General features: G+C 37.1%; 2 protein-coding genes and 3 long non-coding RNA genes across 13 annotated transcripts; 1 reads left to right on the plus strand and 4 right to left on the minus strand.

The window, feature by feature from the left end:
* Positions 1 to 14,188: 14,188 nt before the first annotated feature.
* On the minus strand, positions 14,189 to 18,600 carry LOC148126130 (uncharacterized). The gene is made up of 3 exons (XR_015742566.1): positions 18,530 to 18,600; positions 17,274 to 17,377; positions 14,189 to 16,440 (listed from the first exon to the last, which is right to left on the minus strand). It is a non-coding gene; the product is annotated as an uncharacterized LOC148126130 (long non-coding RNA).
* A 12,642-nt stretch (positions 18,601 to 31,242) lies between these two features.
* LOC148126131 (uncharacterized) lies at positions 31,243 to 34,364 on the minus strand. Its single transcript, XR_015742861.1, has 2 exons — positions 34,014 to 34,364; positions 31,243 to 31,781 (listed from the first exon to the last, which is right to left on the minus strand). It is a non-coding gene; the product is annotated as an uncharacterized LOC148126131 (long non-coding RNA).
* Positions 31,931 to 49,175, plus strand: LOC148126132 (uncharacterized). The gene is made up of 7 exons (XR_015742860.1): positions 31,931 to 32,162; positions 34,333 to 34,374; positions 35,540 to 35,676; positions 37,314 to 37,411; positions 42,749 to 42,862; positions 46,821 to 47,040; positions 47,539 to 49,175. It is a non-coding gene; the product is annotated as an uncharacterized LOC148126132 (long non-coding RNA).
* A 76,195-nt stretch (positions 49,176 to 125,370) lies between these two features.
* LOC148126133 (uncharacterized) lies at positions 125,371 to 202,579 on the minus strand. 9 transcript variants are annotated; one of them, XM_087929876.1, is made up of 9 exons: positions 202,435 to 202,556; positions 192,212 to 192,292; positions 187,193 to 187,268; positions 182,872 to 182,990; positions 182,192 to 182,350; positions 181,525 to 181,640; positions 180,694 to 180,834; positions 142,740 to 142,841; positions 137,248 to 138,300 (listed from the first exon to the last, which is right to left on the minus strand). In XM_087929876.1, the coding sequence occupies exons 6-9, from the start codon at positions 181,564 to 181,566 to the stop codon at positions 138,169 to 138,171; spliced, it is 417 nt and encodes a 138-aa protein (XP_087786002.1). In that variant the 5' UTR covers positions 181,567 to 181,640; positions 182,192 to 182,350; positions 182,872 to 182,990; positions 187,193 to 187,268; positions 192,212 to 192,292; positions 202,435 to 202,556; the 3' UTR covers positions 137,248 to 138,168. The 9 variants fall into 9 exon arrangements, 5 of the variants coding, with proteins under 5 accessions (XP_087786002.1, XP_087786003.1, XP_087786001.1 ...); XM_087929877.1 differs by lacking the exon at positions 187,193 to 187,268 and having other exon boundaries at positions 181,525 to 181,590; XM_087929875.1 differs by lacking the exon at positions 187,193 to 187,268.
* A 49,808-nt stretch (positions 202,580 to 252,387) lies between these two features.
* On the minus strand, positions 252,388 to 487,244 carry TRABD2B (TraB domain containing 2B). Its single transcript, XM_087928677.1, has 7 exons — positions 486,681 to 487,244; positions 484,173 to 484,733; positions 321,681 to 321,827; positions 302,685 to 302,859; positions 267,716 to 267,806; positions 260,069 to 260,317; positions 252,388 to 252,773 (listed from the first exon to the last, which is right to left on the minus strand). Exons 1-7 carry the CDS (start codon positions 486,804 to 486,806, stop codon positions 252,551 to 252,553), a joined length of 1,572 nt encoding a protein of 523 aa, XP_087784803.1. The 5' UTR covers positions 486,807 to 487,244; the 3' UTR covers positions 252,388 to 252,550.
* Positions 487,245 to 526,289: the final 39,045 nt, after the last annotated feature.

Consider the following 526,289-nt stretch of genomic DNA (forward strand, 5'->3'; position numbering starts at 1 on the left):
CCTAATGATGACTTGGTCATGACATGCTGACTTGGAAGAACTCAAGTAATAAAAACGCAACTTTCTTGGACGTTGGGAGTTGAAAGCCAAATCTCACCTTGCCAAATGGTCATATTACCATTTGGAGATTCATTTGTATTATTTGAAGCGGAGTTAGTAAGAGGGGAAGCAAATTTGGGAGGAAGAACAAAAGTAGCTTTGGCAACTGTCTAAAGATGATGATAATTGTTGTTATTGGCTGTAATTAGACATCCCATGGTCTTACAAGATGATGACCATAAAACTATATTTCAGTTTATGATTAAAGTGAATGATCAAACAAACATATTCTTTATTTTAAAAATATAGTTTTGTTTCTTTCTCTTGGAAACTTCCCACTCACTCTCCTTCCTGACTGTTTTATCTTCCCTCTGTGTACTTGGAGGCATTCTTCTTAAATTTAACATGAAGGCATGAATCCAAATATTGTTGGAACAGAGGTAGGGCATCTGGAATATTGTGTTTAAAATACACTATCAACCCTGTGAGCAGAACATTCAAAATATGGGTTTCAGACAAAACTAGACAATTGTCTATTCATGATGGTGTTTTTTTACACATTCAGAAGAACTTGCAGCATAATTGACTAACTAAATTAAATAAAGAACAGCAAGGGATAGCTAGAACCAAATGGACCAGATAAAATTAATAAAAACAACAGCTCAAATATTAGAAGATACTTTTTTAAAAAAAATCCCAACTGTCAATATTAGATTGAGGGATTTCATTTTGAAGAATATTTCATAATCTCGGATTTGTAGTCCACCTTATGCAATGTTGTTGTTCCAGACATGCCAAATTGACTTTTCTCATCGTTCTTCTGAACAAATAATTGTTTCATCCAGCCCAAGTTTAGTTTCAGCTTTTGTTAGTTTTCTTTATTCCCCAATTTACACATTCAGCTTCTTAGCCAGGTTTTTGTTTAACTCATTTACTGATGATATTTCTATGCTGTCCATCTTACCTGTGTCACTCTGGACAGTTTACAGGTAAAAACCATACAGTCATATGAAGGCCATTGTTAAAAAAAAAACAGAATTAAAACCAAGTTAAAAGCCAACAGGGGAGATCACATATCACTGCGTATGTCTTCCCCATCCATGTACCCTCACTCAGAGCCTCTGCATTTGCACCTTGCTGGCCATTCACACATGCCTGCATGTCTTCCTTGACCCTTGACTACCTCCTTTCTACCTTCATGCACCCTCCCAAAGCCTTTCCATGCCTCCCTCATTTCCTTGCTGACCCTCCATGTCCCTTGCACTATCATATACAACCATCCAGCCTTGTGCACCCTCCCCTACCTCATACCCTTGTCCATCCCTTTTGCTCTCCACAAACCCATTGGCCTGCCAAGTCTATTTGTGAACCATCTGGGACTTGGAACTTGGAACGGTTGGCTTTCTCGATTGACTTGGTTGTGGGAAACCAGGAGGAAATTGCCTAGCAATTGTGGGTCAAATGACACACAGCAATGACTGTTTAATAACTGTTTAATGACAGTTAATGACAGCAACCAGGACTACAAGGGTTATTATTGCTAAGGAATAAAGTTGGTCTGTATAACTACATCGTTTAGCAGTGGAAATTCTGGTCACAATTGCCACTGTAACAGATTGCCTGCAAATGCAATCTGGCCTGGGGTCAGGGTGTTTTAATCCCATTGTTTCCACCTATTCCATTAAATTAGGCAGAAATGGCATGTTCTAAATCCCATCTGTTAAGAATGGTCATCAACCAAATCCTGGAAATAGGTCTTTTCTCTAGTTGTGCTTGCCCTCTGGAATACCACATGCCACTTAAGATTTGGTTTCAAACCCTTGAAGACCTGATTGATTTTCCAGATATGGAGTTGGGAGAGATGGGAAGGGTTGGGTTGAGTTGAGGTTGGGTTGGGTTGAGACCATGCTTTTGGTGGATGTTTGTTTGGATTTTTGTTGTGCTAGTTGGCTAGGAATGGTCTGTATAATTCATACTTTTGAGTAGATATGTATAAGATTGTGCTAGAATGACATTAGAGAAGAAGGTGGATAGGAATTAGTAGTCTTCTCCTAAAGACAGTTCTTTTCAAAGAGAAGTTGCTTTTCTCTTTTTTCACTCTCCAAAATATCTTTCGAAAAATGTTTTGGGAAACTGAAAAAGAGAACTTTAAACAGATTTTCTACCCTTTCTTTTTAACCATTTGATGTTATCTAAATCTTAACATAGTATTTTTCAGCAGCAGGTGGCAGTAACTGGCTTACCTGGTTGAGCTAGGAAGCTAAGCAAAGTTTGGCGTGGTCCAAATTTGGGTGGGAGAAACAAAAACATCCTTGACCATAAAGACTAGCAATCTGTTTTCATACAGTTGCCAAAAACAACAATGCTGATGTGTCCATGAAGTCGTTGGAAATGAAACATGGTCCAACTGGGACTAGAAATATATTACCTTGATAAAATGACGTTACTTGCTTTTACATAACTGAGCTCCATTAAATTCACAATATACACACAGAGACACATGCACACACAAAGACGCACAAATAAACACAAAACACATTCTGTAATAGATAATTGGATTATAATACTTTGTCTACTATGTACCTTTTCATTGATAAAACCATTTTTGTAACAGAACTAATAAATGTTAAATGAAACAAACAAAATGTTAAAAAGTTACGATATTTATATAGTTACTTACCAAGCACATCTAAATTATATGAAAGTAGCCAAAATATTTTTACAATCCCCCAGGTGTGTCACAACTTTTGAGCACCTCCAATGTTTGGAAGTTGAAAGTTGAAAAAATTAACACGCCCTAAATCATAAAAATAGGACATAGCTCTCTTTTCCACTTGTAATATTGTTCTTGAATTATACCTACATCTGTTCAATGAACATAATAAGGGATTTTTATTTTCTGAATGTCACAACAAGAATGTTTTGGGAATGTTAGATAGATACAGTTTATTTGAAATTTAATTCAATCACCAGAGGTTTCTGAGAGCTTCAAAATAATAGATAATTATACAAATGACAAATTGTGGAAGAAGGAAATTTAATTAGTAGAATCTGCTCTACAAGCACTGAACTTTTGATTGGACACCAAACTGAACCAAGATAAAATGGTTTATCAAAAAACAAGTAGCTGAATAGATTTAAGTTATGATGCAATGTTTCATAATGAAATCTTGAAAATGGCAATTAAACAGAACTCTTTTGTCTGAACTGAAATTGTGCACTGCTTATGTTTGGTTTCAAAGATAGTCTTTAAAGTTTAAGGAAAAATGAGGACAGGTCTTGATTGGGAAAGATTTGAATGTGTGTGTATGTGTGTGTGTTTGCATGTGTGTATATGTACACATGTATAATATCTCCTATGAATAATTATTGTAACTATGATTTATGATCTATGACCTATCACTTTGTTGTTATATGTGTGTACAGTGAGAGCTTATGCATTGGAAACAAATTCCTTTCAATAACACTTAGGTCAATAAAGAATTCTATTCCATTCTGTTTCATTTCTTTCCGTTCTGTTCCATTCCATTCCATTCATAGAATGTTCTTGAGGTTTTTTGTCTAGTATTATTCTTATTTAAAGATAAACTTATTTCCCAAGTGCTATATAAATAAGGCAATGTTGTAGTTTTTTTCCTCTACATGTTTCACTCTTGCACTATTTTAAAAAATAAATCTTGCAGTCTTACTTTTCTGCTTATTTGGTGATGAACTCATGTACTGATTATGAAAATTTCTATACAAATGATTTCGTATCCTTTCATATTCCAAGGTCCCTTCCAACTCTGATATTCTATTCTATTCTATTCTATTCTATTCTATTCTGTTCTGTTCTGTTCTGTTCTGTTCAAATAAGTTCCTAACCAACCTAGCTGACAACTTTGTTGTCCAAAGGTAGAGGGTGAAACTAGAGGGACAGCCATACTGGACTTAATTCTTACAAACAGAGAAAAAGTGATAGAGGGAGTTGAAACTGCAGGAACCTTGGGTGAGAGTGACCATGTCATACTAGAATTCAACATAACACAAACACAAGCAACAGAACATAATGACACCAGAGTCTTGGATTTTAAAAGAGCTGATTTCAATAAACTCAGAGAGAACTTGGGAAAGATTCCATGGATGAAAATCCTAAAGGGGAAAACAACTCAAGAATCTTGGGAAACTCTAAAAAGTATGATCATAGAAGCCCAGACCAGCACAATACCACTGAGAAAGAAAAACAAGAAATCCAAGAAAAAAACAGCATGGCTGCACAAAGATCTCTCTGGCAAATTGAAAGAAAAAAAGGACAAGTACAAAAAATGGAAAGAAGGACATACAACTAAGGCAGAATATCAGCAGACAGCCAGAATCTGCAAAGACGAAGTCAGGAGAGCAAAGGCTCAGAACGAACAAAGACTTGCAACAAAAGTCAAAGATAATAAAAAAAGTTTCTTCCAACATATCAATAACAAGAAAAAAATCAAGGAAACAGTCGGTCCACTAAAGAGAGAAGAAAGCAAGGAAGTAACAGGCAACAGAGAGAAAGCAGAACTGCTTAACTCATTCTTTGCCTCTGTCTTCATGCAAAAAGAAGCTATAGCTCAACCCACCAAAAACATAACTGTAAAAGACAGACCAGAAATGAAAGTTAAAATAAGCAAAAAATTCAATATAGAGAAAAGTAAAGTCCTACACTTAGGCAAGAAAAACCAAAAGTACACATATAGACTGGATAAAACCAGGCTCAATAGCAGTAATGGTGAGAGGGATCTTGGAGTCTTAGTGGACCAGCTAAATATGAGCCAGCAGTGTGCAGCCGCCGTCAAAAAAGCTAATGCAATCCTAAATTGTATTAACAGAGGGATACAGTCAAGATCAAATGAAGTACTAATACCACTCTATAAAGCCTTAGTAAGACCACACCAAGAGAACTGCATCCAGTCACCACACTATAAAGAAGATGTTGAGACTCTAGAAAAAGTACAGAGAAGAGCAACCAGGATGATTAGGGGACTGGAGGCTAAAACATACAACAAACGGTTGCAGGAATTGGGCTTGGCTGGTCTAGTAAAGAGAAGGACCAGGGGAGACATGATAGCAGTCTTCCAATATTTGAGGGGCTGCCACAGGGAGGAAGGGGTCAAGCTATTTTCTAAAGCACCTGTAGGGATAATGGATGGAAACTGAACAAGGAAAGATTTAAGCTGGAAATAAGGAGAAACTTTCTGACAGTGAGAACAATCAACCAATGGAACAGCTTGCCCTCGGAAGTTGTGGGAGTGCCATCACTTGCGACTTTCAGGAAGAGATTGGACTGCCATTTGTTAGAAATGGTGTAGGGTCTCCTGCTTGGGTGGGGGGGCTGGACTAGATGACCTACAAGGTCCCTGCCAACTCTGATTATCTGTATCTGTATCTGTATCTGTATCTGTATCTGTATCTGTATCTGTATCTGTTCTGTGCTGTGCTGTGCTGTGCTGTGCCGTGCCATGCCATGCCATGCCATGCTATGCTATGCCATGCCATACAATGCCATGCTATGCTATTCTATGCCATGTTATGCCATGCTATTCTATGCCAAGTTATGCCGTGCTATTCTATGCCATGTTATGCTATGGTACACTATGCTATGCTATTCTGCATGTTTGGATACATGCACATACACACACAAACACACACACACACACACGTATATATATGAATCTATCTACCTATCTACTACCTATCTACTTACCTACTTATCATGTGTATATGTATATAATTGTGTATGCGGGTCTTGGCGTGTTTGGATCTTTTCCCGTGTAAGATTGAGAGCATCTTGGCAATGTTTCGATGAGGTCACACTCCCCATCTTCAGGCTGGTGCTTTTGGCTCCGTGCTTGTGTGACCAAAGCGTGATTGGAGCTGCTGTCTCTCTATAAATACTGATGGGGAGGTTGGCTGTGTTGTCATTTCTTGATTGGTTGATGGAGTTGATATTTGCAGATTGGTTGGCTTTTTCGTAAGAACATGTGTGGCTGAGGCATTGGCTGTTTGTCTATCAGCCTCCTGTGTTGTAACGACCTGGATCATGAGCTGTGTGATGACCTTCTGAGTTCTATTGTTGTGACATCCTGGGTCTTGTGCTGTAATCTCCTGGGTCGTTGGCTGTGTTGTAACATCCTGAGGTTTTGTGGTATAACCTCCTGAGTTCTGTGATGTGGTATCTTGAGTGGGTGGTTGTGATGTGACATTCGGGTTTTTGTTTGGCTCCATGTTTGAGGCCTGGCTATGTGTTCATGGCGTGTGTCAGTCTGCTTGGTTTGGGGGTGTGTGGCAGCTGGTGATGCAGTCATGGTATGGTTTCTGGACAGTGGTTGCCTTTTGTCTATGGGGTGGGTTTGGGTTTGAGTCAGGTGAGGGAGATTGGTGGTGGCGTCATGTGTTGTTTGGGGTCCAGTGTTGGTTTTCGTGGCTGGGACTCATTTGTTGATAAGGGCTAGTTTCCAGATGTCTGGTAGGTGGGAGGTATCATCTCGTTTATTCATGTTATGGGGGTGTTTCTCTATTTCGATGACTTCCCTGATTATTCTCTTGTTGAAGTGTTTAGTATTGGAGATTAATTTGGTTCCCTCAAAATTAATTTCATGTGCTGTGGCTTTAAGGTGCTGGAAAAGGGAGGAAGTATTTTTTTCTTTTTTGACTGCGTTCTTGTGTTCTGTGATGCGTGCATTTATTCTCCTGTTGGTTTGTCCAATGTATATGGCTGGGCAATTGTTGCATGGTATTTCATAAACTCCTTGGTTTTCTAGCTGGATCTTGTCTTTGGGGTTTCTTAGGATGTTGGCTATTTTTTGGTCAGTGCCAAAGGCTGTCCTGATATTGTGTTTGTGGAGAATTTTGCTGATTTTATCTGTGGTGCCTTTGATGTAGGAGAGGAGGGCAATACCATTGTCCTGTTCTGTGTCTCAGTTTCTGGGTGGTGTCTCCTTTAGGATTAGGTTGGTAATTGTGTTTCCTTGGAATCCATTGGAAGTTAATACATTAGTGAGGGTGTGTAATTCTGTTCTCAGGTGGTCTTTGTCAGCTAGGTGTTTGGTTCTGGAGATGAGGGTCTTAGCTATGGAGTTGATCTGTGCAGGGTGGTGATGGGATTGTGTGTTTAAGTAGCGGTTGGTGTATGTTTTCTTCCGGTGGATGGTGTGTCCTAAAGGAGCCATTGGGTTTTTTGTAAATTAGGACATCCAGGAAGGGAAGTTGGTTGTTGGCTTCTGTTTCCATGATGAATTGTATTTTGGGGTGTAGGCTGTTGAGGTGTGTGAGGAAGTTGTCCACTTTTTCTTTCCCATGTGGCCAAATTACAAAAGTGTCATCTACATATCTTAGCCAGAGTTTGGGTGTGTGTATAATACACACACACACACATATATACTGTATATAATTTTACTAACAAAATATATTATTTAAGAAGCTGACAACTTTAGCAAATACACATTGCTGCAAGCCATTATGACACTTGATTGGATCTGCTAATTTTAGATTCACTTGGTTTATCTTTGCAGAGTTATGTTCAGCTTGAACCTGTTTAACATCCCTTTCATAGAACTTTGAAGAAAATCTGGTATATAATAATAAGCATTGTTAAATTACTTATGAACACTCACCACAATATATCAGATCTGACGTATGTGTAACTGACAAATCCAGTAATGTCTCTATTTAATTTTAAAATAAGGGGCTTGTCAAAAATGAAAGATTAATTAAAATAAAGTTGACAAGAAAAGTCAGGAGGGCAAATCTCTTAGGATTCTGGGAAGTGATTCAAAACCATTATAGCAGAAGCTTAACTAAAATGTGTACCACAGATTAGGAAAGATACAAACCAGACCAAAGTTGTGTCAGAGCAGATAACAAATTGGCTATGGGAAGTTATAAAAGGCCAAAAAGCCATCCTTCAAAAAGCACAAAAATAAAAATAAAAAAGACTTTTGGTATACAAGTTACCAAAAGGATTCCTTTAGAGACTATAGAAAATGTAAACTGATCACAAAGCGTAATATTTGCAAAACAATTAGATCAAACGCACATTTCACTTTCACATTTTTATTTTCTCCCATTATTATTTCCCTTCCTGTTTAGCTTAGGTTTTAGCCTTCATCCCTTTCTATTTCCAAGGGTAAAGGAGAATGGTGCTAACCAATAGCTTAGCTACCATGACAACTAGAATGTGAGTAATCTATTACCTCATAGCTTAGTTGCAGAAAGTCCAATGGAACAATTGTGGGACATTCCATTCCTTCATGTTCTATTTCTTCACTTCTGTGGGTACAATATCTGTAAGAGATGACCAGGCAGAGCCCGAAGGTGGAGGTCAATTGAATCTTCAGTTTGGAATCCTAATGCAGTCACAAGAGATCTAAATCCAGCCTCCTGTGAATTCTGTTAACTCTTATCTAGCACTAATTTGCCTTGACCATTACTATATCAGATTCTTGTGTTCAGGTAGCAATAATCAACTCCTCTGTGGGGTCTTGAGTCCTGTTCCTGATTATTTGTGCCTGACGGTAACTGAGGCAGTGAAATGTTGAGCTAACGTTGTTTTTGTATAGCTCAAATTATGTATACCTCTATTTTCTAGGATTACATAATCCACTGAACAATAAATTTAACAGGTTGTTTATGCAACATACCTAAAATGTGGATGGCTATTTTTTAAAAATTTTAATTTAATTATTTACCAAATTATGGCACTATCTTACTCTGTGGACAGTTTACAGATAAAAACCTATACACAGTATTGTATATTAAGCAGGCAAAGCCTAGATGGGCATTTGATCCTACCCAGCACAGATGCTTTTATGATTTTATTTCGATTTTAAACTGAAAAGTTTAACAAAATATTAATTGCATTCTACTCCCAATCAGTGCTCTTTCTATGCCCTTTTTTGTGTTCTGTTACCTTTAATTAAATACTCATTCCATCCAGTTATAAAATGAAAACAGATTAAAATATTTTCCAACCTTCTGGTATTGTACCATCCATTTTATTTTGAACATAGGCATGAACAGTGTCTTACAACATAGTTGTACAACTTTTTTTTAGAGAACTAAAAAAATAATAAAATAAAAATTACATCTGATTTTGTTTCATAGCCATGATAATTGATCTATGTTTACTTTGTTTAATTAAATATAATTAATGAATATTTCTAATCATGTATTTGTAATTTTCAGCATGCCAAAAGGAGAAACATTAATTGGGTTGCGATTTTGGGGGAGTTTTGAAGACTCTGCCGAAGGCTTTTGAATTAAACATGCTCTAATGTTTCAGCTTCTACATTACTCAGGTCCAAAGAGTATAAGTATAGATTATGCAAATTGCAACCATGTTCACCATTTGAGTTTAAAAAAAGCCTGTTGTGGTTATCAGACCTTTCCATCAGACATGAAACTGAAATCGAATAATTGTGACATGTAAAATGCTATTTTGTGAATTCCAGCATTGCCTGTGTTTAATTTCTACCATGCAGACCAGAGGTGTAATATGGGGAGATTGTGATAAGGCCAGAATGAAAACTACACACAGTATCTAAAAGGCAGCTTTCCCTATTCCTTGTTATTTGGGGATACTGTAACTCTGGCTTGGCAGTGATGGAAATCACTAGGAAGTCTTTTGCCATTATTTCTTAAAACTCCTACACTTGTTTGCTAGATCAGCTCCTACACTTGTTTGCTAGATCACAACGTTAAATGTATTTATGGTATCAATAGAGTTGCAATTCTTCTTAAATCAGATTATTCGATACAGATGGAATGCATTGTAGGCCTTCACCCCAGAAGACATAACTGAAATAAAACGAAGCAGACAGTCTTCTCCGGACAATCGGGAACACTTAAATATATTTTGTTCTCTAGGCAGAGATTACATCTATAAAGAAATACAATTTTTCAGAATACACTAATTGCCAGAGAAATATTTTTATACCATTTTAAAAACCCAATAATAGTTCTCTGTTTAAAATGTTCTCAACACTAAATCTGATCTCCTGCTAACTTTCTGCACATTGCTGTATGTGTCTGGATGTAATCCAGGTTTCAACAATGCTATATATATTATTATAAACAAACATTAATCCTATTTTCTGTAATCATTTTTTTTAAAATCACCACTTGAACCTTCAGAGATTTCTTCCCCATGAAAATGCAGGAACCGAAAGCCAGTTCCCATAAAATTCAGATCACAACAAGTATCCCTGCATATTTATAATAAAGCTACATTTTCATTAGTCTTTAGGAAGGAAAATATTTCCATGTAGGTGATTTTCTGAGTCCTAATCAAACACAGCTGCCTCTGTGTGTCTGCTGCCCATTGACTTCACCATACAAAAAAGAATACAGACAGGAATATATGCCCACAGTAATCTTTAGGTGAAAGCATCAGGACATGGGTGTGCTGTGATGCCACCGCTCTTATCTCATTTTTATTAGATTAGAACCAGATCTACCATGAAACATTTTGTACCAGAAACAGCAAATGAAAGCTTTGTCTCATGATTCTTTGGGGTCAAATTTCCCTCATGACTGACTGGTATGACCCACAGGCCTTTTCAGAAAATGTGCTTAATCAGATCAGCAAAGACATAAATGATGCATTCATAAAGTATGCTAAGCTTGGTTAATGTTAATCTTGGTTTGTTTATTTTTTCGTATTTGGTATACAGTAAACCTGTCCTATTTGACTGCAAGATCACAAGACTCAATGTATTGTGTGAATGCAGAAATTAATCAACCTTTAACTGTAGGCAAATGCTATACCCTATTGCAGCAAATGTGGTCATATTACACAGTATTTTTGAATCCTTCTTAGACAAAAGATAATGGTAAAACAGGTATTTGGTTACCCAGGAAAAGGTTTAATAAGAGTATCAACCTATTACAGGAATCTGTATAAATACTGCTTTAGAATAGAGCATAGGCTAGTGATTAAACCCAGTCCATAAAGATGGATATTATCAGCACATAGACTCTGGAACTGCTGAGAGTAAGGCAAGCAAGCACAATAACAAGAAAACTCTGGGGATTAAATACATTAAACAGTTCAAAGTATCTGAGTTAAGAACACTCCTCTACAATGATCCAATACATATCGATTTCATAGAAGACAACGTTGAAAAAGCACTAAGCAATCTAAAACCATCTCTATCTATTGGACCAGATGGAATATGTGTCTACTTCTTAAAAAAGCTATCCACTGCCATAGAAGAACCTCTAAGCATAATGTTTGAAAAATCTTTCAGGACCAGCTCCTTGCCAAACCTATGGTCTCAAGCCATGGTCATCCCCATCTTTAAAAAGGGAGATCCCAGCCTAGTTGAAAATTACAGACCAATCTCTTTATGCTGCATCACCTGTAAAGTCATGGAATCAATTATTAACCAATCCACTATCCTCCACTTAGAGACAAACAACCTACTCTCTAATAAACAATTTGGTTTCAGAAAAAAAACTATCCTGTAATCTGCAACTCTTACATTGCAGAAACACATGGACTACACAACTCGATCAGGGTAAAACAATAGACGTAATCTACATAGACTTCTGTAAAGCCTTTGATTCAGTGGTACACGACAAACTACTCCTAAAACTAAAATCTTATGGTATCTCTGGACACCTGCATAACTGGATAGAAGCATTCCTGTCAAACAGACAACAAATGGTCAAAATTGGGAGCATCCTATCAAATTCTGTACCTGTCACCAGTGGTGTCCCCCAGGGCAGTGTTCTAGGACCAACTCTCTTCATACTCTACATAAATGATCTCTGTGATCATATTAAGAGCAACTGTGTTCTCTTTGCTGATGATGTAAAGCTATTCAACACCACAGATAAAACTGCTACCCTTCTAAAAGATCTTGACTATGTATCAGAATGGTCAAACAAATGCAACCTCAAATCTCAACAAATAAATGCTCTGTCTTACATATTGGCAAAAATATATATATATCAGAAAATAAAATACAAGCTGAATAGTCAAGACCTTGTTGATGATCCAAATTCTGTCAAGGACCTTGGAGTTCTTACCTCTAATGATCCAAGTGCTAGAGCCCACTGTAACTACATAGCCAAAAAGGCATTAAGAGTTGTTAACCTAATCCTACATAGCTTTTTCTCTGGTAATATCACACTACTAATGAGAGTATACAAAACATTTGCTAGACCAATACTTGAATACAGCTCATCAGTCTGGAACCCGCATTACGTATCTGATATTAACACAGTTGAGAAAGTCCAGAAATATTTCACAAGAAGAGTTCTCCACTCCTCTACTCATTGCAGAATATCTTATGCCACCAGACTTGAAATTCTAGACCTAGAAAACCTAGAACTACGCTGCCTTTGGTCCGATCCAAGTATAGTATATAAAATTATACATTGCAATGTCATACCTGTCAATGAATACTTCAGCTTCAACCATAATAATATAAGAGCACACAGTAGATACAAACTCAAGGTAAACTGCACCAAACTTGATTGCAGGAAATACAACTTCAGTAACAGAGTGGTCAATGTCTGGAATACTCTACCTGACTCTGTGGTTTCTTCCCCAACCCCCCAAAACTTTAACCTTAGACTGTCTACTATTGACCTCACCCCTTTCCTAAGAGGTCTGTAGGGTGTTTGCATAAGCACACCAACGTGCCTACCATCCCTGTCCTATTGTTTCTTTTTTATTTTTATTTCTTTTATTTTTCTTATATGTACCCATTTCATGTATCCATAACTATGTTTATATTTATACCTGTTATCTTATAATTGCTTGACAAAATAAATAAATAAATAAATACTTAAACTCAACTTTAGAATAAATATAAATTCTATATTCAGTTTGAGCTTCCATATGCAAAATCATTCATAAAAAACTATGCCTTGAGCTATTCATATCAAGTTTCATAGCAATTATATTTGCTTATCCCCTAAGCTATTTTAGGAGGACCCATAACTGTCTATCCAAGTTAGTAGGGGCTCAACCTATAGCCATATATTAATTGTAACATGATTAAAGAAAGTGATCTATCCCTATTTCAATTTTGATGAATCTCACTTGAAGAAGATTGTCACAATGTGACACCTGGAACAGTGTTCTCAAATGTGGATTGAACATAGTAAAATTAATTCATGGACTCAGTTAGATTCCCTGGATGTGAAATGTTGTGTGCTCAGCATTTTTAACTGCAGGAGGGATGAATTCAGTTCACTTTATGTAAAAGTAGCTGATAGTTCATTTGCCCATTTGGGGAAACATAAGATATTAAAGCATTCCCTTCCTTGGAACTTGATATAAAGGGATTTAATGTGACAAATGCCACCCCCAGCTATAGACTCTGTCCCCATGATTATTCCAGATAAGCTTTCTGTCCCTTTTGCAAATGCCCTAGTCTTGCTTTTATTAAGTTTATTCCATTGCAAATGGTCCTTTCAAAAGAAAACCAGGGTATAATATTTATGTTTTTTTTAAACTATCAGATTTAAAAGGCTGCCAGACTTCATAATGATTCTGGGTGGCATACAACACTTAAAACCAGCACAAAACAATACAATCAAGAAAAATATACAATTCATATCAAGAAATCTATATACCACTAAAACTCTTTTCCTTATCTGTTTTTTTTATACCCTCAAGTTAGCTCAAACAGTGCATTATACTACAACAATTTTTGAACCATGTTATCAAAAATCTGCTTGCATAAAGAATGTATAAAAAATCTGGGACCTATTTCTGTGGAACTGAAATTTCTACAATGTTCAGACCAGGTTTATTTTCAAAGTTGTAACTGTTGCAGCGTCCCCACAGTGATGCGATAGTGATTTCCAATCCTCTCTATCAGCTTCCCGTAAGCACAGTCAGAAACTGGCTCCTATTTCCATTGGATTTTTTTTTTTTGCCCACTTGTGGTCATTCTGTTTATCTGTTTAGATAAGTGAATATTGACATTAGGGACATTTGTTTGCCACTACAATTCTTTTTCTATCTGTGACAAATATTCTTATTAGATGATTCCAGGATCATCCAGCATCGGGGTAAAAAAAAAATTGTGGGTAGCTTAAAATTTAATATTCTTTCTGGTTACATTATACTGCATTACTTTTCTTTCAAAGGATGACAGAACAAGTCACAGGGTTGTCTTTTTTTTTGTAAATTTTATTTGAGTTTTCACAAAGAGAAAAATATACAAATAAAACATCTTTTTTGAAAGTAGCGTAATCCCGAGTTACATTTCTTCATACAGACACAAATTCAGGTTCATGCTCATTTTTATATTCTGTTCCATATCTTATTACTATTTACATTTTCTGCATAGCTTCTCCCCTCTTTTAATTTTCTCAATTTTATTTTAATTATCTCGTCTCAATTCAAATCATTGTAGTTATATTTTTTGTCTGTCCTGTTTCAATTATCTATTATCTTTTCTCATTAAACAAAATTTCTCCTGTAGTTACTGATTGAGTATGATGCCTTTATATCTTTCCCCTAAAGTTATAACATTCAATATCATACATAACTTCCATTCGGATTCTGCTTGGTACATTCTTAAAATACACACTATATTCTTAAAAAAAGAAAAAATGATAAATGTATATAATTAAAACAACATTCCATTCCAGTTCAATTCTATCATTAATATTAATATTCATTAAAGTCTTAACATCTTTAACATTACTTTTCAATTAAATATCATACTTCTATGGGAACAATTATAAGCTTTCCATAGTTAATTCCCCCCCTTCCTTATATTTTATAAAACATTAACTAATTAAAATGTTCCCGTTCCTTCCTAATTCAATTTTCTCATTTATTTTATTTCACTTATTTTATTCACAAACATTTCACTAAATTACACTAACTATTTTATCTCTCATTTTAATCATACATTGTTTCCAATTTTCTAAAGTTATTTCTATTACTAATATAACAATACAAACTTATGTAGAATCTTTACAGAATCCCTTTTTCAGTTAGATTTTCACTCATTATCTCTAAATAGGTCCTGTTTGTCTATATCTTGCTTCGGTCTTTTGTAACTTCTTTTCCTTTCCTTCTTCCCTCTCTTCTACTCTCTCCCTTTTTTACCCCCTTGTCTCTCTTCCTCTATTTCTCTCTTCTGTATTCCCCTTTTCTGTTGCTTTCCAGTACTATACTTATTTTTCGAATTATTTTTCTTTTCTTTGGTTGTTTTTTTAAGTCCCAAATTCTCCATTTTCTTTCCCCTCCTTCCTTTCTCTTCCCCACATAAAATTACTTGTTCATTAAAGATGGCCTCTTCTTTGTCCCAGTCTTCTTGTTCTGCAGCCGCCTCCCATTGTTTCTCATAGTTCCAAATCTCCACCTCTAAGAATTGAAAAACGAAGCCAAAAGAACCCTTCCCTTCTTGTGCATCTTCTTTGTACTTTTTAAGTTCCATTTTCAATTCATCCAGAAGTGGTGCCATTGTATAAATTTTTAAACAACCACCCGATTGATTTTAGTCATTCAAATATAATAACCAAGAATCCAAAGATCACCAAATAATCCAAATACACACAAGCTGTCTCTTTTTGCTCTTTTTTTTTCACTTTCTCTTCCTGGGGTTGCTATTTAGTTACAAAGTTTCAGTTAAAATGTATCTTTTAGAAGTCTTGTTGAAGTTTTACTGTAGATTCTTTTTAATTCCAGGCAGTCTTCTCCCTCTTTCAGATCCTGCCCTTATTCTTTTTCTCTCCCTTCCTGCTTATGAAAAAGAAAGTTTTTAATGTCCAGAAATCTTTATTATCCCTTTGGCATTTTGTTTTATTTTCAGCTTAATTGCCTATTGATGTCAAAGCAGATTTTTCCGATTTCTTATTTAAGTCTCTTAGTTGTCAGTATAGGGAAGGAGAGAGAAGAAAAAAAAAAGCCAGACCTTTTCCTTTTCACTTTCCTTCACTGCTTCCAACTCTTCTTTGGGAGTGATGTTATTTTTTATAAGTTTAAATTCCAGGGTACCTTAGTTGTTGCTTTTACAATTTAACCCGGTCAGCCAAAACTTTCACTTCTTATCTTCCTCCTGCACATTCTTTTCCAGTCGAGTTCTTCTTTGTGGTGGCCATTTCTGACCACCACTGCAACCGCCTTCAGGAAAGGGAGTAATGGCCAGCTGAGGAGGAGAGATGCGGCTCTCCTTGACCCTGCTGGCGGTCTCCCCCCTCTTCACCAACCTCTATGGGTTGGCTTAGCCCCGAAACCAGCTGGCTCGGGGCACTCCAGTGGCGAGCCCAGACAGAAACCATGCACGATAGCAGATTTCTGTCTGTCGCTGAAGAGGCTTCAAATGGAAGTCAAGTCACAGGGTTGTCTTATAAAATATATAAATTAGATATATGTGATCCTGTAAAAGTTCGCCACTCACTCTAAACCTAGACCTGAGGAAAAAAAAACATGTTTTAAAAGATAGGTTAATCAAGGTTAGGGTAGGGGTTATTAAAGCTCTATTCTGTAGAAGCGTAGAAAGGATGCATCCTTGTTTTTATTCCCCTTGTAGTTGGTAATGCTTTTGACAGATTTCCTGCTATACTGCAACTTATTTTAAAGTTGTCATCAACATGTAAAACTAGAGATAACAGATTTTTGTTAAGAGCACGAGAAGCCTGCTTGAAATCCACTGACATGCTGCAAATTGAGTTGATTTACAAGTTGTGATATATTTTTCCAGCACATAATGTAGTATTTGACACTGGACCATTAAGGACAGGCAGTCTGTAAACCATGCTTGTTCATCTGTAAAGATATTCTCCAAGTCCATTCATGACTACAGGCCACAATTGAATCAGAAACCCAAATATTTATTTTGGTGCTTGTGTAGATAACATACTTTCAACTTCTATTGAGAAAAGGCACACGATTAATTCATAGTTAAGAGGCACTTCAAAAATGTTACAAGTATAACCCCAGCTGTTATATAATGTGGATTAGGTGTCCACTGTTTGAATCTGACTCTCATGGTATGTTTAAGTTCATGACCCCAAAGAAAACTTTATAAAAACAAAAAACAAAGCATTGTATTGATATATAGCATTACATCAAGTTCATTAGAATTAGCAGCTTTCCTTGTCAACCGAGCATGAGCTTCACAGAACATAGTACAATAGATCAAAAACTTTTATGGATTCAAATGCTTTGTGGTTTTAGCTGGCCACCCACAATCAAGCCTTGCCTCCCACTGAGAAGAGCTTTGCATGTGGGCTGCTACTCTTACCCAGAATACTCTTCACCTTTCTCATGCTCCGGAGAAAACAGTCATGCTTCTTCTCAATCAAAGTGGGGTCAGTTTTCCAATTCTGTTACAACACCACACCAGTCCTGTTACAACGCAGATTAAAAATGGGATGTACACAAAGATGTAAACATGAAACGAAGTAGTACAAGACATAATATTAAGATGGAAAATTACAAATAAGACTGAATGTAAAAAGTACAATGGTAATCTTTGAGCCTAAAGCCAGCCAGTTTCCAGATAGGCTGTTCCCTCAAGGACTATAAGGAGAAAAAGTTTGCAGAGTGTCATTGTAGAAAAAAGATACAAATGAGTTAGTGCAGGGGTGTCAGACTCAAGGCCTCGGGTGGGCGGAACCAGCCCATGGGATGCTTAGATCCGGCCTGCAGGGACACTCTGGAAAGACTGGCCCATGGTGCCTCTGCCAGTGAGGGCCATGTGTGGCCAATCTGAGCTCTGTTTTTGTTGGCAGAGGGTTGCAGGAAGCCGTTGTGGGAATTGCAGCCATAGCAGGGGGTGACAGTCGCAGCTGAAAATGGAGCTCAGGAACCCGTTTTCGCTAGCAGAGTGATCAGACCACCACAGGCGTCTCCCGACATGAGTGATGTCATGCTAGCCACGCCCACCCTGGCCCCCTGAGGTCAAACACAACCCTGATGTGGCCCTCCAATGAAATTGAGTTTGACATCCCTGAGTTAGAGTGTGGGAGATTAATAATATTTAATTGCAGGTGAATTATCTGCAAAAATACCAAAATTAGTCCCTTTGGTTTCCAAAGAAAAGCCTAGCTCTCCTTTTTATTTTGAATTTGGCTGCTTTACAGATGACTTGTTCATCCTGTCCGCTGATGTTCAGCCCCACCCACATTTCCCACAGAAAATCAGATGGTGGGCGGGAAAGGGGATGGGAAGGAAAAATGTGTGTGTGTGTGTGTGTGTGTGTGTGTAAAGCTGCAGTTCAATTGGCTGCTGGTTTTGCCGCATTTGGTCTGCAGATTGCCAGCCATGCATTAGAATTAAGAATTGGTTGCTACTAGATTTCTGCTCAGCTGAATCACCTTTGGGATGAGGGTTTGGAACAGAAAATGGCTGTTTTGCCCTCCAGCTCTTCTGCTGTAAGGGCTCTTGGCTAACATTACAAAATCAAATATGTTCTTCCGTACATGATGAAGTCATTACTAAGAGTGATTTAGGAGAATTTTAAAGCTATAAACTCGGAACTCTTTGCATTGAGCTTACATAACCGTAAGGAGCTACTGGATTCTTTCTGCTGCCCTCTGTTGGTTGGGGATAACACAGCTAATGTTCTCTTGAAACAGAAAACGGATATTAAGCAAACATTCTTGAATTGTAGCTTCCCCTGGATGAAAAGAGTATATTGAAGCTCCCCAAATTATATGCCTCTATGGATCATATCTACTCAGGGGATGCTTGCATTTATCATTTTAAATTGCTCCTGTCCTGTCCTCATACAGGTTTCACCCTAAAACAGCTAAATGAAATCCCGAAAGGCTGAGAGACTATGACAATAGATTGCAAAGTATTTGATTCAGACAGCAAATTATGGGTAGATCTTTCTCGACACACACACACACACACACACACACACACACACACACACACACACACACACACACACACACACACACACAGTAAATTTGCATATGCAAAGTAAAAGTGTCAAAATGCACATAACAGCAAATACAACCAATTTTGGGGGGAAAAATCATTCCTTATGGGTCTAATGTCTTTTACTTTACTCTTTTATATATACTGCATATATCTTTCTCATGAATTAATTCTGTTAATATGTCGGCGGTACCTTTTGCCTTCTAAACAGAAAGTTGTTGGTTCAAAACTCAGCAGATTTTTTTAACCCCCCCGGTGCTCTTTCTCTTTTTATAAGTCCACCACTGTATCACTTCATCATGTTTCTAGTTAATGGAAATTAGCCAACCTATGTATTATTTGGCAACCCCTTCTGTTTCAAAGCACCATAAAAGAATGATGAAACAATGCAGGATGGGACTTTCCCCCTCTTAAATACAGAAAGAGAGCGAACGAGAACAAAAAGAAAAAGAAGGGATGCTCAGGGGTGTTTAATGCTGAGAGGCACTATGCACAGTAGGCAATCCAAGTGCAGAGATTGCCCAGAACAGAGGAAGGTTCAGCAGAGAAATTAAACACAGTGTTTGAGCTACCTCAAGAACAAAAACACCAGTTGGAGATGGCATTGGTGATGGGCTGGGGTTACATGAGAGGATGGTGACTCTTCCAGCCCTCCAGAAAAGGTTGGGTGTGTGTGTGTGTGTGTCTGTGCTTGTGATAGGACAACCTGGCAGTGCAGATTTCCCCACAGATACACAATATGTTCTCTCCCCAGTAAAAAAGAATATCAGATTTTTCTTTCTCTGTTTCTTGGTCTCTAACTCAGGCCAGTCCCATAGCTTCTTCCCTTGAGAGCAACACGATTCACTTCATTAGTACATCATACAGGCACCAGCTCCATTCTTAAAAAGTAAAAGAGCAAGAGTGAGTAAAGGCTTAGTTAAAAAAAAAAAAGATCCTTTGATAAGCTGTGTTTGGGAAATCCCTGCTTGAAGGAAGTGCAGGTGCTTGTGAAGATTGGTCCTGAGGTTTCAGCTTATCCCAATCCAGCACCATCCAGAATGGGCCCAAAGTACAAAACAAACCTTATGGGCTATAAGGTAGAACAGCAGAGGTAAATACAATCACAAGCATGGAGATATAGTTCAACATAGTACACTGCTATAGTAATGATTTACATACCATGGTAGATGACCTGGGGAATAGGACTGAATCTATGGTTTAGAGCAGGGGTCGCCAAACATTTGGACTTCAGGGACCACCAAACTCATAATTTTAAATCCCACGGACCAGAGACCCTGGGAAAATCCCCCCAAAAGTCTGCGGGAAAATTTCCCACCCCGTTTTTTCCTACCAATCAATCATTCTTTATTTGGGATCGCAGGATGCTCTCTCCAGCTCCGTTCTCAAGGGGTGGGGGGGAAGAGACCTTTGGCTTCATGCAAGGAAAGCAGCAGAAGCAGCAGAAGTCTTTCTTTCTCTCCCACAAACTCTGCCAGAAATGAGTCTTTGCCAGTACAGCCTTTTGGAACAGAATGCCTTGCAGGATCCCAAAGACTCATTTCTGGTGGAGTTTGGGAGAGAGAAAGAAAGACTTTTGCTGCTTTCCTTGCATGCAGCCAAAAGCAGAAGAAGAAAGAAGCAGAAAGTAGCAGCCCGGTGGCCAGATGAGGTGTGTGGGGTAAGTGAGGCAAGTTCCCCCCTCCTCTCTTTCCCCCTCCCCTCACTACCTTGTGTTGTTCACAATGCAAATGACACAAGCCTTGTGTTCCTGTGGTCCATGTAGGCGGTGCACCCTTGTGTTCCTGCACAGCCTGGATTAATTGCTTTGGGGATGACATTTCTCTGAAGACTACCAAAATTTTCTTGCAGACCACCAATAGTCCCAGGCCCACTAGTTGGTGACCACTGGTTTAGAGCAGCAGTCCCCAACCTTTGGTACCTGAGACCGGATTCAGAGACCCCCCCCCTTTCTTTTCATAGAAAAGTAGCAATGGTGGGAGGTGATGGTTTCACGCCCTACCTAAAACCCACAAATGTGCAGATGAAGCTTCACTTGCTTGTGCAGCCCAGTTCCTAACAAGCTGTAGATCAGTACCAGTCCCTAGTTTGGGGTTTGGGGTTTGGGGACCCTTTGGTTTAGACTAGATGCTCTGTGTCCCTCTTTCCTTAGAATTTATGAAGCAATTACATAAAGTCATTTGTACATGGCAAACTCCAATCAGGGGGATATTGATTGAAGTCATCTAAGATTGATTGAAGTCATATGAGACGGGATTATTACTTTAAAATGAAGATGAAGATAGACTGGGAGACAGAGAAGAGAAAGAAGTACAAGAACTAAATAGAATAGAATAGAATAGAACAGAATAGTAGAATAGAAAAGAATAGAATAGAATAGAAAAGAACAGAAAAGAAAAGAACAGAACAGAATAGAAAAGAATAGAATAGAATAGAAAAGCAAAGGAATAGAATAGAATAGAATAGAATAGAATAGAATAGAATAGAATAGAATAGAATAGAATAGAATAGAGTAACAGAGTTGGAAGGGACCTTGGAGGTCCTCTCGTCCAACCCCCTGCTCAGTCAGGAAACTACACTATTTCAGACAAATGGTTGTCCAATCTCTTCTGAAAAACTTCCAGTGTTGGAGCATTCACAACTTCTGGAGGCAAGTTGTTCCACTGATTAATTGTTCTCACTGTCAGGAACTTTCTCCTTCGTTCTAGGTTGCTTCTCTCTTGATTACTTTCCACCCATTGCTTCTTGTCCTGCCCTCAGGTGCTTTGGAGAATAGCTTGACTCCCTCTTCTTTGTGGCAGCAAAGAAGAAGAATGAATTCAAATGATAAGACACCTGAGGTCTGCTCTGAATATTACTAGTTAATTCAGTTGGCTTTCTTTCCAATTTTTGCAATAGATTGACTTGTCTCAGTATTGTATTCAGTATTTTAGGAGCAGCTGGGCTGGGCAGCATGCCATTTATAAACTTAAGGACAGCTGATGGCAGATGTATTTATTGTAAACATGATAGCCCTGGTGACAATGACAGCATGCTTAGACCGTACAATAGAACTGCTACCCACATTTTCAAGTAACTCAGCAATCAAAATGTGTCCTTGCAGCTTTCGGGTATAAGATGTCAGATTTTATGAGATTTCACACCATGTTCTAAGCACGGTGTGCTTTCTGACAATATCTGAAAAGCCATTTATTTTTGAACCCTGAGCTTCTACTTAAATCAAAGAGATGATTAATCAAATGAATATATACTCAGTTTGGATGTAATTCAAGACTCTTCCATGATAATTAATAGATGAATCATTTGAGCAGCTTTTAAAATCTATAATAATTGAGGGAGCATCTGGCTGCAGATCAAAGCAAAGGAACAAGATTCACCAACACATTTTGCCATATCATTATTTAAAAAGCATACTACTTCAGAATGACTTTTTACAAACGCAAATAATTATTTGTTTGTAATTCATACACTGTAAGGTTTTTCAAGGCTTTCCCGACTGCGTGAATGTTGCAATACAGCTTTTAAATATGAAAGCAATGATTCTCAGAGTTTGAACTCATTCCAGAATAGTACAAGTATAGTTTGGGGGGTTTGCTGGGATCGGCGGGCCTTTAATTAGCCTCTCTTGATTTAAAAGGATATGAAGAACTGCAATGCATGAGGCAATGCAGGATATAATGTATAGGCCCTTCGTAATGACTGGGAAGCAGCAGCAGTCAACTAAGATCGATGGAGCCAAATACATGGAAACTTCAACCTTACAGGATGACGGAGAACGAGAAGATCAGGAGTCAGCAGCTGATGACTTCGGTTTTTATATCCTGCCCTTTTTTCACCTCCTGCTGAGCTGCTTTCCCAGCAAAGGAAAGAAAAAGAAAGAAGGGAGGGAGAAAACAACCCACCCAGCCATCCAACCCCATGAACGTTTTTTCCAGATCGGGGGCCGATGGCCCCATCTGTTGACATAGCAATAATTTTTAATGAGAAATTTTTAGTATTTGTGTGGGAGAAGAGAGCATTGTGTACACAGATGCAGTGCTGGCCACCATGGTGAGGAGCTGAACCGCTCCCTCACCTCCCTTAAGCCCGGGGTTCGGAGTCCCAAAACAGATTCCTTTCAGGCAAAGGAAAAACATTTAGGCCTGCTCACCTTTGAACTGAATGCAACGATGTTTACCTTGGCAAGACAAAGTGGCAGTTTTACAGATATTAAATACAGTCCTGAGGGGAAACTGGAGGCTGTCCGAAATTTTAATCTCCCAATTTAGTCAGTCCAAGAAATTAGCTAAAGGGAAAATTAAAATGCCACCACTGCCACTACAAAATAGGCCCTGGTTGAAATCAAGGGTCAAGAGAGTTAGAAAGTCCAACAAAATCCAATATTACAAGCAATTACATATCAGAAATAATTTTAAAATTATTTGTAAAATCCTACAGATTAATGATCTCTGCTACTTTTCTTTGCATCCCCTGGGGGCTGGAGGCTAACACATATGAAGAACAATTGCGGGAATTGGGTAGGTCTAGATTAGTGAAAAGAAGGAGATGGGATGACATGATAGCAGGGTTCCAATATTTGAGGAGCTGCCATAAAGAAGAGGGAGTCAAGCTAGTCTCCAAAGCACAAGAAACAATGGATATAAATTAATCAAAGAGAGGAACAACCTGGAACTAAGGAGAAATTTCCCAATAGTGAGAATAATTAACCAGTGGGATGGCTTGCATCCAGAAGTTGTGGCTGTTCCATTGCTTGGAGGCTTTTAAGAAGAGACTGGATAGCCACTTGTCAGGAAAGGGAGAGGGTCTTTTGCTTGAGCATAGGGTTGGATTAGATCCCTCCCAATTCTGTTATTCTCTTATTCTTTTTAGGATTTTCCGCATCCCGACTACCTCAGCTAACCTCAGCTCCAGTAAATTCTCCAGCAGTTCCAAGGATCCACAGCCCTACAGATGCCATGGGCCATTCATCTTTTAATTTGATTTTGCCTGTCAGATAAAATTGCTGCAAACACAAGTTTAGCACATCTTGAATCAAGATAGTTTTTCTTCCCCCTGCTGAGCACCAGGGTTGTGTCTTTGGAAAGGGAGGGCAAGAGCAAAGGAGATGAGGAGGGTTCTGAACCAGGCCTCAAGAGTTCCTGCTGAGGCCAAGGCCCCGCTTACTGATTTCCAAGGATAGCAAAACAACGTACCCAAGGAAGAAACAAAGAAAAAATGGGTGGTGGATGTGGAAAAAGTTGTCCCTCCCCCGCTGCCCACACAGTTTGGCTGTGAGCACTAAGACTTCAGCAATGCTGTCAGAAGTCTCCCAGCAGGAGCAGAATTCATGTTGATTTTACAGGGAAGGTTGTTACCCGCGTTTCACTGTTGATTTATTGGGTTTTAACCAGCTCCTTATGGTGCACTATAAGGAGAGGGGAGGAGAAAAAAAGGAGAGAGTCAACTTGTCCTTCTCCAGGAGAACTGCTGACTCTTAGTAAAACGACAATTGGGATGATCATGACAAATAAGGCCAGGCACAGGGATGGTGTTTCAAGAGGCTGGGCTACAACTGAGGGAAAAGTTCTCTGCTGTACACCCGGCCTATTTGTTGGCCACCTGCCATGCTTGTTTAATATTTGTCAGAATTTATGAAGGCCGCAGCGAATGTAGAATAACAAACACTGTGTCCGAGGTTCCGCATGAAACTTCAACAAGCAAGGTGCTGCAGTTACACACTTGCTGCCAAACTGAAAGGGCACGGGGGTGGGTGGGTGGGGGGACAGGACGACTGGAATATAACTCTGTGAGTCATTTCATTCAGTTCCTTCAGGGGGACATTAGGAATGAGGGAGTATATGCAAAAAAAAAAAAAAAGCCCAATAGAATTTAAACAACCAAGGCAGGCCTGGGTTTGTTGCCATCTGCAGACTCCATTAGGCTGCCTTGATTGGCCTGTGTTAAACAAAGATCGGATAAGGTTTCAGACTTTTTTTTGTGGGAGTGGAGCTAAAATTTCAGACTGATGGTTTAGTCAGGTGTAAGCATGAAGTTTCCAATTTAGAGACATAAATCGAAAACTTTTTTTTTTTATTATTATCCTCCGTTTTACCCTGACACCGGGCTTCACCCCAGCTCCTTTTCAGAATTCAGACGATGTGTTTACATAGGCTGTGCCTTAATTGATTGGCATGCAATCTAATATGACACATAAAATACATCTTCTGTGAAAGATACTGTTCAGTATCTTCCAGACTTCATTATTGGAAGTTCTCAGTTGTTTGCCTTTGTGTTCCCTTTTTCAAAATTCTTTGGATTCCATCTATCTCCAGAAATGTGTGTTCCAAAATCAGACCAATCAACCATGACAAACTAAGACACACCTAATAAGTTGTTTCATAAAGAAGCAGCCTACCAAAGAAGCATGTAAAAGCAAGAAAGCAAAACGGACATTTTGAAGGGAAACATAGTGCAGACAGAGCAATTTTTCTAATTTGTGAGGTGTTTGTTACACAGAACAGTGTAGAAATATGTGTAGCTGATTGTGCTGGGCAAGAACAAGTATTCTGATGATAGTTAAGGGCTAGCGAGTGTATTATGGCATGTAACATTTGTGTGGACCATAATGTACCCTTTAAAATGTCACTAGATTTCTTTTGTTGATTTTATTCCAAACACTAGCCTTCTGAATATTATCTCTAGGGAAAATTCTACATTTAAAATGACATTGTTTAACAAAGCATTTTTCCAACTATTTATTTGTTTTCTCTCCTATGGTGAAAATATTTATTAAGATGCCTTCAGCTAATGTGCAAGTAGATAGCATAGAGCCAGATGGAAGTAATCCTTCAGTTTGCACCTCTATATTAATAGAATAGAATAGAATAGAATAGAATAGAATAGAATACTTTATTGGCCAAGTGTGATTGGACAAGGAATTTGTCTTGGTGTACTCTCAGTATACATAAAAGAAAAGATAAATTTGTCAAGAGTCAAGAATCATAACATACAACACTTAATGATAGTCATAGGGTACAATCAACAATCAAATCATACTAGGAAACAGTCAAGTGGGAGGGGATGGGTCATAAGGAGTGGTGAGAAGATTAACAGTAATAGTACTGTATACTTTGTAAATAGTTGAACAGTGTTGAGGGAATTATTTGTTTAGCAGAGGGATGGCTTTCGGGAAAAAAACGTTCTTGTGTCTAGTTGTTCTGGTGTGCAGTGCTCTATAATATCATTTTGAGGGAAGGAGTTGAAACAGTTTATGTCTGGGAAGTGAGGGGTTTCTAAATATTTTCACAGCCCTCTTTTTGACTTGTGCAGTATACAGGTCCTCAATTGAAGGCAGGTGGGTAGTAATTATTTTTTCTGCAGTCCTAATTATCCTCTGAAGTCTGTGTCTGTCCTGTTGGGTTGCAGAACCAAACCAGACAGTTATAGAGGTGCAGATGACAGACTCAATAATTCCTCTGTAGAAATGTATCAACAGCTCCTTGGGCAGTTTGAGCTTTCTGAGTTGGCGCAGAAAGAACATTCTTTGTTGTGCTTTTTTGATGATGTTTTTGATGTTAGGTGTCCATTTTCGGTCATGTGATATAGCAGAACCTAGAAATTTGAAGGTCTCTACTGTTGATACTGTGTTGTCTAGTTTAGACCTCAGATGAATTTAGGAGTAAATCATCAATTTAGGAGTAGCCTAAATTTAGTCTTATCTAATGTGACTTGGATAAATCACTTATCAATGATACGTCAATTTGGTACAGACAACTTTTTCGATTTTATTATTTAGTACTTCCACTGACCATCCAAACTTGATAGTTCTGCTAGATATTGATGATACCCTATTTTATATTTCCAAATAATAATAAAACCCAGGGTTTTTTTCCCATTAACTGGTAAATAACACTCTGATAGGAGGCAATGTGGAATCCTGTATGTAATATTAGTTGTCTAGTATAAGATACAAATTCTCAAAACTAGAACCTAATTAGACAGCCTAGAAAAAGAGATAAGATAAAGTTGTTACAAGTCATATTAATTATATCTTCATGTCCTTCAACTTGAATTTGGAGATGAATTATTGTCTAAATTAATAAAATGAGGGACCTTTTTATTTATTCAAACCTTTCACAAATCCAAATTTAAAATGGAAAGATGCACATGAAAATCATATAATGTCTTGGAGTCACTAAATTTGCCTTTCTAGTAAAATGTTATGCATGGTGTGTTTGTATATTTGCAAAACAGGATGACACAACTGGGAATTGAAACAGTTTCCCTCATGTTCATGTTTGAAGGATCAGAGAGGTTTAAGGGGCAAAATAAGTTGTTAAGTTATGCAGAGGCTTAGCAGACCTATTTGGCCATTAATTTGTTTAAAAATTGTTAAAATTATGCTGTCAGCAATTGGAATTTTGCTAGTGAATTTCAGCTGGAGAGGCTTTAGGGTTTCTATTCCCACTATCCAGGGAAGGTTACCAGCCTCACCCGCAGAATGAAAAAGCAACCACAGGAAATTGAGTTTTGGCGAAAGAAGTGTGTAAATTACACAACTTTCTACTTCAAGCTACTATCAGGACATTATGTTACTGATACCGTGTTTGTCACAAAATAAGGCCAGGCCTTTTTTTTTTTTGACCCCCACAAAATGGCCAGGCCATCTTTTTGGGGGTGACTTAATTCCCCCCCTTGCATCCTTGGGCGGGCAGGCGGTGACGGCTTGGATGTTGACCTTGGCATTGGTGGGGCACTTCGTATTGGGAGACCTTCTGCCACCGTTGCTTTCCCTTCTCCCTGTGCTGCCATGGCGTTTAGAACAACACTGCGGCATTTGGCACAGCCACACGTGGCCAGCCAGGGTTCCTCCCTGCAACTGGAGCCTGGCGGAGACACTCGGCTTCAGGCGCTCCTGTTGCCGCCCTCCCTTCGCCTTCGAAGGCAAAGCCAATTCTTTTAAAAACAATGCCCTACTACCAGTATGACAAAGACTCCCCTGCCCGAGAGGGCAGCCCAACCCCACATGGGGCCACAGCGCAGGATCGGCCCACCCTGGGAGAAGCGCCTAGCCGCCATCCCTGCCTGGTGTGGGCAGAGTGCGAAGAGCTTCTCCTGGGGCGCCCAGCACAGCTGACAGGCTAGCCCTCCTGTCCAGCAGCGGAGCTCTCACCAAGGCAGTGAGTGCCTCCCCGCCGGACCCTCTGCTCATCCCACCAGAGCCATGTCTCCGCCAGGCTCCGGTTGCAGGGAGGAGCCCTGGCTGGCCGTGCATGGCTGTGCCAAATGTCGCGGCATTGCTTTAAATGCCGCAGCAGCATGGGGAGAAGGGAAAGCAACAGTGGTGGAAGGTCTCCTGATACGAAGTGCCCCACCAACGCCAAAGTCAATGCAGGCAGCACCATATCCGGGTACGCAACAAAAGTACTTCCTAACGGCAAGGCCCCCCCATTCCTCTCCATTTCACATGTTTAATATAGGCTGCAATTTGGTGGGAGGGGCTTAATTTGATTTTATGCCTATAAAGCATGCTGGAACTTCCTATTGGGGGAGGCCGTATTGTTGGAGAAAAACGGTAGTATTCAAGTAATTGGAGTCAGTTATTAGTTCAATTTCCTTGTGTATCTGGGATGGTGTCTTCTTTCACCCAGCCAGCAAACATCTTGGGCCTCCTGATGATTATGGAAGGGATATAAAGCACGCGGTAAACCCAGAACCAAACTGTTGGAAATAAAACACGACAGGTTGTAATGGGGGGTTGTGCTGGCATTATGAACCCTTAAGATACACTGATCTTTTTCCTCATCTGACTCATGTCTGTGGAATTTCATCAGCAAAGAATCCGCTTCCACTGGCTCAGACATAAAGAGACACTATTTTTGTTTAATATTTCAACAAAGGGAAAAGGTTAGCAAGGGAATTAACATCCGTACAAGGACTGTTTTTCCATGGAGTTTACCCAGGGTAGCCAACACACAGCTAGCTACAGTGTATATTTGTCTTTTCTAAGGCTGAGTGGTTTCCGTATAGACTCTTGCCAACCACTCTGATGAAGCCCACAAAGCATGTTTTGCTGTGGGGAGAACTTGTACTCTTGACAGCAGCCAATGAAAGAGCAACACATATTGAAGTGCCTAATTTTGCATGTCTGGGTCAGAGCTACATCTATGAGTTTGATGTAAATTCCTTTTGGTCTTTTTAAAAATATATATATATTTCAAAGTCACTCAGATCCGAAATTCAATGTTGTAAGAGCCTGATCCCATAAACCATTTGATTTTTTCTTCAAGATTAATGCTGCAGAGTTCCTTAATTTTATTTTAAATCAAGGAATTATCCATCTTAAATGTGGAATGCACTTGAAAAGAATCCAGCTACATTTGACAGTGTGGACTATTTATATTCTAAAACATTACTTACTTCCTTTATAATATTGAATTATTTACTTAGAAATACTTTCATTCATTTAGTGTCCAAATTTTCTCAAGTGTTGGAACAATGGGTTAACTTCTCATCTCTGACACAGAAAGCAATATAATCTCTTTTTTCATCCCATTCTTTAAACATGTCTTTCTGACTACCTGGTTTTTATAAATAGCCACATAAATTATTAGGAAATGACTTTTATGAATTATTCACAGGGAACCAAAATCAGAGAGGATGCACACAAGATCTGTTTCTGACAACAAATATATTTGAGCAAGATATGTTTGGTCAACTGTATTCCAATAAATTAATTCCACAGCACTGACTGCTATTTCCTTGGAATCTTAATATTCTGATTATTATGGCATTTTTCTTTATGTCCTGTTGCCAGTTGGCTGCTATAGCTGATAGGCTTAAGCTGGCACTGCACAGGAAATGCTTATAGGAACTAAAAGGATTCTGGAAAATGTAATCCTTGAGAAAACATGCGCTGGGAGGCACTCATCTCGTTAACAATTTGGTATTTTTCAGAGGCTTTGTATTATTTTTATCCCTTTTTATCTGAGAGAAGGACCTGGACCAAGATCATAAAGATTAATATGCTCATTACTTTAGTTAGATGTTTATTTGGTTTGATCACTTGGCCAAATCCAACAGGATGAAGTTCAGCTGTTGCAAGTTCAATCTGTCATGAAGCAGCTAAAAAGACCAATACATTATCAAAAACACTGCACTGAGATCACAAAAGAGAACTGATCTGTTGTACTCCATGCTATGTAGACTGAATTTAGATTACTGTGTGTTCACTTTTGGATACTAAGATATGAGAATCTGGAACTGGGACTCAGAGGAAATCTATCATGATACCAAATCCCATGAAGAACGCTTGAGATAGTTAGCTGTATTTAGCCTGCAAAAGACAAGAGTAAGAAACAGATACAAAACCACTATACAATTTTTTTTTTAAATAGCCACATGCAAGTGGACGTGGATTTCTTTTCACTTGGAACTGAGAGCTGGACCAGATCCAACAAATTGACATTTAAAACATGAGATTTTAGCTTGTATCGTTCTCACAAAAGTCATCAAAACTGTGTACAGTGATAGCAAACATCAATCTTGAAATTCCTGAGATATATCCAAGACTGGATCATTTCCACAGCACTGTGAGACGTGATGTGATACAATCAAAAAGACATATGGGAACTTCTCTGTTTGAGATTTCAGAAGTGTTATCTCATTTCTCTTTCTTGAGAAAATGAACTTAGTTAGCACTTGGAGATAGCTCTCTCTAGCAGAAAGAAATGGGCACAAGAACCTCTAACATATTAACTGCATGCAGTACTTTTCAGCGTGGTTTGAGATGGCATCATTAGGGAAAATGAATCCCATCATTTGATATGCAACTTAATTATAGAAACATTCTATAACTCCAAAGAATTTTTTATGGGAACAGATGATACAGCATTGTTCTAGACTAAATTGAAGCAATGGACAGAAGATGAAACATTTGTAGTTCTAGCTATATTTCTGCCCGCTCATAATTGCGGTTCTATCATTATCTTTGCCCTTGGAATGTTGACATATCTCATCCATTAGTTTAAATTTTGCTTAAAAGTCTGTGCATTAATCTAGCCTATGACTAATACAAAATATTTTTGAAAAGACCAACAACTGTCTTGATTGATCCACTTAAGTAATTACTCATATTAATGTTAGTAGATACTCAGCAAGTCAGCTTGCCAGGCTCATCTTTTTTACTCATGTCTTGGATTGTAGCCATGACTGCAAAGAAAAATGGAGCTGCTTTGATGGCAGAATGAGAAAGATTGTTGATCAGCTCATTTTGTATGTTCCTCATTTCTGTACTTAGCATACAGTTCTGACCAAGGCTTCCTAGACACAAATTACACATACACTTATTTTAAAAACAAGACTTATTTTATTACAATGCTGGGAATTGTTTTCATTCCCAATTGGAATTGATCTCAAACATTCCCCCAAGTTAAGCACCCACCTTTCTTTTCTGTGAAGTTCTGCCAATAACAGAAGTATCAAATGAACTAGAAAAAAAAACCCAACCAAAGTACAAAGAGCTTCAAGAATGAATCTGAACTGAACAAACGACTTTGCTTCCTGCAAAGGTGTCACCATCTTTGCCTGTCCTTTATACCTTATGGGAGGGGCAATCACCTCCCAGCCTTACTCCCGAGTTGCCCCTTTTGTTTCAGCTGCTCTCGCCATCTAGCAGCTTTGCGCACAGTCGCACGGGGAACAGGCTCCCCTGGGTCCTCTGCCTTGCTGCTGCCAGATTCTGAAGGCTTTGGAGGCAGCACCCCACTCCCAGATGGTCCTGGCCCCATCGGATGCAGGAACCTGATCCGAGTCCCCTCCAGAGTCCTGGACTGGTCCCTGTTCTTCCCTACTGTCCGATTCTGCTGACGTCTGCACCGGCTGCCTGCGAACCACAACACATACTTATCAGCCTATCCAGCTCAGGTTTGCATGTCACAAGGAGATTAATAATTGAAAGCCTATTTCCACAGACTCAAGGTGAATACTTATCATGCCTCTTATAATCTCTGAAGAGCAAACTGGTTTGATTGTGATAATTCTATTCAGCACTTGCCCTTAAAGCTTTGCTCCTCTTTAAAAAAACCATTCTAGATTTTGCATCAGTGTCTTTTCTGAGTGCTACTAATCTAGATATTTTGCACTGGGGAAATGGGCAAGCTGACCAAGGTTCATTTAAAACCATGAAACGTTTTTATCTGTGCTAAAGAGAAATTTCTTGACAGTGAGAACAATTAACCAGTGGGATGGCTTGCCTACAGAAATTGTGAGTGCTCTGACACTGGGGTTTTTAAAGAAGAGTTTGGACAGACGCTTGTTTGAAATGTTATAGGGTCTCCTATAGGGAATCCATGGGAACATGGAAAACATTATGCCACTAGTCAAAGTATTCTTTTCATTTTGGTAGTAACAGCCATTGCATGTTAGTGAAATCTTGAAAAGATAAGGGAAGATCATAAAATGTTTTGTTTCATTTTGCACCTGATCACTATGATCATATTTGGAAGAGCTGGCTCTTCACTCAGGCCTTTGCTTGACCGAGCGTGAGCCTTCACTTCAGCATGCTTTTACTCTATATTTATCTTTTGTGTTTATTGATTTGATAACAATTGCTTTGATTGTTGTGAGGCACCCCAAACCAATTTTAATTTTTTATTTGTTGTTGTTGTTATTATTATTATTATTATTATTATTATTATTATTATTATTATTGATCTCACAGCCAGCCAGATGTTCAGACTTGATTTTTCTAGAGGTCCTGGGATAGGTTCATATTGTCTGATGGTGTTACAGATCAGGGTTGCAGGATGTAAGCTGTTTGAAGTCAAGCTGCCTTCTACAATTGACCAATGGTGATTTTGTCAATGCTGCTGGCATTCAAGGGGTGCTAAGATATTTTAGGATTGCACTCAAGGCTCCTATCACTATTAGAACTATCTTTGCTTTCTTTTGCCACAGTCATTCTATTTGAATGTTTTTATATTTTGTGATTTTTTTCCCAGTTCTTTCTCTTCTGTCTTCAGGCTTTGCAATATCCACTATTCAGACATTTTGTCTCTTATCAACAACAGTTATTAAATCTAGGGTGTTGTACAATTATTATAATTCTCTTTTTAGAATGGTGTTTTGAAAAAGAAATGAGCTAAAATTTGCAAGCTTTGCTCCTTTGTGGTCCTGTGTTTTTCTCACATCTTTAAAATCTGGCTTCTTGGTTTCCTCTGCTGCTTGGTGTTTTCCCTTTACCCTTGCCTGGCTGGGTTGTTAAATACTTTGTAAATTAAACTCAGGATAGGGAATTTATTCAAACCTCAACAGCTTGAAAGAGGTTCAGTGCAGCCCCTTTTGCACCAGTATTCCATAAAATATGCTTTATAATTTGTGATTTGGAATGTTTATTTATTTAGGAAATTTATATGGCCACTCATCTTACATATATAACCCTGTGGCTAATGATAATACATCCCCATTTAATATAATCTGAATCAGCAAAAACACAGAATCAGAATTAAAATACTGAATACAATATTAAAATAACTGATAACTGATTTAACACACTTATATCTTCCATATCTGGTGAGTCATAGCTGAGACCTTCATCAATGTATTTGCAAAAATTAAGGCATTTTGTCCCATCGTGCAGCATTAAGCGTTTCTTACACCGAGCTTCATGCCAGCTTCCAATGTTTGTTAAATGTTTCTTTTTTTGAGCCCTTGGGTGCCATTAGCTATTATTTTCCATTTCAACTACTGTGAGGAATTATGGTCATAATTAAACTTGCCTGCTTTCATGGGGTTTTCATAGCCTACAATTATGTCACTGTTTTTTGCAGAGAATAACAGACTTGATTTGTAGCTCCCCAAGATAATCACTGTGTAATTAAAATGGGTTGATTAGTTTTAGAAGGAGCTACTGATTTAAAAGCAAAAGTACAAATGACTTGTGTTTGGTTTGGTTCGTATCTCCTCTTGACTTGCGTCAATAAACAAACAAATACACAAACATGGTCTTTGGTGCTCCCTGAGCCTGGCTGTTTTTCTTGCAGAGGTTTCATTACCCAAACTAGATAACATTATCACTTCTCACTGTTCATAAAGGAAGTCAAATCAATTTACTTACTCATAAATCCTTCAGACACTCATATTTCTTGAAATGATCGCCTGCTTGAATTTGAGGTTGCAAACCTTTAGAATTGTCAGCTTGGAGACCATCAACAGTGTATTATGAAACACTGCTGCTTCTTTTTCTTCCTTTTCTCCCCTTTTCCTTAGTTGTTTGGGTGGGGAGAAGGGTTTGAGAAAGAAAACATTTTCTCAGTCAACCATTTACTGTGCAACCAGGGAAAACTGTCTTGTCACTCTGCCATGAGCAACCCTTTCAAGATAAGTCAAAATGATTTACCCTGTAAATAAAGTTTGCTGTTTTCTTTAACTGCAAGAATTACCCATGTGGCAGAGATTTCCTATGGAGGAGTGGTGTGGTAAGCTTTCTTCATTTATCCACTTTGTTTGCCTTCTCTCAACTCCCTCCCCTACAACGTTGGAAAAATTAGCAAATCTATAACTAAGGATATATATATCTATCAGAGGAGACCCAACAGATCATTCCTGCCTGGGTTTTTGAAATCATACCTCACAGGAAGACCAGTTGTTCCTATTTGGATTCCAATTAAAGAAGGAGTTTTCTGGTCTCACCATCCAACTCTCTTTGAATTAGGAACTAACTGCATCAAAGGTTATTCTACAAATAAATAAAACAAATTTAGGTGGCCTGATTCTATTGGAAATAGGCAGGGCTTTCTAGTTTCCGAAAAAACAAAACTTTAGCATTTAACATTTTCTTTATATAGTATCTGAGCTAGCACGATTGTAGGAATGCATGATGTTAAAATGCATGCAGAGTAGAGGTCACAACAATCTTAATTTAAAGGTTATTTTAATTCTGTTCTAAGACATTCTATTCCATTGTTGACAGTTCTTACCATTATTTTTTATGTATTTTATGTATTTTATTTGATTTGTCAATTGCTTACAAGATAATAGGTATAAGTATAAACATAGTTATGAATACATGGATACATATAAGAAAAATAAAAAGAAGCAATAGGATAGGGATGGTAGGCACATTGGTGCGCTTATGCACGCCCCCTACAGACCTCTTAGGGAAGGGGTGAGGTCAACAGTAGACAGTCTAAGGTTAAAGTTTTTGGGGTTTGGGGAAGAAACCACAAGTCAAGTAGAGTATTCCAGACATTGACCAGTCTGTTGCTGAAGTTGTATTTCCTGCAATCAAGTTTGGTGCGGTTAACCATGAGTTTAATTAATTAATTAAATGATTAATTAATAATAAATAAATAAATAAATAAAATGAATTTAATTAAGAAATTCTTCCTGAAGTCACCTTGAATTCTACTGATTTAAAATTGAAAATTACTGTTTTTCATCCTGGTTCCCATGTTGATTAATTTTCCACTCTAACTGGGTATTGGGATCTAGGTCATGTTGCAAAGCACTAACTCTGAGATTGCACTTGTACATTCTGAAATCCATCCTTCCTTCCTTCCTTCCTTCCTTCCTTCCTTCCTTCCTTCCTTCCTTCCTTCCTTCCTTCCTTCCTTCCTTCCTTCCTTCCTTTTTCTCACTAAGCCCCCATTCATGCTTTTTTTTTCCCCACTGTGCCTGCCACGTCATCGAACAAATTGACAACTGATTCTGGAGCTCCACAGAGATTTTGTGAACTGGGACAAGACAAGTTTGAGCTGCCTGTCATCATTGCACCACAGGTGAGAAAAAAAGTCTGTTTTGAATTGCCCTGGCTGTACCCTGAGTTAAAGTACATTTCTATGCCACTAATATGTTTATAACCTTTAAGGGGTGAAATGTGCATTCTAGGGCAAAACTTTGTCAGATCAGAAGTGTCCACTATCACTGTCTGGCCACACTTTGAAGACACCACTGTCGAGATTGAAGATTCCTCATGCTACCAAGTTATGCTATTCTGTAACATTTTAGGGAGGGATATTCTGCTTGTTTGCTTCTTAACAAATCCAGGTAGTCCTCGACTTACGACCACAATTGAGCCCAAAATTACTGTTGCTAAGTGAGACATTAACTCAGTGAGTTTTGCCCCATTTTATGACCTTTCTTGCCATCATTGTTAAGTGATTCACTGCAGGTGTTAAGTTAGTAACACAATTGTTAAGCAAACCTGACTTCTCCATTGACTTTGCTCGTCAGGAAGTTTGCCAAAGGGCACCCCATGACCTCGGGACATGGCAACCATCATAAATATGAGTCAGTTGCCAAGTGTCTGCATTTTGATCATATGACCTTGGGACTTCTGTAACAGTCATAAGTGTGAAAAACGATCCTAATCAGGGGTGGGATGGTACCGGTTCTGCCTGGCTCTGTAGAACCGGTAGCTCTGAAAAGCAGCAGACACAGAACCGGTTCTGTGTCTGCTGTTGTTTGGCCCACCTGCCCATCCAGGCTCTTACCTGACCTTTATTTCCTGCTTTTTCAACTTCAGCTGCATTGTGCAGCACAGCTGCGGTTGAAAAAGCAGGGAAATAAAAGCTTTTCAAACGCTGTGCACTTGCGCGCAGCGCTTATCAGCTGTCTGGGAGGCACAGCTTTGGTTGTATTACACGCACGTGCATAAAACGTAAGTACCGAACTGGTAGTAACACCGGTTGAATCCCACCTCTGGTCATAATTCACTTCTTTCCAGAATCAGAACAGAGCTGGGAGAGACCTTGGAATTCTTTTAATCCGGCGCCTTGCTGAAGCAGGAGAACCTAAACCATAGGGTAGGATCAGTGCCATTATAACTTTGAATGTCCACTAAATGAACTGAAGTCGAGGATTGCCTGCATCAGAAAGGAAATCAAGACAACACTGGGCACTAAGCCAAGCATTATAGGAAGGGCGCAAAGCTCATTTGGAAGGCTTGCAACGCTACCCTACAAATGGCAGCTTTTCGATGCAGAACTGGCCCTCGGAACCACAGCATTGGGCTAATAACAATTTGTTTAGTTTTCTAACCTGCTGATAGGGAAAGATCGTTTACATAATTACCATTGTGTGAATGACAGATAAATGTTTGGGTGAAGCATTCCAGCTGGTCATCAGGCCACCTCCTCCCTTTGAGGCAAGTTGAAAAAGTGCAGCAACTTTCACAAAAGGAAAGTAAGTGCTTCTTGTAAACTCGGGAGACAAGAAGCTTAAAAGACTAAGCTTTTGTTGGGTGCTTCTGTGGGTGGGTACTGAAGCACATAAGATTTGGAGAGCCCTCACTAGCCTGTTTCCTTAGGGCCTTAATGCATCAATTCCCCGCATAAACTTCATCTACATTATTTTACATGACCTTGGGATATATTCATTTCTGAATAAAGTGTTTTCTTTTTTGCTTTCTTTTCAGAAACCACGTACACTCTGGGAGAAATAGTAAACATGGCCGTGAACTCTTGAGCTCTTATTTCTTTATCAAATATCCACTGTTTCCCCACACCCCCCAAGGTAAAATACCTGGGAAGTGTCAAATCTTCTTTGCACAAATGACAATAAACTCCGATTGCTACACTCCATCCCTGGCAGGTTTTACAACAATTGCCTTTCAGCTGCAAAGTATGCTACATGGTAGTCAAGAATCAGTGCTTCACTCGCAGGCTCCTTGTTTAGTGGCATTGACCTTTCACTTACAGATACTGGCTATTGAAAGGAAAGAAGAAAGCCCATAAAATCTTTTTATAGCACTGTTGTGGATCATCCCCTTTTAAAATCTGTAATCAGAATCCTTATTCTGGAACAGTTTAAATAAAGGGATAAGTTTGGTGTTATGAGAAACACTATAGAAATAATAGTTGGCCGTGGGTCCAACAGCTGACTGGGGGATATTTTGCTTTATTCAGAAAAACAGAATTACAGAGATGGAAGCAGAGATGGTATTCAGCAGGTTCTGACCAGTTCTGGAGAACCAGTAGTGGAAATTTAAAGTAGTTTGGAGAACCAGCAAATACCACCTCTGGATGGAGATTTTACAGCATCCTTCTCCTGCCACGCCCACCAAGCCACGCCCACAGAACTGGTAGTAAAAAAATTTGAATCCTACCATTGGTTGGAAGGGACCTTCTCCTTCAACCCCCTGCTCAAGATTCTATACAATTTCAGACAATTAGCTGTCCAGTCTCTTCTTAAAAACCCCCAGTGATGAAGCACCCATGATTTCTGAAGGCAAGCCATTCCACTGGTTAAGTGTTCTCACTGTTGGGAAATTTCTCCTGGTTCTAGGTTGGTTCTCTTCTTGATTACTTTCTATCTATTGGTTCTTGTCTTGCATTCTGGTGCTTTCAAAAATAGGTTGACCCCTTCTTCTTTATTGCAGCCCCTCAAATATTGGAACACTGCTACCCTGTCACCCCTAGTCATTCTAGACTAAATATACCGAACTCCTGCAACTGTTCTTCGTATGTTTTAGCCTCTAGTCTCCTAATCATCCTTGTTGCTCTTCTCTGCATTTTTTTCAAAGTCTCAACATCTTTTTTATACTGTGGTGGCCAAAAGTGGATGCAATGTTCCAGATGTGGTCTTACCAAAACCTTATAAAGCGGTACTAACACTTCCTTTGCTACTGCAACTTTTGGCAGGGAATTATCCTACCGTAAGAAAGATAACTTTTCCTTTGTTCAATGTAGCATCACTTGGTTTTTCAACATTTAATAACTGTACATTTGATGAGTAAGAGTTTTATATGTGAACTCACACTGAAAACCACTGTGCTACAGAAGCTACAACATAAAATGACACTGCCCCATAAATGGAAAGGCCATTAGTCCATTTCATATTATCTAATGTTTGTCTCCCAGAAATTTTCATCCCTTCATCTGAGAAAAATGAGGAACTTGTAGACTTCCAAATGTTGCTGAGCTCCAAATTAAGGAAGTCAAGTCAGAATTGTCAAGTGATGGATGTAGTAATATTGGACATGGGTGATATGGACATTCTGTGGGTGAGAAATATGGGGCAGAGAGAGCCCCCTTGAAGTGAGAATAGAGGGAGACAAGCATCTAGTCAGTGAGAAAACAGGAAAGGAATGGTTATGATATTGCCATACTGAAATAGGCATGGGCCCATGAAGCAATAGCAGTAGCACTTAGACTTATATACCTCTTCACAGTGCTTTACAGCCCGCTCCAAGCAGTTTACAGAGTCAGTATATTGCTCCCAACAATCTGGGTCCTTATTTTACTGACCTCAGAAGAATGAAAGGCTGAGTCAACCTTGAGTCAGTGAGAATCGAACTGCTGAACCGCTGGCAATTGGCAATCAGCAGAAGTAGCCTGCAGCAAAGGTGGTATTCAGCAGGTTCTGACCAGTTCTGGAGAACCGGTAGTGGAAATTTTGAGTAGTTCAGAGAACCAGCAAATACCACCTCTGACTGGATATTTTACAGTATCTTTCTCCTGCCACGCCCACCAAGCCATGCCCACAGAACCGGTAGTAAATTTTTTTGAATCCCACCACTGGCCTGCAGTACTGCATTCTAACCACTGTGCCACTGTGGCTCTTGTAAGATGAATGGAGTAACAGGAGAGGGCTGGTATCCAGGTGCTGCTTCATTGGGTTGGATTGGTTGAGATTATATCTCTAGCAAAATATGGAGGGTTGGAGTTTCAAGAAGCTAATATAGGGATCTATATTATATAGAGCACCTATACAAGCTAATATTTATGCACTGATAGCCCATTGGAGATTTGGGACAATGGGATAGTCTATTCCAGAGAAATTTGGTCCAGGTCCCCATTTCTGACCATTGCCTATTTATCAAGGGTTGGATTACAGGATTACTAGAGACATGGCATCAAGTTGCTATTGGTAAATATCATGTCTCTGGGCCTCCTTCATTGCTCCTTCATATGATTATAGATGGACGCACAGATCAGGTGTATACCATGAAGACATGATTGGGAAAAGACAAGATATACACTTATCTGAAATTTGGCCACTAGGTTTTTGCATGTCTTCAGCAGCTCTGATGCCATGGTGGCACAGTGGTTAGAGTACAGTACTGCAGGCTACTTCTGCTGACTACTGATTGCCAGCGGTTTGGCAATTCAAGTCCCATCGGCTCGAGGTTGACTCAGCCTTCCATACTTCTGAGGTTGGTAAAATGAGGACCCAGATTGTTTGGGGCAATATACCGACTCTGTAAATCACTTAGAGAGGCAGGAAAAAGTACTGTGAAGCAGTATATAAGTCTAAGAGCTATTGCTATTAGCTTGGCAATTATTGTTCATGAGATCTTGGCTATGGTATGAAGCCCTGTCTCACACACACATGGCTGAGTTTGAGTGTCTTATATTACACCAGGCATTAAGGGCAGAATGTGCTTACTGTTGATTTACTGACTGTCTGATTACTCCATTGCAGCAGTCATCTCCAAGCTCTTGGATCTCACTGAAGGGCTGGTAGTGAATAACCTAGCTTTTAGTGCTTCTAGGTATGTACAGATGGCCTCACCATCATGGCTTCCAAGGTATTCTATGGCAAATGGTCTTATAGGCTACAACTTGTTAAGAATGCAATAGAGATAACAGAGTTGTGGTTTCAGATTTCACAGACATGAGCTACTTTAGTTTACTAATTATAATATGCTAAAGATAATCCCAGTGCAAGTTCTACAATGAAGAATGAGATTAGATTATTACTGACAGATAATTGTTCTGGCTCTGTTTAAATAGCTTACATGAAGGAGACACACATTGTTCCATGTTCAAATAGACCTTATCATTAGGAAGTTTCTCTTAATGTTTACCTAAATTTGGCTTCTTTGCACTTTCTATATAATGATGCTTTTTAATGTAATATTCTGGAGTAAATGAAAATGAAACTGTTTCATTTTATATGTAATAGTCCTTAAATTATTTATTTAGCTCTCACATTACTTTTAATTCAAATATCTCTAGATTAAATATACTAATTTCTTTCAAATAATTTCTCAATTTAAAGTCTTTCTCCTTTGCCTTATAGTTCACTGTCAACTAGACTCATTTCAGTTTATTGAAACATAGCATCCACAACCAAGATGGACAAAATGACCAGTACAAAATAGGATGGAAATATCATTGTTCCATGATCTGATGACTTTTTTTGTTAATGAAACATCTGGATGTTTTTATGTGGAGATTGTATAACGCCACTAATGAAAAGCCATTACACAGCTATTCCGTCTGAATAGAATGAAAGAAAGACAGGAAAAGATGAGAGAATTAGAATTGGAGTATGCCATCTTTTGGGAACCTTGGTTAAAATTAATAAGATAAGACAATCATTAGATAAACATTTTTCCAGATATAATCTAAGATTGCACTAGGATTTTTAAAAAAGAAACCGCTTCATTCTGATAGTTCATGTCCAACTGGTGATTAGTAGTGCTACCCAGATTGTTTTCACAGGTACTGCTGTCAAACTTATTCTCCCCACTTCCTATATTGTACTTGTTTAGTTTGGCTCACAGGGCAACACTTATCACTGTTGAAATCTTGTGTTGGCTTCGGTCCAATATTCTTGTATGTCAAGATTATTTTGCATTTTAATAATTTGCACACAGAGTTCAAAATTTAAAAATTTGGGGCCTGTTCCACAAGGGGCAGGCAACTAATATTTCTGCAATATACTTATCAGTATGCAACCAGGGAGGATAATATGTGTATATGTGTTTCTGTCATTTTTAATGCACATTTTTAAAATGTCTTGCTCATTTTTTATTTGTTTTTATAAAACTCTTTTTTGGAGTTTTGTATTTTAACTTTTTTTGAATAAAAATAAAAATTCATGAAAAAAATATATTGCATCTTAATTCTTCTTATAGAACAGAAAATGGAGTAGAGTAGAGTAGAGTGGATTAGATTAGACTAGATTAGAATTCTTTATTGGCCAAGTGTGATTGGACACACACCAAAAGCTCTCAGTGTACACACATACAACAAAACGATAGGTCATCGATCATAAATAATTACAATCATTAATCATAAAATACAAACAATGTGATAAATAATAAGAAATCAGTAGAAGAAAATAGTTGGAAAGATGAGAAAGGATGAGAAATGAGAAAGATGATAATAGTAATACAGCCTACTACATGGGTACATTTCTTAGGCCTGATCTAGTGCTGTGAGAATTAAGCGTTTGGTAGAGTAATGGCACTGTCTCTGAATGTAGTTGTTTCGACCTGCAATAGCGGTGTCTTGAGGGGAGCAGTTGAAACAGATTATGTCTAGGATGTGAGCGGTCTGTAGTTGTTTTTTCCAACCCTCCTTTTGGTTCATGCAAGTATTTAATAATATTCCAAATCATTTATAAAAATATGGACTAGTATACGACCTAGGAAATTGTTCAGTGGCACCAGTGGTGGGATTCAAATGTTTTTACTACCAGTTCTGTGGATGTGGCTTGGTGGGTGTGTCAGGGGAAGGATACCATAAAATCTTCAGTCAGAGGTAGTATTTGCTGGTTCTCTGAACTACTCAAAATTTCCACTATTGGTTCTCCAGAACTGGTCAGAACCTGCTGAATACCACCTCTGAGTGGCACTATACACAAGACTGCTCTCCAGGGTGGTAAGAAACATTAAGGAAAACTGAATGATGGTGATGGTTATTCAGTCTGTAATGAATCTAATTATGGTCCATTCATATTTTACCAACTAAAATCTCAACTGAGATTTTATGGAAATATTTTGGGCCCTAGATCTGCTGAAAATTCGTGTTAAATTTGATGGAAAATTTTAAGCAATCCTTCCATTTATTTTGATTTTGATTTTTACACCCTCTTTTTTCCTGTATTGCCTTCATTTAGAAGAGAAAAGTGTGAAATTAGTGATGGACTAGATGAAAGAAAATGATGTGATCTTGAAATCTGACAAGATGGAGATCTAGGAATCAGGGAATTGCAATTCCTTGGAAAGAACAGGTATGCAATTCAACATTGTTTATATGAAGCTCAAGACACCTCTATTGTCAGGAGGACAATATCCTGCAAATTTAACAGTAATACAAGACTATTCTTGTGTCTGGTTTGGAAGTTGCACTATTTTTTAAAAATAAATACATCCATATTCCATCACAACCGGAATTGGTTCTCAGTGGTTTCCATGATATAAATATTAAAACATCCACTGTAGAAGTTAAAATAAAAATAAAATTCTTAAAACCAAATCATTTCCCTCATTTCAACCAATCAATAAAAATAAAAGAGAACAAAATCTAACTAGAAGTAGCTTAGTCTTCTTTGTAATGCCACCAAGAAGTGGGCTATTTGATTTCCACTGGGAATAAAGAGAGCTCTTACTCCCTGTAAAACCATGCCTCCTGGCTTTGGCGCCCTTCTCAGAAGTTGGGAGCTAAGAATTGTTTCTCCAAGATTGCACAGTAATCTTGAGCTGATTCTGACTGGAGTATACTGGTTACACTAGTGTAAAATGCAGGTTTCATTTTGTCGAATGGGGTAGTTAACCATACACACATTACACGAGTAATGAAGCAGCTGCATTGGCTTCCTGTAAACTACCAAGTGTGGTTTTTGCTTGGCTTGTGAGGTCCAGAATAACTTGGAATCAGGATATCAGGTACATTGGCTTCCCTGATTTGGAGCTGAGCTATATTAGTGGAGTTTTGTTGCTTGTACATTCTGATTGCCACCTTTGAGTTACTAACAGATGTTTTTTTTTTTCCTTTGGAGTGATGCCATCTCTCTGGAATGCTTTACACCCGAATATTTGGAAAGAGTTATGCATTTTAAACACCTGTTGAATAGACATCTTCTTACCCAGGCTTTGCTTCTAGGACTGTAATTTATGAAGTTTTAGTTTTTATTTTCCCTTCCTGACCCAGCTAAAGACATACATGGACTTTGTCCTGAATATTTTAATCTACTGTAATCTAACTGGTTTTATTTTAATACATGCTATTTTAAGATATTTTGCCTCAAAGCGAGATGGATGGAAAGCAAATCTAATAAATATATTTAACATGGGAATGCAGGAGGGAGAGAGAAAGATGCAGTGTGAAAGAACAAAAAGACAGTAATGGTTTTCAAGTAAATATGAAAACCCAGCTATTTTATGTGACTATTGAGACAAATGTAAGTAAGGATCAAATGGATCGAAAGGACTAATTTAAATCAAACTTTATGAAGTAGCATACTGAAACTACTTGGATAGGATACTTGCACATCATCTCTCAAAACACATTTCCTTTTTAAATTCCAGCACATAGTCACTTGCATTCTAAAGTGACTGATGTTCGGGAGGATTGTATTAAATGTTCTTTATCTGGAATACACTCTTCAATTCTTATTTGCAGTGTTCATTCATGGGAAAGATAGAAAGGTGAATTGGTGTGCATATCTGTTTCAGCTAGGAGCTTAGGAAATTTTGTTTTCCTTATATCACTCTCTTTATTTTTCTCTCTTGGAGTTTAATTTGATTTGTTTTATTTTTTTTTTAAACTCATTTTCACTTGCCACACAACATCAGAGCTAGTTGGAAACACTGTCATTAAAATATTGTTGTTGAAAGCTATTGTTTTCTTGCTTAAAAGAAGCTTTGAAAAGCTAGGATACTATTTTCAGAATAAACTTTCCGAGAAAATAACTTCTTATCTCTTATATAGTTCATACTTTCCATCATCTTGCTCAATCTGGATGATGAGCCTTAATTTTCAGCAACCAGCGTGGGAAAACTGATGTGATAATGTACTGAGGGAACCTTTTTCTATCTATTTAAAAATTGAGACCTCAATTCCCATTTCATTCCAGCCAGATAGTATCACTTAATTTTTTGTAACACTCCTACAATATACTCTTTAACTTGGCTCCTTCTATCTAGCTAGTACAACACATCTGGAGACTGCCAGTGGGGAATAGCTGGAAAGCACCATGACTGTTGTGTTATAACATAAAAATAGAATCTCGGCTTGAGAGACAGTGAAAAGGAGAGCATGCAAATTTGTTATAATCTAAGGGCGTTAATTTTCCTTCCTGAAGGTTTTAAATTCTCCTAACAGGTGCTAATTTGATTTTCCTATGGAGATTAGTCCATAATAGAAGCAACTGTGGGCAGAGAAAGAAAGTAATTAGAGTGCATGGGCAGGCCTGAACTTCTCTTCTCTGGTCCTCTAGTCTGCAGCTATGTCCATCAGTCATTTTAAGCTCTGGATTTAGCCTTCTAAGCTTGCTTGGGGAACATGGTCTGCTTTTGCCCTCTGGAGGGAGAACTGTGATTGCAAACGTCATGGGAAAAAAAATAAGAGGCAAGGCAGGCAGATGATTCATACTAATGCGAAGATGTCATCAACTCCAACAGTCTCTCCTGCAGGAGATGAAATTAATAGAGCCAGAAACCTAAAGCAAATGCTGTTGTCATGCCATTAAAGTGTCAAGACAACAAGAAAATCTTACCTTGGCTAACTATATAAAAAGGTTTAGAACTTCAAACTATTATTTGTAGTTATTTGCAGCCAATTTGACGTTTGAAGCACCGTTGACTGTTATATGATATTTTTGCTGCCATATATTTGTAGATGTCTCAACTGATTCATTGCCAACTTAATTTTTCTTGAACATCCTGGGCCAGTTTCTTTAATGCAGTAACTTTAGTTTACAAAATCTACACCAGACAATTCTGTGATCCAACAATTTTAACCTTTTTATTGGCTAAAACAGCAGTAACAACAGATGTCCCATGGAATCTAACTTTTTTTTCATATACTCATCAATCATCTGTGTCCAGTGCAATAATGCCAAATAGACCATCAGTTAAAGTATTTTATGATTACTAAATGCTCTTGATAACATGTTCATGTCATGTTATCTTCAGACTTATTAAAGTCTCAGTTGATTAAAGATTGTTAGATTTAAAAAATAATAATTTATTGGAACTGCTTGTTTTATTCAAACATTTTCATAACGAACTACTTAGGATAATATTTCTCTTGGCCAGAATTTTAAGAGGAGAATCTCATGTTGTTAGTAACTGTATTTAACTGTTTATTTTTCTTATGAGCATGGAAAAATATACAAGTACTTATATTTTCATGTGATCATTATAAGGAAACATATCATATAGAAGCAGTTGTAATTTTGATATTTTAAAAATTATATTAAATGGCCATAGCTTTAGCTGTGTTTTATTTAGCATAATTAACCAATTTTTCTACTGAGCTGTCAATTTTATAACTTAGCAACTGATCAAATAGTTGATCTCCAACATATAGTATGTGATGCTTTTTATCTCCAGTAGTGTCTAAAAACCTTCACCTACTAAAGTCCCAGGAAAGAACCATTTGAGTAAATAGAAGTGAAGGGGTCTGGGGAGAGAATGGATGAGGAAGCAATTTGGGATAATTATTTCTAATTATAGAGACATACCGTATGAATAGTACATACATTTTTCTCATCGTATGGTTATGCTACCACAGGATTTAGCAACACAACAAAGTATGAGAGCCAATGTTTCAATTGCAGTGTAAAATAGTGTCCATTGTCTTCCCAAATGAAACAAACATTACTTAAAAAATAACAGAAGTGTCATGCGAATTTGTTGATCTTGTGAAGGTTGGGCCATTTTTTTCTAAGGTGGCTGGAGAATCTCATGGGACTCATCTCATTAGTTTTGACTTTGGATTTTTTTTACCCAACTGCAGGAACCTCGAATAGCTTGCCAATCTAATAGCCAAGTTTATAGCCCTCTAATTATAAAACTTCCTTGTGTGGTATTTGTTACAACTGAAGTCAAACTGAATTTCTGCAACAGTTCAGGTACTTAGACAGAAGCAGTAGTCCATAGATAGGACCCGTTACTAGAGGTTAAGAATGAAACAATGAAAAACAATGTCCTTTTCCAGTTTCTGCTCTCCCTGTTTTATTTTAGGGCACAGCTCTTTGGGCAGGGCGTGATAGGTTCAGAAAATAAGGCAGACTTAAGGACAGAGAGATGGGATCAGTAGCCAGCAGAACCCAGCTGCATTGTGGGAGCCAGGCCAATCATCATCATCATCATCATCATCATCATCGTCATCATCGTCATCATCAACAATACGATGTTTCTCATATACAGATCAGAACAGGATTTCATTGTAAAATGCTATTTGGTTAGTAACATTGTCTATGGAAATGCACCTCACAAGGGAAGCTGTTTGTTTTTACATGCCATGTGCTAAGAACGTTTACTCATTGCAAGTATTACCAATCTAAACAACATGAGCTAATGGAGGGCCTTGTGAAAATAAGAAAACATGCTTGTTTGAAGAGCTGTCATATGTTCCCGTTATGAAAATATTTAAATGTCAAAAAATCCTCTATGTTTGCCCTCTGATTCTGTAGTTTTTCCATGTACATTAAATTCAGCAAAGGAAACCATTTTTTTGATACCCCCGCCCCCCCGTGGATGGCATGACATGACGTGAGTACTTTTCCCATCTGGTATCATGGTCCTTGCACATTTAAACAACATAATTGGACACACAACAGCCCCTTTTATGGAGCCTGATTGAAAGTAATGATCCCAATTGCAAATGTAATGATCTGTGAAAGAGACCAAAATGGTGATAAATGAAAGAATTTGAAGAACTTATTTTTCTCCCCCCCAGGAGTGTATGTTTGTAGTGAAAAAGGTTAAGTCAACAGAAGCACAAGACAGGACACAGGACATTCCAGATGTGACTTCACTGCAAGGCCAACACTCTCCTTCAGAAAGAATGAAAAATGTATTGTGTTTGTGCTCTGAGGACCCTCCTGGGACCTTCTCTCTCCATTCTGCCAACAGAATAACTCCATGAAAGCTTAGATTTGGTGAATTTAATTGGGGAAGGTCTCCCGATGAGTTTCATGGCTGAATGCATGTTGGAAAATAGACTTTCTTAGACAGAGAATAATATTGCAATGTGCTGATTCACCAAACTAAAATGAGGAAGGGAGGGGAAGAAAGAAAGAAAAGGAAAGAAAGAAAGAAAGAAAGAAAGAAAGAAAGAAAGAAAGAAAGAAAGAAAGAAAGAAAGAAAGAAAGAAAGAAAGAAGAAAGAAGAAAGAAAAAATTCATCCTATTATCTTTGCAACGTCTTTTGCATTGCATCATTTGTTCTTCTAGTTCCTTACTAACTATCTAGGACACGGGTGTCAAATTTGCAGCGTTGTGTTGCTGTTACATGATGTATTGTAACATTTTTTCCCTTCATGGAGCTGGGGTGGGAATGACCTGAGGTGACGCATCTGGCCCATGGACCACCAGTTTGATACCCCTGATCTAGGACTATCAAAGGACTGCATTTCAGAGATAGCACACATACTGTGCATGAAGAAGTTTCAAGGTTTATCACAAGGAGTTATCTGGAAAATGGGAAAGTCTTCTATAAACAGTTCTGGACAACAGCGGTCTGTTAATTTTACCAGCACAAGAGTGTCCTCTATGTTCTAAAAATCCATCAGATTTTTTTTTTCAGTTTTATTCTTGATATATCTGATTCTTTTGCCATATTCCCAAATTTTCCCAAAGTACTTTTGGCTCAGATGTCCCCAGAAGTAGTACTTCAAAGTACACAGGTTGAGTAGTAGGAAATGAAAACCTCACCCAGGAAGATGTGTGTTAGAAATGAAGGAGGAAGCAAGAGCCAAGGCTCTCTGGTGGGTTTTACAAAGCCTGTGGTCCTTGGCCAAAAGAATCTGAAAGCTTATTGTATGGTTTGGACTACAGGAGGTGGGAGTGTGGGTGTAAGAGAATGGCAGAATACTGCACACCACATTGTGCTTTCCTGCAGAATCTGCAGCTGTTGAGCTTGGCTGATTTTAATTCTTCAGAGGTCAAGATTCCTGGACCTACTGCAATGATGTATATGACTTCCTTATATTATAAAAAGGACATGTTTATTTTTTTTTTCAAGTCTCCCAAGTGCTCCTGCAGTGAAACTAAAGGGAGTGGAATTCAAAAGACTCAGCATGGTGTGTGATAGAATGATGAATATCATTTATCAAGCCAAGTTGGGCTGTAATTTTGTACTCAGGGATCAGTAATAAGTCTGTTGCATTCAATGGGACTTCCACCTCCACTGCCAAACATTGAAGAAAAAAAAAACACCTCAGTGCTATAGTGCCTTAATTACCAACATGAAATCAACAGTAGAACAAGCCAACCAAGACAAGCAGAGCAATTCTGTGGATCTACTCTGAAGCAAGGCTGACTGTAATCAGTGGAATTTAGTCCCAGGAGTTGCATTCTGAAGATATAAAACAATGTTAGACATTCATATCTCTGAATCATTTTTAAAATATTGATGATTTCTTTCTGACATAATTAAATATGATGAAAACATTTCTTCTTCTCAATATATCACATCAAGTAACAATTCTCACAGAGGGGAAATTATTTAGCATCAGTGCAGCTCAAAATAAAGATAAGGAATTTATAGCCCTCTCTTAAGATTGTAAAATATGTAAACTAAGGAGACCAGTTAATCTTTAATTTTAGTCTCCTACTTATTTCACTGTTTTGGCAAACAGAACGATCCACAAACCCTACTTTAGTCTACTATGTCAACTTATTCACTGTCATAAATCACACTGTTTTAAATACAAACTCAAATGGGGAAGCTATTTTGGGGGGAAAAGATAAATACCTAAAGACTAAGACTTATTGACATGGCTGCAGAATTTGCTACATGGAGTGAGGACTTTGGTAGAGGGCACTTAGCAATGGACCTTGGGCAATCCTTTTTGTCTGGCAAAGAAATGATCATGTACCCATCCGTTCTAGGGTTAACATTAAGACATGCATGGACTCTCAGATCAGGAAATAAGACACATGGAGAAGAGATCTGGTTTTGGTTTAGAAACCACTGGCTACCATTATGCCACAACTGCTATGCCCACATGAGACTGACTTGAGATGAATATAGTTGAGAGACACAGTATAGGTATGAGAAAAACCCGATGGATGAGATGAACAATGTCTACTCTTACAATCTTAGAAGTTAGAGTCGTTCATAAAAATGATAAGGTGAGACTTGGGATCAGTATAATAAAAGTACTTTATGGAATTTGTTACTGTACAGTGTTGTGATGGTCATCAGTCTGACAGCTTTAGAATGGCGGTGGAGTGAGTGCATGGAGGATCACGCTATAGGTAGTCCTTGACATGTAACCATAACGGAGCCAGCTCATTATGGTCCTATATCATGATGGTCATAAAATGGGATGGTCATATGACTAACCTGATTTTATGTCTTTTTTGTGGAAGTCATTAAGTGACTGCTGAAGTCATAAAAAAACACCATGGTCGCTAGATGTCTATGGAGATTCTCGGTCATCCAGTTCAGGGTTGTCCCTAGGTGCTTTTTCAAGAGTCAACTGGAAACTTTCTGTTTTTTCTTTGAAGATGTTTCGCTTCTCATCCAAGAAGCTTCTTCAGCTCTGACTGGATGATATGACCATCCCCTTTTACAATCATCACAATATACGACCTTAATGGGCTGGCTTCATTAGGGTTGCATGCCAAAGACTACCTGTGGGCTGATCCTCCACGTAAATTTTCCCAATGCTTCATATGAAAGCCCTTTCATGGATTGTGCCTGATGTTGTTTAAAGACAAAGATATTAAATCTTTGCCTGTAAGTAGCAATTTGTCTTTTTTTTAGAGATTGGCTCTACAGATGGCTATTCCACTTAAAATTAAAGTAGAAAATGGCTAGTAGAAAAACATAACTGAATACTGAAATTGAATCCAAATGCTTCTCACATTCTCTTCCCTGTGTCTGTAGAAAACCACAGGCAGCGTCGTACTAAAGCTATTGCCAAGGGTGATACTGAATGTACGATATAGAAAGAGACATATTCCTCTAAAAGGAGACCAGAAGAAAATGTCATCACATTTCATAATATGTTTTCATCTTTAAGTCAAACAGACTTTTCTGCATCTATGTAACAGTAGCCAAACTATTTCAAGTTGTTACCCTTAAACAAATCAGCACCAAAAGCAGATACAAGAATCTACAGCCCAATAATTTACTTTTATCGTTTTCATATCCAATTATTCTAGTAAAATATTGTCTCTGTTATAGCCTGCATGCCAGCAACCCCATTTGGCACCTTCTACCCTGACTGAAATCTGTTTTGCTTAATGAATAGTGTGAGACTTTTCAAAATCAGTTCCCAATACAGCCATGTGTTACATACCAGCAGTCCCCAACCTTTCCCAGCTTTCCAGTTCCCAGTACAGCCATATATTATAAACCAGTGGTCCTTCAGCCTTGTGTGGGATGGGGACTGTTTCACGTACATGCCCTCCATTCACATGAATTGTGTGGAATTGTGAAATTGTGCATGACTAGAGGGTGCTTCCGCTTGCATGCAAAGCTCCACTCACGGGAGTGGCAGGCACTTGCTATGAAACTCCACTCCCACAAGCGGAGAGAGCTCGTGCACTTGTCCATCTCTCCTGCAGCCTGGTTTTGAACAGGCCGCGGACCGAGGATTGGGGACCGCTGTTATAAATCATCTCAATATAGACGGTGCATATTCTCACAGAATAGGTGGCATATGAAAAAGCATCCAAGGCAAAATTTTAACTCCTCTAGAATCCTACAGACGGGGTGGGCTGCTGGGGGTTTGCAGGGGTTCAGGAGCAGGGGTGGGATTCAATTTTTTTAACAACCGGTTCTGTGGGCATGGCTTAGTTGGTGGGCATGGCTTGGTGGTCATGTGACTGGGTGGACGTGGCCTGGTGGTCATGTTATTGTCTGGGCATGGCCAATTCAACATCACTCACATCGAGGCACGCATCTCCTCTCCTGGCCTCTCATGACTATGGGGATGCTGAAACAGCCGTAAGTGTGAAAAATGGTCCTAAGTCACTTTTTTCAGTGCCATTGTAACTTTGAATGGTCACTCCACACAAGCAAAGTACCAGCAAAGGAGGGGGAAAAAACTCAAGAGACGTTCCTGAGACAGGAAGTCTAGTCCTGCCAAGAATGTAATAAGGGTTAACGGAGAGGCAGTTTCTGTAAGCAACACCAGAATGTTTCCTTCCTGCCTTCCTTACAAGATTAGGCCAGTAATTTCTTCTAACAACTGGTTCTCCGAACTGCTTAGCATGTTAACAACTGGTTCTAGTGAATAGGTGTGAACTGGTAGAATCCTACCCCTGTTCAGGAGGTCCTCTAGCTAAGATTCTGCACAGTTTGGAGAACCCCCAAATCCTACTCCTGGCTGGCCCCACTCATCCTGCCCTCCCTCCCCTCCCAGGAGTCCCCACGTGGCCCATTTTGGATAAGCGTAGGGTGCATGCGGAAGCTTGGGGAGGGTGAAAAATGGGCCTCCCAGAAGTTCAGGAAGGCCAGAAATGGGGCTGTTCCAGTTTCCAGAGAGTCTCCAGAGCCCAGAGAGGCCATTTTCACCCTTCTGGAGGCTCGAAGAAAGCTTCAGGAGGCCAGGGAGGGCAAAAATCCCCCCCCATGGTGCAGAAGGCTGACTAGTTCACGGCCACCATGGCCACATCCACTCAGCAACCGGGCAGAGAACCCGTTGCTAAAAATTTTGATGCCCACCCCTGCCTAAGATCTAATAGTGTTGGGTGGCCAATTCTATTATTCTTTCTACCCACAGGGGACTCAAAGAGGCAAATATTCTGCAATAAAATACTAGCAGTTAACATTGCAAAATGCAAGTCAGGTAATTAGGAGTACAACTCAGAAAGCCTGACTCAGGAGAAATAATTTAAGCCTTTCCCTAAATAAGAGTCAGAACTGTCCAGAGAAAGTTTGATAAAAAGAAGGACTAGAGGCATTCCAGTATCTAAGGAAAGAAGAAGAGGGGATCAATGTATTCTCCAAAGCACCTGAAGAAACAATGGATGGAAACTGAACAGAGAGAAGCAATCTAAAACTAAGGGGAAATTTCCTGACAGTGAGAAAAATTAACCAGTGGAATGGCTTGCCTTCAGAAATCATGGGTGGTTCATCACTGGAAGTTTTTAAGAAGACACTGGATAGCCATTTGTCTGACATGGCATGGATGTTTTTTTTGCTTAAGCAGGGGGTTGGACTAGAAGACCTCCAAGGTTCCTTCTGACTCTATTATTCTGTTCTTCTGACAGTCCAGAGCTTGGCATCAGGAGAATTACCAATATAATATAGAGGTTAATAGGATGGACTTAGGCAAGAGAGCCCTGAGTTCAAGTCCATCTTTCATTTTGAAGATGTACTGGGTAACTTTTAATCTGAGAGCCAGTTTGGGACAATAGATTAAGGCATCAGATTAAAAATCAGGAATGCTTTGAGTTCTGTTTCTGCCCTAAGCACAAAGACAACTACATGCCGTTTGGTTAGTCATTCTCTTTCAACCCTAGGAAGAAAGCAAACAAGGCCAAACCATTTCCAAAATATGTTGCCCCCCTCCACCCGGAAAAACCTGGCAGAGATTTGTCTAGGCAATTATCAGGAGTCAACACTGACATGAACACACAAGAAACAACAGTAACTGCAAACGCACACAACTTAATGTATGGATTTTGTTAGTGAATATAATAACCAGAGGTTATAACTACCGCAACAATATAACAGTGCTAATATATTCAGAAAAGAATATACAGAGCAATGGTGAAATGAATGAAATTTGTAGAAGCTAAAATATATCCATAAAGTATTAGTATATAACTGGCTCAACACTTTAAGATATTAAATCTAGTGATACAGCTAATATGAAACATAATCAATTTTAAAATCTGTTTCTGAGAGTTATAATTATTGAAAAACCTGAAAAACTGGGTATGCAATCTGCAATTTCTGGGTGAAAGGTGGGGTTTAAATCTAATTTATTTTAAAGAGAGGTGTTTAATAAACAGAAGGACCTTTGAAAGCACTGCATATATGTAAGGCAATGTGGAGAATAGCCTTCGGAGATAAATTAGGATTCAGCCAATGTATCTTTTCATCACCTTTATGATGGCTGATGATCAAGTGGTACCTTGATTTTAATTTTTGCAAACTATGCTGTACATCCATTTTAGGGCGTAAAGTAATAATTATTCTTCCATGATTCATTGTGATTGAAAACAATAAAAATATTTACTGATATTCTTGCATACTTGGGTTCCTTGCTGTGAGAATATTCAGAGAAAATCTCTCATATTTCTCTTTTAAAATTATGCCGAATCAACATTGATGGCAAAAGCAAGGGCACAAAATTGATTATTAAATTATGGGAGAGGTTTAGCTCTTGGGTATCATTTGGTTTTTAAACGAAGAATCCCAGAGCTTCTCTGTGTATTATCCCTTACCTTTAATTTTTTCTGCCTCTTCATTCATCTGCTTTCCAGATGAGTTTCAAAAGTACACAGCTGAAATACGGCACAGAGTGATTGTATCTCCAGTTAATTCAGCCTCGACAGACACAGGAACTGCCACAGCAGCCTGCTATGTTTCTTAGCCCATTGCTCTAGACATACATGTCATTTGAATGATGTACCTAGAAACAATATATACTCTAGGGGTGTATACTACTGGGTTTGGACAAATCCCAAATTCTGAGCCAAAGCAGATCCCTTCAGAAAGATATGTGGACCCTTGAAGCTTCGATGTTCCTGGATTTTTGAATGTGCCTTCAAAAGTGGATGTAAAGGGAGATGCTGCCAGATTGCTACATTCTGTCCACGTTTTCCATATGCGATAGTCCTGACAGAGGGTCAGCGTAAATCAGGAAAGAAAGACAGGTTCTTCCAGATACGTGTTGTTGTTTCTATCTCAAATAAATTCCAATTCTGTACTGCCAGTCACTGCAGCATTTGTATACTGTATGCATCATAACAATTTCCAGCTTTATTCCTCCTTTATAACTAGAATCTCAATCAGATCGGCCTGATATATTTATTATTTCTGAGTCTTCCCTCCTGTCTCTTTGCAGATCCCCAAAACAATTTCTAGGCTCATAAGAGCCCAGGTGAATGGATAAAACTGACAAGGGGTTAATCTAAGTAAGAGGTCACAAGCACCAAGAGCAATAGAAGGTTAAAGAAGCTACATGCTTTCCACACCTTTGAAACTCTCTGCATCCTTCCTCCTCCTTTTACACCTACAACTTATCAGGCTGGCTATTTTTGAAAGCAGGTTTAGCATTCTTTTGAAAAAAGATTTCCATATTTAACTCTGTGTGTTGGTGAGCAGTTAGGAGGTCCTCCCAGACATTACTTCTGCTCAAAGAGTAGGTGTCAACTATAGCTTGGAGGACCTTTGCACAGGTACCACTTGCAGTAGTTTCTGAATTGAGTAGTTGGTCTAGAATGGAGTGGAGTGAGAACATTGTTCTCACATAACTTTGTTGGTCAATGAGATGCATTAACTTCCAATGATGTTCCTGGCACAGTTGAAGGTGCTGATTATCACCGCGACATGGCATAGGGCCTGGCTATTGGTGGGACCGTCTCAAATGATTTTGCTCTCTCCTAGGACTTTGATCTGGGGCTGCTCTATTAAGCAATGTTATCTTGATGGACCCAGGAGCTGTGCTTTCTTTGCCCTGTTCTGTAGACAGCATCTCCCAGATATTTGGATGAACCTAGCCCTTCATAAGGGACTTGACATTCAAAACAGGCATTTGAGCCAGGATGTTACTAACCTTTGTTTGTTGTTTGATTGACTGAAGTATTGTTACAAATGGAGAAGATTTTTTTTCTCGTTCCTATACTTTGTTTGAATTATAGTGGATTGTTTTATTTAGTTGGTTTTCAATTTTTATAGGCTGTCAAAAGTCATCGTTTAGATGGGCAGCCATATAAAGAACCCACCATTGCTTTCCTAGACTTGTCTCCCATTAAAACTGTACAGACAGCCCCAGTTGTAGGCCTTGTTATTAAGCAGGTTTAAAGCTTGATAGTCAGGATAGCATGTTGTTACTGCTATTTGAATTTATTTGTTAGCAACTCAAGGATGTGAGGAATTCATATTAACGTGGCTAGGGGGAAAGGTCCTTTAATCATGTTAAGAATTTCAAATGCAGTCTTTGTGCACCTAACTCTTATTAGGTACAAAGATTTATCCAAACAATGATAGGAATTAGGTGTCCTCTGTGGATGTAATCACATTTTTTTTGTCATCACTTGACATTGGACTTGATAGTCACATTGACCATGCTCCAATCATTTGAAAAGATGCCTCCCACTTAAACAGTGAGAGGTCACTGCAGTAAGAAAAACTGTGTGTTCTATCAACAGTGGGAGAGTGATTTAAATTATTATGAAGAGACGGAATGAATCCTAAGATAAAGGTATGTCAGGATGGTATAATTTCTAACTAACCTTTTGAGATCACCTAAATTATGAATCTAAATTAAATCACCTAAATTATGAATCTCAAGTGTATGGGAGATAATTGAACAGTGCTGTTGTCAATGGCTTTGAAAGAGCCTAATCACATATAGGAATAGGTAAATGGAGGACAAACATATAAAAGCAAAGATATTCTGAATCCTGCAGGAGATAAAAAAACAGTTTAGGGAATGGCTTTTAGAGAGTGGACTACAGAGACAAGAAAGGGATATGCCATTGCCCTTTACACCATATTCCCAGTATTCAAGGTTGCTTTTCATAACTGTTACATTACCACCCCTTGGGCAGGCAGTTTCAACCATGTTTTTATCTTACTATGGCAATATTTGGTCCTATACAGTAGTGGTATTCTATCGGTTCAGCCCAGTTCTGGCGTACCAGTTCTGGCGTGCCGAAGATCAGCTGGCAGAGAACCGGTTTGCTCCAAGTCTCTCCGATGCTCTGCAGTTGGGCTTACCTGACCAACCCTGCTCCTAGGTCCTTTTTAACCTGTCAGCTGTTTGGTGGATTGCTGTGCTAAACAGCTGAGAAGTGGTAGCTTAGTTTTTACTGCTTTAACATGTGCGCAAAGTGCACGTTTGGTGCATGTGCATGTTGAGTCACATGACCCTCCCCCTGCAGCCACGCCCACCAAGCCACACCCACAGAACCGGTAGTGGGAACTTTTGAATCCCACCACTGGTCCTATACTGTGTGTCAGTCCTCCAGATATGTTAGTTGGATAGGATAGCTGATACCAAAGGAGTAAAGAAAATGGAAATGATGAAGTTTAGAGTGGTGGTCAATACATTTAAATAAATTAATAAATTAAAATTTATGCAGTGCTGGTTACTGCACAGCCTACAAATGGTTCCAAGTAGAATCAGCTACTTTCTTAAAGACCCGGCTCCATTGTTCTATTTTTGTTTTACTTTATTTTATTTTTTATTAAGGATTTTAATCATAATAGCATACCTAATAGCAATTAAACAAAGAAAAAAGGGCATAGAAAAAAAGAATAAAAAAGAAAGAAAAAAGAAAGAATATAATAAAGGAAAAAAAAACAAAATAAAACTTATTCAACCCTGAATACTTAGAGACAAATTTAGTAGCTCTTGTGCCTTATAAGATTACAAGCATCCTGTTATGTCCCTGGAACTTGCCAAAGTCCCCACCCAGGTCTGTTCATGCTGCGGGGGCGTTTGCTGCCCCTCATTGGCTGGCTTCCCTCGTCAGCCAGCTATAAAAGCCAGCTGCAGGGTTCGGTCAGCCGCTGTTCGCTGTGAGCCTGCTCCAGGCAGGGCTAACACGTTCAGTCCTTTATTGCTTTAATAAAGTCTTGTTGCATCCATGCTCAATCTACAACACTGGCGACGAAGGTGGGATGGCTACCAGAGGCAATCCGCAACAGCTGAAGTCACTCAATTGCTGAGCCGCAGCCGCGCCGCCGGAGAGCTCGGTCAGCAAAAGCGAAAGGAAGAGTGTCTGTAGCCGCTCGGTTAGCAAGCTACAGGGAAAGTGAAGCGCTGCGAGCCGCAGCCGCTCAGCTCAAAAGGGCGCGAAATTCAAACGGCTGTCATTTGAATTCGGTCGGAGTACAGCGCGGTGCTGTCACTCCGGGAGTCTCTGACGCCAGCACAGGGCGCGAGATTCAAATCACTGTCAGCGGCGGTCAGCCATTACCGCCTACGCTCTCCAGGAGCGCGAAATTCAAATAACGCTGCCAACGACCATTGCAGCCTGAGCCATAGCGTAACCCAGAGAGAACAGAGAGATTCTGTGGAACCTCTCAAGAGCTGAAGTCACTAGCCTGACAAGAGCACAAAGGGCCATTTTGTTGTCCCAGAGAGATCTTACAGCAGTGTAACCTGCAGAAGTTCTCATCATGAACTCCAACCCAGCCTTCCCACCGTTCAAGCCTGATGAAGAAAAGTGGGAGTCATACAAAAATCGTTTTAAACACTACATCAATGCCATTGGTCTGGCTGATGCTGGGGAGCACAGAAAGAAGTCATTCTTCCTCAGTTATTGCGGAGCCATCGTTTTTGATACCGCCACAGCACTCATCGCTCCACGTGAGTTAAAGAATGTTCCCTGGGCAGAATTGCTGGAAATCCTCACCAATCATTACTCCCCTAGGCCCTCACAGATCGCGAGGCGTTTCACCTTCCGGATGAGGAAGCAAGCTGAAAAGGAAACCGTCAACCAGTACATGGCCGCCTTGAGGACTGCAGCTCTCCACTGCGGGTTCGGGAACTACTTAGATGACATGCTCCTCGACCAGCTCGTCTGCGGGGTCAAGGACCTCCACCTTCAAAGGCGACTGCTTGCCAGGAAGGATCTCAACCTCTCCCAGGCCGTCGAGGAAGCCTTGGCTGCAGAACTGGCAACCCAGTCAGCCACCGAGATTCAAGGTCCCGTTCCCAAACAAAGCTGTGCCACCATCCACTCAGAAGAGGTGGTCAACGAAGAGGATCCCAGCGATCAAACAGACATCCACCGCCTCGCTCATGCCAAACAACCACAGGTAGGAACCAGGCAAGAAAGCAACAGTGCACCCAAACACATCATCCTGTGCCTATCCTGTGGCAGACCTCACTCGAGAGCTTCGTGCAAATTCAAAGGTGCCACCTGCAACAATTGCCACAAAAAAGGCCACATCGCCAGAGTCTGCCAGGCCGCACACAACTCAGCACAAAAGGTTCCTTCCTTTTCCCATTCTGGACCCCAAAGGCAAGTACTAAACTGTCACACTTGCTACCATGCTAACCACACCTGTCATTCTATTAGTAAAATCACACTCTCCATTTTATTAGAAGGTAAACCTTGTCGTATGGAGGTTGACACGGGGTCAGCGCTCTCAATCATCTCTTGGAGCACTCTCAAGAAAATCCAGCCCAGACTATCCAGAGACCAGCTCCAGAAGTGCCAGCTCACCTTGAGGGACTATCAAGGGAAGGACATCCCTGTACTCGGCAAAGGCAAGTTCCTTGTTAATTTTAAAGCTTTCAAAGGCCACCTGCCTCTAGTGGTAGTTAACAGCAACCTCCCTAGTCTCTTGGGGCTTGATTGGTTCCCCTACCTCGGCCTAGGGTTAACAGGAGTCCATGCTGTCTCAGCTTCTGACACTGACTCCTTATTCACTGACTACTCAGACGTATTCAGCGATGAGTTGGGGTGTTATAACGGTACCCCCATCTCATTTGCAGTTGACCCCCAAGCAGTTCCAGTCCGGCTGAAACCTCGTAGAGTCCCATTCACCATTCGGCCTAAACTGGACGCGGAACTGGATAAATTATTAAAGCAAGGGGTCATTGAGCCGACAGACTTCGCCAAATGGGAGACGCCAATTGTCACACCCCTTAAAAAGGACGGCAGTCTGAGAATTTGTTCGGATTACAAAACAACAATTAACCGCTTTCTACAAGTTAGCGCTTGCCCAGTCCCGGTCATTCAACATTTATTGCACACTTTTGAGCCTGGCAACATTTTTGCCAAATTGGACATGTCACAAGCGTATCAACAGTTCCCTGTTGACAACCAAACAGCCGAATTACAAACTATTGTGACCCACAGGGGTGCTTTCCGGTGCAGGCGTCTCCAGTTTGGCGTAAGTGTTGCCCCTGGCATCTTCCAATCCCTCATGGAGCGTATACTTCAGGGCCTCCCTGGCATAGTACCCTACTTCGACGACATATTGGTCTCGGCCAGGGACAGGCCCCAACTCTTCCAGAGAGTCAGAGCAGTGTTAGACAGGTTCAGACAGCATGGCCTCAAATTAAAAAGGGAGAAATGTGCCATTGCCACTAGACAGGTGGACTTTCTGGGCTATAGAATTGACGCCTCAGGCATTCACCCCCTAGAATCCAAAGTCAAGGCAATCCATGAGGCACCCACACCAACCACTAAAGCCGAGCTACAAGCCTTTTTGGGATTATTGAACTTCTATGCGTCATTCCTACCTCACAAAGCGCCAGTAGCAGAGCCTTTACACAGGCTCTTAGATAAAAAATCACCTTGGCACTGGGGACACAAGGAAGACACCGCTTTCGCGCAGTCAAATCACTGCTCACATCAGACGCGGTCCTTATTCAATTTGACCCACATCTTCCATTAGTACTAGCAGCTGATGCATCCCCTTTTGGGATTGGAGCTGTCTTAAGCCACAGACTACCCAACGGCTCCGAGGCACCAATCGCCTTCTTTTCCAGAACGCTCTCAGCAACAGAGCGTAACTATAGTCAAATTGACAAGGAGGCTTTAGCCGCAGTGGCAGCGGTAAAGAAATTTCATGAATTCCTTTTTGGCCACAACTTCGAACTAATCACGGACCACAAGCCTCTCCTGGGTCTTCTATCCAGAGACAAACAGACTCCCCAAGTGTTGTCTCCCAGAATGACGAGGTGGACCTTGTTCCTGGCGGCATACTCGTACAAGCTCATCCACCGCCCAGGAAAAATGTTAAGCCACGCAGACGCCCTCAGACGCTGCCCCCTGCCAGCTCCAGCTGAGGACCCGGCCCCGGTCCATGCCATCTTCGATGTCACCGAGCTCGACCTTCCTGTCACCGCCCTCGACATCGCCACCAAATCCAAGATGGACAAAACAATCGCCCAGGTACTGGACTGGGTGAGGAGGGGGTGGCCGGGCACTAACTTCGCAACCGAATTCACACCTTTTAAGACCCGTCAACAGGAACTATCTAGCTTGCAGGGCTGCCTGTTGTGGGGCACCAGAGTTGTCATTCCGGCCTCGCTTCGCACACAAGTCTTAGAGGCAGTACACGAGGGCCACCCGGGCATCGTCCGGATGAAGGCGTTGGCTCGGAGTTACGTCTGGTGGCCTGGCTTGGACAATGACATCGTCAAGTGGGTAAGCTCTTGCCAACCCTGTCAGGAATCCAGACCATCCCCTCCAGTCACCACCCCCACAAAGTGGGAGAGTGCCAACGCGCCTTGGTCAAGGCTTCACATTGACTTAGCGGGCCCAATACACGGCAAAACCTTCTTGGTGGTCGTAGATTCATACTCTAAATGGATCGATGCGGCCCAACTATCCACGACAACCACGCAAGCAGTTACCAAGGCCTTGACCCGTCTATTCGTGACACACGGGCTACCAGACACTATAGTTTTGGACAATGGCCCCCAGTTTGCCTCAGCAGAATTCAGCCGCTTTGCCACCAATCTTGGCATCCGACACATCTTCACGGCCCCCTTTCATCCTGCCAGCAACGGATTGGCAGAGAGAGCCGTTAGGACCACAAAAGAAGCGTTAGCCAGATTCAGCAAAGAAGACTGGCATCACAGACTCTCCCGCTTCTTACTAAGCCAACACTCAACCCCTTGCATGGTCACCAACAAATCCCCAGCTGAACTCCTGATGGGTAGACGCCTAAGAACTGTGTTGGTTAGGCTCCACCCTCACTATTGTCCTGACACCCCTCTTGCTTCAATGACGGGGGTCAGAGATTTTGTCTTGCAGGAACATGTCTTTGCAAGGAACTACGCCGGAGACCCACTTTGGATTCCAGGGGAGATTGTAGCCATCACCGGTCCCAGGTCGTACCGAGTCCAGCTGGAAGATGGCCGCATCTGGAGAAGGCACCTGGACCAGCTTAGGAAGCGACAAGGTACCCTCGCCAGTGCCGGATCGTGGGCACAGGTCAGCACCCCGGCGCCTCACCAAACTCTCATCGAAGACCGTTCCAGAGACTCTTCGCCACCATCACCCGAGCCGAGGGAGCAGGCAGTAGACCGGGACTGCCCGATGGGTCCTCCGCCTGAACCATCTGATGGAGCCACGACATCGCCGGCCAGAAGCACGTCACCGATACCAGCGCAGACCTCCGAGCGAGCTCGCACCCCATCACCAACCCAACCTGTTTCTTCGAACTCTGAGACACTTGGCAGCTCGCCTGAGTTACGACGCTCGGGGCGCCAGCACAGACCACCCGCTTATTTAAATGACTATGCGTGTTTGCATCTGGGGGGAAGGGGTGTTATGTCCCTGGAACTTGCCAAAGTCCCCACCCAGGTCCGTTCATGCTGCGGGGGCGTTTGCTGCCCCTCATTGGCTGGCTTCCCTCGTCAGCCAGCTATAAAAGCCAGCTGCAGGGTTCGGTCAGCCGCTGTTCGCTGTGAGCCTGCTCCAGGCAGGGCTAACACGTTCAGTCCTTTATTGCTTTAATAAAGTCTTGTTGCATCCATGCCCTGGTCTAGCCTCTCATTGCTCAATCTACAACACATCCCACCCTTTTTCTACCAGCAAATCCACAAAGTTGGTTATCTTTGTTATGACTTACAATAACCCAAGATAGCCAAAATCATTCAAGTTGCTATAAGAAGCTATTTAGTTTTTATAGTTAATTCCAAAATGAAAAGTCAATATATAAAATTTAACCGAACCCGTAATCCATTTATAACTTTTTTAGGATCAAAATCTTGTTTAGTTTTTGGCTGTTTATTTCAATTCTTTATATTTTTATGCTTATAATTTTTTTTTTGGTTCAGAATTGATGCTAAACTCACTCATAACTTTTCAAACTTATTGATTGGAAGGTCTCTAACAGCTTTAAGATGATTAATAGGCAATTTCAGAAAATTGACTATTTCAGATTAAAAACTGACACTTTTAAACTTAGTTTCAGCCACAGTTGCGAGCAAGAGACCCTGTTCCATTAGTAAATAGCCCTCACTGTTTAGAAATTTCTCTGAGAATGAAGAACATATCTGCTTTTCTGCAGATTTATTCTAGTCCTGCATGATGGCACAACAGAAAACTGTTCTGCTTTGTCTTTTGCATGACAATCTGAGGTTCATTAGTCTGACCAGTAATTTCCTCCCTTATATATCTAAAGAAACTTCCCCAGATCAGCTCCACCAAATTCAAGAGGTACCATTACTCTTAAAAATTTCTTCCTCTATCTCCTGTTTCAATATCTTTATCTAGCAATTAAGCTGTTGGACTGCAGCCAGAGAGAGTCTCCTGAAAATTTGCCAGGTGACTTTCAGTTATGTCTGTGCATAACTTACCTTTCAGGGTTGTTATGATGATCCCCAGATAGCTGCTTTGACACTGGAGAAAAATTTAGTGTGTGTAATGAGATTTTTGTCTATGATTTTAGGAATATAATTTTTTTGATTGCATTATTTGTTAGATCATACTATTTGTTGGAGAATTACTGTAGGTAACTTTCCATTTAGTTTGTACCCAGCACACTCCTAGTCAGTCTCCATATCCAGATCTGAGCAAATGCACATTTGTATTACTCAATTCATCTACCACGAATATAGCTTGATGTTAAATATCAGAAAACAATACAATTAGCATGAAAAATAGGGAGATTTTAGATTGTCTCTCTCCTCCCTCCCTCTCTCCTTCTCCCTTTCTCCCTCCCTCCCTCTCAGAGCAGAAAACTTTCCAAAGTTACTGGACTAGGGGTAATTAGCACAGTCCCAAAGACAGTTGCTCTGGATTGTTTCAGATTTAGCCCTTTTATGTCCTTGACTTACAACCAGTGGTGGGATTCCACATTTTTTCCTACTGATTCTACGAGACCGTGCTTTGCGGCCCACACAGCACTCAAAAACTGCCCTCTGCGTCAGCACTAGTGAGGTGAGCTGATTTTAACCTCAACTGACGGTCAGATGATATTTCTGAAATATGGGCCAGATCCGTATGAGTAGGTCGTTAACAAAATGGCATAATCTACAATGAAAACAGAAATAAAATCAACTGCACCATGATTTGAATTAATTCCAAAATAATGATTAAAATCATTATTCACATCTTAATGTCTACATTTGGATCTCAGATGTAGGTTGTATATCGCAGCCATACTTCTCTGAAGTCAGTCTCCTTCCCCAATTTTAAATCTTTGGACTGTGTAGGCAATATTTTTAAAACTACTACTACTACTACTACTACTTACTATGGTACTACTACTATGCTACTACTGTGCTACTACTACTACTATTACTACTAAATCATTTGAAAAAATGTGATCTTAAAGATCTTTATTAGCGGAATTATATGAGTTCTTTTCTCAATAAAGACTTATAAAAAGAAAGCATGGACACAGACTTCTGTATCTCTGTATTATTAGTTTTTGCAGAATTATTTGGCTTTAATGTGATCATGACCTGTTGCCATTTCAGAACAATGTTTTCACTTGCAGCAATAGTCCAACAATAGTCTAACTTTGTCAAACCTGTGAAATCTCTGCTCAGAGAATTGCTCTACTCCAAACTCCAATTACAGGAATGTCCTTTGTGGAGAACATACTCCTGCTGACCGATGCCACTCTAGTTCAAAGATCAAGAGACAAGACAGCAGGGATCTAGGCTACAGGGTGAGAAGGCAGGAAACCCAGTGCCTAAACTTCCAGTTAGGGTCAGATTTGCATTCCTCTCTAAATTATTCCTACCTTTCCTCATAAACATTAGCCTGGAATATATTATGCCGATCTGTGTGCTTTTTCATATTGGATGATATGCAAGTATTCAGCCTATTCATAACGGACATGAATTAATCAGTCCTTGGAGTTCTATTTGAAGACACACTAACACTCACACAAAGACAAACACTTCCAATGTGTGCAAATGCTGCAAGTCAACAGTGCTCTGTGGTTATTTTGCAGATAGAACCAACTACACTGTTTCATGATATCAGCACTGAAAGTGTCTGCTGTAAGGTACATCTGTAAGGTGTCTCTTTGCATGCAGGTGAGTACCTGTGGCCCTCCAGATGTTAACAAATTATAATTCTTAGTATGCCTCAGTACTGACATTGCTGGCTATGCCTACTGGGAGTAGACATTCAGCAACATCTGGAGAGTTGCAGGTTGCCCACCCCGGAGAATGACCCCATTGCCAATTGCAAAGCACAACTAATCAAATTCCTGGCCTCTTGATTAAAAACCGCTTTCCAGAAGTTCTTCTTCAGCCTAATCTGTTTCAAATAAAGATGATAAAACTAACATCTCTTTATAAATATATTGCAAAAGAGCAATCTTTTGCTGAACTCACTATTGTAAGCTTGGTGGTTGTCTGTCAGTGGCAATTTCTCTTCTTCTCCTAACAGGCTGCTGCTCTTTATTTGGAAAACCCACCCAGTGTGATCCTCTGGGACACTTGTCAGAAACCATATGTACCCTATTCCACCCCACCCCACCCTACCCCTACCTCCCAAATTTCTTCAGTGACAAGGGAATTCTTTTAGCAGATAGGGCTGACAGCCGGTATTCCTGAATTCCTCTAATCCTGGCTATGCTAGCTGCTCCCTGTGTGGCCTTGGAAAAGGCACTGGACTGTTCCTTAGCATTTTCCGGAAAGAGGTGAACAAGCCATCTCCAGAGAGCATAGGCAAGGCTGGGTGTGCCTTCCAGCAAACATAACTGGAACAGAATTCCATCCCTGTACATTTGAACCCCAGCGTGGAAGGGCTGAAAGGTAGACAAAAGATTATCTAGATGTAGCTGATACCGTAGAAAGTTGAAAACAACAAACTAAATACACATTTGGTCATGAACCGCATGCTACACATATCTTTGAAGATATTCTTTTGATTTTTTTTTGGAGAGCTGTCCCTTTAAACCGAGAAGGAGCTTATGCTTGTTGCTGCACTACAATACTCTGAGCATCAGGAAGCATCCTAATAATAATAATAATAATAATAATAATAATAATAATAATAATAATAATAATAATGAAATGCAGCATTAAGGATCACAAAAGAGGACACAGATTTGCCTTAACATGGTTAAAAAGGACTTAAGTGATAGGATTGTGATTTGCATGGTACATGGTAGTTGGCTTTCCCCTAGTAAGGTTCTGTCTGATCTTTGAACTCTGTTTCTTTACCTTCAAATGTAGGAGTAGGAAGCCAGTGGATTTTCATATGTGTTCCTGACCTACTCTTCTCAGGAACTTCAGCCATCAAGTGCAATTGTGAGGGAGGGAAGGAATTCAGCAAGAAGTGGAGGGTCACAGTTTGCCCACTCCTCAAATCAAAGATTATCCTCTAAAAACCCTTCAAATAAGACACAGTCACATGCATATATTAGCTGTAGAAGAGACTTCAATAGTATCTTTCTGATGAATCAGAGTTTTTTGAATTCAGAATATGGGATGAATTGGCACCACCTTGATATAGAAATTGCGGCATTTTCATTTGTAATACCCTGCAGGTTGTAATGAAGTTTCCGATAAATTCTTTCCTTTGTACATTTCAGATTGGATTTTGAGATTATTGGTTAGCAAAGGATTGTTTACAGACCTGAAATCCTGATCTCAATGTTTCCAGGATATAAAACTGTACATGGACAGGAACACCTTGGGGCAACAATTTAGGATCTCCAAATGAGTGCTGCTCAGAATCGTGCTGCCTTTGATACAACAGATAATATTATAGCTGTTCTGAATTATAACTAGAAGCCACTAATAACCTTATCCTCCCTGAATTTCTTAATATCTAATTAAGTTTTGCAGTCACTGTTGACTTCCACATTTACCAGACCCTGCTGAAGAACATGCTATGTTCTGTTTCAAGAGTCATGTCTAACATCGGATCCTTCATTTATAAAGTCTCTCATCTGCTGTAACACTCTGACAATACGTCTTTCAGCCGGGTTTTTGGAGTTAAATAAAAGCCCACATCATTTTGCTCTGTTTATTACAATCTTTTCCTTACACACTCTGTAGTGTTCTGTTTTACTAGTCTAAGTTTACATGCTAAGGGCATCACAAGATTGGGAGGACAATATAAAATGGCTTCGTGTTAGTTTAAAGTAATTCAGAAATGACTGCAGGAACACACTGATCTGATTAAATCCACATTTGCAGCTCTCGTTTATGAGAAGGGGCCCGTAAATTGTCAATTTCAGTATTATGATCAGACCTGCCCTTTGATCCTCCCACCCTTACTGGATTCAATTGTATATGCACAAGAGCCCAAGAGCAGAAACATTCTGTTTGTTTAGGCAGCAAATGGGCAAATGATTTTCCTTGTCAGTTTCTGTACGAGTACTTCTGCGGGTGTTTACACACACAGTATCCATATATTATAGATTGTCTGTCTCACACACACATGTAATACAAACACATGACTTTGATATGGAGCACAGGCAATTCAGCTTCTTCTCTGCCTCCCACCCAGCCACCCCTTTCAATTTCACCCATCTCTCTGGTTTTTATTTCATTTTTAAGCTCTTTTATTTGAGCGTTCATAAACTTTGAGCCCTAAGCCAGGCTTAAAACCACATCAGGAACAGATTTTTTTTTTTAAAAAATAAGTCTCAAACAATGCCAAACAGAATAGGCCTGTGTTAAGACGATGTACATTTGATAAACATGTGAACTTCCCAGGCAGATTGGCCCAAACAGGCGTTTTTGTAGCATTTTGCTTTTTATTTATAGATGTCTATTTTGTGGAGTGAAGAACAGGTTTGGTTTAGCTGCCTCTTTGGGTGGTCCAACACAACTTTTACTTAGGCATCCAGTAGCCTGCAGGCATAATTGGTATGCATGCTGTTGTATCTGAGATAGCTTAATAAAGCATTACATATCTTACTGCTTCCATATTTTATTACTTAACCCAGTGCATGTGGTCAGCGAGTAATTTGAATCAGCTGTGTTTTTACTTTCTGTTTTAAAGCTGAAGTCTGAATTTCTCTGTGAATTCTTTGAAACGAACTAATACGATGCATGCAGCGATAAAGGGGGTTAATCAGAGACAGACTGTTAGTATAATATTGGATTGCCCCAGGTGTAGTTTATTTTCATATTATTGGTGGTTTTACCATGGAACGTCAGAAAAAAGAAGAAGCAACATTTCCTTGTAAGCGCCTGGAAGGAAAAGTGCAGATTCACTTCAGAATTAGGATTTGTTCTCCCCCTTAATAAGTACTACAACTCCCCTGCCCCTAATTAGGTTAAGATGAATTAGTATGTTGATTCAATACCTTCTTATAACAGAACATTGATGTAACATTAAAGAAATGTGAATGAACCTTTAAAAACAAGGTATTATGAAGAATTTGATTAAACCTGCTGAAATGCTGCTACAAGGGTCTTTTCAATGGATGTTCAGGGAGTTAGTGCTACAAGAGGAGAGCTCTAGTCAGCCAAAGTGTATTTTGTGTAATAACATTCTTTTCTGTGCTAGAAGAGCTAGAGAGAGTTGTAAGGGACCTGCACATAGACTTCAACTCTTCAGTCTATATTAACTGTCAACAATATGTTTTTTCTTCTTCTGTTACTGAAGGTTCTGGTTAGGCTTCCTTGTTAAAAAGATTGGAATGATTGGCTCAAAGCAAAGCTGTGTGTAAGATCAGCCAAATAATTTTTTTCTGCCAGCTAGATTTCATCTCAACTTAGTTAATTTGAACAGGAATTATTTATGAGAGAAAGAGGCTAGCAGGAAAGAAAGTCATGGTGTTTTAGTTACTCAATGAATAATCAGTTTCACCTAAAACTTTTAAAATCATAACAAGGTGAAATATTTTCTTTTTCTTGCAGAACATATATGCATAGACACAAACACATACGCATATACACAAAGCACACAGATTCTTAGGGGCTAAAGATTTACTTAGGAACCAAGTTTCTTTCCAATTTGCTTAACTAGGCAAATTTTATAAGAGTTTGATCTGTACTAGAAAAGCAAAATCACTATAAAATCACAGGCTTTCAGCAAGATCAGTTTACATGTTAAACCTAGAATTTAAAAAATTTGCATAGCTTTCATGGAATAGCTTGTGCACGATTAATGTGATATGATTGTAAATACAAAATACATTACCACTAATTGGCAGTACTCTAATCATGAGATGAATTGCTAGTTATAACTAAAAATTAGCTACAGTAGATTAATGTTGTGCTGACAAGCATGGAGATAGAATAGAGCGCTTTCAAAGCAGTTTCCAATTCTAAAATTAACTTTTAGGGTTTTGCATGGTTTTGTTTATTTTAATGTATTCCGTGGTTACTTTTAATGCAAACTGGACTAAATTTGATTTAAACAAAGCATTTTTCACAGCATAAATCTATCCAATCGCATTGCATAACTTTTCCTTTCCTTTTCCCCATCTCTTTTAATATTTGCACCTACTTTTCTTTTCTAAGGAAGCCAACAGTAACTCATAATCATTTTTTCGAACATATTTGATTAAAGAAAAAAAACCACCAGAATTAACTATTGATAAAAAATGCTGTAAGAATTGAGGAATCAAATGTCACTTTCATTCCTTGATTGTTTTGGAAAGATTGAAGCTGGTTAGTATGTAGTTGGGAGATTAAAAGAAATTTCAAGCTTGTTTCCTGAACTTGTTTGCTGATCTCGGAAGAAGGTATTGGCAAGCCAATTTCTGTACTGTCTCTACCAAGAAAATCACATGGACATGCCCATGAGGTCATCAGGAGCTGAACTTGATGTGGAGACTTGATGTTCTACTTTTTAGTACTTAAGAATAATAAACAACAATTGCTAACCAAAATGCCAAAGTCACAAACTAATATGAGCAATAAATACCATATTTGCAAAAAATCCAATCTGTACATTCTTGTAAGTATTCTTGTAAAAATGCTTAAAACATTTCAGGGGAAAAGCAAAAACATAAGAAGATTAAAAAGTGTAAAGGAGACTATTACAAATCCTCTAAGCAAAGGGTTTTTTGGTCTTTTAATGATCTTGTAGTCCGTTGCGGGCTGGATTCTGGGCAACTGAATGGAGTTGAGTGTTTACTGGCTGGATGCCCTTCCTGTCACCAATGCCCTTCCTGTCACCATAGCAGATATATTCTCATTGTGCCCAGAGAGAGAAATATCTACCTCTACCTAGGATCGAAATCACAGTGTCCTGATTGTGAGGTGAGAGCTCCATCTCTAGGCCACTGCACCACTCAAATCTGCTAAGCAAAGATAAACCTTTAAAATACATAAATCCTCAATTTACCATCTCAACTGAGCCCAACATTTTTGATGCTAGGCAAGGCACTTATTAAGTGAGTTTTGCCCCATTTTATTATCTTTTTGACCATAGTTGTTAAGTAGGTCAATTTAGTTGTTAAATGAATGATGTGGTTGTTGAGTGAAGCTGGTCTTACCCACTGACTTTGCTTGAGAGAAGCTGGCTGGAATGGTCATCGCAGGACCATGTGATTGCACAATTGTCATAAATACATGCCTGTTTCCAAGTGCCCAAATTCTGATCACGTGATCACGAGGACGCTGCAAATTCCCGTGTCAGATCAGTCCTTTCATCCGTATTCCAGGAAGAGGAGCTAACCCTTCCTTTCTGGGAACTCAAAGGGGAGATTCTTCTTGAGTTTTCAGTGTCATATTGATAATAGAGGATGAGTTTGTGGTGTAAAGTTACAGAGTGTGGACATATGGGAGGGGAACACAAAAAGAGAGCTGTAGTTAATTGGGGGAATAGCTTAACTTGGCTTAACAATGTCCTCTGAACAAAGGAAGAAAGATAGCTGAATTTAAGTTTAAAATTCTTACCTCCTCATAGGTTGTTCATTAATTACACAAACTTGGTTAGACAGTGGATTCCAGACAGAAGAAGCATCCTATACTCCCACAAACTTATAAAAGAATTCCAGGAGCAAACTGGCAGGTCTTTCCCCACCTCCTCTTAGCCTTCCTGGGAGATTCAGCTGCACAAAATATCAGTGAGTTTTGCTTCAGAAAAGGGTGTATTGTAAATTTATGTAAACCAATGGTGAACGCCCAAATCACCTAATAATTAAATAACCAAATAATAATAATTCTGTCACTAGAAAGTTAAATTTATTAAAATTCCATTAGGTTTAATGCATATAATGGAATTGAATACTTTATTTGGCCAAGTGTGATTAGACACACAAGGAATTTGTTTCCAGTATAGAAGCTCTCAGTGTACATGCAAAGCAATGTAATGGATGTCATTTAACTCCTTACCATGTAAAATGGGAGAAAGGACCAAAAATTATACCCTTGTTTTTCTGGGGCATCAATCTATCTTCATAGCTACCAACCAATAAATAAGTCAGCTGCAACTTTGGCCCTACAAGGCTTACCAACTCATCACTGATCCATGTATACCTTGGTTCCCCAAATCTCAAAAAGTGTATGATTATTTTTTTGTAGATTTCATTTTTTACAAACTTGCAGGGACAGAGCACTAGGGGAAGTTTGAAATGACAGGGAGCTGTCAGCCAATACGGTTATTATTACTTTTGGAAAAGCATCTGCCTTACAGATCTCAGTTTGAAACACCTGTGCTTGCTACCTTTAAAGCAACAAAAGAATAGTTAATAGCTCAAACCATGGAGGTCTGCATTTGCTTCCATCAATTCAGGTTGAGCTAACAATGAGAGTGAGAATGGCGACGCACGCTAACAATATATGAATGGGACACTTTGCATAAGTCATCCTTCCCAAGAGGAACCAGAAGCTAGTCAAAATTTGCAATTATTGCTATCAGAGAGTACAGCAAACTTTTCTAAACCAGAGCAAACTTGGTCTGGGAAAAAGGAGTCTCCTAATTTTTTAGAAGCATTTCCACAAACCCAAAACAAGGATCAGTATGAAAGACTAGAGGCACAGTTTGTCACCAGTCATCCCCATCTGGATGTATCTGCAGAGAGAGCTCAATATTCACTGCAGGAATCCAAGTGATTGGAAAAGATGGCTTCCTGACTGCCAAATAAAGGGCTAGGGTATGGGCGGAGGGAAGAAAAGAAAAAGGGATGGCACAGAGGACATTTGAGGTGTCGTTGCCACACAAAGGAACAATTCACATCCCACCCATGGCTCAGCCAAGTGCTCATAAAAGCCCTCTGGGATTTGGGGGTCCTGTTTCTGATTTCTAATATCCCAACTCTGCCACATGCTGCAAGCTTAATTGTCTGCATCTGTGTCTTTCCAGAAATGTGGCTGCCTGCTGGTTGTATTTAATCCTTTATCTTATTCCTGCTAATCTGTTTTCTATTTCTAGACAAATTCCCAAATCCTGGCCACCTAAATAGAACCCACAAAATGCTCATATGTAACCAAGGGAAGTCCCTTTCAGAGGGTCGATTCAAATAAGCATTTCTTTAAATCATCTACTTTGCATCTCCTAGGCTGGAACCTGCTTTTTACTTACCCAGCCAAACCAGCTTCTTCCCAAGACTGTCTCCATTTAGAGTAATAAACTTTCTACAAACTGTTAATGGTTATGAATAAGGAACAGCATAAATTTAGTCAAGGGGGCGGGGGGATGGATCCAAAGTTTTATTGCCTTCAAAGTTAAGTAAAAAACATCATGTGTTAAAGGTTGGCTTGGTGGTCTGGTGCTACCAAAAATCACATGCTCTTCCTGTGTCTTATGGGCAGTGCCAAAAGAGAGTATAAATAAAAAGTAAGGGCTGAAGATATCAAGTCTCACTATCTGTATTACTAGCCAACAATTTCCTGGTTCATTAGAATCTTCATCCCCAACTACAACACACGATGTCAAATGAGTTCTTGACTTATGCAGTTTCCTCTTTTGAAAGGGTTAAGGTGGACACTAGAGCAGCGGCCCCAAACTCTTTGGGAACCAGGGACTGGTTCTGTGGAGAGACGTTTTTCTGTGGACTGGAAGGGGTATGGTTTCACGTGGGGCTTCACTTGTTTGCATGGTCCAGTTTCTGGCCTGCCATGGCCCAGTGCCAGTCCATGGATTGGGAGTTGGGGACCTCTGCACTAGAGGACTTCATCCTTATTAAGATACAGAAATTGATTGAAGATTCGGTATTGAAGTAGTAGGAACTTTGGATGTATAGTTTTTGATTTTAACATAAAATTTGGTGACAAACACAATTCTTGTGTTCTGTTGTGGGAAAGAGCTGACTCGAGACCAGTGTGAATTCGGCTCTTTATTAGCTATCAGTAACTTCAACAAAACCGGAGCTGCGGCAGCCTCTTTTATAGCGGCTGCTCGCAGCTCGCGGTTCGCGGCCAATGGCAGTTCTTTAAACTTCCCGCCATCAGGCAGACCAATTGCAAAAGTGGTTAAGTAACCAATCAATAGGTGGCAATGGCAATCCAATCAGAAAGTAGTATTACGAGTATGCAAATATCTATATACAACACTTGAATGTTAGAAAGGGCAGTTTTAATAAATCAAAGAGCTAGCAAGAAAGATTTTATACTATTGGAAGAAGGGAGGGGGAGGAAGGAAACTCTTTAAACCAAACTTTTGGAATCCAGTCTGGAATCTTAGGGATAAAAGTAACAATCAATAGCTCTGAGGAAGAACACTAATGTGGTTGAGTAGACAGTACATAAAAAGAACTGAGAATGAAGAATGATGTTCATTGGAAGTGGAAGCAAGAGCTGATGAACAAGGAGGTCTACATAGCTTTAGTTTTAAAATGTAGGCATGAAATTGTATAGATTATGGAGCTGTGATTTAGAAGAAATCAAAACAATAACCCCTTGTTTTAAATTCTGTACCTTGTACTTAAATTTTTTAAAATACTGAATCCTTTGCTCATGTTATTTCTGGACAATTACATATTACTGTATTATATTTCCTCACCCATTTTCCTATACAAAATGATTTCCTTATACAAAAATTGAGGTTGCTAGAACTGTCCAGGATATACTTCAAATTTGATTAGAAAAGAAGTATGCCTTCAATGTTATATCAGCACAGCACAGGATGCGTTTCCATATGAGTCTGGGGAAAAAAAAAGGTTCTAAAGTTGTAGAGAGCCATCATGAGTACAACAGATATCCCATTGTAGACCCATTCCTCCTTCCATTGTGGTGGGCCCACAACGAAAATGGTGAGGTTTGGAATCCCTTCGATATTCTCAGCTCATGGAATGTTAACAGTATGAAAGTTCTCTACTACGTGAATCAGGCTTAAATCCTTGCTGCCTCACAATGAGCAGACACATGAACTATTGCTAGGAATTACGGTGATATTCTGAACCATTCTTTTTGATGAGGAATAGGGCATCCATTAAGTGTTTGAACTATGGTTTTGCTAGAAATCAAAACACAGTGTGGAGATGCTAATTGGAGCTTCCAAATAAACATTCCATTGAAAATTTCCTTTTAAATAGAGCAAGGATTTTTTTAAAAAGATATTAAAAGTTATTTCCAATTTTAGCATGTATTCACTGTGTACCTGTAGCTATATCATCTTTAACCTAGCACTTGCTGCTAGTGGCTTAATGAATCATGCACCAAGGCCTCATGATCTATTCTACTATTTGCAATCAATGTGATGAAAATTATGGTTGTTTTTGAAATGAGCAGACTAAACATTTGTCTTTGAATTGAGGGGAAAAAAAAAACAGACCAGAGAAACAAGATAGCTTCCCTCAAAGTCAGATTCTTCTTTCTCCTCTGTTAAAAAGACGGTTTTAATATACGGTTTGACCACAAATCTGGAATCTGGCATATACTATTTTCTAAACTAAGTTCGATTGGATTCTTTATGCGGCCGGCAGAAAAGCCACTAAACTAAACATTCTTGCTCAGTGCTTGAAAGGCAAGTTCACACAACTAGTTCAAATGACAGTTAACGTTTGCACAACTTAATTCTGCGTTTTGCAAGTGCTACGATGCACGCAAGTTGGAACTTTTATGTGAAGTGGTTTCTTTGTTAGCATCAGTGAAACAAAGAACATCCCTTCCCTTCCATGTGTTCATAGCTGCCCTTGTTCCTGAAAGAGCATGGAAAAACTCTTGTGGATGTGATTGGTCAATGGAATATCAGAGCCCTAAAAGTGACCCCAAGATGAGATCTGAATTGATTTGAGATGGCTGCCTTACATAGTGAAGAAACAGTATTACTACTAGGAGAGATAGAAATGTAGGGGTTTTAATTGTCCTATTTCTCAAGGAAAACAAGTTAACTTAATCGGTAATTGCAGGCTCTTCAACTGGGCAAGTTCTGGGTTCACATAAGCTCTTGAACAGGCACTTGCCATGTTTTGTTAAGAAACTCTCAGCTCCAAGTGGCTCATCTGTAAATGCATGTAAAGAGGAACTTCAAAGGGTTCCAACAATAATAAGCAAAGCAACACTTCAAAATTTGTTATAATGTACAGATTGAATATATTCAGAGCCTTTCCAGACACAGTTTAGGCTGTTATCTCCACTTCTGCTGTTGTAGTATACAGCTTGTTCAGCTTAGGACTGTGTTGCCCATATCTTTTTGTTATACTTTCCATACCATTGGTCAGCACATCAACCTAGTATGTTATATGGTTGGTTGCACAGTCAACCATATGTTTAGTCTGGATTTGGCATTTTTATCCACCAAGGATAAGGACCTGGAATAGGCAAGTGCTGTTGTTTGATGGTGTTAAATGTGCCTTTTACCACTGACAGATGGTGATTTTTATCGATGCCAATGGTATTCAAGGGGTACTCCAAATATTATGGGATTATCTCCAAGGCACCTATTGATAATATGTTTGCTTTTTTTGCCATAGTTATTTTACTTGCAGGTCTATTGTACTATTGTTATTATTTTTGCAATACACTTATCAAAGTCTACAAATATGAAGATAAATAACCTAATCTTAACCCGTATCACTAATCAGATTACAACAACTCATCATTCAGTCTACTCATCAATCAGCAAATGTCTATTAAAAGGCACCAGATATCTATCTATCTATCTATCTATCTATCTATCTATCTATCTATCTATCTATCTATCTTAATAAAAATAGCTTTTTGTAACCCAAACTTTTCACTTTCTCTAAGAAATCTCTCCCCACTTATAAAAAGATTTTTAATATATACAGTATATTTTAACCCTTATCAAAAAGATTCACTTTGTAAATCTTTTGGTTATTTTTTCCAAAAGCTTGATTTTTAATTGATTAATGCTGTACTTGTTCATATCTTATCTTACGGTATCTCTGGACACCTGCATAACTGGATAGAAGCATTCCTGTCAAATAGACAACAAATGGTCAAAATTGGGAGCGTCCTATCAAATTCTGTACCTGTCAACAGTGATGTCCCCAAGGCAGTATTCTAGGACCAACTCTCTTCATACTCTACATAAATGACTTCTGTGAACGCAACTACGTTCTCTTCGCTGATGATGCAAAGCTATTCAACACCACAGACAATACTGCTACCCTTCAAAAAGATCTTGACTATGTATCAAACAAATGGCAACTTCAAATCTCAACAAATAAATGCTCTGTCCTACATATTGGCAAAAAAAATCAGAAAATAAAATGCAGGCTGAATAGTCAAGACCTTGTTGATGATCCAAACTCTGTCAAGGATCTTGGTACTCATCTCAAATGACCTAAGTGCTAGAGCCCACTGTAACTACATAGCCAAAAAGGCATTAAGAGTTGTTAACCTAATCTTACATAGCTTTTTATCTGGTAATATTACACTAATAACTAGAGCATACAAAACATTTGCTAGACCAATACTCAAATACAGCTCATCAGTCTGGAACCCACATTACGTATCTGATATTAACACAGTTGAGAAAGTCCAGAAATATTTCACAAGAAGAGTTCTCCACTCCTCTACTCGTTGCAGAATACCTTATGCCACCAGACTCGAAATTCTAGACTTAGAAAACCTAGAACTACGCTACCTTCAGTCCGATCTAAGTATAGTATATAAAATCATACATTGCAATGTCCTACCAGTCAATGAATACTTCAGCTTCAACCATAACAACACAAGAGCAAACAATAGATACAAACTCAAGGTTCATCGCACCAAACTTGATTGCAGGAAATACAACTTCAGCAACAGAGTGGTCACAATTTCTGGAATACTCTACCTGACTCTGTGGTTTTTTTCCCCAAACCCCAAAAACTTTAACTTTAGACTGTCTACTATTGACCTCACCCCTTTCCTAAGAGGTCTGTAGGGGGCATGCATAAGCACACCAACGTGCCTACCATCCCTGTCCTATTGTTTCTTTTATATATATTTTTATTTTTCTTATATGTATCCATTTATTCATAACTATGTTTTTACTTATATCTATTATCTTGTAAGCAACTGACAAATAAAAATAAAATAAATAAATAAAAAAAATAAAAAAAATTCTCTTTGTGTCTTCTCAGAAACAATTTCCTTTTATACATTCCTTTTGTAAATCCAAGATAAGGTTTTACAAGTCACTCTTTTGATTTATTATTTGTGTTATTTAATATTGTTTATTATTTAATTATTAAGACATTAATTACTTGGTTCCATTTGTAAACCAATTTTGGCATCTTTTCCAATACCATTTATACTCTGACATTTTAAAGTCCATTTTCAAGTCCACATCATCTTTTTTCACAGCACTTTTTAAATCCAGCATTCCCCACCCCCCAAATCCACATTCAAATCACGCTCAGTCACTTTTATCTAATAAAATCCTTTGTTCTTCTATATTCTCTGCTATAGTGTCAAACATTCTTATAACTAACTTTTGAGTATATTGTTCTCAAATAGCCTTGAATTCTTCTATAGTCAAATAGTTTTGCTCCATTGTATTAAGGGGTCTGTTCTTTAAGAGCAATTGTTCCCTCTACCTGACCTTCAAGTCCCTTCTTATCATCTATTTATTTTCCAATCAATAAAACTTTTCCTCACAAAGATTTATTACAATTAATTTCAAATCTTCATATATTATTTCACAAAATTTTAAACATCCCACAGGAAATATCCTTTCAAGTCTACCTAGCCCCCTTAGTTTTCCAGAACCGACATTTTAATCTCCATTTTCCAAAAGGTTTTCTTTTTTAATCCTTAAACTTAAACCAGACCTTCTGTCATTCAGGATAGAACAGTGGTGGCTAGTCTTTTTGGGCTCCTGTGCCAAAAATTGGGTGCATGCTTGCACTCGTGTGTTCATGTGCCAGGACTCAGAAGGCCATGCCCCCTGCACATGCACGCACAAACCCTCCCCCCTGCCACCACTACCCTACCTGCACTGCACCTCCCAGCTGATTTTTGGCCCATTTGAGGCCTTTTTCAGCCTCCTAGAGCATTGAGGACAGCTTCTGCAGCCTTTTCAGGCCAAAAAATAGGCCCATTTCATCACTTCCTATATTTTCGGAAATACTGGAAGTGATGAAACGGACCTATTTTTCAGTCTGCAAAGGCTTCAGAAGCTGTCCTCAAGCCTTTGGGAGGCTGAAAAAGGCCTCAAATGGGCCGAAAATCAGCTGGGAGGCACGCGCATGCACAGTGAGGTAAGTTTGCATGCAGTGCCGGCACAAATGGCTCTGCATGCCACCTGTGGCACACGTGCCAAAAGTTTACTATCATGGGTATAGAAGGAGGTTTTCCAGTAAAGTCAATTCTCTGGAAGATTTTTAGTTTCAAAGAAATAAATAATAAGCAGCTTCCTAAGGCACTTAAGATAGAAAGTCGGCAATCAAGCATCTTTATGAAAGACACCAAACCATGGTTTAGGCAGGTTGATAACTCCCCTTGTTCTCAGAGCCCCTAAACCCACCAAAGAGCATTGTTTTATCATCTCTTTGCAGAGAGATGTGTGGAACAAATTTGAGGGTGGTCCTTGTTTTCTCTTTGATCCAGAGAGAAATTCCAAGGAGCCAATCCATTCATTGGCTCTTATTTCTACCACAGTCATCAGAGATCAGTCCACCATTGCTCTCTTTGAAGTCCTAGGTCTTGTACTTTATTATTTTTTCCCCAGTTTTTTGTCTTCTATTCTGTGTCTTTAACACAGAATAGAATCCATTAATAGAATCCACATCCATTATTTTTGTCATTATTATCAACAATGGTTAAATCTGTTACTGTGTTACAGATGCTTGCCTATTTGTATTTCTCCATGTACTTCACTTTTTTCACTTTCTACTACTTTGTCTGATTTGTGGTTTCCCAAGTGCTTATTTGTATCCAAATGGTATTTTGCAAATATTCCAATGCATTGTTGTCGCTACTTTTGTCGTATGCGGTCAGTCTATGCAATATTCTTGCAGCTGCTGATTAGATGGTCCACTGTGTTTTTCAACTTCTTTGCACAGTCAGAATTTGCACACACATGTGTAGGGGGCATGGGGGGGGCACACATTGCCTTCTGGGTGCTGGCACGCAAGCACGAGCGTGCAATCACGTGCACAGTTTTTGGCACAGGAGCCCAAAAAGGTTAGCCACCACTGGACTAGACAGTCACTTATCTGAAATGGTATAGGCAGGGATTCTACTGGTTCGGACTGGTTCAGGTGAACTGGATGTTAAAGTTACAGCTGGTTTGCCGAACCGGTATTTCAACCTACTAGCTAGTCCCGTCCCTCCAAAACTACCCTCCCAGGAGTCTCCACATGGCCCACTTTCAATGGAGGTAAGTGCAAGGTCCACATGGAGGCTCTGGTAGGGGGAAAACAGGCCTTCCAGAAGTCTGGAAATGAGCCTGTTTCTGGCTTCTGGATGGCCTCCAGAGCCCCAGGAAGGCCATTTTTATCCTCCCAGAGGCCCAGGGAGGCCTCTGGACACTTGAGAGGGTGAAAAATGGCCTTTGTTGAAAAACTGGAAGTTGCAAAACAGGCCTATTTCCAGCTTCCAGGGGGCCTCCAGAGCCCAATGGAGGCTGTTTTTGTCCTCTTAGAGGTCAGGGAGAAGCTTCTGGATCCTCGGGAGGGCAAAAATGGCCTCCCCCGGGCTCTGGGGGCCCATCAGAAGCCAGAAACAGGAAGTTCCAGTAGGCCCTGCCCACTATGGCTCCGCCTACCCAGCAACCAGGCAGCGAACCGGTTGCTGGGATTTTTGAATCCCACTCCTGGGTATAGGCTCTCCTGCTTGAGCAGAAGACTGGCCTAGAAGACCTCCAAGGTCCCTTCCAGCTCATTCTATTCATTAATAAGAAAAACTTGGCATTGGTTCACCTTCATCCTCATTGTCTAATCTACCATAAAAAAACCTCTTTATCCTCTAAATGGATGATCAAATGAGTGAGTACATGGATTGTAAACATAAACCTTTGAACAAAAATGTCAAATAGCTAATTCAGAATGTAGTGGTGGAAGGGGGAGAGAAAGTACAATCGAGTTTTAAATCTGCAAGGATGAGAAAAGTTGGGAAGGAAAACACTGTAAAATGCAAAGCAAAGCTGTGAATTGGAACCAATGTTTCAGTACCATCAAATATATACTTAGGATCTGAACTAAAATCTTCATCAGAAACCCGAAAACTCTTTTTATGCTCTTTTTGTAAGGTATTTAATAGCAAATGGCAATCAGTCTAAAACAAGACAATGCTTAGATTTGGATGCCAAATAGGCACTTGAAGACAACACTTCATATAGACAGATAACATGATGGAGATATTTCATTTGGCAGATCATAGTAAAATAGAAGTAGTGATAGTCTTATTCATCTGTAAAGGCAAGATTGTAGACTGATGGATTTCATAAACTGGCTCAATTGCATGTGAGTCCTGCAAACCTATGGAGCCTCCATCAGCCATTCCATGAAAAATTACTGTTACAGCCTCATCCATCTTTTATCGTTTCCATCTCTTTGCTGAGTGACATGTATTTTCTTCCTTCCTTGACCCAGAACGCCAAGACTCTGAGACTACTGAAATGTTTGCACAATCTTGAAGCATTTATTTAAAAGTTGCTTTTCCCTGAAGGGCAAGTGCTAGAGCAGATTCAAAGTCTGATCAAGAAAACAAACAAATGCTATCTTTACAAGCCCTTCAGACCGGAATAACTCTAAAAGACCTTTTAGGTCCTCCCCCATCCCTGTTTTGGCATCTTGACAAACAACATGGTGCCTTAAGGCGGTGAGCTGGAATACATGTTTACAACCCCTTCAAATTCACAGGCCAAACAGGAAAAGAAGGGAAATGTCAAAAATTACAAATCAAACAGTTGATCCTCAAAGGCAACGAGGCCTGCAAATGAATAATTTTTAGGTATGCGGTATCAGATTTCTTAAATATTTGCCACAGCTGGGTAGTTGCACAGAGAGAAGTACTTGATAACCTTAATGTTCGCCTTAAGTGCTCTCAAAAATAACTTTATTTATACTGAATATCTGAGTCGTGGAATAATAGGATACATGGGACAAGTGAATGCAGTTTTCGTCTGCTGGAAGAAAAATATTTTTGTTTGCAGAACATGTGATTTCTCTCTCTCACTGTGAAAGGTCTGAGATAATGATTTGAAGAAGCAAGAAGGGAGATGGTCTGGTGATTTATATGTTACTACTGATTAATCAAATTTACATGGTTTCTCACCTCATGGGAAGCGACACTGGGTGGTGTGTAACAATCCAACAAAAGAGTAATGTTTATATTTATTATTATTTAATGCATTATTATCTAAGTTTCCTTGAGGCCAAGCCAAACAAGTTAAGATAGTCTGAGCACTGTGATCAGGGTGCATTTCTTTTTAAAGGGTGCAAAACAACAGCCAAACACTTGGCCCATTTAAAGGAAGTTTTAGTTCTGGTATTGGGAGAAGGGATGAGCTTTTCCCAGCCCCAGTTTTTCAATAGTCCTATTAAAATTGGCCTAGTGAATAGAAATAGAGCCAGTTGTAACCATTAGATAATATTTTAAGAGATGGAGGATATGATCTTGACTCATCTGATCTGTTCCTTAGATTCAAGATAATGACAGCAATAATAATAATAATAATCTTGAATCAAATTAAATTTGGAACTTACTAAATGTACAGGAAATAAAGAGTAAATATTGAAATAATATAGTAAAAAAATAAACAGAATGTTGGCAAGGAAAAGAATGACACAGTCAATTTCTACAAAGGATTGAAGGAAAAATAGTGAAAGATAAAACCTGGTAATGGCTTACAACTGGATCATTAAAAAAAAAAGGTTTAGGCTTAATTTTGATGGGCAAGAACAAATTATTCCATCTAATGGATTCAAGATTGTAAGTCAGCTCACACAAAATGATTATAACACAGTTGCTGAAATGATTCACTGGAACATCTGAAAAAAATTATGATGTACCAGTAATGAAAAATTGGTTATTACGTGTGATTGAAAAAGTAATAAAAAATGAGCTGAGTAAAAGATTGTAGAATTTCTGAAAAGAGATTGATAAAGTCTTGGTTCATAACATACAATATCACTGGTTGAAAAGAAGAAAGTGTGGATAATCGGTGTGGCAATACCAGGAGATAGCAAAATCAAAGACAAAGAATTGGAGAAGATCACAAAATATCAAGATCTGAAAGCTGAAATTGAAATATTATGGAATAAACCCTATGGGATGCCAGTGGGTATCACAACCCTGAATACTATAACCAAAAAATCTTGGATGGTGTTTAGAAATTCTGAGCATTGATGAACTTTCTATTAGTCAATTACCAAAGGACACGCTCTTGGATCCACACATAGACTATTTTGTTAAATTACAACATCCTAGGTTCTTGGGAAGAACTCAGTTATGTTCTTGGCATTCTTGGCAACCCTGAAGATATTTCTGAATATCTGTTACTTCAGTAGCATGAATTAATTTAAACATTTCCATGATATAGATTAAAGCTATAGCAAGTGAAATGTCCCCACTGCAGCGCACAAAAATAGAAGACCATTTAAAACCAGTTCTTTGGCCAGGGCTTTTAGGCAAGCTTTTTTGTTATGCAAGCAAATTTACTGTGAATATTTTTTTTCTCCCTCTGGAAGTACTTTGAACACAATACAATTAGCTTTAAGCATAAAAAAAATAAATGTTTGATGAAACTGCATCGCATATCTGGATACATGAATAGCCCCTCACACTCAATAAATCATATTACATTGTGAAAGGAAGGGATCATTGTAAACATAATTGAATAGAATTTTATAATTCAAGGTCACTGCTGGGAGACCAGTTCTTGGCTGTTGTTTCCCCCTCTCCCCATCTATTTTCATTTACACTGGGCATTTGCGGAAATTTGGGTCCGAACCATTACAATTGGATAACAGTATACAAAACTGAAAAAGTAAATAGAATAAAAATACAACACTGACTCTTTCAGAAAACATTGTTTGACTCAGTTTCCCCAGGCCAGCTCTCTAAACCCTTTGGGGTGGTTAACCGTGGTAAGAGCAAATAATGTCTTCTAATTTGATAATAAATTGTGGAGTGAGACTTTTTTTACATTAGTGGCTCTAAGTATTCACACTTTTTGAAGATTAAAGGCACTTTTCCAAGGCAGTACTGGAGTATTAATTAGTGCCTGTTAGGAAGACAAATTGCAGGCCCAAATAGTGAGATGAATATGGAGCTAACCTTTAGAATGAAATTAATCTCCAGTTTAATGTAGCTTGATCTGACTTAAAGGGTTTGATACATTTCCTGGTAGGTTTCCAATAGGGGCCAGAGCACAAAAAGTACGGCTGAATAAACATATGCCAAGTGTAGCTCTTAAGGCACTACAGAGTTGCCATTTCTCAAAAATGCTCATAAATCACACCTAATGTGTAGAGCACGGGAACTGAGATTTTGGGATGACTTTTTCAAATAGGCTACTTTTCATTGAACTGGAGTTCTACTCTTAGCGGTATAAGGCAATTGGATTTATCCCTCTCTTATTATTTCTCATGTTTGAAGGCCTGGGAGTGGGCTCCTACCTATCTAAAAGTTCAAACAGGGGTTCAGCCTGTTAAATATCTACGCTGTTCTGGATAATAGCAGGGGAGTGGGAGCTATAAATGACTTCTGCAAGGTAAGTTGGAACATTGCCAGAAAAGCAGTTTGGGGATATAAATATCACAAGTAGACTACTTGGGGGTTCACTGCATCTATTAAATGTAAATATTCTCTAGCTAAAAGCTGTGAGAGCAAACATTGTGGTGGGAAATATTTCAGGAGAACATTTACTACCGCTTGGTAGAAGAGTTTCCTACCAGGAGTTAAAGAGTCATGCTACTACCATATATATGCTGTGGAGGATCAGATGTTATACCAATGTATAAGTATTCTAATATAACTTGTTTATACGGTTAAGCATCTGGAATATTGTTCACTATCAATTATACTTATCTCATTCTCTGCTCCGGGTTGCCATGTGTCTGATATTATAGGCAACATCCCTCTGTTGAAGTCCTGTCTTTTTAAATGGCTATCTAGTTCAACTAGAAAGATCACACTAACAATAACATCTGTTCAGTTGATCGAGGAGACTCTCCACTCAGCAAATCATAATCATCACACTATCATCCCAATCAGATTTTGGATCTGAGAATGTATTTATGAAATTTGACATTTGAACAAGATGTCTACTTTGTCACCTACAGTGTCTAGCCACTGAGAAAATCTGGGTAATATTGCTGTAACTCATGTTGATCTGAATGTCTCATTGCTCATGCCACAGTCTTTTTGTCAGAAATGGCTCAAAGATTAATGGAATCTCATAAAAGCCACTAGCCAATTCCAGGTAATTTCTACTCCCATCATACAGGTATGCACATTTTAGGTTTGAATTTTTGGATTGAATGGAATGAGGATGGTTTGGAAGTGGAGGAGGAACTGAACACAGATCCCTTAATGGCTGGATAACTATGACAATTTGTGAAACCTTTTGATCACATCCATTTAAACCTTCATATTTTGAACAGTACACAAGCATTCTGATCTGTTTGTTCAGTCAGATTGGCTGTGTTTCAACTTTTGCAGTCTGAGAATGTGGTCGTAATTTTTGAAGAGGCAGAAAAAAAACAACACCCCAGGGTCCTGATCCCATCATAGCCAAACCAGTATGCATGGAACCCAAGGAGTGGACAAAAATGAGCAATTGTGTAGACTGCCTCTCCTCAAGGTGGCTCCCCCATATGCCATGAATTGTCCAGATCGAAAGATTGAAGCAGGGATGAGTAGAAAAACACCACTTCCAGAACTTAGTTCCTGAATTATCTTTAGCTATCAATCAGCAACAAAAAGGCACTGATCAGAGGAGATGTCCCTGGGAATGTTGGGCATCGTTACATCAGGACAAAGAAGGTATGTAGTTTGATCTAAGTGCCAAATGATTTGTTTCTTCAGTAAAGAATCCACCCAAAAGAGATATAGAGAACTATTTGATCCTATTTACTGCCAGTTCATATTTTTGTTACCTAAGAGTACATGCCTAGTCAATGTTTTTTTTGGGGGGGGGGGGGGTGGAGGGGAAAGCATACATTGCATTCAGTGGTAAAAGAGATCATTTTGCATATTTTTACCACCGATGTCCTAGAACTTCTTTTCATTCTTTGTTGACTTTTAGATTTTTCTGCTTCTCCCAGGCCAAATTACCTATTTCTAAGCACTGTATATCTGCAGCAGAAAATAGACAATAATATTTTAAAATATGGGAATTAAATTAGAAACATAAGTTTGAAAATATCCTCCCAAATTTGCTTCAGTTTGTTTTTCGATTATGTAAATAGAGGACTTAATTTCATATGATCACAATAATGGCCATTGGTTCAAGGCTACATTGAATCCATATGCTGGGGACAGTAGTGAAATTAACAATAAAACAAATATATAATTGAACATTACTATTTAAGTGGCTTTCTGAAGATTTGTTCTTAAAGTTTTTTTAAAAGTATTTCACCCAAATATAAAATACTATAGCATAGTATAATATAACTTTAATAGCCATCTCCAGTGATGGAAATGATGGTAGCTTTAGGCAAAAACAAAATTCTGTGCAACTATTGTAGTTAATGTGTTCCCACAAAGCTGCTAGTCTTGTTCAGCTGGCTTTGATAGTAACCTCATCTTAATACAATAAGGTGGTATCTATATTTATGATAAATCAGATTTCAAAATTATTGCATTGTTACATAAGTGATCATACATTTTCTATTTCTATCATATTTCCCTGGCACTTCATTTAAAGAATTTGTAAGATACTGAAGTCATAGTTGGAATGAACGTTCTGTTTTTGGTTAGTTTGACCTCAACAGATCAACCAACATATATTTAATGGAAGTGTTGTCATTTTAGTGGCTTGCTAAAACAATCTAGAAGGGAATGCTGTACAAATCAACTATTTCATTCAATCAGAACTATTTTGTGTTAGCATTCAACAGATCTTTAATTCATTCAGATATTGTCATAAGATTTGGTCTCTCTTCAAGTTTTATTTTTCTCATCCTAAAAGCTTCTTTGTTGTTGCAGCAAACCTCTTTTGTAAGTCTAGTAAAAAAATCATTGTCCAGGTCATTTTCTCGGTTAATCATTTTTATTTCTACTTTGATTTTCAAAGCCCATTTCTTTTGTATACCCAGTAGAAAGTCCTTATCTGAATCATTCACTTGGCTTGCCATTTGTTCTACTTTAGCTATCTTTTCTGTCTTGTAATCCATACATTTTTTGTTATCCTGTATTCTTCATTCTAATATTTCTATATCAGGCAAAATTTGTTTCATGTTTGTCATTCCTTCATTAATATCTTTTGGACATAATCTATCCATGTATGATATTGTAGCTGCTAATTTTTGACCTCATTCTTCAAACATCTCTTGGACTAGTTCTAATGTTACCAAATTTTGTGTCATTTTGACAAGCCCCCAATACTAACCAAAAAAATGTTTCCCTTTTTGGCCTGGAATCTTTAGTTCCCTTTAATATCCAATTTCTGAAATTATAAAGTCTGAACTTTGTGATGTGACTCAAGATAGACAAAATGATAATGGCAATCAAACAATAATTTTTGGTTGTTAGGTTTCTCAGTTGCACGGAAATTTAGTTTTTAAAACTTTTAAAGGTGTGTAAAGGAACCTCCAACAGATTCATATCATAGTGCTTTTTTACTATCTTCCTATGCTGGTTTCTGTCTTGCTTGCCTGTACAAAATGTATGGGTGTTTTCATATAAGAATAACATAGACTATAGAAGAATAAAGAATATAGAAGACCTCAGAGGCAGGAAACCCTATAACATTTCAAAGAAATAGTTGTACAATCTCTTCTTAAAAATCTACAGTGAACTCATTCCACTGTTTAATTCTTCAAACTGTTTCTCCCTTTGCACATAGAAATGAAATTTTAAGATAGCCTCTGTTAGATTTGGGGTCAAATGAATGAGAACTAGAAAGTGATCTTCCGTTAAAGCTGTTTATTAACACAGTGAAAAAGCCAGCAAACAGTCGGGCTGATAGCACTCTTTTTATCGGGAGCTGTCAGCCGGGTAACCAATCAGTTTAAAGCAGGGGTGGGATTCAAATTTTTTAACAACTGGTTCTGTGGGTGTGGCTTAGTTGGTGGGCATGGCTTGATGGTCATGTGACTGGCTGGGTGTGGCCAACTCAACATCACTCACATTGAGGCACGCATCTCCTTGCCTGGCCTCTCATGACTGTGGGGATTCTGCAACAGTCGTAAATGTGAAAAATGGTCATAAGTCACTTTTTTCAGTGCCACTGTAACTTTGAATGGTCACTCCACACAAGCAAAGTACCAGCAAAGGAGGGAAAAAAACTCCAGAGACGTTCTTGAGACAGGAAGTCTAGTCCTGCCAAGAATATAATAAGGGTTAACAGAAAGGCAGTTTCTGTAAGCAACACCAGAATGTTTCCTTCCTGCCTTCCTTACAAGATTAGGCCAGTAATTTCTTCTAACAACTGGTTCTCCGAACTGCTTAGAATGTTAACAACCGGTTCTAGCAAATAGGTGAGAACCTGTAGAATCCCACCCCTGATTTAAAGCAATTCTTCCGCTTTAGCAGCAGACCTGAGTGAAGACTTCAGTTCTGGGTTTTGGTAATTATTTACAATATTTAACAGCCTCCTTTGACTTCATGAGCACTACTAATATTCTTTGAAGGAGAGGCTTTTTCCTTATGGATCTGCTGCCCGAGGCAAAGGGGTTTGGAGCCTGAGAAGAGGGGACAGGCCTGGGTTTATTTGGGCAGGAGGAAGGCAAGTTGGACAGGACATGAACAAGAAGCTGACAGATCTGATCTGAGCTTTTTTCATGGTTGAATATGGCCTGCAGGTCAAAGATTTCCTAGCCTTTTTATTCACTTGATGTATAAGGCATGAGCTCTGGCAACAGGGAGCAGGCAAATTCTAGGGATGTCTTGAGCACAGGAAGGTGGAAATATGGCTTCCACGACTAAAGAATCATTGTTGCTCCTGGCAACATGACTACCCTTTTAATTCCTTTGCAAAATGTCATTGTTGCCCTCTTCTGATGACTTCTGAAGTCTCATTTTCTAGGAAGCAATGAGAAAATGAATGCATGGCATTTAAGCCTTTCCACAGTTTTGTAATGACAAACAGAAACACACACACACACACACACACACACACACACACATCTTTAAAATAACCTGAGTCTGAAGTTGTACAAATAAATAATCAATGTGCCCCAAAAGAGGCCTCTTGAAGGTACCTTTTCTTTTAATGTTGCAGATGTGTCAGGCAGACTTATTAAATGTGAAGGGAATGATTATTTATACAAAGTGAAATGAGCATGTGCAATAATATTATAGCATGTTTATTAGTCTAGAAACTGCTGAATTTTCCTAAAACATATCAAGTTCTTGGTTAGCATTTAATGTAGTGTCAGGTATGACAACATATCCTTTTTGGGCTACATTCAGGGACTAGCATAGTTTTTGGGAGAATAAATCATGTCTTCAGAAGCTTTGTAATCATAATCAATATTAGCCAATGTTCACTGCTCAGGGATATTTGATGGAATCATTTCTTTTCTGTATCCAGAGACTTTTTCAAATTGGTTTGTATATGAGTACATGTATGCATACCTGTCCCTCCCTCTCTCCCTCGCCCTCCCCCCCATGTGTGTGTTCAAATGTTATTTTAAGGGTACTTTGAGCAATACTTCCTTCCATTCGGCTGTTAATAGCAGCTCAGCCTAGCAGTTTCCAAGGCACTGAACACTCAAGAGGACAAGTATTCCTCTGACTAACTCAACTAAACCATCTAAATGGATGACTTAATCACTCTTCTGACAATCCCATCAAGGTTCTCTCCAATTAGTTGGTAGATATTGGGAAAGGCTAGTGTTGGTGTTCAAAACAATTATTGGATTAAGAGGCTCAGTAGAAAATAGGAATTAGGTTAAATATAGGTTTATTTTCAAACTTGAATGTAGTCCAGAGTCGTGACTCTGGGGAACAAAGAAACAACATACTTTGAAATTTCTAATAAGTAGGAAAAGGGCAAAGGTAACCCCCCACAAGTTCACAGGGTATATTTAATAGTTCTGCAGATAAGTACTTTATTCTGGCTGGATTCCTGTCTATAGGCAAGCAGCAATAAAGAAGCTACTCTGAAGTAACTTCTTAGTCTTGGTTCCTTGGGCCTGACAGCTGCAGAACATCAACAGAACTTTGCCTTGAAAATGTTATCTCCATTGCTGTAAAAGGGAAGCAAGTAAGTGATAACAGATTTTATTATTTTGGAGCAAATGTAATGAAGTTTCCACACTTCTGTTGCAATTTTTGACAGTGAAATGGAGTTAAAAATGAGGGATTCTTAATTCACTTAGATAATGAGAAGAGCCAGAATCAATACCAAACATTCAATAGGTCTCAGATTGCCTCTTATTCAACAAAAATATTTTGAACTTATTAGACTCTATTGTATTTCTCTCAAAAAAGTCTGAGTCACTTTGTTGGAGACACAATGAAGTTAATATTTCATTTAAACATATGTTTTTACTATGTTCTATAATTGTTTCATTTAGGGAGGAGGTTATTACATATATTAACTGAATTATGAAACAGGGCTTCATATTTTCAAAAATTCAGATATATATATCCCAGTCTTACCCTTAAATAATATATTGATTAGCCAATTGTTGGTGTATAACAAGGGTGTCAAACTCAATTTCCTTGAGGGCTGCGTTAGGGTTGTGTTTGACTTTGGGGAGCCAGGGTGGGCATGGTCAGGGTGGGCGTGGCCAGCTCGATGTCACTCTTGTCAGGAATGCCTGTGTTGGTCCAAGCACTCTGCCAGTGAAAACAGCTCCCAAGCTCCATTTTGGCTGCGATGGCCTCCTATAATCCTTTGCCAGTGAAAATGGAGTTCAGGAGGCCCCTCAGGTCCTCTTGAGTGCCATTTTCGCTGGCAGAGGCACTGTGGGCCAGTCCTTCACTGTTTCCAGGACAGACCCTCAAGCCAGATCTTAAGCATACCCACGGGCATATCCGGCCTCCAGGCCTTGAGTTTAATGAAATATGGCTAGTATTGAATGTTACCATTCAAAAACATGCCTGTGTATAAGCACACACACATGCACACAAACTCATGTAACTGTTTACCTACATGTTTTCCTCCTCCCCTCCTTCCATTTTTCTTTTTGTATAACTTTGTGTTATTCATTTAAAAAAAACATTCACTTAATAAAAGCAAAAAAAAATGAAGATGAGAAATGAAGCAACCCAATTGCATTTTTTTTTTACTGTACTCCTCCTAATGAAGAAATCACTGATAAAGAAAGATGGGTTGCCCTGATTTTATACTGTGTGGCCTTCACCTCCACTCAGCTGTTCAGCATTTGGCTGGGAAGGATCTGTTCTGATGGATTTAAATAAATCTTGCCGGGAGCAATATCTTTACAACGCTTCTTTGTATGTTTTTTTTTTTTTTTGCTAAGGCCTCTGGATGGAAGTCTAACATTTTGATTTGTCCCTTGCTAGCTGTTTGGATTGACCTAATTATTTTAAAATTCCCCCCTTTAGGTTTCTGCTGAGGAACAAAGGAAATGGAATCAAATTACTTTGTGTTGGGATTTAAGGTTTTGATTAAAATTGTTCTGAAGTGTTAACATAGCTCATCTTGAAAAGAATTAAGAATGGCCATTAGATCGCCCAAAGAGAAAACATAGATTATTTTCTTTATTCTTAACAAGCAATTTTTTAAAAATTAAGCAGTAATTAAGCTACAAGATGTAGTATATATAACAAAATATACTCCAAGATTTTAAAATGTTTTTTGCAGTATAAAATACCACAATAAATATTTTAAATGACTATACATCTTACCCTCTTTTTAAAAATTCTGTGCTGGTACATACTTTCGCATTTATTATTTATTTATTTGTTTATTTATTTATTTATTTTCTTTCTATCATTGCACATTTCAGTCAAAGACTTGCTTCCTTACAATTCAAAAATATATTACAATTAAGACAATAAAACATTTTTAAAAGCTATCTTTTTTTATTTGACTCCCCCATTATATTATATTGTATTGTATTACATTATATTGTTTATATTGTTATATATTATATTATAGTGTTATATTATATTACATTGAATTGTATTGTATTATTATTAACTTTTTGTACTGCCCATTTCCTACAAGGTGACTCTCTAAATAGTATATTGACATTCAGAGATGAAGTTAGATCCACCTAAATCATGACTCTGATTTCATTTCATGTGTTCATTATATGAATGGAGAAGTTGCTTGAATATGGTTTATTTATTAGCCTGCCAATATGGCTTGTGGTACACGGTGACTCAGTGGCTGAGACGCTTAGCTTGTCAATCTGAAAGGTCAGCAGTTTGGTGGTTTGAATCCCCAGCACTGCATAACAGAGTGAGCTCCTGTTACTTGTCCCAGCTTCTGCCAACTTAGCAATTCAAAAGCAAGTAGAAAAATAGGGACCGCCTTTGGTGGGAAAGTATCAGCATTCTATGAGCCTTTGGTGTTTAGTCATGCGGCCACTTGGCCACGGAAACATCTTCGGACAGCAGTGGCTCTTTGGCTTTGTAATGGAGAAAAGCACCGCCACCTAGAGCCAGAAATGACCAGCACGTATGTGCGAGGGGATCCTTTACCTTTACCTTTATGGCTTGTGAACTCTTAGCAGTTTGGCACTCCCATAATCTGATGGCTCCCAAGAGAAAGAAAAAGTCAGCATAACCAATGAAAGATACATGTGGATCATCATTCTTCAATGGCTGTGTATGGGTTCTGTAACTAAAAAAAATCCCCTTAATGAAAAAAAAACTCCAGTTTTTATTTTTTGGGGTGCCATTTTACAGTGTTACATTTTTAGAAAGTCTGTCTAGAGGAAAACATTAGTTGTTTCAGAGTTGGTATACTACTAGTGATTTCATATTTTCTGAAGCCCCAAATCTTAGAGAAATTGAATGGATGGCTTTATATTAAAAAAATCTGTGGTAACTAGTTTCATAAGGTCAAAAGATTGTTTGGTACCACAAAATAGCTTTCAAAATGACTTCCAGGTAATCTAGTTTAAACAGAATTCAAAACGTAATATATGAGAACATTACTTTTTTAGTATGATGAACAGAAATATATTGCCAGTGAAAGATAAATATTTCTCTGTGAATTTGGCTGTCAGCAGCACAAAACCTACTAATGAAAATCTAAATGCAAATGGATAGAAATTTTTAAAAAATATTCATTCAGTAAAAACAGTAACCCTTAAAAAGACCCAGAAACTAATTCTGGCTTTTGTGAAGTCTAATTTTTGATGCAGAAAAACATTAACTCACCTAAGTTTTGGGAGAAATCAAAATTAATTTCAGTTGAACAATATATATCCAGTAACACAATTGTTTCATCAGGAAAAATCAGCAAAGATTTATCAAGTTTTCTGAACAGAATTTTCATCTCCCCACTTTCTTGGTTCTGGATTCCACAGTATATTAACTGTGATTTAATACTGTTCCAGAAGGTACATTATATATGGGCTATGAAATAAATACTTGGGAAAAGTTTAGAAATGGTTGAGACTTGTGTTGTTGATCAAACATATGACATTAAAAAATCAGTTCAGAAGACTCTTTCTTGTACTTTGTAAACAGCTATATTTAACATGAATTCTATTTTGTTGAAGTCTTAAAAATAGATGCTAGGATTAGATCATTGTCACAAGCCTGGTTTTTTAATGGTTTTTTTTGTTTTATTTATATAACATATAAAATTCAATTTCAATCAAACAGTGTGTTGTCTGAGTACAATTGTTTCTAGGTAATCATAATCAAAATATTTACAATTATATTCATCACAATAACATTAATATGGAATTCTACCATTTTCTCTACCGGTTCAGTGATCATGCACTTCATGCGCATGCACCTAATGTGCATGTGCAGCTTTCCAAACACCAGCTGAGGCTCTGCTTCACCAATCAGCTGAGTGGATAAAGAACAGAAAAGTGCAGGGGCAAGTGGGAGGGGCGATCCTGCGCTTTTCTCTTCTTTCTCCTCTTAGCTGATCATCGGAGTTTTTCTTTTTTTACTACCAGTAGCAATTTTTGCTATTGGTCCAGCTGAACTGGGCTGAACCTGTAGCATTTCACCACTGATTAATACTATAATAACAATAATATTTAACTTATCTACTTTAACAAATCACCGGTTTAACATTAATCCTTTTTATGTTCCCATATTTCCAACTTCTGTTTTTATTATCTAACATTGGTAAAATAGGTCTCATATCAAGAAATATTAAGTTTCTTCTTTATTCTTAATAGTAAGTATTAGTCTATCCATTGTAACAAGCATGTTGATGTTTACAGAATCCCCTGAGCTGAATAGCACTTATTATAAAGTGACAGGACAATCCTGGTCAATAGTCTTCCTTGAGCTATTATGATGCTAATTTATGACACTAATTTCCGCTGCTTTCAGTATTATTTTAGGAACAGAAAATTGCCTCCCAAGAGGTCACTAGTCAAAAATTTTTATTTCTACTTATTTCAATTAATTTATGTGACCACCTGCCTTGCAACAGCAACTCTAGCTGGCTAACATAGAATTAAAATCAATAAAAAGAACAATTAACAACAACAACAACAACAACAACAACAAACATTCAGTGGCAGTCAAGGACAATAACACTCGCTATAAAAATCCTCCATCTTATAGATTCCTTTAACCTCTCAACCCTCATGCCTGGGAAAAAAGCCATGCTTTTAAGACTGTGAAATGCTGGCAGAATCAATTCCAGCTGGATCTCATGGCATTTGGTGTTCCAGAGAATATGACTGCAACTAGAAAATATCATTTCCTAGGTCCCATTCCCTGATAGATGCAAACCAGAATATGACCCTTCTCTTGGACCAATGGAGCAGATAGAAACAAATGGAGAAAGTTGGTCCTGTTAATAAAAACAGCTGATTTCTAACTGTTATTGAGAGTTGCTTGCCCATATAATGTAACATACAACTAAGTGCATCAAATGTCAACATATACAGTATTTACCATAGGAAAATGGTCTCTTAAAAAAACCAACAAGGTTGCTTCCTCATTTTTTCAGAAATTACAGTTTGAATCATATGATGGCATGACTTCTAAATTTTAACTTATATATTTAAAAACCAAAAATACAGAGAGTTTTATCATATTTGGTCAACTATTCATAAAACAATCCCCTTCCATTTTTTTAAAAAAGATTACAGAAATTTGAAGCTGATTTATTTGATAAAAATGTGCACTACTTTTGCAAGTGCCATTTATTTATCTATAATCTGGGTCTATAGGATGAAAATCATGCTATGTACATACATATGTGTAGCATGAGAATGTATATAATGACAAATCATATGTAATGGCAGACTAGGGCTGAAATGCCCTTATATTTCCTATGTGATTAGAATTCTGCTTTGGACCCATAATTCAGATTACTGATATTACTGTAGATGTATGGCATATCTTTGCTTTACTTTTGATAGTACTACATTTAGAGTTGGATCAGGATTTAGCCATGTAATAAATCTTGGTTTAATTTAAGTTTTATATTTGCTGCTAACTTTGTAAAAAAAAAAGAATTAAACATTTCATAGCAGAAGTTCAACATTTTACATTGCCAAGCAAACCACCTCTGGCTCTTTTCTCTTAAGTCAGTTTATTTTCCTAATATAAAACTAATATGACATAATGTATAACCCAATTTGGAAATTGCAATTTACTTGGAAGAATTATGCTGCCAGCCAGTACCAACAAAGAAATTGTTGGAGAATGTTTCTTTACCTTCATAACATGGTTGATAATTTATTTTTCCTTCAGAAGGTTACTTTTCTTTTTATGACATTTCCTGTTGTTTTGACTTGCATTAGTGTTAAATAATATGTTCCACACTTACCATTCTGCACTGAGGAAATTAACCTTTTCCTTGAAATAAACTCAGGGTGAAAAAAATGTGGGTTTTATTAATCCATGCTGTTTGCTTTCTTCACTATGAAGTATATGGATTATTATTCAACTAAAAAATGAAAATGCTTCCACTTAAATGTATATATAAAAAAGGAAGTTTAACATGGAGAGTTTACATATTGGCATTAGCAATAGTCAGTTTAAGAAGGGAATTTCTACATTTGTTCATTCGTATCACCATGGGACAGCAGTAATGCCAGTGACACATTAATTACCTAAGCAGCAATCTTATACATGTTTACATGAAGCTCCATTAAACAGAGTGAGATTTCTAGGAAAACACAAAGCAGATTGTGATGTTATGTAACTTAAAAACAATTAAAATAGGACCTGACTTTATAATATTCATTTTAATGATTGACTCTATCATTCAGGTGCTAAGAAAAAACATTCCTCTAAGGTTGACCAGGCAGTCTAAGTACTCCCTATCATAATAGGCTGGCAAATGAAGTTGATATTGTAGTTAAATATGATTTATGAAAATGGGAATGCTGATTCTTTTCTGTAGGAACCCATTGCAATGCAGGTGACCATGTTGATCTAACAACTAAAATTGGGAAAGGGAGAGAGGGAGGCATAGTTTAGGATGCGAGCAAAGAAATTTGCTTGGAACAGCACATCCTTTTGCCATTTTAGAACTGTACAATATTACCTTTTAAATTTAAGTTTAAGTTTAATATTGGACTAAGTTAAGGTTTCCCCTTCATGCCATAAAAAAAAAGGGGGGGGGAGGTATTTCCAAGTATTTGGCATCTTTTATAAATCTTTAATGCTGCAGCTGAACATGCTGTCTCCATGCATATAAGGAATGTTTTATAAGTACTTCCCATGCACTTGTGAAACTGAATATATTGTATATTCATTCTACAATTCATGGCCATCACCAAGCCCTTCTGACCTATCAAGAAGCAACCTTTGCGGTACAATATTGAGCCATGTTTTGATGGCGTGATTAATTACCTTCAATTAGCTGGATTGTAATTCATTTGTTTTGCAAGCAAGAAAAACTACCATAGATTCTAAGAAGCAGTTTCAGTTATAAATATTACTGCTAGATTCTTTTCACAAGTTGAACTGCTTGAATTTCATTTGTACTGCTGAGATGAAATGAGCTTTTAACAAGACTGACAGCAAAGTAATTTTTTTCCTCTTCTAAGATATTAAAGTAAGGATGCATAAAAAGATTTCAGTCATCAGGAAATTTTGATATAGGCAACTTTGGGACTAAAATCAAGTACATAGAATTCATTTTTTTTTAACGGCAAAAATTAATGGAAACATTTTCATTCTTGAATGCACGTATCTGTATTAACAATAGCTAGCTATAATGGCTTTTCCAATTTCCTGTTTTAAACAGAGGTTAATAGTTTATTTCAAGGCAGCTTACTTAAATTTATTGGATAATAATAAACAAAAATAAAATCAATTCTTCTGGGAAGATACTCAAATGAGATAGAAAAGGCAGAATATCAACCAGATGTCAGGATTTGTTTGACTGTTTTTACACATATGGTAATACCAAAAATGCATGTTGACTTTGAGCATTCATGATGCATGTTCTTTTGCATCATAAAGGAAGAATTATTCATATGAATTAAAATATGAGATACAAATCAAATATACATTTTCATCAGTACAAATACATTTTAATTAAAATTGCAAGCCTCCCCAAGGAACAGATCATTTAAAATCCATGTGCAAAAATAAATCTATTGCATCTTATTATTAGTAAGATAAAATAAAAATCATGTTTCATCAGTTAAATTCAAAATTTCTATTGCAGATTTATTAAAGAAAAATTAGATTTCAGTCACATGATGAAATTCCCTCAGTTAAATCATTGAAGACACTGGACAGATTTTAACGCTGTTTTCAGGTGTATGTTATGCTGCACTATTATTATATTCTGGTAAGGTTTCATTCTTTACTAAATTGCATGTCAGAGAGTACTAACAACTAGAACAACATTTTAAAATATTTTTATTGATGATGATAATGTTGATGATGACGGCAGTGGTGATAACTATTACTGACTCAGAAGCAGAAAATGGATTATTATTAGTTCCTTTATTCAGATTCTTACAATCCATTCCTTTTCTCTTGCTCAATGGCTATATCAGTATTTCTCAATCAGGTGCCCTTCAGATGCACTGCAATCAGCTTCCAGAAATCCATATGTTACTGCTGTAACATATTATCAACAATTGTGTAGATGACAGTAATTATTCTGTGTTGCGATACTCTTAGAATTTTCAGGGATGCTTCAGGAATTTCAGGAATCTTTAGAGACATTCCAGAGTTTATATCCTGTCTGATGACCAAATTTAATTCATCAATGAAAAATCGAGTTCATAAATTTAATGGTTTCAACAATATATTTAGAGAATGAATGTGGATCCTGGCTCTCTTCCTATAGACAGTTTTGTAAAAATATATGGTTTGTGGTCTTTGAATGCCATTGGAGGATCCTAAACATGTTGTCATATTTCATTGTCTTTTCAGAGGGTTCACCACGGAGTGTGGGGATTGATGGTATTGGAGAGAACACCAAAATGGATTTTTTTAGGGAAGTGCCATATTGAGATTGACAGGTTGATGTAAACCATTGACCGGGTGCCCAATGGTCTGTCAAACAGAATTCCTGTTTGCCATCTGTAAGCAATTAAACTTTTCATAGTGTTAAACAACACTGATATGATCCTGTTCTAAGAGTTGAAGCTAAAATTGTTTTACACAGACATTTCACATCTAGTCATTTTCATCCCATCTGGGAACTATTGTCATTAATGTCACATACTTAGTGAAGTACCCAAAGGGAAGCTGTTTTCAAATGCAAAGTTGATAGGGAATCCTTCAAAAGAGAAAAATGTGAAATTTCATTTACAATCCTCTGGGATCATTCTCTCTGAAAATAAACCCACACTTCTACATTTTCCCCAAAGCCAAAAAGTTAAACAATCGAGATAGTGGAATGGCAATTAAATCCACCTTATTAAAATAATATTTTTCTCTCATAAACAAATCCTGCTTTCTCTTTAAAAATAGGTGCTATGGCAGTAGGTACACAAACACAAAGCAAAAGATTCATTGCTTGCTGAATCTAATTATCACAGGATGAGCTGCACATCCATTATTGGGTGCAGATGGAATAAATGATTTGCTTATACTTAATGCGAATATACATTTCTTGGCAGCAGATGGTCATTATTTCCTGATATTACTCTTTATTCAGAGTTGGTGTCATTTGCAGTTACATATGCTGTGAATCAACAGCAGGAGGCAGACTCAAAGCAGCACACACGGATAGCAAAGGGTAGTTTTAATAAATATGCTCTGCATGTTTGCCCACTTCAACACCTACCACCTGTCTCCCTGGCATTTGCTAGGATGACTAAACGAGATGTCAATATGCATGTATTATCAGTGCATCCAAGGGAAACTCCAAACGTCTGCCGTTTCATTCATTTTGGGGTTAATTTGGATTTGTCATATCATATATGCAGTGACAGAGCCCTTCCTTCCACATTGTCATTATCTGGAAATTGTGACTTGCAGGAGCCTCAGTTCTATTACACATGCCACAAAAGAATGTAATAGACTGTTCACAGAATCGTCAACTGGTTCGTTCCAATGTTGTGCAGTTTCTTGATTTGATCATATGCTAAGCATATGAAATAGACATTTATATATGGCTGTAGTTGCTACCTGTTGCTTTAGCAGGAACCATGAATTCAAGAAGACTCCCAAGTTACAAACCACCCTCAAGCAGTACACTATAAAAAAAGACATTGAGACTCTAGAAAGAGTGCAGAGAAGAGCAACCAAGATGATTAGGGGACTGGAGGCTAAAACATATGTTGAATGGTTGCAGGAACTGGATATGGCTAGTCTAGTGAAGAGAAGGACCAGGGGAGACATGATAGCAGTGTTCCAATATTTTAGGGGCTTCCACAGAGAGGAGGGGTCAAGGTATTTTCCAAGGCACCTGAAGGCCAGGCAAGGAATAATGGATGGAAACTGATCAAGGAGAGATTCAACCTAGAAATAAGGAGAAATTTTCTGACAGTGAGAACAATCAACCAATGGAACAGCTTGACTTCAGAAGTTATGGGAGCTTCATCACTGGAACTTTCAAGAAGAGATTGGACTGCCATCTGTCAGAAATGGTGTAGGATCTCCTGTTTGGGTGGGATGTTGGACTAGATGACCTATAAGGTCCCTCCAACTCTGTTAATCTGTTAATTTGTTACAGTACAATCCATATCAGAGTAAAAATTACAACATCAGTGGTTTTTTGATAAACATCAGTTCCATGTTCTGATAGGATTTTATCAAAATTTTAGTGGGCCTGAAGGCTAATTCCCTGTGATCACTGATTGGAGTCACCTACTAGATTCTAATAAGTGTAACTTACTCCCAACACTTGCAAGTAATGTGACGACTAATGTGGATGATACTACTACTGAGAGGTCTAATACGACCAAGGATGGAAAATGTTACCCATCCAGGTCCTGATGAAAGTGATTAATGCTACTTTGGTTCTGGATCCAGGCCTGAATCCTGACTATAAAGAACCCCAGTAGTCCATATCTTTTAGGACTTCTGGCTACAAAATTTGCTTTGGCTCATTCACTGCCAATGTAAAATGTATCCTGTGAAAAGAATGTGTGTATGAAAATACATCTGCTTTATAAATTTTATAAAACAGGTGCATCTAACAGAGTGAGTTCCAATCCTTTCCTCCTATAAGGATTGACCTACACGAAGGTTAACACATCTGGGTTGCAAATATCCTGTTGAACAGCAGATGTCAGCAAATATCACTCTTTTCTAGTAATAGTCTTAATTTTGGCATGCTAGATCTTTGCAACCTTTATGGATTTCACAGAAATTTATCACAGCTTCCCTTCCACTCATTCTTCTGGTTTTACAATATGCAATGGAACAATGTTAAATATACATTGGAAAGTTGACTATGAAAACTATCTCAGAAGAAACACCACCAGTGAATTATTGCTCAGGTTCCTCAGTTAGTGTCTGACATTAATGCTAAATCATTAATAATACCAGTTTTCTGATGAGGGGCCTAGATCACAGAACAAAAAATAATTTAGACAAGTCCCATTGAAGATTATGAGTGACTGCTGAATGACTAAAGCTTTAGTTTTTGTCAAGTTTTCTAGTAATAAATGCTAAAAGTGCCCATCCTCAATAGTGGATGCTTGAAACACACTTCCAGCAGAAGTAGTGGTCACTTATCAGTAACTAAGTTTAAACATGCTGGGGATAAGCAAATATCCATTATCCAACAAAAATTAAAAATAATAATAATAATTAAAAGTAACAAATTAACATGAAAAGAAAACAAGAAAGAAACTCAAAGGGCAGATTTGATGTAGCACTAATGTAGACCAATCTTTTTCTGCCATCAGTTTTCTATGTTTCTATTGCAACCCTACTGCAACCCTACCAGAACCAGATCACCAATGCTATGTCATGTCAGTAGCCCATTCAGAAGGTCTAATGTAACATGATGTATGTGGGATGGCATTTGGAGATGTTCCAGAAGCTACAACTGTTGCAAAAAAAATAGCAAATAGATTATTGGGGTAAAAACCTACTAAACAAAACTATATGAAGTCACTGCACTGAGAACTGGTATGTTCCCAAGTTCAACTCCAAGTGCTAATTACTAACATGAATACTTACATGGCATACTTCTGGGACATATCAGGCAATGCCTTGCCAGATCACTGGGCTTGTTGAAGGTTTTCTCTTTGTGAATTTTATTAATCTTTTGGTGTAGTCTCCACCCAGAGACTCCCTATTCTGATTCTATATTACAAACAAATGAAAGCCATTCTGTCTGAATGTGCTTTTAAATCTCGGCCTGCCGGCCTACCATACCAGATTTGATGGTCTTTTTATTTGCTACTACTAATTTATATGGGAATGTGTGACCAATCAAAGGTCCATGATCTTAAAAAGTTCATATCCTTTTGGTAAGACAGGTATAGTTTTCAGATGCCAACAGGTGTGCAGCTATTTTATTCCTACTGATTATTATTTCACTGAAATGAACAGAAAACGATGTGTTTGTGTATATGTCATGCTGCTGAAATCAGATTAATGACCATAACAATACATTTTGGCTTATCAGTCTTCCCAAACAATCCTGAAATACAATGATTCGCCAAATGTGTTAGTAAAAATCATGAAGACAAATCGCTTTTTGCATCTACCTCTAAAACAAAGCGAAATACAAAGCCTGCACCAGTCTCTTAATATTTTGAAAGGAAGTATTTAGTTCATTGTGTTGATAGCTGCACACCACAATATTACACTTGAGGAGCAGTAAAATACCCCTGCTTATTGCAAGTAGGTCAACATTGTGATAAGTGCTCATTTACTGAAAACCACTTTCACCACAAGTGTGGAAATTCAGCCTCTCCAGAGCTGTCACAATCTTTGCTGAACTCTTTTTTTTCCCCTTTCCATCTGTAAGATGTTAAACAAAACTCTCAGATTGTTATCCTGCTTTTTTCCCCTTCTTCCTTGAGCTAGTGATTTATTTGCTAGTGGGTGGTGGTGGAGATAGTGGAAAACCCAGGAAATTCCCTTCCTGCCTCCTCCATAAAGCTATCTGTTATGTAACAGTATCACTTTCCAGCTAAGGGACATTTATTCCCAATTCTTCTTCCTATGCTGTGTGGTGTTTTGCATTAACATTTGCTAATCAGGAACAGTCTCTTATTCACTTCTAGCGTCCTGTGAGGCATGTAGATTCCTAACCAGTTTAATATCCGTCACCTATAATTTCTGCAGGGGTGGCAGGCTAGCAAGTTTCAGAACATACAAACCAGCATATAAAGTTGGAAAATGATCTCCAATATGGAGACAAGAGGAATCGTAGTACACAAAGTCTGCAGCAGAAAGCAAGACATACCAACGTATCAGAGAGGGTCTGTCAAGGAAAGAGACCAAGGCCAACATCAGCCAAGGACCCAGAATTGTTCCCCAATTCCTTACAAACTACTTTGAAGCCAGCCTGCAGTGATCTTCATTTCAAAGTGCTGATAATTTTCACGAAACAATCCAGGCTTGCTTTTAGCTGACCAAAGAAAGAACACATTCAATACATCACCTAGTTTTCTGTCCTTCAGTTGCTCTGGTACCAGTTAAAATGGCAAGCATAACGCCATCTCTTTTCTTTTCTTTTCTTTTTAATTTTTTAAAATAAACTTTATTAAAGATTAAAAAGAAAAATATATACAGTGTAATATACAATGTTTCATTATAAACAAAACCAATATATAAATACAAATATTGGCATAAAATGTATATTTCTTATCAGCTAAGACGGTGTAGTCATTTATTGAAAATAATTTTACGAGTACTCATTTTCTATTTTTGGTATATACTCTTAGTTTAACCACTTCATTTTTCAAATCCTTATCTTTTAGTTTCCTGGTTTTTCTTCTTCATCCAATTATATCATTTTTCCCAAGCTGTAGTATACTTCGAGTCTATCTTATCCCTAAGTTTTTGTGTAAATAGGTCCATTTCAGTGCAGTTGAGAACTTTCTGTATAATTAAATTATTTGTTGGCATTTGATCACCCTTCCAACATTGTGCCAACGCAATTCTTGTCGCAGTGATTAGATGGTGAATTAAATATTTTATTTCTTTTGCATAGTCCCCTTTTAACATTTCCAACAAAAATATTTCAGCCTTAAATTCCAATTGTATATTTGTAATTTCTTTTATCCACATTCTAATTTTTTTTCCAATACTTTTTACTTTTTGGACAAAGCCACCAAGCATGAAAGAAGGTGCTTGCTTGCATTTCCAACAAGTCAGATTTAAGTTTGGGTACGTATTGGCTAACCTTGAAGGTGCCAGATACCACCTATAACACATTCTGTATTGGTTATAAACAACTGATTTTGTTATTTTATAATTTTGTTTCCAAACTTTTTCCCAATCTTCCAAATTAATGTTGGGTCCTACATTCCTTGCCCATGCAATCATTGGGCCTTTAACTATTTCTTCTGTCACTTCAAATTCTAATAGATAATCATACATTTTAGAAATTAACTTTTCATCCGTCCCCTCTAACATTTTATCTAATTGGTTCAGTTTTATCTCAATTCCAATTTCTTCTATATCTTTTTTGTGTCTCATTTTAAGTTGTAAATATGGCCACCACTCTATTTTCATCCCTTGTTCTCTAATTTCTTGGTTCGTTTTTAATTCTCCTTGGGAATTTAGGACATCATAATATCTAATCCTTCTTCCACTTTCTATGGATAATGCCATCTCTTTTCACAAGCATGAGTTTGGCTTTGATTGCCTAGTTGTGTTTGCCATTTTATAGCTAGAATAGAAAATGGCCTTGAAGCACAGAAGGAAAAGTCACCATCAAGGCAGTGATCAGACAAGCGTGGCTCGAGTTCATCCCATGAAACCAAGTTGAATGGATGTTTCAGACCTAATTCCTAGGAAGATAAAGTAATGGAGGGAGGAAGCACATCCAAACTTGTGCAATTCTGTTACTATAGCTGTTCCAGTAAAAGTGCAAGTAGTCCTCCACTTATAGCACTTCATCATTACAATTGGCACTTTGACCATTTTTCACATGTCCATTGCATCATTCCCATGGTCATGTGATCAACATTCAGACACTTGGCAACTGATTCATATTTATGACTGTTTCAGTGTCCCAAGGTCATGTGATCACCTTTTGTGACCTTCTGACAAACAAAGTCAATGGGGAAACCAGATTCATTTAACAATTGTGTTACTAACATAACAACTGTACTGATTCACTTAACTGTGGCAAGAAAGGTCTTAAAATGGGGCAAAATTACATGTAACAAATGTTTCAAAACTGAAATTTTGGGCTCAGTTATGGTCGTAACTCAAGGACTACTTGAAAGTTTAGATCTGTATGGTATTAGTCTGATCTGCGTTATAGGATTGACACCTTTTGACATAGCTGACTCTTTTGTGGATGTTCCTTTGCAGTTCTCTGGCATTCTGATTTTCTCCCTCTCCATTTTATTGCAAGGAATCTCTACACCTTCTTTTCTTGTCTCCATATTCCAGTCATTCTGTTAGGAAATGGTATAAAAAGGCCAAGATGGCAGTTGCAGCAGTGTGACAGTCCTGCTCCTTTTGTATGTGTATGTTGATGGCATGGGCCTCTATTGTCTGTCATGGACACCATTTTACCTCTCTAACCCTGCCTCCTCCCCCAGGGATATTAGTGAAATTGAAAGGGACTCCTGATGTCGCAAAACACACACAAACACACACCCAGGCAAATAAATTTGGTGTAAGCTTCAGGTTGGGGGTTGCTCTACACTGATACATATGTACACTTGTTTTTGTTTATACATAAAGTTTATTCACATTAGTAGTCTTTAGGTCAGGGGTCTTCAAACTTGACAGCTTTAAGACTTGTGGACTTCAACTCCCAGAATTTCTTTTCTGGTCATGTTAGCTCAGGAATTCTGGGAGTTGAGTCCACAAGTCTTAAACTTGCCAAGTTTGAAGACCCTTGCTTTAGGCCTTTATTTAAAAAAAGAAATCAGCTGGTGGAACTACACAGAGTTATATAAATGGAGCAATAGGTTAATTAAGAATCTCACAAAAACTGTCCCTGGGTTATGACTAAATGGTAAAGTAAGGCAAGATATACACACAGAAGGCAATTTTTAGAGTTCATATAATTTGCCTATTTTTTTTAATGAGACAGTATCATAACAGAAATTACATTTTTATATCAAACATTAAAAGATACAAACAAAACTCCTTCTGGTCCTTGTGTCAAAGAAGCTGTCCGTCATCCTGAGTAAATTGAAATCTAAGCGTGTTTTCTTTTCTTTTCTTAGACACATTATAGAACTGTTTCTTGGCATCTTTTTCTGTTTCTAAAAACAAGCAGAATCTTTGAAATCATCTGCCCCCAATTTACTCCTGGTTGACCCTGAGACCCCGATCTGTCAGATACACCCACATCTGTGCCCACTGCTGAAGAATGTGGCAATTCAGCTCAACATGTGTCTTGAGCTGTGCATATGATATTCATGGGAAACTAAAGAAGAAGCATCATTTCCTCCATTCCAGACACCTCCTTGAGCTATATTGGGAACCAGGCTACTCAAAGAACCTGTTTTCTCCGCTTCTGTCTTTAATTATCTCCAACAGCACAGCTTTGATTCAACTGTTCTGCAGTATTTCTTCTAATACAGATTTGTTGCCACTTTTCAAACACAAGACTGCTAAGTTCCTAATTTGAAATCATAATGGTAAAGAATGGTCCTTAGACTTTTAGAGAGGATAGTGTATTAGCTGCAAGCCCAAATAATTTGTGTGTGGCTAGATTTATCATGTCTTCTTTTAAAATCCAGATTTTTTCTGATGTTTCAACAGTGTAAGGCTACAGAGTAAATTAAAAAAATAAAAAACAGCAAAGTTCTTCTAGAGTATAACTAAAATATTAATTTAAACAATGAAAAAGAAGCATCTTGGCCGCTATTCTAAAGGCAAATGCAACTCCCAAAGGAGTGAATCTCACACCATGGACAACACAATATATAATACACATGCCTCTTTCTCCTGCCAAATAGGAGGAACAATCTCATAAGGCCTGACCTGCAAATCTTAACAATAGAGCACATTTGCAATAGAAAAGACAGTCTCTTGTTATACATTTATTGTATTATTCCATCACAGCCTTAATTATTTGATGTTCAGGCCAGCTTTTTCCAATACATGTGGGCCAAGATGTAAATTAAGTATGTGTAGAAGTTTAGAGATTGCAGGACCCAGATTTCCCAGCTAGTATGGATCTCAGTAATGCTGGCTTGGAATTTTGGGGTGTTTGTTGCAAATATATAGATAGCAGGTTGAGGTTTGACTCAGCCTTCCATCCTTCTGAGGTTGGTAAAATGGGTATTGCCCCAGATTGTTGGGAGCAATATGCCGACTCTTTAAAACTGCTTAGTGAAGACTGTAAAGCACTATAAAGTGGTATATACGTCTAAGTGCTATTGCAATTGCAAAAGTTATCTGTATTAATTAGAAGCACTGGAACATGCCTTCTAGACAGATGAGAAATTTCTTGATGCCAGTAGGCATGTGATGAATGTTGCTACAAACTGGTTGCCATTGGGAGCACCAAAAGCTTCTGCCAGAGCCCCAGCTTTAACAACAACAGGCAAACTAATGAGATTGCTGCCTGCCTGCCCTTTTCCCTAATCTCAACAGAGTCTCTTTGTTGTTCCATTTGTCTAATTTGAGACAGGTGGATACTTCTGAACAATGCACTGGAATGAAGCAAATCCATCAAACCCTTTCCTCCCCTAAGATTGCCTATGTGATCCCAAGACTGTCTCTGAAATAAGGATGATTCCATAAGCTGGAAAGTTGTTTTGTAGTGTGCCAGCTTATACACATGAACAATGCCAGTTTTATTCATATATGTAACAAAATATTTGTGTCCATCTGCATGCATCTGAAACAAGATATAATTCCTTTACTTAAATTGAAGTTATATTTCCAAGCTGACGGGGGACACAGTGCCCCTAGTTTAGCATTTTCTTGCTTTGATTGGCTTGTTTTGTTACTTCCATCATTCACTTCATCGGGTGCCCCTGAATAAGTGATCTTAGCTCTCAGGAAACAAGGAAACTCTTCATTGTCGTGAATTTATTTGGTCTGATGGGCTTTAGATCAAGCCTGATATGCATGAACCATTTTCTGCTGTCAGAAAGTGTTTTGCATCCAAAGTTGGCATGAATGAAAAGGACAAAATTCCATAGAGATGTCTCCAAAACCAAGGAGCTATTCTCTTTCTGTATGTAAGACACAACACTTCTTTCTTTCTTTACTTATTGGTAATGGCTGTTAGTTTTGATTTGTGTGTCTTTCTATTATCCTCAAATCACATGGCAGAAACTAGAGAGGGCAGACAGCTGGCATTCTGCTTATACTACAAGATCTCAAAGGAGCTTTCCTGAAAGAGGCTATGAGAGTTTATAACAATGCATTAAGCGATCTTTTCAATCAGGGCTGCCTTAGCACACACCAGGACAAGAATGTGGTGTCTTTGGTTTATTTCTTTGCTAGAATATTAAAGTTGAGCATTTCAACAGCAATGGAAAACTTGGCTGGGCCTCAAGAGAAGGTGAGTTTAAAGAAAGAAGTGTTAAACACTCACTGTTGAGTTCCTATTTCCCATGCTGTCACTTAGTCCCACAGGAATTGCAATGCATTTTGTTTATGAAAAGAGTAGTCTGTAGGTTTAACTTCCACATCCATTGGCCCATTCTGTTTTTAGAATGGCAATGATTTTAGAATAATAAGGTATGTTTAGAAAGCCAGTTTTAATTAGTGCCAGAATAAGGATGACATGCTTTAAGGGTTAGGTATCATGTAAACCAGTGGTCCCCAACCTTTCTGGCTCTGTGGATGGGGGATGGCAGGGGTAATGATGGTGGGGAGAGGGAATGGTTGTGCATGTGTACACCACTTGTGCAAATGCAACTTTGCACACTTATGTGCTCGACTGCTACTTGCACGGCCCAGTTCCCAACTGGCCAAGGCCTGGCACTGGGCCATGGACAGGGAGTTGGGGACCCCTGATGTAGATTCTGGCACTGTCACACAAATCAGATGTCAATGTTACATTGCTATGTAATGCATTGCTAATTGGCCCAGAGAACTATCAGATCTGGATTACCAAATCCACATGGCAACAGAGATTACCCTGATAGTTTGTCTTGCCATTCTCTGATGATGATGATATGAGGAGACTTATACATCATGTATAAGTCTAGAGAAGACTGTAATACTGGAAAAGGTGGAAGGAAAGAGAAGAAAATGACCAACATCAAAGTGGATGGATTCACAGTGGCAATAGATACACCATTAAAAGGTTTGAAACACCAGGTTAGGGAAGAAATCTATCTATATGGTTGGCCTGACATGTAATTAATCAATAGAGAGCAGGTCATAACCAAAATATTTTAAAATCCTGATGACGCTATTAGGCAATCTAATGGACTTCTATGACTATCTTATTCCATACTTTTATAACATCTTCTGCTTGTTTTGCATCAAACCTTGGATTTTCTATCCCAATACCTGCACATTCCCAGAATCCTTCCAAGATACTGAAGAAAAACTTTTACCAGCTCTGCTCTCCATTGTCAGTGTAGATGTTGTGCCTTGAAGCTGTGACATTTTATGTGCAAAGGAAGTGTTCTTGCATTCAGTTCTTCTTAATCCCTATAATACATCCCGGTTTGAGAAACATTGGCAATAGAGGAGCCATCATTATGAGTGAGATTGTATGGTATGTCAGTTAGGCACTGGATTAAACATTACCAACTCAAAGGCTCACTTCCCAATCCAAGTGAATTGCCTTCTGACCATCGCATGGAATTAATGTGCATGATGAAATAATGGAACATGGAAAAAAAGCAAGTATTCCATCTTAAGAAAAGTGCACTAAAAGCTCAATTCAGTAAGTGAACAAGTAAACTTAAATCTTACTACTCCAAAGAAAAGATCTCATTGAACTTGAGCTACAGCCGAGCAATCATACTTGTTACATTCAGTGAATCTGACAGTATTTATTCACTTACTAGATGTTTTATTAATGTTGTCACTCTTGACTCTTGGGAAGTTCTGTTTTAACTGCCTCCCTGTATGACTGCTACTGCTGCTGTCATCAGGGGCTACAGGATTTCCCAGTAGAGGTCAGAAACATCTGTTTGAACTGCAAAATATTTTGTAAACTTCGCAATGAATGTAAGCTACCCTGTAAAGGGGGAAAAGGGATGATCTGGGCAAGCTGAACTGCAGTCTAGGATGACAGATCTTGGAGAATTTTGTTTGGTCTGCACTTTCAAGTGAGTTGAGCCAGTTTGTATTTCTGCAACTAATTGTCCTTTGAACTATGTTTTATGAATTCTACATACAAAATCTACATTCATGTATTCTAAAGTGCCTTTTCTAAGGAAGAGTTACATAGAATACATATGATAAAAACTACACATAAGAGGAAAGCAGAGTTTAAGAAAATATATTAACTGAACTTTGCTGTACTTTTTTAATACTCTAAACAAGGCAGAGATTAGACAGAATAATTTAAGACTAGAGATGTACATGCAAGGCTGACATATAGATTCACATATAGAGAATTATGCACACTGGTGTTCTTTAAGCAGAATGAAATAAGACATAAAACTTCTGAAGTGAAATGAATTCATTATTTCAATATATAAAACCATTAATACATCAAAATAGTTTGCAGTGAAATATATACTTCCAGGAAGATAATGAAAAAGGAAAGTGAGGTATACAATCTAAAATCAACAATTTAAAAAGAACTGCTAATTCATGGTAAGCCTAATTCTTTCTTGAGGAATTTAAAAATATTTTTGCTACCATCTCTTCAAAATGTTAAATTTTTCTCTGCAGGTCTAATAAATAAACAAACAAACAAATAAATAAATTACAATGGTAATTCCAATAATTACTTTTAAGAATTACAATAGTATCAACTTATTAAAGTTGATTCAATGAAAAATTGATTTTAAGATAACATTAGATTCCCCAAAGAATGATTTTGAAAGGATGAAGATCAGATTTTCTTTGCTAGAAGCAGGGGTGGGATTCTACCAGTTTGTACCTATTCGCTAGAACTGGTTGTTAACATTCTAAGCAGTTCGGAGAACCGGTTGTTAGAAGAAACTACTGGTCTAATCCTGTAAGGAAGGCAGGAAGAAAACATTCTGGTGTTGCTTACAGAAACTGCCTCTCAGTTAACCCTTATTACATTCTTGGCAGGACTAGACTTCCTGTCTCTGGAACTTCTCTGGAGTTTTTTCCCCCTACTTTGCTGGTACTTTGCTTGTGTGTAGTGACCATTCAAAGTTACAGTGGTACTGAAAAAAGTGACTTATGACCATTTTTCACACTTATGACTGTTGCAGCATCCCTACAGTCATGAGAGGCTAGGTGAAGAGATGCGTGCCTCAATCTGAATGATATTGAGTTGGCCACACCCAGCCAATAACATGACCATCACACCAAGCCACATCCACCCAGTCACATGACTGCCAAGCCATGCCCACTAACTAAGCCACGCCCACAGAACTGGTTGTTAAAAATTTGAATCCCACCCCTGGCTAGAAGGGTAAAAAAGTGAGGATCTACTGACCCATAGGATATGGTCATATGATCATTTGATTTTTTTTTTGGATACTGTATTAATATATATAAACAGATTTGTGGGAAAAGTTAAAGATGTTAATGTAAAATGGAACTGTATGCCAAGGCTTTGGAATTTGACTGTTTATCAAGTATTGTTGTTATACAGAGCACAGAAACATATTGAGAAATTGGAAATGTGGCATTATTCCATATGTCAAACAATGTTATTGGAAATCTGTGATCTATCTGCTGTAGAGAAGACAATATTTCCTACTAACTGAAGAACGCAGCAATATATGTTGCTACGGCAGAGATTTTTGTGATATTTTACAATAATATTTTATACTATTCATATATAGAAATTTATTCATTAATAAAGCAGCGATTATTGAGAAGTATAAAATAGATTTTTTCCTCTTTTAGTTTGTGTATTTAGTTTGCTTGGGGTTGTTGCTTTTCTATGTCTTTTAGTTTAAATATTGTTTCATTAAGTATGTATGCGCAAAATAAATAAGAAATATATTCTCAACCACTCAACTGATTAATATTCTTAAATCTTAAATTATTACTTTTATTACTTCACTCTGAAGTTGGCCGAGAAGACACATATATCAACACAAACATATATCAGCAAGAAGGAAGCCACAAGTTTTTAATCTATAGCCTCTTTTCAGCGGTTTCCAGTGATTCAAAACAGTGCATACATGCAGTGTTTCACCGACTCAAGGAAGGAGAATGCCATTCAGCATTTTTAGTAATAAGCAGTCCGATTTTAAGTTTATGTTCTGACTTAAATACAAATTTCAGATAAAGGCAAAGTTAGGCAATGGAACCCATTTTAACCTGAGGACTGCCTGCAGAGGTTAGTCTGAAAGTTTAGTAATTACTAAAAACATTCCTCCCTTCTGGCACATATATATCTGAAGTATGAAGTATGAACTAATTGCAAACTACAATACTCCCTTACTGTTGTCCTTTCATTTGGAAGTGCCCACAGTTAAAAGTAAAGGTGTCGCTGTTTAGTTGTGTCTGTGCCTATTAGCCACAGACGCACGGAACACTGTTACCTTCCCACTGAAATGGTACCTATTAATCTACTTGCATTTTCATTCTTTCAAACTGCTCAGTGATCAGGACTCCTGCCGACCTAGCAATCCTGCTATAGTCCTCCCCACCATAGTTCTAGAGACATGGAAAACACATATGTAGAACATGTGCAAAAACCCTTCAGATTTCTTCCCTGTGCATAGTTAGCAGACGCAATGTATATTTGGGGTCTTATTTGGAGGGGGGAAGACGCAGTAGCAAACAGCCCCTTGCATGTGCAATAAAAACTACAGTTGGATCCATTTTTCTTTCCTAACTGCAGAAACAACTGCAGTTATTTTTGGCTATTAATTGCCAAGAATTTGGCAGAAGAGGAAGTTTTCTTTGGAGGATTGTTGCAAAGAGTTATAAATCTTTAGGAAGCTCTTCCTCTTTCTCTGACAAAGAATTGTGTATTTTATTGCTGTTGTTGTTCAGTCAGAACCACCCATGCAAAATCTTCAGGTTTTAATTGTTCTCTTCATATTATGTCTTACCTAATTTACTTTTTTTTTTCCTGAATCACTGAATTATTTCACCCTGAGCCTTTGCTGAAATGTTCCTAATAGGGATTTATGACCTTTTCTTATTGTTGTTGGTTCATATTTGGATGGACCAACTTGTTTAACTTTTGAATTGTATATAATTCAAATTATGGAATTGTATATATAACTGTAACATTTTTATATATACATATACTGCATATTCACAACCAGTTAATGCTATCTTAGAAGCTATGATCGCAATGCTATTTTGAAATCTCTGGTTTATTCATCTGTGTGATATTCTTTTATTGTTTTTTTCATGGTATCACTTGTACTTGTATATGTATATGTATTTTCTTTAAAGTGCTCAATAAAACAAACAAATCTATATCTATATATACAATTTTCCTGCAGAAATTACAACCGATTATATTTTCCAGAGAAAATTGTATTTTTCTTTTCTGAATTATTTGCTTTGTGTTTATGTACAGTTTTGCCTAGAATTTGAGGGAACTGTGTTTCTCCTAAAACATGATAACAATTAAAGTGAAAATGAGTTTACAGGCTGAAAAAAAAGAGAAACATAGCTCATGTAATACAGAACTGCAAGTCAGTTTGATGAAGCAGTCTCCAAAAGTGGTGTGACTAATCTTTTAATTCAGCTCTTCCTAAACTTCTGAAAGTTGAATCCTGCTTTAGGAAAATGAAAACAATCATGCTTTCTGGAGCCCTGCCTTGTGTCATAGGACTCTTTTTCAAAATCAGCAGAGCAAATAGGAGAGGCTGCTTGGATCTTGTGGTTTTGGAGCTAAACTTCTTGAATTTCTAGTCAACTTAGCCATTGACTAGAAATTCTGGCTAGCACTTGTTAATCATTAAAAAAGAAACACTTCTCCTGTAGATTCCAAACTCAGACTTCAACCTACAGGACTTGAACAGAAAGGTAGGAAAGTTCAAGGAAAGAAAGTCCTGCTTCTGAATGTGCACTTACTTGACTCAGAAAGATGTCGGGATATCTCTCTGGAGCTTGTGTGTAAATGTGCATATTTTGCACATTCAAAAACCATCATTGGAAACTATTCAATTTTGAATGCAGCTCTCTACATGTGAAAATAAGTAGATGCAGACAAAACATACAGTGATCCCATGAATAAGCTCATGCAAAACTGATTTGGTGAAGATTTATTGCAATCTATTATATCTAGAAATCTCATGGATTTAGGACAAGTCCAGTATTACACTAGTGTCTTTTCAGTTTTTTTTTTTAAATAAAGGCATTTTCAAAGCAAGTTTGACACTTGGTAACTTATCTAGTTACATGCATGCATTTATTTACTTTTTTAATGACAGAGACATGGTTTGCTATTTAGTTACTTGGGGATATTTTCCTGTCAACTTAGTCAATAGTCAAACAGAGTTATTCAAAAATTTTAAGAACCCAGTAATTCCACGCCTCCCCCTGAAAGATTGGCCAACTAGAAGGAAGCACTAAAAACAGATGACATGGGGTGGATTTTTAAAAGGAAACACATACGACCTATCTCTGCCTTTGCTTTCAGTTCTAAAACATTATCTTACATTAATAACTAAACTACACTAAACTAAACTAAACTAAACTAAACTAAACTAAACTAAACTAAACTAAACTAAACTAAACTAAACTACATTAATAACAATAACTAAAAAAGCTACCAATTCGAAATTTTTGGTTATATGTTCTCAAGCTCTAATGTGGAAAATAAACACCTACTTTTTCTTCTTTTTAAAAAAGGTATCATTTAAAGTTGTGTAGTACCTAAGTTAAAATGGGAGGATTTTGAGTGCACCTGAGCAGTCTGTAAATCATAAACCAACATTCAGAGGCGCAACCCACTTGGGTGTCACATTTCTGGTACAATATCTTTTTCCTACTGCTTAGAACACTTTCTGTCCTAGATCACTCTAGATTTGCTCTTTCCTCAGTGAGGCCTTTATAAAATGAAAGACAGTTCAAAACCCCTTTTGCCTTGGTTGGTTAGAATGAAACGTTCACACACCAAACAAACAAACCAGCCTTGCCTTTGAAGGAATCCATTGGCAAGGCTGCCCTCATTCTTGAGAAGAGCACATGATTAGTTTGTGTGTGTGTGTGTGTGTGTGTGTGTGTGTGTGTGTGTGTGTGTGTGCCGGAAAACAGGAAAGCTGGAGGCCTGCTGATGTCTTGAAAGGGGTCCAAGAGTAACAAAAACGTAGCTCTCTGTGGTAGTCTTGCCCCTTGTGTTTCTCAACCAGGGTGGCTGAATGTGTTTCAGACCCATCCGAAAATGCTACAAATGCACAAATATTAATTTACAGCTATTTCCTTTGCTTTCTTAAACATGAATGAAGATGTTTGTCTCTTTTCCCTCCCCCACTTGTATAAATTGCTCTTGGTCAGAGGGGGCATGTTCCGTCTCAAAGTTTGACTGCCAGGATCAAACAAAAAAAGCCTTGTGAACTTAAAGGAGAAACAAATAAATAGCTATTACTGGGTGGGGGATGGAAAGCGGAGAGGTGGACCTTTTCTCTGTCAACAATATTGACTTTGTTCACTTGGAAGAAAAAGAGGAGGAGGGGAAAGATTCTGCTCAATGTGCAAAACAAAACAAAACGGAAAAAAAGCCCTTCTTATTTGGAAGGTGGAATGAAAAAAGACAGAGGTTACAGGAAATGGTAGACATTTTTTGTTGAATTAAACCATTAGGAGTGACCCAAAACCAAAGGGAAAGAAAGGAAACAACTGGATACATTTAGGTCACAAGCACCAGCCAAATGGTGAGCTGCAACCAATTATCATAAATGAATGTTTCTCTTTTATTCATGACCACCGTGCCTGCTCCCATGATGCTCTCTGCCGTTTTTGTGAAAACAGATGAAGCTATTTTATTTTCTTCTTACAATATTAGCTAATGCCATTGAACAAATGTTAACACATGTTGCGTTTAATAAGGGCAAAAAATTAATCACTGCTAAGGCCCCTAAAAATAAGAAAGGAGGGAAAAAAATAAAACCCCAAGCTAGGAAGGACAAAAAAAGGAAGAAAGAAAGCTGGGGCCGCTGCTGCTGGCTTTATATAGACAGATATATGTTTATGCAGGATTATGTAACTTAGCTAATGGCTAGAATTATGACATTAGTCATGCATTTTACATTAAAAGAGTCCTCAAACATGTTTGTGCAAGCTGTAATTACACCCCCTTGCTCTGCTTATAATGCTTTGCCACACACTAAAAGCAAAATTATGCTTCCCCTCTCTGTGTGGACAAGAGACAGAAGACTACTTTTCTCTGAAACCTGCAAAAGAATCAACAGCTTCAATCCAGATTTAGTCATACTTTGATTTCAGTGAATTCTTTTCAGTAAGGGGAAACTCAAATCCAACCCTATACAATTAGGAGATTTATGAAGCAATTCAGAGTGAGCTTTCAATAAGGTTCCACTTGACTCTGATGAACTTTCAATTTTCAAAATTTGGCAGTGAATTTTGAAATGAAAAAGTGCCTTTAGGGCAACATTTGACTGAACTGGAAATGTTTCGAATCGTTTTATTTAGCATTCAGCGTTTTGGACATATAATAATGATCCAGTCTCAACTCACATTTTATGATTTGCTTCTGGAACGGCAAGGCAAAGATCAAATCAGATCAGATCAGATCAGATCAGGTTCAGCTTTATTGTCATTGCACATGAACACAGGCAACGAAATGCAGTTAGCATCTAACCAGAAGTGCAAAACAGCAATGAAGTATAAATATATATATATATACAGATATACAAAAAAGTAACTGTATATGGTTATACAGAATATTTATGAATATACAGAATATATGTCTATTGAAGGAATATATATGACTGTACAGAGTGTTTATGAACATACTGAATATAACACAAAGATGAGAAAGGTAATAGGTAGTTCTACTGAAGGTCAAGATGTGGTGAAACAGGATCTTAATAGTTTTAATCTAGCAATCTAGTGTAATTTTAAGCCTCTTAAACATTATAGAGATTATAATTATGCAGATATGTTGGAGCTATAACTTACTAGGCCTTTGGGGATTAGAGTTTTATTACATTTGGAGAGAAACCTATGCCATTATGACCTGTAAGCTGTAGTGTGCTTGTGCTTTTTTTTAAAAATGCTGATACTTGTTTGATTTCTTTCCATATATAACTATTGTATATAAAATATCCTTCCTTATCATACAGTGTCAGACTGGCAAAGATGAAAGCCTAATATCCAATGTGTTGATGGGAATGTGACCTGCAATGTTACTTTGGACATTTTTTGAGGCTATGGATCTCAATTAAGTGCACAGGGTCCTTTATGATCTCACATCTGCCACTCGTGGCCTTAAACCCTACCCATCTGATTGGTATAGGGAAGACAAGGCAATGATCAATGCTGCAATACAAGTCTTGAAAGAGACAAGACTTTGATCTTGCAAATGTAGATAACTACGGTCTTCAACATTTTCTTTTTGAAACTGGCCAAATGACTCTGGGAAAAAAAGGATTATATGCATTCTTGACAGTCCTGTTTCAGACATAGGCATGGGCTATAAATTGCACTGGTGTCTCTCATGGATGATCTGATGTGGTTCTTGAATAACTGATTCATTTCTATAAGTATCTAGAGTATTGATTTTTGGTGTGTGTGTTTTTGAATCCCAGTGACTTTTAGTCAACTTTTGGGCTGATTGTGAGGACTGGGAGCAGAGTACGCTCTGTTGCAGTCATTCTGTTTCTTCCTGAGCAGGCAATTCCAATTACCTTTAGTGATTATGGAGAAGAAGACGAGAGCCTTCAGGCACTCTTCTGCAGTTTGTTTAATATCCAGAAGAAGCTGCTGGGGGAGTCATCCATCAACATGGGCTCTGTTATTTGTGTACACGAATTCAATCTCTTTTTTTCATTCTTCCCTTCTCAGCAGAGGGGTCTTCACCCAAAGTTTGGAGGTTGTCTTTGAAATATTTTGTCTTTGCAGTTATTTTCAGAAGCCAGCCTGTCCCAGCACTGTACCAAGTATAATACTGGATGTGAATTAGTAAGCTCTCAACCTGAGAATCTTCTTGGATTTCCAGGTCCTGCTTAAGGTATAAATGGAGATATTTGTTTGGGGCCCTTTATTAGATATAGAGCACATTTTTACCTGAAAGTTAGGGATGGTATCAAAAGTAGATTTAAAATTGACTGCCCAAGGAAATGATTTAGAATGATTCACTAGATCTAGGAGGAGGGGGAAAAGAATGAGATTTAAATTTTTTGAAAGAAATACAAAAGTTTATTAAAGCTTCGAAGAACCATGTGCAATAAGACAAAGAAGAAATGAACAGAAATCAAATCCTATGACAACTTTTGAATTAAAGATTAAGACTGTTAAAAGTGAAAAAAAGGAAGGAATACAAAATTGGTTTATTTGAACAAGATTAATGTAAATATGTTGTTAATTCTAGCTACACTTTTTGAACTTTCTACTGACATCAGTACTGAAAAGATGATGTTTTATGGATCTATTTATAAAAAAGAAATGGGATATGGGATGAAGAGATATTTGTTTGTAACCTTAGAGATAGTCACTAACATTGTTTATACTTGCTGGCATGAAATACATTACTTCCTAATATATTTCTTTAATTTTACTTTATTATATTCTTATTTTTCTCTTTCTTCACTTTTTCTTTTCTTTCCTTCCTTTGTCCTTGACCTTTCTCTCTAATTTTTATTTATTTAAGCTTATTTTGTATAGAATGTTATTATTGTAATCAATGCTCCTAATAAGCACACACACACACACACACACACACACACACACACATACACCAAGAAAAAGATCAGGGAAGTGTAAGGAGGTGGGAGTGCTCACTACAAATTGTTAGGTAAATACATCATAAAACTTGGTTGCAAGTTACCATATGCTTATAATAGATAATATGCTTTTTAAAAAAGAAATACCTTAGCATTTATGAGAAAACTGTTATGGTGCTAAAATAAAATGGTCCATTATCACACAAATGCAGCAATGTATTACTCGATGGTTAGCCAACCATTATAATCTCAGACACTGCATCTTTGGGCTGGTCAAAACTCAAACCACTCCTGTCCAAACATGTCGTAATCATTTGGTCATTATAGCCTTTGCAGTATTCCATTGGTATAAATTGCATTTTAAAGAAACTTTATTTGTTTTACAGTTTTCTTGCTTGATCTAAAGCCCATTTAATAAACCTCAAAGATGTTGTAACTTGTAATTAATTTCAAGGGTCGACAAGCCCAATTGTTCTGTTTGCTTATTCATCAGGATCTTTTGTTTTGTAAAATTTGTGAAGTTAAACGTTAAAGAAAATATTCCCCAAGACTGAGCAATTGAAAGACTGAAGGGCAACTGCAATCTGCACAAGACCATCACCTGATGATTTCATTTTAACAAAATACTTTGTTCCTGATCTCTTTGGTCTGGGGAAAAAAATGTATTTTTTCCTTCCTCAGAATTAGCACCAATGAAATCCATTCATTTTTTAAAAAATAGGCACACATGTCACAACATTTGCATGGTTGGAATCTGAAAAAAAAATAGCTCATGAGATAGATTTCTTTCAGCACATAGTGTGCTAGGAGTACCGACCACTTTGTTTCTTTCTATTTTCCACTGAAGGTAGCCAAAAATAGAAAATATAAAAACAGCCTTTTTCTTTTCTCTTTTTCTGCTTTAGCACCTCTGATGTGGTCACCCAGGCACAGCTTAGAAACACAAACACTGCCACACATTTGGAATCCTACCGGCTAATGGAACCATCCTAAAGCCATGTCTTAAGTTGGAAAATAATGTTCATGCAAAAGTAACTCCAATCAGTTTCTGTGTAGAAGAACATGAAAAAAGAATTTCTTCTCCCTCAGAACATAAAATTAGCATTTTGGACCAAAAGGCAGCTGTCTTTATGCTGGGATAAAAACCTAGGATAGTAAAATATTTCTTTTTGCAAAACCCTTGCTATTCTTTTTTGAATGGCTTTGAAAGAAATCAGTGGGGGTGTCCTTTGGTGCATGCTCTGAATTAATGGCCAGGGAGAAGAGAGGACAAAAGGCATAGCCTTGTTTTGCTGGCATGTCCTATTCCATACCCCAAACTGGTTGGGGTTCAATGCCAAAAATTTATAAATGTGCTATTTTCTTTTTTCTACTTTTTTTGTAAAAGTGCAACCTACTGTACTCTCTTACCAATGCAAAATATTTGATGAAATATAATTGACAAGAGCAGATGGCTCATCTTCTGCATCTTTTATACAGCTACCGAAAAAGCAAATGAAGGGAAAATGTTTCATCCTATTCTGAAACTAACCATAAGGATTGAAATCTACCCAGTTACATACAAACCAAAAACCATTGATTCTTTTGAATAGTTGAAAAATATTTGTGTGGGTATCTATATGTCAAGATACAATACAGGTAGTCCTTGACTTACAACAGTTCACTTAGTGACTATTCAAAGTTACAACAGCACTGAAAAAAGTGACTTATAAATTCAAACGCTTGGCAACTGACTTACATTTATGATGGATTGTGGTGTCCTGGGATAAGGTGATCTCCTTTTGTGACCTTCTGACAAGCAGATTGAGGAAGCCAGATTCACTTAACAACCATGTGACTAACTTAACACCTGCAGTGATTCACTGAACAACGGTAGCAAAAAGGTTGCAAAATATGGCAAAGCTCACTTAATAACTGTCTCACTTAGCAACAGAAATTTTGGTCTCGATTGTGGTTGTAAAGTCAAGGACTAAAAAAAAACACTTGAATAGAACAATCAACTTAACCATTACTGCTTTATCTTACTTGCTTGCTTGAAATAATATGTATTTCTATGTGCACTTAATAATTTTGATAAACGATCACCATTTGTATTAACAAAATTCACTGTATTCTTTCAGATTCTTTAAGAATTAATTTTCATGCCAACATTTTATCCCATTTGAGATATAGTAGGTTTTTCCAAGAAAATATTACAAAGACCATATAGGTTTTGCTAAATAATGTGCAAGACTATGTTTCATGGTCACAGATGAGTCAATGTTTTAAAACATTTGTGGCAGGCTATGATTTTTGCCAGAAGAATAAACCTGCTCAGCAGAAAAAAAGAACCACTAATGGGTACCCTAATGCCAGATACACTCTGGAAGGGAATTGCAGCTGATATTTGTGAATTGCAAGGTTATAATACTTGAGTCATAGATTTTTTGTTGTCCCAAAGGTACTTTTTCAAGAGGCAACTGGTCTTTCTGGTTTTTCTTTGAAGACATCTCGCTTCTTCCAGAGCTGAAGAAGCTTCTTGGATAAGAAGTGAAATGTCTTTAAAAAAACCCCAGAAAGTCCAGTTGCCTCTTGAAAAAGCACCTTTGGGACAACCATGGCCTGGATGTCTGAGAATCTCCATAGACTTTGTGTTAGATATCAAGAGATCAACCATGTTTATAATCCTTAAGATAAACTGTTCTTAATTCCTTAAAAACCTAATAGCTGGGTGAGGATTTAATGATAAAATCACAAGGTAAGATTTATACCATTCGCAAAAGAATATAAACTTGTTCACATTATCACTAGCTTTCACAAACCACAGGCCTGTGTGTGTGTGTGTGGGGGGGGGAAATAACTGACCAAACTACACAGTGAATACTAACACAGGAAGAGCCATTCTTAGTTTTAAGAGCAACTCCCATTCATGCCATTAAGTTTTACCCAGCATATTAATTAATCATAGTTGACAGCTGCAAATGGCAATTCTAATTTTGAAAAAACTTGTGCCCCCGCTGGCCTAATTTCAAGGATATCTGTGCATTAGATGCAAAAAGCCCACAAGTCTCATTTTGATTATCATCATGGAGTGCATGATTTATTACTCTTGTATCCTGGATCCAGAGTACAAATAAAATTAAATGATCAAAAGGATAGTCAAAACAGAAAGTGGATGTTCATGATGTTTAGAACACCAAGTTATTTTGAAATTGTATATGCTGGTTATAAGCATGCTGGACTCTATTAAATAAGACTTGATAGGTACTACAACATGTTGAATAGATGTCCATAAAGTATTTTAGCAGTAATTCTAAGAGAACGCTAGAAAGTGGGATCTGAAGTGCTTTGACATCCCAGAGATCCTTTGATATGTTTCTGCCTCAGGCATTGTTCATGCTCTCTGGGCACACAAGATAGGAGGTTACTTTGCCCCTTTCCCTTGCTATTCCAGAGAGAACCCAATTTTTTCTCACTTTTTTTACATCAAATCTGTTAAGTGTTGATATATGATATGAAATTTCTAGGTAGTTCTAAATCAAGCATGCTTGCCAATCTGAAATTTAATTCCTATGGTAGGAATTTGGAGACTACAAATGTTGAGTCAGAAGAAAGAAAGGGAGGAAAAGAGGGAGGGAGGCAGGAAGGAAGGGAACCTAATTTTCTGTTTTGCTGTATTGAACACAATATTCCTTGATGTTGCATCTAATTAGCATAATCTGGAAGATGAATTGATCTAAACTGATCATAACTGAATCAAAATCTTGTCAGTAGAACATAGTTACATCTTTCCTCAAATTACTGTATAAAGAAAACATGACAGTTGACATGGCAGTAAGATAGCTTGCAAGGTCCAGATGGCAGAGTTGCAAGCATAAGGCTCCACAACAAATGAATATTACATCTGAATAATAACAGTGATGCCATGATGCAAATTTTCCTCTTACTCTCTCCCCATGATTACTACTTCAATACAAACTCAGAAAGGGAATGAACTGGTTCAAGGTAGAACATCTCTCTGTCTCCATTTCCCCCTCTATCTTAATCTCCATCTTTATGTATCTACCCATCCACCTGCATTGCACGTGCATAAATGCAATAGAACAAGATGCCCACATTATTTGATTCCTCATGTACGTATGCGAGCAATTCTCTTTCCTATGGAGAAAGGGACTCACACCGAAATACTCAAGAACAGACACCCCTCCTTTTTTTAGAAACTGCAGTAGGAGAAAACAAAACAAAACAAACAGAATGAAGGGATGGCTGTAGTGAGAAATGAAGGAAAGAAGATAAAAGCTACTGTATGTAGGATGGAGAACAAAAGAGGAACCAGACAGAGAAGAAAAGAAGAAAGGAGAGGACCTATTTGTTTAATTTCTTGATGAACAGTTCTATCCATTAAAGATCAATCTTAAAGCTAATCTTAAAGTAACCACCCTTTTCAACAGAATATGTAACTCCGATTCATTCCTTTGCTTTGAACAGCCTCTTCTGTTCTTAGTTCAGAAGTTAAGGTGATCTCTTATTTGGTCAAAAACTTCACCTTCCTAATTCAAGCCAATAGCCAAATCCCTCAAACTTCTTGTTCAAGAGCCCAGAATTTTTACTGCCAAAATGAGCACTCAGTAAATTGTCATATTTGATTTCTTACATCTCTTAGCCTGAATGCTGTTATGCAGTTTGACTTATTTCATATTTGTGAGAAGTGTGAACACCTTTCTATTTTCTTAAAAAAAAATGGCCTTGGGTATTAGAAAAGACTGACAGAATTCTGAAGCAGTGAAAGGTGCTTCAGAATAATACTAGTGAAAGGTATTAAAGGTGACATTTCAGATATTATGGTTTTTTTATACCAATGCTGTGCATAAAGCTGACAAGAGGCATCCATTTTCTTTTGATAAAAACCATAAGTTTTGTATCAGTAAGAATGTATCCTAAGGGAACTTTGTTGTAATTCAAAAGGATTATTTTTAAACCATTATTATTAAGTACACTTGATATAGAACAGTAAAACGGTATTTTTTTTCCTTTGCCATAAAAAAGGCAGCCTTTATCAACTGACTGAGGATGTAGCCGAGTACAGATACCAATGAACACATCATAAATAAGACACTGTGCCTTTTCCACAAAGATGACGAAAAAGATAGGTTTTTAGATTCCAGAGTTCAACTGCATAAATGAAAAACAGATCTGATGAACAGAACTGGGAACCGTCATTGTAGTTTAACATTCAGAAAGAGAGACAGTTATCCAAATGAGAAAACATGCCTTCCTTGAATGCTTTAGCACAGTCTTCCTCAAATTTTCTATGGCCATTAGCAGTTAGAGATGGTGGAGAAAAGCAGTTTATTGCTTGAATATTTATACATTTATTTATAAAATTCATTGGCTGCCTTAACTTATCTGATCACAGGGTAGTATTGTATATATATTTTAGAGCTGTGGTGGTGTGGTGGTTAGTATTCAGTACTGCAGGCTAACTCTACTCACTGCCATGATTTCAATTCCTTCTATCCTGACCACCTCAGCTTTCCTTTCTTCTGAAGTCAGTAAAATGAGGACCCAGATTGTTGAGGGCAATATGCTGACTCTTAGAGAGTGCTGTAAAAAGCACTGAGAAGCAGTATATAGCAATATCATTTAGATTTATATACCACTTCACAGTGCTTTACAGACCTTTCCAGGCAGTTTACAGAGTCAGCATATTGCCCCCAACAATCTGGGTCCTCATTTTACTGACCTCAGAAGGATGAAAAGCTGAATCAACCTTGAGGAAGTCAGAATCAAACTCCTGGAGTGAGCAGTGAATTAGCCTGCAGAGGTTAAGTCTAAGTGCTATTGCTATTTAAATGAATATTTATACTTTCAAGGGTATTGACGCATCTGAGATGGCAAATGTAGAAAGCGTCCTCATGCTACAAACTCTGTTCCTTTTGTGTGTGCATTGTGATGTTACATGCACATATGAAGGGAGTGCAGCTTGCATTGCAATGGCTCAGTGCTGCATACACTCAGTGCTGTAAGACCTCTGGTCTTACTGTGATTGATCCTATTTAGGATTCTACCAAATCTATGATGTATCACATCATTTAGGGTTTGTGAGAAAAGACGCTATCATACAAGGACTTATTATAAATCCAGCCCTTCTTGGGCTGAGAGAAATTGACAGTCAGTGAGTTAACACAGCTGAAGGTTGAATCTTCCCATCTTAGTTCACCTCCTTAAGTACTGTATTTGTATTTACTAGGACTTTGGTGCAGCTACTTGGATTCAAAACAGATACAATGCTTTGCAGATGGTGTAGGGCACTTGTTGATGTCCTTTTAAAGTAGCCACTTCTGGGCTCATATTGTAGCTGAGTGATCCCAAGAGAAAAAAAAAACATATTTGTATTAAGGAGATGTTAGGAAGGCTGCAACAAGTTGCAATGTCCTTGCCCCACCCTGTTTACACTTCCTCATTTTCCTGATGTGTCATAATTTCTTGACATGATATGGCTGCCAAGCCAAAGGGTGGGACTTCAATCATATCATCTTGACCTTTTTGATCCCATTCCCTCAGAAGACCTTGAACGTATCCTATCTTATCTATAGACAGCTGATTATTATCCTGCTGATAATAATATGGCAACCGATTCGCTATCCAATATCTGAAGCTGCTTATAGTGTTTTTACATAATTGCCAGCTGCTTATTACACAATTAAATTCTAATCTATATTCCACATCCCAGGGAGCATATAGATTGATGCCTGCCAAATCTAGTGACATTTTGTAAGAGATAACTGATAACAGCACTCTTTGGATCCTACTCTATGAAGAATTAGCTACACTGAGTTCAGTGGAATTTCAGCAGCAGGTGACTGATTTTTTTCCAACAAAAGGAAGGATGAATTCCTCTATCCTGGGGCTGTGCCACAATAATTAGAATGAGGATGTGGTAAAGAATAATCAAAACAAGATTTCTTATGTCCTAGGCATGTTCTAGACTTTGTGGGGAAAAAATTCATGTAGTCCTTTGACATTATAACAGTTCTGTCAAAAAGTCATGTGAAACTCAGACCTGTCAGAATAAAAATATGTTTGTTTATTTTATGTTCTACTTTGTTAAAATTGCCACCTAGGAGATGCCAAGGATCATTGTGTACTATGGATTAAGCAGGGAATAAGACAAACTGTCAGGTTTTTTTAATAGAATAGAATAGAATAGAATAGAATAGAATAGAATAGAATAGAATAGAAAACAGAGTTTAAAGGGATCTTGGACATCTATCAGGATCTATCAGGATACTGGAGATATATCATGACACAGAATCATACAATAGAATATAATTCTTTATTGGTTAAGTATGATTGGACACACAAGGAATTTGTTTCTGGTGCAGAAGCTCTCAGTATGCATACAAACCACAAACATATAGTGTACATACAAATATAAGCTCTCAGTGGACATACAAACAACAAAGTTATAAATGATAAGATACCAATAGGAAGATAATAAGAAAGATGAAGAGGATGATAGCAACACAGCTCTACTACATGGGTAAATATCCTTAGGCATAAAACAGTGCTGTGGGAATTAGGTTTTTAGCATTGGGAGAAAAACAGTCTCTGTGTCTAGTTGTTTTGGCATGCTAAAACAGCAGTGTCCTGAGGGAGGAGTTCAAGCGGATTATGTCCAGGATGTAAGGGGTATGCAGAATTTTTTTTCCAACTCCCTTTCTGGCTTCTGCGGTATACAGGTCCTCAATGGAAGGCAGGCTATAATGAGTTCGAACATAGTTCTGGTTATCTACATTCAAAAACAAATAATGGAAAGGCTAAACGTGCACAAATGCTAGAAATGCTGCATCTTGTCATTGAATACTATAGATTTCTGGAATATCTAAAAGAAAAGACAGCTACAAAGCAATTGCAATATAAGTATCTTTTAAAGGCTTTTCCTCATGGTTGTAATAATTTGTATTCCTCCAGTCCATGAGTTATCATAAAAATTATGCTGGCATTATATTTGATGTCTGAGTTCTAATTTGCCTCAGTGACAAATGATTCTGTTCTTACAACTTACAATCCATCTATCTATCTATCTATCTATCTATCTATCTATCTATCTATCTATCTATCTATCTATCTATCCATCCATCCAACCATCTATTCATCCATCCATCCATCCATCCATTCATCCATCCATCCATCCATCCATCCATCCATCCAACCATCCATCCATCCATCCATCCATCCATCCATCCATCCATCCATCCATCCATCCATCCATCTATCTATCTATCTATCTATCTATCTATCTATCTATCTATCTATCTATCTATCTATCTATCTATCTATCCATCCACCCATCCATCTATTCATCTCTCTCTCTCTCTTTAAATGATTAACAGTAATGATTAGGTATGGATTTATGTCTCAGATATTTGGTTATCCCCAAGGATGTCCATAATTCTTGATGCTTCTAATATTTCAAAGGAATATTTAATACATATTCCTCACTGAAATGTAGTAAAACTTTTAATAGACTATTTCAGAAAAGTAGTTGATGGGATTATTAAATATATACATATAAAGGGAAAAACATCTGAATATTATAGTTCAAAATTAAAGCAAATTAATAATCTCATTGAAGAGTTGATCCTTTAGTTAACAACATATTCCATGTTGTTCTAAGAACACTGGTGTTACTTCCTTATTTATTTCATAGTATATGTTTGATGCTTTGAAGAAAAATATTAACCTCTCAAGGATCAGGATATGTGTCGGTAATGTGCTTCTTATCTACCAATCGCACCAGGTGTTTTCATACCACTGCCCTCCTATACAAACTGGATAATGGATAAACTTTTATTGTGCTTTAGGACTGGATGGTAATGGGCTATTCTTGAAAATGCTGTCTGACTGGAAGTTTTTATCTCCTGATTGTGAAAGGTGCCTCTTGAGGAGCTCAGGGTCTCTAGATAATGAACATAAAGGATATGCTTCTGCTGCTGTCATCTATTTTGGGAAATACTCCAAGACTATGGTCACAAAAAGAGATCAAGAGGTGATGTGTGGTAATAATGAGATGCTGTCAAGTAGCCTATTTACTAGGGGCAAGTGATGCTCAGAACAGAGATGCAGAATCATCTCAGAGAAATAGAGACCATAAACATAATTGCTCTTCAGTTGTTACTGCAATTAGCTGATCACAAATATAATGTTTGTAATTTACATATTTTTAATCAGGTAGGTTTGCAAGAGGGTTGCATAGGCTCAAGAGTTTAAAGTTGAGACTTTTCCTCCTGAGACAACACTGACTAAAACATTACAGGAATCATACTGGGATTGCATTCACAAAGTGCCCTTAATGAGGTCAGCTAAAGATCTAATGACTCAGTGTGCATGGCATGGAAAACTAAGTTAGTTATAACTTTGGTTATTTTGTAAGTCAGCATGTGCTGAATCCAGTCGGTCCAATGAGTTTATCATTCACTTTATTCTTTGAATTCAAAATGGGTGAATGGGTGACATATTAAGTTTGTTTTATGAAGGTGTAAAGTATAAATATGTTTGCAGTTCTTAAATCCTATTGCATTCAGAGGAATTTTAGAAATTGTAGCAGAGCACAGGGTTTTGTGCATTCCAATTCTAGGTGTGAAATGAAAAGCAATGGTTTAGTTCTTTTGGATTTTGTTGTCCTTTGTATAACCTAACCACTGTTTCCAATCTGCTAAATGTATTCATAAATCATCATACAAATGGGAAATATTGTTTCAGAAGCACAAGAAAAGGAGAAAATCATGGGCAGTGTTGCATTCAAGTGGTAAATGATTCAATTTTTTCACAAGTTTTTTTAATATATACTATATAAATTTTATATTATAATATATATTTTTATATATAATAAAAATTCATGAAATCATGTTCCCAGTTCCACTAGTCTTTGTAATATGATTAAACAATTTCAATAAGTTAGAACAAATGTATCCAGTTCCCCTTTCGAGAACTCATATTGTTGTTGTTCTCATCCAAATGAATATCACCTTCTGATTGAATTTATAATGGGAATGACTCCAACCATTTGAGTCTTAATCAAGATTAAAAAGTCATGGGGATGGGGACTTACATAGATACTATGCCAAGTAGGATAGTCTTTTACAAAATTAGTAGTGTCAATTCCAGTAAATTTAATATTTCTAATTATTTGGTGACTCATTTTGGTATTGCAGCAAGAGTTCAATATGTAAATATATTTTTCATCGGTCTATCTTACTACATCAACAAAGGATATATTCTTTTCTACAACACTAATGTCTGGTGTATTATAAACTATGTGTCTATCAGTTTAAATTTTGAAATTTCATAGCATGTTGATCTCATTTTCAAAACAATTTTTGGAGGGAGGGAGCAAATGATTTCAGCGGCTTTTGTAAATACAGTAGTAAAGCCAAATACAAATTCCACTGGACAGTTTTCACAACCCTATTATAGTCTTGTTTATGCACCTAAGCCATTGACCAATGAGACAATAATTGACAGGTTTATCCTTAATTTTATAGAAGCAACATTTGATACTCTGAAATATTTTCAGTTTTTGCTTTGATGATTATGGTTTGCAAGACTTGTTTTTGCAACGGTTCTTCTGTCAGTTACTTTTTTTTAAAAGGATTTTTAAATCTCAACCATGGTCAAATTAGGATTTGGCCTTTTTATTTTTAAAATTATGCATATAAAGGTCATGAATTGGTTTGTTTTTCCCATTATTAATTCAATTTTGTATTGATTTTTTTCTTGTATTCTGATGTAATTTTGTCATTTTCTGGAGCCTCTCCTTATAAAATTCCATAAGAAGAGCCTCTTTACTTTTTCTAATGCAATCATTCAAATTCTGTTATTTTTCCTCCACAGTTTATTTGCAATAGTCCTCTACCACCTGTATTTTGATGCATATAATCTGTGAATGTCACTCTTAAATGTAAGGTGCATGATGTATGGCCATTAGCTTCCTTGTTTTATGATCACAATTGTTCATTCTGGCTTGAGTCCAAACAATTATCCTTAATTACAGGGACTACCCAAGCGTTTATTGCTTCAACAGTGTTTCCAGCATTTGGATTTTAATTAATTATTTTTTTTTCTTCTTCTTCTTCTTCTTCTTCTTCTTCTTCTTCTTCTTCTTCTTCTTCTTCTTCTTCTTCTTCTTCTTCTTCTTCTTCTTCTTCTTCTTCTTCTTCTTCTTCTTCTTCTTCTTCTTCTTCTTCTTCTTTCTTCTATCCTCCTCCTCCTCCTCCTCCTCTTCCTCCTCCTCCTCCTCCTCCTCCTCCTCCTCCTCCTCTTCCTCCTCCTTCTTCTTCTTCTTTTCTTCTATCCTCCTCCTCCTCCTCCTCCTCTATACAGAGCTCTGAAGATTAAGATATGTTACTTTGTTATTTTATATTGACAAAGAATTAAATACAGAAACATCTCCTTATTAATAATAACCATTAGAAATGCCCAAATGCCCAATTTATGGGTTTCACAATATAGCACTTAGAGTTATATACTGTTTCACAGTGCTTTACAGCCTTCTCTAAGCAGTTTACAGAATCAGCATATTGCCTCCAACAATCTGGGTCCTCATTTTACCCACCTCAGAAGGATGGAAGGCTGCCAAATTGCAGGCAACTGGCTGTCAGAACTAACCTTTACTGAGCCTAGGTGATCTCTTCAGTCTCACTGGAAAATAAATGAATGCTCCCCGTATCTGTATCTATAAAAATCATTAGGGATTGAGACTGAGTGAAAAGCAAACCTAAAGTCAATAAATAAATAAATCACTGACTAGGACCTGATAGCGTATTTTTCAACTAATCTCCAGGATCATTGCTTAATACAAGCAGGAATGTGCAGCCCTAAAACCTACTTATTCCTCCTTGAATGTATTTCTAGATTCATATCAGTAGAATAATCTATCTTCTAGAGGTTTTGCATACATTTTGCTAATTAGGCTCCATAGAAGGTGTTAGAGTGATTATTCATGAATCTTCTCTTTTACCTTTTTTTGAAAATTGGATTGATTATAGCAGTCACTGGTGATAAGAAAGGAAGCTAACAAAGATGTCTGGCACTTCAAATTCCTATGTAACTTCAGCAATAATGAAATGAAATCCTTAAGTCTTATCGGATTTTAGATGTTTGGCTATAAACTCTTATTTCAGCATATGTAACTAAAGGCCATTGTGGGGGAGGAATTGTTAAATCAAAGCCCTAACATTGGTGCACGTGTAAAAATAATCCAACCAGATTTTGGCAGGGATTTGGAAGAAGTTGCAGTGCCCTGGGGTTATCTAGTTAAGGATGTCAAACAACTGAATAAAAATAGATGAAGGCCTTCATTTTTTTTCAGTGCAATTAACCATTTGCATCCAGAATTAATAGGTGACTCCTGACTCCCAAGCAGCTAAAGCTATTTGTCCTCTTCTGGACAAATGTAAAATCCTTTTGCAAAAGTTCTTTTATCTTTTCTTTATTCTTAGTCCAAAACTTTGCAGTTCATGCACTTCATCCATTTTTTCTCAAATCACTATCAAAGGCATAGACTTTCACTGGCTACCAATCATAGCAACAGCAGAGTTGAAGCTGCTGCTTTTGGTGCTAGGAGCCTTGCAACTATCCTGGTCCAGTCACTTAAACTCCTGGAATGACCCTTTTCACATAAGCCATTCTAGCGCCAGTCATAGATTCCTGAATAGTCTCTTTACCCAGAAAATCTGTCTTCTCTGGGTTTCTAGAGATATGGTACCATTTCATCAGAATCAGCTTCTATTCTTCTTAAACCTGCCAGAGATTAAAGGGGTATTTTGAGGGTCTTCAGAATTTTTCTCTTCCATTTCATGGACTAAGCTCCCTCTAGGATTGCTTCTCTTATAACTTTTCTTTCTTAATATTTTCTAATTTTCATTTGGATTGCTGGTTAATTGGTCTGTATGTTTATATTGTTTTACTTTTGTACAATAAAATGCCAATTTTACAAATCCCTCATCCAACATACTTTGGATGCAATGGACGAAACTTGATTTTGGGCTTTATATCAAATCACAGAAAAGTCCATTGTTATTTGAATTGGTTTAGATAATTTACTTCCATTTTACCTATTTTTGTGTAAATCTCAGTGCACATCACATAGGTTATTTAATTAAAGAAATCCCATCCTTTTATGTAAATGAGATAGATGTTATATACATAAAATAAATTCTGATTTGGCAGACATTTCTATTTCTCAAATGTTCTATCCTTGGACAAATACTTTAGAGATAAATATAGATATATAGTTATTTATCCTCCTATTTAGCTTCTCTCTTTCCCTTTAGTCTATTCAGTTGTATGCATGTTTGTTTTGGCATGTATCTTTTTAAAATTTTTGCTTTTGGGGGCAATTGTACAACTTTACAATAATATGATGACATTTAAAGAATGCATTTACCCTGCTCCCTTATGGTTTTGGTACAAAGAGGTATTTTGCAATGGTATACTTGATGGTTGCTAAGTAGTTTGAGGTTCATATTATGCATTCAACTTAATTAAAGCATCATACACTACCTACAAATTTTCCAAAGAAGCTTATACAATAACAAGCAACACAGCAATTGGCATTAATACATAAACTAAAACACCCAATAAAGAATGGGGGGGGAGAGAGAGAGAGAGAACCTCTCACCTCCAAAACAGTCACCAAGCCTTCATATTACAAAATTTCAACACATATCAGCTTAAACTGAAATTAGTTCAGCAATGTTGTGGGAATAATGTTATTTTCTTGCTTTAATTTTTTTTAAACAATTTGTAAGCCATCTAGAATTGCAGGGAGTTGGGAGCATATCAATTTAATTAAAAGTAACCATAACAATAATAATATAAGCAGTCATCGTTTATCAACCACAATTGGGACCACCAATGTGGTCACTAATTAAAGCAGTCACTAACTGAAACTGTGTTTATGATCCTACTTTCAGCCTTACTGTAAAGCTTTCCTCTGCTTTACAAACTGTGAAGGGCATAAATACAAGGACTGATTGTAAATCTACTTTTCATCACTCTCGTAACTGCAAATGGTCACTAAATAAGGCTGTCATTACACAAGGACTACCTGTAGTAACCATCATAGTAAATGTTGTTCTGCAGCTGCAACATGCTATAACGGGGTGAGAAAGGGATAGTCACAGCCATAAATTTTGCAATGGAACCCAGATAAATCCCTGTGTGTTTTACTAGAAGTCTAATCTAGATTTTGGGATCATTAATGTACAGGTGATAATAAGAGTTGATCCCCAAAAGTCATGTGGACTAATATTGCAAGTTCTTGCATCAATTCTCAGCACCCATTGTCCACATAAAACAATTTCGAGTGGTTTGCAATGCTCAGAGGTCTAACTAAGGACATTGAAAATGAAATACCTGTAGTCCATGGGTCATATTAGAAACCTGAAGCTGAGAATTGAGAACAGACTGTAGTGCTTTCTTTAAGGCTTATACTCAATGAGTTCCTTATGTTCCCTGGGCTTTCTGTTTCTTACTCCCAGCCAAAAAACCTTCTTAGTACAATTCTGTAGGGAAATCATGCTACCCATTAGATTTATGCTCTTAGAAGTCAATGTGTTAATTTCTGCTGTGCTGTGGAAGGGCAGTACTGCCATGCTGTCTTAAAATTAAGATGTGCAGGCCAGATGTTGAATCCCGATAGAATGCTTTACTGCCTAGCCGCATTTGCTAGCAGATTAAACAATGAGGTGCAGGAAGCAAAACTTTGCAAGTTCCATGCATGTGTGAAAAGGGATAAATTGGCATTTCTTTAAATTATCTCATCTCCAGTGTCTCCATTCACTTGAATTCTTAATTTGCTAGCATTATTTGGTGTATTAAAGGAGTGTCCCAAATGAAAAATAAGCAGGATATCACTTCCTACTGGAATGCATTAGTGTGTTCCTGTCTCACATGCACCTAAATAACAACTAAATTATTCCTCTAACGTCTATTATTGGAGGGGAATTCATCTTTTGATTGGCGATCCAGGCCTTCTTCACAGGGGTGGGATTCTACCGGTTCTGCCTGGTTCTGCCGAACTGGTAGCTCCAAAGCGCAGCAAAGACCGAACCAGTTTACTGTGATGATCTTCTAGTCTTCTGTTTGGCCCGCCCGCCCACCTGCCTGCCTGCCTGCCTGGGCTCTAAGCTGTGCTTTATTCTCTGCTTTTTCTACCTCAGCTGCTTTGCGCAGCACAGCGGAGTGCCTCACATCAGGAGAAGGTGAATGCTTGCAGGAGCTGGTGATTTGTAAACAGTGCTCACACACGTTCAACAAAGTGTGCACTCACCAAACTGGTTGTTATGCTTGTAGTGTATTCAAATAGAGACTTCTAAGACTACATTCCTATTGGTTAGTTAATGCAACGAAACAATTGGTTAATAACAACAATTACTGATTGGCTGCCTAAAGCGGCGGGAAGTTTAAATAAATGCCATTGGTTGTGAGCCGTGAGCAGCCGCTATAAAAAGGGCTGCCGCGGCTCAACTTCAGTTGAAGTTACTGGTTTACTAATAAAGAGCTGAATTCAACTCCGGTCTGTGAGTCTCTTTGATCTGGTGATAGAATGATCCCACCCCTGTTTCTTCACCTACTGATTGTTTTGACAATAATGTTTTTTTTTTAAAAAAACAAAAACTCCTGGAAATAAAAAAGCCCCTAAGGTGACCCAATATTGGGCTGTTCTAAGTCTAAACAAAATGAAACAAAACACCATTTATCTAAATTAGGGTCCCCCATTTACCACCTGGGAGGTTAGCTAAAATGTTTAAAAATATGTATAGCAAATGTTGGAAATGTAATCAAAAGATGGGCACATTTTATCATATGTAGTAGAGTTGTGTAAAAACAAAAAACAAAAAAATGGGCAAAAATACATAGGTGGCTAGAAAAGATAATAGGCCAACATGTAGATTTTAAACCTGAACTATTTTATTAGGGATGATATCAGAAAAAATTGATAAGTATTAGTAATTCAAAAAACCTTAGATTGTGCTGAAATGGATAAACTTATGTTAAAATTAAAGGATAAAGAAGAGTCAGAGTATTACGAAGTTTGGGACAATTGGTACAAATGGTTGAACAACAGAAATAAGAATAATAGAGATAAGAAAATTGTAGACAAATTTATATGAATATACACATATAAATGTATATATTTATATGAGATTGGTATATGTAATAATGATGTCACTGTACCATTATTGTTAAGATCAAGATTTGTAAAATGTGAAAAATAATAATTTAAAAATTATATGTTTTAACAGCAGCGACGATTATCTTCACGCAATATTGGAAAGATGAAGAAACACTTCAAGATGAAGAGATAATTAAGAAGATATTAGACTGTGCAGAAATGGACAGATTTACATTGAAACAGAAAGAAAACATAATATTATCAAACTTGGAATTTATTTTACCAGTGGTTGGAAAAAAGGGGTGGAGAGTAAGAATGGCATTTGTATTGTTAAGCAAATTAAATACCCAGACAACATGATGTTTATTAAGTACTAAGGAATGTAATTAATAGAAAAGTAATTACATTTATTAAAACAAATAAATAAATTTGGGGCCCCTTGATCACAAGGTCCCTTGATCATGGTCCCTTTCCTTCTCTGTGCTTCCTACCTCAACATCCCATGGTTACTAAGCAGAGGTGGGCTGCACAGACTGTAACAACTGGTTCGCCTAGCCCTAGTGCAGAACTGAAAATGTGAGTGCACATGCAGCTGCAAAAACACTAAGATTTCCTGCGCATGGCAGCCATGCTGAGTAGAGCGGGCGAGACGCGAAACTCAGCTAGGCTGCATGGGCCGGTGAGCAAGCTGGAGATATAGGACGGGATAGCACCAGAGCAGGTAGACAGGCCCAGCCAGTGGTTGGAACTACCAGTATGGGCAAGCCAGTCCGAACCGTCAGTTGCCTACCATTGTTTCTAAGGCTGTAGTATGTACCCACCTAGGGGTCTGAGGGCGTTCAGATAATGTTTAGTGATTTTTTTGGACAGTCTTCTACAAGCAGCCTTTTCCCAGGAATGTTGAATGAAAACACAGATTAGTACTAGCCTTTTTAGGCAGAATTCATAGCTGACATTCTTAGACCAATGAGTATTATAGTTGGATGTGCAGCAAGGTAAGAATCTGGTCCATCCTCCATATTTCTGGGTTGTTGCTCAATGTGAGGCAAAATAGTAGTTTTTTTTTTAAAAAAAAACCTACCTTCTTTGCTGAGTTCTAAAACTCATGTATATCGAAGTTATCAAGTAATATTTTTCTAGGAAGCTAACCCCAACATTCATAGAATTTCCTCTCATGTAGTCACAGCAATGAGATGGATTTGGACTGAGAAATGGCTTTATCATTTTGGCATATTTTCACTACCAGTGAAGTAGAAACTGTCTTTGCTGTTGCAAAGAGTGAAAAATAATCAAATCATTTTAAGATAACTTTCAGAGAAGGTAGCTTTTGGAATATTATACAACTTCTGAAACATTAGAAAACATCCAGCTCAGAACAATCCTTTTATCTGCTTTCTCTATAGGTAAAGTTAGTGAGCAAGCCATGAAAAAGAAATGCGTCTTTAAAGAAGCTCAGCAACATTGGGGATAGATAGTCAATGCTGGCTAAGTTTCCATATTTCTCATGTTATATTGATACTGTCGCTGCTACTTATACACATTCATTCATTTGTTCATTCTTTGCAGAGAAAAAGTGATTCACATTCAAATTTCTGTCACTGGTCAGGAAAGTAAGAATCAGTAGGAAGTTGCATCTGCAGCCTTCCCAGAAAAGCATTATTTTATTTGTTCATCTATACAACTTTATGGCCGCTTAATTCCAGTTTGTAGCCCTGGAAGACTAAATTTACCTCACCTGTCCTTATGAACAGATGTCTACCCTTCTGCCCACTCCTTTGCTGCTGATACTGTTGCTGTTGTATCCAGTGATAGTAGATCTCTAGGTAGTCATCTTATAACATCAGCAGACAGTGCTTTCCTTAGGTGCATTGTTAAGTAATAGAAACAACAATATCTGGGATAATCATGTGCCTAAGCTAAATAGTTCCATGCAACTCATTTGACCCACAATTCAATTATGTATTTTCAACAGAACAAAAAAAAAGTATAGTATAGAAAGGAAATACTAATTAATGGGACCTTTGGTAATCATCTGCTTAAGGAGGTTAGCATAGCATATATGTGCTAAATTGAGCCTAAAATTACAGGAACATGGAGGTGTGACCTTTCTAGGACCAGTATGTAGAAAGGCAAGGAACTCCAGTTAATTGTGAACTAAACAGGATATCAAACAGAATGAAGTAAATGTGTAAAATGTAATATCTCCTTTCCTTGAGCTGACAGATACTCTAGAGAAAGATGACCAGCTGCAAAATATCACTGTAAAAAATGACATTCTAGATACAACATTTTTAAAATTGCCATTTTCTTATTTTCAGAAAAAATAAATAGAAATCATGCCTTTGGCAAAATTTCCTGTGGCTTTAGGAAAAGTATTCACAGTGAAAATATTTATTTTTAAGAATTAAATCCCCATGCAGTTTTGCCTTTTCTGATCTTTGGCATTTTCTTTCTTTGTGAAAAGCGAAGAATATGTGGCAAGTGCTTCAGTTAACCCTGGATTCTAGCAGAAGCAAATTTTAATCCTACTTCAACTGTTCTTTGTACCACTGTCCCATTCCTCAGCTTTGTTCACGTGTATAAGAGTCTCAAAAATGCATGTGGGTCATTATAGATGCAGAGACAGCCGATGTTTCCAACATAACCTTTTTCATTTCTTTTTGTCATTTAGTGCCTTAGGATACGTCCTACAGTTAATTGCTTAATACAAAGTAGTCTTCTCCAGATAGATTGCAATTACAACCCGCATAAACCCTAAGCATTATGACTACTGCTGTTCTAAAATCCTATTCATTTTTCCTTTGCCATGTTTTTGCTATTGCATTTTTGTTTGTTTTTGGATAGGTCCTTGGTGCTGTCTGAGCTTGGTTGTTTTCTTGCAGATGTTTTATTACCAAACTAGCTAACATTATCAGTGCACTGATGAATGTTACCTAGGTAATGAAACATCTGCAGGAAAACAACCAAGCTTAGAGAGCATCAAGGACCCTTCATGTCAACCCCGAGCTACAAATATTCTCCTTTATTGGAGGATTTTTCTTTTTTTTTTTGGCACTGAGAAACAATTCTGCATATGAGCCCAGGTTCAAATCTTGAACAGTGAATCATCTTATCCAACAAGCAAGGTGGTCACATGTCAAAAATAAAATGCAGCTTCTTTTATTGAATTTAGAGAGAAGAAATGTGTGAAGAGTACACACATGGAGAAAAAAAGAAATGCAGGAACTCATTTGTAGACAATTTAGTAGTATATCCCACCATCAGTTAAATGGCATTGCACCAATGCTCTGTGTCCATATTTCTGTTTCAGACGCTTTTTCTGAGTTTGTCATTACAGGCAGCAAAATGTTGCTGAGGCAGCTAAGAGAATGGCGCTATATGAAATAAAGAATTTTGAGCAACTGTGCTTCCTGTTCTGTCAAAAGCTTCCTCGTTTTTACAACACATTACAACACATTGTTATAATATGGTTTTGTCCTGTAGTGTAGATTGTCACAAAATATGTTTTGAATTGGTCCCCAAATAGCACAAAACCCTCAAAGACCTACCACAGACATGGAAGATGTAACTTTTCTTTAAAGTCAAGGCTCCATTTTCTCCTCCCACAGGATATGAGTAACTCTTATTGAAATCATGAGGCAGTTTATTATTCACATCTTGTGGTAAGGGAATACATACCTTACAGTTACATTTCTCTCATTTCACAACATCCATTTACTGAATTTACCTCCATTAAAAGGCAAGCTCAGGATCCAAAAGAATCTTGACAAACTTGAACAATGGGCCCTATCCAACGAAATGAAATTTAATGCAGAGAAAAGCAAGGTTTTATACTTAGGCAGGAAAAAAACCAAAGGTACAATACAGATCAGGCTGATAAATAGTAACTATGAGAGGGACCTTTGGAGTCCTAATGGATACTTCATCCCTGACATTTTTTATCTCGTTACTTTTTTTTTTTTTGGTCCTGGCTTATTTACATGAAATTTTTGGAATACAATTTATCATGACAAAAATTAATAAAAAATAAAAATGCAATTATAGATTGATACCAAACTCTAAATTCATATACCCATCCTTTTTGTCCTTTTAGCTATTATAGGGCAAGCTTTTGCCACTTGTGTTAATTCATTATCTTGACGATTTTGTAGAGCTACAACTTGGTTTCCTGGACTGCAATGGACTTCCGATCCAACCTATGCAAAAAAAAAAAAAAAAAAACTTAGGTAAAATCTGTTTCCTAATAGGACATTAATGTGTGAATCAGTATCTAAAACCATAGGGGAGAATTATGGACATTAAAAATGATAATAATCAGAGAGATGAGTTTTATTCTGAAAGTTATATTAGATAATACAAATTATGTCCTGCTCTATTTCCTATTTTTGTATGTTTAATTATAAACACCAATTTGTCTGATGCAGGTTGAAATTGCTTCATATATGTATGTGATTTCAAAGAGGAGGTTCAAATCTTCTTATCTTTCACACAAGAATATGGAATTTGAAAAACATCAGTGAGAGCTTATAAAGTTTTTCATAAACCTATTCTCATATGAACATAATATATCGTTTTAAAGAAAGGAGCTGGGATGAATCAGACTTCACATTCAGTGGTTCTGAGACAAGAGTAGACCATTTTCACAATGTTTAATTTGTCCCTGATTATTTGTTCTCAAATATGAACTGCTGCAAATTATATGGTTTTCATATAGCTATGTCCAGTAGTAATTCCTGAGACACCAAATTTTTGAAGTGTTGATAATAAAATATATTGTGATCCTTTTTTTTTTTTTAACCTTGAGGCAATATAATAGAGGCCTTTGAGGAGTCTTTGAAATCAAGACATTGGGGTTGTCATTTTTCAATGCTTCTATTCCTTGAAGAGTCTTTTCGTCAAGCTAAGCAGATAATGTCTAAACTATTTCTAATTGATTCCATGCCTTAAGTTCACAGTTAGGACAAGAAAAATTGCTTGCTGAGTGTAAATGCAGTATTAAAATTGCTGAGGACATCTGGATTTTCTTCTTGTACAGTAGGTATATAAAAGAGAATGAAAATAATTATAAGACCCAGTAGTGAGGATATATTATTGTTTTGTCTGTAATCAAAATAAAAGGTGAACTCAATATGAAGTTCTACATGTTAATCCTGGAACTTTATTTTGTGCTAATCTTTTCCCTCTGTACAGTTTGAGGCACAATTCTGATCAGAGGGATTATTAAACTCAGTGTGATTTTGACTTTTATCCTCACATTTTGTATGACCACTAGAAGAGTTTTCTCTGGATCTTTGCAGACATCTTGTGGTCATTTGGATTTTTGCAGCTCAGGTCTGATATCAAAACTGTTTTTATCTTCTACACAATTACAGATCTAAAAATGCAAAATACCAACACTTCAAAGTCTGTGGAATGGCCCTGTAGAGCAGAGGTCTTCAAACTTGGCAACTTTAAGATTTGTGGACTTTAAGATTTGTGGACTTCTGGGAGTTGAAGTCCATAAATCTTAAAGTTGCCAAGTTTGGAGGCTTCTGCTATAGAGCGTCCTTTTGGAGAAGGATGTGAGAACCAATTTCCTACCAAGGGAAGAACTTGGTGGCTAGATGAGAACAGTGCTGGTATGGACTTGACTTAAAATCAGTAAATTCCCATTCATCTCCCTTCTTCCCTTCCACCTTTTTAATGATGTCTCTAGAAAACTTAAAAACTTGAAACTACTGTAACTAATAAAGGTATTAAATTTAATATTAACTAATAAAGGTAATACATTCAGGGTGTTTATTTTTTAGCCCCAATAGCTACTACTGCTGTTTGACATCTAGCTTTCTTATTTATAGATTTTTTAAGTTCTAGGAGACATGATTTGGAAGGAACCAAGAAAAAAAAGGAGGCAGTAAATTTCAAGGGCCATTTGAAGTAGAATTTTTCTCCCCATCATTTAATTCTAGGTGGGAAGTCATAATTGCTGGAACAATTGCTGGATGACATGCTAATGGGGGAGAGTTGGAACATTTCTGAAAGCCACCAACCAGCCTGGTCATCTGTATAAATTTGTGTAAGCAGCACTAGTCCCGGTACACACAGAGCTCCATATAGGAGCAATATGTATTGGCACAGAATATATTGTAGAATAGACTCCTCCTTTTAAAGAGCTATTTGTTAGTTAAACAGAATTATGAAGAACAAACCTGCTGCTGGATTTTTATATGATATAAAAAAGACCTGTTCTACTGAAACTGCTCCACTGACATCCACTGACATAGAGAAAGAACCAATAACTTAACTGGATAATGAATTGGTTGAGATAAAGTGCATGCTATGAGGATGCAATGCATTTGTTGGTGCCTGTTTTGGAAACTTTCTTCTCTGTGGATGGAAGAAAGGGAGGGAAAAAGACAATGGAGAAGGCAGGATTTCCCATCAGTCAAGAATATGTAAATCTACTCTGTTTCCCTGCTGCCTTAAAACCAATTTATAGAATAAAACTTTAAAAAAGGAGCTCGCCTATAAATTAAGATCTCCTCCCTTTGGTGTTTTTTTTTTCTTCTATTGGCACTGGTAAAACCAAGAATGGTGGAAATCTAGACATAGTAACCCATTATTAAATCCTTCATCTTTTTTTAACTCCTTTAAATTATTGTCAGATAGTTAAAGAGCAAAAAGCTTTGCTCAGCAAGAATACTAGAGCAGACAAGCTGTGTGGAAACATTGGCTTGCAGGTAGAATTGGCCGAGGGAAGCACTTTTTTAGGAGTTCCTTTTTTAAAACTTGAAGCGAATCCTCTTCAGGATCGAGAGTGAAAATAATGTGGACCTATCGAGTCGTTTTGTTGCAAACAGTTATATAATTTAAACTTTATTTGCAAAGCTTTACAGTTTTACATGTAAACAAAATGAGCTTTTGAGTAGAAGCAGTACAATGATTTATCATAAAGTAAAATGTTCGACAAAGGAAATCCTTTTTTTTTTAAAAGCCATGTGATTTGAAATTAGTTTGGTATTTGCCTTGGTTTGGTTCTTGTATTTGTTTGTTAAGGAAAGGAATTTATATTTTTTATAAAATCTCTTCTCATCCCTGTGGGTGTCTCAATCTTGGGTTCTTTACATTTGAGGGAATTTGAGGGTTCTGCATTTCTAACGCTCTCCTCTTGTAGACAGAGAGCTCTGGTGTTGTTCCTGGGATCTGTGGGAAGTCTGTGACAATTCTCCATGGCCAACTTACCATGGCCAACTTGCTGTGGACAACTCAGCATGAGACAACTTTCCACAGTTAACTCTCTGCAAGACAACTCATTGCAGGACAAGAATTACACTAATATCAAAGAAATGGTGGAACAGAATCGTTTAAAAAAGGATGCAAAAGAAGGGACAGCACGAAATGTGAATGGCAAAAATTAAAATATTTATTTTATTTATTTTAAACAATTAAATAGAATCATTATATTGTCCTGCAGTGAGTTGTCCCACAGCAAGTTGGCCCTGAATGCTCCTATCACCACTGAGATGGCCTTTGGCCTTTACTTTCCACATCCTCTCTAGTTCTTCCTTCAGGCCCAGGTACTTCTCTAACTTCTCATATTATTTTTTCCTGATTGTTAGATCTGGGAGGACGGTTCAAGAACGGAGGCAAGACTCAGATAGCAACAACAGCTCTTTATTTGTGACTTCAGATCTGAGCAACTAACCCCAGCCGCAGCAGCCCCTTATATAGGGCTGGCTGCGGTTAGGCAGCCAATGAAGGCGATTTGAGTTTGCCGCTCTTGGCAGGGCCAATCGCGGCAGCCCGTTTACTGGCCAATCGCATCAGTCTATGGCGACCAATCATGATCGGTTATCAGCGGGCCAATCAAATTTGCAGGCTACGAGCCTGCTAGTCCAGAACACAGATGTTGCTGTTACATGGCACCACGATATCTATTTGGCCCTGCTGTCTTCTGGTCCTTGTCTATTGCCATGGGTAGAGGACCCAAGATTGGAGAAAACACATATCACCTGTAAGAGTGAGAAATGTATTTTTTTATATAGGTACATTTATTCACAAATGTTTATTTATTGGCCCCTCTCTCTCACCCCCCTCTTATAATGAATATAACATATACGTAAAATATGCAGTGACACTTCACCATATTCCCACAACTTCTTTTCAATCATTTCTTTTCTCACTCCTAATTATTTGAGTATTAAGAGGAAAAAATTATTCAATTTGCATGCCTATATTCAAAACACCCCATTCTTAGAAGCTTTTTCAGGAGGGAAAAAATGCCAAGTAACAGCAACCTTGTCCAAGGTCTGAGAAATGATAATCAAGCTTCATAATTTTTTGTACTTCTGTGTTTCGTACAAATTTTTTTTTGTATTCTGTATTTGAAAATATACGTGAGTGTGACTGGTGTCTTTCTCTCTCTCTCTTCCTTTGTGTATTTATGAATACATAGTCTTATAATTTAAATGCAGAAGGATGTCTTCTAGAGTTCAGGTCATAGAAATGAATCTTTTCATCTATACATTAATTAATGTTAAAGTCAAAAGGATACCATTTGAAAATAATCCAAATTATATTTTAAATCAGGACAGTGAATGTACAGTTCTAAGGAAAAGTAAAGTGTCTATTAAACAGTATTTTTTTTTCTTTTTACCTTGGATCTTAATGGAGTTGGAGACAGTACATAATTATACCAGGCATGGATCCCATAGGCTATTCCCTTAATTATAAGGCTTCTTGATCTTGTTATGGGCACCTATGGGGGTCAAATATGTGATAATATCATCATGCAAACCAGCTGTAACTGGTACACTTTTCTCAGACATCAGAACATAAACGTGTCATTTGTGTGACCATGTAATGAAGTGTGTGTCGTCATTTTGGTATCATTGTCATATGTTGTGGATGCTTCTAGAAGATGACATTTACTTTTGTCACCTTCTTTGTATCTTTACTTGCTCTTAGAATTAAGCCATATGGAATTCAAGAGAATTCAAATTACATATCTGATATTAATACAATTGAGAAAGTCCAGAAATATTTCACAAGAAGAGTTCTTCAGTCCTCTTCTCATAGCAGAAAACCTTATGCCATCAGACTTGAAATTTTACACCTAGACAACCTAGAACTACGCCGCCTTCTGTTCGATCTAAATATAGTACATAAAATTATATATTGCAATGTCCTACCTATCAATGAATACTGCAGCCTCAACCACAGCAATACAAGAGCACACAATAGATACAAACTCAAGATAAACTGCACCAAAATTGATTGCAGGAAATATGACTTCAACAACAGGGTGGTCAATGTCTGGAATACTCTACCTAACTCTGTGGTTTCTTCCCCGAACCACAAAAACTTTAACCTTAGACTGTCTACTATTGACCTCACCCCTTTCCTAAGAAGTCCATAGAGGGCGTGCATAAGCGCACCAATATGCTACTGTCCCTGTCCTATTGTTTCTTTTTTTCCCTTATTCGTATCCCTTTCATGTATTCATAACCATGTTTATACTTATACCTGCTATCTAATAATTGCTTGACACATAAATAAATAAATAAACAAGATTCCCATTGAAGAGACATTCTATTGCAATATCCAATTCTAAGCTGGTGGGGATTTGTCTGACCCAAAAACACTCCTTTAAAGCAAAACACTTTTGTTTTTAAGAGGATATTATGATTCACAACTAATGGTGGGCTCTTTTGATAGAGAAGGGGAAGTACTGATCTTCTCCACTCTATTTCCATATCTGAAACCCAAACATTGCTGGGCTGATCCTACCAATGAATCACGCTGAGAGACCAGGACCCTTAAAAATTATCTCAAAATGAGAGATCATTATCAATGGCACTAAAAATGGTTGTGTTAGATGTCCTTAGTGTAATAAAAAAAAATCACATTTTCAATCAAGGGAAAATACAGAGGTTGCCATCAAAATGCAAAGTGTAATATAAATATTCATACCAGACTCTCTTGCAAAAAGGGATAAAAAGAACATTCTTGAATATTATGCCATGGCACCAAGCCAAAATAGGCACTTGTTGTTACTATGGAAATGAGCAAAACCAGCTCGGCAAAAACAGAACTTGCTATAAATATGGATGGATTAATTTTTATGATTAGAAGACCCTAAAGGAACCAATTTGCTGAGCCTAAGCGATCTAATTGAGGGCAGTCATTGTGATGGAGGACCAAAATATCCCAGGCTTCCATTTTCATATTAAAATGCCATGCTGTAGTTTAACATCTCCAAGTGGTTATTTTAGTCCTTTTTGGAAAACAACAACAAAAGCTTTGTCCGGATAGGGTAACTCTGTTGACCGGTATATTATTGAACTTGCTCGTCTTTGGGAAATGGGACCACCCGATCTCAAGAGGGATTTTTTTTCTCTCCCCTACTTGTTTGAAACATTTTACAATTAAAGCAGTTCTTCAGTTCTCACCTTTTGTGGCTGTGGCAATGAATAGCCTCCAAAACATTGGGACACTCCCCCGCTCCCCTTCCCATTGAAGTCTGGTGTAATTTTCCTTTGAATAGGCTCTCATGATAAGAACAGGGAGAAGAGAGGAAGGGGTCATTGGATGGTATGGTATGCAATAAAGCAAGTGATTGCCCAGGCCTTCTCCTGAGCAAAACAGGCCCCAAACTCTCATCTTTATGACAGCACAATCAGCCAACACAATGGATTGGGGAGAAAGCTAGAGAAACACAGAAAGGGGGGCGGGGGGTATGGATACTAGTTAGCTGATTGTCCCTCTTGGTATGTTTCAAGTGCTAAAATGTACAAGTGGCTGAGAACAGGATCCCCAAACATTAGACTGAAAGGCAGTGAATGAGAGGGGAAGGATGCTAGTAATGGATCAATCATGCTTATTGAAAGCACCTTTGTGGCCCCAATGTATAAGATAATATATAGCAGCTGGGTTATAAGCCAGATAAAAAGAACCAAAGCTACAAAGCACAGGATATTCTCAATAGAGTCTGTTGTGGGAACACCACAAGTTGAAGAGCCAAAGAAGAGCTTCCTCTTGCCTAGAACCTTTGCTTCATAATAGTTGTCTTGTCTACCCCTGAATACAATTTCTGGCCGTGTTCACTCTGATTAAATTAGAAAGATTGCTTGACTCAGGGTATAGTCCACAGTTAATTTAGGTACATTTTATTTGGTCTGCTTTGAAACCCAAACAATAGCAAACCAAAGATGTGAATACCAAAGATGTGTAATCATAGAGAATGCCATAACATTTCTGTGTAGTCTGACAGATTGTTTCTCCGCCAACCTTGTTGTCATTTTCAGTTTCTATCATGGAGCCATTACTTTTATGTTTACAGGAGAAACAGTTACAATAAGATACTTCTGTGGTAAGGGTCTAATGGTTATTTTTTAAAAATATTAGTACTTGGGCTAACACCCACTTCTGAATAAGCATTATGTGAATGCTTCTTCTAGCACCTTGAGAAAACTAATCTTCCCACACAAGAAATGTGATTCTAGAACTTTATTTCATGGCGCATTCAATAAGTGGAAGTACAAATGAAGTTGCATATGTTTCTCCTGTTCTTGATGTAGCTAACATTCCAAATCCTTTTCTCCCAGTAGAGTTATATTCTTTTCTATTATATTTACAAGACAGCAGTAGAGAAGATCTGGAAAGGACTGAGGAAGATACTGTGAGTGTCAGATGCATTGCAGATGCATGGCTATATCTCTTTTATTGAAGTAAAAATAAAAAGTTAAACCAAAACCTTTTTCTGCATTCTAGTCATGCTTTTTTGCTAGTGTTCCTCAGTTCCTCACCCCAAATATAATTTTGTCATTAAATTAATTTTACATTAATTCTGAAGCTGTACTTTGAAGATTTGTTTATTTTTGAAATAAATAATTTTATGAAGTTTATTTATAAAACGCAACTCTGACCAGCTAGTACTTTGGCATTCCTTCCACTCAAGCTCTCTGTGTTGAAAACAAACGATGCCAAAACTATCAGAAAGGAGGAAAATAGTTCTTGGTAAGTGGAGTCCCATGCTGGTCTGTTCCATTTCTTCAAGTGACTTTGGCAGTTTGACTATGTATTCCTTTATAGGTTTATTCTCAAAAGAGTAGGAAACAAACATTACAGATCTGTAAAATATCTATATGTATACATATATTTATAATTTTGCAGAATTGCAATGTTTGTTTTATACACACACACACACACACACACACGCAGTCCTCAACTTACGAAAGTTCATTTAGTGACTGCTCAAAGTTACAATGGCACTGAAAAAAGTGTTTTATGACAGTTTTTCAGCCTTATGACCATTGCAGCATCCCCATAGTCACATGATCAAAATTCAGACGCTTGGCAACTCACTCATATTTATGATGGTTGCAGTGTCTTAGGGTCTTATATTACCTTTTGACAAGCAATGTCAACAAGGAAGTCAGATTCACTTAACAACTTGCAATGGCTCACTTAACAACTGTGGCAAGAAAGGTCATAAAATGGAGCAAAATGAACTTAGCAACAGTCTCACTTAGCAACAGCAATTTTGGGCTCCATTGTGGACATAAGTCAAGGACTACCTAAAACAGGGGTGTTAAACAGGAGGCCCGCAGGCCGGATCTGGCCCAGAATTGTTCTGCGTGGCTGTCCCAGAGACAGGGAGGGACCAGCCCGTGCCACCCAACCCTGGCCTACCCCGACCCCACCCACCCACCCACCCAATCAGTCACAATGACCAGGCCATGTCCACCTTGGGCCCCCAAGGGCAAACAAAATCCTGATACAGCCCACAGTGGGATCGAATTTGACAAGTCTCACCTAAAGAGAAAGAAAGGGAGAGAAACAGATGAATGAATAGTCTGGAATTATCTAAGATACATTCCATAAACTGTGTAGATGCTTCAGAAATATGGGGCACACTATTTAGGAATGAATACATGATATATAATTGTGATTGAAAATAGAAATTCTGGAAATGAATCTGCAAGTGGAAAGTCTGCTTCTATAAAGAACTGGACAATCTGAACAACAAAATTTGGAACACAACATAAAAGTAATAGAGGACAGAATGATATTAAAACCACCAGCTAGGAGTGTAGTTATTGCCAAGAAGACCACACTGCTGGCCAGACATCATCTTAAATAGATTATTCGTAGAGTATTCAAGCAAATATTAATATAGCTTGCTCAGATGGAATAGTCTCTTCAGCTTTTAAATTCACTGCATTTAAAATGCAAGCTGTTGATTAATAACAAATGTACACGTACAGAACTGAATGAAAACCAGAGGTATGCTATAGGAGACATTACTCTGCATGGCTCATCTTTTATTTTACTTGAATTTGTTCTGTGGTTCCATGTTCTGAACACAGAATATACTTCCTTGGGTGGCCTTTTGTTATTAAAGTTTAATTAAAACAAACAAGGAAGATTCCTTTGTGTGTATTTTCCTTCTCTCATACATCACCACACAATCAAGTGGACTCCAAAAATGAGGCAGGAAAAGGAAGTCCTTATTAGAGTTATAATAATAACAGGAAGTTGGACTTCTTAAGTATATCTCATGTTTCTTTCTCTTTTTTTAAATTTTAGGGCGGTTGACTAATAATTTATATGCAGTTCTGTTGACTGAACTAGACAGTTTATAACTTATTTGATCCTACAGTCTAGCTGTAGATAAATCTAAAGCAGAGGTGTCCAACCTTGGCAACTTTAAGACTTGGCTGGGAAATTCTGAGACTTGAAGTCCACATGTCTTAAAGTGAGACACTCTGCTCTAGAGGACTATGCTGCTGATATATACAAAGTGGGGGCTGTGCTTGCCTCCTCCTGAAAAATAGCCCCATTCTGCTACATTACAAGTTCTTTTTTAAAACTGATTTTCAAGAATATTATGTCATGCAGTTTGTTAATGTACAGTATAAACGGTTACTTGAATGAAGTTACTGTTCTGACCTAGGCTTCCCCAAAAAGCACTAAGCAGACTTTTTATCCTGGCAAAACCCTTTTATTAAATGAAGGTGAATTTCTTGCATTCACATTCAGCCAAAGGCCTGGCAAACAGTCTTTCAAGGGTGTAATTAGGAGCCCAGACCTTATCTAGCCTGGAGAGCTGCCAAGTAAATATTTTCAAGCACAGTGTTGACAAGGAAGGACTCAGCACAGAGTCTCTGAGATGCACAGACAGATCTTCACACTGCTGCAACAAACAAATTGTTTCCTGCAAAAGCCCCCTCCCCTTTTGCTCCTCTTTTAATCCCTATGGGAGGGGTCATTCACCATCTACCCGTGGCCTTACTTCCACGTCGACCCTCAGTTTGCAATTGTTCTTTTCTTTTGGCAGCTCTGTGCATGTGCAGGCTTTGAACTCGCTCCATCTGCTCCTCTGTCTCACCGCTGTCCAACTCCGAAGGCAGCTGATGACTACCAGCCTGTCCTGGCCCCATCTCTGCCTCTGATGCAGAGCCCTTGTCCGAGCCTTCCTCAGCTTCCAGGACTGTCCCATGTTCCTCCCCAACCTCTTCACTGGCTGACTCAGCTATCAGCTCCGCTAGCCGCCAGCAGGCCACAACAGTTACTTTCAAAAAAATATCATTTCATTATAATGCTTGATTCTGCTTACTCCTCATACATCTATTCAAATAATGATAATAAAAGAAAATAACACCCTGGCTTTCAGATAAGGTCCCAGAGCTGACTCTTGATGACCTAAAATTCACTTGTGATTCTTGAAGGAACTGAATGCTGCAGAAGTAAAACTGATGAAGGAATATTGAATCTATTGCCAATAATTCAAAAGATAGTAGGGATATTAGTTTTTATCATGCCACCTGTCAGTTACTACTATTAAAACCCAGCAATATTGTAGCTGCACATAAGTCTATAATCTCAGGATAAGTTTTACCTCAATGATCTTTGAAATTGAAATTACTTCCCAATGGAGTTTCTATGTCTCAGTGCCAGTTTGAAACGAACCTATAACTATTTTCTCTGCTGACAGTCTTGTTGAGAACAAGGAGACAAAATTGCCATCCTGTCTCAAGACGTTAAAGTCTTACAGTAAGAAAAATAACTCACATCCATAGAAAGAAAGAAAGAATACAATTGAAACAAAGTTGGGGCTTTGCCTGAAGAAAATGGGTGAAATCTGACATCGTAACTTGTATAAGTGAGCAATACCAAATCATGAAACCAGCATTCTCCTGTCAGGATGATTCAAGACCTAAGCTTCAGGAAGAAGGTTGGGCAATTATTCCCTACAAGAAGGATAAGAGTCTGTCAATGGATCTACATTATTTTCACCAAAAATCATCACTTTTGCACTACTTGGAGGTAGAAGCAGAAAGACTCAACTGTCCGAAGAAATGAAAGCAGGAAATGTCTACAGCAACACCAACAGGGGTGGGATTCTACTGGTTCTGTCCTGCTCTACAGAACGGGTAGCTCTGAAGAGCAGCAGATACAGAACCGCCTGCCCAGGCTCTTACCTGTCCTTTATTTCCTGCTTTTTCAACCACAGCTGCTTTGTGTGGCACAGCTGCGGTTGAAAAAGCAGGAAAAAAGGGCTTTTCCGACCACTGCACACCAGCATGCAGCACTGCTCAGCTGTCCTGTGTCTGCTGCTCGGGTTGTAAATTGCACTCGCGTGACTTGCGTGATGCAGAGTGACAGAACTGGTAGTTATACCAGTCGGATCCCATCCCTGAACACCAATGCATGCACAGATGTGAAAAGAGGAGGTGTGAAGATGTGAAGAGAAAGTCAACCTATTCCCCAGAGCACCTGAAGGCAGGTCAAGAAATAATGGATGGAAACTAATCAAGGAGAGAACCAACTTAGAACTAAGGAGAAATTTTCTGACAAAACAATTAATCAGTGGAATGACGTTGCCTTCAGAATTTGTGGATGCTCTATCACTGGAAGCTTTTAAAAAGAGACTGGACAACCATTTGTTTGAAATGGTACACAGTTTTTTGCCCGAGCAGGGGGTTGGATTAGATGACATCTAAGGTTCCCTCCATCTCTGATTTCTCCTCTTTTCTTCTCCTTTCCTCTCCTCTTCTCTCATCCTATCCTATCCTATCCTATCCTACCCTATCCTAAAAGAATCTCTATTTCTGCAACAGAGAATGGCAGAATTTTTCTATTGCATTGGAATAGATTAGATCTACTGTTTACCCCCAAAGAAATAGATAAATTGCAACCATAGCACTATAAGCTAAAATTATCTTGCTTCATATGTGAATAGTGGAGTTCCTTTTTGTTTTCTTTTTGGCACTCTTTTCTCATGTCGCTGAAATATGAAAGGAAATAACCATTCATTTATTAAAAATCCCCCCAATATTGGGGCCTTATGAACCACAATTAATTTCTGGGCAACATTTCTACCTTTGACCTTGTAGTAGTATGTTTTCCTGAAATGTTAAGTTTGACATTTTCAGTCAGCACCTTTTTTATCTCACTGAAGGAGAGAGAATGAAAGCCTCACTGCATCATTTAAATGCAAAGAATGCTGGAATCTGGAATGCACTTTATCTCCTTCAACCTCCTCCCCGATTTGCTACATATAGCATAGGAAATGTTAATCTGATGCCCAACTGACCTTCCTGCATGAGAAAGGAAAAGAAATAAATACTGAGAGTCATGGCAGGCTGAAGCATCAATCCCCATCAGTTCTATGCATGTGTTAGGTATTATAAAGATTATTCCCATTTCTCCTTCTATGCAGGTAAGAAGCTGATCGGGCTTTGCTAATCAATTACATCCCAATGATTCCAATGAGCAGGATTCAAACTTAAGCATCCTGATGCTGAAATTGTGGGGACTGAAGTATGTTATAAAAATGGAATTAATTCCTTAAGAAGTCCCAAAGGTGCTTTTTCAAGAGGCAATTGGATTTGCTTGTTTTTCTTTGAAGACATTTCGCTTCTCATAAAAGAAGCTTCTTCAGCTGAGACTGGTTGGTGAGGAATGGAAGGTTTTATATTCCTTGCAGACAGCTGATCATTTTTATTCTTTTTAGAGAGTCATTGAGGCCACTTGGAAGTTTATCTGTGTTCTCAGTCCTATAACACAGTCCTTTCAGCAGTTCCAAGGAGGCTCCACATTCATTTGCTCAGATGACCTGAGGACACAGATTAACCTCCAAGTTGCCTCAATGACTCTCTAAAAGAATGCAAATTGACCAGCTGTCTGCAAGGAATATAAATCCTTCCAAACCAAAAGTAAATAAATAAAGGCAAATAAAGCCTTAAATGCCATGAGAATGGAATTTTCTTAAATTTTAAATGGTTTATATTTAGTTTTTAAACAAATATAATTGTGACTTCTTTGCATACTGAACTGGTTTGGCTGCATAATTTCCATTGTTCATATATGATTTATTATGTTTTGACATATCCTCATGGTAGATATGGACACTTGTTCAGAGTTGGAATGAATGGTAGATAAAAACCTTCTGAAATATCAACATATGGGCTGATCTGGACTAAATATAAAATATTTTATTTTATGTTATTTTACTTCGCTAAAGACACACTATTTTGCCAAAGATAAAAAATAATAAGCTCAGTCAGACTTATTTTGAAAAAGGATACTGACTCTAACAAGTTTAGGTTTAACAAGTTAGTGGGAAGTTTTATACAGAAAGGAAAATCCCTTAGACAACAATGATTTCGGAATGCAGACCAATGCTCATTAGGGACTTGACTGATATCTGGGAGTGTGTTTGCTTTATTAGTTTTTATTTTATTTTCATGCTTTTACATCTGGCTTTCTTGCTGTATTAATGATTTAAGGAATGATTATTGTAAGGTTGAATTTCCTTTTAAAAATGTCAGGGTTCCATCCTGGAATTTATTCCAGATGCTGGTAACTAAGACTGAAGCAACAGGCCTTAGAAAGATAGTCCTTTCTGAATCAGGATGACAGCAAAAAATAAAGTAAAATAAAATAAAAGTTAACTGACCAATGCTTCCCCTAGAAGTTTGGTTCTTTATGAGCTATCTGATTCCACTGTAGTTTGTTTAAAAATTTTGCATGCACATGTTCCTTTGGGTGACCAATTTTTATAGTTTTGAAAAGATTATATCAGTTCTCCATGGTATTATGTTACTGTATTTCTTGGATTTTTAAAACAGCACTTGAAAGGCTAAATTTCTTAATCAGACATTACTAGTGGAATGTAGAAAGAGAGGTTAAAAAGCCAATCTGGCACAGAGAATTAAACACAGGTTCATAATAATATGAAATGAAAACACAACACACAACCAGAGGTTGTTGTTATTGAATGAAAGTGGCTAGGAACATGCATTTTTTATTATTATCAAAGGTGTTAAAATATATGAATAGCATATGTTTGGCACACATTGGTTTATTCTAGAGTTCTGTAGTATTTAGCTGCCTTTGGTTAAAAACAAAACTCCCCACCCGCTTCTCCACCTATCTCTTTGATATTGGAAAATTATTAAGAAAATGTTAGTTTTGGGCTGAATAATAAAAAGCAAAGGCTGCCTTGCCTGCCGACAAGATTTGAGTAAAAGTTTTGCACTATTTCCAAAAAACAATTCTTGGCTATTTCAGGTTTCACCCCTACCAATAAGTAGTAACATTTGGTCCTCCTTTATGTTATGCTAAGCAAAACTGATGAGAAGACAAAAGACTTCTGGTGGCCTGTTGCCACGAAATCCACATGTCCTTTTCCAACACGGCTCTGTTTTTATATAAAATTTAACAGGGTACAAATGACAATGTTACGATCCCTTGACTGGCCTTGCTTTCATGCCTAAGTCAAGAACATTGTTCTTATACTCCTAAAACTAAAATCTTATGGTATCTCTGGACACTTGCGTAACTGGATAGAAGCATTCCTGTCAAACAGACAACAAATGGTCAAAATTGGGAGTGTCCTATCATATTCTGTACCTGTCAACAGTGGTGTCCCCCAAGACAGTGTTCTAGGACCAACTCTTTTCATACTCTACATAAATGACCTCTGTGATTATATCAAGAGCAACTTCATTCTCTTCGCTGATGATGTAAAGCTATTCAAACCACAGACAAAACTTCTACACCTCAAAAAGACCTTGACTATGTATCAGAATGATCAAACAAATGGCAACTTCAAATCGCAACAAATAAATGCTCTGTCCTACATACTGGCAAAAAAAATCAGAAATTAAAATACAGGCTGAATAACAAGACCTTGTTGATGATCCAAACTCTGTCAAGGATCTTGGAATAGTCATCTCAAATGAGCTAAGTGCTAGAGCCCACTGTAACTACATAGCCAAAAAGGTGTTAAGAGTTGTTAACCTAATCTTACATAGCTTTTTCTCTGGTAATATTACACTAATAACTAGAGCATACAAAACATTTGCTAGACCAATACTCGAATACAGCTCATCAGTCTGGAACCCACATTACGTATCTGATATTAACATAGTTGAGAAAGTCCAGAAATATTTCACAAGAAGAGTTCTCCACTCCTCTACTCATTGCAGAATACCTTATGCCACCAGACTCGAAATTCTAGACCTAGAAAACCTAGAACTACGCTGCCTTTGGTCTGATCTAAGTATAGTATATAAAATCATACATTGCAATGTCCTACCTGTCAATGAATACTTTAGCTTCAACTATAACAACACAAGAGCAAACAATAGATACAAACACAAGGCAAATTGGACCAAACTTGATTGCAGGAAATACAACTTCAGCAACAGAGTGGTCAATGTCTGGAATACTCTACCTGACTCTGTGGTTTTTTTCCCCAAACTCCAAAAACTTTAACCTTGACCTCACCCCTTTCCTAAGAGGTCTGTAGGGGGCGTGCATAAGCGCACCAACATGCCTACCATCCCTGTCCTATTGTTTCTTCTATTTTTCTTATATATATCCATGTATTCATAATGATGTTTTTACTTACACCTATTATTTTGTAAGCAATTGACATAAATAAATAAATAAGTAAATTGTTGACTTTTTTGCTCAAGCTGCCTGTGGTTTGGAGTTTTCTGAGTTTTCTCAAAGCCTATTATCTGCATTACAAACATTAACTGACAGCATGCCCTCGGTGACAACTTTTTGGTGCTCTCAATGAGAAGTGATCATGATATAAGTCTTGCAGTGTTTGGGGATAGTGAAAATCTCATTTTATCTCTGGAACTGATCGAGTAGGTCACAGATCCTTCAGGCTGGCTTGTTCATGACTTGCCTTCTTCTGTTTGACATGTCTACCTAGAGCAGCCATATCATCTACTTGCAACTTGGAGAGCAAATTGGAGAAGCATTCATTTAGGTGTGTAACTTTTGTAAGTAAATAGTCCTCAGGTTGGTCTATGGGCAAGAGAAACTAAAGGTAAGCTTTAATTAAGAAAAAACACTGTTATAGGAAAGCTTAAGATACTGAGAATACTTTCCTGTATTATTGTGATTCAGGCTAAAATCTGAATTCTACAGGTGAAACACAAAGAAAAAGAACTAAATTCTGATTAAGGATAAAGTGCAAAATGCCCTAGGGAACACAAAAAAATGAGGATAAATCTTTTAGACAAGGAAAGGAGGTAAGCAGATTCCTTCTACTAATTTCTCTACATTTATTGACATAGGTACTTGCTGCTAGCTGTGATAAGAAATGTCATCACACAAATCATTTCATACTTGCAGGCAAATACATAAATTAGAGCAGCGGGGTTGCGTTGCCATGTCATGACATGTTTTATCATTTGTTTTCCAGCAGATGCCTAGTAATTTGACATTTATAGGTTCAGAAAACTGAAGTGTGGAAAGTTGCATTCTAACATTACTTCATTGAAGAAATTCATCTGGTTGCGCTGCTCTCAGAAGACAAGTTATCTCTTTACAATTGTTCTCCATGTGAAGGGGTTTGCTTAAGAAGGATCAGAAGAGAGTTGGCTTGAGGTTGTCTACTGACCCTTGGAAAGAAGTCCAGGAAAGCATGCAGTGACAATTTTCCCTACTCCACTGAAACACCTTGTATTTCTTATTTAAATTAGATATGAATCAACCCATGCAAATTTTATATAATTTGGAGTCTTGTGTTATCATCTGCTTGGTAATGCAATTCTGTTTTTCACTCAATCAAGCTTGCTACTTCACACAAGCGAATGTGATCCTAGATCTATAGGTTATGCCTTAAGGAAATAATCACACAAGCATCATAACATGCTTTGAATGTATGTACTTTTTAACCTCTGCACAGCATTTGCTCATATAATTAAAAAAAACCCAATATTTGCAGTCCTCTTTTAATCACAATTTATTTATTTTTATTAGTTTATAATATAAAATACAAAAATGAATAAAGGAAAAATAGTAGAGGAAAAATGGAAAAGTGTAGAAAAGAAGGGAAAAAGAAAGAATAGGCATTGACTTCTGGCTCCCTTTGGTGCAGTAGGATAAAGAAGTAACATCAAGCATCAGCTTTACTTTTACATAATAGTATAAATTAGCTATTTCTATAACAACAGATCTAATCACTAAAACCCAAAATCAAAGTTTCATTTTTTTTCACAAAGTCCAGAAGTGGTTTCCAAGTAGAAACAAAATGTGTTTTTTTCCTTTGATCAAAGCAGTCAATTTAGCCATTCCTCCTAACTCTACCATCTTTTGCAAACATTCATCCATTGTGGGGAGTGAAGTGCCTTAATGACTATTTATATGCAGACTGTTCAAACTTGTAGCAGCACTGAATCAATGGTCCTCTTACTTACAGTTCTCTCAGTGTCTTGTGGTCAAATGCAAGCAAAGTCGGGAGAAAAAGCCAGCAGAAGGTTGCACATCCTTGTGACATCCTCATTTAATGACCAACAGTGATTTACTTAATGATGGCAACTGAGAGTGTCAGAATTTTTGTCACTAAGCAGTTATGTCACATTGTGCTTTATGATCCTCTCATTTAACAATGGAAATTCCAGTCTCAATTGCCACCCTTAATTGAGGACTACCTGTATTGATACTTATTTTTGATGTGATTAAATGTAAACTTGGTTTGCCTGAAAGTAACTTTGGTATTGTGTAAACAGGTCACAGTACATTATAAAAGGGAACATATTTTGGAGGTTGTTCAGAACAAAGGCAAACCAAATTGGAGAATGTAATTTATTATTTTTAGTTGCTTTGCTCAGAAGTTTTTAATTAAATACTTTTAATTAAGTAACCATCCAGAAAATTAATGTTTGTTTCTTTGGGCTTCTATTAGAATAGAATCCAACCATTAATTCTAATGCCTTTGAAAGTTTCCACATGTGTTTTCCAAAGTAATTGCAGAAGTTTTGAAAACTGCCGAGTCACACAAATGTAAAAAAAAAAAAAAGTTATGTTTAAACTAATGGAAGTGCTGAACACTGAGAGCAGAAATTTGGGGAACCTTTGCAAAACAGTTCAGCTCTCAAAGTATCATATGAAATAATATTAGTGTCTGCAAGTTGGCAATGAAAAAAAAACAGGTATGAAACCAATTATATAAACCTGAAGTGAAATTCTACTTGTTTGCTCAAGTGCCTCTCCCACTGAATTTATTCACTTATATATTTATTATATGGTACTTTGGTCTTAGATTATGCATGGCTCAAAATTACATAAAATCCAGATTACTGATGCTAATATTTATCATCAATAAACTTACAAAACAACACTGCTAAATAAATAAATAAAATATCAAAACATCAAAATATAAAACCTTTCATAGCAGCCACCCTTTCAAACATTATAATAGAATATCTTCTAGTCTTCCCAATTTATTTATTAAATGACACCTGAAAAAAAAAGACATAATTTTAAAACAGTTTCCCAGAACGTCTGGAAGTTTGGTTTGAAATGAAGAAGCTACTTGGATAAGCAGCAAAGCATTTCAACCCCAAAACAAAAGAAGTCCATTTGCCGTGACTCAGTTTCCAGACAACTCTATTTGGATGACTGAGACTCTTCCTCAACATTTTCCCATTTTCCCAGTGTTTTCCAGTTAATCTTTCTGGCAGCTTACAAAGTGAAGCTTCATAAGGTTATTTGTAATCCATTTCTATGGTCTACAGGAAAACATCCAGGGGCTATAGGGGTTAATTTTCCTTTCCATTGGCATTACTATTGATTTTGGATTTGGATGGAAAATATTTCTCTCCCTAACAGCCACCACACCAAAAAACCCTGAGGCTATTTTCTTTCTGACTTAGTTTTAAAAGAAGACAAAATAGGCATGGAATGAGGGTGTTTCTGGAACTGTTCCCTAAACTTCTGACATATTCTAAAAACCAGTATCTCATCTATCTTTCTTGATGTCGAGTGGAGTCAATATTGTTTTTCTCTTGGCTTGTAGTTGGAGAGAAACAAATTAAAAATGGGAAAGGGGGCACTAGAGAAGAAGGATGAAATATGGCTGGTTTACCTTTATTTATCTGCCTTACCAATAGGAACCAGGCAGACGGTGGATGTTTTTAAGAGGCTTGAATGCATTTGAAAGCAGCTGCATGTGCCAAACATTCATGCCCATCATCCTGACAACAGAGAATTCTTTTATAGAATTATCACTTTCAGAAGCAACTATACTTGGAGATGCATCAAGTGACAGACCCTTTAACCTTGTTTTAAGAATACCTTATGTTGACCATCATTCTTGAAGCATGATGACAGTTCTCTGCCCACAATCTCTTTGTGCATCTGTTACTTATTTAAAGAACTCCTCTTTATGAGCTATTTTAAAGATATTCAGGATTTTAAGAGAACATATGTTGCAGAGGTATGCCCGAGGGCAGGAATTCTATGCTTACCATGGCAGACAAAGAAAGATACTAGCACTTCAGCAGCAATACATATCAGGGATTAACCTTCAAGAACTTCTATTATTTAGAACAATATTTCTTAACCTTGACAACTTTTAAAATGGGTGGACTTCAGCTCCCAGACTTCCTCAGCCAGCCATGTTAGTTGGGGAATTCTGGGAGTAGAAGTCATCCATCTTAAAATTCCAAGGTTGAGAATCACTGATTTAGATGTTCGGATAAACAATGCAAAGTCATCCAAAGTTAAGGCTGCATATTTGTCCACTAATTTGACACACAAAAAATATGAACTTGGGTGTATCATTTTAGTGGATAAAGGTTTGCTTGTTTACATCTCTTCACAATCTCCAGTAGCAGGATTAGGGAGTCTTCCTGGTTGTGAGGATTTTTTTTAAAGGACCTGAGATTATTTAAGTCTACATTAAAATTAAGGAGTATTGAACCTGGTAAAGTATTTTGAATATCAGAGTATTATGGTGTTAAGGCTCCAGAAACCAAGAAATGGCAACCCATTCTTGCATAAACCATTCTTTTTTTTTTTAATTTTAGAAGTATCATTTACAGCAATAAAGGTGATGAGTCATTTGTGATGCTATTTTTAACTAAGAGGAAGTCAGAAATACTGATAATCCATAGTAGGGATAGACAGCCATTCCAGCTAGGTTGCAGTTTTATTATTAATATTACTATTAGTGTCTGTTACTGAAAGTGATGATGTAATGAAGTCATCCCCAAGCACTCGGGAGTGAAATGTATCTGTGTGTGGGGGACTGTGATTCCAGTTTACGCTAAACTTATCCCAAAGCTTAATGCTGCCCTAATTTCCTCCAGAATATAGTAAAAATTCATAGTTTGTTGTCAAGCCACCAAACTTTCATGGTTTGTTGTCAAGCAGATAAATAAGGGCAGAAGGTTGAAGTCCCATACAGATCCCTTTAAGGTTCATCATGATATGGTACCAGCACTACGTATGCTCATTTTTGAAAGCAAACTTACTAGTGGTTGCCTTCCGCATGGTTCCAACTAATATGGTCTTCAGCTTTAGCCTCCCACTCCTGCTTTCGGGCATGTCTTCCTGCTGCTGTGGGTAATTGCGCTGGGGCCTCAGGAAACGAGGGCTGTTTTGGCATGTGGAAGGAATAGGCCATAATCAGCCACGCTGGTCCAATGCAGGTTGGCAGATGTGATCCATGTTAGAATGGAGTATCCATCATGACCTGTTCACTTGGGAGATCCTTCTGGTCACATATATATCCAATGACATAGCTCACAATTTCATTTACCTACACAATCCCCTTCGCCTTGTTAATGCCCCAATCATATAAGGATATATCATCCATGAAAGAGACCTATAACAAGATGGATCGATGACATCAGCAAGCATTTGGAAGCCCAATTGGCAAAAGAAAGCTCAGAAACTTAATTGGCTGGAAACATGCAGAATAGGCCTTCATCCTGCAGTAGATAGATAATGGCTAAAATAATAGTGATGATAATATACATACATACATACATGTACACACACAAACACATATTGGGAACTTTCAAATAATGTTCTCTATAAAATCAGTATTGCCATATCAGATGCCACACTCTCAAACCAAGTTTACCTTTTGTAAGTCCCCTAGAGTCACCTATGGGAAGCCATGTAAATGTGTTAAATAAACAAATAAATAAATAATAATTTCTGATGAACAGCTCAAAAACAAGAATGTTACTGGAGGAAATTAAAATCCTTAATTAATTAAACGAATGGCAATATGCTGAAATATTGTCTCTGTGTCTGATAATCCCATCAATACATGGAACCATTTAAGAAGATAATTCCATAAATAGTAAGCAGAATCATCTCTTTAGCTTTGAGGTCTAAGGCAATGGATAAAAGCTTATGGTGCATTTTGCCCTGTCTTTAGACAAATCCAAAGGCAAAAGAGTGGAGGAGACAAACAGAAAAGAAACCATTATACCTTGACCCTACTGTCATTCTGCCTGGTAACTGAACAGAGGCCAAGAAAGTTGGAACCAATAGATGAATATTTATTTATTTTGCATTAAGTCATTCTAGCTGGTATTTGTTTACTGACATGGATGTTAAAACAAAAGTTTCTTGAGCTTTGCAAAACTTCAAACTTTTGCAACTTGAGTCCTGAGGTGTCATGCAACACTTTCTAAGACAGAGATCATTGTAATGTAACCATTATCCTGCTTTTGCCTTTTGCTGTTAATTTTGAAATAGCGATCCCCAAACAAAAATGTTGAATCTAATCAGTCTACTGTGAGTTGCTAAAGGCAGAAAATGATACAGTGGCTTGCTGGGTTCAGTTTGGGGTAGTTAAATAGGCTTATAATCTCTCCATAAATGAACCCAATTCTTAGAATATTTGGGTGTAGTAGCAGGGGTGGGATTCTACCGGTTCTGTCTGGTTCTATAGAACCCCTTGTTAACTTTCTAAGCAGTTCAGAGAACTGGTAGTTAGAAGCAATCTCCTTTTGTTTTTCCACCCTTATTACATTCTTGCCAGTACACCTAGACCTCCTGTCTCCAGAGCTTCTGAGGCTTGACTTTCTTAAAGGGGAAGGGTTGTTTTAATGTTTTTACACTGCCATTGGGAGAAAATACTTCCCTGGACAATTAGCACTTTGAAAAAATAATTGAGTAATGAAGCAAAGCTTTTAGTGATAGGGAACCAAGATGAGTGACAGTCAGCAAGGCTTCTTGGCTAGCTAGAAAGGTTGACATTCAAACGTGAATTTACATAACCTGAGTTTTGGTCTAAAACTGGTTTTTGATGAAGGTTAATTCTATGCTTGGTGATGTTTAATCCTGTATTTATTGATGGGATAATTTTCCTTATTCAGCTTCAACAAGCAACAGCTACTGTTGTGATTTAATTATTTATATTGTGTTTGAATTTTTTCCTGCCTCATGGTTTCTTTTTCTATCTGGGGAGGGGGGTCTTCCTTCACTGTTTTAGTACTATCAGGTACTGTCCTTCCGGGGTATACTTCCAAGAGGCAGGATGTAAGCTTGGCACTGTTTTTTTTTTACTGCCTTTCTGAGGGGCATGTGACTTTTCCTTAAATCTGGATGCTTTCCTTAGGATATCTTGTGAGGTCAGTGAGACCAGCTGGCTGCAAATGGATCTAAGGATGGCTTTTCCTGGCTGTGATTTTTCTGGAGAGCTTAAATGACCTCTTTGCTAAAGGATTTCACTTTATGAACAAGAAATGGCTGCTTGATAGTTATCACTGCATTTTAACTATTTTAATTCCTCAAGGTGCTCTGGCACCCTGCCTGATTTATAACTCTGGCTTGCAGGTATTTTTAATCTAATGATTGGTATTTAGGGCAGCTTTTTGCAAGCAAAGAAGCTTTTTGTATTTTTGTACAGGTAATCCTTGACTTACAACAGTTCATTTAATGACCATTCAAAGGATGACACTGAAAAAGTGACTTATGACCATTTTTCACACTTATGATCGTTGCAGCATCCCCACCGTCATGAGAGGCCAGGCAAGGAGAAGCGCCTCTTGACATGAGTGATGTTGTGTTGGCAATGCCCACCCAGTAACATGACCACCAAGCCATACCCACCAACTAAGCCATGCCCACAGAACCAGTTGTTAAAAAACTGAATCCCACTCCTGTGTAGTAGTCTATCCCAATGCTATCTTGATGACATCCTTTTATCAGAGTTGCTTTATGTCATGGTAGCATTAGCAAAGTTTCTGACTTCTAGTGATATATTGATGATGCCTGATTTGTCTACCCTTGGCTTTGTGCCACCAGCTTCATAAGCTCCAGAGAATTTTGATGCCTGAAAAATGAATTCATGGAGGCAAAAACTACAATGGCTACATCCAGCCTAGTTTTTCCAGTTATATAGAAATCAGTTCCCATAATCCCCTGTTACATTTGGTCAAGCTAGATGAAGTTTAGAAGATTTGTTTTTACAAATTGAATATTGGGGAAGGATTTCTTGAACATATCCAATGTCCCTTAGATTTTTCAGGCTAAACTGATAGCAATGGTATTCATAACTTATCTCTTAAAGAGGGATGATCTACAGGATATGGTGGAAAAAAAAGTCGAGATGGCTGCCATAATTGTGACTGCCATATTAATTGTTCCAATTATACTCTGTTTAAAAGCCCTTCTTTTACATAAACATTTTTATTGTTATTTTCAACTATTCTGAGGAACCACAATGATTTCTGGGACTGGGAAACAAATGAGTTAAGACTGCAAATGTTTTATTTATTGGTCACTCAAATTAATACATTTCATTAGTGATACATCATTTAGACTCATTTATTTTGACAGCAAAATAGCCTCAAGGTCTCTCTTTTTCCATTCAGTGAAGGCCAGTTCTTGTCTCAAAATACTCAAAAATGGCAAAATCTTTTATTTACAGAACAGTGAAACAATTAAATATGACTGCCCTTAAGGTGAAAGGCTGACTAAAGCCATATTTACAAAGAAATGTATTAGTCCTGTGACTGCAGTTGATGTGCAATATCACTTTCTGAAAATTAATTATAGATTAATGCAATTTTCTTTCAAGTCAAAGGTAATTGGTACTGAAAGGTTTATAAGGCTTGAGAAAATGAACACTTCCTGTTCTGGTTTCTGCAGTATAGCTGTACTTACAGCTGGATTAGTACTCCAGGCAAGCAATGGGTACAAAACGCTGACTATTCTCAAAGGAGAGTGTATGAAATCTACAACTTGTTTGAACCATGCCTGATTTGTCTACCCTTGGTTTTGGTGAGATGAACAGCATATAAATTTAATTAATACATTTTAATAGCCTTGAAAATCCTATTTGAGCCCAGCCATTTCCCACTCAGAAAGAAATGCAATTCCAGAAGACTATAGTTGATAATATTTTATCAACAATTTTATCAACAATTTATTACATATTGGACATATTGGACCAAATAATTGGTTAAGTTATTCCTCTAGTTTACTGTTGCAAAGAACCAGCTTTAGGATAATTACAAAGTCTCCTAACAAATTAACCTCTATAAAACATTGGAACAATTTAAATTGTTATAAAACAATATTTACAACTAACAGGGATATTTGAAGCTCTAAGCCAGTGGTTCCCAAATTTTTTCAGTCCACCGCCCCCTTGGTGCTACAAACTCATCCTCGGTGCCCCCCACCCAGGGGTGGGATTCAAATTTCTGTGGGTGTGGCCTAATTTGAGGGTGTGGCTTGCTGGTCACATGACCGGGTAGGTGTGCATGTGATGTGTGGGCATGGTAGGTGGGCATGTGACTGTGTGGGCGTGGTTTGGTGACTGGCAGCCTCCCCAGAGTACTTGACCTGTTTTTGGAGTTTTGAATCCATGCATACACATACATACATGCTCCCTTCCAAGCCTGCTGGAGCAGGTCATTGGACTAGAATTGGCAAAGCATCTCTGATTAGATTCTAGTAGTGAATAGAATCTAATCAGAGATGCTTTACTGATTCTTGTTGATTTGTTTTATTAGTATTTCTTTATTTTATGTTGCTGAATTGCATTGACATGCGTGTCCCTTCTTGTGCACAGCCCAGAAGCTTTTGTTATTCTTTGCAGCAAAAATTACCGACCTCTGGCTTTGCTCGACTTTTCAGTAGAGAAAACATTTATAATAAAACCATATTTTTGTGACTGTCTGTAAGGTCTTTTCTTCTTCCAGACTATCATCGGCAGTGCTTTTCTTTATCTCTGCCTCGGAGGCCTCGGCCTTAATTTTCTTAGAGGTGATCTATCTTTGATTAAGCCAAATGTACAAAGGATTCCAATTGCTATAATAGGTTGAAGATTCTTTATTTTTTAATGCTTGTGTTAGTTTGTCCATTTCGGCGCATTGTAAGATTTTCTGAATAACCATAAGATCAGTGGGGATAGAGGGTAGTTTCCAGCACTGGGCAAATGCCAGTCTGGCCGCGGTTAAGATGTGGATTGTAATATACTTTGACTTTTTGGATATTTGTTTATCAAAAATTCCTAGAAGGAAGGACTCTGGTTTGTACTCAATTTGTTCCATGGTTATTTCCTCTAGCCAGTGCCTAATTTTTGCCAATACTTCTGGGTTTCCTTGCATGACCACCACATGTGAAAGAAGGTACCTTCTATGTGTTGACATTTCCAACACTTGGGGCTCGTGTTGGGGTGCATCTTCGCCAATCTCGAAGGGGGCAGGTGCCATCTATAAAACATTTTATATAAGTTTTCTTTATAAGCTGCTGATTTTGTGATCTTAATGTTCCTGTTCCAGATCTTTTCCCATTCTGCTAGGGTAATGCTCCGACCCACATTTCTGCTCCACGCAATCATATTTCCCTTGACAATTTCTTGTTCTAGTTCTGTTTCTAATAAATATTTGTAAAATTTAGATATATTTTTTTACTTGGTCCTAGTAGAATTTTGTCTAGGGTCTGTAATTTATTGTAGATTCCGAATTCCTTAATGTCTTGTTTGTATTTACTATGAATTTGTAGGTACACCCACTGATCAATTATAGATCCTCGCTCTTGCAGTTCTTGTCGTGTTTTCAATTTTCCTTGTGGGTCTAATAAATTTTCGTACTTAATCATTTTGGTTATATCCAAATTATTAGGGTGTACTATCGCTTCCATTGGGGATATCCAAATCGGTATTTTTAAATAAATCTTTTTACGTACTTTTTTCCAATTAGTTAATAAAGAGTCCCTGATAAGATGCCTATGGAAATATGATTGCCTGGGTTTCCCAGATTCCCACAGAAAGGCATGCCATCCTTTCTGCATATCGTGGCCTTCTAATACTAGTGTTCTTTTGTTGGTTAGGTTCACCCAATCCTTTATCCATAGGAGGGTGGCTGCCGTATGATATATTTCCCAGTTTGGCAAGGCTAACCCTCCTCTGCTTTTCAAATCTTGTAGGGCTTTTACATTAATCCTAGCTTTTTTCCCCTGCCAAATGAAATTCAATGTTATCTTGTTTAGTTCCGTAAAAATTTTTTTATTTAGTTTAATTGGTATTGTCTGGAATAAATATAGAAATTTTGGCAGAATATTCATCTTAATCAAAGCAATCCTGCCCAATAAGGAAAGTTGTAAATTGCTCCAAAAATCTAAGTCTTTCTTAGTTTGTTGGAGAAGTTTATCATAATTGTTTTCTTTTAACGATTTGCTTTGTGGAGTTAGCCAAATTCCTAAGTATTTAATTTTTTTTGTCACTTGTATTCCCATTGTTGTCTCTAGCTCTTTATTCTGGTCTCCTGTTAAATTTTTAGTCATTAATTTTGTTTTTCCCCTGTTTATTTTAAATCCCGCAACTTCTCCAAATCGTTCTAGTTCTTCTAATAAGTTGTGTCCTTTTTCTATGGGCTCCTCCAGAAAAAAACCAAATCATCTGCGAAAGCCTGTACTTTATATTCTTCTGATTTGATCCTCAAACCTCTAATTCTCAAATTTTGCCTAATGTACGTCAGAAGAGATTCTAGAGCGAATATGAAAAGCAGAGGGGAGAGAGGGCAACCCTGTCTTACCCCTTTTTCTATTTTTATCGGGCCAGTTTGTTCCCCATTTATTAGAATGTTTGCCTGTTGAGTGTGGTAAATTGTAGTGATGACATTTTCAAATCTGGTGCCAAGATTCATATTATATATTTTTTGAATTAAGAAATGCCAATTTAAGTTGTCGAATGCTTTTTCAGCATCCAAGAACATAAATGCAAATTGTTTTTCTGGGTGGGCTTCATAGTATATTCTGAAATGTCTATCACTGTTCTTAAATTATTCTTAATTTGTCGAAATGGGAGAAATCCGTTTTGATCTTCATGGATATAAGTATTTAAAACCTGTTTTAATCTATTGGCTATTATAGAAGAGAATAATTTATAATCTGCATTCAGGAGCGAAATTGGTCTATAATTATTAATAAGTCTATGATCAAGGTCCTCCTTCGGGATCAGCGAAATTAAGGCTCCCCTCCACGAGTCCGGCATCTTGGCTGCTAACAGTACCTCATTAAATACATCCAGCATCAGTGGTCCAATTTGTTCTATGATAATTTTGTAAAGTTCTACGGTATCCCGTCTGGTCCTGGTGCTTTATTGTTACTTTGCTTCTCTATTGCTGACTTCAGTTCGGACCATGTTATATTTTGGTTTAATAATTCTATCTCTTCCTCTCCAATTGCTTTGTCATTCGCTTCCTCCAGGTATTTCATTATTTTATCCTCAGAGACTTCTTCTTTTTGTATAATTTCCCAAAGTAATTAGAAGTGATCTCTTTTTTCTTCTCTATCTCCTCTTGCATATTGCCCCCTCATCCATTAATTGGTGTATCAATCTTTTTCTTTCGTTTCTTAAGTTTGTGGGCTAACCATCTCCCTGGCTTGTTTGCATGCTCAAAGTAGATTTGTTTAGTCATTTTCAGACTAATCTCCAATTTTTCTTGTTCCAGTAAATTTAGTTTATGTTTAGTTGTTAATAACTGGTTCTGTATTCTTTGGTTTTTGGGGTTCTTTTGTAATTGGGTTTCTAAATCCTTAATTTCTTGTTGTAAGTTACTTTGTTGGGCATACTTTCTTTTATTTCTCATAGCATTGTAAGAGATTGTTATACCTCTTATATATGCTTTTAATGTGTCCCATATATTTTGTTTGAAGTTAGATCATTATTATTTTCCTTTAAGAAGAAGTTCAGTTCTTCTTTCAATTTATTAGTATATTCTTCTTCTTTTATTAAATGAGTGTTAAAAGTCCATCTTTTCTTTGGTTTTCTTCTACCCTCCAGGTTATTTGAATTGGGTTGTGGTCAGCCCAATCATTTGGTAAGATTTCGCTATCTTTGATTTCATTAAATAATTCACCGTTTATCCAAGCCATATCTATTCTTGTCCAAATTTTATGTGGGTTAGAATAATAAGTAAACTGTTCTTTTTGGGGATTTAATTTTCTCCAGATATCTACCAGATTCATTTCATTCAACATATCCTTACATGGCTTAGAGAATTCTCTATTTCCTTTTTGTTCTTACTCCTATTACTATGATCCTTCCGATAGTCAGCAATAGAGTTAAAATCGCCAATCAAAATAATATTACCATTTTCAAATTCTGTTATTTTTGATGGAGATGTTTAAAAATTTACCTTGATCATCATTTGGGGCATAGATTACTACCAGTAAGAGTGTAATGCCATTAATCGAAATTTGTACCACCAGAGTTCTTCCTTCAGGGTCCGCCCAGATTAACTCCGCTTTTAAGTCATCTCTCACATAGATTGCAATACCTTTCTTTTTGTGTTTATCAGCTGGTGCTGTAAATAATTTTCCCAGTTTCGGACAATCTAGGAATTTCTCCTCACTTTTCCTAATGTGTGTTTCTTGTATGCAAATTATATCAACATTTTGTTTTATTAGTTTGGTTAGAATCCTTTTCCTTTTAGCTCTTGAATTTAGGCCGTTTATATTAATGGAAAGAATTTTCCTTCCTTCGTCCATTTACTTAAGTCTGCCTCGCTTTTTGTCTCGTAACTCTACGGCTCTCTTCTTGTGATTGATATGAAGTTGTTTCTTCTCTTTCTCGTTGTAAGTTGTCTTTCCCTTGAATTTGGACAGGTCTTTCTTCTTTGTTCCTGTGGCGGTTACGATCTTCCTGCATATTCCTTTGGATTTTCTCCCTAGTGAGTTGATCCTCCGTGGTTGTTAGCTGTTCTAGGAAGTTTTGTGCTTGTTCTATTGAATCTATTTTAATTTTTCTTCCCTTCCACGATATTAGCATCCCTTCTGGGATTAGCCATTTAAATGAGATTTCATTTTTATTTAAGTAATTGGCTAAAAATTTATATTCTTGCCTTATGGCCCTCACTTTTCTTGGAATCTGCTTGAGAATTATGATCTCTTTGCCCTTATATAATATTCTCTCATCTCTGGCCTTTCTATGTATTAGGTCTCTCATGCATCTTCTTGAAAAGCGGATATGGATCTCCCTTGGGCAATTGTGACGCCTTACATAACTGGTGTTCACCCTATAGATTTCATCAAATTCCTTGAGTAAGTCATCCTTCTCTTTTCCAAGTAGTTCAGCCAACAAACCTGCCATTAAATGTTCTAATTCTTCATTTTTGGATTCCTCCACGTTTTGGAACCTTAAGTATGCAGCTGCTCTGTCCATCTCAAGTTGGACCAAGGAATCTTCCATTTCTCTATTTACATTTTTAAAATCTTCCTCAGTCCTTTCCAGGTTTCTCTCCGCTTGTTCCGTCCTCTTCTCTATTTCTTTTCAAACGTGCCAGCACTGCTGCGTTCTAGGTGCCGGCCCCACAGGTCCACCCCATTGAGCCTGTTGCACCAGAGGGACCTGCCCAAGCAAGTCCGAGCGGAACAGTGCACCAAGTCAATGGGATGAGCCTGAGAGAGGGAAAGAGAGAGAGAGAAAAGAGAGAGAGAAGGAAAAAAGAAAGAGAAAAGGGAAAGAAAGAAAAAGGGACAAAGAAAGAGGGGGGATGGAAGGAAGGGACAGAAAGAAAAAGAAATAAAGGAGGGATGGAGGAGAAAGATAATGAAATATCTATTCTAGTCCAATCACCTGCTCCAGTAGGGTTAGAAAGGAGTGTGTGTGTGTGTGTGTGTGTGTGTGTTCTCCTTGTAATTTACCAATACATTTTGGTTTTGCCTTCTTCAGAATTGTCATTATAAATCATTGGGGAAAAGTAATTTTTTAGGGTGGAGTTCTGGTCCAATGGATCCTGTTTAAAGCCTCAACAAAATGTGAGAGCTTCCTTGACCCTGTTTCATCCACAAAACTTTTAATAGAAGCCAAAGATGTTTCAATGTGCTGCCAAAGTTGTTTCAATGTGGAAAAGGGCCTCAGTCTAAACTAGGCCTCATTTCAATCTGATGCATCAGGTCTCTCCCTCTCTCTCTCTCTCCCTCCCACACTCCCTCCTAGACGGACTTTGCTCTACTTTCCTGATCTGCCTGTGGAGCTGGTGCCTCGAATATGATGGATGGATGGATAGAGACAGAGAGACAGATAGGTAGGTAGATATATTTATAGGTAGGTAGGTAGGCAGGCAGGCAGGAAGGCAAGAAGGCAGGAAGACAGACAGACAGACCTTTTGGATAGATAGATGGATGGATAGGTAGGTAGGTAGATAGATTGGTAGGTAGGTAGGAAGATTGATTGATTGATAGATAGATAAGTTGGTAGATAGATATATTGGTAGATAGGTAGGAAAATAGATGGATTGATGTATGGATGGATGGATAGGTAGGTAGGTAGATTGATAAGATGTATGTATGGATGGATGGATAGGTAGGTAGACAGACAGAAAGACAGACAGACAGATCTTTTGGATGGATGGATGGATAGATAGATTGATTGGTAGGAAGGCTTTGACTACATGCCCAATATCCAGGATCCCGTTCAACCAAGCCTGCCCCTCTTTGTAGTTGCTATGCCTGACAGCAAGTTCACAGGCTGCCCCTCCCGCCAGGGATCAGCCTCCCAAGTGCCCCCCCTCCCGGGGCACTCATTTCGCAGATGGCAGTGCTGTTTCCTGCTTCCTGGAGCCAGTACAGGGCAGGATTAAGGAAGCCCAGGGCAGGCAGCAGTGCAGCATTGGAAAAGTAGAGCAAAGCCGTGCCACCGCCACTGTGTTCGAGGTGCCTGCAGGCACATTGGGAAACATTGACTCCGGAGCCGGCACCTCAATGGGTGAACCTGCAGGGCCGGCCGGTGCCCTGAATGCCCCACTGCCACCTCTTAGCACCCCTCTGCTGGCCCCCTTGGGGACGCTAAGAGGTGGCAGAGGGGTGGTGCATTGAACGCAGCCACAGCGGCACATAACGTGCCATCGCTTCCGCATTGGAGGTGCCGGCTCCAGAGCATTACTACAGTCAGTGGGTGAACCTGCAGGGCTGGCACCTCGAACACCCCCCTGCCACCTCTTAGCATCCCCAAGGGGGACAGCAGAGGGGCGCTAAGAGGTGGCAGCGGGGTGGCGCATCGAACACAGCCACGGAGGCACATTATGTGCCACCGCTTCCACATTGGAGGCACCGGCTCCAGAGCGGTGCTAGTCAATGGGTGAACCTGCAGGGCCGGCGCCTTGAACACCCCCCTGCCGCCTCTTAGGACCCCCCTGCCAGCCCCCTTGCCTCTTAACGCCCCCCTAAGGCATCCCACTGCCCATTTTGGGAACCACTACTCTAAGCCATTCCAAAATGACAAAACCCTACAAGCCAGCCCAAAAAGTTGTTGGAAAGGACTTTTGGTTCAACAACATGTACAAAAACATAATTTAAAACACAGCAGAAAATAACAAACTTGACTTTCACCTGCAGCACTGAGATTATCATTTGGGTGCCTGTCTGCTTTTTCCTTTCCGGACTGAGTAGATTCCACGCTCCCCCCCCTTTTTTTTTGTTTGAGATGCTTATCCTTAAATCACCTTACAGTGGGAAAGGCTTCCTCTGCAATTGATTTTCTTCCATACCTGTTTATCAGGCCGTAGTAGTGCCTCCCATCTCACATGTAGTTTAACTAGAGCTATAATGTGAAAGTATGTCTACTATCAGTGGGGCTAAGTGATTTTAATTTCTGGATTTAGTAGCTTTGTTTTGGAGGCAGGAGAAAATGCTCTTTGGATCATGAAGCATATTACCTAATTTGTTTCAAAATTCAATAAAACCAGCCTGCTCTGCCTGAGGTCCAACTTCTCAGATTGATGCTAGAGTTTTTCCACAGAGGCCTGCCTTAGTGGCACCAGTAGAGATGGATACACAACGACTTTTAACACTCTTCTTTCTAAATTTAATAGAAATATTATGAAACTTTGTCTGAAGCTTTGAAGCAGAGGAAAGGATCTCACCTTTTGTAGCTTATGATGTAACAACAACATAAGAAGCAAACATTCCAGAAGGCCATTCCTGGTTCATAACAAATTAACCACTGATAGTATTGGGCTGTTTTACTACATAACATACTATCTGGAACATGATATATAAACAGCATCTCTTCTGAACTGAACTCAGCTCCTGATGACTTTGAGGACACAACTAAGTTTTGATCTTGGCAACAGTAAGAAATTGTCTTCTGCAGGGATGTTTTCTTAATCTAGGCAATAAATCTGAGATTCTCTGATAGTTTCCCATTCATGTCCTAACCAGGTGAAGCACAGTTTAGCATTTCAAGATCCAACAAAGTCAGCTAGGTGCTGCCATCTAGCTGGGTGATAAAACGTAACAGATCAGATATGTATAGTGATTCTTTAAAGTGATCTCATGTAATTTCTCTGAATGAGCACATACATCTTCAGATTTTTCTTATTATTCAGTCCATAGGAGTAAATGAAGTTGAATGAAAGAATATATCAATATATTTCTTGGAAGAGCCATATGACTAGAAATTTTTCAGAGGAAGAACTTCATATAGTACAGTCAATACGAAAAAGAAATAGAACCAAGAATTCTAGCTCCGTCATACTTTTTCAAAAGTGTGTTGGATTTTCTTCCGAGGAAGGACAAGAGAATTGTGAACACTTGTTGCCTTTCAATTCTGCCAAAATTTCTCCCTCCGCAGATCTCCCTATCTGGTAGTAAAAATTTCAAGCCTATCTTTAGCAGGACTCATAGCACAATCCTTTTACATGTCTACTTATGAGGAGGAAATAAATCAGATGCCATACATGTACTCTTTCTGGATCATGATTTGAGTTATAAGTTTGTACAAAAACTATGTTGAAGACAGAGGACAAATTTCTTAAAAGTTGGGAAGTCAAATATTTCATTTTGAATATTAAAGTCCTAAAGAGTTGGAGGTAACCACTGCCAGAAAAAGTATACAACTGTCTTCCCATGAGATGTGTTGAACAAAAAAGCTGTTTAATATTGCCTTCATGCATCAAGACTCACGTTTATAGCAGAATTCTTGGACCCAGCCCTACTGAGCTTGCAACCTCTTGAGAAAATAGTTTCCAGAACTGCCTAGGCCAATGACTAAAATTGTAGCTCCTCAAAGCTCTTGAGACTGGAACAAAATCACTTTGTAGATGGTGAATGAGGATTAATATTGCAAGGTTCAGTGGCAGCAGGCCTTGTAAACGATAATTGATTCATTTTTGGAAACAACTCCTTTCCCAGAAGGCCGTGAGAAAGGGACTACATGAGGAAACCGGGAGCCACCCATTCTGTAACCTTTACAGCATGTGTTCATGTTCAGAGACAGGTCCCTTGTTCCACAGGGATATCTATAAATTACACACAGGAGTCTGTGTAGACGTGTATGGAGACATATGGAGACCTTGTGTTCCCAAATCATTCTTTCCCTTCCCCCTTATAATTTACGATGATTCCCTTGTTGCTGTCTTGTCTGGCTATTAATTTACCAGAGGGAGTATTTTCTTGATTTATTTGTTATGAAATCTGAATAGAAGCTTATTAGAAGCTATTTGGATTTTTTAAAAAGTGATGTTCATTTGAAAGAGTGAAGTAAGGTTAAAGAGCTTAACACACTGCCAGCTACAAACATATTCTCCCCAGTTCAACAGGAGGTACAGCAAATCAACTCGACAACTGCATTAAAGGTCATAAGAGGTAGGTGATTGATAGTGGCATGTAGTCTTTCCAGGATATCTTCCTTTGCATGTTTACTAAAACGTAGCTCTGCATTCACTGGACAGCAGTCCAACATATGTGTTCTTAGGTTTGCTGCTTAATAGCACTATTACACATTTGGGAGCATTGTGGATTTTACCACTTAAAAGGAACCATTTTGAGGAGAATATGAATGTTGGAGCAAACAAGAGAGTCTTGTGGCCTTAATAAAATTATAGTGGAGCTTTTAGTTCTTCGGCTCTACAAAACCACTTTTTATAATTTTACCCTTGGTTTTCATTTATGATTCTATATTTTATTATATTTTCCCTATTTATTTTAAGTTGTTTTGAATATACTTTGTGTCAGGAGGAAGGAAGGTATGATTTAGTCCATCATCTGAAATGAATTTAGGTTTGCAGCTTAGGCTGACAACATTAATAATGCTATTTGGTGGTCTCCATTTCATAAAACTGTACAAGAAGGGTGGTCCTCAAATGATGGTTGTCTCCAGTCACGACTTCTCTAGCTAGCATGAGAAATCTTTGAAGTTTTAGTGCAACTTCTGAAGGGCCACACATTTCCAACTTTCCTAAGTTAGGAATTAGGATATTTTCTAGAACTCCCAAGATGTGTTCCTGCTAACCTCAAGTTCACATGGCATTTGGGCAATTTTGTATGGAAATGCCAAAATTCTGCTTGATACTTGAAGAAATATTTCAGTAATGGAGGGTATCTGTAAAATACAATGGTACCCAGGATTAGATAAGAACTCCTGCTGTAGTGCACCCCTAATCATAGACAATTACTGCGATACATCCTATTAGACAGGATACAAACACAGACACAGACAGACACTTTGCACTATAGAATGGGAAACCAACCAGCATATATTGGTTTGAAGAAAGATAACAGTTTTGTCCATGAAGTCACCAGGAGTTTTAGGTCAACTCAAGGAAGACAAATGATGATGACAAAGAAGATGATGAAAGAGGGAGGAATACAATATGAATAAATGCATTTTAAACAATCACTAACTTTGTTTCTTTTGTTCTTGAAAGCAAGAAACATATTTTGTTTTTAGAGGATATATTTCAGGAAAGGCATTCTTCCAACATGAGGCAATGGAATGCCATTTTTAAGAAATGCTTGCAATCTGTGACATCTATTAACTTTCTTTATACTTTCTAACCTGACTTTGCATATTTATTTATTTGTTAAATTTATTTGCTGCCTATCTCACTGTGGGACTCTAGGTGACTTACAACAATAAGCACGGAGAAATGAAAGAAGTGGAAATGTAATGGTAGTAAAGTGGCAAGAGAGAAAACATTGAAATATAAAGACAAGGAGATTGTGGTCCTGAAACAAGTACCCAGGAGAGTGAGAGAGATGAGAAGAGAATATCGATTTCTGACCAAAATGCTACTTAAAAAAGAGGTGAATTATAGATGGCTGATTCCAGAAGGTTTAATGTTCACATGGCAAGAACAGAGACATAGAATTGACTCAATTGAGAAAGCTGAATTATTTTACACAGAATTTTTTGGAAGAAAAGAGGAAGAGGCAGAAAAAGAAATCTCACTAATTGAATTCCAAGAGGACTGCCAAATGGCGATTGAAAAAGAAGAAGGTGGAAAGGTGGAAGCCAAAGAACAACGGGAACCAAGATCTACGAGAGCTGCTAAACCTAACTACAAAATATAACCATGGAAGAGAAAAAAACTGATTACAATTAATATAAATGGACTTAACTCAGCTGTTAAAAGAAGGAAAACTTTCCATAAATTAGAGAAATTAAAATTTGATATAATCTGCCTATAAGAAGTACATATCAAAAAGCAACATGAACAACTGTTGATACAGCCAAAATTAGGGAAAATATTTACTTCTTTGACACAATGCAAGAAAAGAGGAGAGGTTTTATACATTAAAGATATTATCCCAGCGAAATTGATCTATACTAATGATGATGGAAGAATACTAATGGTAGAAATAATGGACAATAATATGAAAACACTCCTGATTGCAATCTATGCCCCAAATGACAATCAAGAAGAATTCTATAAAAAATTACATATGAAAATAATTGAACTGGACAATGCTAATATAGTTATGATGGGAGATTTTAATGGAATTGTAGATAATAAACTGGACTATACAGCACAGAAAACAACAAAGCAAAACAGAAAGACTCCCTAAACCTTTTTTTAAAATGGTAGATGAAATAAACTTAAAAGATACATGGAGAGAAAGAAATGCTAAAACTAAACAATACACCTCCTACTCAAATAGACATTTATCATGGTCCAGAATAGATATGATATTGATGTCAACAGAATTGTTAGCTAATATTCAAGAAATAAATATTGAAACAAGTACTTGGGCAGATCACAATCCAATGACAATTAAATGGAAAGGACAAAGAAGATGATTTAGATGGACGTTAAATAATACTATATTAAAGGAAAAAGACTTCACACAGTGGATGGAGAAAGAACTGGCTTTCTTCCTTAGAGAAAACAAAAAAGAAGATATATCAGTGCAGAACATATGGGATACAATGAAGGCATATGCCAGAGGCTTGATAATAGACTATACAAGGAAAAGAAATACCATGAAAAGACTAGCCTCTAAGGCATTAGAGGATGAGTATAAAGGACTTGAAAAAGAGCTACAGAAAATGCCACAGAAAAAGGAAAGGAAATTTAGTTAAAAATTGATATAGTTAAACATAAAATGGGTCTAATAGAAAAAGAAGAATTAGCACAGAAAATCAGAGGTGCTAAACAGAACTACTTTGAAGATGCAAATAAACCAGGTAGATGGGTAGCATATAAATTGAGAAAGGAGAAAGAATCTAGGAAAATATTGCAATTAATAGATGACCAAGGCCAAGTTTGCTGTGGTAGTAAAGAGAAGAAGCAAATCATACGAGACTATTTTGGGAAACTATACACACAAGAGAATATTGATGAGGAAAGAGTATTTACAGAATGCTAATTTACCCCAGATACCTAAAGAGATTGAAACAATGTTAGAAAGCAATATAATGATGATGGAGTTAACTGAAGCACTCAAGAAGCAAAATAATGGAAAGGCACCAGGCCCAGATGGACTTCCGGCAGAATTTTATAAAACACTACAAGAATCGTTGAACCTTCCATGGCTAGAAGTTATGAATGAAGTTATGTTAAAGAAGATACCTAAATCATGGTCAGAAGCTTATATTACATTTGTCCCAAAAGAGGAGGCTGATCCATTACAAATCAAGAACTATAGACCTATTTCCTTACTAAACACAGATTATAAAATTTTTGCTTCAATATTGGCAGAAAGACTTAAAAAATACTTAAACAATTTTATCCATCCTGATCAAAATGGATTTCTGCCAAAGAGACAAATTAAAGATAATATGAGAGTAATCTTGGAATACTACGAGGCACACCCTGAAAAACAAATGGCTTTGATATTTCTAGATGCACAGAAGGCATTTGATAATGTGAATTGGCGATTCATGTTATTACAGCTGGAACAGATGGGCTTTGCTAAAAATTTTTATTCAAGCAATAGAACCTATATATCATAAACAAATGGCAAAGGTAATGATAGAGGGAGAACTGACAGACTCTATCGATATAAGAAAAGGAACAAGACAAGGGTGCCCACTATCACATCTGTTGTTTGTGTTAACCTTGGAAGTGCTAAACAGAAATATTAGAGAAGAAAAGGATATAAAAGGGATGAAAATTAAAAAGGAAGAATTTAAGTTGCAAGCATTCACAGATGATCTGGTTTTCATTTTTGAAGACCCACTAGAAACAGCATCAAAACTGATAGAAAAGATAGAGGCATATGGAAAGGTGGCTGGTTTGAAAATAAATAAAGATGAGACAAAGATTTTGACAAAGAATATGCTATCAAGACAAAAGGAAGAACTGGCAGATCTATTGAAAATTCAGGTCACGAATAAGATCAAGTACTTGGGGATACATTTGACAGCAAGATGCAGTACACTAAAAGAGAATAATTATATCAAACTTAAGCAGCAGATAGTGCTAGATCTGGCGAAATGGGAAAATTTACAACTGTCATTAATAGGGAGAATATCAACAATCAAGATGAATATATTACCCAGAATTTTATATTTGTTCCAAACAATTCCAATTAGGCTTGGAAAAGATTACTTTGAAGATTTAAATAAAATTGTGTTGAAATATATATGGCAAAGTAAGAAAGTGAGAATAAAGTTAAAACTTTTGCAAGATGCCAGAATAAGAGGAGGATTTGGTTTGCCTAATTGGGAGTTGCATTACCAAGCTTCAAATTTGATGTGGGTTAAGGAATGGATAACATTAAGAAATACTAGATTGTTGACATTAGAAGGACATGATCTGTTGTTGGGGTGACATCCTTTTCTGTGGTATAAAGGAACTAAAACACAGGGGTATTTTAGAAGACATTATATACAGGAGTCTCTGTGGTTAAACTGGGAGAAGATTAAAAGACAATGTTATTTAAAAATTCCAATCTGGCTATCGACCTTTGAAGCATTTTCTTATCCTATAATATATAAAAAGGAACAAACAGTTAGATATGGTGAAATATTGAATGAAAAGGGTGAACTTAATTCTATACAAAAATTAGAGGAACAAGATATAAAGATGAATTGGTTTTCATATGCGCAATTATATTCAAGGTATGGTAGTAAAGTAATAGAAAAATTGTAATAAATAAATAGTGATAAATAGCAATAAAGTAATATAAACAAATGCTGGGCTTCTAAATCTTTGCTGTTGAGAAATAAATTTAGCATTATTCTTGCTACCCAGAGAAAAAAGGATTGGATTTGCAAATGTCACTGCTAACAAAAATAAATTTTAGGTAATGGTCCTTTGAACTCCAGACAATTCCTACTGTAGTTAAAGCACGATTGCCTTTTGTAGGTATGACTTATACAAATACCGTGTTTCTCACAAAATAAGGCCAGGCCTTATTTTTTTTTGATCCCCAAAACAATGGCTAGGCCGTCTTTTCGGGGGTGACTTAATTTCTTCCCCCACCTAGAGCGGCCCATATGCATATACCTCTCCACGAGGCCATTTCTATCGGCCGACGAAAGCTCCCTGAAGGCAGAGTCCCCAGCCGCTTCGGGGTGAGGCATGGCTGTCTGTGTCCCCTCACCATTAGGCAGTGTCTTTTGGGTGATGGAAACTCCGCACCAGCCACTTCGATCGGCCAGTAGAAGTGGCCTTGGGGCAAGGGGAGTGTGTGTATGTGCGCTCGCCCCGAGGCCACGTCTACTTGGCAATCGAAGTGGCTGGTGACTGCCCTTGGGGAGCTTCCATCACTCGAAAGACACTGTCTAATGGCGAGCGAACACGGGCAGCCATGCCTCGCCCTGAAGCGGCTGGGGACTCTGCCTTCGGGGAGCTTCTATCGGCTGATGTTCTATCGGGGTATTTTAGCCTAGGCTACCTGCAGGGCACTCCTAAAGGCAAGTTTTCTCCCCACCCACCCCCGCTCTTCCCCCCCATTTCTCTTCACCTTGTGTAGTTCTAACAAACAATGTGAGAAATGGCGGGGAAATGCATGGTTTAAATAGGCCTAAATTTTGGGGGTGGGGCTTAATTTCACCTCATGCCTAGAAATCATGCTGGGCCTTCCTATTGGTGGAGGCCATATTGTTGGAGAAACACGGTACTTAGGGAAGGGTTAGAAAGGCAAACCAGGAAAGTCTGCTACAAAGGGAGAGGTTATCTCCCTCAGCATCCCTGTGCTGTGGTCCTTCTAGGTGTTGCTTACCTCAGAAGAAAAGTTAGCTTTACACAATATACCCACAAACATACTTTTTAAGATGTATTAAGGGTCTATTAAGCATATCTGTAGCTTTTTCAAGGCAATCCTCTCCATAGTCCCCATCCAAAGCCAGGCAACAGTGAAAGCCTGGAATTGTAGGACAGTACATTTTAGAATAGGGGTATCAATCCCCAGGCAATGGACTGGCACTGGTCCGGGGCCCACCAGGAACTGGGCTGTGCAAGTGAGCAGAACCCCATCCGTACAAGCATGAGATCCAGATAGCATGCAAAACCATGCCCCTGCCCCAATTCGTGGAAAAAACGGTCTCTATGAAATTGGTTCCTGGCACCCAAAAAGTTGTGGAGCTTCTGTTTTAGGTTAGATTGAGAGAGCCTGCCTGAAGTGGCTGCTACCTACACTAGCTGCTAAAAGAAAAGCAACAATTTTATGATTTGCGATAACATTATACACCGAGCTCACTGGTACATACAGAATACATTTATTTGACGTAATGCAGAAAGTCTGCCTTTCAATGGCAGCTACAAAGATTAATGGTTTCAGGTTGGATAATTAAGTTCAGCTTTTATTTTCCAAATAGTTTCATATCCTTTTAATCTGTGCTTAACGGCATGAAATAAATAGGCAATTTATAAAAAACCAAGTAAAGAAAAATGGGCTTAATAAAAACAATATATGGTAAGAAAGATTAGAGATATTCAGCATAAATGAATAGATATACACAAGGTTTTTTTTTTAAAGGAACAGCAAAAGTGGATAGAAGCAAACTTGCTATCGAGAGAGAGAGAGAGAGAGAGAGAGAGAGAGAGAATGGAAGGCAAGCAATTAGTCATTGTTGACATAAATTTCCCTTTCTTGGGGACGTTTAAACTCCTCATATCCCATGGATGAACTCTACAGCACCTGCAGCCTATTTCTTTTCAGTAAAGAGATGATAACTATTGTAGATGGCTTTCCAACAAAAATACAATGTTGACAGAATAATGTGTGGAAGAAAAGGGGCTACTTTGTGACTGCAATAAATTGCAGGGGTTGAATTCCCATTGCAGAATGTTCCACACTGCAAGTTGTAAGTTTGTCAAAACTCCCCCTATGGCTTAAAATGAATGTTGCTCCCTCCCAACACGATGAAAATAAACCAGGAGTACAGGGTTGTATTTTTCATCCTTCCTCCCACAAGGAATGCTAATCCATTAGAAGTACCCTGGACTAGAATATAGGAATGTGCCAGATATAGTATTTTCCAGTAGGAAAACATCAGCAATCCAAGGGGTGCCTGGGGGATTATAATCTAGCAGGAGGGACTCATTAAGATAGAGGATTTAAGGACTGGTTCACCAAGGAGCCTGACAGAGTGGTAGATCAAATACTCCTCCCTATGGAAAGTTTGTATAATCTAAATATGAAATCTTGATTTTTCTCATAAAACACATTGGAGAACTTTAGACCAACTGCTCTTTCTTTACTATTCCTCAGGTGACTATGAACAGAGTCAGAGGATGAACTTTATATGGCACCATGAAATGGAATAGTTGGGTGTGAATTAATAAATATATGAGTTCAACCAGCACTGAAGTGTTCTCTGTAAATAAGTGTCTATGGAGATTCTCAGTCAACCACATCATGTTGTTCCCAGGGTGCTTTTTCAAGAGGCAACTGGGCTTTTTTGCTTTTTCTTTGAAGCTTCTCATCCAAGAAGCTTCTAACTCTATTGTGGAAAGAAATGGGTAATTTTCCATGCCCCTTTCTTGGTCTCTTGCTATATCCAAGATGCCCTCCATCCCATAAAAGAATATCTTCTATTCATTTTAGTCACTGCCAAATCCCTACATTGGAAGTTGTTGAGGATAGGATTTGTTAGGGTATTTGGTCATGAAAAGAAGGCACAAATTGCAGTGCATGCATGTCCATTACTGTCTTCCATGACCTCTTGATTCTGGGTAGCCTTTCCAATATATTACGTATTCAACCTGCTTCCTTCTGCACCTAGAGTCTAGCACCTTTTGCATCTTACATTGTTGCTGGAGACACTGAGGCAGGGAAAGACTCTTTTACTAGCAAAGACTGATGGGAAACAGGATGAACCTTCATTGATGCTGGCAATCGCAACCAGAATATTATTGGGTTTATTGGCTTAATCATTGGAAAAGGATCAATAAATGTTGAGTCTAGTTTCTTGGAAGGTGTCAAAAAAGCAGAAAGCCACACCAAATCCCTTTCTGTAATTCTATTTAACTCTTGTCTGCATCCTGTTTTGCACACAGCCTTTGCTAATTTTAATTGTTTCTTTAAGAGGTTTTGTGCCCCTTGCCACTTGAATAGGAAATCTGTGGCATGGGGAACTGGTACTTTTTGCCTGGTGGGTGGTGAGACCCATGGGTGGAATCCATAAGTTTCCTGAAATGGGAACCTACCGACAGAGAAGTGTGCTGCATTGTTGTAGGCAAATTCGGCAAGAGGTATGATATCAGTTCAATTGTCTTGCTAGTATAACATACACCATCTCCAATATTCCTGCAGTAGTTGGTTATCTTTCTCAGATTCTCTGTTAGTTTCTGGAAGAATGAATTTTAATGAGTGTAAGGGGTCCTTCCAAAATTTGGAAGTGAAGATCTGAGATCATGTTTTATCAATCCTTTATATCTAAAGAAAAAAAAATCCCAAAACAGTTAAGCTCTTTCCTGAACTTCCATTGGAAGTCGTCGACCCCCCCCCCCAAAAAAATGAGGCAATTTGGTAAATAAATCCACCACTATCAGTATGGTTGTATATCCCCACAATCAGGAAAGATTGGTGATAAAACCTAAAAATCAGTGTCCCAGGATTGTGATGGAATCTGTAGCAGCTTCAAGAATCCAGTTGGGTAAATGCCATGGACATCCATGGAATTTTGTGCAGTGCCTGATTTAACAGTGTTAAATCAGGCACTGTACTGCATCAATTAAGGTATCTCTGCTCCAAACTCTTGGAGTCCTCTTGGGCAAACTAAGTTCCCCTTTTTTTCTTTAAGCCATACCAACTTTCTCCTTCTGTCTACTTGCTATACATGCATGCATGCTGAGAGCAGGGAAGCTACAGTGATAACAAAAAAGAAATACTATCTGGCTGTGAATACTAGCTGAGTCCCTAGACAGACATGGATCTTGTGAGATATTCAATGAGGCTGACTTCTGACATTATCCATGTATAACACAGGCCAAGGAGGAGAAGAGAAAAGGGGCAGGAACATCCACCCATCCACTTACCAAGCAGCAGTACAAAGTCCTTTGGTCTGCGGTAAGAGGCATCAGCAGTAGGCGTCTTCATTGAGGCTTCAAATTAACATTTGGCAGAATCCTCATTGGCAAGTGTTAACACAGTCCTGTTTATACAATCATTTATGCTGATGCATTCAGGGCTAAACTAGAGGCTTGAATGAGAGCCAATACTTCTGAAGCAAAGGCAGTGACTTAATACTCTTTCTGCTGGCATAAACAATCATGTGAACAATAGCAGCATTATTATCTTACATATAGACTGTGGCTGGCCTTGTCACTTCCAGAGTGTAAAATATTTGAGAGATGAGTTAGAAGAGCGATTTATAATTTTGGGGGGAGATTGGGGGCATCTCACTCATTTTTCCCTTTCTGCTTCTTAAATGTAAAGCCGTGCTCAAGTACAGGATTAAAACTCTACGGCCTTGCTTGAATGACAGAAAGAGAACCCTGGAAACTCTCTCTAGGATTTTTAAATAAAATTTAATGACAATCTGTACCGTCAAACATATCCTATATCACCACAAGATACACAATCACCCAGCTTGCATCAGCAAAATATATTCCAGAACCTTTTAATAAACCAATTAACCGGTTTATTTACTCAACTATAGGCAGAATTTCTCCCCTCCTCCAAAATAGGATCGTGTGTGAATACCTGATGGGGTTGCTCTTTAATTTAGGTTTCAGCTCCAGAAACACTGCTTTCCTGGCTGGATTCTCTGAGCCATGTCAGATACTGAGCTTCCAACAAGTTTATTTTTTGCCTGTGTAAACTCAGCTCTCCTTACAGTGTGTAAATTCAGCCCTGGAGAAGCTGAAAAACAAACAAGGCTTTGGTTCAGAGTTAGTGGTAAAGCTTCATTACAAATGGTGCAAAGCCAGGTGAGCTGCTTAAACTGGTAGAAGTGGGAGGAGAATCCCTGTTGTAAATGCCCATTCATGGATTTTTTTTTTTTAATTTGGTCAGAAAATTGATGTGTTGCCATAGGCTTGCACTACTCCAGCCCTGAAACTTTTTCTTCCTTCAAATAATTCTTGCTTAGCACTTGCTGTACAGGTCCGTGACCTTTTTTTCCCTCCAAACTTTTCTTTTACGAGTTTATTTTGGCTGCTTCTAGGCATTCATAAAATTCCTAAGGAGCTGGAGGTCTTAAGCAAGGCTTGTAAAAGCAAAGGGAAAAGGGGGAGGGGAACAGGGAGGGTGGGTTTTCCATTACCCTGTTGTAGCCTCCCTAATGAGAGCCTTACACCTTTCAAATCTTTTCTGAAGCACCGAGCCTCTGAAAAAGAAGGGGGACAGCATGTAAATCTCCTGAAATGGCCTCTAATTCTCACTTAGTGCAGACTTATTCTATAGGCGGAGAAGGCTCTCCCTTGTCAGTCATTCTTCTGCAGCTTTTGGTCCTCTCAGCAGGTCAACAGAGTTGGTGAACAGCTCAGAAAGCGCAGGGCATCTGAAACAAATTAGATCTGTTATAGCCACCCAGAGACCGATGATGGATGGAGGTCTGTATTTACAGCAAAACTAATTGGCAACATACACAGACATTCCCCCCCACTTTAGGAAAAAAAAAAGTATATTATTTTGCCAGACTTCAGAGCCACTGGGACAGTTTTATAATTGTAGAACATTACACTGCTTGAAATTTAAAAGAGAAAAGAAAATGAACAGCGAAAGTTTTCAATCTAATAAAAGCATTTGACTGGAGAGTTAGAAATAACAGGGAGCAAAGAGGCTGAACTGGAAATACTGTAAGTTCTGTTCATGTTCTTTTCTTGGCAAAAACAAAAAACCCACCTCCAGTTATAAAACAGTTCAAAAATGCTGCCTTCCTAAAAGTCCTTCCATCCTTCTCAGTTAGAGAAGTGGAAGGGCTCTCTTTGTTTTGTTTCCCCCCCTAAAATAGATTAGACAGAGAAATCATGAGAACCACTGTGGTGTAGTGAATAGGATGTTGGACCAGCCCTGAGGAGGCCCAGGAAGTTAATTGCTCTCAGCTATGAAACTAACTAAGTAACATTGGGCCAGTTACCCTTCCAACCCAACCTGCCTCACAGGACTGTTGTAGTGAAAAATAGGAGGGGATTTATTTTTATTTACTTATTTATTTATAACCCATCTTTATTTTTTTTATAAATAAATCAAAGTGGTGATCATGTGTAATATTCCTTCCTCCTTCTAGTTTTTCCTCACACAACAATCTTATGAAGTGAGATGTAATCCATCTCACCTGATAGGATTGCTGCATGGGGAAACTAGAAGTGAGAGTGATTGGCCCAAAGTAACTCAATTGTTTTTTGTGCCTAAGGCAGGACTAGAACTCAGAGTTTTCTGATATCTAGGACCTTAACCACTATACCAATTTGGCTTGACATTAATTATTTATTTAATCAATATAATAGCCAATATATAGGCCATCCATCACACATACATGACTCTACTAGATGCTAGAGATGTGTCTTTGTGTTCCGATGTGAAATATGGGGTGCAAATGTTATACATATTTTAATAAAATAAAGTATGGGGAAAGAAAGCAATGATACTGTAGTTGTTGAAAATATAATTTAACATAATTTGTGCATAGCACTTATAGGCCACTGAATGTATGCCCAGCAAAATAAATAGAATAAATCATAGAAGCAGAGGCTACCAGTGTTTAATAATAGCTTTTTCTGAGCCAGTAATGGATTAGATACAATTAACAAATACAAAGAGAGTTACTATGACTTGTGCATTGCTAGGTTTGTCTGTCAGTAGAATTGGAAAAACAGGACAGTTATAATGAATCAACACCACTCAGACTTGTTGCATTGGACAATGACAGTTTGCTTATGGCACATTTATGCACCATATATAATAAACAGAAATAAACTGTGGGCAAGTTAGAAAGTGAAGGAAGGAAGAAATACTCCCTTGAGAGAAGAGTGCCCAACTGATTCTATTCTGCCATTTCAGCTTAATGTCTTACAAAGAGGAACAAGAAAATATGGAGTGCCATTAAGTTCCTTCTGCATTCAGTAATAGCCATGGCTATTTAATTACAGCATTCATAGAGTAATTGGTAACATTGCCACATAATTTTTATGTATGTTCTTGAAACTTCTCCTGTCTCATTTTTTTCTAGTTCTTTCCCCCTCCCCAATGTTTAGTACATCTGTACTATCCCTTCTTTAGCTTCATAAAATAATATCACCACTGAAAGAGTTACTCTTAAATCATTTAAATACAAGCCACTCTTGCTTATGGTTTTTGTTTGCTTCTTTAAAGATAAGACTGAATATCTTCCATTTCCTCCCTCTGGGAAGCCCTATAGCAGGGATAGATAGAGTGAAAACCGAAAGTCTTCAGTCATAGACATACTATAACTGTATATGCTACAGGTCTTACTTAAATCATCCCTTTGCTGATTTGACCAGACAAGGCCCTGGAGCCTGCCTGATTTTATGGAGTTTCCCTTTACTGCTTTTATTTCAATGGAAGCAAATATTGCCATTTAAATGACCTCCAACAAAGCTTCATATAATCCAGTATTAATTTAAACAGGACTACCTTTGAGAAAAATGGTCCAGAGATTTAGATGAGAACCACAAGCTAAATAATTAATTGAAGAAGGATCAAATGATGACTCATGCACGAATGAATCTGCTAAGATATTAGCATCTCAGATACTTCCAGAATAGATATTGTAGACTTGATAAAGTTTAGCAACCAATTAATATCAGGCTAATTAAATCCCTCTGTATCTCTCTATTGCTTGTGATTCTAAAACAGAGTGCAAATACATAAATTGTGTTTGGCTTGCAGACTGTTAAGTTGCATACACCAGGCATGGGTTTATTGTTCAATAAAAATAAAAAAGAGATACAAATATTTACAAAATAAATGACTAAGTAGCTTGGTTAAAGTATCAGGCTAGAAAGTGGAAGATTCTGAGTTCTAGTCCTGCCTTAGTCGTGAAAGCAGTTGGGTGACCTCGGGCTAATCACTCTCTTTCAGTCCAACTTACCTCACAGGGTTGTTGTGGTGGGATGGGATATAAATATGTACTATAAAAAGGTGGAATATAAATATGTATTAAGTATTTATTCAAGCAAACATATAGTAAATATAAATAATAACAAAAACACCATGATAATTTAAAACATAAAAAATGTCTTGCTTTTATCCTGAATTTACATTCCAAAATAAATAATCTCCCTCTCTCTTTCTCTCTCCCCCCCCTCTCTCATACACACACACACACACAAATCTATTATCTGAATTCTCTTGATCACTAACAAAATAAGACTACTTCATTTACTTTCAGTATGAGAGTTTAATTCTTGCTTTGAATAATATAATCTCTGAGACAGATGGGCAGTTAAGAAGTGAGAAATAAAGCAAACAAACAAATATTTGCTGATTCATTCTTGTCAGCATGAATCAGTCTTATGAGGACTTGCAGAATGCAATCATCATACTTACAAGGACCCTTTGAATAATCCAAGCAACACAAACGTTTCTACAGAATTTAGAACATAAATTCCAAAGTAAAATTCCTGCTTATGTGTTATGGTTAATGCTATTCTTGCTTTTTTGATTAATCTCTCTCTAGGTTTTTTTTTTCTGGATCTGGGAAACTGTGTCTTGTATAAACAACTATCAGAGCACTGGAGTATGTGAACACTTAGTTCTGCTGAAAACACAATCATTGTGTTATTCCAAGTTGATGAAAACACCCTTTGCCGTTTTGCCTAGCAAGATCCACACGCCAATCAGCGTTTGTCAGTGATATAATTTTCTCCCATAAACATAACCTTTGTACAACTTCCACTCAGAGTAAATAGACATAATTCCCAAACTAAATAATGCACGTTGAAGGGAAATGGAGATTACAGGAGGAGGGGGTGGGGGGGTGAGGGAAGAGAAAAGTTAAATGAGAATAGCTCTAATTGCAATTGCACAGCCTTTGGAGTAGAAGAACTCTCTTCAAGGGAATCAGGCAATGGAAGGGAGAGCTGGTTTATTTCTTCACACTGTAAAGAAACTGGTTAAGGCAAATATTTGGAGGAAATGTTTTTTTGGCTTGTTGATGGTTAGAGACCACCATGAATTGCTGAAAGATGGATTCAGTCTGTCTATCGGACAAGGAAAACATTTGTGTTAGTGACCTATCTAGGAGGAAGTGGACAACATGCATTGCAACTTATGACAATGTACATAGTATATACTGCACAGGCAAGACAATCACATGCTAATAAATATGGTGGATGCCAACTTGTTCTCTTCAATGCTTGAATTGAAGACTGCAATAATGTTTGAGAAAAATATTATATTTTTACACTTTAAAAAAAGCATCTTCAGTAGGCAAAGTTATTTTGAGAAAAAAAAGAAGCTGTAGGGTTCTAGTACAGAACATGCTACTGATTGGACCAGAAACTTGTATTGGTTGTATTTTTTTCTTCAAAAGTGAACAAACTGGTGGTGACTTTAAGCATACTTTTTAAATCTTTGAGCAGTGATTAAATTAAGTCAGAATAGAAATTATATCTCTATCTAATCACAAAGAAACAAGATTATTTTTTAAAAAAGTAGAAGCACATGATTTTTTTAAAAAAAATAGAAACACATGATTACTTTTTAAAAAATATTTTTCATTTACTCCTTGATACTCACTGCAATGGATACATAGAAAGGAACGTAGGTAGGTGGGGATTCAAAGAGTGAAGCATGTTGGATCATATTTCTATGGCTGTTTTGAAAAATAAAAGTGGGATGGGAGGTTAGAAATAGCCAATGGGTTAATTATGATTATGTGCTTGAAATCTCTCTCACTGTTTTGGGTTTGTTCTTTTCTAATCAATATTTTATTTGATTACTTAATCTGCTGTTAAATGCAGGTTAGTCATAATGAAACAACTACCATTTGGGACTGCTGAACAAATGGTGGATGGACCATTTGAAATTGTCTTAGATCACTTGGATTTAACACTGATCTAGACTAGAGGACCATTATCCACAGAAATATTTCTTCATAAGAAGACCTTATGGTGTTTCAGAATTAATACTTGAAGTGGAACTAAAGAGAGAATAGAGATGCTGATGATATACTGCCTATTCCAGTGTTCAGGAGTATTTCTGTTTGAGCAGGTCAATTATTCATAGTAAGGTACTACTTGGCAGAGTTTCCCAATTCACACGATAATTGTGCAGCTGCTATATCTGAGGTTTGCTTTTTACACCTGACTCCATACAAGAATGATCTGGAGATAATAGGTGTACAATCCTGTTAATCCTTCCTGGATTGTAGTAGGAGCATGGACTTAAGTGGTTCTGCCAGTGGTGGTATTCAGCAGGTTCTGACCAGTTCTGGAAAACCGGTAGCAGAAATTATGAGTAGTTCGGAAACCCGGCAAATGTTACCTCTGACTGGAGATTTTACAATATCCTTCCTCTGCCACATCCACCAAGCCACGCCCACAGAAACAGTAGTTTAAAAAAATGAATCCCACCACTGGGTTCTGCCCTTATTATTAACCATGATTAATGAAAGTGACCTTAGAGGCATTGTGTTAATTGATATGGCTGTTCAACTTTGAGATTGTCACAGGACTACATTTTGCCAGAAATGATGTCTAAGATGTGTGTCTGTGTGTGTATGTGTGAGCGCGCGCACACACACACACACACACGCACGCACATGGAATGACAGTTTTATCAAATTTTTGTTCTAAAATTCAACCGGCTGCAATTTGCTTCCTAAATTTTCTACAAAGGAAAAAAAATAGAGTGCTGAAAACATTAAATGTCAACTATAGGACACACTTAAAAACTTGATTGCCTCCTTTCATGTATCATCCACAAGAAAAAGTCCTCGGCTCTTTCCTCTTAGGCCATTTAATCAGACCAAAGCCAGATTAAAGAGATAAAAATCTCTGTGCCGATATGGATAGAGTTTGAGATTAAATCCCTGATGCTGCATTATTGCTATACAGTATCTTTCTTTGCTGCTTATAAATAAATTGATCCCATTTGGTTTTATAACAAAAATACAGTACTAGTGATAATAAAAAGGCAAGATAGAAATGTAATAATAATGTTTCAAAATAACATCCTTTACCAGTTGATGGCCTCATAATAGGAATTCCAATGAGGAAAAAAAAGTATATCTCTTATCACTGCACTTCTTGGGTTTTATGGTCATTTTGCTGGTAAAAGCTAATTTCTTCTTGATCAGGATTAAGAATTGGGTGCTGAACAAATGTGTGTGTGTATATGTATATATTTGTAAGTATGCATGTATACACACACACACACACACACACACACGCATGTTATATATATGAGAGAAAGAGAGAGAGAGAGAGTTAAACTAACACACACACATATTCAGGAGAGAGAGAGAGAGAGAATGTATGTTTAACCTCTGTCATTCCAATCAAAATGGAAGTAATTTTTTTTAAAAAAACCTTCATCTGATAGATATTAAACACATTTTATTTTGCTAAAATACAGCCTTGTTTTAAACAGGCAAAACAAAGGGGGAGCTGAATTTTTCCTTTGGCTATTTTAATACTGTTTGAACTTATTAATATTAATTATTACATAAATTAATATTAATATAACATTAATATCTGAGAAGAAAGAAAACATGTTTAAAAAAAATTCTAAAACATTTTTCTTTCTCCTCAGATATTAATATGTTATATGGGTAAAATGATCTTCGTTTGTTTTCAGGTCAAAGGATACCATTAAAAAATGAATTCCATCAAACCATCTTGTCAACTTTTGGTTTCTCTTCCTCAGTTGCTATACTGGTTTTTTTTATTACCATGGTTATGCAGAAAATTGCATTTTCAAAGATCTAGTTCCCCATCTGAAAACCATTAACTGTTCAAAATAACTGCCATGTGATCCCATAAGATAAAAGGATACCAGATTCCTTAAAGGACAACAACTGGGGCACAAAGGGCTTGACAGATGTTTCAATAAATTCAAAAGGCTGCTCATAGACTGTGGCTTGATTTGACATAACTTGCACCCCATGCTGATGCATGTTTACATAGAAATACACAAACATATAAGTGCAAATAGGAACATACTCACAGTCTTGTACAATGACACAAAAGAACATTATTTTACTTTGACTGTGATAACATACATAAAAATATTTCATATTTTATTGTGCTCTGTAACAAAGATAACCAGTCGAATAACTGCAATACTGAAAAATCTTTCAGCTGAGTTAGGATAAGATGTTCAAATTAATTTGTTTATAATTTAAATTCAAACTATAAAAATTAACTAAACTAAAATCAGATGATGCATATATTTCAAATGAATTATTTTGAACCATTTCTGAATTGCAAACAATTTAAAAATTTATATTATTATATCTATCCTCTAAATTACTGGCATTCTTATCATTTTCTTGCCTGAGATGTAAAAATAATCTACCCAATTCTATTGAATAACAACCTTATTTCCTGTTACTTTATGCATATTTTTTGAGTAGCTGTAACAGAGTAGGGGGAAAAAAAAAGACTAGGCCTCGTTCATGATTAACATATTAATCTAAATGAAGTTTACCTCCCTTGAGGCAGTTATGTGTGTGGGCTTTCACCATTCAAGCTAGAAGAAAGTTGATCCCGTTGCAAACACGTGCTACATATTACCATATTTACATTTTCCTGTTTGGAAAGATGGGAAGCTTGCAGAGGTCCTAGGTTAGGTGAGCCGAGAGCTGAAACCTTAAACTATTTCATGCTTATTTATTTTATGATCCTATTGGGTCCAGTGTTTGTCCAAATTGTTCAACCATCTGGATTAGATAATTTGTTGGAAATTAACAGTGTTTGATGGTTATTGACCTCCAAATGATTAAAACTGCCTGAAAATATAAAGAGGAAGACAGAAACATTCTTCCTGGCATTCAAAAAAGGACTTATTTTTACAAAATCTATGGTGCAGTTCTGGTGGATCAACATTGGAAGTGACAATGGATGTCAAAATGGAGGTACAAAGCAACAATTTAGAATGAAAAGGGTGAATTTCAAATAGTCTTGAGAGCACTGTGGTGGGATACTTCTTTTTATCTGCCCTTATTTCTTGTGGTCAGCCAAAAGACCTAAATGCATATGCTAATTAACTTTGGAAGTAATACATGTACACAAACTTCTCCCTTTCAAGTTTCTAAATTCTCTTTCAAGAAATATCAGTGTTTAGAGGAAATATCTGTATTGCCCATTGTCAAGGCACAGGCTGCTAGGCCTTGAAAAATGTAGAACTAGGTTAATGCTTTCTTGAGCCAGTAAACTTTGAGAACTCATTTGGACCGATTAAATGCTTCTGCTTTGTTGCTTGCCTTCACTGATTACTACCCATTTAATGACCATTATCCTGTTTCTTCATTACATGCCATCAAGCTGTCAAATATTAGTGACCACACATATTTTTTTCTATCGTGATCTGTTCCTAATTGTGTTTCTTACCTGCAGTGAAAACAACAAGGAAACAATGCTGTGTTCCCAAACTTTACCTATAAAATAGCTTTAGCTTAATTTTGGCCATTGTCATCAGAATAGCTCACCTTTTCAAAGAATCATATCAACTTTCTAATATATATTTCTGAACCTGCCTGAGAAGTCATTCTAAGCAAACAGTTGGCAGGCTGGAACTGTTGATCAGTGGTTTCTTTCCAGGTGACTTCATTTCACCTTCGCACTTCAAAATTAGTCCGAAGTTTAACTATGGTAAACTGACAAGAGTGGAGATCCAAGAGGATGATCTCTTATGATCAAATCCACTTCAAAACTGAAAATCATCTGGGAATTTGCTGCTATTTATAAGCAGAAGGCACACCAAAATAAGCAATTGTCATGTATGGAATGTTTAGAAGAGAAAATCAGCAAGTACATTTCTGAAATGTTTTTAATATTGTGATCAATCTAGACACAGAATTTTCATTCCCAGAATGTTTGCACTTTCCATGCTTCACTTCGCAATTGCTACTAGTAAACCAAACAACTGAGATTTTTGCTAAGAGCATGTAATTATGTCAATTCTTCCCAGAAGAGTCTTAGTAAGTATATATTCAACAGCTATTGTGTAGTCATTGACATTTGACATTGTACTAATTTCCTCACATTAGCATGCTTTTTTTTCTTGAAGAGTACTTGACCTAAACCAAAAATATCCCAAAACTTTCATAATTATTTACTGAATGATAGGAATGCTACTGTAAAAGGAATGCACAGTTTCATAGGCTTATAATATTCCTTGGAAAAACACATTCATTTCTAACACTCAAGTATTGTGTTGTCAAATAAAGCATAGAATTATCAGTATTTATGTAGAGAATTCCATGAGGTTATTGTAGCTTAAGAGTTTATTTGTATTAGAATCAAATATTTTGTCTACTACTGCCACTACCTCCTTTTCTTCTCCTTCTGTACAACATTAGTTGCATAGTATTCTGGAAAAGTTCTGGCCTGGCCTACCAGTTGAATTAGCAACCATGCTCTTTTAAAGAACAATATTATCCTAACCCAGAAGGGAACTGAATCAGTCAATTGCCTTGGGAATGTGCAGCTAACAAGGACACTAAAATAGTAAAATTTATTCTGTCTTCTGACAGAGAATCCAGAATTACAAGATTCCCAGGTATTCTTCCATCCAAGTATAGACTATACTCACATCTGTTTATCTTCAGAGGACTGGCTACTTCACGTATTCCACTTCTTTTTGATGCTTGGGAATTTTACTGCTGCTCTTAATCTAAAAATAGGTTGAGATAATTGTTGAGTCATTTTTGTGAAAAGATGGGCTACAAATATAGTAAGTCATGAAATAAAACAAACTTCAACAGTCTGAAATGGCACAGCATGGAAATAGTGTATCTTATGGGAATGCAGATCATATATATTCTTCCAAGTCAAATAAACAGGAAAAAAATCTACCAGATGGATTAGATCATTATCATGATTACATTTTTTTATGTGTAGTGGTGTGTTCTGATGTCATTCAAACTCCTTTAGAAGAAATAGTGGTAATTGCTATACTTGCTTATTAATGGTAGTGATATTATTAGAATAAGGATGGATTCATGTAATAGTCTTAACTATATGAAAGACAGTTATGCTGAACATATGTTTAATTTTCAGCGTTAGTTTCTCTTTACTTATATGCTAATGTTTTGAATGACGTGGAGGCAGTTTCTAAGCAGGTCTTCTGTAGTAAGTAATATGGTATTCCTTCCAAATGAAGTGCCAGAAATATTAAGGCAGATTGAAACTAGGATTTACAGAATGTAAATACATCTCAAAGACTACATGTCTGCAGTAATATTCTAAGATGTACTTTTATTTTATTTTTACTGGTATTGAATCCAATACCATTATTACCACATGTATATATTAGCAGGATGGGACAATTTGTCGTGGCCATCTCACTGTGGGACAACAAACCACAGATAATTCATGTGGTAAAACTCAATGTGATCAATGCCACTATTTCTTTAACATTGTTTCCATTTTTGTCAATAGAAACGATGTAAAGAAATAGTGGTGAATAACATTTATCTCATTGAATTATTCCACATGGTACTGTCTTTGGTGAATTATTCTGTGGTGAGTTGGCTACAGTGAGGTAGATGGCCATGGTGGGTTGGTCATGGCAAGATGGCCACAGCAAGTTGGTCCCAGTGAGCTGTCTTAGACCCCATGATTAGTCCTATTATTACAAAGAATTTCAAGGACAATTTTATGTCACAGCTGTGAAGAATTAGGAAAAATGCATCTGATGAGCTAGAGAAATCTCAAGTCAGTTGCAGGAATTGACTGATCCTGAATCAGATCTCAATTCCATTAGTAACTCTTTTGTTCTAATTATACATACTGCAATCAACTTTCTACAGTATTGCTGATATATGAAACTGTTATATTCAGGAAAAGAAGACATGTTAAATAATTTACAAGATGAAATTCAGCCTACATACAAAAGCAAATTGTAGGAATGGAGAAGCACATTTAGGAATCTACAGTAATCAATCTCTAGCATGTTCTCAAAGGTTTGCCCTAAATATATTTTTGGGTAGTAACTTGATAATAAATTCATCATTTATTATCAGTTTTGACAAACAGAAAATTCCTATTAAACATGCAAAAGTACCAGTATGTCAAAAAATTCAATATGTGACCATTCAGAAAAATAAAATGTGGAGAAATGATGGTAAATTAGCATTTTGAAATACTTATTTAAATACTATTTCGATGACATATCCTTAATTTATACATCTTCTTTTACACACAGAGAATAAAAATCTTTAGCTCTAGAAAGATCTAGATGCATGACTTGAGAAGCAGTGTAACCTAGTATTTAAGGTGTGGTAATGGGACTGGAGAGATTCAGTTCAAAGTCCATCATCAGTTCTGTAAACTCACTGGGTGACTTTGATCCAGTCTCTCTCTCTCAATCCAGTCTATGACACAGGGTTGTTGTATGGTTCAGTTAAAGAGAACTCCTGATGCCAACTGCCTCTAGTTCTTGGAGAAAAGGCAGGATCAAAATCCAACAATGTGTATGGTGGGCAATTTATATTGCATCTAGATATTGCTTTCATGATGAAAGTTAGATCTGGAAAAAAATATAATCTGGTGCAAGAGAAGGCTGGATGGAACATGCAGAAAATATATTGTCCTTACGTTCACACAGGATTCCTTATATTGTCTGCCTATTTCTGAGGTGGCAAAAGAGGAACAACATGGTTCTTTTAAGGCAATGGAAATTTTGTACATGCAAAAATTGCGTGGCAAGTAACTTCTGACATTCCTCCAAGGAAACTACGTAGAATTCTCCATGAAGTTAGCAAAAGTTTACCTTATATTAAACAGACTGAACAATGCCCACAAAATGAGATCGCTGAAATATTTTTTCCAGAAAAAAAAACTTTGTTCTTTATGAGTAAATAATTATGTATCACCAAGCTCCTAGTGACAACAAATAGATTTTCTCCCTAACCTGTTCTTTCATGTGTCCCAATAGTGCACTCATAGCCTCAGTAACTAAGACCATATACCTTGATGCTAGTCATCTTCTTTTTGTTTTACCTTTCCCAGCATTAGAACCTTTTCCAGAGAGCTGGATAATTAATTAATCTAAAATGACTTAGCTGCAATATATCTGGATGAGATTCAGGGACATACCTGAAATGGGTACAATATAAATTCATTCAATCTAGGCCTAAAATTACTTAGCTGTGATGTAAATTTACATACATACAGATTAACAGAGTTGGAAGGGACCTTGTAGATCATCTAGTCCAACCCTCCACCCAAGCATACCCTCCACCATTTTTGACAGATCGCAGTCCAATCTCTTCTTGAAAGCTTCCAGTCATGAAGCTCCCACAACTTCTGAAGGCAAGCTGTTCCATTTGGTTGATTTTTTCTCACTATCACTGTCAGAAAGTTTCTCCTTATTTCCAGGGTGAATCTATCCTTGTTCAATTTCCATCCATTATTCCTTGTCTGACCTTTAGGTGGTTTGGAAAATAGCTTGACACCCTCCTCTCTGTGGCAGCCCCTCAAATATTGAAAGACTGCTATCATGTCTCCCCTGGTGCTGCTCTTCATATTCATATCATATTCATACTTCAGTATTAATAATCAGGTTTAATACTGAATTGCAGTGTATTATCCTATGTTGTGGCTTAAAACTGAAATATTCTATCTATTCAAAAAGGGTCTTTGTCTAGTGAAATATTTTTCTGATTCTTCCGAATGGGCTGAATGCAGAAGTGTAACTACAGTGAATTAGTTGTTGTTTGCATCTGGTTGCCATGACAGGATTGGACTAGGAAACTTGTATTCAGGGTTGGGCGTATTGTTTTATAATGGATTGCAGAAATTGTATTTTCTGGATCCAGCCCCTTCTTGCTTAACTGTCCATTTCAGGCTTTCCTTGATCTTTCTCTCCCTTCTTCAGGGGTCTGTAACACCTTTCTTTCTGCTTGCATCTTACCCTGTTATGATTTCCTCTGATTTCCTGCTTTTCTGCAAAAGTTTGGGATGCTGCCTGCTTATGTGTGGTCTCAAGGGACGCTGGAGTGATAGCAAGCTGATTTTTGGCTATGGGGGCTGCAATGCTGGAACTGTGAATGAGTTTAATTAGCAGTTCAGAGCCGAGACCCCACACACTGGGTCTGAGGAGGGGGGGTGAGCTGCCATTCTTCCATGCTCACCCCCCCAGGGTGAGTGCGCCGACCCCTGGCATAAGGGTCATGCCACACCGCAGACAGAGCTGGAACTCAGGAAAATCTACAGATCATAGATGCAATCTGGAGCCCCATTCAGTCCCCCCTCCTTCTACAACTCAGGGGGTCGAGGCAGGATCATTTGGAAAGCATTTGCTAACATATGGATTGCCTTTAAGCTGCAACTTTTTAATTCGCTGCATTTCCCAGTTTCATTTCTTAATTGTATCTTGGGGTTTTTATTTTAGTTTCCTGTGCTGCAGAAAACATCACTGCAGTTAGAAGGTAAGGTCTCTGTCCTAATCCAAAGAGACAATAGCAAATCCTGTCAAGTCACTTTACAAAGGCAGAAAGGATAGATATTCTCAACCTCCCAGGGAGAAAACTTGCCAGAATTACAGCAAAGGACCTTGTATTTATTATCCTGGATATGGCCAAATAAAATATTTAATTAAAAAGTAATCACATCAATGTATTTTTCCACAATCTAAAATCCAATTATTTGGGAACTTCTATTTCTTGCTTAATGTTGATAGTACTTAACAAATAAATTGTCCACCAGAGGAAGCACTCCAAGTATGAAGCATGGGAATAATTTGGACACCTTAGACCAGATTTCTTTTATTTTTGTGCTTTTCTTTAGCTGTTTGAAGATGAAGGTAAAATACTATCAATAAAATATGCCTGTTGGTGGAAAAATATCAATCGCCTTGCACCAATTACACTCTTATGGCATTTAAGGCACCTTGAAAAATAAACTAGTGTCCTTCTATTTTCCAGCCCCATTAAGGAATTAAAACTAATATTTAAATCCTAGGCATGCTTGCCTGGAAATAAGTCCAATTATGATTGCACTGAATAAATACCTTCTTAAATTGTAGCTCTAATCTAAGTGAGGTCTTTGGTTAAGCTACCTAGAACTGTTGCATTCTGTGTTAATTGGTGTGTAACACATGGACTGGATCTAAAAGATATAGAAATATAGAAAATGTTGGTGGAGAATGCTGTGGCATTACCTTTGGCACTTGTATAAAAGAATTATATAAATATATGACCATAACTTGAGACTTTCTGCCATTTGTCAGAAATGGTATAGGGTCTCCCGCTTTTGGGGGGGGGGGTTGGACTAAATGACCTATAAGGTCCCTTCCAACTCTGATTATCTGTTATCTGTGATTGGAGGGTCTACATTTATAGAGAACTTTTTTCCGAGTGTAGTTTTTTCCTTCTTCTATTTCCAAGGACAAGAGACCTACTACAGGCGGAATAGAAGCAATGTTGGCAAAATGAAGCTACCTCGGCCCAGGTTTCTGCAACAAGAAGAGACATCTGGAATCGTCTTTTATCATTTAGTTCTCTAACGTCTGGATAACAGTTTTGGCCAAGTAATATATTATAATGTAATTGTAGATAAGTTACTCAAAGGTAGATATGGACATGGTTTGTATTTGTATTTACACATTTTTGGTCTCTGTGTATTTTTCCATTAAAGGTAAACAAATATTTCACATTAGTTGAACTATTAATAAATCATCCCACTTTCCCCTCATCTTCTATCTCTGAAAATGAAATTCCATCAAATAATTATCCTTCTTTAAAATAGCCCACATGAAATCTTGTCAAGATAGCTGCCCAGACCAATGATGTGTTCGTCTATCTCATAACTTATTGTGTCTTTCTCCAAGAATGTTGAAGGAAAAATATAGCATAAATAACCAAACCAATCTGAACCCCAAACAAAACTACTCCTTGTGAGAGGCTGTCTGTAGACAGTAGTAGGAATTCTAATGTCTAAACTTGACAAAAATGCAAACCTCATCATAAGTTTGGTTCACTGGCATATAAGAGCAAGGACAGAGATGTACAAACTGCATTCAGACTTAATAGTACACTAATGTTATAAAGTATTCTCATTTAAGGAGAAAGAGTGGCATGAGGATGGATGATGTTCAGTCATTTTCACTTAGTTTTTCCTACAACTGGGGATACCTAAACAAGCTTCAATGGTTTAATAAACCATGAAAGAGAGGGGGGAGGGAGGGAGGGAGGGAGGCAGAACAAATCTTGTTTCTTAGTTTCTTATAATGACAAAATCATGGGGAAAGCCAGCCATATTGTTTGTTTAGCAGCAGCAAGAGCAGTAATCATACTTGCACCAGGGCATCATTTGTAAACCAGCATTATTTATCAGTCCGGTTTACTATGCTCTCCAAATATATTGTTTGTACACATTATACCTCACACCCAACTATCCATAGCAGAATCAGTAAAGAGAATGTGTTAACAAGTGCATTTTAGATCAGTTTTAAGGACCAAAAGTCACCTGAATTGAAATTGATTTTTGCCTTAATCCAATAATTATGATTGTGTATGTAATGTTAATAAATACAGTTTAAATAAATGTTCATGGATTTAATCTTCAGTTTTATTAAAATTAACAATGGTATAATTTCCTTAAATAAATGCAGTTTGGAATTTACAAAGTTTGGGATATTTTTTTGATTGTGTTTGGTGTATGTATTTGTGTGCATGTCCATCCTTGATTCATACACATTAATGTATATATATTAGTAGTAGCATTTAACAATATGGTCTATAAAATATCCAGAATACGTCTGCAGAAATTATCTTCAAACTATTATGTAGTATAAACAACTAATTGTTTTTTATTCTTAAGTATTTTTTTGCTTGTGGACAAAACCGACTACATTTTAATATTTTATGACTAATGGCAAGTGTTAATATTTTAAACTTTTAAAACAAGTTTTTAAAGTTTACTTTATTTTTACCATCCTTCACAGATATCTCCCATGTTCTTTTCCATCTGCAACTTATTTATACAAATGTTTACATTTTGTCTTAAGAAGCATCTACACACACACACACACGCAAACACACTCTTTAAAAAAATGCCCCACACGCAAGCTGAATCCATATTATTTGTTGAACATTTGTGAAGATTGTGTCTCCACCGATATGGAAACATTGAGGGAGGGGAAGGTTACAAAGGAGGAGGAGGAGGTGTATGTGCAGGGCCGAATCATCTAAAGAAATATATTATTCACTCTCCTGAGCCCCCTTTTTAAAGCTGCTTCACAGGGTTCTTTAATGTTGGGCAAACTGAAAAGAAAAACAATAATTAGAGATAATTGCTTGTGTCCAAACATAGGCATCAAAGCCTTTGGGACTCATTTGTCGTGGCCCTGGTGTGTGATCCAGAAAAATGACCCTTATTTTTATTTAGAGTGGGGGCACACATAGAAAGTGGCAGATGGAGGGGCTCCTTTGCACTCTTCATTGGCTCAGCTGTGTCTGCCAAGGAGAATAGGCAGAGAGGCCCGATAAAAGAGATAGACAGGAGGGTCATAAGAGGCTGAATAATTACCAGGGTAAAGGGTAAAGGGAGTGGGAATACTGGAGGGTACTTCACCACCACTTTGGAGTTAGCTCTATGCATGTGGCAGACTGTCTGGGGGTGGATGGTATGGGCATCCACTCTCATTAACTCCATGGTTAGGGGAATCATACACCGTTAAAGGAGGCAGAACCTCATTAAGGCAACTAAGATCTTAACTAAAGCCCTCCGCACTGACTTCAATGCAGGTAGTGAATCATCACCAAGCCCAGCTGAATGATGACCTAAGAGCAAATGAACACTTGATTTTTAAGGCATTTTAGATCTCCTGGTTGAGAGATAAACCGTACAGTGAATATCACATCACCATTTAATCCTGATGACTTATACCAAGCACTTGGACCCAGGGCAAGAAACTACTAGAGGTTTCTGAAAGCTTTATAATATCCATTAAAACATTTTTAGATCTTTGGGGAGGGGGGAAAAATAGCAGTTTAGTGTCAAAGGAAAGGAAGGGGCTCACATTTTTAATTTTAAATGTGATCAAGGGAAACAGTTCAAACTTGAGGAATGTTGATTCTCTACAACGTTTGCTTTAAAATAGTTGTTAAAAGGCACAAAAGCTGAAAGTGCTTTATTTAAAGCTCCTATGGGAAGAAGCTGTTACACCATTTCCGTCTACATTTTTATAACAGGGAACTAGGAACTTTTAAAGAGACACCGGTCAATTTTAATCCCTGGGCATTTCCACGTCTCAATGCTTCAAAAATGATTTTTTTTTTTTTTTAAAGGGAAGATTTTGTATGGAAAAGACTAGTTTATAAAGTAGCTGTGACTTTCCTACAGGAAATTAAGAAATGAAATAAATTAAGAAGCCTGCTTTTCCATTTTCTTTCTATTGCTAAAAATAATGTCATCTGTGAGAGAATACCAAATGGATTCAAAGACAAATTGGCCTATCTTGCCAATGGTGCAGAGTGGCATGTTTGAAATTTATGCCTGCAATTTAAAAATAAGGGGTGGGGGAAGTAAAGGGAGCCAGCTTGATGATGGCACAACTCCAGAAAAGTTTGAAAATTGGTTGTTGTTGGTTTTTTTTTTTTTAGGACAAGCTGAAATGAAGGCTCTTCCTTTTCCAGCCTGGCTTTCGGCTATGAGGCTGTAATGACCTAAATGATTGGTTGATTGGAGATCATAAACCTGACATTTCATAGGATCCTGAGTAAAGTTACCGGCTTAAAATAAACTTGGCCACTTTTAAACAGATATGTAAGCTGCAGGTTGGTTGGTGAGTGAATATGGCTTAGAAGTTTTTAAGTTTAAAGCACAGAATTCCTTTGTCTCCAGTGCTTTTCAATCCTGGCAACTTTTAAGATGTGTGGCTGGGGAATTCTGGGAACTGAAGTCACATATTTTAAAAGTTGCCAAGATTGAGAAAAGCTGCATTAATTATGTCCTGCATAGGTATGCTTTGTCTAAAAGTAAGAAAATGTGACAGGATTATTAATCAATCAATCAATATTAAGATATTTGCAGTTAAGGCAAGTACAGTAGATATAAGCGATTCACACTGGGGGAAAAGGGAGGAAAGGAAATGTTTGGAGTATCCAATTAACTGTGCTTGTTTCTTCCTACAAGGAACCAAAGGGGTTTTAACAGCAACAGAGTAGATTAAAAGTTGCATTAAGAAAATAAAACAAAAGAATATGTAAACCTTACCAACAACTTAGAAACACATTTCAAAGCACACAAACAAACATTAAATAAAGATGTAACAGGATTATGAAGGGCAAAATAACTGAAAGGTGACCAAAAATGTTAGTTGTATTTATTCTATCAAAATAATCAACCTGTATTGCTACAATGATATATTGAATTAAAAGATGCCAGGATTTATGGATTTTTTTATAGTGACGATGCTTTATGGATTTGTTTGCAGATAAGAAATGGGATAAGGGAGAAAAACATCATTTGTTATAAATTTGTATATAAGAGGTGGTAAATTATAACCGATAAAATGGTTTGTTTGTTATGAAAATAGAGAAAATCACTTTATATATTTCTATGTTTTCTTTGCTATATTTTTACTTTTCTTCCTCTTTCTTTTCTGCATCTTATACCCTTTTTTAGTTTTATATCTTTTTAAAACTTTGTATGGTTTTTTTTAAACTCTTGTGATTATAATCTTTAATAGAAAATCATTAAGTCTCCAGTCTTACACACATACTAAAGTACCACTGGATTCTGAGACAACTGTGCTACCAGTATTATGAAAGCTAGTTGCAAAACAACAATTTATCTGTATTGGTTCAACTTATATGCACTTTCTTTACTTCACACAATGGTTCATATGTGTGGCACAGCCAACATACATCACAAGCAACCACTCTGCCCAGCTTCTTTTTCATCAGTACAAGTGGTACCAAATGAAATCCTACCAATCTCTGAAAGACAGAAATTTTTTAAAAATTAGCATTTAAATTTTATATCTGCTACCTTTTATTTAAAAAATGGGAGGGGGAAATGGCAATTATTTTTAATAATCTACTTATGTACTGTGACACATATACTAAAGAAAATGTTTAGGTTTTATTAGAAATAGAGCATTTGCAGTTTCAGTAAATTTCTACTTGTCATGATATTTTCCTTAGACAGCAGTCCTATGCAGTATATTACTGGAAACAAGCTGATCAAAAAATTGGATTTATTGCTAACTACAGACAAGATTGTAATAATTATGTAAACATAACAGTCCAATCTACAATCTGTCTTCAATGGGGCATATTTCCTAGAAATACACGTAGGATAATTTATACATAATATTGATGTAATAATTTACATTCTTATTTAGTTTCAAGGTTTATAGACACATAAATGGGGTATGTGCAAGTTATATACTTCCTAATAACATGGTCATAATACCAAATAGTTTTTCTCCAGGTAGAATTTTAAGAAAGTTATACAGTATGATTTTTTTCTAAATTTTCCTATTGTCTTTATAATAATACAACGGACTTTCATATAATCTAATACATTCCTAAATTTAGAGAATATTAGTCCACAAATATGTGTATGAACAGAAAATTATAATATGCATTTTATCAGCCATTGCTGAACATAAGAATAGTTTTCCGGCTGCGTATGGATACGCCTGTTTTATAGTAAAGAAAATAAAATGCACCTATCTTTTCGTTGGAAAAAGGGATCAATGCAGAATTTCTACACCCCACAGCTTCCCCAAAACACGCGCGGGAGGGAAGTTAAACTCGACGTGAGAAACTAAGGAGAGTTGCATGGAAACAGCAAATTTACCTGTTGCAGAGCGAGAAGGTTATAACGTCCGTGAAAAGTCGATCCGTGAAAAAAGTCAGTCATTTGACCTTGCCATATCGCCTTGTTAAAATCTCTTTACTTCAAAATCCCACTTCCTTTTGTAATTTTAAAAGTTTGGAAAAAGGCAAAAGTCGCTTTCGCTGACTGTTGAATAATCCCATTGCGCCCCCTGGGTGTTAAAAAATAAAACCGTGTTTACTTGGTCAGTTCTTAAGCAAAATTGATGATGATGTTATCCATTCAGTCGTTTCCAACTCTACGCGCGCGTTTTCTATCACGCCCCAAATCTCCGTGTACGATAAATAGAAGTAATTTTGTTATAGAAATTAGTTTTAAGCCCTTTGATTCAAATCAAGCTGTTTTCTTAAGTGGCCCTGATTAAATAAAGAAGAAAGAAAGACGTTCCCCAAACATTCCCAATACAGTAGTACTCAAAAAGATTTTCAAAACTCAATAATGATTTCTTGATTGATTTTGGCCATCAAGTAGGTGCTGACTCTTAGTGAGTACATCACTCTTCTTCAAAATGATTAGGGTTCAGTTTGGCTCTTCAGGTGTTCCAAGGATCCCCCATCACACCCATCTGGCTGCTGATTATTTTCCTCTTCACTTTCACCCTCCCAAGCATTATAAAGCTATTCAGAGAGATAAGCTTTTACCTAATGTTTCCAAAATAGGATAATATGTGGTTGGTGGCTGATAGTTTGTGCCTGAAATGAGAACTCTTAATTGGTTCTATGATCCATCTTTTACTTGTTTCCTTAGAATTCATGAAATTCTCTGGCATTTTCTCCAACAACAAAGTTCAAAGGCATCAGTATTCTTTGTATTCCACTTTTTCATTGTCCAATTTTTGACCTTGTTTTTGCCATTATACCTGACCTTTTCTACTTCCTTCCACCAATAATGACCTAAAATGGACACCTAACATCAAAAACCTCATCAAAAAAGCACAACAAAGAAGGTTCTTTCTGCACCAACTCAGAAAGCTCAAACTTCCCAGGGAGCTGCTAATACAGTTCTACAGAGGAATTATTGAGTCTATCATCTGCACCTCTATAACTGTCTGGTTTGGTTCTGCAACCCAACAGAACAGACACAGACTTCAGAGGATAATTAGGACTGCAGAAAAAACAATTACTACCAACCTGCCTTCAGTCGAGGACCTGTATACTGCACAAGTCAAAAAGAGGGCTGTGAAAATATTTACAGACCTCCCTCACATCCTGTACATCAACTCCTTCCCTCAAAATGATGCTATAGACCAGAACAACTAGACACAAGGACAATTTTTCTTCGAATGCCATCACTCTGCTAAACAAATACTTCCCTCAACACTGTTCAGCTATTTATAAAGTCTGCACTACTATTACTATTAATCTTCTCATCACTCCTTATCACCCATCCCCTCCCACTTGTGACTGTATGACTATAACTTTGTCGCTTGTATCCTTATGATTTATATGGGCTGTTTTCTAGTATGATTTGATTGCTTATTGTACCCTATGACTATCATTAAGTGTTGTACCTTATGATTCTTGACTCTTAACGAATGTATCTTTTCTTTTACGTATACTGAGAGCATTTGCACCAAGACAGATTCCTTGTGTGTCCAATCACACTTGGCCAATAAAGAATTCTATTCTATTCTAATGCAGTCAATTTGGTTAATGTATATGCTGTCTGGCAATGTCCATGTATATAGGTGTAGTTTGCTTATTTGAAAACTATACAGTATTAGCATTATGGATTGGCAGAAACTGATACATTATTCTGCTTTATTTCTGTTTCTTAGACCAGCCAATGCAACTAGGTCTTCGGCTTTACTATTTTCAATATTGACTGACATTCTACGATCCACAAGCAGCGCTCTGAGGAAATATGCTCTAAATCTCTACCTGCTATGCATTTACACATGTAGAACATTTCTTTTGTGGAAAGCTATCGCTTATCTCAGTGTAACAAATGGTTGTTTTGAGATTAATGAGAACACAGGTGAAGAATTTGTTCAAAGACAAATGAGTGGTTTTTTTTATTTCTTTGGTCTTTCCTCTGCCATTCACACATGGAAGAATGATTATGGTTATTGGTTCCTTTGAATACCTTAACATCTTTATAACGGGACTTTGTTTTTAGATTTTTTTTATCCCACCTTTATTATTGTATCTATAACTCAAGGCAGTGAACATACATAATGTATGTTTCTTTCTTCCTCCCATTTCCCCCACAATAATGACCTTGTGAGATAAATTGGCCTAAGAGAGAATGACTGGCCCCAAACACCCAGCTGGCACTCATGCCTAAGGCTGGACTGGAACTCACTTTCTCCTGGTTTCTAGACCTGTGCCTTATTCATTACACCAAATGAAATGGCTCTTTCTTTCTGGCTCATTTGCTGTGTGGCTGTGGAATCAGAGGTATTTTCTGATACCCATCTGAAATCATGATTTATTTTGTGAGAAACATAATTATTTGGAAAAAATAAAATACTGGTTCAGCTGACATATACTACCTCAGATACTCATGGGAAGTCGCATAGAAGACTTTGACTGCACTTGAGATTTTTTTGTGTATGAAAAGTTCAGAGTAAATTTTAATCAATTTGTAAACCCTTCTTGTCAGTAATCCCAGGTTCTTGGAATATCTTGATAGATGGGTAAAAATGCCAGATCCAGTCTAAACATTTGTCTGACTGCGATGAACCATTAAAAAAGCATAACATGCAAAGTCTCTCTGCTTATGAATGAACTCCTTTACTATCTTATGCCAAATAATAATATCATAAATCAGTAGAAATTATACTGGTTTAGGACACATGTAAAAAGGCTGTATTTGTGGTGTGGATGGTAGCATAATATAACATTTTTGTTGATTTTCTGAAAGAGTACAGGAAGTGTCAAACTGCGCGATATCTTCAACTATGGTTATCATGAGCATAATAGTTTAGTTTATATTTCCTATATGGCACCTCAGTGTGAAACTGGGCAACTTACAACATATCTCTGATCCACATTGGAATTTATAGCAATCATCTGGGATCCATGGATCACTAGGTGGGAAGAAACTTTTTATTTGTCCCCTGCAGACATGCTCATGTATTATTTTGCAAATAGAAAAACTATGTTTATAAGACCCAAAACTAGTTTTGCATCTGGAAAAAAGGGGTTGTTTCGTTTGCTGCTTCTCCAAAAATGAGTTGCAAATTATGGATTGTTTTGGCTGATCCAGGGATGAGCCAGAGATAGTCAATCTATAATCTGGTCCCAATTCATGATTTCCCCAAATTCTGACAACATCCAGAAATGAAATGACAGATCATCAACGTTACTTTTTCTCCTCGCAAAGTACATATACTAAAATTATGCAACACTTAATATTTTCTCCTTTAAAACAGTCAACATTCAAACACGGGCTAATTTTTTTCAACTCTGCTTGTCCAGTTATGGTGTGCATTATAAGGACATGCCTGTGGGAGAGTCAACTTGAAAAATACAGAGTGAGGGGGGAGGAGAGAGAGAGAGAGAGAGAGAATACATGTACAGCTTCTTAATCTTATAACAGGTGTCCTCTTGGTAAAGGAAGAAAAATTCTGGAAACTCACTCAATTCTTTACTGTATTTACTTGAAGCTTTCTCTCTCTCTCTGTAAAATATAAGAGCTGTGAGATCATCTCTGTCCTTCTTTGTTATCTAAGCTACATTGGAAAGCAGCTAAGGTTAAGCAGGATTTGACAAAAGATGGGATTTTCTTTAAGACTTACTCCCCCAGTTGTTTGGGGAAAAAATAAACTCCTTAGAGCAGGAACCAATAGCACAATTACTTGTGTCAATATAAGTTTATGATCTCACTATCATTTCCTTGACTGTGGCCTTTTTAATGATGGGATATGACCTTGAGGTTACTTATTAGATACACCTGAACCAGGCAATAAACTCAAACTAACTAGCTGAAGTCATTTGTGCCCTCTGCTCCAATAGACAACAATCTCCACTACAGTTTTAAATAACATTTTGCCAGAGCAATGAAAGATAGAAAAAAAAAACATATTCTATGTAAATCCTATTTAAATATATCTCCAATCTGCATTTTTATTTCCCCAGGGCTTCTATTTTGAATGTCTTATTTTATTCTGATAATAAGAAAAATAAAACCAACCAACCAAAACACAGTGTGAGGTTGGCAATCAAGAAACATCAGGAATAAGTTGATTAATTACAAAAGTCCCTTCAACTGAATTAAAAAGTAGAAACAATATTTTTAAAGATGTTTTTCAATATTTTTTTTTTCATTTTGGCTTTGTATAAATGATAGATGGATCTGAGTGGAAAAGTTGATAATATTCAATCAACTTTTCAGTGTAAGTTCGTACTGCTTCATACTTTGATGGGAGACCACTTAAGAAACCAGATCTTTAGCTATACTGGTGTCTTGAAGATACACCCCAGAAGCAGCAGTGAACCATTTCCATAGTACTCCAAGAAAACTATGAGGATTTTAGACTTATTTTTTATATGAAGCAGAGAGTGCAAGGAGTATGCCGGAACAATAGACTTGCAGAATGTGTTTAATGCAGGGGTGATCTGGGGTGAGGATAAGAGAAATAGTTTCTTCTCTTTATTTTGTATTATGTTTTCCTAAACATTCCAATACAACTTAAGCCGAGGACAAAGCAATATAGTTACCACTTTAAAAAAATCTTGAGATTTGTAACTTATTTCTGATTTGTAATCTGTCATATTCTAGTGTGGGCAACAATGGACAAATGACAATTAAAGAGACACATAGTTATTATCTGGGGAGTATTTCTTGAAAAGAAGATGTGCCTTGTTCAAATAAGGATAACTTTGTCAGTGAGCATTTTTAGAAGATGGATAAAGAAACTATTAAAGGTTAACTGAAATACAGAACAAGGAATTATCTGCAATACAATTCCTCTTATCTTAATTCCTCTAATTCCTCAACCTGTTTATGTGTTAAATCAGGTCGTTGTTTAGCTTTTATGTAACTGTATCAGAGGTGGTATTCAGCAGGTTTTGACCAATTCTGGAGAACCGGTAGCAGAAATGTTGAATAGTTTGGAGAACTGGCAAATACTACCTCTGACTGGAGATTTTACAGTATCCTTCCCCTGCCAAGCCCACTAAGCCATGCCCACGGAACCGGTAGTAAAAAAAATTGAATTCCACCACAGAACTGTATGATTTATGACACGAAATAGAAAGGTTTCCTGTCATTTTTCAGGATGGTTTGGAAGACTATCAACTTGTTTAAATAATGCAAAGCTTAGAAAGGTTCCCTGTCATTTTACACTCAAAATTGTTTGAGTGTAAAAGTTTCTTGCTTTTGTTTAAAATGGGCCCAGGTATTCTTCCATTAGTGTTTGTGGTTCATGATAGTCTTTGTTTTGCTTTTTTAAATTTTCTTTAACACTTTACATTAAAACCACTAATGGAAAATCAACTGTCATTAACAGAGACTTAGAAATAAGGACAGTGAATGTTAGCACCCTTTTGTTTTGTTGGAAATATGCCCAATCGATTCAAGAACAACAACAACAAAAGACAGAGGTTAATGAGGGGCAGATGGCAGCCTATTTAGCAGTTTTGGGGTCTGGGTATGGAAGGAATCTCAAAGTCCAGCAATCTAAACAGTGAATTACATATACTGAAAAAGAGCTACATTGCTTTGGAAAAAGTATCTTTAAAAAATAATAATAATATAGTGTGAAACAAAATAATATTTTTTAAAAGAAAAATTCAACTGCAGGGTTTATTTCAGCTTTCCTTTTTGTAAGCTAAAGTGGATGAACTGATGTTGCAATTAAAGCTTAAATTCAGAAACTGTATTTAAACATGTTTTAGAATTCACAGAAGCAGCTAGCAGAGCTCACTTGCTTGTTACTGCTTTCAGAATAGGAGAAACATCCTCTCTTTCTTTCTTTCTTCGCTTGGTTCTCTTATCCTCAGATTCATTTCAAGTCCCTTCTTCCTGCAAGGGGTTGAGGATGGCATAAGTGCTTGTTCCTTCATTCTCCCAACTTTCTTGTTTTCATATCTCTAAGAAATAGGTTGCTAATATGTAAATGCTGGACAAGGGTACTTGGAAGTAAGTTATTTGGATTTCTCTAGTTCTGTAGTAAGGGGACTTTTGAGTTTAGCCTTAACGTGACATAGGAAGACTTGCTCAGTTACCCAAGAAATGCCATGCTGAGTGCGGATTGAATTGGTATTTCTCAAATTATTCTCTCACTCTGATACATCAATCCTTAAATGGCATTAGCTTTTGTATTTTAAGCAAAACGTGATAATCGAAAATGAACAGGGAATTATTGAAGTATCAATATCTGTCGCTGGGGTTTTTTTTTTTTGCTGTTCAGTAAAGAGCATGAAGTTGAAGATCAGTGTCTGACTCTTGAATCAGCCGACAATTTAACAAAAAGGTCTCTACTTCTCATTTAAAAGAGTGCAGTGAGTGACCGAGAGATGTCTACAAGGTATAACAACAACAACCAAAAAGTCAAGGTTTAGCTATATATTTACAACCCACCTAACAATGTGATAGTTGCTGCCTTCACTTTTTTTTTTTTTTGGCCGTATCCTGTAGACACCATAAAAGTGAGACTACCATGAATGGCTATTGAAGGGTGGGAGTCTAAGCTGCATTTTCTAGAAATAGGGTTGTGTGGGTTGCAGAACGGAGTAGCAGCTGTTCAGAATGTCTTAGTTATAGATTCCATTTGGATTTATTTTAAGTAATAAGCAGTTACCCTCTTTTGCTTCCAGGGGTTGCGTTTAAAAAAAATACTTTTAGTTCCAGAGATCACAAAAAATAGGCTGATGATATCAATCAAGTTGATGGTGATTTATCCATTTTTAGACTTTCTGCTGCTTTTTTTGTTTGTTTGTTTGTTTTGTAGGAATATATAAATACAAATCCTATAATGCAAAAAGGTAATAAAAAGAATGAGATTGGTTCTTATGATTTGATACAGGGTTGTTTTACTATTATGTACCTGTCTGGATGTTTTATTGTTATTGTTTGCCAGGGGTCTCTAGCGATGACAGCAGTATGTAGAATACATAAGAGAATAAATAAGGTAGTATTCTCTCCAATATACTTCTTCCAAGGGTTTATATTATACTTTCTAAGTGAAATTTGATGAGCATTTGGCATTTAGTTTTTAAAAAAATATTCTTTGATCAATCTGTTTCATCACCTTAGATTCAGCTTTTATGGTTTTGAAATGGTTTTACATGTGCCTTGTCCTCTTCTACCAATTACTCTTAATATGATTGGCACCACTTTCTATTAAAATTTTGGCAATCAAAAAGATCAGGTGGGAAAGTAAACCTTTTTTATGAGCTACACATGTAGATAATCCAGAAAAATGCAGAGTTGTAGAATGGGAGGAAAATAAAATAAAAATAAAAAAACCCTGCATGGTTGTATGCAAATTTGCTTTACATATCTGGCTTTGTATTTAGCATTCTTTTTCTTTGAATTTGTTGGAATTGATCCACAGTGGAGAAAAACAGATTTATCATTGTCTTCTAAGTAAAATATTGGCATGGATTGAGTCATATTGTTAGCATTGATTGTTTTTCAAGAAGAATTTAGATTTGTTCCATTGGTCACAGAATCAACTTTGCCTAAAGCGCTTGCTATGATTGGTACAATGTGGTGCTTAGACAGAAGGTGGAATATTTTTCTTCCTTCTTTTCACTAGAACCAATATTTTACTTAGTAGATGATGGTGAATCTGTTTCTCTTCACTGTGAACTAATTCCAACTAATTTGAAAGAGAAGTATGATAAATTTAAAGCCAGATATGTAAAGCAAATTTACATACAACGATGCAGGATTATTTATTTTATTTGTATTTTATTTTTTTCTCCCATACTGAAATTCTGCATCACCTTATGTGTAGTTCAGAAAAAAGGGTTATTTTTCCACTTGATATTTTGATTACTTTAATAGAAAATCTAGACTCAGAGGCATCACTGCTGATTTATTGCAAGAGAGAATCTTTCCTTTATGTCACTATAGTGAATAGTGTCACTCTCTTAGGATAAAAGAAACATAAGGGACAAAATGCTAACATTAATATTTTTAAGGTTCAGAAATATGCCCTAGTCCAATAAATAAAAGTTGGTGCTCTCGTTGAAATTGTAATGGATTTTCAGTCTTCACTTTCTCTTTATGGTGTCAGTGTCTGTCCTTTTCATTTTGTTGCTGGTGTTATTTGGAGGAATATTATGTTTAAAATGGAAGGTTAAAGAGGACATAGGTGTCTTACCATAATAGAGGAAATGCGATCAAACTATTCTAATGATTTCAAAAAGCCCTGCTTCCTTTTGATAAGATTTTAGGAGTCTAATTTAGAAGCTGGATCTGTCAGATTCTAGCTGTCTTGATGAAAATTCAGATCAAAGGTTGACCTATTTTTCAAAGCATAATAGTTACTTTTGGTAATTTACAGTCTGGGGTTAATCTTGGTGTTATCATCTTACCTGCTTTGGGTGAAAAAGCACACCAGATTCATTTCAATGCTAGAGCTGGACAAACATAAGGAATCCTGTGGCTGAGCCATAAAGTGTTTTAAATCTGAACTGGTGCTATTTTGCTTCCAAAGACAATATTTTTCACTGCATCAAGGATATGCAATAATATATTTTATTTATATTGTTCTTAATAAGTACTAGTTCACCATGCCTTGCGGAGTTATCATCTCAGAGATATATCATTATGTAAACAGAGAAACAGACTTATCACAGGTAGACCAAAAAGGGATTCCAGCTTCACCACTGAGTTTCCTTTTGGGAAGCTGGTAGGGAGCATCGAAAATCCTCCCTTCTTCCTGTTGTTCTTTCTTCTTGCTCTCCTCCTTCCTCCTTTCCAGCATGCAGGTGAGTGGTAGAAGGAGCAAGGGATTGTGAGATTGGCTGGGAAACTGTTACAGACTGTTGAAAAAGAAGATAATGTGTCTGCAGCAGCCAGTAGCATCGAAGCAACTACAATTTCCCCAAACTTTATTCCCTCAGGAGTTGTAGGTCTGGATTTTGGACACATTCTGTAAGTTGACCATATGAGGTACTTTGGTTCATAAATTGTTGCCTATTGTACCATTTTACTCAGTTAAAAATCACGGCAGTTTTAGTTGTTTATAGAAATTCATAGTTTTCCAGTAGTTAACAATTTCTAAAAGAAACTTAATCAAGGTAATCTCTGCAATGAATGGAGTTCTGAATCTGCAACCACAAATAGAAGCAGAACTGATAGATACATTGATGTTATTTTAATTAAAAAATGAGAAGGAAAAGAAGAGAGAGATCTAGTAATTGTTCAAAGATGTAATTTGATGATACAAAACTCTGTTAATCACGCAGGACAAAGAAGTGCCTTCAATTAGCAGCCATCCCAGTTTGACAATAAACAATAATTACCCTTCAGTTTAAAACATTCATTTCTATTCAATAGACCACTGAATGATAGAGGTTTTGCTAGCTTTTCAAGCAAATGCTCTTGGCAGAACAGTATTTAATGAAATACTTTAAAAAAGAAAAGAAACAGAAAGAAATAAGCTTTATGGTTGATTGCTAATGGTTTACTTTGTTATTGTAAAAACAACTATATTCATTCTGAATTGAAGGATAATGTTCCATTCACCAAATAAAGTGAGTTTTGGACTATGGAAGCTTATGCCATGATTAATTTGTTAGTCTTTAAAGTGCCTTGTGATTCTCAGTTATTTTTCCTCTGGTTATCTGACAGAATGTCAATTTTATTTTACTAGACTTTTGAAATAAGGGTTTAAGCTTATTAATGGATAGCTGAAGCTGTAATCTGATTCAAGATTACATTGGTCGTGACAGAATATGTTTGTTTGGGCTGGAGAAATGTATTAAAAAATAGTGGCTTACCTTATTTTCAACTCACCTCTGTATGTTAATTTATTGAAAGAAATCAAACTATATGAAATAAATTATTTGGGTATTTATATGCTTTCTGTTAAAATGGCTTTGCCTATTTAGCTTTATCTTGCAAGGAAGAACAAAATAACGGGCAATGTACTTCCCATTGGGCTACTAAGTAGACTTGTCAGATTTATAATCTGGAAATATCTGATGGGCACTAGATAATCAATCTAGTGGAATATGCAGAATGATTTCAAACCATACCCCCTTGGTGAGAATTAGAATTACAAGATCCCAGACTAACATCTTGGCTTCAGCAATCCCTGCTAGGTTAATTCCAAACTTCTTCTGTTTTCCTGTTGCTGAATTTCTTGAACATTACTGTCATGTTGCGTTTTGCAACTTTACTGCCTGGGCAGTGGGGAAACTAACTTGGACTCTAGAGCCAGCACCATTTAACCTTGGAGTCTTTAAGTCAACAGCTTGTATCTGGAGAGGCCCTGAAAAGCATACACATTTTATGCTTTAACATGACTGGTAAATCCTAGGCGGTTAAGTCAACTTAACCTTCATTTATGAAACTTGTGAACCAAATGTGGCTTGTGCAAGTAATTATGAAAGCGTCTTAGAGAGAGGAGTTATCACTTACGCATTGCTAATGAGTTGACTGAGAATTGATCCTTTTGTAATTTTGCTATTTATATGCAGCTCCTCTTTTCTGTGTTCCACTATAGGTCAAGCCTACCTTGAACTGCTAGGAAATCCCCAAGTTTCTCAAGTGAGATCCAAAGCCATGGCATAATGATATTTTAGAAAAGCAAATATTGTCCTGAGGGGGTTTGAAAAGGAGAAGGAAAGCTGTTTATTTTAGAGCTTGTTCTTTAAACTGGACAACTGTTTCCTGTTACTAAGGAGTCTCACGGCAAGTGAGCTTCAGTTAAACAAGAATGATCTCCAAGTTGGGTGGGGGGAAGCATGTCAGAAGGTATTTTTGTCATGTGCTGGAGAGATAGCAAAAATTTTGAGGCCAAGGTCTCTTTATAAAGGTGGATTCTTGACCTTGAAAGAATTTACTAAAATGTAAAATGGTTACTAATGGTAACCAGTAGTACAGTTACATATGGTTTCAGAGTGTTTCATGTCACGAAAGAGGATAAAGCTTATGTTATGTGCCCACAGAAGCACTAAACAATGCAGAACCTACGATATTAAGATGACATGCTTTTCTTTGCTTGTATTACCACTTGCAGAAATATTTGTCAAGGCTGCACATCAGGAAAGCAACTGTTGTTAGATGTTTGCATTTATTGTAAGGCCCATAGTGAAAGCACTCGCCGTTTCACCAATGAGAAAAGGTGTAGCAGTGGGAGTGAATTGATGGTCTTCGGCAGAATAGTTACAAAAAGAACAAAGCATTCATAGGCCAGCTTCACTCAGTTATTATTGCTAATGCTAGTATATTTGTGAGAGGTACTGAAATAATCACATAACCTGCTGAAAATAATTAATAGATTCCTCTTTCAATAAGCAATGTCATCCTATTGCCTACTACAGCATGGGTGGCCAGATAATCATTGATTTGGAAGCAAAGAAAATTTTAAAAAATGCATCTCTAAATTGAGGAAATAGGCAACAAAATGGAAAATGAGATTCAGTGCAAAGAAGATGTAAAGTGTTACAGACTAGGACAAACAGAGACGGATGGGACCTGAGCAGGAAAGAACTTTTTCTCTAAAACTGTATGGAGGTTGTATACTCATTACAAAGTTACTCCACATTTAGGACTTATGCGCAGCCACTAGAAAAGAATCATGGACAATTAGTTTTATATATACAGCAAGGTTATTATATGCACAAAGATGGAAAAATACAAAAATACCACAATAGAGGTGTGGATTGTGAAGATGTTAGTGCTTGCTGGAATGGCTAAATTGACCTATTTGATTAGGGAAGGAACAATAAGGCTGAAAGCCTTAATGGACTTTTTGCTCAAAATGGACAAAAATGAATTAATGATTTTGAGATTTACCAATTAAAAAGAATTGTTTATTGGAAGAAGGGAGCCATGTTGTATAAATGGGGCCCGCAATAAAGGCCAAATTAAAGTGATTTATTGCTAGTTATGTCTATGTACAGGGATATTCTCAACTATCGATTAGCATCTGCTAGAAGTTAGATAAGGTTCACTGGAATTCAAGGGGAATTGAACTTAGTCTACTTGTCATGCCCCTGATGGAGATTGACTCTGAGGGAGAGGAGATACAGCCGACAGGGAGTGGAAGTGTGGCTCCGGAGGTTGTAGAGGAGGCTGGGGAAGGGCCAGCTGAGCAGTCAGAGGAGGACCCAGGCCCATCCCCTATCCATCCTAGGGAGGAGAGGATAAGGAAGAGACGTGGTCTACTTGGCAGGAAAGGGCCTTGATCTTCTTCATGGGCTGCAGGTGTGACAACTGAATAAGAGTTTAGACCTGCATTCTGGCAAACACTGGAGACAAAGTGTGTTTTATTTTAGTTTGAGTTTATCTTGGTTGGTGTCCTTCCAACAGACTGTGCCTTGTTATCTCCTTGAATTTGGTAAATACTTGTCCTGTTCTCTTGTGGAAATTTCATTATTGTAGTTTGTTTTTTATTTTCACCTCTATCTGCTCATTAAATTCGGACTGTATTTCTTTCTTTCTTTTTTGAGTACGTTTTATTTCCAACTGAGAATTATTGAACAGTGAGGCCAAGTTGGAGGCATTAAAGAACATTTATGTACATTTTGGATTTGGTTACGTTTGTGTTACATACTGGGTCATCACACTACTTATGGTACATAATGATATTAAGCTGTTCTCTCTTTTAATTCTGACCCTAGGTTCTGCCACTCCTTTCCCTACATTCAGGGTGCTTAAACCTGCTACAATCATATAAAATACCTTTTAGAGGAAGAAAAATATTTTTTTTAGAAATGCACTTTCAAATGAGCATGTCCAGGGCTGGATGCATGCATTCCCCTGGTGTTTCCTCTAAATAAAATTGCTGAAATTTAGTGGCATAATTTCTCAACATTTTGAAATGGATTTTAAAAATAGGCTAAAGGTAAGATGGTTTTTCAATGTTCCTCTTACAAAAAAAGAAAAAAAAACTAACAGAAAATCCTTCCCTGCCTGTTTTACCCTGCTCATGTTGGTCCTTTCCTTGTTTCCTTGATTGTATACAGCTAAAGAAATATATATTTTTAACGTCAGGCCTCACCTTTGGATGGAACTGATTGTGACAAGTTATGTTAAGCACCACTGCCTTTACAAATTAAAGAATGTGTCTGCTTCTGATAATTCGTACTGAGTCTGAAGGCTATCTATTTGGATCATAAGAGGTCAGATGTTGAATAAGATTGACTGCTGCTTTGATCCAGCTGGTCACCTCTTACATTTTTGCTCTATAACTAAACTATGTAGTATGATGTGAGATGTTAAGCCTTCAGGCTTGTAGCAGCCCTAACTGATATCTTTGCTGATGTCTGAAACCACTCTCTTCCCGCCCCCCACATTCCTTTCAAAATGCTCTAAACACATTGTGGGTCAATGGTAACACAAGCAAAACAAAACAGAGATTATCCTCCTAGCGTAGAGGAAATCCCAAGTAAACTTGTATGCTTGGCTATTCTTTTTTTTAACCAATTAACAGAGTTGGAAGGGACCTTGTGGATTATCTAATCCAGTGGTTCCCAAACTTTTTCAGTCCACTGCCCCCTTGTTGCTACAAACTCATCCTCTGTGCCCCCCACCCAGGGGTGGGATTCAAATTTCTGTGGGTGTGGCCTAATTTGAGGGTGTGACATTCTGGTCACGTGACTGGCTGGGTGTGGCTTGGTGGTCACATGACCAGGTAGATATGGTTTGGTGGGCATGTGACTGGGTGGGCGTGGTTTGGTGGGCATGTGACTGGGTGGGCATGGTTTGGTGACTGGCAGCCTCCCCAGAGCTACTTGACCTGTTTTGGAGTTTTGACAGCCATGCACACACACACTCCCTTCCAACCCTGCTGGAGCAGGTCATTGGACTAGAATCGGCATAGCATCTCTGATTAGATTCTAGTAGTGAATAGAATCTAATCAGAGATGCTTTGCTGATTCTTGCTGATTTGTTTTATTTGTATTTCTTTATTTTATGTTGCTGAATTGCATTAACAAGTTTGTCCCTTCTTGTGCACAGCCCAGAAGCTTTTGTTATTCTTTGCAGCAAAAATTACCGACCTCTGGCTTTGCTCGACTTTTCAAATGTGCCGGCACTGCTGCGTTCTAGGTGCCGGCCCCGCAGGTCCACCCCATTGAGCCTGCTGCACCAGAGGGACCTGCCCAAGCAAGTCCGAGCGGAACAGTGCACCAAGTCAATGGGATGAGCCTGAGAGAGGGAAAGAGAGTGAGAGAAAAGAAAGAGAGAGAGAAGGAAGAAAAGAAAGAGAAAAGGGAAAGAAAAAAAAAGGGATAAAGAAAGAGGGGGGATGGAAGGAAGAGACAGAAAGAAAAAGAAATAAAGAAGGAGGGATGGAGGAGAAAGATAATGAGAAAGATAATGACAGCAAGTTCACAGGCTGCCCTTCCTGCCAGGGATCAGCCTCCCAAGCGCCCCCTGCCCGGGGTTCTCATGTCATAGAGGGACGTGCTGTTTCCTGCTTCCTGGAGCCAGTACAGGGCAGGGTTAAGGAAGCCCAGGGCAGGCAGCAGTGCAGCGTTGGAAAAGTAGAGCAAAGCCATGCCACCGCCTCTGCGTTTGAGGCGCCAGCCCTGCAGGCACATCGGGAAACATTGACTCTGGAGCCGGCGCATCAATGGGTGAACCTGCAGGGCCAGCCTCGAATGCCCCCCTGACACCTCTTAGCACCCTGCTGCTGGCTCCCTTGGGGATGCTAAGAAGTGGCAGAGGGGCGGCACATTGAATGCGGCCACGGCGGCACATAACATGCCACCGCTTCCGCATTGGAGGCGCCAGCTCTGGAGCATTACTACAGTCAGTGGGTGAACCTGCAGGGCTGGCACCTTGAACACCCCCCTGCCACCCCTTAGCATCCCCAAGGGGGCCAGCAGAAGGATGCTAAGAGGCAGCAGGGGGGCAGCGCATTGAACACGGATGCAGTGTCACATAACGTGCCAACGCTTCCACGGTGGAGGCGCCCGCTCTGGAGCAGTGTTAGTCAATGGGTGAACCTGCAGGGCTGGCGCCTCAAACGCCCCCCTGCTGCCTCTTAGCGCCCCTTGACAGCCCCCTTGCTTCTTAGCACCCACTAAAGCATCCCCCCCAGGGGGCGGAACCGCCCACTTTGGGAACCACTAATCTAGTCCACCACCACCCCCATCCAAGCAGGAGACCTTACACTATTTCTGACAGATGGCAGTCCAGTCTCTTCCTGAAAGGTTCCAGTCATGAATCTCCCACAACTTCTGAAGAAAAGCTCTTCCATTTGGTTAATTGCTCACACTCTCAGAAAATTTCTCCTTATTTCCAGGTTGAATCTCTCCTGGTTCAGTTTCCGTCCATTATTCCTTGTCTGGCCTTCAGATGCTTTGGAAAATAGCTTGACCCTCAAACATTGGAAGACCATTGGAAGACCATTGGAAGAGGAGGACCCCCTGGTCCTTCTCTTCACTAGACTAGCCATGCCCAGTTCCTGCAACCATTCATCGTATATTTTAGCCTCCAGGTGTTCTCCTGGTGTTTAAAATATCAGATAATTATCCTGGAGTTCCCACCTCGGCCTCCATGACTTCCAAGTCATCCAGACGATGCTGATTCGGACAAAAGAAGCATCCAGTGTGTTTCTCTATAGAAGAAAAAAAAGTTGCACACATGTTGGCATTCGGATAAACCAGAAGTTTTTCATTTTAGCATCCCAACTTTTGTAAAACCTAATGAAGTTATTGCCTGAAAGGTAGTAATAATGGTAAGGTTGAAGTTTTAAAACAAAGGCCAATAATGTTAAATGAAACTTACAGTGGAGGTGTAAACATTACGGTTTTCAATTATTTAAAATAAGTTTGGGGAACGTCCCTTAAAATAATAGTTGATTTTTACTTTCTAACAGAAAAAAAGCCAAAAAATCTCAGTATTGATATAGAAGGATAAAAATCTATTGTTTTTGGTCTGTACCTTGATCAACTGACCCCTTACAATGCTCACATGGAATCTGCTGTTCTTAATCCATCTGAGGTGCTTAGTTTGTAACTCTGCCTCTTCCAATTCATGCCTTCATAATTTATTTAGCTTTTTGGAGTAACTAGTAGCATATGCTACAAGCTGCAAGCCTGACTGCTTAAACATTGAAAAAATAAATTGTGAATTACAAAGGAAATTTCAAATTAGAAATTAATAACAAAACATTGGCAACTACTTCAGAAGGTAAGGAAAATTATAAAAACTTGATTTTAAAACTGTAGTTTGAAAGAATTGCTTTTATCATCAATCATCTGATAACTTCTCTGAAAACCATCTAATCTAAGATTTCTTAAATTATAATCTAGTTAGTCAGAGAAATAAGACAAATCTTTCCTAAATGGTTAAGAAAATAGACATGTTTATTCAGCAAGCTGCTTTATTTATATTTTGTAGAAATAGAAGGACATTTAATGGTCTTACAAGCAATTATTTCCAGTTATTTGTGGGGGGAAGAGATGGTTGTGAATTTTACATCATGATGACATGGGAATAATAACAATGTAATATTGTTTACCAGTTCAACTTCATAATTTCATCTGAGCCTATAATTTCATATAGTGATGGTCAATAAGTAAGCAAAGATTGGAGAACTTGGCTCAAGTATGAGCCACATTCATTCATCTATTCAGTTATAAAAATTAGAATACTGTTTGATGTTTTATAAATGAGCAGGCTACAAATGAATAAAAAAAATGGGTTTTTACCATCAAATGGAATTTAACTTTAATTGAGAACATGAGAAGAGGTAATCAAGAGGGTTAAAAAAGTAACCCAGAAAAGGGACAAAACATAAAGATGTATTTGCTCATGAAGACTAAGAATTTCTCACACTAAAAATTTCTTAAGAAAATAGTATCTCTGATACTTGATGAATAGGGTGCTGCTCTCTAGTGGTGTTTTGAGGTTCTTTTCTGCAGGTTTTTTTTAAAGAATTCAGAAAGAATTAAAGTCTTCTTGCTTTTATTTTTCCTAGATTGAAATCATAATTGCCTTGAAGTTAAACATTTAGAAGATGAAAACTCTTTTGCCATGAATTTACAAGGTGGTATTAAGCAAGTTTTGTCTCATTTTCATGTATTTTGGGGATCTCAAGAGGTTATCGTTTCCTTTCCCACTTCTTTTATTTTCTGTATTTTTTTTTAAACCAAGCTGTGGTGAAACAAAAAGTTTTTAAAAAATCTACAAATGGTGTGATTGGAATTGATTGTCATATTTGATAAGTTTGACAGTGGACAATGGGGATTGAGAAAACTAAAAACTGCCATATAGTGGCTAGAGAGCTACTCTCTGGGGATTAATCCCAATCTTGGAAGAGGTAAGGATTAGTTGTCTAGTTCAATTAACCCTTTTTTGGTGTTCCCGTGGCACATAACCCTGCCCACCAACCTTCTGAGAACAGGGTCACTCTTTACATAAATTCAGTCATTACAAATCCCTTCTCAAAATCTATCCAAAAGGTGCCTCACGGGTCTTAAGAAGAAAGGCAATTGTTTACAGCACTCTCTGCTTTTAAGAAAAGGAATATTTGTATATTCATTATTTTCTTTATCATTACAAATATATTGTTTTCAGGGCAGTCAGAAAGGAGCCTTTTGTGCCTTTTCTACACCAGATTTTAGTTCCATACTGAAAATGATTGCAAAAACAAATTTATATTCTAGTCATTTTTATGACAACAGTGAACAGGATTTCATATGAGGTTCTCTAAGCCATTTCTGTTGACTCTAGAATAATGTTATGTCACCCATTTAGAAGTCAGTAGAAAAATCAAATCACAGAAATAAATGTTATTTGCTATAAAATATCATCTGCCATTAGGTTGCTTCTGATACATCCACCTGATCTAAATCCATTTGATATTTACTATTTTCACAGTATGCATAAAATATGTAGTATAAATAATGTAAGTTTGTTTAAAAAATAAAGGGCAATTTAGTCTTACTGATATTTGCTGGCTATTGGCTATAATCAATCTCCCGTCATTTATCACATTTGAGCACCCATCAGAAGGATTATCCTATAATTTAATATTAGTGATGTGTCATCTCCAGAAAAACATAATGATGCAATCAGAGCTATGATATGGCACATTTTAACTACTTACAGCTAAAATTCATACTGACTTGTATTATCTGTTCTTGTTGCCTGTGAAGAACAATGTTGACTTAGTTTAAAAGATAAATGGAGGCCACTGATTTGTTGTCAGTTTTTTCTCAAGGGGGAATCTGTAATCTTTTCAGGCTGGCAACTTTGTGGTAGCTTCAAACTATTATTGATTCATGAGCTATAGGAAAACCTTAAATGTTAAGTATGGCTACAATCATTTAGGGCTGAATCTTCATGCTTATAGTCATGAGAGCATTGATTTCTAATTATTAGTGTCTCTTTGAAGGGTGTTTACCTCAATAACACTATTTAGTTTTAAAAAACAATAACTATCCCTCTCACTGTGGCAAATTTCTTCTTTAGGTTCCAATGGCTAATGATATCTTGATTGAAGATAATTAGATTTTGCCATCTAGTGGACAATGTTATAATTGTAGCCATCAGATAATCAGAGTTGGAAGGGACCTCATAGGTCTTCTAGTCCAACCCCCTGCCCAAGCAGGAGACTCTACACCATTTCTTACTAATGGCAGTCCAATCTCTTCTTAAAAGTCTCAAGTGATGGCGTTCCCACAACTTCCGAGGGCAAGCTGTTCCATTGGTTGATTGTTCTCACTGTCAGAAAGTTTCTCCTTATTTCCAGCTTAAATCTTTCCTTGTTCATTTTCCATCCATTATCCCTACAGGTGCTTTAGAAAATAGCTTGACCCCTTCCTCCCTGTGGCAGCCCCTCAAATATTGGAAGACTGCTATCATGTCTCCCCTGGTCCTTCTCTTTACTAGACTAGCCAAGCCCAGTTCCTGCAACCGTTCGTTGTATGTTTTAGCCTCCAGTCCCCTAATCATCCTGGTTGCTCTTCTCTGTACTTTTTCTAGAGTCTCAACATCTTTTTTATAATGTGGTGAACAAAACTGGATGCAGTACTCTAGGTGTGGTCTTACTAAGGCTTTATAGAGTGGTATTAGTACTTCCCTTGATCTTGACTGTATCCCTCTGTTAATACAATTTAGGATTGCATTAGCTTTTTTGGCTGCTGCTCCACACTGCTGGCTCATATTTAGCTGGTTGTCCACTAGTACTCCAAGATCCTTCTCACTGTTACTGCTATTGAGCCTGGTTTCACCCAGTCTATATGTGTAGTTTTGGTTTTTCTTGCATAAGTGTAGGACTTTACTTTTCTCAATATTGAATTTCATTTTATTAGATATGGCCCAGTGTTCTAGTCTGTCAAAATACATCTGGATCTTTAGCCTATCTTCTTGGGTGTTAGCTATTCCTGCCAGCTTAGTATCATCTGCAAATTTGGTAAGTTCCCCTTCTATTCCCTCATCTAAGTAGTTAATGAAGATATTGAAGAGTACTGGGCCTAAGATGGAACCTTGTGGCACCCTGCTGCTTCCTTCCTTCCATGTAGACTTAGACCCATTAAGGACTACTCGTTGAGTACGATTTGCCAGCCAGTTGCGAATCCATCTAGTGGTGGTGCTATCTATTCCACTTTTTTCTAGCTTACTAAGAAGTAGGTTGTGGTCTACTTTGTCGAATGCCTTGATGAAATCTAAATATATTATGTCCACAGTATTTTGCTGGTTTACTAATTTAGGCACTGTGTTGAAGAATGAAATAAGATTGGTTTGGCATGATCTGTTTTTAACAAACTTGTGCTGACTGCTAGTTATTACTTTACTTGTTTCTAGATGTTGGCAGATGTGTTTTTTATTATCTTTTCCAGTATCTTCCTAGGTATTGATGTTAGGCTGATTGGTCTATAGTTTCCTGGTCTGTTTTTTTCCCCCTTTTTTGAAGATTGGAACCACATCAGCTCTTTTCCAGTCCTCTGGTAGTTCCCCAGTGCTCCAGGATTTTTGAAAGATATGGTGCAGTGGTTCTGAGATGACTTCTGCCAGCTCCTTTAAAACTCTGGGATGTAATCCATCAGGCCCTGATGATTTGTTTTCATCAAGATCAGACAGGTGTTCTCTTACTATTTTTTTGCTTATTTTAACTTTCATTTCTGGTCTGTCTTTTACAGTTATGTTTTGGGTGGGTTGAGCTATAGTTTCTTTTTGCGTGAAGACAGATGCTTTATTTGTCTTTTTTTCAAAGAACATTCTACAAATATTATTCTTTTTTTTTTTTGTCACTAGAACTATTCCTCTTGATTAGGGTTTTCCAGAATTATTTTTAAAACTAAACCCTAACCCTAAAAAAGTTTGAAAACTCCTCCCTGACAATATGGTCAACCACACAAAAGCACAATGCTATTTACATTTTCACTACATAGTATTTGGTTAATAGCTGTACTATGCACCTAGTTTATTCACTAACATTTGGCATTCACATCATGTTTGTTGTATACAAGTACAGTAAGTGATTTAGATCAGAAAACTGAATGTGCAGACAACAATTGAATATATTTAGAGAGGTTATATATTTAATGTTGTATGCGTGTAGTATGCTGGCAACTTCTCATTCAGTGGGATTATCTCAGTTTGTTTTTCATGTTTAATATTCAGTGAGAATATGCTGCTACACAGTTAATTAACATTTCATATTTTTTCTAAATTTTACTTTTAAATATTTATTAAAATATTTTAAAGGTAAAATGTTACTTTATTAATAAAATAACAGATCCATGATGGATTCAAGTTCCAATGGATGCATTTTTAGATATGATCCAAAGTGTTTTTAATCCTTCATGTTCAATATAAAATATAGAAAATAACGACAAGGTGTTTAATTTATATTATGATAACACAGATAGCACTAAATTCAACATGCATTTCAGGCTGAATTCAAAAAGTTGGGTGGAAAAAAACCCGTCTTTTATAAAACTATTTTTGGTGGAATGATCTGTTTCAATTTATCTTTACTAGCACAAATACATGCAATATATAACTATATAATTTTAATCAAGTAATATGGCTGTTAAATATAGCAAACAAAAAGTACAATCATATGATAGATCTGGAAGGAGAACTAGTTAGCTTATAATAGAACCATTGAAACAAGCTTATTTATGTCAACGGGTCTACTTTAAGCATGCTAAGTTTGGATTTAACAGCTCCATAATCTATTATGTGATTCTACACTGAATCTTGTTTTGTTTTTTGTTTTGCTAAAAATGAGGGAGAAAGGTCTAGAGGCTATGATTGTATAACTTAGTAATTGGTAGTAATTGTATATCTGATATAAACCCATTTAAAATTATGGTGCAAATACCCATTAGAATCCTCTTTATTTTTCTTCACTTAAAATGTCCAAGCAGATAATACTGAACAATTGAAGAAGCCCTTATATACCTGAAAGATATCTGTTCAAGCCTCTGGATACTTTTATCAATTGTTTTCTAACTATTTTAGGGCCCCTGTTTGCCTATATGCTTTGCTTGTTTATGGAATATGTATCCTGTTAAAGCCAAAGTTCACTGTAATGGAAAAATTCTAAGTATTATTGTTAAGAGAATTTGGTCACTGTTTAACTTGGCCTCATATCAAGGGGATTCTGATATGTCACACAGATTGGCATATTTGGCAAGTGAAAAAATACACAAGCTGCAAGCCTTATTTTACAACCTAAACGGATGTTTCTCTAGGCTCATAAAATCTGCCCTTTAAGTAGTAGCTGTTTTGCTAAAGCCACTCCTACACCTGCAATGCCCTTGTAAATAAACCCAGAATATAGAGTCCTCAATCTTGTTGTAAAAGCTAAAATCAACACAAGTTTTACATGGTTTTATGGATTAACTTTATAAGCTAGTTTGACAATGAATCCTGCAATCAAAATCACCTCTAACATCAATTGAGGGTTAAATAATAAATTGCTTCTAACTCCACATTGATTCAAAACTGTGAGTGGAGAAGATGCAATTGGTCTGCTTCCAGACAAATCCATTGCCTGGAAGCAGACCATATATAAAGTGTTTTTTTTTTAAAAATGATTTCTTGAGCATAACAAGAGGAATATCTAGAAATGTTGTCTTTATTGATCTGTGATCCTTGTTGTCAACATTTTGAGTTTCTGGAAATAATCAAGCTTTGTTAAGTAATTGTGGAATTCAACGATGAGGTTAGTCTGTATGCTTTTCCAATGAGTAAATTAGATTCCTATGAATGCCACTTTAAAGTCTTTTTCAGTGAACCAGCCTTGTCTACTCTTCCTCAATTAATAAATGACATGGAATACAATGTTCCTTCTAGTTTTAGCTCATTTAAATGTGCACAAGTGCAAGCTGGTTTGGAGTCTAAATGGGGAAATTTGGAAAGACCATGAATTGGCAAATGGAATGAAACATAGATGAAAGGAAAAGATTATAACTGATCTGAATAAATAAATAGTTTGATTAACACTGAATTCAAGCAGTAATAATCTTATGGGATTTATTTAATACATTTTGGCAACACAATCATACATTCTGGGTGGCCCACAAGTATATAAAATCTACATCAACATAAAAACAATTCAACATATTTTCATCAAACTAAAAATCTCAGTGGCTAAGACGCTGAGCTCGTCGATCAGAAAGGTCGGCAGTTTGGCAGTTCGAATCCCTAGCACCATGTAACAGAGTGAGCTCCCGTTACTTGTCCCAGCTTCTATCAATCTAGCAGTTCGAAAGCATGTAAAAATGCAAGTAGAAAAATAGGGACCAGTTCGGTGGGTAGGTAACAGAGTTCTGTGCACCTTCGGTGTTTAATCATGCCGGCCACATGACCACAGACACATCTTCAGACAGCACTGGCTCTTCAGCTTTGTAACAGAGATGAACACCGTCCCCTAGAGCCAGAAACAACTAGCATGTATGTGCAAGGGGAAGCTTTACCTTGACCTTTTATATAGCCAGAATGTAATGTGTATATTCTAAAGGTATGGCAGATGTCTTAACCACCTTATGAAACATTAAAAGAGAGATGAGGGTAAAACTTTGTGGGAGCTGTTACATGGGACTAGAGCAGGAACTTGGAAGTCCTATTGTCAGACTCCAATTACCCCAGTATTTTGCAGGTGTTTGGATAGGGCTCTTCAGCATACTGGATAAGCTGCATGGAGGAGATGATCCTACAAGTAACAAGACTCCAACCCAAGATTTATATCTGTAATTAATAGATATACAGGCAGTCCTCTACTTCTGACCACAATTGAGCCCAACATTACTGTTGTTAAGTGAAACATTTGTTAAGTGAATTTTGCCCCATTTTACGACTTTTCTTGCTACAGTTAAGTGAATCACTGAAGTTGTTAGGTTTGTAATGCCATTGTTAAGTGAATCTGGCCTCCTTTGTCAAAGGGTCAGTTTGTCAGAGGGACACTGGAACCATCATGAATCGGTTCTCAAACATTTGAATTTTGATCATGTGACCATGGAGATGCTACAACAGTCATAAGTGTGGAAAATGGTCATATATCACTTTTTCCAACCCGTTGTAACTTCAAACGGTCACTAAATGACCTATTGGAAGTCAAGGACTATCTGTAACCTTTTCTATATAACCTGAATCCCATTGATTACCAATGCAGACCCAAAATGTTACTTGGTTGAAGCAGCTCTCATCTCAAGTAAGGAAACTTCTGCACTTTGCAGTCATTTAAGTTACTAAGTCAGGGGTCCCCAACCACCAGTCCCCAGACTGGTACCGGTCCGTGGAACAATTTCTACCGGGCCGCCGGTTTGCTGGGCGCCGCCATCTTGTTTTGATGAAAAAGTGCTTCCGGTGAGCTTTCCCGGGTAGAAAGCAGCGTTTGGGTGCTGAAAGAATCCTCGCGCCTTAGTTTCATTGAGGGTGGGGCAGCTTCGAACAAAACTAAGGCGCATGGCAAGACGAGACGAGCGACCACCCCGAAGCCGTCGTGAAGCCCATCGACACAGGTACAAAGGAGGAGTTGAAGGTGGCGGGGAGAAGCGGGGGATGGCTGGCTGGCCGGTCGCTCGGCTCGCCTTGCCATGCGTGCTGATGCCGGTACCAGGCCGCGGATGATTTTGTGATGCCAGTACCGGGCCGCAGCACAAAAAAGGTTGGGGACCTCTGACTAAGTGGTCTCCAAAAGCAGCTCTAGTACCGGTGGTGGAATTCAATTTTTTTTACTACTGGTTCTGTGGGGTGGCTTATTTAGTGGGCGTGCTTGGTGGTCATGTGACTGGGTGGGCATGGCTTGGTGGTCATGTGACTGGGTGGGCATGGCCAACTCAGTGTCACTCACATCAAGGGGTGCCTCACCTGGCCCTCCTCTCCCAGCCATTCCTTGTCACCCAGCCTTAACTTATCTATAGTTCTGTAAAAATGTTGTTCACCTTTTTTGACTTTATTATCTGCATACTATAGATGTACTTTCATGGACCACTGAAAGGAGGAAATGGCTCACGTGCTTTACTCAAGAGTATGATATAGGCAACAGGATTTTAAGGGGCTGCCACAAAGAAAGGGAGGGGAATGTATTTTTCCAAAGCACCAGGAGGCAAACAAGAAGCAATGGATGGAAACTGAACAAAGAGAGAAGCAACCTAAAACTAAGGAGAAACTTTCTGACAGTGAGAACAATTAACCAGTGGACCTGCTTGTCTCCAGAAGTCCTGGGTGATCAATCACTGGAAATTTTTAAAAGACTGGACAGCCATTTCTCTGAAATGGTATAGGGTTCACCCCAAGGTCCCTTCTAAGTATTATTCTGACACCTTTCCCAGGTGTTTGGCATCATCAGTTTTCTTGCCTGAGCTGGGGGTTGGACTAGAAGACCTCCAAGGTCCCTTTCAACTCTTGTTAAACACATGTGTATTTTATGCTCTGAACTATTGACATTGAATGCATGTAAACCCTGAAAAATATGTGGTAGCCCTGGGCAAAAGAAAGGCAGTAGAATCACTCTAGGTGTAGGGACAGTGTAAAATATTAACACATGATAAATAATGGAACAATTAAAAATAACAGCACAGAGTTTTATCTATCTCTCTTTTCTTATTTTTTTCTTTCTTTCTCTACCTTCGTCTTTCTTTCTTTCTTTCTTTCTTTCTTTCTTTCTTTCTTTCTTTCTTTCTTTCTTTCTTTCTTTCTTTCTTTCTCTCTCTCTCTCTCTCTCTCATACACACACATATGCAAACAGAGCACTTAACAGACAAGCATTTTGGAAACAGCTCCTTTAAATTTCTCCAAGGCTTGAGTGGATTCCCCCATCCCCTCTGTCGGACCGCACTCCTTCTCACTCCAGCACTTTAACTCACAAGGGGAAAGCGATATTTGCAGCGTCCATGGGGAATCCTTGGAAAAGTTTTTAAAAGACCTGCTTCCAAAATGCATTTCTTTTACGTTGCAAAAATGCTCCAAGGCTCGATTCATCCCCACCCCCTCTGTCAGACCATACTCCTTCTAACTCCAGCACTTTAACTCACAAGGAGAAGGCGATACTTGCAGCGTCCATGCCTTTCTTCCTTTTCCCCAGGGAGAAAGAGGATGTGGGGAACGGAAAGCTAGGAGAGCGATCGCAAGTGAGCAACCGGGTGACTGGGTTGGGGGCGTGGCCAGCCAAGGATTGCCACTGGTTGGGTGACCCATGCCAAATAACTGCTACCGGTTCACCCGAATAGATGTGAACCGGTCGAATAGCATCTCTGCCTAGTACAATATATTGCCTTCCAGGACCATCATCTAGAAATCATATTCACAAGGGTATATTGAACATTTCTGTATCTCAGGCTTGGAAAGGAGCTTTTATAATCTCTAGGACTGCAGATAATGATAAGAACATGTGCACTTTCACAAGTCTTAAAGTTTCCTAGTTGGGAGATCCCTGAACTAAAGGATGAGAAGAGGTTGCTTACACTCCTACACTTCTTAAAATACATAAATGGCATCAATGTAGACCTGTAAAACAATATGTTAGAGATTCACCTTGATTCATCTGCTTTTTAGGGATCCAGTTTAGCTCTATGTTTGCATCTGCTTTTCCACATTTTTCTTCTGAATTGTCTCCATAGGAAATTCACCATTGGAGAATTGAGAAGGAAAAGAAACCACAGGAGATCTGAATAATTATCCAAGAAATCTAAAAAAGGTAGATGGAGACAGATAAATCTCACAACATGTTCTTCACACACACGATTTCTCTCTACTTGTTCAGAATTCAATGGTATTTCCAATACTGAAAGCTCAGAAAGATTCCATTTAATATTGTATTTTGCCTTTAAATTTACTCTTGAGTTTTAAAGGAGTTGTTGGATATAAGGGTAAATAGGGCTCTTTCCACCCATGATGAAATTAACTCTTTGATCCTGTGGTACATTGCTTTGTTCAGAATTTTCTTTAGATCAGGATCTATTTAGATCATATTAAATGGCAATTTGTTAATATTTGTAACTGAAATTAATTTTTATTTGAATTTCCCCTTTATCTCTGTTATTTCTCTCCATTTTAAACAATATAGTTTGTGGGTTTCCTATATTACTCAATGGGCAATATGGAACTTTCTATTTTCAAATCTTTCACCCAGATCAGGCACCAAATTTAATTAAGGTGACTCTGGAGAAGTTGAAATGGTTTGTTCTGAAATTAGTACAGTTCCAATACTGTGATCAGTGCAAATCTTTAGAGCAGGGGTGTCCAACCTTGGTAACTTTAAGACTTGTGGACTTCAACTCCCAGAATTCCTCAGCCAGCAAAGCTGGCTGAGGAATTCTGGAAGTTGAAGTCCACAAGTCTTAAAGTTGCCAAGGTTGGGCACCCCTGCTTTAGAGTTTAACCTTTCCATCTACAGCAAAATTCTCTTCTCTGCTTCTGTTGAAAAGCTTCCCTTCCTAAAGCCTTTTCCATTTTCATTAACTGAAGTACGGCTGCTCATACTTTGACATCAGTTGCTACAAATTTGCTGCAAATATATCCTAGGTTGTTTTCAGGCCAGACAAATATCATTGCAAGTCAGGATTACAGACTCGGGTTTATTCATTTTCTTTTCATTTTGTAGCAAGGTTTTATTTATTCTGGGCTCACACTCTTATGCAAGTCAAGTGGAAGCTCTTAGAGGGAAATTTTTTTCAGGGCTTGTTTGACAAACTTTCTTAGCTTTTTCTGTATGTTTGTTTAGTCAGCTTTCTTGCTGGAACCTGGCAGTTTTAGCAAAAAGTAGTCAATCTGCCTGAGATTGGGGCATACCCACTTTTTTCATTCACCAGTCAACCTAGAATGAATTGTTTTACCCATCACATCTCAGCACTCAACTTCTTAAACTTCAAGATCTCCCCATTTATTCAGTAAGTGGTTATGAAGAACATAGGAATAAATGTGTCTTTGTTCATTTCAGACCAAGTTGGAACTTGTAAACAATTCTTTTATTTCTATATTCCCCGGAAATTGGTTTTCCATTAGTAATTGGACCTTTAAATCTGTTCTTTTATTTTCACCCTCATTCCTGGAATATAACACTGTGTTTTATTGCGTTTGAGTGTTTTATAGTGTGAGAAATCAAAGAGAGAATCAAAAACTCCAATTGGTTTAAACTGAATTAGATAAAGGCTTTAATGATAATAGACATTAATTTTAATAGGCTAAAATATTTGATATTTTTAATAACAGGGAGGAATGATATTACTCTAACATATCAAGATTTATATGAGAAAAGTATAACTATTAGATAGCTGAAGCCTAAAAGAATCTGCCAAGATATGGAAAAAAAGAAGCCGATAAGTATTTGAAAAGAAAACATGGACTGATTCCCTAAAACAATCTGTCCATCATAAACATGCTGAGGGAGATATGAATCTGAACTGTGTGAATAGTTATCATGTGCCAAATACTTTGGAATCTTACTTAAATGTTAAATCATGATGGGATATACTTGATCATATGACTTAATATTATTATTCCAGTTAGCAGTGAACAAAACCCCTCATAGTTTGGATCAGAAAATATCACATTATTCAGTTTGGAACATCTGATTGGGAGAGAAACAAATCTGATTTATAAATATTTAATTTTCTCCATATAATGCTGCCTATTTTTTTAAACTCCAAATTTACACATTTTACAACTGGTCCTAGGAATTAGTTAAAATGATAAATGTGGTTTACAAAACTACATTTACATTTACACATTACAAAACTACTAACCTTAGTATTGTGGTTCCAGTTTAGTTTCTTTGGCTACCTGGAGATGGCAGTATAGTAGTAAAGAAAGAATACTTTTTTATGAGATCAGTGTGACGTTAATGAGGAAAAAAACCCACCTGTATTTTATTAACTGACATTAATTTACAGCTCAATTGAAGCCAGTTAGCTAATTCTTAGTTAACTGGGTTCCACTTAGCTGTAAATACAGTAGAGCAAAAAAGGCTAATATAATATAAAGTCCTGCTAATGACTGGAAAACCCTGAAGATAGAGACAAAAACATATGTCTATCCACTTTCTGGTTATTTTCCTTCCCAGTATGAATAATGAAAAGTAATTTAGGCCATTGACAGGGTCTGTCTAAATGTTGGGTTCAACTCTCCTAGACTTTGGGTATAACCAGAGAGAGAAGAAGAAATTTGTTCTCTGTGAATCAAATTCCTCCTGGATTTGTTCATGACATAGCTCCAAATACCGACTCACTCCACCCTATTTTGAAAGTCACAATTCCAAAAAGAGCTGTGGAAATATCTACAAGAGCCTGGTAGAGAGATAGGGTTTGAAATTTCCCCCTCTAGGCTACGGGATTGTAAGATAAAACTAATTCATCTGGGAACAAGTCCCAATGGATCTATGATCTGATCTATGTGTACCACTTGTTGGATATTTTGGGTGAACCTGTTCTTTTAAAATGTCTTAATCAAATATATTAAGAATGAAGAATGACAGCATGACACACGAAAAGGTACAGATAACAATTAAGCAAATTGCAATAACACAAAACAATTTCTGCTTGATCACTTCATCCTGTAATTATGAAGTTTTTAAAATGCAATTTAAATTGTATCAAGTTAAATGAATCAAATACCAGGAGTAAAAAGGTTAAAGATTATATTGACTTTTCTTTCTGTCCAAATTCAGCAAAGAGTTTTTTGTCTCTCTTTATTGGTAATGGTCACCTGACCCACAGATGGCATTCCTAGCGTAAATGATTTGTTTTTTTAAACATTTGACTTGGTCCATCTTAAATTTGTAAACAAGCCAATTTGTGCCTGGAATGTGGTGTTTAGTAATATTTATTAAAATATGTCAGGTTGATTTCCACAAGGAAATTGACTTTCTTTTATTGTACATGTATATATTATGGTTATGATTGGTTAGCCACCCAGGCTCATGAAAGTAAAATGAAAAGCCTTATAAATTGTATAAACCAACAGATAAAACCTTATCCCTGTTGTGGTTCGCTGGCAGCCTGTGCAGATGGCAGTCGAATTGGACAGTGGGGAAGAAAGGTTATCAGACTGGGAGTCTGCAGAGGACTCAGACGAGGGTCCTGTGTCTGATGCAGAGATGGGGCCAGGACCATCTGGGAGTGGGGTGCTGCCTCTGGAGCCTTCAGAGTCTGGCAGCAGTGAGGCAGAGGACCTGGGGAGCCGGTTCCCAGTGCATGTGTGCACAGAGCTGCTAGAAGGCGAGAGCAGCTGAAACAAAAGTAAGCTTTTGAGTAAGGCTGGGAGGTGATTGCCGCTCCCATAAGGTATAAAGGACAGGCAAAGATGATGAAAGCTTTGCAGGAAGCAAAGTCGTTCGTTTGGTTCAGATTCATTCTTGAAACTCTTTGTACTCTTTGTTGTTGTTTTTTTCTAGTTCGTTTGACACTTCTGTTATTGGCAGCACTTCACAGGAAGGAAAGGTGGGTGCTTATCTCGAGGGACTGTTTGAGATTCATTACCAGCTGAGAATGAAAATAATTCCCAGCGTTGCAATAAAACAAGACTTGTTTTTAAAATAAGCGTGTGCGTAATTATGGTCTCAGAAGCCTTGGTCAGAACAATCCCCCCTGATAGTGAGATTGATTTTTAGATATATGATAGCTTTATGAGGCATATTATAAACACCATCAATCATTTATAAGGTTTCATATACTTTTATGTTTCGTTAGCCATCCAGGCTTGTAAAACTAAAGTGCAAAGCCAAATACAGGTTATATGACCACAGTTAAGCCCAAAATTTCTGTTGTTAAGTGAGACATTTGTTAAGTGAATTTTGCCCCATTTTACGACCTTTCTTGTCACTTTTGTTAAGTGAATCACTGCAGTTGTTAAGTTAGTGGTTCAGTGGTAAAGCACATCTGGCTCCCCCATTGACTTTGTCAGAAAGTTGCAAAAAAGTGATCACCTGACCTTGGGAGACAGCAGCTGTCATAAATATGAACCAGTTGCCAAGTGTCTGAACTTTGATCACATGACCTCAGGGACGTTACAACAGTCGTAAGCGTGGAAAGCAATCATAAGTCATCTTTTTCAATGCCGTTGTAACTCTGAACGGTCACTAAAGGATTTGTTCTGACCTAGCCTTCGCAGAAGCAAGAAGCAGATTCTCCACAAAGAAAAACTCCACTTTATTTACACATTGGGAATTAACTGCATTCACCAACAGAAAGTCCAGGCAAGAGTCCTGCAAGGAATTAATTGTCCTTATAAGCTCGTTATAATAAATGTAAGGCTGTGAGCTCCCAGCCAGGAGGCTGCAGATTAAGTCAGTTCAAACAGAGAAATAGACAAACTTCAGTTGTGGCAAGGCAGTCTTTGTTGCATGAAACACACAGCTGGCAGCTGGCGGGCCTCAACAGGACTATTAAGAACTACCTGTAAATTGTATAACAAACAAACAAACAAACAAACCCTTATCCTTCCCCCAATAAGGACTTTGGTGTGTGTGTGTGTGTGTGTGTGTGTGTGTGTGTGTGTGTGTGTGATATATATATATATATATATATATATATATATATATATATATATATATATATATATATATTTTCTGAGGTTTCGCTGGTATTTGTATGTGGATCTTTGGTTGTTCGGGTTTTCTCCACGTAAGATTGAGTATCTAGGCACGTTCGATGAAGTCTCATTCATCATCTTCAGGCTTCTGTCTTCGGCTCTGTGCTTCTCACAGAGCCAAGACAGAAGCCTGAAGATGATGAATGAGACTTCATCAAACGCTGCCTAGATACTCGAATCTTATGCGAGAAAACCCGAACAACCAAAGATCCACACACACACACACACACACACACACACACACATATATATATATATATATATAATATAATATAATATAATATAATATAATATAATATATATAGATATTATATAGATATATAGCAGGTGTGGGATTCAAAATTTTTAACAACCGGTTCTGTGGGCGTGGCTTAGTTGGTGGGTGTGGCTTGGTGGTCATGTGACTGGGTGGATATGGTTTGGTGGTCATGTTATTGTCTGGGTATGGCCAACTCAATATCACTCACATTGAGACGCATCTCCTTGCCTGGCCTCTCATGACTGTGGGCATGCTGCAACAGTCGTAAGTGTGAAAAATGGTCATAAGTCACTTTTTTCAGTGCCATTGTAACTTTAAATGGTCACTCCACACAAGCAAAGTACTAGCAAAGGAGGGATAAAAAACTCCAGAGATGTTCCTGAGACAGGAAGTCTAGTCCTGCCAAGAATTTAATAAGGGTTAATGCAGAGGCAGTTTTTGTAAGCAACACCAGAATGTTTCCTTCCTTCCTTCTTTACAGGATTAGGCCAGTAATTTCTTCTAACAACTGGTTCTCTGAACTGCTTAGAATGTTAACAACCAGTTCTAGAGAATAGGTGCGAACTGGTAGAATCCCACCCCTGATATATAAGTTATATATATGGTGTGTGTGTGTGTGTGTGTGTATTTATGTATGTATGTATTCAGCAGGTTCTAACCAGTTCTGGAGAACCAGTAGCGGAAATTTTGAGTAATTCAGAGAACCAGTGGTAATTTCCCCCTAGGACTGGGGAGGGAATGGAAATTTTACAGTATCCTTCCCCTGCCATGCCCACCAAGTCACATCCACCAAGCCATGCCACACCCATAGAACTGGTATTAAAATTTTTGGAATCCCACCAATATGTATGTGTGTGTGTGTGTATTTGTATGTATATGTAGATAGATAGATATAGAGATAGATAGATATTTTATGTGTGTGTGTGTGTGTGTGTGTGTGTATGTGTAATATATGTGATAGTTTTATGGGGCATGTTATAAATACCATCAACCATTTTAAGGTTGCTAATTTCATATTCATGAAAACAGATTTAAATGAAGACAGTTACCTTACTGAAGGCCAAGTCATTATAACTTATAACTTAGATAGAACTTAGAATAACCGAGTTGGAAGGGACCCAACTCAAGTCCAACTGCCTGCTCGAGCAGGTCAGAGGACACCTTATATACCATTTCAGACAAATGGCTATCCAGTCTCTTCCTAAAAGCTTCCAGCAAGGCAAGCTAAGTTCTCACTGCTAGAAAATTTCTCCTTAGTTCTAGATTGCTTCTCTCCAATCCCATTCTCAGAATTCACAAAGAAAATCCTTATTGTCAATGGTTGATTCCAATAACAGTCTCCAATTTTTATTCATTCTGTCAGAAGCTTCAGCATTAATTTTTCTGTTTTGTTATTTCTCTTCAGATCTCCATTGTTGCAGAAAATACCTCAATTGAAATGCTGATACCAAGTAATGTATGCACGCCATGTTCTGAAGGGTTTTTTGTTCTTCTAATCTTATACATTTACTTTGACAAGAATTCTGTAATCCATGCATATGTTATTCATTGCAGTTGGCCTTTTTATCTGGATGATGGCACAATACAACTAAGGGAGAAATTTAGTTCTCAATGTTCTGTCATGTAGAATTTCAGAACTTTGTGACCTGATGAATATCATGTTTGTTAGCTAGGATTTTCTGTCACTAACTGCTCCCCTGGCATCTTGCAAACTCATCTTATTAATGAAAATACCTAACCACTTTGCTTCTATCAGTTTTTTTAAAAATTGCCTTTATTTTTTCCTAAGCATCAGTGTCTTTCCAGTGATCCTTGACAATGCTTTAAGTGTCTGCAATATTTAAATGCTAGCTTTATTTTTACTATTTACAGTAAACAATATACTTTTATTTCCTTTCTATTGAATGATTTATTTTTCTTGGGACCCAAGATATTTTCAACAATTCTCTCTGGCATTATAATGAATTTCTCTCTATTCAACCTTTCTGCAATCACATGTCACACCTCGAGAAACTATGTCTTGATATTACATATGTTTGTTATCAGTATGATGTCTTTGCACTTTAATATTTTAATCTAAAATTACTATAGCTTTTCTCCCAAATAGCAGATTTTTTTTTATTTCAAGACCAGAGTCACCAGCATTTTATGTTTTTGAACCTAGGGCGATAGTTTTGCCTGTTGATATCAACTTGATGTGTATGTGTGTGTTTAATATCAAGCAACAGACAAATTTCTGTACTCTCTTTCACCTCCAACCTCCACCTCTTTCTTGCTTCCAGCCATCAAAATGCCTCCTTAACTCAAAGACATAATTTCCTGAGATAGCACAGCAATCATGTGAGCCTAGAGAAAGATGCAGCTTCTCTAAAGTGCTGCTGATAGGTTAGAAAGGGTGTCCATGATGGATCTAAAGCATATTTTCTTGTTCAAATACAAGTAGCTGCCAAATCCTAGTTTAGCATTACCTAGGAACTCAACCCCTCAATTTATATCCTGCCACATGTTTTTAAAGCCTCAGGGCAGTTTTGCTTTGTCTGCTTGAAAATAAAAGCAGGTGCTTAGTTAGGTATGGTTTTAAATTTAACAGGAAAGGTTTTGCTTTCCTTTAAATAAAATCTGGATTTAATCTTGATTTGAGTGTAACTGTTAAAAATTTACTTAGTGTATTTAATTAATTTGTGCAGCATTGGATGTAAGCACCACTGCGTTAGCTTTTGTCCTGTCTCAGACATTTTCAATTTTAAACAGAGCATAAACATCATTTTAACTATATATTCTATAGATTTTCATAGATACAGAAACAATGGAAAATAGTTAACTTCTCATGTTTAATAAATGCACTCTATCTTCCCTTTCTGTGCAGCAATTAACACAGCAGTCCTACAATAATGATACTTTGTAAATAATTGAGAGTTTTCATAAATTAATAATAATACTCATAAACATTGTAATAGTGTGTATTACTGAAACAAATCATGCTCGATATGGCACCAAATATTATCATACCAATTTTGAAATGATCCACCTTCAGCTCAGCAGAATATTATACAATGTTAGGTACTTTTGCGTTGTTGGTTTGGATGTATTAGGCTTAGAAAATTTTAAATTGGGCTATTCAGGTCCTCTAATATTATCTGAAAATCACAGTTACTATTCATTTTATGTAAAAATAAGTTACTGAACTAAATAAAAGCCACTTATACTAGAAGTAGAGTAGAAGTAGAGTTTTATATACTGCAATTTTGAACTTATTATTTTGAGGTGTAAAACAATGAATAAAAATAAGATCAGGCAATGCCACTACAGTATATTCAAGTTGTACGCGTAGCTGTTAAAAACCAGTGAAACAGATTATTAGTCTCACTGAATTGCCAAAGACCTAATCCCAGTTATGGTTTTGAACTGTAGACATACTTAGAGTTAAATTGAAAGAGTTTGTTTATTGAAGTTAAATCCAATTCTCCTGTCCAATTATAGAATAGGTCCAACACATTAACTGTTCCTAGCCAAAAACTGAACTAGGATGAAATTTGAAATTAACATAAACCTGCTTGTGTATTAGTACCTTAACCACATAAAAACATACTTGGAATTGTTTTCAATAGACATTTATTATTTACTCTTATGGTTGTATTCTAGGGCATCAATTTAGTGTTACGGTTTGAATGAAAGCTCTAATTGAAGAACGGCCCATTGCTTTTATAAAGGGTTTTTCAATTCATCCATTGTGGCAGTTTTAGAAATGCCACAATGAAAAATGGCACTATCAGTTCTAATATCTGGGCAGAGATGGAGTGGACAAAACAAAGCAGTATCATTTCATCCAAATGTTGGGTATACAATATGAATAGGTCCTTTTGAAGTTAATAACATGCTGTGAGAATTGAATGACTCTAAGTATCAAGCTAGGGAAGAAATGCCTTTTATATTATTATTGGATAAGTCTAGCTTTATCAGAAAATTTGCTCTTCATCACCATTCTGAAATGCCCCAATTTAAAGAAAAGAAGGTTTAATGGAAATCAAGAAATTAAGATGATGATTGAAAAGGGCTTAGAAAATTACACTTTGTGCTGGAACTCCATTTAGTCATTATCTGTAGTATTGGGGAGCTATAAGAGATGGGGAAACTCAAGAGAAAGACATTCACTGAAAACTGTAAAGAGGGAGCTAATTGAAATGTTCTGGGAAATGCACACTTTTTCCTATAGTTCCCAACCTATATTAATTGAATAGCTGAAACGTAGAAAACTTATCAAGCTAATAAAAATGCCACTAAAAAATGAAACAGGACCTATAGGCTGTCATAATGCTTTGAAGACATTGTTCTTATATGTACATGGATCAAAATGTTGTTGATTACGATGATGGGGAGAACACATTTAAATATTTGGATGTAGGTCCAAGATCAATTTACATAATTTTGAAGATCACTTTGCAACTCACTCTGATGGCTGAACATCAGCCTTACCTTTTATGATAGGTAAGCAACTTATCCGCAGTTGTATATAATTTTGAGAGGAGGTTCATAGTAAGTTGGACAGGAATATGACATGTGCAAAGCAATGTCATCTATATGAGTGGGTTCTTGGGTCCTTTACCCTGCATTTTGTGGGTATGTGGGTGTGGGTTTTTTCCTTCACAATTAGGCTTTCAGTAGCAGTGATTGTTGGGGCTCCCAAGGTCATAAAAACAGCTTGGAAGAAAGTATGGAGGTGACAACTTTGATTGCCCTCCCTCTTTCCTGCATGCATATATGTATATATGTGTGTATGTATCCTCTATCAACTATCTTTCATCTGCTGGAAGCTTAACTCTAAAAAGAGAGGCAGAACCAGGACAAAAACAAAAGATTAGAAAACAATGAAATTGAAAGAATCCCAAGGGTGCTTTTTCAAGAGGCAACTGGACTTTCTGAAGACATGCCACTTCTTATCCAAGAAGCTTCTTCAGTTCTGACTGGATCATGGGGAAGGGAAGGATTTATAGTCCTGGCAGACAGCTAGTCATTTACTTTAGCAAGTCATTAGGGCCACCTGGAGGTTTATCCGTCTCACCAGAGTCACCTGAGTAGTACAGATGGGTGTGGAGCCTTCTTGGAACTGTTGAAAGGACTATGTTGTAGACTGGAGATAGTCCACTTTTCTTTTGAAAAAGCACCTTTGGGACAACCATGACCTGGATGACTGACAATCTCCATAGACAAATGAATAGAATTAATTACTTACCTGACAAATAAATATTTTATCTATAAAACCGATTTTGTTCTTGAACAGCTAAGCAGAGTTAGACCTTGTTGACCCTTGAATAAGGGCATTCATCATCTGAAAATTTAAGTTCTGATATCTGGAAACAACCCACGTGTAACATAAATTGCAAAGTAAAAAAAACTTAAAAGAAGAAGAAAATTGCATCGACATACCCATGAAATCAATAGCAAGTGAACCCTGATTCAAGATTTTACTTTTTATCTTTATAGGCTGATCTTTGAGGTAGAATCAGATGAATTTCCAGGTTCATCATAGTGTCCTATAGTATCAAAAGCTTTTAGCGATTCTGAGGTTGTTCAATGCTTCTGTCAGCTTTAGCACTTTAATGGCTTCTCTGCAATTCTCTTCAGCATTTTATGCAAAATCTCATCAACTTCTTTTCAACAATAACACAAAGACTTGTATAACAGCTTTTCTACAGCACAGAAATGGCTTTTAGAATTATGGATAATAATATTAACCAAGCCCACTTAATCCTATGTCAATTAGGAAGACTACATTAGCTATTTCCTTTCTTTTCGTTTTGTTTCATATTTTTCTTATACATGGCCTCTGAATACACACAAGGGGAGAGAGGGAGAGAGATTGCTGGGAAATTATTTAGCAGATTTATCCAAATAATTATGGATGTGCATAGTAGCTTCAAATCATATACAATACACAATTCAACCAATTTCTTTTCTTGGACCTCTTGCTCCCAGTTGTGTAATTAGATTGTTGTCTTTGCCCATCAGTTTCCTATGGGCTGTCATGATTAACTATGGAACTACTACCATCTTTCCAGTCAGGCATACATTTCAAATGGCAACCTGTGTGTGGTCATAGCGGCAGCAGCAGCAGCAGCTACAGCAGCAGGATTAAGCTGAATGGATTAAGATAGATATTTGCATGGGGTAAGAGTAAGTTATTGGCAATTGATCCTTTGGTCACAATAACATCTTTTACTAGTTTCCATTTCAAAAAACACTCCTAGAATAAGTTAGATATTTGATTACCTAAACTGAGGTCTAGAAGGAAATTATGTATGTGCGATGAAATTCCCACTTAGTGGGCAATCAGAGCTTATTTTGATTGATCTCCAAAAACTAAGCAGTGTCAGTCCTAGTTACTACTTAGTTGATGGGACAAAATAGAAGTAGAAACTTCTTAGGAGAGGAAAGTGGCAATCCACTTTTGTATTTTTCAAGAAGACTTCAAGAAGGTGTCAAGGCATTCATGAGGAGTCAAGCTCAAGCCAGAGACTTTTGATATAAAATGAACTCGTTTGATAAACTAATATTTTAAAGGTGAAGAGGACTCTGATGAAGTATAAGGTTAGCCACTGCTCTTCCAAACAATTTACTTTTCCTACTTTTATTTCTCTATCCCCATGATTGGTACTTTACAAAGGACTCAGAATGTACCATTCTTATTGGAATGTATGAGATAGGCAAATATCTTTGGGAGAAAATGGTCCTCAAATAACCCCATCCTTTGCCACGTAGGGGTATATAGTAGGCTTTAATAAGAAATTAAAGCCTATTATGGGCTTTAATGAGAAACTCTCTAGGAAAAGCTCCTTTCACCACACTGCTGAATTCTGGCTCACCTGTTTTGGATGGTCTTCTAGGCAGCCCAGTGGACTGTGTTGCAATAATCCAGTCAAAGATAATTAAGATATGAATGAGAAGAGCCAACCCAATTTAGCAGGAGGCTATTAGGAAAGGCATGATAAAGAGTATATTAAGAGACTCACAGATAATTGAAATAAAGAAGAGAGTACTTAAGAAATAATACTTAACACAACAGATGTTGTTAATAATAAAAATAAACTAACAATGTCCTTGTTCTTCTAATGTGTTTAACAATTTCTTGAGAGATACTTGATGTTATTGATTTTGAGGTTGAATTTGATATGGTTATAGTATAATGTATCATTGTTTTTTTTTTAAATTAAACTACTCTTGATTTTGACTGCAATATATGCCAATATAGGTGCCATCAGGAAAAGGGAGTATTTATAAACACAGAAATAAATGCATATTGATTTTTTTCCTGAGTGTCTTAAAAGAAAAATATATTATAAATAAATTAAATTAAATAAACAAACAAATAAATAAATGCATTATCTCTTTCAATCACCTAGCACGTTTTAGTACAGACAGTCATAGCTCAATGTACAGAATTACAACTGACAACTCAGTCGCTACGCATAGCCATCATTAAGTGGAAAATCATGTGACCAAGAGAGGCTTATGATCTCATTTCCCTTTGGTTGTTAAATGAAGCACTGTGTTCACTAAATGGAACATCACGTGACCATGGTTTACAATTTAACTTCTACCCTCTCTGTTAACTTTCCTTGTCTTAAGCCAATTGTGAAGCACATGAACAGTGATCACATGATTGTGAGACACTTTGATGGTCATTAATGGGAGGATTTGTCACAAAGTCTTTTTTTATTCTGTCAACACTGAGACAGTTGGTAAGGAAGGACTACCTGTAACAAAAATAATGGTATTTTAAAAGACACTGAATATATACAAGGTATAAATTAATGGCTTTAGATTTCATTGTGTAATAATAAAATAATTTTTTTTACTGGATTTATCTTCACTATACTCTTTTCAGCATCTAATTAAAGATCCTAATTATATTTCTTTTCATAATACTGGTACTTCAAAGCCATGATCAAAATATATGAAGGACCTCACTTTTCATCTTATTTGGCCTCTTCAGAGGGTTTTTTTTTAATTTAATTCTTTTATGAGATATGCTATGTGACTACAAGGGAAGTCTACTAACTCAAAAATATTTTACTGCATCTCTGAGAGCCAATTGTTAAAATGTCATACTATACCATTGAGAAATCCCATTAGTGAAACCAAAGAACATTGTTTCACTCCACCGATTTAGTGAAATGTTGCCAGTGAAATCTGCATTTTCTCTGCTGCATTTTCTTATGGGAATTCCTGCCTTTTCCTAAGGAGACAAGGATGCTGCTAGAATGTGTAAGTTGTTTTCTTGAAAACCCTTACGTCACATTGGAATTAATTTTGAAATTATCATTACTTCCTTGTGGTTTTGGCACTCCAAACCCCTCTGCCTTATTCAGTCAAAATTTAGCTCTTTTGGTCTTCTTTTTAGTCTGTCATCATCCCCTGTTGCAATCAGATGGTACTAATTTCCCATAAATAAATTGAGTAGTAATTTCATCTATGCAAAGAATACCCAATCAATCAGAATTCCAGGACAAATTATTTGAAAAGTTTGAGGAACATTGCAAACTATTGTCACTGGAAATGACAAAATAGCCACATCATGTTCCCATTGTTTTTACAAGGAGTAGAGTCACACAGGGAAATTAAACTTCATATTTATGGCACTTTCTCTCTCTGCCTGATTTCTAATATCATACATATCTTTACTTGTGTTGAGCAGCACCAAAGAGAATAAACTGATAAACTTACAGTATATTCCAAGAACAGAATATATGAATGAATGTGTATTTTCCATTATAACCAATATGTTCAGCAGAACTTCTTGAATTAAAATGATGAAATGCATTTTTTTTATCTTTTATTGTTATTTCATACACAGATCAGCTGGCAGAAAAATGTTTCAAGTTCATAAAACTTTTATTAAGATATAATGCTTCCCCTGTTAATTTTAGAAAGCTGTAGATGTGAATTTTAGATGTTTTACAAAACTATTTGTTTTATTTATAACGTTATTTACAACACCAAGTTGTACTATTTTTCAGCTATTAACCTGCCTTTTAGGAACCATAACTTTTTATTAATTTATACATTAAATCTTAATCAGACTGTGCTATGTATAAGAAGAAGAAAAATCTAATTTATGGATTGTTTTTAAAAAAACACCTACATCCTAAATCTAAAATGTTAGAAAATCTTTCTCCATTATTTGTAAGTGAGAATGCCTCAATGATACTAAAAAAATTCTGCCTTAACTGACTAAAACAAACATCATTGTCAGCTTTCTTAACTGTCTGCTGAATTCAATGCCTCCTATTATTTTCACAAAAGTTCACATGATGCCTTTAGATAAATATTTTTGTTGAGTATCAAAAACACATGGTTTAAGGAATAAAAACTCAGATTAATGAATAGAAAAAAAATATTATCTCACACCACAAGAGTGTTAACTTATTTTATTTTAATTTTATGTATATATGATCACAGAGTTTGAATGTGAATGAATCTGTTTACCATATTCACTGTTTTTTAAAAAATACAATCAGCAGTATTCAGAGGGACTATAAACATTTAGTTCTTTAATACGGAGTCCTCAAAAAGTGTTCTCATGCTTGAGGCAACAGTTTACTGGTAGTCCGTCCTCTTTTATGACATTGTTTGTAACATGATAATCGAGAGTACCTAGTCACTTTTGAGGAAAGTTTTTTGTCTCAGTTATGGATTGGTGGTTCTAATGCTTTATTAAAATGAAATATTAGGGCTATTTGAAATAAATGCAAAATAGAATGGAGTCCTTATTTTAGATACCAAAGATTTTTAAGTAACCAAAATAACTGATATGTGTTCACAATATGCTTCTCCTCCCTCTCTCATAAACCTAGCTGACTCTTTATGCATTATTTCTTATTCTTTTATTTCTTTTCTTCCCCTTTATGATTACAGTACAATTAAACTTTACAAAACTGTAAAAAGTAAAAAAGTTTAATAATATAAATGAAAAGGCCAGAATAGAGAGGAAGATTTTGAGCTTCTTTCTGGAGATGGAAAGAGTAGGGGGTTTATGCTTGGGAGCATAAAAAAAGACATCTTCTCCAATGTGTCCAACAAGTGGACCTCTTATGTGTTGATATCCTTAGGAAGGTGTCTCTTGCCAGTCTTAGTATCTGGCTAGGTTCAGTCAAGCTAAATCCTTAAATTATGATGCTGCACAGGTCTTTCAAGGTTTGGATGAGTTTCTGTGTTTTCTTGTAATAATAGTTGATAACTCGATGTTCCATGGACACTAGTGTAAGGACATTCTTTTGATGTCTGTGAATCTTTTTATCATACCTAATTTTGATACTATAATTAAAAACAAATCTAGACTTTTCCTTTTCAAATAAAATGTTAGCTTCATCATTACTTTTAAAATAATGATTTAGTACCCCACATGGCATTCCTAGTAAGTAAAAATATTGGGTGGTCACAACAAGCCAGTGCTTTGTTTGGAAATGTGCCCACCAGCTGGAATGGAAAGAGTTGCTAAAGGAAGTAGCAGGGAACATCCTCAGCAATTTTTTTTTCCTGATAAATGGGTGCCCTGTGGCTGATCATTCAACTATAGCAGCCATTTTATGAACAAGGAAACTCTCCTATGGAAACTTTTGAGACAGCGTCCTCCAGGTCTCAGAAGTGATTAATTAATTCAGAAATAAATGTATGCTTTTTAAAAATAATTTCTTATTTTCCTTTCTCTCCAGCCCCCCTTTTCTTCTTTTGGGCAAGATGGCAAATCAATTGCGTTTTGCTATGCTTTTTTGTTGACATTGCTTGAATAGCTTGTGAAATGAATTATTGAAGTGTTAATTCAGGAGCTGGTTGGAATACAATCCTTACAAAGAGCTGCTAAAAGACAACTCTTAGATAAAATCTGTCAACGCATTAAATTTCAAACCAACAGTCTCCATCAAGCTTTTTAGCAGCTGAATTGGATGGATGTCTTCTCAGCATTTCTCAGGGAATACATACATTTTCAATTGACTTCTTGGAAGCAGACTTTCCCTTTTTAGATTAGTAACAGTAGTGAAAAAAAAGAACAATGGGCTAGATAATCATGATGTTGCCCTGTAGGAACTAAACCATGGGAAGCTATTTAGATTGCAGGCTACTGGCATGACGATAGCATAAATCTCTGGCTAGGGCTGCTTATATATTTGCTGGCTGAAACATTGACTTAAGCAAATTTTTATGGGGTGAATCTGTGGCTCAAATAGACACCAAAAACTTTAGAAGAAACAAATGTCAGATAAAGTGATTTATTATGGACCGAGCCCTCAATTTGTATCTATTATAGGCCTGTTCAGAGCTCAAGCACAGCATCTATGACCTCAATATGGAAAGAGATGAAATAAGTATACCTCCACAACAATGATCTGTCAGCATCTTTACCATGCCTCAATATTTTTTTTATCATCGATTCATCTTGTGCAATGGGAGGATTTTACTGGTTACTATCGATGGTTACTGGGTGAACTGAATGGCATGTCACACCAAGAACATTTATATGTTTGTTCAAATTTCCAAGATGGGACAGTAGTATGCATATTTTTGAAGTGCCCTATTAATCAATCTTGGAGAGTAGAGTTAATTTCCCCTCTTATCATAAGTTACCAGACCAATATTACATGATAAAAAGCATTACATCTAAATGACCAACTTTAGGAGATTTCTAGAGTGGTGTCCAAATTTTGCAAAGACAAAGTTACTTAAACTGAAAATACTCAAAACATCCTTAGTTTGCACATAAATAGATTTAATAGAATTGTTGTCTTTTATAATCTTTGCTCAATCTTTTGTCTTGCTTTGATTTATGCTTGTGTATTTTAATAAAATAAAATTTCATTCATCAAATTGTATAAGAACTAGAAGGAAAAATATGCAAGAGTTAATTGGCTTAATTAATTCAAGCCTTCCTTTTTCAGAATTTTTTTTTGTTTATTCAAAAAATGTGGAGCTGAACAGGGATATGCACATTTGTTCCACCCAAAATGGAATTTTCATTCCTGCAATTATATATGGGATGCCTTGTTATGGCTAAGAATGTATAACCAATTATAGGAAGAATCTTTTGTTCCAATCATTGCACTCCATGTAGGAAAGCTGGCATTGGATTAGTAGAGAATTGGATGGTACATGAATTCACAGTGTTTGCATAAGTTTGACTAGAATTGGTTGTCATGATTGGCTCATCCACAGACAAACTAGATGGTTACCCATGACACCAAATTTCAAGAAGGAAAAAAAATGTCAGGCTAATGATTGTATGATTTGTCTAGAATGCTGATGGCCAGTTGTTGGCTGCTGGGGCTGATCCTGGTGCTTTAATTGCTTTATTTTACTTCCTAAAAAGTAAATAACACATGATATTACAATCTTCTGTTTATGGATTGACTAATCTCTTCTGCTACCACTTAAGTTTAGTAACCAATCTGAAGTCCAGTTTGAGCCTGGGGCCATAATGATCATGTAAATATTATGTTGCCTAGCCATTTTGAAGCAGAGTTATATATCATTTGTATTGTATAATTTTAGTAATGTATTCTAAATGATAATCCAGTAGTTCCTGGTGTTAAGGCAAGCTGTTTGAATAAAATACATGTATCTTAAAATAAAGAAAGAAGAAACAATAGCATGATAGTCATCTATACTATGCTGTGAAATCATAGCAATTTTTATTTATATATTACAAAAATATTTTGACAAAATAATGTTAGAGAACATCTTTTTATCATTAATCTCATAACAATTACAAAATCGGGTGAGAAAATGAAAAAGAAAACCACCTTAATATTGTTGTTGTCATAAAACACTGGGGGCACAGCAGTGCTTAATATGCTAAATTAGTTTACAAAATTGGAAAATAACTTACAACTGTAAAAACAATCACATTGATTATACAAAAGAAAATAATAATGAGTCAAAATTTGCTACCTGAATAGCTGAAAAAAATTAAGCATAAAATTTAGACACTATAATGCACTTGGGTTTGCCTTATTCAAAATCACACAATTTCTAAGATAGTTTTGCAGAAGGGCACTTAACAAAAGGCAGTAGAAATAATTTAAATTGTGTATATGGTTGTTTTTCTTTGGTATTTTAAAATATAAAGAAAAAAACATCCAAGTAGATCATTTATTTATTTATTATTTATCATTTACTGAACTATAAGAGACTCTTTCACATTAAGGCTGTTTATGAAACTTTAGCCCATGTGCCTTAGATTTGAATTTAAAATCAACAGCATCTCAAAAAAAGCAATACCACACAGTCATTAAAAATAATTGTCAGCAACATTCAAGGAACAGATCAATTTATTCTACAGCTTGTGCAATACACACTGAAATTCACACTGGGAGGGAGGGAGAGAGAGAAAGAGAGGGAGGGACAGAGAGAAGGGGAAGGGGGAGAGGGAGAAATCTTATTTTTTTTCAATTGGAAGGTTTTTCAAATATTTGATTTAAGTTAGCTAAATAAATCTTGGCAAGATTGGGATAAAGAGGTATCCAAACCACTCTTTCTATTTTTATTTGAAATGCCATGTAAATATCTAATTTATAGGAGATATTTGTAAGAGAAATTCCTTTATACCATTCCTTTCCAACCTGGTTCCATGATTGCTTACTCAAAAGTCAAGACATCTGGAATTAGAGAAGTCTGATTTATAATCTCGCAATCAAATATGTATTTTCTGAAAATGAAAAATGCTCAAATCTAATTGGTTTGTGGTTCAATTGAGGTCAAAATATTTTTTTATTCTAATCTCACCCAAATTTTGGAAAGTCCAACTCTCCCCCCCCCCGCAATGTTTTAAATTAATTAAATTGGTGTCATTTAATCTTCCCAGACAATTTTACACTAGCTTCTATTTGGTGGATCCCAAGATTCTCTTAAAAACAAATACCAAGCTTGATTCCATCCATTGTTTGATTGCTGTACTTGATTCAAGTAGTCAAAAGTTCTTCATTAAATTCCTTTGTTGTTTGTACCATCTTTCAACTTTGAAAACATCGATGCCTAAGTCCCACTAAATTAATTAGCTTACTTTTCAGTTCAGATGTAGAATTTGCGTGTGTGTGTGTGTGAGTGAGTGAAAGAGACTTTGTGTTTATAAGCATGTGAAAAAATAAAAGAGGGAATAAAATTTTCAAAAGCATGTTTTCAATAAGTGGACCATTATACTTCGAGAATGTTGGGAAAATGGTTGTCAACAAATGCTCACGGATCTTTTATAAGGTAAAGCACAGAATGCTGAATTCTGTGTCAATTCTGTGTGAAATTTTCACAAGAGTAAACCCTGTTTTTAACATTATGATTTGTTCTGGAGAAAACAACTGAAAAAAACATTCAGCTTGCTCATTTTAGAGTAGGCTGAATGTTGCATTTAAACAAATGAATGGAACATGTTTTTGTCTTTTTTGAAAAGATATGAAGTCATGTGAAACAGAAATAGTTTAAAGAATTTTAGTACACTTGAGAAAGAATAATATTTTTTTGTATTCAGAAGAATCAGGATTTCTTGCTTTTCCCAATACAATTATCCCTGTAGTTTCAGAATATAAACATCCCAGTTTTATTGTGGACACATATTTTATTGAACTGTGCTTTTCAGAGGAGCAGTCCTTGACTTATGACCATTACTACCTAATAAATGTTTGAAATTAGGATGGATCTCCCCAGAGGAACTTATGATCTTTGGAGTAAATCATAAGTACTCCAAAGTAGGTATTTGGGGGCTGCAATAGCTGTGCATACCTCTGTGTTCATGTGGTTGCATTTTTGACACTTTGGCAACTGGTTTACCATTATGGTAGTTTCTTACATCCCACAGTTTGTGACTTTTTTTTGTCAGTTTCCAGTGCTTACTTCCAATTTCTAGCAAAAAATAATAATAATTGGGAAAAAAATAATTGGGGTTTTGTTTAAGGACTACTTTCCTTAACAACTACTGCAAAAACGGCTAAAACTTCAAATCTGGTTATGTGATGCCTGCACTTGTGACTGTAATGAGTTACTGTATGACTATAATTCTGGGCTTAATTAGGGTTGCAGGTTGAGGATTATCTGTACAGCTCTTAGAATTGGTACAGAATAAAATGCTGTAGGTTCTCCTGCTTGACTAGAAGATTTGCAAGGTCCCTTCCAGGTCATTTCATTCTAAATTCTAAATTCCTAGTCCAAATTCCCAAATGTCTCAGAATTCTCAGGATGGTAATCTCAACATAGTTGAAAGATGGTAGGCTGGAGAAGAAACTAAAGCTTTATGTAAATTAGCCAATGGAATTTTAATTAACTAAAAAGAAGTGCCATTATTGTTGGGCTCCGGGTATCCATCTGTGCATCCTGGAGCATGACATATCTGATGGGGCTATCGGGGGGCACCATGCAGGTCCAGCCGACAACCCCCCTACCAGTTTCCCGGAGAGGGGGTGAATTGACCTAGGATCCAGCAGATCCAGTGGATGCTAATAGCCATCTGGGGATATAGATGCTGAAATATGAACCGCTGGACATGGACATTGGGCATTGGAAAATCAAGACAAGATGGGAAGAGAGTGGGGAAGGTTGGGAGACATAAAGAACAGTGAAATAGGGTAAGGTGCAGGGACATAGGCACGGGGTATGCTCCGGAGATGAGTGGAAGACCACATTTAGCTGTCCACTGGAGAGCTACCAATTCTGGCCATACTACCCTGAATGCACCCGATCCAGTCAGATCTCAGAAGCTAAGCAGGGTCAGGCCTGGTTAGCACTTGGATGGGAGACTGCCTGGATACAACAATTTCTCAGATAATCAAAATTGTGTAGCAGCACTAAAAACAATGCATAGTTTTAAACTCTATCCATGTCAGTTCTTTGTTCAGAAATGTAGTTTATTGTACAGTTAGCTGTAGTTTACATAAACAAGAATGGCGTGGAAGTAAGATTAAGTCATGGAGTTTAAAGCCTTAATTTTTGGGTGGAAAATAATAGAGCTGCCAATCTTGCTTTGGGAATCCTTCTAGTGTTTTATAACCAAACTATTGCTATAGTTTCATATGTTGGCAAATTCGTATTTTTAAGACACATTTTTTTTCTATATGATTTATAATTGAATCAAAGAATAATGGGGGGAAAGTATTCTAACACTGACAACTATAATGAAGAATTAAAAAAAGAGAGAGGAAGGAATAGATTTGTGCCTCTATTTGTGCCTCACCACCTACACTTGCTTCAGTGATATATTACATAATGGACATGCAAAATTTGAAATACTTAAGATTACCCCAGATTGTCTTGGCAAGTTTGTCATCCCACAGTTCACTTTTCACATACAATTTCACAGATTGTATGCCAAATTCAGGGGTGGGATGCTACCGGTTCTGTCTGGGTCTATAGAACCAGTCGCTCTGAAAAGCAGCAAACGTAAGGTCAGGCTCTTACCTGACCTTTATTTCCTGCTTTTTCAACCTCAGCTGCTTTGCGTGGCATGGCTGAGGTTGAAAAAGCAGTAAAAAAGGCATTTTTCAAACACTGCGCACCTGCACGCAGCCCTTATCATCTGTCTGGGTGGCACAGCTTTAGGTGTATTGCACACGTGCGCAGCGTGTGTCTGGTGCAAACCATAATCACCAAACCAGTAGTAACACCGGTTGAATCCTACCCCTGGCCAAATTGATTTCATAGCAGTAAGAAGTCAGTATCACTAAAAGGGACCTAATCACATTGTTTTGGCTTTTTTGAGTGTGAATGGTAGGAGTGATATGGATATGACAGGCTTCTGACAAGCATGTTGCTTAAATTCAGCTGCAGAATGGCCAAGCTTTAGCAGCATGGTTTTAAGCTTATGGAGATTGGGGTGATGGAGATGGAAGTCCTTTTGAGAACCTCCTGCTCCCATTCTGATCCTTAATTTTGAAATACTGTATCCTCCCCTGCCCCCATCAGAATATTCTAAATCAACAATTATACAAATAAATATCAGGATGGCAATCAGGATGTCTGATTTTGTATAATATATGAATCCGTATTTATTTTCTTTCCATACATTATCAATAGACTGCTTAAACTTTATTTTGAAATAAATCATAAATAAATTATTTATGATTTGCCTGATTTGTCCTTTGAAACTATGCATTATGACTTTGTTGATCATTTTTGCAACTGCTAATGAACGAAATCTTTGATGTATTGGGAACCATGCCTTTCACAAGGTCTGCTAAGGAAATGTAACATCCATATAAACAAGTCTTCTTCAACTTAGGGGTCTCTAGAAATTTTGGTTGGGAATCTTTGTAGTCCAATACCCCTAACACAGTAGGATCAAAAGTGGGGTGATAATTAATTAATGATCAGGCTACTTTAAAAGAAGTACATTAATAAAATTATGATAGTTATAAGGCAGAATTACTATAAATTTGGAATTGCACTCTAATCCTTCAAGCCTTAGTTAGGTAGTTCACATGTTTAAACAGAGAATAAGAGTGAACCATAACTTGTAAATTTGAATGTAAAAGGAAAATATGCTTTGGGGTATTGAAAAAAAAGCAGCAACAACTAATTGAATTGGAATATGCAAAAGGAGATAGAGGAAAGACAGAACAAATTAGCACTAGCCTTATTCTTTATCTGTTTCTTTGAGTAATAGTTTCCATTTTAGTTTTAAAGAAAAAATGTATTTCTATTGTGCTGGCTGCATAGGAAAGATTTAAAACCTCTGGAAAAGGAAAACATGGGGAAAATGTCAATTTTCTCATAGCTATAGCATTTAGACCTATATACCACTTTGCAGTGTTTTACAGCCCTCCCTAAGTGGTTTACAGAGTCAGCATCTTGCCCCCAACAATCTGGGTCCTCATTTTATCAACCATGGAAGGATAGAAGGCTGAACCAACCTTGAGCCTGGTGAGATTTGAACTGCCAAATTGAACAGCTGGCACTCAGCAGAAGTAGCCTGCAGGACTGTACTCTAACTACTGCACCACCATGGCTCAAATAATTATTTCTGTGCCATATTACTTAGATGAAACATCTTTTACATTTGAAGATAGTACAAAATATATCTGTAGAATAAGAGAAGCATGTCTATTAGTAATTATAGTCCCATACTTATCTTAAGGCAATTAGTTGAACTATTCTGTCTCATCCAGAAGCATGTAAAAATAATTTAGCTTCTTTGTACTGACTCAGAAAATAGTAGAGTATGAAAGTCCCTTGACTTCAAACTACAACAGGTAATAGATAGTAATAGGTAATTTAAACAATCCATGAAACCCTAATACCTCTGAATTTGAGTATCCACAGCATTATGCTGTTTTATTGGCTGAATGATGGAGTTAATATTTGCAAGGACCAAAATGCCAGTTCAATAAATACATTATTTTTTCTTCTTTTTATATTTATATATATATTTATATATATATATAAAACATGTATATAACATGTATATTTTACAGACCCCATAGCAGTATGGGAAATAAAGATCCTTCTACAAAAAGAAGATGTTAAGTTAATGTACAAAATAAAGCTTTAGTGTTTTTTTTAAAAAAAAACCCATCTGGGCAAGAAAGTCTTATACCAGTTAGTAGTGCTAGCACTTCTTTGCTTGAAAGGCCCAGGTGAAGCAAGGAATTGAGAAGATATATTATCAGGTGAATGTTATCTGCTTTCCCTTTTTGGATATTGCACCTCAAAGACCTTCTTTTGTCAGGAAGGATTCAGTAGATCTAAAAGAACAGAAGCCATTGCTGTGAGCACAGAGACAATGCAAAGTGATGCTATGGTGCTTTCAAAGGCACAGCTTTTGAGGTGATGGTGGAATACGAGGTCTGGGTGTGGCTGTTGCTCCACCTGGTTTGAGAACCAAATAGATGGGTTGACAGAGATGAGTCCATCCGTCATTCTGATATCCGAAGGCATGGTGGTTGTGCTACAAATAAACACATGAAGAAAATATTATTCCATTTAATTCTGTTCAGGTGAGTTGGGAAAAATAAATAATATTTTGGATATTCATTCCATTTTAATAAAACTGGTGCATAGTCAAATAAAATCAAGAGTACCAATAAAGGAGAATATTTGTAGCTCAGGGTTGAAATAAAGGGTCCTTGGTGCTCTCTGAGCTTGCTTGTTTTCTTGAAGACGTTTCATTACCCAACTAGGTAACATCATCAGTGCTAGTGAAGATATTACCTAGTTAGAGTAATGGAACATCTGCAAGAAAGCAAGCTAGCTCAGAGAGCACAGCAAGGACTCCTCAAAATAAAAAGTCTCACTAATCTTTTGAATAAAAAAAATGGCCACACATAATTACTTTCCCCTCATAGTTGTCACAGGAAAGGGGTAATATAAGAAATGACATTTTTTATGTTTAAGATAGAAATAAACAATACAGTCTACTGTGGCAATGGAAAAAGTCATCCTTTAGTTGAACTCAACTCCTGCTGACTGAGGCAGTTTTCTGGCAACAGTGGGTAGTGTTTTTGTGCTTCTTCTTCCTAATGTTATCTACAGATCTGGTTTGTAGTGGTTCAAATCAAGTCCATATATGTTCTAATCAGGTTCATCAGAATGAAACTCTGCTATATTCTGCCTTCTGTTGGCATGAAATAATCTTCATCTGCACTTCATTTGCAACAATAGCAGTGTCATTTTTTTAATTCCACAAAAAAACCTCTTTAACAATCTTTAATAGCAGTATCCTGGCAGTGTTTACTTGAATAATATCCCCTTTCCCTCAGCAAATACAACTGTATGTTAAACTATATGAGGGACATGGGAAAGAGTTGAAGAATGCATTTGGGAGAAACTTCAGAGTAAAAAGAAGAATTAAGAAACAAGATAGGTCATAAAAAGAAACAAAACAGAGAAAAAGGCTTAGAGTTTTCTCATTTGCAAATTCATCTGAAAATTATGTAGTTATTGACTATTTGGCATTTCCAATGGAAAGAGGATTGGTTTTAAATTTTGTCCCAGAAAACACCTAGTTTTTTCTTAGCACAGCCCACAAGCGTTTCAAACTAAAACTATCATGTGGGGTCACTAACATTATTATTTTTGAGATACTCTAGATGAAAAAGACCCCACACCTTTCAATAGACAATAGGCCTGTTCTTATTGAACATACTTTGCCAAGTTATTCCCTCCCCCCTTAGCTAGATTATGAAAATGAAATACTACTGTATATATTTGAAAGATAGTCTCCACTGACAAAAACTGGTGCTTAGATTTACTGTTTCAGACAACTGCAGAGGGGTGAATGCCTTGAAAAATCTAATAACCTTTGAAGCATGTGCTTGGAATGATTATTCCATCTCCAATCTAATGAATTAAAGATGTGAGAGGGTTTTTTTTTAATTTGGCAAAAAGAATTTCATCCTTATTAAAAACAGTCTGTCAGGAAATGATAGTTCATTCTTTGTAATAAAAAGCAAAACAATTCTGAAGTTGCTACAACTGCTCAGGCTGATGTGGCTGAAAAATATCATGGATTTTCATGAAGTGCCTGTGTGGTCCTCAGACAACACAGAACAACGTTAACTCTCCCTTTTGCCCTCCCAAAAGCACTTTGATTCTTTTTGTAATATTTTGGAAACATCTCTTTACAATACCATATACTATGACTTATTACTACAGTGGATCCCAAGGTTTTCCAAAGAATCAACCCATTTTTTCATCTAAGTCTCTGCTTTGATAGTAGACTCTTTCTGTATGTATCATTTAGTTTGTCAATTTTTCTCAGCTAGACAAGGCAGAAGGAATTCTGGATAGGTATAAAGTCTGGATAGTTAAAAGACTGTCCTACAAAAAGGTCTAACTGCATTCCCTAACTGACTGACATCTCTGAGAGGCACCATACTGGGCAAATCTCATCCCTAAGCAGAGACAAAAACTATTTCACTATGAAGTTATTTAAGGCTACTTAATTAATATGAAACTAAATGACTATATTTGGAAACACAAGTTGAAATGAGCTTCAAATTCTGCTATTGTAACAGGAGTTTTGTTCGCAGATCTTTTATCTTTCTCTTATGTGGGAGTTAAGGAGTATTTAGCTGTCTTGGCCGTGCATATTCCATATTATTATCTTTTTGCAACAGTATAAACTTGAGGTAAAAAGCAAATTTGATAAAAAGCCAATTCTCAAGAGCACATTTCCTTCTTGTTCATTGCTCAGAAGAAGTGTTTAAATGGGACAGACCTTGAAGAAACAATGTACTCTTCTCCCCTTAGATTATTAGGAATTATTAGCACTCCAAATAGTCTAAGAGTTGAACAAAGCTTGGGCTTTGTTCTTTATTTTGTCTGCCAAAGCCCACAGCAGTCAGTTGTGGCCCTGAAAATTTTGAGAATCCTTGTGTTGTACAGATCAAAATTTCATTTTTAAAATGCTGATTTATTGCTAGGATCTAACTGAAATGATATCACTAATGTTATTCATTGGAAGAGTTTTTTTATTATTTGTTTGTCAAACATGTATAAGATAACAAGTATAAGTATGAACATGAACAAAAGAAGTAAATACCGATAAATGGGGACAGTAGGACAGGGACAGTAGGCACATTGGTGAGCTTATGCACGCTCCCTTTAAGGACCTCTTAAGAATGGAGTGAGGTCCACGGTAGGCAGTTTGTGATTGAAGCTTTGAGGGTTTGAGGCTGTAACAATGGAGTCGGGTAGAGCATTCCAGGTGTTGACTACTCTATTGCTCATATTTTCTGCAATCGAGTTCGGAGCGGTTTACCTTTGCCCGTGTATTATTGTGGTTGAAGCTGAAGAAGTTGTTGACTGGCAGGATGTTATAGTAGACAATTTTTTGAACTATGCTTAGATTGGACTGCAGGTGGCACAGTTCCAGATTGTCCAAACCCAAAATTTCAAGCCTAGAGGCATAGGAAATTCTATTGTGAGTAGAGGAGTCGAGTACTTTTCTTGAGAAATACCTCTGAACCCACTAAATTGTGTTAATGTCCAATATACAGTGTAGGTTCCATGTGGACGAGCTGTATTCGAGAATTGGTCTGGTTTTTCACACACATTTGTTTAGAAAAGGCTCTCATAGTAGAAGAGGTGAAAGGAAAGAGAGGAGGACAGCCAGTAGCAAGGTGGATGAGCTCAGTTATAGTGGTGATGAAGACCTGAAGGACCAAGTTAGGGACAGATTGTTGTGGAGAACATTTATATGTGTGGTCACTAAGATTTGATGGCACACAATCTCTCACTCAATTAATTGATTTGTTACCATGCAAGTTATTTCACATTAATTGCATATCCAGTTGCCATACTTGCAACAGACTTGATAGCCCCAAAGGATGAAGCATTGTAGTGAAATAGGTGAAGCTGTTCTCCATGTCTTGAAAGAGTAGAGGCCTCATTCTTTTAATCATCTTTTCTCCTTGTTGGAGAGGCAACATTCTGAAGGGTCATGCTTTAAACACTGTAAAAAACCTACTACTGAAATTTAAACGTATGTTGTAACCCACTGTATCTATTTAGCACAATTATGAGTTTCGTGTTGCTTTTCTTTTCCTCATAGTATACTGATTTCCTTCTGGAAAATGTGAACCAGTTTTAAATTAATTATGTTTAAACTATAAGGCTACTAACATGTAAACAGATCAGAGCCCTCCTCCCACAATTATTCATGATTTTGGGAACATGTAAAAAAGAATATCTAAGAGAGATAAAGCACTTTTTGGATTCAAAGTCATAAATAAATTATTGGTATAGTAAAAGAAAGGAATGAAGTTACCTAAGTATTACATTAGTATGCAATACTAATGGAGAAATGATAGGATAAGGCTTTCATGTGGGTCATTTTAGGACAGGGGTCTCCAACCTTGGCAACTTTAAGACTTGAGGACTTCAGCTCCCAGAACTCCTCAGCCAACTGGCTGAGGAATTCTGGGAGTTGAATACCACAAGTCTTAAAGTTGCCAAGGTTGGAGACCTCTGCTTTAAGACATCTGACTGTTTCTCCATTTTTCCAATTCCTAAACTTTCATAGGAATATTTACTAGACAATATTTTAACAAAAGAAGTATAGGATGATTTAGAATTGGAACAAAAACTAAAGTCAGAATGAGAAAATTGCTTACTTGGGAAACAAAAGAAAAGGGAAAAAAATCTACTGGCATGATTTTTTTTAAAACTGAGATTTTACTGAGACCTCGCAATTCAAACAGCAGCTTATTTTCTTAAAATATTTGTTTAGAAGATTTAATTAATATATTTGGCATGCCTTGACTATTAACATAAGACAAAAAATCTCAAGTAAAAGCCATGCATGGAAAGAGAGATTTAGACATTGTCAATTTATTTACAAAGTCTGCATTATTACTATTAACCTTCTCATCACTCCTTATCAGTCATCCCCTCCCACTTGTGACTGTATGACTGTAACTTTGTTGCTTGTATCCTTACGATCTATATGGACTGTTTTCTAGTGTGATTTGATTGCTTATTGTACCTTATGACTATTATTAAGTGTTGTACCTTATGATTCTTGACTCTTGATTAATGTATCTTTTCTTTTATGTACACTGAGAGCGTTTGCACCAAGACAAATCCTCATGTGTCCAATCACACTTGGCCAATAAAGAATTCTATTCTATTGTTTATGCTCTTCCATTCTTTTACCTGCATGTTTTATCTTCGTTTATCATATCTATCAGGCAACTAGGTCTCCCAAGAGCAGCTGTTGCACTACTTGCACAGGTGCAGCCTCATGAACCTGGGCAGGATTGTGCTGATACAACTAAAATGTAGATATGATCCTTTTCCAATAGTTGATTTATATGCATGGTGTTATGTACATGGTGTTACATGAATATGTAATTTAATATATGTACATGTAATTTACGGAGTGCTCACAAGTCTACATAATCAAACTTGACTAGGTTGAGGGTGTTTTTCCTAATTCCTCTTTTGCTCACATCATTGTTTTTAAAAACATCCCAGAAAAAAAGAAATGGCAACTATTTCCTTTCCACCTTGTTGCCAACACAACTACATGGATGTGACCATGAAGTCCCCAAGAGTCAACCTTGACCTGAAGAAGACCTTACTTATTATGTAAATATAACTAGGATAGTAAGGTAATCATTTATTTTATAAAAGTCTCATCCAGTCTTTCAAAGCATTGCTCCTCTTCTCTCTCATGACAAGTGTTGCACTCATGTTGTGAACATCAACCATACCTTCTCTGGGGCTTTTAAGTAATGGAGAAATGGTCTTATCCATTCAAGTGGATACCATTACATATGATCTGTGCCTTCTTGAGCAATTTTGAAATGGGGCTCTACATCAGAGATACAACTTCCTACTGATTTCTGGAAAGAAAACCAACTTCCATTCCTTTGGGTAGGCATAATCTATTTTAAAGGCCAAAAAAATGCCCTTTTGCGAAAGTTACAGACATCCCAAGTGATGTACTGTCTTTTTTCATGATGTCACCATGTCACTGGGGCTTTGGATCCCCAAAATATAGGGAAAACATTTGCAAATCCTTGACAGAATAAAAATGTCCATGCCACTCTCTGATGCCCTTGTTCTAAAGTTGAGAAGCAAACTAAGATAAACATACTCCATTTGAAACTTGCGCTGTGCCTTCTCTACCTTATCCTTGTTTCAGGTTTTGATGTATCTTGCACAAGTATATTATGAGATCTGAGAAATGTATGGAGTATATATATTGAGCTGAAATATTCAAGAGATGAGTAAGTTTCAATCTGACATCCAAAACTGGGCAATCATATCCAAAAATAATCTGAAGGCCCTTCTTTGTGCCCAACCCTGTGCAGTCATTCATTTTGTACAGGTGAGGGTTCAAAAGGTATTTAGGAAAAGGAAACATATGGAAGTTTCAGCATCTCTCTATTCTCCGCAGCTCTAAGAACCTTTGCATATTGAGCATAAAGAACTGAAGGGCTGATAAATAAGCATAGGCAGAACTCCTGAAAACAGGGAAGGTTGCAAATATGAAGGACTAGTCTTAATCAGGTCTTGTCGTTTTCACACCAATGCCACGATGTTTGAATTAAGACTTCAATTAATGAACCTGATGCAGAAACAGGGCAGATAACATATGCACATGTATACACCTCCCCATGGCCTTGATATGTATACACCTCCCCATGGCCTTTGATAGAAACTTCACAGCTTCATAGCTTTTGGAGGAAGTGAGAGTACACACAAACAGCACAGTTCATGAATTCACAATAGCAAAATTCACCTTGCAGGATCAACTTAGTATAATTAAATATTCATCATGACAGAGAGTTCTGCTCCTCTCTCTCTCTCTCTCTCTCTCTCTCTCTCTCTCTCTCTCTCTCTCTCTCTCTCTCTCTCTCTCCCTCCCTCCTCCCTCCCTCCCTCTCTCTCTTCATAACTATGTATATACTTATACCTATTATCTTGTAAATGATTGATAAATCAAATAAATAAATAAAAATAAATACACTGCCTAAAAAGGAAGGGCAAAATGTCTGAAATTCTAGCACGATTGATAAGAGCTATTTCTGGCTACAATTAGTGCAGTTTATTGCAGTTGCCTTTAATCACTCCTTGTACATCTCTCCATCTCCCTCCCTCCCTCCCTCTGTTTTCTCTCCCTCCCTCCCTCTCCCTCTTCCTCACTCCCTCTCCCCAACCCTCTCTCTCCCTCCCCTCTCTCTCTGTGCAAATGTTTAAGCTAAAAGATTTGCCAAAGCACTTTAATAGTAATGATGTTTTCCTTTGGTATTGAGTATCTATTGTCCACATGCTACAAAAATGTCATTTTTTTTTCATTCTTATCCTTTCAAGTGGAGAGCACACATGCTGGGAAGGAAAGGAAACTTTGCTCCTGAGATTTAAGAAACAGAAACACAAAAATAAAGACTTCAGCATTATAGGAAGCTGGGGACAGACATAAATTATTATTTACCTTCACAAGTAAATAATAATTATCAAAAGATTTATAATTGAGAGTCCTTATGCTCTGTTGATTGTCTTGTCTTCTTTTCCCTGATTTTACACAGACAGCAATAAAGGTTATATGAAGCGGTTGAGAATGCTCTGAATCTAGAAACAATGTATATCTGTAGAGTTTCTTACAGATTTTATAGCCCTGTCATGAATTAAGGAGATTAAATTACAAGAGTTTTCCATGTGGACCTAAGGAGTCTTGTCCTTTCAAAGCAGCACGAATGACAGGGTTACTAGAAATAAGCACATGATACTCACCCTTCTTCTATCCGGACCCATAGATCATTGAATTGCCTTTGGCGGTGGATTTTATATTGTTTCTTGTGCCAGTTTTTCTGCCGTCCAAATTCTTCTAGCTGGCTGATGCTATCTGGTAACAGGAGGTGTGGAGGAAGGCTATCTTCTTCATTGGCAGGAGGAGGTGCTGAAGACGAAGACAACCGTACATGCTCAATGACAAGCGGGGCAGCTGTTGCAGAAGAAGGGTGATATCTGCTTGCCTTGGGACTGCAAAATAAGTTGATTCATCAAGAAGTGATGTGTGAAATAGGATAGAGAAATTCAGATATTAAACACAACCTCTGCTCTTCCAAGGCCTCTTAGCTTTATTGTATCAAAGACACTTATACCATGAGCTTTCCTCCTTACTGTACCAATAATCAACATAGATACATATTAATTCAAAGTTTAAGAGACTACAGAACAGGCAGTGCATTCACCCAAGGAAATGTGGGCAGATAATGATACTTGAAATGTTCCCATACAATGGCCATGATAAAGGCAAAGAGTCACACCTGAAGATTTTACTGTCAGTTGGTATTCTCCATATACCCCAAAGGAGTATAGCTTTCATTCATCATGACTTCAATCTTAGCACAATGGAAATGTGTGTACATTGTATTAGTAAGGATTTTAATATCATAAATTGCTTCATGATATTAAAAAACATACTTAAGCATGCAGGTAGTCCTTGACTCACAACCATTCATTTAGTGACCATTTGAACTTACAAAGGCACTCAAAAATGTGACAACCTTTCCTTGTACTTAAGACTATGACAGCATCCCCAAGATCAAAATTTGGGCACTTGGCAACCACCATGTATGTATGACAGTTACAACATCCTGCATTCATGTGACCATTATTTGTGACTTTCCCAGGCATCTTCTGAGAAGCAATGGGAGATGTCAAACTCACTTAATGACCACAGGAGTCAATTGAAGTGATTCCCTTAAGAATTATTAAAACAGCTTGTAAAATTGGACATGACCCACTTAATAACCACCACTTAACAACCAAAATTCTGGACTCAACTGACCAGAACTAACTTGAGGACTACCAGTAATGAGTTCTTTCTTCACTTACATTCAAATATCGACAATATAAGCATTGTATTTAGATAATAAATAATGAACTTTAAGATACTATTTCAAAGCCATTATCTTCCATAGATACTGGGCCACTTCCAGCATTCCTTGATAGAAGTATAATTTTTATTTTGATAGCAAGATTTTTTTTCTCTTCTTTTTTTTAAAGAGAGGGCAGTTTCTATTACACTGAGAAATTCTTTTTATTGCCATGAACTCACGCTTCCAAAAGTGTTATTTTGAGACTATATGTATACATAGGGAATTCTTTTCAACATAATTTGACACAAATTGTGAATTGCGTGGGCTTCGCTCTGTTTCCTTTGAGTAGATATGTTTTGCTTTGTCTTTGAAAATACTAATTTACTGCAGTTTTGTAAATATATCCTGAGCTGCATTACCTTATTAGATGAGAAATGGACAAGAAATATAAAGCAGCCACTTAAACCATAGTGTATTAGGGTCAACCTATAAGTTTAATATGTAATTATTCTGCACTTTTGTGCTTTGATCCCTGCAATATTCAGGAACAAGTAAAAATTAATTACATTGGATATAATAATGATATGGCTAGCCAACTTCTACACAAAATACAACAGTCTTGAACTTGAATAGAACTACCAGGTGTTTTTATAGATTTATAGATTTGAATGGATGTATATGTATCTATACTTACATATTTAGATAAAGGACTTTGAAGAAGCAGGATAAAAAGAGCATTGATGCTTTTGAACTTTAGTGTTGGACAATACCACGATAGACAAGAAAACAAACAAATCAATCACTGAACAACTGAACCCAGAGTTCTAATTATGGCAAGACCTAGCTCTCTAGAAATGCTGTAATATTAACAAAGATAGAGAAAGAGAATAGGAAGACCAGAAGTAAAGTGGATGGGCTCAGTTACAGTTGTGATAGATGTACTGTTGGAAGAATGAAGGGCTACTGGAAACATATATGATACTCCTAGAAAAAAAAAATCTACAACTAAGAGTTAACACTATATGATGTCTGTCTGTCTGTCTTTTCATCATAATCATCCTTTTTTAATGACCCCATAATTCCTTGCAAGGTGAAGTCTGGGCAACTGAATGGAGCTGAGTGTTTACTGGCTAGATGCCCTTCCTGTCACCAATGAGGAGGTTATTTTTGGTGCAGATATATTCTCAGTGTGCTCAGAGAGAGAAATATCTGCCCCTATCTAAGATTGAACTCACAGTCTCCTGATTGTGAGGCAAGAGCTCCATCTCTAGACCGCCTCACTATCTATCTATCTATCTATCTATCTATCTATCTATCTATCTATCTATCTATCTATCTATCTATCTATCTATATATCTGAATATTGTGGGATTCTCTGTTTTCAATTACTTTTGCATATTCAGTAAGATCTAAGAGAGATGGCATGTTCTGAATCCTGTCATTTAGGCAAATGTGATGAGATAATCTGTTATTACTCTATCCTTTGGAATAGCATTGTTCCTGAGATTTGGCTGGTCCCCATAAAGCCTTGTCTTTTAAAAGGCATTAAAAACATGGTTGGTTTGTTTTTTTGTCCCCAGACATCAAGTCTGGGTGTGATAGGTTCCACTGAATGCGTTTGTCTTGGTGCTTTGTGTGCATATGTCTCAGTTTTGGTTTATGTTTTTATGTTTTTCTATTATGTGCTTGGTATGAAATTTACTACTGTTAGTTGATGATGGAGGCCATCATCACTGAGCCATGTACTGACTGGGTGGCTATAAAAATGTATATAAATGATCCACAAATTGAAACTATGTTGTCAGCAGTAAGTTATATCTTTTCAACCTGACAAAGTGTAAATTCTTTGGTCGTAAAATAGTCTGGCCACTTGTGCAACCAGTTCCAGAAAGGGCTATTCCTTCAATACAGAACCCCAAGTTCTTACTTTGTAGCTTTCCAACATTCAACTCTGTAACTGAAAGAAAAAGTTATACTTGTAGAAGGCATGGCTTTATGAATTTTCCCTAATTTACCTATCATTTTGAGTCAAACATAACTTTTATATCAATGGTAGGATTCATTTTTCTTTACTACCAGTTCTGTGGGCGTGGCTTGGTCAGCGTGGCAGGGGAAGATACTGTAAAATCTCCAGTCAGAGGTGGTATTTGCCAGTTCTCTGAACTACTCAAAATGTCCACTACCGATTCTCCAGAACTGGTCAGAACCTGCTAAATACCACCTCTGCTTTATATTAATCTTGCCTTGTGGACAATTTAGAAACTACAGCTAGTACAAAGTGTAGCTGTGCTCTTGTTTGACTAGAACCAGTCAATCGAAATATACTCCCTCAGTTCTATTGTACTCCTTCTGAACTAGGATCCAAAATAACATTGGTCAAATTATCAGGAGGACTGCATTTGCCCTTGTTTTAAAAGGCACAACTATTGGTCTACATTAAAAATCACACAGAACTTCTTTGTTCAAAACCTATTATTTGAGACGATGCTTCCCAAGTATTTTAAGCTGTTTTCACCCACATTATCCACTCAGTGCCCAAACTATCAGCGCTATTGGGTATCAATTGATTTTATTACAATAATATGTCATATATTGGATCAAACATTTGCTCTGAGCCTGAAAAAAATCTCTGTGGACAGTGGTTTACCACTCTCTGCATTGCTCCATTCAGATATAATTATAAACCTAGAATTTTTAACCATGGAATGTTGGCTAAACCACATTGGTCAGATTGGTGGCTAATGCTTAAATTAAAATTTTCATTTAAAAGAAATATGGCATAATACCATATCTGAATCCAGCCAAAGGCTGTGAAATAGTTCAGGTAAAGACAGGAAATTAGAAATAGTGCATTGTGGGTTTTCAATAGCTTTCATGAGTAATTAAAATGATTTCAGCACATTCTGAATCATTGTGGTTCACTTTAAACAGATTAGCTTTGGAAACCATTTAATTAAATATATGAAGCTTCCTAGACTGATGGGCTCATTATATTGAGGTGGTGGTGGAGGGAATGAGTGCAGGGCAGATAGGAGTGACTACAAACAAGCTACAGACTTCTGTAGATAAGCTGGCATTCTCTATAGGCGCATGATACCACTTGAAACCTCTGTAACCACTTGGGATAGTACAAAGTGTAGCATCACTTGATTTCAGAGGAACATCAATGAAGACTGAAGAGTTCCATCTACAAAGCAGAAGTGCAATGTGAAAGAAAACAGTGTAAACCAATTCCAATCTACTTTACTGAAATCTTTTTGAGGGACTGACATTCCCTGGAAACATACTGCAACAGCTACAGTTGCTGGACTCCTGAAGTACACATAGACATAGAACTGCTTTTAAAAATGGTCTAGACCAGGGGTCTCCAACCTTGGCAACTTTAAGACTTGTGGACTTCAACTCCCAGAATTCATCAGTCAGCGAAGCTGGAATTTTCGGAGTTGAAGTGGGAATTGAAGTCCACAAGTCTTAAAGTTGCCAAGGTTAGAGACCCCTGGTCTAGAAAGTTTAATTGGTTGAAATGTTAGCTGGGACTGGAAGATTACAGATAGTCCTTGACTTAAGCCCAAAATTTCTGTTGCTAAGCAAGATGGTTGTTAAGTGAGCATTGTTCCATTTTACAATCTTTCTTGCCAGAGTTCTTAAGTGAATCACTGCAGTTGTTAAGTTAGTAACATGGTTGTTAAGTGAATCTGGCTTGTCCATTGATTTTGCTTGTGAGAAGGAAGAAAAAGGGGATCACATGACCCTGGGACATAGAAACGGTCATAAGTCTGAACCAGTTGCCCAGCATCTGAATTTTGATCATGTGACCATGGGGATGCTGCAAGGGTCATGAGTGTGAAAAACAGCCATAAAACACTTTTTTCAGTGTTGTCACTAAGTGAATGGCAGTAAGTTGACGATTACCTGAGTATAAACATATGGCATTGCTTCAATATAATCAGTGATTCCAAGTCCTTTATTGGATCAAAGTCAAAATAATTGGCTTTGATCTTAAGGCCTTTCACGGACAGTTGTTCCTCATTGTAGTCTTGAAAATCTGTGAGTTTTAAAAGTCCTTGGATGCTCTCTTCAGATGAAGTGCTGGCATGCAACCAAGTGTAGACTGCAATTTTAAAGACGTTACCTCAACTCTAATTTTAAAATCAGATAAGCACCTTTTTATTTCCACAACTCTAGTTTGTTTTAACAATTAAAATTCTTCTGTAATCTCTCAGATCTGTTCAGCCTACTTTTTAATTTTCTGCTGTTAGAGGCTATGCCACTTCATATTTCTTTATTTTACCATTCCTATCGTATTTTAAAATATATTTTAGTTCAATGTTATAATTGATCAACTTCTTTTATTTATTAATGGAGAGCTAATTGATGTTATGAAGAAAATAAGATAGCAAATCACAAATGGTAATAAAATGAGTATATTATTTTATAGCATAAAATGTTGTGCATAATAAGGTGTGCTGAGGTTTAAACTGAATTGTCACTTGGATTGGGTTATTTTCACTTCTACAATCAACCATATATATAAATATTTCAACATAATCTGTACTCAAAAGAACTTGGCACTGAGAAAACTAATCTTGAAAAAAATATGTAAGTTGACTTTGTGCTGATATTTTTTTCTCTATCAAATGCTCACACCTGCAGTCAGAGCAGACAAGAATATAGAAATCAAAATTGAATATGGAAGTTAAGGAATTTCTTTCTTTTGATATATTTGCTACTATCTCTACAAAGTTGGTCATGGAATGTAAGATATCCTACAATTTTTAGCTTAGCTATTGTACATGTTGGCATTGTCCTTGTATTTTAATGTAACATTACTCCTATAGATTTATTTCCATATTGTTCTTGTATTTTAATGTTACTCCTATAGATTTATTTCCATATTGTTCTTGTATTTTAATGTTACTCCTATGGATTTATTTCCATATTGTCCTTGTATTTTAATGTTACTCCTATGGATTTATTTCCATATTGAGGAAAACAAAACAAAACATTGCTTATAGCACAGTTTCATTTGGAAAGATGTTATTGTCATGGCACTCTTCCATGTTTTATCAATTAATTTGCAAGTGCAATTTGCAATATTTAAACTAGGCCTTCCTATCCATGTGCTCTTCTTTATGCAGCTGTTTAAATATTAAGTCCTTAGGATAAGGACTTTTTCAAAATGCCCTCTCATTTTAAAAGGCCAGCTTATCAAGCATGTGGAAAAAAAATATCTGTGAGAGCCCCAAACAATGAAATACATTCTCTGGAATTTGCATTTGATCTAACGATCTTTCTTTTAAACAGTTGATTTATATATTTTCACATTACATGTATATGTCCTTAGTGAACTGCATATTGCCTGGATCAATTATTTTTATATAGTAATTCATTTCCCATTCCTAATCTCTACCTATACTATCCAATTTATAAAACTTGTTCAAAAATATTTTGTATCTTGCTTTTCTTTTCTTTTTAGAGTCGGTCTATCCATTTCTGCACAATCTATTTTTTTAAATTATATCATCCTCTGTAGGTGTTTCCTCATTTTTCCAATACTGCACAAATACAATTCTTGCTGCTGTCAAGACATGTAGTATTAAATATAGGTTCCCTTTATCATACTTTTCAGGTATTACACCTAACAAAAATATTTCTGGCTTAAAATCGATGTGTTGTTTTAACATTTGTCCAAGCATTTACATATTTTGTCCAATATTTCGTTGCTTTTACACTTGCCCATCAAATATGGTAATATGTCCCCGGTGTCTGGTTACATTTCCAATCTGACAATCTTTTCATTCCGGCATATTGAACCTTTTGAAGGTGTTATTTAATCTGGGCTTTTATTTTATGATTTTATATCTATCTATCTATCTATCTATCTATCTATCTATCTATCTATCTATCTATCTATCTTCTATCTATCTGGTATTCAGCTTTGTTCAGGTATTTTCCCACGTCATTATAGTTGTGCTTTTAAAGTTGTAGCAACACTTCGGCAGAATCTCATCTGCCATCATCAGGCTTCTGTTCACTCACAGACGAACACAATAGAGAAGCCTGATGATGGCAGATGAGATTCTGCCGAAATGTTGCTACAACTTTAAAAGCACAACTACAATGACGTGGGAAAATACCCGAACAAAGCTGAATACCATACACACACACACATATATATGTCTCGGTGTGTTCGGGTCTTTTCCCATGTAAGATTAAGATATCTTGGCAACGTTTCGGCGAGGTCCCACTTGCCATCCTCAGGCTGGTGCTTTCGGCTTTGTGCCAGTGCATATATATATAAAGATTGTATTTAAGAGGGAGAGACATAAGCTGCATTAACTGGCTTGTTTAGAGAAGAAAACAGGAACAAAACCATCAACAAATAATTTCTTCATATAGTAAGCTATATATGGCTTATCAATGGCTTATTAAAAATAACAACCATTTTTCTGTTCATGCTAGTTCTGGTCAATCAAAGTTGCTTATTGACATGAAAAGGAAAAAACTTTTATTACAATGTTAGATCAGCATATGAAAAAGGATCAATGAAGCTTACTTTTCTACTGGTTGTCCTGCAGGTATGTGCTCCACTTCAAATCCTGCTTGTCTCAGCACATCAATAACAGTGTTGTTGCCCAGGAAATGTCCTAAATCGATGAACAGTTATAACAGAAAACAGTTTGAGAAGCCAATGAAGCACATCCTCAGTTATGCTTTAACTCTGATCTGCCATTCTTTTCTAAAATAAAGATTTCATTTATTGTTGGATTTATAGACAAAGCTATCCAAAAGGATTTGAGTGGGTCATAAAGCAAAAATACCAATCAAATAACTAATCAGCATTGTGATTCTCCTATTTATTTTCCTATTTCATTGCTTGGGGATTGGGAACACTACACTGAAAAGTGTAGTGTTCCCAATCTACACTGAAAAGTTCTTGATGTTGAGCATTCCCGCTGTGACCTGCAAATATTGGGAAAGAAAGCTTCTAGACAGCTTCATGTAGAAACTTTTTGAAACATATGGGAGATGCATTTTGGCATATACTGTACTGTGATGAATCTTCGATGTCTCAATGTAGCTAGGTACATGTAATGAACATGCACTCCCATTAAACTTCATAATTTTTATATGGCAGGGGAAATACAGAGCTGAAGAAGCTTCTTGGATGAGAAGTGAAATGTCTTCAAAGAAAAACCAGAAAATCCAGTTGTTTCTTGAAAAAGCACTTTTGGGACAATCATGACCTGGATGACTGAGAATCTCCATAGACAGGAGAAATAGCTATATGTAAGTCATCTGATTTACATATATTGCATCAGCTTCAGTGTTTCATGTCATTAATGTAAGGCAGGAGGCCGTTTCTTAATCCTCTTCCCAAATGGCTCAAGATGGAATAATTTTGTGATCATTTCTATACATCTCAATCCATCACTGTCTAGATCAGGGCTCCCCAGACTTGGTAACTTTAAGACCTCTATGCTGGCTGGAGAATTCTGGGAGTTGAAGTCCACAAGTCTTAAAGTTGCCAAGTTTGGAGACCTCTAGTCTAGATTATTCTTTTCTATGTGTACAATAAAAGATCTTAAATAGTACATTCACATACTGTACACAAAATTACATAAAATCAAATTTTTAAAACTCCCTCACACATTCTCCATTCAAAACAACTTCTATAGCTGGGCTTAATGTTTAGGTCTAATTATGGAGGCTAATTTATAAGGCTCCTTTCAAGAAAATACATTTCCTTTTCTTTTTATCAAGGCATTTATTGATTCATAAGAAACAGTTCCATAAAAACATTAGGGATTATTTTGTACTTGTCTTTTCCTGCAGTTTGAAAGAATGAATCTCAGAGACCTAATAAGCAATCTATTATTTGCATTTTGCTTTGAAAATTTTTGCTGAATGAAGAAAATTACTCACTCTAACTCAGATTTTTTTTTACTGCTAAAATAGGTCATAGTTCTGTTTTATATCTCTATGTTACATCAGTGGCCAAAAGTGGAAAAGGGAAAAAGATGGATTAACATAACAACTCAATTTCAAAAGGTGACTTTAAAATTGCATCTGCAGTAAAAGCACAGAACTCATATATGATGAAAGCCAAACTACAGGATAGTCAATTTTCTATCAGATCCAAGTTCTCCAGGAGAGTGGCATAAAGATCTATTAATAATCTCAGCAATCACAAATGGGAACTGATATTGATAGTTTTTATTAAAGAAGCATTTTGAAAATTGACTTCAGTATATTATATGCTGGAAAGTGTCAATATATACTCTTGGACTTGTCAGAGGTAGTTTCAAATAGTATTTCATCTGCTTCAATTTACATCATTCTCTCTGTGATATATTTCAGATATTTTTGGGAAGGGTACAATTGTCAGCTACAGGTATACCCCCCCACGAATAACTGGATAGTTAATATACAAATCTAAATTCTCTATAACAGTATGTTCTGTGAAGCACAATGGTGTAATTAGATAGGTTTCTACGCTAAATGTAGCATAGATACCCATTTTAAAATGTATTAATCCTTTTTTTTACTGAATGTAAAAGTGTTCTTTCTTGCTTTGCTAATGGAAACCCTGCACATTTGGCCTTGCCTTACTATAGAAGCTAAGAACAACAGCTAAAAAGATTAGATCAATCATCTTACATTTTGCTTGCCAGTTGCCAACAAGATACCTAAGGGTCACCCAAGAAGAAGACATGAGTTTAATACCACCTGTTCATCACACTGTACATCTGACATTCATTGTGGTCTCATTCATTCTAGCAATCATAAGGATGGTTTCCAGCATCATATAATTTGTCAGTTTATAATCCAATTTGAGTTACTTTCAGGATGTGGAATCGGATACTACTTCCCAAATCAGATACAGTGATGCAGAGGACATTAATAAGAACCACTGCAATCAAGTAAAAAATCACTAGAATCAAGTCAAAAGTTATTAACATTCCACAACGGATCAGGTTCAATATAGCAATACAAATGTTCTTTACTTTGGTACAACAGTTTTAAAAAAATAGGACTATTCTGGAAAATAATTCAATAAAAAAATTTCTTGTTCACAAGGGTGCCATTCAGGTGATATATTCATCTTATTGCATGGCAGCCCCTCCTTTCTAACAACCCTACAGTGCTCTGCATTGTGCATAGTGAACAGTCCAGATGAATGCATTTATCTGAGCTCATATAAATATATGTGTGGTGGAAGCAAGAAGGATGCTTTGAAAAAATGTTTTATATTTTATCTGACTCTGGAGATTGTCTCCAAATGTCTTTGCTTGCTTAGTACGCATTCACAGACACAGAGAATTAAAGGGTAAACTTATTCAAGAGAGGAACAGATAATTCATTTACAAAAGGCGTCCACCAGTAATGTCTTTGACATTCTATAAAAAGAAGAGAGAGAAAAGAGAGAGAGAGACCTTGCCTAGCTATTATCTGCACACAACTGAAAGTCAAACTTCCTATACGCAATTCTAGCAAAGCCATTTTCTGCAAAATTAAAGGACCTATGCGAACAGGGTCAATTGTTTTCCTCAAAACAAATCAGATGTTTTCAACCATTTAGCTCCTTTACTCTGCAGTGTCTATATTCTTGGTCCCTGTTGGTCTCAATTACCAGATTCCAACAATTAGCACAGCTACATATTTAACTGCAGACCAGCTTAATCAAGTGGAGTAAAATAGAAAGAAGCACATTCTGTAGAAAATACTGGCACTTTTTGGTTCCTTCTTCAAGTTTTGCATTTTTAAAAAGGTCACATATAATTGGCTGAGATATCCATCTCTAGCTGAAAGATATCAGAATGTTATTGTGTATGCTCAAAATGTCTTGTCAGGACATTTTGATACATTTATCTTTAATTAAGAAACAGGAATAACTCGAGCCCAGCTTTAAAAAAAAGACATGAGCTGCTTCTAGAAGAAGTTTTACTGTGCAATTCCTCTGCTTATACAATTCTCCACAAAAGAAATCTTAAAAATCAAAAAGTTAACATTTTTACAGTATCTGTGACTGATGAACCACCCATTTGAAAGGATTCATAATATTTCTTTTTCTTGATACAATATAATTTAGCCATGGTATAATGTAATTAAATGACTATTGAATGGAACTAGATCTTGAGAAAGTTACATTTGCATTAATCGTGTAGTCTGGAACTAATGGGGACTAAATTCCAAGACATCTGAAAAGTACCAAATTGTCAGTGTTTATTGTAAGCTATTGTGCTCATTCATTTGCACTCTCACTTTGTGTAAATATTATGCAAATAGTCATGACTACAAGCTTGCATTTATACTGGCAGGGCTCATTACAAAGCCCTTCCAATGAAGATAGAAAAAATGGTAAGATACATTGGCTACCCTTATCATTATTCTACCCATTTCTCCAAATGCAACATTTCTATCAGACAGAGAAAATACAGATTTATTCATTGGCTTGCTTTGCATAGTATAGGATTTGTGGGGGGTGGGGGTGGGGTGGGGTTCTTAGGTCCATGTCATTTCTGCTGGGAAATTCACAAAAATGTGACTAACTCAACACTCCATGCAGCCATATCATTTCAAATACTCTGCTAATAAGAGGGTATTCACACTATTATTTTTATTATTAACAATATCATTTATCCTGACTTTCCAGTAAAAAGAAAAAATATCACTCAGAGCAGCTAATAATAAACAAAGCTAATACAACTAAAAACCATGCAAAAATTGTAATTGTATCAAAATCTACTACATGGTTGAAAGGCATATTGCAAAACAACACCTTGATATCCTATCTCAAAGCAGAGAGGTAATGGGATCAGCTCTAAAGAATTGTTCCCAGATTTAGGTTGGCACATATGAAGACCCATGTGACCCTTGTTTGATACAGGCGAGCAGTTACAGGTAGAACAGGCAGATTTTAATTTACCAGCATATTGCAACAGATCACTTAGAATCCCATGCCTTAAGTTACTTAGGGCTTTAAATATTAATATTAGCATTGTGAATTGAGCGAGAAGAATAATTCAGTTGAAGAAGTCATTTCAATATCAGTGATATGATTACTATCCACAATGCAATGCCATATTTTATATCAATTAAAGCCTCAGATGCTCTTTAATTCTATCTTCAGGTAAAACATAGTCTCCATATGCTGGATATTAACTGATAAGAAGAAAACAAAACTGTATCATAAGTATTCTGATAGCACTTCATCCTTATGTCCCTCCCAGCAATATCATCACTATCTTAAACCCTATAGGAGAGAGAAAGAACTTGAGATGCTACGTCATAGGTCATTGAGAATGGCACTGAGTCTGACTAGTATGTGTTTCAGCATCACCTCCTGAAATGACTTGATAAGAACTGGAAGCACTACAACAGTGCCCTGAGGCCAGAAATGTTTAGAATGTATTGGCTCCACTTCAGAGGTGGTATTCAGCTGGTTCTGACCAGTTCTGGAGAACCGGTAGCGGAACCGGTAGCGGAAATATTGAGTTCAGAGAACTGGCAAATAAAGTCTCTGTCTGGAGATTTTACAATATCCTTCCCCTGCCATGTCCACCAAGCCATGCCCACAGAACCGGTAGTAAAAAAAATTGAATCCCACCACTGCTCCACTTGGACTTTTGCTGAAGGGACATAAGAAGTAGCATTTCTAGCTTGTTCGGCTATTGGGATTTAGCTTATTGGGATGCCTTAGAAACGATACCAGAACACATCAAATCTTGCACACTGTCGATGTTCTGGTAGAGAGTGAAATCATACATAAAACACTAGTGGAAGATAGGCAGAGCCTTTTATAGTAATATCTGAAGAACATTATTGAGCCTCTGTGGCACAGTGGTTAGAATGGAGTACTGAAAGCTACTTCTGCGGCCACCTGCCTACAATTTGGCAGTTCAAATCCCACCAGGCTCAAGGTTGACTCAGCCTTCCATCCTTCCGAGGTGAGCAAGATGAGGACCCAAATTGTTGGGGGCAATACGCTGATACTGTAAACTGCTTAGAGAGAGCTGTAAAGCATTATAAAGCAGTATATAAGTCTAAGTACTATTGCCATTGTTATTATAATAGGGGCCCCTGATTCCAGGCCCACGGCCCACTACCGGGCTGTGAACTGTTCAAAACCAGGCTGCTTGAAGCAGTGGATGTGTGCGCGTGCATCTTTCCCTTGCATGAGATGAACTATCGCCTCTCCCCTGCCCCCAGTGCCAGTTCTCAAAGCTGGAAAGGTTGGGGAACTCTGTATTGTATTATACATGGAAGCCATATGCTACATGAGACTGTATTATAAGTGGTTAAATTATTGCCCATAACATGTACAAACTGCTGAGTGGATCTCAGTTTCAACTGTTGTTTTTCAAGCTCTTGGAGAAAACTAATGTATACCTGAATAGTATTGTAATGAATTCTACTATCAATTTTCTTTGAATCCAACTATCACGGTAGGCTAAGGGCGTATAACATTTCAGCAGAGTTAAACTATTAAATTCCCATCATTGTTGTTGTCATTTCTCTTCTGCAGAATACTCATATGCTGATGGTTTAGGATTAGTTCAAGCTTTATCCAAAAGTATCATCATCCTTCTCACAATAAAAGGATTTGAAATAATAATAAAAAATGTAGGCTAAATTTCCTCTCAAGAAAAGTGGTGTGTGATTATAGGTTTAGTTGTCTCTTGAAGTGTTCAAACCATGTCACCACTATGTTTAACCTGCATACCTGTAAATAAAATACTACAAAACAACACAAGCCTTTAGTGATCTCTTTTCAATTCAGCTAAGAATTAGAACCCTGGAACTTTTTCATTACATAGACAAAAGAGGAAGTAATACAATATATTTTATTTCTAAATAACTTGCTTTAAATATTTTTAGAAGAAAGGGAAATAAGAATAATAATAAAAACCCAGGTAAAGCAACAAACGTTTAGTGTATGGGCTGGTAAACTGTTTCTAGTCATATAAAATTTTAGGGCAACGAAAGAACAGAACAGAACACAATGAAACACATCTTCTGCTTAGTAGTACGGTTTGATCAAATAATGAAAATAGCAATGGCCAGCTGTTGATCATATTTTGAGTCAGGAATGTCACAGATAGCTACATAGTGTATTAAGTATATAAAACTTTATATTCCTAAAAAGAACTAAATGTGTGGAATTAAAACATGTTTCATGTTTTAGAGAATGTTGTTTTGGATATCAATAGATTGGTTAAAATTCCATTAAGTTGGTGAGGTAAAAGTATTGTTATTTCAACAAATATCACTCCAGGATTCATTTATGTACTGAGAGGTATTCCAATGTTAATATCAAATAAAAAAATTATTTGGATAAATAAGTTATTAAAGAAATTTGTATAGAAAAATAGACCACCCAGGATTTCATTAGCTAAATAGAAATCATCTTTGGAGGATGGTAGTTTTAATTTAAAGGATTTTCAAAAATATAATTGGGTTTATATTTTATGCACCATGTCCATGCAGAATGAACATTCAAAAGAATATCAGCTCTTTTAGGTTTTATTGAAAAGTGTTTATTTATTTCTGTCATGCTTGGAAACACCAGGACTCATCTGGTTCATAGACTGAATTTTGTTCTATGCTCATGACTACTTAACTTTATGATAAACTTCCACTTTCAAAACAGGGAGTAAAATGTTCTATTGAAAACTGTGAGTGATATCCAGAATATTTAAATTTAATTGCTCTGTAGTGATTATTTGAAATATTCTTCTTGACTTCGAAGTGTTGGTATAATCAGTTCAAATATGTTTTAAATTTGTCAATATTCACTGGATGCTTTGACCGTGCCTAGGAAACCTGAGGTGGTATCAGCATGTCTGTTAATAATATCAGATTGGGGGAATTACAGCAAAAATGAATTGGAGATAAATAGATATTTCTATTCCAGGAGCAAGATAGTTGTAAAACATCAGATGGTTAATAGGTGGGGGTGGTTACAAAATCTGCAAGATGGTGAGCTCAGAGCTATGTTCACTCCCCTTTCTTTGATCTTAATCCTGCATTCTGTCCAATGCCCTTGATATGGTCTCTGAGTCACATTTTATGTAGAATTGTCAGACAAATTCATGATCTAAGCCCAGGCTATCTTGAATTCCATTGACTGTTATCTAGTGCCAATTTGCTTTGACCATTCGCAGTACAGATTCTTGTAGAGAGCTTTAGTATACAATAAACCTTGAACTGTCTGGACTCCTGATTTCCTGCGCTTGATGGTTACTCTTTTCAAGAGGCTATAGCATTTTACCATTGTTAGTCCAAATTAGTAACCCTAAAATTCTCAATAATATCACACTCTCTCTGTGTGTGTTTGGATATGTGTGGTGGACACACATACCTTTAAGTCATTATTGACTCTTGATAACTTCCTGGACAAGTTTTCCTAGCACAAATTTGGAAGCCATTGCTTCCTTCTAAAGCTGAGTAAGAATGATTGGCTCCAGGTCACCCAGTTGGCTTCTTACCTAAGGCAGACTAGAATTCATGGTCTCTTGTTTTCTAGCCCTGGGCTTTTAATCACTACACCAGGCTGACTCTCTTTAGTAGAAAGTAGCATCATAGAATTTTTTTGAATATATTTGCCTATATTTGATAGAATAATTTATTAAAGTAACTTTTTGACATAAAAAGTAGGAGTCTCATGTGTTATTACTTGCTTTTTCAACATGTCACTTCATTTCTTTTTCTTGTTTCTGTACAACTGCATCAGGGTAAAATATGTGATATTGTTTATTTCTATTATGAAGTGTTGACAGACGGTGTCCCTCCCCTGGTAGTTCACTGGTGAAATCCGAGCAACCAACTGTTTATCACTGCTAAAAGCAGTAACTCAACTCATAAATAATTTCAGGAGTAGTTATTTCCAACTTAAATTGCAAGTAATTTAATCCTTGAGAGGAATGGTAGGATTTTTGCAAGCTCTGACTCCAAGATCACAAAGAAAGCTCAGACTTTGCAATGGGAAACCCATTTTTAGAACCAGCCACACTTTCTATAGATGTCAGAAATTCTCTCAAAGTAAGAAAGAGAAAGAGAGAGAAAAACAAGGTAGTCAGAAAAAGGAAGATTTTCAAACTCTTATTGGCTTGAAGAATATTTCTGACCTGAAGAATATTAACAACTGCTCTTGATTCATCTTCTTGAATGTTTGATTCACGTTTTATATTTGATATAATAAAAAAAATCAATATTTTAATCTGAAGAATGAAGTATGAACAAGAATGAAGCATGTGAACATTTATTGAAAGTAAATATGAAAAAGGAACATGAAAAGTGTCCCAAATTGACCCCAAAGAGCCTTTATAAAATGCTCTAACATGGGCTTTACATCTGAATACCCATTGCAAAAATCAGATAAAATTCAATTACTCTCATAAGAGTAGGGTTATACAAACATCCATACTAATAAGAAGAGGTTGTTTCTGGACATTCAAAAGATGGCAGATGGATTAAGGAATCTGAGTTGGATAGAAATGTATTTCCATTTGAGAAATGACAAGGTCATTTCTTGATCTCCAAAGTGGATTGATTTGCCTTAGTTCTTGCTAGCCTCTAATGTACTCAAAATAGCCGCGCCTCCCCCTGCCCCCCAACAATAATATGCTGGTTGCTGTGCACTTTCTTAAATGTATGTTAATTTATATTAACATTTATTGAGAATAATGGACAAGAAGCACACAGTTTTCTGTTACGATGGAAAAGCTTTATAAAAAGAACGAAAAGAAAAACACAGAGAGAAAAAAATCACAGGATTTTGATGAAATTTTTTTTTACCAAATCTTTATTCCATTATAAATTGTGAACCGATATTGGTACTGGAAGACAAAGCAAAAATATGTAATAACATATAATGCAAATAGCTGTGCTGTCAAACCACTCTAGTTTATTTATTTTAATTGCTTAAAAGCTACTCTTAAGTTATTCAAACTCTTGAAACAATGCCAAAGTAGGCACAAAACTTAATGAGACATCACAAGGAGACAAATTAGAAAAATTCCTTTAAAAAAATTTCACGGAATCTTTCAAAATAACTGGCTGCTGTTTCTGGATGTGATTCATATCATCTGATGGTGAAAATAATCATCACTTGCCTTATGGATTATTTTGGCACATTCATAAAAAGAATTCAATTATTCAACTCTTCATACAAAGTCCATTTGTTACAGCTTGGTTGTCCACCCTTATCTCTTTCCATATAGAAATGTTTTGGCATCTATTTAATACATTGCATCCATGCTGCTTTCCTATAGCCAAGTTTTTAAAGAAAAGCTTACATATGGGAGCCAGTTGGTTTCTTTGATTGTTTTAAAAAACATCCTAATAGTTTACTCTACTAATATACTTTGGGGAAGAAACCCTGAGATTAGTGCAGGAATACTCCAAAGAATTTTAAACGTTGGCACATTCCACCAACTCCCTGCCTACTCAGATTCCCTTAACCAACTTATTCAGACTGAAGAAGCTGCTTGGATGGGCAGTGAAACTTCTTGAAACCCCCCAAAAAGTCTAGTTGCCAGATTCAACTTGCAAATTATCCTGATAGTTGTAAGATTAATGTGAACAAGGAAAAATTCTGTGAAAAATGAAAAAGATCAGGTTGTCTCAAGGAGGGTGGGGGAGGAGAAGAGGAGTGGGGAAGGACAAAATGATCAACTCCTGGTTAACCATTTTTTCTCTCTTACTTACAACCAATTTGTTGTACACACATTTCAGGACACATGGATGTAATATTCAGAAGATATGTACGAAGTGATAGCTATGTTTAATCTGATTTTGAACTTTATGCAATAAAAATGTTTTCCCAAGGGCGATGATTGCTTTAAGATGAATTCTCAAATATTAAATGTCATGGAGAATGGAAGTTCAAACATAATTATTTAAAAAAATAATAGAAATTTAAGTATGCACCTTAGGTAAACTGCATTCTAAAAGTTTACTCCTATACACATAAATGCTTCTGATCAGAAAGATATGTGATGACCATTGTATTTTTTTGGAACTGCAAACCACAACTAGGATAGGTGGCATTGCTTTCCAGTGATCCTACTTCTTCCAGAGTTGGTGGTTTCAGTTGGTGTTAGTGAGAGGTTAACTTTAGATACTCCCGTGCAATTATTTTCCCAATCTTTTAAAAGTGTACATGAAACAATTGGGAGAGGTCAACAATCAGATTAGGATGAAGTGAATTAGAAATATTTCTTCCTTTAAATAAGACTTTCCAAAATTTTCCAACTATCCATTCTTCACAAACTTTTCTGTAGATTCTCTTCTATTATTATGTAAAAAGCCTCTTTATATATCCTCACCTTAAATTTATATCCTTTTTCATTTATTGATAGACTTATTGGTAATCTTCTATGAGTTGGTCTCTTTTCATTCATCAATTGTAAATTATTAATTTTATGAAGAAGCCCTTATACCGTATTCTCTATTCATGCAGCATCTTATTCATTTTACAAAAGACTGTATGTTATTTCTATGTTCTGATTGGTGGTTAGCATGACAGATGCTTAAGCAGAAATAGTAAAAACATGACTTTCCTAGTGAGATCAATGTTACCATTCTTTCTAGTGACAAGCCATGCCTTTTCTTAAATCTGCATACTTGAGTTTATATCTGATAATGTTAAGAATGACAACATTAAAAAGAGAGGCCAGTTTTCTTTCACTAATAGTGGTATAAAGCTGTTTTTCTGGAGGATCTGCTTACTGTATAGTCATACATGATTGGAATAGTATGGAGGTGGGGGGAGAGAGGGAGAGAATAAAATTTGGCTTATTAGAAAATGGAACTTACAGTTATTATTTCCCCACATCATAAGAGAAATATAACCATGGCTTATAATCATTTTCATAATGTACCAAATTAGTGTATGTCTTAGCTGACTTTTAAGAAGCAGTTGGTAAGGCAGTGGTGGCTAACCTTTTTGGGCTTCTGTGCCAAAAATTGTGGGTGCGCTTGCACACTCACCACCACCTAGAAGGCAATGTGTGTCCCCCCACTCCCCTCACGCATGCTCGCCCAATCTCCATCCACCCCGACAGCCCCCTTATCTGCACTGTGCCTCACAGCTGATTTTTGGCTGGATTGAGGCCTTTTTCAGCCTCCCAAAGGCTTGAGGAAGGCTTCTGCAGGCTTTGCAGGCAAAAAACTAGGTCCGTTTCATCACTTCTGGTATTTTTGGAAAAACAGGAAGTGACAAAACGGGGCTAGTTTTCAGCCTGCAAAGCCTGCAGAAGCCTTCCTCAAGCCTTTGGAAGGCCAAAAAGGGCCTCAAACTAGCTGAAAATCAGCTGTGAGGTGCACGCATGCGCAGCGAGGTCAGTTTGCCTGCAACTCGCATGTCAACACAAATGACTCTGTGTGTCACCTGTGGCACACATGCCATAGGTTCGCCATCACGGTTACAAGGGATTAACATTAGCAAGCTAGAAATCAAGAGACTAAGTCTTCTCTTTAGGTTTGTCACTGTCTCTCAGCCTTATGAAGAAGCAATTGATAAGTTGCTCCTCCCCTCTCCCCCCCCTCCCCCCCAAATGGCAAGAAAATGGCAAGGACTAATCCAAGCAGTCAACAGGTATCAAGACTCACTTGAAAATACACACATAAAAAAATTCCACATAAGCTCTTTTATAGGAGTTTACTAGCTCCAGCCTGGCCTAACCTTGTTGAAGTTCAGGAACTATGTTAGTGCTTGAATGAGAAACCGCCAAGAAATAGAGTATAGATTCCATTTTTAAACATTATTCCAATAAAGGCAAAGGGAAAACATTCCTGTACTGTCACCAAGAAATTCCATTGATGTGTCCATGAAGGTACAGAAGGTGAGCTTGACTCTGTACCTTAACCTTATTAGAATATTCTTATGAAGTGCACAATACTAAAAAGGAAGAACCTGTGCTTTATAAGGTTAACTAAGAAAAGGCCCCCCAAAAGGAGTGAGTAATTGCTGAAACACTATGTCTTTACAATCATCCATCCACTTAAATATTTTTATTATCCTCCTCACAAACAAATCCTACCTTTCCTGAATAATTTATGATGGATTTGTGCCATAAGAGATTAAGGTAGGAGAAACTGCTTCAGCCCACATTATCAAAAGCCTGGTTCCCTGATCGAGGGAATTAAACAACAGATTGAATCCCTATGTATAGATGATTACTGAATTTGCTCTTCCAAAATTCTGGAATCTGCTTCTAATTATTTTGGAATGGGGACACATATCTGTACATTACTATTTTCCCACCTTTTGTTGCTTCTGCATAAAAGGACCAGAAGTTTACACAACTCCTGTTCCTGAAGAATGTGAAATATTGCTTTGAGCCAAAATACCAACCCTATAAAATAAGTTGCTTTTTTAAAAAAAATAAATAAGTTTGCTTCTTTATTTCCTCTCCCAAGATTTTTGTTCTTATGCAAACAGGTAATTGAAAACATTTGGTTGACCAAAACATTTTGGAGTAATTTCTCACAAGCAGCATAAATGACAATAATTATGGGGTATTTAAAGCAAAAGCCTTTACAATGTTAAACACCATGGATATAGTGTTATGCTATTTGTCTGTTGGCTTATAAGGTGGTGCAATCGGGTGGGGTTCGCACCTATTCTCTAGAACCTGTTGTTAACACTCTAAGCAGTTCAGAGAACTGGTTGTTAGAAGAAATTACTGGCCTAATCCTGTAAGGAAGGCAGGAAGGAAACATTCTGCTGTTGTTTACAGAAACTGCCTCTCCGTTAACCCTTATTACATTCTTGGCAGGACTAGACTTCCTGTCTCAGGAACCTCTCTGGAGTTTTTTCCCCTCCTTTGCTGGTACTTTGCTTGTGTGGAGTGACCATTCAAAGTTACAATGGCACTGAAAAAAGTGACCTATGACCATTTTTCACACTTACGACCGTTGCAGCATCCCCACAGTCATAAGAAGCCAGGCAAGGAGATGCGTGCCTCAGTGTGAGAGATGTTGAGTTGGCCATGCCCAGCCAGTCACATGACCACCAAGCCACGCCCACCAACTAAGCCACGCCCAGAGAACTGGTTGTTAAAATAATTGAATCCCACCCTTGGGTGCAATGTTCAGCAGTGAAGACACTGAGTTAGGCAGGTGGAAAGCTGACAGTCTGGCTTTGAGATCTGAGTGCTGAGCTTCCATTATTTGCTCCAGCTCCTATCAACCTAGCATGCAAAATGAAAATGTCAAACAACCCAGACTCCCTTGGCTAAGAATTGGAAATGAGCTCCATCCCCATGAGTTGGTCACGACTATACAAGGAAACCCTTTAAATCTTTATAAGCATTTAGTAACTAAGATAAAATTAGTTACTAATTTTTGTTACTAATTTTTTCCAAGGGGTTGGAAAGGCTACCCATCATATATATATGGCAGAAAATGGTAGAAAGGACATTTTTATTATAATTCATACATCTTTATGTAAATCAGGGAAGAAGATGGAAAAAGTAAAGAAGATTATCTTGATGGAGATATAGATAAGCTCTGTTGCTAACAAATATCTAATCTTGGTTCCTAGCTTGTTACACTATTAATATTATCAGCTTAACACTCAAAACCGTAAAAATGGTGGTAGACTTTAGAAGAAACCCTCTTACAATACTAGACAACAAAGTATCAACAGTAGAGACCTTCATATTTCTAGGTTCTATTATATCACATGACCTAAAATGGACCCCTAACATCAAAAACATCATCAAAAAAGCACAACAAAGAATGTTCTTTCTGCACCAACTCAGAAAGCACAAACTGCCCAAGGAGCTGCTGATACAGAGGAATTATCAAGTCTGTCATCTGCACCTCTATAACTATCTGGTTTGGTTCTGCAACCCAACAGGACAGACATAGACTTCAAAGGATAATTAGGACTGCAGAAAAAAACAATTACTACCAACCTCCCTTCCATTGAGGACCTGTATACTGCACGAGTCAAAAAGAGGGCTGTGAAAATATTTACAGACCCCTCACATCCCGGACATAAATTGTTTCAACTCCTTCCCTCAAAACAACACGATAGAGCACTGCACACCAGAACAACTAGACACAAGAACAGTTTTTCCCCAAACACCATCACTCTGCTAAACAAATAATTCCCTCAACACTATCCAACTATTTACAAAGTCTACACTACTATTACTGTTAATCTTCTCATCACTCCTTATCACCCATCCCCTCCCACTTGTGACTGTATGACTGTAACTTTGTCACTTGTATCCTTAAGATCGTCCCAGACCAGGTGTATATGTGTGAGAGTGTGTGTGTGTGTGTGTGTGTGTGTGAGAGAGAGAGAGAGAGAGAGAGAGAGAAACAGAGAAGAAAGAAAGAAAGAAAGAAAGAAAGAAAGAAAGAAAGAAAGAAAGAAAGAAAGAAAGAGGAAGAAGGAAATAAAAAGAAATAGAAAGGAAGAGAGAGAAAGTGTATGGTGTCTGTGTGTGTGTGTGTGTGTGTGTGTGTGAGAGAGAGAGAGAGAGAGAGAGAGAGAAGAAAAGAAAGAAAGAAAGAGCAAGAAAGAGCAAGAAAGAAAGAGGAAGGGAGAGGAAGAAAGAAAGAAAAAAGAAATAGGGAGAAAGAAGGAAAGAAAAACAAATAGGAAGGAAGGGAGAGAGAGAGAAAAAAAACCTCTGTGCTATTATTTTTAATTGTTCCATTATTTATCATATATTAATATTTTACTCTGTCCCTACACCTAGAGTGATTTTACGGCCTTTCTTTTGCCCAGGGCTACCACATATGTTTCAGGGTTTATATACATTCAATGCCTATAGTCCAGAACATAAATACACTTGTGTTTAATAGAATTGAAAGGAATTTTGGAGGTTTGGATGCCAAACTCTGAATAGAGGTCCCGGGAAAGGTGCCAGAGTAACAAAATAACACTTAGAAGGGACTTTGGGGAGAACCCTATACCATTTCAGAGAAATGACTGTCCAGTCTTTTCTTTAAAACCTGCAGTGTTGGAGCACCCAGAACTTCTCGCAGCAAGCAGTTCCACTGGTTAATTGTTCTCACTGTCAGGAAGTTTCTCCTTAGTCTTAGTTTGCTTCTCTCTTTGTCCAGTTTCCATCCATTGCTTTTTGTTTGCCTTCTGGAGCTTTGGAAAATACATTGCCGCTACCCCCATCTTTATGGCAACCCCTTAAAAGCCTACTTGCCTCTTGGGCAAAGCATGTGAGCCATTTCCTCCTTTCAGTGGTCCATATGTATTAATAATGGTATGAAGATAATAAAGTCAAAAAAAGGTGAACAACATTTTTACAGAACTATAGCTACGTTGAGGCTGGGTGTGACAAGGAATGGCTGGGATAGGAAGGGCCAGCCAAGGCACCCCTTGATGTGAGTGACATTGATTTGGCCATGCCCACTCAGTCACATGACTACCATGCCATGCCCACCAAGCAAGCCATGCCCTCAGAATCAGTAGATAAAAAAATTTGAATCCCACCACTGCACTGCACCACCCCAATTTTTATTCTTTGTTGTCCAGAGCACTGTTCTCTGACTTACACCTTTTCAAACCTCACTAGGATTACATCTGGTTTGGCTTTCAACATTAACGTATTGACTATTGTTTTTGTATCTTGCTTTAGCTATCATTTGATTTCTTATCAATTGCATTTTGGACTACTCAATTATATTTTTGCTTGTATCCAGGACAGGACACAGCCTGTTGAGTTCTGTGACACAGTTTTATAGTTAGAAACAACTGTTTTAACAGTACACTGTGTACTGTTTTGTCCTGATTATGCATTAAAACTGATAAATTAAACAGACAGACATATTCCAATTTTCCAAATCAGGACACCTCAAAAATTATTTTTTCACATATATAAACTTCATTTTTGCTTCTGCTAATGGAAAACATGAGAACATCCCTGTTGGCTTCAGTCAACAAGATTCAATTCCCCCTATAATCTTGGGCCTCAGAGTTTTAGCTGCCTTATCTTTGACTTTGCTGCTTTCATATTTCAAACTGGCAAACTCTTTCTGCTCACACCTGATATCTGTATCAGTAGTTGTTTCCTTCACAAGCAGCTTCTTTGATTGCTTAAAAACCATTAACTGTTCTGGCAATTTGGCAATAGTGAACCTAATAAGAAAGTTAACTTTCTTTTCCTTTTTATATTTTTCATTGTTTGCTAGAAATAGTTTTCCTGACTTAAAGGTTGCAATAATAACAAAATAGCGCATAGTATCAAATCACCACCAGTGATGCAAAGTGGCAGAGGAAAACTATATCACTGTTCCCACCATTTCTCTAACTATGGAAAGAGAAGTCTTAATTGTTCACACAACAAAAGAATATCTAAGGCCACCCCAACCTACACTGTGGCAAGCCACTAGAAGCCACTAAGCCACTAAGCTGACAGCAAACCACACTCCTTACTGGCACTGATGATGTAACATAGTTTAGGTAATAAAAACAACTAAGCTCAGAGAGCATCAAGGACCCCTCATTTCAGCCCTGAGCTACAAATATTCTTATTTATTACAGTCCACAGTAGGTAATCAAAGAATTTGAAGCAATTCAACGATTACAAAAATACTAAGACGTCTTAGTAGGGGCTTGGAGTTATTTATTATCATTTATTCCTTTTTAAAAAAAAGAGCCTTCCAAACTTCTATTTTTTGGGAAAAATAGTATCCCTACTACCATACCCTGGCCACTTAAAATGTGTAAGGCTCAGCTATTTGGAATTTTTGAGTACTCTTCTGAGTGGTGACAAAATGATTTGTGATTAAAGTATATCCCACCGGTATTAAACCAGAACAAATCAATTAGGCATAATGATTAAACAAAATGACTAGAAATGGAATGGAATACGAATATTAGCTTTATCCTTTTCTATTCCAGTAGGGACCAACAGGTGCTTGCAGAAACAACTGCAAGAAAGAAGCACAATGATGTGGAAGGAAAAAATATCTTGACCTTTTGCTACATAAATCACCGTAGTACCTATTATACTTACCACTATAAAGAAGATAGAATGTTAAGTACTGTAAATAGATGGAACACTAAAGTAGACAAAGAAGCAGTAGAAGTGGAACATCTGTGTTAATCTCCTAGGCTATGACTGGGCAGCCTGCAGTTCACAAATCACATCTTTTTTCTTTTTGGTTTCTGGTCACTTTGGTAAGGCAATATAATGTGTAAAAAGTATCATGGAAGTTGAAAATAGTTCAATGACAGCCTAATCCACCCAAAGCCCAGCAAAAAATAGAAAATCTTAGACCTATTAGTAATATGGCCACAATCTTGATATATACCTTTCACTTCTATCACCTTCTCAAACCATTTACTTTATAACCTAGTCATGAAAATATTGGTTATCCATATTTTTGGAAACTATTTTGAGATGGGGTACAGGGATTCCTGGGGTAAAACAGCAGATTCCTTCTCTTCAGTCTAACTCAAGATGGCTTAATTCTAAAATTAGATTAACCATGTAAAAATTTTATTTGTACAGTTTAAGAATAAATAGCTAGATGATCAGTGAGACTATGGTGTAACTATTTCACAAAGCAGAACTAATTTATTTCCAGTGCAGCTACCCATGAAAACAGAAATTACCAACTATAGTCAGTACATATGAATGTGAATTAAGTTTCTTAATCATTGAGGGACTGATTTCAGGGGGATGGATGACCCTAAAACCCTCTTATCTGGATAGGCATAACAACTTCCTAAAATTCTGTAACGTCAATATTGTTCCTGTTTCAGCACTTAGTGAAATTAATTCAGACACAATCAATGTGAAGAGGAAAACACTTTTGCAAAGTATGGCAAATGTTGCATCTCTTGTGGCATTTTAGAAGTGGTTTAATCAAATGCTAATCAGGCACAGGACAATTCAGGCAGATGATGAGAAAAATAATCTAACCTGAATTTTAGAGCTCCTGGTCCTCATCCAGTTGCTATGCTATGAACACATGCTGAGTAGTTGATACCTTCTACAATTAGTATGATAAAGAGCAGGATGGCCAAGAGTAGGTGGAACAATTAATTCTGGTTGTCTTTATTTTCTTGTGATAGCAAGATGTATACATTAACCTACACACTGAGATCAGTCCCAAAATATAAATTGTAGGTCTTCCCCAAATGAATGGATTCTTCTTTTTTTCCTTCTCTCTCTCTCTCTCTCTCTCTCTCTCTCTCTCTCTCTCTCTCTCTCTCTCTCTCTCTCTTGCATTTGTATGGAAAATGGGTTTTTCTTTTTCATCCTAACCCATATTTAATATTGCTCCCCTAAATATAAGCAGATTTGATCAAAGCCTGGTCTTCTTGCTTAGAAGAAAGATGAGTCATAGCAACAAGGTCCATAAAGGCATTAAGCAATTATCTATCTATCTATCTATCTATCTATCTATCTATCTATCTATCTATCTATCTATCTATCTATCTATCATCTTGTATCTGGAGGAAGAAAATATTTGAAGACCAACAACTGATAGAAAAAAGAGAGGACAATGATAGAACCTTGAAAGTATTCTCTATATCTTTGAATTAAATCCTTTATTGAATCAAATGCTGCATTCCCCCCCTCAAAAAAATATTACATTTTTTTTGTTTGAAAACAAAGAAGCAAAAGCTCCAGTGCCTTAGAGAACATATTCTCATCCATTATTTCAAAATGTTTTTTCAATATTAATTAGGTATTGTACAATGGCTCTTCCATAGCTTTTCTTCTGTAAGTATTATGAAAAGGTCTATAATTTAATCTTTTGAGCCATATGTTACTTTGCCTCCAAGAAGCTGAGGCTAATATGATACATCTATTTCATGTCCTCCACAGCATAAACTCTGGGTGGTAAGTTTGAGGTCTGAATGTTCTAAATGGTTTCAAAAAGTGTGCCAAAATAGTCCAAAAGTAGATGAAGCCAAAATAAAGAACTGGGAAAAGTGACACTTCCGGTTTGAAGGGCTTCAGCGACAGACAGGAATCCGCAATCTTACGCGGTTTCTGCCTGGGCTTGCCACTGGAGCACCCTGAGCCAGCTGGTTTCGGGGCTAAGCCACCCCGTAGAGGTAGTGAAGAAGGGGGAGACTGCCAGCAGGGTCGAGGAGAGCCGCATCTCTCCTCCTCAGCTGGTCAAACTCCCTTTCCCGAAGGTGGTAGGAGCAGTGGTCAGAAATGGCCACCTCAAAGAAGTACTCAACCGGAAAAGAACATGCAGGAGGAAGAAAAGAAATGAAAGTTTTGGCTGACTGGGCTAAGTTGAAAAAGCAATAACTAAGGTACCCTGGAATTTAAATTTGACAAGAAATAACATCGCTCCCAAAGAAGAGTCGGAAGCAGCAAAAGAAAGTGAAAAGGGAAAGGTTTGCCTTTTTTTTTCTTCTCTCTCTGTCCTTATATTGACAATTAAGAATAAGAAATTGGAAAAATCCGCTTTGGCATCAACAGGCAATTAAGCTGAAAATATAACTAAATGCCAAAGGGACAATAAAGATTTCTGGACATTAAAAACTTTTTCTTCTATAAGCAGGAAGGGAGAGAAAAAGAATAAGGGAAGGATCTGGAAGAGGGAGGAGACTGCCTGGACTTTAAAAGAATCTAAAGTAAAATTTCAATAAGACTTCTAAAAGATACATTTTAACTGAAACTTTGCAACTAAATAGTAACCCCAGGAAGAGAAAGTGGGAAAAAAAGAAAAAGAAAAAAGAAACACTTTGTGTGTATTTGGATTACTTGGTGACTTTTGGATCTTGGCTATTATATTTGAATGACTAAAATCAATTGGGTGGTTGTTTAAATTTTTTTACAAAGTCTAACAAGCAAGTTTCAAAAATGAATGGCCCACAACTCTACACAATTATCATTATGATGCACCCTGTTGTATTTTCACAGGGCAGATATGATTATTTATTGATTAAAACTTGTGGTAGAGAGGGATGACAACAGAAAAAAGTCAACTAGTCCAGAGCAAGAGAGATATGGTAAACCTAGTAGGAATCCAGGTAAAGAGGAAGAAACAGAAATATTTTTTTAAAAAATGATATACTTGAACTGTTTATTGGACCATTTGATTTTTTTTAAAAAAAGGTTAAGGTAAAGCAGCATCGAATAACAAGATATTTGAGAGCTTTGTTTAAAAATTATTTCAATCTACTGGGATCCCTTAAATATGAGACGTGATTGGAATCCTTAATGAATACACACCGATCTTCAGTTTGGTACCTGGATATATTATTCTTCCTTACTTTCTAAACTGAGTCCTTATACAATATAGCAACTCTCCATGATCTTGTATCCACAAGAGGGGGACAGAGCACTATATTCTGTGGCATTCTATATGCAGATATACTATCTCTTCAGGAGGGGAAAAAATCCCATGAGACTGGATCAGAACTTCTCGATTCATTGTTCTGATCCTGTTTTCAAAGTAAAGCTTTTGAAACCATCTGCTCCTATTCAGTTAGAATAGCACGGGGGAGTGAGTAAGTCCAGGGAAAATCAATCTCTTTGGAATGCAAACCCTTTGATATTAAAGCTGCCAAGGGTCAGCAAACTTATAGAGAGAAATCAAACTCTATAGAGAACTCTACCGTGCTCCAGCTCTGCTAAATTCCCATCATAAACATATATCATTTCAATGGGGGTGGGGGTGGGGGGGGGATAGTAAATTCTCCCTACATGCACAGACATGTTAATTCCATTCTGCGTTGTTGCATTCTTCCCCTTTTTTCTTGACTGATCTCACACCCTGCAAAGAAAAACCAAACACATCTCACAACATCTGAATCAAATATATAACTATTGGCAGCTTTTGGTTTTGCATTTCACCCTGAGCTTTAACTGGCAGGAGGTAGCACATTCATGATGTTTTTTTTTTTCCAGTAGAGCACAGCAAGAGGGAGGGAGCCGTTTTTGACAGGGTTATATCTCTGGCAAAGAACAGTTCTTCATTCTCTCCAGTGCTAATATTCACTTTCAATGGAGATGCTGCTAAGTAGGTCATAATTCACTCCTTTTGTGTAATAAATACAGAACAATTAAATCCAGGTCTTTTCCATGTTTCTGTTAAGAACCAAGTGGCAATCCATCATTCCCTGTTTATGCATGGCATAGCCGAAATAACAAAAGGAAAGCAGATGTCCTTGGTGTTGTCTCATATTTTTCCAGAATTGTGACCATTGAAGACTGCATAATTAAATAACGAAAGCACAAATGAAATCTATTGAGTGGAAGAGCTGGTTTATATCCACAAAATATGAGTTGAGAAAAAAAAGTAGCTATCAACACCAAGGAAGACTTAAGGTCAAACTACAAATTTCATGATTGGATCACCCAACCTATCTATTTTAAAAACACTGAAAAGAGGCTGTGGTAACCTTAACAGGTTCTGGAACAAAGTAGCCACTCCCCTCCATGTAGCTTAATAGCCAATTCAGAGGGTGAGGGGTGAGTGCAATGTAGAGTTTAGAAATTACACAGGGGAAGAGAACCAATAAGGTGTAAAGACTAAACTGAAGGATTAGGGATGCTGTAGGAAGGCACATGAATAGGATTGTAGGAAGTTTTTATTAATTTATTTGTAAAATTTATTAGCCACCCATTTTGCCATGAGATCTCTGTGTAGCTTACAATATTAAAAGATAAAACTGTATCAGCTATAATAAAAGTAAATGAAATAATGTAAAGTCAATTAGCTCAGAAAGATGGGGGCGAGGGAATATGATGAGAGGGAGAGAGGATGGGATCCATTTTTAATCAATCAATCACCCCCAATATGAAACCCTTCCACTGATGCCCTAAGACAAAGGGCAGAGCCAGGTTTTTAAACTCTTTATGGAAGGTCAGGAGGATTAGAGCTGACCTCACTTCATGAGGCAAGATGTTCCAGAGAGCATGGGCAATGTCAGAGGAAGCTCTTCTCCCAAACCTCGCCAGCCAGTTCCCTGACTTTTCCTTCCTTTTCTCTGAAAATACAGGTGCTTTTTCTCTTCCATCTGCTGCCGTTTCACTGGTTCTACCAGATTTCTAAAATATAAATTAACACCCTTGTAGTTGTTAATTACTTACTTAGTTGTTCATCTAAGTAATTAGTTAGGTGGATTAAAATTTACTAGTAATCTACCTACCCTTCCATACTTATGTTCTGTTGCCATTCCTTCTCTTAGTTTCCCCCCACCACCCACCCTTTTGAATGTCTTATGGTTTCTTAATTTTTTTAAGTGTTCTTGGTTTTAAAAGATGAGCTGCCCAGAGTGTTTGGAATTAGGCAGCCTCTAAATTATAAAAGAATTTATTTCAAAATTATAAGATAAGGACGAATGGTTTTACAAGGATTTTTAATATACCAGCCAATTGACACATTAGCATGCCAGTGAAATTGTGGCAAATGCCCACAATTGTAGCAAATGCTCTAAAGTGCATCTTAAAATGTTTATGAACAATATTTTCTTCTGTTGCTTTGGAAAAGAATAAGATACAATAGAGACAAAGAGATGAACATATGCCTATTGTATATTGTTTCAAAATAAATACCATCTTTCCTTATCTAGATATCCTCCATATACTTTCAACAACTGAAATCTAATTTTAATACTCCTTAAAAGTTAGTACTCTAATGTGGCTTCAGTGTCTGAAAATGACTACAGTCTTAATACAGTATATTTCCACAGAAAATAAAAGAACACATAACAGTTACAGTATGTCAATATACTACTGAACAGAGGACAATTTATGGCTCCTGGTGAAAAGGTATGGGTTTCATTCTTTATTTTTCTAAAACGAGATTCCTTCTGCTTACAATCTATACTGGTCTCCTTCTCAAGATCTTCAAAGCATCTTCTGTTATACGTATGAATTCTACTAGTTCTCTCTAAACCAGAAGTATAAAAGTGCAAAAGTAAAATAAATTATTCAAGGATCTCTAAAGATATTCAAATAGAGCAAATAGGGCAAATAGAGGTAGATGCCATTCTTCATAAGGAGGGTGTTTGTTTAAAGTATATTTGTTAGAAACAGGCAGCTCAGCCAACATTTGGATGAAAAGTTTTGCAAATATTTTAAGTAGCTTTTTAATTGACCCAGTGTGACATGAAAAGCACTCTCTAAACCCTTGATATTGTTAGCCATGTAAGATAAGTGGCAATAAATACAGATTAATTGAAACCTATGAAATGAAATATCAGGGGTAGCAACCAGTCTGTGAAAAGTCCCTTTGTACTCTATTTGGATGGCAGGTCATACGCTTGAATTAGGTTAACAGAATCTCTTGTCCAGCTCACTGAAACTTTTGGTAGCTCATGCTGTGACCATCTGCAAAGACAACAAACTTTGGGCAAAGGCAAATGACATGATTGGCAAGTCTTAAGAAAAACAGAAACGTTAGGCAAAAGGGTTCCTACTCAGCGCTGTCAGCTCCAGAGATTGTGGGACAAGGCAGGACAGAAAACACGGACATTTTTTTATGACACAAATTGAGGGACTTCAGAAACTGCTTGGTGAGGATGTTTTACGTTTTTGAATTCTGAAGCACATGAATAGCTAGCAAATTCAGAATAAGAACTGTATTCAGCCAGCTTAAACTTGGACTTGTGACGTTTTGTATCACAAAATGGCAATATCCTTGAGAAGGAAACAAAGGGGCCAGAAGGTGTATTTTTTTGGATTGTTTCCTGCTTAAAATTGGAGTACAACAGAGTTGCCTGATAGGAAGATCTCTTTGTAATAAGTAGGTCTAGGCATGAAAAAAGAATTATTCTATAAAGGTGAAACTAGTTTGTACTTAACTAGAAAATAGAAATATGGTTTTCCATGCTGGGCTTGTTACATTTATTGATGAAGACACAGGGATATCTCTGAATAGTGTTAATCTGAGAACATCAGGGGGTATATATCCATTTTTTGTTATTTGAACATTCCATACTGAGTAAGGTAAACCCTAAATAAATAGGAATGCTTTGTTGAATTCTGAATTGAAAATATTTTAATTTATAGTCCAATGCATCGGATGGAACTATCTATGCCTAAATTTGTTCATTCAGTTGCAAGTTTGTTAAGAATAGTAGAATCAGAGTTGAATTCACAACTGTTCTTCCTGAAAAATTATTATCATTAGATTTTGTTTTTTGGCCAATGAGAAATAAGGGGATAATTATATTAACAATGGGGTTAGCAAGTCCAGACAATGTGTCCTCGTTTATGAAAAGCTGTTTCAGCTCTTCATAATAGCAGATTACATTGTTGCATAATCAATACCTATTGTTTCTAAAATTACAATAGAGTCTTTGGGCAAGATTGGGGGAAATAAAAGATTCTTCTCTACCTTGTAAATTGACAGAGTTTGGAATCTTAATCTGGATTTATTCATTAAATAATCTCGAATCAAGGAACAAAACAAAACACCCTTCTGACAAAATGAGTAAATAACAAGCCACTTTAAAACAAGCGAGGTATGCTTCTCCAATCTCCTTTGTGAAAGATTGATGGTTTGCATTAGGCAAAATGCATGACCCAGAGGTATAAAATATGAAGTGACGTTTTCATAAACTCATCAATTCAACAAATGGAGTTAATTCAGAAAGCGTGAATAAGAAGTGCATGAAAACACAATTCTATACTGTCTCTTTGTATTATTAGATAAACAGCTCTTAACTGTTTCTAAAATCAAAATAAAGTTGGTGTGCCATATGATTGGTCACTAGCCTTAAGAATCCATCTCCTTATCATTTAACTAATTACAGTTTCCTTCCATGATAATACAACGCTATATTTGGCTATACACTTGAACTTCAAAGATGATAAATACAATCATCAAATCCAGAAGTGCCAGTGATGTTTCTTTTTAAATAAAATGAAAAGTTTAAATGAATACAGGAAAATCAGCTGCTTTTAAGAAAAATAAAGTCCAAGTGAATGGCATGCACAATTTCTGGATGTTATCATATGTGTTACTTGCAAATTAGTTGAGTATAAAAATGAAATAAGCCAGATGACATTTTTTTCTTAAACACTGATGATATATGTATATTTTTGTTACCAAAATATTAACTCTTTTTAATGACATATATGCCCTGGCTGTTTGGCTATTTCTCAGCTGGAAGAGGCAGCTGGGAAACTCTTAGCTCACTTCAGTTCTTATAAGTTTGGTGCACTGAATTGTCTATCAATCATGTGGGTTCACAAGAGTGAAAGTTTCAAACAAAGATCAACTCTTCTCAAAGTGTGTCAAGCAAACTCATTTAATTAATCTTCAAAGGATGACAATCAAGCTTAATGTCCAGGAAGAACTATTGTTCTTCCTGGACCTTAGAGACCCAGAATATCCCAAATTCTGCCAACTTAAAATCTAATTTCTTTTAAGTATAGAGTACAAATATGTGATATTTACAACCAGCCCATATTGTTGAAACTGAATGTTTCATGCTACCTGCATATTTTCTATGGTTCCAAAATATGTATACGAAACTTTTTTTCCTTATTTAAAAAAAAACAAAACTGTTTCTACTTTTGGTGGTGGCGGTGGTGGGGTTTGCTTTTTGTTTTGGTAGAATGAATAAGAAATCTCGCAAAATCAGCAGAATTATACTGGTTAAAAGGAGAAAAACAGAAAATTTGGTAATTCCACAGGTATACAAAACATGCGATGGGAGATAGCATTGAACCCCCATACTGGGGTTCAGGCTTGGAAAACCCGGCAGTTGAGAAACCCCAAAACCTCCTGGTGAAGCCACCCCCCCTCTCAGGATTCCCCACGTGGCCCGTTTTGGATGCAGGTAAGTGCAGGGCGCACACGGAAGCTCAGAAAGTGTGTAAAATGGGCCTCCCAGAAGTTTGGGAAGGCCTGAAATGGGCCCGTTTCTGGCTTCCAGAGATCCTCCAGAGCCCAGGAAGGCCATTTTCCCCTTCTTGGAGGTTTGAGGAAAGCCTCTGGAGCCCAGGGAGGGCAAAAATGCACCCCGCCCCTCATGGTGGAGGAGGCCAACTAGGCCACGCCTACTACGGCCACACCCACCCAGCAAGTGGGCAGAGAACCAATTGCTAAAATTTTTGAAGCCCACCCCAGCTCATCCTTAACATTTGTGCCATTGCTATAACATCTGAAAAGGTTTCTTAGTATAATTAGTAAACATGTAATTTGAATGAAAGGATAATTTTAAAGTTCTATTCTCTAGTGCTACAATTTACAACCATATTTTCCGGACTCCCAAACTGGAAGAAAAGGACTCACTGATGACGTAAAACTATATATTTGTAATATGTTATAAGGATTCACTACATGATGATAGAAAGGTATATGCTGGTTTAATCTATATCTATAAAAGCGAAAAAGTATTTTGTATTTTGTATATTATTAACACGCTCTGATGCTAAGCAGTTCTACTCCCCTTTCCCACTTGAAAAGAAATCTGTTCCAAATGCAAAGCACAACCAGAGGAGAGTAGTTTCTGTTTTAGTTTCACAGCAGCAACCAGCTTTAGTATAGAACAGATGAGTTAAGGATGCCCAGGCTCCTTGCTGTCTCCTTCTTGCTCACACATCAAATACTGTTTCAGTTTGCAAACAGCCCTCAGCTCTCTCACACACTGACAGGATGCTAGCTAGATGAATACCGATGGATGCTGGTAGGCACAGACACAATTTTTTCCTTATTTTCCTCCCCCAAAACTAAACCTGATCACAGTTTCATAGCAAAGCATGGGTTTATAGAGCTAGTTGTATTATAAAACGAATATAAAGATGTGAATGAGTATAGGAAGGTAAACCTACTACAGTAAAAAGATAAATTATTTAAATAGACTTCTGCTTATATTTCTCTCCTTCCCAGTATAGAATGTACAGCTGTGATGGAAGAGCCCTTCTTTACTTCCCCAGCCGATCCCACTTATTTATCAACAGTGTATCTTCACAATTTCTTTATTAAACTACTGTAATGTCCATGTAATTGAGTCCAATAAGTTGAAATAATCTTCCTTCTGAATTTCAAATCATTTTCAAATTTTCCAATTGGTTGAACATCCAAGACATTAGCATATGATTCCTTTACTACTAATGTAGCCCAGTCACATATTCGTTGCCATATAATATGATTTCCAGACTCTGACTCATTCTTTTTGAGATTTCTTATATCCTTGCAGTTTATATGAGCATGAAGAATGTGGTATACTTCGATGCAGATTTTGGAGTTTAGGCTTGGAATGCACTGTTATGGGTTTTCCCAAAATGAAATCTGAGTTCAGCTGTAATAAGGGTGTAGAACTCCACTCATGTAATATATGACTTTGGGGCATAGAAGCATTTGAAGAAAAACCAAGATGATAGGCGTCATAGTAAAGTTTAGAAAGATTGTTCAAAACGTAACACAAATTGGAGGGGAAGGGGGTTTCAATTGGAACATTATCTGGCATTATCTGAAAATCTCTCCGGATACAGAGAATGGGTCAAGTGCTTCCACATTGTCCCTTTTCTGGAATATTCATTTCACCTTTATTATACCCTGTAATGATATGCGGATGCCTTGAGGGAGAAGGGGAAGATATGCTTCCTAGGGATTCAGCAGAAAGGGGAAGGCATCCGCAAATGCTTAACAGACAAAGTGTAGGTATTGGCAAGGCTGAGACCAAGGGAAGGATCAAACACATCATCAGTCATGAGTCCTGTGACGTCCACAAGAGATCTAAGTCCAGCTCACCTTGAAATTCCTTCTATTCTTGTCTTCTGCTAATTTCCCTTGGACGCTAGTAATTCAGATTTTTGTAGAGAGCTCAAGCTTTACAATAAAATCTTTACACTCAATTGAACTGTCTGGATCTCCTGATTTTCCTGGCACTTGACACAAAGAAAGAAAATTAAGAAGGATCCACCCTAACGTATCAGAGTGTTAAAAGTGTCAGTGAGAGATTTGAATTTTCAGGCTTGTAATGTACTAATGTAGTCTGACAATAAAGTAGAATTAGCTCATCTGGTCATGTTTCCTGTCTGGTTTATTGAGGGTGGGGGGTGAGGGGCATAAACACCCATTGTATTGAACATACTAGACATGGCTGCATAATTTTATGTACTTTTAAATTCATTTCTAACAGAGTATTCAAGTTTTGCGCTACCATCTGCCCTCCAAGCAGCTGACCAAAGTCCTGAATGAGTCAATTAGCTAACTTGATTTGGAAATTATTTAGATAAACCAATGTTAATAAAACTTTAAGGGATGTGGTGACTCAGCTTAGCTTGTCAATCAGAAAGGTTGGCTATTTGGTGGTTCAAATCCCTAGCACCGCGTAACAAACTGAGCTCCCATTACTTGTCCCAGCTTCTGCCAACCTAACAGTTCGAAAGCATGTAAAAATGCAAGTAGAAAAATAGGGACCACCTTGGTGGGAAGGTAAGAGAGTTCCATGTGCTTTCAGTATTTAGTCATGCTGGCCACATGACCATGGAGATGTTTTCGGACAGCGCTGGCTCTTTGGCGTTCTAACGGAGATGAGCACCGGCCCCTAGAGCCAGAAATGACTAGCACGTATGTGTGAGGGGAACCTTTATCTTTAATAAAACTTGAATTAGTGCAAGCGGATATATCTTTAGAAGTTTGCATACAAAACATGTATCAAGAGAAATATGACTGTTAGATGTTGTTTGTTGTAGATTTGATGGTTGGATTTTCCATGTCTGACCAAAACAAACAGTTTGGACATTTGGATGTTCTTAACTCTTTGTAGCAGTCTCCTCTTTATCCTCAAGACCAGGGTTTTCCATTTATGTGTTTCCTAATCTCTTCCTAATCTCTCATACAACTTTAGGGAAGATCCAGCACATTCCTGTTACATTATTAAAATGGAGTATTCTGTTACCTCTGCTGCAATAACTATACTTTCTTCATTTTAAAGAAGCTTTACAGGGTGCCTGTTAATGCATTTCTTGCTCTTTGAAGGTAAATATTATTTTGTCCCTGAAGTCTAACTCCCCTTCTTCCAATTGGGAACTGAGAATTCAAAGAAAGGGAGACAGCTTGGTCTAGTGGTTAAGGCACCAGGCTAGAAAGCTAGACACTATGAGTTCTAGTCCTGTCTTAGCCATGAGAGCCAGTTGGATGATCTTGACCCAGTCCATCTCTCTTAACCCTATCCATTTCATAGGGCTGCTGTGGTGAAAATAGGAGGAGGGAGGTGTTGACTTATTTATAAAAATAATAAAAGTGGGATAAAAATAAATGAATAGATAATTAGATATAACAAAATTACATATAACTTCATAGAATGGTGTGGGGAGAGAGTTGGGTTATTAGAATCCACCCCTATTCTTTTTAAGGGAGCTCTCAAGCATAGCTGCCTCTGACCAGGGATGTTGATGAAGAATGACAAAGAGGTTTCACAAAATGACATATTGAATCTCTTGTGGGGGGAAAAATACATCCCAGCAATAGTTTATAAGATGATAGTATCACATTTCCAACAGCAGAATTATGAGATTTATTTCTGGATAGTAGCAGTTATATCCATGAGTTGCATCAGCCATCCACTGATTTTTGAACTCATCCAAAAAAGAAAATCATTTCTTCAAATGTGAAGATGGTCAATGTGATAATCCAACAAATTTGACTGAATCTAATTAAACCACAGAGAAGTTCAAATTATTTTCAGGACTCTATATGATAGATTTCTCAAAAGTCCAAGGAGTTCTAAAAAAGGAAGAATGAATTTCTAAGGCTTATTTATGTTTCCCATGTACTTTACCTGGAAACGTAGATAAGTCAGGCTCAAAAGGGATGCACCCTCCAAACCATAGCAAAGGGCTCCAAATGCATTGGCGATGTCCATTTTTCTCTCCATGTTCACAATAACCTATGTGGATTTTCCACCAATGGGATTTTACCAGGAAAGGTAAATAAGTCCGGCTTGAAAAGTATGCACCCTCCTAATCATATTCAAGGCCAACAAATGCATTGGTGATGTCCATTTTGCTCTTTGTATTCACAATGACCTAACCCTAAGTGGATTTTTGGCCAGTGGGATTTTCCCATGTATTTTACCAGGAAACGTAAATAAGTCAGATGTGAAAAGTACACAACCTCCTAACCTTACCTAGATTTCCTGGTAAAAAATATGGGAAAATCCCATTGGCCAAAAACCCACTTAGAGTTAGGGTTGGGTCATGGAAAAATCCCATTGGCGGAAAATCCACTTAGGGTTAGGGTTAGGTCTTTGTGAATTTGGAGAGGAAAATGGACATTGCCAATGCATTCAAAGCCCTTGGGTATAGTTAGGAGGGTGTATACTTTTCAAGTGTGCCTTATCCGTAAAAATACATAGGAGAATCCCATTGGTGGAAAATCCACTTAGGGTTAGGGTTAGGTCATTGTGAATTCAGAGAGGAAAATGGAAGGATTTTCCCATGTACTTTAGCAGGAGACGTAGATAAGTCAAATTCAGAAAGTATGCACTCTCCAACCATACTGAAGGGATATGCATTGGCGATGTCTATTTTGTTCTCCAAATTCACAGTGACCTAACCCTAACCCTAAAGGGATTTTCCAGAAATGGGAGTTTCTGTATGTGTGTGTGGAGAATGTTTATCTGCTACTCCTAAGGAAGAGTAATCGAGTAGAATGTTCATTATAACCATAACCTTACATGGATTTTCCCATGTATTTTACTAGGAACAGTAAATAAGGCACGTTCCTAATCATACCCAAGGGCTCCAAATGGCAGTGGTGGAATTCAAATTTTTTTATGACTGGTTCTGTGGGCATGGCTTGGTGGGCGTGGCAGGGGAAGAATACTTTTAAATTTCCAGTCAGAGGTGATATTTGCCAGTTCTCCAAACTATTCAAAATTTCTGCTACTGGTTCTTTAGAAATGGTCAGAACCTGCTGAACATCACCTCTGCCAAATGGCTATACTTGGGTATGGTTAGGAGCATCTATCCTCTTTGAGCCTGCCCTATCTACATTTCCTGGTAAAATACATGGGAAAATCCCATTGATGGAAAATCTACTTATGGTTATGGTTAGGTGATTGTGAACTGGGAGAGCAAAATGGATTCAGAGCCCTTGGGTATGATTAGGAGGTGCATACTTTTTGAGCCTGCCTTATCCACGTTTCCTGGTAAAATATATGGAAAAATCCCATTTCTGGAAAATCCTTTAGGATTTTCAAATCTCACCAGGCTCAAGGTTGACTCAGCCTTCCAACCTTTTGAGGTCGGAAAAATGAGGACCACAATTGTTGGGATAATATGCTGACTTTGTAAAATGTTCAGAGAATGTTGTAAAGCACTATGGGGTGGTATATAAGTCTAAATGCTATTGGTGTTTTTGGTGAGAAACTAGTCTTTTTAAGATTTATGTTCCACTCATTGCTCTCCCATTCTGAAAACTATTAATTTTTAAATACTATACTCACTATCTGATTGACGTGATGGCATTATTGCTTTTGTGTCTTTAACCAACAAATGAAACATCTGCAGTGATAAACAATGGTCAGCCTATTTAACCAATAAATCAATGGCTCCGTTACTACTGGGGCCTCTTTTGTCTTTTATGCTATATTCTGGCAATAAAGAGATGATAGAATTACCATTTGTTTTCTTTGCTGCATGGCTTACATTAGCTGTGACCAAAGAAGAACAAACTTTTTGCACAGATTTCTTTTCCACACTTTATTGAAATGATGCTGCTCAATAAACAGCATCTGTTTTCAGTTTGGAAGGGAGGAGGGAGTCTCAGTGCAAGTGTTTGTGATCATCTCATTCTCCCAGGGTAGAGCCGTTCATAGAAACCTGATACTCTAGGTGGATGTATATGAAGAAGGTTTGTACCTATGGTAGAAAGATGCTGTACTGTGAGAGGTGAACAATAAAATGGAAACTTCAGGACTGGACTGAGGCCAGAATACATACTGTGGACTAGCTCACATTCCACATGCAATGCAGACGTTGTTTCAAAATGTTCTCTATCTTACCGCTTCTCCTGATTACTGCACTCCATAAAAATGAAGGCTAGTTGGAGGTTTATTATAAGGTCTCCTTAAATAAAGTTTCTCAACTGTTTAGTTTTGGTCCAATTTTCTGTCAATATTCTAAATTTGAGATTGTTCATTTTGCTTCACTTCAGTAGAAATGCAGTTGCCAGCTGTGAAATTTTGGATCTTGCTCTAGTATGGCATTCCAAATCCCTGCTCAGCAACAACAATGTTAACAGTGGACATACTCCTGGACTTATATCTGTTTTCACTTTACGCTAATAGGATACTTTTTATGAGATGGTGCTTTGTAAATCTGTAGGAAATTACTTCCCAGGCAGGCAATATTCTGTTTTTCAACAAATACTGTTACAACTAATGGCTAATTCTTTCTCTCCTAAACTGCTAAGGGAAGCACACATTGCCTACAGGAAAGGAAAATTAGCTGCTGTCTAATGCTTTCTCTATTGCTTGCCAATGATAGGACAGCTTTTTGTTTCCATGGAGACTGTTTGAATAGAGGCCTCACCCAATTTATGATTCAGCACTATAATCCACTGTGTCAGCAGCCTCCTGGCTCTTACTGCTAAAGTAGAACACATTCATCTTAAGGACTCTGTGTCAAGCCAGGTAATTGCATGGGCAAAAAGTCAGCCACCAGTAATATCATTTAAAGATACTCTTTAGAATTATTAGTGTATTATTATAAAGAAACATTTCCTGCTTATAGATGTGGAATTGTGGGGACTAAGACAGATACGTTTGGAAATAATATTATTGACTACATAAACACCTGGTGAAGCCCCAAACCAAAAATGACACATAGCAGTTCTTCCGAGCTGAGTTCTTTATTGTTTCGTACCTAAAGACAAAATCTTGCCATACTGAAGACTGTACTATCTGGATCTACAGTACAGAAAGTCCTTGACTTATAACAGTTAATTTAGTGACCATTCAAAGTTACAATGGCACTGAAAAAAGTGATTTATGACCATTTATCACGCTTATGACTGTTGTAGTATACCCATGATCATGTGATCAAAATTCAGATGCTTGGTAACTGGTTCGTACTTATGACTGTCGCTGTGTCCCAAAGTCATGTGATCACCTTTTGCAAACTTTTGACAAGCAAAGACAATGGGGAAACCGGATTCATTTATGTTGATAAGTTGGTAACTGTTTAGTTTCCAATGTACCAACTTAAGTGAATATGGCTTCCCCACCATACCAACTGTAGTGATTCATTTAACAACTGTGGCAAGAAAAATCTTTAAATAGGTCAAAATTCACTTAACAAATGTCTCATTTAACAAGAGAAATTTTTGGTTCAATTGTACTCATAAGTCAAGGACTATGTATATATTCTATTAACTATTAGGGAGGGGCTGTCTTCATACTCTTTCTCTTACATGATGTCTGGGCTAAGTTGCCTCTTACTCTTCAAGAATGTAACCCTCCCACTTGGGCATCCAGGTCCACACAACATTCCATCACATCACCATAGAGAAAATCTCCACTGCACACAATATAATTTTTTAAAAGTATAACTACATCATATATAATATATAACTGGCTTAATTTGCCTCCAAATGTGTATATTTAATTTTTAAAAATATGAAGTAGTGTCCTAGAGTCTACCTAAATGTTTATCTGGAATTGCTTTTTTTAAAGTATTTGTAATGTCTGTATAGTTCTGTGACACATGCAGTCATTAATTTTTCAAGAACTTAACAATCTTGATTCATTAACAGGCCAGACTCATTATCTCTTGATGAAGGCAGAGAAATGATGACAATATCTATCTCTTCAAGTTTAATACTATGCAGGAAAATGTGTGAAATGTTTCACAAGTGCTTATCCAATCTAATTTTTTAAAAAATTGAAACAAATATAAACTTAACTAAAACTGTGTATAGCTAGAAGACTTAATAATAGTTGCAATCAGCAACTAAATCCAGGGCAGCATGATAAAACTCTGAATACTTACCTGACACATACAAAAATTCAAGTATTGTAACCTCTGTATAGTTCTGTGACACGCGCAGTCATTAATTTTTCAAGAATGTAACAATCTTATTTAATAACAACAACAACAACAACAACAGAGACTCTGGCATAAACCAGCGCAGGTGGTTCCAGTGGCAATTGGCACACTGGGTGCTGTGCCTAAAGACCTAGACAAGCACTTGAAAACAATTGGTGCTGACAAGATCACCATTGGTCAGCTGCAGAAGGCCACCTTACTGGGATCTGCTCGCACAATCTGGGAGGTGTTCAACTAGTGATTTGTGATATGAAACCCAGCATGGTTATCTCGTTTGCTATGATAATGTCATTTTTGTGAATAATAATAATAATAATAATAATAATAATAATAATAATAATAATAATAATAATAAGCATCACCCAAATTTCATAATAACAGTAGCACTGAAAAAGGCACCATGCTGTTGATCTGACTACCTTGGTACACTGTATCACCAAAGAAAAAAAGACTGGAAGAACCATCTTCTTTTCAAACTACATCAGAAAATGAAATTAATTATCCCATCCCATGCTGAAATCAACAGAAAAGAGATTGAGATCCTACCTGCTCCAAATGCAAAGAAGAAGCTCTTGTCAGTATTCTCTCTTAAGAGTGCCATCACTCTTTTCCCCATTCTTTCATTCCTCTTGTAGATCAGTTCCTGTCGGAAATACCTGTCAATCTCTTGAGCTGTAACCTGCTCATGTGGAGGAAGTGTTGTATTGATGAAATTAGGGAGCTGGAATGAAAAAACAGGAATAACTCTCAATAAGAAAAAACGTAAGGGAGAAATTGGTAGGTTGTAGGAAAATCATTAGAAGATCATCAGCAATAGCAATAGTACTGAGACTTCTATACTGCTTCACAGTGCTTTACAGCCCTCTCTAAGTGGTTTACAGAATCAGCATATTGCCCCCCAAAATCTGGGTTCTCATTTTACCAACCTCAGAAGGATGGAAGGCTGAGTCCACCTTGAGCCAGTCGGAATCAAACTTCAGGAGTGAGCAGTGAGTTAGCCTGCAATACTGCATTCTAACCACTGCACCACCATGGCTCAAGTAGTGATTGTTTATTTGGGGATTATCTCTGGTCATTTCCTGGTCTTTCCAACAACTAACCAAAAAAAGTGTGCAGCTTTTTTTGCCTCCACGACTATTTTCTAATTTGGGTTGAGTGATGCTTCATATTGCTGGATTATAACTCGATATAGTCAGGAATATGTCTCAAAAGTTAAACTACCTCTTAATAGATATCTACTGAAATCAAAGATACCCTTGAGTCAAACTTGAGTCCAGACAACTGCATACATGCATTTTTCTTGACAGCTTTACATTATTTCAGAATATTTTCTTTGCTACATAATTTAGTCAACAGCTTTGATATTCTCAGAACACTCATCCAACCACTAACTTGGGTTGACCCCATTTAGTTTCCAAGATCAGCCAGGACCAGACTTTAAATAATGACCGTATATTGGCAATTTGGAGGAAATGGGGAAGGGAATTGGGGATTAAATTGAGTTATAACTCATATAACAAGGTCCTAAAATGGTTTTATTGACATGGATAAAGTGTATTCTAACCATTAAAGCTGCTTCTTTGTATATTACTAAAAGTACCACAAAGTCTAGAATTAATCAATGAGATTAGAAGCCCAATTAAAAACACAAGATAGAAAGTAAATAGAAATTAAATTAAGTGCAAAAAAAAATCCCTATTAGTACACAATACAAACACAAAAACATATTCCAGAATTAAGGTTTAATCCAAATAAATGGCTTGGGTGGAAGGTTTAAATGATGTTTGATCTGTAGCTCTTGGTTATTTTAGGCTCCTGGGACTACTAATAACAGGGAGTTCAGTTTCCCTGAGATATATTAGGCAAACAGGGGATAGTGGAAAAGAATTGTGAATAATGGCAAAACAGAGGAAGGAGACTAAAAAGAGATATTAGAAATTGGGGTGCAGGGTTGGAGACTGCTGAGGTTCATTTCCTGCTATTAAGCAGCATTTGGCAAGAAAAAAAAAGGCATCAAAGACAAGAAAGAAGAAAAAGCAAAGGACACACAATCAAGGGAAGTTAAGCAGGAGTGGGATTCTACCAGATCACACCTATTTGCTAGAACCAGTTGTTAATATTCTAAGCAGAACTAGACTTCCTGTCTCAGGAACTTCTCTGGAGTTTTTTTTCCTCCTTTGCTGGTACTTTGCTTGTGTGGAGTGACCATTCAAAGTTACAATGGCACTCAAAAAAGCGACTTATGACCATTTTTCACACTTACGACTGTTGCAGCATCCCCATAGTCATGAGAAGCCAGGCGAGGAGATGCGTACCTCAATGTGAGTGATATTGAGTTAATCACACCCAGCCAATAACATGACCACCAAGCCATGACCACCAACTTAGCCATGCCCACAGAACTGGTTGTTAAAAAATTTGAATCCCACTCCTGGAGTTAAGTGAAAATGTATGGAGGCTCCCATTCATTAAAATAATATTCCCAAGATCCTTGAGGGATTACCTTTCCTATAGGTCTTTACAGATTCAATTTAGACAGGTGGAAAATGAAGGTCTGGACCTAGTCCACAAAACAACATAAATGTTGTTCCCCTGCCTATCTTTGACTGGGATTTAGCTATTATCATATGCTTACACATGGTAGCCCTTGAGAAATTTCTCCTCAGCTTTATTCAGCAGCCCTACCTATTACTTCAGAAGCACATCCAGAGGCATGTGGACATTTGGAACAAGGAGGCAGCAATTGCACTATCTGATTAAAGCTGGAGAAATTTTAATATATAGGGATGTTGTCTTGTCAGGACCACCAACGTTTTCATGAAAATAACCATTTGGGGCTTCTTTTTCTAGGCTTAAGGCTAAATTCAAAAGCAGCTTAGGTTCTTTGTGATCCAATGATATCTGCCGTGCTTCAGAGTTCAGCTGATTTATTTCTGGAACTATAATGTGTTTAAAACCACAGTAAAGTTACTCTGCTCTTCCAAATACTGTGGTTGTGGGGATTTCTCTTTGGCAAGACCTATTGCTTCTATCCATCTACTGGCTTCTGAATTTTACTTCTTTCAACGTGAAAAGTGGCTTGCCAGCTTTGCAGCTTTCCTTCATTATTCAGTTTTTGATGGGCTGGGGGTTGTGGGGGCTTTTTTGCACACAAGACAGCGCATACAACATAAATAAACTGACTTGGATTTTTTGGGATGTGTGTGTCGAGCAACTTATTTCATTTTCCCTTTTCATGGAGTTGGCATAGATTAAATTTATTATTCTAAAATCAATAGCACCTTGGAATGAAGCAGAGACTGAGTTGTATTTTTTGCGACTTGTTCTTATTGTTTTAAGGCAAACATTTCGCTTGCCATTTTAGAACAATTACAACGATTATTTTGTTGTAGATTTCTGCTTTACTGGGATGTGAAATCTTGACTCCCTCAAAACACACAAAAAAGGAACCTTGATAAGTACAGTAGTACCTCAGTACTTGACTGCTTTGAAAGTCATCAGATTTGATACTCGACATATTTTGATGTGAAAATTGAGGTTCGGTAGTCATCATTTGTTTGATATGCGACATGGAAGCTAGAATTTGTCGGTTTTCTCTGCCTCATGAATCTACCTTTTCCAGCCAAAACAAGTTACACATCAGTCACATGGTTTGCTTGGTACTCATTTTTAGTACTTGTAGCACCTCTCAGAATCAATTAATGATGAATACCTAGGTACCATGTAGATACAATCAAAATAATGCACTTATTTGTTTGAAGCATAATAGCCATTTTCTGATAAAAGCCATGGTATCTGGAAAATGAATCAGTTCTATCAAAAAGAGAGAAAAAGACTATTTGATTATTTAAATTTGAGCTTAAATTAAAACTTAGATTCAGCTGCCAAATCAAATCAGGCATCCTCTGAATCAAACTGTTTCTCAAACCAGTAAATGAAAATCCAACTCCCATAGAAACCAACTGGTAAATGATTATTTTACAATACTTTGGTGTTTTAATAATGCAGTTAAAATACACCCACTTATCAATGCTGGTTTTTTTTCTGCTGAGTTTATGATAATGACAAGATACAATCAACTTCCAATTACAGAGATATTGCTACCACTTTTCACTGCAAGATATACATACAAAAGACATTTTCATCGTCTTTAAGACAGCATATTTATATTATACTAATTATATAATGTACAGTAAATTTCACCTATAATAAACACTAAATCCATATCCTAAACTCATTTTCCCATATCTTTCCATATGGGAGGATCAAAGGTGAAGCTTCTTTAAACTGGTCTAATTTTATTAACCATCAGACAAATCATTTTTTTTAATGGGAGGGTAATCTTTTTATTTCCAAATACTTTTAATATTACTTTTGTTTCCTGTTATGGTTTAATATTTTTAAAATGAAAATGTGAGATTTAATCTAAGACTATAAAAGATGTTAATAGAAATTAACTTGCTTACAACTGTCAGTAGGCTTTCCAAACCACTAAGTAAAGAAAAAAAAAAGAGAAAGTCCTTTGTTTCAAATTCAGTTCTTAAATTCCTAGGACACCTTTCCTTGCCTCATTCTGGATGCATTATTACACATAAGTACTATATTATTCGAACAGGAATATATCCATGCATGACAAAAATTAGGTAGTTTAAATATACATTTAATAATAGTTTTGTATCTATCTACCAAAAAAGGAATAATAATAATAACAACAGCACTGTTGTTCTTTCTAAGATATTCTGAGTTAATACATTTCTAAGGACCTTAATCCTCATTACAACTGTTCTGTGGCTTGGGACAAGAGAGATAAATGACCCAAGCATGGATGTTTTGCAAAGTAATGTAACCACAGAGCAAATCCTGTTGCTGAGTCCATTAATCATCAGTACTTCTCTCTTTGTATTTATGTTCCTTTCTACACTTTGACATACACCATGCTTGGTTCAGAAAAAGCAACAGCTCCTTGTTGATTTATCAGAAATTGCTTCCTAAATCATAGGGATTTAAGAAAGCTTCACATATTCAGATAGAGAAGTTCCTTTTTAAAACACAATTTCAAAGACACTCATGAAAACAAACTTTCTTTTCATTTCATGAGAAAAGTGCTTAGGCACAGAGAATTCAGTTGATGCAAGGATTTGGTATGTTAGTAGAAACATGTTCTCTCATTTCAAAAACACATTTTTTTAACTAGTATCATGCAACATCTAGAAGTAACAGCAATAGAAATTCCTCTTTAAAAACAACATGGATCCTGCAGGAGGCAAAATTCACTTCAAGCAGGGCAAATGAATTCTTCATTTCAACTTGGTGACTTCAGCCCTTGAAGGGATTAAGAGTTATTCCCAAAGAACTGCTGGGATAGATCTCCCTTTGACGCTAGTTAACATCTGAGAGACAGCAGAAGGCATACCTCTCAGACCCATAGTCAGCTCCAGAGGAGCACCACTACAAAACCTAGCCAAATACTTAGCAAAACAGCTACAGCCCCATGCTGAAACAGCAGCTTCACATGTACAAAACTCATACCACTTCTTGGAAATGATCAAAGATCTACACGTGGAGCAAGAAGATCTGCTTGTAAGTTTTGACGTGGTTTCACCATTCACTCAAGTCCTGATAAAAGAGACCCTTGAAATCATCAAAAATAAATACCAACCAGCTAAACACCTCATGGAACTAACAGAACACTGCTTAACCAACACATATTTCATATACAAAGGACAAAGATACAAACAAATTGAAGGAACCCCTATGGGATCACCACTGTCACCCGTCATTGCAAACCTGTTCATGGAAGAATTCGAATCCAGAGCCCTGGCCAATGCCATCCACAAACCCAAACTATGGTTAAGATACATCGATGACACATTTGTGATTTGGCCCCATGGAAAAGAAAACCTAAACAATTTCCTAACACACCTAAACAGCACACACCCCAAAATCAAGTTCACCATGGAAACAGAAACAAACAAACAACTACCATTCCTAGATGTACTAATCTACAAAAAAACAGATGGAACACTAGGACACAACGTATTCTAGAAGAAAACACACACTAATCTCTACTTCAACGCCCAATCCCACCACCACCCAGCACAGATAAACTCCGTGGCTAAAACACTAATTACTAGAACCAAACGCCTGGCAGACAAGACACACATTAAGACTGAACTATGCACCCTGACTAAGGTACTGACAGCCAACGGCTTCCACAAAAGCAAAATCACTGCCTTGATCCACAAAAACACACTTTGACATAATAGAGACCCAGAAGATGAACAGACCTATGGAACAGCTGTCCTGCCCTACATAAGAGGTACTATAGACAAAATTAGTAAGATACTGCACAGACATCACATCAACACTGCCTTCAAAACAGACAGAAAAATAGCAGCCATCCTTAGAAACCCCAAAGATAAAATTGACCTGGAAAACCAAGGCATATACGAAGTCCCCTGTGCATCATGCCCGGCCACATACATTGGACAGACCAATAGAAGAATAAGTACCCGCCTGGATGAACACAAAAATGCAGTCAAAAAGCTGGAACACACTTCCTCACTAGTCCAACACTTGGAAGCCACAGGTCATAGCATCAACTTCAATGGCACCAAAACCCTAGCCACTATAGAAAACCCCAGCCACAGAATCATCAGAGAAGCCATAGAGATTGAAAAAAGACCAGAAAGCATGAATAGAAGAGATGATTCCACCAGACTGTCAATCATTTGGAAGCCTGCACTCACAAACAAAAAAATCTCCACACCACAAGCCAGGCAAACACCTGGGCACATGATCCCCCCTGATACCTCCAGCTCAAACACACCCCAACCAGGCACTCAGATGACACCTACCTTCCTAACTAATGATAGCCGTCCATTTACCCGGAGCCAAGCTGCACTAAAGGCCTCCAATAAAGTAACACAATGTTGCCAGCCAATCAAGAGACAAAAAGAGCCAAAAAACAGACAGGAGATATTAGAAACACCAATCAAGCAGAACACAGCAAACTCCAAGACCAATAAACACAGACCACGACTCCCAACCAATCAGGGTGAAGAAAAAACCATTCTGGCACAGCAATAGGCTCCCCCAAATTTAAATCTGAAACCACTATAAAAGCCTGACTCACAGATGAACACTATACAGAAGCCTGATGATGGCAGATGAGATTCTGCTGAAACGTCACTATAACTTTAAAAGCACAACTACAATGACGTGGGAAAATACCCGAACAAAGCTGAATGCCATATATATATATATTCTTTTGTTTGTGTTTTTACTCTATTTTTTTTAATTTTTATTGGTTTTTAAAAACAAACATAAACAAACAAACATAAAAACATCAAGCCATCTTCCATATGTGTGCATACAGTGTACCGGTTGGTTTACAAATTGTTTTGTGCTTCCATTTCGTAGTCTTCAATTACTGTGTGATTGTGTGAATAATAATAATAATAATAATAATAATAATAATAATAATGATGATGATGATGCCTGTAGCAAAGAACCGGTGGGATCATAAGCCTGAAAAAGTGGTTGAAAATGAGCATGCAAAACTACTGTGGGACTTCTGAATACAGACTGACAAAGTTTTGGAACACAAGACCCCGGATATCACAATTGTGGAGAAGAAAAAAGTGTGGATCATCAACATTTTTTGTCATACCTGGTGACAGCAGAATTGTCGAGAAACAACTTGAAAAAAATCACCAGATATCAGGACTTGAGAATTGAACCTCAGAGACTCTGGCATAAACCAGTGCAGGTGGTTCCAGTGGTAATCGGCACAGCGGGTGCTGTGCCCAAACTCCACCAGAAATGAGTCTTTAGGACTCTGCAAGGCATCCTTCTCCAAGAGGCTGCGCTGGCATGACAAGTCTCACAAAGATTCATTCCTGGTAGAATTTGGGGGAGAGAAAGAAAGACTTTTGCTGCTTCTGCTGCTTTCCTTGCATGAAGCCAAAAGTCAGAGTCTCTCTCTCTCTCTCTCTCCTCCCTCCCTCGAGAATGGAGCTGGAGACGGTATCCTGTGATCCTAAATAAAGAATGATCAATTGGTAAGAAAATGGGGTGGGAATTTTCCTGCAGACTTGTTTTGGGATTTTCCCAAGGTCTTTGGTCTGTGGGATTTAAAATTATGAGTTTGGTGGTCCCTGAGGTCCAAAAGGTTGGCGACCCCTGCTTTAGATGACTAACTCACCAGCTCTACTAACCATTATTGGCTTGGAACTATGGGAACTGAAGTGACACACCGTTGGAAGGGACCAAATTAGGAAATGCTGGTTCAAAAAATATTGACGTACAAAGTTTTAGTACCTGGTCTCCAGTGAGAAATGCAATAAATACTCAACAACAAAACCAGAGGGACTGCTTAATTATCATTGTGATTGTAAAAAATGAAATTTGTATTTGTGTTATGAAATCTGTTTTGCATGACTAATTTTCTATTACTAATGTAAATCAATACATTATTTGGGTTTCATAAATGAGCTGTATACCATCTTATGTGCAGATCAAAGACACCTGTTCTCTATGATTAATGGAACTTTTTAACATCTGGCAAAAATTTGTCCTCCAACAAGGGAAATCAAGCTCGATTGTTGGATTGTGTATTGATAAAGTGACAACTTTTGGCACCAAATCATTTATTTGTGCCTTGAGCTTAGTTAGGAAAATATTCGTCATAAAATAAGACAAGAAGTGGATAATTAATAGGAAATGTGACTTTCCAGATGAGCCCCCAGATAGCCAAAATTAAGAAAGAAAAATCTAGAAAAAAATGCAAAGTGAGTTTTCTATGAGCCAATGAAAAGCAAACTTCAGATAGTACTTGACTTACAACAGTTCATTTAATGACTGTTCAAAGTCACAACGGTGCTGAAAAAAATGAGTTATGACCATTTTTCACACTTACGATCATTTGCAGCATCTCTATATTCACATGAGCAAAATTTAGACATTTGACAACTGGCTCATACTTATGATGACTGCAGTGTCCCAGGGTAATGTGATCCCCTTTTGCGATCTTCTTCTGACAAGCAACAACAACAACAACAACAAAATAATAATAAATCTGGATTGTGGATGTGGCAGCGCCTGGAGACAGCAGAATAGAAGAGAAAGAACTGGAGAAGATAACGAAATACAAAGATCTATAAATAGAAATAGAACAACTATGGTAGTCCCAAAACAACTGGAGCATGACTTGAACTGCACGGACATTGACAATTTTGCCATCAGTCAATTGCAGAAGGCAGCTTCACTTGGAACAGTTTCCATCCTGTGGTGACATCTGTAACATTATCAAACATTTGCCTATCCCAGATCCTTGGTAAGCACTCAAAAGGTAGACAAAAAATACCAGGCGGAACATCTGGCTGACTGTGTGATTAATAATAATAATAATAATAATAATAATAATAATAATAATAATAATGCCTGTAGCAAAGAACTGGTGGGATCATAAGCCTGAAAAAGTGGTTGAAAATGAGCATGCAAAACTACTGTGGGACTTCCGAATACAGACTGACAAAGTTTTGGAACACAATACCCCGGATATCACAATTGTGGAGAGAAAAAAGTGTGGATCATCAACATTGCCATACCTGGTGACAGCAGAATCGTCGAGAAACAGCTTGAAAAAAATCACCAGATATCAGGACTTGAGAATTGAACTGCAGAGACTCTGACATAAACCAGTGCAGGTGGTTCCAGTGGTAATCGGCACAGCGGGTGCTGTGCCTAAAGACCTAGGCAAGCACTTGAAAACAATTGGTGCTGACAAGATCACCATTGGTCAACTGCAGAAGGCCACCTTACTGGGATCTGCTTGCATAATCTGCCGATACATCACGCAGTCCTAAACACTTGGGAAGTGTTCGACTAATGATTTGTGATACAAAACCTAGCATAGTTATCTCGTTTGCTGTGTATACTGTCATTTTTGTGTATAATAAATAATAATAATAATAATAATAATAATAATAATAATAATAATAATAATAATAATAATAATAATAATATACATGCAACACTAAGTGGAGCAGGGGACAGGGCAACGAGAGTAAAGGGCAACACACACACACACACACACACATAATACTTATAGTTGAAAAAGTGGCAACATCTATTTGTGTCAGATATTGGTAGCTAAGAGTATATTTGTCATTGCAGATGTGTTGTCATTTATCTAAAGAAAACGATAGTAGTAATAGCAGAAAAGGGTTTTAATGTTTGTTTGCAAAAACACAATACAAAGTGGAAGGAAGGGAGGGAGGGAGGGAGGGAACAGCTTTTGATTTGTTAAAAGATAATTGGACTGACACTGCATTATATATTTGGCTTGGGCTTAATGTGCTACGTATTGTTCTGTAACTAACACATGATACCTAAATTCAGAAGAGAGAGAGAGAGAGAGAGAGAGAGAGAGAGAGAGAATACATTGGTGAATAGATCAAATATACCATATTCTGTCCATAAGCTATTACCTAATGGACTGTCATTTACTTTTGCAAAAGTTTCAGAAAACTTACAGCAAATGTTGGATTCAGGGAGATTATCATTTTCAGCTGAACTGGATATTACATTATCTGTTTCTCCCTAAGTGCACATTATGCACAATACAGCACTTTCTTGGCATTGCCAAGTTTTTAAAAAGTATGAAAGTTCTGTAGTTTGCGCCACGGTATCTGAAGAGTACATACATCCACTCTCAAATGTAATTGTCTCTTTTAAGGAGTGATACAATAAATATAATTGGGTTTTAACTGAGTCAACAAACTATTTTTTGGGGGGGGGTTAACCGAGTCAACAACTTTTTTTTTGTTTTTTGCTGGCACTGGCAACGAACAGAATAACAGTATTTTCTTAGGGTATTTCTAGAGACCAGCTATTATGTAGCTAAAGGATTCTAATTTCATACTTGAACAAGGTGGGATTCAAACAGTCTGCTCTGCCTTTTAATGTAATGAGGACTGAATGATACCTTTACAGTCCTTCCAGATAGCCATCTGAATATGTTCTTCCTTGCCACTAAGTACCTTGCCAATTTGGGTTTAATTCTTGACCAGTAACTAAGCTCCTCTCCAGTTAAAAACAACATATTTTGCAACCAGAAGCTCCCAGCTGTAGCAGGAAGGGAGTCAAGACCAAGTCAAGACCAGATAATGGTGCTTAGTTATAACGATGGCTATTTGCACTAGGGTCTGATTTCACAGGAATTGATTTTTTACATAGATATCCACTTTCTATGTTAATTATAATGTAATATACTGTTTACCATACTAGAGTTTACCAAAGTAGAGTTGAACTACTTCTCAACATTAATAAAATAATATTTATCCAGCACTGAAAAACAGACATTCTTCAAAAATGTCAAAATTTCAATCAGCCACTATTCAGCATAGAGGTAGCTTTAGTTCAGGTTTTATAAACTATTTGTTTATCTTTTGTGGTGATTCATGCCTTAAAAAAAACCCAGAACATCATAGCAATAATGCTCTAGGTGTCTTTGGATCATTCCTGAGCTTACTTTTGGCTTGTAGCCACTAGAAATGCATTGGTAAAATAGAGTGGTTAAACTTAATAAAGTTTAGCTTAGAAATTAATATGTTCCTGAATTTACAGGTAAGACAATCAATTTACATTTAGCTCGTTTTTCATCTAATGGTTGCATACCTACCTACCCACCTACACATTTATTTATTATAGCCCTAAGACCAGGCTCAAATAAAATATCTAATAACAGAACAGCCCTCTTGCTCCCTCTTTCTCATCTACTATCTATCTTCTACTATTAGATATTAATTTAAATGGAATAAATAAAACAGACAATATTCTATTAGGATAGGATAGGATAGGATAGGATAGGATAGGAAAGGATAGGATAGGATAGGATAGGATAGGATAGGAAGATAGATAATGGACAGACAGACAGACAGACAGACAGACAGAAGTAGACAGATAGATATGGATGACATAGATGTAAATATATGTTAATAGGATATAGCTTAGAGTTTCTATTGAGCCATCAGCACATGAACATAACTGAAGGTGCATTGGAATACCTTTAAAACATCCAAAAATGATTGTCTCACTTATACTCAGGAGCCAGGAATCCTGGTGGCAGAGTGGTTAAGTTGCAGTATAGCCTGGACTGTGATCCTGACAGGGCTCAAAGTTGACTCAGCTTTCCATTCTTCCAAAGTTGATAAAATGAGGACTCATAATGTTTGAGACATCATGCAAATACATTGTAAACTGTTCAGAAAGTGTTGTAATGCTCTACATAAGTCTAAATGCTAATGCTATTGCTATTCACATACCTCATCTATATCCACACAATACATTATTTTGTGATTTGATTAACTATAGCTTAATTTTATGGGTTATACCATAAGAAATACGGTGTCCTGGTTTAATTTTGGGGGGGTGACCAGGATCATAAATCAGTCCGGGCAGGGTCAAGATTTTCTGGGAGTTTTATATTACTTTTGTGGAGGGGGGAAATTTTGGGATTTTATCTGGTTTTCAAAAGCATTCTAGTTTAGAATCCACATTGTAGGTATTTTTCTTTATCTTTTTAAATTTCTTTATTATATCCACATATCACTAATTCCACAAGGACTCAAAGCAGTTTATAGTATATCATTAAAAACCCATAAAAACAAAAAATACTTAAAACTAGTAAAATATAAAAAAAACTATCCATCACGACATCTATCAGCAACAATCATCTTAGGTGTTAAAAGCTCTATGAAAGATCTTTTCCTTCCTGAAGGCCATCACAATATCAGAGCTACACTCCACATTCTCCTGTTTCCCTACCACCTTCATGCATATGGCAGGGAATCAACATTCCAATTCAGAATGAACAAATATCAGTTATGCCTGAAGGAGATAATCCTGAAGATAGGCGGATGCAAAGACACAAAGGCCTTGTAGGTTCAAATCAGCACTTACAGATTAAAATTAGGATTTTGAATTGTACTCAGAATTCTACTGGAAGTCAATGGAGTGTCCGCAAAACCAGTATTATACAATTATATTGGTTCTCAGCTGCCAATAAACAGGCTGCCACATTCTAATGCAATATGATCTTCAAAGTGTATTGTAATAGTCAACCGTAGAAGTTATGAGGACATCTGTCATTATTGAATCAGATATCTTATTTCAAAAAGGCCACAATTGGTGTACTATCTGAAACAGTAAAAAGTTCTTGTACCCATGGTCTTCTATTGCCTACCGAAAGTAGAACTTTCAAAACAAGTTTAAACTTCAAGAAGAGAAACCTATGATTTTTGAAGACTTGTGAGTATTTAAATCTATGCAAAAGTTCAAGTCTCAGTCTTGGTCTTCTCAATTCTTGCTATCGTTCACAAAAAGTTCCTGAAATTCTAATCGCTGAAAATATTTATTCAATTTAGTAGATTAGCTCATATAATCTTGATCACAGAAAAGATGAAGACTTAAGAGGATATTCTATCACTAAGCATTATACTTTACAAGAAAATAAAAATATAATAAAAAGAATTCATTTCAAGAACATTCTCTTCCAACTTTTGACTTTTGTTATTACTGTATTGTTACAGTATATATTTGGACATTGTTGCTGAAAGACATTTACAAAAGAAAGAGGAAATATGGGAAATGACTGAAGTGGCAAGAAAGCACTTATAGTAAATAAATACCATAAACAAACTAAACAAGAATACAGAGTTTGGAGCCTTTGTTTTTTTTACTACAACTGTTTCCTTACCACTTCACTGTTTTACTGTAAGTGTCTTTCAAACAAGAATTTGAAAAATCTTAATATAGTTGGTTTGCAAAAACTAAAATGACAATTTTCTACAGTAAGGTGAAAAATTTCAACAGTGAATAACATCCCAGAGCAAGATTATTCTATGCTTCTATTAATGTTAATATAGCCCCCAAAAAGTAAAAGTTAAGAGTACGGGTTATACAACATTAAGATTTACAAACCAAGAACCTTTTGGAAACATATCTCTGTCTCCTATCTCTAAGTCAAGACCTATATTACAGATATTATCTCAAGACGTAGGTTATTTTATTCACTGCTTACTCAATACAGCATTTGTATAAAAAAGACACAGTATTTTATTAACAGATCTGTTTATTAGAATATGGTTCTAATTAAAACTGATCTATTAGAAAAAAGCCAAATATCATTGAAAAGACTTTGAATTTACATAATAAATTTAGCATCACTATTTTTAATATTAGCTAATTATTAAGAATTAGCCTATATACATTATGTTCTTGAATTCTTAATATTCATGAAGCAATGTAATCTGATTGGCATGCTAATGTCTATCTGAATCTATTTCAAAGATTTTGAGGATAATATTTTCAATCAACATGAATTTGTTTGACAGCAGAGAATACTGAAGCTCACCAAATGGAAGAGAATGAATCTACGAAAAAAATTAGACATTATTTTACCAATTCTGTATTCTCCTTTAAGTATATAGTGTGAATTTATATTGTACATTTTCCTTTTTCAGTAATTGGACAAGAGAATTATATTGCCAAATTCAGGCTAAGATTTTCTAATATATATTTATAGGGGTTTATTTATTAATACTGGTAAAATGTACATATTTAACTTTCTATAGATATTTGCTTTATACAACCACAAGCAAAATAGCAATAGCATAGCAGACTTATATTCCACTTCACAGTGCTTTACAGCCATCTGTAAGTAGTATATAGAGTCGGCATATTGCCTCACAATATTTTATCATTTTACCGACCTTGAAAGGATGAAAGACTGAGACAACCTTGAACCAGTGAGGATCGAACTGCTCGAATGAGCAGTGAGTTAACCTGCAATCACAGCATTCTAACCACTTGTACCACCATGCAATACAAAATGGCTTTTGTACTGATGCATTGTGTTCCAGTTTCCAGAATTCATACACACACACAAATAAGTAAAGTTTCCTGAACTGTCATCAGAAAATTAGTATAATGAACATAGGCTAGGTTTAGAGGCTCAGCAATCTTTTTATTTCAGTAGCTTAGGGGACCAAAGTCTTTTTCTGGCTACAACTATTCACAAAGCTTTATTTGGAATAATGGCTTTGTTTCTCTTTAATGACAAAAATTCATACCGACATTGTAGCAATATAAAGTTTTAACCTAACATAATAATATTGGTTTAATACTCTAAACATGAATTATGCAAAGATATATATATTTTAAAAAGCTCATGCCACACAAGTATGTCATTCCTTAAATAAATAACAGTTTTGCTCATCATTCAATATTGTATCTAATGGTCTTGGGCTATATGGTTCATATATTTTTGTAACTAGAACATTCCACAGATTTGGAAACTGTCCAGACATTCAACTATGTTTTTTATACAGTGTTAGACCAGAAGCAAATTGATGGTGCAATTAAGACTTATCAATGGTCCTAAATCTTTAAGGACATATCTGAAAGAAGGATGTTCTGATAACATATTCAAAAGGGATACATAGAAACAAGACTAAAATTTATTGCCGTGGAGCATAAACACAAATGTTCTCCTCTGAGAAAGTCAAAGAAACAAGCAATCTTCTTTTTCCTTAAAGGGACTTAGAGTTGGTATAAATTTACACAGACTGCTGAAAGATTTTGTGCAGATAAGTTTTGGTGCTCTATCACAACATTCAGAATGAGGTGCCCCATAATATGAATCTTTGGATGGGAGCAAACTTTTAAAGAAGTATTACTTTTGTTTGGATATTTCCTGGAGCTCCTCCTCCTCCTCCTCCTCCATGAACTGCATAAATTATTTTGTTAAAAAAGGAATTTACCTTTCTGATTTCCACATCATCATTTACACTATATCACTGTCAAGAAACAGAATACTTTTTGAGTTAGAAGAGATTTGGGTGGCATGAATATTTGTGGAACGATAAAATCAAGGTTAATGTAGGTTTTAAAAATCACCCTGTTAGATATGCTACACTAAGAATATGGAATAGATACAAAGTAAATCTAGTTTGCGCCCAAAACACCTTTGTGTTTCTCAGCACAATAAGCATGTTATATACAAGAAACAATAGAAAAACACAAATGGTTAACATATCATGAGACAATAGAATTCTGTCAAGCGGAATACAACATAAAATCGAGAACAACTGTTGGCAGGGGGATCTAACTGTCAATGGTTTTCCGATTTACAGTTATCAGAAAGAGTGAAAGAAGAGAAAAAGAATTTATGGTATTGATTATTGTATGACTGACTTTGAAACAGGATTGTGTACAAATGATGAACGGATGATTGCTAAAATGCATATGTTAACATGATTGTGTGAATTTATAATAGGAGCCAATCAGAAATTGTAAATCTAACTTCAGAGAAATCTCCCTCAATAGCTAATACTTGTGACAAAAAGAACTAAATGAATATGGATATATATCTGTTTATACTACATTATAATGACTTCAGACAGTGAGGAGTTAGAAGGCTACAAACTTCAATCAGTTTAGAAATGGCACCACAAGCTGAGGCTATACTCTAGAAGCACATATAGTTGATTATGAGATGAAGGCTAACGAAGATGGAAGTTAACATGAGCATTGAAATGCTTATACAAATCAAATCTCAGGAAATGTTAATGGAAACATAAATCTGAACAGGGAACTCTTACTCAAAAGCAAAGGCTATCCACTCAGAGACCAATGAAGGGGAAATCACAACATCTCTGACTTGGTTTTAAACAATGCTAAGTTTTGTATCGCTTTGACAGCTTTGCCAGAAAATGTGCTGCAAATTTATTAGTCAAGCATGTGGCAGAAATGCATATAACAAAGTTAGCTGTTTCCTATTGTGTTTCTCTGACATGCTTCAACTAAATAAACTTTGTCTTGTTCAGCCTTACTGAGATTAAATAAGGATTTAAGTGAGAAAACCATGGAGAGAAATATGTAACACAATCACACACCATCAATACAAGCTTTTGTTTGTTTTGTTTGCTGCTCAAGTTCCCAGTGGAAATTAAAATCAAGATGGTATAATTGATTTTTACAGAAAAACATGTGTTCCCCTCACTTTTAGTAATGGTTATGTGAGATTTCTATTTTACTGTCACAGACAAGTTACTGTTGATTACTATTTTCAGTGAAATGTAAGCTTCCCCTCCTCTAGTTATTTGAAGGATAGCACTCTGTTTATTTTTAAAACCCATTATCAGATATATCTGAGGCTTCCAAATTAATCCAAGTCATTTAAACTGACTGATTTAAGCAGTGTCACAAAAGTCCTTAAAGTGGATGGATCACATTCCATTGTATTACCTTTTGCTGCTGACAGTTACAGATGCATAAGTTGTGCCTACCTGAATCGTTTGCATAGGTGGAAGTTAGAAAACCACAAAAGCATTTCAAAGTTCATTATGACATAGAAGATCTAAGAGAAAGCAATAGATTCCACCCAAAATCATACAACACACAAATTATGAATGAATTATGATGTTTAGAAAATAAACTGGCCTCTTAACTTGTTGCCATAATGCTCATTTACTCTTGGCGTACAAGTCTTTTGTCCTGAGGAGAGGGAGTTATGTTCAATGGCCTTGCAAGCACTTGCAGTTAACTTTCTATTATGCACACATTCCATTCAAAACCCTTTTTAATCCATCATTAGACCAAAACATATAGAACAGAAATTAATCTAGGGGTAATAGTAATAGTGTTTCTCAAGGAAACCAGAGACATGTGAAGAATGTAAGAATTTCCAGGATGCAGAAAAGACAAGCAAAAGAGGAGAGAGCAGAAAGCAAGTCAAGATTGGCAAGGCGATATTAGCTGGTTTGATCCTTTTGCAGATGGGCTCCTTTGAGATGTTTTAGACAAGTTTGGGAGTTGCATTGTAGGGGAAACTAGCATTATGATTATAATAATTTGAGCTATCTAGTATCAAGGAATTCCAAAATGGTTGTTCTGAATAGTTTTGATCAGTGCAACTTACTCCTATGAAAACTATTTTCATGTTATAAGATTTCCTAGATTACGTATTTATGGTTCTTCTAGATCAGGGATGTCAAACTCATGGCGTCACATTGTCATCACATGACACATTGTGACTCTCCTCCCTTTGCTAAACCAAGGGTGGGCATGGCTAGCACGTGATGTATCTGGCTCACATGCCATGAGTTTTATACCCCTATTCTAGATGGAAATGCTTTGACCTACTCCCAATAAGGGCATCAATTTCCCCCCCTAAGATATAATAAATAAGTTTTTGAATTAACCACCTGGTCACACCACTTCCTTTTGTACATTTTTTTTTGCACTGCTGTTTTAATAAGTCTTCAACTGCTATTGTGAAATCTGTTGAAGAGAACATTTGCTTGACTGTTTTACGGAATAGGCCAAAATCAAAACATGCTTGATTTTGATCTTGTGTCATCAAGTCATTATTATCAACCACACAGATTTTTACTAGAAATGCTGGTATTACTTGGGACAACCAAAATCTTGAAGATGTCACTGGGGCAAGTTTGATGTCTTAGAACAATATAAAGGCCTTTTGAGGATTATTCACTACTAATAACATCTCTAAGTTATTGTCCAGTTCTACAATGGTCTTGCCTAAAATGGCAGCAGTGAGGATTGCACATGGGAAGTCCTTCCTAAGACCATGGAGTTTGTAACAACAACTTTATTTGCACGCTTGGATAGACCTGGAAAAGTAACGAGGACTCAGAAGGTAATATTTTCTTATTTCTTATTCTTATAGTTTGAGGGAGAGAAAATGAAACCCAGCATACAGGGGATAGAGATTCATCTATATAACTAATTGTAATTAAATGCAATGAAATCAAAAGCGTAAACTGAGTTTAATTAGCAACTGATTAATAGACAGCATCTTACATGTCACAGAAAAATGGAACGCATCACCCCAATCAGCAAAATCACTGAGAAGAGATGCATCTATAACTGAGAAAAGGACCAGCGTTCAATTAGATAAGAAGAAATGTTTTAAAGAAGATCCATTTTGAGTTCTGACTACCATTAATGTACATGAATAAAAGTCATATTCTGTCTTCAGGAGCTTTTCTTTAATTCCAGGAATAATTTTAACCAACAATGTACTCTGGATCATAGTCAAATACAATGTTTTTCCTTGATTCTTATGCCTGTTTCAAGGATTTAGCTATACTTCCACATATAAACAAATTCTGTATTACTCCACAGATTTATAATCTTAGCTTAGCTTAGTTAAGTTTAGTTTAGTTTAATTTAATTAAATAAGAGTTGGTTCCTTATCTCTCCAGTTCCTTATCTCTCCAGTTCCTTATCTCTCCAGTGATAAATCAAATACTTGTTTTGGGAAATTAGTGGGATAGGGAAATATCAATGGTTGATACCCGTTTTAACTTCTCCACATATCTATTCAAGCCAGATAACAGTACAATGCCGAAGAAATGTGAAACTAAATGTGAAACAGCTGTAACGGTGAGATGCTACAATCATACCTTTTTGGTCTTGCCCAAATGCTAGACAATTGTGAAATCATCGTACCTGTGAAGAATCATGGTTGAATATAACAGCATTTAAGTCACCACAATTGTAATGCTTGATGAGGTCTTCGGTTGTGTAAGGAGCCTGCCAGCTGCCAGCTCGAAGACTTTCATGTTGTAATAATGTTTGATTCAAAGCAAACAGCACCTGAAAAACATTGGAAATACATATATTTAGATGACAATATAAAGTAAAGAATAACTATATGCATAGGTTTCACACATGTTCTAGAACAGCCTTCCCATATCTGACACATTCCAGATATGTTGGACTATATCTTTTATAAATACAATTCAGTATTTTCTTATGGAAATTTTTACTTCTATATACTATGAGTCTACCAATTTGGGGAACACTTCTCTAAGATATCATCTTTATAGCTCAGAATATTTGTTTTTCTACAAAATAAATACTATTTTCAACTCTCAGCTCAGTCTCAGCTTCTAGGAGTGGGAAAACCAATGTACCTCCATATACTGATGCCTTACACCTCTCAGAAATTCTATTTATCAAAGCCAATGATGACAGATACTTTGGAGTAGAATTGTAGGTCAACAACATCTAAAGTGTTGTTGAAAAATTCTTTTAATCCTGTTTAGAAAGTGGCTTCTTATTATGACATTACAAAGAAGTTAACTTGCGCTTACACATGGAGTTTTATTCTTATTTTCATGCAGCAAGCACATCCTCTTACTCCTCATAATAAGCAACTAAGATTGTTTTATGAGGTGAAAATTTTGGGATATGTGAGAGATAGTCTGATATGCTAAGAGCTGCTCTGTAATACAGAAACAAGTATGTGCTCCTAGAAAATGAGATTACAACTGTTTAGAAAGCATTACTTCATATTTAACAGATCAAATTTTGACTGTTACTTATTAAGAGCGTATCATCTATATCTCTTAGTTAATTTAATCCAATTTATTCATCCCTAGATTTTATTTTAGCTAAACAAACTGTAAATTTTTATGAACTTGGTATTTGCGCTTACATGCGCGCGCACACACACACACACATCAAATCAAACACATGCCCTTTACTAAGTAAGCAAATACCCTAATTACTAAAAGTTGTAATATTAATGGGTTGAAGACTAGTTAAATAGACTAGTTAGCTCAGCACACAGGAATAATGCTTATATCTATGCCTGTTTCACTAAAATATGGGGTAACCTCATTAATCCATATAATCCTTGATTTATGACCACAAGTGAGCCCCAAATTTTAGTTGCTAAGTGAGACATTTGTTAAGTGAATTTTTCTCCATTTTACAACATTTCTTGCCACGGTTGTTAAGTGAATCACTGCAGTTGTTAAGTTAGGAACACAATTAAATGAATCTGGCTTTCCCATTGTTTTTGATTGTCACAAAAGGGGATCACTTGATCCCAAGACACTGCAACTGTTATAAATATGAGTCAACTGCCAACTGTCCAAATTTTGATCATGGGGACCACGGGGATGCTGCAGCCATCATAAGTATGAAAAACGGTCATAAGTCACTTTTTTCCAGTGTTGTTGTAAATTTCAACGGTCACTAAATGAATTCAAGGACTACCTGTAATTGGAAAGCTGATGCTGTTGGAATAATGGCAGCAATTTTAAGACAGCTTACTGTCATACCTTATCTTCAGTTCAGTCGGTGGCAGCCCTACCATCAAGAGTGGGATTCAAATTTTTTAATAGCCGGTTCTGTGGGCGTGGCTTAGTTGGTGGGTGTGGCTTGGTGGTCATGTGTCTTGGTGGACATAGCTTGGTGGTCATGTTATTGGCTGGGCATGGTTAACTCAATATCAGTCACATTGAGGCATGCATATCCTTGCCTGGCCTCTCATGACTGTGGGGGATGCTGCAATAATCGTAAGTGTGAAAAATGGTCATAAGTCACTTTTTTCAGTGCCATTGTAACTTTGAATGGTCACTCCACACAAGCAAAGTACCAACAAAGGAGGGAAAAAAATCTCCAGAGAAGTTCCTGAGAATAGGAACTGCCAAGACTGTAATAAGGGTTAACGAAGAGGCAGTTTCTGTAAGCAACACCAGAATATTTCCTTCCTGCCTTCCTTACAGGATTAGGCCAATAATTTCTTCTAACAACTAGTTCTCCGAACTGCTTAGAATGTTAACAACCGGTTCTAGCGAATAGGTGCGAACTGGTAGAATCCCACCTCTGCCTACCATATGAGCCATGTTTGGGAGTGGCATTGTTGATTGAGGTCCTCTCCTCTAAAGCCAATCTGCTTTCTTGGAGTGGAATGCAAGATAATTCCCAGGAGGTCAGTCTGGAAATTTTAATTTGAGCCACATTGCTAAAGGAATTTAAAAGAGTAAAATGAACAACTCTGAGCGGTTATTTTTGTAAGTAACAAATTTACAGCCAGTAACAGTTATATAAAATTTTAGACCTAGACAACCTAGAACTACAGTGCCTTCGGTCCGATCTAAGTATAGTACATAAAGTTATCTACCGCAATGTCCTACCTGTCAATGAATACTTAAGCTTCAACCACAACAATACAAGAGCACACAATAGATACAAACTCAAGGTAAACCGCACCAAACTTGATTGCCGGAAATACGACTACAGCAACATAGTGGTCAATGTCTGGAATACTCTATCTGACTCTGTGGTTTCTTCTCCAAACTCCAAAAACTAACCTTAGACTGTCTACTATTGACCTCACTCCTTTCCTAAGAGGTCTGTAGGGGGCGTGCATAAGCGCACCAACGTGCCTACTGTCCCTGTCCTATTGTTTCTTTTTTTTCTTATTCGTATTCATTTTATATATTCATAACTATGTTTATACTTATACCTGTTATCTAATACTTGCTTAACAAACAAATAAACAAATAAATAAATATAACAGTTCATTTAATGAACTATTGAAATTACAATGGCACTGGAAAAAGTTATTTATGATCATTTTTCACACTTACAACTGTTGCCACAACAGGTCATGTGATCAGAATTCAAACACTTGGCAAATGACTCATATTTATGACAGTTGCAGTGTCCTCGGGTCATGTGATCACCGTTTGTGACCTTCTGACACGCAAAGTCAATGAGGAAGCCAGATTCACTTATCTACTGTGCTGCTAACTTAACAACTGCAGTGATTCACTTAACAAATGTGGCAAGAAAGGTCGTAAAATGTTAACTAGTACAACCAAAATAATAGATAATGTGTCTGGAAAACAGTTTAACATTTAGACATTTTAACATCTCCTGAACAACCATTTTTGCCTGAAGTTTTTATAAATCCAGAATCCGTAGGAAATCCTCAGATGAGCTATTTCCTCTCCAGCCTACAAGACTCAAAAGGTAAATCTTCTAAACCTATGGTTTTTGCAGCATGTTTAGATTAAAAAGATACTAATCTCATATTTCACAGGTCATGGAACATTTTGTAGCATAGACTTAGATTTGTGAGGAAAGTTTTAGATTTCTGAGAATGGCAATTTTCACAGGAACTGTAACTGAGAGTTCCCCAAAACTTTCCATCAATATATTTTTAGAAATGTCAAATAAGCTGAGCATTTTCATGATTTACCTTTAAATATATTTTTGGATTATTTTTGCTACTTCATTTTTTTTGGGAGAATATTCATTATATCTTTATTACAGAATGACATTCTTCACACTCCATGTACTCCACAGGGTAGTTTTCCAATTTTAACTTGCCCTATTTTTAGATAAGTTATTAGAAATCTAAAGCAGGATTTCTATAGCAGGTAAAAAAAATAATATGCAGCAGTGTTGAAAAGATTTATGTGCAATGCCCAGAGAAAAAGAATGGGGTTTGTTCTGCTTTTATTAGCCTGGCTCCTGCTTATTCTGCTAGGGGACACTGCTAGCAAGAGGTGTATAAAAATATGACAATTGGGGGAAAAGGACATTTCTGATTTAGTGAAAGAACTCAATTCCTGTGCATAGTAAACAACATTTGGTTATCACAAAAATGTTCACTTTTCCTACACCTTCCTAAGCTGTTCTCAATCAGTTCTTTTGTTGATTTTGACAATGTTAAGCTCTAAAAAGCTAAATCTAAAGCTACTTACAATGTTGTCTTTTCTAAAGAAATTGAATGCCCTTCATAAATCACAGTTTTATGGCGCAACGAAGTCTTCAATTCCAAATCAAATCAAATTGTCATTGCATTGGTTTCATAAAGGGAGCAAGTAGTTTTTTAAAACAACTAGTCATTTCTTTTTGACAATATTTGAGGCACCTTAACTTTAAAAAACAAGGCAAGATTTTCTTAATATGAGACACCTTTGGAAAATCTGCTGTTGGTTCTGTTGCTGATTCTTTCTTTCTTTTCCTCTCTTTAATATATGTATGAATCAGCTGATGTTTACCCCACCTGAAGCAATGTTTAACCCAGCAATGTGTTGTGTCTAATTTGTAAAGAATTCTGGTTATTGACAATCAAACAATGACACATTATTTATTTGTTTCAATGTATTTGCTCTGTGGTACACAACATTTCCTTCACCATTGTTACACCAGAACAGCAATTCTTTGATTTGGTGACCTTTCATGGTTTAGGGAGGACTTACTTACGTAGTTCCCCATGATCCAGTTATAATCCAATATCTTAGTCAATATTTACTCAAGAAACATTGCACTGTTCTAAAAGATCACTAGCATTGCCTTTTCATGCATTGATGGCCAAAAGTGAAGATCTCTTTAGTCATTTCGGAATTCCTGCACTGAGTAGGAATTCAATGACTCTAGAAGCCTATCTAACTCCAAGATTTTATTATGATAGTAAAGGTGACAAAAATGCAAAGGATAATATAAGGAATAAATGTAAGGATATTTTAATTAAAAAATAGTTTAAAATATGCAAACTAGAAATGGATAGAATCATTTAAGGTTGAGCACAAAATGCAGTGTTGGTTGATGTGATGTGGTCATGTGAAATTGAATTACTTGTTTTACATATTAATTTTGCTGTTGAAGGTTAATTGGTTTTTGTAAATGTTTAGATTCTTTTGAATGATTATCAATGGTTTGAAAAATAACAGGATAATAACTCTATTGCTGATATTAATTCTGTCTTCGGTTTTAATTTTGACTCTCTCTTATCCCCCCCCCATTTCCATTTGGAACAGAAAATATTGCTATAATCAAAGCTCTTTTAAATATATTTCACATAGGTTATGCAGGTATGTTTTTGCAAGAGACTATACATTTTAGGAGGAAATCAACCATATTCACCAGACCACAGACTTCCATGTATTTAAAGGTAAGCATACATAAATCAGTTTTAAATTAGTTCTGACCAAAGCCTTTGAAATTACCCTATTTTCATTCATAGATCTCACACTTCCCTAAAATTTGCAAGATTTCTTAGAGAAAATTAGGGCATCTAAACAGTTTAGATTCAGCAGTAGATGTATCCTGAGGAAATGAAGTCAGCTAGAGTTGGCTTCCAAAAGCCATCTACTTGGCAAGGAAAAATGCCTCCAAGGCAATTATTCATGCATGGTTCAATATTGGTAAAGACAGGGCCTGTTTTGTAGCGAGCCAAGGTTGTCTCAGGTTGCTTATTTGGAATAGGCAGAGGAATAAGCATTCAGACATTCTTTAGTGCCTTTGTCCCTGTTTTTTTACCATTATCTACTCTTGAGTCAGTCTCTCAATACCCTTTATACATCTTTCTAACCTTTAAATCATCAATTACTGCAGCCAATTTATTGGACAGAGCACTCCTAGTTCATTATTTTTAAACAGATTTTTTTTAATGCCATCTTTATTATAGTATCATAAATAAGTGGCTTAACCCAGCTGGCTTTCATGCCTAAATCAGGATTAGAACTCACAGTCTCCTGGTTTCTAGTCTGGTGCCTTCATCATTAGAGCAAACGGCTCTCAATTTCTACATTCTAAGATATGTCATTTAATTTGGTGTGTATGTTAATAAGATTTTGTTATTGTTCTTTTAAATTTGCTGGTTGTTGACTGAATAGATAAGATAAATACTAAATACTGAGTCTAAAATATATCCCAAGATAAGCACCTTTCATCCACAGAAGGAGTGAGGACAATGGAGTGATGAAATATGTTGAGATATTGCTATGGAAATTCCACCTGTTACACACTAACAACATCTCCATGAAATTACAAATGGTGAAACCACAAACAGCAAAGTATCACAATGTTGGTTTCATCATGTGGCATCATAGTACCTTCATAAAAAAATGCTTGGGGCATGATCCAAGAAGATTCAATTTTACTTATCTGTAGAATCAGACCATTGCTAATGGAAAAAAATGTTTTTAAATGTTCGCACGCTTTGTGAAATATCTCTGGCAAATGCTTTGCACAACTTTAATTTTTAATTGGACAGAAGGGTGGAACTATTTAATAGCTGACTGGGGATTTAGACTTAAAAGTTATGTAAATGGAGAATTTGTTTTTTTTTCTTGCTTCACTTTCTCCTTTTTCAGAAGATGTCCCTGATGTGCTAACCCAAAACCCAAGGATAGCCATGCTCAGAAAAAGTTACACAGGTAATCCATGACTTACAACCATTTCCTTAGTGACTCTTTGAATTATAACAGCACTGAAAAGGTGACTTTACAACTGATCCTCACACTAATGATCTTCACCCCCAACACTAGAAGCAAAGAAATTGGACAACCATTTTTCTGAAATATTGGATTTCGTGCCTAAGCAGGGAGTTGGGCTAGAAGATCTTCCAACTTTGACATTAACTTTGTTATTCTGTTATTCTGTTATCACAGTGTCTCCATAGTCACATGATCAAAATTTGGGTGCTTGGCAACTGACATGCATGTATGATGATTGCAGTGTTCCAGGGTCATGTGAATGTCATTTGTGCTCTTGTGGCCAACTTCCAACCAAAAGTCAATGCGGGAAGGCAGATTCACTTAATAACGATGTGGTTTACTTAACATCCACAGCAAAAAGTTCATAAAATTGCATTCACCTCACTTAATGATGCAAGTTCCAGTCCTAATTTTGGTCCATTCATTGCACATGAACTAATAAGATATAAATCAGTCAAATTTCTATATATCCTTCAAATAGCACCAAATTTTCAAGCTGTTTGATGTTTGCTAAATCCCATAATTCCATTAACTTCCTGAACTTGGTTAGTTTTCCTTTTCCATCCCTTACTCACTTCATATTCTGACAGGATGTTGATGCACTTTGAAAGACACCTTCACGGGGTCTGTGTCAAGGAAACAAACCCACAAAAAATAGGCTCAGGGGAAGTCACTTAAAAGCCTCCACCAGTGTCAGCCAAAAAGCCTGTTTCAAACTTACATCCTACAATGACAAAAAGTTTGGTTTCTTTGAAGAGACAATGAAGAAAGTAAAAGCCATGAAATTATGTTCTAAATTGTTGTTTGCAAAAATTATGCCCCGTTAAAATTTCTCATAACAGCCTCACACATAGTTGGTTCCATACGTACTCAAAACCTCATTATTATTACTGTTGAAAGGCAAGAGTAGTTAATAGGTTGTGGTTTGGCAGTGACCCGGGGAGACCTTAAGACCTAGATTTTTCCTTTCAAATTGCTAATTAACCAGTTTAATAATAAAATGGTTTGAATTTGACCAAAGAACTCGTTTTAACCGCTGTATAGCCTTTGATGCTGTTGGTTATAAACTTTGGAATTAAATATTTGTGCCAACAAAATGCAGCCACAAAATTTTAGCTGGGTTACTGACTATGCCCTCTGAGGGATGTGAAAAATGGTACTAAACTTTATGTACTTCCTTGTTTGTCCCAGTTGGACTTTCATGTTCCACCATCAGTGGTGATGGAGAGGCTTGTTGGAAAGAATACAAAATATGCAAGGAGTGGAAAAATATTTATTAACAGGGGATAATTTTTCCCTTCTCACAAATGAATATCCTAATCCTCAGGAAATACCTGTAGGGAAGTTCTCGGGTTATGGTATTTCATTCAGTGACCATTCAGTGATGGTGCTAAACAAAGGGACTTATGATTTGTCTTAAAGTTCCGGTTTTTGCAGCATCCTGATAGTCACATGAACCAAATTAAACTAGCTTGCACTTACAACTAATTGTAGAGCCCTGGGGTTTGATGATCATTGTTTGCAATCTTGACCTTGACTTTAAATCAATGTGGAAGCCAGAAAGGAAGGTCACAAGTCATTCAGGTAAGTCTTCCTCATATCTGGCCTTTCTTCACTTGCAAGCTATGCTCCTCCTTTCACTCATATTTACCCATGCAGTCTTTCCCTGGCCTTCCTGAAGTTGTACTACAACAGTTCTAAGTGTAAACACCGGTTCCTAAATCACTTTTTCCAGTGCTGTTGTGACTTTGAATGGCCACTAAACAAACTATCATAAGTTGAGGACTATCTGTAGACAAATGTTTGCTACTGCAGATTCAGACCTTGAAGGTTTGAGATTCTCCAAAGACCAGAATGAGAAGCACCAATGAAGAAACTTTTGAGAAGCAAAAGGCTATAAAAAATTATAAAAGCAACTCAAATATCCCCCTACTATAATAAGACTCTGAAGTCAGTGTTTCTTGTTTCTATTACTAAACTTGGTATGAAATTTCTAAGAAACTTGGGGGAAAAAAAACCTTTTGAGGTTAAAAAATTTCCCCAAAACAATTACTAATTTGTAGGCAACAGTCAAAACAGCTTTCTGACAAACATGTTTTTTTAATAGTTTGCCTAAACTAGTTCCTGTCTCAATTAACTCTAATGACAAATACGATATAATAGTTATAGCACTGAGGTCAATGTTTCAATAGCATGGTCTTATAATATATGTTTACTAGGAAGTCACTCCAATTAATTTTTATAGTGTCTTGAGCTATTAATTATTACGAAAGACTGGTCAGGGTTTTAAGCATATTGTACATCTATATAATCATCAGAAGTTAAACCTAACTCTGTGGAATTTAGCTACTTATTGTATCTTAATGACCTTGAAATGATGAGAACTTCAACTCTCATTGCCATCTAGAGGTAATCTGGATATCTGTAATCCAGGTTGTTTGAAGCTACACGTGATTTACTGCAGATATTCTGATTAATATGAATCTGTTGGCCACATATTTATAATTAGCATATATTTGATCCTAATTGCTCCAAGATCTCCCTAATAACATCACAAAAGACTATTAACTTTACAGTAAAAACTGAAATCTGATGTTTAAAAATCAAAACATGTGTAATCATCCAATATATTTAAGACTGACTTTTATATCTCACAGACTACACAAGATTCTCTTGAAGATTCCACATGAAGTGGAACAAATATTTCAGTAATGCTATTTTATATTTCATCAGGATAGTATTCAAAAACATCAGAATATGTTTACTATCACATCCTTGGTATAGAGGGAAAAACTATATCCAGCTGAACAATCTCTGTAGTTTGATAAGTATCCGGTTGAAGAGTTCAGTGAATCACATCCAATTTTTTTCCCATCTTTTAAAGCAAAACAATTAATCAAACCCTCTTAAGTATCTTGACCTTTGAAGTGTGTATGCTGCAGATAAACTTGAACAGAAAATGTGAATGATATTGCAATTATGCTGTATATTCAGCCTTGAGTTTGTTCTACTTGCATTTGTAGCACATTTTTAATATGCTGTTACATTATGCAACAATCAAAGAATATATTTCCCTTTAGTCTGGATAGGAAGCCAGAAGATTGTTAGATAAACTCAAAACTGGTATGTGCATTACTGTAGCACAATGATTAATTCTGCAAATTAACTCCTTCTATAAATGTCTGTAGAGATTCTCATTCATCCAGGTCCTGGTTGCCTGTGATGACCCAGGGTGGGATACAAAACAAACACAGTCACAGAAAACAGGTGAAGCCCCTTTTATTCCTTCACTTTGCTTCCAAGCTCTGAATATCTTTGACGGAAGACAAACACAAACAGTTACGTGAAGAAGGAAAAAAGCAACAGAAAGCAGGCAAGATAAGGGCTGGAGGATGTCCACAGATAACACACACTGGGAAGGATACCAAACTCAGAGAGGAACTATAAACTAGAGATATTTACATGCTTTGTTTCCAGCATTCGCCAGTACACAGGTCCACACTCTTATTCAGTTGTCACAGCTGCAGTCCATGAAGAGGATCAAGGCCCTCTCCTCCTGAGTAGACCACGTCTCTCCCTTATCCTCTCCTCCCTGCATGCCCTAGGATGGATAGGGGATGGGCCTGGGTCCTCCTCTGACTGCTCAGCCGGCCCCTGCCCTTCCCCAGCCTCCTCTACAACCTCAGGAGCCACACATGTTGGCTGTTCCTCCTCTCCCTCAGAGTCAGTCTCCACCAGGGGCATGACATTGCCCTTTGGGACAACCAAGACCTGAATGATTGAGAATCTCTACAGACTTTTAGCTATACAATTTAGGATCAACACCCTTCAAATGGTGTGGGAGTAGGAACTGATTTCCAGAGAGGAGGGAAAGAATTGCAGGCTACAGGAACCAGAAGCACTACTTAGGTGATCCTGAGGACACAGATAAATCTCCAAGTGCTTCAATGGCCCTCTAGGGGTGTCAAACTCACGTCATCACCGTGGCATCACGGGATGTATTGGGACTTCCCCCCCTTCGCTAAACAGGGCGTGGCCGTGGCCAGCATGTGACACATTTGGCCTGTGGGCTGGAAGATTGACAGCCCTGCTCTGAAAGAATGCAAATGACCAGCTGTCTGCAAGGAGAATAAATCCTTCCGTTTCCCACTATCCTGTCAGAGCTGAAGAAGTTTTTGGATGAGAAGCAAAACATCTTCAAAGGAAAAAAAAACAGGAAAGTCCAGTTTCCTCCTAAAAAAGCATCTTTGGGTCCCTCCATAAAATAACTTGATCCAGCCAAAGTTATCCTATTTATTTCCGGTCCTTTATTTTATGCAATAATATGGCAAAGCTATAACTCTGCTCACTGCGAGGAGTTCAATCCTGACCGGTTCAATGTTGACTTAGTCATCTGATCTTCTGAAGTTGATAAGATGAGGACTCAGATTATTGGAGGCAATATGCTGACACTGTAAACCACTCAAAGAGTGCAGTAAAGCACTGTGGAGTGATATATAAGTCTAAATGCTATTGCCATTGCTATCCATGTTAAAATGGCCAAATATAATACTGATACATTTTTGGAGCAACAATGTACTTTAGGATCTGGTAAATTACATCTACAGAGAAACTGGTATGTATATCAGCGTACAATCACACATAATTTTTGAGACCCAATTTGGTCTAAAGGTTAAGGCAACCAGCTTGAAAGCAGGAGTTCAAGTACTGCCTTACGCATGAAAATCAGCTGGGTGACCTTGGGCCAGTCACTGTCTCTCTGCCCAACTTAACCTCACATATGTTATGGGGAAAATAGGAAGAAAAAGATGTGTTCAATATGTTTATCACCTTGAGTTAGTTGTAAAACTAATAAAGGTGGGATATAAATGAATAAATTTTATCCATGCCAATAAATGGCCACCTGAATTTTCTAAGTCTTTGCTGGAGGAGAGTAAAAGACTATAGACACTGAGGTAACGTTGCTATTTTTCAAAATGGCCTCAAGGAGGCTCAGTGGGGACTTTGATTTAGATAATCAAATGCTTGGATAAACACAACTGCTATTTATAAAGATGATTCTGGCTAGGGCATTTTAAGGGAAACCGATAACTAGGAATTTCAGACAAGGGAGGCTTTGCTGCACAGTTTGCAAAGACCATAGTAAACTTTTGTTTACATAGTGGCTTAAAACAATCCAGATTCACTAAATCCACATGGAGTTATTTATGCTACTGATTTAAACTTCTTTCATAAGTGAAGAGACTTCACAAGCAAGTATACCAAATGTACTTGAGAAACTACTAACATAACCACAAGCTCAGCTTTTAATTAAGTTGAATTGCATTGTGTGTGCATTTGTGTCCATCTAGAAGAGAAAAGAAAGCATTCTTAAAAGTTAATTAGTTCACAGTGTTTGGGAAATCAAGACTGAAATTTGACAAATTCAATCAAAACCAATTTAATATACATAGAAAAATAAAAATGTAGATCGGTAGCAAAAAGTTTGAAAAGAAATGATGGGTTTACTGAGGTTGCCATCCCCTTCAAGAAGAGAGTAACTATACATATGAGACCATGAATATGAAATAATTGTAATTCTAGCAAACTGTAAACTGAATTGAATAAATCTGTATTAGTGTTCTGAAGCATTAATAATTATCATTATAAAATTTATTTGCTGCCTATCTCACCTTGGGCTACTCTAGGCAACTCACAAGCATTAAAAAAATGAAATAAAAAGGAAGTTTAAACAAAGTGAAAGTAAAATAGAGTAATAAAACAAACAAGGAAAAAGAAAATAAAGAAAACATCAATCTGACTAATAAAAACAGATAGGTGTTTGGCAATAGGGGGAGGTGTATAGGTAATGATAACAGTAAGAATATAGAAGAATATGAATTTTTATTTTAGACTGAGTTTGTGTGGCTACTTAATGTGTTGTGTAAATCCCATTGTAACTTTGCAAGAAAAATGGATTGTTTCTAGGATAATGAAAGCATATAAATTACAAGGTTTGACTGTCTGTGATTTGAGTATCTCAAACTAGGTTAAAATATTCAGTGTATATTTGTGCTTAGAATAAATGTTGCAGTTTACACTGCTGATTTAAAATTTCTTTCATAGGTGAAGAGACTTCAGAAGCAAGTATACTGAACCTGCTTGAGAAATAAGTAAGAAACGCACTTAACACATGTCTCACTTAGCAACAGAAATTGTCAGATTGCATTGTGGGTGCATTTGTGCTCATCTACAGGAGAAAAGAAACCATTCCTAAAAGTTAAACTAAAATTAAATTAAATGTTTCTGGACATGGATTAATTGCTCTCCCTTTACCAACCGTTGTATCAGAATATGAGGCATAATTTCAGGTCCAATGATATGATTGTAGTTTTTGACACATCTCTGAATAGAACTAACCCACGGTTCTTGAGGCTGTTAAAAGCATCAGTCACCTCATGTAATCTGAAAAATACCCCTTTAACAAAAGAAGAGTTAAAAAGGGATTCTGAATTCAAATGAGAATGACAGTGAATACAAATTCTGAAATACAGCTCTAGATACCTGATTGCATTTACACATTATATTTTAGATGGTTTATCATCCGTTTTTATCAATACCAAGTTGACTCATCTAAGCAGGGTAGATTTCAACTAAAAGCCCCACAAGACAAGCCAATTAGTCAGCTAAGCCTGCTGTTGAATTATCCATCACCAAGTAGACCTCTTTGGCAAGATGCCTGGGAACAAGGGCAGAGCTTTGCCAACTATTAGGTCCCTTTTCATCTCAATGGTGTGCATTGTCACCTTGTAAAATAGATGCTTCAGAAAGACTGGTTGGATTTCCAGTTCTCCAAAAGTTGGTTGTGGGAACTGCTTACAGCAAATGCTATCCAGCTTACTTGCAATCCTTTGTCACAAATGTAACAGGAGAAGGAAGGGGAAGGGGAGGTGGAGAAATGTCATGCAAATGCAACTGACATCCAGTAACATGTGAAGATAATGTCGCAAATTACATAACTCGCTTACTAGTTGTAACATACTAGAAATTGACTGTCATTATGCTGCTCTTAATTTATCCTCTATCCACTTATTAGCATTTATCACTAAGTATTGTTACATGTATACCAATCAGTGTTGGGATTCAATGTTTTTCACTACTGTGGGTGTGGCTTGGTGGGCGTGGCAGGGGAAAGATACTGTAAAATCTCCAGTCAGAGGTGATATTTGTCGGTATTCCCAACTACTCAAAATTTCCACTACTGGTTCTCCAGAACTGGTCAGAACCTGCTGAATACCACCTCTGATTCCAATATAACGGTCAGTGCTATGGAACAGAATCATAAGGGCCCATTAGTATAGATAAAATATGATTTAAATAACTGTTAAACTGTTTAGCAACTGTGCTGTTTCAGGTTTCAGTGAAAGAAAAAACACAATATTCATAACACAAATTAATAATCTTCTCTTCAATGTATTCCTGATTAAATAAAGAGATTAAAAAATTACAATTTGTATTTGTTGTTCTGTACTGTCTTCAGATATGATTTTCAATTGAAAATGTAGATCTCTTACAATCTTGATCAGATACGATCTGAAACAACTGACTGAAATAATTTCATACAAATCTATTTGCACTCAGTATAACTCAGGATAACCTTAGAATTATCCTTCTTCTGGTTGGTTGGTTGACACCACTTTTATTTTTAAAAAGGTTCTCTCTACATATGCTGATTTATTATATTATGAGATAAAACATTGGGAAACACGAGGAATGTTATAATCCACCACATATCATTGCTCCATAGTAAATTCAACAGAATACATATGTTTTTCTTTGTCTCCTGTTAGATAAGAAAAATATTTCCTATACACCTGTAGTGATCAAGGCTAAAACATTTCTTGATGCTTCCTATGGGGGAAGTACAAAGACAATCCATTGCCTTGTGGAAGGAAGGAGAAGGCCTTATAAAGCCAAAAAACAAGATATGAAATCCACTTGATGCTGTTATTCTTCCTGAAACGGGAACAGAGTATTACATGCAAAACATTATAGGAGTTATTTTCCTATGTAAATGCCTTTCTCATATGGGATAGACAGCACACATTTATAAGGTTTTGAACTGTCTTAGTAAATCGAGACAGGCTTACTGCCAAAGAAAAGTAAAACACATGGGAATGAAGAAGAGGAAATCAAAAAGGATCAAACACTGCGGTGGAGGAAATTATCCATATCTATTAGCAGAAATATTTCATATGAGTTATCCTCAAAATTTAAAGATACTTCAAGGAGTAGATGAATTAAAATAAACCTTTTACAAAATTGTCATTTCCTTTGTTCCTTCCAATTATCCTGCAAAGATTATACCCCTTTTACCTGAGCATCATTACACTACAGTAATTGTAACCTCATGTTTTGTTTTATTGTTTTGTTGCTGTTAGACTTGTGTAACTATTATGAAATAATTTCTATGCCATCCTAAGGACAATTACCAAGCACAGTCTTAACAGTCTGGGATGTGGGACACTCACAACCTTACAAAATGATTAAAGAAGGACAGCAAGAACAGATTATTATAACACAGGAGGTACAAACAACACAAGGAAAGTATTTTAAAAATCTAGTACCAAAAATTACAGAAAAAGTTTGGAATGTAAAGCATATAGACAAAGTAAAACATGTCTATACAATGCTGAACAATTCTATTTTATTGTTGTATAGCCTCAGTTTATTAATGGTAAGTTGTGTTTTATGCTAAACAAATCCTGAGAAATATCTCAATATAAACAGGAGGGTCCTTTTCAGTTTAAATAATTTTGGAATAAGTTGGTGATAAATTAGTGAGGCATTTTCTCATGGAATTAAAGGAGCCATGCTAATCTAAAGAATTCAATATGCTTGTTCAGTTCTCTCCCACTGCTATATTGAGGTAATGCTATGGGTGAATAAGTAGATATGCTCTCATCAAGATGCCCAAGCTCCATTTTTATTTTTATTTTTGATGAGAAAGGAAGGTGATAGAAATTTGACTAAGTCAGTCTGGCAGATATAAAAGGGGATGGCATTATTCCATTAAGCAAACTTAAAAATGGCTTGCCCCATGATTTTTCATCCCAAGGTCACAAATGTAGACAGGATGGTTTCCTAGATAAATGCCTATCACCCAGCCTGCAGAAAACATGGACATCCCAAACTTTCTTTTTTCAGTTCAGAACTGATGAAGCTTTTTAAATGAGAAGCAAAATGTCTTCAAGGAAAAACAAAGAAAGTCCAGTTGCCTCTTGAAAAAGCAACTTTGGGACAATCATGACCTGGATGACTGAGAATCTCCATAGACATTCAGAAAGCATGGGAATTTTTATTGTTTTTTAAAGTACATTTTAAAAATGTCTACTAAGTGAGTACAGAGAGTGCCAATCTAAAACAATGGCCTTTAGAACTTGTCTTCTTCATGTCTAAACGGATAGCTGTTTTTGACCCTTTACCCTTATTTTCAGAGTCTTATACAGTAAAGCAAAAAAAATCAAACAAAAAAAACCCCTCATTGCGCCCTTACTCATACTTTATTTGGCTTGATATGCTATAAATGAAATCAACAATACTAATTGCACTACTCCATTATTGACTGTCTTAAAACATTCTGCTTCTGAGCTTGTTATTATCATATAAATAAATTAAATAAAAATTTAAGCAAAAAGATGGTACGTTCATTTCTCAGGTAACTACATATATTCTTTCATACTACAACGTTTAACAAAATGATGTGGTCATAAACGGCCGAAGTTTAATTTGATACAGACACCATAGATTTTTATTTAAGTGTTAAATGATTTTGTTTAGGATTGAATAGAAGCCTCCATGCAGGATTAAGGACCCAGGGCTTCATTTTTAGAAGAAAGGCCTACAGCTAAACTTAGTTGTCAGAACTAACTGTTCAGGATAGGCAACTGGATTCCTTCCAATTGTCTGCACAACTTTAAATACCTCTGATTACTTGCCATGCTGGATGGAATATGGAAGACAATTAGAAAATAACAATCTTTGCTCTTTTATCAGGGTAACGAACAATCCAAGGGAAATTGGTGTCTGTAATGGCAGCTAGCTACTGCAATTTAAAAACAAGTAATATCTAACTCTGAGGCAGTTAACAAAAGCAAACAAAAATCAAATGTAAAGCATCCACCCTTCCTCAGGAATGGGTAGTTTTCTCAACAGATAAAGTTACACCATTTAATTTTCTAAGGGAACTCTAGGGAATCCATGGTGGAGCATCTGTTAAGTCGGTAAAGTTGTGATAAAGGTAGTTCTCCCTTGGTGCTCATATTTCTTGGGGTGGGGCGGGGGGAGCAAAATAATAAAAAAAGCTCCTTCCTTGCTGATGCATATCTGTTCAAGGCAAAGATGATGCTCCTTAGTCTTCAACTTTAACAAAAAAACCAGATGTTGTCATCAGAGCCCCAAATATCTCCATTGCAGTTTTGTAAAGTACATTCTCTGGGACTATCAAACTGGCAATCAAAAGAATCCATTATAAATAAGAGAAATGCTGGAAATTACGTATTGCATCTATATTAGAGATATTTTGGGGCATTAATCCAGTACTGCTTCCCTTAGAAAAAAGCAGCTGAAAGCAGTGTTAAGAGTTATAAAATTCAGTAGGTAAACTATAATAAAACTGAATAAAATAAAATAAAAACATTTAATAGGCATTTTAAAAGTGTGTGCATTAAACATTTTCATTGTTCAATGTTCTTGATAGGTTTTACCTAATCTACACATAATAGCCTAAGAAGAAAGTCTTAGTTGAAAAGATCTAAAACATGCCAAGATTGGTACCTCTGAAAATGAGCAGAAGAGAACATTCAAAATATATTGCCAACACAGAGAAGTTTCTTCAAGAAGTTATTGCTTATTAGCAATACAAAGTACATATCTTTTGCTGATAATACGACTAATTACCCACAACTATAATTGGAAACACTCAGTGTAATGTAATGTTTCTCATTGAATCAAGGAGAAAATTAGGCATGAATTAAGTGCCTACATGCAGTTAATGGGGTACTACATAGATTGTCAATTTCTTTTTCTTTTTGTCCTAACATTGGTGCTGGGTGAGATCATCTGATGGTTCCAAATGTGATATCTTCACTATGCTGATAATGCCGAGTTTGGCACCTATGGTCTAGGCCAGGGGTCCCCAAACTTGACAACTTTAAGACTTATGGACTTTAACTTCCAGAATGCTGGCTGGAGAATTCTGGGTGTTGAAGTCCACAAGTCTTAAAAGTTGCCAAGTTTGGAGACCTCTGGTCTAGGCCATAGGAAAGTTGGTATCAACATCCTACCCTGAGATTTGGAGACTATAAATTCTGGATGGAAAGAACAGATCAAAATTAAAATTAATTGCTTAATGGCTGTAACTGGGATTGGAATTTCTGTAGCTAACTGAAGCAAGAGTTAGGCAAAGCACTATGTGACTGCACTGCTTAGCAATGGCAGAAGCAATAGGCCTGGTTACTTGGAGCTTCTTTTGGCAGAAGAGGGTCCACCTTGCTGCCACCCTCACTTCCACTTCAGCTGCCCTCACCCATCTTTTTCTCCCTGTTTCTGTTCTTTTAGCCACCTTGCACTCCACCATCACCTTCCCATCTAATCCCCCGCTGCCCCTAACTGACCTTTGCCATCTTCTTGCTCCCACCTTACACACTGCTGACAGGTGCTGCCTTCACTTGGGGAACTGCCACCTCCAGTGCAGCTCTTCCTCCTTGCCTACCTCTGTTCCCACTACCTTCTCCGCAGTTGCACCCAGTGAGCTCCCTTTGGCAGATAAGGGCTCCATCACCCTGCCACACATCACCCGAGCATGCACATCCCATGGCCATGCTCTCACCCAGCACCTGTATCCTGGACCAGCAGTGAGAGGAAGAAGATGGCAAAGATCAGCCAGAGGTGGGAGCAGCAGGGGTAAGAGGCTGTGGCAGGGTGGCCAAAAGAGCAATAATGGGAGGGAAATAGGCAAAAGGTTATTTTTATTTTATTATTTTATTTCTAGAGCTGCTCATTTCAATCAATGGCTTTGTTGAAATGAATGCTGCAGTCATAAATGCAGACCAGTTGTCAAGTACCAAATTTTGATCACATGGGGGATGCTGCAACAGACATAACTTTGAAGACTAGTTGTAACTTTCAATGGCCACTGGATGGTCATTAAACAAGAAAACGGTACTGGAGGTTCTTTGTCAATGGAAGTATGATCTCTAGATGGGTCATAAAATATCATAATTTGAGGATCCCTCTGGACTTCTGCTGGAAAGCAGATGGAAACCAATGCTTAAAAGAACCTTTGCCCAGTTTCAGGTGGTGGGCTAACTGCAACTTTTATCTTCTACATGAACACATAAAACACAGGAGACCACATCCTCCCTTAGTGCTCAACTGTGTGCTTTAAACGGGGCTGGACTTATAGATTGCTCATTCTAAATTTGATAGAAGGTATACCTGTTGATTCTCTGTGATGGAAGCATCTTATGTTAATTGTATAAGCTGATTGGTTTCTGGGTCCAATTTACAAATCTAGTATTGATTGGCTTTACATGACTTAGTCCTTTACAGCAATTTCTTGTCAGTTAACAATTATTTGCATATTGCCCCCAACAATCTGGATCCTCATTTTACTGACCTCTGAAAGATGGAAGGCTGAGTCCACCTTCAGCCCCATCAGGATCCTGGCTGTAGGCAGAGTTTGCCTCCAATATACTACACTTTAACCATTGCACCTGTAAGGGCTCTCTGTGATTAGCACTTAGTACTTGCAGGATTGCTTGCTCCAGCAAGAACTAGTCCATATGTAATGCATGAACTACAAGCAGCTGCTTGTAGCTACCGTTGAAAGCCACTGGATAGGTTGTTAGGGAGTAACTACTTGTAGTCACAAACTTTTGGGAGGATGAAAGGCTAGAAAACATGCTGTTTCCATGGCTGCACCAATGGTCTTTTTATAGATATCAGACTTGATTCCTCCCTGTTTGCTTTTAGGAAATTACTGAAAATGGAATGATTCTACAGGCCATGATTTTAACTTAAGAATTGTATCACTTTTCTATTTTTTTATTTTTGTCCTTGTTTCTTATTTTTCTGTCTGTTGGAGGTTTATGATGTCATTGTTTATTTTAGTAGTATCACATAGGTTTTAGTTGTTAGAGTGTGCACTCTAAACCCCTGGGATCTGTTAAATTGGAGTGGAGTCAAAGATAAACAAACAAATAAAACCGTAGTTGAAATGCTTACATTTCATATATTTACTGCTAATTTCCTATAACTAAACCAGCCCATGTGTAACCAAATCTATGATATGAAAACAACACAAGTGAACAAAGTGATGGCTCATTTTTCAAGCAGCAACCTGATCACTCTTGTGGTTTTCCAGCTGTCTCTCTTTCTCTTTCTCTCTCTTTTCTTCTTCCATTTCCCATGAAGCAAAATTGTACCCTCATATCAGTTGCTTACAATCCTGTTCTCTGTCTTTTTTTATTCCCAATCAGTGTTTTGTAAATCTGTGCATACGTGGCAGCAAATGGGCACTTACTGCAATACTTAGAAACATTTCATCGATACTAACCTATCTGATTTTTTTCTATAGCTCTACCATATATGAATTTTTTTCCCTTTAATTTCAGCAAAATTTTTCAGCTACGGGCTGCTTTGTTTTGGAAAAATTACAATAAAAGATGTTTACAAAGCTTGAGAACAAAATGGTTGAGTGGGTTTTATGACACAGAAAGCTATATTTGGAGACCAGTCCCCTTTCACATATTTTTTCAGCCAAGTCTCCTTATGCTGCCAAAAATGGTATCTTCATACCTAGTAGGATATTGTAGCAGACTTGAGGGATTCCAGAATTTACAGAAATAAAAATAGAACTCAACTTAAAAAAATATTTAGAGAAATATAGAAACATATTACCAATGTGGTATAGTAGTTAAAGTGTTGGACTAGAACCAGGTTTTAGCCTACCTTAAATCACAGTAATTCACTGGATGTTATTCAGTGCTTTTTCTCAGTCTAAACCACTTCATGGGTCTTTTGTGAGGAGAAATAAGAAAAGGGAACATGACATCTCAAGACAATGACAATGAAAATTTATAATGTTCCATGCTCACCATCAAATGGGAAAAAATAATGAAAACTGGAGAAATTAAGATATCCTATGGAAATAACATCAAGAGTCAGGATGAATATGATCATTTCAAATACCTAGGCATCCTTCAAGCTGGCAACACCAAGCATAAGAAGAAGGTTAGAAATAAATATATCAAGGGAGTGAAAAAGATTTAAAGTCCAAACTTAGTGGAGAAAATACCATCCAAAGCAACTAGCACCTGGGCGATTCCAGTGAGTAGATATACAGTTGGAACAGTGACTGGACTCAAGGAGGACGGAAGGCCTTGGATATGAACACTAGAAAATGAATGACAATGAATCTTGCCCTTCATCCATGTATCAATGTTGACAGACTCTACTTATCAAGGAAAATAGATAGGTATGAAATGTTATAAGTACATTAGATGGTTGAAAAAGAAGAAAAGGCATTGAAAGAATATCTCAAAGATGGTGAAGAAGATGCACTGAACCTAGTATACCATGAAGATCTATTAAATACTGAAGAGACTAAACTGGCCTACAAGAAAGACCAGATGAATAACACAATAGAGGCATGGGAATACAAAGGATTATGTGAATAGTACATTTGCTTATTTGTACCCTATGATTATCATTAAGTGTTGTACCTTATGATTCTTGATGAATGTATCTTTTATTTTTATGTACACTGAGAGCATATGCACCAAGACAAATTCCTTGTGTGTCTAATCACACTTGGCCAATAAAGAATTCATTCATTCATTAAAAATATAGCAGGAAAAACATAATTATAAGATCAGACAATGACTAAGAGCAGGAAAGTTGAAGAAAGAGACAGAAGGGCTAATTCTGACTGCATAAGACTAAGCCTTACAAACGAATCCATACAAAGCCAGAACTGAGAAGACAGCAACAGATGGCAAGCGCTCCCTTTGCAAAGAAGTGGCAGTGGTTCACCTGGTTAGCTGCTGCAAGATCACACAGACCAACTACACAAAACAACATGATAAAGTAGCAAGAATGTAGCATTGGAAGATTTGAAAGAAATATCATTTGCCTGCAAAGCAAGAACTGGTGGGATTATAAAATAGAGAAAGTAACAGAAAATTAAACTAGAGTGTTTGGGGACTTTATAATTTAAACAGACAGGGCACCAGCCCCATAACAACTATCAATAGGAAAGACAAAACAGTATGGATGGTGAACGTGGCAGAATCTGGAGAGAGCTGAATAGAAAAGAAATAACTGGAGACGGTAACAAAATATAAACAAATAGAATGACTATGGCAAAAGCAAAGATTGCACCAACAGTAATAGATGACTTAAGTGCAATCCCAAAACAACTGGAGCACTGCTTGAACACCATCAACATTGACAAAATCACAGTCAGTTGCAAAAGGCAGCCTTGTTCAAAACAGCTTACATCCTGTGATGAAACCTTTAAGATATTAAACAAGCACATCTGTCTATCCCAGGTCCTTTCAAAGGATTCAATAGTGGACAAAAATGCCAAACCAGTCTGAACATCTGGCTGACTGTGTGATGAACTATAATAATACAGTACTTGAATCATTGTTTCTACCAGTCTTAGACTGTGGATTAACTGTAGATTACCCACACATAATACTAATGAAACTCAATAAGAATATGGTTCAGAGAGGAAGAAGCTTTTCTATTATTTTATAACAAACTAAAGATTGACTATTGTAGGTTATTAATACTTGAAAATGTTTTTGAGGAAGGACGTTTGATATTTGGGCCAAATTCAAACAGCATTAAAAAAAGTCACCACTAATTCAAGAAGTAAGATGTGGCAGCTAGACCACAACAAGCCTACCTATTCACTCCCTCCCTCCAAACTTCATGCTGGTGCCTATGCAAAAATGCAAAAAACAAGTATTTCATTACCATTATTTTATTCTGGGCACTTCTCCAAACACTTCATTATTATAATTATAATTATTACTATATTGCTTCAGGTCTGAACCCAGATAGTTACTTACAAAACCCAAGTACCTGAAGTCAAGACAATCAGAGATTATCCCATCACAAATTCATGTGGAGCCATGTGAGAATTCTTCATAAATATGTGTGTGATCCAAATATACGCCAGCCTTGAAGATCAAAGTGTTTCAAATCAACACTAAGAAACAATCCTACAGAAGTCAATCCAGGGGAAGTTTCATTGAATTCAACAATTCATGTTCCCAGACATACGCACATACGAGTGTAGTCTTCTTCAGTCATCTTAAATTTTGAATAAATAATTAGGAAAACTGAGATAAGAAAGTAATGCATTAAATCTTTCTTTCTTTCCTTCTTTTCCAATACCTCAACCACTGATGGGGTAGATAGTTAAGACTGCAGAGTTTTGACTCCTTTATTGTGTTTATATGATCTGTCTTGACCCCATGTTCACTTTCACTCAACTAATTTACATTCCTGCTTGGCATTTTTGTTTAAATATAATTGTACCAGTTTGTGCTAAGGACTTGTAAACACTTAAAATTCTGATCTTTCCAAACAGACAGAAGCTGGAAAGAGATCAACAACTACTCGTTCCTACAAACACTTGGTTTTCCTAAATCAGCTATTCCTGTAAACAGTTTCCTTACTCAGTGAAGACTACAAGGAACTTAAATAAACAGATACTCTCTGAGGTTTTTAAATATAATTTTATCAAAGTTTGCTTTCTTTAAAAAAAGATAAAAATGTACACAAACTAATATAAAATGGAAAAGAGAAAATAAGAAAGAAATCAAAGAGAAAGCTAAAAGTTTAAGAAAGTGGGGAGATTAAAAAAACAAAAAAATAGAAAAGAAAGAAAAAAGATTCAAAGAACTACCTTCCAATTTCTTTACAATAGTTTTATAGATTTATATCTTGCTGTATGGTTACAAGATAACTTTATTTCTATAGTCTAATAATCAAAACAATAAATAATATGTTCATTTTTTTCTGTTTCATGTAAAAAGTCTCTAATGCGTTTCCAGTCTTCCCGTAGATGTTATCTTTTCTCTGCTCAAAGAAGTTAATTTAGCTTTCTCAGCAAGTTCCATCATCTTCACCAGACATTCCTCTATTATGGGTACAACAAATTTTTTCTATTTTGGTCCATAAAATAATTTTGCTGGAGTCCTGTGACTTTTATCCGGCTAGTTGTCCATTAATCCCCAAAGTGAAACATTTGATTTCAATTGTAGATTTATCTTTAAAATCCTCCAAATCAGGATATGTATTTGAATCCAGAATTTCTTTTACACCTCCAACGAACATAATAAAAGCCCTTTCTTGTTCAGATATACAACATACATTTAAATTGCCTTCCAGGTTTCTCTCTGGAAGGCAAAAATCTTAATATTTTGTTGACACAGCTCAAGGTTCCAATATAAGTTTTTTTATACTTTATTTTTAGCCATTCTTCTTTAAAAACTAAAATTAGACTCAGCAAATAGTATTTTGTACAAAAATAACTTCAGCGGGAAAAGATTCTGTGATACACACCAAGATTATTGCTGATATTACTGAAAAGTCTTAAGATCAGATGAAGTGTAAAATCTCCACTTATTAATATTTCCATTATCAAGGGATACTTTTTGGGGTGGGCTGCTAGGGATTTGCAGGGGTTTGGGAGAGCCCCTAGCTGAGATTCTATGCAGTTTGGAGAACCCTCAGACCCCACTTCTGGGGGTCTATGGACATATTTCACCTAAGTTGTGCTGAATTTCTAGATTTCATTTTGTGAAGAACCAATTTATTCAGTTAGGTTTACAAGGAAACATGTAAAAAATATTTCTCTAAGGCAAGATACAAGCCCAGCATGTTAATTACCATCACCCAAATTTATTTAGAAGAAACCAAATTTCTGAGTGTGTGTGTGTGTGCTGATGGGTGTAACAAAACAGGGAGAGTTTATATGCTTTGAACAGAATTGCCCAGTAAGCTCTTGATTCAATTCACTGTCTGCCAAGATGACAGAATAGGGCTTAGTAAAATCTGTGTAGCATTACACATGCAAACATTCTCTCTCTCTTCCTTGCCTCCCTTTACCACAGACAGATGCAGATCTGAGCATTCTTTCCTCATTTAGCATTCCATGAAACATAAGCTGATGTTGACTTAAGAATTAGACTTTATGACTGAATAACAAGTCATTGACAGAAGCATAAAAGATGGAGAATTGAAATATCTGTGACCACACACAGGCAGGCAGGGTACCTGCTAAGAGTTGGTTTTGCTGTTCTTTCTCTGCCCAATGCCCAGATAAAGGTACAACTAATGTCCAATGTTTCTACTAATCAACCTCAAGTTAGTAAAAAATATGCTTTTTGGAATCATATTTAAATATACTGGAATCCTTTAAAAAAAAAAAACCTTTAAACCATATATAGTAAAGCAAGGCACAATGAATTATTCCTTCAAATGTGTTTAAAAATATTATCCCGAGGTTCTCAATATTGTTTTATGAATGGTAGAAAATATTAAGAAACTATGGATTCTCTTTGTGAAAAGGTATAAAAGATGTCATTTTAGGCAGTACCAGGAAACAAAATATAATCCATTTTAACACGATCAGTTATCTTCTGATGGGACTTAAGTGAATCAATCTTCAGTAGCTCTAAGTTGCTTCTGACAGAACTTAAACACCACTTTGAATCATATAGTAATGCTATGAGAAAAGTGTGAGACTTTTCTGACCAGTCAAATGTTTAGAAGAATATAAAATATCTATTATCTTTCCTAATCTTTTTCTTTCACATTATTTCCAGACAGAAGCTTGATCTCAGCCCTTTCTCAACCCTGTAAATACCAACTAAGAGTAGACTTTATCAGCACTTAATCTACAGGGAATACCTCTCATTTGGTCAATTTCCTCTCTGTTTTAGTAGAACTGTTATTATTGTTTGACTCCGAAAGGTTATGCATTAATTCCCCAGTAGAAGTTGCATGTCTTAATGTAAGGGTTAAGGTCACTAACTCTTAGCTACTATAAAGGCCTATATTTGCAGTAGCACCCCCCCATTATTCCTGATGGCTGATCTTAATAGCTAGGCTATTTTATTGTACTTGTAAATGCAAGAATTTTGAGGTTTGGCATCTGGCTTGCATTTATGACTATTTGCAGCATCTTGCAATCACATGACTGTGATTTTCAGCATTTTGTTTGCCAGTTTTTAGCATTTCCTTCCTGTTTCCAATAAAAATGCCCATTGAAGAAAATAGCTTAATGGTCATCATAAAAAGGATAGTAAAAGCAGGTACAGTTACATGCTGATCCATTTAAGGACCAACTTGATTTGGAGCCACAATTCCAATCTCAATTATGACCATTAGTTAAAGATCACCTATAAAACAGCATAAAACCCAAACCAAATCAAGCTTAACAATTGATAAATGTTTAATACTGCTTTAAAGATGTGCATCTGTTTCTGTGCATTCATAAAGACATAAGAATTTATTTGTCGTTACACTCGCAAATGGGTGCAATGAAATGAGGTGCTCTTCCACAAGTAAAACTGGACAACACCATTGAAAGAAAAATAAAACTAAACACAACAAACCATACAATAATCTCTATACAATTTAAAAATGTAAATACCCCATTACTCTCAGCCATTAAATTCCACAAAAATCTTATGACCCTGCATTCAAACTCAAAACTGCACTTGGATAAAAACTGTTCTTAAATCTAGTCGTCCTTGTTCTTAATACCCTGAATCTCCTTCTCGATGGTAATAGTTCAAAGAGCTGATGTCCCGGATGAGAGGAGTCATTCAATATATTAAATATCTTCCTCTTACATCTATTCCTATACAGTTCTTCCAAAGAGGGGAGTGAGCAGCCAATGATGTTTTGGGCCATCTTAATCACCCTCTGAATTGCCTTTTTCTCTGCCACTGTGCAGCTCAAGAACCATACACAGAGACAATAGGATAATATACTCTCAATTGAAGTCCGATAGAAGGTAGTCAGTAGACTCTCAGCCAATTGCTGTTTCCTAAGAATCCTTAGTAAATACAACCGTTGTTGTGCCTTCCTAATTAAAGCAGCGGTGTTTGCACTCCAGGTCAGGTCATTTGCACACTGAATGAATATTGATATAGTTCCATCAACAATGCTTTCTTGAAATTTAATGTATGCAAGTACATAAATGCAATCAGATATAAGGCTTCACTCATATCTGCACTCATATGTTAGGGCACTTTAATTAGGGAACAAGAAAGGTCATAAAGCAGGAGTCTCCAAACTTGGCAACTTTAAGACTAGTGGACTTCAACTCCCAGAATTCCTCACTCTTCAGTTCACAAATCTTACAGTTGCCAAGTTTGGAGGCGCCTGGCATAAAGAAACCAAAATGGCCAGCTTTGACACGTTGAAGAGAACCTGGCAGGTCGTTGTTTCAGTTCTGCAAACTTAAGGCCCAGAGTGGAAAAGAAAGTAGTTCCCAGAAAATAAGATAGCCTTTGAATTAAAATGGGAATGACTTCTTCTCAGCCAGTTTGTTTTTTCTTCCATACTTTTGGTTATAGGAAGGGAATTGCCATCAACTTCACTCCAAATTAATTTACTGTTAATGTAGACAGTTTTAAGGCAGTTTTGTGGGAACTATTTTTGTTGTCAACCCTGAAACTGGTCTGGCTGTGGCCGTTTTCTTTTCTGTAGTTTTCTGTAGGGATTTTTTTCAAGTGGTTTCAGGCTTGACACAGCCGGTAGCTTGGGGGCAGGGTTGGGGGTGTAGAGATAATTGGGGTGCTGTAGCCAAAATAAAATTCTTTCCTCTGGGAACCAAGGACGTTGCCACAGGTATGGAGACTGAAGACAACCAACTTTAGACTGTATGCTGATTGGGATCATGTGACTGATGACTCTGGGAGGGGGAAGTTTCTTACTTTTACTTTTAATTGGGTACAAAACCGGTGGGAAAGTAGAGCCAGTTTTCCACCAAGAGTACGTCAATATGATATGTCCCAATAAAATGTTTTTTGAGGAATATGCCTGCCTCGGAGTTCTCTTTGTTGGGGATGTGTTACTTGGAACCTTGACATTTGTTTTGCACTTCGGAAGGGACAGAAGCTTTTATAAAAGAGCCTTTCATTTTTGCTGCCAATTTGTAATAGTGGCATACACTGATTATCTAATCTTCTCTGCAGTTTGAGAATTCTACTTCTCCTTATTTAGTCAAAATTGAATAGGCCACCCTAATTTATGTTTGTTATCATCATTTTTATCATCTGGGAATCTGGCTGTTTAGCATTAATTCAGAAGGAGACTAACTTTTTCTTCCTTTTTATACTTCAGCGCTTCTGCTAGTTGGTAAATGTGGCAAAACCTCTTCCAGAAGGACAACTTTTGCTGCTATCTAAAAAGATTTTTCAGATTCCACAGTCCCCCTCTGCCCCTTCTTTCAATCTCTTTCATGGTCTCTCTAAAGAAACATCTTGCTTATAGAAGAGGTCAGAAAGGCAGCCTTTTCATGAAGTGGAAGTTTCATTTCTCCATTGTTCCCTAAGCAGAGTGTAGGATCATTGTTAATTAAATAGACACTATTGTTGAAGTCATTTTATGTCAATTTACATTATTGAAACAACTGCCTTGTTATTTTCATGGGAGAGGTGAATGGGAAAAGAGCTATTTTTCCAAAGGCACAATATGAGAGAGAGAAAGCTAAAAAGTTTGCCTTTTTCTCTTTTTAAAATGCCCTTACTTGAACCAACATAATGACAAATTGTGACCAACAGAGAACTCTCTGTTGTGCTATCCATGTTAACAGAAGTACAAATTCTCCAGTCAGCAGTTTCCTGGCTGCTTGTTAGGCTTAATCTGTTGAATTTTGTAGTGACCTTGTAAATGGGAATGAGTCATTCCTAGAGGGCAAAGGTTGCCAGGCTTCATGCTGAAGTGTGTATGTTTTTGTGAAAGGAAAACTAACAAAAGCAGATTTTGTAGCAGTCCGATGAAGGAAAACCTCAACAAATCCACAGAAAGCAGCTTCTGGGAAGTTGGAGCCCAGCATGGATCAGATATTTCCACCACAATGCTAGAGGTGAGCTGGGAAAACCCATCACTCAACATGAAGAGCAGTTAAGGAGAAAATAGGGATCACATTAGCCAATAAGACTTGACCTTTCACCTGTCAACAAAGAGTTTTAAAGATTGGTAAGGATTATTCAGATGTCATGAATTTAGTACATAATAATCTCAAGGATTATTTGAATTGTTTAGCTAGGCTGGATAAATTATCACAATCAAGGACACGCATCTTAATTACAACTCACTTAGAATGCCATCAGTTTCCATAGAATAACCTGTCCAAAACTAGTAACTTTCAAATGTATTGGAAATACAACTTCCTAGCTACAGACCTCACTTACTGCCTTATTTAAAGATGGTTCAAAGTTATGATGCTATTTTTTAAAAAGCGTTATGATAAGTCCTCACATGTATGACCATCACAACATCCTGCAGTCATGTGATCACCATTTGTGTACTTTGCAACTGGCTTGTGACAAGCAGAGTCAATAGAAAATGCAGAAATAAAATTGTAAGTTGTGTTCTTGTGGCATTTCACTTAACAACTGAATGGGAAGTCACATGATATTTTACTTAGCGACTAAAGGTGGAGTCACCAGTCCCAGTTGTGCTTGCTATATGATGATGACCTGTGCTGAATTATTTACACTGCCCATTCATTTCTGAATTAGTAGAAAACTATACCAGTCTGACATTTGCTGTTCCTAGTGACAATCCCCATACTGCCTCTATTTCCAGTTACTACCAGTCATCTGAATAACTTCCAAGGTAATGGTAGATTTTATATAACCTAAGGCTGCTCTTGAAATAAATAGGGAGATATACTTCAATCTGATAAAATAGGGATGATTTATGTCTGTTTCATACATGCCCTGGAAAAGAGATCAAGGCAACTGTCAGAATTAGAAACAAATAATGTTGTCAGAGCATGTTCAGTTCATCTTCAGTTCATCTTCAGTTCAGCATTCAATACCATCATTCCAGACACTCTTCTAAGTAAATTAAACCAACGAGCAGTACCTGAACACATTTGTAAGTGGATCATAAGCTTCCTAACAGACAGGAAGCAGCAGGTGAAGCTAGGCAGAATCACATCCGATACCTGGACAATCAGCACAGCCCCCGCAGGCTGTGTGCTATCTCCACTTCTCTTCTCCCTATATACCAATGACTGCATCTCAAACGATCCATCTGTTAAAATACTGAAGTTTGCTGATCACACAACAATGATTGGTCTCATTCGAGACAACAATGAATCTGCATACAGACAGGAGGTTATACAACTTGCCTCATGGTTTAACCAGAACAATCTGAAAATGAACACATTCAAAACTGTAGAAATGGTGGTAGACTTTAGAAGAAACCCTCCCATACTACCACCTCTTACAATACTAGACAACACAGTATCAACAGTAGAGACCTTCAAATTTCTAGGTTCTACTATATCACATAACCTAAAATGGACACCTAACATCAAAAACGTCATCAAAAAAGCACAACAAAGAATGTTCTTTCTGCGCCAACTCAGGAAGCTCAAAATGCCCAAGAAGCTGCTGATGCACTTCTACAGAGGAATTATTGCGTCTATCATCTGCACCTCTATAACTGTCTGGTTTGGTTCTGCAACCCAACAGGACAGACACAGACTTCAGAGGATAATTAGGATTGCAGAAAAAACAATTACTACCCACCTGCCTTCAACTGAGGACCTGTATACTGCATGAGTCAAAAAGAGGGCTGTGAAAATATTTACAGACCCTTCACATCCCGGACATAAACTGTTTCAACTCCTTCCCTCAAAACGATGCTATAGAGCACTGTACACCAGAACAACTAGACACAAGAACAGTTTTTTCCCCGAAAGCCATCACTCTGCTAAACAAATAATTCCCTCAACACTGTTCAACGATTTACAAAATGTACACTACTATTACTGTTTATCTTCTCATCACTCCTTATCACCCATCCCCTTCCAATTGTGATTGTAGGACTGTAACTTTGTTGCTTGTATCCTTATGATTTATATTGACTGTTTCCTAGTATGATTTGATTGTTGATTTTACCCTATAACTATCATTAAGTGTTGTACGTTATGATTCTTTATTCTTAACGAATGTACCTTTTCTTTATGTATACTGAGAGTATTTACACCAAGACAAATTCCTTGTGTGTCCAATCACACTTGGCCAATAAAGTATTCTATTCTATTCTATTCTATTCTATTCTATTCTATTCTATTCTATTCTATTCTATTCTATTCTATTCTATTCTATTCTATGTTAATGCCATGAGGATCTGCATGTGGGATTACAGCCTAAATCAGAATGAATCCTACACTCTAAGGCAGTACATATAGCCAATATTTTTAAAGCAATCGATTAATTGTAGAATTCTGCTTTTTAACGTTTTGTCAGAGTGCATTTGTCAGAGTTCATTCTTTGGAATCTGCATGGTAGATTTATGTGCAATCTTCTTGAAGTCAATGCAATAGCTGTATGTAGCAGCTTAAGAGGTTCTGTTGGTATTACATTATTTTACAGGCTTTGAGCCTTTACCCCATTCAGTATATATTTTATTTCTCATCACTGCACTATGTTATAAGTGACCTTATAATGTTTTACCTTTGAGATGCTGTGAATTCTTGGAAGAAAAGTGGGATGTAAACATTTATAAAATGAGGGATACATTATGCATGCTACATTGTATTAATAACAAGAGCATTAAAGGAGGTCTTTAGGGTGGAATTACAACATGTGCCAATAAATTGTGGTTACACATTTATTTGATTTGCATGCATAAAGAAAAGGGAGAGAGAGAGAGAGAGAGAGAGAGAGAGAGAGAGAATTTGCGAAAATGTTATGGGAATTAATCACATCAACTACAGAGACAGTATTTCTTTGAATTTTATTGTATTTGTTTTATTTTAATAGTCCAATAAATGGCAACGCTTAACTCAGCCTGTTATGCCATTCCATAGGACTCAGTGAAATCCACTTGACCAACTTTGTTAGAGCAAATTTGAAATAAATTATCAGTAAAGAACCAGATGCTTCATTTTTTTTAGCATGGAGTTTGAATATAAATGCTATAATTCTGGAGCAGTTTACTTTCACTAGGCATTAAATAGATGTGTTTACTGTAAATAAAGCCATACTTTTGATCTAGCTTTAAATGTGATTGTAGGACATTTTATGATCACAAAGTGAAATAGAACAATAGATAATGGTTGAATAGGAAGGTTCAGAGATGAATTACAATGGAGAGTTTTAAGTTCTTTGTAACTTAGCAGTAGTTTCCTCAGCTATTACTTTTTTATGGCTAAAAAGCTGTACAATTGAGTGGTTAATGCTACACTACTATAAATATGTCATATTATAAACATTCAATAAAAGCCATAATAGTTCTCAGCACACGGCACATATACAAGGACATGATTCTATCTCTAAGAGCCTTATCCTCAAACTTTATTTTCCTATTTTTATTTCCCCCTTTGTTATTTTTACAAATCACTCAAGGTGGTAAACATATCTACATCTTCCTCCTCCTATTTTCCCCACAACAACCATCCTTTGAGGTGTTAGACTGAGAGAGAGTGATCGACCTGAGGTCACCCAACTGGTTTTCATGCCTAAGAGATGAAAAAACAGACTCCTAAATGGAAAAGAAGGCAACTTTTTAAATCATCTTTTAACCTGTAATTTATTATTTCAAGGAAGGAAGGAAGGAAGGTCCTATTAAAATACTTTCATTTCATTTCATTAGATTAAGGGAAATCTTAATGGGAAATGAATAGCATCTGCATTGTGTATGTGAGTCTTTTCTTGCATACATCTAACTGCAGCACAAACAAGCCCTTGCAATCCCTTTTATCTGCTGCATTATCACATCTTCTCTTAATTTACTTCCCAGCCCATATCTTAGGTAACCTTAAGTTGCTAGTTTTACTAATGTTTAAAATAGTGTTTCCTCCTTAACCTGACAAAATTTTGCTGAGGATACAATCTGTCGTGCTTCAACATAAACCAGGAGCATTTGCTGATCACTGTAGCTGATTGTAGGCATATCCCATCTCTCCACTGCTTCACAGGGATGTGTTGCTTTGGTCAGTAGAAGGGTCTCTTTCAAACCAGATCCTCCACTAAGTCAATTCCCAGCTTGAAGACCTGGATCAGCCTGTACAGCAGCTGACCAGTGGTGGTCACTGTCAAAATTCAGTTTCTTTTCTAGTTCCATCCAGAGGTGGTATTCAGCTGGTTCAGACCAGTTCTTGCATACCGCTTCTGGCTGGCCCCGCCTACCGACCCCCGCTCTTATCTCTCCTATATTCTGTTGTTCCTTAGCTCAGCTGCTTTGCACGGCAGAGCGGATTACCGTGCCTCAGCTGAGCTAATAAACAGCACAGCATTGATACAGAGGGTAGTCTCTGAGTCCTGTGCAAAGCATGCAAAGTGTGCATTTGGCATGCCTGCACAGCTCCCCAGCATTGATACAGAGGGCAGTCTTTGAATCCTGCGCATGCGCACGTGAAGCACGCTCTTCAAAAATATTTAGGAAAAATTTAGGAAAATTTTTTCAAACCCACCATTGGTTCCATCCCATCCCACGATAAGGAGATGGCTTAGTGATTGCTTTCTTTCTGGCTGGTGACATTGGGCGGGAAGGGAAGGAACAAAACAGGAAGGAATCTCTGGGCTTAATGTACTCTGTCTCGTGAAAATAAGAACAGCACTACTTGCCACAACCAGGCTAGGAATGACTCGTAGTTAGAATGATAAAGCTTTCTGCTGCCTCAATTTTGGGGAGATGGAAGTTTTCAGCTTGAGAAAAAGCCTTATCCATTTGCATGATTGTACAATGAGTTCTTGTACTTTCTTTTCTTTGTCACCTTGTTTTAATTTTTTAGAGCAAAAGGAAATTCACTAGACTCTTGGTTTTTATTTTAGCAATAATTTCTCCCTGAACACACCCATTTAATAAAAAGAGTACCTTACTTGTTCCCGAACAATAATCTCTTGCTTGCTTGCTTTTTCAGCTCTAATTATTATAGAGCCATTCATATTCACAAATTAGCCAGGCAATCATTGTCTCTGCCAATTTCCAACTCCCCCCAACCCCTCCACATACATCCAAGGCCAACTGATGTGAGAAATCCAGAGCTCTTCACCAATGCCTTGGGTGACACCACAATACATCTATTTGGAAACAGCAACATTTTAATTCAATGTAGTACCCCATGTTGGAACAGAAATATTAAATATTAAATACATATGAAATACATTAAATAAATATGTATATACATACATATTAAATACATTAAATACATTTTTTTAAAAAAACTGAACTGAATTACATAAATTTTATGGAGCTTACTCTCAGAGGATAAAATTGAAGGCTATGTAGCAATGATTAAAGCAATAAATAAATAGAAGTAGAATTCTGCTGGTGAATTACCGTAAACTCTGAACAAGACTTCTATATCTGCCTTTCATGAAGTTCTTTTGGAAAACAGAAGGTACTTTCAACACCAGGCCAACACAGAGTTTACTTGAAGCTCATTTAATGCTTTATTGGCAATCTCAATCATCTCAAATCTTAAAATCAGAACCGGGTGACAGAACCAGGTGAGAGTTTACAGATATTTATATTTTTCATAGAACATAAAATCATAAGTCTGAAAGGCATTTCACAGGTCTGTGAGTTCAACCCCTGCTCATGGCAAGACGTTTTATACCATCAAAGTCAAATAATTGTCCAATCTGTTTTTTAAATCCTCCAGTGATGGAACCCCTACAACTCTGGGAGGCAACTTATTCCATTGATTAATTGTTGTCATTGACAGAAAAGTTATAGAATCTAGCTTATAGATGATGTCTGTTCACAAGCTGCCATTTGATGATGTTTCTATATTGTTCCTACATAGAGTACTAATTCAGTGTTCCAAGTGATGATCCTCTAGAATGCTGGCAGTGGTGTCTTTCAAGGCATGTCATCATTTTTAACTTGCCCCAGATTTTATCAATCAATATAGGAATTCAACAAAAGCACAGGTTGCTTTCTTTTTATGAATACTGGAGATCACTCTTTGTAATTGCAGGAAATTAGGCAGAGATTTGGCTTTGATATAGTAAAAATTTGGCACTTCTTTTTAAAAAGTGTATCATGATAATATGGCTTTATTAAGCTGAATGATTGACCTTAGCTCATGCATCGCGCCATGAGATGGAAACTGTTGACTTTCATAGCTCTGCTTGACTGTTATGTTGCCTTTATCGGTTTTTAATCTTGTAATGTTTTCACATGTCCAAGGGTGAAAAAAATGATGAAAAATTATATATCGTCAAATTCAGTTGAAGGAAAGCTATATTCTTCTAAACTAAATGAGGACACACTTTCTAGAACAAAATTGCAAGAAAAAATAAAGATTGATGTTGTTCAGTAAAGGTCAAAAATCCATATATTGAGTTTCTAGTTTTACAAAATTTTAAAGGGCAATTATAATTTAAAAACAGAGTTTCAGTCTATAACTCCCTTAACGTTATTTTAATTTTTTAATTTTTTTAATTTTTTTTAATATTTCAGAGCCTTAGGTTCTACTGTTTGAACATACAATATCATATATTTTTATCTGATTATATCCATCAAAGCAATATCAGGTTTTAGTGATCACATAGATAGATTTTCTCTTCTAACTTGATTCTTCAGGTCTTTCAACAATTGCACCAATTTCCACTCCCTCAGGTTGAATGGTACTCAACATTTTATTGAGAAAACACTGATGTTCACTGAGTATTAATGGTGCTACATAACATGTATAGATCAACATTTTTGAAACATGAATCAATTATATCAGCAATGAGTGCTATCTGGCTTATATACTTTATATTTCATAGTTAAAGGAAAGGACTCAAACAACAAAGCCAACATTACACAAAGATCAGATATTTACAGTTACTCTTCCTTTATCTTCTCACTTATATACAACATTCTGGTAATAGGAAACTTGAGTGGTTTCGCAAAATGTTAAGACATAGAAGACAAGCTTTACTTGAAGAAACTTTAAAAGCTTATCATTTTGAATTAGTTGCATATAGGTTATAACTGATTCTTACTCTTGAAGGGCACAAATATCAGAATCAAAACAGAGCTTTGAGGTCTTCTAATCTAGGCCCCTGCTCAAGCAGGAGATCCTATACCAGTGGGGGCAAACCTTTTTGGCACTGAGTGCTGGAACAGGAGCATGAGCATGGGCCCACACTGGAAACTGGAAGAGCAGATCCCCAGCATGCATGGTAGCACCGGAAACCAAAAGCTTAGTTTCCCATCACATGCATGCATGCTGACCACCTGGTCTTCTAATTTTTAACATGCATGTGTGCATGAAGACAAGCTGCTCTTCCGATTTCTGGTGCTCCCGTGTGTGAAGACCAGCTGGCTGGTGCATATGCATGCATTGGAACCCAGAAGAACAACAGGAGATGGCTCTGTGTGCCATGTCTGGCACATGTGGTTAGGCTCGCCATCACAGTCCTATACCATTTCAGACAAATGACTGTCCAGTCTATTTTTAAAAACCTCCAGTGATGAAGCACTCACAACAACTGAAGGCAAGTGGTTCCACTGGTTAATTGTCCTCACTGTTAGGAAGTTTCTCCTGAATTCCAGATTGCTTCTCTCCTTGATTAGTTTCTATCCATAGTTTCCTGCCCTCTGGTACTTTGGAAAATAAATTGACCTCCTCTTCTTTCTGGCAGCCTCTCAAATATTGGAATGCTGCTATTATGTCCCCCCAGTCCTTCTTTTCTCTAGATTAGCCAAAGCCAAATCCTGCAACCATTCTTCCTATGTTTTAGTCTCCAGGTGTTTAATCATCTTAGTTGTTCTTCTTTGCACTTTTTCTAAAGTCTCAACATCCTTTTCGTAATGTGGTGACCAAAACCAGATGCAGTATTCCAGGTATGGTCTTACTAATACTTTTTAAAGCAGCACTAATACTTCATGTGATTTTGATTCTATGCTTCCGTTTATACAACCAAGAATTTTATTAGTTTTTTGGCTGCCGCCACACACTGCTGACTCATGTTTAAGTTAAGTCATGTTTAAAATATGATACAGATAACAGATGATCAGAGTAGGAAGGGACCTTGTAGGTCATCTAGTCCAACCCCGGCCCAAGTGGAAGACCCTACACCATGTCTGAAAGATGGCAATCCAGTCTCTTCTTGAAAGTCTCAAGTGACTGTGTTCCCACAACTTCCGAGAGCAAGCCGTTCCATGGTTGATTGTTCTCACTGTCAGAAAGTTTCTCCTTATTTCCAGGTTAAATCTCTCCTTGTTCAGTTTCCATCCATTATTCCTTGTCTGGCCTATAGGCACTTTAGAAAGTAGCTTGACCCCTTCCTCCCTGTGGCAGCCCCTCAAATATTGGAAGACCGCTATCTTGTCTCCCCTGATTCTTCTCTTTACTAGACTAGCCAAGCCCAGTTCCTGCAACCGTTCATTGTATGTTTTAGTCGCCAATCCCCTAATCATCCTGATTGCTCTTCTCTGTACTTTTTAGAGTCTCAACATCTTTTTTATAATGTGGTGAACAAAACTGGATGCATACTCTAGGTATGGTTTTACTAAGGCTTTATAGAGTGGTATGTTAACAGTCATTTACTCCTTAATATAGGCTTGATAAAAAAGACTTCACAGTACTGACACAATAAGTTTCCTTCATATCCATTATATCTTTACTAAGTATTGCTTGAAAATTCTGAAAGCTTGGCTGATATGGTGATGGATTTTATTGCACTTCATGTCTTTTTAGTGCATTTAAGTATATTTTGTGTAGAGAAAGCAAGAAAAATTTATGCACCCAGGAGATACATTTCACAGACCAAGGGCATGCAACAGTGATGTGATGATATTATTGATAAATATGGGGATTCAACTTTGCCCCCCTTGTCTGTCTTTATCATTTCACTAAAAAGAAAAAACTTATTGTAAGATGTGTTAAGTAATGTTGAGTTTAATGCATCTATTTTGAATTCTCACTAAGTGAAAAAACATGCCATTGTTGCTTGACAATTTGGTACAAAATTCCATTTTAGCGGACTTAAATATGGAGAATGGGATGTAAACTATTCATCTCTTCTGGACTGAAATTGAGTTTAAGGTAAAGGTGTCCTCAAACTGTTTGCTACGGGTTTTTTTTGTCAGCTATATGGATATTTGCCATTGCTTAGTTGTTATATTACAGCAGTCTTCTGATATCAGAAGGCTCTACAATGAATGTGCAAATATATATGTGAAAAGGGAAATACTTAGCTTGGAATCTGAGTTAAATTTCTTGGCTTGGTACTACACTGTTTTTGGCTTAAATTATATGGAAGCAAAATTTAATGTATCTAACCATAATGTATTCATATAAATCCTTATGGAAGAAATCTTTCACAAAATATACTCTTTGAGGTCCTCTGACTCATTTTCCTTTCCAATGAAGGGGATATTGATTATGCTATATTTCTAGCCAGATAAAGATCTGATCAAGATTTGGATGGGAGAAACTGTTAGGAAACTTCATTCCTCGGCCCCGTTGTTTTTCAGTTTGAGTTTTCCTAAATAAACTGTGGCTTTTAATTTAAATTTGACAGTACTAAAATATAGATGACTTTTTTCCCCGGCAGTGTTTAATGACATTCTGTCTATAACAATAGAACACTGCTATAAAGGCACTATATGTTAAACATGTGAATCTGATTATACTGAATCCACAAAGCATATTGCGGTAACAGCAACATCTATGAAGGATACACAACATGTTTATCATGTATAAATTATTCTTATGACCGATGTTTGGTTAGCTGCCTAAGCAGATTTCATTATGTTGTTATTGTGAATACTGCCAAAGTTTTTTGCCAAATATTCAATACCACATCTTCAAAGGTAGCTTTAAATTGATCATTGTAACTGTATTTTCCATAGGTGGCTGATTCAGAGTACATAAAAATAAGTACATTTCGTTGACAAAAAGAGGAGCATAAAAATCTGTTCTGTATGATCAAAGGAAAGGGAAAGGAAGCTATCCATCCATCCATCCATCCATCCATCCATCCATCTATCTATCTTAGAAAAAAATATTTTTAGAGATGGTAGTAGAGATTATGATGAAGATTATGATGGCAGTTGAAGAGATGAGAGGCCAGTTAGACTTCTGCCAACTTGTCTTGAATTCAAATCCTAATGGTATTAGATTTCAACTCCCATAATCTCTAATCAATGTGGCCAATATGACAGAATACAAAAGGCTGTAAAAAGTTAGTGTGTCAACATGTTACTTTTAGCTGATTTTTTTTAAAAATAAAGTCATTAAAAAATAAAATATGACAGCTATAAGCAGAAATTCTTTTGGAAACTAAGCAAAAAAAATAAATCACCTGATCAAACACAGTTATGTTGAAACTTATTATTGTTGAAGATCACATTGAGATAAAACTTAAACAAAAATTGAACCTCACCAATGGAGCATCACTACAACAAAAATAGATTTTGTTAGATCAAGAGGATCTCCAAGAGAAGCATTTGAGAAACCAAGGGAAACTCTTGTATCTCATGACTGATGATTTACAATGAACACACTCATACAAAATACTGATATTACATTTTACCACTAAAATTGGATGCACTGATCAACAGTTATATTTGCAGTGATATAAATACTCTATATAAATACCTCTATTCATATCAGAATATCTTATGCCACCAGACTTGAAATTTTAGGCTTAGACAACTTAGAACTATGCTGACTTAAGCATAGTCTGACCTAAGCGTAGTACACAAAATTATCCATTGCAATGTCCTACCCGTCAATGACTACTTCAACTTCAACCATAACAATACAAGAGCACACAATAGATACAAACTCAAGGTAAACTATACCAAACTCGATTGCAACAAATACGACTTCAGCAACAAGAGTGGTCAATGCCTGGAATACTCTACCTGACTCTGTGGTTTCTTCCCAAAATCCCAAAAACTTTAACCTTAGACTGCCTACTGTTGACCTCACCCTATTCCTAAGAAGTCTTTAAGGGGCATGCATAAGCGCCCCAAAGTGCCTACCGTCCCTGTCCTAATAGTCCCTTTTATTCTTATTCATTTCATGTGTTAATAATCATGTTTATACTTATATCTATTATCTAATACATGCTCAATAAATAAATAAATAGACGCATTTGAACTCTTTTTTAAAAAAAATCATTTTCTGTTCAAACATTTGTAATTTGAGTGGTGAACAAATATAGTCAAATTCATCTTGATTCCATATTATTAGAATTTCTTTTCTTTTTAAATTAATGAGTCTGACATTTTAAACGACAAGCAATCACCTCTTGCTTTTTTTGTTTTTAATTAAAAGCCAGGATTTTCTTCTTATTGAAAACAAAAATGTCTCTCCTTTATCTGACATCTGATATAGGGGTGCTATCCTAGTAACATATTTGTGAAATAAATCTTTCCCCTTGTCTTTATTTGGACTGGTTATCGATGAAGTGTCAGACACATTTTGAATAAAAATCTTGGCTTGGGGGATTTCATCCTAGTAGCTATGTAGGATATGCAAACTGGATGAAAAATATAAATTGAGTCTTCATTTAATTTATAGATGACAATAACAAAAAAAATTTCCAACTTTGAATTTATCTAGAGTAAGGAAACATTTGAGTGTTTTGCAATGAAGATGGAAGAGATTGGTTTTGGAATAATATTATGGGTTTTGCAGGGTGATGAGATCTTAGAGTAGCTATATCTCAGCCATTTCACCAATTGCAGTGTTGTATTGGGAAATAGAAAGTACACAAATATAAATGTATGTCTTTTATCTCAAGAAAGGAAATGCCTGTGAAACCGCCCTTCAGAAATCTCTGTTAAAAATATGCCTGAAACAATGACCTTTCAGAACTGGCATAAAAAATAAAGTTTTTTCATTTTCTCAGCTGTTTTAAAAGTAGTAAATATGAGGATGATGGGTCAGGTGCTTTGCAGACATTTTAAGAAAAACTTTCAGGGTTTGAAAGCTTTCAGGTTTTATCTGATCATTTAAAAAAAAAATATTCTACATTTATTTTGACCCCGGAAGATAACAACATATAAACAAACAATTCAAAGTTTAAAAAATGAAGGGGAAAAGCAACTTTAATTGCAGAAAAGGAAATGATTTTAGTTCTTCTTGTTTCTTTCTGACAGGAGTAGAACTCCAAGTATCAAAACAGCTTTCTTTTTTTAAAAAAAGAAACAAATTTGAAATACAGTTTTTAGTTGTGACAAAAATAAAATTAGTTATATGAACAGCTACAGATTATTTGCATCTGAAGAGAGACTTCAATAATTGACAACACACTAAAATAAATAGATAAAATCTCTGTTCCACAGTCCCTCTTGAATAAGAAAAAATATTAGTGCCATGGACCAACTGAGAAGATAAAGAATGTATTCAAGAGATTTGATTTAACCTTGAAATCATCATGATTTGCACAGCTGTGACCACCTATTCAAGATATTTGTTTATCAGAACAATGGATCATTTAAGACTTCTTATCATACATCCCCACAGAATAAATTATGAGGTCAACATTGCCCCTAATGCTCATAAAATAACTTGATCTTTTGTATTTTTTTAAAAAAATAGAAAAGCATTTTTGCTATGAAGACAATTCCTGGCTTTCACAACAGTGATTAATAACATGGTGATGTTTGTTAAGAACTCCAAGCATCAATAATTGGATGAGCAAAGCGAGAGACCTAGTTTCTGATTTAAAAAAAAAAATCTGAGTATGTTCATTATGTGTGGAAGAGAAGAGAACGAAAAGAATCTTAGACTCGTTCCTATTCTTCATATCCTCTATTTGGACCATCACATCTTCCTAAAGCAGAATTGTTTTCCTGAAAGTCCATTAGATGCCAGGGGAGCCCACGGTGCCAGCAGCGAAAGCATGGTGAGCCAAGAATGAACTTAACAAGCAAAACACTGAAGTGAATGTCTGTGGAAAGATGATAAGGATGGACTGGTTCAAAAGCTAGTTTTAAAGTTTGGCTTTTGCCAGTAAAAAATCCAAATGGAGAAATTAGTAGCTGAGCCAAATGGATGGAAAATTGGAGTAAGGTATTGTGAAAGTGGTTACCAGACTACGAACACTAATGTCCTGTTTCTGAATAAGGATGGAGACTGGTCAGACACACAACAAGGTAGGAACTGTAATGAAAAGCCTGCAGAAATAACAGTTCTCTGGCACATATACAGAGCCTGAAAAACATTTTTTATGCCAAATCCCTCCAGGTAGAACTCCTTTGAAATACAAAGTGCCAGCATATGCTCCCTATTGCAGGGCACATGGACCCTTTCTTAGTCTTTCTACACAGTGACGAAATTTATTATCTATTTTATCAATGACAGCTGCTCATGGGGTTCATTAACCCACTAAAATATAGCTTAGCAAGCAAGACTATCCCAAAAGAATAATTTACAAACTACCTATACAAATATTAATGTTTTATATCATATTTTAGATTTCCTTACTCAGATCTTTTTTTATGAATGTTTATGGAACACATTCAGTTTAGAAGCAAAAACAACACTGGATGAACAATCTAACAAATGGAGACTGTAAACAATAAAACTTACAGAGCTCTATATGGAATACCACAATTAAAACCCTGGAATCATTTATGGCTGCAAGGAATCTGAAGTTCTGTCCATCAGAAATGATACAGTGCCAAGATGAAGCCATTATCATAAATTCAGTGATAGAACTGTTTTGCTGGCTAAAGGAATCAGATTCAATTGTTGGTACTTCCAGGTAGATCTAAGAAAAACCCTTTCACAAAACTCTGAAGATGTCTCTAGCCAATATTATTATATGATTGACAAATGAATAGAACAAACTTTTTGTGAACTGCTTGGGTATTATGAACATGGATATAAAAAAAGTCATCAAAATTGAGTTTTCAATCTCCATATATTACATTCACTAGCGCTTACTCTTATGAAGAGAAGCAACCTGCAAAGATCAATCAGGCATATAGATCAAAAGCTTTGATTTGCACTATAAAATATTTCAACAAGGCATGCCTCTGCATAAAATCTTAATCTCACTTTTTAACACTAGAGCAGGGGTCTTCAAACTTGACAGCTTTAAGACTTGTGGGCTTCAACTCCCAGAATTCCTCCTCCAGTCATGTTAGCTCAGGAATTCTGGGAGTTGAAGTTCACAAGTTTTAAACTTGCCAAGTTTGAAGATCCTTGCCCTAGAGTATCAAGAGGTGCCTTGCTAACAACTAATTTCTCGGTTGTGAAGGCAGAATGAAGTATTTATAATGCGACAAAGTTTTCAGAACAAAAACAGACTATACAAAAAAATTAGAAATGATGTGTATATCATCATGGACCCAACTACTTCCAAGCTTAGCAATCAAAAGAATGAAGCTCATAAACATACTGTATACGTGTAGTATTTGCAATATTCATCCCACACTATTCTGAACATATGAACTAAGTTCATATGATATTATTTCACTCTTAATGCTTTCAGATAAACAATGCTTTCTATTTTAAAGGTTGTGGCTAGCTAGAATCGATGAGTCAGGCTGTGTCGCAGCTGTATAAGCACACTGCAGTTCTTCAAATATTGTTGCACTCAGAAAGTTAATGGGAAACTGACTCTTAAGTTTGCATATAAAAAAATTGCTGAATGCTAGTTTTAGGTTTCATTAATGATATATCCCCATAAGCACTGCAAAGCAGTAATATTTGCACCTGCAGGTGAGAATGGATCTTTGATTTCAAGGTCCAGATTTAAATAAAGCTGGCAAAGACATAAAATATGAAAGCTGGCATATGAGCAAAAGACCTCTTTCAAAAAGAAAAGGAAGAAAAGATCCCAAAATTTAATGACTTCAGCTAGTGCACCATTTCCCAATTTGGTGCCCTTTAAATATTCAACTCTCAGAGCTCAACTGTCCACAACTGTCTACAGAGAGCACCAGGATGAGGAAGTCTAATCTAGTGGAAGAAATAGGATATGAGAAAAAGGAATACAGGTAGTCCTTGACTGACAACCACAATCAAGACCAGAATTTCCATTGTTAAACAAGACAGTTGTTAAGTGAGTTGTGCCCAATTTTACCACTTTTCTTGCCATGGTTGTTATGTGAATCACTGCAGTTGTTAAGTGAATCACGCAGTTGTGAATTTCCCCCCATTGACTTTGCTTATAAATACTTGCCAGTTGAGTTGCCAAGTAGCTGAATTTTAATCATGTGACCCTGGGGTTGTTGAAATGGTCATAAGTGCAAGTCATTGTTTCACTGCTGTTGTAACTCTTAATGGTCTCTAAATGAATGGTTATAGGTACACAACTCCTGTACATATAAGTTAATAAGCACTGATTAGGAAAAATAGCATGACAGATATAATTCCGCATTTTTAAAAGAAGAAAACCAACCATATTTGCATTTTCTGGATCACAATCCCACCCAAAATACAACTGCCATGTAATTTTCACATATGAATTCTGTGCTACAGTTCTTGTCTATAAAACAAAACAATCTAAAATGTGTATGAAATGTATATTTTAGGATAAAATGCTGATGATGATTATATATCCAAATTATGTCAACATTCCATAGTTGGCAGGGTATTTCTACATTTCATTTTGATTGCTCTATCTACTCTAAAGTAAGATATTTCCAGATGCTAAGGAAAAATTCTACTCAAAGGAATGCAGAAAACAAGATGCAGTGGAAATAACTGTCATTGAGGGTTTCCCTCCCCCACTTTGACTGGTATCCCAATAATTATTTTCCACTGTAGCTTCTTATATAAGTAAAGAATTCTTAGGTGCTATAGACTTTCTTTAAAATATTGGTCAATTTTAATCGGTAGACTGACACTGATCAGTTAAGGAATCCTTAAGTCTGACAGATCATTTTTATGCCATGACTATCTGCATCTGTTCCAAAAAAAAAAGAAAAAAGTGTTGAACAAGAAACAAAGTAGAGAAATTGGCAAAAATGGATATGGAAATAGGGTTTTCATCTAGACCCATTAAATTCTCTCTCATCATCTGGTTCTTCTGAGAAATATTTCCTTTTCCTTCCAGCTTTCTTTTACTCTTTCAACAACTGTCCAGGAATCCACGTGGTTCATGAGCTGAGAAAGCAGAAAAAAAGAGCTGGATTGGCACCCTCAAGGCCCACCCAGTGACTGATTATGCCATGCAAATTGGCGTCAGTTTGTTTGGCAGTTAGAACCAATTCCTTTAACAGTTCACTATTGAGGTTGGGTTTTTTTAAAAAAAAACAAATCAGATTTTTTTTTTTTGCTCCCCAAAATACATTTATAATGGAAACACTGACACATGTCAAGCTTCAATGACACAGAGGCTAATACTGCCAGCACTTTACAGGAAATATCTATCTCTGAACTTTAGCCAAAATTTAATTGGCATCATATTATATGCAAATGCATTTACCAGCACAAAAATCTTACTTTTCTTAGAATTCTCTGGTGCTTAAGGCAAGATTCACACAAAAGCCAAGAGGGAAAAAACCCTAACAAATTATGTATAAGTTGCAATGAAGGAAATCATCATTGTTCTTAAAATGTACCCAAACGCAGAGTTCTTATCCCAAAGGTGTTAAAAGAAAAAAGCTTCCAAATGATTGGATTTGGAATGTCAAAACAGTATAGGAGCAGGATAGTTCTGGTCCATCCATTCCCTGAAGTTCTGCGAAAATAATATACCCATCTATATTAATACTAAATGTTGCTTTCTGCTCAAATATAAAAAGAGAAGAATCATTTTATGAGAAGGATCATTTTTGGGGAAAAAGGCACCACCTTTAAAAAAAATCAAAAGTGAATAAAATTTAAGATCAGATGAACATACTCTAATTTTTGTTTATTGGTTTGCCAAGGCTGTTATTTCAAAATGCTAAGGTTTTAATAATGGGCACAATTTATCATTTTCTAATGAATGCCTATATAATACTGGGTAAATAAATGATTGCTAAAGACTACCCACAATGATCGATCCTGCAAATACAAGTGAAACTACTGTAAAATTTTCCCTTTCCCCCAACTCATGGAGAAGGTCCAGTAAGATATCATGCTCAGTGTCAAAAGGCATTGAAAGATCAGATGAAAATAGGTTACATTCCTGCACTATTTCCCAAGATAGGCTAATCAACAAAGTTGTTTCACTTCAAAAATGATTTATCTCACTCAATCCCTGTTAAAAATGAGTCCAGAGAGTAACTTTTTCTCTCAGAGCACCTGGAAAAACATTTTGGATTACATATCCTAGAATTCACACCCAGTAAGCTGAAAAATCCTGGAGTCTTACAAGACTGTTTCCAACAACAAGAACTGTAAGCACTGCTTGCAGAGATATAATTTGGGCCAGTAGAAGATGATGAGGTATAATTCTGGAAGGGATGGAAATGCAGAATTCACAGGCAGGATTCCCTATGCTAGCACATTGTAGAGGAAAAAATATTTAAACAATTGTGGATGGTGTTCTAAAACACTGCTTGCATTGTTTTATGACTTGTACACAACCATCTAGCTTCTTCTCTTTCTTTCTTTCTTTCTTTCTTTCTTTCTTTCTTTCTTTCTTTCTTTCTTTCTTTCTTTCTTTCTTTCTTTCTTTCTTTCTTTCCTTCCTTCCTTCCTTCCTTCCTTCCTTCCTTCCTTCCTTCCTTTCTTCCTTCCTTTCTTTCTTTCTTTCTCTTTCTTCCCTTTTCTTTCCTTCCTTCCTCCCTCTCCCCCCCTTCTCTCTTATCTGGCATACATTTTACTTTCTTTCCATGTTGTTTAATTTGCCTTATTCACATTATTAAATGGTACAGATTGAAGGGCTCTTACTTTATTTCTCAGAAATATTGAATAAATCGCAAGATCATGGGAATGACTGTAGTATAATTAACGTAGCGAATTCTGAAAAAAGAGGTCCCTTTCACAGTCAATAGAGAAGCACGCTCTCTTGTTTTGTACATAAATTTTGTCATTTCTGTATTTATTGGATAGCCTTATTTTTGCTTTGTGCCTGGAATCTATGCAAACTGTCCTAATGAAAGCATGACTCCAGTTTAGATTATAACATAATATCAGGTAATATTCTGTCCATGTGTCTGGCATATCCCAGGTATACCAGGTATATCCCAGATAGTCTGAATAAGACTTATTAAAGTTGATGAAATATTAAACTTTAGCATCTTCAATTTGTATGCCTGCTGCCAATGACCCTGTTCCCTTTGAACAACAAAGCAAAGCAAAGAACAATTCTATGTTTTTGAGAATGTTGAAATTAAAAGAGAGAATGACACCCCATAAAGAATGGTTAAGTACTAACATTTATCAGCTGATAAGCAATTTTTTCAACATAAAATCTTTGGTAACAGCAGACATCAAGAAAATGAAGATGGATATTGTTCTGTCGCCAAAAAAGAGACTCACAGACCGGAGTTGACTTCAGCTCTTTTAATAATAACCAGTAACTTCAAGTGCAGTCGAGCCACGGCAGCCCCTTTTATAGTGGCTGCTCGCGGCTCACAACCAATGGCATCTATTCAAACTTCCCACCGCTTAGGCAGCCAATTAGATGCTTGCGTTATTAGCCAATAGCTCATAGTGTTTATTAACCAATAGGAACATCGACTTAGAAGTCTCTATTTGAATACACTACAGATATCAATGGAAGATGTATTAATTTTTTGTCTACATAAGCACGGGGAAACTGAACGTGGCCTAAATTAAAAGCAGAGACTCCTAGAGCTAGACTACTTTGTACTGATGTCTAGAAAGTTCTGTTCTATGTTTTCCAAACTGTGATCCAAAATCATATTTGGAAACCACCTGGTGGTACCAAGGGTAAGCTCAGCAAAAACAAAAACGAAAAAACAGTGGTCAGAAATATATGACTTATTTCAAAATGGTGCCTGAAGAGATAAGATTTTCAAAGTGTGTGTGAGAGAGAGAGGGAGACAGGGAGGGAGAGAGAGAAAACCATAAGTACAAATATGTAGAGACAGAACTGTATGATTTCTAAAGCCACTGATTTGCTAATTTTCATGGAGAAATTAATTTTTATCCTAAAGGATTTCATTCATAATAATGGAATAAATACTTTCCCTTTGTCTGTGTGGGAGTGTGTGTTTCATACAAATTTCAAATATACAAATTTCATACACTATACCTGCTGTCCAAAGCAACTAAATCTAATTAATATGTGCATGCTTACTTTTTTACATGCATACATACCTATATGTTATACCAAACATCAGGGTCCAGGAACCCATCACAGTATGTTTCATTATTTTTTATCCCAAAGAAAATGTTGCTGCACTGAGAAATGCTCAAAGGTCATGAAACTAACCAAAAAGGAAGCATTTAGAAGAAAATGGCAACCGATTCAAACATTTAATATAATTTATATAATAAACTGTTTATGGGGCCTGATAAATACTTTTGATAAGTACACAAAAATTTAATACTGTATATAACGTCTCTTTTACATTTATAAAAAGCAAACTAATTGCCACTTCCAAATTAATACAAAATTTAGATAGGAATTATAATCTGATGCTCTTTTTTCATCCCATATGCAAAGTCTCCATGCAAAATTCTTCCTGGAGAAAAAAACCTTACACTATAATATGTTCCCAATAGTGAGCTATTGGTTCAAATTCAAGGGAAACATGAAGTGCTATGCCACATATAAATTTTATCTTGCTTAATGTATAATATCCATTGCAAACACCTAATTCATCAACTGTTCTGATGCTGGCAGGACTCTTTTCCTAAATGGCTATTGACTTTGAATTTGTATTCTTTGGCGATTGTCCAGAGGAAAACAAATAACAGCTGGTAGATACTACTCTTTTAAAGGTAGCCTTTACATGGTACATAAAAATTACAGCTAGCAGTAATTTAGAAATATCTTTTGCTTCTGCCAGCAAAAATAATAACAAGTGTTATTCTTAAAAATGAAATTAAAATTAACAATGGGCTTATAAAGAATAGGTATATAAATGAATGCTATTTTAAGAAATAAACATATCTAAAACAGGATTTAATCATGAAAGAGAATAAAGTGACATCAATCAGCAAATAAACTACCTCTTGAGCATATTTTGTTCCAGGTTTCAGAAATATTTAGTGATATTTTAGGCTTCTGGACATGCATGGAAAATCCAATAGTGCCTACGGGAGTGTTAGAATGCTTTTATATAGTGTCGAAATAGTCAGAGTTGGACTATCACTAATCTAAAACAAATGCTTGAATGGAGTGAGAGGAATGAACCAAATAGTATTAAAAATTCTGAATCCATGGCTTCTTTTATTAAAACAAAACAAGGTGGCTCTGAAACTATTGCCCGAAACTGTGCCTTTCTTGCACAAATATTAACGATGATTTAAGTACCTTGTAAAAACCTTGGTTTAAGTAGAGGTAATCAAAGTGAAGACTTAACACAAACCCTTCTCATGGACCATGCTTTTTCAACATTGAAATCCAAAGCATCTAGAACAGTGGTCCTCAACCTTTCCAGCTTGGCATCCTGACCTGGCATGGGGGAAGGGAGATGGCATGTGTACGTGGAGGCACATGCGCACGCATATAGCTCCATTGGTATCATGACTAGTATTATGTTTGGCTTTATCCAAAACTAAGTAGAATGAGACGCTTGAATGCTTTAGTCCATCTTGATTGTGCTCAGACAATTTTTTCACACATAAAACTCATTGCAATATAAGAAAAAGCAGTAATTTCTAACAGACATAATGAGTTTTAATGCAGAAATGTATTGCAACATTAACTACATTAAAACAAAAGCCTCTTACAATGAATTGATGATTTCTATATGAAATAATGTAGTCCTCTTTAGTTGTTTCATGTAACGAGCCATTGAAATAGAAAACAGTGAGAAACAAAACCTTTCAAAAACACAATTTTTATGTAAAAGTATTTCAAATTAAATACAGTGTGTTTTTGCTGTTCTGTTAAATCAAAATCACTTCATATGGAGAGTTTGGAGATAAATAAAGAATAAATAGTAGGATATTACACTTACAAAGGTAGGTAGATGGGACTATTTCAGATAATAGATCAAGATTTATACCTTATTTTTATATTAAGATGGAAGAACCTTGCATGTTCTTTATAAGCTTTGCCTTTAGCTTTGCCTTGTTTACAACTGAAATGAGCAATAGGTTTTTGACTACAAACTCTCTGGCTTTTCATAAATGCCAGACATATCATGGTGAAGAGGCACAGAAAATGATTTAAAAAGATTTCCCCTCCCCCATCTAATTTAGTTTCCAGTGAAACATCCGGGGCAGATGAGGCAATAATAATGAAGATATCTGATCAGAAACATGGTTTTAAGTTCCCCTCAAATCTTAAATAAATAAAAATAAAATAAATCGTGACTTGCAACATCCACATCTGCCCTCATATTGAGCAGATCTATTGGGCTAAATATATTGATTGGTCAAATTTACCCATAAATGCTCTTCATATGATTCAGCTTCCAAATTTCCCCTCCCGTTTATCAGAGGGAATTAAAAGGACTGAAGGTACTTCCATATCTCACTGATGTAAGATGGCATGCAAAAGTTACTTCTTACAGTGATTCCAAGGGGGTCAATAATGGGGAATTAAAGCATCCATTGCCTTTCTAGTAGCTACATTCACAATTCGCCTAATGGTGTGAATTTTCCTTATTTCTCAGGGAAAAACTGTGCCTAAGTTTTTAGATTTTCCTACTGACATAATATTTTCTTAGCCTGAATAACTGATCTTTAATGAAACCATTTATAGAAGGAAATTAAATTATAATGGAATGCTAGTCACCCCGGTGTAGCACCAGGTCTGTGACATATGTCTGGGAAAATGGAGACTCATAAATTGTATACAACACACATTAAATGAAGGTCTTTGGCCTTTGAAATTAAACAGCAACTAGTTTCATATTAAAGAAATTACATCCATATAAACATATAAACAACATGTCATATTCTCCACTTCCCTGACAATAAATTACTGAGCAAAGCTAAAAGCGCACTGGAGGCTTTCCATAAAAAGAAACCATATTTGGACTGCATTTAACTACTGAAGATGAAATTAATTTTGTTAATTCATACAATGTGGCTATTGCAAGATAAGGAACATCTTACATATGAAGAAAATGGAACAAAATGAATTGGTATAATTCTACATTCAGGCTGTATATTTTAATTGGTACCAAAAGTATGAATCTTTGCACAGCTTGAAGCAGGTTTGAAGATTTATTTATTAAATCCTAGCAAAGAGCTCATTAGCATTCTCAGAGAAGACCAATATTTCACTTATTCAGAATGCCGCAGAACAGTGGCCCCCAACCATTGCTTGGTGGCCAGCTGGGGAGGGGAGAAAGGAACCGGGCCATGTCAGTGGTGAACTGGCGCATACGCACACAGCACACACAGCTCAACTGCAAGCGCATGCCAAGCTGCCTCTTGCACGGCCTGGTTCCGAATAGGCCACAGCCTGGTAGTAGACTGTGGCCCAGGGGTTGGGGATTCCTGCCCTAGAATGATGTCATACTGTGATCACTGTAACAATTAAAATGATAGTTTTTTTCAGCTGTAATTGGTGTTAGTTGCAGAGATAGAATAGAATAGAATAGAATAGAATAGAATAGAATAGAATAGAATAGAATAGAATAGAATAGAATAACTTTTTTGGCCAAGTGTGATTGGACACACAAGGAATTTGTCTTGGTGTAAATACTCTCAGTATACATAAAGAAAAGATACATTCGTTAAGAATAAAGAATCATAACGTACAACGCTTAATGATAGTCATAGGGAACAATCAACAATCAAATCATACTAGGAAACAGTCAATATAAATCGTATGAATACAAGCAACAAAGTTACCATCCTACAATCACAATTGGGAGGGGATGGGTGATAAGGAGTGATGAGAAGATTAACACTAATAGCAGTGTACACTTTGTAAACAATTGAACAGTGTTGAGGGAATTATTTGTTTAGCAGAGTGATGGCTTTCGGGAAAAAACTGTTCTTGTGTCTAGTTGGTCTGGTGTGCAGTGCTCTATAGCATCATTTTGAGAGAAGGAGTTGAAACAGTTTATGTCCAGGATGTGAAGGGTCTGTAAATATTTTCACAGCCCTCTTTTTGACTCGTGCAGTATACAGGTCCTCAATTGAAGGCAGGTGGGTAGTAATTATTTTTTCTGCAGTCCTAATTATCCTCTGAAGTCTGTGTCTGTCCTGTTGGGTTGCAGAACCAAACCAGACAGTTATAGAGGTGCAGATGACCGATTCAATAATTCCTCCATAGAACTGTATTAGCAACTCCTTGGGCAGTTCGAGCTTTCTGAGTTGGCACAGAAAGAACATTCTTTGTTGTGCTATTTTGATGATGTTTTTGATGTTAGGTGTCCATTTTAGGTCATGTGATATTGTAGAACCTAGAAATTTGAAGGTCTCTACTGTTGATACTGTGTTGTCTAGTATTGTAAGAGGTGGTAGTATGGGAGGGTTTCTTCTAAAGTCTACCACCACTATGGTTTTGAGTGTGTTCAGTTCCAGATTGTTCCGGTTACACCACGAGGCAAGCTGTATAACCTCCTGTCTGTATGCAGATTCATTGTTGTCTTGAATGAGACCAATCACTATTGTGTCATCAGCAAACTTCAGTATTTTAACAGAGGGATCATTTGAGATGCAGTCATTGGTATATAGGGAGAAGAGAAGTGGAGATAGCACACAGCCTTGGGGGGGGGGCTGTGCTGATTGTACAGGTATTGGATGTGATTCCGCCTAGCTTCACCTGCTGCTTCCTGTCTGTTAGGAAGCTTATGATCCACTTACAAGTGTGTTCGGGTACCGCTTGTTGGTTTAATTTACTTAGAAGACTGTCTGGAATTATGGTATTGAATGCTGAACTGAAGTCTACAAAGAGGACCCTTGCGTAGGTATTTGGAGATTCAAGGTGTTGTGGGATGTTAACAGCATCATCTGTCGATCTATTTGCTTGGTATGCAAACTGCATGGGATCTAACAGCAGATCCGTGATGGTTTTCAGGTGGGACAGCACAAGCTTTTCAAAGATTTTCATAACTACAGATGTTAGAGTAACTGGTCTGTAGTCATTCAGTTCCTTGATGGAGGGCTTCTTTGGCACTGGGATGATGGTAGAATGTTTGAACCAGGAAGGAACATAGCACATCTCTAGTAATCTATTGAAGATTTGGGTGAAGATGGGGGCCAATTGGTCAGCACAGACTTTTAAGCAAGAAGGAGTTATCTTGTCTGGCCCTGGTGCTTTTCCTGGCTTTACATGCTGGAAATATTTTGGGAGCTCTTTCCTTAAATTTGCTTGATTGAAATCTCCTAAAATGATGGGAAGGGAACATGAGTATTTGGCTTCAGACTACATAATTTGATCAGCAAGAGATTGTAATGCCTTGTTTACACAGGCTTGTGGATGAACATACACAGCTATTAGGAGAAATGAGGAGAACTCACGTGGAAAGTAAAATGGCTTGTAGTTGATGTGTAAAGACTCTAAGTTTTCATCACAAAACTTATATATTATAGTTATATCCTGAGACCAGCTGTTGTTGATATATACATATAATCCTCCACCCTTTGTTTTACCTGATGTCTCTTCAATTCTGTCTGATCTAAATGTCTGAAATCCTGGGATGTATATGGTGTTGTCCCCAGGAATTTGTGGATTAAGCCAGATTTTAGTGAAATAAAGAACAGCTGAATTATGAAAATCAGAATTCCATCTATTTAAGAGATGAATTTCATCCATCTTGTTAGCCAGTGAGCGTAAATTAGTCAGAAAAATTGAAGGGAGAAGAGCTTTTTCCCCCCTATTCTTTAGTCTGTTTAAAATTCTCACTCGTTTACCTCATCTCCTCTTCTGGCATGGTCACTTCTTTGCTTTCTTTGTTGTGATCCTTAGCACCGGAAAATTGGTTAGAATCTCCTCCGCGTTTGCAAAGATAGGTGGGGGTGGGGAATCAGAAAGCTGCTCCTTAAGGAAACATTGCCTCATTCTTAGCAGATGATCTCGTGAGTATGAAATCCGTAGTGAATTGCAGATAATAATAAGGAATAAAGAAACCATTAGAGAGCATATGCTATAATATACTATGTATATCCAACCCATAACCCATGGATTGCATGCAGTTCTGGACAGCTACTAATGTGGACCCACAAGAAAGTTTGTTATTTATATACATTAGATATAATATCTATTTTATAAGTGGCCCAAGACAATTCCTCTTCTTTCAGCGTGGTCCAGGCAAGCCAAAAGCGTGTACAACCATGCTATATACTGATACAAGGGCTAATCCACTGAACCCTTTGCCAAAATTCATATATTTGTATAGGAAATTGATAAAGTATAGCTACACTAGCTATTGCTATGTTCACCTTAAAATCAAAATTATGCAGAAGAATAAATGCCGATAACACTGCATCCTATACAAACAAAACAAACCGGAAGGGAGATCTCCAAATATATCAAAATGCAATATCTTATTTCATTCCAGAGAAGTTGTATATAATGGCTGTATAGTCATTACTCTACTGAATTCTTCACATAACATTTTTATTTGAGAAATACTGCATCCCTCCTCCCTCTTTCTCTCTAGTTCACTCTTGGTCCATACATGTTGCATTTATATTGCATTTTCAGAAAATACATGTTACACTCCAGTGGCTGTAAATAATGGAAGAACTTTGGAGAAAAAATATGCAATATTCTGAATTAACTTAATCTAGGGGGAAAATGCAATTAGGTAACACAAATGAATGGCTGGGAATAAGAGAAAAAGTCTACATTAAAAAGAGCATTTGGAGATCCAAGAATGAATGAGAATAGAAAAGATAAGAGAATGATAGTGTAAATATGTATAAAAAGAGAGAAATATAGCTGAATGCACTCATAGAGAGAGAGAGACTGAGAGAGAAAAAAGGAATTTGATGAAAGTAAAAAAAAAAATGGAAGTACATAAAGAAAGCTAAGCCCGCAGTCTCCACCATAGTGTTTAAAAGTAAGAATTCAAGTGATGAAATGATTTGGGAGTGGAGAAGCACTGGTAAAAATATTTTAAGATATTTGTATTCAAATAACATGGATGTGTTGTTTTTTTAATAGAGTGGTTATGCAACTTGTTTAATTTTTCTGTGTGGGTGAGTGGGGTGTTTTGATGATGGGAAGAATGCTATTATTGTTGTTCCCTTATTTAAAAAAGAGAAAGATCACGAGATTGAATAAAAAAAGTAAAGGGAATTAGTTTCTCAAGTGGGCCTGAGGATGTATTTATCAAAACAATACAAAATGTAACCAATTGTTTCTGGAAAGAACAAAAAAGGAAGGCATCTGGTAATCTCCTTCACTATAAAGCTACTTACCTTGGAAATAATATGCAAAGTTCAGATTCCAACATATGAAATTTTTCAGCTGTTCACTACAAATGAGTGCTAAAGTTATACAAGAAGGAAAGCAAGTTCTAATTCCAATTTGTGTATGTTTGTCCAAATGTATAAACTGGAAAGTCCACGTGCAGAGGATGCTGTATACAAAATAATCAGAGTTTTCAAACATTATAAAGAGCCTTCTTCAGATGCCTATTGGGACACTCTAAAGGTAATGTCATGAATCCTGGAAGAAAAGGAGCAAAATTTACTATCCCTATTTGTATACAAGTGCAATACTTATAGCTTCTAAGCAATTCAAAGAGATTCATTTAGGTTCCATTCAGAAACAGCTGATTCCATTTTCTAAGCATGAAACCCAACCAATAGTAGCAAACAAGCAGATGAGGTGGGGAGGGGGAAGTTTAGAGAAAATGGGAATGGAAAATACTTTGAAAAACCAATCTGAAACAATACAAGAAAAATGACTGCAAGCATCAATTTTTTTTTTACTAATGAATGGCATTTAATATGGCTTTTTAAAAAAGGAACATTAGAGGGGCTCACTTATAGCTTTTGATAATGTGATGTTACTACTCTCTATTCATCATTGTTCTAGCACAATAAAGAGCAAAACCAAGGCTAGAGGGGAGCATTTCAGTTAGTGGAAAACACTGTATTGTTGCCAGATGAATGATAGGGCAACATATACCGAATTATCATCGATTATATAGTAAATGCTAATGGCAAGTTATACGATCATTCAAGGTTGTCCATGAAAATAATCCACTTAGAAACTTCTGTCCAAAGTTGGTTATAAGATGGGCAGCTATGTACAGGTAGTTCTTGACTTACAATGGTTCATTTAGTGACCGTTCAAAGTTATTTATAACGGCACTGAAAATGTGACTTACCACCTTTTTCACAGTTATGACCTTTGCAACATCTCCATGATCATGTGAGCAACTGGTTATATTTATGACCATTGCTGTGCCCTGGGGTCATAGGAACCCCTTTTGCGACCTTCTCACAAGCACAGTCAACGGGGAAGGCAGATTCATTTAACAACCAAGTTACTAGCTTAACAACTGCAGCCATTCACTTAACAACTGTGGCAAGCAAGGTCATAAAATGGGGCAAAACTCACTTAACAAATGTCTCACTTAACAACAGAAATATTTTGGTCATCAATTGTGGTCATAAGTCAAGGACTACCTGTATTTTTAATAAATTAAAAACATAAATAATGGCTGGTTCCATTGGAATTGCTTTTGTTGATTATAAGGTTCTTAATTATACAGAACATGTCCTGGGAGGTGTAAAAATATGCACCCACAAATATCCTAACCTACAGAATATCCTACAAAGAGCTAAGACTGCAGTGGACAAATAAGCTACTAAGAACAAAATATCTTGTGAGACATTAAAGGTCCAAAAATTATGACTTAAGTATTATCTTGTAGAGAACATATTTAAACCTGTGATTAAAAGAGTGAGAAAGGAAATACATTGAGAGTTTCAAGGAAAGTGAACAAATAACAGATAATCAAACTGATAATTATCTTTCTGAACAGCAGCAGTTCACATACACCAAAAATATGTCTAGGTGTAGTAGAGACATTTTATTCGACTGACACACATAGTGAAAATTTTATATGTTAATAAAAGTTTTCAATTTGCTTTTCATGACTGTCTGCTTTGCAGCTGCCCCTTTAATAGTACTTTAATTAATAGAAACTTAAAATGTAAAATGAAAGTCAGGTGGAGCAGGCACACTGGTGCCTAGAGTCCTCCTGTTCTCTATTTCCCAGCAAAGGATTAAAGAGAAGGAGGAATTGCTGGAAGGGTTAAGAAGACTGATAGAATATCAGTGGAATTCCATCCTCTTTCTTTTGAAGTAGATGTAACCAAAGCATTTCTTCTTTTCTCTCACTTGGAAATTATTCAATTTATTTCAACCCTATTTTGTTTCTTTCTCCCACCTTATTTTCCTGTTTGGCCACTGCTGATTTATGAGGGAGAAATGCAAGGACAAACTCCCTCATGATGATCATATCTATTCATGAAGCAGCCAGGTTAATACCAAAATGCTACATAATCGGCTATTTCTCAGGAAGATTTTTTTTGATGTGGAATTAATTCTGCTATACCTCTTTGAAGCAAATCATGTATTTCATATTCAAACCTCCAATTGCCACAGGAACAGGGATTACAAGATCTCATAAACATTAGTAGACAATCAGTGTCTTTGAACTGAAGATTATCCTCTTCACAACAGATATCAGCAGGCTCTACAGATCAGGTTTTAAAAGCAGGAGAGTGCAATGCAAAGGAGCATGGCTTCTTTTCAGATTGTCCCTTTAACAATTCTGCTGACACCATTATCAACTCCCAAATATCCTCTGGCATTTGAAAGAGACAATCTGGGAAAATTTGGCCTTCCCTGAAAGAGCAAGTCAAGCTGAAAGAGTTATCTAAATCTGTTCTCTTTGTAGAATGAAACCCCGTGACCCCCTTACTTTTCCAAGATTATCCTGCCAAGTCTAGCTTGTCTTGATGACCCATTCAGAAATGACAACTGTACCCTCAGGGAAAGTCAACTGTAAAAATGTGCAAATAGAGGTAAATATAGTACTTCTTATTCTGTCTTTTATTCAGTGTTTTCTCTCCCATCCGCTACTGCAAGCAGGACTCCAGTGTTTGACAACTGAGAAAACAAGTTGGCCAAGGCATGACTGTAGCGAGAAATTACTACAAAGCAGGAAAAGGTGATACGACACAAATCACCAATTACGGTAGAATAATTCATCAAATGCCCTAAAGTTCATCATGAGGATAGTTTGGAGATATATCTCACATAGGAACACAGCAAAATTATTTAAACTATCATAGGCACACCAATAAATTCACTTCTTGGACTGGACCTTAGGTTTTCATATAAACCTGATGTAAACAATAGTATGTCCTTTAATATTTACAAGAGTCTGATCCATCCTAGCTACATTTTTTTTTTTAAAAAAGCTTACATAATATGGAATTTGTAATAAAATGTAAGGGGAAAAATTGTATTGATTGCTTCCATTGCCCAAAGCATGTCTACCATAAAAACTTGTATGAAGGGCCATAGTAGAATACACACTAACATAATTCTTTAACAACACAAATTCATTATTGAGAAACTACACACAGTGTGCTCAATCTAGCCTTGATGATTTAATTGCCTATGGCTATCTACCACCAACAAATTATTTCCCCATTTATTTCCTATTCTAGGTATTTTGGTTGATCCCTGTATATTTTATTGCTAGATGTGTAAACTTACAATATTTTTCATTCATTTTACATAGCCATTTGAGATCAGCTTACTTACAGAACTATCATGTTTATGAATTTATAATACTGAAGACATTGGACTTGTCTGTCTGTCTGGAAATATAATTCATAATAAGACTTTTTTTTTTTTAAAAAAAAGCTTTGCTTGATAATTTTACTCCCTTAGTTGGGGAAATAATAAGTGTTTTAGGTACCAGGAGCATGATTTTCAATAGAGAACTACATTATAGACAGAGGATAAAAAACTGGTAAGATTGGACCAACCAGAAATGGATTGCTAAAAGATAATTCTTTTATTAGCCAAAATGATATATTCTTCAATCTTTGTGCATCTGAAGTTTTCTTTGAGAATCCTGGTCTTGGAAAGAGATTGAAGAAAACCAATGATAATTCCCTCTATTAAATTAAATCAGAGCCAGCCACAGATTATAACTTCAATTCAGTCAAAGCCAGGATCCCAGGTGACGGATACATAAATCAGAGCAGTTTCTCTTTTCCTTGAGGTAAAACAGAAAGACATTTACCTATTTCATTCTAAATCTAGGGCTCATCTTTCATCTTGGGTATATGGTTGATGTGTTCAGGCTATTTCAGCTAACTAATCTGGTTTCTTTTATGGAAAAGACAAATCAGGTTCAGGTTTATACTTTCATCTTAATCCAGAATAGAGATCTACAGTACTGCATTATGGAAGATATGTAACCGTTATAAGTCTTTTCATTAATGTACCAACATGGTACCATGAAATTCCACACAGTACACCTATTCTTTTAAAAACAAAAATCTCGGTTAAAGAGACATAGCTGAAAAAATATTCCTTCATAAACTAGTAACTTGCTCCAATATATATGCCATTCTAAATTGGAGAAAAAAAATACTGTTATTTGTATTTTGCACACAAAAGGAAAGAACTCTTATTTTTTCTAAATTTTACTTCTTCATCTGGGTATCAGGTCAAATGAAGCATACATACTGTATACTTTTCTGTTACATTCATGTTAACTAACATGCTTTTCTGATTCTAATTTTTGCAATAATTATTTTCTTACCTGATTATTTTTATCATCTACAGTCTCACTTCAGCAATATGCCAAACACCTTTTTCAAAATTTCTATCAACTGAATTTCACATATCTATAAAGTCTGTAATATTAAGTTGTTTCACTCTACTCCAATCAGTTTTCACATCCTCTTTTCTTATGCTCTCTGCAACCAGTTCCTTCCCTATCATTTCACAAATTCACATATATTTTAACATTTACTGAATTTATGAATTCACTCACCTCACAATTTATTCCTCTTGCATTTTAAGTCAATATTTCTTTCTTTCTTTCTTTTTTCTCCGACTGTTGTGATGTCTTGTTTAATAGTAAGTTAAGGTAGATAGATCTTAACTATCTATTTTTTGTCAACCAGCATTTTATACAACACATTTTAATAAGATAAAGAATAGACTACTTTACAGTCTAAGTTTTCCATTTCCTCTTAATGCAAGTACACAATATCAATCAGCTTTGACCCAGCAATAAAATGACAGAATGCTTATGCTATTCTATGAAATCTCAAGAACCTCCTAGCAAAATATTGCCTACATCCCACTCAAGTGCATGCAATGTACTTGTATACTCAGGATATTAACAATATCAATATCATCATCATCCCAAATGAATCCAGTGTTGGGAGAAAACTCTTCAATTAAAGTTCCAGACCACAGCTTATAATTCTGTAGACAGATGTTTTTCAATTTCCCACTCTATAGCTGAGAGAGGGAGGGAGGGAGGGAGAGAGAGAGAGAGAGAGAGAGAGAGAGAGAGAGAGAGAGACTCAAATGTCACTCATTAGGCTTCCATGCTCAAGGGAGGGTAATAATCTGAATCTCCCTACTCTTAATCTGGTACCTTAACTACTACACTGCACTGGTTTTCCTTCAATATATGCATCTATATTTGATGTAATACAGCCATAGACATTACATCCCAATATGAGAAGCTCAATGAAAATGATTAAATTAAAATAAAATATGAAGAACTAGGAAATAATATTCCTTTCCATTTATTACATTGTGTATGTAATGTTATTGGACAATGCATACTTTGTAAAAGTTACATGGGTCTGAAACTCTTTTAAAAGTATTGCTTATTTAAGAAATTATTTAAATTATTAATTTTGGGGGGCAATTTAATCTCCTGGAACGCCTGACATAAAGCATTTGAAGCTTCCTATAAACATGATAGAAGTACTTACTTTTAGGAGGACCATGCAATTTCCATGTTGCATTCAATAATTTGTAATCTAAAAGCTAAAGCAAAAAGATTTTGCTTATGTATAATTTGGCATGCTATTCTGAGGCTTATTCATTGCAACTGCTTTTGGGGTACCAGCTTAGATCACAACTACTACCGGACGATCACAAGGGAGTTCAAAACTCCATAATAAAACTCTGCAGATTCCCAGCAAAGGTTTCAATTTCACCCTCAAGATGCGCAGCATAACTGAATTTTAAATGTATGGTGTTTATTTATTGTTTTACATGTATGCATTTATTTATTTCCCATGGAATTTTTATTGTAAGCTTCTCAGAGTTGCTTCAGTGAGATGGGTGGGTAGAGATTTAATAAGTAAACAAATAAAATTATAGTGCTATTGTATATAACCTCTTCATATTAATGCAACACGAGTTTTAGTTCAAATTCATGCTTCTGAAAGTCAGTAATCCCCCTTGAGTTTTGCTCTGTTTGTGAGGGTCAGAACTGGCAGGGTGGAAAACTGAGAAGCTGGGACCAGATGAGACCAACCAGAAAAGCTATAAACAGGCCATAAGGTTTCATCAAAAGAATAATTCAGGATTTTAACTTTGGAATGTATGGAGATTTTGGAACAGATCCTTAACCTCTACAAAAGCTAACTTTGTTGCAGCTAAAGTTGCTTGTATATCTTATCTACTCAAATCACATTCTTAACTACCCACGAAAGGGCCAGGTTCCTAGAGAATTACTGTACTATCTTGGGAGCAATAGAGGACAATACTTTAAGAATGTTAAGGAACATTCTTGCTTTACAGTAACTTTCCCCAAACTGATTCCCTCCAGATGTGTTGAATTACAACCATCATCATTTCCAGCTACCATAGCCAGCATGTTGCTTTGGGGCCTTTTATCAAACCAATTTAATCAGTTGGCCCTGAAGAAGAACAGCTGGCTGAGGAGGGCAGGATGTGGCGATGAAAGATGAACCAATTTAAATTTCTGCAACATTTGATGCCACTTCCGTAACCGAGCTGCACCTTACTCTTACTACAGTTGAAGGTGAGCCACACATTAACTTCCTTAATTTATGTAGGATTTGGTCTAATGCTAAGAGCTTTGAGTGGTTAAGGTTTAATAACAACAAAAAAACAATCAGAATTTTCTGTCTTGATCCCTCGGTTATATGACTTTAAATTTTAAAAACTTTAATTCCTTTTGGGTGGTACAAGTCTATCCTGGATCATTCTAATGAAATTAGGGAATTTAAATTAACTTTCTAAAAATATTGTTTTTATTCCAGCCAATTTTGGCCTGTCCGAGATGGCAGAAATGTCCAGGCTCTCAAGTGTGACAGATATGTAAACAGAACAAATCTGAACCTCAACTTCTGTATGTATACACATGGGATTGGGGGGAAAGTGTGTGTGTGTATGTGTGTGTGTGTGTGTGTGTGTGTGTGTGTGTGTGTATTTTCTTAAGTTTTCGCGGGTACTTACATGTATGGCATTCAGCTTTGTTCGGGTATTTTCCCATGTCTTTGTAGTTGTGCTTTTAAAGTTGTAGCAATGTTTATATATATAGTATGAGGTTCATTTCAGGTTTCTCTATGTGACTCTTTTTGCCCTTTCGCTTGGCGGTCTAAGCCCTAATGAAGAATTGATTTGCAGAAAAGATTGCAGATGATAGTGAAAGAATGACAGGAAATGACTTGCATGCATGAAAGGAAAGCCCTTTATAATTAACGCTGAATAAACAAAAGCTTTTGTCTGTAAACACTTTTAATTAGAAGAGGGCTAAAATGAAAGCTCCTTGGCCACCTCACTGAAAAGGATTAGTGTCAATTCAAGCCCTGCCTAATCAGCAAATAAGAGGCCTCTGGTATTCTGAAAGCCCTCAGCTTTGGGACCCTTCTCAGCTTCCACCTCAAGGCATTGTGATTGCAAAGCCATCTTCTTGGAGCTCAATAGAGGATCAATATTTGCCTGTGTGCTCATAGACAGCAGAGGAGGGGAAAAGAAAGAAACCCTTGACACAGACAGCATCTGTATTTGAACAAACTACCTTTCAACAGGCAACAGACTTTCAACAAAGAGATCTCAACGTTGACAAAAAAAGGAGCGAAGTCAACTTGCATCAGAATTTTTCTAATGTTTCTTTAGCAAGAGGCAAGTAGGTCTTAGGAAAGACATGTATAGATTAAGTGATTTCACAAAACGGAACACACTATTAAAAATCCATTTCATGATGGAATCACTGAACGGGCCAAATTATTTGCAAAGTAGGCTGTGGCAGAGAACTAAAGTATAATTTGATAGTTAATAAATGATTTTTTTTCAGAGAAGATATTTTTCCAGTACAGAAAAGCAAAAATACCAATGTGTTACAAAATGTATTAGCTATGTGTCTAAGGAGGTGCATCAGAATTTAATAATCACGATCTGAAGCTAAAGAATTTAAAATGGTTGTTTAGTTTGGAAGCAGCAGGCAGATTTGAATGTGCTCTATTTTGATTCTGATTCTACATCGAGTTCTATTTTTTTTTCCAAAATTTACTCCCATTGGAACGGAGGGAAATAGAGAAGCCATATTAAGACAAAAACAAACACTATGGTGGAGTCAGGAGGAAAAGATTCTTGGATGTAGTGGTTGATAAGATTGCCTTTAAATTTGAGAACAGTCTGTTACCACTATCAAACAACTTAAAGAATGGGAGAAACCATAGAGGCTGAAAAAGACCTTCCGTTTAACTATTTGTTCCATGTTTATTGTTATCAATCTATTTTCCTAATTATTTTGTGAAAAATCTTAGTAAGTTCATCCCCCCCAAAGTTCCTGACAAACTTACTTCCTTTTACACAGCAATCAATCAATGTAGCCATCTAAAATTTGGGTGACTATGCACATTTTCTTACATCCATCCCAAAATAATGGAGTTAGAGATAATTAAAATAGAAATCAGAAATCCTTAAAAGTTGGAAACTCTGCACCAATTTATAGGAATTGTAGCTCCTTCCTCTGATGAGTTTGCTTATTATAAATTTCACCCTATTCTGCTGAAAATCAAAACAACTAAACCTCTGTAGTTCACATTTTCCCATGAAGAGTAGAGTCATTCTCATTTGGTTGCCTCCTTCCAGAATCATTTGGATGAGATCATTTTTAGAACTTGTCTGGACACACTGCTCAAAAATGGATCCAAAATTAGAGACAACGAATTCAAATCAACAAGGTAGCCCCACGTTTCATGAAACTAAGTGGCTATGATAATTGTGCACAAAAGACTAATAAAAAGGTAGGGCACTCTTCACCGATTGCCAAATATTTTCATCACATCTGATGTTACTTGATATAAGGCTCTTAATTGGGAATTTTCATTTAGCTACAGAAATAATATTTCTCCAGATATTGAATGTTATTTCAGCAATAAACTTTCTTGGATGGCCACCCACATCAAAGACAGGAAATCATTGGCTTTATTACTTTTCCTTTTTTCTTGTAACATTAATAAATGAACGATTGTTCCCAATGAGAAAAATGCTTTCATTTCTATATGGGTAAAACTCTAGCTCAAAATACTTTGAAACACCACTTCTATTAAACCTCTTGTGGTTATTTAAGAGCATGAACTCTGAAACATAATTAATACACCTTTACAGCTTTACATCTACAGCCGATAAAAGAAATGGGTGTCAGTTGTCTTACTGCTGTTGTTTTCGGCCAATAGCTTGAGAGCTTCCAGAGTTTCCATGGGTGAAGAATAATATATTATTCTGGGTATTTTACTTTGCCTTTTAAGTTTATTTGTTTTTCCTCCTCTCCTTCCTTCTCCATTCCCCATTTGTGAGTATATGTACTCCAGGGTTGTGCGGGACTTTGAAAAGGCACTTTGATTCATGAAGCTATAATAAAAGTGCTCCTTCGAAGGAGCCTTCTGGAGGGAAGCAGCACTTGTATGTGAGGGGCCAGATCAGAACAGTCATGCAGGTTTGATCCACATGCTAAAAGCCTTCTATAGGCAGCCAAACTGATCTCAGGTGGAGTGGTAAGCAAGTCACTGTCTTAAGTTGTGGCACAACAATTAACTAGATAAAGGTGATGATTCATAATGAGGTTACACTTTGGAGGGTGAACAGCAGAGTCATTGACTTAGTCTCTCTCTCTCTCTCTCTTTCTCTCCACTACCTCCCTCTTTCCACCCATATCCTGTCTCCATCCATCTTAAAAAGGATAACCAATTGATAATATAGTTCAATATTTGTATTTGATCCTACCTGAATGACATCAAATACATTAAAATATAGAAATTTGTAAAATCCTTGATATAATTAGTCTATAGCACTTGTAAAGTCACCTTAGGTATGTTTTAAAATCACATACTTTTATTCAAAATTATCTTGGTTCTACTTACTATCTCTTAATCAGTGGTGGGATTCAAATTTTTTTACTACTGGTTCTGTGGGCGTGGCTTGGTGGGCATGGCAAGGGAAGGATTCTATAAAATCTCCAGTCAGAGGTGGTATTTGCTGGTTGTCCAAATTACTCAAAATTTCCACCACCGGTTCTCCAGAACTGGTCAGAACCTGATGAATACCACCTCTGCTCTTAATCCTTTCAGTAGGGATATGTGTCTGTAACAATGAACAAAAGCAGGCCATTTCAGGGATATTTCAACCTTCTCCAAAGAAAAGCAAATTTGTCCAAAATAGTGTGAAACGAAGTGGGTTTCTAATGAAACTTCAGATCCATATGTGCTTTTTTACAAGATACAACTAGACTTTCTGGTTTTTCTTTGAAGAAGTTTTGCTTCTCATCTAAGAAGCTTTTTCAGCTCTGACTGGATGGTGGGAAATGGAAGGATTGACTGGGTGGTGGGGAATTGACTCTGACTGGATGGTGGGGAATGGAAGGTGGGGGAAAAAGCACCTTTGAGACAACCATGACTTGGATGACTGAGAATCTCTATAGACATTCAGATCCATTTATTGCTATGAACATCCCATAAATCATAATTATCTTTCAGATGTATACATTTCAATGCCCAGAATTCTCAGCAGTGGCTGTGGAATTCAGTAGTTGGTCTACATACCAGAAGAAGACCTAGTTGGAGAAGGATGTGATAAGGAGAGAAGAGAGGGGAGCAGACAGAAAGGGAAAGGGGTGTGATTTTGTGGAATTCAAACCAATGAATGAAGCCCTCCAAAAGAGTGTTGATAAATTATAATGGGGATATAGTGCAAAGGGGAATCCCACTAGACTAGACCAATATTTTTCACTTTTCTATGAAGCAACTGCTTCTTCGTTTGTTATACCCCGTTAAAAATTTCCCATCTACAAAGATCCACAGATAGAAGGAAGGAAAAAAAGAGCAATACAAACTGCCTTTTGCTTGCAGCAATTATTCCCCCCCCCGCCTTTTTGTGTGTGTGTCTGATGATATGCCAAAAGCAGATGTCATTTGGAATACACCTTTCCAAATATAAATGTTCTTCAAAGTGCACCATTTCACAAAGAGAGATGTCACACATTAACCCTCAAGAAAAAAATACCTCATCGTTTCAGATACAGATATAGCTTTGAAACAGAAAGGATCCTGAGAGCCAAGTCAACACTGAAAATGACAAAATTCAGCATGTACCCTTTATGTGAAAATAGACACACTCTTAATAAAAAGTTGGGAACAGAAAATTATGAGTTTAATTTTCTCTTACTTAAGGAAAGTGGAGTTGCTGAAGAGGCAAAGAGTGATGTTGAAGCAGTCAATAGAAAGCCTCACTTTTAACCTGGTCTCCTCCACGTGTGTTGGACCATTTCCCATACCTCCTAGTCAACATGGCCATTGGTGTGGAAACTTTCAGTGTGGAACAGATTCGGTTGAACAAGGAAGCTTTAACTGTCCCAACAGGCCACAATTGTAAAGGAGTCTGCATGTGTTTCTTCAACATAAAGCGCTAGCCAACATTTGCCAATGAGGTCAGCATTTCTGAGAACAAGATGTAAAGCCAACTGGTAGTTTGCCATCACCATGTTTTTCTTTAAAAAAAAAAACTTATTTCCAAACATTAGCAAAAAAAATAAAAAAGTAAAGATGTTTAGCGAAGTTCAGAGCAGAAGACTACTTCCCTGGCTATGGAATATTTATCTTGTTCAAGAAGCTACACTAATATTTAGCCAGACTGGACAAATTTCAGAGGTTGCTGTTGAACATTCACTCCATAGGACAGAAACTCATCCTTTTGAAAGGACTAGTGTATACATAGGTATATATGTATCAATGTGCATAATGGAGTTTTCAGCACACAAAATGATTGTATTAAAAATTAATTGCCATGAAAACTTCACATATTTTAAAGATTAACTAAGCCTCAGTTAAAACATTTATTACAAAAGAGATATTTGAAAACTCAGATCACTTTTGGATACAGAATCACTGTCATCAACAGTGATTTTGGGTTCTATAGTTTTGGCAGTTGGCATGGACTGGTAAAGTACTTCAGTTTATTCAGGCTAATAGTCAAGCCAAAGAGCATACCAACAAGCATTAACTGTTGTTCAGCATGAACTATCTTTGAGTGCCAGAAGAAAACAATCATATACATACACATCGGCAGGGTCCACAGCAAAACCTGATATGCAAACATTGTTGACCATGAGCAGTTATGCCCTGATAGCTTCTGCAGTAGTAAGTCATAATATTAGCATCATAACATCATGATTTGTTTATTAGATTTGTTTCCTGCCTTACCTCTATGAGCTTAATGTAATATACTTCCACCTTAATAATTGCCTTCCCCAACCCTGTGAGATAAGTTGACTATGAGAGTGTGACTAGCCAAAAGTCACCCAGTGTGTTCCCACTGTCACCATTGCATACACATATACAAACAACAGAGGGAGAGAAAATTAAGATACCATCTAGCCTAAGGCAAAAGACAACAAGACTTTTGCCACCCTATTTCTAGGTACAGAAGCCAAGTGGAACAACTTCATTTCAAGTCGCAAGAAAGCTGGTAACACTTAGATTTTTATTTTAAAAATTTGTTGACAATATTTTTATTTTAATAATTACTTCTTATCCTTTCATAATGACTTCATTTATTTGTTGCTTTTTTAATTGTACATCACCATCACTTTGATATGAGCAGCCATATAAATGTGATAAATAAATAAACAGACAATCAGTGTCCAGTGACACTCAGTGACATTATCATACAAAGCCTCAGTGACATTATCATACAATCTGTCTCATTGTATGACCATAATTTTCTGATACATGCAATGTTATTTTTCCTTCCTCTTCCCCTCCCATAGATGCCCAGGAAACATAACGTAAGTGTTCCAATATCTCGTCTCCACATTCCATTGTGGTAAGTTGTAGCGCCCCTCTGATATGTTCTTTCCATCTGCAAGCAAATACATTTAAATTCTTTTGTCTGCAGAAATTATGCACTTGGGCTTGCTTCATTTAATTCCATTCATTAGCTTTGGCTGACATCAGCTGATGATGATTTGGTTTAAAATGAAATGTTCCAAAGAGAATTCTATTCTTTTTACACACACACACACACACACACACACACACACACAAGAGAGAGAGAGAGAGAGAGAGAGAGAGAGAGAGAGAGAGAGAGAGAATAAAAAACAAAAGTAATTTTAATGCAACATGTAATAACTTTCTATTGGGTAAAAATGTTTAATACTTGGCTGAGGTCTCTAAATCTAAAATGTGCCGAGGAAAATTATCAGTGTTAATATGCAGGAGGGATATAATGAAAGATTGCTACTGTGTTTTGGATCAAGTTTCATCTTCCCCAAAATAAGAAGAATTTCTTGGCTAATTCAGTTTCCACATGTGTATATGCTTTTACTGGCCAAGTAAAGACAGGCCTCAATTCAATTTGCACATTTCTGATGCAGAGACAATTTGGTATTGCAATATTTACACATATATACATTTTGTTCTACCTACCGGATGAAACAGGGGCTCAGTTGGTGGGTGTTGCTTTTGAACTGTGTCTTTTTATACCGTTTTTAATTTGTAAACCATAATCGTTCAGATAGTTAGATGGGCAAAGTACACATTTGATGAATAAAATAAAATAAATAAGCATAAATTGCAAATTAATCTTGACTTGCATTGGGAAGGTTTTGCCCCTCTCTTTTTACACTGAATATACTGTATATCGAGGATTTGAGGGCGATCTGGTTCCAACATCTGTCACCCCATTTATTGATTGATTCAGATGACCTAGCTAGCTAGGCTCTTGCATAGACCTTTAAAAGCAGTGCATAACAGGTTGATGTTGAACCACTGAATTGGGTAAGACAAGAATATGTTTTTCTGGAATTTTTCCCTTAGTTCCAAGTGTTTAGTATTGCTTCTTTATGCATGCTTGATTGCTTATAACCACAACAAATTTAAATAAAATTTGGAGCCAGGTTCAAATCCAAACACAAAGAAAGCATTTAAAAAAATATCTTCTTCTTCTTCTTCTTCTTCTTTTTCTTCAGCGTTTGTCTCGCGCTCGGGCGAGGTCCGCTAATGTCCTTGAGTACTGCTTCCACACCTCTCTGTCTGCCACGTGTGTCGGGTCTGCCTTTGCGATCTCTAGATCGGCCTTGATCGTGTCCATCCAGCGTTGTTTAGGTCTACCACGCGGTCTCGCTCCTCCGACAGTCACCTTCATTACAGATTTGATGATGGATTCTTCCTTGGCGCGGCTCACGTGGCCGAACCATCGTGGCCGGGACTGCCTCATGACCGTGGGGATGGGGCACGACGTTGAACCGTCTCACGCACTTCTTCGTTCCTGGCGATCGAGTAGGGTGAGGCCTACCGACCATCGGAGCATTCGCATCTCCATTATCTGGAGTCTGCTTTCGACTTCTTTGGTCGTCGGCCAGCACTCTGCGCCGTATATGGCCACGGGCGCACCACAGAGTTATAGATTTTCGCCTTCAGGCGCATCGGCATCTTCTTGTCACAGAGGACGCCCGTGACGGACTTCCATTTGCCCCACGCTGCATTGATCCTGGCTGCCACCTCAGTTTGTAGTAGGCCTTCTTCCCCAAGAGTAGTTCCCAGGTACTTGAAGGTGGAGGCGCGGTAGCTCCTGCCCGTTCACGTGGATGGAGCCTGTCATTTCATTGTCAGTGGTCAGGTATTCGGACTTCTTTAGGTTCAGCCGAGCCCGAACTGCTCGAGGCGGTCGTGCCACTGTTGGACTCGGTGCTCTAGTTCAGCCTTGCACAGGTTGGCCAGGAACACATCATCGGCGTAGAGCAGCGTCCATGGGGCGGGCGTGTACAGGTCGTGTGTAATTGTGTCCATCACCAGAATGAACAGCAGTGGTGAGAGAGCAGAGCCCTGGTGTACGCCGACGGTAATATTAAACTCCTCTGATATCCCAGCTGCCGCTTTTACACGGCTTTTGTGACATCTGTATAGGAGTTGGACCCATTGTACGAAAGCAGCTCAGGCACGCCGTGGTCTCTGCAGTGCGTACCAGATGAGATCGTGCGGGACTCGGTCGAAGGCCTTTTCCAAGTCTAGGAAGGCGGTGTGGGCGGGATTTTCTTCTCTCTGTGAGCCTCCATCAGCATCCGCACACCGAAGATGGCGTCGGTGGTGCCGCAGTTCTTGATGAATCCAGCCTGGTTGACGCTGATGTCGACGGTGTCCCGAATGCGCTTATCAAGGACGCGTTCAAAGATCTTCATAGTGTGTGACAGTAACCTGACCGGTCTGTAGTTGGAGCAGTCCGCTGGGCTGCCCTTTCCCTTCCAGATCGGAACAGTGGTGCTGCGGTACCAGTCGTGTGGCACTTTTCCCGTGGAGACGATGTTGTTGAACAGCATTTAAACTCACTTTATTTAAAATCAGGTACCAGATGTTAATATAGAAGTACTGCATAGGGAAATGGCTCACAATATAGCAAGCTTTCTCCATCTGGTACTTTCTAAGTTTGGGATTTTAATTCACAAGTTTTAATTGCTAAATACGCCAGTCTTTTACCATACTAGAAGACAAACATTCCAACAATCAAGATGGCAAGAGATTAGGGAGGACTTTGGAATTAGACCCCTATTTCAACTTTATTTTTCAAAAAGCAGCTGGGAGTTGTGAAGAAGCTGGAAGATGTGGGGTGCTATTAAAGGATCAACATTGAGAAGTAGATCTGATCAGGGATGGGATCCGACCGGTATAACTACCGGTTCTGTTGCTCTGCATCACGCACGCATGCGCGAGTTCTGTGAGTGCAATTTATGACCTGCTGAGCTGTCCGGACAGTGCTACATGCGGGGGTGCAGCGGTTGGAAAAGCCCTTTTTTTTTTCTCCTGCTTTTTCAATTGCAGCTGTGCCATGCAAAGCAGCTGCGGTTGAAAAAGCAGGAAATAAAGGACAGGTAAGAGCCCAGGCGAGCGGGTGGGCCAAAACAGCAGCAGACACAAAACCTGTTCTGTGTCTGCTGCCCTTCAGAGCTACCGGTTCTGTAGAGCCGGACAGAACTGGTAGAATCCCACCCCAGGATCTGATCCATTCTTTACAAATTCTCCTACGATGCAAATGCCATTAGTATGTTACAGCTTCTGTATAAACCCTTCTTCATAAATAGTGGATTGGCCTTAAGAAGATACGGTGCCATTTGTTTTAGTGGTAATATGCTATTTCAAGGCAACCCTTGATTCCAAAACCCAAGAAAGCTGACAGAATGCAGAATATAGGCCAGTGGTCGCCAAATGGTGGGCCGCAGACCACTGCTGGTCCATGAGAAAATTTTGGTGGACCACAGAGAAATGTCACCATCAGAAATGTCCCCCAAAGCAATTAATCCAGGCTGCGTGGGAACACTGCACTGCCCACATGGCCTGCGGAACCCCCCCCCCGGCCACTCACTGCTTACCTGGCAAACTTGCCTGCTAAGTTGCTATTTTTCCTTTTTTTTTCTGGCCATCAGCTGTTCTGCTATGCCAGGAGATTTAGTTTAGCTACAAAGCAAGAAACCATTGGATTTCTTGCTTTCTAGCTAATCTTTAGAACTTCGGCTCTGCTTTTAAGCAGAGCTGAACCTTCCTTAGGACTGAAGCTTCTATTATTCAGTTCAGACTCAGGTAGCCAATGGCAGAAAACTAGATCTCTGAATGAATCTGTGGTTCTGTGAGCAACTCAATCTGCCTGCCTGCTTTGCCTGATTTTGGGTAAACGTTCTTTTTATTATAAAAAATTCAATATTTAAATACATGGTGTGTTGTGAGTTAATTTTGTGAATTTGCTTGCAAGAAAATTTTATGTGACAGACTCAGGTAGTCAATGGCAGAAAGATAGATCTCTGAGTGAATCAGTGATTCTGTGAGCAACTCAATCTGCCTGCCTGCTTTGCCTGATTTTGGGTAAAAGTTGCTCTTTTTTATCAAAAATTCAATATTTACATAAATATTTATAATATTTACATACAAGCCATGCCCAGACAATCACATGACCACCAAGCCACACCCACAAATTAGGTCACCCCCATGGAACCGGTTAAGAAATTTGAATCCCACCACACACTCTGTGTGCTTGAGTGTGTGTGTGTGTGTGAGAGAGAGAGAGAGAGAGAGAGAAACAGGGAGAGAGAGGGAGAGAGAGAGGTTAGATCAGATCTCTCTTTCTTTCTCTCTCTCTCTCACCAACATCGGCAAGCCACCATCAGTCAAAATTCATATGAACAGTCCACAGGATTTAAAATTATGAGTTTGGTGGTAGAGCAAGCACTCAAAGGATACTATTCCCTTAGTGGTGGAATTCAATTTTTTTTACTTCCCGTTCTATGGATGCTTGGTGGGCATGGCATGGCTTGGTGCGCATGGCTTGGTGAGTGTGGCAGGGGAAGGATACTGCAAAATCTCCATTCCCTCCCCACTCCTGGGGGAAGGTTACTGCAAAATCCCATTCCCTCCCCACCCCACTAACCTGCTTTCCAGATCAGCTGGGACTTGGGAAGCAGAAAATAGATGGGTGTGAGGCCAGTCAGAGGTGGTATTTGCCGGTTCTCCGAACTACTCAAAATTTCTGCTACCAGTTCTCCAGTACTGGTGAGAACCTGCTGAATACCACCTCTGTATTCACTATTTCACTCTTTCCCATTTCTACTTCTTCTAATCCTAGTCCTCCAACTTCTACTTCTTGTGAGTCCTATTGCTGGCAAGCAGTCTCCTTTTTATCTGCTTTAGGCTGCTTAATGCTTTCAGTTGCTTTATTTCCACAAAGGGAGAGCCACCCACCCAAACCACCACACCCAGCTACTTCTCTGCTCATCTTTTAGAGTCAACAAGGACTTAAGGGGCAGGACAACAGTAGCACGCATTTTGTAGGTAGCCTGTCCTTTTGCACAATAAAATTCAAACAATATATCTAGATATATTGGGGGGAGAGATGCCACAGATCATGTTCAGTAAATCAAATAATTTCAGATGATGTCCACGGAGTATTTGAAACATAGATAATGTGATAAAGATATTATTAGTTTTTCATCTTTGCTATTTTTACTGGTTCTTACTGAGGGTACCAGTTGTAGGGTAAATAACATTATTCTGCATTGCTCAAAGCAGAAGCAAAATACTGCTTCAATGAACTCTGCAGAGACTCAGCAGCTGATTTAATTTGATGTAGCTTTCATCAAATCATTCCACTGAAACAGATTTGCTAGTTCAGCAGTAACCTAATTTGAAGTAGCAATTCAAAGAGTTTTTAAGAACCTTGTAAGTTTTTCAAAGGTCAATGTTTTTTCTGCTGATTCTGGGCTTGATATGAACAATATTCAATATTACAATTTCATCTCCAGATACGAAGAATGCTTGAAGGACAGATGGAACAGTGTGATGGCTCCCTGCCACTGAAACCAGTAGACAACCAATTAATATTATAATTTCCACACACTCAGTCTATCGGAGCACCTTTGGAATAGGATATTCTTTTGGTCCAGTAAATTTGGCCAATGTGCCTTCCTAGCCTGGCAAAACTCACCACACATAAGGACAAGTAATAGTTATTCTTCCAACACCGGCTCAGAAAAGACTAATTTTCCATATGTCATCCTGATACAACACAGCCAATGATGAGGTGGCCATCCCAAATGATTAAATAATTGCATTTTATTTATTTTTGGTTTTAAATGGCAGAAGGACATTTATTTCAGTAATTGCTTTGCAAAGAAACGAAAAGGGGATAAAATGGTGATGATGATGATGATGATGATGATGATGATGATGATGATGATGATGATGATTGTTGTTGTTGTTATTATTTTAAAATAAGTTTAGAAGGAATATGGGAGCAAGCTATCTTATTAAATAAAAACCCTAAAAGGAGTTGGGAAGGAATTGTTCTTCTCATCCCAAACCAGAATATCAATATAATATTATTAGATATATGAGAGCACTTGCAGAAACTGCTAGGGGAAATCTATGTGATATATTATACTTCAGTGATTTTGTCTATAGGTCAATATGCCTGTTATATGTCTTCCAGAGTATATTTAAACAGTTCAGGACAGCATATGGAAATTGCTTTCAGCTGCTGCTGCTAAATTAAATAATTTAATATAGACATGGCCCAAAATAAAAATGTATTTTCTCTTTTCAAAGCAATTGCCTTTTACTAACATGGGCATTGAATACAGCAGTGTTTCTCAATGTCAGTAAGTTTAAGATGGCGGACTCCAGCTTCCAAAATGCTGGCTCCCCATACTGCCTAGGGAATTTTGAGAGTTGGAATCTACCATTCTTAAAGCTGCTGAATCTGAGAAACCCTGCATAGAAAGAACAGGTACTCTGAATACATTCACTGATAGCCATGCGGAAAGGAAGGACCAATTGACCATCATGAAAACAGAGGAAACTCCTGACAAATAACTTCTTCCTAAGGCGAATGCCATGAAAAATTAAGGAAAACTTTTTATCAAGGAAGCCTGCATGCTGAATATTCAGTGCATTTTTGAGGTGGGAAATGGGATACTGAACCAGCCTCAAACTTATGCAGACATTTTGCCAAAAGTCTACAACTACATGGAGTGCAAGCAATTTTTGGCCAAGCTTCACTATAAGTAGTATATTTGAATGTGATACTCACCAGTGCCCATGTGATACATTAAATCTACATAATTTCTGGCCCTTGGGCATGTGGTTTAAATTTCTATTCATCCTTCATTCCTCCAGTAAGTAAAATCAATAGTGATATAGAAAATTATAAAGTTGAATTCTTTATTTCTTAAGTCATTATATCTGTCTTAAAATAATTAAACCAAGTAAAACACTGACCAAAAGAACATAGGAGTAGAGTGGTGAAAGAATGATACTAATAAATGTTGCTTTTGAGAGGTAGAGAATAATTTATATACTGCCATTACAACATGAGATAGATGTGAGATGGCATTCCAAGTGCAATTATTGAGGGAATCTTCCCTCCAACCATATCCCCAAAAATAAAAATGACATATGAGCAATCATAATTGCTGCAAAATATCTCTTATCTGAAGAAGAGCCCTGATGGCACAGTAGTTAGAATGCAGTATTGCAGGTTAACTCTGCCCAGAGCCAGGAGTTCGATCTTGATGGGGTTCAAGTGGACTCAGCCTTCCATTCTTCCGAGATCAGTAAAATGAGGACCCAGATTGTAAGAGGCAATATGCTGTCATTGAAAACTGCCCAGAGAGTGCTTTGAAGCACTATGGAGCAGTATGTACATCTAAATGCTATCACTACTGCTATTATCATGTTTCTTACTCACTGAAGATAAACAGAATACCCAATGCTCTTATTCACCAATTACTGTAGGCTCACAAATTGTGAGATTTTTATTGGTGTTTGTGGGGTAGTCCTAGGATATATTAAAGCAGTCTTCTCCCATGTTTTGCTATCCAAATATGATAGCCAAATAGCCCCCAGAATACCCCAAGTAGACATTCTGGAATGTAGAGGTAATATGTCATCGAGCTATGCTCTACCATGGAGTTTTCTCTTCAAGTTTGCCAGTCGTGGTTAGGGCTTTAGAATTTGGACAAGCACCATGGTTGATTGTGTGTACTGGCAGTTGGGTAGGAATTGTATTTCTGGGCCTGCAGCTACATGAGCCATTCCATGAAATAAATGCAGCATCAAAAGCCATGTATTTGCCTTGCTGATTAGAGAAATGCTCTTCCCAACCAAATAACTTGTTGGTGATGGCTTTGTTTCAAACCCCAAAGTAGCTTGGGCTAATGCAAAATCAACACTTGTGCTATTTCAGCATTGTGGTGAAAATTACTCAGCATTTACAAGCATATTTTTGTGTGTTGCTTTATTTTATCCATTCCCTCACCTACCCACCCTGCTCCATATATCACAATCTTATGCTATGACATAGTTTTATTGCACTGTAAAATGTAGTCACTATTGTAGTATTTTTCCTTTCCTTTCCGTTTCTTTCCTGTCCTGTCCTGTCCTGTCCTTCTTATGTGGTTAATCATTTGTTGGAATCAGGATTTGACTATTGACAATCATAGTAAGAAGCATTTAACAAAGCCGATTACATTTCAACACAGTTTGCTATAATATCCCACTTCTATAGGGCATTATGTCTACATGTTACTTCTGAATGTAAAGTCAGTAGGTCAGCAGTTATTTCTTTTAATATTTTGGACTGTACTTCTAACAAACAGCCCTATTAAGAGGATCTTTTCAGTGGCATGTTTGTTTTCCTCAAGGAAAACAATGAAATGAAACATCTGTACAAATGCTTAATAAATGTAGTAGATGTCAAAGAAGTTGTGGTTTTATCTTGACCAGGAGTTCACGTTTCTTCAGGCTAATTCATAATCCCAACAGATTTTGTAGAGTGCTGTTATAATCTAATTTTTATGATTTTATCAGTATGGAAGCCCAGATGTGAATAACAGAACTTCTTTAAAGACAATCAGGTACTCTGATTTTTGTAATTATGAACCTTTAAGTTAGACTTCTTTGCTTCCAATAATCAAATTTGTATTACTGCATGCACAGATTGCATTCTTGTATAATTATTTATTTTAAAAAAACCATTTCAGCCATGATATATTACTATGCATTACATATTCCAAAAACTTCATGCTATTAGAACTGAGTAAACACCATTAAAAACAGTCCATACATACACATACTAGAGTTGACAGAAACAGATTACATAATATTCAAGAAGATTTTTCAACTAGCCATTTAATCATGCTGCATTATGGCCACTTTTCACAAGATTGTTGTATGACATTGTGCCAACTCTGAAAAACATTTGCCTAACAGGCAAAACATCATTCCTCAAAAACCAAAGCACCACTTCTCAATACCAATGGAACCGAAGTATCCGTGCTTTAAGGGCTACTTGAAATTTAAAAAAAAAGAATAAAGGAAAAAAACTTCCCTTTAAGAATAATCATCCCAGATAACCTTAGGTCATAATATAGCTGGAAATAAAAAATCTATCTAAACTAAAACTATTCCGTATACCACAGTAGATCTCTATAGGAAATGATGTGGTAATATAACTGGACAAATACTTAGAGAATATATGAAATCCATCCCACTACCACAGGAGGATGTGAACGGCCAAAGGACTATGAAGGATTCAATGATTGCTGGGATGTGGTTTGTCTGCGGCATCCACACCCTTAATTTCCTAACCATCACAATGTTATTTTATTGGTTTATAGTTGTCTATGAGCTTAATTTAACACTGATTAGATTGGACTAGTTATATTTTCTGCAGAAAGTTTCTGCAGAGTGGTACTTCTGAGTCTGGCTTTTCAGTGTCAGCCACACTTCCTTTGAAAGGACTCTTTGTTAAAGCCAGAAGCCTTTGCTGAGTTGAACTGGGACTTCTACCCCCAGAATTCTCATTATGGCCAAATTCTACGAGCATTGGCTTATGGGAGAGTATATTAAATAGCTATTACGTTTTCAAAGAATAACTCATAAATAGTCAGCCTGACTGCAGAGCAGAAGGATGTTTTCCAGCTTTGTCTGAACAAATCTCTGGGACCTTCTCTTTTTCATTAATTTCAATTTCATGTGGAGTCATTTACAAATCATACAAAGTTTCACTTTCAAAGCATTTCATACATTGCCAATATTACTTGCCATTACCAGTACATCACTTCTGTTCTTCATTTCACTGGCTTTGACAGACAACTTCTAAACTTTTTTTAAAAGTATTTTTACATTTAATGTAGCTTCAATATTCCAGTGCCAAATTGGCTAAAAATTATGCTTCTACTTACAGACATTAATATTCTCCCATTTCTTCTTTATCATCAGAAATGGATATAGTTATCATTTAGGTAGGTAGGTAGGTAGAAGGAGGGAGGGTGGGGGAGAAAGAGATTCCCTCCACTTTAAAATACATTCAGTTTTATTTTCAAAAAGCACAGTTTTTTCCTGTTCTGTATTTTAATATGCGGTTAGCTAACCAAAGTTATTCAGAATGAAACTGGAGAAAGGACAGTTTATAATACATTCAGGCTTTCAAAATATATTCCCTCTGATATTTTAGACAGTTTTCCTAGAATTTACTGAAAAAATTCTTAGCAGTCATTTCAAACACTTTTCATTGAAAAAAAAAGCAATACTTTGGGAATGTTAGTATATTGATTTAATTGATTTTACTAACCATATACAACACTTATTGCATGATCACTCTATAGTAATTATCATGTTCTAGTCCAAATGGAAACGCTAATCCTAAAACAGTTTGAGCCATTTGCCTTTCTAGAGCCTTACTGATTTCTTAAACATGTTAAACACCAAAATTGTATAACAGAAAACAACATTGATAGATGATATCAAGGTTGGATTAGAGATGGCCCTATTATTGGAAAAAAACATTCACTTCAAACACTGGGTATTAGAGATTCAGAGAATATTCCAAGTCAACATTTCTGGTGTAGCTCTTTTACAGGGGTTTTAAGATTACATGAAAATTATCTATTCCTAAAAGTTCTTGGGATATCTTAACATTTTAATTGCTTTCGTTACCAATATCATCTTCTGAAATAATACGTTAAGTAACTTTTTGGGAGTGGGACCTTGAAGTCATTCTTTTTTTTTTAATAATTTTTTTTTATTTGGGTTTTCACAAAACATAATTCAAGTAAAATTTCTTTTTTTGAGAATAGCATGGTCCCGGGTTATCACTTCTCCATACAGACACAAATTCAATTTCATATTTATTTTTGTGTTCTATTCCATATCTTATTACTATTTTAACATTTTCTCAATAATTTTCCCTTCCCTTAGTTTTTTCAATCTTACTTTTAATTATCTCATTCCTTTCTAAATTCAATTATATATATATCTTTTTCTAAGTTTCAATATCTTTATAGTCATTATATTTATACTTTTGTCTGTCCTGTTTCAATTTCATATTTTCTTTCCTCATTAAACAAAATTTTTCCCTGTAGTTACTAATTGGAGTATGACACCTTTGTATCTTTTAATTCTTCTTAATGTTGTAATTACTTTTCAAACTATTCTTTTGGGGGGTTGTTTTTTCAAATCTTACATTTTTCACTCTTTCCCCCCCACTTTCCTTTCTTTTCCCCACATAGAAATACTTGGTCATTGAAGATGGCTTCTTCTTTTTCCCACCCTTCTTGTTCTATAGGCATTTCTTGTTGTTTCTCATAGTTCAAGATCTCCATTTCTAAAAATTGAAATATGAAGCCAAAAGAACCTCTTCCTTCTTGTGCATTTTCTTTCTGTTTTTTAAGTTCCATTCTCAATTCTTCCAAGAGTGATACCATTTTAAAAACTTTTAAACAACCACCCGATTAATTTTAGTCCTTTAGATCCGATAGCCAAAAATCCAAAAATCATCAAGTAATCCAAATAATCCAAAGCTGTTTCTTCTTGCTTCTTTTTTCCACTTTCTCTTCCTGGGGTTCTATTATCTTGTTACAAAGTTTCAGTTAAAATGTATCTTTTAGGAATCTTGTTAAAGTTTCACTGTTAATTCCTTTCACTTCCAGGTGGTCTCCTCCATTTTTCCAGATCCCACCCTTTTGTTTTTTTTCCTTCTTTTAAAAGTTTTTGAGAATCCAGAAATTTTTATTATCCCTTTGACATTTTATTTTCAGTTTAAATACCTGTTAATATCAAAGCGGATTTTTGCTGGTTTCTTGCTTAAATCTCTTAGTTGTCAATATAGGGAAGAAAAGAAAAAAAAACAAATATTTTCCCTTCTGTCTCTCATTCGCCACTTCAAAGTCTTCTTTGGAACAATGCTGTTCTTTATAATTCAAATTCCAGGGTACCTTATATTGTTGCTTTTTCAGTTTGACCTGGTCAGCCCAAACTTTCTCTTATCTTCCTCCTGCACATTCTTTTCCGGTCGAGTTCTTCTTTGAGGTGGCCATTTCTGACCACCACTGCAACTGCCTTTGGGAAAGGGAGTAATGGCCAGCTGGGGAGGAGAGATGAAACTCTCCTCGACCCTGCTGGCAGTCTCCCCCACTTCACCACCTCTACGGGGTGGCTTAGCCCTGAAACCAGCTGGCTCAGGGTGCTCCAGCGGCGAGCACAGATCGAAACTGCACACAACCGCAGATTTTGGTCTGTCGCCAAAGAAGCTCAAACTGGAAGCTCCTTGAAGTCATTCTTAAGTCCTGGAAACTACATGCATTTTTCTTGGCATCATTTCTTGGAAGTGGTTTTCCATTGCCTACTTCATAGGGCTGAGAGGGAATGATTGGCCCAAAAACACCAGCTGGCTTCATGCTTAAATCAGAATAAGAACTCTCAGTTTCTAGCCCAGTGCCTTTAACTAATGCTCTGAATTGCATCTCAATTTCAATTTCAATCTCTAAATTTCATCTTGTTGTAATGGCTAGTGTATTCCACAGAAGTAATTTATTTGCCTTCTACTGTACTTCAGAAAGATTGCTTAATAAACATATCTATTTCATCTGTCTAATGTCCTCAATCATGTTAAGGAAAACACCACAAATAAATACCACAAACAGGAAAAAAATATTAAAAAGCAAGAAAAATAATTAGGGATCTTGATTAAGGGAATTCTGTGGAAGAATGGCAAAATGAAGATGGCTCCATTGAAAGTACAGCTGATGTCCATAATGGAATAAATAGATTATGAGACTATTGAATGGCTCTTTGCAATTCCTTTCTGGACAAGGAGAAGACTTGAGATGACCCACAAAGGTTCCAGAGTCCAGACCATTGTTTCTTGCAATGAAACCATAAGACAGCAATATCCAGCAGAGAGATTGGGAAAAACATAAAATACCAAGAAAGGGGAAAGAAAGAGTCATAGCTGCCAATGAGGAAAAATTGATCAGGCATTTAAGTAAGATATCTGTCTGAAAAAGTTTTTACCATTAGCAGGTAGGAGGTTTTTAAAAAAAACTTTCTTTGTTTTCATTTTTTTTTGGTTACAATTATTTCTACTCAACTAATTCCAGGCAGAGTAGAAACAATATAAAAGCATCCAACGGGTGCTTCAATTAAAATTCATTTTTTTAAAAAAAATCACAATACTTTAAAACAAATACAACAGCTAGATATCAAATGTTTATTTTAAAAGGAAAATGTTTAACATCTTGAATACCAGAATTAAGGGGATTAGGTGCATCTTTGGGAACAAAGTATAATATATTATTCCCCCCTCCCCCTTTTGTTCTTTTGTTGTTGTTGTTTTTAATGGCCATCTTTTTTCTTCCGTGTTAAGACATATAATATTAATTTATTAAACACGGGCTTCTTTTTTTTCCTTTTAATGGTGGTTTCTCTAGATGTAGACAAGTCTTTCTTTCCAGAATATAATTAATAAACTCACCACATCCTTTATTAAAAATAGATTTTTATATCCATAACCTCTTTAAAATACAGAGACAGGAAAACAAGGGAGAAAAGCATTAGGGAGTAAAATAGGAAAGTTTGAGGTTCATGTGGGTGTGCAGTAAGGAATTGGGTGGCGGGGTGGGAGAGAGAGAAAGAGACTAATAATTTTCTTTAGACATTTCTGCTGTAATAAGTTCCAGAACATTATCATTTCAAGACAAGTGGAAAAGGCTGTCTGATGAAAACATAATGTATATTCCTTCCCACTTTCAAGTTAGTCTTCACTCCTAGCAAGTGGTTGGACAAGTCCATGCCTTTTTCTGAACGTTTTCAAAAGTGGTTTGCTCTCTTGCCCTTCTTAGGGCTGAGAGTTGGCAACTGGCCAAAAGTTACCCATTTGCCTTTATGCCTAAGGCAAGATTAGAACTCATAGCCTCCCTGTCTCTAATCTGATGCCTTTAACCATTACACCAGAATGGTTCTCCATGCATATTGAAGATTGTTCATTTGAAGTCTGTCCGAATACAAATCCACAGCAGCTGTATGCAAAGAGATGCCAGTCAACAGACTGGCTATTCACCAGACAATTTCAGATGAATGAGGACCATCATGCCTGCTTTTTTTGCCACCCTTTTTAAAGCAAAATGAAACAAACAAAATGAAATTGGCTGCAGAAGTCCTTGTAATCATAATGGTGGAAAATCTATTAAGCGTGAAACACACACACACACCACACACAAACCTATTTCCCTAATGTCTATGTGCCAAGACATTTCTAGACTCCCATACATTGAATACCAAAATCTGCAGAAGACACATAAGTTGAAAGCATGCTCAGCCAACTCTGCTTTCTACTCCTTCTTGGCCTTTAGCATTTGTAGTGCAGAGGTATAAAGAGTCACCAGATATGCTGAATTATTAGAAACAACTGGGACTTTCAAAATTCATTGCATATATTTACACATCAGGATGAGAACTTCCTGTATGGAGACTGGCGGCACCAAATCAAATCAATAAATATCCTTTCACATATGAAGCATGCTAGGTAAGAAGAATTGTTCTTTGCAGTCAATGTTTTCTCAGATTGCAGATAAGCCCTGTAGAGGAATTCTGCTAGTAGTTGTTCCAACTATTCCACTGTATGCTAAATTGAATTTCATTAGGTCTTCTTATGTAGCTGATTTCATAAACCAATTAATTGTACTCTTTGAATGTGTGATATGGCATTTAGAGTAGAATGGCAAGGTTTCTTTCAGGGATGCCTACGCAGCAGCATTCACAATAAACTGTGGTGGCATCAAAATGACAACAACGAGGATGGTGATGTCCTCACCCAAATATCGTGATTAAATACTTTCATCTCACAGTCTGATTCAAGAATGTAAGTGGCAACATTTATCATTCCCTCTTTCCCCACCCATGCATGAAGAAAAATACCATTTCATCCTACATTGGACAATACAGAAAAGCAAACCATTAAATAAATGTCCACCAAGGTACCTGTGATTATTCTTGTGCTTTTCTCAATGTTTGTTTCTGCATCTGTTTCTCAGAGTTCTCCATGAACCCAATAGGTCAGGAGTGTCAAACTCGATTTCATTGAGGGCTCCATCAGGGTTGTGTTTAACCTCGGGGGGGGGGGCATGGTCAAGGGCCATGGCCAGCTTGATGTCATTCATGTCATGGATGCCTGTGGTGGCCTAAGCGCTCTGCCAGCAAAAGTGGGCTCCCGAGTTCCATTGTTGGCTGCAGAGGCCTCCTGCAACCCTCTGCCAGTGAAAAAAACAGAGCTCGGGAGGGCCATGCCTTCCCAGAGTCCATTTTTCGCTGGTAGAGGCACCACGGGCTGGTCCTTCACTGTCTTCAGGTCAACCCCTGCAGGCCAGATTTAAGCACCCCAGGGGCCGCATCCGGCCATTGGGCCTTGAGTTTGACAATAGGTAATTGACAATAGGTAATTGACAGCAAGTAAATAGAATGTTGGTATTAAATTTTGTGTGTGTGTGTGTGTGTGTATCTTTTCCATTAGCCTCCTGTGAGAGATCAAAACACAAACGACCCAGGAGATTATAACACAGGACCCAGGATACCACAACAAAAGAACAGCACAAGATCCAGGATATCTCCACAACAAAGGCCATCACATGGCCTTTATACCAAGAGAAACTCGAAGTCCAAAGAGCCACTATCTTGTGTGATCTCACATTCCTACACAATTGCTGAGACAAAACTGTGATCCCCACATGCTTCCAACTCAAATTCTATTCCAAAACTTTAGCCACTGAAAGGATCCTGAAAAGAATGGAATTAGCCCTAATCAGAAACGAACTCCACCAGAAAAGATTCCTACTAGACCAAACCAACAGAGACCTACTCACACTCCATCTCAAACTCAGCAACAAAATCCACCCAGCACTCTGGGATAAATCCAAACAACTAGCCTTCTGGAGGGCTGAAACAGAAACCTCCCACAAGACAGACACACACACCAAGAAACTCCACGGATTAGAGAAACCCAGAAACCCACTCCCCACAACAACACATGAAACAAACAGTACACAACATATCAGACTCACACCCTCACCATAGCAGAAAGAAATGTCCTTTCCAAAGGATTCAACTTTGCAGTCGCCCCCAAACGCATCCCCACTGAAAACATTATATGTGGAGTTGAAGCTAGCCGAACCAAAATCAACCCAGATGCAGCCAACAAAATCAGACTTGAAGTCACCAACGTCCTCTGCTCAGCAACCCACCTAGAGGCAACCTACACAGAGAAGAACAAAAAGCACTCACCAACCTGAGAAAAGACAGCAACATAGTCATTCCCCAAGCAGACAAAGGCAACACCACAGTTGTAATGAACACATTGGACTACCACTCCAAACTATACAACCTACTCCAAGACCTCGCTTGCAAACCTCTGAATACTGACCCCACCACCTACCTAGAAAAAACCACCAAATCCAAAATAAAAGCATCTCCCATCAGTGAAGAGATCCAGCAGAGAATCATCCCCAGAGAAAAATCGTCCAGATGCCTAAACTCTATGCCTCCCCAAGATACACAAAGAAGGAATACCACTCAGACCCATAGTCAGCTCCATAGGCTCACCTCTACAGAATCTTGGGTACTTACATGTATGCTATTCAGCTTTGCTCAGGTATTTTCCCACATCATTATAGTTGTGCTTTTAAAGTTGTAGCAACATTTCGGCAGAATCTCAACTGCCATCATCAGGCTTCTGTATTGTGTTCGTCTGTCACAAACGAACACAATACAGAAGCCTGATGATGGCAGATGAGATTCTGCTAAAATGTTGCTACAATTTTAAAAGCACAACTACAATGACATGGGAAAATACCTGAACAAAGCTGAATAACATACATACATACATACATACATACATACATACATACATACATACATCTTTGGGTATTCGGGTTTTCTCCTGCGTAAGATTGGAAGTATCTAGGCAACGTTTCAATGAAGTCTCATTCATCATCTTCAGGCTTGTGTCTTGGGCTCTGTGCTTCTCAGAGTAATGATATATATGGATCTTTGGTTATTCGGGTTTTCTCCCGCGTAAAATTGGAAGTATCCTGGTGAAGTATCAACAACAGAATAATCAGAGAAGCCATAGAGATAGAAAAACGCCCACACAGCATGAATAAACAAGATAATACCTCCTGCCTACCAGCCATTTGGAAACCTGCCCTCATTAACAAACAAGTACCTAACATGAAGAATGACACCAGACCCACACCCACGAGGGCCACACAAGATGCTACCACCACACTTCCATGTAGAAAGCAGACTCACACCCACACAGATGATGAGACACGACCACAGACCAGAAGCCATACCGCAACTACATCACTACCCGCTTCAAACCCCTTTGACCCATACAAGAAGCGAACGGATGCCCACCATGAAGATGTGGCACGACCACGAACGCGAAGACAAACAACAGGATTACAGTTCACCAGCTCAAATCCCCCAGCAACTAAGACCAACCTGAGCACAACCAAGCCCACACCTGAACAGAACACCCCCCCAGCCAATCAGAACACAGCCAAAACCCCAACCAATGAGAACACCCCCCACCCAATCAGAACACAGCCAAGCCCCCACCCAATCAAATCACACCCCCACTACCCCCACTAGTTTTGTCGAAAAGTTGCCAAGATACTTCCAATTTTACGCGGGAGAAAATCCAAATAACCAAAGATCCACATACAAATACCCGCAAAAACCTCAGAAAACACACACACACACACACACACACATATATATATATACATACATATACATATATACATATATGGATCTTTGGATCTAGACACTTTGAATCTTACGCGGGAGAAAACCCGAACAACCAAAGATCCACATACAAATACCCGCGAGAACCTCAGAAAACAAATATACATATATATATATATACACATATACATATACATATACACACACACACACACACACACACACACACACACACACGGTGGAGAGAGAGAGAGAGAGAGAGAGAGAGAGAGAGAGAGAGAAGATGATTGGAAAATATTTTTTCAAACACATAATGATTCCATATTTGTAAACCTGATAATAATAAAAAGGACACTTAACTACAATTTCAATTTGAAGTGTTTTCTTTCTCTTTTTCAGAATGCAATTATGTTTCCAAATACATTTTAATTTCTGAAGAGATAAATCTTTCCAGTACAGATGGCATCTTCCAGCATTTATTGCTTAAATTCCATTCAGCTTATCCAGTAATAAATGGCTATTATTACTCCACTTGTCTTTCAAAGAATTTGTTACTAAAGTCATTCAATTAGTAGCTGTGACTCAACAAGCAAAGAAAATAACTAAGGGGATCATACTGGGCATGATCTTCTGTGTCTCAGAAAAGATTTTATTGGTGATTGCTAAATCAAGACAGGTCTGGGAAACACAGGCATATTCTGCTTCATAATACTTTCCTGCAGTGTAAAGGCTTTGTTTATAATAAGATTAGACCTTTGCTCAATTTAAAATCTTAACACCTGGAGGGCAATTTCATTAGTCAACATTCATTAGTCAAAATGGCCATTCATTAGTCAAGACGGCTGGCTATTAAGTGCTTTGTGGCTTATTTGGGGGTTTGCCAGATTTATTTCATCAATTCTCAACCAATGGCTTTCCAGACATAAACACAGACACAGACACACACACATACATACATACATATGCAATAAGGCTGTGATGCTTTAGATTCAATTCCAAAGATATCCTATGGATTGCAAGGGGTGAAACATAGGAGCAGCTTCTGAAAGCAACCACATCTTTCAGTCAGCTGTTTTAAAGTTTGTGGACAGCTTGGCCCTGTAAGCCCTGAAACATTTTTTGGGGGGTAATAAATAGAAAGTTCATAGCAATTTAGCCTAACGTGTGGGGCTACTTATGCATTTTAAACCTAAATGAGTGGAAGATTGTTTACTGTATCAATATGACTGCTTTATTGATATGCTTTTCAATTTGTTTGGTTTTAGTTATTTGCTGATGTATTTAATAATATTGCTATTGGGGAAACTACTTTAGCTTGGAAAAAACGATGCAGAAATATGAAACAAATTTATTAAGTTAAATAAAAATGCAGTCCTTCATAAAACTGCAATATCCTAAGGGTCTACATGAATATGCTGAAACAATTGCTATATTTTCTGCACACACATTCAGATTCTTGTAAATGGAAACTATTGAGCAAGGATAGCATTATATTTCTGGGCCTTAGAAATATTAATCTCAGCAGACTCATAATACTCATCTTCATATGAGACTATTCCTATAGTTTGGACCATCTTACCTGGTTTAAATTAAAATTCAAGCTGGAGAAAATTGGGACACTTCGGTGCCTGTCTCTCCCTTCCCCCTTTCTAATTTATCTTCTAGTTCATCCGGCAGGCAGCCGTACAATAAGATGAAGAGGTCTCCCTCCTTCCCTCCCCACCCATACCATTTGATGTCAAGCTCATTGCCAGAAACTAAAACAACCTGTCTAGAGCAGCAGAAAACTCCACTCTTTAGCCAATGAGATCTCCCAAAGCAACTTTTCAGTCAAAGAATAGTCCCTGTTCTCAGGCTTACGATTTTAAAAGATACAGGCTTCTTTCCTTATGTAGTGTAAGAGTGGAAAGAGAAGCAAATTCAGGTGCCTCGTTCTTAAAGGTATAGTTCCAAGCATGAATAGTCATGATAATTTTTTTTGTGTATGGGTGTTAGCTAGGGAATTGCTAAGGAAGACCCAGCTGCCAGCATAGACAATTATCTCAATCCTTTTTTCCCCTTCAGCTGGGCAGCCTTTTAGAAGGACAGAAACTTAGTCACAATAAGAGAATGATCAATTCATGACATCTTTGGATGTCAAAAGAGAAATGATAAAACAATAAGTAAATAGGTAATCACCATGGAATGTGAGGACATTTTTGATTGGGAGCTGTGATTTTCTCAAACAGGAAGTTGATCCTTGTCCTTGGCCCATTCACTTGTTATCAATGGTGGACATTCACAACCAGTGGCAGTTTCCCTATTTCCAGTTCCAAGGTTGCCGGGTTTTTGTTAGATGCTTTTGCTTTTCTGCTTTTTTTTTTTGTAATCAGGAGATTCTTAATTGGAAGCAGTTGTTTTACTTTCCTCTCTATTACTAGCCAATAACCAAACAGTGATTGGTCGAGACATACGTAAGAATGCTTTGTGATTAACTGACATATCTGCAAGTGCTACAAATTCACAAAGAGTGGCACCCACAGTCACCAGATTTTACAATGCCCTTAGATTGTGCTTCATTGCATACATGAAATTAGAAGTCTTGTGGAATGAAATGTCTCAACATTTGGAAATTACCCTCCAATTATAAGAAAACATCTAATAATTTCTACTTAAACCATACTCTGACTGTTTAAGTCTTCCTTGGGATTTAAATTACCTACCCATGCTCTGGTCACAGCACAAGACAATAGCTGATTGGCAAATGTGGTATTGGAGTTATTTCCAGGTTGAAAAAAAATGTAGGTATTCCTAATCCTTCTATTCCCACCTACTGAAATGATTGAAAATGCAATGTTCCTATTTCATTGTTTATCTTGTGCTAAATGCCTCTATCTCAGGGGTTTCCAACCTGGGGTGCGAGACGATATTCCAGGGGGTGTGAGAAAAGTCCAGGTAAATAATAGGATATTGGCTATATGTTGGCATTTTTATTCCAGGGGGTGTGAGGTTCGAGTGAAATTTCTTTAGGGGTGTGGGGGTGAAAAAAAAGGTTGGGAACCACTGCTCTATCTGATAAGTTTCCACATTATTTTCATTTCCAATTTATCATTCATATACTATAGATATAAATAGACATTAGTTTTCTTTTCTTAAACAGACATTATTATATACAAAGGAGACAGGAAAGTATCGTTTAACCATCTATTGCTTTTTAGATTGACTGATGGATGTAAAAAGCAACCCCCAGCGCTAGTTAGACTAATGCTGCATAGCAAAAAGAGCTGGGGTGGCACAATGGTTAGAATGCAGTACTGCAAGGTAACTCTGACCACTTACCAGTAGTTTGATACTGACCAGCTCAGCCTCCCACCCTCCCAAGGTCAGTAAAATGAGATCCCATTGCTGATGTTGTAAATTCCTCAGAGAGTTCTGTAAAGCACTCTGTAAAGCAGTATATAAAACTAAGTGCTGTTGATATGGCTGCAGCTAAAACATTTATGATTCTAAATTTGAGCTCCACCCACCTAAATATATGGTTGCACACTAGATGACAATCTTGCTCTATTCTTGGGAATCATCATTAATTGTAATAAAGCAAAGATTTCCTGCTACCTAATTGTCTGTTGGCTCCCGATCAAGCTCTACATGCATATATTATTTTGGTGATTGCTGTTTATTATTATTAGATTTTACTTAGATCAATGTCATGTGTGAGAATTATACTAAAAATCAGAAGATTCTTAAATCTTAATTAAATCTCTTCCAAGTAAATTAATGCAACTTTCTGGTCATCTGTAAGCCAGCTGGTCCATATGTTCTCTTTAGAAAAGAGAATCATTTAAAAGGCATAATTTGAATGGGGGTTCATGAATTGTTCCCTGTCCATCTTTTCTAATCCAACTGTTTCCTCTTTTTCACATTACTTCCCCCCCTGTATCTTTGAGGTTATTGAATACTGGGGGCAGAGGAGCCAGATGTTTTGCCTGCAAAAATGTTTGTAAAATACTGTAATATTCTGCATTTCAAAAGATTTCCCAGTTAGGGGAAACTGAGTGTGAAGGAGAAGGAGACTAAATAGCATGTAGATTGGAAAGACTTTCAATTAAAAATACAGACACTTTCTTTTGTAGGAAGAAGGAAAACCGAAACAAAATCTCTTTTGTACTTCTATGTTCTCCAAAAAAAAGTTTTAAACTCATTTTAATTTATATAAAGCAAGGGAGAATATATTATGCCTTTTATATGCCTATTTTTTTAAAAAAATTATCTTTGTCAGGGGATAGAATTTAAGACTACAGTTCTAGTCAAATGGATATATTTCTAACTTTCCTGATTAGAAATAACAGCTGAAGTTGGAAATAAATAAGTTACAGAAGTATTTAATTTCAACATTCTTTTATGAAATGTAGTCATAACTATTTTAGATGTAGTGATAACCCTGTTTTATCTTCTTGGAATGAAAGCCAAACATTCCAGAAGCTGCAGGTTCTTCTGTGTTTGTCATATCCATTTGTAAAAGGTCTACTAACTGTTTAGTTGGAGGAGGGAGGAGAGCCTGAATCTTGAAACAGCCTTTCAAAACAAAAAATCAGAGATTATTCATAAGAGATTCAGTTGAAATAGCATTCTTGAATAAAAACCATAATCATGTCACTATGCAAAAGACGAATATGTAAACTCGACCTCCACAACAGAAATTTCTGAATGTTTTAAACATGTATTTAAAGCCAACTAGCAGAGGCTTAAATTCATCCTTTTTTACAGCAAAAATGTGGGGGAGGGGAAATCTACATTTCAGAAAATTACCATTTCATCCTTCTAAGGGTTGGGGGTCACATATGGTCTTCAGACAATTGGTTACCAAACCCTTACAAAATGAAAGGAATACAAAGTTGAATAGCATATGGGAAAAAGGACAGTTTATGGATGGAACAGCACAGGAAGCCCATAAAGAAATGCAAGCGGAGGAGCTAAGCATGAATACAGTAATGGAATGATGAACAAAAGTTTGTGCTTTGCTTGCTTACCAGAAGTTAATCAGAGAATTCCAGCTGTTGATTCACACTTCTTATGTGGATAAAAGAAAACAGCAAAAACAATTTCAGAAACAAATACAACCTTAAATACATTCAGGAAGTTGTATCTCGTATATTGGTCTTTGCATTTCAACAACTTTCTAGTGTGATAACCAGAATATTATTGTATATGTTGTTTTTTTAAATATAAACTGCATCATACAATTTGAATCATACAATGATGGCACACATTTCATTACCCAAACTAGGTAACATCAGTGCTAGTAGGGAGTGAGTTTTGCTTTCAATTTATATTCTATATATTCTAATCTATATTATATTCTAATGGCTTGCCCTGCCAGTGGGGTGGGGTGGGGTGGGGTGGGGGGGTTCTTTGATTGGGCTGCTTACTGTTAGTTTGTTTGGCAGTTCCTTGATTGGAATATTGTTTACTTCTTGATTGTTGGTTTGAAATTACTTTTGGTTGTTAATTACACTGATCTGAGCGTCGACTGCTGTAGGGGAGGTATTTTGCTCTTTTTATTCCTTTTTTGCACTGATATTCCTTGAAAGTCTCCCGCCTAAGTACTAATTAAGTCTAACCCTATTCGTTTTTCATTGTCAGTCCAATTCAACTATAGACTAGTACCAGCAGGACCCATTCCTGATAAAACTGATTCAGCACAGTGAATAGGCAAATGTGACTATTTACCTTTAAAAATGGGGTGGGGGTGGGAATCTAATCTTGTAAGTATTGCTACACAGTTCTGATATTAGCTTCAGATCTGGAGTAATTCAATGGAGATGGGCTATTCTTTGTTTCCTAACTGTACTCTGATATTGAAACAAGCTGTTTGTGAAATAAAACACAAGGTCAGGCAACCAATCCATAGTTAAATTTTTGTTTGACAAACTGGTGACAAAACTATACAAACATGCTAATTTGTATTATAAAAAACACCAGTTGCCCCTTGCTCATCAAATAATAGTTCAATTTGAACACAGCAGTGAGAAAATACTCATGGGAAACTTAGCGGTTTCACATATGAGGAACATAACAAATTGCAGAAAAAATATGGAGCAAATCTTCACAAGAGATTTCAAAATCTCCTGCACCTACAACATCAATGATTTGTAACATTAACATCTAATTCAATGTTTTACACTGCCATTATACAATGAAACTATAACAAATTATCTAGAAGATAGACATTTACCACAGAATCATTCTTCCAGGTCCTATAGAAATGAGAAAAGGCACTACAGGAAATGAAGTTGTGTGGAGAAAAAAGATGGTCTATCAGCCAAAACCTGGTATATTTTCCAATTACTATAGATCTTCTTTATACAAAGTTCATGAAAATAGAGAATATAATTTAAAATTTTCAATGAAAAGAAACCAAACTCCTGAACTAGTTACATTAAATCAGATGTGAAATAAGATCTCTTTCTCAAGCTTTCCTAACTCTAGAGTTTCAGCTATTTCTCTTTCTAATGAGATCTCTAGTTTCAGATTATAGGCATATCAAAATCTTACTGTTTGTACATCTATAGTTTCAGTATTTATCATTTATGCCGATGCCACAGCATTTGTGCAATTAGGATATGTACAGCCTAGTGGAGAGATGAGTGTATCTTCAATTCCATTCTTATTATGCAATGGATATAGTACAATGAATACATAGGCAGTGATGGTTAAAAAAACAAAACAAGCATTGCTCTGATGTTTGAACTTACATAAAAGAAGAAATATATGTGAACATTAAGAGAATAATAAGCATACCTTTATTAAATTATATAGTGTTACTGGAAACAACTGGATGAAAAAACAGTCTGCAGCATGAGAACAAGAAGAAATGAAGAATTATTTGGTGCAATGGTAATGCACCTGCAACTTATTTTCAAGGGTTCATCAAATAGTTGATCTTGCTATAAGATATCTCATTGTGATCAAGAGAATATGGCAATAGTGATTAGCAAAATTATACAGCTGAGATGGCTTAAGGGTTCTGGAAAGGAAATCCGAGAAGGAAAGAGGGAGGAAAGGATGCAGATATCGTCTCTTTGTGTCGTAAGTATCACCACAATAAACAGAAAAGGAAGGCAGAGGAAGAAAAAATTTCCCTAAAGGGCCGTCACCATCAACGGCACTTCAGAAATGTTTCTATAAATGCAATGCAAAGAAGAATAGATGATTTAACCTCTCATTTTCTTAGTGTAGCCTCCCATCCCCAATGGGAAGATGTAGTAAAATGCTTGATGATGTCTTGAGAGACAAGATGAAATGAACACTGAAAGAGGATACTAGTATACAAACTACCTTCCGTTTATACAACTCTGGACCTAAGCCAGGCCAAAATCTATAACTGGGCCTCATTTGTTGCATTAATTTTGATCATTTATTTTAAACTATAAAATAATTGTCAGATATAATAAAAAAATACAAGAAGCATCATATTTGATCTCACAGCTTTTACCACTGTACCTATTACTATTCCACACATAAACACCAAATCTGCAGAGATTTGGTAAAAGAACCCAATTCCATGAAAAATATTTAGAAGGACTGAGATTGCACAAATCTGGCAAAGAGGAAAGCAAGGGGAAAAAAACCCAATTTGGTTTTCTTTGGGGTAAAAAGAAACCCCAGCTGTTCTTGTTTCTTGACCTCACCTATTTCAAAAGGCTGTCAGTAGGCTAATTTGTAATCTTCCATAAATTCAGTTGGAAATAACATTGAAGGAAAGAATTCCTGAAAGATGAAGTACAGTGTTGATAACAGATTATTAGAATGATTGGGACTCTAATCAACATCTGTATATGGCATGTATGCGTATATGTATCAGTCCTGTTATCTGTAATTTTTTTTCTTGAATATTTTGGAGTTCCTCAAATTTAATAATCTGCTTATCTGTTCTTTTAAATCATTCAGGTTCACTGAGAGAAACATGTTTAAGAACAGCTAATATTTCCTCAATTGCTGCTGAAAAATTATCTTCCTTGATAGTTACTTCTAGCAACCAACTAATCTTCTCTTCAATGAAATATAAGTTAAGATGGACTTTAAGCGGGGAAAAATGGATCGACTAACTGACACTCATCTTAATTCTTTTTCACTTTAAATTTACATCTGGTTAAGATTGAATGGAACCTTTCATGTTTTAATGATAAATTGTCTTCTCCTGTTATAACAATGTCCCCAGACATCTTGTCTCAGCCAAAATGGTTTTGGAGAACATCTGCTTTTGATCTAAGAGAGTTCTTTAAAAATTTTGTGGACCTAATCTCCAACTTAATCTCCACAAAACAGAATGTTGAAAAGTAAGGAAGCCCTTAGCTGGGAGAATTTCAATGTATTCAGTAATTATATTCACAATGTACAGCAATTTATATTCAATGATCTCTCCAATTACTTTTCCTTTCACTATGTATGTTCTCATTGAAAGGAAGCAGATAACTGCTCTTGAAACAAATTATTCCACCTATGGGATTTCAATATTTGTCACTGTGATTAAGCAGGATATTAAACTTGAATCTCTTCAATGCACACCATGTTGCTTTATAACTCATGATATAATATAGAAAATTAACAAACAGTACAGTTACCAATTATTTTAATTCAATACTTAATGATAAGCAGTAAACATTAATTCTACTTAATGCTGTTCGAAAGCCAAAAACAATTAGAATAGGGTTTTTTTAACCAAATAAATCATACGCACTGATCTGGATTGGTGAAGGGAAATAAAATCCTAAAGGTGATCAATATCATTTTATCTTGATTTGTAATCTCAAGAAATATACATAACCTTGGTTATATTTTTATTGGATGAGCCTCCTATTAGTTTATCAATGCTTAACTGTAAAACGGTAACATTTAAAAAAAAATGGATGGAAAGAGAGTGGGGTAAAGGTTCCCTAAAGACTTTTTTTTTTCATTTTTTCTTGTGGCCAGGTCATATAATGTCATGCAACCATCTTGCCAGGAAAAGTAATCAGAGCAGCTCAGACAAAACAAACCACAGAGACTTTAGATGGGCCAACAAATATGGACCTCTGGTGTCAAAATCTTTTTAAAAAATCATAAAAAGCTCTATTCGTTTCAATTTTATTTCCAAAGTTCCTAAACTTCATAGAACATTTTAAAAACATACTTTCAGAATCGTCAGTAGCTTTTATTGTTATTGTTCTTTACTAAACTAAGAATCTGAATGTAACCATGGAGGATCAAGCTAATTTCACACCCCTTCATTTGGAACTTACAATCATTGTCCAAATAAAGATGGTAATTGCTCATTTATAGTTATCCCAGAATGGGGTCAAAATTGAAGTGTGTGGTCTAGACATGTGGACTCTAGACCCACCACATTTTCAGTTGGCAAGGATTTGCATCTTACCATAAATGAAATAAACTGCCAAGAAGTGTAGAACATCTTCTGATATGTTCTGGAAGAGTCCTGACTCCAACATCTTGTCTTTGCAAAAATCAACATAGTTATCTGAAGTCATCCTGGCATGCATTGGTAATCTTGGGGTGCTGTTAGCATACAGAAACATATTAATGCCAAGGATAGTTGAGAAAATATCCAGGGTTATTTTGTTTTAGTCAGAAATTAAAAAAAGGAGAATAATATGGGATAGGAAAAAAAAGTAAATCTATCTAAATCATTCTAATTTTGACAAAATACCCTTTCTACTGAGATCCCAAAGGTGCTTTTTTCAGGAAGCAATTGGACTTTCTTGAAGCTTCTTCAGGTCTGACTGGATAGTAGGGATGAAAGGGTTTAAATTCCTTGCAGACAGCTAGTCATTTGCATTCTTTTAGAGAGTCACTGAGGCCACTTGGAGGTTTATCTGTGTTCTCAGGGTCACTTGAGTAGTGCAAATGGTTATGGTTGTGTGCTTGATTCCCCTTGATTTTGACTGCCCAAACAAAAACATAAAAACATAGAAGAAAATATTATGTTTTCTGTACCTGTTACACTTTTTCTCTATCTCTCTCCCTCCCCCTTCTCCCTATTTAAACACAAACTTTTAAACCACTGGATTTAAACTGCAGTCAAAACTAATTTGGGACAGCATTCATTCATGTTCCAGTCTATGGATTCCAGAACACAGTTAGTTTTAAGCTTCTACTACTAATTTCTATATACCCTAAAAGACCCCAGGAGATTTTATATAAGATACCTCAAAAAAAAATGTACTTGAGAAAATGATGCATTGTATGTTCATGAAAAGATGATGAGTTGAAGGGGCAGATAGTTCACAATTGGCTATGATGACAACAGTAGTGGAATATAAAATACACTTTAGGGATATTGTGGTTAGAACCATACTGGGTCTCCAATTCATAAATACCAAAAAAGCTGATTGAGAAAGCAGACGGGATTCTACAAAACAAGATTTTACTCGAACAGCTCTCACTTCCCCATGATCTAACTTTACCTCCTGTTATTTAATTTTCATGCTCAGATATAAACTATGTATGATAAAATAATCCCGAGCAATGTTAAGATAGCTGTCAGACATGACTATATTATGAAGTTTATAGTTACTATAGAACTGACTGAAACAGGAACTAATTTTATAGGCTAGAATTAGAATCTGAAAAATCTGTGGCAATTTTCTTAATGTTTCAAACATGTTTTTATGTATGCCTTGCTATTTATTTTTGTCTGAGCTCCTGGAAAATATTCCCACACTTACTATTGAGTGAGTGATCACAACTAGATAAAATTTCATGTGAAGTGGTTCATACTATGGCTCAATAATCTCTTTTCTAGAAGGAACTTCTTATTGTATTTAACCACAGAAATAATTACTACAATTAAATCCTGGTTCAGAACATCCCAATACACAATTCCTTTATTATTGATCCAATTAAGAAAAAGAGATTTGCAGAAGTTGCTTTGTGTCACAGATTTGAAAAAACATTTTTTCCCAAACCATAAATTGCTGACATCTAAATATTCTTTTGTTTTGATTTAAGAAACCATCTCTCAACCAGAAATTTCTACCACTTTAAGCTACTGCCTGCAAACTTGTTTTATTCCGCTTCAAACTATCTCCTTTGCTCATGACCTGTCTCAGAATCTAGCTAATGTGCAACAGGTGAGACATCTGAAAATGATTAGTAGTGGCTATCAGTATAAAAAGATAATACTAGGAGTTCTTTTTTATTTATTTTAAAACATATGAACACTAACTGCAGAATCTAGTCCTACCAAACAGAAGAGCAGCATCTTCGGTGTTAATCTTTATGGCACTTTTAAAAACTCGGTTTTCCAATCTGCATGTGTGAACTGCAACAAGAGTACACTGAGATATCTGAATAGGTGGTTAATTGATTCAAAATATAAAGTAGTGTGGTTTTATGATGGAAATATTTTAAGTGTTGGTTATAGTTTATTGTTTGATTTTTAATCACTGTATTATTATGTATTGTTGCTTATGAGTCACTTAGATCAGGGGTCTCCAACATCTTGTCCATGGCCTGGTTCCTCTCGGGACCAGGTCACACAAGCAGCTGGTGAGGATACAAATCTCCATTTGTAGGCACACTTGCAAACTTATCCCCTTCCTCCTGCCCCCACTGCCACTGCTGGTCCATGGAGCCAGAAAAGTTGGGAACTGCTGACTTAGATTGAAGCAACATAAATGCATTTGAAATACATAAATCCTTATGCTACAACATCTAGATCATTGATGTTTCCAGTGCAATCCAATCAAATAATATATGGTCAACATTTGCCATTTCTAATGGTATTCCAGCCACTCTAACTTAATATTCATCCCAAAATCAATTTTTGTGTGAAAAGGAATGTACAATTGTAATAACTGTAATATTCCAAGAAAAAAATGAGAATAACCTACTTTTTCCCAGTGTGAAGTCCTTCATATTCTCAATAATACAATGAAAATAAATCATGTTGTTAATTCATATTTATTCTTATGTAACAATGCAAATTACACAGTACATCCATAAAAACACTCCATAAAGAGGCAACATGATAGCAAGATTTTCATAACACTAATTGTTGGCACTAATATTTTTTCATAGGTTTAATAACCTTTTCATGCCAAGATACATATCTATGGAGATTCTCAGTCATCCAGGGCAAGGTTGTCCCAAAGGTGCTTTATTTTTCAAGAGGCAACTGGACTAAGGAGGAGCTGAAGAAGCTTCTTGGATGAGAATTGAAACATCTTCAAAGAAAAACCAGAAAGTCCTGTTGCCTCTTGAAAAAACACCTTTGGGATTCCAAGATACAGTTGTTGAATTTACTTATTATTAATTTGTAGCACTTTAACTCATTGTTTTGTTGTAAAGTTCAGTTCTACGGGCTTCCAAAAAAATCAACAACCAGAAAATTGTATTCAGCCTTGCAATTTAAAAATCAAGATAAAAATGAAAAGGATGAAGAAAGAGCAGAAAACTCAATTTTAAAAAACAACTCCCAAACCTAGCTTCTGGTTGATTATGTGCAATCAGGCCAGTTTCAAACACATAGATTTTTATCATAATGATCTGCCCCTAATTTGGCTTTTCAGGTCTTCCACTGGTTCATCTTCTAGCCAGCATTTCTTAAAAATCTGCTATACCAGTTTAAAGCTGGAAAAACTGCAGTCTCGTATAACTCTATGAGATATAATTGCAACATTTGATGTGTTAAGTCTACTAATATACGTTATAAATTATAAGTGCTAAATACACAGTTTTACAAAAAGTTATTCTTTTCCAAAAGACATAAATACCACAGTAGTAATACCTGGGTGGTTTGTGGCTTATAGCTTTAGCTTTCTGTAGTTAAGCTTCTGTTGATTTTGGTAAGAGCAACAGTGCACAGCTCTAAAACACTACCACCTAACAATGTGACTTGATGTCAGAAATTCCATAAAATCTTTATTGTAAAAGACACATGCCTATAAATTATCCTCTTTATTCTTTTTGGTGAGCTTCCAAAGTATAATCAGATTCACAGGGGCTTGCTTTGACTCTTCCTCTTTCTTTACGTTCTGATGTTTTCCTGTCTCTGCTACTAGAATGTATATTTGAGAGGATCATAAACTATCCCATTTTGTTCATGGAACATAATTACAGGGAACATAAATTTGTTTTTATTGGGTATGTCTATCTTTCCACAGATGAAGAAAAAAGAATGAGACTTTCTAAAAAAAAATAAAATTGAAACTTCATGAAAGAAGGATACATTCATGACTTAATAACAATTATTCCAGTTGTTTAACATTATTTAATTCCTCTTCTATTTAACTTGAAAGGAATGAAGAACAGAGAGAAGTATAATTTCTTCTTTAAAATAAAGTTGAGGAAGTAATCCTGAGTTCCTACAAATGTTACAAACATTAGGTTACAATTCTAGGCATATTTATGAGAGTAATTTAGAGAGATTGGAAAGGTTTGGGATTTTTGCTCCTCATCTTCTTTCCATGAGCTTCACAAGGTCAAGAACAGTCACTGTTTCTACATAAATTGCTTAAAATAGCATAAATACAACAAAAATCACCAAAGGAGGTAATGGGAACAATAAAATAAGGACAGAATTCAAGATATTGCGGATGTTACAAGGGACATAAAAACACCTCCTATGGAACTGATGTCCTAATCTGCATTAAATGCAATTAATCTCATCATAGTTTAGTCCTTGTCTGCCTGTACTGGGGATCAGCTTTTGAGGGATTGCTGCTCACAGTCTGCTATTTTATGCCCCCTGTTTTTTCAAAAAAGAATTATTTAAATGCTTCCTGGAGAAACTTTCCTGCTCTGGGTCCCATCAACTAGCATGGGAAAATAAAGACATCCAGTTCTCTCTTGATGATCAGAGACAAGATTTTTATTCCTTCTGTATATTTCTTTCTGACACAGCTCTGATTCTTAATTAAATTTTGAAGTACAAGTAGTCCTCAACGTATGACCCCAACTGAACCCCAAATTTATGTTGCTAAGTGAGACAGTTAAGTTAATTTTGCCTCATTTTATGACCTTTATAACTGCAGCTATTAAGTTGGTTACATGGTTGTTAAGTGAACCTGACTTCCCCATTGTCCTTGCTTGTCAGAAAGTAGAAAAAGTGGATCCGCATGAGCCCAGGACCCAGCAGTGAACTGGTTGTCAAGCATCCAAATGTTGATTAGGTGACCACGGGGATGCTGCAATGGTCATAAGTGTGGGAAATGATCATAAGTCACTTTTCTCAGTGCTGTTGTAACTGCAAACGATCACTAAATGAACTGTTGTAAGTTGAGGACTATCTGTAAACTTGATATATAGATGTATATGGTGGATTCAAGAATAATAGTGGCTAAAAGTTTACTTAAATTTTTTTTCAGGTCTTAGCTTTTTGTACTGAAGCAGTAATAAAACCATAGCAGAAACATTGAAGAAAGCTTATCTGATATGTTTTCTTAGATTAATAAATTAACCTGAGATAGATAAATAGATAGATAGATAGATAGATAGATAGATAGATAGATAGATAGATAGATAGACAGACAGACAAAACTAGATTTGCACATTTCAGTGCGAGTACCAAGTATGATTCATTCTCTTAATACCAAGTCCAAAGACTTATTTTGCAATATATTAGGCTAAAAATGCATGTTCCATCTAAACATTTCAAAATTACATTTTTCAATAAAATCAATAATAAAAGTTAGTGGAGAGGAACAACTTTCTTGTGGAATTTTAATAAGGTCTTAAAATAACATTTTCTTGATCAGGCTTTGAATTGTGGATTTACTTTTGATGAAGCTTTCTTAATTATGGGTTATTTTAATTGTGGGTTGATTTTTAATGAAGCTCTCACCTGCTGACATTGTATGAGTTAAAATTTCCAAGGCAAGATGGAGTGAATTCTGCTGAAGAGAACCTGCTGAAAGGACTAGTTATCAAAAAATGTAACTTTACCAAATTGTTTAAAAAAATTAAAACAATAAAAAGCAACATTTGTTCTTTTCTAGTCTACTAGGATTCTAATGATGGCCTAGGTTTTCCCATTTCAGGATTGGCAATCTAAATTGCTGGAATGTTTAGCCAAAACTAAAGCCTTAAGAGAAGATTCTATCCTTCCTGAATTATTAAAGAATCGTCTAGACTGGTGGATTGCTACAATTGCCAACCATTTTTTATACAATTATGGAAAGGGAGCACTAATTGGAATGTAAGAATCTCCGCCTTCATCTGTAAATAGGACATTGAAAAATAGCAATTATCATACCAGCATTAAGTGAAATTACGATATAAATATCTTCTTTATAGGCCTGCATTTAAAACATACTTAAAATGTTTTGTGAATTCTAGTTACTATAGTGAAGGGTGTACAGCTGGACAAAATGCAGAAAGTAATAAAGAAGGAGTTGGAGCAACTTCTTTATGCTCCAGCATGGAAAAAAGACTAATGCATTGATGGAGCTATTTAAAATTATATTCCATGCATTATAGAATAAATGGATTGGAAAGTATTTTATTTCTCCGTGTACTAGAATTTTGGATAATTCAATAAAGCTTCATTTGGATGTTCAGGATAGAGTTCAATTCTTTTATAACTGAATTCTGAAATCTATTGTCAGAAAATCTGGTGAGGCCTAGTGTTATGTCCTGAGGACTCAAGGAGTTCTCACTCAGGTCCACTCACTTTGTGTGGGCGTTATTCCCCCATTCCCCATTGGTTGGTTCTCCCCAGCAGCCAGCTATAAAAGCAGGCTGCGGGGTCCAACTGGTGCTGATTGCTGTGAGCCAGTTCCAGGCTTGGCAAGCACGGTCAGCCCTTTATTTGTAAATAAAGTACTGTTGCACTCATGCTCTGGTTCAGCCTCTCATTGCTCAAACTTAACACTGGCGACGAAGGTGGGATGGCTACCAGAAGCACCTTGCAACCGCTGAGTCACTAGCCACCGATCTACAGCCCAGAGAGAGCGATCGGCTGGCGACAAGGGAAACGCTGATCCGCAGCCAGAGAGAGCGGTCAGCTAGCGAAACGAGCGATCAAAAAGAGCAAACGCAGATCCGCAGCCAGAAAAAGCGGTCTGAGTCAAATAGTTAGAAGCGTCTGTAGCCGCTTGTTAGCCCGCTACGGGAAAGTGAAGCGCTGCGAGCCGCAGCCGCTCTGCACTTGGCGCAAAATTCAAACGGTGTCATTTGAATTTCGAGCCAGTAGGAATCACAGCACAGCGCTGTGAGAGTCACTAACGCCCACTTTTTTGGCGCGAATCAAGACACCTCCAACGGCTAGCAGCCAACGTGGTAACCCAGAGAGAGAGAAAGAGAGGGTAGCAAAAAACCTCTCCAGAGCTGATATCACTAGTACTCATGAGCGTTCGTAGTCCCAGAGAGATTTTTTTCCGCAGGTAGCCCAGCCGTTCCAGCACCATGAGTTCCAATCCAGTATTCCCGGCGTTTAAACCAGACGAAGAGAAGTGGGAATCGTATAAGAACCGTTTCAATCATTACATCGATGCGGTCGGCCTGTCGGATGCGGGAGAGCATCGGAAAAAATCCTATTTCCTAATCTACTGCGGAGCCACCGTTTACGATACCGCTGCAGCACTCGTGGCGCCGAGAGAATTGAAAAACTTTCCGTGGTCCGAGTTGCTTGAGATCCTCACAAACCACTACGCTCCCAGGCCTTCACAAATCGCCAGGAGGTTCACGTTCCGAATGAGGAAGCAATCAAGTAAGGAGACCATCAACCAATATATGGCTGCCCTCAGAACAGCAGCCCTGCACTGCGGGTTTGGAACATACCTGGAGGACATGCTCCTCGATCAATTAGTTTGTGGGGTCAAGGATCTCAACCTACAGAGGCGACTGCTAGCTAAAAAAAGACCTCAACCTCGCGCAAGCGGTAGAGGAGGCCCTAGCAACCGAGCTAGCAACGAACTCAGCCACCGAAATTCAGGGCCCAAGCGCCAAGCTAGCAGCGTTCCCAGTCCATTCCGAAGAGGTGGAAGCGGAGGAAGGCCACAACGATGAGAACGATGTCCATCGCCTTACCAATGACAGACGGTCGCAGGTAGGGGCCAAACAAGAATACACCGGTCCACCCAAGCACATCATCCTGTGCCTAGCCTGTGGGGGATCACATCAAAGGGCCACCTGCAGGTTTAAGGGAGCCGTTTGCAACAACTGCCATAAGAGGGGGCACATTGCGAGAGTCTGCCAAGCCCCCCAAAGCGCTGCACAAAGACCCCCGTCCTCGCACTCGGGACCACAGAGGCAAGTATTAAACTGTCGCACGCACCGCCTTGCCAGGCGTACTTGTCACTCTGTTAGTAAAATTTCTCTCTCCGTTTCCCTAGAAGGTAAACCGTGCCACATGGAGGTTGACACAGGGTCAGCGCTCTCAATAATCTCGTGGAACACCCTCAAGAGACTCCACCCCAGCCTATCTACTACCCGGCTTCAGAGATGCCAGTTCGGTCTGAAGGACTACCAGGGGAAGGCCATTCCCGTGATCGGCAGAGGCAAGTTCTTTGTCAGTTTTAGAGCTTTTAAAGGCCACCTACCTCTAGTGGTAGTTAACGGCAATCTACCCACCTTATTGGGGCTCGATTGGTTTCCCCACCTCGGCCTAGGGTTAACAGGAGTCCATGCTGTCTCAACCTCAGACACTGACTCCTTATTCGCTGACTACGCAGATGTGTTCAGCGAGGAGCTGGGGTGTTATAATGGAACCCCCATCTCGTTCACCGTTGACCCCAGGCAGTCCCAATCAGATTAAAACCACGTAGAGTTCCATTTGCTATTCGACCAAAACTAGACGCTGAATTGGATAAACTACTAAAACAAGGGGTCATTGAGCCAACAGATTTCGCCAAGTGGGAGACGCCCATTGTCACACCCTCAAAAAGATGGTAGCCTGAGAATCTGCTCGGACTACAAGACAACAATCAATAAATATTTACAAGTTAGCGCCTACCCGTGCCCGTCATTCAGCACTTATTGCACACATTCGAACCGGGCAGTATTTTTGCTAAATTGGACATGTCTCAAGCATATCAACAGTTCCCTGTTGATAACCAAACAGCGGAACTTCAGACCATCGTCACTCACAGGGGTGCCTTCGATGCAAGCGTCTCCAATTTGGCGTAAGTGTTGCCCCGGGTATTTTTCAATCCCTCATGGAGCGGATTTTACAGGGCCTCCTGGTGTAGTACCCTACTTGACGACATCTTGGTCTCGGCCAGGGACAGACCCCAACTCTTCCAGAGAGTGCGAGCAGTGTTAGAGAGGTTCAGACAGCATGGCCTCAAGTTAAAAAAAGAAAAATGCGCCATTGCCACTAGACAGGTGGACTTTCTGGGTTATAAAATTGACGCCTCTGGCATTCACCCCTGGAGTCCAAGGTCAGGGCGATCCACGAAGCTCCCACACCGACCTCCAAAACAGAGCTACAAGCTTTCTTGGGGCTCCTAAACTTTTATGCATCCTTTTTGCCCCATAAAGCCTCAGTAGCCGAACCCCTACACAGATTACTAGACAAAAAGTCACCGTGGCACTGGGGGCACAAAGAAGACCAGGCGTTTAACGCCGTCAAATCACTACTTACGTCAGAGGCAGTGCTCATACAATTCGACCCCAACCTTCCTTTAGTACTGGCAGCAGACGCATCCCCTTTTGGAATTGGGGCGGTCCTTAGTCACCGACTCGCCAATGGCGCCGAGGCCCCCATCGCCTTTTTCTCCAGGACGCTCTCGGCCACGGAGCGAAATTACAGCCAAATAGACAAGGAAGCCCTAGCAGCTGTTGCAGCCGTGAAAAGTTTCACGAATTCCTTTTGGCCACTTCTTGAACTGGTCACCGACCATAAGCCCCTCCTGGGCCTACTGGCCGGCGACAAACAGACACCTCAAGTCCTCTCCCCTCGGATGACAAGATGGACACTTTTCCTAGCGGCCTACTCATACAAACTTATCCACCGCCCGGGCAAAACCCTATCCCACGCTGACGCGCTCAGTCGCTGCCCCTTACCCGCTCCGGCTGAAGACCCAGCTCCTGTCAATGCCATTTTTGAAATCACCCAGTTGGACCTGCCCATCACCGCCCTTGACATCGCCGCCAAAACCAAGGCAGACCAAACGCTCGCCCAGGTGCTCGACTGGGTGAGGAGGGGGTGGCCGGGAGGCAATGTTGATAACAAATTCGCACCCTTTAAGACTCGCATGCAGGAGCTGTCCAGTTTGCAGGGTTGTCTTCTGTGGGGCACTCGAGTGGTCATTCCGACCTCGCTGCGCACTCCAATCCTGGAAGCGTTGCACGAGGGACACCCCGGCATTGTGAGAATGAAGGCGTTGGCACGCAGCTACGTGTGGTGGCCGGGTCTAGACGAGGACATTGTCAATTGGGTAAGTTCCTGCAGCATTTGCCAGGAATCCCGTCCTGCTCCCCCATCGCCACCCCTACCAGATGGGAGAGCGCCAGCGCCCCTTGGTCTAGACTCCATATCGATCTGGCCGGCCCCGTGCATGGAAAGATGTTCCTAGTGGTCGTGGACGCTTATTCCAAGTGGATAGACGTGGCGCAGCTATCCACGACCACCACACTAGCAATCACCAACGTGTTAATGCGCCTGTTCGTTACCCATGGACTACCCGACTCCTTGGTCTCCGATAATGGCCCACAGTTCGCATCAGTAGAATTCAGCCGTTTTGCAGCCAACCTAGGCATTCGCCACATTTTCACAGCCCCATTTCACCCTGCGAGTAATGGGTTGGCTGAAAGGGCCGTCAGGACCACCAAAGAGGCCCTCGCTAGGTTTGGCAGAGATGACTGGCACCACAAACTCTCACGGTTCCTGATGAGCCAGCACTCAACCCCCTGTACAGTCACCAATAAGTCACCTGCGGAACTTCTGATGGGCCGGCGCCTGAGGACTGTATTAGATAGACTGCACCCACAATACTGCCCTGACTCTCCCCTCGCTTCCACTTCGGGGGTTAGACATTTTGTGTTACAGGAGCCGATATTCGCAAGGAATTTCGCTGGGGACCCACTTTGGATTCTGGGCGAGGTCATCGCCGTCACCGGGCCGAGATCGTATAGAGTAAGGCTGGAGGATGGTCGCGTCTGGAGGAGACACATAGACCAACTCAGAAGGCGCCTCAGCAACCTCGCAAACAAGAATCCAGAGTCTCCAGTCGAAGGGGAACCATCTCATCCGCCACCCAGCTACACCGCACCCAGTGACCAGTCTGCGCCAGCGGTCGTTCCGGTCAGCCCAAACTCGGACGACAGTGCCCAGAGAGTTGACCAACCGGATCCAACCCTCGAGAGTTTGACCCCAGAAACCAACCCGGTGGTTTCTGAGGATGCCCAGTCCAGAGAGAGTGTTGGTGACACTATGCCAGCTCAACCGTCACAGACTGATACCGAACAGTCAGACAATGTTCCCGAGTTGCGCCGCTCCGGGCGCCAACACAAACCCCCCATCTACCTCAAGGACTATGCGTGTTCGCATCTGGGGGGAAGGGGTGTTATGTCCTGAGGACTCAAGGAGTTCTCACTCAGGTCCACTCACTTTGTGTGGGCGTTATTCCCCCATTCCCCATTGGTTGGTTCTCCCCAGCAGCCAGCTATAAAAGGAGGCTGCGGGGTCCAACTGGTGCTGATTGCTGTGAGCCAGTTCCAGGCTTGGCAAGCACGGTCAGCCCTTTATTTGTAAATAAAGTACTGTTGCACTCATGCTCTGGTTCAGCCTCTCATTGCTCAAACTTAACACCTACCATTCTGAAAGGCTTTAAAAGGAATTTATATCAGGTCATGGAATCTGATCTGTATTTCCAGTATCAAAGGCAAAGTTGGACCAGTCCATTGGTCACTGATTTTACTTCAAAATATATTTAGGAGTTTGGTTTAGTAACTGTGGAAACAGAAGCAGATATAAAAAAAATGTTGGTTCAGTGCAAACCTGTTTTATCTGGTTTTATTTTTATCTTTATTTAGTTTATCTTTATTTTTATCTTTATTTAGTTATGTATAAAAAGCTGATCAAACACTTGTATTAATTAGCAATGAGCCCAGGCATGGAAAAGTAGATTGGGCACAAAGTCTCCACTGTTTACTTAAATGTTATAATTGAGGATAAGGTAAAAAAAAATAAGATCAGTATCTTCTCTATGCTGCTAACCAGCTTTATTAAATCAGATAATATCCTGCTTTGTAAAGGAAATAACAAATGCAACATGCACAATCTTATGTGATTTAGGAATCACAATAATATAAACTTCCCAAAAAGAAGCTGCTACAGGACCTGATTCAAACATATTCTAGTAATAAGGTTAAATATTTGTATGTCTGATGCCACTGTACCATGCACTTGCCAAACAACTAAGTGCAAACAACAACAACCCAGAATTAAAGCTGAGCCTGTAACAGGGAACATACCACCATTCTGGGTGAGTGGTTCAAATGTTTGCTCTTAATGTTAGGAAGTATTTTAAAAACATTGAACATTTGAAAATGATCTATCCTAACTCAAATCCATTTTTCTAGTTTCTGTTCTATGGATTAAGACAGAATACATATTTATGTCCTATGTAAAGGTCAATATTCCCCTACAGTCTCATCTTTTTCGAGGTTAAATGTGAATTTCTCTGAATGAAACCAGTGTCTTAAGCTTCTCCTTATTGCCCTTCTCTGAATTTTGTTTCATTGAATCTTTGTTAAAATATACTGCCCAGAACTGGAAACAATATTCACATTTTTTGAACCACACCCATTATTTAGACAGCATACTTCTATTGATAATTTCTAAAATTACATTTTTACAGACAGAAAATTGTTCACAAATACTTTTGCCCGCCATTATAGCCATGTTCATTTGGTGACAAAATCATCAGAAAATGTCTGTTAATGCTAATGCATTTATTAAAAGTCATAATATCTTGCTGCAGGAAGTAAGATCCTCTTCCTGTCTTTTAGCCTTCAGGAAAAGCCTTAAAATCTGACCAGCATGGGGTCTTAAAGAAGAAGCTTCTAGCTGGAGGTGATTGGTGCACAAACAGAGAAGAATCCTGCATCTCTCTTCTCCCAACCCATGTTTTTATAGTTTGTTTTATTTTTTAAATATAATTTTAAACTGTTCTTATATTTCTTCAACCCTAACAATACAAAAGCACACAATGGATACAAACTCAAGATTAATCACACCAAATTTGATTGCAGGAAATACGACTTCAGCAACAGAGTGGTCAATGTCTGGAATACTCTACCTGACTTGGTGGTTTCTTCCCCAAACCCACAAAACTTTAACCTTAGACTGTCTACTATTGACCTTACCCGCTTCCCAAGAGGCCTGTAGGGGGCGTGCATAAGCGCACCAACGTGCCTACCGTCCCTGTCCTATTGTTTCTTTTTTATTTTTCTTATATATATCCATTTCATGTATTCATAACTATGTTTATATTTATACCTATTATCTTGTAAGCGATTGTCAAATCAAATCAAATCAAATCAATCAATCAATAAATTTGGTGCATTGGCTAAGTTGCAAGAAATACCACTTGCCAGCAAGCAAGAACGGGTGGGACCATTAAAAAAAAATAGAAAATGAAAAGGCGAAAGTACTCTAGAACTTTAAAATTCAAACAGACAGGTCTCTGCCACAGAATATACCAGACTTAACTATTGTTGATAAGAAGGACCAAAAAAAAAATCTGGACAGTGGAGCTGTCAGTAGCTGGAGACAGCAGAATAGAAGAGAAAGAACAGGAGAAGGTAACAAATACAAAGATCTGCAAATAGAAATAGAACAAATGTGGAAAGCAAAGGTAGCACCAATAGTAATAGTTGCTTTAGGTGTAGTCCCAAAACAACTGTAGTACCATTGGCACTGGCATCATTAATATGCTAAAGGCGGCTTTACTGAGAATAGCTTACATCCTGCAACAATACCTTTAAACACCATCAAACTTCCACATCTGCCTGTGCCAGGTCTTTAGGAAGGACTCAATAGATGGATAAAAATGTCAGATCCAGTCTAAACATGTGGCTGACTGTGTGACAAACCATAATAATATATAATAATAGTTCACCTTATTGGATGCATTTTTATGATCAAATGCACGCCTCTTAATAAAATTTGATAGCACAAAAAGGTGCTACCAGACCTCTGACATGATATGCTTGCCAGATCTCTCTCTTTTTTATGTTGCTACACTTGGTTTTAGATTCTTCAGTGTTTTACTTTGCATTTAAAACTCTTCGTTTCATCAGTTCCATTTCTATATTTTCAGCCCATATTTTTTAATACATCATGATAAGTACAGGTCCCACTTAGTTTTCATAGCTGTTGTCTTGCAATTTAATCTACCTATTTCCTCATTTAGATTTAGTGGGGAAATGTTGAAAGTTCTTAATTTCTACACATTTTTCTTCCAAACTGAGTTCATTCTAATAGGAAAAAAAGTATACTTATTTTAAAAACACATAGACATAATTAAGTGACCACAGCTCAGATATTCCATTGTTTTTATCAATTCTCATTTCCTACATGCCTACATAAATTAAATATATAGAATGTCGGTCTGGAAAATGCAGGAAGGTAGACTACAATTATCAGGGTGGTCTTGGAACAGAGAATGAAAGACAAGGAACAAATATGATTCCAGGATATAATAACATTCATCTTTCCAGATTGCTCTCACAGAGGCTTCTGGAATAAGAAAAATAAAAATGATTTTGGCAGAAGCTGCTTTCTGTTCACACCAAGAAGGCAATCCTAGCCACCAAACTCCCTCCATTTGATTCTCAGTGTGTACTTTAAAAAGTACACACTCATAACTAAGGACATCTGAAACCCAAATCAAATAGGCAAAAATGTGATTTATCGTCATGCAGCTAAAAAACTAGAATATATTTTTCTCTTTTAAATCTGCTGCCAGAATGGAAGGCTGTATGGTGCTGAATTATGCTTAAGAATGTTGAAAAGCTTTTTTAAAATGTTTTTTCCCCACAGTCTCCTTCACAGTGACTGATTTTTATCTTCTTTCAAAGGCATCATGTGTGAAAAAACCGGCAGGCAAATAGTAAAGAAATTAACTATTGGTCTCAATTCAAATTCAGGCCAATGGCACTGAGTTCCTGTTTTTATAAATATTTGTAACTTGCCCAAGAAAGATCTAGCCATGTTTCAAAAGTGTCAGCAAGTTATTTGCCCAAATATGGCTCTTATTCTGAAGCTTTCGAAATGGGAAGGTGTGAAGGAATGTAGACTTGATCTTTAGAATGGGGAAAAATGAGGCAACCATTAAGGGGAAACTTTCAGAAAAGATGATTCAGTGGAGGACTGCATGAGAAACAAACTCAAAAATAATCCCATCTTGATTTTGCTTTATATAAGATGAGGCAGACAGAAACTCTTGACAAGATTTCAAGATTCTGTCACTCCACCCTACAATAATAAAGAACATTCCTGCCATGCCTATTTCTTGACCCCGCCACCTTGAAAGGAAGGAAAAAGAAGAATGAATCAGCAAGTGGAAAGAAAGGATGTCCATAATTTATTTTGATTAGCACACTATCCCTCACTGACAAAAGACCCAGCCCAGCTGCATAAGGACCCCATTATTTACTCCTCAAAGAATACTTCTATGAAATATAATGGTTCTCATGCACCTGTGCATGTAGGTAACATATGGAAAAGAAGAAAGGGTAGTTAAACCATGTTGTTAATAAAACCAGAGCCTTTTTAAAAAGAGACTCTAAAGGCATCAACCAGCAATAGCAGTAGCATTTAGACTTATATACCACTTCATAGCTTTACAGCCCTCTCTAGGCAGTTTACAGAGTCATCATATTGCCCACCACAATCTGGGTCCTCATTTTACTGACCTTAGAAGAATGGAAGGCAGAGCCAACCTTGAGCTGGTCAGGATTGAACTCCTGGAATGAGCAGTGAGTTAGCCTGCAGTACTGCATTCTAACCACTGAGCCACCACTGCTCTTTTATACCACGTTGTATCCCAGAATTATCTTTTACTAGATTGCTATCATAATTTATTTCCAAATCACTGATACTGAACCATCCATTGATCTATCCAACCATCATTCTTCCTATCTTTCCCCCAGAAGCTCAAACTGGCTTACATGGGATTGATTCTCCTTTCAATTTGTCCCTGTAACAAAGTCTTATTTTCATACTATTGTTATTATGTTGCATAATTGTTACAATCTAAATACTGCTAGGAAAAATCTTGTCTGTTTGTTTCCTAAAATTGGACAAAAGTAGATCCTAGGGTGACAGTTTTCGAATCAAAGTACCTCAGATGGGCTAACTTAAAGAATATGTCCAAAACCTGGGAACTATTACTGCAGGGGGATTGAAATTTCAAGAATCTTCAGGCCTGGAATCTATTAGCAGCTTTGATTGCTGCAGCACTGCAATGCAAATTTTGCAGTGTTACACTGCCATGCTGTCATAGTCAGCCACATGATTTGTGATGGTCCATGCCAGCTTCCCATAAGCCACATCAATGGGGAAGCTGGCAGGAAGTCAAAGGTTGTTCTCACTACCACTGGGCGTTTCCCCCATCTGTAATGATTCTGTTTATCTGTTTAGTTAAGGAAATATATCTGAAATGATGATCCAACAATTCATGAGTTGTGTAATTTCTAATAAACCATATAGACCACAATTTATAGACTACATTAATGGGTAGCATTATATAAATTAATGAATACATCTTGCATTATAGGATGAGCTAAGAGAGACTAAGTAGCCAAATAAGAGTATCTGAGCGTACAGTAGACTTCATATGGATGTCCACAGTCCAAGTATGATAATACTTATCACACAATGCTGGCTTTCTTTTTTGTTCATTCTATTCCTTGATTTACATTTAAGTGTTCTCTGTACATAAAAATCAAATGACTAATTGATTCCTATCTACTGCAAAGAGCAATATCCTATAACACATTTTTACAACATGGTATTAGTCCTCACGTGAAAAATAGTGATTCCTTCTCTTTAAGTTACATCAATCATCTTCATCATCATCATTTCTGCCAACTGCCCACACCCAGTTACTGATTTCATTTACTGCCATTTAGAAAGTTTTGTTCAAGTGGGACTTTACTTGGTTAACATTCTAAGAGTCATGATGGCCAAGAATTAGTTTTGATTCAAACTGCATCCTATTTCACAAGAGTTATTTCACAGATTTGAAATAAAATGTATCCGTGAAACCAAGGCTGTCTGGAAAAACAAATCTAAACATTTTCAGATTTGATTTTAGTATGTTTTAGTATTTCATGACCTTTCTCATCTGCTCTTAAGACTGATTTGTTCTCTCAAGAGAACTTTTTCTATGGGAACATTGGTTATTCTTGATGAAAAATCTACTTTATCAACATTTCTCCCAGGTTTTGGCAGAAGTATTGGGTGAGGTTAACTGGAGTTGTAATCTAAGCATTTAGCATCAGTTGGACAAGTCTGCTTGAAGCAACTATTGCTGCTTGAGGAATATCAAAATACTGTGGCTGAGTGATCAAGGTTTAGATCTAAATCCTCTAAACTCTGGAAGTATTTAAGGCCATGCTTTGGGTTCAGTTTGCCATAAATACAAAGTTTCAACCTGTACACAATATATTTGATATATCAACTCTAAGTGTGGTGCATTTAACATAACATTAGTATTTTAGCTAAAAACCTGGGTTAATACTCCTTTTAATAATACTGAGAAAATTTAGATCAAGGCAATTACATTTCTAAATTTAAATTATAATTATGACCTACAGTGAAAAGTAACTTTATTACTACCATTACAGATTATTATTGTTATACATAATAAACATTTATTATGTATAACAATAATAAGTTTAAGTTTAAAGTTGACTCTTGAAAAATTGTTTTCAGCTGAAAACTTGTTATTAAAGCAATTCATTTTCAAGATATCAGAAAACAAATAAAATAATATTCCTTTGACAGGATTGTTTTTTAAACAGCATGAATGATTAACTTGATTTAACACAATGACCAATCTTAAACAAAGTACTTTTGTCCAAGAATATTTTATTTGGCAATTTTGGGCTAGAAGTAGCAATCAGTACAAAATTGAAAAGTAGCACATTTAGGCTTCAGCTATCCATCAACTAGGAATAAACAACACATCAAGAAGGCTATCATGCAATGGTGCTTCTCTTTCTCTTCTCATCTTTTTCTCACCCCGTATTTCCTTAGATTTTAAACCCAATTTATACTCAAGCTTTATGTTCAGCATTCTACAATTTTTACTAACTTTACAAATATAATAACACCAACATATTTTCTCTATAATGTAAATGAAAAACATGGCACAATTATAGTTTATCTCTCTCTCAGCCATTGCAGACTTTTGACCAAAAAATGAGAATCCTAACAGAATCCCACAAGTCCCTTCAAACTCCTAATTGCACTTATTTTGGATGAAGTTCAGTCTAGCTCAAGTAATACTATTGACTGAACCTGACTGGTCTTACAAAAAAGCCAGACCCAGTTGGATGTGGTTAGTATTTGAATTAGCAGGAAATCCTAGGCCTGTAAAGTGGACAGGTTTAAAACAAAAATACCCTGGAAGACAGCAGTAGCATATATTTGCCAAACAACTACATGAACACATCCATATAATCACCAGAATTCAATTTCATTCAAAAGAATGTAAAAGTACATCTCAATTGGGGTAACAGGATGTTCTGAAAATTGGAATGAAATAGGATACAGAGCATGATAGGTGTTAAATCTCTTCATTCCTAAATTGGGCATTCCATAATATTATCTTTCAGTGACATTATGGAACTCATAAGCCCACCCAAACATAGCTGTCACTGAAAGGAGCATTTGATTTATCACTCTGTATTCTTCCCCCAATCCCATGTACAGAATCTCTAGAGAAAGTGTTCTGTGATTTCAATTATACACTATAACCTTATGGTGCATGACAGACATAACTGGTTTTGTTGAGGGTTTTAACCATTAATTACTGATCAGCAATATAATATGGCAGGATTTCTATATTACATCTGAGCCTTAGTAACTGAAAAGTACCATCTGATTTTTTTCAAGGTGAATAAATCTACCTACATCACCATTCTGTTTATGGCACGTAAGTCATATGATCTGTTTGCCACAAGTAAACGGAACAGCAAAAACATCTGACATAAAAATTGTGGTCATATTACTAGTATTTACAAGACTAAAAAAACCTGGTATCATCTTACAGTGGTTATCCTTTAAATGTGGCCAGTTAAGGAAGTGGTTATCTCTAAAAGCTCAACATTCTATATACTCTTGAGGAAAAGTCTTTTTTTTTCTTTTTAGGGTAAAGATACTTTTCAGATGCATTAGATTATTAAGAAGATTTGGAAGTTCCACAAATATGAACAAATTTCTTTGAGTTAATTGCCACTAAATATTCAAGTTCTAAAATCCATTTGCCAAACAATGAGATATATTTGTACACTACTCACATCCAAGTTGATGAGCATTACACAATGCTAACTCTAGCACATAATGTTTAAATCTAACTACACTGTAATTATTTACAAATACATATGCTACTAATTAAATTTCTTTCATCAGTGCCAGTTTATTCTCTATTTCTACTGAGAGATACACAAGGGTAGATTTAAAAGAAAAGAAAAATAAACTAAGTAGTATATAATGTATTTATTTTGTTTATTCTATTTGTATGCTGCCAAATCTATTAGGGACTCCTGAATGATTCTAATCACACTCACAGTTCAAATATTCACACTATAAATAACAAGAAAATTAAAAATCCACAGTATAACATAATTAGATCCATACAAGAACTTAGCATCACAAAACAATTTTATGGTGATATTTTGATGAGGCAAATACTGAGCAGCATTAACAAATCAAAAAATAAAAATAAAAATGGAAACAACAGACTAACTTACAAATGCTTCCTAGAAAATCTGTTTGTTAAATAACTTCTGAGACATTGCAACAAACGGAGCCTTGGGTCTAAGGGAAGACTAACCCATAAGGCTGGGCTACAACAGCAAAACAACAACTTCTGGATTCAGCTTCTCTCATTTTTTTAAAGTGATGTGCAAACAAGCTTGTTCCCAGATGAATGTGCTGGATGGGCTGATTCCGGATGGAGAATCACCAATCCATATAAAAAGTCATAGGTCAAAACTAGGACTTTGAACCGTACCCAGAGCTGCTTCGAATAACTATTGGCAACTGATGCAGGGCCTTCTTGTAATAGAACTAAGCTTATGAGAGAATTGCTTTATAAAGCAAGAAAGCTTGAGGAAATCCTTCCTTTTTGAAATATTAAAGCCACCAAGTCTCTTGAGAGGCTCATGCACATAGCTGCTTCAAAGAGTCTCCCTGGTTATCTATGCATGTGCACACGCAGATTTGACTGACTAAATAAATTACTTTGATTTCCAGGACCACCCACTTACATGATGACTCACATGACACTTGTACTAAGAGTAAAACTAAGCAAAGCAAGCTGTGTATGCACAATCCCACAGACAGATAAGCCCATCTTTTGAAGTACCATGCCAGCTTTCCAAAGCAGGTCTGCTTCAGCAAGAGAAGTTTCACTTACGTTAATAAAAGATTTGCACAGCTATTATTCTGCAGGCAGTACCTAGCTATATCAGCAAGGCTTTTTAAATGATGGTAGTATGTCCCTTTCTCTGTCTTTGCCATACCAAAGATTGAATCCATTTCATTATTCAAAATAAAATCTACAGTTTCATCCTGTAGGAAAATGCCAGGCAAAATAATGGGATTCCTTAAGGTTTGCATAGTGTACAAAAGTACAAGAACACAAACATCAGCACTAAATACAAAAAAACTGCCACTGTTCTCTTGAGATACAAGGGAGTATTAGGAAATAGCATGGGTGTGATGTGCAATTGGCATGATTACTCCCTGCCAAGGGAGTCCCCAAGGGTATTTGGAAAGAAGAAGGGGAAAAAGAAACATCATACCCTCCCAAAAAGGCAGAACCAATCTGCAAGCCAACTTATTTTTTCAATTAACTTTCTTTTGCTCATTATTTTATTCTTCAAATCAATTAGCATTAAGAAAAAAAAAGTCGTGAAATGAAGACAAAATATTAAACAATAGACAAAACGGCCCCAGTTCAGTCACAAATAGCTCATGGCCCCAAATAGGAATGTATATCCCTATCCACATCAAAAGATACTTCCAGATGGTTCTGTGATCTGGATGCACTTTCAGAATATCAATATTGGCCATGCATATGAAAGCAGGCAAATTTTTCTTCTTAGGTTGGCTTAACTATTTCAGTCTAAAACAATAGGGTGGGGGAAATACCCTACAAATTAACCCATTTACTCTATTATTAACTTTCTTATTCACTACAACTGCATTTTATTCTCATCAGACAGGAGAGAGAGGAATGCCTCAGATTTTTATAGGAGCAAGGTTCAATGTATGTGAGCTACATTTCACCCACTAGATGAGATTAAAATCTTTGCCAATGAAAATTGTTTAAAAAATAGTTAAGAAATAAATAGGACATGCTGTCCCCTCAGTAATAAGCCCAACACTATAGAGATTTTTTTTTTTTGCTATATCAAGCAATAATCATTTATTTTCTATTAAAGTCCTATAAAATTACCAAATTGCAGTCTAAGGCTATCTCTAAGACATTAGCCAGGTCATAAGACGCTGACATTGATTGTGTAACCTGACACATTAACAATCTTTCCCCTTTTTATTCTTCTTTCCTCTCTTGAGAATCAGAGGTTTTGTAACAGGAAGAGGAACATTGAATTAAATTTCTCAACCGCTTCTCTAGTTTTCATAATGCTGCTTTTCAAACTCGAGTTTGAAATGCTGTAGATTCACTGATCATCTTATCCATGTGGATTACGGGATTTTTCTGAAATATTAAATATTTAAATATGTATAAAAACAGCAAACCTGTCAACGGTGCTCAGAAATAACAAACTGTTTATCACTTTTAGTGGGGAACGAATTATGCATCTATTATAATAAGATATGAACACAACATTCCAAAATCCATTCAATTCATAAATCACATGCTTGGCTAGGCAGCTTGAACATGTAAATCCCAGTCCCAGGTGGGCAGAATCATCCATAAAACTAATTGAATAGGTTATAAATTTGTCTATGAAAATATACTCTAAAAAGTGATTTAGTCGCCATTTAGTTTTGGGATTTGAATGGCATTAAGTTGATGTCATGTTTTAGTTATTAGTTTCAGTATTAGATAATGTTCTATCTGATGTGTGTTTTCTTATAATCTTCCAATAATCTATTCCAAAAAAATTGGTAGGGAGTTGTTTAGGGGAGGGGAAGGATACAGGGGGATGAATATGGACTGTAAAATAGGATGGATAAGCAATGGCTTCTTTAAACAAGGTTGATGGTACAAGCTTGAACAGCCCTTTTCAAAAGGGCTCATAAAAGAAGATGCTTTCATTGACAGATGATATACCCTTTGAAATGATTGAAGACAGATTTACAGAGGCTTCGTTCTTTCCAATCTCTACCTTCCTGCTTTCACTCTAAAATGGATTATGTGACAGCATGTTAAACCAGGCTAACTGACTGGAAGAGGCCTAACATAGCCAGCAGAAGTCAATTAATCCTTTGCTTACACACAGCCTTTCTGAGCCAAGCTAACTTTTATATCCAAACCCCATTCTGTTTCACATTCTACATCACACTTCCACATCTACTGGGAAAGTATGTGAATTAGATGCATGTGGAGTCCAGGCAGGGATGGGTTTTTTTTTTTTTTAATTAAGTTCAAACTTAAAAAGTGTTTCTCCTGAAGCAGGAAAACATTAACGCTTCTTCTCAAATGAATCCAATTTGGAAATCAAGAGAGATGGATTAACATTTCTGACAGATCCCTGGAGAAAGAAAGAAAAAGCACTTCAAAGACCCAAAGGTCAAATCGATGGGAGGATTCTCCTGATCTCCATCCGTAATGGTGATATTGCCATTATTTGACTGCGTTTCTCCAGGGCTGAATTCCAAAATGCCACAGTTAATCAGTTGATATTAGAAGAAAAGGAACATCTCACTCTCAGCATCAGGGCTTCTTAACCCATTCTATTGAGTTGGTGTCATTTACATAAACATCAATGAAGGTTTATTATTCAAACTTGGTTTAAATTCAGCAGGCCAGATAATCTCTATTGCTATAGACAATACTGGAAATTTGAAGAGAAGGTTGATAGATGCTGAAATCTCTTTGTATGGATGACAAATGCCAGAACCACCAGATTACAGACGATTCTGTGTCTAAAGATCTCTTTCTATACAATAATGACCTGAGGAATTGCTTCTGTGGAGTACTGCAACAACGTGCATTTTCTGGAAGTCTTTTCCGGAATGTACGGATTGCATGCATTTTCCAGTTTTCTCTGCTCAAATCTTTCCAAGATCTATTCAATGTTTTAAAAGCTAATTCAGGTGTCTGCCAGGGATCTGATAATTAGCAATTACATTAACTGCCTCTGCTTTTCATCATTCTATTTCAGCTAAATAGAGTTATCCTTTGTATGTTCCTTTGGGGGTGGTGACAAGGCTCAGCCCCATTTTCTTCACAGAGGCCCATGTTACTTGAACCATGTGTCATCGCTTGCTGCCCACTTGAGTGTAGGACTTCCTCTCAGTTGCATTAAGTGAAAAATTGTTCTCAGCAAAGGCTTTTATCTTTCTGAACACAGTCCAGCTAGCCTGGGTTTCTTCAAAAATGTATCCCATCTGCTTCCGATTTGGCCAACAGCAGCTATTCAAGGTAGATGTACTCTTATTTATTTAATTAGGGCCTCATCCCTTGGGATGTTTCTTTTTGCTCTGGTTTTATTATCCCTGCTCTTCATTTCCGGAACATTTTTGAATATCTTTTATGGCATTCAAAAGTGGTCTAATACTACCAATTCCAACTCCTTTTGGTGTCATCTACAAGCAAAACAGTAGAATAAAACCTTCATTTTGACAAATACCCGCAAGCTGATGTTTTGTCAAATGGCGTACAGTATTTTATTTTTAACAGGTTAGGAATTTCAACATCTTTCTGCATTTCAAACTGTGCTTGCCTCAGTGTGTAGCAATTTCTAATATCAATACTTAAAAGTTTGTTTAGAACAGAGTGTCATATTATCTTGGCAAATACATGTTCCCAGTCTTTGTCTGAGAAAATGTTATATATCCAGTTTATAGGGGACATCTAAGAAAGAAACAATGTGAGAAATATTTTTTTCTTTCCCCTTGCATCCAATGAGTGTCCATTACAAATGGGCAGGTAATCTTCAGCCTTTTTGGTAGAAAGGTACATTAGGAATTTTGAAAGCTTGTTATTGGTGCCATAACTGTAATCATATCTTAAGTTTATGGCCAGATAAAATATATTTTGCAATGACTAGAACTATAGAAAGAAAAATCAATTTGTGAGAGATTAGGGAAAAAAATAAATTTGTGGTTTGGATAAATATCTGGGTAAGTTTCCTCAGTGATACAATTTTAAAAAGCTTTGTTTAGTTAAAAAAACATTGTATATTATAAAGTTATTTCTATTTGTCTGTATGTATCAAGATGCAAACTTACTAAGAAAGCTGGAGAGACATGATCATTCTAAAATCTGAGAGACAGTTCCTGAAAAGAATAAAAGTTTATCTTTGCAAATATTTGTATCTATAAAACTGATGCCATTCATGTCTTTTTGTAATCATCCAAGATTTTCTTAACCTGATAACATCTGGATGTTAAACAATATGTTTGAAGAAGACATGAAGAACAAAATCCTATACAATGTTCGTTTATTAAATAGTAAACATCACCAAATTCCATAAATATAAGTAAGCATACATAAATGATGAACTGAATGGCTGAGGGAATTTGGGAAGCTGAAATCCATACAACTTAAATTTGCTGAGGTTGAAAAACATTGGACTACATAATTTGATGTAGTCAAATAAATTATATACTTTTTAATTGAATAATAAAAGAATAACTGCATACTAAGAACGATGAAAGCAGGAATCCTCTTGAATTTGGAAAGTTGCAAGTTACCTATTTTTAGTTCAAGACATTTTTAAAGATTTTGAATCCTGTTGACTTGGCTCATAATGAAAATAAAGCCCCATTAGAGTGTAGTACTGCAGGCTACTTCTGCTGACTGTCGGCTGTCTGCAATTTGGCGGTTCAAATCTCACCAGGCTCAAGGTTGACGCAGTCTTCCATCCTTCTGAAGTGGGTAAAATGAGGACCAATATTGTTGGGGGTAATATGCTGATTCTGAAAACCGCTTAGAGAGGGCTATAAAACACTGTGAAGCAGTATATAAGTCTAAGTACTATTGCTGCTGCTATTAACTTTATTCTGGAATTTTATTTTTGTTATATTATGAAATATATACTGTTTACTGTATTAATATGCTTAAATAAATGACAATAAAGATTATTCCACCCTTTGTTTCAATGGGCAAAATATAATTTTTAAACTTTTATAGTTTTGAATAGGTTAAATATAAGAAACTGATCACATTTTCCTATCATTTATAAACCTGTCCATCAAACAGGTTTACTAAGTGGAATCAAAGGTTTGAAAATATGTATGCATGAGATTGTATACAATATTTTCGGAATGCTCGAAATCTAAAAATGTCTAGAGAATACCTAGCCAACCACTTTACAGTTAAAAATTTATCACACTTTTCACTTCTGCACTGAGGTGGTTTTGTTTGGCAAATGCTTTTAGAGATGCCTGGCAAATTTAAATAGTTTGAATAGTACACTTGGTTGTGGTGAATGATCAATGTTTCTGAAGCCTGGCCAAAAGTATCAGAACTTCTTGAGCCTGGAAAATGGGCCAAAAACATTCTAACACCAATTTCTGAAGCACTTGGAATAGGAAAACATATTCTTGGAATTTGCTGAAGCTTAATGCTGACATCCCAAGCAGGGATTATATTTCTGCATGCTTCCTTTCACACAACTGTTTAACTTTGGATACAATAGCTGTGTACTACCTTTTTCATTATATTCATAAATTTATCCATTTCAGTTGTTCCACCATCACACACAACAGGACACCAATCTCTCCTCTGTTTCATTCTCTTTTCTTATTCTTTAAGCTCTTTCGTTGTTCTCCACTACTTTACTGGTGTCTGAGAATGCTTAGTTGGAGAAGGATGTTCTATACCCACTGAGAAAAAAGAAGGTTGAGTTTGCCAGCAATTCGCTATAACATCGCTAGATACAAGAACACAGAAAGAACATTTTATAAGGCCAATGCTCTCACAATGTAATTTTTGTAATTGTAGCCAACATTTTGGTTTATTTATTTAAAACCTTACCATGATCTTCAGCCCCAAAGCCTTCCAAAATACCTTTTAGATTACAACAAGACTAGAATCGCAGGTTTCTATTCAAACATCTAACAAGTAGCTGTGATCCCAAAAATATCTCACGTGATAACGATTTTTCAATGCTTTGTTGTCAGAGGCTACCCTTCTAGAAATTAAAATATCAGACACTCCTTGCAACTAATCTTATCATTCAGGGGGTGGAGAAACACAACCCAAAAGGCAAGGCAAAAAGAACGGAGAAGGAAAATGAAGGGAGGCAAACTGAATCCTTATTGTTTCAAAGTTCTTCCCATGACCATCTGGAATAGAAACAGGTTGTTTGCTGTTAAAAAAAAACAGGGCTTAGGAGACTACTAAATAATGTCTTGGTGACCTGACCTTCCTCAAAATAATTGCATAACAGCTGGAAGTTATTGGTCCTATAAGCTGTATTTGAAAGTTGCATGCTTCATCAAAAAGTGAAAGAGTGCAGGCATTATTACTATCATCCTGAGCAATAATGTCTTTCTGTTCTTCAGGAAAGAAGAGTTGGTTCTCATGGTCTTTCTGAGTGAGCAGAAGCATCAGTGTAGCTGGATGAATGCAGTTTTCTATAAATGCAGATTTCTATAACTAATGAGGAGAATGAAGGAAGGATCACACCTTTTGTGTGAACTAGTACTGTACCCAGTTTCATGATACATATTTGTCTTTCCATTATTTCTTGTTCTGAGGAAAGAAACCTGGATGAACTAATTAAGAATCAGGGAAACATCACACATTATTCATACATACATACATACATACATACATACATACATACATATAAATTCTTAAGTTTTCACAGGTATTTATATGTATGGTATTCAGCTTTGTTCGGGTATTTTCCCACGTCATTATAGCTGTGCTTTTAAAGTTGTGGCGATGTTTCGGCAGAATCTCATCTGCCATCACCAGGCTTGTGTATTGTGTTCGATGAACACAATACAGAAGCCTGATGATGGCAGATGAGATTCTGCCAAAACATCGCCACAACTTTAAAAGCACAACTATAATGACGTGGGAAAATACCCGAACAAAGCTGAATACGATAGATAGATAGATAGATAGATAGATAGATAGATAGATAGATAGATAGATAGATAGAGAAAAGATCTCAGCAAGCCCCATCTCCAGACATTCCTTCTCTATCTGTAAATGTTCAGGACCACTTCCTTTTAGCAATAGAGAATCCACTGATATTCTGTCTCTAAATTTATTGAACTGTGAAACCAAAATAAATACTGCATAGACATACAATCCACATAAAGTGTATTTGGGGGCTGTATGGGGGTTGGGGAAGAGAACATAGCACATCTGTAAAGAAAAGCATAGCAAATCATAAGTTTTCAAAAGGAGATGGCAGAAACTCAGATTGAAATACACTTGAAAGCAAGGAATGCTGTCTATTCTTTGGAATGGCCATTATCATTGACTATTGACCTACCAATTTCAGGTACTTTCCAGATTTCTTAGACTATAACCCCCATATTTCTCAGTCAATATATCTATCTAGATATTAAGCTCAGAGAAAATTGATTTATTTGATACCAGCATGCTACTTGCTGATTGAATTTTTGGAATCTTTCCCCCCAATACTGGGTTTATTATAGCACGTTGATATTTTCAATATATGTCAACATGCTAAAGTAATCTAACTTAGAAATTAATGCTAATTATTAAATGAATAATGTGTTCATGTGGACTATTTTCTTTGTATTTGTGGACTCAGCCTATGAATGGGCTAGACTAGTAACTTCATTCCTTTGCTTAATTTGGTCTGTAGATCAGAAGCTTTGGCTTATTTCTGGAGGGTGAGACAAATTCATTGTTCTAATAAAATCCTTATTTCTGCGATCAATATCTTCAGGATCTTTTCCTGGAAATTTTTCGGTACATTTCATGCTTACTTTAGCATTTATTTTAAGATATATCCTATTGTTTATCAGGCTCTTAGTTAAAGTTTACTAAATAATGGGTGCTTTTTGAAAAAGTCTGACAGTTTATTATTATAATGAGATAACTTTGTCTTGGTGAAAAATAACTAAAATATAAGATACCTCTTAAGCTGTTGTACTGTAATAATAATTCTACAGCAACATAATGCAAGCATGACTCTCAAACATTTGAATAAATGTTCTGCAAAAGTATGCGTTTATTGATGCTTGTTATGAAAATAATATTATAAATTCATTAAAAAGCAATTATCTTCTGATCATAATCTCTTCATTTTCAAAGGAATCATTATGCTTGTTTACAGGACCAGGTAATTTATGTTTAATTATTTTCTTCAGGCCTGTTGGCATAATTGATTCATAGCTGAAAGAATGCTGATGCTCACAGATTGGGATGACGTAGACATTCCGGAACAGTAAACTAAAGAAAAACGCTAGTGCTGAGTTATTCAAACAGCCAAGGGTGCTCATTGAGTACTGCTAAATAAGTTAGTCTTAAGTGCAGCATTTAATACAATATGCAAATTGGAAAAAGTGACAAATGTACAATAGTAATTTTACTTACTAATTATTGAGTGGGGTGGTCTTTGGTGTTGGTATTGTTACCTAATTTGATGTTACCTAGTTTGGATAATTAAATGTCTGCAAGAAAACAAGTTCAGATAGCACCAAAGGTTCCCCCATTTCAACCCTGAGCTACAAATATTCTCCTTTATTAGTGCTTATTACTAATAAGTCATGGTATCTCAACTACTTAACAGCAAATACTAGGTCTTCTGAGTAAAGAGAAAATCTTAGTAAATTGAACTTGGTAACTTTACCATGGTTCACAAATAAAATAGGCACAGAGGATTTTTTTTTAAATGAAAATATTTTCCCATATTAAATTAAAAAGAATGGGCTTGAGAGCACACAAACATGTACAGTTCCCCAAAAGAAACCCAACAAATGTCCAGAGAGTTGCATTAAAAGATCAGAACACAAAATAACTCAATTTCGTTTAGTAATAACTTTCCAACACTGTATGTTTCAATCTCTGTTTCTGATTTCATTGTACAAATAAGGAATGAAGTTAGACTAGGCTCTTGCCCCAGCTGTCTTGCTAACTTGCAAGTAGCAAAGCGAAGTGTCAGCATCTAGATCTAGAATCATAATTATTTGCAAGAATGATTTTTAATCTCCCTGGAATGGCAGAGAGCATCCAAGGATCTGGTTTCCTACTTGATGAATTAGTATTTAGTGATTGATTATACTCTTAAAATTCCAATGACATTAGAAATAGTATTCTTTTCCCAGCAAAGATGTGAATCTTGGCTGATTTCTGTACTGTATGCTAAAATTAGTACAGGCAATTTTTTAGTAAAATGAAACCTGTTTCAGTGTAATTAAATGGTAATATTGTTCCACAAGAATCAATGATAAGATGATGCCCTGCCCTGCAGATATATAAGTTTTATTTATTAAACTGCCTTTAATCAAAATTTTGTTAATGTAATATATAATTAAATTTGAAAAGAAAATGCAAGAAAGCTATATAACAAAAAAGCTTGAAACTTTATTCAAACATTAAACACTGTATAAGGCCCTGTTAAATCACTACATTTAATTACATACTTAAGAGAGTACAAATTCTACAAATTTGTTTATCTCTAAACTAGGATACCAACAAGAGAGGTATTCTTCAATACTATTTATACTATATACTGTATACTGCACCAATCTTTTGCAGCAAAGTTCCTTAAGAATTAATTGATTTAAATAACTAAAGCATTCTGATTTTAGTGAGGTACATATGTGACTGTGCAGATAAGCTAAGTACCAGAGTAAAAAAGTATTTCTAGTATGTACCACAATAGTTTTACTCAAAGGGTGCCATGGTAACAATTCAAGATGAGATGTTAAACAGACATTTACAAGTTCCTTGCACATTAATGGATTGCTTAAGTACACACTGCTTCTTTTTGAACAGTCTCTCTCGTACGGCAGTGAGAACAATCAACCAATGGAACAGCTTGCCCTCCGAAGTTGTGGGAGTACCATCAGTTGAGACTTTCAAGAAGAGATTGGACTGCCATTTGTCAGAAATGGTGTAGGGTCTCCCGCTTGGGTAGGGGGTTGGACTAGATGACCTACAAGGTCCCTTCCAACTCTGATTATCTGTATCTGTACCTACTAATACCACACTATAAAGCCTTCATAAGACCACACCTAGAGTACTGTATCAGTTTTGGTCACCACATTATAAGAAAGATTTTGAGACTCTAGAAAAAGTACAGAGAAGAGCAACCAGGATGATTAGGGGACTGGAGGCTAAAACATACAACGAACAGTTGCAGGAACTGGGGTTGGCTAGTCTAGTAAAGAGAAGGACCAGGGGAGACATGATAGCGGTCTTCCAATATTTGAGAGGCTGCCACAGGGAAGAAGGGGTCAAGCTATTTTCTAAAGCGCCTGTAGGCCAGACAAGGAACAATGGATGAAAACTAAACAAGGAGAGATTTAATCTGGAAATAAGGAGAAACTTTCTGACAGTGAGAACAATCAACCAATGGAACAGATTGCCCTCCGAAGTTGTGGGAGCGCCATCACTTGACACTTTCTAGAAGAGATTGGACTGCCATTTGTCAGAAATGATGTAGAGTCTCCTGCTAGGGCAGGGGGTTGGACTAGATAACCTACAAGGTCCCTTCCAACTCTGATTATCTGTTAATCTGTCCATTAAAATTGATGAAGTAAAGCACTCCTGGGAGATATAAACAGTTTTGCTGGTGCTTGTAAATCAGTCTGCAATGCAAGTTGTTTTGACCTCCATTGTCCTGACAAGTGTGAAGATAATCTTAGTCACTGATGCTTCAGCTAGCAACTTTCCCTATATTTTGGAGCTAATAATCTGACATTCCATTCATTAAAATGCAAAGCCAGTCAGATAGCTTCTCTAATAATACATTGCTTCTTCACTGCATAGCACATAGCCCAGGTACCTCTCCAAAGACATAAACATAAATAATGTCCCAAAGAAGACAGATTTACACAAATACTAACGAGACTATAAACCACAGTAAGCTAGGTGTCCTAATGGCACACCTGTGTTTTGATATCTGCTGTTAGGCCAGTTATACCAAAAGCAGAAATCTGCCAGATAAGTCTGTGTCAAATTTATCAAAGGAAGGTCAGAAGCAAAGCAGCTAGCTGAAGTCTAGCCAGAACACTACTTATCTTTCTGTGGTCTGCTCTCCAAAATGATTCCCCCACCCACCCACACATATATACAGACTCCAATACCGTGAGGAAGTCAGATTTATTTCCAAAAGTACCCTGGCATTTATCAGGCAAAACTGTTCCTATGACTATCTCCATGCCAGTGAAAGCTTCAGTTCCTAAATTTTTGGATATAAGGCTGTTTTTGTTGGACCATGGTCCTTGTTCTAACCCATCCTCCGGTAAAACCACCAGGCTCAATGTCAGAATAAAACAGAATATTATTATTACGGTTGGTTGCTCAATTGGCCAGATGTTTAGACTGGATTTCATATTTTTTTTCTCTGTCTATCCAGTCCTTTCCCACGTCCTGGGACAGGGTAGATGTGGTTCTTTAATAATATTGAAGGTATCCTTGTAGGATATAAACTGTTCCAAATAAAGCTGCCTTTTGAAATTGTCTGATGGTGATTTTGTCAGTTCCAATGGTCTTCAAGTGGTGTGTCAGATGTTTTGGAATTGCACCCAAGGCATCTATTACTATTGGTACTATCTTTGATTTCTTTTGCCACAGTTGATCTACTTCTCCTTACAGATCTTTGTATCTTGTAATTTTCTTCAGTTATTACTCTTCTCCTCTACTGTCTGCAGGTACACTAATGTCCACTATCCAGACCTTTTTTCTTTTCTTATCAACCACAGTTAAGTCTGGAGTGTTGTATGGTAAATACTTCTCTATATGATTTGTAGAGTCCCAGAGTACTTTAGCTTCTTCATTTCCACCATGCATTTGCCAAGAATTAAATTTGACTCCAAATAGCCTAAAAAACTACCAATTCCTGAAAACAATATTCAGCATTAACCCATACCTGTTTACTTGGTTGATAAATGTTCAAACATTCAACTCTGAGATACCAGTGTAAGAAAGTTTCAAGAAAAACTTTTTTATTTTTATTTTATTTATTTGTCAAGTGATTGTAAGATAACAGATATAAGTATAAACAGAGTTATGAATACATGAAATGGATACATATAAGAAAAATAAAAAAGAAACAATAAGACAGGGACGGTAGGCACATTGGTGCATTTATGCACGCCCCCTATAGACCTCTTAGGAAAGGGGTGAGGTTAATAGTAGACAGTCTAAGGTTAAAGTTTTTGGGGTTTGGGGAAGAAACCACCGAGTCAGGTAGAGTATTCCAGACATTGACCACTCTGTTGCTGAAGTCGTATTTCCTGCAATCAAGTTTGGTGCGATTAACCTTGAGCTTGTATCTAATGTTTGCTCTTGTGTTGTTATGGTTGAAGCTGAAGTATTCATTGACAAGTAGGACATTGCAATGTATGATTTTATATACTGTACTTAGATCAGACCATTTCTGTGGAGAATCATTTTACCAGTATTGATGATACTCTTTTACTCAAGTAAATATTCACACATCCCCAGGATTACTAACACCTCTTTCTGCAGCATTGCAAACACTGGATTGCATCTCTCCATAAAAAAGATTGATCACTACCATCTGCTCAGATTATCTGGATACAGTTCAGCAGAGATACCACTTGGAGGCTCATCTGCTAATGGAGAAAAATCTAGACTTCGCTGGAGTGAATTATTTTATCAGAACCTTTCACAGGCAGGAATTTATATCAATGGTTGGCCATGTTCTTAGCTAACCCAAGATTTAGACTCACTCTGGGAGGAGAGGCAGCTATATCAAAGATTCTTTAGATAGCTGGAAACAATATTTCTGGAATGGGATAAAGGGGCCAAGATATATACTTATAAATTATTGAGTTCTGTGTAAGTAGCCAATTTCTGACATAAGAATCAAGGAAAATTCTCTTTGTTTATCATTGGAGCAAGTTATTCATAAATGTTCAGTTTTATATGGCTTAAGAATTATTACATTTGTACTGTTCCCAAAGAAATAACTTGCACATCAGACAGAAGTCTTAGCTAGCAGATGGAAATGCTGATTGCTGTTGATGATGTGTGCATGCATGCATGTTCCAAGTATGAACATTTTACAAGTGTCTCTCTCTCATACACAACTCATCCATATGCTCAGATTTCGACATGATTACAGTCCGCTGTCAGGAATAAATATTCCAATAAGTTGTTATCAGGGGTGGGATCTGACTGGTGTAAATACCGTTTCGGTGATTTTAGATTTTGCGCGCATGTGTATATCATCATCATCTAGCTGCCTGGACAGCTGAGGAGCATTGCACGGGGGTGCGCAGCAGTTGGAAAAGCACTTTTTCCAACCGCAGCTGTGTCATGCAAAGCAGCTGCAGTTGAAAATCCAGGAAATAAAGGTCAGCTAAGAGCTGGGGTGAGTGGGTGGGCCAAAACCAGTTCTATGTATGCTCTCTGTTTGCTGCTTTTCAGAGCAACCGGTTCTACAGAAGTGGACAGAACTGGTAGAATCCCACCCGTGGTTGTTATTGTAGGTTCCAGTGTAAAGGGGATAGGTACTTTTTATGAATTAATTAATTCAGTTCAAGATAGTACATATATTGCAGAATACTTTCTAATAAATCAGACATGCAGTGATTGATCACATGTTGCATTAAGTTATGGTTTTTGAATCATGATGAGACAGATAAGCCGAATTGCCAGTTATACTAAAAGACTAAAAGTACAAAGGAAAAAAGACTCTTTTAAATAAGGCATTAAATTGTGGTCAGGTTTTTTTTTTCTGGTGTTGATTTAAAAGAAAAGAAAGGCATAGGTAAAAAAACAAGGAGCAAATAAAATGAAGCCTAGGATTTTAAATCAGGTGGTTAAAGATCTTTTCATCAACATAAAACAACACAAACTTCTTTGCATGGTCCCACAATTTCAATATATGATTCCATATCAGTTAACATGCTCAACTTTATTTCTTTTTCTATTATCATTTTTATAAACATAGGAATACTGAATCAAACCAGGGCAACTCTAAAAGAAAGCTAAATCAACTGTGACAATGAGCCTTCATTTATATTCATCTATTTATATTTATATTCATCTCTAATCTGCAAAAATCGATAGTAAAGATGAAAAAGAATATTTTGTTGAATTAATTTTATCTTAAGGTCACGTTATATTTATTAAATATTATTTAAAACACTAACCCATTGATTTGTTACATTAGAAGATTACAACTCAGCTGGGTTCACATTAAATTATAAGCCATGACTTTCAAACCACAATAGTTAAGATCACACAAAAATTGCAAGCCAAAACCAAGCAAACCACATAATAGTTTAAAGACTATGAAAGCATATGACATTTTAAATAATTAAAATGCCACAACATTCATTTTTACTGTAATAGTCTAATAGTCTAACACAACTAATCTGCTCCCAACACATTTTAAGAATTATTTCAAAGCAAAACACAATGTGGATTACTATAAAACAATGAACAAAAGCAGAAATGTGTAGCCATGAACCCTAGAGATCTGAAAAATAATGAGTAGTTTTAAATAACGAGAAGACAGTTGTTTATATGTAACAACAAAGAAGGCAGGAGAGAAGGCTAATGCCCTATGGGCAAAAAAAGTGGAATACCTTTGTTGTCTGAGTAAAACATGTATACAATAAGATTGCCCTTTGTGCAAATTTTATTTCTTGTATCAATGTTTTCATCCTTATAACTAAGCTTTTTCAGGAGATACCAGTTATTATCCAGACACATAAGGTTGACCCAGGATTTTTTTTACTACTGATTTACTGAATAATTTGGATTTAGAGTTCATACCATATTACAATGTGATTACCTTGGATCTGGTTTAGCAAATTGGATGTTAATCCGTGATTTCAAAAACAGAAAAAAAGATGTCCTGAACACTACTGACCTGTCATCTTGACATCTACACTAGGTAAAATCAAGCAGCAAATTTATGGGCATTTGGCTAGCATGTCAAAAATCAAACTATGAATTTATGTGATATATGAGCCCAGCTTTTCTACTAACTTTTATAGCACTCAACAGTAAAAATCATGTTTCCCGTACAAGTCTTCATGAAAAATCTGTGGTTTCTTCCCCAAATCCCCAAAACGTTAACCTTAGACTGTCTACTATTGACCTCACCCCTTTCCTAAGAGGTCTGTAGGGGGCGTGCATAAGTGCACCAATGTGCCTACCATCCCTGTCCTATTGTTTCTTTTTATTTTTCTTATATGTATCCATTTCATGTATCCATAACTATGGTTATACTTATACCTGTTATTTTATAATTGCTTGACAAAATAAATAAAATAAATAAAAAATAAAATAAAACTATTTCTGAACTGTCCAGAAATTTTCCACAACTCTGATTTTGTAATAAATTTACACACTGATACACATCACAATTACTTGAAAAAAATCTATCACAAAGTGGTGTTGCTTCAAGTTTTTTATTTATAACTTCAGCATCTGAAATGATCTTTCTACTCTTTAAGTATTTAAAACCTGAAACTTGACTTCTATCCTATATTTAAACTTTCTCTAATGTATAATTCTGATAAAAGATGTATTAAATTAAGGCCATTAGAAAATAAATTCTTGCAAATTCCAAAAAATATAATAGTACAGTAAAAGCAACAGTGTAAGAACTTTCCGCTTAATGAGAGAAACATGGAATGCTATACAAAACCATGGTAATGACATTACTATATCATTATTAACTTCTGTTCCAGAGTTTTCAGTTGTGATCACATGTTTTCCATGACACAACAAGTAAAAAGCTTACTGTGGCCAGACCTTTAGTACTTTTAAAAAAGAATTTGCCCCGAGCTATAGTCAGCTAAGTGTTATAGAGTAGACCATCAACCAGCATATCCTCACAACCAGAGCTGACCCTCATTAGAAACAGGACAAAATCCATATTTTTGACTTTTAGATGAAGCATAAAAAGAGCAAGCTTATGTTAACTCAGTCCATTATTTTCTTAACAGCAACAGTCTTTCGATGAAAATAAAAAGGCAGTTTCTTGAGTCTTCAGCAAATCCTTTCCAGTCTTCCAGCAAATGATAAGTATTTCAGTTCTCATCAGCCAAAAAACAATACAAAGTAATGTTGACTTCCTAACATACCTACAAGGCCAGCTAGAGGAGGCAATCTTAAAATGTGAAGATTTTACTTATGTAAAGTGGCATCAATGTGAAAGGAATGAGGTAATTTGAAAGTAAGACTTTAAGGAGTAATCATATGTGGTCAGATGCACAACCAGATATGTTAGAACTATAACTTCCAAAATTAATGGCTGATCTAACCTGACTAGAATTTCCAGTGGCTTTCCATCTTGCTTCTTGAGTTTGTCATCTAAAGAACTTTAAGCAAGAAAAGCCTATTAAATCCAGGATTTCTATGTAGTCATTCAGCTTTCTTAAAAATGATGTAAGGCTATTCCCTATTTTCTATTCTGCTGAATGTAGAACTGGAAATAACGGTTTATGCCTGATGAAGGAAACCAATGAATAATCCAACATATGTGGCATAGTTTTTCATTCATAATCCTGTGTTCCATCCACATTTGGTTTTATCTGAGATTCAAAATTGTACATTCCTGTTATGATACCCGTCCTGACAAAAAATGGAGGATAACATGCGCAACAGAATTTTCATCCCAGGCAGCCTGAATCTATTTCCTATCTACTCCATCTGGAAGCTCTCAGCATCTGAAACTAATGTTTCAGTTATCTTTAGCACATCCACTGTGCATTTCCTTCCCCTGAAGACCATCTGCAGGGAGATAAGAGGGCTTCTTCATGAAGCTGCTTGGCCACTGTGAGAATAGACTGTTGGACTAGATGGGCCAGAGATCTGATCCAGCAGGGCATTGTTTATGCTTTTATAATCTCTTTCCCTTTTTGCACACAAGAATCATGCCATGGGCCATATATAAAAAGGACAGTAGCATAACACCTGCTTTCTTCAGAATGATACCATTGATTGGATCTTATTATTTTTTAGGTTTGATTTCATAGCAGTTGATGAAAGGACAGTTTATCATTTTCCTGAGTTTGATCTGCCTCATCTGCTTGATAAATCAACCTGAGATTGCCATTAGTTTATGTCATCTTTAAAATACAGCTATACAGTGGTGGTATTCAGCCAGTTCACACCGGATCGGGCAAACTGGTAGCAAGGATTTGGCATGGGTCACCGAACCAAGAGTAAGTTCTGGCTAGCCACGCCCTTGACCCGGTCACCCTCCCCCGATGCTTGCTTCACCCCACCCGCCTACTGTTCACCAACTTTCTTTCTTTTTTCCCTCCAAACAATCAGCTGCGCCAGGATTCTCCTTAGTTCAGCACCCCCCTCCATTTTTTGCCTTCCTGAGCCTCCGAGGAGCCTTATGGGAGCAAAAACGCCCCCCCCCTCGAGGCTCCTCTGAGGCCCAGAATTCCCCAAAAAATGGGTGTGGGAGGGTGGCTGCAAAAAAGCAAAAAAAAAAAAAAAAGGCCACGCCTACTTGGTCACATGGCCTTGGCCACCAAGCCATGCCCACAGAACCGGTAGTAAAAAAAATTTGAATTCCACCACCGCAGCTATTGATTTTCCCCATTGCTATAAATTAAGACTGAGTTTAGGGAAAGAAAAAGACAAGTCATTCCCTTAATAACAGCTAAGGTTTTCTAAAATGGAACAGGCCGGGGATCTAGCATGGAACCCATACAGGGGTGGGATTCTACCGGTTGGGACCGGTTCGGGCAAACCCCTTGCTCCAAAGATTAGCTGGCAGGGAACCACTTCGCTGCGATGGGCATGTGCCCTCCCCCGCTTGCCCCTGTTCTTTCCTGTGTTTTATTCCCTTTTGGAGAGCACAGCTGATTTGTGCGGCAGAGTGATTTGCTGTTTTAGTCACAGGGACTACAGAAGAAGGGAAGTATAAAACCTTTTTCATGCAGATCGCGCAATTACCGAACCGGTGGAATCCCACCTCTGAACCCATGTAATGTCCATTTATGATTCTTGACGAATGTATCTTATTTTTTATGTATACTGAGAGTAGTTGCAGCAAGACAAATTCCTTGTGCGTCCAACCACACTTGGCCAATAAAGAATTCTATTCTATTCTGTTCTATTTTGGATGTAAGCTTTAAGTCTCTTGGGAAATGACCAACTGCTTCCTTTAATCACACAATATTATTCACTTGACCAGGATCTCTATAGCTTACTTTTCTTTGATATAACCTATGGTGCTTTCATTAATGATTTCTAATGCTGCAGGCAAACACACATCTCAGCAATTTTTTTTAAAAAAAGTAAAATCAGGCAGTAAATCTCATTTGTGAACAAATCTAATCTGCATAGCTATCAGTGTCCACTAGATTAGCGAGAGATTTCACACAGAGAAACAGCCATAATCTCTAAATGTAGGAGATTTATAAAAAGGGATTTTGGAGCTTGATCTGTGTAATATTTAAACTACACTGTATTACTGTCCCATTACTATTTTTTAGGCCACTGTGTAGAACATTGTTAGGAAATGAGAGTGCCTAAAATACAGAACTAATGTAGAATGTAAAAGAAATGTTTTTAATATTCATTTCATCTTTTCTATTGTAATAGCTTAGAGGTTGCCAAAAACAGAAAGCAAACAATAATGCAAATTTGTTCTAGAACCTCTTAACCATTTTAGCTCAATTATTTCAGAAGAGGGCAGCAGACAGATATTCTGATCTTACTGAAGCAAACCCGCTAACATGGTGTGCTGTTTTAGTCACAGAAACTGCAGAAGGTGGTAAGCATAAAACCTTTTTGAAATGTGCAGCACGCATTTAAAGAATACTGAGGGTTATGGCTTAACAAGGTTTATATAATCCCAGATTATCCTCCTTTTGGCTTTCTGGTGAGATCATTTAATGAAATTAATGTGAGTTTGCATATTACTGCAATTACCCTTGACTCCCAAGGGAATGAAATTTGGGGAAGTTGAGGCTGCTTCAGTACTATTAGCTGCTGTTGTTGCTGTGACTTGATCATCATTTTCAACATTTTGTGAGTTTCCCAATCAGCCCCACAATCCCTCATTCCCTCCCCCATCCAGCCGCAGCCATTTACCAATTTAACTGGATAACTAACTTTCTTTTTTTTTAACATGAGATACATAGGCCTCATTTAGATCACCGTTCTCAACTGACTGTTTTCCATCTGTGGCCTATATCACTATCCTCCATAGCCAAGGTCAAGTCTTCAACATTTAGCTCGGAAGTCGTTTACTGAACAAGTGTATGGACCTTTTCACTCAGCTTTTCCTTGTTAATTCTTGGTCAGGGAAAACAGCCTTGCTAATTTTATTTAGGTGAGGCAAATCTTTAAAAGATACAGGAGGCCTGAGATATGATGGGAAGGATTTAAGGGGAAGAAAACAGTGTTCTCTGAGTCCCTTTAAATATTCTATATATCTAGTTTGTACCAAGACCTGGATATTAGCAACAATGATGATGGGAGAAACAAATTTTGTTCACTTAGTGAGTTGTCCTCCTACTGCATCCTATCACACTGCAAGGACAATGGGCTTGGCCAGCAATTAATGCTGAGTCAATTTCAGTTACTAACTAAGCAATTTGAGATGCAAACCCATCTGTATCCATTGATAGGCTGTTACCACCATCCTGCAATAGGGCAACTCTAGCCACACTTGTCTATGAACTGCCCACATAAATGCACAAAAGCCCTGTGTAAGAACTGAGTTTTGGCCCATGATGAATAGATCTCTATATTGAGTGGTCTCAAAAACAAGACAGCTGTTTAAAAAGTGAAGTTAGTCAGCAAAACTAGGAAAAGAAGACAGGAAGGAATGCTTGTTTTGGCAAGCCATGCCAGACTTAAGGTCAGTTAATTTTAATACTGTGCTGAAATCTGCCTTCCAATTTCCATAAAATTTTTTGTCCCCCATTGAAAAAAAGGGTTCTGTTTTTCTATCTCATGTTGCAGCTAGTTTAGATTTTCTTTTTACGCCTTACTTTATCAGGTGGCAGGGTTCCCTGATGTTCATGGTTTTTCTTTTTTCTATACCATAATTATGTAGCTTCTCTGATTATTCATGCTTCCTTAATTAAATGAAGTGTTTCACAAGGATAACTCTTCCATGTTTAAAATACATGAAAAGACAATCAGATTAAGCTTTAAGAATAGCACAAGCAATTTCAGTAAAAACCTACAATTTTTATTGCTATAAAAGCAATCTAATTTTCTTCTCTCTCTTACCCAATTTCTGAACAGTATCTTTATTATGGAAGGCCTAAGGCAAAAATGTAAGGTTTATATTTTCTGGCCTTGAAAAACCAAATAAATCCACCTGAAAGCTGTTTTAGTATATGACATCTCAATGAACAAATTTTATGCTTTTATGCTAATGTTCCATAGGAAATCTTGCATATCTTTTCAATGAGGTAGAAGTCCCACTATATAACATCCCATACAATTTCTTTTAAAAAGGATGTAGAACTGTCTTTTAAAGTCACAATAGCAGCTAGAGAAAGGTGATGTAGTCTGTTCATACTTTAAACTATTTTCACTTTTATCTCATTCAAAGTTATCCATAGATTGGTTGGGATTCATACTGATTCACCAAAGTCTTCAACATACAGAGAATATATCTGAGAAGTCTTCCCAACAGCAGCTATGCTGGCTATAGACATCTATAGTCACATATTCATTCATCTCTTGAAAACAGATATATAGGCATAAAGTTCTTCATACTTTGTTTATTCATCAAATTTGATACCCACTCACAGTTCAGGTGACTCTGAGTGGCTTAGATCATGATAAAGCTATAATTATTCAATGATTATAAAAACAGGTTAAAATTACAAAAAATAAACTAAAAGACAGGGCTCTGGAGGGGAGAGGACCCCATGCCAGCCAGGATAGACAGGTTTTAAGTCCTTTCCTGAAGGCTAAGTATTAGAAAGCCATGGCGAAAAAGGTTCTTATCCTGGATCCCATCAGCCAGAATCCCTTGGCTGATCGCATTCATAATAGCCCCCCTTCTTGCTAGCATGAGTGGGGCGGGCTAATCCCATTAGGGAAAGAAAGCTCCATAGATATCCTGGACACATGCCATAAAGATCTTTAAAATTACTAACCAACACCCTGAATTGCACCTAGATGTAGATCAGCAGTCAATGCAGCTTGTATAAGTGGACCCTAGGAGTCTTCAGAACTGTTCATGCTGCTGCATTTTGAACTAATTGTAGCTTCTGAATACTCTTTAAGAGTAGCAATATTAGAGAAGAAAAAGAAATAAAAGGAATGAAAATTAAAAAGGAAGAGTGCAGATGACCTGGTATTTATATTAGAGGACCCACTGGAAACAGCACTTAAATTAATAGAAAAGATAGAAGAATATGGGAAAGTAGCAGGTTTGAAAATAAACAAAGGTAAAACAAAGATATTAAGAAAGAATATGTTAGCCAGACAAAAGAAAGAGTTGGAAAAAGTCTTAGAAATACAGGTCAAAAATATGGTTAAATATTTAGGGATATATATTACACCAAGATGTAGTACACTGAAGGAGGTTAACTATCTTAAACGCAAATAGCAGATTGTGACAGATTTGACAAAATGGGAAAACTTACAACTATCATTGATTGGGAGAATATCCACAATTAAGATGAATGTATTGCCTAGAATTTTATATTTATTCCAGACAATTCCAATTCGACTAGGGAAAGAGTTTTTTGAAGACTTAAATAGAATTGTGTTGAAATGTATTTGGCAGAGTAAGAAAGCGAGAATAAAACTTAAACTGTTACAAGATGCAAGAACAAGAGGAGGGTTTGCTTTGCCTAGCTGGGAGTTATATTATCAATCAACAAATCTGATGTGGGTAAAGGAATGGATAACATTAAGGAACAGTAGATTATTGACTTTAGAAGGGCACAGCTTGCTGCTGGGATGGCATGCCTTCCTCTGATATAAGGGAACTAAAACACAGGGGTATTTTAGAAGACATTACATTAGATAAACACTGTTTTTGAACTGGGAGAGGATAAAAAGACAATACTACTTAAAAATTCCATTATGGATATCTACTATTGAATCTTTTTCTTATCCAATAATATATAAAAAGGAACAAACAGTTAGATATGGGGAGATATTGAATGAAAAGGGTGAACTGAAATTTATGCAAGCGTTGGAAGAACAAGGTGTAAAAATAAATTGGTTTTCATATTTGCAAATACAATCTAGATTTGATAAAGATTTCACAAGGCATCTATGATAAGTTGACTGATTTAGATAAAATTCTGATGGGTACTGATGAAAAGGTAATTAAAAAACTCTATGGATATTTATTAGAATTTAAGTTGGAGGAAGAACAAGTTAAGGAAACGATGATTGCTTGGGAAAATTTTGGATATGGGATTGATTTAGAGAAATGGCAAAATTTGTGGTCTCAAAATTATAAAATGACAATGTCAACTGTATATAAATAAAATTTGTATAAGATGTTTTACAGGTAGCACCTACCCCGGTTGAGAAGTGCGAGAATGTTTAAGAACAAATCAGATAAATGTTGAAAATGTAATCAGATACCTGGTTCATATTACCATATGTGGTGGACATGCTCAGAAGCAAAAAGATATTGGACTAAAATCCACACATGGTTGGAAAAAATGATAAAACAACACATAGACTTTAAACCAGAGATTTTTTTATTGGGAATTATACCAGAAATATACAATAAAGAGGTGAAATATTTGATTGTAAATGTTTTTCCAGTGACTGGAAAAATGAAAACATACCTATTCAGGAGGAAGTTATTAAGAAAATTATGGACTGCTGAAATGAGTAAATTGACATTTGAAATTAGAGAGCAAGAAGATACGCAATTTTATATGATATGGGATTTGTTTTATCAATGTTTGGACAAAAAGCCATGGTAATGTAATAGATTGGATAATTTTGTAATGGAAGTTCAATAGATTGATACAGAATATAATATGGACATATATAACCATTGGATGAAAGTACAATATAAATTTTAAAATAAATAAATAAAAAACAAAAAATAAACAAAAATAAAATAAAATAAAATCTGGAATATCTCATATAAAATGATGGAATAAATAGTTTAGTTATGGATGATTAATAACTGATAAATATATAAGTATATGTTTGACAATGTGAAAATTTCTATAAACTGTGAGTAATGACCATGAAAGAATAGCACAAAAGATTTGTAACCAACTGACACATTGTATGTATATAAAATAGAAGATGGTTTTATGTTTTTATGTTTTGTTTGTATATGTTTGTCTTAAAAATAAAAACTTATATTAAAAAAAGAGTAACTAGTGGAAGTCTTGAGTGGTTCATAAATTTTCTGAATGAGGAAGGGCAGAGATATGCAGGCAGGGGCCATATATACTGGAGACAGGTAGGTCATGAAGGACAGCAGTGCCACCTGATGCAAGGCTACCACTTGGACTTCATTAGTCACACTGTTTGCTCTCCTATTCCATTCTTGATTTATGTCTTTCCCTGCTGTGTTTTGTAGTAGACTATGATATGAGTAAAGTGGTGGCTTCATGAAGTGTTCTGACCCAACCTGGTTCCAAGAGAGCCAACACCAGACAAAGACAGCAGCCCCCACCTTTTAAAGTTTCATCTACAAATTCTGTTTCTTCACAGATAAAAGGCTGCTTCCAACTAATTAGCTCTAACAAGAAAGAGCCTTGCCAAATTGTTTTTCAAGGCTGCCAAAAACCCACAGATAAGAAATAGTTTACAAGAGTTTTCAAATACTAACTATAATGTCCACGAGGCTGAGTTTCAGAGCATCTTTGCCTTCTGCAAAGAACGCTTCTTCAAACCTGGCTTTTATCCTCTTAGGGAGGGGCCATTACCTTGCAGCCTTACTCCTGAGTCACCCAGGCTGCTGTAACTGCTCTCTCCTACGAGCAATCCTGCGTGCATGTGCACTTGGCACAGGCTCCTCAGGAACCTCCTCATCACTGCTGCCAGCCCCCACAATCTCTGAAGACAGCAGTCCTCTCCCTAATGGTCCTGGCCCCTCATCTGAGTCCTTGCTCTCCTCCATCATCCACACCTGCTGCTGGCTAACCACAACATGAAGTAAAGTAGAAAGGACTATATCCTTGACTAAAGAAACTGATTTTTTATATATATAACCAGTTCTACAATTCTAAAGTTCTACAGACTTTCCTATTTGTGCTTGCAGGGAGATCAGAGATGTGTACATAAATGAAGGAGGCAAATAGCCATATCATTGCTCCATAGGCAGTATCTGATTTCTGTAAATAAAAAGCATAACCCTGGAAGAGAGGGAAGAGTCTGAAACTGCACAGTAAATTACTCTGCTGTGTTTTTCATTTCAATAAGTTAAATACACTGGGGACAGACAGAATAGCAATTACAATTACACTACCCATTAGGATGCATTAGATTACATTAACCCAAGACCTCTCGGGTTCCCCACAAAGTTACAAAGGCAGAAAAGCAATTTAATAGCAGTAACTTTAAAATAAAGTATTAGTATTTAGTTGATATGCTATTTATAAACACCTAGGAGGAATCTGGTCTTTTTTAAAGTGCCTGGTGACCAGAGGTGCATTTCAAAAAAAATTACCACCGGTTCGGTGGGCGTGGCTTGGTGGGCATGCTTTGCAAGTGCGGGCGCCAAACGTGCATTTTGCACAGGCACAGAAGCTTTTCGACTCACCTCCTGCAATCCTGCACTCTCCCTGTCACTTCAGCAGCTGACACGCGGCAATCTGCTGTGCCACGCAAAGCAGCTGCGCTCCAAAAGCAGGGAATAAAGGTTAGTATGGGAGCCCAGGTGGTCGGGTGGGCCTAACAGCAGAATGTCAGAGAGAACTGGTTCGGTCTCCACTGCTCATCAGCGCTACCAGCTCGGCAGAACTGGGCCAAACCGCGACTGCTGGTGACCATGCTAACTACTGATAATTAAAATCAAAAGAGAAGGATATGGGTGAGTGAGATAGCTCCCTATGTTAACCATTTTTTTTTTTGCCTGTAGTAAATGGGGAGATGAGTTTGCTTTTAAAGAAAGTGTTTCCCATACATCCTGAAATCCACAAAGGTAATAATATTCTTGGATACACACACACACACAAACCGACTTCAAACTTGAGATTCCAACAAACTGGGCATTAATGCAATTTAACAATATCTAGAGGAAATGCAATTTAACAATATCTAGAGGATGTCACATTGCTCATCCCTGGTCAAAATGAATAAATTTCACTTGGGCAATGAATGCCTGAAACTTACTCAGCACAATCCTCTATACTGTAGGCAATGTTCAGAAAATACTGATTGCTTCCAAGTAACATCTTGCCTTGACTTAGATTTTGTATTTTCTAGTTTAAATTAGTCCCTTTCCATATAAAACTGAGCGTCTAATTGTAGCTCTTACTATGAACCTGAAGAAAAACAAGCCTATATGGCCATATAAATACTAAATTTAATGGATCAAGAAAATTACAGAAAGCAAAGCTACATAGCGGGAGAAAAGGCCTTCCTGTTTATGGAAACATGAAATGCCTAAGTGACACAATGTATGGAATTTTAAGGGGGGAAAGGTTATTGCATTCTTTCAGCAAAATCTTGGCAAATCCAAGAGCAGGCTTGAGATTTTACAAAGCTAGCTAGAAAAACGCCAGGCTGTCATACCAATTTCAGATGGGAAGGGTGATATAAACACAGTGGTTTTTTAAAAAACCTTTAATGCTTGGAGGACCTTGTGGTATAACATGCTCTTTCAAGTGTAGAAGGAAAGCCTTTGGACAATTGGAGTGTCAGCACCAAAGAGAACCACAAGCTTGATCCTCAAATGAGGTAAATGTCAGGAAGTGACCTCTAACAGAACTCATACTGGTTGTAGTTTGTTCCTGATAGTTTCCACTGCATTCCTGCTGGCTGTTTCCAATCTTGCCAAAATACAGACATTATTATCATCTGCATCAGAAAAGGTTAAAAAAAAGTTACACTGAGTAAAATTAAACCGGAAGCTTTTCTAAATTGCTTTTTGTAGGCTGTATGAGTTCAGCAAGGAAGATTGTGCCCTGTGAGGAAGAAACTTTGGCAACGGCTGCTTCAGCTCCAGGAAGTATGTTATCTTCTGATTCTCCTGGGAACACAAACTGGATGACTACGGGTTACTTATGCTAACATAAAGCTCTGCCTACAGTACAACTGGAACTAGTTATACTTATCCTCAAAACTTCAGAGAACTATCTCGCCCTCTAATCTAGAAACAAGCTAAAGTGAACTGAGCTATTATCACATGGTCATGTCTTTTGACAAGGTCAGTGTTAGGTAGAGACAGTTCATTCTAGGTTAAATCTGAGCTGGCAAAGTCCCTCTGTGGTTTTCTCCCTTGTGGAAAGTAGAAAATGAAAGCAGGGTGTGTTGTCCCCATTCTTCAAGTGCATCCCCTTCCAATTATACATTGAGTTATATTATAGCTCCTATACACCAGGAACTATAATACCAGTTCCCATAACCCCTGCACTGTATCACAGCCATGTCTATGTCACAATCACCATTGCATCATGTCATTTTGGCTCATCAGATATTAACATCTAGTGCACATATTAAGAATGAACAACTGTGCTTTCCCCATAGACACAGGGTAGGGAAAGTATAGAGAACCATTTATATCTATATAATTGGGATCAAAGATTCAGAAATAATACATTTGACTCCCAGAATTTGATGCACATGAAATTTCTTAGATATTTTATTCCAGGTAGGTAAATTTTAAGCCATTTATTAGTTATACTGACATTACAGTGCTTAATTATTTTTCTTTCTGAAAAAATTGCCTCAAATTTTGCTTACCTTTGGAAAACTTTCATTTCCACAGCTTTAAAGTAGACTAATTCCTATTAATGAAGTATGGATAAAATATGAAATAGCCAAAACCATTAGCGTGTAATAACCCCTGGAATAAACCAAAAATTCCAAATATTTTAGGAGATATAGTCCTATAATCTGAGGCTTATTGACCGCAGAATCAATGCTAATGCGGAATGCTCAAGGAAATATTGGAAAAGCAAACATTTAATAAAACAATTTCCCAGGATATATACAAAAATTTGTTTCAAGTTTCTTAAGAGATATGAATTTCTCCAAAAGGAAATACTTCCAGTGAATACTTCCATTTTAATGGAAAATTTATCTATTTTCTTATTCATGTTAGTTTCTTTAGTTCCTTTTCATTTCAGTGGAGTTTTAATTTACAATTTAGTTCTCAAACAAAATGTTTAAGCTTGTAGCAAATAGAAATATCTTCACTTTAATTTAACTCTGAAAATGTCAACCTGAAAGTAATATTTAATTGCAAAGGTACCCAAGCAGGATTTTTGAAACATAGCTGTATCCTTTTCTCCCATTTGGCTCTATTGCAGTACATTTTCATGAGTTTTTATTTTATTTGGCTCAATTTGTTTTCATATAAATAAATACTTCTTTAATTTAGCTATTACAAAATTTTAAGATAAAGATCAAAATATAAAGCAAGTCAGTGCTTTCCAGTCTTTCACAAAGCGAACTACTAATCCAAGTAATTATTAGAAGACAAAAATGGATAGCTTTATGTTTCACTTATAATTAGAAACAGTCAAGCAATATAGTATGGCCCTAAACAAGAAAAACATTAAAACCTCAATAAGGTAATAAGAAGATTAAGGAGGGCTATAGTTATAAGTATAAACATGTGATTTACTGCTTAATTGACATATCCCGAATCCCATTTTCATTGCTCCAGATTGATAGTTTAAGCCATCGTTGTATTTCTGAACATACATTACAACTCTAAAATGCTAGACTCTTTTGGAAACAATAAGCAAACATATTTTTAAAAGAGAAACTATATTTTTATTTTGGCAACCATGCTATGGATTAGTTGCAGCATTTTTATGTATCACTACAGTCATTGGACAGCTAGCAAAGAATTATTCCTTTTCTGTTTCAACTGATTCAATATACTCTAAACATTCTCACCCAGATTATTATTTTAGTTGTGTTTTTGTAAGCTGCCCACAATCATTAAGGGAGTGGGTGGGATATATTTTCTAAATAAATACTCATGGATAGATTTTTCCGATATTAATCTGTCCACATTTTAAACATGCCGCTATTCCTAAGGGAATGCTTAAATGTCAGTACATGTTGTATGGAACACATTTAACATATTTAAAATTTTGATACATCATTCCTCCATCCTATAAAAATTCCTATTTAAATAAACAATTTACTTCTTCAGAAGTCTAGACCATATTTCTCTTTTGCATTCTGTGCCCATTAGTTCTGTCCAAAAATTCCAGAAGAAACCATATATTTTACTCTATAAGAATATAACAGTATTTTTTGGCTTTTCAGAAACTAGCAAAAGCAAATCAGACATAATAATTACCACAAAAGGCAGATGTCATATGTTTGTGTGAGGGAGAGGGGGAGGGAGAGAGGGGAGAGGGAGGGAGAGAGAGGGGAAGAGAGATTGAGAAGGAGGAAGGGAGGGAAATAGAGGAGAGGGAGGAAGAAAGAGAGGGAGAGAGAGAAGGAGGGGGAGAGAGAGAGAATGAGAATATTAAAGGCAAAAATTCAAGAAATAAATATTATTGTCCAAGTGAAATTCTTCTTAGGGCTTCCTTCTCTTGGTATAATGCATTATGGTCTATTTATCTATCAACAAAAAAACCCCATTGTTTTCAAAATTACTGATGTTATAGCATTGCTGTTTGCCGGTTTTCTTTTCCATTTCATTCTTACAGATAGTTAGCTAAATTATTTGATGCTGGTGATTCATTGGAAAGCATGCCAAAAAGGTACAATTACATTGACTTTCCAGAGCAACTTGAAGAACACAAATAGCTACAGGAGAACAAGACGGAAAATGTTTGTTTCTTGAATTTCTTTACAGTAATGTTCTATGTTTCTGAGCTTCATTTCCTCTACAAGTCCTTCCTTTGGATGAAATTCAAAAAGGTGGCAAACCATTAATAAACACTGAATCCCAATTTAGAGAAGCGGTATAGAAACATTATTTTAGGAAACACACAATCCACTAACTATAATAATTGATCACAACTATCATATCTCATTTGAGATCTACAATTGGATGCTGTTCTGTACCTCAGAAAAGGGTACATGTTAATAAAGAGATCCATTTTTGTCTTTAAGTTGAATTTCTATCTAAGTTGGAACTGGTACTTACGAATGAACATTTTCCTTCCTTTCATGAACTGCTGAAAACCAGGAAAAGTCAGTATATGAAAAATGCACAGCTTCACTGGTTCACGAAAACATTGTGCAGCTTCAATTCATCAGCTAGAGATAGGAGAACAGCATCCACCAGTTTTAGTAATAGGCAACCCATTCATACATAAGAGTTATTCGTATGTTCAGACATTCTTAACCTGGGAACTGCATCTAATATCTTTTTTAGGACTAAATAAAATCCCACAAAAGAATGTAAGCTTTTAAATTTCAAAACTCTTCACTAAGTAATAGATTGGAGGGAGGGAGAGAGGAAAAATTTATGGTTGATTTCAAAGTCACATTTACAGGTTGATGGGAGCCTTCAGATATATAACTTATTAAGTATAGGCTAGCATTAAATTATTTATTAGATTTATAGATCTAAACTCCAACAATGATACTCTGGTTGGTATAGAGGAAAAACAAATAAAAAATAACCATACAATATTAAAAAGATTATCCAACATATGCATTCAGGATCCCATGTCAAACTGTAGACATGACTGGCTATAAACTGAGGGTGTATACCGGTCTGGTATCTGATTTTTTTTTTTTAATATAAATGATGCTGGACTTCAATGGCTAGATGGCCTAGACATTGATATTTGAACATAGATCTTTTTAACATTTATGTTTTGTTGTGTTCTACTAATCTAGGTTAACTATTAATATATGTATATTGCTAGTCCATATATGATATTCTGTACATTAAATAAATAAATGTATATAATAAGTATACAATTATGTGTAATATATAGAATAATTGTGACTCTGTACAATAATTAAACAATCCAAAGTGGAAAAAGGTGGAAAAAGTTTAAAGTTTGCTGTGAAGAAACCAGAAAGTTAAACAATAAGAAAATGCTGTCTTGAGTTTATTACTTTGAGCTAATCTTATCACTGGAACAGACTATCACTGGATCACTATCTTGGCTGCCACATCTCCAAATACTTTTGTTTGCATTTTATTTTTAAAAAATGAGACAGTTCTGCAAAACAAGAACAAACCACCATGTGCTAGACAATAAACACGATTAACACAAACATTAAAACTGTTAAAAAAGGGGCCTATTAAATCCTTTTGAACATCCCTGTCATTAGTTATGGCACTGGTTTCTGCCAAGCAGCTGTAGCATAAATAGATGTGAGACAAGAAACACAGAGACAAGCTGTTTGGACATTTAAAAAGGAGGCAGAAAAAAGATGCTCCAAGGAGCAGAAATATGACAAATGCAAACTGGCCCTATATTATAACAACAGCCAGTGTCAGCTGGTTTATAGTTATTCATTTTTTATCAGAAGTTATCAGTCATAGATAGAGCTCTAGACCAGGTTCTCCAACCTTGGCAACTTGAAGACTTGTGGACTTCCAGAATTCCTCAGCCAGCAAAGCAAAGCAAAGGAATTCTGGGAGTTGAAGTCCACAAGTCTTCAAGTTGCCAAGATTGGAGACCCCTGCTCTAGACCACTGGACAGAAGGAACAGAAGTGTGAAAATTTACACTAATTTAAATTCTGAATTTATATCAAATTGTCTTTTATTCAGAGTTGAAGGAAGCTCCAGTAAGGACATTCTTGAAGAAATCTAGTTCATAAATTTAGATCAAGTATGTGAAATGGCTGTAGAAATCACAAAGTTACAATGACTGGTTTGTTTTGGACAAAGGGTGGCTATTATGGATTTCTGTTGTACTGTCAGCCACTATACATCTAAGGTTTCAAGTTTGAACTTCTCCCTATGCCTTTCAATCTATGATATTTAGAGAATTAAAATATCACCGATGTTTAGATGATGGTTACTCTTGCCTATCATTTCCATCCAATTAACTGAGAGTAACTCAGTTCAAAGGTGACAATATATATATATAGCTGTATCAAGTAACAGCAATATCATGAAGAAGAAGGATGAGAAGCTGGAGAAGTACCAAGGCCTGAAAGAGGAACCAGAGAGGATGTGAAAATAAAGGCCAGTCAGTGGTGGTAGGAACACTCAGTGCTGTTTGCAATACTTTCACGTTTTCAGACAAAAAGTAGATGAGGATTATTCTCCAACCCCTTGGCCTGATTAATCATACATCACGCTTTAAGCAGGATATCAGTGCTGCATTCAATATTTAAAACAATTCTTCAGACTGATAAATAAGCTATAGACTATGTCAGCAGCTAAGAGTTCCAACTGTCCTTTAATATGGTGCATAGTAAACCTGTGCTAAATCAGTTTAGTTTTAGTTTAGTTTACTTTATTGTCATTGCACCTGGTAACAACGAAATCAAACACCATCTTCAGTGTACATCATGACCATGACCACGAAAATAAACATCCTTCATCCTCCACACACTGAACCAAAACCCCCCGACACCGCACCAATACAGCAGAATTCAAAAGAACTACTGCCCTGGGATAGAAGCTGTTTTTCAGCCTATTTGTCCTTGTTTTCATTATTCTGTACCATCTGCCAGATGGTAATAGTTCAAAAAAAGGGTTCCCAGAATGAGATGGATCATTGAGAATATTTTGAACTTCTTAAGGCAGTGGGAGCTATAAAGCTTTTCCAAAGAGGGGAGAGGGCAACCAGTGATTTCTGGGCAATGATGTTAACCCTCTGGAGTGCTTTCCTATCTGCCACTGTGCAATTGGCAAACCATACAGTGGTGCAGTAAGTTAAGATACTCTCTGTGGTGCAGCAGGAGAAGGTCACCAGCAGTTTTTCATTCAGTTATTGTTTTCTGAGAAGTCTCAAGTAGTATAGTCTCTGCTGGGCCCTTTTGACCAGTGCTGCAATGTGAGCACCTCAGGTCAGGTCCTCTTTTAGGGTAACACCCAGAAACTTAAAACTGGCCACTTTCTCCACTACTTACTTAAAAAAGTAGTTGGCTTACTACTTTCACTTAAAGGGGGGAAAGGAAGACGAAGATACAGCGATCACTAGCTTCATTTATAGCTTGGTTTCTTTCTCAGAGAATGCAAACTGTGGTGGGCCCATTACAGAGAGATAAAAAAAAGTAGGAAGCATTACACTCAAATATCTCAGCAGGAAATATACAACCAAGAGGGCTGATGACAATAGTTAAGCTTTTCAAGATGAATTGTTCCAACCTTTGGGAATGTTGGGGAAAAGATTTTTTAAACAATTCCAAACAAAAAAAACCCAAACTATTACAAAATCAAAATAAACAAATTTCATCTATCCATATGAAGACTGAGACCAGACATCCAGAATTCTCTTTAAATAAGAAGAGAGAGCTAGAGGTAAAACACAAAACAAGTCAGGAAGACATGCAAGAAGCAACAACAAATAAGGAAGAATTAGGAAGCTGTTGCCTTGATAAAGACCCAGAGATTCAAAGACTAAGATATAAACCAGATTAAAAAGAATAAAAGAGATGCCAGATAGGGAAACCAGAAGTGGAGTCATGCTACTACCTGAAACAATAATATTGCTCTTTCTTCCAGTTAAGAATCTCAAGAGGCAATCATGTAGAGACTAAGCTTTCAAATGGAATCCTGGCACATTTTGACAAGTGAATACACACAATTATACCTACTTATCATGAAGCCTGGAGGGAGCCAGAGAAGAATGGAGATTCACAGAAGGATGTGTAATTTCCAAGAACTAAAAAACAGAAAGGTGTCCTGTATCTGACTATTACAGTTGTCTGTGTTGAACTCTTCATTTACTCCAGGTTTCTTCTAAATACAGAAAGAAATATGGCTCCCTTCATACTTTTGGAAATGGGTTAAACTAAGAAACAATTTCATCTCAGTTCCAGAGAATTCGATCTGATACTCTTTCATTAAAGCCACTTTGTTATAAAGGCAATATTAGATGAAGTGTAGTAGCTCTCAGGATTAAACATGCATGAATGTCTCAGTCTTGTCACTAGGCAGTTCTACAATTTGACAATTTTGATTTTTATACCAATTCCATTTAAGTTAATCAATAATTTCAGTTTCTATAAGCTCATGTATAAAGCAAATTATTTCATCTTAACTGGCTTGCTGACCTGTCCTACAAACGCCTCCTTGGTGGAATACAATTTGCTTTTTGCTTCATTTTTTAAAGTTACAGTATTCAGCTCCAGAACAAACCTACAAAATCTTCCAGTAACTACAAAGCTGCAGTTTCTCTATTCATTCTCACTTTCCTCATTCCCTTTGCTGACTTTGCATCCTTTGCATAGTGAAACCATTATATGCGCCTAATGTAAAATAAATATTCCTTCTCTATTCTCATGTTTCCACCTATAAAGACCAATGTCTGTTAAAAACATCAAAGGCAGATAAAATGTGCTTCATTGTAGAAAACAAACCAAGGACTATCAGTGTCCGTTGAGACTGTTCAAGCAACAGTGTGCATAATACTAAGGTTTCTCAAAAAATAATCTTGCTTCTCTTTTTCCTCCTCTCTCTTTTCCTCTCTCTCTCTCTCCTTTTCTCTTCTCTCCTAGCCTCCTAGTTCTTCCTATGTTTAAAGCTGCTTAATGTCACATTTTATGAAGGCTGTATCACCCTATGTATTTGTTATGTCCCTGGAACTGAAAGAAGTTCCCACCCAGGTCCGTTTGCGCTGCGGGGGCGGTTGCCCCCTCTCATTGGTTGGTTCTCCCCAGCAGCCAGCTATAAAAGCAGGCTGCGGGGTCCAACCAGTCGCTGATCGCTGCGAGCCAGTTCCAGGCTTGGCTAGCACGCTCAGTCCTTTATTACTCAAATAAAGTATTGTTGCACCATGCCCTGGTTCAGCCTCTCATTTTCCGAACTTAACAGTATTGTCAGATTCCATCTTGAACCAAGAGCTAGCACTGCAACTGGTTATGCCTTACAAAAATGCCATTTGCTACAAGTTTCCAAAATGAATGTTGGAACAAATACATAAATATTTTAAAAAATAATGTAGGCAGTCATGCTTTTAGTGTTTACCTCTCTAATCACCCAGAAATGAAGTGCAGGTTTTTAAAAAACAAAAAAGGTAAAAGGGATTGGGTGGGTTGGCTTCAGGAACTAAATAACAGAAATGACGTCTGGCAATAGAACCCTTTGAGAGATCATTGACTGATGGTCTTACCCAGCTTCTCAATATATGGCCAAGTGTATTTTTTCCACAAGTGATGATATACATTAGACTTGCATGAAGCTGCCACTTGTACCTTTGCCTTGCAAATAACCCATCTGATTGTGTTAATTAATTACATTTTCTCATCAGCCTCAGTTAGCATTTTCTACGTTAAAAGAAGATTTTATCTAAATCATTGCAATGATTACAGATTCCTCAGCTGGAATATTGGGCTGAGAAAAAAAAAAGACTGGTCTAGCAAGCTTTCAGACAACTATAAGATATAGGGTATGCAAATAAAAAACATACCCAAATGTTAAAAACCTGCATTTCTTAATAGATAAATGTTTATTACTCCAAACACAGTCATAGAAAAATAGACTATATATACTGTACTTATCTGTGCACATGCAAATGATATTGTTCTTTTAGAGTTAAAGCATTGGGCTATTTCTATGGACCTAACAGTCACTAATCTGCGCACAAGCACCAAAGCAGAGCAATCACTGCCCAGATTTATATTATATATATAGTCCAAGAGTGGTTTCCTGGGGGGAAAAGAAAAGAAAAGGTGCAGATGATTTTCCAGTAAATTTTATCAGCTGTAGGGAATTTCTGCCAAAGTTCATAATGTCAGTTAGGTTCCAGGATGAAATTTGTAATTCACACTCAGAGAAATAAGGATATGAAGAGCTAAATCAGATAAGTACATCACATTTTGTATATGTAATGTGCACTATATTTATTTGATTATGTATTTTAGTAATTCCTTAAACTATTTCCCATGTCAAAAACAAGTTCAGAGGGCAGAAATATTCATTAGGTTCTATCTCCTTTCTTCCCAATGGACCCAATAGCACAGATTTAATTCCTCTCCTCTTGTTCATTGAAATAAATGGTCCAGCAAAATGGAGTATGTGGAAAAGTATGCTTATATACTTTTAGACTAAGTTTATAGCTGAGATAATATAAATTTTTTTTCATACAGCAATAGGCTGAATTAAACACAGCGCATACAATAAACTTGCTATAATAATTTCAGATTATTTTTCGTAGTGGGTAATCATACCTTACCAATGATAGCAGAGAGAATCATTTTTCCAAATTACTTGTTATGAAGATTGAAAGCTGCCCAGAATCTTCTGGAGTGGGCAACCAGAATAAATTTAATAAAATAAGCATATAAACATACAGAGGGAAGGTTTGGTTCACAATTAGAAGTCCTTCTTTTTGTAATAATTGGATCCACTCAGCTTCCACTCAAGTCCACTATTTGTGATAGGAAAAGTAAGGCACAAAAATCTATCTCTTGATATGTCTGCACAAGAATTTTGGTTCGGATGGTGCTTTTCAATCTAGGAGATGTGATTGGTTAGGTTAAAAGATTTGATATGTTCAGAGATCTCTCCTTTTGGAAAATATAAGTGCCAGCTTTCCGGACTGGTAATGCCACTAGGCTGACTGAAGCAGTAGCTTCAGATGGGAAATATACAATTAGTCTCTTGGCTCCCATTCAAAGTTACAACAGACCCTGAAAATAGGACTTTCTATATGGATTTGAAGTTTCAACATCTGTTGCCCCCGCCCCCAAGACATATGGCTCAGCAATCAAACATCCCACAGTCGTATGCAGTTTTGTTGGAAATGTTTACTTCCAGTTTCCCTCAAACAATAGTGTTTACTTCCAGTTTCCCTCAAACAATAGTGTTTACTTCCAGTTTCCCTCAAACAATAGTGTTTGCTTCCAGTTTCATAGCAAACAATAGTTTGCTTAAAGACCATGGAGTTCACTTAGCAGTTATGGTGTTCGCTTTACAACTGCAACTTTCTCTTAATGACCAGCACAAAAAATTATAAAATCAGATGCAGTCACCTGATCACCCACTTTATGATCATTATAACTTACAACCCATATTTTAGATTCAATTGCAGCTGTAAGTCAAAGTCATAGAAAGCAACAGAAAGGTATGATATGAACTACTAGATTTGCCCTTTGCTCCTTTTCTGTCTTCCTGAATTGCAACAGAAGATGTAATTCTTGTCATTAATACTGATTCAGTTGTCCAAGGCTAAGATGTGTCACCAAAAGTCAAAAGACAAGATAGTGTCCTCCATCTGTTCCCCATATAAAATCCATTTTGTTCAGCAAATGAATTTTATCCCCAAAGCGCTAAAGAAATGTTTTTTTCCACCACACGTCTGCCATGTTCCCACATCCGCTATCTCATGAAGTTGCCTCACCCTGCACAATAAGAGGTCTGTTCATGTAAATACGAGCTCAGGTAGACTTTTTTTTTTTTAGACTTTACAGGTAGTCTGTACAGGAATGAAGGTGTTTTTGTCTCCTATTTCTGATGTGGCAAAATGTATCTTGGGCTAGTTGTGTTTGTTCTTTACAAGAACAAGCATGTAAAAAACTCCTGCCCTCAAAACGACACTATAAGGCACTGCATGTCAGAACAACTAGACACAAGGACAGTTTTTTCTCCCATGCCATCGCTCTGCTAAATAAACAAGTTCCCACAACACTGTTGAATTATTTAGTAAGGCTGCATGACTATTATTATTATTCTCATCTTTTCTATTACCTATCTCCTTTTCTACTTATGATTATAACTTGTTGCTTGTATCTTTATGATTTATATTGTTTTATTTAGTTTCCTAGTATGATTTATGTTGATTGCTTATTTAGTATCCTACGACTATCACTAAATGTTCTATCATATGATTTATAATGAATGTTTTTTTATGATGACTATGATCATGATTTATCACTTATAGCTTTATGTACACTGAGAGCTTATGCACCAGAAACAAACTGCTTGTATATCCAATCACATTTGGCCAATAAAGAATTCTATTCTATTCTATTCTATTCTATTCTATTCTATTCTATTCTATTCTATTCTATTCTATTCTATTCTAATTCTAATTCTAATTCTAATTCTAATTCTGTTCTATTTGTAATTTTCCTGTACACATCAACTCAGTCTTTTGCATGAGATGTGAAGCACTAGGAATGAACACGTCTAAGGGCTCATGCACCCTTTTGCAGAGAGACTACCGTTTCCTAGCCTTCATTAGGCACACTTGCAAATATGTTCCATGAAATCCCTGGGCCCACTCTTAGGTCTGCTCAACAGAAACCTTTTGCTGGGTACGGTCTTTTGTTAAACTTTTTTTGAAAGGGATAAGGAGAGGGAAAGAAAAGAAAGGAAGCCAAAGGGCAGATCAAAATATGGTCTATGTGTGTCTACGAATGTTTCCTGCTGCTCAGAGACCCAGCACAAAGGGCCACCCATCAGCCTTTCATTAAATAGCACTTGCAGCCTCTGAAATTGTATCAATGGAGTAATCAGAGCTGCCATGTCTCTGGATCTGATAGAACAGCAGGAGCTGAGCAATGAAGACTGACACAGTTAACAAAGTCACTCTTGCTACTTAATGCCAGGGAAAGAAGCAGAAAAGCAAGGCGACAATGTTTATTTGTCTATCTAAGAGTTAAGAAAGGAGGAAGGAGACAGGGTTTAAGTGTGAATTCTGGCAGGCCCTAGACAGAGTCCTTCTTTTACCTCTGGGTTTAATCTAATCCACTGCACTTTGCCATGGATAGAATAATACAATCTAGATAATCAAATTCATGACTTAAACACAATAATAAAGAGAGACTAGGTAGTGTCCTTTGTTTTGCCTCATTCAGTCCATCAGAGTTCTTTCTCACTGAAGGGGAAAGAAACGTATTCCCCATGGAGAAGGATTCAATGGGCAGATTTAAAAATCAAGATGCTAATGTCAAACCCTCGGCAAGGCAATTTTGTTTCATTTTGAAAAATGCAGCAACAGGGTAAAAGGCTTAAACTCCAACTGCAAGAGGATTAAGGATAGCTACAAAGAGCCAGTGATAGGAGATGAAAGAAAGCGGCAAAACGAAAATCAGACAGGAATAAAATAAGCTAAAGGCAAAGGATGGAATGAATATTTCAAAGGTTAAACAAAGCTCCTGGGTTCTCTGAGCCATAGAATAGCATGATGTATTGAAGCTGGTGAAGGGATCCATGGTTGCCCAAAGTTAAGGCTATCATACAAAAAAGAAGGAAGAGAAAGACATAAGTTGTGAGTGATCATTACTCAAAGGCATCAAGAAATATTCTGGCATCCCAGCTAAAAAGTTGATGCAAGACATCAAACCAGAAATAGCAATAGCACTTAGACTTATATACTGCTTCACAGTGCTTTACAGCCCCCTCTAAGCAGTTTACAGAGTCATTCTATTGCCCCCAACAATCTGGATCCTCATTTTACTGACCTCGGAAGGTTGGGATCAGGGGTGGTATGCTACTGGTTTGGCCTGGTTCTACCGAACTGGTAGCTCCAAAGAGCAGCTGAGACCGAACCAGTTTGCTGCAACAATCTTCTGGTCTTCTGTTTGGCCCACCCACCAGCCCAGGCTCTAGGCTGATCTTTATTCCCTGCCTTTTCCACCTCAGCTGCTTTGTGTGGCACAGCTGGGTGCCATGTGTGTCAGCAGGAAAAGGTGAATGCTTACAGGAACCGCTGATTTGTCAACAGTGCACACGCGCACACTGCGTGTGTTTGGTGCACATGTGCAAAATGCGTGCTCACCGAACCAGTTGTAATGCCGGTAGGGTCCCACCCATGGGTGGGAGGCTGAGTCAACCTTGAGCGGATGAGATTCAAACTGCCAAACTGCTGGTAGCTGACAGTCAGCAGAAGTAGCCTGCAATACTGCATTTTAACCACTGAGTCACCACAGCTCATAGATTAGATTATAGATAGAGAAGATTATAAATAGATCGTAGTTAGAGAAGAAAATTACAGATACAAGTGACTAATAGGATAACTCACACTTGTGAGATGGGTTACTGTACATATTTGATAAATACATAAAATCCACCAAGACTATTGCTGCACAACATTTTCTTTTCTTCTTCTTATTTTTAAAAGACGATTTTACAGAAAGAGGCAACTAGACATGGGACATGTATGCACCTAATTAAAAGCAGATGACACTTCTGGGTTTATTATTTTTACCTGTATATGCTCCCAAAGTTACTTAACATCCCATAATCCGGTCAAGGCTGTGGTTTTCCCAGTTATAACAGAAGGCTGAAGAAGCTGGACCATCAGAATGATTGAAGAAAAATTAATGCTTTGAATATGATGTTGGAGAAAACAGTTGATAATACACAAGAAATACACACCATACAATGTTGGTTGAAGTAAAGTCACACCGTTCATAAGAAACACTAACAATGAAGCTAAAGCTTAGATCCAAAATACAAAAATGAGGATAAAGAGGGGACATTCCTGCTCCTTGGAAAAAGTAAAGGTGACTGAAAGAGGCTCATAGCAAACAAGTTAAGTACTATCTTTGATGATCCAACCTGGAGCTTACATGAAATCAAAGAAGCAATTATTGACAGATAAAACAGTGAAATTATATTCCACAGGTCACAAATACTGAAGTCAGAAGTGGCAGAACAAATAAAAAATTACACTGTGAAACTAGGCATGTTCGGAATGTGTAATTCCAGGTGTAAATCCTATGTCTAAAATACAGTAGATCTTCCCCTACCTTCCACACATTCAACAAATTGGGAAACAATTGTAAACTATGAAAAAGAGGGTAAGGATAAATACTAACTGGGCTTCTATAGGAATATGAAGAAGGATGTCCACAGGAGATAATTAAGTCCTGCATTGAAAAGGATCTATTTATGCTCCCATATAATAGGTTTAACTTATATATGTATGTGTATGTGTATATGTATATGTATGTTCCCAGATCCTTCTGTTTTCCTACTTGAAAATATAACACAGATCTCAGGAGTGTTAGGGAGGGAAATATTAATTATTGCTTTCATACTCTTTTCCAATCCTTTCCCTCCCTCCCTTCCTCCCCCCGTCCCCCCTCCAATACAATCCCCCAGCAGGAGAAATAGAGAGAAAGCCCTGCCCTTCCAAGTACCTGCCATGAGCAACTCTTTTGCACCCTGCATGCATTCAGAGCAGCTTAGTAATAGGGAAAATAATAAAAGGAGGAAAACAATCCATGCAATAATGCATTATGGCTGCAAGTCACCTGTATCATGTTTGTTAGGATGTTTTGTGATCCCTCTGAAAATGGACTCACAAAGAGCAGTACCCCTCTATTTGTGAAGCTGAACAATCACGTCCCATTTAAAGGAAAAGAATTATGGACAGCATTGACATCCACAGTGGAAACACAAATAGTATTCGGCATATACATAGAACGCCTAGTCACACTCTCGTACTAATGGAAGACAGATGTCATTTTTATTCACATAATTACGATATATTTTAAATTAGTATCCATGTATTTACATTTGTTTCTGCAAAATTTATATAAATCTTTGTTCATCCCTGCCAATGCCTGGGCTATATAAATGTCTGTCTTAAAATTAACTCAACCCACTATATCGACGCTCACTCTTATTGGTCATTATCTGATGTTAAATAAAAAGCCATCTATCTAAATTTGTTATATCTTGATTTTATTATTTATTTATTTATTTGTTTATTTATTTATTTATTTATGTTTATTTAGCCACCCAACTCCACTGGACTTCAATGTTCCATGTTCCAAAGCAAATCCATATATTCAAGGTTGTTTTAAAACTGCAAAGACTTAAACTGAAATTTCCTCCATCCATAGTTACATTTGAACCACTTGTTCTGACCCAACTGGGTTCCCAAAGAACAAACACAGACAAAGGCAGCAGCCCCCACCTTTTAAGGTTTAATAACAAATTCTGTTCTGAAGGCTTCTTTCCACTAATTAGCTCCGACAAGAAAGAACCTTGCCAAGTTGTTTGTCAAGGCTGCCAACAACCCAGAGATAAGAACTAATTTCCAAATTCTCCAAATATGAACTAAGATGTCCACCAGTTGAGCTTAAGAGCTTCTTTGCTGTCTGCAAAGAACGCTTTTCCAAACCTGGCTTTTATCCTCTTGAGGGAGGGGCCATTACCTTGCAGCCTTACTCCCAAGTCTCCTGTGCTGCTGTAATTGTTCTTTCCTCCAAGCAATCCTCGTGCATGTGCACTTGGCACAGGCTCCTCAGGAACCTCCTCATCACTGCTGCCAGTCCCCACAATCTCTGAAGGCAGCAGTCCACTCCCTGATGGTCCTGGCCCTTTATCAGAGTCCTCGCTCTCCGCAGCCACCTGCATCTGCTGCCGGCTAACCACAACACCACTACAACATGTTGTATATATGTCTGCCCCTGAAGAGCATGCAGAAGCTTCAGTTGGTCTAGCAGCAGTGGGGCAGGTAGTTATGGGCATAACTTGTTTTGGCCAGGTAACACACTACTCCATGAGTTCCACCAGATGCCAATGACTTCTGGGTGCAATTTAAGGTGCTGGTTGAGTTCATTTATTCTTCCACAATAGTAAAATAGCCTCAATCATGCTTGACTCTTTATGACTACATGAACAGTTTTCTACATGAACATAATTTTCTCACTATTAAAGAGTTTTTCAACATCATCTTCTGAATCATTTGCTTGTTAGCTTCTAAACAGACAAAAATCCTCTATACCACCAGCCTCTCTTGATTATTATCTATGGTTCCCAACTTCCCTTGCAAACAATCCTGATAATTATTTACTCCTAGCAAATATGTGCATGTGATATATATTTGTTACACATATGAAATATCAAACAAAGGCCACACTCTGAAAAGAAGGCAGAGCTAAATGAATAAATAAATGTATATTAATTGCTAATAAAACAAAGCAATTTATTTGGAAAGTAAAGTTGATATCCATATTCATATTCATGTACAAACCATTCTGCCACACATACATTTTTCACTGTTGCATACACACACACACACCACAGACTCATAAACATCGAAAGATAGCCGAAATCTGGGCCCAGTCAGGAAGCAGAATCCAATGCAAGCTTATTTTGTAATAAATCCCCTTAATTCCAATGGGACTTGAATAGGATCCTATTAAAATTCTCCCTTGAGCTGAATAGACTATGCCCATATTATATTCTTGGCAGCAACACTGAGTGGTTTTGCTGCTGAAATGTTGGTGTGTTTTTGGCTAAGATTTTCTTCCATATAAAATGAAGTGAAAACTAGAAAAAAGATCCTTGGGATACTGTGCTGTTGTTATTGTTTTTTTCTATTTGCTGCACAAAAGATACAATTCAATTGGGTCTTTTATGTAAGCAAACCAAGGAATGTTTAGAACAAAGTCCCTCTGGGTTCAGATCAGTACACTAAGACATCAGAAACAACTTAATGATGTAAAGGAATTTATTTTGAAAATGTAATTTTCTGTTCAGAATATGTTGTCTTAAACTGGTGCATGGTATGTTTGGCTTTAGCTTAACACAGGAACTCAGCCATTAAGCTTGTAAATCATGGTTTATGTCTTAGCATAAGTGAATTAGGCCACTATGGCTTGTTAAATTTTTACCATAATCTTTGAATCAAAACTTTACATGCCCTCTTCAAATGCTAATGAAGGTTTTGAAAAATTGAAGGCAGACCCAGAACAAAATGAATAAATAAATGTATATTAATTGCGAATAAAACAAAGCAATTTAATTGCAAAGTAAAGATTTTCCTTTGAAACATCTTCAGATTTTTCCAGAAGGCATAAGAATTCAATATTGGATACACTGATATTTTGTAGTATCCCATTTAGTATTTTAGTAGTGTAATATAAAGATGGGAAAGGGGTAAAAAAGCTAAAAAAAACATTTAGGAAAAAGAGCAAACTGCTTGCTCCCTCTTAGAAATTCTTGAAAGGATATGCCTAAGAACATTTCACTACAGCATGTCTTCTGGGACCTTGTTTCCAAATTTTGTAAGTAACACATACTGCAATTAAAGTAATGCTTAAAGCAGGTTAAAAAGAATCCTACTGATGCTCAGAACAGATTCAATGTTGTAAATGATCACAGATGTTGTTCCCATCAACCTAGACATACCACTGGAAAACAAATTCTGGTCAATTTCTAATTTCTACCATTAATACCACTAATTATATGTTTCTTAGAAAAAGGCCCGAGATTCAGGATTTAGAGAGGAAATCTTGTTCATCATAATCCCCTCCTTTCAATTAAGGCCATAACAGTAAAACCAACAGCAGAATTGCTAGACCAAATGATAACATTAGAAATTGCTCCTTTTAAACAATTTGCCAGCTGTGAAGGCCAGCCAATCGGCTCTTAGAATGCGGTACGAAAATGATAGAAAAGACTTTTTAGCTATCTTTTATTTTTATTTTTCTTCTATTGCTGTCAGCAAGACTGTCTGTGGTTTTTTAATGTATCTTTCAGATGCCCGCTTACACATTAATTCTGCTACCATGTCAATTTTACTCCATAAAGGACTTGTAATAAAAACAAAAACACAGCATCCACCTTAGGATGATCTGCATTCATCAGCCAAAGTAAAAACTATCCAGGTATCTTTAAATCTGAAAGACACTGGCTTGTGAATGACAGTAATTGCTCAACTATCCCAAATCAATGAGTCTGGAAGTAATGGATTTATAAAACCAAAGCTCTCTTTTGAGCATTTAATCTTTTCTCCCTTTATTATGAAGAAAAATGCAAAGAAAAGTAAAGGAATAATGATGTGCAGAGTTAAAATCAGACTCTCGGGGAGAAGAAATCTAAACTAGCATTAGTTCTCATCCTGAGAGATTAAAATAGAGCTCATCCTTAGAGCCACAAAAATATGTTATGTAGTTCAGATTTGAAATTTTTCCCACTGTACATTTTTATGAAGGACTTTTAAAAGATTTAAGTACTATTTGACCTGATAGAGATGCCAGCATCATAAGCAGCACTGTGAGTCTCTACTAATTATTGTGAACTTGATTTCAAGTACTGCAGTCTGCATTTAAAATAGAAATCTGAACATTAACTCTTCAATGAAACTGTCACAAATATTTTGTTCACTTTGTAACAAGTAGGCTAAAGAACATAGATTCATCAGTTGCTACTGATTGGTTGGACTTCTTCTAGTCATTTTTTAAAAGTTCTTTTATACATGGAACTAACATTTTGCAATAGATATTCACTGCATACAGATAATCAAATTGATGAACAGATTTGTAATTCCATTAACTACCAGTTCGCACCTATTCGCTAGAACCGGTTGTTAACATTCTAAGCAGTTCGGAGAACCAGTTGTTAGAAGAAATTACTGGCCTAATCCTGTAGGGAAGGCAGGAAGGAAACATTCTGGTGTTGCTTAGAGAAACTGCTTCTCCATTAACCCTTATTACGTTCTTGGCAGGACTAGACTTCCTGTCTCAGGAACCTCTCTGAAGTTTTCTTTCCCTCTTACTTCAATGTGAGTGATATTGAGTTGGCCACGCCCAGCCAATAACATGACCATCAAGCCACACTCACAGAACCAATTGTTAAAAAATTTGAATCCCATCCCTGCTTAACACCCTTCAAATCCTGAAAATATTTATTCTACAGTGCCAATACTAAAACTGTTACTGAAACAGCAAAGCCTATTTTAAACCTTTGCATAGCCCTATTTTCTTGTAATTCCAGAACAGGACAAAAATGGATTTGAATTCCAGATGTAAAAATGCATTTGCTTAGAGGAGAATCTTTGGGATTAGATGGCAAAAATGTACATCATTGGTTGACAGCCCAGCCAACAGTTCATAAGGGAGAATATCTAGCAATATTCCCTCAATGCATTGTTATAACCAATTGAGAAAAAAAAGTTGTGCTTGGAATTAAACCCCTCACTTGAAAAGGATTCCTAATAAGTCTTTTAAGCCAAGGTAGAAAATTTGTGATCTTTCATGCTTTCAGCTTCTATGGACACCAACAATATGGTTAATGGATAAGAAAAATGAGAATCAAATAAGTCTCACCTTCCTTGTTATCAATATACTGTAGACAACCCACTCTAGTCAAGCAAAATCCAAAGGGCATGAATTCCGTACTTCTCCTTTAACAGATAATTATAACATTTTCTAAGAAAAGACCTGACTGTTTTCACACATACTTTTTTCTGTGACTGTATCAAAATTGAAACTATTTGGACAAACAAGGAACCACAAAACAAATCTGTTAGAATATTTTTCCCATTTAATTTCAACCCTGCCATCTATTTTTTTGGCTGGATGATCCACTCATTACATATTTTTAGAGGTGACCTTTGGGAGAGGGGCTTAATGAAAAACAGTGCTCCATCCAAAATCTCATAGACAATGTATTCTTCAGTGAAGCATATAAAGCCCATTACCTAGATCAAGAGATAAATCTAGATTGTGAGCACAACGGATGTCTAATGATGTTGGTTTTGCTGTAAAGGAAGAGCAGCCGTAATTTTACAATCCATATTTTAATGCCATAAACACATATACATGCAACACAAAAATGAATTAACATCATAGCATTTACTATAAACAATATTATCACACACACACAAAATGAATATAGATTGGTTATAAGGAAACACAACCCTTATGAATGCCCAAAATAATGCATTTCTTTTGACTCATATATACTGCAGTATACATATATAACATACAGATAACATCTACATTTAGAAATAGAAAACAAGACTGTATCAGCATTCTTTGGTAGAGAATGTAAGGCCTTTCCAAATACAATTAGGAACTGCATTCTTTCAGGAGCACTCCAGCATTTTACATAACTATAAAAACAGCAAATATCCTGTATTGAAGATTCACTCCTGTCTGTATGTTCTCTGAAGGAATTCAACTGAGCTTATTGCTTATTAGATGTGTATAGAATTGCACTGGATTCCATACATTCTTATTCCATACATCCCTTTAAAACAGGTACTGGGGTAACTGTGAGACCATGTGGGCCCAGAAGCAATGGAAGAAAGGCTCAGATGCAACATGCAACAGCTGGAAGCAACCCACTACTGGATCCAGATGAGTTTGACGAAATATAAAGCATCTGTCTTTCCACAGAATGCATGGGGTGCTAAGGAGCTTTCTATCTTGGCATGGAGCAGATCCAGGCTAAATGGCTGTATTTTTCTCTCCCCTGTGTGTCATTAACATGTATAGTGACATCATTTCAGACAATTTTCTGTAGCTTCTCACTGTTGCACGTAAAGCATCTGACACAATAATCCTGACCTCCAAGACACCAGTATCAATGCTCATTGAAAGACACACCCAGAAAGAGCTAGCTGCCTATCTATTTTATTTGTGTGTGTGTGTGTATGTGTGTGTGTCATATATTACACATCTGATATTCTTTTCAAAACCAAAGCATCATTGCGGCATTGATGTTTTTCCTACCATACCCGATTTCCAGATGCTCCTCAAGGTTATCTTCAAAAATCAATTTTCATATTTAACCATACATGCAAATAATGGAAGAAATCACACTGTAGTTCTATCCTAAACACACATGTCATTCTTGTTTAGAAAAGACATATGTACCAAGGAGGCTTTACATCTGATTCCTAGGTTGTGCAGGTATTCAGTGTTGTTCTAGCACTAGGATTCCATGTTGTAACTTTATTGCAGTTATCACATTATCTAAAGAGGAAAAACAATTATCTGTACTCCCGCAAATCTACATTTCACAGAAGTATTTCATGAAAGTTCATTGAAGAATATACACCTAGGATGCATTAGCCTCTGGCATTAATTCGTTTGGCAGTTTCTGCCTGCCCCAAACTAATGCCAGCTCATTTTAAAGGGAAGACACTCTCTGGAAAATTAAAAGATCTTAGGTCACACACACACAGACACACACACACCGCCCTTACCTGAGAGAAGTTCAGCCCATTCAAAGGGTGACATTGCTCTTCTACTCTCTCCACAGCTCCTGTTCCTTTCTTCATCCTTTCAGCCTCTTGAGCCAAGTGAAGGTCCAACACCGGCACTCCTCGTGAACGGACGTCCGTCTCAGTCAAGGAATTGACCATCAGCATTACCCAGACAGGTCTTTTGCGTTCCCAATTCCCAGCTATGGCGTTGAAAAGGTAATCAGCATAAAGGCCTTTGCCCCTTTGATCCGGAGTCATCCAGTGAGGCAGCATCAACCGGACATACTCAAGATGGCGTTTGAGGCGATGGTAGAGATCCTGGGGGAGCACATCCTGTAAATTCTCTCCATGAGGAAGTAACTGACAGTTGGCCAGGCCTGAGATAGTGGAAGGGTTCGTGAGATCCAGTTCAAAGTACACACTGGAGCTGGCTTGAAAAGCAGCTTTGGAGTTCTGAGGAACAAAATCCCACACCCGTGTGTAAGGAACATGGATGGTGCCAAACAAGTAGGCAGGAGGATCTCTCCGGATTGTCCAGAGGAAAGAGTTCAGGTCTCTTTGCTAAGCAAAAGAAATCAGAAAGGAAACTAATCAGCATCAGGGACAGCGCTGTGAACCAAATATGGGGGGAGAAAGTAAATGACGTAGAGAGGAAATGCAGGTATATACTATGATTATCGCCTATTCTGGATTTATTTGGAGGCTATTGTTTCACATAATACTAACCTACGAGATATTGAAGCAATATCTATTGATATTACCTATGCTATAACATTTCTACTGAATTCAGTAAACATTTTAACAAATGTAAAACGTATCTGTTGCGGAGCAAGTTACAGAGTTAACTCACTTAACTGATATATTATGCCTTAACATCTAATGGACTGTTCTTTGAGATGAAGAGAGCTATAACAACAGAATAGGTTACTGTTTTTGGTACTCTCTAAGCTTGCACTGATGATGTTACCTACTTTGGGTATTGAAATGTCTGCAAGAAAACAACCAAGCTCAGAGAGAACCAAGGACCCCTCATTTCAACCCTGAGCTACAAATATTCTTCTTTATAGGTTACTGTACTTTAAACAGCCTTCTGTTTATGTTTGGAACCACAGAAATACTTTAATACAAGCAAAAATGTGTTCATTGTTATATATGTACATGTTGTTCATTGTTATATATGTACATGTTTGGACAGAACATATATATACCTTAGACACATATATAAAGCTGCACTCAGTGGAACAGATTTATTTTCTTTCAGGTCAGAAATGTATACTTAAGAGATACCTTGTAATAATTCTTTTATCCAGTCTGCATGGGCTTACGGTGCAGAGACATTCTGTAAACCCTTAGCTGATTGTCCCAGAGAGCCATAATCTGTCAGTAATACATACTAATTTTATGTCGCCTGTACTCCTGTCAGAAGCAAGTCTTTTGATCCTAAAGTGGAAGCAAGTGTGTAGTTCCACTGGCTTTCATATAACCTGAGGCAGGAGATGATACAGGTAATAATCACAGTGCTTCTAAAGGTCAAGACAATCCATTCACATGAGTTTTTGCACTCACATGAGTTTTTGCAAATGAGATGCCCCATTTTCTCTAGGATCACAAAACAGTGTATACAGGGTAATTTACTTCTTCAGCCTAGCCTAAATACAACTCTGAGGTAGCTTAGGCTGAGACGCTACAATACAGGTGGCCCAAATCTTCTAATGAAGGACATGGCAGGATGAAGACAGGTCCCAGTTTGGCACTATAACTTATTTAAAGTGGCAGCACAGTGAATAGGTGGCATTCTGCTGTAAATTATGCTACCTTTATTTTACTAAACTATATATCACCGGTAATAAGCCCCTGTTTAAATAAATCCAAATTATGGAGCATGGAAAAGTTGACTGAAGGACCCTAAGAGTTATTCGCATTGCTTCTGCTGAATAAGAGTAGCAGCACACATAAGTATAATCGTACCTATATTATTAGCTATCTGGGTATGGCCTAAACTTTTTTCAGAAGATGCCTGAAAAAAAGATAGGAAAGGCTCCAATGCTTGGCAAGCAGAGGCGGTTATCCGGGAGGAAAAGTCTACCGCTTGACTACAGGATTGCTACCGTTTCCCGGTCAAGCAGCCCAGTGTGCTGGATGCGGCCGAAGGGACTGAACTTCTTATCCAGTTGACTCTTCCAGTCCTGCTTTTCCGGCCAAAGGCAGGGCTCCCCAGAGAGCCCAGCTAGGCCACCTGAGATGGGATGCTGGAGATGCCAGCGCGGCCCAGGACCAAGGCCCGCTTCCCCCAGATCTTAAGGGCCCCAAACGCAAAGTCCAAGCTTGAGGGACTCTGGGAAGAAAGCGTCTGGTTGACGAGGTCCCATCTTCGGGGATCATCCCAAGAGAATTCCGCACGTGGCGCTGCCCGGGCTCTCCTTACTTGGAATGCCCGCCACCCACCCCTCCTCCGCCGCGTGCGCTTCTCCTCTCTCCACTCCTCCCTCCTTCCCTCGCCCAGCTCACCGATCGGGGCAGCTCACATCGCCTTGGGTCCCTTTGCTGTGGCCGCCTCCTGGGCTCGGGTCGAGCCGACGCCGGCAGGGCCCCCCCGAGCACAGCAACGCATATCAGCGCCAGGTGGGGCTGCATCCTCTTCCTTCCCCGGGGACCCGCCTTGCCGGCTGCTTTAAGAGGAACTCTTCGCCGGTCGGCTTGCCTCGGGTGTCTCGATCCCAGCCGGCCAATGTCCCGTCCGCATCTGACAAGTGCAAAAAAAAAAAAAAAAAACGAGAGTTCGCATCCGCTGCCCTGGTTGGCGGGACGGCGGGGGTGGGGGGGAGGAGGAGGAGGGGAAGGGGCCGTATTAAATGGTCCCGCAAGGATGGTTCGCGGGCCCTCGGCGATACTGATCCTGAGCGTCGACCATGCTCGAGGAGCGAATGTAACTTCAGAGGAGATTCGTTTTATGCTGGCCGAGAGTTACTGAGGGTTTGCCCCGTCTTCTATTTTTCCCTTGGCGCTTCGAAGGAAAGAGGTGGGAAAAGAAAGTGATCTCTCTCTCTCTCTCCCTCTTTCCCTGAGAAAGGGGGGTGGGGGACGGCGGAGGTAGCGGGGATCCTAGTTTTTCGATGGCGTTAGATGTAGGGAAAATGGTATTTGAACAGGCACGGGAAGGCGGGCACTACTGTGGATGTCATCATGTCGGTTTCACACACGCACGCTCACACAGCTAGGAAAAGCCAGGAGGCGGGGGTGGGGAGGCGAACCACCACACTCTCATCACTTTACCGCGACTTCCAAAACTTTTCCAAACTTTTTCTTTCCCGTCCCGCGTGTGAAAGGCAAGCAAGATACAGCTGCCGCCGCCAGAGGGCGCTTGGCTCACAAACAAAGCTCGGCCGGCTCTCAGAGGAGGGGTGGCGGTGGAAATCTTCCTCGCTCTCACTCACATATATCTATATCTATAAAAAGAGGGAGGGAGGAAGGGAAGGGGACATCATTCGAAAGACAAACGATCAAAGGGCTAATTTAAACATTTCCTTGTCTTAAGTGCACCTTTTCTTTTTCTGAGTAGCGACTGTATCGGCAGCAATTCCTTCCTTTGTTTTACTGTTCCCAAGATGAGCTCTTGTGGTTTTTTTTTTTTTTTTTTTTCCTAATAGATTTCCAACCCGAGAAACGAAGGCCAGGAGAACTTCGAAAGCCTCTGGGCGCGATCCCTCATACGCCTCCAGCCTTCACAACCTTTCCCTCTTGGGCTTCGTCTCCCATCATCCTTAGCCGTCACTCTTTGGGAGAGGGAGAGGGTTGTGGAACTGCATTCAAACACATCTGCGAGACATCATACTGGCCTATGCTAAAAAGCGGGTGGTTGGGTGGTTGGAGGACCTTCTAATTCTATCAAAGCATTCCAAGTCAAGGCTTGGTTCAGAAGAACAACCTAATGGTTCCAGGTTTAGGTTGAAACAAAATTTGGAATTGGGGGATGGGTGGGAGTGTGAGACAAGGCTGATGTGAATAATCTCTTAATTCCCCCCCCCCCTGGCTTAGCAGACCTCAGAAGTGCAGCTGTCTCCATCTTCCAAGCATTGTCAGAAATGGTGTAGGGTCTCCTGCTTAGAGGGTTAGGGGAATTGGACTAGATGACCTACAAGGACTAAAACATATGAAGAACAGTTACAGAAACTCTTTAGTCTAGTAAAGAGAAGGACCAGGGGAGACATGATAGTGGTCTTCCAATATTTGAGGGGCTGCCACAGAAAGGAGGGGGTCAAGCTATTTTCTAAAGCACCTGAAGGCCAGACAAGGAATAATGGATGGAAACTGAACAAGGAGAGATTTAACCTGGAAATAAGGAAAAACTTTCTGACAGTGAGAACAAGCAACCAATGGAACAGCTTGCCCTGGGAATTTGTGGGAGCGCCATCACTTGAGACTTTCAAGGAGAGATTGGACTGCCAATGTCAGAAATGGTGTCAGGTCTCCTGCTTGGGCAGGGGTTGGACTACACATACATCCCTTCCAACTCTTATTATCTGTTATCTGTTATGGTCCCTTCTGACTCTGATTATCTGTATCTACCTTCTTTTCCATACCTTTTGTGGTCTTAGCTTTTTCTTCCCTCAATGACAATTGTGTACAAAATGTGTATATATGTATGGATGTATGTGTATATGTTCATGTTTGTTTGTGTGTTTGTATGTATGTGTATATATACATATACACACACACACGTATGTAAGTATGTATGTGTGTATATTTGTGTTGGACACAAGATCATGCAAAACTAATTCCATACTCAGTGCGGTGGATGTTTTGCACATCCCCAGTCTAACCTATGTTCTGTACAAATATTTATTCCACAATGAAAACTACTAGTCAGTATAATGCTGGTGTACTTTTCATTTGCCAGGATCCTAAAGAACACAAATAGGATCTTTCCAGCACAATGTTCCTTCAGAATGCAAACAAATGGATCCCTTCTGCAGGTGGAGATCCCGCATGTCAAGGATAAGTCTAGTCTGGAGCCTTTCATTGTGTTATAATTACAGTGTTGATATCTGGGAATACATAGAGTGGATTAATGAAGGCTTGACATTCCGAAAACAATCCAGATTATTTTCCTTGGATCCTTTTTCTATTTTCCAGACAAGAAAGCAATATCAGAGAGTACTATATAAAGAAAAATGAAACTCAAAAGAATCAAAGGCTTATCAAAGACATTCCACAGATGAGAGGTGTAAAAAGACATTGTCACGAATTCTGCAGTTGTGTCTCTAATCATTTCTGTCTAGGGAAACAATTGTAGAATGTGTGGCCAAGCTATTTAATCATTAATATCAGTGTGCTTTTAAAATGCTTGGTAATGATAGATAGCCTTGCAAATTTAGCTCATCTATTATTGGATGTTATACCATTAATTACTCTGGTATTTGCCTGTTCTGTTTGCTTCCCTTTTAATCTCTTGGACATTGTCTCCTTTAATTTGTAATGGATTTGCTGACTAGGAAGTATGAGAATTTACTTCCACATGTCTGGAATGCACTGATACAGTATGTGGAAAGCCATGCTGAACAGGTTGGTTAACATACTTTCAGTGTGACTGTCGTTAATTTTTATTTGCATCTCTGGGTTAATTAAAGACACTTATCTGGAATTCTCCTCCTGAAGTGCAAACCAGAACAATATTATTAACAAAACGTGTAATATATATCACCCTTTCAAATGCCTTTACAAAGCTCAAAGCATTTTGCACAAATTTCTAACTGCAATGTATTATTAACATCGAGAGAAATACAGCCATGCAGACTTGAGGAGTACTCCTTAAATTAAAGATCAGATAATTCGCAACTTTTCTTTGCAGCCCTATTATCCACCCATAAAGTCTTCTTCAGGCAGAAAACCTCTAGGCTCACCTTTCAGGAAGAGGTCAGTTATCATTATCACCTTTCCAAACTGACAGCTGCCTGTCACCTAGAAGCACAAGCATGGAGAAATTCCATATAGTCTTCTTTGTAGATCAGGATTCATAATTACACTCTGTAGCCCAAGGCATCTATAGAAATGTCAAAAAATTCAAGATGGTGACCACAGTTGTACAGTCAAAGGCCTGCCCCTTTTCCATGCATTGTACATCAAACAGACTTAAAAGGGACAGAATTTCAATTTCACAGTCAATTTCTGGCTGATTAAAAAGTACCAACTGGCTTAAAATGTATTGATTCATAAGAAATGTGCTAGGAACAGCTGAGATAGCTCCTACTACCTTTGGGAACACTTTGACCATTACTTTCCACATCCTCTTTAGTTCAGATCCTGGTACTTCTCTCTCTACTCCTTTTTGCTGATGTTGCTGTTGTCATTTCGTGCTGCTACCTTCCGATCCTTATCTGTTACCCACCAGATCTTAGCCCCATTATTCTTCACAATCTTCTATGGACTCTTTCATCTGGACTTGAGAGTCTAACTATACACTTTGCAGATGTTCCTGTATACCAAGTACCTATTTGGTCTATCTGGTCATGCTGTTCTGTGTATGTTGTTTCTGAGTGTATGTTACACCCTATTGTTACACTATCTCAGGGCTCTCTGCATGGTCTGCACCTCAGATCCTGTCTAGTGTGGTAGACACCCATTTCTATGGACCTGGAATTAGTGCTTGTTCTTCTTGCTGTTCTCTGTGCTGTCTTTCAGTTCAGGTCTTTCTGGCCATTGGTAGGGTTTCCCAATGTTCGTCAACTCATCTACTGTTGATGGTACATCCTATGCAGAGTCTTGTTTTGCCATGGCATTTCCTCGGCTTGATCTTTTGTGTCTGATGCCCAAGCATTTCTCAGCAGTTTCCTTTGGGTGCCATCTTACTGATGTATCCCTTAATACTCTGTATCTGTATCTATCTATACATATATTATATGCACTGTTATTTGCAAAATTCTTTGATATTTTCACCCATCATTTCCTCCCTTTCACTCATGATCCAAGCATTATCTTTTCTTTTACGAAAATAATTTGAACCTGGTGGGGCAGGATGATTGGCTATTTCCTGGTGTGGAGCTTACTACACTAGAGGAGGCAGCAATAATCTCTATAGGGACGGCCATATTAAATCATTCCTGGACTTGCTGCTTACTGTAATAGAAGGTAATTATATTAATGTTCTTAGAAAAAGAAAAGCTGTGATTTTTGTGAATAAATGGTACATTAATATCTAATATTTCAAGCTCATTTTATTTAAGGTTTGTAACTATTTCTGTGGCCAAGAAAGACATAATGTACAATTCAACTGATAGATTAAGCCAATAGTTAAAGTGACTGTTCAGTGACAAAAATTAAATAACTGAAAATGAAATGTCCTAGAGAATTTAACTTGTCTTTGTTTGGCAACAAAAATATGATATAATTGGTTCTAGTTATATCTTGTTGAGGGTGGGGATCTAGAACTTGGGGAGGGCTCTTCTGAGAAGAATAATCCCATCCCTATCTTCTATATAACTGCTGTATAGAAGGCCTAATATACATTGGGTGTTTCCAGGTATGAGAGACCAGAAAAGGTTACCACTGAAGTAACATTACATGATAACATTCTTGTACTCAAAGAAGTAATTGCAGATACAAATCCTTGAGGAATCTTTCTTTTGGTGTCCTTTCCATTATCCTTATGTTAACTGGATTATCTTCCGATGGGTTATTTACTCTTATTAGAAGGTCAGCTCGGTATTTTTATGTGTGGCCTTTTCTCTGAAGCACCTTTAAACGAATGCTCAACATGTAAGTGGTCGAATCTATTGAGCATGACTTACAGCATTGGTTCAGTGCCATATGATTACTTAATTTCTCAATCTTTCCTTCCTTTTTCCTACTAACCTTATTAGGCAAGTCTGTTAATGTATACTATATTTATTAAAACCATGTAAATGGACTTTCTGCGGCAGGACCAAAATCTGGGCCCCTGAAACAAAGGGCTTTGGCTGCCAGTTACAAAATCTGAACATTGTCTAATGCCACCTAAAGCCCTTGTTTAGCAGACATTCATTAAAAGCTTTGTCTCTACCTTCAGATGATAAAAAGCCTGCCAAAGTTAACAAGCACTCCAGAAAAAAAAATATGTTGGGGGAAAAAAGGAATGAAAAGGAAGGTTATCACTGATGCTTGTGAAGTGTCAAATATTTGAACAATTTACAAAACAAATAGTTGCTTCTCAACTGGGCTCTAGAAATAACAATGAAAGAAAATGTGAAGAATTTATATGGAGCTGAAAATCCTATCATTATTATTATTTTATTTCCCTAGATTATTTCACACACCAAGGAACTGATCCAAATATGTTTGGTTGGTGTTTCACAGATCAACCATCTTTTAAGAAGATAAATATTTAAACTTACTCTTTATTTGGGGAATCCTGGTATGGATATTCAGTGTTTTGAGTAGATGTTGATTATTTGGTAGAAAGAGACACTGTTGTTTAAATAAATTTAGCTGAGCAGTGGCATTAAAAGCAAGTTCCAACTGGACCAACTTTCATAATGCCCTTCCACAGCTCAGTTTTATACTAAACTACCTTACTTCCAACATTATAGGTGCTTTGTTATTAGCTTAAACTTTCCCATAAACCTTCACAAGAAAGTTTTAAGTTGGAAAAAGATAGGCAGATTGTTAATTTCCAAAAGGAGAACCAAATAAATTCAGCAACCCACCTAATTTGCTAATTTTGCTAATCCCGTTTCAATTCTGAAATGAATTGAAAGAAATAATGATGCTTTAAGCCATAGAATTTTGCATTCTCAAAAATAAATTTAAAAAAATAAATAAAATAAAGCTAACTTTGCCTTTTCTTGGAAAGGCCATAGCTGTGCAAACAAAGCTCACTGCTTTTTAAGGCCACATAAAAGAAGGAGAAACGGGAATCAGATGGTGCAACAGCTGTATAACTCTTCTGCTTCAATGGAATGGCAGGTTTTCATGGGCGAGTGGGAATTTCAAGCCGGTTCTAAATCATGGAAATTGGAGAACACAATTTGTCTACCATCTATAATGACATCTCACACCTAGGAAAGAAACTCTCATTTCAGATAGATGACTTTTGCAAAGACTTTCCTTCTCTAAGAGCAAGGAAATTAATTATTTTTCTGGGATTTTTTTTTGCCCTATGTCTGTCTCTGCTGATCAGTTCCATATGTAACTGCACTTCATCCAGCACTTCCCAACAAGCTGTAGCGATGTAATAATCAGCTTCTAATGTCAATATTTATTTATTTTTTTGAAAAACCCAAACTTTTAACTCCGTTGTGCTGATATTTTGAAATGTGTAATGGTCTATCTACTACTACAGTTGTAAATAAAAATGATTTGGAGTCGTTATAAAGAATAATATTATTCCAATAACTTGAATTGGTAGGGTTAGTCATAAACAAAATAGAGATCTGCTCATAAACAATGAAAAGTTAACAATATGGTATGTCACACAGTCATGTGTCCCTGTAGTTTTAATTCATTGAATGTAAACTCTTCAGGCATTAAATTTAAACTCTAGGTCTCTAAAAATTTTGCTCAAAAAGACCCTAGAGAGATCTAAATTTGCCCTTTAAAAATACATATTGAAAGTCTGTTTGGTAAATCAAATGCATGGATATAACAACAATTAGTTTGTCTTATCCTTGCGTTTTCAAGTGTGCTAATCTAAAGAGCTGTGAAGGTAGTCCTCCACTTATGACCACAATTGAGACTGGAATTTCCATCATAAGTCATTGCAATCATAAGTCAAGTGAGAGCCAATTTTACAACAAATTTTATGGTGGTCATTAAGTGAATTCAGCTTCTCCAATGGATGTTTTTTGCTGGTAATCAGTAAAAAAGATTGTAAATCAGGTGAGCACAGGATACTGCAAGCTGTTGTAAATGTGAGCTGGTTTCCAAGCACCTCACTTGTGATTATGTGACCAGGGAGTTGGTGCAGCAGTCATAAGTGCAAAAACAACATCATAACTCACTTTTTCCAAAACCATTGAAACTTTAGGCCATCATTAAACTAACAATTTTAAGTCGAAGACTAACTGTGAAGCATGGCCATAACAGAAATAAAGTTGAATGCATTTAAAAGGACACCAGAAATGAGAACAGCTGGATTAAATTTTATAGGACACTACCTATATATTATCATAATTATAACTATACCTTATGGAAACAATGTAGCACAATCCTGTAATACAGACAACCTGTTTGTTATTCAACAATATTATTCAACCTCTTCATGAATAAATACTGTTCTTGATACCACTTTTTCTATCAGAATGTATTTTGTTGAATCATTTTTGAATCATTTCATTTCATTCTTTGAATCATTTGGGGGGGTGACCAAAGTACAACACAATGCTAGGGGAAAAAAGTGTACTAATATAATTCAAGTGGAAAATTTGGATGTATCTGGCTTAATAATTAAAGATAGGGAGGCTTGTGAAAACAAGTAGCTGTGTGTAACAGGTATGACTACCATAGCTTTTGATTTGTATTAGTAGGCAAGTAGTACCAGATTATCTCCCCCAAAGAACCTAGGGCAGTTTCATACATGAATTTACTACATCGGAAGCATGTCAGTACTATTTGGCACCACGCATGTAAATTTACATTTTTGGAAAACAACCTTAAACTTATTACACCATTGGAAGTATCTTTGTAATGACTTGTTAAGTTTCATTTTGTAGAGAACTGAGAAACTTTATTTCAGAACACCCCCACTCTATGTATACAAAGACTATGGATTTAAGTCCAATGTTAACTACATGGCTTGAGAATAACCTTTAGGAAAGCATTAGCACTGTTATGCAAATTACATTTGTATAAGAGAATCTGGGCTGGTGTGGAATGGTGATACAAAATGCACTCATCAACTTTGGATGGATTTTTAACTTGTCTTAAAAGATTGATAATAAATAAGTGAAGCTCTATGTGCACACTGAGATGCTTATTGTAATCAGTATTCGGTTTTATTTTTTCATTTATTTTATTGCTAACCACCTTTTCGGATATATCCCCAGAAGACAGTTTCTAATAAAAAATGTTAAAAGCACAAGAACAAACAACAGCTTAGTGCATTCATTAAAGAATATACTTCTATGATTAAGATTTTCCTACTTTCACGCAGTAATCAAGCATTCACTTCCCAACTTTCTTTGCTTTTTACAACGGAAGTAACTGTGCTAACCACAGAGACTGAACATATGAACAATCTGGGCACCTCAAAAGAAAAAAGCACTATGCAAGTACACAAGAATTACAATAACAAAATTAAACCGTAGTTTATTTTCCCCAGCAGAAACTGTTCTGCCAAATTCCTGAGCTAGTTTAGTGAACAAATCTGTTGGTGTTTAACTCTTAACTCACTGTGTAAACAGTGTGCTTTGATAAATTGATGTAAGCATGCACTTATATGCAGTGGATTATATCCAGTAGTGCCATTCTGTGAGTGCAAAGCTCCTGCCATTTGCAAAAACCACATCTTTCCTCTTGCTGAAGTGTCAAATATAATGCTTTGATTTCTTTCAGAGAGGCATAGTTTAAGCTATACTCCAATACATAGTAAGCCATTGTCATACAAACAGTTGCATATGTATTAGTGAAATAATGCTAACACTATTTATTTCTAGCCTAGTAGCTGCAATAAAGGTAGACTAGGAATCTCCGTTGAACATTTGTTTTTATAAGGACTCCTGTCCTTCTCAGAATCCTTTTACATAGCTTTAATAATAGTGAGAAAATCAAAAATTGTGTGTGTGTGTGTGTGTGTGTGTGTGTATGTGTATGGCATTCAGCTCTGTTCGGGTATTTTCCCATGTCATTGTAGTTGTGCGCTTAAAGTTGTAGCAACGTTTCAGCAGAATCTCATCTGCCATCATCAGGCTTCTGTATTGTGTCCGTCTGTGAGTCAGGCCCCCACAGTTGTTTCAGTGTTAAATTTGGGGCAGCCTGTTGCTGTGCCCAAATGTTTTTTTCTTCATCCTGATTGGTTGGGAATCTTGGTCTGTGTTTATTGGGCTTGGAGTTTCCTGTGTTCTGCTTGATTGGTGTTTCTAATATCTTCTGTCTGTTTTGTGGCTCTTTTTGTATCTTGATTGGCTGGCAACATTGTGTTTCTTTATTGGAGGCCTTTTGTGCAGCTTAGCTCCGGGTAAATGGACGGCTATCATTTGTTAGAAAGCTAGGTTTCATTTGGGTGCCTGGTTGGGGTGTGTTTGAGCTGGAGGTATCAGGGGGGATCTGTTTGTGCCCAGATGTTTGCCTGGCTAGTGGTGTGGAGATATTTTTGTTTGTGAGTGCAGGCTTCCAAATGATTGACAGTCTGGTGGAATCATCTCTTCTATTCATGCTTTCATGAATATATATATATATATATATATATATATATATATATATATATATATATATATATATGTTTTCTGAGGTTCATGGTATTTGTATGTGGATCTTTGGTTGTTCGGGTTTCTCCGCGTAGATTCAAAGTGTCTAGGCAACGTTTGATGAAGTCTCATTCATCATCATCAGGCCTCTGTCTTTGGCTCTTGCTTTTCAGAGTGATGTGAGGTTGACCTCACATCACTCTGAAAAGCAAGAGCCAAAGACAGAGGCCTGATGATGATGAATGAGACTTCATCGAAACGCTGCCTAGACACTTTGAATCTTACGCGAAGAAAACCCGAACAACCAAAGATCCATATATATATATATATATATATATATATATATATATATATATATATATATATATATATATATTCTTAAGTTTTCACGGTACTTACATGTATGGTATTCTTCAGGTATTTTCCCACGTCATTGTAGTTGTGCTTTTAAAGGTGTAGCAATGTCATCTGCCATCATCAGACTTCTGTATTGTGTTCGTCACTATACAGAAGCCTGATGATGGCAGATGAGATTCTGCTGAAACATTGCTACAACTTTAAAAGCACAACTACAATGACGTGGGAAAATACCCGAACAAAGCTGAATGCCATATATGTGTGTGTATTTCCTTGAATGCAGAAGGGGCATTCTGCCAATACAAATTAAGAAACTAAAACTTTATGTTTTCCTCTCCCTCTCTTTCTTTTCCAATATAAATAAGGTTTGGAATTTAATTTTCTATCCAATTAAAAAGAAGAGGGTTATATATTACTACTTTGCCAGTTAGAAACCACAGTCCAGTTTCCTCAATTTTATAGATGCTTTGCTAGTTTATTACAGAAGCTTTCATTTTCATTAGCAAGGTTTGTTATGAATACTACATAAATAATACGCAGGTGTTTGGTAGTAATTCCCCTGGAGATAACTTTATATTGCTTGATACCTTCTATGTATGTTGAGACAATAGTTCCCAGAATCCTGAAGATAGAAAGTGATTATGAAACAGGGTAGTTGTTTTTCCTTTCTTGATGCTTGCACTGAAGGAGATTTATGGTGATGTAATTCGGTTTTATTTGATCAAAGCCAGCATTTCTTGACAGGCTGTTCCACAAAGCAGCAACACATTGCAACATGAAAGATTTTTGACTGGGTCCGTACTGGGCATTCCTAAATCCAATTGCTTTTTGTTGATCTTGGTCTTAGGAAACAATGTTCAAGATTCCAAACTTAGATGAATATCACCAGAGCTACCTCAATGACTCAGAGAGAGGCTTTGAGGAAGGAAGTATGCAAGTTAACAGATGATTTGCCTCCTTTGGCATAGATTTTTTTTTAAAAAAATGGTTAACAGATACCACAATATTTCTCTTACTGGCTTACAGCCACAGTTTTCTGAAATCCAGCATGAAGTTGGGGTTTAAGATTTGGAATTCAGAACCAATATTTCATTCCCAAAATTACTGCTGATCAGTTAATGGGGAAGGGATGGCAGGAGAACTGCACAGTGCAAACCTAGACTTAGGCAAATCATTAGGTGGGTCCATACTGATAATGGTCTGCACATAATATTATCCCACCTAATGTTAATTCAGTGATGAGCAATCTGTAGCCCAAAGCCAAGCTCCATTTGTGTCACACCCTAAAACCTCAGCATATTTAAATAGGTGTAAAATATTTGTACCCTCCATTTCTATTTTGTCAATAAATAACAACCCTCTAAAAATGAGCTCCAAAATCAGTGGTAGGATTCAAACAAATTTACTACCAGTTCTGTGGGCATGGCTTGGTGGGCATGGCAGGGGAAGGATACTGCAAAATCTCCATCCCCATCCCACTCCTGGGGAAATATTACTGCAAAATCTCCATTCCCTCCCCACACCGCTAACCTGCTTTCCAGCTTCGTTCTCCCATGCAGGGCAACCAAAGAAGACCCAGCCAATCAGCTGGGACTCAAGAGGCAGAGAATAGATGGGGGCGGGGCCAGTCAGAGGTGGCATTTGCCGGTTCTCTGAACTACTCAAAATTTCCGCTACTGGTTTTCCAGAACTAGTCAGAACCTGCTGAATACCACCTCTGTCCAAAATGTTGCCCTACCTCCTTCTAATGACATCATTACATTACCACCATGTCCCTGTGACTCTTAAGAACTGAATTTAAAAGAAAAAGTCCTGTCTGGGACACATAAAGATTACCCTGCACCTGTGCTAAACTATAATGGGTAGGATTATGCAGGTAAAGCTAAGAATGATTTAGTATTATTTATGAACCCAGGGCCGGTATTTCATCTTAATCTGCTCACAAAGGTTGGTAAATAAAATAATAAAATAAAATAGATAAAATAAAATAATAAAATAAGTAATTATTTAACAAAAGTTACGGCAAAAACTTAAAAAGGACTTAAGCCTACATGAATATGGAATTACTGGTTTTTCAAATCGTACCCTATCTCCAACAAATCTTTTTTTCCCCAAGAACATATGCTAACAATAATATAGAATCAACATTTTCCAAATTTCAGCATGGAAATGTATGACATGTCATGTGATATGCAGACTAAAGCGATCATAGATTTGCATGGATTGAAGATGACTGCTGGAAACAAGGAATAAATTAAATAACACAAATTTGGGCTGTCAAGGTTGTTGACAGACAAGGTAAGGAAAGAAGCAGATAATTTACTGCTCAAAGTACATGAAATTTTGAATGACTACTGTTGTAAAAAAAAAAAAAACAATCCAAAAACACACACAAACTCAAAAAGCCAGATAATATTTGAATTTAAGGCTACATCTGCTGGATGACATGTCCTCCTTTTTCCTTGACATCTGGTACTCTATACTAGAGGAAAGAAGAAAAGGCAGAAGAAGAGTTGATATAGTGGTCTGATTCAATAATCAAAAACGTTACTGTTCAAAACATATTGGAAAAAATAGCTATAAAATTATTAGAAATACAGCAAAGATGGTTGCTTCATTTTGTTCTGTTTGTTTTGTTTTAGCAAAGAAAGCTAAATATGATCCCAAGGATCATATTTCTATAAACATGGACATTTGGCTCAACCCAAGTCCAATGGGAAATTTATCCATTTTAGAGTACTAGCACTAACACTACTAGCACAAGGAATATTTTTAGGGTTAAAGTGATTAGTAAGAAGAAAAAGATTTGGTGTTATTATGAAATGAATTGGCTGGATCTTGGAACCATGATCTTGAGCAGCAAACATCATGGTTTGCTTTGGGGAGGCTCCATATTACCCAGATTTCATCACAGACGGCGTTTTTGGAGTCCAGCAGCCTATTTGTGCCAGACAAACAAAGTATTTGCCTTCTGCATTGTTTGTGTTTGATTCCTTCCCAACTGTTGCATCTCAGACTATAAAAGCAACAATCTGGATTGATGAGCTAAATATGTCCAGTCGGACGAACATCAGATGCTAACAAAAACTGGATTTCTTTTTTGGCTTTCCTTAATGGCTTTTTTTTTTTAATATGCCACACTTTTAACCAATATAAATCAAAGATAATGTTAACAAATGCTTCATATTTTCCACTTCCAGTTCCTAGTAAATGGAATCCCAGTAAATATGGACCAAATCAGAGGTAAATGTGTATATTGCTGTATTTTCAAGTATTAATATTTATATTTTATCTTTATCCTACTGATACTTTTTAAATGAGTACATTATAAGATAAAGAAAACTGAACAAGGAAGATGTTAAATATGATAAAACTGCCATTGAATTGTATAAGGGTAATTTAAGTTTGAGGAGTTAGAAATTTTGTCTAAATTACATCAACAATAGAGAGTGTATCTACTGAATTATGGAAATTCTTTACATTTTTTTTTCATTTGCTCATGTACATATATCTTCTTTACCCAGATAGCTATTTTCCCAACTGATATTCAAGGGAATGAGTTTGTTATACCTTAAGCAATTAGCCAATTGCATTTTGGACACTGGAGTTCCACCCTGATGATTGAAATTTAAAGGCTGAGATGTTACTTTTGAGTGTAGTAAAATAATCAAACTGTTCACCCACTGACAGTGGCATATATTTAAGAACCCACATAGAAATAAAACTTTTTCAGATGGAAGAAATTTTCCCACCCACAGTGCTGGGATGGAAAAAGAAGCTACAAAGAATGTTGCCTTTTATGCAGTTTCTGAAACTGACAGAAACCTCTATAGTTAAGCCAATTAAAAATATTCATAACATAAAATAACAAATAAAAACACAGATAAGGATACATAATTAATCATAAAGAATAATTTTTGTAATGTGATACAGCTAATTGAGATAAATATATGGTGATACATGGTGGAAGATAATTCAGCTCCTGCTGTTTATCCATTTCTGCCTAGTCTTTAAGTACAAAGTGCCCTCTTTTCCTCAGGACAGGGAGCTCCATCCGACTTTTTAATATCATTTCTGCTCCAGAACTCAGCAGCACTGAGTTCCAAGAGCTAGCTGCCCTCACATTTAAACCTAAAGGCCCTTCCTTCCTCCCCTTCCTTCCTTCCTTCCTTCCTTCCTGCCTGCCTGCCTGCCTGCCTTCCTGCCTTCCCCATTTCAGTACAGTCATTGTTGATATACGTTTGGTTATGTCTATCATATTCACCAATGGAAGCACTTCAGGTTAAAGTCTGCTGTCCCTGGCCTTTTTAAAAATGTAGACACCTCAGCTCTCACCCTCTTCATTAATATTACACAAACAAAATGGGTGGCCAAGAGGATGCAACAAATCACTTACCTTGTGGTTGGGCTTGGACTTCACATCAGCCTCAAAGTATGTTAGAGAACCACTCCTTAATATAATTTCATCAAGGGAGTATATATAGCAAGACAAAATAAGAAACAGAAATGATTTGTATATTAGACCAGAATATAGTATATGTACAGAGGCAATCCTTTCCTTTGCACTAGTCATTATAAGTTAATCAAGTAATCTGAAGTTTTTCTCCAGCATGGTAGTTCCAGAGATAAGTAATGAAGTGAGTAGTGAAGAATATAACATGAAGAGTATAACACAGAGCTTGCTATGAGTTGACAAAGGACTCCAAACATTATTAACAAATATAGATGAACACACTATAATTATTTGCCCTCTCGCCAGTGGATTACTACATTCTTTCTAATAGCCTAATTTAAAAATGAACATAAAACATAGGTGAATACCAGAGGTGGTTTTCAGCAGGTTCCGACCAGTTCTGGAAAACCAGTAGCAAAAATGTTGAGTAGTTTGGAGAACCGGCAAATAGCACCTCCGACTGGAGATTTTACAGTATCCTTCCCCTACCATGCCCACCAAGCCACGTCCACAGAATGGTTAGTAAATTTTTTTTGAATCCCATCACTGGTGAATACATTAAACAAGAAAAGAGACAACTGAAAATGGTAAGAACAGACTAGCATTTTTTAAAAACAGTTGGACAGTTGCACTGACAGTGTTTGTCAATATTTATTACTCAAAATGGTAGAAATTGCCCTACTGTAGAAAAAGCCACTTGAATTTTAATATTTATTTCTAAAACAATGTGCTATTTAGAACATTAATATCAACACAGGTAGGTTTCTTTTTAATTTAAAAATTGATAGTAGCTAAAAGTATCATGGGTGCTATAAATACCACTGTACAATGAAACCATTATGCATTAAAAAAAATCAAAGAGTAGAGTAAGAAAACTATAAGTAATTGAGCAATTAAAGTCCAAAGCATAATCTGAGGTGGCTTTTTTAAAAAAAAACAACAACAACCAAACATACACATATAAAACATAAAAACATAAAACCATCTTCCATTTTATATACATACAGTGTGTCAGTTGGTTACATATGTTTTGTGCTATCCTTTTGTAGTAATTTACTCACAACTTATATCAGTCTTCACATTGTCGAACTAACATATGCTTGTATATTTATCAGTCATCCATGACTAAACTATTTATTCCATTGTTTTATATGAGATGTTCCAAGTTTTATCTTAAAATTTGTATTATACTTTCAACCAGTGGTTATATATATCTATATTATGTTTTATATCAGTCTATTAAATTTCTATCACAAAATTATCTAGTCTATTACATTACCCTGCCTTTTTATCCAACCATTGATAAAACAAATCCCATATCATATAAAATTGCTTGTCTTCTTCTTCTCTAATTTCAAATGTCAGTTTACTCATTTCAGCACAGCCCATAATTTTTTGATAAATTCCTCCTGCATAGGTATTTTGTCATTTTTCCAGTTCTTCACAAATACAATTCTAGCCACTGTTAAAATATTTACAATCAAATATTTCAGTTCTTTATTATATATGTCTGGTATGACTCCCAATAAAAAGATCTCTGGTTTAAAGTCTATATGTTGTTTTATCATTTTTTCCAACCATGTGTGGATTTTAGTCCAATATATCTTCATGTCCGAACATGTCCACCACATATGGGAATATGAATCAGGTATCTGATGACATTTCCAGCATTTATCCGATTTATTCTTAAACATTCTCGCAAGTCTCATCGGGGGGTAAGTGCCACCTATACAAATTTTCTTTATATGCAGTTGACATTGTCATTTTATGATTTTTTGCCATTTATCTAGGTCAATCCCATATCCAAAAATTTTCCCCCAAGCAATCATCATTTCTTTGACTTGTTCCTCCTCCAATTAAAATTCTAATAGATGTCCATGAAGTTTTTTAATTACCTTTTCATCAGTACCCATCAAAATTTTATCTAAATCAGTCAACTTGTTGTAAATACTTTCTGCCTTAGAGACTTTATCAAATCTAGATTGTATTTGCAAATATAAAAGCCAATTCATTTTTACACGTTGTTCTTCCAACACTTGCATAGATTTAAGTTCACCCTTTTCATTCAATATCTCCCCATATCTAACTGTTTGTTCCTTTTTATATATTATTAAATAAGAAAAAGCTTCAATAGTTTATATCCATGTTGGAATTTTTAAGTAATATTGTCTTTTTATCTTCTCTCAGTTCAAAAACAATGCCTCACGAATATAATGTCTTCTAAAATACCCCTGTGTTTTAGTTCCCTTATATCAGAGAAAGGCATGCCATCCCAGCAGCAAGTCATGGCCTTCTAAAGTCAATAATCTACAGTTCCTTAGTGTTATCCATTCCTTTACCCACATCAAACTTGTCGCCTGGTAATAGAGCTCCCAACTGGGCAAGGCAAACCCTCCTCTTACTCTTGCATCTTATAACAGTTTTGATTTTATTCTTGCTTTTTTACCCTGCCAAATATATTTCAACACAATTCTATTTAAATCTTCAAAAAACTCTTTCCCTAATCAATTAGGAATTGTCTGGAATAAATATAAAACTCTCAGCAATATATTCATCTTAATTGTGGATATTCTCCCAATCAATGATAGTTGCTCCAATTTCATCAAATCTGTCGCAATCTGCTGTTTGAGTTTAACATAGTTATCTTGCTTCAGCATACTACATCTTGGTGTAATATGAATCCCTAAATAATTAACCTCGTTTGTGACCTGTATTTTTAAAAATTTCTTCAAACTCTTTCTTTCATCTTACTAACATATTCTTTGTTAATATCTTTGTTTTGTCTTTGTTTATTCTCAAACCTGCTACTTTTCCATATTCTTCTATTTTTTTCTATCAATTTGAGTGCTGTTTCCCATGGGTCTTCTAATATAAATACCAGGTCATCTTCAAAAGCTTGCAATTTATACTCCTCCTTTTTAATTTTCATTCCTTTTATTTCTTTTTCTTCTCTGATATTCCTATTCAAGACTTCCAATGTTAACACAAACAGCAGAGGCGACAATGGGCAGCCTTGTCTTGTCGCTTTTCTCATATCTATGGATTCTGTTAATTCTCCATTCACCATCACCTTTGCAGTTTGTTCATGGTATATTGTTTCAATGGCTTGGATAAATTTCTTACCAAAGCCCATTTGTATCAATTGCAGTAAAATAAATCACCAACTCACATTGTCAAAGGCTTTCTGAGCACCTAGAAACATCAAGGCCATTTGCTTCTCAGGATGAGCTTCATAATATTCCAGAATACCCAAAATGATTCTCACATTGTCTTTGATTTGTCTCTTTGGCAGAAATCCATTTTGATCAGTATGAATAAAATTAGTCTTTCTGCCAAAACTGAAGCAAAGATTTTATAGTCTGAGTTCAATAAAGATATAGGTCTATAATTTTTAACTTGCTGTAGGTCTGTACCTTCCTTCGGTATAAGTGTAATGTATGCTTCTGACCATGTTTTTGGTATTTTTTTCTTTAACATAACTTCATTCATAACTTCTAAAAGATGAAAATTGTTATACTTCCTTCTAACATTGTTTCAATGTTTTGGGGTATCTGAGGTAGGTTCGGTAAGATATTGTTTAACTTTTTCTTCTTGAATATTCTCTTGAAAGTACAGCTAGTTTCCCTTGTTTTAGTATACATTCATGTTGTTTTTTTAATATGTACCTCTTGTAAGCAGATTATATCAAATTTTAATTTTTCTAATTTATGAAATACTTTCCTTCTTTTAATAGCCAAATTAAGTCCATTTATGTTAATGGTAATCAATTTTCTTTCATCCAAGTTAAGCTTCATAAGAGGGTTTTATTGCTCTAGTAGATCTCAATTCTCGTTGTTCTCTGGGTTCACACCTACTGCACCTTCTTCTTTTTCTTTTTCAATTACTGCTATACACTCCTCTTGGAACTCAATTAGTGACTCTTCCTTTCTTTCTTCTTCCTCCTTTTCTCTAAAGTATTCTAAGTAGAATAGCTCAGCTTTTCCAACTGTGTCAATTCTGTGCCTTTGTTTCTGCCAAGTGAACAAGAGGCCTTCTGGCATCAGCCAACTGTAGTTTACTCCTCTTTTAAGTAACTCTTTAGTCAAGAATAAATATTCTCTTCTCATCTCTCTTATTCTTCTTGGTATCTATTTCATCACCACAATTTCTTTTTCTTTATATTTTAGTGTTTTCTCTCTCTCCACCTGGAATAGCTGTGTCTTAATAATATTCTTAGTAAATCTAATGTGAACTTCTCTTGGTAATTTATTCCTCATTGCATATCTTGTGTAGACACAAAACACTTCGTCCATCCCATCATCATATTTTCTTTGGTTATTTCTAGTGCTTCTGCCAATATTTCTGCCATTATTTCAGCAAGGTTTTCACCTTTTCCTTCTATATTTTGAAATCTTAGATAAAATTCTGATTTGTCTATTTCCCATCCTAGTGGTTCAAATCTGCCCTTCTCGACATCACTCAAATGAATATCAATATCTCCAATTTTCTTATCTTTTTGTATATCTTCTTCTTCAATTTTTTGAATCTGTCTTTATATTTCATCATCATCTGTTGAATATTTTCCACTTTTTCATCAGTCTTTTCAATTTTTTCCTCAATTTTCTGAATTCGTTGCATAATCATCTGTAATGTCAGTTCCTTCTCTTTCTCTTTTTCTTGTAATATTGTCTGTATAGATCATTGTCCTCCAGATGGTGAGGGAGTTGGTGTTGAAGAAACTGGGGCGGTTGTCTTTCTACTCATCTTGTAATGCTTATCTGTAAAGAAAGAGAGAGAGAAAAGAGGAAAAAAAGAGGGGGGAAAATGAAGGCAAACAATTGCCACTCCAAAGGGAAAAAGGAGAAAGAAAATCTTCAGGCACTTGTATACCTTAATCCAATTAGTTGCAATGGTAGATGTAAAAAGTAAAAAATAAAAAAGGAAAAATATTCTATATGTTCCTCTTAATAAACATAAAGAAAACCAAAATAAAAAGTTTACATTCTAGTTCCTGGTTAAAAAGTTAAAATCCAATTAAAGAGAAAAAAAGAGCTCCACTAGTTGGGGTGGGGGGTGGGGTAGAAAGGGAGGCAAAAGATAAAAATCAATTCTAATATAAAACAAGCCTCTGCCGCCAAATATCCAAGGCTCTTTGATAAATCAGCTAAGAATTTTTCAAGGTCACTTCAATCTTCTTTCTTTCAACTTCAACTCCAGACTCCAGCTATCTGTTCAGAAACGAGCACCTGAATAAACAAACTGCCATGCTCATCTCTATCTTTTCCAATACACAGCTCAGAGTCCTTGATTGTAACACAAACTAATGAAAGAAAAAAGAAACAATGTATCCAAGCCTCTGGGCAGCAGTGCTACTTACTTTCCTTCACTTTCACTTCCCCCTCCTCAATCTACAGCCAGGAACTAAAAAAAAAGTAAAGTCTCCCCCCCCCCTTTTTTTTAAAGGGAGAAAAATAAATCTTAAGTCAAGCAGAAGAATCTTAGTCAAAAAGGGATTTTCAAAATCCCTTTGTTAAAATAAGGGAGAAAGAAATACAAACAAAGATTAAAAGATTAAAAAGTACCAGTCCAGCTTAAAGTTAAACTGCTTTGCCAAATTCAAAGTTGCAATAAAAAGGGAAAAAAGGAAAAAAAAAACTTTCACTTTGACAATTAATCACACCGCTTAAATTCTTTTCTCTTCACTTTTAGTCCACTTTAATTTTTTCAGAGTGTTCTTTCCAAGAAATAATAAGTAAAAGTTCATCTCACCAAACTGACACACTTTCTTTCCAATCTCTTCCATTCCGGAGCTGTCCCAGCTTGGAAGGCTGCCTCTCTGCCGCTAGCAAAAAGGGCTTTTCCTGGATCAACCAGGGACTTTGGGATGTCCCTGGGATTGACAGGATGTGCCCTCCTCAATCACCATCTCTATGGGACGGTTTAGGTCCGGTGGGACCATCCTGCAATGGAGATATCAGCGGCGATCTTGGAGCTTCAAGATCACACGCTGTACTGCTGAGATGCCAGCTCCGCCCCCCCCCCCAACCCGAGGTGGTTTTATGTAACTTTTTCTAAACAACCCTCAGTCTGGAAATGTTATGTATTTGAAGGCCATTTCAAATCTGGATTAAACAATTAAGCACAAAGAACTGTCAGGGTCTTGAAATTATCAATAAGTGCCTAGTGTTGCTGAGCAAGGACAGATCACATTGTTCCATGATATATCACATCATGCCATACATTGTAGTTGTGTTGAGGATGATTTATAAACTGGCTTCTAAATTTGCAAATGAAGGGCTATTTAGGGCAATGCCAGTATCCTCGTGCTGACCCCATTGCCTCTTAGTTTTCATGTCCTCCAGGCACATGAGAAGACATCCATCCTTCACCTTTCATTATGCACAGCAGGGAGAAGGAACCAAGTCTCTGGGAAGGGAGAGAAATATAGGCATTTAGCTGAACAGGGTCAGAGTCGACTGCACAGGTGTGTATGTGGAAAAAACAACAAGAAGATCATCGCCTGTGTTTTCCCTGACTTAAAGTGTTCTCTCGAGGTCAGTCATGAAGGCAGTGAAGTTGTATGTCATTTTAGGTCTCAGAGCAACTGAGCTCTAGCAAAGGGAGAGTTCTCCCACCCATTTAGCCTCTGGAGAGAGGCATAGCCTTACTTCCTCAAATCATGCTAAACATTGTGGTTGTTAAACACCTGATTTTATGACCTTTTTTGCCACTGGTTTTAGGCCAATCACTATAGCTGTTAAGTAAATTGCATGGTTGCTAAGTGAATCTAGCTTCCCCTGTTGACTTTGTTTGTCAGAAGCTGGGCAGATCTTCTCCTAAGATCACAAATGGTGATCTCATGATCCCAGGACACTACAACTGTCATAAAATTAAACTTCTTATTTTTGATCATATGACCATGGGGATGTTGCAAAAGACCAATCAGAAGTAATTTTTTTTCAGTATCACTCTAACACCTGAGTACTGCATCCGGTTTTGTTCACCACATTATAAAAAAGATGTTGAGACTCTAGAAAAAGTACAGAGAAGAGCAACCAAGATGATTAGTGGATTGGAAACTAAGGCTTATGAAGAATGGTTACAGTAACTGGGTATGGCTAATCTTGTAAAGAGAAGGACCAGGGGAGACATGATAGCGGTCTTCCAATATTTGAGGGGCTGCCACAGAGAGGAGGGGTCAAGCTATTTTCTAAGATGCCTGTAGGCCAGACAAGGAATAATGGATGGAAACTGATCAGGTAGAAATTTAAACAGGGGTGGGATTCTACCAGTTCGCACCTATTCACTAGAACTGGTTGTTAACATTCTAAGTAGTTTGGAGAATCAGTTGTTAGAAGAAATTACTGGCCTAATCCTGTAAGGAAGGCAGGAAGGAAACATTCTGGTATTGCTTACAGAAACTGCCTCTCTGTTAACCCTTATTACATTCTTGGCAGGACTAGACTTCCTGTCTCAGGAATGTCTCTGGAGGTTTTCCCCTCCTTTGCTGGTACTTTGCTTGTGTGGAGTGACCATTCAAAGTTACAATGGCACTGAAAAAAGTGACTTATGACCATTTTTCACACTTACAACAGGTGAAGCATCCCCACAGTCATGAGAAGCCAGGTGAAGAGATGCATGCCTTGATGTGAATGATATTGAGTTGGCCACGCCCAGCCCATAACATGACCACCAAGCCACGTTGACCCGGTCACATGACCATCAAGCCATGCCCACCACCTAAGCCATGCCCACAGAACTGGTTGTTAAAAATTTTAAATCCCACCCCTAGATTTAACCTGGAAATAAGGAGAAACTTTCTGACAGTGAGAACAATCAACCAATGGAACAGCTTGCCCTCGGAAGTTGTGGGAGAGCCATCACTTGAAACTTTCAGGAAGAGATTGGACTGCCATTTGTTAGAAATGGTGAAGGGTCTCCCGCTTGAGTGGGGGGATGGACTAGATGACCTGTAAGGTCCCTTCCAACTCTGATTATCTGTTATCTATCTATCTAACTTCAAATGGTCGCTAAATGAATAGCTGTAAATCAACTACCTATTTTACTACCTGCATCTATTAGCAAGATGCATCTTCCTGGTGATTCAAATGCTTACCATCTGTTATTCATGCTGGAACCACACAAGATCCAATACATCTCAGCAGTTTGACTATGTGGAATTTGCACACACATCTACAAGATAAGGATGCTTGACAATGACAAAATGTCTTATTCCCAATCAGGGAAAATTCAGCATGAAAATTAACGAAAACTTGACCTTTCTGTGACCAGAGATATCCCAACAACAAAGCTTCAACTGCAACAGTTTCAATAGCACATACTTAGGAAATCATTGTTTATTCTTGTTTAAATATAGAGACAATCTACCTTTGATTACCTTAGCTTAGTATGCACTTAGATAATATTTTACCCTAAACCTTACTCACTGTACTGAACTATTCCTCTTTTCTTCTCGGAGCTCAAGGTGACAGACATTGGAGAAGCGCTTCCTTATTTTTATCCCTTTAATAGCCATGTGAGTAAAGTGGCATTAAGACTCTGTGACAGTCCCAAAGCCTCCCCATGAGCTCTATAATCAAGTAGGACTACAGAGGGTTTCCTAAGTCTCAATCCTACAATACATTGGCTTTCAGTGTGAATGGTTTTACTTAGAGCAATGTGCAAATCTATGCCAAGGAAGACTTAACAGTTTATAAATTGCAAAGCCAAAATCAAATTATATTACTATGGCTTAATAGTGTTCGTGTACTGTATTAATGTAACTTTGCTATCCTGATGTCTTCCAGATATGAAGCCAATTGATTTTTGTAGTTATTCCAGTATGTGGAATAGTAGCTACTTTGTGCCAATCTGTACAGTTGTTTATAGGCAGACTGGAGGCATAGTCACACACAGAACATCACTCACACTTGGCTATTTCTCACTAAAAACTGATGATTGACTCAAAAAGGAATTACCAATCTTTCTATGTCCATGATGGCAAACCTAATTCATTACATTTATATACTGTCTGACTCCCAGTGATTAATGATGAAAAAGTAGAGATGAGAAAATCTGTTTCTAAAAGTCTACCCCAATTTATAATATGTGCACATGTATTTTTCATATTTCGGAGAGTTTCCTCAGTGGAGATCTCATATGTTCCAATATCCACCCTGCTAAAGGAAGACCGGAATTTATTTATAAATACATATAACAGCAAGAACATTGCACACTGACTAGTAAACTATAGGTTACAGAACATGAGGATGTGGAAGGAGCCTCAGCTAGTTGTAGCTCCTTGCCAAATAAACATGTCCAGTCCATGTACATTTGTTGTACATATTATAACAAAATTTATAAATCATTTTTTAAGCTGAGAAATATGTCATACCCAGGCACACCCATTTAATGTCTTCTCCAGCTCTATGGAATGTATTACATGGCAATAGTTGGAGCATTTTAGCCTTTTAAAGGAGAATAACAGACCCTGCCTGGATAATTTAGATTGCAGCAGTAAAATAGTTTAACATTGAAATTCTTTAACCAGTTTAAGGCTTATTCTGGAGTCAAAAGTTTCATTACTTATATTATTTGTATTATCAAGTGCTGTGTTTTACTTATCCCATATATGTGGGACTACATGTGGCTGGAATAGTATGTTTATGGACTGAGTTGAATTCAGACAGAGTATTAAAATGCACCTTACGATTACTATGAAATATCATTTGTTATGAATGAATGTTATGGTGAAAATTCTTATCTTTTTGAAAAAACAGCAGCTGTGGAGGGAAGTATTTTGGCCTCCTAGCAATGAATTTAAGTTTTTTATTAGTGTTGTTGACATTTTCCAACTAAAATGTAGCAAGTAAAACAGGGGTGCCTAAATTGAAGTCTCAAGACTGTAGATTAACCTCTGAAGCAAGATGGCAGCTCCTAAAGGTCCTTCCCCAATTGAGCAGTCATTTAAAAAGAATTGCTGCCATAACATAGCTACCTGGACTGAAATCAATCAATCTGATGTTTAATAAATTAAATCAAATGTAGATTTTATCCAGACCCTAATAATTGATTTAATGTGGCACATCACTGTTTTGGATTACATAATCCCTGCAGACTACTCCAGTGCCAAACTGGCCCTCAGATCATCCTTGAAGCAAAAAATATTTAAGGACAATTCATCACTTCAGCAGGTCTGGAGAATTGTAACTGCAGGTAGTCCTTGACCTACAATCAAAATTAAGCCCCAAGTTTCTGTTGTTAAGTAAATCTTGCCCTACTTTATGGCCTTTCTTGCCACAGTTGTTCAGGGAATCTCTGCAGTTGATATGTTGGTAATGTGATTGTTAAGTGAAAAATGACTTCCCCGTTGATTTTGCTTGTCAAAAGGTTGCAAAAGATGATCATGTCTTTTGCAACCTTGGGAAACAGCAACAGTCATAAATATGACTCAGTTGCAAGCATCTGAATTTGGGGTTGCTACAAAGTGTAGAAAATGGCCATAAGTCATTTTTTTCAATGCTGTTGTAACTTTGAATTGTCACTAACTGTTATAAGTTGAGGACTCCCTGTATAATACAGTCAACATTACATATAGATTGCCCTTATGTTTATATAGATTTAGACAGAGATACTTCTATCACAAATGGTGGTTATTAGTATCCAATCCTACAGAGACTTTTTAGATATGAACACCAGCATGTGCTTGTTCTCTCCATTGTTCACTCTGTTCTAAAGTTCTAGCATAACAATAGCACTTAGACTTATATACCACTTAACAGTGCTTTACAGGTCTCTAAGTGGTTTACAGATTCAGCATATTGCCCCTAACAATCTGGGTCCTCATTTTACTCACCTCAGAAGGAAATGATTCAACCTTGAGCCAGGAAGAATCGAACTGCTGACAATCAGCAGAATTAGCTTGCAATAATACTGCATTCTAACCACTGTGCCACCATGGCTCATTAGCGTCACCATGGTTCTAGCACACACAAAACAAATCTGTTTCTCAGTACATAACAATATAATTTATTCTAGCCCAATAGAAAAAACCAAAAGATCTTACAACTCTTTCTAAGACTGCTCATGATACTTTGTAGTTCATTATTCTTTTTGCTTTCATTGCTTGACTTGGCAAGGGAGATTTCCTAACAGTTTTTTTTAATGATCTCATATAAAACACACCAGAGGAAGTGATTTCTTGATTTATTTTTAAATGATAAAACTATTTAGCAAAATCAAATTTGGAATTGGTTCACATGCCTTAACTCGTCACACATTAAGTATAGTAGCTTCATTGGCTAACTGAGTTATTACAGTATATTTTTTTTAAGTTAAATATTTCAAAGCACTTTCAAAGCAGTACTTTTAGTGAAATCTGTATCCCATTCAACAGGGAGTATTTTAGAATAGAATAGAATAGAATAGAATTCTGTATTGGCCAAATGTGATTGGACACACAAGGAATTTGCCTTGGTGTATATGCACTCAGTGTACTTTTGAGTATAAGGTGGAATACTTTGAGTTGCATAAATATGGGTTCATTTGTGTGGATCCATAAAATTATGAAAAGTAGATCCATAAATTGTTATCCAGTTTTCCTTCATAATTCATATGTGGGAATAGAATTCCTGTGCCAAGGAACTTTTAAATTGAAGATCTAATAGAAGAAAGTATATGTTGCTCAGGGTTGAACTGTGGAAATTTTGCTGCTTTCTGAGCTTGGTTGTTTGCTTGCAGACATTTCATTACCTGACTAGATAACATCACTTATGTTCTGCAAGCAAATACTTGAAGATGTTTTGCTTCTCATCCAAGAAGCTTCTTCAGTTCTGAAGAAGAGGAGAAGTGAAACGTCTTCAAGGAAAAATAAAATCCAATTGCCTTTTGAAAAAGAATCTTTAGGGAGACCCAGTTTTCACTCCAACTTAGCTATAGAAATTCATGATTTCTATGAGCCAGTATTGTTCTTATGGAGATAAAGTGAAGGAAGGGCCTCATGTAAAACTCTCTCTCTCTCTCTTTCTCTCTGTCTGTCTCTCTGTCTCTCTGTCTCTCTGTCTCTCTGTCTTTGTCTGTCTGTCTGTCTGTCTGTCTGTCTGTCTGTCTGTCTGTCTGTCTCTCTCTCTGTGTGTCTCTCTTTGTCTCTCTCTGTCTCTCTTTCTCTGTCTGTCTCTCTGTCTCTGTCTGTCTCTGTCTCTCTGTCTGTCTCTGTCTGTCTCTCTGTCTGTCTCTCTGTCTCTCGCTCTCTCTGTCTCTCTGTCTCTGTCTCTCTCTGTCTCTCTCTGTCTCCCTCTGTCTGACAATTATTAGACTATTAAATATGATATATTAATATTTTCCAAGAGAAGAGAGAAAATATAACATTGAGGTGATTTTAAAAATTGATGTACAATAGATACATTTATTGATGAAGTTCCAAAGGAGAACTTTGATTTGAATAAACTTTGACTGAATGATCAAAGCAGTTTCTCCATTCAAAGTGAAAACCATGTTTAATTAAGTGAATTGAATCAAGCAGCTACAAAACACCATGAAAATTTAGCAACTCTTCTGCTGCTCCTGAGATTATTATACACAATATAGGATGTTGCAATAGCGTTTCCATACACAACAAATGCTGGAGGAGTTGACTGGAGTGGTGGGAAGTCTGATACAGACATGAATAGTGAGCAAATAGTTTCCACACTGTATGAAAGTACATGCCTATAAGAATTCTTTAAGGATGATAAGGCTTACATTGCTTTGGCCTTTCTCAGCAATTAGTTTCTTTAATGTGGTTAAGACATTACTTTATCTTTTGTGCTAATGGAAAGTTACACTTCTTTTTTGGTCCTGCCAACACGTTTAAAGATTCAGCTTGGCACTTAGTTCTCTGAATATGAAATCAAGGCTCACCAGTTCTTTACTCAAAAAATAAAATGCACCAATATAGAATATTTGGTTTGACAACTTGTGAGAAAAGTGTTGCAATAATGGTTATAGTTCAAACAGATGAATCAACAGTGGGATCTGACTTCCAAAAAGGCAAATGCAATTTTAGGCTCTATCAACAGAAAATTCTAGGATTCAACAGTTTTACTTTATGATGGATTGGGAAGAACTGAATACATTATTTGGACAGGATTTGCACAATCCTCTCCAAATAATGTATTCAGTTCTGCTCAATACATTTTAAAAGGATTTCAGAACTTAGAATAGGAGGACAGTGAGGATGATCAGAAACTAAGCCAAGGACAGATTAAAAAAAAAACCTTTAGAAGATAAAATTGAACATGGGATCAGATACTGTACTGACTGAATGATGAGAAGGAAAAAAACTCCAAAGAAATTCAAACAGTATTCTCTATAAGCCTTGAGTTCAGTATTTACAGTGGGACAGTTTTGGTGAAAAGGAGGCAAATTTCAACTGAAGTTTTAAACACACCTATGAGAACAGTAGAAGCCAGATATTTATCACAGGTAATGAATCCCCTTTCTGGACAATTTCAAGCAGAAAATTGACATCTATTTTTAAGGATGCTTTAATTTGAATTTTTGGACAGTTTAAATTCCCCTTTCCAATTCCATAAACTCCTATTTATTTATTAATTTATATATTTCAGAGTACAAAAATATGTATGGCAAAAATCGTGGCTACCACCATCACCACAGTTAGAGAATGTAGATAATTGGGGATGCCCCCAAGATATCAGAAGACCAATGCATTTGAGATCTGATGGTATTCCATTGAGAGAAGTGACCAAAAGATAGCAAACTTTTCTTCTCTAAGGTTTTTCATCAATTTGGTGTTCTTCTGATGCACTGTAGTACAGTCTACAGCTTCCATAATCATTGGCCAGCATGGCCCTCAGGGATTATGAACATTGTTACTCAATATATCTGTAGAAAAGTGCTTAGCAGCATCTGCCTTGGGTTGAGATGAGGAAGACTTTTACTGAACTCTTTCATTATCTTTTGAGTATCATATGATTCATATATGTATATTCATTCCTCCTCTCAATTTTCAAAAAAATGCTACAAGAAAAATGTATGAAATTTGGATATATACTTATAAATATTGCAAATAAAATGGTCAGTTAATTTATTAGAATATGTGTTGTGGCCCCAATTCCCAAGCCCATGCTGTCAGAGAGAGAAGACCTGGAAGATGAGGAGGAGGAACTGGGAATGCCTTCCTCCCCAGGACCTTCCTCCCTGATAATGCCTCAGGTTCCATCAGACAACCGAGAGGAACAGCCTGAGATTAATCAGGAGGAAGGCATATCGGAGCAGCCCCTGACAGGGAGTAAAGAGGAAGAGTGTTGGCTCGATCCTAAGCAGCGTCGTAGGGAGAAATGTGAGCAGCAATGTAGGAGGTGTGGGAGAGTCAGAGAGTGAGCTGAGTCATTGAGCCACATCCCACAGGTGAAGTGAAATTTGTATGGGACAAAGTTTAACCTTACTTCAGATTTTCTTTGTGAATGACTATTTTTGTGGACTGGCTTGTGATTTTCAATGAGTAAAACTTTATCAGTTCAGACTTGGCAGGCAGGACATGTGGGAATGCCAAGAATATTATCAGTTCCAAAGAATTAACTCTGTGAAGTTCGAGCCAGCTTGCCTGCCTGTGTTGGTGTGAGTTTGTACTCTTTGGGAAAGAGGAAAGGCGAGAAAGAACAAATCTTCATGGTACCATGGATCATAGCATGGAAGTCAATAAAACTGTGAACTATATATACTGGCACAGTGCTCTTATTAACTGAAGAAGAAACCAGCCACCATATCTGGCCTGATTCACACAACAAACTAACCCAGTCATTGTGCCTTATAATCCATAGTTTAAAACTTTGCACGTGTTGCAGATTCAATTAAGCTTTAATCAATAAAGCATGTATGACCAAAACATAGTTTACTGTATGAACTCTATTACTATAGCAACATTGATGTATTTTTATATTGTTGTTTATTTAGCATTTCTCATTTTTATTCTGTATAAGTTGCCTAGATTTGTGATATCAAGATATGCAGCCATATACATTAAATGCATTCATAACTAAACAAACCACCCACCTAACCATAAGGAACCACTCCTACTGTATATTTTTGCTCTGCAATTCGAATTGTTACAAGTCAAAATCATATGTTTTTAACATTTTAACATTGCATTTTTTTCCATATTTCAACAATAGGTAAACAACATTTACGAGAAATGGGCTGAATAATAAACACCAGTTTTCCAAGTACGGAGTGCTCCTTCATTGAAACAGAGAGTGGCAGCCTCATTCTTTCACTGGCCTTGCTTAGCATCTTCAGCAAAGAAATTATTTAAGTAAACAAAACAGGCTTTGTATTCTACTAAAAAAAATTAAATGCATAGGTACTTTTGGGTGGTTTGAAAGTGCTATCCATAATTATTATTTTTACAATATCCTCTTAAAACTACTAACTGAAGGAAAGTCTCTTTAGAAAGAAAAGCATGAGATTTCAAAGTAAATGGACATTTAAACTTGGCACTCTTATTAGTTCCTTTATGCTGCCAAGTTTCATTTGCACTTAACCAGGAGAAATCCAGCCATTATGTCTTTCCATTAAACTCTTCAATTTTTTTAGAAAAACAAAGTAATTCTAAACAGAAGGGTAACCTTATGTATGAAGTAGTGTATAGATGTGATGAAAGTAAGGATACTTTTCAATGATAGTAAGGTATTGAGAGAAATTGTGAATGCTGTAGGTGTAAACTCTATTGAATTATATTCCCTTTTCTCTTATCTCGTGCTTTTAATGTATTTGATTTACTATCTCTTATTCCTTTCCCTTTGAATAATGTTGCATATCCCAAAAGGGAATAAACTGATATCCTTGTCATTATTATCATTATATAAAAGGTAGCCTACTTATTGTGGTATATTCTAAAATTCTCAGTTAGTTACAAATTTTATTTTTCTGTATAGCCCTTAATTCCTTTATATATCAAAAGCTGGCATTCCACAGCATCCACAATGCTTCACATTATTTCTTTAGTCCAGTTATTTGTTAAACATGTTCTATTTTATTTTTCATTATTATTAAATTTGTTTGCCGCCCATCTCGCCTCAATGTGTGGCTGTTTTGGCTTTCTCATCAACCCTAAAATTCCAATGTGAAAACATCAATTAAAAATAATGCATGACAAATTTGTCTCTAGAACAGTAGTTGTTTTTTAATCCAAATGCTCTCCATCCAGAGCCTGGAAAATACTGACTCTTGCATTAATGCCTTTTCTCTTATAACATAATATCCATCTAAAGGGGAGAAGAAATTTATTTGTTTGTTGGTTTGTTAAATTTATTTGCTGCTCATCTTGTGAAGCTATTCTGAGAGGCTTACAACAATAAAACAGAAAAAAGAATGATAAAAAATATAAATATAACAATAGCAAAGGAATAAAACAATAAAAATAAACAATGCAAGTACAATAATATGAAATTTAAAAGATGGGCAGAGGAGGAGCAGGAAGCCCTTAGGAGAGGTGGGGTCAGCTAGCTAGTGCAGTAATTACCTGCAGTGATGTACACCCCTATTGAGTCCCTGGGAAAATGACAGTGGGATTCGTATTGCATCCTACAATGCAGCTCATAAAAATATTGGCTAGCAAATACTTTATATTATATAAAATTTCAGACACCAAAATAGTTGATAGACCTTTCCTGCACTGTCAAATGAATGAAATAATGAAGTTTTCAGATTTATCATCGGTTCTAGCAGTTCAACCCAGAATAAATAAAACATGAACTAAATGGGGACCTTGGTTTTTAAGACCAATACCATGTTCTATCCCTCCCTGTACTTAGCTCTAAGACCTGGTCTCTAGAGCTTCTGGTCTGGAGTCTCACTGTTACTATTTAATGAGGTGTGGTGGCACAGTGGTTAGAATGCAGTACTGCAGGGTATTGCTCCCACCTGCCAGCTGCCTGCAATGTGGCAGTTCGATTCTCACCGGCCCACGGTTAACTTATCCTTCCATCCTTCCAAGGTTGGTAAAATGAGAACCCAGATTTTGGGGGCAACATGCTGACTCTGTAAACTGCTTAGAGAAGACTGTAAAGCAGTGGCCCCCAACCTTTTTTGTGCCATGGCCCAGTACCGGCATCACAAAATGATCCGCGGCCTGGTACCGGCATTAGCACGCTTGGCAAGGCGAGCCGAGTGACCGGCCAGCCAGCCGTCCCCTGCTTCTCCCCGCCACCTTCAACTCTTCCTTTGTACCTTTGTCAATGGGCTTCGGGACGGCTTCGGGACGGTCGCTCAGCTCGCCTTGCCCTGGGTGCTGAAAGAATCCTCGCGCCTTAGTTTTGTTCGAAGCCGCCCCCCCCCCCTTCAATGAAACTAAGGCGTGAGGATTCCTTCAGGACCCAAACGCCGCTTTCCAACCGGAAAAGTTCACCGGAAGCACTTTCTCATCAAAACAAGATGGCGGCACCCAGCTAACCGGCGGCCTGGTAGAAAATGTTCCACGGACCGGTACCGGTCTGGGGCCCGGTGGTTGGGGACCCCTACTGTAAAGCACTGTGAAGCAGTATATAGGACTAAGTGCTATTGCTGCTATCTGCTATTAATGCCAGGTCAAAATGCAATAGAGCTCACTTCAGGGCCAACCTGGCTTGTAACACCCAAACCTGGTTAAATGATGGGATGTTCCCCTCTCGAAAATTTACCACCCTAATTTTGGGTATATCACCAGTCATGACTTTTGGTAGGGATGGGGGAGTGGTTATTGTTATCTGTAGTCTTTAGAGGTGCTGCCCAGAACATAACCAAAGGTAAGGTTCTTTCTGCTTGCTTATTTTTTTCTCTGAGTGTAGCAACATATCTGTCCAAGCTTCTTGACTTTGTGGCCAAGTTGGTGGATAAAGTCTTTGGGTCCTGGAAGAGTTCAATCTGCTTTCTTTGGACCTAAGACCTGAGGTGGTTGAAGACAGTGGTGGGATTCAATTTTTTTTTTTACTACCGGTTCTGTGGGTGTGGCTTAGTGGGTGTGGCAGAGGAAGGATACAGTAAAATCTCCAGTCAGAGGTGATATTTGCTGGTTCTATGAACTACTTAAAATTTCCGCTACCAGTTCTCCAGAACTGGTCAGAACCTGGTTGAAGAGTTCACGGCCATCATGACAACCATGGACCTACAGTAGAAAAAGGCTACCACTTATCTGTTCCTGTTCCTGTTTAGAACATAGCATGGGTAGCACATAATGCTGAATTAGATAATCTATTGTCTTAAATCAAGCAAAACAGTGCTGGAATTTATAGTATATATGCGCAGCACATTTTAAATTGCCATTGAAGTAACTGAGTCTTGGAGAGAGAGCTTTCCACAAAAGCCTGAAAAAAAGTTGCAAATGCTTTAAACAGTCTAATGAGATAGCTTATCAAAACAGGTTCATCTTTTTTTTTCTCAAGCTGTGACAGAGAAGCCTGAAAAAGACATGGCTGTTTTATTTCCTATGTTCATTTTCTTGTGTACCCAGGGAGTACAAAAATGTTCCATTTATTCTTAGGATCCTTTGTAAGATAGGATGCTATCATTACATTTTATACACTGTCAGCTGAATCAGAGAAAGTCTGATTTGCATAAGATAATTTGCATAAAAGCTACTACATGCCAAGAATTTGAATTCAGTTTATTTGCGTTTAAATGTGACATCTGGAACAACATAACCATTTGCTACTAAATAGCAACAGTAACTATGAATGTGATCTTAACATGTGTATTATGTTATAAATCCCCCAGAACATAAGTAACAAGATTTATTTCTGAAGTGAAAATTGACAGGTTATGCCAGTTCAAAAATCTGATGTTGGCAGGCTTGACATTGCTGGAAGAAAATATCCCTTCATGTGTTAAGAAAATATATTAGTGAAAATTCAAGGATAGTATAACATCTGCTCAGTTTGGAAAGTTGCCAAAGGATTCAGAATGGGTAGCCACCATTCCACCCCTTGATGTACATCAGACATAAACAGTTCCATGGATTTACATGGCCAATCACCTGATGCATTTGTGAATGAATTCTCCAAAGATATACAATGTCCTCCTAGCCCATCTCTTCTGCTAATGTCTTGCTAACAACTCAGTACTACTAAACAGCTGAAAACGATCAATGTCCCGTAAATATCACCACATCACCGAACAAGAGTTGATTTTAGATAGATTATATTATGTGTGCACCCACATGCACATGGATGAGAGTGTTTTATCTCTAGAAGACATTTTCAAGAGGTTGAATATAAGAGTTTAGGTGCTGACATGAACTGTAAGCTGAAAATCAGCTTGAAATATTAGGCCAATAATATGAATAATATATACCATGTTGTGGTTCTGCAAACCTTCTAGCAAAATTGTTCTATTTCCCTAGCTGCAAACAAAATAGACATTTCATAGTTTCTCAACGCTTTCATGATTTTTTTCCCCTTCTCTCTCCCTCCCTCCTCCCTCCCCCCTCTCTCTTTATCCCTCCCTCCCTCCATCTCTCTCTGTCTGTAATATGGAAAAAGATTGTAACGCAAAAAACAAAACTAACATGATTAAAAGGGACAGGAAACAGTACATCTGGGTTATATTTAAAGTAAGAAGAAAATGTTATTTTCAAGCCAGAAGAGTTATCATAGAAAAGCTTTGAACATGGTCAATAACTTAGTGTCTTATTCTTCCTTTCCTGGAATTGATGTTCTACAAGATGGTTTCATGTCTAACTGCTCTATCTGGGAAAGAGCTCAAGCAATTTCCCAGCCACTTCAAGGATAACAAGATGGCTTCATAAAACTGCACTTCACCACAATTGTAATTTTAAAAATCTTTTCCAGCCATAAAATATTTTCAGACAAAACTCATTCACAAAACCAGGAATGGTAAACAAACCCCTCTAAATTACCATGGTTGGTCAGCCTGTGTTAGGTTTGGTTTAGTCTGTGCATAGTTAGATTCACACAACATTTTAAAGAGAATTGTCAGTGTCAGCAATTACTGTTGTCCTTTGCCAGAAACAAATCATTTTTTACCAGTCCAATTTCTGGGAAGATCGATGCTTATTCGAAACTGAAGAATGAGGGTGTAGATATGAAACCAACAACTGCTGATTTGGGTTCCCAAAAGTTATCCACGTGCCTTTTCAAAAATTGGAATCAGAGTGAGGGCAAATTAAAATTTGTTGCTATGGTATCCGTGTCTATATTAATCCTCTTTGATTGAAGTAGCTGCAGGTTTAGCAATCAATTCTACCTGAGGTTTTGCCTGACTAAGCGAACTATGGCATCCTTTTCATCATTGAAGTTACCAAAATGAATGTCTCACAATGTTGCTTGCAAGAATTTAAAGAGCAAAGTTTTCATTAAGATCATGATGGAAGTTTTGACTGTCATTCGCCTGCCCCCCCCCCCAAACACCTATGGACAGTTACCTACATAGATACAAATAAAAGGGAACATTAAGACAGGGACGGTAGGCACGTTGGTGCACTGATAAACGTCTCTTACAGACCTCTTTGGAATGGGGTGAGGTCAACAGTAGACAATCTGAGGTTAAAGTGTTTGTGGTTAGTGGAAGAAACCACAGAAATCAGGTAGAGTATTCCATGCATTGAATGTTGCTGTTTGCTGGAGTGGTATAACACTAAGAGGGGCATAGCTTAACAAGGAATAATTTCTTTCAAGGAGGTCAAGGTTGGTTCTGGGGTCTTCTGTGTTGAGGCCATTAGGGCCATTTAGTGCTCTAGGACCTTGGCAGCTATCTAAGACTGCAACTCTTTTTTTTCAGTGGTCCCACATAAATTGAATGTAGCAGGAGTTCCATGGTAGCTAATAAAGCAGATAAGCAGCAAAGAGAAAGAGAATTACAAAATGTACCTCATTCTATATATTCAGATGCCTAGGACAAATAGTACTATCCTTTTTGTTAAATGTACAGAGGGGTTGAGGACAGGCATCTGATTTTTCGTTTTATACTAAATCAAAGCCCATCTAATTGATATAAAAGATCCTAGTTTCTTTCCAGTTCTATAAATAATATAATTTGATTGATAGACTGATTGTTTCAGCTTTTCTAAGGCAGAAGATGCCAAGTGAGAAAGAGGTACATTTTTTCAACAAGAACAACAAAATGTTCCCAGCAAACACCAATGGCAATATTACTTAGTATGTGAATGAGAATCCATCAACATTCCACTTTGAGTTTGAGTTATGAAAGACTAGATTTGTCAAACAATGAGAAAGTGCACTCATCTTTAGGCATATTAGAAGCTGAAGCCAGGTATGTAAGATCATGACATACGACAAAGAGCTGAAGTATGACACTACTGAACAAAAGTAACAGGATAGCATTCTGATATAAATAAAGGAAGAGTATAAAAAAATCAGGAGAAGGAGGAAGAAGAGGAGAAGGAGAAGGAGAAAGAGAAAGAGATGGGCAAGAAGAAGGGGAAGGGGAAGAAGAGGTAGAAGGAGAAGGAGGAGGAGGAGGAGGAGGAGGAGGAGGAGGAGGAGGAAGAAATCAATTTAAGATGAGATGGTTTATATTATATGTGAAACTGCAAATAATGATTCAAAAATAAGTAAAATACAGACACTAAAATAATAATGAATGTCTAGCAATTACATAGAACAATCAAGCACATGAAACAGTTCAATATTTCATATCAGACTTCCAAATGTCTAGCAGTTTTGGTATTTCAGACAAAAAGCTAAGTTGAAAACAATGATTATGTGACTATCACCTAATTCTAAAGTGTGAAAAATATAAAATAATTAAAGTCTACTTCATCCATTTATTATTTATTCATACAGTCTTGTAATTCTTAAACACATTCTGAATGTACTGTACAATTTGTTTCCTTTTTGTGCACAAAACTTGAGCTTGCTTATTTGTCCCAGCTTTTTCTTTCTTACCTTTCTTTTTTTTTTTTTACACAGTTCATTTCTCTTGCTACTTATCCCCTTCCTCTTTTTTCTTCATGTCCCTTCTCCAAATTTCCTTGCCAGGCACAATGCAGCCTGCTCCTGAAACTGCAAGTTGACATAGGGAAGGACAAGGGAAATAAAAGCAGTCTTAATGCATCATCATCATCATCATCATGTTTACCTGAAAAATGAAAAAAAAGCACTCCTCTTCTGTAAAAGAGTTAATGGGCGGGGGGGGGGGGGAATGAGCAACTAAAATGAGTTTTGTAAATTAAACTTGTGATGGAGAGTTTGTTAGTATATGTGTTTTCAAAGTAAGCAAAAATTAGTGAGTATTAATGAAGGAACTTCTCAATAATGAAACTTGTTAAATTGTATGGTATACTACTTCCAAGAAGCCCAAATGGTAGCTGTCATTACCTTTTTGGTATCAGGAACCCACTCTTTAAAAAAAGTTCATCCAACTTTTAAAACATTTCTATCTTTTTAAAAAGGCAAAGTCGGAGCCGATAATAATGTTTGATTGATTTTTCCTATCAAATGAAAGGAAGAGGTTTTAATACTTTTTAATAGTTGCACTGGTATTTCAATATGGTATTATTTAATTCTTGTTTTGGTAATGTGAAGGTACGATAAGAAACTCTGGTTAGAATATGGTATTAGAGCCAAACTCTGCCTACAGCCTGGACTTCAATCCTGAAGGAGTTCATGATTGATTCAGCCTCCCATCATTCCAAGGTCAGTAAAATGAGACCAGATTGTTGCGAGGAATATGCTGACTCTGTATGTCATTCGGAACTGTAAAGCACTATGGGACAGTATACGTTGATTCTTTTTGTTAGTTTTATTGTTTTAAATGTGGTTTTATATTCTGTAGGCCGCCTTGAATTGCCATAGGCAAATAGGCGGCAATATAAATTCAATAAAATAAATAAATATATAATTCTAAGCGCTGTTGCTAGGTTAATGGGCAGCCATATAAATATTATAATTTAAAATAAGGCTGCCCAAAGTGGTCATTATTGACTTCCCAAGGATTGATGAGGGGGTCCAATAGGTCAATATTATTATTTTTTGTAGCATTCTTAGTAAAAGGAGCATTTATTACATAGTTTTCATATAATTAATATTTGAGAGTCAATGAGCAGTCTGAAATTTCATGAAATGTTCAATTAACGAAAGAGTTTGGGTTTAACAGAAATTGCTACCATTTTCAAAACTTGAAGAGCAAAGCCCCTGTGTTCACCTTTAAATGTGAGTGATCTAAGCATGGTTTCTTTTAGGCTAGAAAAAGAATAAGCAGGATACGCCAAATGCAGAGACAGGAAAAGGAAGCAAAGGATTATTTTATTCTCTTACACCTGGCAGAAGAAGCCATATGCTCCAAGCTATGCTGTAGTTGCCTTTGGGAAACTAAGGTTTCTCAAGGGCTATTGTGATGGATTAGAGTGAAACAACTTCTCAGGAAGGAGGGAGCACATTCCAGGGAGGGGGATGAGACAAGAGACAACACAGCCTGGATCTGGATTGGAGACAGAGGAAGAGAGTTAGGATAGCCACTCCCTACAATCTCCCAGGGCATAGCCCCATTGGGGTGAGAGTAGTGTTTAGACTGGCAAGGTTCTGTCTATTGTGTGTAAGCAAATAACAATCTGAACTTTCATTGGATTGTTCCACAGCGACTGACCTTAGCAGAAGTTAGGTGAGCTCATCTACCATGATTTTCAGAAAATGTTTTTGCTAGCTATTATAAGTAATCACTACCTTTCTGAACCAAAAGTAATCCCTTGTCGTTGTAAAGCCACTTTTTCTGGATCATTCAGAGTCTTGGATGACTCTTGTTATGCACTTCAACAACTGTTGAAGTATATAACAAGTACACAAACTCTGTGTGGAACATACACTCTCTTTCTAAAAGTTAGTGCCTAGAATTTGGCATTTCTGAAGCTAAGCAGATCTCCATCTCATTAGTACCTGGACAGAAGATTGCATAGCAATCGTATTTGCTCGTCTCTAAGCTGCTTTAAAGGAATAACTGGATAGCCCTGTGAAAATTCTCTGACTCTGATATCAGAGAAGTTGCAAAGAAATAATTAACCGTATATACGGAGATATGTACTTGGGAGGACTATAAGAAATGTGTAGATTTAAAACATGAACTGGCCATACATTGTGTTCCATGATTAAAGAAAAATATTCTGCTCCATTCTGTGACATGGTGGAAATTGAAGTATATGGGTGAGAAAAAAAAAGTTTAGGCTTTAGTCCTCCACACGCTTATTTGGAAATACTGTGTTAACATTATAATCAGGTTACTTCTAGCTCATGGCATTTAGGATTAGAATATGTTCGGTGGAAATAAAACAATAGAAATGACAGTAAACAGTCAAGGTTATTACTCAGATGGAAGAAGTCCAGCAAAAATATTATTGTAAGAAGAACATTAAGTAGTTGCTTCCACTTGTACCGAATGGAGTGCCCCAAGAAGGTGCAATTATCCTGGGGCAAAGGAAAATTTCCTCTATGATTTGCATGTCAATCTGTGAAGCATACCTTATACATTAGTCATTATTTGTTGCATAGTGAGATCATAGCAATGGGGGAAGTAACAAAGACACTGTGGTGTGCCAACCTTTTCTGTCTGCCAAGCAAGATCTCTAAGGTTTCCCAGCTTCCATAAATCATTTTACCTATTATGAAGATATACATTGTTCCATGTATATGTACATGGAGAAAGTCCTTACGTGATTTAGAACCCTCCTTCCAGGTTCAACAGAATTCAAGAATTCTAAACATTAGGTCTAGATGAGATCTTAACCTGGTCTTCATCCCAGAGAGATACTTTGTGCAGATGGAATTGTGCCTCCTACAATGAAACCAGAACTCTGATTTTATATCTGGGAAGTTTAATAGCTGTTGTCTCTGTTGGCATGGACGTTCTCATTAAGAAATAACTTTCTTTCCAAGCACATACATGCCTTCTAAAGACATTAAAGTATAATATCCAATCTCTTCTCTGAGATTTTTACAGTTCTCCAGCAATCAA

Source organism: Pseudonaja textilis, chromosome 3 (assembly GCF_049901715.1).
Source record: "Pseudonaja textilis isolate UNSWEBS1 chromosome 3, rPseTex1.2, whole genome shotgun sequence".
NCBI lineage: Eukaryota > Metazoa > Chordata > Lepidosauria > Squamata > Elapidae > Pseudonaja > Pseudonaja textilis.

Bases quoted from the DNA above. Each gene is read 5' to 3' on its own strand.
- LOC148126133 (XM_087929878.1), bottom strand. From the start codon at position 181,566: ATGCCTCTTACCGCAGACCAAAGGACTTTGTACTGCTGCTTG. The intron at 180,835-181,524 runs GTAAGTGGATGG...TCATTCTTCCAG, and splicing joins GGACTTTGTACTGCTGCTTG to AAACTAACAGAGAATCTGAG. The intron at 138,301-142,739 runs GTAAAAAGAAAA...TTTTTTGCATAG, and splicing joins CAACTCCATTAAGATCCAAG to GTTGGATCGGAAGTCCATTG.
- TRABD2B (XM_087928677.1), bottom strand. From the start codon at position 486,806: ATGCAGCCCCACCTGGCGCTGATATGCGTTGCTGTGCTCGGGGGGGCC. The intron at 484,734-486,680 runs GTGAGCTGGGCG...TCTTTTGCTTAG, and splicing joins GATGTGAGCTGCCCCGATCG to CAAAGAGACCTGAACTCTTT. The intron at 252,774-260,068 runs GTGAGTATCATG...GTTTATTTGTAG, and splicing joins TGGGTCCGGATAGAAGAAGG to CACAACCACCATGCCTTCGG.